Source organism: Puma concolor, chromosome B4 (assembly GCF_028749965.1).
Source record: "Puma concolor isolate L17-30 chromosome B4, mPumCon1.1.hap2, whole genome shotgun sequence".
Classification (NCBI taxonomy): Eukaryota; Metazoa; Chordata; class Mammalia; order Carnivora; family Felidae; genus Puma; species Puma concolor.
In genome coordinates this window covers 24,236,867-24,768,673 of record NC_141673.1, presented here as the reverse complement: position 1 = coordinate 24,768,673, position 531,807 = coordinate 24,236,867, and the positions used below count along the sequence as shown (strand labels likewise).

The 531,807-nt window shown below is 38.3% G+C and overlaps 2 protein-coding genes and 2 pseudogenes across 10 annotated transcripts; 3 read left to right on the top strand and 1 right to left on the bottom strand.

The window, feature by feature from the left end:
• The first annotated feature begins 51,970 nt into the window (after window positions 1–51,970).
• On the top strand, window positions 51,971–359,319 carry CFAP54 (cilia and flagella associated protein 54). 5 transcript variants are annotated; one of them, XM_086712592.1, is made up of 68 exons: window positions 51,971–52,493; window positions 60,296–60,401; window positions 63,535–63,678; window positions 68,160–68,331; window positions 72,544–72,602; window positions 79,831–79,974; window positions 81,748–81,861; window positions 81,985–82,086; window positions 87,413–87,611; window positions 90,631–90,812; window positions 90,895–91,060; window positions 91,974–92,056; window positions 97,715–97,849; window positions 98,848–98,998; window positions 103,131–103,207; window positions 109,115–109,243; window positions 109,609–109,735; window positions 122,170–122,256; window positions 122,349–122,470; window positions 137,253–137,429; window positions 143,970–144,062; window positions 144,319–144,504; window positions 154,267–154,403; window positions 162,093–162,240; window positions 164,625–164,780; window positions 169,951–170,073; window positions 178,826–178,954; window positions 180,862–180,976; window positions 182,746–182,835; window positions 183,366–183,492; window positions 188,936–189,050; window positions 190,037–190,137; window positions 199,461–199,691; window positions 201,497–201,639; window positions 203,646–203,827; window positions 205,371–205,598; window positions 216,148–216,371; window positions 216,472–216,607; window positions 220,345–220,453; window positions 228,715–228,867; window positions 230,854–231,048; window positions 233,109–233,196; window positions 233,499–233,708; window positions 235,966–236,032; window positions 237,799–237,981; window positions 240,388–240,474; window positions 245,204–245,326; window positions 249,269–249,322; window positions 255,052–255,259; window positions 257,370–257,449; window positions 259,310–259,479; window positions 266,747–266,852; window positions 269,001–269,148; window positions 269,917–270,074; window positions 270,242–270,421; window positions 270,522–270,648; window positions 274,540–274,695; window positions 276,005–276,110; window positions 277,034–277,127; window positions 280,259–280,357; window positions 281,133–281,274; window positions 297,207–297,380; window positions 298,918–299,138; window positions 303,295–303,462; window positions 323,457–323,566; window positions 327,434–327,575; window positions 337,048–337,122; window positions 358,994–359,319. In XM_086712592.1, exons 1-68 carry the CDS (start codon window positions 52,162–52,164, stop codon window positions 359,111–359,113), a joined length of 9,525 nt encoding a protein of 3,174 aa, XP_086568718.1. In that variant the 5' UTR covers window positions 51,971–52,161; the 3' UTR covers window positions 359,114–359,319. The 5 variants fall into 5 exon arrangements, with proteins under 5 accessions (XP_086568718.1, XP_086568715.1, XP_086568714.1 ...); XM_086712589.1 differs by lacking the exons at window positions 327,434–327,575; window positions 337,048–337,122; window positions 358,994–359,319 and having other exon boundaries at window positions 90,895–91,051; window positions 323,457–323,600; XM_086712588.1 differs by lacking the exons at window positions 327,434–327,575; window positions 337,048–337,122; window positions 358,994–359,319 and having other exon boundaries at window positions 323,457–323,600.
• Window positions 163,083–163,408, bottom strand: LOC147578970 (small ribosomal subunit protein eS24 pseudogene; annotated as a pseudogene).
• Window positions 208,503–209,016, top strand: LOC112863564 (translationally-controlled tumor protein-like; annotated as a pseudogene).
• A 39,221-nt stretch (window positions 359,320–398,540) lies between the features above and the next one.
• Window positions 398,541–447,855, top strand: NEDD1 (NEDD1 gamma-tubulin ring complex targeting factor). Of its 5 annotated transcripts, none has more exons than XM_086712586.1 (15): window positions 398,541–398,631; window positions 401,334–401,477; window positions 404,219–404,313; window positions 408,405–408,521; window positions 411,570–411,710; window positions 424,726–424,955; window positions 426,586–426,787; window positions 427,199–427,364; window positions 432,438–432,566; window positions 435,263–435,307; window positions 436,205–436,407; window positions 437,329–437,482; window positions 438,633–438,789; window positions 445,643–445,709; window positions 446,173–447,855. In XM_086712586.1, exons 2-15 carry the CDS (start codon window positions 401,342–401,344, stop codon window positions 446,275–446,277), a joined length of 1,947 nt encoding a protein of 648 aa, XP_086568712.1. In that variant the 5' UTR covers window positions 398,541–398,631; window positions 401,334–401,341; the 3' UTR covers window positions 446,278–447,855. The 5 variants fall into 5 exon arrangements, with proteins under 5 accessions (XP_086568712.1, XP_025782553.1, XP_086568710.1 ...); XM_025926768.2 differs by having other exon boundaries at window positions 427,169–427,364; XM_086712584.1 differs by lacking the exon at window positions 398,541–398,631 and adding an exon at window positions 398,665–399,018 and having other exon boundaries at window positions 427,169–427,364.
• The last annotated feature ends 83,952 nt before the right edge of the window (window positions 447,856–531,807 follow it).

Sequence of the window (531,807 nt, the reverse complement as noted above, 5' to 3'; positions counted from 1 at the left end):
TTTAAAGAGAAATGAATGGAAGTATCTTTGGGGAAGGTACCATCTTACAAACAAATCCGGCTCTCTTTGCTCTAAATTCGTATTTCCAGAATCTTCTGATATGTGGCTTAGGCTCCATAGCGGGTGTTTATCAGGAATGGAGTCCCAATTCACAATCCAGGTCCTTAAAATTTTCCATTAGAAGCTAATGAATCTCTTTCATGACAGACAAGCTTTTGGGGGTTTGAGCAGTATGAAACAACTCTTCTGAGACCTGATCACACCATCTCCTTCTCTAAATTCCTTCTTTTATTTGCCCCTGAATACTCCCAGCACAGCACTGTGCCTGGCAGTTAATGGGCACCCAATAAATGTCGGTTGACTGACAAAATAATGAATGAGGTTTTGAAAGTCTCATCAAGTTGAGTTGGCAGACTCTAACACCCAGCAACATGTTGAAAGCCTGCTGAGGAAAAATACTTAGACATAATTAATTTGTTTCTCCCCGGACCCCCATCCCATTAACAACATAGTTTGACAATGGGCAAAACCATCCTGGAATTCCTGCATGGCAAACCTTTGTTTTGGTAGCACGAGCCTGATTTGTACAGCCCTTGGTGGTGCTGACCTGTGCACATATTCTGGCCCTTAAGGTCTCTCCAGTCTTTTTAGCAACCATCTTATGCCATCATTTCCTTGTCTTTAGAGAGCGTATTTTTTTCCGCTGCCCTTGGCCATACTAAAATTTGTTCATTTGATTCAACCTGAACACTTTGATAATAATGCTGGAGTCAATTTGTGCTTTTTTTCTATTAATCCTTCCAAAATGAAAGAGAAAAGAGTGATATCTTCGTCTCAGTTGCAAACAATTCTTTCCACCTCCCCGAGCTCTCAATAATATTATCAGTAATCTTAGTAACAGATAAGCCATTTTAGCGACAGATAAGCAAAATATACTATGCAATAGATGTATGGGTATTCTACCGTCCTCTTGAATTATTCTTCAGCAATCCAGTATTTGCCATTTTCCAATTATATATTGGCTCTGCAGGTGACTCTGCATTTTTTTTTTCCTGGGGAAACACCTGTTCTTTCTGCAAATGAAAAACTATTGCTCACCCTAAAGGAGTCCTAAAGCCCTGGGAGGATTTCCTTCTGTGGCTTTGTTTGTTCCTCAAACAGGTTCTCCTACAGAGCTTTCTGGCCTCTGTAGCTTTGGTGAAGGGAAACAAATTTGCTGGCATTTTTTTTCAGTTCTCAATATATTAATAGCCCTGCTTTCTTACTAGTGCCACGTGAACTGTTGTCATGAGTGGAAAAAAAAAAAAAAGATAGCCTTGAATACTGCTCTAAAAGATAGCATGTGCCTTGGGAATAAATGCCCATAATTCCTTTCTCTCTATAAATATTTCTATAAAAACGCAAAAGCAATCTTGGCTGACAGAGAATGCAGTTATTTAAGTGTAAAATTCTCCTGATGAGCTCAACTTGAGTGTGTGAAAGAGTCAGGAGCCCATGATCCAATTCCCTGTTGGGAACGAATCTTATATTAAAACATGGTAAATATTATCTAAGAGAATTTTACTGCAGTGTATCTGGGAACTTGCATTTTGAAATTTATTGCAGTGAGCTGGGGCATGTTTTGAACTTGAGAGTTTGTGGGTTTCTTTATCCCAGCTCATATTCTGATGACATTTTAAAGTAAAATTTCTTACACCCTAAATTTAATTATGTATTCAAACTGCATTAAAAAAATTCTTTGTCATTAGGTTTTACTCACCTATATCAAATAATCAAAGGGTTAGTGGATTCTTGCTATATTTCATTATGACCACCAAATATAATGGTGTGTCAGATAGGTCATCAACATCTGTATTTTATTTTTTAATTCAATTAAAATAATTTTATGTAAATATAAATGTGGACATGTAAGCATACATATATATTTCTTTCTCCTTGTCTTTCCCCAAATTATTTTACAATACCCCATGTGATATTAGAATATCATGAAAAGTCAGACTGCCTGGGTTCAATCCAGGCTCCAGTACTTATGATCTCTTTGACATTATCTGAAGCCTCGGTTTTTCAAGATTGTTGTAAAGATTAAATGAGGTAATTCATGTAAAACACTTGGCACAGCACCTGGCAAATTGTGATATTATTCATTATGAGGAGAAAAGTCAGAATCTGAGAAAAATATAAATATTATAATCATATAGATAAATCTATTGCTTTAATTGTTCAAATTAAATAGTTGAATTGGTTTTTAGTTTTTTAGCTGTTATAACAGTAAAGTGAAACATAATCCGTCGTATAAATCTTGGTTTCAGAAGGGAAGAAGAAACTAGTTCAGAAGTAAAATTTTTGCTCACTCTGACTTATAGAAGGTACATTGAATAATTGAATTGAATTGAATAATGTTTTCAATAACATTTTACAGCAAATATTGTCAAGAATTTAATATGGCTGGTATAGCAACCTTTGGTAAAAAAAAGTATTCAATTAAAATGTAGATTAGTAAAAAGTTATATAACAGACTCAGTAAATATGGCCTAAGTTTATAGTCTTATGGAATGAAAAAAAATAGTAACTGAGCGTCTAATTTGTGCATGGTATTGTCTTAAGCACTGTAAAGGAACACATAGATAAATTAGACTTAATCCTTGCCCTTAAGAATTTACTAATTCCTGGGGCACCTCAGTGGCTCAATCGGTTGAGCATCTGACTTTGGCTCAGGTCATGATCTCACAGTTCATGGGTTCGAGCCCCATGTTGGGCTCTGTGCTGACAACTCAGAGCCTGGAGCCTGTCTTGAATTCTGTGTCTCCCTGTATCTCTGCCTCTCCCCTGCTTATGCTCTGCCTCTCTCTCTCTTTCAAAAATGAATAAACATTAAAAAAAAGAATTTACTAATTCATAAAGCATGGGAATGAGAATAAGAAAATGATAACAAGAACTATGATCAAGGAAGACTAGTGTGAACCCCAAATGATGACATAAAATGCTCTGGAGGTTCAAAGGAAAGAAAGGTGTATTCCTTAAACACATAAACTCAACCCACCCATGGCCTTTGCACCTGCTATTCTCTGAACCTGGAATGCTCTTCCCCCTACATGCTATGGACAATCTCTTCTTTCCCTTGAGGCCTCAGCTTATGTTTTTACCTCTTCATGGAGGCCTTCCATCGCTGCCCATCATGGAGGAGACATCTCTCCATAATTTATCTCAGCTTCTTGTTTGTTGTTGTTCTTCTTCACAGTACTTACTACAATTTATGATTATTTCATTTGTTTGTTTTAGCTGTCTATGTAAAATATAAGCTCCAAGAAGGCAGGACTATATCTGTTTTTCATGTCTTCCATTTAATCCTTGATGCCCAGAACAGTGCCTAGAACATAGCAGGCATTCAGTATATGTTTGTTGAATGAACCAATGAACAAATAAAAGATCCCATTTGGTTGGCAGGATCAGGACAGGTTTCATGAGAGGAAGGAAGGAATCCTGAAGAAATAGGTAGGGGTATGAAGAAGGGGTAGAGAAATGAGAGACGTTGCAAAGAGAAAGAAAAGCATCAGCAAATATTTGGAGCCCAGGGCATACAAAGCATTTTCTGAAAGCAGCCAACACTGTACATCTTTGAACTTAAGATGCACACTTCATCCTCCTACTTCTTCCTTCCATTTTTAATGTAGCCAACTTGGTATAATTGCCATGTGTCCCATAATTATTATCTGAGTGTACTATGTTTGCATATTTTTTCTTCTAAAATGTTATTTAATTGATGGTGTGTCTTATAATGCATTTTAGAAATGGGAAAATAAAGTATTTCAGTTATACTGGGACATAGAGTATGTGTAGGGGAGCTGAGAAAGTTCTGCTGTAGAAGCTATGCTCTGGGCACATAACAAGGCCAAGAGTGGTAAATTTATAGCATACTTAATTTATCAGGAATGGGAAAGAGTTCCTACTGAAATTGTAAAACTATATTGTTTCCCAAAATAGTTGCAAATCTTTCTATAAAGATACATTTTTTGACCATTTACAGTTTTAAGTTTAAGCTCCAGATAAAAACTTCTCTCTACAAAGCCCAGGAGGATATATATTCTCCCCTGCTGGACTATGAGCTATTTGAGGGCAAAGACTATCTCTAGTAACTATCACAATACCTGGTATGGAGTTGACGCTCTGTTAATATTTATGAAATCTTAAATTAGTAAATAATTGTTGAAGGAATGGCAACAATTTTACCATTCTTTATAGGAAAAACAATTATGGTGGATAATGGAGACGAAGACAATGGTTAGAATTTTGAAGCCAAATGGAGTTAGTTAATCTAGGAAAAGACTTTGGAGGAGGGAAATGTTTAGCTGCCTTTTATAAGCAGGGGAGAGATACAGGCTGGCAGCAAGGAGGCATAAATAGTAGGAAACAGGACTTGTAAGTCCTAAGTTTTTTGCAGAAAATGATGAAATATGTGTGGAAGCCACAGTGAGTAGACCAGGGAGAAGGAAATGCATTAAGTGAGGGCAGGAAGAGGAGGAGGAGGTGAGCCATGGAACCAGAGAGGGCCTGAGTCTGTCTTGACTTGATTTTACTAAAAGTCAGTTATAGCCTGAAAATACGCATGAATATTTACGTGTGGATATTGAAGTCACTCAGAATATGGGCAGGATCCCTCCTAGCACATGTTACCAGCAGTCTCCAAGACACTGAACACAGGGAACATTTCAGTCCTCCTTATACCTGACCTTTCAGCAGCATCTGATTCTGTTGACCTCTTCCCTTTTTAAAAAAATTGTGCTAAAATACACATAATACAGAAAAGATATACGCATAATACAAAATTTACCATCTCAACGACCTTTAAGTATACAGTTCAGTAGCATTAAGTACATTCGTATTGTTTTGCCACCATCACTACAATCCATCCATAGCACTCTTTTTATCTTACCAAAGGAAAACTTTATAGTCATTAAACAATAACCCTAATAAACAAAATCTCTCCCAGACGTTGGTAACCACCATTCTACTCTCTGTCTCTATGAATCTGACTCTAGGTACTTCATGTAAGTGGAATCATACAGGATTTGTCCTTTCATGACTGGCTTATTTCACTTAGCATAATGTCCTCAAAGTTCACCCATGCTGTAGTATGAGTCAGAATTTCCTTCCTTTTTAAGGCTGAATAATATTCCATTGTAGGTGTATCTACCACATTTTGTTTATGACCTCTCTAGTTTTTAAGACCCTTTCTTTAGCTTCCACAATTGTTTTTCCTGGTTTTCCTCTGACCTCCCGAGCTCACTCTCTACCACTTAGCCATTTAATGTTGAAGTTTCCTGGAGCTTGGTCCAAGCCCCTCCTCTCCTCTTATTCTCTACTATTCCTTTAAACAAGCTTACCCAAGACCATGACTTCCCTTCCTGTTTATTTGTCCTTATTTCCAAGTGTACAGCTTTGGGGGGAGGGGTGCACAGGGAGCAGTGAGGGAAGAAGGGGGGGACATCTGCCTCGCCAATCAGATCAGTAGACTCATCACTGATGAACAAAGGGACAACAGATGTCTCAGCCAAATTGCTCTCACAGCTGGATTGGGAGTTTAAGTATGATTTAAAAGGCATGAGGCCGAATAATGCTTGAGGAAGTTGACCTGCACTCTGATTTCACAGAAAAGAATAGAGCCAGAATAAGCTGTTGGGAAACAGGCAGTGGTGGCAGTTTAGCCACAAGGTGACTGGGATCCAGGCAAAATATGCTTATAAGGAAAAGTGGACACAAACCAGTAGTTGAAAATGTGGAATAAAACAAGTGATAAGCAGTGAAGTTAATGCTTTCTCTAAGGCTCTTGCCTTCTTTTTGATCATACTTGAGGTCAAAAGAGCATTTCCTCTGAAGATTAAACAAAAAGACCCAATTAGACCTTTGAGATGTTTTCTCACCAATTCCTCAAATCCCCTTTTATTTCATCCTCTAGGGCTGAAACCTGCGCAAAATTCAGAAAAGGATGAAGATAGGCTGACCGCAGCGTCCCCAGTTGTCCTTGTTTTCCTCCACTCTTTGTCTTTAATATTGCTTTTTTTTATTATTTAAAAAAATGTTTTTTTAACGTTTATTTATTTTTGAGACAGAGAGAGACAGAGCATGAACGGGGGAGGGTCAGAGAGAGAGAGAAGGAGACACAGAATCTGAAACAGGCTCCAGGCTCTGAGCTGTCAGCACAGAGCCCGACGCGGGGCTCGAGCTCACAGACCGCGAGATCATGACTTGAGCCGAAGTCGGATGCTTAACCGACTGAGCCACCCACATGCCCCAATATTGCTATTTTTTTATTTTTATTTTTTTTAACATTTATTTTTGAGAGAGAGATAGAAGAGAGAGGGCACGAGTGGGGGAGGGGGAGGAACAGAGAACGAGGGAAACAGAGGGTCCAAAGTAGGCTCCAGGCTGTCAGCACAGAGCCTGATGCGGGTCTCAAACCCACAAACCAGGAGATCGTGACCTGAGCCGAAGTCAGTCGTTTAACAGACTGAGCCACCCAGGCACCCCAATATTGCTTTTTTTGGTTAACAGCTCACCTTTAGTCTACTGCCCTCCTTTCAAAAACAACTTTGTTATATCCCTTTATAGTTATCATTAACAGACTTCCTGAGCTTAAAAAAGCCAAAAAAAGGGACATGTGTTTTCTTAAACACAAACCTTAAAAATATGAATGATTGGTGTTATAAGTCAAATTACTTAAAAATGAACAACCAACAAATCTGAACACTGATAATGGCTGAATTAGGATATTAGGCAATGAGGTGGGATTAGACATAATCCTTATCCTATAAACATAAGATAACAGATGTGGAGTAATGATCGAACATAGTTTGCTTTTCACTTTACTCCTTCTTCTGGTGACAGCACCCCATGCTTGCTTTGGGTCATTGCTGGAGACAGTCTGCGACACCATCAACCAAAGTACTCTTTTAGCCAAACCATGAGGTGGGCCTGATCCAAGTTAAGCCGATCGGATGCTTGCTTGCAGGAATTTGAATCTTCAGGAGAGGAATGAAGAATCAAAAAAGGTCACTTTCTGCTTGCTCTCTGAATCTGCAAGTCGGCCCCAGTTCTAGCTTTATTCTGAGCCAGGTTATCGAGCTAGGCCTTCCATTCTATGCACTAATGCAGTGAATGGAGATTTCCTTTTTGGCCTACCCTAGCTAGTTTCCTTTACTTCCCATCAGCATTTTATCTTGAAGACTAGGGAGTGCCAGGTGCTGTGGTGAAGGCATTGGACGGATGTCATTCAATCCTCACAACAACCCTCCAATTATGTTTCCCCTTTGACAGAAGCCACGCCTCTGAAAAATTAAAGCAACTTGTCAAAGTTTTCACAGCTAGCAAGAAATGGAACTGACATTCAAACTCAGGTCATAGGACTCTTTGACTTTAGCATTTCATCTCTAGGGAAAAATTCTTTAGGAAAACTCAGGCCTTTTGGTAATGAAGTGGTGGGGAGGGGACCCCGGAGGCTAGATGTGTGAAGCTGAGACAAATACTTTTCTCTACAGTGAAGTACTAGAATTTGAAGAGGTTTTCTCTGACATGAGAGAGAATAGCTCTGGGGAGCCTGGGACCCAAAGAAGGCTGCAGATAGGTGGGGCAGGGTAGAATGAATCCTTGCAATAGCAGTAGGCTGGAGTCTTAGGAGAAACCAAAGTATCCATTAGAGTATTTTCATTATAAGTAACAGAAAACTAAACTCCAAATGGGTATAAATCATTACACTATTTTTGCTTATTTTTTTAAAATGTTTATTCATTCTTGAGAGATAGAGAGACAGAGCATGGGTGTGGGAGACACAGAGTGAGTGTGGGAGACGCAGAATCTGAAGCAGGCTCCAGGCTCCGAGCTGTCAGCACAGAGCCCGATGCGGGGCTTGAACTCACGAACCGTGAGATCATGACCTGAGCCAAAGTCAGACGCTTAACCAACTGAGCCACCCAGGCGCCCCAAATCATTACACTATTATTCTAAGAAACCCAGAGGTACGAATGTTTAACATTAGATGTTTTGGTGGGCAACAATAGACACCAGGTTTTTTCCTATCTTTCCTTTTTGTACCCTTTGTTGTGTTACCTTTGCCCTCAGGGGGGTGGGTAACTCTCTCACCTTTATAAGTTGGCTATAGTAGTTCTACCTATGACCTCTGCACAAGACAAAGGTCAGAGGAGGAGACTACCTCTTTCTCTCTTGTATGTCTTATATGTGTGTATCTCTTTTGGGAAAAGGAAACTTATCCCAGAAGCAGCCCGGAAGATATCTTTGCATGTCTTATTGGCCAAAATGCATTCCGTGCCCATGCCCACACCAATCACTGCCAACTGTAATTGCTAAGAAGAATCAGGATGCAGCTCCCAGGGGTGGGGCTTGAAGAAGGTGGATTCCTGAACAAAATCAAAGTTCTTTAAGAAGGAGACAAAGAAAATGGAGTAAATATGGATAGTTGGCCACAAACTCTACTAATATAGTAAGAGATTCTTTGAGGACCATGAACTTTAGGAACAATAAATATTATGGCAGGCTCTAAAGCCAGAAAGACTTGAAAGACTTAAACTTACCAGCTGTACGATAGTGGGTGTAAGGATGCTGTAAACATTAAATAAAATAATGTATGTAAAATGCTTGGCACAGTATCTGGCCCATGTTCCTTGCTCAGTAATTGGTAATTATTTTTATTATCACATAGAACTTTTCATCACTTCCTGTTCCAAGCTCAGTTACTCTCTATTATCCCCAAATGTTTTGTAAAAGTCCATTACATGGAACAGCCTTATGTTAGTGATACTTTTATGAATGAAGGAGAAGAGCTTGTGTCTTTTCTTGGGGAACAGGGAAGTTAAGAGACCACTGCAAATGGAGGAGGCAGGATGGTGAGAGAAGGTCAAGAATTGAGCCAGAAGTACAGGTCTAGAGCAAGAGATGAGACTCAGTGACTTCAAGAGTTCTCAAGATGGAGAGCTATATGCAATAGGAACTTGATTTATTCTAGTTAATACTAAAGGGAAGGCTGAGTCTTAGAAAAATTTGGGTTACATACACATTTAAAAAGAAGACTTAACAGTTCAAGCTCAACATGCATGATGAGTGATGCACATAATGAGTACAATAGGAACTCAAAAAAAAAAAAAAGAGAAACCACTATGGATGACAGTGGTCAGGAAAGGTTGCACATAGCACATGAAACTGGAACTTACCTTTGAAGAATATTTGAGGTTAAGTTAAAGGAAAACAAGGGAGTATTTTAGATGGAGAGAATGGTGAAAGAGCAAAATTGTAGAATCGAGAACCTACAAAAGATACAAAAATACCAACTGGGTGTTTTGCAATGGTCTAAGTGTAAAATGATAATGCTGTGAACCAGGAAGCTGACTACTGATGAGCTAAATAAACCCACTGAGGAAATAAAGTTCTGCTTTTGCAATAACAACAACAAAAAAAACCTGCTTGTGAAATTATAAAGGTGGAGCTAGTTAAAATTTATTATTATAAAAAATTATAACCGAAACGCAAATTCAAAAGATGGTATTACTCAAATTTGTTGATTTACTAAAATCAACAACACTAATGACCATTTCTAATCGTGTTCATTATCACCATAAAGTCATAAGATCATACAAACTATAGTCGGCTAGCATTAAAAAATGTTAATATAGACATAATTCGTAAGAATAATGGCTATTTATTGCATGCTTAAAATGATTCATTTATATAATCAGTAGATATTGTCATATCATCCAATCACCAGCCAATATTGTTTCCTCAAAAATATATGATACAAGGTAAAGAATAAGGTTAAAAAATCTATATGTCTTGAATAGTTACTGGAAATTACTGCATGTAAGATATTTTTTCTAAGAACTATGAGACACAAAAAGTTGTGACTTAGAACTGTTCTTAAGAGACCATAATGTAGCCAGGTGTGTCCATGAGTGGCAAGATGGTAAAGGACTCTAAACATAAGTCTAAGAGAGGTGCACTTTTCTAATGAGGTGCCATTGCAGGTTTCAAAGTGTGGAGTGACATAATTGATAGGTAATCTGACTACCATGTCCAGAGTGGGTTGGAGAGTAGAGACCAAAGATAGGAAACCAATCAGCAAACATGTAAGATTGCAAATGTGAGGCGACAAGGATCTGGGCTAAGGAGTGCTACAGGGAAGGAAATCAAGGAAGTGGTGGGTTCTAGAGATGACTCTTGAAGCTGTCAGTCCCACCCCATTTCACATAGCCAGAAGCACCTTGAGGGAGGCCTCCAGGAAATCCCAGAGCACACTCCCAGTCCCAAATGTTTTCCCTACCTGTGTCCCACACTGCCTGCTAACATGCTGCTGGCCCCCTTCTCTCACAGCTCCACCTGACCCTGCCGACTTCACCCCAGGACTCCTTCCCGGGTAACTGATTTGGTTCCTACCAGATACAAGATGTTTTTTTTCAGCTACAAGAAACAGAAGACCTAACAAATAGTGACCTAAGACCCTAAATATGTTTGTTGCTTACTTAAGTAGAGGCTTGTCTCAGGGATATCTTGGTAATTCAACAATGTTATCAAAGAAGGCAGATTCCACCCTGCCTCCTCCGTGAGTCAGAAAAGTCTCAGTGATTGTCACAGGGATGCAACCGCTCTGGGAAATGCCCCGCACACAAAGGCATTCAAAGTGGAAGCAAGGAAAGGGAGGCAAAAGGGTTTTCTCCTCCCTTTCCTTTATTTTGTCAGGAAATAAAACCTCTCCTCCAAGTCCTTGACCGACTTCTCCTTACACTGCACTAGTTTTGTTGCTGTCGCATGTCCACTCCTAGATCTTGGCGATCACTGGAAAAAGCGAATGGGTTCACCATGATTGGCTCAGATCAGTCATCACTTACCCTGTGGGCTGGGCAGGTTTTCCTGAATAAAACTGAGGCTTGTTAGCAGGCAAGAAAGGGAATGTCATTTGAGTGGGCGGGTTAAGGTGTCTGCCATGGTTTCTGCATGGGGACAGCATCTCAGCTTGCTTAACCCAACTGGCACAGTGTAATCAGTTCCCAACTAGGTCTTGGAATCCCAGCATCCGTGCATCCATCCCCTACCTCCCCCACTATTCTGGTGAGAAGTTGTTGACCTGATTTGGCCTTCGTCCCTAAGCAAGCAAGATGTAGCCTGGGCAGGCCATTACCTAGATCTGCAGGGCAAGGCCGACTGATGTCATAGGATATTAGTGAGGTCATTTGAACCTCTGTTACTGCCTTTCCCTTATATGTAAAGATTTGGTAATTTAGTGTTCTTGCTTTTCATCCCTGGAGCCTGCAAATTGTTGGATTTTAAAGGGGAGGATAATATAAACATCAGGGATTAGAGAACAGGAGGAGCTGAAAGAAAAATAGAGAGTGCCAATGTGTCTGCAGATGACAGAGCTTTTGTGAGCCTCTCTCTTATCTCTTTTCTGTGGTTTATTTCACATTAAACTTTCGCTCAGTGTTTTGGCATGAATAAACCTTGGCAATGTCTCTTAGAAAAATATCATTATCATATATTTTTTCTTGTTAAAGCCAACCACATTTTTAAAAAATGGTTACAGCTCTGGAGTGTTCATTAGTAAAGTCTACTGGGCATTTAGTAACTGTGGATCATCAGACTTCTATAATGTGGCAAATTTCATTTCACTGACCTCTCCTTGTAGCTACTTTTATATTATTTACTCCTGTAGTTTTAATTACCATAAATATAAGAGCAATATACATTTCCTCATGTTTTTTTAGAAGTTTTATCCCCCACCCCCACCCCCAATGCTGTGCTGCGGTGTCCTTACAAACATACCCATTAGCCTTCTGGGATTTTTTATTTGAGAGGAAGAAGAGGGCTCGTGACTAATGGGGGACAAGTCTCTCTGACCTAGTGAGCTTCATCCTCTATTTTCCCTAAAATAGGTTGCTTTTACATCATCCCAAGCCATGTTCATTCTAGGTCTTTTCATTTATGCCAAATGAAATTCATAAGGAAATTTGAGCTCAGTTGAGAAGAATCATAAGGAAGAAAAGCTTTTAATTTAAGGGCAACCTAATCCCTCATTCTGCTCATCTCTCATACCCCTCACCTGCACACATACACACACACACACACACACACACACACACACACACCCTCACTATTCTCTGGCCACCTTGGATCAGTCATCATTCACAGGAAGATCTCAGACTCTACACCTTTGCTCATTATGTTCCCCTTGTGCAGAAGGGCCATGCCTCTGCCTGGTTGTTTCACTTTATTCTTCAAGCCTTGTTCAAAAGTCATCTCAGTGTATGACCTTTCTAAACTTCACTTCCATCCTCTTCTCTGTGTTCCCATAATACTTTGCAAACAGTTTACTCTCATGCTTATAATGTATCAGTGTCTGCCTGTCCCAGCCCTGTCCACTGTTAGCTGGAGTCAGGCTTCATCCTTACAGAGTTCTTCTTAGAACTAGGACACTGCCCTCTATGCCCCTCCAAATAAGCCCTGATACTGCTTAGAGATGCCAGCTGCAGTGCACTCAGCCATCAGCTTGAGCCTTTGGGTACCAACATCAGCCATCATCGGTCAAGTATTTCCTGCCTCTCTGGACATTATCATTGGAATGGCTAGATATTCTTCTTTTTTTATGTTTATTTTTTTATTTTGAGAGAGAGAGAGAGAAAGCTTAAGCTGGGGGAGGGGCATAGAAAGAGGCAGAGAGAGAATACCAAGTAGGCTCTGTGTTGAAAGCACCAACCCCAATGCAGGGCTCGATCTCATGACCGTGAGAACATGACCTGAGCCGAAATCAAGAGTGGGATACTTAACTGACTGAGCCATCCAGGCACCCCTGGAACAGCTGGATATTCTTTAGCCTGATTTACTCCTTTCTCCCCAGTATCTTCTTTTGTTGCTAGACTGTGAACTTGCTGAGTGTGGGAACCAGACTTTGCAACTTAGAGATGTTATAAACTTCAGTATCTCATGTAGTGATATGAGAGTTGTGTTAAAGTCCTCACTTTAATTTGGTTTGAGTCTGGTGCACAGGGTTTTAAAAATAGAGGCGCCAAAGATTGTTCCCTTGGTGAAGACTTCTTCACAAACAAACAGTTCACAGAAAAGGAAAAACAAATGGCTGCTGAACATCTAAAATATATTTAACCTCACTTCTAATAAGAGAAGTACAATTTAAATATATGTTAGGATATCATTTTTCACTAACCAAATAGACAAAAAGCAAAAAGTCCAACACACTGTGTTATTAAAGATATGTAATATGCAAATACAATTTGACCTACAAGTCTCATTTCTAGAAAGTTAGCCTTATAGATATTCGGTACACATGCAAAACAATATATATGTAATGGTATTTATTTCTGTATTCTTTGTGATATAATCAGAGTGAAACAACCTAAAGTTTCATCCATAGTCCTATGAGTAAGTAAATTATGGCACATATACATGTTAGAAAACTATGCAGCCAAAATTTTGTGGAAGTTTTTAATTTACTGATTGAAACGATTTCCAAGATCTATTATTGGAAAGGAAACAGGTACAAAAGGAATGAAGTACCAGGCACATGTGTGTGGGAGGGAGTTTTTCACTGTTTACCCTCTTGTGTCTTTACTTTTTTGAACTATGTGAATGCATTGCCTATTAAAGGAAAAAAAAATATGTAAAAAGAGCATTTGTAACTATAGAGCGCTATGTCTTTTCCCTAACACTAAGCACAGGATTTGGCATTTGACAGATGTTCAGTCCCTAGAAAATGGAGCCTGAGCTGAATTTACATATCCATCATTTAGAGAGGGGTGTAACCCTGGGGAATTAAGTCTGGAAGGAAGGAGAGTGAATACAAGGAGGTGTTATTGAGCTGGCCACTCACAACAAAACACTGCTCATTGTTTGGTGTCCAGAGAGGTCATAGGAAACCAGACAGTCCACGGATGAAATTAAGGAAAATTTATCTATTGGGTTTTCCCCACCTCCCGTCTCTCACTAGTTAAAGTCTACTCTGCAAGAGCATTAATTCCATTTGCCCTTCTGTGATTTCCAGCCAGTACAGGCAGCCTCATAAAAGCAGCACCTCCAGGGTCCAACCAATGTGAACATACAGTGGTCCCTTCTTGTCACGTGACATTGTACAACAGGGACTCCTCTTTTTTTTTTAAATGTTTATTTATTTTTGAGAGAGAGAGAAACACACACACACACACACACACACACACACATAGAGCGCGAGGAGCAGGGAAGGTGCAGAGAGAAACAGAGATACAGAATCCGAAGCAGGCTCCAGGCTCTGAGCTGTTAGCACAGAGTCTGATGTAAGGCTTTAACCTGCAAGCCCTGAGATTACGACCTGAGCTAAAGTCTGATGCCCACCATACTGAGCCAACCAGGTACCCCAGGGCCTCCTCTTTTTATCGCAGTGATGATGAAAGCATGTCTAGTGGCTGAGGTTTGGGAGTGGAGACCAGATACTGTTGAGTGATCTGGTGTGGTATATAAACAGGTTGAATACACTAGATGCTCAGAAGGTTTTTCTTTTTTTCCTAAAGTAGACCTTATTTTTAGAGCAGTTTTAGGTTTACAGTAAAATTGATCAGAAGGCACAGAGATTTCCTGTACATTCCCTGCCCCTCCCCACACACAGCTTCCTCCACCATCAACCTCCCACACTGGAGTGGTACATTAGCTACAGTTGACAAAGCTATATCATTATTACCCAAACTCAGAAGAGTTTTTGATTTGCTTTTGTTTATTTAACAGGTTGGTTGATTGGTTGATGAAAATAGTCAAGGTATTTCCTCTCAAATTATAAATCTGAGGATGTGTAAGAACCTAATTATTTAAATTCCCCAAACCCGGGGTGCCTGGGTGGCCTAGTCGGTTAAGCATCTGACTTCGGCTCAGGTCATTATCTCACAGTTTGTGGGTTTGAGCCCCGCGTCAGGCTCTGTGCTGACAGCTCAGAACCTGGAGCCTGCTTGAGATTCTGTGTCTCCCTCTTTCTCTGCCCCTCCCCCACTTGCACTCTGTCTCTCTCTTAAAAATAATAAACATTAAAAAAAATTTTTTTTAATTCTCCAAACCCATGACTATCTTATTGTAGTGCTCGATTATTCCACTCCACTTAAGTTCCTACATGGTTGTGTCTGTTCCTGTTTAATGCCATGTGCTTTCAATAAATTAATCTAAAATATGTATTGCTGAATTGAAAACCCTATTCTGGGTGGGGTTCGGGCATATAAAAAAGTAAAATATATCACCTTTCTTCCAGAATTATTACAAAAGCACACAGACTTAAACAGGATTGCAAGAATGAAACCATACAACAAAACAGCACAAAATGTGCTCTAGTAGGGAAGTGATTTATGGCCAAGTGAGAAGTAGATACAAGAAATACTATATGGTTTATGCAATTTCTGTGTACTTGGAATGGTTAGGGAAGACTTGATGGAGAAACAGCAACTTGAACTTGAATTATGGATAAGACGTGGAGAGAAGAATAGCAATGGGGAGATCATTTTGGATGACCTGGCCTAAGACAAAGCTCAGAAGCTTGGGACACCATATGTAGACAGGTGTTTTTGTTTTTGTTTTTGTTTTTTTTTGTTTTTAATTTTTTTTTTTCAACATTTATTTATTTTTGGGACAGAGAGAGACAGAGCATGAACGGGGGAGGGGCAGAGAGAGAGGGAGACACAGAATCGGAAACAGGCTCCAGGCTCTGAGCCATCAGCCCAGAGCCTGACGCGGAGCTCGAACTCACGGACCGCGAGATCGTGACCTGGCTGAAGTCGGACGCTTAACCGACTGCGCCACCCAGGCGCCCCTATTTTTGTTTTTGTTTTTTTTTAATGATAATACTAAGATAGTTTGAGAGAATTTCTAGAAAGTTAGGTAAGGACTATGTTGTACAAGGCTTTCAAAGATTTGCAAATAAACTAGAATTTCATTCTGTAATTAAGGGGAAGTCATTGGCAGTTTTGAGTAATATAGTCATGTGCCCTATTGGGAAACAATTTCTAATAAAATGTCTCCAACATACCCCCTACCCCTGACTAAATCAGAAGACCTTCCCCCTACTCCCCCATGGAAATGTCTGTAATGAGCTGACTGAATTCTCAAGGAGCTAATTTCCCTGGAAACAGATCTGGAGTTTGGTAGATCATCAGAGGGCTGTTGGTAAAGGAAATGTTTTAACTGTTGGCTCTCTATGTCTTACATAGGGTAAGCATTTTAAAGGTCTGGGTAGTTAAGAGGCAGTTTTTAAAGTCTGGATCTAGATTAGGTTGGTAGAAAACTGAATCACTAGCCACTAATTGGAAGGTGGCAGCGTTTATCAGAAGCATCTAGGAATCTAAGGCCAGCGCCTATAACATCACATCCTCTCTTTTCTGCTATCAGTTGGATGCAACAGGAAACTGACGAAGGTGCTAGGCAGTTTCCTTTCTGCTCTGACCTGACCAGTTTCCTCTGCAGCTTGCTCCTGGCTTATTGTAAAGGAAAATCATGAAATACCAGTCAATTTCCTCCAGTTGGATCAAGCCTAGCACAAGGAAGGAAAAACAAATTTCTAAGATTAGTCAATTTCCCTTTGCAGTTATAAAGTTGGTTCAGGGCCTCCTGCTGACCCTTCTCTTTAGACGTGTATCTCTTACAGCTCAGCTTTACATCATAGGCAAGATAAGGACTTGTGGCAAAGTGAGCAACACATATTATGTAATTCTTATAGGAAATCTTGTGTTCATTCATGGGAAAGCTGCCCACATAAAACAGCTTATTTGATAAGCTTTCCATTCTTCTTTGACTTCTATTAAACTCGTTAGTTCAAGGGGGTTAAACAAAATACAGATAATTATAATGGATACACCTAACCAAGTTCTTTTGCTCTTTTCTCAGTCTGACTCAGAAGGAGCTGTTTCCATGGAGAATGTTTATGTAAAATTAACAAAGGAATTGAGTCAGTTTAGTGAAAGAGACAGGGCTAGACTACTCCAAAGAGCAAGAAGTTATGTCTAGTGTCATAGAAGGTAACCTGAATTTTGTTGGGTATGAGAGGGAGATGCTATGGCCTGCTGGAAAATGTAATGAAGAGGCTGGTATCTGAGGAATGTGACTGGCTTACTTTGTGGAAGTAATTCAACTTGAAGATGGGAATTACCATTTAAAATATCTTTTCAGCAAACTTAACAATGTGGAGGAACAATGCTATATTGGAGTTCACATTGAATGAGAGTATGTTCATTTAACAGGTAGATGATTCTTTCTCATATTTCACTTCCTGTTTTGTTAACTTACCTGCTTTTAATTTCCCTTGGAAGTTTTCCCTCATTTCTGTATGTGTAGCTATTATTAAAATAATATTCCCATCAATTTCCCTTTTATGCCTTTGTATGATCTCTCCTCTAGCTAAGTCATAAACTGTGATTGCTGAAATGGATAATGTAATAACAAGAATACAAATATATGCAGCTTTGAAATATGAACAGTTGATAAACAGACTGTAAGAATAAATAAGGTAAGAATTCAAGGTTTAACTTTAATAGCGTTTGGAGCAGCCACTGTAATAGGCATCTGAGAAGTAACAGATTTGCGGGGGCTGTGGTATTCTACTCCTTTTTTTTCCTGGGGACTAATTATCTATTACTTTACAGACTTGCCAAAATACTGTGGAACTCTTAAAAGCAACTTGGTTGATCAAGCAGCAGTAGTATTATTAAACTAAAAAACAGAAGAGCTTGTACAAATAAGGGGCCTACTAATCCTCACAGGGGATCTGTAAACTTTCTCCCAACACTTACAAGAACAACATCCCTTTTAATTTTGAAGATAAATCATACCTCTGCAGAGGTATAAATAGCCAGAAGGTTTTACTTAATTAGCCTGAATCAGTAAAGTGATTTCCTTTATCATCTTTTGCAAACACCATTATATTTTACCATTATATTTACCAATGGGGTCTGGGTGAACTTGCCCAGCTAACATTTGGGACAAAAATAGGGCATGGTATTAATTTAATGTAGTCAAAATTTCAGCCAATCTTATATCCATTCCACTGAAAATAGTTCACATTTTCAGAGTAACCTGTGAATATTTTATGATATATAAGTCAGTAGACTTACCAAAACTGTATGAATGTCTTAGGTCTGTTTTGCCCCATCCCTCTGTCCTTTTCACTTTCCTCAGGTGTGGACGTCAAGGGGGCTCATTAACAAACATCCTGCATGCTATGAACTCTGTGTCAGAGCCTGCTTCCCAATGAACTCAGTCTTTGACAGTGACTGTTAAAAGCAGCATCGACCAACTGGAGTGTGAGTCAAAGGAAATGGTGAAAGGGATACAGAATCGTATCATATGAGGAACAGCTGAAGGGGGAGCAAGAAATGGGGAGGAAAAACTTATGTAACTTAGTGACTGAGTGAATGGACTCAAATCCTTGCTTGAACACTTGCTGTGAGAGCAGGGCAAGTATCTTTAACCTCTCTCTGCCTCAGTTTTCCATGGTGCCAATGATAATAGTACTCTGGGTTGTTGAGAAAGCTAAATGAATTAATATTAAGTAAAATACTTTGAAGACTGCCTGGCATATAACATTACATGTAAGTGCTGTTATTATTACTTGACTCATCAGATATGTGAAAGATTATTATGGAGAGGAAGTTTGACTTGTTTGAATGGCCTCAAAGGGAGTTAGTAGGACCAGAGGGTGAGAACCATAGCAAGCTTGACTTTGACTCAAAGATGAGACCTGTGCAGGGAGGTGTTGGGCTCCTTGTCACCAGAGTTGGGGACTCCTATTAAGGGTTGGACATAGATTGGGCTGGGAACTGGATGAGTTCTCTGTCTCTGTTACAACAGCCTCTCCTCCCATTATCCAAGCTCCCTCTCCTTCCACCTCAAATTAGCTATGGTCTTGAAAGCAGAAAGAAACCAAAATCAGAGCTCTAGCTCTCAGTGCTTTGAATAGCTGTTTTTCCCAAACAGAGGAAGAATGCTCTTGGCACCCACCCAGCCATCTCCCTACATCCTCTGTCTTTTTCCCTTCCTCCCATCCAAAATCAGATAAAATCACTTGGTGGATGTGCTTGTGTTGGTTTAAATTATGAATTGGGCCAAATATTTCTTTTTTTCTCTCATTTTCTGCTTTTTGGCATTTTTCTCCTCAAATTTTGACAGAGAAATAATTTTGGAGTTAAAAGGCTCGTGATTTAGTCTTAGCATAGTTAAAATCTACTTATATGGCTATGAACAAATGGAGGAATCTTGCTGAGCTAAGCTTCCACTTTTGTAAAGCGTGTATTTCCCTGGTATGGTAACGAAGGAGACTGTGACAGCTAATATTCAAGATTTCTCCAAGCTACAACATTCCATTTCAGGTTAAGATACCAAATCCATAGGGTAGACAGCACCTTTATGGCATCATTTCACTGCCCAGGTCCCCCTGTTACAGCTTTTTCTCCCAAAAGAACTTGATCCTTAAAAGACATTTATATTATCCACTAAAGTGTATGTGAAAGGTATTTCATTCCTTTGGAAATCTAATGTTAGTAGCTTGTTGTTAAGTGGGAGTTTAATGCATTAAATTAATCTATGGATTTGTCAATAAGAATGTGTCCCTCAGGGGAGGCAAACTTTACTAATATTCTGGGGCCCATGACTTAACCACAAAAAGTGACATGAATGGTAACAACATTGCAGAATGTGAAGATGTTTGGGGACAGGTAAACCTGTCAATGGCCTGTGCATAATGCAATCCCTATTCTAACTGCACAATGTAATCAACTATTTAGTTTACCTGTACACAGGACTAAACCCTGACAGTAAATACTGTTAGTTGTGGCAAATGGATTAGCACAATATTCCAGAATATAGGGGCGCCTGGGTGGCTCAGTTGGTTAAGTGACTGACATCGGCTCAGGTCATGATCTCACAGTTTTTGAGTTCGAGCCCCGCGTGGGGCTCTGTATTGGTAGGTCAGAGCCTGGAGCCCGCTTCAGATTCTGTGTCTCCTCCTCTCTGTGTCCCTCCCATGTTCATGCTCAGTCTCTCTCTGTCTCTCAATAATAAATAAACGTTAAGAAAAATTTTTTTTTAAATATTCTAGAATATACACTTTGGATTTAGACAGCTCTTTAAACAGAATATAGGTTCAATCCCTTTCTACCTGTGTGATCACAAACTATTGCTAATCTCAGGTTTTAAATTTATATTATAGTGGTGTTGTGAAAAATATTTTAAATAAGCAAATACATAATAAGTATTCGACAAATGGTGTTTTTTCTTCTCACCGTTATTAGAAACTTGAAAATGGCTAACTGGTTGATTGGTTTTTTTTTTTTTTTGGTCTCAAGATCAGATTTCCTCCACATAAAAAAATAATGCAGCCAGCTCTTGTTTCACTCACACTAATTTACAGGGTAAATATTCCTAACCCTAACTCAGTATATAATCAGGAAAGAGTTGGCGAATGTGAATAAGTTGTGGTTAATCCACGGTGGCCAATTAACCAAGGCCACTTCTGCTACAGTTTCATTGAAGCTTGGCAGGATATTCTTTTTGGCTTGGTTTTCACAAAGTCACATCCCAGAAACAGCTTGTTGCACCTCTTATCATTCAGGAGTGGCTCAACTACTGAGGAAAGGGCTTTTATTCAGTAGCAGTGATTTACAAGGGAAGGGTGGACACATTAGCCTTGAAAACTCTTGAGAAGACAAACTGAGTGGTTTTTAATTGGTTTGACTTTGATCATCCTGGCTAAGATAATCAATAATGTAGCTGGTTAATCTATGTAGAATCAGAAAAATCCCTGTTCTAAGGATATCACTATCTTGAAGTTGTCACGAATAATTTTTACACATGTTGTAAATATGTATAAATTTGTAAACAATATATATGTTATCATGCATTTTATTTTTGTTTTTTTAAATGTTTATTTATTTTGAGAGAGAGAGAGAGAGTGAGAGGGCAAGCAAAGGAGGGGCAGAGAAAGGAGAGAGAATCCCAAGCAGGCTCTGCGCTGACAGCGGGGCCTGAACTCATGAACTGTGACATCATGACCTGAGCTGAAATCAAGAGTTGGAGGCTTAACCGACTGAACCACCCAGGTGCCCCTGTTATCATGCATTTTTAACTTTAAGTAAATAGTATTATTTTGTATATCTTATTCTGCAATATTATGTTTCTGAGATTTACCCACATTGATACATTTCTTTTGTTTATTTATTGCTATACTGAAGTCAGTTTAATGAATACACTGTTTTGATTCTTAGGATTAAGTTTGGCTAAAGATGATCAACAAAAAGCTGAAATACCAGGGTCTTAAACAAGATAAAAAAATGTTTTCTCTCTTGTTCAAGGGCAGTTTTCCAGGAATGGCATAGAGTGCCACAGGTTCAGGGACCCAGGCTCCGTTTACTTGTTACTCCTCTACGTATGGACCTTCACTTATGGGTCACCTCAGACAAAAGGACTGCCTCAGCTCTAGTGGACATATTTGGATTTGCACAGTAGAAGGAAGAAAAGAAGGATGTTTCCCTAATTTTGCCTACATCCCATTATCTAAAACTTAATCACGATTACATCTGTAAAAGAGAATAGGAAAAGCAATCTTTATTCTAAGTGACCACATGTCTAAAATTTGGTTGTTCAGTTTACTGATGAAGAAGGGGAAGGTGATACTTGTGCCAAGTACAAGTCTACCAAAACGGACACTTAGGTGATTTCCAAATTTTTGCTATGCTAACGCTGTCTTCTTGTGCTCACATGAGAGAGTTTTTCTAGGGGAATATGTTGTTGGTAATTAATGGGTTTTTTTTTAAATGCTTTTACTTATTTTTGAGATAGAGAGAAAGCAAGAGCTGGGGAGGAGCAGGGAGGAGGGATACAGGAACCAAAGTGGGCTCCACACTGACAGCAGAGAGCCCGATGTGGGGCTCGAACCCATGAGCGATGAGATCATGACCTGAGCTGATGTCAGATGCCTAGCTGACTGAGCCACTCAGGCGCCCTGGTAATTCATGTTTTTAACTTTTACCAGTTGCCCTCCAAAATGGTTGTTCCATTTTTACTCTACCTGTAAGAAAATTCCTCTTTTTTCACATATTCCTAATACTTGGTAATACATTTCTGTTTTGAAGATGGTTTTACAGTCTGATGGGATTGTGGGGTGGTGACATTTGCAGAGGCAGTTTTGATAGAGGGGTGCGAACAGAAACCAGAATACCTGGGTTGAGACAGAGTGGGAGATAGTACACTCAAGCTAGTGGGTGTAAATTACTCTTTCAATAAGCTCAGTTGGAGAAGCAAATGAGAAGTAAAGCCTTAAATATTAAATAGAACTTGTGGAACATTTGTGTGACAATTGAAGAGTCCAGAGCTTTTGGAAAGAATGCAATAGGGAATGCACCAGAGAAAGAAGGGATAGCAACTAGAGCCAATTTCCATGGAGTTTAAAATTTCAGAGGTGGGACATTTCCAAGGGATGATTGAAGTGGACAAGGTGTGAGAGTTGATAGCCGCTCTTTGATATCCTAGGGCCCAAGATGCTCTCTGAAGCTGCAAGGGAGACAAATAAATTATTCATTCAACAAATATTTTTAAGCACCTCCTAAGTGGCATTGTTCTAGAAACCAGAGTTGTATGATGAGTAAAATAGACAAAGTCTTCTCTAAAAGAGAGCTGACAGACAACAAATATACAAACATGAGATAATTTGTGATAGCAACAAGAGTTATAAAGAAAATTAAATGGGAAAAGATACTATTTTAGCTAGGATTAACAGGAGTGTCGGTGGGATGTTCCCCCCCAGAGGAGGAACTGGAGGCATCATTATCAAGAGGCAAATGGCTGACTAGATGATTGTGGGTGGGATGGAATGGGGGATTTTGCTGAATTCAAGGAAACGCATCTGCTGAGGGTATTATGGGTCACTTGGTTGTCCTGAAAGCCGGGGAGAGTGTTAGCAGATTTTCTAGCTCTGTTGCTTTCTTAGCTGTAGACAGTCAAGGAGAGATATTAATTGACCACAATTGTTGCTTTTTATCTTCAATTTATGGCTTATGAACAATAGATATTTTAGCATTTAGTTCCTAATATGCTTCCAAACTAATATCTTCCATATTAGTTCCTAATATGCTAGTCATGAGCATTGGTAGCTACTTCTTCCCCATAACAAATAATAAAAACTTATCAGCTTACTTTTACTTTTTTTTTTTTTTTTCTGTCTACAACATTACCTTTTAGTTCTGGACAAGAAGACCATTTTATTTCTTTTGGAATGTGAAATAGTCATCTCTTGATAAATTACGAAATATTTTGTAATTCTCCTCTTTTTCCTTTACCAAAAGTCCCCTCCCCTCTCTTAACCTTTCCAATTTTGCAATTTCTAGAATATATCTGTAACTCAAAAGCCAATTGCTATCAGAAAAAAAAAAAAACAAGAAACAGAAAAGGCTTTCACTTTTCAAATTTCATTAGCCTTAGAGTAGAATAATATTCCTTTATTTTATCCAGCAGAAGGGTGACATGGGTTATGCTGGAAACTGGCATAAAAGCCTGTTTCTCCTGGCAAGTGAGTCAGTTCAAATGAAAATGTTAACATATTTGAACCAATATGAATCAATGCTATTTTGGAGGTGAAAAGAAGTGTGGTTTACTATACCAGCATGTGTATCACAGAAAAACCTGAAAAATATTATAGGGGACCATGACAGATACAGCAAGCAAACCTTAAAAACAGACAGTAATTTTTACAAAAGTATGGATTTGGAAAGAATATCAAGATCAAACTTATACAAAACAATCATTTCTAGATATACAATAGTATGATTTTAATGATTTTCTCTTTTCATTCCCAAAGCAACCAAATAGAGAAGCAGTGAGACAGAATGAAACAAACAAACAAAAACCCAAAAACAAAACAAAACAAAACAAAAAACTCTTAGGACACAGGGTGTAATTCTGGCCTTATCACTAATTATACTAATTATCTGGGAGATGATGGGTAAATCACTTGATCTCTTTGCAATTAGTTTTCCTATTTGCAAAATAATGGGTTCAGCCTCGGTTGTCACTGTGTCTTTCTGATTAAAATAATATGATTTAGGTCTATAAAGGGAGACCTTATTATAACCCTGAGATGGCCCATAATGTACCTACAGTGGAGTTTCCAGGGGTTGTGTGGAAATTTCCATGGCACATTTCCTGCTTTTATGCCAGATCTTCATCCAGCTTTCTAGATAAAGCAGTGGGAAGTGGTATGTGAATGTTCGTGCACATTAGCAAGGGCAGGCTAACAGAAGGTTTAGACTGCCTGCAAGAAAACAAATAATCATTTAACCCAGAAGCCCTTCTTCAATATGACAGAACACCCAAGTTTCACAAAAATAGTTGGATAAGCTTAACTAACCGCATGAGTTAAACTCTCAAACCCCACAGAAATGACAGAACTACGCTAAACTCCAAGCAGCTTCAGAAAGTCAGGGAAAAGGCTATTGTCTGATATAAGGAATTTAAGCAGTGGTTAAGAATGGAGCTCTGGGGGCACCTGGGTGGCTCAGTGGGTTGAGCATCAGAATCTTGATTTTGGCTCAGGTCATGATCTCATGGTTTGTGACCATGATCTCTATCCCTCTCTGATCTCTCTCTCTGCCCCTCCTGCATGCGTGTGCATGAGTGTTCTCTCTCTCTCTCTCAAAATAAATAAATAAATAAACAAACAAACAAATAAATAGATAAATAAATATTAAAAAAAAAAAAAAGAATGTGAGTTCTGGATCCAACTGCTGGGTTCTTGGTAGGCTGCTTACTCTCTTTGGGTTCCAGCTCTTGGGTAAATTACTTTCCCTCTCTATGCCTCAGTTTCCATATGTGGAAAATGGACATAAAAGTACCTACATCATAGAGTGCTGTGATGATTAATACAAGTAAAATGCTTTGAACAGCACCTGACACATAATAAGTTCTTATATCTCACCTATAACTATTGTTATTACAGGTGCTATTATAGACTTGATATTGAATATTAAAGCAGATGGGGTTAGTCATGGATGATAACATCCACCAGGGATAAAACAAAACAAAACAAAGCAAAACAAAACCTATAATCCTATTTAGGTGAAGACAGCAGCTCTGATGACCCTGAAAAAGAAACCTAAGATGCTAAGTAATAAAGACAGAGGAGGGCAGCCTGTCGGGTAATTAATTACAGTGCTGTGGAGTAACTGTATCGGTCTTGTATTCTCCAAGTGGCTCCTATAGCATTTGCCCCCTGGTTAAGGCTGTCAATTCTGGTTTCTAAATTTACTGGGATATTTGCCACAAGACACTCCCAAGGAGGGTGCTGGAGCCAGAGAGAAATAGGACAATATCCCAGCTAGTTTCCATCTGTCATAAGGATGAAAGTATAATTTGTTGTCTAAACTGGGACACTTTGGAGTAAAAGCACTATTAGTAATTGTGTCAGGATAAGAAGTATAAAAAAGTATACTTTTTTATAGGCAAACCAGGCAAACCAGGACATTATTTCCCTCAGTCATAAAGCATGGAGAACTCTGGCATCCAGAAAGCAAGCTCTGTATTTCCCCTAAAGGAAAGACTACTGGCCACACTGTCTCTCTTGCCCACTCAAGAATTGCACAGATTGCCAAGAAAACAAGGATTCCATGAGGATTCCAACACTCCAGATACCTAAATGGGTCGATCTAAACCTGAAATTTTTAAGTATGGGTGACCAAGAATTCCTAAACACTTGAGGAAAACCATGAAAGAATGATACTATAATGTAGAAACAAAAGACATTTCCTATGAGGAAACAGAATTAATGCAGGAAACAGATCCATATGACTTTGTTGCATCCATGAAAAAGAAAGGCTGCTATTTTTAAAAGAAGCAATCTAAGTCCTGGGAAATTAAAAAAAAGAATTGTCCCTCCCTTTGGGTTGCCAGAATGAACAAATAAAAATAAAAAAACACTCAGTTAAAGTTTAATTATTTCTAATTGGCTATGCATATGTTCATTAAGGAAATATTGCATGGGGCATAATTATGCTAAAAATTACTTATTTAGGGGTGCCTGGGTGGCTCACTCAGTTGAGCCGCTGATTCTTGATTTCCACTCAGGTCTTGATCTCCCAGTTGGGAGATCGAACCCCATGTGAGGCTCCGCACTGAGCGTGGAGCCTCCTTGGGATTCTCTCTCTCCCTGTCTCTCTGCCCCTCCCTTGCTTTCACTCTCTCTCTCTCAAAATAAATAAATAAATAAATATTAAAAAAAAAAAAAAAGAAATTCCTTGGCTTGTGGTTGCATAACTTTAGTCTTTAAGAAAATTATTTATTCATCCCAAATAAATTCTAAATATCTAAATTTCATACCCCTTTTTAAAATTATATTTCCTTTGTCTCTCCTTAATAATTATTTGTTAGGCAAAATTTGCTTATAAAATTTCTTGCATTTATGGCCTTTACTCCAATCACATAGCATAGTTTCCACAGCAGTCAACTTATTCCATTCTTTTGTCCATTGAACATTTATTAATGAAAAAATATGCTCAAAATTAATAATATGAGTCAGTATACTGAACATGTAATGTCATAAAGTTAACAACTTGGAGAACTGGTCTTCAAATTTGACTTATGGGAGCACATTGGCCCATATTTCAGGTCTAACTTGCTTTTTTATTCTTCAGGATTATACTGTGATCTCTTGATCAATAACTTTTATGTATGTATATATGTATGTATTTGTTTATTTATTTTTGAGAGCATGAGCAGGGGAGGGTCAGACAAAGAGGGAGAGGAGAGAGAATTCCAAGTGGGCTCCACACCGTCAGCACAGAGCCTGATGTGGGGCCCAATCTTACTGACCTGTGAGATGGTGACCTGAGCCAAAATCAAGAGTCCCATGCTCAGCCAACTGAGCCACCCAGGCACCCCATCAATAACTTTTAGAAACATTGTCCTTTGGCAGGAAAGAGTATTGTCAGCAATTTTTCTTCCCTGTACTATAACACTATGTGTAATGATTCTACTAGTTGCCATACTGGAACAGTATTTAGTAACATCCATATGTAACAATAGAATTCTGACATTGTCATGGCCAAGTGCTGTTATAATTATCCATTTCAAGCTGTAATTTCTTTTTCTGTCCATAGTGTTATTCTTTTTATGAATAACCTTTACACTTAAAGGAGTACATATTTAATAAATCTTTTTTTTTCTAAAAAATACATTAAACAAGTTCTTTTAAGCAATGAAGTCATTCAGCCAGATCATTTGAGCTGAAAGACATGGTGATCTATGGTGTGGAAGGCCATTATAACTGCTTCTGTGATTATTTAATCTTCTGCATCCGATTTTCGCTTACTAAAACGTTATTTTAGTTGTTATTTTATCACTTTCTTTGGTACTAGTTGAGTAAACGCTGTATCTGGTGTGCTTAGCTGTTACATACTATTGGTTTATATCCGACTTTCCACCATTTCTGATATTAAGTAAACAATTGTACACTGAGAGCTTCAAAATGACTTTTTCCTTATTTAGTAAAAATCCACTGATCAGAAAATTCATCACAAAATTTACACTTTGGGATTGACATTTTGGGTTCAAATACACACACACAAACAAAAAAAGGTAATGGCAACCACTGCCAGCATTGAAAAGACTGAATTTGATAATCTCACAGAGGTGGCCGTGTGTTTGTCACTCACAAGCCCAGCTCGTATAAACAGAGGTTGGACTGTTGAAAAAGTTGAGAATTAACGGACCAATGATAAATCGAGCTCTATAATGCAAAAAAAGTGAAACTCTGGTTTGCTTGCAAGGGAGAGAGCTGTGCTTGTAAGGCACAGTCTCCCCAAACAAAGCCAAATCTGATCTTATATGAGGTTTTGGGAAGTCTGGTCTTCAGGCTTTGGTGGGCTTTTAGAGGTGTAGTGTTTAGGGATTGCCTGATTCTCAGTTAGGCAGCTGGTGACAGGCTGACTTTGAGGCATTTGCTGATTGGCTGTTGCCTCAATGGGCAGAGCTGTCATTGATTGGCTGGCTTTAAGAACGGTGGGTTTCATCACACAGATTGGCTGGATTCTAGAAGCCGGGCGTTGTCTTTGATTTGCTAACGTTCGGATACAGTGAGACTGTTGTTAGCTGCTGTTCAGAGCATGTGTGTTAACGGTGGTAACGGTGTTAACGGTGGTTGCTGAATCACAATTTGGGTCTTTGACCAAAGAAAAGTCTTTTCCTTTCTTGAATATGAAAACAAAAGTACTTTTAAGGCTCAGTTCCCCTTTTGGTCTTCCTCCAGCAAAATATTCACGAAAGATCGTAAAAGACTGTGTAGATCTTGTGGAGATATGTTGTCCTGTAAGCGATTTAAGTGCTGATTACTGTTTTGGAAAAAAAAAAAAAAAGAAAGCTCTAACTGTCATTGTTTATAATTTATTGGGGGGGGGGCAAACGCGAATAAACAACACATAGCATGTTGGACTAACATAGGACATGGGACAAAAATCATTAAATAGAAGACATGTGCTGTAAATACAGAACACCTGGCAATCCTCTCCTCCCCCACAAAACAAAACAACAGAACCAACAGCTCAGGAGCTCAAAACCTGGGCTGAATAACAGAATGGATGTGGCTGAAAAGTTGAATAACGAAACATATGTCATTGATTATAGATAGGTCTGAAACAATAAACAATTCATATTTTTCAAAAAGGCTGAAAAACTTGTCATTTAACAAAGACACATAATGATATTTTAGAACCTAGCTAGATAGAGCAAGATAAACTGGAACACCAGCATTACTGCAAACTGGTAATCAGTTTTGCCTGGACCAAATCTCTTGAAGTCACTAACTTCTGCTGTTCTCTCCCACTTCAAATTCCCATCAATGGATCCTTTACCTTTAAAATGTATCCAGAATCCAGCCACAGACTCCATCCAACTTCCACCCAGCCACAAACCTCCATCAGTTTCACTTTAGACTCGAGTGGCTCTTGGTACAGCAAGAGCCTCCAACTGGCATCCCTCCTGCTTCTGCTCTTGCCCATCTACAGTCTATTATTTCCTCCTCAGTAGCCAAAGTAATCCATTCACACGTAATCAGATCGTGACTCTACCCTCCCTATCAAGGCTTATAAGCCCCTGCAGGAGCTTCGCCCCTGGCTACCACTTCAAGGCTCTTTCCTTCCATCTTCCCACACCCAGTCAGTTCCAGCCATGCTGATATTCTGGCCATTCCTTGAAAATGCTAAAAAAGAATGCGGGGTGCCTGGGTGGCTCAGTCAGTTAAGTGTTAGACTCTTGATTTCAGCTCAGGTCATCATCTTACAGTTCATGGGACTGAGCCCTGTGTGGGGCTCTGTGCTGACAGGGCAGAGTTATTTGGGATTCTCTCTCTCTCTCTCTCTCTCTCTCTCTCTCCCTCTGGCCCTCTCCCACTCATGTTCACTCTCTCTCAAAATAAATAAATAAACATTTAAAAAACCATACCTTGAATGTCTCAGGGCCTTCTCCCTTGCTCTTCCTTCTTACTGAAATGCTCATTCCTCAGATATCCACCTGCTTTACTCTCCCTTCTTTCAGACAGGGCTTCCCTGACCACTTATCTAGATAGCGTTTCCCTCACTTATCTTTATTGCTGGCTTTTTATGTATCCCATCTAGAATGCAAACTCCATGATGGTAAGGACTTGGTTTTGTTCTCTGCTATATCTTTAGCGCTGATTACAGTACTTAGCACATACTATGTACTCCATAAATAATTGTGGAATGAATGAACTTTAAGTCCAAGGGGAATTTAAGTTTAAGCCAAAAGGGAATTTGTCATGAGGAAATGAGTATAGCTCACAGAGCCTCAAGAAAAAAATATAGTTGGGCTTCAGTCTCACACTGTATCCAAGAGGCCATCTCCCAGCCTGATATCTACGTGTCTCTCTGGGTATCTGCTATACTCAGCTCTTTGCATTTCAGTTTCTTTTACTCAGCTGTTGGCAATGCTCATGCTATCTGTGCTTTCCATGTTACAGCTTCCACCTCTGGTAAGTCTCACAATCCTAAGGGATGGTTTTCAGGAGGAAATTGTTGGCCCAGTAGGTAAAGTACATATCCTAGACCAATCCACTGGAAAATGTTGGGGTAACATTTCAACATGGCTCCTCTGAATGCAAAAAGTGTCCATGAAACAAACAAAAAAAAATTGTATATTGATAAAAATAAAATCCATTAAAAAGATACAGTAAGGAAGAACAGTATCATCTCAACAATATAGTGTTAAAAATCTATGAAACAGAAACTGTTAGAAACTACTAGACAAGGAGACTTTGAAGAAACCATAATCATGGGAAACTTTAAAATCTGTCTCAGAAACTGATAAAGAAGACCAAAAACAAGTAAGAACTTGGAAGACTGGAATAAAGTGATCCACAAACTTGAATATATAGAATGCCCAAGCAGTCAGGCATCTAGGCTAAACATGCAGATAGGATAAGCTTCAACCAATGTGTTCAATACGCTTTTTAGCCTCCTGATACCTTTTCAGGTGAAACACCACTAAATTTAAAGCAATGTATAAAAATTTTAATCTGACTGAGAAAAAAAAATAAATATACAATTTTTCCTATAGTGTTTTCATACTTTTTAGACTTGTGGAATAAAAGCTGATTTTTTGAAACAACCAATTCAAATAGACAAGCCTTAGCCTATCCAATATGAAAAAGAAAAGATTCAGATAAGCAGTATTGAAAATGTAAAATGAGACAGGCAAGGCTGCAGAGGTGGAAGAAACTTTAAAAAATTAAAAGAGAACATTATGTACAAATTTAGAAAAAAAACTTTGGAAAAATGAAATACATAGTTTTATAGGGAAGTAAAAAATATTTTAAAAATTCAAGAAGAGATAAAGAAACTTCCATAGTTCAATAATTGTACAAAAAAGTGGAAAATGAGCAAGAATCTTTTGTCACCAAAAGACGTTCCCCTCAGTTGATTTGACAAGTGAGTTTTTCAAATATTCAGAAAAGAGATATCATGCTTAACTTTATAGAACATAGAAAAAAATGAAATTTTTGAACTTTGCTCTATGGGGTAGAATATTCCTGATGAGAAAACTAGGCAAAGGTTGTACACACACACACATGCACACACACATACAGACACACTCCTATTAGCCAATCTCTGATATAAAAGTGTGCACAAGGAGGGGCACCTGGGTGGCTCAGTCAGTTAAGTGTCTGACTTTTGATTTGGGCTCAGGTCATGATCTCATGGTTGGTGAGATCGAGCCTGTGTCAGTCTCTGTGCTGACAGCACAGAGCTTGCTTGGAATTCTCTCTCTTCCCCCCCCCACCCTCTGCCCCTCTCCTGTTCTCTCTCTCTCTCTCAAAATAAATAAATAAACTTAAAAAAAAAAAAGGAAAAAAAGGAAGTGTGCACAAAGATATTACATAAATAGCTGAACACATTAAGGGTATATACAATGGCCAAGAAGGAGTTACATAAAATGAAAATGTGTTTTAATATTTAGGAAATATATTAATATGATATGTTGTATTAAAGAAAACAATAAATTAAACAGCGAGAGGAAAGGCATTTGGATAAAATTTAAGATCCATCTGACTTAACAATAGCAACAACAACAAAAATACCTTTTTTAAAGGTAATAATTGATGGAGATTTCCATAACTTGATAAAGGGCATTTATCAAATCACTATGAAACATTATATTTAATGGATAACTACTAAAGAGTTTTATTTAAAAGGAAAAGCAGGCAAAACAGCTATCACTGCTATTTTTCAATATTATTTCCAAGGACTTAGCTAATGCGCAAAAAAAAAAAAAAAAAAAAAAAAGTGCCAATGTAGGGAAGGAAGAGGTAAAACTGTTTGCTAGAAATAATGCAAGAAATGAAACCAATGAGCCAATGACACAAACAAGATTCTGTGTGATAAACGATGATAAAAGATAATCCTATAAAAGCAAGCATTCTGTTTATGTACAAGCAATAGTCAAACAAAAAATGTAGTGGAAAAAGATTGCAGCCACACTACAACAAAAATATAAAAATATATAGAAATAAACTTACTAAGAAATATTTAGGATCTGCATAAAGAAAACAACAAAGCTTTATTGAAGGCTACAAAAGAAGCCTGGGATAAATGCAAAGATGTGATTTCTCCTAGATGTGAAAAGTCGATATTGAGTTGTCAATTCTCTTTAATTTAATCTATAAATAAAATGTGCTCCCAATTAAAATCTTAATTGAATTTTTAAAAAATGCTATTTATAATCCATCATGTGTATATTAGCTGAGGTAATAGAAAAACCCTAAACCTTACTGGCTTATTACAATAAATGGTTTATTTGTTACTCTCAGTCAGTGCAGGAGTTCCTGGTCAGGCTGACTTCCCTAAGATCATTCTGGAAGCCAGGCATCTTTCATTCTATGGTTCTGGCCTCCTATTAGGTCCTGGAGTCCTTGGATAGGGACAATGACCATGAAGAAGGCATACCTGCTTCCCCATCACTTTGACCTAAAAATGACATTCATTGTATTTGCTCACATTCCATTGGTGAAAATTAGTCACAGGGCCCTGCCTACATGTGCTGAAGCTGCTGAAGCTTCTCTCCAGCAACGGTGCTACGTTATGAAAGGAAACCATGAGTTTTTAGTGGTCATCTGGCTATCTCTACCATAATCTGCAACAGTAAGAGTACAAGAATAAGTTTTAGAAAGAACATAAAATTAACAGATACTGATATATACTACATTATAGTAACAACTGAAGTAATATGATACTGTCAGAGAAAGACAAGTGTTTTTTTTTTTTTTAAGTTTATATATTTATTTTGAGACAGGGAGAGAGAGAGAGAGCACAAGTGCGGGGTGGGGACAGAGAGAGAGAGGGAGAGAGAGAGAGAATCTCAAGCAGGTTCAGTGCTGCCAGCACAGAGCCTGATATGGGGCTTGATCCCACCAACCATGAAATCATGACCTGAGCTGAAATCAAGAGCTGGGTGTTTGAGCCATCCAGGGGCCCCAAGACAATTTTTTCAATAGAAAAAAATAGCGAATAGAAACTGAACGATGTACATATGGAGATTAAGTATGTAATAAGAATGTCATCTCAAATAAATTGGGAATGGATACACTACCCAGTAAATGGTAATGGAACAATTGTCTACTCAACAAAAATAAAGTTAGATTTCTACCTTGTATCATACAAAAAAATCTGGGTTATTAAAACATGAAACACAAAACAAATCTGGGTTATTAAAAGCCCAAATATGAACACACACACACACACACACACACACACACACACACACACTCCACATAGAGAAAAGATCACCTTCGTATGTTATGGTGCGAATATAAGTTGCCATATTTTGGAAGGAAACTCAGAAATATCTCAAATACACTTTAAAATATTTATCCCTTCTGATCCATCCACTTCTTTTCGAGGCATTTATTCTTTGGAAGTATTAAGTACAGGTACAAAGATATCATTTGCAACATTCTTTGTGAGTACCTTGGAGCAATCTGTACATATAATAACAAGAATGTATGACATGGATTACAATAAATCTGTACCATGGTACTGTTTGCTCCTTCCAAAAAAAAAAAAAAAAAATGAAAGTGAGGAAGGAGGTCCACAATATAATCTTGAATAAAAGCACAAATTGCGTAATAGCAACTAACATTGGTTGGGTTCGTCCAGGCTCTGTCTTAAGTGATTATGAGTATTCACTTTGGTAATAATAGTATGGCATATGTACTAATATTGTTTCCATTTTAAAAATTAGAAAATTTTGGTATTAAGATCTATAGTAACTTGTGAAAGTTAACTTAGTGGTAGAGCTGGGATTTGAATTGAGGTGATATTGCTTAAAGCCTATGCTCTCAAGCAGTATGCTATACTGACCCTGTGCATAGTATGATACCATTTTTGTTTTTGAAAGAGGCATTTGTATTTGTAAATGCTTATTTCAAGAAAAGATACCCTATAATGTAATAGTGGTTACCCCACCTAGTGGTGGTAGTTACAGAAAGTCACTTTTTGTTTCTATAATTTAATCTTAACAACAACACGTGTATTCCTTATAACAGAATAAAATCTTAAAGTAAAAGTTTAAATTTGATGACATATGTTGAAGTGATCCAAAGCTACAGTGCAACCATTAAGATTTACTACCCAGAGAAGCACCCTGATAAAAACTTGTTTAATGGGGGTGCCTGGGTGGTTCAGTCGATTAAGTGTCTGACTTTGGCTCAGGTCATGATCTCACAGTTCGTGAGTTCTAGCCCTGCATCGGGCTCTCTGCTGTCAGCACAGGGCCTGCTTCAGATCCTCTGTCCCTCTCTCTTTCTGCCCATCTCCTGCTCATTCCCTCTCTCTCTCTCTCTCTCTCTCTCTCTCTCTCTCAAATACATAAAAACTTAAAAAAATTAAAACAAAACTTGCTGAATTAATGACTAACCTTTCCTATGAGTCTCTAAACTCTTCAGATCTACAGATTGTATTTTATATCCAATTGCTCCCTACTTTGTTATTGTATTTTCATTCAATAAATACCTCTTAAACTTATGTGTGTGTGTGTGTATATATATATATATATATATATATATATATATACACACACAGTATTAAATTTAAATGTTCTTCCTTATTTCTTGATGTAGCCTTTTACCCCTTTTTTTCATCATAGTATTAAACTTTTACCTAAATTTTGTTTATATGATTGACTTAGAAAAGTTAGTCTCTTGTAATACATCTCCTCAATAGTAGCTACCAATGCATATCAGGAATAAATTTTTTCAGTAGCATGTCATGATTTTTATTCCTAATGAAGTGAAGCTATTAATGCAAAACTAATCTATAAATCTTCTTTGAGTTCCAAGTTGTAACATAATATTATTGAATTTTGGAGCTCATAAGCTTTCCCTTGCTTTGGGACAGCAGTTTTAATATGAACTGATAGAAATCTAAGAGTACTGTTTCTTCTCTTTAGAGAATATTGTATTTGAAAGACAAGGATTTTGCTTCCAATTAGAAGCACATCTTTTGCATTTGAGAGAGAGAAATCTGGAGCCCCTGGAACATACTGTGACAATCCAGTGCACTTAGCAACTGAAAAAGCGTGGGCTGTAAATGTGTGGAGCTTAGTGACATTAAATCAATTTGCAAAGAGGTGGTTTGAAATTTACAGACTTTTTTCAAGGTGTTGTGAAGAGGTGTTGAAGGCACCAAATGATTAGAAAATGACATGCATTTCACTGCTTGTATAATATTCTGTAGCTCAAATTTCCCTGCTCTATTCATCCCTGTCTGTTCATTCATTCATTCATTCATTTACTCATTCATTCATTCAACAAGTGTTTGTAGAGTGACTGCTAAGTATCAGGCACTGTTCTAAGTACCTGGGATACACAATCAACACACCAACAAAACCAGAGCAAATCAAAACAAAACCCAAAAACCCAAAACCCAACCCTAGCCTCACTATCAAATTCTATTAATTCTTCACTGATTATAGCTTCACTTTACAGTTCATTCAGCCACAACCTTGATTTAGGCCCACTGTGATCGATTCTTATGGTTTAATGGAATTATAATTAAGGAGTTAGAGTTTCATATATAACCGATTAACTTGAAACTATCTGTTAGCTTTCGAAGTAGAATCAGATCAACGGGACTGAAGATGTTGGGAAAACATTCTTGCAACACACGTAGTTTCTGTTTATCCTGAAATACGGACATATGTAAAGAGGAATTCTAGGGAAGATAATGAGGGATTCACTGATGAGTCCTGGGAATCAGAATGTATTGTTTAAGTGAGCTGATGATGCTATTTGGGGCACAGAGTTTTATGAATTGCACCAGTGATGTGTGTGTCTCTGACTGGTTGAGAGCTGACACATATACACATAAAATATGTATATACTTGTATTTATACATTATATACATATATAGTATGTATTTATACAGGTAAGTATACTGAGGCAGAAAATACAACTCATGCTGTTTTAATCTGTTTTTCCTGCTGAACTATAACCTTGGGGAATTGAAGTATCATCTATTTCTTACCTGCAGATACCTCTCATCTGTTTTTCTTCTACTTTATATTTACCCGTATACTACTTCATATGCCATTTTTTGTAGCTTATTGCTTTCCAAACTGAATTTCTTCTCTCATCATGGGTATGTTGCTGTATACTAGAGATAATCAAAGTCACAAGGTAAATATGGAGTAACATCTAAGATGGAATTGGCAAACTATGACCTGCAGACTATATCTGGCCCACTGTCCTTTGTTGTAAATAAAGTTTTATTGGAATACAACCATACTCACTTATTCACTGTTATCTATGTCTGCTTTGAGGCTACAATGGCAGAATTGAGTAGTGGCAACAGAGATCTATGACCTGAAAAGCCTTAAATATTAACTATCTCGCCTTAACAGAAAAAGTTTGCCAGCTGCGTTCTAAGAAATTAAGTTACTTGAAGATATTTGGGGAAAAGATGTTTTGAATTTTGGGGCTTTGAAACATTTTGCCATACTTAAGTGTAAGTAAAATCAACAGAATCTCACTTCCTTTTGTCTATGTGCCTGTGTGTGTGTGTGTGTGTGTGTGAATGAGTGTAAAACTTAGATGAAAAAAATTCATATGCGGCGAGGAACTGGGAAAAAATGGAACTTTTGTTGACAGGGAACCTGGTGATTTTAGCATTTCAGTCATGATCCTGTTAAGAGGGTTTGTTATTGAGATGAAAATTGAAAATGTACTTCAGTGGTTAAACAAAAATCTAAGATTACTCTAGTAATTTTGCAGAGTTCTACAAACAAGTCTCTTGAAAAAGTGAACTTGTCTCCTTACCAGTTGCTTTTCTGCATTATTATCCAAAAATCCAATGGCTTACACTGTAGGCACTTCACTAGTTTTAATTCATTTAATTCTTACAACAACCATATGAGGCAGTTGTTATTCCTATTACTCCATTTTACAGATGAGGAAGCTGGTGCACAGAGCACAGAGAGGTGAAATGCATTTTCCAAGGTCACACAGCTAACAGGTCGTAAAGCCAGGCAGTCTGACTCTGAAGCCCATGTCCCTAATTACTCTGCTATACTCCTTAAAACCATTCACACAGTGACCTTGACAGTGAATTTGGTGACAACACTATGGCAACCACAACGAAGGAATCAGTAACATGCAGCAGCTGTCAATCTAAACAGTACAAGATATGCATACATGTTTACTTCTTCTATGAGTTCAATAATTAAACTTTGGTATTTTTTGTTTAAAAAATAATCTCACTGTTTGTGAGTTCCAGCCCCCAATCGGGCTCTCTGCTGTCAGCACAGAGCTGGCTTTAGATCCTCTGTACCCCCCCCCCCCCCGCCCCTCCTCAACTCATGTTCGCTCTTTCTCAAAAATAAACATTAAAAAAAAATAAGACACCCAAGTAATAACTGCTTGTAACTATTCTTTTAGCGACACTTAAAAATAATGAAGCAAATTGGGGAGGAAAAAACAACCTTTTTAACTAATGAAAGCAAAGAGGTCTTGGTAAAGACTACTATAATGATAATAAAAATTGCACAGAAAAAAAATGCTTGCATCTTCCTTCGAGGTTATTTTATAAAATGCAGGGGCGCCTGGGTGGCGCAGTCAGTTAAGCGTCCGACTTCAGCCAGGTCACGATCTCGCAGTCCGTGAGTTCGAGCCCCGCGTCAGGCTCTGGGCTGATGGCTCAGAGCCTGGAGCCTGTTTCCGATTCTGTGTCTCCCTCTCTCTCTGCCCCTTCCCCGTTCATGCTCTGTCTCTCTCTGTCTCAAAAATAAATAAACATTAAAAAAAAAAATTAAAAAAAAAAAATAAAATGCAATGCAAGTCAAAGCTCATGTAATAGAAGAAAATTAGATGCAGCTCCCATATAGCAAAACTGAAAAGTAACCTTTTCTTATGATGCCATCAAGTAAGCAGGAGTTGTAGTGAGTAATTAGTTGGGGGAAGAGAGTAAAGGAGAATGTTCTGAGGAGCCCCAAAGCTGATAATGGCTGGATAAGCTGAGCCTTGAGTAAAGCTAGGAAAGTGTGTGTTGTATTGGAGCTAGGAAGGTATGTGTGTGCGTGTGTGTGTGTGTGGTGTATTGGGGAGGGGTGCTGGTGCTGCTGGGGATCTGAGTACGGTATCATGAGAAATGGGCTAATTAGTGGTCTTCTAATTTTCTTGTTTATTCCATAAAATAATTTCCAAAAATTCTATATTTCTTGCATATTTAAAAATACATGTTGTGAATATTGCATTGGCAGTAAGTCCAACAATGAGTAGGGATGTGGTCATGGTGCCTTGCTTAAATTAAACAATTGTTTAATTGTACCATCAATGCCTCATGGTAAGATTCTAGATACCTTTCTTTTGTCAAGAAGATAAGAACAATGGTGAAAGGGGAAGAGGGGAGAGAACTTTGTCTGTAGGTGCCTTTGAAGGCATATAAATATGTGGAAAATATGAAAGTGGAGGATCTGGAAACTGACTCACTTAAAACCAGGGGTGTGGATCATCAGGAAAGGCTTTATATATGGAGCTACAGAATTAAAATCCATGGAGACCCATGGAATAATAATATCAAGCTGTTTGAGTTAGCAGATTGGATTTATGTTTTAAAAGATCTTTCTGGCCACTTGGAAGACTCAGTTGGAGAGAGACCATATTGGAGATAGAAAGACTAGTTAGGAGGCTTTCAAAGAGACCTCACTGAAAGAAGATGAAGGCCTCAGCTAGGGCTGGAAATGTGGAGATGAAGAGGAAAAGACAACTTAGTGTCGTCTAATAGCAATACAATGCAAGCCACAAATGAGAGCCATATTATGTAATTTTCAACTGCCTAGCAGTCACATTAAAAAAGTTTCAAAAGACACAAGTCAAATTAATTTTAATAATATACTTGATTTAATCCAATATTTTAAAATATTGAAATTTCAAAATGCCACCAATATAAAAATGACATATTTTATGTTCTCTCTTTATGAAGTCTTTGAAATCTGTTGTGTATTTTACATTTATAGCACATCTCAATTCAGACTAGCTGCCTTTAAGTGCTCAAAAGCTACATGCAGTTAGTGACTGCCATACTGGACAGTGCAGGTCTAGAAATTGGGACTGAAGGAAATTGGGACTGGAAGGAGGCTTGAAGACTCAAAGATATCATTGTTTCTTGTTTGGGTAACTACAATGGTAATATCCAGTAAAAGGATCAACTGGGCAAATCGTGGGGACTTTAGTCAATTCATAATTTCAACCAACTCCATCAAGCCAACTTAAATGACCATACAATCTATATGAAAACTATATAGCAAACTAAGCTTGCTTAGAAGATGCAGCTTCAAAACTAGTTATTTAGCTCATTTTTTTTTTGTGACCTAATTGTCACACCAATCCTCTTCTAGTATGAGAATTCTGGACCTCCACTAATACTATCTGTTATTTACTGAGAGAAACCAGGAGAGCAGTAGACTGGGAGAAAGATGTGTATTTAGTTTGTATTACATTAAACTTGAGGTACCCCTGTAGATTGAATTATTGTTCAAAATATTACCTGTTCCTCTCTGTAGAAGGATTATACTTCTTTACACCACTGAGAACAATATTGACCGTCTGAGTTGTTTAATTTTTTAATTTTTTTAATGTGCATTTTTTTTTTTTTGAGAGAGAGATACAGTGCAAGCAGGGGAGGGGCAGAGACAGAGGGAGACACAGAATCCAAAGCAGGCTCCAGGCTCTGAGCTGTCAGCAGAGAGCCTGATGTGGGGATTGAACTCATGAACCACAATATCATGACCTGAGCTGAACTCAGATGCTTAACTGACTGAGCCACGTAGCACCCTGACCATCTGAGTTGTTTTAGAAAATGAAATGTGACTGGCAGTAATTGGTACCATCTCAGAGAAGAAGATCTAAGAGCCATTTAATGGTTCTTCAACCATTTTTCCTCCTCTAACCAGAGGCTTGCAGTGTTCCAGATATGGCTTGTTCCTTCAGCCATATTCCCAAAGTGGAGCTGGTGCATGCAGCAGAGACCCAGCTGATCCACAGTATTCACACATGTGAATGAGGAATAAAATTTTGTTCTTCTATGCTATGGGGATGTGCGATTGTTTTTTTACCTTAGCATACCTTAGTCTAAAGAGACCAATGTAGTGTTTTGTACTGGCATTGGGGTATTGCTGCAATAAAAACTTAAAATGTGTAGCCCTGGCTACAGAACTGAAGAGTGGGCAGCAAAGAAACTGTGATTAGAGCCTATAAAGATGGAGACTCATGTTATGTAATGATGGAATATTTGATAAAACTTATTTGCAATAACTTGATAGCATATAGTGAATAAACTTGGGGTTTTAGGTGAAGGGTTTGGAAACAAAAAGCATGTGCTGGTTGCTACTGATTGTATTTGCCAAGGTACTACAAGGAAGATATGAACTCAGAAAAGAATTGGCTAGTTTTCAAGCAGGGAGAAATGTAATAGTCCAAAAGCTCTAGGACCTTGCAGGGTTGAGTTTTTATGTCAATCTGGTAACAGATACAACTAAAGGAATGTAAAATTCAGCCTCCTGATAAGAACAAAATTAAAAGTATGATCATCACGCTCTTTGTATTTCTTACCTTGTATTATGGTAACAAGGTTTGGAAACCATTAGTCTGTGGTTTTATGACCAATCCAAAAAGTCAGATAAAATTTCAGCTTTTCTTTGAACCGTGTATTACATGACATACCTGATCCCAAGGAAGGCCTCCTCACAGTGCTCTTCCAATCTCCATTCTTCTTAAGCTTTTCCATAGGGGAGCCAGCTTTTGGGGTCACGATGTATCTTTGCATATTCCCCTTTACTTCCCGCCTCATAGTAAGCTAGGAATCCTAGTGTTCGAATTTGTGTTTAATGAAGAAAGTTGGTGGTGGGGGGAATAGTAAAGAGAGATAGGAAAGGTAGGACATGGAGTTAAGGAAAATATGTCTTTTTAGATGGTCCATTTGGACCCTAAGTCTTGGAGTTCGGTCTTAGAGTTCAGTCTTAGAAATGAATGAATGAATCAAAAACATCTGCCTTTTCTGAGATTCAGTATATGAAGCAAATAGTATATAGTCCAGGGGTGCCTGGGTGGCTCAGTTGGTTAAGAGTCCAACTTTGGCTTGAGTCATGATCTTGCAGTTTGTGAGTTTGAGCCCCGCATGAGGCTCTGCGCTGGCAGTGTGGAACCTGCTTGGGATTCTCTCTCTCTTCCTCTCTCTCACTGCCCCTCTCCCACTAGTGCACTCTCTCTCTCTCTCAAAAGAAAAATAGTACATAGTCCAAGAATGGGCTTCTAGATACTTCCCCCTCCAAATGATGCAGTTAGTGGAAATTCTGTCTAGTTAGGGATTATGGAATTTCTTTTTTTAATTTGTAGTACTGTTATTGTGAATATGTATCTTCATGCTTTAGTTTAAAAAGTATTAGTTTTTTACAATGAAAATAATACATATTCACTGTATAAAGGTTGGAATGTATAGAAAAGAACACAAAACAGAGATTCTTGTAATCCTATCTTTCTAGGATAATAAACGATTCATAATTTTACATAAAATTTTTTTTCAATGTTTATATATTTTTGAGAGATAGACACAGAGTGTGAGTGGGGCAGGGGTAGAGAGAGAAGGAGACACAGAATCCAAAGCAGGCCTCCTGATGCAGGGCTCAAACTCACAGCCATGAGAGATCATTACCTTAGCCAAAGTCGGAGGCTTAACTGAATGAGCCACCCAGGAACCTCTGTAGTTTTACATTTTTAAATGAACTTCTAGCTGCATAAATAATACAGGAAGGTCTTTCTTTGTTAAACAAGTAAAAACATGACAGACAAGTCTAAAATCTCATTTGATTCCCTAATTTCCATTTCAGTTCCTTCACGTATGTAACCACTGTGAACCATTTATTGAGTATTCTTTCAGAACTTCTTTCTCCCCACTTTCTCATAATATATAGAGACACACATATAAATACAAATGTTACAGCATCATTTTATGGTACCTTCTTAGAGATAAATGTTAGCATACTGTTCATATCATTCTATATTTTTTTAAAATAAAAAAATGTAAAATATATTTTCATGTCAAAGTATACAAAATGTACTACATATTTTTAGGATGTTGATTGGTATTTAATATTATAGATAAATTATGGCTTATCTACTTCTATTAATGCACATTTATGTTGTGTTTAATGCTTTGCTATTACAAGCATTTAATGAATGAATATCTGCTGTACATTCTGTATATGTCTGCATGTGTATCTTTATACATCCTGTACATGATTATCTAAGCTGATATGAAGACATGAAATTTCTGAGACATATGGTATATTATAGTTTTGGCTACTCCTACAAAGACCCTCAATACCAGTCCTTTAAACAAGATGGAGTTTATTTTCATCTCACATAATAATCTGGGTGTGGATGGTCCAGGACTGGTACTGTGACTTCACAGCGTTGGGGATCCAGGCTCCTTCCATGTTGCTCCTCTGCTTTCCTTAGGGTGTTGCTAGCATTGGCATTCAAGAGAATTTGTGTCTTGGACACACTGTATGTGCTGCCTTGGATTTCTCTGTCTTCACCAGGCTACTGGGTCCTCAACCACTTGCTGTCTTCCAGCAGCTGCTGTGGTGACCGACTCCATGCCTGCCTGCCTGTTGCCATCACCTGAAGCTACCATCTGAAGTTTCTGTCTCCTTTTACCACTTTTGAAGTAGGATGACACACTGTATCACAAGGTATGAGATTCAGTATCCCCAGCAGCTGCTTATGGGGCCAGGTGGTTCAACCTGGAAGTACACAGATGAGTCTTGACCAATGGGGTACAGAAGACAGGAAGAAAAGAACAGGAACATTTTCTCTCTACCTCTCCTTCTCATAGACTATTCCAATATATGAAATATAAAAATTTATATAGCCTGTTGGGAGATAGCCCACATGGCTGAGCAACTGGCTATGTGTTTCTTTATGATTCATTGGCCAGCATTGTGTTTCCTTTCCATCTGTCCTCGTCTTAGTCTTTTTGGGCTGCTATAACAAAAATACCGTAAATTGCATGTCTTAAACAGCATAACTTTAGTTCTCACAGTTCTAGAGCCTGGAAGTCTATGATAAAATCACTGGCAGATTCAGTGTCTGGTGAGAGTCCATTTCCTACTTCATAGATAGTGGTCTTCTTGCTGTGTCTTCACATAGCAGATGGTTAGAGGGAGCTCTCTGGGTTCTCCTTTATAAGGGCATGAATCCCATTCATGAGGGCTCCATTCTCAGGATCTGAATTGCCAAAGTCGCCACCTCCAAATACCATCACATTAGATTTTAGGATTTAACATATAAACTTTTTTGGGTGGGGGGATCACAAACATTCAGTCTATGGCATTCCATTCCTGCCCCCACCCAACTCATGTCCTTATCATATGCAAAATACATTCATTCCTTCCCAATAGCCCCCCAAATCTTAACTTGTTCCAGCACCAACTTCAAAGCCTATGTGTAAAGTCTCATCTAAATATCATCTAAATCAGATATGAGTGAAACCAAAGGTAAGATTCATCCCGAGGCAAATTCCTCTCTTGCTCTGAACCTGTGAAACCAAACATGTAATATGCTTCAAAATACAATGGTGGGAAAGGCATAGGGTAGACATTTTCTTTCCAAAAGGGAGAAATAGGTAATAACATAGGAGTGACAGGTCCTAGTTAAGTACAGAAGCCTAATGGGGCCAATAACATTAAACCTTAAGCCTGTAGAATAATCCTCTTTGGTTTGATGGTCTGTCTACCAAGCCCACCAAGGAGGCAACATCGGCCCAACAGTCCAATGGTCCAGCCCCACAGTGACTCTCCGAAGGTGGTTCTCTGCCCTGGGCTGGCATCTCTTCTGGGCTGGGGTTCCCAGGACTGTGGCTCTTCCAGAAGTTCCGTTCTTTGAAATCTGTGTGGAGGCATCTATATGTCCTGGACCTGTGCATTCTGCATGCTGGCAGAGAGGGTGCGTCACAGATATCACCAATGTTTGCTGCTTGCCTACTGGAGCTTCCCCTGAGGCTTTTAAGGAGCCTGTGATGTGATGGGGATCTGGGTACCACTCTAGCCCCTGGCCCTTGCCCTCTGGGTCTGTGATAGTAGTGCCAACCCTGATGGTCTATGAATTGCCTTTGGGGTCATTCTTTCATTGTCTTGACACTAGCTCTTGGCTATTGTTGAGACGGCTGGTTCATACTAATTTTATCAAATGGTTACTTGGCTGCACTCTTAGTGTCCTCCTTCCAAACAGAATTCTCATTTTTTTTTTTCAATATGAACAGGCTGAGAATCTCCCAAATCTTTAAGTTTTGTTTCCTTTTTGCTTGACAATTCCATCCTTAAGTCATTTCTCTCTTCTCACATTTTATTACAAGCAGTCAGGAGGAGCCAAGCTGCACCTTCAACACTTTGCTTAGAAATAGCTTCAGTTAAATATCTGATTTCATCATTCACAAATTTTATCTTCCACAAAACATTAGAATATGAAGACAATTCATCCAGGTTCTTTGCCACTTTATAACAAGATGGCAATTTCTCCACTGTCCAATAACGTGTTCCTCATTTCCACCTCAGGCCTCATCAAATGGCTTTTACCATCCATATTTCTACAAAAATTCTGTTCAGGGCTACTTAGGTATTTCCTAAAAAGATTGACACTTTCTCTACAGCTCTCCTCTTTTCTTTCTGAGTGCTCACTAGAATTTCTCCTAACGGTCCATTCACAGTGATACAGACTTTTTCTAGAATGCACCTCGAAAGTCTTCCAGCCTCTACCCATAACTCAGATACAAGGCCACTTCCACAGTTTCAGGTATTTATACAGCAGTAACAGATCTTAGTACCTTAGTAGTATCTTAGTACTTGTATTAATCAGGGTTCTCCAGAGAAATAGGACCAATAAGATGTATATTGGTATCACATGATTATGGATGTTCCATGATCTGCCATCTGTAAATGAGAGAGCCAGGGAAGCCAGTGGTGTAATTTAGTCCAAATCTAAAGGCCTGAGAACCAGAGTTGCCAGTCATTTAAATTCCAAAGGACTGAGAACCAGGAGTGCTGATGTCCAAGGCAGGAGAACTTGGATGTCCCAGCTCCAGCAGAGAAAGCAAATTGACCCTTTCTCTGTTTCTTTTCTTTTCTTTTTTTTTTTTTTGTCTTATTTGGACCCTCAGTGGACGAGTGGTTGCCCATCCACATTGGGGAGATGATCTTCTTTACTCACTCTATCAAATATTTTCCAGAAGCACCCTCACAGACACACCTAGAAATAATATTTTGCTAGCTGTCTGGGCATCCTTTAGCCCAGTCAAGTGGACACAGAAAAATTAATCATTACAGTCCCTGTCTGACTTCCCATTTCCTTCATTCTTGCCTCAGGGAATTGCACTACCAAATAAAGTACTAGCACTTAAGCTTTTGCCTCAAACTCTGTTTTCTAGGAAAGCCAGGTTAACACAGAAGGAGTGAGCTATAAAAAGTGGCTCCTTAGGATGGGATTTTAGAGTTGAATTGCCCGCTGTCTGAAAGCAACAGGGAGCCAATTGCAGTGGTAGGTGGTGTGGTAATAATCCTCGGCATGCGGTGATTTCACCCATAGTTTAATTGTGATGAGGTGCAGATACAACAAGGTTTTGGGAGATCAAATAGCTATCGTGTTTGGTCAGTATGGGGGCAATATTAATTAAAATGATTGTGATGTGGCTTCTTTTATAGGCATTAAAAGTCTTGCAAAAAATTTTACACACACACACACACACACACAAACACACACACACATTTTCTCTGTCTATAGTCTTAGGGCAGTTATTTGACAACTTAAGTCATGCTCTGAAAGTCAGAGTGCCTTTATCACAGTTCAGGGTAATGGCAGGTAAACTTTGCTTAAAATCAGGCCAAGGGTCTGATCATATAGCAAAGATTCCAAGAAAAGAATGGGGCCCAGAGACTTGAAATGAAGATATTTAGGTAGACAAGCGTAAGAGTTTTGAGCTCCTGGATTACTCTGAGCTTTCCAGGCTGGCAGATATAGCCCCTAACCACTTGCCTCAGAAAAACAGTCTCTGCTTGCCTGGAGGAACATGCAATAACCTAATCTGAAGCAGGTGCCTTTCAAGATGATTCTTGTTTTCTTCAAGATATGCCCCAACACCCTCATTACCTCCTGGCTGAAAAACAAAGTCAGGTTTCAGCATAGCCTGAGCAGGAAAGTACAAGCTCTGGTCTGGGAAGAAATAGCCCACATGCCAAAGGAATTTCAGGATCTGGCTAATAGATGTTAGCTGGGACTGGTGAATGTGTATAGGAGTGTATCTTGTGTATGTTAGACCAGGGGGACAGAATACAAAGCTGAATGGAGTAGAATTCATTAATATGAGGGTACTTAGCCATAATTCAGGAATCCCAATAATTTAACAGGATGGTTTTTTTCAAGTTTATTTATTTCTTTTGACAGTGACAGAGAGAGAGCGAGTATGAATGGGGGAGGGACAGAGAGAGGGAGAGAGAAAATCAAGCAGGCTCCCCAGCATCAGCACGGAGCCCAACGTGGGGCTCTACACAGGGCTCGATCCCACAAACCATGAGATCATGACCTGAGCTGAAACCAAGAGTTGGACCCTCAACGGACTGAGCCACCCAGGCACCCCAACAGGTTGGCTTCTTAAAGTGTGGATCTGATATCGTTCTACATCAAATGAAGTAAAGATGACAGAACTTCCTTGGCATAATATTGAAGAAAGGAACAGAAAGTTCAGAGAGGTGGGAATGTTAGAATGAATTTATTTTATATGTCCTGGGAACCCAGCAGCTGGTTATGTTCTTGGAATGGTCAGGGAATATTCCCTTCACTGAGGATGTAAAGAATGCAGTGATGCGGGAGCACCGGGATCTTTGGAGAAGCTTAATAGTTTCTGTCTTCTATAGGCCAGGGTTAATAAATAGAGGGTTCTGCCATGAAATCTAGCATCATAATATTAGTGGGGATGATGCAATTCCAGAATGGCAAAGGCCAGGTGGTAGCAGTTAACAAAGGCTGCTGAGGTCATTACCATAATGGATAGGCAGGCCAGGGTGAAAACCAAGGTGCCTTTACCTACAGGGTATCTGGTGTTGGCTAATGGATCATGGTTTCACAGGGGCAAGTTGAATGAGAAGGCAACAAAAGCGTTGCTTACTAGGTATAATCAGAAAATTCAAGAAACAGTAAGCAAAAATATGATATAAGTTGCTGCAATGGAAAATTATGGGCCCTCATCTAGTTTCCAGATCTCAACCCTTGAAGAGATTAAGTATTTAGCAGAGCCCTAGCCTGTGACATTTGAGTTGTTATGGGTGGAGGGGCCAGGCAGAAGTATCTGAACCTGTCTACACCAGTGTTAAATTGGAAGCAATACTGCAATCCAGAAGAATTGATGATACTTGTTCAAGCATCAAAGACTTGGAAGATGCAAGAATATTACCATCCAGAACTGGGTACCACAGGTGAAGATTTTAGATTTTGGAAATGGATATTCCCATCTGTCCTGGATAATGTTGCTGATTTCTTTGCTGTATGTCCTGACTACACTGGCTTCCACTGGTAGCCTGTAATAAGGAAACCTGTTTAATCTCCCCAAGAAGGATCTTTATCTGAACCTGCTGTTGATATTTATCAATATTTTGTTCACACAGTAGGTTATGCATTACAAATATATTTTTCCAGGGTGTGGCTTTTCCACTTTTGTTGTGCTTTCACCCTTCTAAAAATTTATCTTAATGTATTCAAGTTCATCAGTATTTTCCATTTTGTCTCTTACTTTTGTACTTTTTAAGAAAGGCTTTATTCCAAGACCATAAATATATCACCTGTTAGAATAATAAATACATGTTAGAATTTATTCTACCTTTTTACAGCTATTTTATATATATTACATAAAGTACATATATATTATATTACATATAATTATTATGTAAATTACATATTACTCCATGACTCTCCCTTTGCTGTATTGATTAAAAGCTGGTTTCCTACTGATTTTGCCTCAGTATCTATCCGTGGTTTTAGTTTGGCTACTTCTGTCTCATGGTTGATGGAATATAGACATTACAATGATCTGTGCAGCTGAGATCAGATATAACCTCCCTACTCCCATCCATCTTCTGTCTGTGGTAATAGTTTCACTTCTAAAATACATAAAATACAGACTGGATTGTATTCTTCTCTGTTTAAGAATTTCTGATGGTTCCCAAGTGAGTAATTATATTAGCAAACATTTTTATAGCACTTATTATGTGCCAGGCACTGTTTTATGGATATTACACATATTAACTCATACAATTCTATACTAAAAAAAACTATGAGTTAACTAGTATTATTTCACCCCATCTTACAGATGAGGAAACCACAGCATAGTGAAATTCAGCAACTTGGAAGAAATGGGACTCAAACTATGCTTTCTGGCTCTAGAATTTGGGCTTTTAATCCCTACTTTTTTTTTTTTTTTAATGCTTACTTATTTATTTTTGGTAGAGAGAGAGGAGGAAGGAAGCAGGGGAGAGGCAGAGAGAGAATCCCAAGTAGTCTCCATGCTGTCAGTGCAGAGCCCGACACAGGGCTCAAAATCATCAACCATGAGATCATGACCTGAGCAGAAATCAAGAGTCAGACACTTAGCCAACTGAGCTACTTAGGTGCCCCTAATCCCTACTGTTTTTAATTATACTGTTTTTCTAATCAAGACTTCCCACTGAACACAGAACTAAGTCAAAATTTCTTAGCACACCTTCCAACTACCCACTGTATTTGATCACACTTCTCTTTCTGCTTCATCTTTGTCCTTGGGTCTACTGTAGTCTCTATTCACTACATTAGATAGATGATCTATTTAACTTGCGGTGTATGTTTATAACTTTGTACCTTACTCAGGCTTTTCTCTCAATCAGTGTTATCCTTTTAAATATTCTCCATCTTATTTTCTTCCATTTTTTTCCCATTTACTCATTCCAACAAAGATTTATTAAGCCATACTCCGTGTCAGGCTCCAGGCTTGAATGCTGGGTTATCACAGTAAATAGGCAAATCTCTGTTGCAAGGGGCTTTCTGTTAATAAGGAGCAGTGACAGTCCAGGGGCTAAAATATCACCTTCGCTGGAATTGTCTGTTCTTTCTCCAGTTCCAAGCTTCACTTTGGGACTCGTACAGCATGTTTTAAACCTTTATCACAGCACATTTTAGAGCATGCCTTTTCATCATGATTAGTTGTGTGTCATCTGCTTCTTATAAGGAATGTGCGGGTTAACCTATGCATTGTATGACACACTAAAGAAATTGTTGAATTTGACTAAATGCAATGATGGAGAAGTTTTTTAAAAAGTTTAAATATTAGATGGTGAGGTGGGAAAAGGGGATCTTTGTGCTTTTTTTTTTTTTAAAGACCATTATACATGTACATATTTGGGACAGTCCAAATGATTAACGGCTAAATTAGGAATAGAAAGAGTACTAACCTTATTTATTCCTTCTCTAACAGTAACTTTGGATGATAAAGACTTTGGAATGAGCAAAAAGGATCCCTGCAGCCTACAAAGACACTAATTATAAGGAAGCAGCAATTTACATTATTTATAAGGAAGCTATTTACATTATTTAGCCCTGCTAGACACAATAGTTGCAGAGCTCCATTCTTTGACTAGAGTGGAAAGAATAAAGCGAAGTGACAAGGGAATAGAAAAGATATTCTAATAGATGCATCTCATTACAAGAAAGATAACACCTCGAATATGTTAAGAAATGCTTCGAATATAATTTAAACTGAACAAAATGGAAACTTCCATCTTAGCGCGATGATGATTCAGAGTACATCAGCCATTTAAATATTCCGACAAGCTTTTAAAAACTACTGAAAGTTAAGCATTGTCAACTTAGTGTTTGCAAGGAGGAAAATGACTAAGATGTAAGGCTCTGACTAAGATACATAATTTGAGTATTTGAATTTAATAAGTCACATTATCTTTTACCAGTGACTTTGAAATGTAAGTGATTGCACTGCTCGTAGGGTTGTTTGTGAGAGCAAACAGATCAGAGGGGAAAAAGCCCACTTGATCTGTTTTATTTTTCTTTTCCTTGCTCCTCTCTGACCATTCTAATTTAATTTTATCCTGTGGTTTCACTTTCATCAATATAATAGGTAGTGCTCAGTGGTAAATTACATCAGCTTTTGATCTGAAGTAGACAAGTCTGTTATGTGAGAACAAGGAAAAGATGAGAAGAGAAAGAATTTACCAAGCTGATATTTTAAAATAAAAGATCTATGAATACTTTTTGTAAACACTCCAAGAATGAATTACTTCGTTAGGCCTAAATTCTTTAAAGTCTTAGCATTTTTACTGCTCACTTAGAGACAAGATAGAATCTTAATCAGAGAATGATTTCTAGATTTTGACTGGAGAACTGAACTCCTACAGTGAGGTGTCAGGGCAACTCATTGCCTGCTGAGAAAGTTCGAGGGTCATAATTACCTGTCTTGAAGAGCAAAATCATTATTGTTTTCCTTCAAAGAATATTAGAGTACAGTACACATGACATATTAGGCCAGCCTCATAAATTAGCACAGGCCCACAGAGCCTGCAAGAAATTAGGTCAGACCTGAAAGAAATCAGCCTGTGGTCCAATAAGCTTCTTAATCTTAAGTGGGAAACTGGGCTCGCAGGGTGTTAGGGTCACTGTCTTTATTTATTCTTATGTGTGACAGAACCAGTAACACTTTCCAGTATTAAAGACCTATTTTTATAAGACATCAAATATTTCTGGTTCTTCTCTTAGATAATTTTTGGTATTGCATAATGTATAAAGCAAGTAGGTTCCCTTTTAGTTAGAAACTTATACTTTAAGTAAATAAATAGTAGACTTACTGTTGCCCATAATATTCAGGGAAAGAAGAACTTCCTTTGGTCCTAAATATTTTCCTTAAGGCCTGTAGTTTCCCCATCAGAGGCAGGTCTCTTCTGTTTAAAAGGGTGCCTCAGTGGCTCAGTTGGTTAAGAGTCCAACTTTGGCTCAGAGGCCACTTTGGCTCACATGATGATCCCGTGGTCCATGAGTTCTTGTGGTCTGTGAGTTCAAGCAGGGTGTTGGGCTCTGTGCTGACAGCTCAGAGCCTGGAGCCTGCTTTGGATTTGGTATCTCCCTCTCTCTCTGGCCCTCCCCCATTCTCTCTCTCAAAAATAAATAAGTTTTTTAAAAAATTAAAAAAAATCCCAGCTTAAAATGCAAAAGTATTTTGAGAATTAACACTTCAAACTGCTAGTATGCATTAATGCTGAGTGAAATGCTTATTAATTCAGAATACAGTGATAATTAGAATAAGGATGAAATACATATGAATAATATAATGTAATCCTAATTGTTAGGCACAGACATCATTTCCACAATTACCTCAGGGTACAGATAGAGGGAAGAGAATGGATCTTTTGGAAGTACTTGATTCTTAAACTGGTTGTCAGATATTTTCGCAATTTCGATTCGATTGATAAGCTTTGTTGTTTTGAGAATGGCCAGTAGAAGCTTATTCATTTTGAGCACAGGCTTTGGTGTCACAAGGCTGGCATCTGGTCCCTGACACTACAGTTTACTCTGACCAAAATCAGTAATTGGTTCCAAAATCAGAATTTGGTTTCTTAAACTATGAAATGGAAGTACTCATAATACCCCGAGTGGTAAAGCTGTTACCATGACTAAATGAGATTATGGTTCAAACGCTTAGAATGATGCCCGGCACATGTTAATGATCATTATCACCATTAAGTGGTTGAAATGGAAAATGAGTGTAGTCTGAATTTGTTATCGTTTTGGCTCTACCATCTGTTGGCTCTGTCCGAAACCTTCTCTCTTTTCTTGTCTCATAGAGCCGTGCCAGTGAACAAGAGGGCACAAGAATCCCCAGAAGCACCGTTTCTTTCCGGACCCGGTTCTCTCTTCCTTTGCCCTCCAGGGGCCGCTGCGTTTTCCCGAAAGCGCGCGGGAGGTCTGGTTGCCGCGAGACCGTCGCCAGGCAACCGCGTGTACACACACTTCTGGCCGGCCAGGGTCTCGTCAATATGGCGGCGCCGGGCACCCCCTCGACCTCTCCCCTCGACCTGTCTCCCACATCTGTGTCCCCGCCAGGACCGCCGCCGACCCCGCCCCCGACCTCGAACGCGCTCTCGAAGTCGCCCCTGGAGTCGAAGGCGAGCTCCCAGAGCCCACCGTCTCGCTCGACCTGCCAGGAGACCTCGTTGTTGCCCCTCGCCGTGTTTTACGGGCCATTGGACGCTAAAAACCCGCTCCTGGCCTCCTGCGAGAGGGAGATCCGGGAATTACTAGGCTTTATGAGGAGAAAGAAGGCGTTAGCGACAACAGAGGAGCAGAAGCATGAATTCCACCGGCTTTGGTAAGCGGAGGCCGGGCCCTGGGGAGGGCGCCGGCCCAAGAAGGGCAACTCTTGGGGCCGGAGGAGATGCCCTTGAGGATGCCCACGGTGGTCCCAGAGCTGGGTCAGCGTTGCGAACCTGGAGATAAAAGCAAAGTTTAAGAAGTACAGACTCCTCGCGAGTACAACCCTTAATTCCTGGTAAATGTTATACCTTGGCTTCCTGCTCCGGTCAGAATAAAAATCAACACAGAAGTGTTTCATAACTCACTGTTCCTTCTGAGTGTTCCCCAATCGCTATCCCATGCCAGTAAATTGTCTCACTCGGGGACTTCGGGGGTTCACAACTTTCCATGCTGTGGGTACAGTTTTGTATATGAGGAAAAAGGAATACCTTTGAGGTGGCTTAGGTTCTTGAAAAAGTTAGTTCTTGATGCCATTAACTATGTGATTCTGTGAACATGTGCACTTTAATTCATTTTTATACCTTAATTCCTTGTTATATTGCTGTTAGGATCACAATGACTTTTTATTGATCTTGTGACTCGTTGCACATATGTTTGCCCTTTGGGGGTTTCTATCCCCATGTTATTACTGAATTTCAAAGTACTCATTTTTAAGGTTCTTTCCTGTTTATGTCACCATCTTTCTTTCCTACTCAAAATACCTCACAAACCTAACAGTTACAAATGCAGACAAATGTCAAAGAAAACCAGAATAGTGAACAATTTCAACTTTCATTTTTCATTCATGCATTTAATATTGAAGAAATAGTTTTAACTTACATTTGTTCTTCATTAATGCATTTTAAGTATTTATTGAACACCTACTCTATATCACGTACCATTCTAGGAACTAGGAAAACCTCAAATTAACAAAAAGATTTAACAGTTTGTATCCTCATAGAGCATACATTTTTGTTACTACAGACAGCTGCTAAACAAATATGTAAAGAAATCATTTTACAGGGAAAGAAGTGCTAGAAGAAAATTAGAGCAGAGAGTGGGGATAGAAGAAATGGTATGGTGTTGACATTTAAAATGGGGGTAGCTAAGAGCATGGTCAGGGTAAGTCAGGAAAAGTAGCCTTTGAGAAAGATGAGAAAGAGATACAATAGCAAGTGATGAAGATTTCTGTAGGAAGCGTTGGCAGCAAGGGAGAATGACAAGTGTGAATTTCCTAGGATGGATAGTGACTGTGGGAAGAAAAGGCTTCTGGTAGGAAAGGGGCAGATCAAGAGTTTATTTATTTATTTATTTATTTATAGATTAAAAAAAATTTTTTTTAAGTAATTTCTACACCCAGTATGGGTCTCAAACCCAGAACCCCAAAGATCAAGAGTCATGTGCACCACCGACGAGTCAGCTAGGTGTCCCGCATCTAGTTTTAGATCTATTGCGATTGAAATGTAATTCAATGTCCAAGCAGAACTATTCTGTAGGCGGTTGGTCATTCAAGTCTGAAGGTCAGAGAAGATATACATTTGGGATTTGTCAGTGTACTAATGGTATTTAAATCATGACACCTGATGGAGTAGTTAAGGGAGTGGAGTGTAGATGGAAAAAAGGAGAGTCTGAGGACTGATTCCTGGAACGGTCCAGCATTGACAAGTTGAGGGGATAAGAAATTGGCAGAGACTAAGAAGGAGTGGCCAAGGAGATAGGAAGAAAAGTGTGTGGTTTACTGGAAGCCAGGTAGAGAAACTGTTTCAAAGTAGGAAGTAATGATGGATTAACAGTGGCAAATCCTGCTAATGGGACAAATATGATGAGAACCCCAAGAATTGACCAATGAAAGCACATTACATACCTAAGCTATATTTATATCGCAAACATTTCTGTGTTTGTGCCTTAGGTAGCACTTTATCTTCCCATTCCCACGAGCATTCCAGTTCAAGTCACCACCATGTTGTGCTTTCCCCACAGCCTCTCGAGTCTGAAACCTGTCCTTCATTGAGCAGTCAGGGTAATCTTTATAAAGCAATCACGCGCTCTCGTCTAAAGATTTTCTATTGCTTCCTATTGCTTTTAGAATAAATTTAAGACTTCTTCTGCCATCCTCCAGGCTCTGAGCATCTGGCCCTGCTTGCCTCTTTCATCTCAGCCCATCCCTCACTTCTCTCTCAGGACTTTCCAGGGAGACAGATACAATTTTTTTCATCCCGGGCCTTTATATTTGCTGCCTCCTCTGTCTGAAATGTTCTTTCCTTGGCTTTTCAAATATCTGGCTCCCTCTTTTATTTCAGGTCTTACCTCAGTTACCTCCGTAGAGTGCCTTTCCAATGTAATGCAGGTTTGGCCATCAATTAATACTTTTTATTTATTTGTTTTCTTGTGTGCTGTTTCCTCCATTAGAATGGAACCTCCCTGCTGACTTTGGATAATGTGCCTCTTTTTTACTTTTCTATCTCTAGCAACTGGCCTGGTGGTTGGGATAGAGCAAACTTTCAATGAATATTTGGTATTGAAAGAATTCAAGGGTTAGTATCCTTATATTTTCAGTAAGTGTTAATGTTATATATGGGAAAGTAGACCTGGGCCGATTGGTAAGTATAGTATCTGTCCCATCTTTAAAGAGACTGTAAGAGAATCATAAATGTTAATCACTGACATGGACCTTAGCAATCTAATCTCTCACACAATTTAGGTATTTATTTATTTACACAACAACTTTTATTGAATGCCTACTATGTGTCCAGCATTGTACTCATCATGGCTTATATAGTGGTGAACAAAATAGGTAGGGAGTTGGTACTCATGGAGTTTAGAGAGAGAGAGAGAAAGAGAGAGAGAGAGAGAGAGAGAGAGAGAGAGAGAGAGAGAGATAGGCTTTCATTGAATCATTAAGTCAATATACAAACAACAAGTGCTATAAAGGAAGAAGCTACTGAATGCTTACATGTACCAGGCATCATACTGGGTGTTGGGGATACCGTGGTGAACCAGACAAAGATCCCTGCCTTCTTGGTGCTTATATTCTAGAGGAAGAAATAGGAAATAAACATCTTAAATAAGTTTTATGGTGAACTAGAAAGTGATAAGTGCTTGGGAGAAAACTAAAGTGAGGAAGGGTTGTGGGGGGAGATAGGAGACTGCAGTTTTCAACAATGTGGTCAGAGTAGGTGACACTTGAGCAGAAGCTTGAAGAGAACACACCTTGGACCTACTTTCAAACGAATGGTGAGGGAGGTGACATTAAGCTGAAATTAGAAAGATACCAGGCAAAGAGAGTGGATAGACAGAGGGAAGAAGCATGTGAGAAAATCTTGGCAGGAAAGAGCCAGAGACTTGGGAGGAATGGACAGAAGCCCGCTAAGCATGGCTTGGTGAGTGTGGGTGCAGTGGTGTGAGGTGAGATTAGAGGCATAGGTAGGGCTATGGAAGGTTTTGGAGGCCTTTTGTAGAGTTTGCTTTTATTTTAAATGCAATGGGAAACCATTGGGTAGTTTTGGGCAAGGGATTAATCTTATTTAATTTATATATATACATACGTATATATAGTCTTATCCAAATGGAACAAGAATGACAATGTGGAGGCCAGTTAGGAATACAGTTCGGTAGGATTCACTTTTATAACATATTTGACAGATGGTTAGTTTTTAAAAGAAAAAATATATAATTATGGGAACTTCCATAAGCCAAAAACATTCAGGGTATCCAAATATAGATTTTGAGCATAACAGCAATGTCATTAAATTCAGAGTATGATAGATTATTTTAAAGGTATGCTTTTGTTATAATCACATGAGATTTAGATATTCTGTTTATATAGTTATGATTTCCTATTTTAGAAAATTCTAAATATCCAGCAGCAACTATAATAAATCAGCAATCCAAAGGATATTAACATTTTCTTAAATGATGCACATTATAGTGTATATTATATTTTCCTTGTTTAATCATTATGTAAGCCATTCCCAGTGAACAGTCTTAACTTGAACTTAAAGTTCACTTAAAAAAATTCTCTTACGTAACCTTGATTGATTTAACAAAGCTGGTATTTTTCGTTTGTGAGTAATAAACATAGTCATCATTATCTCATCTTTAAGGTTTGGAAGAATTAAATCTTTCATCTACATAATTTAAGAATTCTAGTAAGACATGCTGACTTTTTTGGGATTCATTATATTTATTCTAATACTGTGGCATTTCATGAAGCAGCAAGTGAAAGTAAAAAAATGTTAAAAAAAAATCCAAACCAAAAAGCCTCTTCCTTTTAAAATTCCTGTGGCTCCATTTCTCACACAATTTTTGGGGCATGGTTATTTACTACTTGGTACATGTATGTATTTTCCTACTACAGAATATTATTAATCTGTCCAAGAAGGTAAGAATATCCTGTCTCTATGCCTCCCTTGTCACTCAATCTATATCATTTAATTACTTGAATGAATTAATCTACGTATTTCTGTTGAGGTTGTTCTGATAATATCCCAACATATACATTGTAAGTATTAGAGTCATCTTTAATCCCTAAGTTTACATTCCTACTTGAATTAGTCAGTTTGGGCTATTAATTATTAATTATTAATTACAAATTAGTCAGTTTGGGCTCCGATGGCAAAACACCATACTCTGGGTGGCTTAAACAACAGAAATTTATTTGCTCCCAGTTCTGGAGGCTAGAAGTCCCAGATCAAGTTCTGGAAGGGTCAGTTTCTGGTGAAAGCACACTTCTCGACCACTTTGTCTTCTCATAGCCTTTCCTCTGAGCAAGTGCAAAGAAAGAGATAGAGAAAGCAATTTCTCTGGTGTTCTTCCTAGATTGACATCCATGCCATCAGACCAGGACCCTACCCTTATGACCTCATTTAACCTTAGTTACTTCCTTAGAGTACCCCTTTCCAAATACAGCCACACTGTGGGTTAGGACTTCAACATATGAATTGCAAGGGGACACACACATTCACTGTCCTCATTTAACACTGTACGTAACACTGTCCTCATCTAAAAATTTATGAGATAGGATTGGACAACTGTTAAGGGAAATTTGGATTTTTCCTTGAGGCATTTATAATTTCTGAGAGAGAAGGAAGGAGTAAGTATTAACTAAATAAATGAACAAATTGAGCAATGATCTGCTACCTTTTGAAACTGATTAGAAACCGTTTTGAGAATATTGTATGTTTTGTTCTTGTTTACTTGGTGGATGGAAGCAGGACCCTAATGGACTGACAGGATAGTGGAATCCTTGAACTCTTTATAGAAAAAAAAAAAAATAAGAACAAGGAATTTTTTCCTAGTCATTTATTTATTTATTCATTCATTCTTTCAACAAATAATTACTAACTATGTATGTGTACTAGATATTCACTACTCTTGAGGCTAGGCAATGGATAACAATGGATAACAAATGAAGGTCCTTGCCCTTGGGAAGTTTATGTTCCAGAGGACAGGCAGGCATAGTAATATACTTGTTAAGATCATAGATTGACTGACCCTCAAGTCAATCAATATATCAACTATATATTTGGGATATTGATACTACCTATCTCAGGGTTGTTGTAGAAATGAAATGGAGAAAAAATGCATGTAGCAAAAGATCCAGAATAGCTAATGCAATATTGGAGGAGAACAAATTTGGAAGACTGACACTACTTGACTTCAAGTCTTCCTCTAAAGCTACAGTGATCAAGACAGTGTGGTATCAGTGAAAGAATGAACAAATGCATCATTGGGACAGAATAGAGAGTCCAGAGACCCACATACATATAAGCAACTGATCTTTGAGAGAGGAGCAAAGGCAATACAATGGAGCAAAGGTAGTCTTCTTCACAAATGGTGCTGGAACAACTGGACATCCACATGCAAACACTGGATCTCAGCACGCACTTTACACCCTTCACAAAAATCCGCTCAAAATGGATCACAAACCTAAAAGTAAAATGCAATTCTGTGAAATTCTTAAAAGATAACATAAGAGAAATCTAGATGACTTTAGGTTTGACAGTGACTTTTTAGGTGTAACACCAAAGTCACAGTCCATGAAGGAAAGAGTTGATAAACAGGACTTCATTAAAATGAAAAATCTCTGTTCTGTGAGAGACACCATGAATAAGATGAAAAGCCACAGATGGGAGAAAATATTTGCCAAAGACATATCTGATAAAGGACTGTTGTCCAAAATATACAAAAAAACCCTTAAAACTGAGTAAGAAAACAACCTGATTTAAAAAATGGATCAAAGAACATTAACAGACACCTCACCAAAGAAGATAATACAAATGGCAAATAAACCAGTGAAAAGGTGCTCCATACCATGTATGATCAAAAAATGAAAACTGAAGCAATGAGCTGCCTCTACATACCTATTAGAATTGCCAAAATCCAGAACACCGACATTCACTGCTGGAGAAGATGTGCAGCAACAGGGACTTCTCATTTATTGCTGGTGGGAACGCAAAATGGTATAGCCAATTTGGAAGTTCGTTTGGCAGTTTCTTACAAAACTATGCCTACCCTTATCATACAATCCATGCACTGATGCTTTTTTTTTTTTTTTTTTTGGTATTGACCTAAAGAAGTTGAAAACTTATATCCATACAAAAACCTGCATGTGAATTTTTAAATATTTTTATTTTATTATTTTAATTTTTAATTAAAAAAATTTAAATCCAAGTTAGTTAACATATAGTGTAATAATGATTTCAGGAATAGAATTTAGTGATCCATCACTTTCATATAATAACCCAGTGCTCATCCCAACAAGTGCCTTCCTTAATGCTCATCACCCTTTAGACCAGGAACACCCTGCCAGCAACCCTCAGTTTGTTCTCTGTATTTAAGAGTCTTATGGTTTGTCTCCCTGTTTTTATCTTATGTTTGCTTCCCTTCCCCATGTTCATCTGTTTTGTATCTTAAATTCCACATGTAAGTGAAATCATAGGATATTTGTTTTTCTCTATTTCGCTTAGCGTAATATGCTCTAGTTCCATCCATGTTGTTGCAAATGGCAAGATTTCATTCTTTTTGATTGCTGAGTAATGCACATGGATGTTTATAGCAGCTTTATTCCAAATGCCCCAACTTGGAAGCAAACAAGATACCTTTCAGTAAGTAAATGGATGAATAAAGCATGGTGTATCTAGACAATGGAATATTATTCAGCATTAAAAGGAAATGAGCTATCAAGCCATGAAAAAACATAGGGGAATCTTAAAGGCATATTACTAAGTAAAAGAAGCCAGTTTGAAAAAGCTACATGCTGTATGATTCCAACTATATGGCATTTTGAAAAAGGCAAAACTATGGAGAGAATAAAAACCTCAGTGGTTGCCTAGGGTGAAGGGAGAGAAAGGGATGCATAGGCAGAGCACAGAAGATTTTTAGGGCAGCGAAACTACTCTTTGTGATAGCATAATGATGGGTAAACATCATTGTATACTGGTCCAAACCCATAGAATGTATAACACTAAGAGTAAACCCTAATATAAACTGTAGACACCAGATGATAATGATACGTCAATGTAGGTTCATGAGTTGTAACAAATATACCACTTTGGTGGGGTGTGTTTATGATGGGGGAGGCTGTACATGTGTATGGGGCAGGCTGTATATGGGGAATCTCCATACCTTTTGCTCAGTTTTTCTGTGAACCTAAAACTACTCTAAAAAATAAAATCTGTTTTTAAAAATGCATGTACAGAGCTTTGATCAGTGCTTGACATAAAGGAAGCAATAATTTTAACTATACTTAGTAATAATTAGACATTAACAGTAAGGCACATTGGAAAGACAGCACAAAATAAGTGCTTAAGGATAGTTTGCTAATTAATTGAGGTTTCCTGCTGACTTTGAAGATATTTTATTTTATGATTTTTACAGTGCCACCTCTTTGTTTAATATCTGGACCAAATATGCCCCGCGGCTGCCAGCTGCCTATTACAATGAAAAGCTTCTGAAGGTTGGAGATAGCCTTTGTGAAATAAAAGTAAGTGCCTCAGGAGTGAAAAAAGAGCCTAAGTGAAAATTACTTGACTAATTGTTATTATTATTTGGTTTGATACCATTCCTATTTTACATGATTTGATTTTTTTTCTTAGAAAAATATGAATGAGTCTTACAAATTTTAATGAGGCACAGTAACCAAAAAAGTGTTTGTTTTTTAATTTTGTAGTTGAGATTTTCCAGAGGTAAGAGATTCCTGAACGGAAAGACAGCTGGCTGGGGTTGGTGGGGCGGGAGCGCAGTCCCTAGTTAACAGAGGGTGTGGTAGGTGCCCAACAGGAAATGCTGAGTCATCATGTTCCTACCTTATACAAAGGAGCCCAGACACCACTTCCTGTTGATTTTCATGTGACTGACCTTGCCCAGTGACAACTTTCATGGTTCCTGGCCCAGCTGCTATGTTGTCTGGTTCCTAGTGCCCTGTTTTAATGACTTTCAACTCCTTAACGTTTTGCTATATGTAATTATTGCAGTCATTCCCTACATGCTCTGTTTCTTGCTTAGTATAATATTCCAAACTGAGCTTGTGCCCTATTTCTGGTTCCATAGTTAATGCCCACGTCTTGGATTGCTGTGAACTCGTGGGCTTGGTTCGGTAAGACCAACCAACCAAGACCACCTGGCTGGGTTTCAGTTAATGATAATGTAAGTTTTCCCCTTAAGCTCTGGCATAGGCCCAGATTATTCCAAGTTAAATGTGAATGTTTGACACATCTAGAATCCACGGACCAAGAGTTATTTTACCCAAGGTGATTTTAGGACTTTTTCAATGTTTTCTTGATCTTCAGTTTTTTAGCTTCATTTTCTTCTTCCATTTCTATTTTCTGGACACGAAGTTTTGTTTTGTTTTGTTTTGTTTTGTTTTGTTTTGTTTTGGAGGGAAATTTACCAAACGGAGAATAAGATGTGGAGGAAATTTCATAATGAAGATCTATTTTCTGCTGCCAAAATTAGAGCATCAGTTTAGCTTCGTATCATTGGACGGTGGTTCTTAGAAACTTGAAAATAAAGGAAAACTGTGGAAAAACTATAGAAAAAAAGTTTTCTGTAGGAAAACTATAGAAAACAAACAAATGGGCAAGATCTAACTTGTGAGCTTTATTCATGTGAAGTGGAATAACTTTGACAAGCATTAGAAGAGTGTCCCCTCTCATTTTTATGCTTCTCAATATAAGAACCTGGTGATACATAGCACAGTTTGGGGTTGTTTGTGGAGTATTCAGGTGGGTGGAGTGGATATTGGTGGAGGGAGGATGGAAGAACATGTTAGAAGCTGATAAAGTAAGTGCATGCTGTGTAGTGGCTAAGGATTCAGAATATTTCAGATAGAAAGGCCCAGATAGGATATTTTAAAATTTACTTAAAGGGGGGCGCCTGGGTGGCTCAGTCGGTTGAGCGGCCGACTTCGGCTCAGGTCATGATCTCGCAGTCCGTGAGTTCGAGCCCCGCGTCGGGCTCTGTGCTGACAGCTCAGAGCCTGGAGCCCGTTTCGGATTCTGTGTCTCCCTCTCTCTCTGACCCTCTCCTGTTCATGCTCTGTCTCTCTCTGTCTCAAAAATAAATAAACGTTAAAAAAAAAAAATTAAAAAAAAATTTACTTAAAGGAACAAAGAAAACATTTTTATCTACCTTTCACTTATGAGAAAGTGGACTGATAAAGGTAGAGTACTGAAAATGAACTTGACTTGTTACTTCCATTACATTTTAGTTACAGTAAAGATCATTTTGTTGGAATGGTCTTATTTATTTATTTATTTATTTATTTATTTATTTATTTATTTATTTTTGAGAGAGAGAGACAGAGAGAGAGAGAGAGAGCACAGAGGGGAGGGGTAGAGGGAGAAAGAAAGAATCCCAAGCAGGCTTTATGCTGTCAGCACAGAGCCTGATGCTGGACTTGAACTCAGGAACCGTGAGATCATGACCTGATCGGAAATCAAGAGTCAGACACTTACCCAATCAACTGAGTCACCCAGGCACCCCTGGAATAGTCTTGTTTGGAACCTAGATTTGAATTCATTTTATGAACCAACTTAGAAAGGGAAAGATTCAGAATTAATTAGTAAACAAGTAACAAGTCAATAGAAATAGAAACAAAAGTTTGACTGTGGTTGCGTCCCAAGGGGCTTCGTACCCCTACAGGCAGTTGACACATAGAGTAGCTGCTTTTCCTGGATACAGTTGTTGGGGAGGAGGCTGACTCATATCCACAGCCTGGCTCACCTCACCTCCCCTGAAACTCCAGGTCACCTGTGCCCTGTGGGCTGCAGAAATGAGCTCTGATTCTGTAATGGGAACATAAGCATGAATTAGAACTAACAAGAATCCTAGCTAACAATAGCGCAGACTTTTTTTTTTTTTTTTAAGGTTTTATTTTATTTTTTTCAAGCAATTTCTATACCCAACATGGGGCTTGAACTCACAACTCTGAGATCAAGAATCACATGCTCTACCGACTGAGCCAGCCAGGCACCCTAGCTCAGACTTTTTTGATTTGTCCTAATGTAGCCTCAAAGACCGTTGGCAGATGAGAGAGAGGAGAGAGAGTGTACCTTTCTTCTCTCCTCTCCCTTCATTTCTTTTCTTTCTTTCTTTCCCTCTTTCCTCCTTTTCTCCCTCACTTCCTACTCCCCCCCTCCCCCGCCTTTTCTTGCTTTTTTGGAACTTAGGAGGTATCAGAAAAGCAAGGCTAGTTATGCAACTTATCTTCGTCTCTGAGTGGGTGGATTACCAGGATAGGTTGATGTTGAATTTTTGGATTTTGAGTATATATAGGTATTACCACACACTCCCTGGTGAATATTCCCATTATTATATCATCATTATTCACACCCTGGTGAATAATATCATCTTGGAGATTGTGATGGTCTTATTTCACAATAGGCTTGTTGGGAGGAGAATTCATGAAATAATGCAGCTAGTGCAGTGTGTGTTGCATAATATGTGTTTAGAAATGCTAGTGGTAATGGTAGTGGTAATGTGATGGTGGTAATAAGAGTAGTAGTAGTAATCATCAATATTGATACTATGAAGAATAATACGAATGTTCCTGAATTTTAATAATGATAAGTAAAATGGTATTTTGAAACTTGCATCAAGTCCTCTTTTTATTTCAGGAATATAAATTGGCCCTTTTACAGTGCTATGGAAGGTACCTTCAGCAGTTCCATGTCAACTTTGATGAGAATAAAGCAGATGTGAATCAATTCAAAACTGCCTTTTTTCCAAAAGGCCTTGGAGACAAAACTTCTGCTCATACAGTAAGATGAAAGCAGTAGCTATTTTAGCTACAATTTATGATTAGCCATGCAATGTATTCTTTAGTTGACGGCTTCTAAATGTCTTTCATTTGCTTAGCATGGTGTTTGCTTGTGTGCTAAGTTGCTTAATAAATGTTTTCAGTGGCGGAGAAGAAAGTGCACGTATTAAACTTTGTGAAGATGTTTTGGAGATTGTGTCACTATAATCACTCATTCTTTCAGAAGGCGGTTATTATTGTTATATATTTGTAGAATGCTTTTAGTTGATGAAGTGCCTTGGAAAACATATTCGATCCTCAACAATTTCATGAATTAGAAACTATTATTATCCCTATTTTACAAAAGAGAAAGAGAAAGCTAATCACACAGTTAACTAGTGGCTCAGGAGATCAAACATAGATCTTTTGATACAAAAAATACTATGCTTTATTTCTAGTATACCAGTATTATTATTATGTTGATTGCTACCATTGATTCACTGGTTGAGCAGTTAGTGGGTGCTAAGTACTCTTCTATAAGCATTATATGAATTGTTGTCTTGCAGCCGCATTATAGTCCTAGAAGGTGGGTACTATAATGCCTCTTTTACAGGGTAGGGCACAGACACTAAGAAACCCAGCCCACTTGAAGCAGTGGGCAGAGTTGGTGTTTGAACCTTAATCAGAGTAACTCCAAAGCTATGTTATTCCAAACTTGATGAGTATTCAAGGCTTTGGAAACAGTGTATGGTTTAATAAGCAGAAAACATCAGGGCATGTTTTGGGGGTACATTGAGCAGTTCATTTTGGCTCTACCATAGGTACATGATTGAGACTACTGGGCATTATAAGTTGGCATCCCATTAGGAAGAGTACTGAATGAAAAGCTTAGGAGTTTGGACTTTTATGTCCTCTCCTGTGCTTAGGAGTTTGGACTTTTATGTCCTCTCCTGTGCTACCCTGATCCATGACCCCATCTTTTTCTCTTGTGCTATTATTGCATGATCCTGCTTCCACCCAGCCTCTCTGGCTTAGCACCAGTGCACTGGTGAGCTTCTTCTAGAAAGGTTATATCCTAGATGTCTGTGTAGCTCATCCCTCCCTTACTTCATGTCCTCTTGCGCTTCATGCTTTATTTTTCTTTATATCACTTATTATCATCAGATACATTTTTGTTTGTGTTTTTATTATCTGTCTCCCCTTCTAGAATGTGAGCTTTATTAGGACAGGAACTGCTCTAATCTCTAATCTGTATTGCCTGGAACAGTACTGGATATGTAATAGATGCACAATAAAGCTTTATTCAGTGAATGAACAAATGAAATGATATATTCTAGAATATAATCTTCTATTAATTTAGAAGCACCACGCTGAATAGATTAGAAGGACAAAGACTGGAGGCAGACGGTAAAGCAGTGAAGCAAATGTAAGAGTATGTCAGCAGGACTGTTGTGAAGGGCGTGAAAAAATATGAATAATTTGTTTTTTTCCATGCTAAGTGTAAGGTTCTGGCACTCTGTACTTCTCAATAAATATCTATAAAATAAGTAAGAGAATAAATGGATTGAATGTAGTCCAGCAGGAACTTGACAATGCAGAACTAGAAGTCTTGAGAAGTTTTGTTAGAGAAATAGATTTTGGAGTTCAGTGCATAAAGATGAAGCGGTAATAATGTATATTTTACTATCAGAATATTTTTGTGCAAAGATACTCATGTTGTTTAATGATCCCCATTATAGAGAGGCATTATGGCAGAGTTGGTAAGAATTTGGTCCATAGAGCCAGGCTGCTTGGGTTCGAGGAGCTTCTGTGCCACTTCCTAACGATGAGACCCTGGAGAAGTTATGTAATGTCTTTGTGCCTCAGTTTCCTCATCTGTAAAGCAGAAATAACAATAAGACTTACCTCAAAGGATTGTTTTAGGATTGCTGAGATAATAAAAGACTTAGAATAGGGCCTGATACTCAAACAATATTAGGTATCGCTATTGGTTTCTAAAAGAGAGAACATTTAAAAAAAATTTTTTTAAATGTTTATTCATTTTTCAGAGAGAGAGATAGAGCAAGCAAGCAGGTGGGGGAGGGGCAGAGAGAGAGGGAGACGCAGAATCCCAAGCAGGTTCCAGGCTCCAAGCTGTCAGCACAGAGCCTGATGTAGGGCTCAAACCCATGAACTGTGAGACCATGACCTGAGCAGAAGTTGGATGCTTAACCAACTGAGCCACCCAGGCACACTGAGGGAACATTTTTTAAAATACTTATTTATTTATTTTTGAGAGAGAGAGAGAGAGAGAGAGAGAGAGAGAGAGAGCGAGCCTGAGTTGGGGGAAGGAGCAGAGAGAGAAAGAGAGAGAGAGAATCCCAAGCAGTCTTTGCACTGTCAGCATAGGGCCTGAGGCTCAAACTCATGAATTGTGAGATCATGATCTGAGCTGAAATGAAGAGTCAGACGCTTAACTGACTGAGCCACCCAGGTGCCCCTAACAGAGCATTTTGAAGATAATGATTCCAACATGTATATGCAATCTATAAATGTCTTTTTCTGTGATACCAGTTATATGGTGGCTAGAAATAGTATACATGGATCCAAGTGGAAAGTCTTATGTGGTAGAACAAGGCCCATTTGTACTATTGAGGGTTCACTCCCACAGCTTTAGCAGTACTGATGACTCTCTAGCCAAAATCTCTCATATGAGATATATGTCATAAACATCTCACACTCGACATATCCTACGTTGAACTTACCACCATTCTTTCATAATCGGCACCAGACACTCACCCAAGCAGGAAACCACTGTAGACCACTCTCTCTATCTTCCTTCTACATCGAAATCCCACGGACTCAGACAAGACTTAAATCTTTTCATCCCTGATTCCAGCACCCATTTTAGGATCCTGGTATCTCTGGACTACTTTAAAGGCCTTTGATCTCTCTCAGTTTCCATGCTTGTAGCCTTGTGCCTCACCCTCTGCTTTTCATTTTCCACACTTTTGTCAGAATTAACTTCTAAACTATAAATCAAATCAATTTATTCCACTGCCCCTTGATATTGCCCTTTAGCTAACATCCATATTCCTTGGAATTATATGGAATGCATTCCATGTTCTGACCATGGAGCCTAATCCCTCACTTTTTTTAAGATTTTAGTTTTACGCAATTTCTATACCCAATGTGGGACTCGAACTCACAACCCTGGTATCAAGAGTTGCATGCTGTACTCACTTGAGCTAGCCAGCCACCTCAAAGTTTATTTATTTTTTGTAGTAATCTCAACCCCCAATGTGGGGCTTGAACTCACAACCCTGAGATCAAGAGTTGAATGCTCTTTGGACTGAGCCAGCCAGGCGCCCCTAATCTCTTTATTTTAAGCCTTCTTACCCAACCTTATAAAAGACTTTCAGTTCAGTGACCACAGCAACCACTTTAAACATTCCTAACACTTCATGTGCCTGGAATGCTTTTCCTTCTGCGAAGAGCAGGGACCACATCTTCTTCATTCTCAAGTCCCTGTTGCTTAGCAGAGTGTGGCAAACAGAGGTGTTCAACAAACATTTGGTGAATGAATTGTGTAAATGGTAATAATTGCATCCACATGAATATGGCAAAATGCTATGAGGAGGGTTTATAAAATGTGATTCAATTCCATATTCTTGGAAATAGAATTTTGTACTTTTTTTTGCTTTTGAATTTTTCTTTTTTGACTAAAGACAAGTAATCTTAACTAAATAGATGCTTTGAAGAAACCATTTTTACCACGTTTCTTTCCATATGTCTTAGTCCGTGAGGGCTGCTATAACAAAAATCCATAGACTGATGGTTTTTTAAAAATTTATTTATTTAAATTCAAGTTAGTTAACGTATAGTGTAGTATTGGTTTCAGGAGTAGAAGTCAGTGATTCATCACTTACACATAACACCAAGGGCTCATCCCAATACGTGCCCTCCTTAATGCCCATCACCCATCTAACCCATTTGCCCCCTACGCCCAGCAACCCTCAGTTTGTTTTCTTTAAGAGTCTCTTATGGTTTGCCTCCCTCTCTGTTTTTATCTTATTATATTTTTATAGACTGGATGGCTTAAACAGTATTTACTTCTCTCAGTTCTGGAGGCTGGGAAGCACAAGTTTAGGGGCTGGAAGATTTGATATCTGGTGAGGGCTCACTTTCTAATTCATAGATGGCTATCTTCTCTCTGTGTGCTCACATGACAGAAGGCAGTAGGGAGCTCTTTCAAGGTTTCTTTTATAAGCACACTAATCCTATTAATGAAAGCTCTACCTTCATGATCTAATCACTTCCCAAAGACCCCACATCCAAATACCATCACAATGGGGGTTAGGTTTCAATATATAAACTGGGCGAGGGCACAAATATTCAGTCTATAGCCCTGCATAATCTATTTAAGCAGAATCATTTCTATTTTAATTTTTCACATTTTAAGAAAATGCTTTTTTAAGTTGCATAAACTTTATTTATGTTCTTTATATTTTCCCCGCATTTCAGTTTCATGCTTTAAGTGGCAAAAATATTTGCAACTATGAACTAGTCTGTGACAATGACGTGAACCTGCAGAATAAAGAATCTGTGACCCAGTGCCTGCAGATTTTGTCCTCCTTAAGACTCATCATGCAGGTGGCTTTGCCACTGGAACACCTTTGCTGGATTATTTTCAACGGTATATACCAATGTCTTTTATTTTTCATCACGCCTTTCAGAAAGTTATTTAAATGCCAAGTTGGATGGTAATTTGACTGACTGTCTTGTTATTTAAAACATTCATTGCATAATAAGATGATTATGGGGATTTTGTTTTTGTCTTTTTAATATTTTTGTTGCATTCTAGTTTGTCCTCGTAAGCAGGGACTTAAAAGGGAGGGTCAGAGGCTGTGGGGATAGTCAGTTTCAGGTGTAAAGAAGTAGGGGCCGTGGTTAATAAGTAAATATAAGTGGAGAAAGATCAAAGGACTGTTGCAAGTTAGGTTGATTCTAAGCATCATCCATTCATTGGTCCTCTTCTCAAATACTTTGGCTAGTGACTGTTGCTTTCTACTTATCAATCTTCTCTTCCTACTTGCTTCTGAGTGAGGGGCTCTGGGAATGTGTGTGTATGTGTGTGTATATAATGTATTTACATGCATATATGCATTGCATACATACACATACATACATACATATATATTGTATTTGTCTTCTGAAATGAATCATATCCGTCAAAATATAGCAGGGAGTTACAATTTCAGTTTAATTTAAATTCTCTTTAAAGTTACAATCAGTCACCTACTATATTGATCTATGGATAATTTCTTGAAAGGAAAATGACAGTGTGTTCTCTATGTGTAAAACCAGGACAAAATAGCTTGAAAGAAAACACATTGGATTTTCCGTGATCTGTGGCAACTGGAAGTACATTTCCTAGCCTTTTCCTTCATCTCCCTCTCCAAATAATTTTTTTTTGACATTTTGATTGAAATGAGAGCTCACATTTGCTGTCAGAGATGAGCCTGATTTTGGAAGAAGTTTTCAGTCCAGTGACTATGAAGCTTTTGTGTCTGATCATCCTCAAGAAGATGAAGAATCTGTGATTCCCTGAGTAGCCATTTGCCATCTTTCCACATGAACTGCTCACATATCTGGGCAGGACCAGAGGTTCTGTGCTCGAGGAGTGGTAGGCCTGAGGTGTGGGTCCCATGGTTGGACCTTGCTTAAGAGGTAGGTGGAAATGATGCAGCATAATTCCCTGGCTGCAGTCTTTTTAAGATCACAGACAAAAAATATCCTAATATTCTAAAACAAAAACAAAACCAAAAACAATTTCTGTATCTTCCACATACCTTTACTAGATATGTGCTTTTTCTTTATACATATGGTATCATGTTCTAGATTTTATTCTGTTTCCTAAAATTTTTTTTTACTCAGTCCTGTGGTTTTAGAACCTGACCAGTTTCCTATGTGTAAATCTAGTTCGTTAATTCTGCATGTTGAGTTGTGTTCCAGATATTCATACACCCCTCAGGATGGGCACCTGGTTTGCTCTACCTCTATAATTGCATAAATTATTCTACAATGAATATCCTTACGTGTGTCTTTTTTATAAACCTAAGTTAGCGTTTTTTGGGGTTTATGTACATGAGTAGGATTGCTGGGTTGTGGGAGATACATATACTTAGTTTTGCTGACTACTATCCCTGTTTTAATTAACTCACCTCAAAGTTATTAAGGGCTGAGCATTGTTCTAAGTGCTAGGGACACAGGAGTGGACAACAGACAAAAACCCTGTTCTCATGCTTACATAATGCTTCAGGGAGATGATAAATCAAAATTAAATGGTGTGTTAGATAGTGATGAGTACTATGGAGAAAAATAAAGCCAAGAAGGGGATAGGGAGAAAAGAGGCGGGGCTGGAGCTGGGCAGCTATTTTAAACAGGGTCAGGGAAGGCCTCACCGAGATGACGAGATGACGTTTGAGTAAACACCTGACTGAGACATCTGGATATTTGGGGGAAGGGCATTCCAGCTGGGAGATTAACAAGTGCTAAGACATTGTAGTTTTAAAATAAGTTTGGAGTTTAAAGAACTGCAGTTCAATTTATCAAAAATACATTTCACCTTTTCTGTTAGACTTTAACACTGATTCTCTTTCCTTTTAATTGACTATTATGCATACACACTCTTGGTTTCTTAAGATAGTTAACCAATTTTGGTTCTTTCACAAACTCTAACTGGGTGTGTGACTATTGCATAATACCTTACTTCACAACCAACCTGAACCCAGCTCATTCAACCCTCACATAGTAAGATTATTTTGGTGGTGGCTGTCTTTGATGAAAAGGAGTCACATGACAAGGCAATAAACTCATATTAGGGATTTAGTTAAAAATAGAACAAAACAAACTTTCAGAGGTATCCTGAGATTTCACCCGTCTTCCATTTTGTATCGTTTACTCTCCCTGTCAGGCTTCTGCAGTGGGAATTTGTGAGCCATGCCAAGAACCTGAACCATCAAAGAAGGATTCAGTTATAAGTCAGGACATATTAGGGCTGGAAAGGTTAAAATCACATTTTTAAAGGACAGAGGGCCCTTGTCATTCTTGAGGGCAGTCTCCTGAGGTCTTTTGAAATTCCCCAGTTCCCGTTACTGACATGTTTACCCAGGCTCCTGGCTCCCACCTGAATCACATGTTTTGTGGAGACGCATGAATTTGCTGTGGGTATCCTTACTTGGTGACTTTTTTAAAATGAAGAAACACTATTATACAGTTTCATTTTTAAAGATTAAGGGTAAAGGTCAACAAAAACCACTTGAGATAAGAATGCTGGGCTTGAGCTGTTACTAGCCAACTGGTTTCTTCCCTGGTGCATCTTCTGTGAAATAACTAATTCCATGGCCTGGGAGCAGTCACACTGAGAAGGCTGAGTCCTTAAATGTTAAGGACCTATTGCATTGTCTATAAAGTTTATGGTGCTGTAAGTGTTTAAAAGTTTATTTGGGGCACCTGGGTGGTTCAGTCGGTTATGTGTCTGACTTTGGCTCAGGTCCTGATCTCACGGTTCATGAGTTCGAGCCCCTCGTCGGGCTCTATGCTGACAGTTGGAGCCTGCTTTGGATTCTGTGTCTTCCTCTCTCTCCTCCTCCTCCCCCACTCGCTCTCTCTCTCTCAAAAATAAACGTTAAAAAATTTAAAAAAGTTTATTCAATATTTTTGTTATTGACATATAATTAATGGTTATTATGCTATGCTTACAAGGGTATTTTAATCAAGTGGTGTGTGTTTTGAAGCAGATGCTGTTTTCTCAGAAGCTCTTAAAGTTTAAGTGCAAACATGGATTCATAACTGTTGAATTTTGATGGTTGTGCATTTTAGATCAGATATTTTATAGAAAATATTTAGACTACTTGTCATTATAATTACATGCCTTTTAAAGGTATGTTACCATCTTTGGGGTATGTTTATAGCATGATAATGTCCTTTGTATATAGAGAGATGTCTGGTGATGTTGTTCCCCATTCCTGCTCCAACTCTGCCAGTTTTCTAGCTTCTGGTATTTAATTAATGACCTGACAAAAAAAAATATCATACTTTATTTTTTTTTTTTAATTTTTTTTTTTCAACGTTTATTTATTTTTGGGACAGAAAGAGACAGAGCATGAACGGGCAAGGGGCAGAGAGAGAGGGAGACACAGAATCGGAAACAGGCTCCAGGCTCTGAGCCATCAGCCCAGAGCCCGACGCGGGGCTCGAACTCACGGACCGTGAGATCGTGACCTGGTTGAAGTCGGACGCTTAACCGACTGCGCCACCCAGGCGCCCCAAAAATATCATACTTTAAATACGAGTTGGAAATGCTGTTTTTCACTGGGGTGCTTATACCTTAATAATGGGGCAAATATTATATGACACTGCAAATAAATAAAAAATAAATAAATTATATGTTTTGATTTTAAATTTTCATGAGTTTCTTTGCTTAGTATTATGCTATTTTCATTAAAGATGTATTCTAATCTTATTTGGAGATAAATCTTTAGTTTTTCAATCATAGGGAAGCCATGGGAACCAACAGCATTTTGTATGAATTAATAAAACCACACGGTACCTAAATTATGCTACTAAAATATTCCTTTGTTCAATATATTTCAAAACTTACGCTTCCTTTCAAATGAGACTAAAAGATTCCTGTGGCAACTTACTTAAAATATGTTCAAATTAGTTCTTTTAATGATTTGGCTGCAAGTTACAAAAAAATTGTAACGATTATAAACTCTCTATTATCAGACTTTCTCATGAGATCACTTGTTTTAGGGACTACAGACTTAAACAACAGAAATTGGAATATAAAATCGCCATTATTTAACTGTAAAACATGTTAACAGTCTTTTTCTTCATCTAGGTACCATTTACATTTACACCATTTGCAGAAAACTGATGATCATAGGTCAGTCTTCCAAGGTATGAAAATTACTGACAAAATATCTTGCCTTGTATTTCCTGTTTTTCTCAAGACTTTTGTTAGCATTGAATGCTAAACAAAGGAAATCAGTGGATTATATAATAAAAGTTAATAAGTATATATTATATAGTTTTACTGTTCATACTTTTACTTTAACATGACCATCTGTAAAGATAAAAATCTAAAAAAGACAATACAGTATTAATGAAAAAAAAAAAAAGAATTCCTAAAATTGATAGGTAATCTTCAGTGTTCTCAGTCTCTCAGATTAGTCATTACTTGTCAACTTGATACTGAACATCCCTCTGGTAACTATATCTTTAGGTAGGGTGACCATGCATCCTGGCTTGCCAGGACAGTCCTGGTTTATGTCTGTTTTCCTGGAGTAATTATTAATAGTGCTCCCTTTCACTCTTTAAAGTGTTCTGGTTTGGATAATAAATTATGGTTACCCTGTTTATGTATGATGCTATGGAGTTTGGACTTTGTTCTCCTTGAACAGCTTGGACTTTACTTATGGCCTACCTGCTAGTTGGGTGAATGTACACCTAACCATTGGCCCAGTCATGAGCTGAGGGGAAGGGGCCTTTATTTCATAAGAAGAATCTCACTTACTAGAACTTACTGCTCAGTTTTAGCTTGAGGAAGTGGCTGACACTTCTATTGACTTCCCTTCAATGTTGGTGGCACTTTTGTGTGTAGGAGACATATTTATTCCCTGTGTCAGTATCCGGTCATTAGAATATAGCCCAAGAAGGGAGAATATACTCCTGTTGAGACCATGCTTGAATTGTTTCTGGTGTCTGAAACATTCCTGCTTTATTTTTCTTTCCTGCATGCAAAACCTTATGCTGAATATTCTAACACTCAGGTCAGATACTTTTTTAAAAAAATTTATTTCTTCAAAATATAACCCAAGTATCTTAAAATTTGACAATTCTTAAAAAATACAAATGGAAGAAAAGATGCTTGCATGCTCAGTGCATAACATTAATTATGTGTTCTCTCTGTTTTGTTCCTCAAATTTAAAAGCTCTATTACTGACAGTGACTTGAGCAAGCTCTGTGCCAGCATTTTGAATGTAAATTAAAATGAAGGGAGACTGTCTCATGAATAATGTAAATGTGGCCTACACACTATTCCAACAATTCTGCATTCAGTTCCAGATGATTTCCTAAAGAGAATTTGCATACTCCTGTTGCACTTGCTGTAGCAACAAATACTGCTTCACAGAACCATCATAGTTTGGTCTGCTACAGCATTTGTCTGCCAGAGCCTTGAAGGGCAGAGACATCCGTGCCAAAACTTAACTGTTAGTGTTTGTGCTTGTTAATGCTGAGAGAATTTTAGTTTAATGTCACAGTCATCTTAAAATGATTTCTTATTCAGATCCGATGTAAGACATCTCTCCCCCTTATTGAGCTTGAGCTTTTGTCTGACAAAATAAGGGCTGAAGGAGGACAGTTCTATGGTCCCAGTCTTGTGGGATAGGAATGGGGGCAAGTGAGAGATGCAAGAAATTTGGGGTGGTGGGTAGTTGTACAGTTAGCACTTGAAGATTGGAATGAGATTCTTTCAGTTTGTTCACTATAATAAGTTTCAAGGAAATTAATAATTTTCATCTAGAAATTCCCAAGCCCTCAGCTGGTGAGTTGATTCCTGAGCTGAGGCTATAAATGAACTTTATGGGTCCATTTAATGGGGACAAGTCCTTGGAGGTTCAGCGACATCTGAGTGCTTCTGGGTATGAGGGTTCCCGATTCTGCAGCAATTTTAGAATTCAAGTCTGTTATAGCATACAACAGAAAGAGAAATAGACATGGGATCCTCAGGCTTTTCCGGTGTCACCCTAGAGCAATCTAAACTCCTATTCCTATAGGATCTAGGCATAATGGCTACCATTTGTTATTATTATTGAATCTCTACTATGTGTTAGGTCTGTGTGAAGGGCATATATAATGCTCAGTATTGTCTTACGAGGTGGGCAATATCATCATCATCATTTATTGAATGAATGCCTACCATTTATCAGGTATGCTTCTGAGCACTTTCTTCACATATTATCTAATTTAATCCTCACACCACCACTTTGAGAAAGGTGCTATTATTAACTTCATCTTAAAGATGAAGAAGCTGAGGCTCAATGTCTCACATTTAGTTAGAGGTGTAGCTAAGGCCAATACTACACTGTACTGACCCTCAACACCATTAGAAAAGTGATTGCCTGGGGCGCCTGGGTGGCTCAGTCGGTTTGCCTGACTTCGGCTCAGGTCATGATCTCGCGGTCTGTGAGTTCGAGCCCCGCGTCGGGCTCTGTGCTGATGGCTCAGAGCCTGGAGCCTGCTTCAGATTCTGTGTCTCCCTCTCTCTCTGCTCCTCCCCTGCTCACACTCTGTCTGTCTGTCTGTCTCTCTCTCTAAGATCAATAAACATTAAAATTTTAAAAAAAGAAAAAAAAAAAGAAAAGTGATTGCCTATTGACTAAATTTAACCATGTCATGACCCATCCTATTTTGGTTCACCTACTCAAATGGAGGAGCCGTGTAGGAGGGCTACTCGTTTTTGACATGACTCTGTATTCCTTAAGATGTTCTGAAGACCAGGACTGACCAGGGACTCTTCCCTAAATGGGAAACACTTGCTTTGGTGCTCAGACAGGCCACCAGCAAAACCTCAAGGAATGGAGGGAGACCAGGCTTCTGAAGCCTCTTTCCCTAAAGATATATGACAACTTCACTTTCATTTATGGTATAATCTAGTTTCTTCTGAGGCATTTAAAATTGTAGTACAGTACTCAGCAAACATTAAAGAATACAGTGGAATATATATTCATCCTTACAGTTGTTATCTGTTTCATTTTACTATAAAATTGAAATAGTTTAGTAAAATCTGTGGCTTGAACAATTATTGTCAAATCATTCCACGTGCCATTACATAAACTTCAAACCCAAACTTTGAAATGCCTCCAGGTGTTGTCTTCCTCCAATGATCCGCGCTGGTATAAATGATGCTGCAGTGCCGTCCTGTGGCTGAGCTGACTAATTGTGTGTGTGTTTCCTGCCCAACCTCTGAACCATGCTCTTGCTGGGCTCTTCTCACTGCGTTTTTCAAAAATATTTTTCCCTTATGAAGAAAGCAGTTCTACTGAAATCATTTCTTTTTAATTAATAGAAATAGTTCTTCCTAGCTTTTGAGAGCAAGAAAAAAAGCTACAAATCAAGATTTGTGGTTTTTTAAAAGTTTTTTTGAAACGGCTCTTCATCTTTAAACCTGAATGACAGTTTTCCAGAACCCCAAGTGTAATGATGGATTTTCAGAACTCCCCCTTTGTCAAGGCTGCCCCGATGTGGTGGAAGGAACGCTGCTGTGCTTGTAAGTCTAAAGACCTGAATTCTAGTCTCAGCTCTGTTGCTTACAAGCAGTTTAGCCTCTTGGAGTTAGATTAGGTCACTTTTACGGTCCCTTGGGGCACTAAAATATGTGATTGGGGTGTTTTATTCTAAGTCTGAATATGAATATGAACTCAATTGAATATGAACTCAAATATAATGTGAGCAATTAGTGACTGAAGCTATTTTTATTTTGAAATGTGAAATTTCTAATATCAGGAATCCCAACAGGGTTTTGAAAAGACATCTAAGTTTAAAAGGGGAAAATTTATACATGGTTTAATCTCATACTCCCCAAATTGCAAACAGTCCAAATGCAAAAATCCACAATGAGATTTTTGTGCTACAGATGTGAGAAAACTCCAGTTTTGATGACTGTTAATTCCACATCAGTTCACAGTTCAGCAAGGTTAGCAAACAACAACAGCAGCAAAAACAGCAATAAAGCAACCCCAGACCCACTTAGTAGAGACGTAGTGTCCAGAAACAGGGACCAAAAGTTTCATTTAACTGTGGAGAAGTCATCACTCTAAAGGACATTGGCAACCTGGAGCAAAGCCACAGGAGACTAACCATGAGGGAGCAGGGAAGAGCAGGTCTGGGATATATAAAAGCGCCCAGGAATGTTTATCCTGGAGAGAGAGAGCTGGGAGAGAAGACAGGAAGCATCGGTGTTTTGCAGGTCTTGGAAGGCTGTAACTTGGAAGTGAGTTTGGGGTGGTATTGTGCTATTCCAGAAGGTGTAACTAGGACCGAGGCCCTGAAGGTATATCAGGGTGGTTCATTTCATTAATGAAGCACTTTTCATATTTAGAATTGTCTTCTGATACCATGTGGCACATTCCTTGTTACTAGAGGTGAGAACTCTGGGGCAGGGAAGGTATAGGACATCAGGTGGTGGTGCCAGTGATGTTGGTGGGGATGAAATTGGATAGGCTTTGGGCCCTTTGATTCTATGAATACTTGGCATAATTCCATATTTGGCACCATTAACTGAAACTTTTTAATGATGATCAGTCAACAAATATTTATGTAATATTTACTATTACATGCCAGGTAGTTTTAGGAGATGGGGATATGGTGGTGAACAAGACCAACAAGGTCCCTTTCCTAAGTGAATTTACATTCCAGTGGGATGAGCTTAGTGGATAACCAAGACTATTACAATTCTGTGTCAAACTCTGATCTACTTCCAGCACTCTCTTTTCCTCTGGAATGAGAACTGACTAGGCAGGGGAGAATTCTGGACTTTCAGATTTCTTTCTCTTAGATGAGAACACTAAGATGCTTGCACATGTGTTGTATATACTGCCTTTGACAGCTCCAGAGATGGAAATAGGGTCTGAATGTTATCAGTGTTTTATCTATTTGTATTATTAAATACTACGTCAGTCTGGTGGGTTTGCTTTATACATATGAAGCTCCTGGATCATTTTGATGATTTGCCTTTTCAAGGTGGGTTTGACTTTTATAGACATATTTTTCCTTAATTACTTCCTCAATTATTGAAGGCCGAATTTGTTATTGGAAGAAGGACTTTATTCCATTGTTCACATTTATTATCATTATTTTCTTGAGAATCTTGAATATTTGTTAGTCTCCTGCAGTTGGTTCTGCTGACTTTAAGGCTGTTCATTGAATTCATTTAATAGCACTTGGGAATATCTGCTATGTACCTGGTACTCTTCTAGATGCTGGTGATATCTAATAATGGTGCTGTTCCTATTTTCAAAGAGATTACAGTCTAGTTTTGGAATCACACACATGTGAGCATATTAGTGCAACTAAATGTAAAATATATATGTACATAAACATTTACATAAATTATACATATATATGTATATATGTATTATGTATATATGTATATATATACACATATATATATGTATATATGTATTATGCACACCCATAATGCAATTATGGTATAGATGGAAATAAGGCAATAGTCATTTCTCTCTAGGGACATTGGGAGAGTCTTCAACAACTGTTCTCTTTCCCCTCCTTATCTTGTTCCTCCACCCTCTCCTGCTCCACTTTCTCTTTCTTCACTGTGGTCACCAGAGTGAACACTTATGTGTGTAATGTGTTCTAAGCATTTAGCCTCTATTAACTCAATTAATCCTCAAACAATCCTATAAGATAGTCATTATACCTATCTTGCAGATGAAGAACCTTGACACATGGAGTTTAAATAAATTGTCCAAGGTAACACTGCTAGTCATGGAGGTAGTGTTTCAGCTCGGTCATATGGGGTGGGTGAAGGAGAGAACAGGGTAAGCAAAGACATGTGTATTTGGGCCACTAAGATGTTTTGTGGAATGGAAAGCATTTTGGAGTAGATTTAAGTATATGACGTAGGATCAAGAGTGATGGAGGGAGGAGAAGGCAGGGACTAGGTAATGAATGGTGTGTGTGTGTGTGCCCTAGATAGGGTTGTACTTCACTGTATAGGCAATAGGGAGCCATGGGAGTATTCTAAACACAATTAGACAGCCCAATTTGCATTTTAGAAAGCTAATTTTGGGGCCACCTGGTTGGCTTAGTTGGAAGAACATGTGACTCTTGATCTCGGGGTCATGGGTTTGAGTCCCACATTGGGTGCAGAAATTACTTAAATAAAAGTTAAAAAAAAGAAAGGTAATTTTGGTGGATATATTACATAAAATATATAAGGAAGGGGGTGTATGAGAAGAACAAGGGTTGAGTGAGACCGAAGACAGGGAGACAAGTGAGGAAGTATCCTCATAGTCTAGGGAGACATGTGAGGACTTGCTTGGTCAAGGTCAATATTTCCATGGATACAATTTAGAATTTTAAATTTTGAGATTTTTGGCTCAGATTCTTATTTTCTTTTTTTTTTTTTAATTTTTTTTAACGTTTATTTATTTTTGAGATAGAGAGAGACAGAGCATGAATGGGGAGGGTCAGAGAGAGGGAGACACAGAATCCGAAACAGGCTCCAGGCTCTGAGCTGTCAGCACAGAGCCCGACGCGGGGCTCGAACTCACGGACCGCGAGATCATGACCTGAGCCGAAGTCGGCCGCCCAACCGACTGAACCACCCAGGCCCCCCCTTATTTTCATCTCAGTAACGTTTTTTACATTTACATGAGGAACATAGATGAAATTTTTTATATTCAATCAAATGAAAGGTAATATAATCAAATTAACTTCTGAGCTTTTGGAATATTTTTGAAGAAAGAAAAAGATTGAAAATTTTTAACTGCAGGATACGTATAGTCAAGTAGTGTTTCCTGGTATAGAGTTTGTAGGAGGAGCTACAAATGTGCTACCATGTGCAGAAAATACCTATTTTCAGATGAAAAAAAAAAATGAGGTCTGAAGAGGTAAAATGACACAGATACTAGGTGATAAAATTAGGATGGAAGCCCAGGTCTATTTGACTCCAATATTGGACTGTTTCTACTAAGTATCACAGGCACTGGAGAGGAAGCCTTTTCCATCTCCTCCCAGCTGCTATACTAGCTGATTTTCAGAAACATGCATTGGTTCCAGGCCAGGTAATAACAATTGCATTGTTAGAATTAGCTCCTAGACTGCTATTGACACTTGATAAATATAGATAAAAACAAGCTGGCTTCATAGGACTTTAGTAGCTAAGAAGGAAGATATTCTAAAATGACTCACTTGAGATTTTGAATTCTTTAAATTATTTTCTTTTTAAATGCTTGTTTTTTCTTGACTCACTATTTATGGTATTTTTGGTTTAAGTAGTCAGCAACTTGTGCTCACAACTTATAATCTGATTATATTAGATAAAAATCATCATTATTAGCTTAAAATGAAAATTTACTTGAGTGTGCTCTTTCTTCCTCAGGCCTTGGAATACTTCCTGTGGGCCAGTATGTGTATGGAGTTCTCGGTCCCGCTCCTGTCTGTCAGGTACCTGACGTGGCGGGCTACTCTTTACACTGCCGTCTGCCAGTGCTATTATGACTGCCAAGCTGGCGTTCATGCAGAGGTAGGCCCCTTGTCATTCTCAGCATCCCAGTATTGAAAATTACAAGTCATTAGCATTTTCTTCTTCAGATGCCCAGCAACACAAACACAGACAGACAAAACCTGAAGAATTGCAGTGGAGCAAAGACAGAAGTCCCAGGGAAGTCCCTGCAGAAGTGTGCTTGGCTTCCCCGTTCTATTGATCTCTTGCTCTACATTCTGCTCTCTCCTTTGCTCTTTGTTCACTTCCACCTCCTTGGACCCTTTTCTGAATAAGATTTCTGATATCTTTCCTTCCCCGTTGAATTCTTTCACACAAGTCACTCTTCTTCCCTATTTAGTTTTGCATTCTATGCCCCCTGCAATCCATTTGTCTTGCTTTTCTCTGCTTCCAGATGTCATTTAATACACCCCCACCTTTTTTTTTTTTGTTAGTTTTTCTTCTTTTCCTGTATATCTTTTAGACCGAATACTTGAAATGTAACTTAACTTTTAGGGGTTTCTATTAGCCTATGTGGTACCTCTGTGTAAATGAAAAGCACTCTTTTCTACAGTACATGGTACTTAGCTTGTCAGTGGATGAGGGCTTGGTGAGAATTAGAAGTAGGCACTCCTTCCTTTGGGCCAGCACATCCCTGCACCAGTGTATATGGTCTGGTGAGTGCAGAGGATTTCAGCCTTCACTTAACTTCTTGGCTGGAAGTCTGAGCAGGACAGAGCTTTACGGTTATACAAATCTTTTTTCGTATCCTGTTCACAATCATCTGGCCAGTTAATGGCTCCTTTACATTTGGTTTTTCCTGCCCAAACTAATTCTGAGGGATTGGATGGTAGTGGCCCATCCTGAATAGCCTAGTATAACCCTTGTGGGAGACATTTTCTAGCCAAGAATGCATTCTAGAAACTACTCACCATACATGTACAGTTAGTTATAGTGTACTAGGGGTGGCATATTTCTGTAGCTATTAGAATTGTCGGCGAATGGAACATATACATAGTTTTGACTATTTGATTCCTATTGGAATTCTTCCTTATTGGAAAATTTAACTGTTCATGTATGTTATTATGTCTGGAAGCATCTTCAGGAAAAAATTATGAATTATAGATAACGTATTTCAAAGAAATGGTAAAATAAATTACATAAATTGACCTGTTTTGTTACTATCTCTAGAGAATTATAATAATGGTGATCTGATTAAATAAGCAGGCTTCCTTCCTTCCTTCCTTCCTTCCTTCCTTCCTTCCTTCCTTCCTTCCTTCCTTTTTTCCCTCAGATATTAATAAATACTTCCTACATGCTGGCTACCAGAGATACAAAAATAAATAAGATCCTTAAAGGGCCTCACAATTTAGTGGACAAAGTGAATAGTTGAATACATAATACAGCATGCTTTAGTAAGGTTAAGATTTAGGGTAGAGCACTGAGGAAGGGCGTGTGTTTATGTGTGTGTGTGTGTGTGTGTGTGTGTGTGTGTGTGTGTGCATGTGTGTATGCAATGACAGAAAAGTGATAATCTATATGAAGCTACAGAATTTGGCTTTCCTTATTTTTTTGATTTTCTTGATTCATAAAGTTAGCATATCTGACAGTTTATTGACTTTAGACCTGCAGAATTCGGGGATGCTTGTAGGAAATGATTGATGATATACTTACAGTGTTGTAAGGAGTTAGCATCAACAGAGTTTAATTCACCAATTAAATCAAATATCTGGGAGAATAAAACATACGGTCTTGATGCATTTTTGATCACTATACTCTCACTTATTATGAATTAATTTTTTTAATCGCGTATAGGCATTTGCTCGGCGTGCTTTAGCTAAAATTGATGAGTTAAGGCAACTGGAATTGATGAGTTCCTCACAATCGCAGGAAGAATCCAGAAGATACTATAGAGAGGCCACCATAAAGGTATAAACATTTCATGAAATAAAAGAAATTGACTGCACTATACAGTTGATTAAGTACATAATATTAGTGGTTGAGAAGTGCATCCCATTGTTACCTCATATTTAATTCTTCTTTTTGAGATAGATGGCAGTGATGATCTTCAAAAGAGGAATATTTGAATCTAGAAGGAAACACAAAGGTTTGTTTAGACCAAAGATAAGAGTGAACCTAAGGGAAGCTCAAACTGTAAGTCTAAGAACATCTTCTCTTGTTCAGACTCTTTTTGCAGTGTATTTGTGTTAACCCTCTATCTTTTAGGTCTGGTCACTCAGTATTAAATCCTGCACCCTGTTCCCTACCAGTGGCAAATAGAAGAAAGCCTTCCCACTGTGGGCATGGCCTCACTTCATAGCTTTCTTAAAGCTTTTGTGCCTTCACACAATCCCACTTTTGCAACTTTAAAGGGCAAGAGGCAGAAGAGCCTGGAAAAGGTTCAAATGTACACACTTTGAGTGGTGCCACAGTGACCTTTGTCTTTGACTTCTTGTTGTTGGCTTAGGGGCCTCTGAGGTTGGCGAGAAGGTGGAGGCACCTTTGGGACTGTTTATGAGCTAGGCTACACCATAGCAATAAACAACCCCCATATCTCAGTGACTTACAATAACTGTTTATTTTCCACTGGCATCATACTTATTATAGTTATCAGGGGACTGTGCTCATGACTGCCACTCAGGGCCAAATTGAGGAGAAGCCCTCATTTCAAAAATTGCTGGTCATTCTGCCATGGGGGATATGAGAAAGCTCTGGAGAATCTTGTGCAGGCAATAATGCCCAGCATGGAAGGGACAGCAGTCTCTACTCACATGTCCAAACTCATCACATGGCTCTCCTGGCCACAAGTGTGTTTGACCAGCAGCACTAGGGCTGTTGGGGATGGAGACTGGGACACAGTTCTGCCTTTTGGGGCCCTCTGCCCTTTCTCCCTCCTGCCATTTCCTTCTCCCACTGTCTTGCCCTTGCTTTTCTGAATCTCACTATCTCTTAAGGCTCAGTTCTTTTTTTTTTCTTTGAAGCTGTTGTAGATAGCTGTAAATTCTTCTGTGAACTTCTTTGTAGGGACTGAAAATGAAAGTGAGGGGGAAGATGAGCAGTTTCTGACAGGAGAGTAGTAGACTCTCAGAACCTGAGAAGAATTTAAGAAATCATCTGATTTAGTCCTTTCCTATTACATATGGGAAAATAAATCCCAGAGTATTTAAATTATGGCCTCAAGGTCACAGAGGCAGCTAGTGGCAGCATTGGAAGCAGACCCCAGGTCTCTGGTTTAGTGCTTTCTCACTACTCCAATAACTGCTGCTCTCTTAACTCATTTCTTCTTATAACATTTAGGAGCAATTATTTATTTATTTTTTTCTCTTAAATCGTAATATCTAAATACAATTATTATTTGGGCATGGTAGCTTTCTAGTGTGACTATGATATGTTGACTACTGAGCCCAGAAGTACATTTCATACATCCTTTTAAAATCGTGTCCCCCATGGGGCGCCTGGGTGGCGCAGTCGGTTAAGCGGCCGACTTCAGCCAGGTCACGATCTCGCGGTCCGTGAGTTCGAGCCCCGCGTCAGGCTCTGGGCTGATGGCTCAGAGCCTGGAGCCTGTTTCCGATTCTGTGTCTCCCTCTCTCTCTGCCCCTCCCCCGTTCATGCTCTGTCTCTCTCTGTCCCAAAAATAAATAAACGTTGAAAAAAAAAATAAAAAAAAATAAAATCGTGTCCCTTACCGACCAATGGTGTATAATTTGTGCAGGTGGTGACTTCCAAATTATAGCTAATTCCTTGGATGGGCTGTGGAACCGCCTGCATCTGGTATTGTTGAGTAGTGACGCTATGTAGCATTTGGAAGAGAGCAGGGGGTAGTGTTTTTTTTTCTGACTAGCAACTTTTTTTTCTCTGAGCAAACCAAAGTCAAGTATCCAAAGCCATAAGATTGTCATTAATTAGCATAATATTATGCTTTATAATCATCCTGGTATAAAAATTAAATATATTTTCAAAGAAAAATGTTTAAAATTCTGTATAACATTACATTAAAAACACATCTATTTCTGGTTTCCTTAAAGATGATTATTTTATGGAAAGGTCTGGTAGTATATATTTTTAGAAAAAAAGTTGTAATGTTTAGTTGGCAGTTTCCATAGGGAATAGTCAATATATCCTTTTTAAAAAGTCATCAGCCGGGGCGCCTGGGTGGCGCAGTCGGTTGGGCGTCCGACTTCAGCCAGGTCACGATCTCGCGGTCCGTGAGTTCGAGCCCCGCGTCGGGCTCTGGGCTGATGGCTCAGAGCCTGGAGCCTGTTTCCGATTCTGTGTCTCCCTCTCTCTCTGCCCCTCCCCCGTTCATGCTCTGTCTCTCTCTGTCCCAAAAATAAATAAACGTTGAAAAAAAAAAAATTAAAAAAAAAAAAAGTCATCAGTATTTGCAATATTTGACATATTTTGCAGAATGTTCTGTTCTATATATATGAAATAGTTTTATTATATGCCTACAAAAGAAATTAATTTCAATATGCATTAAATCTGTTTTATAAAACATTTCTCTGAATTTGTAAGTCCATTGTGAACTCGCAGTTAATCATTTTTGTTTTTTTGTTTTGTTTTGCTTTGTGTTCTTTTAGAGAGAGAGAGAGTGTGTGTATGGGTGGGAGAGAGGGACAGAAGAGGCAGAGGGAGAGAGAGAGAGAGAGAGAGAGAGAGAGAGAGAGAGAATCTTAAGCAGGCTTCATGCTGAACAGGGCTTGATCCCACAACCCTGGGATCATGACCCGAGCTGAAATCAAGTCGGATGCTCAACCGACTGGGCCACCCAGACACCCCAATCATTTTGACTTTAAAGGATTCCTTTCAAGCACCACTAATCCATACTCCTAGTGATTGTTTGGGATTCATTCAATAAATATTTTTAAAGTACCTGCTGTATGTACAAGGTAGGTAGAAGTTACATTCTTACGGAGAAATTACATAATAAATAAGTATAGTAATTATTGCTTGTGATAAGTATTAAGAAGGAAATAATGATAGAGATTAAATGAATTACATGTAAAGCCCTTAGAATGTTTCTAGCATGTAATAGATCCTCAGGAGTATTAGCTATTAGTTACTTTTTCATTCATTCATTTAACAGAATGTACCAAATGCCTACTGTGGTTACAAGTATGGTAGAATATAGAAAAGCAATGTCACAGGTCTGTCTTTTTGAATGGCCTTGGAATAAAGAGCAGGATTTGACTGGACAGGAAGAAGAGAAGAAAACATTCTAAGTTAAGGACCAGAGCAAGATCATAGCTTGGAAACAAGAGCAAACAACACTTATTGGGGGACAGAAATTAAGCTTGACTGGGCTAAGTGTGTTATGTTGGAAAATTAGCATAATACATCTAATGGAGTAGATGTCATAGAAATCATAGTATTTAGAAGTGGAACAGACAATCTGGATCTTACCATTTAGCTTCTCAACCATCCTGATGTTTTTAAAGATGGTATAATATACTTGATGCAGTTTTGTACCATAATTTGTCAAATTTTTTATTACTATTTAAAATTTTAGTTGTTTCCAGTTCTTTGTCATTATCAATATTGAAGTAATCAACATCTTCAAGTATGTTATTTTTTTCTTTTATTTCCTGTGGACAAAATTCAAGGTGTAGGATTTGAATCAAAGGATACAAGCATCTTTATTTCTTTTGATATATACTCCCAAATTGATTTCCGAAATAGGTACATAAGGTACAACCTGTATGTACCAATTTCACCACAAGCTGTTATCATTTTGATATTATTCTTAATTTTTAAAATAATTCTGTTTTTATAAAATGGCTTATTTTAACTGTTTCTGTGATCCAACTTTCCCATATTTTTGTGATTACTCTTTTTATTTCCTTTTTCTGTGAATTATCTTCCACAGTTTTTGATCATTTATCTACTAGAGATTTTAATTTTTAAAATACATTTGAATGATTTCATTGCTTTTATACACATTAATATCTTGCTTGTCAGGCTTGGCAACCCACTGTTTTTTTATTGCCTGAAATCTTTGTTATAGATTTTTAAAATATTTATATTTTAAAATGTTTACTTAGTATTCTTCTACAGCTCTGATAAATAATCTATTTCACTTTTTGATAGTTTTTCTATATTTCTAAAAACAATTTAACTCTACTCTTTGGGTTTTATAATTTTATTTTGAATACTTCTAATTATTAGGAAGTTTATTATGCTTTTAAATATAATTTTTAAAAGCTCTGTTTTTTTTTTTTTAAATTTTTTTTTTTCAACGTTTATTTATTTTTGGGACAGAGAGAGACAGAGCATGAACGGGCGAGGGGCAGAGAGAGAGGGAGACACAGAATCGGAAACAGGCTCCAGGCTCTGAGCCATCAGCCCAGAGCCCGACGCGGGGCTCGAACTCACTGGACTGCAAGATCGTGACCTGGCTGAAGTCGGACGCTTAACCGACTGCGCCACCCAGGCGCCCCAAGCTCTGTTTTAATCTACAATAAAAATCTTAGAGGAAACCCTTACCTCTGTTTGTAAATAAAGAGAGACTAGGGCATGAAGTTCAAGTTTTACTGAGGTTTTTAACATGTCAGTTGACCTATGGATCGAAAAGGCATAGAAACTAATGAGTAGAGAAGTTGGTTTGTGGAAAAATAGTCCAAAGCAGCTTTAACCCTGTTTATGTTTTTCTGCCTTTCTGACTTTGCTCCCAAAAGAGGAGAGAAGCAGGGGAATCATGGGGAATATGACGGGTATCTTCTAACTGGACATGGATTCTAGAAAAGCTGAGCACAGTTACCTCTCTTGTTTACTGGTAATCTAAATACAAAAAATAGATCAGTTGTTGGAGGAGTATAGAAGCAAGCCATTGGCAGAAGGGGAAATTGTTCTGGGATGATACAAAGCAGAGTGGCTGGGAATTCATACAGGGCTCAAACAGTCATTAGCTTATTAGTATACAGCTGGTCAACTATTCTTTATTTAACTACCACGAGACCTGTTATTTGTACTGTAAAATATTGTTTCTAATTTGGGTTTAAGGACCTTCAGCATTGGAATTTCCTGCAGTGCTGATGAAAAGTGTTCCACCTAGACCCACTGAATCTCAGGATTTGGTCTGTGAATCTAAAAAGCACCCCTGAGAGATTCCTAGGCAACCAAAGTTTGAGTATCAGTTCCTAAAGGCTTTAATTAAGGTAACACAAGGCATATGGAGATTGATGTTGCCCTAATAAAAAGACAATAATAAACAGCCTTTTAATGCTGCCTTGGAAACACAAACACAAAGAAATAGCAGTCTTTGATGTAATGGCAGCATGACAGAAACTTTAATGGAATCTGGAGAGACACCTCAAAAACGAAAACCATAAAAGCAGCTGTCTCATTCATAGGCCATCCACTCTCTCCTTTAGCACTTGTAGCACGAATGAAGCATGCCTTACTTATCTTGGCTTGTAATATTAAACATTTTAGAACTTTAAAGAAGTGGACTGTGTGTTTTGTTTTGTTTTTATTCCAGTTGCCATGGCCACGTACTGTCACGGAGCGGTTGTTGGATGAGATGTTTGATAGCACCGCATCCCGGTTTCTGGCTGTCTTAGAAGCTCTTTCTGATTCAAATAGGCGTACTCTACAAACTGGACCTATTGTTACAGATGAAGTAGAAGTTCGTGATGTTGTCTCAGAACTGTTTATGGCAGGAAAAGAACTTTTAATAAGTAAATAATTTGTTAAAATGACATTTTATGGTAGAACTTGAAAAACAAAAATTTTAGTATCGTATTCCACATTTAAGAAACTGATAACCAATTTTTATCAATCTTAAATTCAGCAATATTGCTAAACTCAATTGATAATTTAAATAATTTATTAGATTTTCTTTTGGATTTGTTTGGGTGTATAATCACCTGTAGATAATGACAATTATATTCTTTCTTTACAATTCTTAATCTTTTAATTTCTTTTTTCTTGCATTTCTTGACTTATTGCACTGGATAGGATCTCCAATAAAACATGAAATGGAAATGGCGATAGCAGATATCCTTGTCTCATTTATGATCTCACATGGAAAGCTTTCAACATTTTACCATTAGTTTGATGTTTGCTGAAGGATTTTTTTAGATGCCTTTTTTCAGATTAAGGAAGTTTCTTTCATTCTTGGTTTACTGAGTTTTGTTTGTTTGACTTTAATCCTGAATAGTTGTTTAAATTCATCAGAAGCCTTTTCTGGATTTATTGAGTTGATTGAATGGATTTCTATTTCATTTCTGTTAGTGTGGTAAATTACATTGATTGCCTGTCTAATTTTTATCCACCCTATATTTTTGGAATAAACCTAATGTGGAGGTGAGGATTATTCTTTTTTTAAATGTTTGTTTATTTATTTTGAGAGAGAGAGAGAGAGAGAGAGAGAGAGAGCACATGTGCATGAGAAGGGGAGGGCAGAGACAGAGGGAGAGAATCCCAAACAGGCTCTGCGCGACCAGATGTGGGGCTTGAACTCACAAACAGTGAGATCATGACCTGAGATGAAATCAAGAGTCAGATACCTAGCTGACTGAGCCACCCAGGCACCCCATGCTTTTTAAGACAATAAATATACGATTAAACCTTTTTCCTCATCCTTCCCATTTTTCAATACTTGTTTCTAAATTCATTTCTTTTTGCTCAAATATAAACTCTAAGAACTTTGAAATACTTTAGCTGGATATAATGTTTTGCTTCAAAGTTGGTTCCTTTTAGAATTTTAAAGACATTTCTCCATAGTCTTGCATATGGTATTGAGACGTCTCTCAGTTTAAATCCTGTTGTTTTATAGATTTAGCTTTTGTAATGCCCTCTTTACTATGATATTCTCACATTTTATTATATTAGGCCAAGGGGTGGGTTTTGTAATATAGCAAGTACTTTGAGGTCTTAGATCTTTCTTTCATTTTTCATGTTATTTCTTTGTTCCTTCCCCTTACGTTTACTTTTGAAAAATTCTCTGATGGTCCTAATAGGACCATCAGATGTTATCACATCCACTCTCCATATCTTATTTATATTATTATTTTAATTTCTTTACTCCTTTCTATTGCCTTCTGAGAAGGTTCTTCAATCTGACTTTCCTGGTCACTCATTTGTTCTTTGGTTCTTGCTATTCTACTCCATTCATCTATTGAATTTTTGGTTTTCACAATAAAATAATTTATACTTAGTTCCTGTTTGATTATTTTTCACAGTAGTTTATTCTTACTTCATGTTTGTAAAGTAATATCTTATTTCCTTAAGAGAATAAACTTAAACTAAGTTTAAGTGTTCACTTCTTTTCCTTTTTTCTGTTTCCTCTGGTAAAGGATGTTTTCATTTGTGGTCTTTGTTTCAAAGTTTTTGTGCTTTCAACTTTATTTTTTCATGAACTTACCTTCTATTGCCTTGGAACAGTTACCTGACTCGTCCACAATGTCAACTTGGAAGGAGAGGTAAAACCTAGACCTTAGCATGTGTACTTTCAAGTGAGTTTAGTGTGTCTGTGTGTGTGTGTGCACATATGTGCGTGGGTGTGGACCTGCACCTGTATGCCCATTTGAGGGCAGTGAGTGTCCATGGTTTGGGCTCATCTCCTTTTCATGAGGAAAATACAAGATCTCAGATGAGAGTTTCTTCACCCAAACTTGAAAATTTACTATTACCTGTACTGATCTTTTCCACTGTCTCTCATTAAAATGGAAGGGATATTCCTTCTCTTCCATTTGAAGTTATTTATTTATTTATTTATTTATTTATTTATTTATTTATTTATTTATTTGAGAGAAAGAGTGAGAGTGAGCAAGGGAGGGGCAGAGAGAGAGAGGGAGAGAGAGAATCACAAGCAGGTTCTGCACTGTTAGTGCAAAGTCTGATGTGGGGCTCAAACTCATGATCTCGAGATCATGACCTGAGCTGAGACCAAGAGTCGGATGCCCAACTGACCAAATCACCCAAGTGCCCCCTTTTTGAAGTCTTTTAGCCTAATCTATCCAAACTGCCCCTTTATCCCATGTCCTCTTTCAGCTTCCTCCCTGTATTTCTTCCTTTTATTATAGTCAGAAATGCTCTGTTTCCACTGTTCTCAATTCTTTCCTTCCTACTTATACAGCCTTCATCCCTCTGTCCTCAGCCATCTACTGAAAATGTCATGGATAACTTCCTTTTTGTTCAGTCCAAGGGTCACTTCTGAGTACTTTCTTCCTTTACTCTCTACAGTGTTTGTTACTGTGTGATACTCCTTTCTAAACACTTTTCTTTGCAGCCTTTTCTCCCTCTGCCCTTCTCGTACATGTTGGTGTTCCTAATTCTCCTGTCCTAGGAAGCTGTGCATTGCCCATGTCTGATTCTGTTGTTTACTATGGATATATAAAGATGACTCTAATGCTGTATCCCTACTTGTACTATCTAACTTCCTAGTTGACTAGTTAAAACTCTCGCTAATTCTCTGTTTTTGAGATTCCATGTTCCTTCCTTTGGATGGCTGTCCTTGACCACTCTCCTACCCCAAAACGATGTTCAGTGCCTTTCTTATTTGTCCCCATCGCACCCTATATTTATTTCCCTGCTAAGATTTCTTGTTTCCCCACCACAGTGTAAGCTCGGTGAAGACGGATTGTGTTTTCTTCTTTTCCATTGTTTCCCTAGTGCCTGGCAGTCTGATAGTTAATATTTAGAAAATATTTCTTTGCATGAATGACATTCAAACCTCTCTCTTCCCTTTTCTAGTGTCAAATACTGGTGCAGATGGAATGCTTGATTTTCCACAAACATCTCTTCTGCAACATATTATAAAAGGAAAAAATGTTATTTCTATAGATGCTGCTGTGAAATTTGTAAAACTAGCTTTTACTTATGAGGAATGGAATTTATTTGAATCTTCAGCTGGGCAGCTTATTGATTTTCTCCAGGTGATATATACAAAACCAATAATTTGTTTTTATTTTTTTAAGATGCCTTTGAATTATTAATTGTGGGATATACTTCTCTTAGAGGCAGGATGATCCAGAGTTAAAGAAAGCAGAAAAGGATTTAATTCTTCTAATTGCAATAGAACCTTTAATCAATGTAAAGAGAAACAAAGGTATGGTCTTTCCCATGGAAAACTACAAAGAAGGACAGTCAGCTCAAATTTATGTTAAAAAAATCGGTTTTCATGGTAAGTATTTATTTGCCTTTTTGAAAAATTAAAATTTTTATCTGATAAAATATGCTCTTTATAGGTGAAGTGAAAGAAAGAATGTTCAAAGCAGAGGAAACAGGAGGTGCAAAGGCCCTGAAGCAAGAGTGTGTTAATTGTTGAAGGAGTGGCAAGGGGGCGTGTATGGCTGGAGCGCACTGGTGGTGCTGGTGGAATTTGAGAATGTGGTAGGAAATGAGGTCAGAGAAATAGCCGGGTGCCAGATGCTGCAGACTCCTATGCCTTCTAACGATGCTGGCTTTTATTCTGTGTGATGATTTTGAGTAGATGAATAAGGCTCTACTTAGCTGGTGCCTTGTTGGTAAATGAGAGACCGGCAGGGCAGTAAGTCATATGCCATCAGTTCACTTTGGCAAGGGAAGATTTGGTGGTCTCCTATCTTTTTTTAGTAGGGGGAGTTTTTCATTCCAACATTTTAAAAGTTATTGTGTATAGAACTGCAAATCTGCAGCCTCTATTTTCAGACCAACAAGGATGATCTAATCTGTTTTTTATGTTTTATGTTTCATGGCTGGTCAATTGCAATAAATAGTTTGTACTAAGTAATGATATACATGTTTTTTAGTGGTATCCGAATAGATAATTCTGTTATTTTTATTTCAACTGCCATATTTTACACGTGTTTTAATATTACAAGCCTTTTCAATTCTATTTTGGATGTAGTTGGCATACAGATTGCAGATTAATGATAATAGTCTATTTTAATTGCATTAAAGCCCACTTAGATTAGTTTTCATGTAGAAGCATTTAAAGAGTCTTATTGATGTGATATTTGCCCAGATACCATTCATGTCATTTTGTAGAATTTCTGTGTTTCTCTGCCTTTTCTACTTGAAATTTTTAATTGATTTTTCTCCACTTTATGAATTAGATACTTATAAGACTTATGGATATTCAGAAGACATTTTCCATTTGGCAGCAACCTTGTACTCCTGTGTCTGTGCCTCTCCCCAGGTGAAATTGCTTTTTGGGGTAGATTGTAATAGTGTTGAAGGAGGCCATTATACCTAATTGAAAGCCAGATCTAAAATATCACAGGAATTGCACCTTGCCAAAATTCTATGTTGTTTAACCATTAAGTAAGAGATTGAGTTAAAGCCTGACTTGTGATTTTTTAAAAATGTTTGTTTATTTATTTTGAGAGAGAGAGTGTGTGCAAGCAGGGGAGGGGCAGATAGAGGAGGAGGAGAGAGAATCCCAAGCAGGCTTCATGCTGTCAGCACTCAAACTTACGGGGCTCAAACTTGCCAGCCTTGAAATCATCACCTGAGCCGAGATCAAGAGTTGGACACTTAATCAACTGAGCCACGCAGGTGCCCGTGACTTGTGATTTTAAGTCTCTTTTGATAATAAGTCCTTTTGTTCCTTTTTGGAAAATTACTAGACTTACTATGTTTCTAATAATGAGGGAAGTGAGGCAGTGGTTTTAATTAGAGTTAACATTCTTAATGAAATATGGCTTTCCAGTCCATGAATACAAACCCTGGTTATTTGGAGTCACTTTGCACACAATGGCCAGTATTTAGAAATGATGATTTGTGGGTATGAATGCTTAAGTAAAACTGGAAGAATACTGGTATTAAAACTCAATTCCAGGGATCCTCAGGGCTTTGCTGAAGTTCCTCAGGAGCTCAGCACTGGTTAGTAACATCCTACCTTTTTAAATTAGTTTTATATACAGTGTTGAGATGGAATTTCATTTGAAAATTTGGTTTTACTGTTATAAAAAAATGTTTGAAAACCACAATGATAGAGCATTGTATTAACTTTTATTCAGGTAAGTGCAACTACACTGAGGAACTTGACAAGTTCGCCTGATATGTTTTCCATTTTTCTGGGTTTATTAAATACTTGTGACAGACATTTAATTTTTGAAAGAAAGGTATAGTAAAACCTTGGTTTGTGAGCATAATTCATTCTGGAAATATGCTTGTCATCCAAAGCACTTGTATATCAAAGCGAATTTCCCCATAAGAAATAATGGAAACTCAGATGATTCATTCCACAACCCCAAAATATTCATATAAAAATGATTACAATGGTAATGCAAGCTGGTGCAGCCACTCTGGAAAACAGTATGGAGGTTCCTCAAAAAACTAAAAATAGAACTACCCTGTGACCCAGCAATTGCACTTCTAGGCATTTATCCACGGCATACAGGTGTGCTGTTTCGAAGGGACACATGCACCCCCATGTTTATAGCAGCACTATCAACAATAGCCAAGGCATGGAAAGAGCCCAAATGTCCATCGATGGATGACTGGACAAAGAAGGTATGGTATATCTATACAATGGAGTATTACTTGGCAATCAAAAAGAATGAAATCTTGCCATTTGCAACTACGTGGATGGAACTGGAGGGTATTATGCTAAGTGAAATTAGAGAAAGACAAATATCATATTACTTCATTCATATGAGGACTTTAAGAGACAAAACAGATAAACATGGGGGAAAGGAAATAAAAATAATATAAAAACAGGGAGGGGGACAAAAGAGAAGAGACTCAGAAATATGGAGAACAAACTCAGGGTTCTGGAGGGGTTGTGGGAAAGGGGATGGGCTAAATGGGGAAGGGGCACTAAGGAATCTACTCCTGAAATCATTGTTGCACTATATGCTAACTAATTTGGATGTAAATTTTAAAAAATAAAAAATAAAATTAAAAAAATGATTACAATACTGTAATATAATACAAAATAACAAAAATATGAAATATAAAGAAAAATAAACAATACACTTACCTTTGCAAACCTTCGTGGCTGGTGTGAGGGATACAAGAGAGAAGAGGTGTCCGACTTCCACTCTCACTAATGGAATTATTGCTGTCTTTTGGCTCAATGGAATCTTTTTCTGCATGGGGGCCATTGTATACGCTCACATGGATGTTGATTAGAGTACAGTATTAATAAAATCTTGTGATGTACTGTACTTAGTGTAACTGACAATAAGGTAGCAGAGGAAAGGGCCTATATCTGCAGGCAGCCTGACCTAGAAAGAAGCAAAGCAATCCTAAGCTTACTCTTGTATGGAAAAGTAAAGGACTGTCCATAGGTTCTGTGAAGTGACAAAAAATACGCTAGTGCCAATTGTGGGCACCTTCCAACTTCTGATTTCTGCAAAACACCACAGCCTGAGACTGAGCATCCAAGCGTGGGAAACAATCACCCACAATCCTGTAGCAAGCGAGAGAGAGAGAGAGAGAGAGAGAGAGAGGAACCATTGGCTCAGTTGTGATCCTGTGATGTTTGGCATGACTTACTATTCATATTGCAAGACATCACTTGTTTATCAAGTTAAAATTATTGGAAATGTTTGCTCATCTTACAGAACACTCACAGAACAAGTTACTCACAATCCAAGGTTTTACTGTATTTGATAGTAAATATAATGATTATAGTAGGAGAGCTAAACCAAAATTCTTTTTTTGTTTGTTTTAAGTTTTTATTTAAGTTCTAGTTAGTTAACATATAGTATAATATTGGTTTCAGGATCACAATTTAGTGATTTCAGCACTTGCATATAACACCCAATGCTCATCACAAGTGCCCTCCTTAATTCCCATCATGCATTTAGCCCATCCCCTACCTACCTTCCTTCTAGCAACCCTCAGTTTGTTCTCTATAGCTAATAGTCCCTTATGGTTTGCCTCCCTCTCTTTTGTTTTTCTTCTTCCCCTGTGTTCATCTGTTTTGTTTCTTAAAATCCACATATGAGTGAAATCATATGGTATTTGTCTTTCTCTAACTGACTTACTTTGCTTAGCATAATATTCTAGCTCTATCCATATTGTTGCAAACAGTAAGATTTCATTCTTTTTGATGCCTGAGTAATATTTCATTGTATATATTTATACAGTAAAACCTTGGTTTGTGAACATAATTCATTCTGGAAACATGCTTGTAATCCAAAGCATTTGTGTAGCAACGTGAATTTCTAGAACCATTGGCTCAGTTGTGATTATGTGATGTATGGAATCATGTACTGCTTGTACTGCAAGACATTGTTCTTTTGTCGAGTTTAAATTTATTAGAAATGTTTGTTCACCTTGTGGAGCACTCGCAGAACAAGTTACTTGCAATCTAAGGTTTTATTGCACCACTCTTTTTTTTTTACATGTTTATTTATTTATTTCAAGAGAGAGAGAGAGAGAGAGGGGCAGAGAAAGAGGGAGAGAGAGAATCCCAAGCAGGCTCTGTGCTGTCAGCATGGAGCCGGATGTGGGGCTCAAACTCATGAACCATGAGATCATGACCTGAGCCAAGTCTGACGCTTAATTGACTGAGCCACCCAGGCACGCCGATAGCAGCATTTTTGTTTCCTTTGGGTAAATACTTAGTAGTGCAATTGCTGGTTGTAGGGTATTTCTATTTTTAACTTTTTTATACATACATATTTTTTTAACATTTATTCACTTCTTGAGAGACAGAGATAGAGTGCAAGCAGGGAAGGGGCAGAGAGAGAGGGAGACACAGAATTTGAAGCAGGCTCCAGGCTCTGAGCCATCAGCACAGAACCTGATGTGGGGCTCAGACTCACCAACAACGAGATCATGACCTGAGCCGAAGTCGGACGCATAACTGACTGAGCCACCCACCTTCCCCTTCTTAACTTTTTGAGAAACCTCCATACTGTTTTCTGGAGTGGCTGCACCAGTTTGCGTTGCTACCAACAGTGTAAGAAGGTTCCTGTTTCTCTGCATCCTCGCCAATGTCTGTTGTTTCCCGTGTTGTTAATTTTAGCTATTCTGACAGGTGTGAGGTGATATCTCATCATACTTTTGATTTGTATTTCCCTGATGATGAGTGATGTTGAGCTTCTTTTCATGTGTCTATTAGCCATTTTTATGTCTTCTTTGGAAAAAATGTCTATTCATGTCTTCTGCCCATTTCTTAACTGGATTATCTATTTTTTGGGTTAAACCAAAAAATTCTAATCAAGGCTGAAAAGGGCAAGGAATTTTTACTACCAGCTTTTAAAAAAAGTCATGTATGTTGGGGCACCTGGGTGGCTCAGTCAGTCAAGCGTCCGACTTTAGCTCAGGTCATGATCTCGTGCTTGGTGAGTCTAAGCCCCATGTCAGGTTCTGTGCTGACAGCTCAGAGCCTGGAACCTGCTTCGGATTCTGTGTCTCCTCTCTCTGTTCCTCCCCTGATCATGCTCTGTCTCTCTCTCTCTCAAAAATAAATAAAGGTTAAAAAAATTTTTTTTAAAATAAAAAAATCATGTATGCCTTAGTTCATTCAATTCAACAGACATTTATTGATCTCTGTTACATTCCCATACGAGGTACTACATATGCAAATTAAGTCTTAGCGTGGCCCCCAAAGGAGTTCAAGATTTGGTGTATTTTAATTATGAACTGATTACCTTTCCAGTTCAGATATAATGCATTCCGTTTTTCTTTTGAAAAGAGCCAAATAACTGCTTTGAGAGGAGATATACTCAGTGTAGTTCATCTGTTGATACCCAGTGTAATGTTCTGTTGTTTCTTCATGTCTCTCTTTCCTCCTTGTTTATATCCTTTCCCAGATCCCCACTCCCTCTCCTGTTACTAGTTCATTCCACTCCCCATTCTTTATTATTTTAACTGCAGAAAATTTAAGAAGAAAGTAGTATGTAAAATTTTCCAATTTGGTTGGAACTAATTGGCTTACATAATGTGCCTAAAAATGTTTGTAACTTTTATTTTTAGAGAGGCAGAAGTGGCCCAGAGCATTCATTAAGAGTGTGGACTCTGGGGATTCTGGCTCAGTCAGTTAAGTGACTGACTTTGGCTCAGGTCATGATCTCTTGGTTCATGAGGTTGAGCCCCATGTGAGGCCCCATGCTGACAGCTTGGAGCCTGGAGCCTGCTGGTGATTCTGTGCCTCCCCCTCTTTCTGCCCCTTTTCCACTCATGCTCTGTCTCTCTATGTCTCTCAAAAAATAAATAAAAATTTAAAAAATTAAAAAAAAAAAGAGTGTGTGGAGCTACACTGCTTGGGTTTGAATCCTGGCTCTGCTACTTTCTATTCATTTCATCTTGGGATAAACTACTTAATCTTGTGCTTCAGTTTGCTCCTCTGGAAAGTGGGGATGATAGTAATATCAATCACTTCATAGGGATGCCATGAGGATTGCATTAACTGGTATATGTCTTAGTCTTTTTGTTATGGGGACTCTATAACAAAAATAACAGAGACTAGGTGGCTTAAACCTGGAACATTTCCTTCTCACAGTTCTGGAGGCTTAGAAATCCAAGATCAAGGCACCAGCAGATTTGGTGCCTGGTGACAGTCTGCTTCCGGGTTCATAGGTGGCTGTCTTTGCGCTGTATCTTCACTTGGCAGAAGGAGAGTGATGGACTCTGGTTTCCCTTTCATGAGGGTAGTGTTCTCACTCCTGAGGGCTTTACATTCGTGCCTAATTCCCTCCTCAAGGCCCCACCTCCCATCACATTGGGAGTTCGGATTTCAACATAGGAATTTTGGGTAGACACAAACATTCAGTCCATTGCAGTAGGTATATAAAGCTCTTAGAATGGTGCCTGGCACACATTAAATGCTAAATGCTATATAGCTATATGTATATCTTATTATCTTACCAATTTACTTTACCTTTTTTGTTTTCAGAATGCTCAGCCTGATAAAGAAATCGTTGTGGACACGATAATGTTCCTATGGCAGAAATGCAAATTAGGAATTCAGAGGATCAATATGTCCAGAAATGACTATGCAAAATTCATCCAGAATATCAGCACTAATAAAGTATTCATTTTTGTTTCCTTTCACTTGTTTTTATTATTGCTGATTTAAGTTTGATTCACATTTCAAATCTAAATTTCCATTTATCTACCTGCATAACATTCTTTAAATATGGTGCTGAGTGAGCCTTTCTTTTAAGTGTATTCTTTGTACTTCTGCTGCAATTTAGTTTTGGGTGTGAGAAGGTGCCACAGGTTTTTAAGGGAGGAATAAATATAGTGCATTTAAGGTTACATGAATGTGGCTAAACTCATTAAGAAGGTTAATAATAGAAAATACAAATCAGGAAGGAGCTTTAGGTTTGTTTTTTTTTCCCCCCACAATAATATGTTTAGACTATTTCAAAGAGCTCTTTCCTGGAGAGGAGAAAGTTGAGCAGGAGAATATCATAACCCAAAACTTAAGAGGAAACATTTTAATAGTAACATATTGGATGTGTTGCACATAGGGTGCATGGGCATGGTTTTACCATGTGCTCTGAAAAAGTAATAATGTGGGTGCATCAATGTTGTTTCCTCATTTTAGCTCCCAAGGTGTGATGGCTAATTTGATGTGCTAAGCTTTGGGGATACAGGCATGAAGCCTGCAAGGCACCTAGCATGGAGCCTGAAACACCTGCTTCCTCTTCACTATTTTGGAGGACTTTAATAGTGATCATAACGGGTACTTTTTGAAGGAAGAATGAGAACTTTGAAGATACTTATAATCTTTATTGATATATTTAAAAAGGAAGATGATAAATTTTTTATTATGGCTATAGATATGCAGATTATAAGCTTAGGTGAATCTTCTTTATGAGTTTATATAAACAGATAGATAGGATCATTGATCTTTATATTATTTATAATTATGATGTACTAATAAGGGGGGTGTACCTGTCTAACATTTCTGTATGTTTTGAAGATGATGATTTTAAGGAAGCCCTAAGTTTTTTTTTTAAAAAGTGACTCTACAATATAATATACTTTTAATTGATTTTACTGTATATTCTCTCTTTTTAGTGGGTTTATCTTCTGTGGCAGATAAATGAAGTAATTCACTGCTATAAAATGGAAGACATTGACGTTGTGGTGGTGGCAGAGGTCACATTACAATTAAGTGAAATATTGGAGTCATTAGGAAACCCACGAAAAAAATTTAAAAAATCTCTAGGTAATATAATGAATGAAAAAGTATGAAGTTATTAACACACATATGAATGTATAAGTATAATTTAGAATATGAACGTATAAATATAAATGGGAATGCAGAATAGCTACGGTTAATGGAAAGTAGTCTTTTCAGTACAGTGCTTCCTTGATGATTTATAACCAGAGATAGAAATAATACAGGTTTAACCCAGCGGATGTTAAAAGGAGGTTACATGCTCTGTGATTCCGTGGCATACATACATCTTTTGTCTTCTCCTTACTCATGCATTCCTGTTCTCCATTCTTCATTCTACTTTCACCTCTTGCCCTCTTCCCCATTTTTCCATTTTTCTTTTCTCTCCTCCCTTTTATCCCCTTTCCTCCTCTGCCATTTCCCAATAGAGTGTATGCTGCTTCAAGGAAGAGAGCATGTTTTGGTTGCCGGTATATTTTTGGTACCCACCACACTGCCTGACACAGACTGGGAGCTTAAATAAATGTCTGTTGAATGGATCACTATTCCACATCTTATATCCTTTCTAATTCTCTCCTCTCTTCTGATTCTCTCCTTTTAAAATTTATTTGTCTTTCTTCATTTATTCTATTTCTCCTCTTTTCCCCTGTTCCTTTTATCTTCCTCTTATTTGTTCTCACTTCCCACCCTCTTCCTTACTTTCCCTGCCCCAATACCTTTCTGCCAGCATCTTAGCCTTCTAGAGGGTGCCAGCCTTATGCTCTGATCCGTTTTCTCCTACCTGTGGTTGAACCCCTGAACTATTTGTTTTATAAGGTATCTCATATGTAAAGAATAAGGTGGGGGTGTCATTAGTGGGTGTTTACCTTCCTATTTCACCCCACTTACAGAGTTTGTATGACGTTTGAGGGACTTTGTAGTAATTATTATAGTAATTGTTTTCCCAGAGATTCACTAATCTGGCTCTGCCTATTCTTGGTTGTTGAGTGTTGTTTTACAGATGAAATTTTAGAGTCATGGTTCTCAATTTTTTATTGGTATCAGTATCACTTGGGAACTTATTAAAAATACAGGCCCAGATCCTATCCTATTTCATCTAGACTGGCCTTTCTAGTCTTTAATAGTTTACCAGGTGGTTTTGATACACATCCAAGTTTGAGAACTACGGGGTAAAGGTCTCTGGCTGTCTAACACATTCAGTGGCCTGAAGTCCTGGTTTTTTTGAAATGTCCTGTCCTAAAGTGCTTTTTCCTTTTTTAAAACTTCTATTATGCAGAATTTCAAATATAGAGAGATGAAAAAAGTTACCATGTACATCTAGTAACAATAATTGTGAATATTTTGCCAATCTTCATTTCTTCTTGCAACACTTGTTTTCCTCTGGAGTGTTTTAAAGCAGACATCATGTCATTTTACCAGCAGAAGCCTCAATGTGTGTGTGTGTGTGTGTGTGTGTGTGTGTGTGTGTGTGTGTGTGTGTCAGTTTGTCTATCTATGCAAAAGATAAGGGTTTTATAAAATTATAATGCCATTATTACTATACTTTACAAAATTAAGGAAAAATTTCTATGTTTCTGATTGTATTAAAAATGTCTTAAGTTGGTTTGTTCCAGTCAGGATCCAAATAAGCCCACACATTTTCCTTTCTTACATTTTTCTTGAGTCTCTCTCTCTCTCTTCTATAATAGTTCTTTTCCTCACCCCCTTTTCAAGCAATTTTTTGAAGAAGTTGGTTTATGACCTTATAGGATTTCCCACATTCTGGATTTGGCTGTTTGTGTCCTTGTGGTATTGATTAACTTGTTTCTCTATCTGGTAGGTAGATCTAGAGGCTTGCTTAGATTTGAATGATACCGTATCAAAATACGACCCCGGTGGTGCTATTTACTCCCTGTTGCATTAAATCAGGAGGCATATAATGCCTAGTTATCCCACGTGTTGTGTTGTAAGACTTACCAGTGAGTTCAGGTGTTGTCAACCTGACCTTTTTCCTAGGTTCCTTTCCCCAGATGTAGCTTCTGAGACAGGTTGTTGAATGAAGTAGTTTATTTGGGATATTATTCAGGGAAGCAGGGTGGTGGTGTGGAGAAGTGAGATGGAAAAGGAAAGGAAGGCAATACAAGGTACAGTAAGTTAGTGAGAAGGCTACTGTTGTAGACTTAGGGCTTATTCCCATGAAAGACCTCTAGGACTGTATAGAGCAGAGAGCTGAGAGGTTGAGATATTTATACAACTTTTGTCTGTCATTGGTTGAGGCTACTGGAGGAGTGGGGGTGAGAAGCCAGAAGGGGTTCTAACTTCTGTCATTCTTTCTGCACTCATGATATTGAGTGCTTAAGTGAAGAAATTACTTCATCAGCTATTTGGTTACTCTGGTTATTTTTGATTGTGTGGTGGACACAATCAAATATTTGCTAAATACTTTATAGAAATAATTTGAAGCCTCAGATGATGTTAATGTTCTTCCAGAGAAGATTTATGCTTGCTTTTACTAGATGTATGAAGACACTGTCACTCCAGGATCCCATTATTCCAGTGTGAGAAATTGAGATAATTTGAAGCTGGGATGCTCTCTTGTTGAATTATTTTCCATTTGCCCTAATTCCTGGGATACAGCCCCTTCTGGCTTCCCACCCTTGGTGGTCCTGGATACTAATCTGTGTTGCTTGAGTTCTCAGGACTGTTAGAAACATCACTCAGCTTCTCAACTTTCCTCTCCAGAATTGACAAAAGTTCTCAGTGGAGAAAATAGCTCTAATGCCATTCTGTATTCCCTGGGCTCTCTTCCCAAGAGCCAGATGATACTCTTTCCTCTTTACATTTTCATGAGCTTCTTTGCTTACAGATGAAAAAAGTATTTTTTCAGCTTTGTTTTTCTATTTATTTATTTATTTATTTATTTATTTAATGACAGAGAGAGTGAGTGAGTGAGCACAAGTGGGGCAGGGGCAGAGAGAGAGAGAGAAAGAGAGGGAGAGAGAGAGAGAGAGAGAGAGAGAGAGAGAGAATCCCAAGCAGGCTCCACACTGTCAGCACAGAGCTCAACATGGGGCTTCAACTCACGAACTGAGCCATGAGATCCTGACCTGAGCAGAAACCAAGAGTTGGATGCTTAACCAACTAAGCCACCCAGGCATCCCTTTTATCAGCTTTTCTAGTGGTCTCTAGTGAGGAGAATTTTTACAGATTACCTGTTACTGAAAGCAAAAGGCCTAATGGTTATTTTTTTAAAAATCTATTTCTTATTTAATTTTATTGTTTTGTTTACTGATTACTTTTGGAGACTATTGTTTTGTTGTATTTTATACTCTATTTAATTATAAATGAGATAAATACAATTTACTGATTCATTGAAAAAAGTTTTATTTCTAAAGAACTAATCAATACTGGAGCATGATCCATTTATAAATAGAAAAATCTACATTTATGTAGGGAGGGATTGTTCCCATTTAGACAAATAAATTCTTATAATGTTTCCAACATTGTTATTATCATCATCTCATTGGCACATAAAACACAAAGTACAAATCATTCTTGTGTATTAATTATGGCAATCTGATTCAAAATGTTTATTGGGCTGTTTATTAAGTAATGCATTATTTAGTTTAAGTTATTAAACTAGCATTTTAAAATAGGAAACTAGCATTGCCATATATTTAACTCAAACCAACCTTCTCCGATATTTGCCCAAATCTATAGGTTTTTACACTGTTTTCTGAATGCTTTACAATGGACTTTATAGTATGTAGAAAGACCAGTCTCTTTACCATAATATTACCTTGTTAATAATGAATAGTTTTAATTATTTGTCATACTGCAAGATGCTTTTAAATGAACTTATATAAAGATCAAATGTAATTATATGGAAGAAATAATTTGGTATTTAGTCAACTTCTAAGTGTTGAATCATTTCTAAAATCATGAGTAATTAAAAAAGTAACCAATTAAGTGTAACATTTTTTAGGATTATGATTCACTGCTATGTTTACATTTTTTCCTTCCTTCTTTTATTTCCTCTGTTCCTTCCTTCTTTCCCTTTGTTTCTTCTCTCCTACTCTCTCCTCTTCTTCCTACTTTACTCTTTTTTTCTCCTCTTCTTCCTTCTTCTCTTCCCTCCCTTCCTCTTCCATTCCTTCTTTCCTTCTTTTCCTCTTCCTCCCCCCCTTTCCCCCCCCCACAGAGATATCTTTAAGGAAAGGGACTGGTGAATTCCTTGAGACTTCAAAGGGGAGCCTGGAAATTCTCCCAATATTGAAGGTATTGCAAAAATATTTTAGAAAATATACTTAAAACATGAATTTAAATTTTCAAATAATATTATATTTATAAATATGTAATGGTTAATTATAGAAGTAATTTTGAATATTTAATATTTGAGATTTTATGGTTTTTACATACATTGCAAACTACAGGGGATGTTTTCTAGTTTTTGCATTAACTCTAGAAAAAAAATCCAATCAGGTTTAAAAATAACCTAGTAAATTCTCTTAAAAGGATTTGTAGTTATATTACTATTGGTATTTTGAATGTGTGGTGATTCATGGACTCATAAAGCAGAGATGTCCTGCTCAGCATATGCCTCTGACCAATTCTGTGTGTTATTACCTGTTGAAAATGCACTTAGAACAGGCCCTGGCACATGGCAAGTTCTCACTGATTGTTAGCTTAAGAGGAGAAAGGGGTGAGGGAGATAAATGGCCATTCCTCTTCTTGATTACTTTTGTTTTTTAAGAATATTTGAATTATTTCTGTACATCAAGGATTGTGTTGTTCCATAGATCTGAATGGGAGCGTAGGACACGTGTCATATATGCTATAAACATTTATTTATTTATAGACATGAACTAGAATAGCATTTTGCAAAGTCTGTCCTATGTGATGCTGACACTATACTTCAGAAAAGGTTGCCAGGGTCTAAGTTTGAGTGATGTTGGATTAAATGCAATAGGTCCCTTACTGTAAGACTTCTCAGAGGCATTCATTTGCTTCCAAGTATTGTGGTTTTCCCAAGAAGAAGATATAGAATATCATATATTCTATTATCTGAAAATAAAGCCCATTTTACCCCCTATAGAATAGCTACTTAGGATACTAGTGCTTCTGGACTACTGTTGAAAAATACTTTTCTAGAGAGGAAGCCAGTGATCTATATTTTGGTTTGCCTGATTAATTGAAAAACTAAAATTTTAATTTTTTTAAGTGTTTATTTTTGAGAAAGAGAGAGAGAGCCTGAGTGGGGTAGGACAGAGAGAGAGGGAGACACAGAATCTAAAGCAGGCTCCAAGCTCTGAGATGTCTGCACAGAGCCCAATGCAGGGCTTGAACCCACGAACCGTGAGATCATTACCTGAGCTGAAGTTAGACACTTAACTGACTGAGCTACCCAGGTGCCCCCAAAACTACAATTTTAAATTACAAAAGTTGTATTAGCAATTTTACTATATAGACTGAAATGCTATTATTTTTAATATTCTCTTCTAGGTATTTTTTTTAGCATAGTAGCATTCTGATATTTTTTTACTAAATATTATTCCATCAGCACTTTTCTTATTGCTAGATATTAATACTTGTAATTACCATATTTTCTCTGAAAAATCAACTTGAAATATATGACATCAAATTGTAAAGAATATTATAAGGAAGACCCATTTCCCCATCATAGCTTAAGAAAAAATACATTATTAATACAGCTGGAACTCTTCTCCACTAAGGAGTGACCCCCGCCCCCGATCATATCACCTTTCCTCCTGCCTAGGAGTAACTGGTATTCTAAATATAGTGATATAAATTCTAGGCATACTTTTTTTTACATGTGTGTGTATTCCTAGGCAGTAGGGAGTATTGTTTTTAAATATAATATAATATAATATAATATAATATAATATAATATAATATATCTAATATTATATATTTACATATATTTAATACATAATATAGCAAATAATATATACAACATAATATATATTACATATATGTTATATAATATGATATTATATATTATATAACATATATTTAACATATATGTATATTTAACATATATGTAATATATAATATATGTATTATATATATGTATATAGTGTCATACTGTGTGTACTCTTCTGCAGCTTGCTTTCTATCTCAGTATTCTTGTGTTTGTGAGATTCGCTCCAGTTGATTTGTGTGGTCATAGTGATGATTTTCGCTACCACATCCAACTTTTGCTCAATGTTGCACAGTAAGCAGATTTGAACTCAAGTGTGTTGCCTTCCAACATCCAGGCATTTAGTCACTATGCTATGTTGCCTTTTGATTAAAAAAAAAGTGTCTTCAGGACATTTGTATAAAAGATATTTTTCTAATGCATAAAATATGCATGTCGTAAAACTGGGTACCAATCAAATATCATGAATGTAATGGAGGACTGGAGGATCATTCTGAATTTACTTTCTTCTGAAGATTATAGGTTTTAAGGGATGCAGGTCTGAGTTCTTTATGTAGTATTGTGTCTTAAAAGAGCTAGAATTGAGAAATCTTTTTATTTTTATTATTTATTTATTTATTAAAATTTTTTAAATGTTTATTTTTGAGAGAGAGAGAGAGAGAGAGAGTGTGAGAGAGTGGGGGAGGGGCAGAGAGAGAGGGAGACACAGAATCCAAAGCAGGTTCTAGGCTATAAGTTGTCAGCACAGAGCCGGACAGGGGCTTAAACCCACAAACTGTGAGATCATGACCTGAGCTGAAGTCCAATACTCAACTGACTGAGCCACCCAGGTGCCCCTAGAGTTAAGAAATCTTAAATTGAGAACAGAGTGTTTGAAATTCACAAGAGATTGAGGAGGCATAATAGCTGTCTGCCAATGGTTTTTCCAGGGATCACTTACAGTGCTTGCTAAACATACAGCTTCCTATTTCCCCACTCTAGACATATTGAATCATAATTTCAGGTGTGGGGGTCTTAAAGTTTGTAATTCCAGATATTTTCCTCTTAAAATTCCCCCCAGGTAGATTCTTTTTTAAATCTTTTTTTTTTTTTTTTTTTTAATGTCTATTTTGAGCAAGAGAGAGACAGAGTGCGAGAGGGGTTGGGGCAGAGAGAGGGAGACAAAGAATCCAAAGCAGGCTCTGAGCTGTCAGCACAGAGCCCCATGTGGGGCTCTAACTCATGAACTGTGAGATCATTACCTCAGCCTAAGTCAGACGCTTAACCAACTGAGCCACCCAGGCTCCCCGCCCCAGGCCCCCGCAGGTAGATTCTTAAGGAACCTAGAATTTGAGACTCACTGGCTCTGTGGGCCAGCACTTATTTTCTGAGGCTTCATAGGGTAGGAATAAGAATACTAGTAGAGGGGTGCCTACTAGTAGAGGGGTGGCTCAGTCAGTTAAGTGACCGACTCTTGATTTTGGCTCGGGTCATGATCTCAGGACCGTCGGATCGAGCTTTGTATCGGGCTCTGTGCTGAGCATGGAGGCTGCTTGTGATTCTCTTTCTCTGCCTCACTCTCTGCCCCTCCCCCGCTTATGTTTGCTCTTGCTGTCTATCTCAAAATAAATAAATAAACATTAAAAAGAAAGAATATTAGCAGAAGTTACCAAGGGCAATGTGCTGGAGCATATGGTAGATGTAGTAGAGGTGGTTCATTGGTATGGTGTAAGGGTACAGCAATTGGTGTTGGAGCACCCATAGTTGAATCTTGGCTCTAATATTGACTGTGTGATCCTGAACAAATTATTTTATCTGTTTGAATGTAAGTGTCCTTACCTGCAAAATATAACAATAGTCCTATCCTACTGGTATTATTTAAGTTATATAAGTTTAAATGAGATATTGGTAACACTGTGGAAACCAGTACCTGGCACATGACAGCTACTCAGTTTTTCTCCTATGTTTTATGTAGAGCACCGAATCTTAATTTAGGGTCTCAGATCCATCTGAAAGGGAATTAAGTGGAGAGAAGGAATAAGAACTTATTGTAAGGAAAATCCAAAATCCATATGTTGACCTAGAGGAGACTCTAGGTGGGATAAATTATAGATCTTGCATATGTACATGCAACTATTTAAAAAAATATGAGGTGTGGGCGCCTGGGTAGCTCAGTCGGTTGAGCATCTGACTTCGGCTCAGGTCATGATCTCACAGTCTGTGAGTTTGAGCCCCACATAGGGCTCTGTGCTGATAGCTCAGAGCCTGGAGCCTGCTTCAGATTCTGTGTCTCCTTCTCTTTCTGCTCCTCTCCCGCTCATTCTCTGTCTCTCTCTGTCAGAAAAGTAAATAAACATTAAAATAAAATTAAAAAAAATATGAGGTGCTTATCATAATTACATTAAAAGCTTATTTAAAAGTTTTACTGAAGGGGCGCCTGGGAGTCTCAGTTGGTTAAGCATCCAACTTCAGCTCAGGTCATGATCTCATGGTTCACCAGTTTGAGTCCCAAGTCAGGCTCTGTGCTGACAGCTCAGAGCCTGGAGCCTTCTTTGGATTCTGTGTCTCCCTCTCTCTCTGCCCCTCCCCCACTCATACTCTGTCTCTGTCTCTGTCCCTCTCTCTCTCCAAAAATAAACACTAAAAAAACAATGTAACAAATTTTATACCTTTAGTCAAAGGTTAAAAGCAATCCCTTTATACTGATGTAACAGCATAGGATATCTGTCATTCTTCTGTTCAACATGTCCTAGAGGTCTTAGCTGAAGAAGAAAGATGATAAAGAAAGCAGAAAAAAGGGCACAAGGACTATAAAGGAAATACCAACCTTGTATTTATTCCCAGACTAGTACAATGCATTACACATTTTTAGTAATAGCAGTCTAAATGCCCATGGGCAGAAGAGTAGATAAATAAATTGTAACATATTCCTCAGCATTGCACTGTTGCATTGTGGTCACGAGGATGAATGAACTAGTGTGGGCTCGAACTGGAGTCAGCTTGACATCATTGCCATTCCCTTCTTTAGTCACCTTTGGATCTCAGGGGAAAACCTGGAACTGCATTTCCCAGCATCTCATTGCCATGTGATTCTAGGTTAGTCTTCCAATGAGGCGCATTTGCATGAATTTATAACAGAAGAAAGACAGAGTTCTTATTCGGCAGTGGCAGATGGAAGAAGTTCATTTGCCAGCGCTGCTGAGCAAGCTCTTGCAACTCACTTGATCCAGTGTAGTAGACACAGTTGTCGTCAGCCACCTAGGTTCATGCACAGAGGCTTGTGCATGAAGCAGAATGGTCACTGACAGCACCCTTGGCCTTTGTTCCCCCCAGCCTTCCAACGGTGATAGACACCTCTAATTCTGTGTATCAAATCCCTTTCTGCTTAGGGTATCTGGAGTCGTTCTGCATTCCCAACCAAACTGACACATTAAGTTACATACACTCCCATGGAAAGGTTTCGACAACATGTGTTTGAGTGTATAAAGTGAACTCCAAAATTTTCTGACAGAATTAAAAAATAGGCAAAGCAATATTGCGTATTGTTAATGGATGCATACCCATGTAATAAAAGTTTAAAAACATGCAAAAGAACAGTAAAAACCGAATTCAAGCACAGTGGCTTCCTTTAGGAGCAGAGAAGCATAGTCGTTGTGGACACTTGTATGGAGGATTTCAGTTATCTGCATGTATGCATTTACGTTATTTTCTAAAAATTTTCTAGAGTAATATGGAAAATTTGAAAGTATGAATAAAGCTGGATGCTCTTTATATTTTTCTTTATATTTGTCCCTCTGTGAGAGTAATTATAATGAAAAGGTACCTAGTTTTTGAAAATCATGATATTTGCCATTGGATTTGATGGCCTCTAAGTCTAAATTTCCAGCTCTGAGATTTAAAAAAAATAATAACTTCCAAAATGAAGTGTGTGAGATGACAATTATGTAAGTTATATTTTAAACATTTACCGATAAATTTGGTACAATCAGAATTTTGAAACTATGAAAGGAAGATATATATATGTTTGTGAAAAGTTTATTTTATATTTGGAAAGATTATGAAGTGTATTTATTATTTCACTTTTATCAGTAGTACTCCACATTTAACTGAAGACAAATACATTTAGTAAAAAATACAACATGGTTGATATTGGATAGACTATTTAAATTTGTTATTTGGTTCGAGTTATTATTAAAAGAAGTTTGGAAATGTCATATATGATTTTCCTTTAAGTGTTATTTTTCTGTCTTGTTTATAAAATTTAGAAAAAACCCGTGGAACAGTTATTTTTGGCTTATGAACTTCTTGACAAAGCAATTGGTGGGATAAATTTGAATTGCAAATTAAGTACTTTGCCAAATGGATCATCAGTGATTGACCATTGCTATGCCAAGGTAAACAGGGAAACTCTTACATTAGATTTAAGTGCTACTTAGCTTGGCAGAGGGCTGGCCTTGCAAGTAGGTGAGTAAAGCATGATTTGTGGTGGCTTCACTCTCACAGGCCAGAAATCTATTCCCCCCTTCCCAGAAGAAATCAAGAAGAGTGAGGAGTCTTTAAATTTGTTATCAAAGAGGCCACTGGTGAACTTGAAAAGCAGGTTTATTAGCATGCAAACCAGATTGCTAAGGGTTGAAAAGTGAGCAGAATTTAATAGCTTTGAGTAAAATAATAACTTGAGTGATAATAGGATAGAGCTATTTTTAGTATGTTTTGATAATTGCATTTCTTTTTTATTTTTACTTCAATTCTACCAAAGTATACCCAGGATACAGATGGAGACATCTGCAAACCAGTCACACCGAATAGTTTCATGATGGATTTACATCTTGAACTAATTCAAGCCCAACACCGAATAGCTGTTGTGCTTCTTGACCAATTGCAAGGTAGTCGTCATCAAAGCAAATAATTTGTCCTGCATCAATTTTAAGATAAGTTCAAGTATAGAATCAACTTAATTTGTTAGTTATTCTCTTGTTGACAGAGTGTTTTCCAGATAAATTTCATTATTTTCTTTTCTTTTCCCTGATTAATATCAATAGATACCTTTCATTATTGCTTTATACCCTGCATAGCAAATCCTTTAGTAAACTTCTAAAAAATTAAATTAATTTTGTTTGAATTATAGTAAATTATTGATTTTTTTAATTAAATCAACCAAATATAATTATTGAGTGCCTACTTAGATCCAGGAACCATATTATATTTTGTATAAATAAGATACAACCTCTAATTTTGAGCTTCTAGATACATAAGCCAATTGTAACAGTTTAGATTAATAAATGTAACAGAAGTGGGCTCAGAATGTTTGTTATAGGTACACAGAAGAGGAGAATCTATAATAGACAAGAGTCAGGGATGGCTTCCTAGAAGAGGTGATAGTTGACCAGAAGGCTAGTAAATATCTTTATGATGAAGAGTGAAAAGAAAGCAGTCATTTGGAGAGAGAAAATAGCCTTTAGCAAGCTGGAAACCAAACAGTAATATCGTGCAGTTAGGAATTGCTGGAATTCTCTTATGGCTGGAATAAAGAGCACATGTGGGAAAATGACATAGACAAGCCTGCCAAGGTAGACTCCAGTTACATCTAAACGGCTGGGGGGTTTATATTTACCCTGGAAGCTACTGAAGACCTTAGAAAGACATCTCTGACAGCAACTTCAGAACACACAGGACTTGGATCTAACTTCTTTTGGTCTTATTGTTAGGTAAAGGAGTCAAAACATTTTTTAAAAAGATGTCAATAATAATACCAGTGTGCATATAGATAACACGTTTGAGTTTCAAAATAAGATTTAACATCATTATGTCTAAAAACTGAGGTTAAATTCTGATAAAGGTAAGTTACTCTTGGCATGATTATATAGCCAAATATTCATTTAACTACTACTACAGTATAAATTACTAATTATAGAATAGAATCAAGTGTTGCTGCCTAATATACCCTCTGATTTCTGTCTAAAGCATTCTAATTTGAAGGGATACATACACCCCAATGTTTATAGCAGCTTTATCAACAGTAGCCAAATCATGGAAAGAGCCCAAGTGTCCATCGACTGGTAAATGGATAATGATGTCACACACACACACACACACACACACACACACACACACACACACACACACTGGAATATTAGTCAGCCATAAAAAAGAATGAAATTTTGTGATTTGTAATGATGTGGATGGAGCTAGAGAGCATTATGCTAAGCAAAACAAATCAGAAAAAGACAAATACCGTATGATTTCACTCATATGTGGCATTTAAGAAACAAAACAAACAATCATAGTGGGGAGAAAAGGCCAACCAAGGAACAGACTCTTAACTATAGAGAACAAACTGATGGTTACCAGAGGGGAGGTGGGTAAGGATGGGTTAAATAGGTGATGGGGATTAAGGAGTGCACTTGTGATGAGCACCGGGTGTTGTATGTAAGTGTTGAATGACTAATTTGAATACCTGAAGCTAATATTACACTGTACATTAACTAACTGGAATTTAAATAAAAACTTAAAAAAATAAAGCATTCAGATGTCACATCATATATACAACTAAATAAATTTAATCAAGTGCTAGTTAATTAATTAATTTTTGAGTACAAACATTTTCCCCCAGGTCAGTAAGATATAATTGACAGATAACATTGTGTAAGTATAAGTTGTACGACTGTTTTGATTTGATACACTAATATATGTACGACTGTTTTGATTTGATACACTAATATATTGCGAAGTGATTACCATCGTAGCATTAGCTAATGCCTCCATCATGTCACATAATTATCATTTCTTTTTTGTGGTATGAACACTTAAGATTTACTTTCTTAGCAACTTTCAAGTATATACTACAGTATTATTAACTATAATCATCATGCTATACATTAGATCCCTAGAACTTATTTATCTTATAACTGAAAGTTCATAGCCTTTGACCAACATCTCTCCATCTCCTCCCAGTCCCCCTCCAGCCCCTGGTAGCCACCACTCTGTTTCTATGAATTAAGCTTTTTTAGATTCCACATATAAGTGATATCATACAGCATTTGTCTGATTTATTTCAGTAGTGTTATGCCCTCAGAGTCCATTTGTCTGGTTGCAAATGGTAGGATTTCTTTTCTTCTCATGATTGAATAATATTCCATGGTGTATATATATAGTGGTGGTATTTTTTATACCACATATTCTTTATCCACTCATCCATTGACAGACCCTTTAGGTTATTTCCATATCTTGGCAATTGTGAATAATGCTGCAGTGCACATGGGAGTACAGATATCTCTACGAGATCTTGTTTTCATCTCCTTTGGAGATACACCCGGAAGTGGGATATCTGGATTGTATGGTAGTTCTATTTTTAATTTTTTGGATGAGCCTCCATAGTATTTTCCACAGTGCCTGAATAAACCTACATTCCCACCAACATTGTACAAGGGTTTCCTTTGTTCTACATCCTCGCCAACATTTGTTATCTCTTGTCTTTTTTGATAGCTGTTCTAGCAGATGTGAAATGATAACTCATTGTGGTTTTTATTTGCATTTTTCTGATAATTAGTGATGTTGAGCATCTTTTCATGTACCTGTTGGCCATTTGTATGTATTCTTTGGAAAAATGTCTATTCAGATCGTCTGTCCATTTTTAATTGGATTATTTGTTTTTTTCGCTATTGAATTGTAGGAGTTCTTTTTTTTTATATGAAATTTATTGTCAAATTGGTTTCCATACAACACACAGTGCTCATCCCAACAGGTGCTCTCCTCAATGCCCATCACCTACTTTCCCCTCCCCCCACCCTCTATCAACCCTCAGTTTATTCTCAGTTTTTTTTTTTTTTTTAATTTTTTTTTTTCAACGTTTTTATTTATTTATGGGACAGACAGAGACAGAGCATGAACAGGGGAGGAGCAGAGACAGAGGGAGACACAGAATCGGAAACAGGCTCCAGGCTCCGAGCCATCAGCCCAGAGCCCGACGCGGGGCTCGAACTCACGGACCGCGAGATCGTGACCTGGCTGAAGTCGGACGCTTAACCGACTGCGCCACCCAGGCGCCCCTATTCTCAGTTTTTAAGAGGCTCTTATGGTTTGCCTCCTACCCTCTCTGTAACTTTTTTCCCCCCATCCCCTCCCCCCTGGTCTTCTGTTGAGTTTCTCAGGATCCACATAAGAGGGAAAATATATGGTATCTGTCTTTCTCTGCCTGACTTATTTCACTTAGCATAACACTCTCCAGTTCCATCCACGTTGCTGCAAATGGCCAGATTTCATTCTTTCTCATTGCCAAGTAGTATTCCATTGTATATTTAACCACATCTTCTTTATCCATTTGTCGGTTGATGGACATTTAGGCTCTTTCCATAATTTGGCTATTGTTGAAAGTGCTGCTATAAACCTTGGGGTACTAGTGCCCCTATGCATCAGCACCCCCGTATCCCTTGGGTAAATTCCTAGCAATGCTATTACTGGATCATAGGGTAGATCTATTTTTAACTTTTTGAGGAACCTCCACACTGTTTTCCAGAGCGGCTACACCAGTTTGCATTCCCACCAATAGTGCAAGAGGGTTTCCGTTTCTCCACATCCTCTCCAGCATCTATAGTCTGCTGATTTGTTCATTTTAGCCACTCTGACTGGCGTGAGGTGGTATCTCAGTGTGGTTTTGATTTGTATTTCCCTGATGAGGAGTAACATTGAGCATCTTTTCATGTGCCTGTTGGCCATCCGGATGTCTTCTTTAGAAAAGTGTCTATGTCTTCTGCCCATTTATTCACTGGATTAATTTGTTTTTTGGGTGTGGAGTTTGGGGAGGTCTTTATAGATTTTGGATACTAGTCTTTTGTCCGATATGTCATTTGCAAATATCGTTTCCCATTCTGTTGGTTGCCTTTTAGTTTTGTTGGTTGTTTCCTTTGCAGTGCAGAAGCTTTTTATCTTGATGAGGTCCTAATAGTTCATTTTTGCTTTTAATTCCCTTGCCTTTGGAGATGTGTCAAGTAAGAAATTGCTGTGGCTGAGGTCAGAGAGGTTTTTTTCTGATTTTTCCTCTAGGGTTTTGATGGTTTCCTGTCTCACATTCAGGTCCTTCATCCATTTTGAGTTTATCTTTGTGAATAGTGTAAGAAAGTGGTCTAGTTTCATTCTTATGCAAGTTTCTTTCCAGTTCTCCCAGCATCATTTGTTAAAGAGACTGTCTTTTTTCCATTGGATATTCTTTCCTGCTTTGTCAAAGATTAGTTGGCCATACTTTTGTGGGTCCAATACTGGAGTCTCTATTCTATTCCATTGGTCCATGTGTCTGTTTTTGTGCCAATACCATGCTGTCTTGATGATTACAGCTTTGTAGTAGAGGCTAAAGTGTGGGATTGTGATGCCTCCCACCTTGGTTTTCTTCTTCAAAATTACTTTGGCTATTCAGGGCCTTTTGTGGTTCCATATGAATTTTAGGATTGCTTGTTCTAGCTTTGAGAAGAATGCTGGTGCAATTTTGATTGGGATTGCATTGAATGTGTAGATTGCTTTGGGTAGTATTGACATTTTAACAATATTTATTCTTGCAATCAGAAGAATAAACTTCCATTTCTTTGTATCTTCTTCAATTTCCTTCATAAGCTTTCTATACTTTTCAACATACAGATCTTTTACATCTTTGGCTTAGGTTTACTCCTAGGTATTTTATGATTCTTGGTGCAATTGTGAATGGGATCAGTTTCTTCATTTGTCTTTCTGTTGCTTCATTATTAGTGTATAAGAATACAACTGATTTCTGTACATTGATTTTGTATTCTGTGACTTTGCTGAATTCATGTACCAGTTCTAGCAGACCTTTGGTGGAGTCTATCAGGTTTTCCATGTATCGTATCATGTCATCTGCAAAAAGTGAAAGCTTAACTTCATCTTTGCCAATTTGGATGCCTTTGATTTCATTTTGGTGTCTGATTGTTGATGCTAGAACTTCCAACACTATGTTAAACAACAGCGGTAAGAGTGGGCATCCTTGTCGTATTCCTGATCTCAGGGGGAAAGCTCTCAGTTTTTCCCCATTGAGGATGATGTTAGCTGTGGGCTTTTCATAAATGGCTTTTATGATGTTTAAGCATGTTCCTTCTATCCCGACTTTCTCGAGGGTGTTTATTAAGAAAGAATGCTGAATTTTGTCAAATGCTTTTTCTGCATCGATTGACAGAATCATATGGTTCTTTTCTTTTCTTTTCTTAATGTGATGTATCGCATTGATTGATTTGTGAATGTTGAACCAGCCCTGCATCCCAGGAATGAATCCCACTTGATCATGGTGGATAATTCTTTTTTTATGCTATTGAATTTGACTTGCTTGTATCTTGTTGGGAATTTTTGCATACATATTCATCAGGGATATTGGCCTGTAGTTCTCTTTTTTTGCGGGGTCTCTGGTTTGGGAATCAAAGTAATGCTGGCTCATAGAATGAGTCTGGAAATTTTTTGGAACAGCTTGAGAAGGATAGGTATTATCTCTGCTTTAAATGTCTGGTATAATTCCCCAGGGAAGCCATCTGGTCCTAGACTCTTATTTGTTGGGAAATTTTTGATAATTGATTCAATTTCTTCACTGGTTATGAGTCTATTCAAATTTTCTATTTCTTCCTGTTTGAGTTTTGGAAGTGTGTGGGTGCTTAGGTATTTGTCCATTTCTTCTAGGTTGTCCAGTTTGTTGGCATATAATTTTTCATAGTATTCCCTGTTAATCACTTGTATTTCTAAGGGATTGGTTGTAATAATTCCATTTTCATTCATGATTTTATCTATTTGGGTCCTCTCCCTTTTCTTTTTGAGAAGCCTAGCTAGAGATTTATCAATTTTGTTTATTTTTTCAAAAAACCAACTCTTGGTTTCATTGATCTGCTGTACTGTTTTGTTTTGTTTTGTTTTTTTTTTTTAGATTCTATATTGTTTATTTCTGCTCTGATCTTTATTATTTCTCTTCTTCAGCTGGGTTTGGGATGTCTTTGTTGCTCTGCTTCTGTTTCCTTTAGGTGTGCTGTTAGATTTTGTATTTGGGATTTTTCTTGTTTCTTGAGATAGGCCTGGACTGCAATGTATTTTCCTCTCAGGACTGCCTTTGCTACATCTCAAGGTGTTTGGATTGTTGTATTTTTATTTTCGTTTGTTTCCATATATTTTTTAATTTCTTCTCTAATTGCCTGGCTGACCCATTCATCCTTTAGTAGGATGTTCTTTAACCTCCATGCTTTTGGAGGTTTTCCAGACTTTTTCCTGTGATTGATTTCAAGTTTCATAGCATTGTGGTCTGAAAGTGTGCATGGTATGATCTCAATTCTTTTATACTTATTAAGGGCCTGTTTTGTGGCCCAGTATGTGATCTATCTTGGAGAATGTTCCATGTGCACTCAAGAAAAAAGTATATTCTGTCACTTTGGGAAGCAGAGTTCTAAAGTCCATCTGATCCAGTATATCATTCAGGGCCCTTGTTTCTTTATTTATTCCCTGTTGGATGTTCTATCCATTGCTATAAGTGGAGTATTAAAGTCCCCTGCAATTACCACATTTTTATCAATAAGGTTGCTTATGTTTGTGAGTAATTGTTTTATATATTTGGGGGCTGCCAAATTCGGTGCATAGACATTTATAATTGTTAGCTCTTCCTGATGGATATACCCTGTAATTATTATATAATGTCCTTCTTCATCTCTTGTTACAGCCTTTAATTAAAAGTCTAGTTGTTCTAATATAAGTAAGACTGCTCCAGATTTCTTTTGACTTTCAGTGGCATGATAGATAGTTCTCCATCCCCTCACTTTCAATATGAAGGTGTGCTCAGGTCTAAAATGAGTCTCTTGTAGACAGAAAATAGATGGGTCTTGTTTTTTTTTTTTTTTTTTTTTTATCCATTCTGATACCCTATGTCTTTTGGTTGGAGCATTTAGTCCATTTACATTCAGTGTTATTATTGAAAGATATGTGTTTAGAGTCATTGTGATAGCAGTAGGTTTCATGCTTGTAGTGGTGTCTCTGGTACATTGTGGTCCTTACAACATTTCACTCACAGAATCTCCATTAGGATCTCTTGTAGGGCTGGTTTAGTGGTGATGAATTCCTTCAGTTTTTGTTTGTTTGGGAAAACCTTTATCTCTCCTATTCTGAATGACAGACTTGCTGGGTAAAGGATTCTTGGCTGCATATTTTTTCTGTTCCTCACACTGAAGATTTCCTGCCATTCCTTTCTGGCCTGCCAAGTTTCAGTAGATAGGTTTGCTACTAGCTTTATGTGTCTACCTTTGTATGTTAAGGCCCGTTTATCCCTAGCTGCTTTCACACTTGATCTTAGCCAAAAGGCCGAGAAGCGATATCCCTAGCTGCTTTCAGAATTCTCTCTTTATCCTTGTATTTTCCCGGTTTCACTATGATATGTCGTGCAGAAGATCAATTCAAGTCTGAAGGGAGTTCTCTGTGCCTTTTGGATTTCAATGCCTGTTTCCTTCCCCAGATCAGGGAAGTTCTCAGCTATGATTTGTTCAAGTACACCTTCAGCCCCTTTCTCTCTCTCTCTTGTTCTTCTGGAATTCCTATGATACGGATATTGTTCTGTTTGATTGCATCATTTCATTCTTTAATTCTCCCCTCATACTCCTGGATTTTGTATCTTTTTCTCAGCTTCCTCTTTTCCCATAATTTTATCTTCTAATTCACCTATTTTCTCCTCTGCCTCTTCAATCCATGCTGTAGCCGTCTCCATTTTATTTTGCACCTTGTTTGTAGCATTTTTAAATTCATCATGACTATTTTTTAGTCCCTTGATCTCTGTAGCAATAGATTCTCTGCTGTCTTCTATGCTTTTTTCAAGCCCAGCAATTAGTTTTATGACTATTATTCTAAATTCTTGTTCTGTTATATTGCTTAAATCGGTTTTAATTGATTTGTTAGCTGTCACTACTTCCTGGAATTTCTTTTGAGGAGAATTCTTCCGTTTCATCATTTTGGCTAGTTTTCTGTCCCTTTTGCATTTTAAAAGCTTGTTGTATGCTCTGCACCTGCGAGCACGTGCTGTATTAAAGGAGGGTCACGTACTGGCCAGGGCCTGGCCCTTCAGGAGGTGTTTTTTCGGGTCTTGTTACTTGCTCTCTGTTGTTGTGACTTTGGTTATTTTATTACCCTACTCATAATAATATTTTGGCCCCTCTACCAGATATGCCTTGATTTGTTCATTGGAGTAGCCCTGTAAAGGGAAACAGATGGACAAACAGGAGACAAAAACACGCAAACACACAAATAACACAAACAAAAAACCCCTAAAGACTAAAAACAAAAAACCCCAAAACACCAACTACAAGTAAAGAAGAGGGTGGAGGTGGTGCTGATGGAAGAGCACATACAAAGAGAGAAATGACTGGGGTGGGGGGGAGGGAAGAAAAAATAAATATTGGTTGGGCAGAGAGACTAAAAGGCTTAATCCAGAGAGGGAAAAAGGAAAATAAAGAAGGAGGTGGGGAAAACGAAATGAGGATAAAGTTGCCCAGACAGAGAAACTATATGGCTTGAAAATTCCAGAGAGAGAAAGGAGTATAAAGAAGGAGGTGTAGAACATGTATCAAGACAACGAATTAAATATGTCTGTTTAGACAGACCAATAACCAGAGTAACCAGCCTAGGGGAGGGAAGAGATAAGGAGGAGAAATGGGGGAGGGGGAAGAATATATCTATATATCCAGAATTGACCTAGAGTTAATCCAGGCAATGCTGCATTGCTTGTTGGTGGTAGCTATCCTCAGGGTCTGTGCCGCTCCAGGGGATAGGCAGTTACCCAGTGCAAGGGGGCGTGGTTTGGTGTGGTCGGAACCCACCTCCACTAGGAGCCCCGGAAGTGATCCCTGAGTCCCCACCTTGGTGGTGGTGGGGGCAGGGGCAGAATGGTGATCCCCCAGTCTCTTCACGGATCCCGACCTGGTGAACTCAGTTTGAGTGGTCCTCACTGTGCTGCGGACACAGACGGGGGGTGGGGGGGGCCGCAGTCCTTCTTACTCCGCCAACTCCCCTGACCCTGCACTTGGCTAGGATTCAAAGTCCCGCTCCGTGAGCTCTGATGCTGGGGAAGTGCTTCTAAATGTGGTGATATGTGGTCCCGGCTGGCTTTGTGCCGCCGCACTTCAGGGAGGACCGCCTTCTCTTACCACGGACTGAGTCTCTGCCCTTGCCGCCTGAGACCCCGCCATGGCGGATGGCGGACACAGGCAGGCTTTGTCTTTTCCCACAGCACTCCAGGGACTCAGCGGCCGTATCCTCCTGCAGACTGAGCCCCTGGCCCAGCCGCTGTGCCCGGGGGTGGCGGATGCAGGCAGGTTCTGTGCTATTGCGCAGCCCTCCAGGGCGGGAACCACTTTCTCCAGCTGCGGACTGAGACTCTGACCTACCACCACACCCAGACCTGGCTCCCCCCCTCCCCAGGTGCGCGAACAGAGGCGGGACCCATCCGAAGAAAGTTGCAGTTAGAGATTGGATCCCTCTCAGTCTCAGTCCCAGGTCTATCTCCAGTACCCATAGGACCGGTCCTGCACTTTTCTAGCTGCTTTTTCTCTTCCCTTTGTCTCTCCACAGAAGGGGGTCCCTCCCCTCCATGCTCACGTGGCCTTTTTTTTTTTTTTTTTAATCTCCCCCAGTCGCAGTTACCCACCTATCTTTTTTCCAGCTTTCCCATTTTCTTCCTAGTAGATTCAGTCTCTTTCCTCCCAGGCCCTGGTGTTCAAAGTCCTTTGGCTTCTACACTTCTTTGAGAGACACGGGAAGTATGGATTCCCCCTACTTCTCTGCCATGTTGGCCGCCCTCCAGCAACTACGAGTTCTTTAAATATTTTGGATATTAATCCTTATCAGATATATGATTTGTAGATATTTTCTTCCATTTTGTAGGTTCTCTTTTCATTCTGTTGGTTATTTCTTTTGCTGTGCAGAGCTTTTTCATGTGATGTACTCCTATGTATTAATTTTGTTATTGTGCTTTTGCTGTCAGATCAAAAAAAAAAAAATCATTGCCAAGACCAATGTCAAGAAGTGTTTTTTTCTTCTAGGAGTTCTATGGTTTCAGTTTTTAGGTTTAAAATTTTAATCCATTTCAAGTTAATTTTTGTAAGTGGTGTAAAAGGTACAATTTCCTTCTTCTGCATATGGATATCCAGTTTTCCTAACACCATTTGTTAAGGAAACTGTCTTTTCCCTACCAAATATTCTTTGCTCCATTGTCTAGTGTTAATTGGACATATTTGCATGTATTTGTTTCTGTTCTATTAGTCTGTGTGTCTATTTTTATGCCAGTACCGTACATGTTTTAATTACTATTGCTTTGCAGTGTAGTTTGAAATCAGGAATTTCGATACCTCCAGTTTTGCTCTTCTTTCTCAGGCACTTCTGTTTTTGTCCATGAATAGATGCTGAGTTTTTCTTATTGCATGTGGAGGGGGGAAGGGATGACTTATGCTGCCATGATGCATTGTCTTACCATATTAACAAAGTGTTTTCAGAATTATTAAACCAATACCACCGATAACAACAAAACTGCTAAGTAAATTTAGGATTTCTTTGCAGTTCATTTTGTCTTTAGAATATATCACATGTTAGAGAACTGTGTTCAGATTTACTTGAATTAATTTTATTTTTTCTATGGTGATGTTTCCCATTGGTATATACTTAGGACCACGTGCTTGTATTTGCATTCTGTTTACATAAAATTTCCCTTTTCATTATTCTTTTATCCCTTTATAGTTTTCATCCTCTTACATTTTATTTTCAACATTTATACTGTTTCAAAGCCTGTTTTTTAAAAGACCTGCTGGATGTAGAGGGAAGCAAATAAAATGAAAATATTTCTGTGTCATCACATATATATATATATTTCAATCAGGCTACTTAGAATAAGAACTTTGAATATTCTTTGATTTTAAAATATTTGGACCACAAATGTATTTCAGAACATGAATGGCATTTATGTGTCAGGTTTTCTTTAAGAAAACTAGCCTATAATTCTCACTTAGTAGCTATATTATCTTCTGTAGTAAAGTGGGGTCTGTTTACTTATAGAGTTAGTAACTAGTTCATTCTCTAATTATTATCCATAAATCTTTCCAGGCTAAGTGATCCTCTGAGTTTTTATCAGAGACCATTTAATAATACTGATGGTAGACTTGAGCTCAAATTTAAATGGGCTTAGTTATTATTCCTTTGCAATATCTCTGGGACTCCTTGATGTTTTTCTCCACTTATTGAACTATCACCCTAGCAAAGATTTTCATTTTTTCCTTCTTTCTTCATTCTTGCATGCTGCTGCCAGACTAATGTTGCCTAAATACTGCTTTTGTCATTCTCATTCAAGAACTTTACAGTGGTTGCCTGTTGATGATAGTGGCATTAAATATGACTTATCTGCGTTGGGCATTCAGAGTTTTCTTGAATCTCATCCTTCTTATCTCTATTATACTCATGAGAGCCTTCTTATCTCCAACTGTTATACTCATGAGAGTCATCACTTAGTTAGCACTTATAATACACCAGGTACTGAGAGAATGATGCATTATTTTCTGCTTTGTGTTGCTGTCTCCATGCAGAGAAATTCCCTTATCCTTCACCATTAAAGAAACTTTATATCCTTTAATGGTATCTGTTGGCATCTTTTCATCAGTCAATCATCATCTCATGGCATTAGCACAAATAATTAAAATAACAGGGGTTTATTGTCAGGTTACTACAAGTACCTTCACATACCTCCAAGAAACAAAATAGTGCCTGATCTCTTGAGGACCAGACCTCAAAAATCAAAATCAGAGCAACATTCTCCATCTTCCTGGGCCAGCATACTTTTATTCTCTTCTCCATCATCCTCTCTTTCCTAGACCACAGTGATGGCTCATCCCAACTGTACACCAGGATCTCTCACTGCCCATAGTCAGCTGGCAAGGGACTTGCAGGGATCTTGCAGGGATCGTGGATGGAGCAGTTTTAAAAAGTTTATCAAAAGGGAAGTGAATAAAAGTAGGTTGGATCTTATTTATCAACTTTCAAGATGATTTTATTTAAGATGAGATAGCAAATTAAATATTTTTATAATTTGAATATTTTTTATGTCCTCAGGCATACCGTGGCAAATAAAAGACAGTTTGTCAATTAAACTGCATTTATTTATAGATTGTTGTAGATTTGTTTGAATTTTTATCTATTAATGAAAAAAGACATGACATATGAGAGGAAGTAATAATTTTGCAAATAGATAGTTACCCTTTAATGTTTAGAAAACATGGCCTTTTTTGGATACAAATCTAATTGTAATGGCAATCTTCTCCTTCTTCAGTTTTGCAGACTCCAGCTGCTAGCAAGCATGTATCTGCCAAAGATCCAAAAAAGCTGAAACAATCTAGAAGCATTGACTGTTTTACAGGTAATTAAAATTGGGATAAACTGTTTTTCCAAAAAATTTAAAGATAGTTTTTATGTTTCCCTTTTGGTAAAAATGTGTATTTTCTGTTTCAGAATTAAGTGTAATGAATAAAATAAAGAAGAATAAGCTGTCCAAAGCGATTTACTTGATGCAGAAAGCTCTTCTAGTATTTGAAAAAGATGCAGCCTCTACATGTTCACACAACTTTTTGATGGTAACAGCATGCCATTCCTTTTTTTTTTTTTTTTTTACTCCTGACATAACAACCATTGTTAAATGAATGATTTAGTTCCCTTTGCTAAAAATAATGTGTTCGTTAGATTATGAACTTTTAGGGTCCCTATATCTAGTCCTCTCTTTTGAGAAGTAGAATGGTTCTGAACAGGGAACTAATTTGTATTGCCAGTCCTGAACTCTCCTAAAATGATAGATCCTCTCACTGTATTTTCTCTTTGTAGGGGCAACTTACATTGGAAGCCAAATAAAATCAGAAGGATTAAAAATAAGGGAAACTATAGAATTTAAGTGACACTATGCTAGCATAATGCATTCCTTACTATGGAATTAAAATACTTCAAGTCCATTGGCTCACATATCTCCTCTCCGGTGGTATTGCTGATTTGTGGACCAAATGCCTTATTATCTTACTCTGACCTGGAAATTGTTCTGTCTTCTTGCTGATTCATTGTATATTGATTTTAGAGTTTAAATTTTTGAGGGCAGTAAAATTTAAAGTTAGGGGATTTTTAAAAATTTTGTCTCTCATACTGTATTACCCATAAAAATTTGATTGTATTGGCTGAGTGAATGGCACATGGTGAAGTAGAGAATAATGATACAAGTAGTTTAGCTGATAAGAGAAAGACAAAAGTAGGTCAAAGCTAGGGAGAAGATACAGAGTTTAAGAAGAGTTTAAGAGAAAAAGTTTAGCATATTTATATAATGAGGATGAAGAGCCAGAAGAAAAGGAATTGAAGATATGAGAGGGGTTAATGATAGAGCAGAATCCTATTAGAAGAGGGAAGGAGATGATTGAAAACACAGATAAAGTGATTCATCTTCAGTGGAGGGTGGGCTGCAGGGCAGACGCCTCATCCTCTGATATAAAAGGGAAGGAGGAAGAGACTGATGTAGATTAGAGTGAGTCTATTAGTGTGGAGGCAGAGAGTTGAGTTGATGCCTTCTTATGCCAATCATCTGATAGAGTAGGAAGCAAGGGATATCTGCCAACAGCGGAGAGCAAGGGTGGACAGTTGGACCGAGGAGAGAGAAGATGGTTACAGAGTGGAGAGGAATGAATGAGGAATGGATGGGGAAGCTGACTCCAAGTTAAAGGACTGGCCAGCCCAAAGTTCTGGCTGAAGTTGAAGACCATGAATTTTTAAGAAGCCCCATCTGAATAGTGGTATGACATTATCCTGGTGTGTTATTTTTAGTAGCTGTGACAGCAGAATATTTGTGACAGCAGAAATATGTACAGGGCTGGATTTTTACAAATGATAGTATGGGTTAAAAGTTCATAATAAAAATGGGTACAGAATGAGTGAGAGGGAAATGACACCCTCACGGTCTTTAAAGGCTTGGTGACTAGGAAGATGTCAAGAGACTAGACATCTCTGTGAGGTCAGAGACCAGAAAATCAGAATCTGAGAGAGCTGGAAGGATAGGTATTTGAGGTCAGAAAGTAGGATATTGGAATTTAAGATTTCTGATATATAGCACTCTCTGATCATCTGTCCATTACTTCATCCAAAAAATGTTTTTGAGTACTTACCATCCATTCAGCAAATATTTATTGCACATTGATTGTGTGCCTGGTATTATGCTGAGTACAGGGGATAAAAACAAATTAAATCCTTTATTTATTTAAGAAATATTGATGGGTTGCCTTCTCTTTGTGGTCCCTGCCTTCAAGATAAATCCAGTCTGTGGGAACATAGATAAGTAAGTAGGTAATTATGGGTCATTGCTATAGATGCTTTCATTGCAAAGAGTGCCAGGGGAATTAGGCAAAGGAGTACCCAACCCAGCAGTGGGTAATGTTTAAGGAAACATACAGAAAAGGAAATACTGTAAAGGAAATTTCTGTAAACATACAGAAAAGGAAACATACAGAAAAGTTGAATACTGACAGGCAGAGAAAGAGGAAGACAAAGGGTGGAAATGATATTATGGAAGAGAAAACAACATGTACAAAGTTCCTGAAGCTAGAAATCTCATAGAGTTCTTGTGGTCCTATAGGTCTCAGTGTCACAGAAGCATAGATGCAAGGGGAGGGGTGGGTATTGGGATAAGATGGTAAGAAGAAGAGACCACAGAGGAAGTCTGAGGATTTTGGATGGACTGATGCTATTGGTGTTCAAGGTTGGTAAGTCCGTCCTGGCAGTATTAGGGGAGAGCCTTATTAAATTTGAATATCTAGCATTTGAATGAAGGAGTTTTATGATAGTTTGGATAGTCTCAGATGACTGGTGCCTGATTTTTTTGGAAAACTTTGGGGGTGTATTCAGATTCATTTTCTCATCAGATGCTTCTGAAGCCCCTTGCTACTATCTGGTACTTGGAGGATACTAATACTTCAGTCCTATTTCTACATCAAATAAAACTTATCTTTCTTTTAGAACTGTTTCTCTCAGGAGTAATTTTGTGGCCTCTCAGAGCCTGGAGAGAATAAAGCCTCTGGGATTTTCCCTTTTGTTTTATTATGACTGAATCTGGTCTTCGTGCTGTCATAATATGCTCATTCCCCTGTTATATCTCTATCTTCCTACCTTTGACACTGGGGGACACACTGGAGTTGTGAGAAGTCAGAAGTTTTCATGCTTTTCTCCCTGTGTGCCTTTTCCTTCTATTTCTTAAGTGAAACTATTTTAACTTAAGAAAAATTGTAAGTATAATGTCCTCTTAGGATAGAATCATGAGATGCATTTAGAGGCTCTATTTTTTTTTTTATGAGGGGTCCTCCACAAGGATTTCACCAACTAGGAACATGTTGAATATTTATTTAGAAGTTCTGAAATCATCTATAGCCACCTCTGCTCCTCAGTGGTAGTTTTTTATCCAAGTGTTAAGGCTTAATGATCAGTCCTTAGAGTACTCTCGTAAACAATGATGTTATGGCTCAAATAATTGCCAAACTTTCTTTCTTTAAAGAAGACAAATAAATTTCTTTCCCTTGGCAATCATTTCTGCTGGGGTATATTACAGAATGGTTTACATTATCATGATTTTGTAATAAAGTTATCCCCAAATCAGTAACTGATGTGTCACCTGATACCATAAAAAGGTTTGAAAAGCCTGGGTCTTTTTCTTTTCAGAACTCTTAAATAATTCATACCCTGTTTTAGTTTTTCAGAAGTTTCCTGACCTTGTGGAGCTGCATAATCTCATCAGGTGTCCATTTTATTCCTAATCAGTTATAAGTGGACCAACTTGTTGCCAGGAGTGAGAGACAAACCTTTGATAATAGCTTGTTAGCTTTCTAAATGAAATGACTGGTTTGTTTTTTGATTATGGGGATTTCCAACCCCCCCCCCCCTCTTTTTCCTGTCTTGGTTATTGGGCTTCTGAAAGTCCATGTTGGCTTTTTATTACATTAGCGGTAATTGGATTACTAAGTATAATTATTCTTCCTATTTTATAGCATTTTAGTCAAATCACTTCTATTTGCTTTTGGGGAAAGAATATATGTAAATCAATTTTTTTTCAGAGATCTTATCAGCTCTTTTTAATTGTTCCATGTTGAAGTCTTTCCCATAAAGAGCAAATTCTTTCTGATTCTGACCCCCTCCTGTGAAGTCATATTTTGACCCCCTAGACTTCAAACTATTGACGGGAGATTTTAGCTGACTTACATTTCAAGTTTTAACGGTATTTCATAGGAAACTTCATCCAGGTTGCCTTTCCATGCTTCTTTTTAACTTAGCTTTGTATTAAGACAAGATACATAGTAGTTAGGAGTATAGGGTGTTGGGTTAAAGTTTTGGTTCTGCTACTGACTAGCTGTATGATCAAGGTCAAGTTACTTATGCTCTCCTAAGTTTTAATTTCTTCATATATAAAATGGGGGTTCTTGGGAAGATTCAAGGAAATGATGCATGTAAAATGCTTAGCATTTGGCACAGAACAAGCAGTCAATAAATGTTAGCCATTATTATTATTATTACTACTACTACTACTCTGTCTTCCACTTTAAGCATTCTGGAACATTCTGTTTTATCATATCAGAACTATTTTTTGGTGTTCTAGATATACTTTCCTCTATCAAACTGTATGTTTCTTTTTGTGTTGTCTCCGAGATTGATCTTATAAATTGTATATTTTATTCTTAGCAATAAAAAAATATTTCTTTCCTGGATTCTTGGATATGACTTAACTTTTCATCTCCTTCTAAAATGTATGTAATAGTGCTGAGAATCCAGAATATACCTCAGGAGGTCTACTAGACAAGTAATAAATATGGTACTTTATTATTCCAATCTTATGATCGTTTTTTATGGATAGTTGTTAATCATGACCTTGAAGATTGCATTATATCTTTCCCCAAGTGTTTTGCTGCACTGTCGATGTCAAACGTATTTAATGTCAATCTGTCCTCGTAAGCATTGAGTAACTTCTAAAAAGAAGCAGGTCTGTTTCTCTATGGGAACTATAGGCAGAGATTTACATTCAGACAAAAGTACTTTGGACTTCAGTACAATTTTTAATGGCAATAAAACAATATGTTTTGATGGACATATTAGGCAACATGTTGGACGTGTTATAGGCAACAGTCATGTCCATACTGAGAACATTTTCTCTTTTTACAGTTGAATAGAGCTGGTTTCATGGGAATTTTTCTTTCTTGAGTTTTTGGGACTACTTTTCTGGTAATATTTTTTTCCTTTTATTTGAGGAACCCCCTTTAAAAAGCCCTAATCACTTTCTTTTTTAAAAATTGATGTGTAATTGACATATAACGTTATATTAGTTTCAGGTGTGTAACGTAATGGCTCGATATTTGTATATGTTGCTAAATGATCACTGCAAAAAATCTTATTAACTTAGGTATTTGTTATCAGTTACAAAATTTTTTTTCTTGTGATGACAACTTTTCAGATTTACTCTCTTAGGAACTTTTAAATAAGGAATACAGTATTATTAGCTGTAGTCACTGGGCTGTACATTACACCCCCATGACTTATTTTATAACTGGGAATTTGTACCTTTTGACCCCTTTCACCCATTTTTGTCCCACCTCTCACCCCCAACCAACTGGCAACCACCAATGAACTTGGTTTTTTTCAGATTCCATATGTGAATGACATCATATGGTATTTGTCTTTTTCTGACTTATTTCACTTAACGTAATGCCCTCAGGGTCCATCTATGTTGTCTCAGATGGCAAGGTTTCATTTTTTTTCTATGGCTGAATAATATTCATACATATGAGTTATATATTCATATATATATAATGTGTCTTGGCTATTGTAAATAATGCTGAAATGAACATGGGGGTATAGATATTTTTTCTAATTAGTGTACCAGTCACTCTCTTATAAATGGAATGCTTTTAGCAACTCAATGATTTGGCTTACTAAGTTAGGATTTTAATTTCTTTTTTTTTTTTAAATTAGTTTCATTTTTTTTAAATATTTGAAATTTATTGTCAAATTGGTTTCCATACAACACCCAGTGCTCATCCCAAAAGAGGCCCTCTTCAATACCCATCACCCACCCTTCCCTCCCTCCCACCCCCCCCCATCAGCCCTCAGTTTGTTCTCATTTTTTAAGAGTCTCTTATACTTTGGCTCTCTCCCACTCTAACCTCTTTTTTTTTTTTTTTTCCTTCCCCTCTCCCATGGATTCCTGTTAAGTTTCTCAGGATCCACATAAGAGTGAAACCATATGGTATCTGTCTTTCTCTGTATGGCTTATTTCACTTAGCATAACACTCTCCAGTTCCGTCCACATTGCTACAAAGGGCTATATTTCATTCTTTCTCATTGCCACGTAGTACTCCATTGTGTATATAAACCACAATTTCTTTATCCATTCATCAGGTGATGGACATTTAGGCTCTTTCCATAATTTGGCTATTGTTGAGAGTGCTGCTATAAACATTGGGGTACAAGTGCCCCTATGCATCAGTACTCCTGTATCTCTTGGGTAAATTCCTAGCAGTGCTACTGCTGGGTCATAGGGTAGGTCTATTTTTAATTTTTTGAGGAACCTCCACACTGTTTTCCAGAGTGGCTGCACCAGTTTGCATTCCCACCAACAGTGCAAGAGGGTTCCTATTTCTCCACAGGATTTTAATTTCTAACTAGCACTAGGTTTTACCTTGAGTACTATTATAGAATTTATCTGATTTACATAAATCAAGGACTCTGTTTTAGACTTTTGTTACCTTTCATTTAAGACCTTAGTGCTTTTATTAGTCTATTTCAAATTGGGCCATGGAATCTGAGTTGGGGAGTCTAAAGTTAAAACTGATCAAGACTGAATCAGAACATTTTAAACATATTCTCTTAAAATGCATTATAGAGCATCCTTGTCTGTCATAATTTCATATATCTTTCATTCAAAACACATTTACTGAACCTAAAGAGATAAATAAAGCACTGTCATTGTGGCCAAGACACTCATTGCTTAGAGAGTGTAGACAATCACGTACACAGATTGTATTGTGTGATACCAGCTAAAATAAAGAATGGTAAATGACGAGAGTTAAGTACCTAAATGTGTGGGACTTCTTTTGGGAGGATTCAGAGGTGATTTTTGAGTGAGTCTTGAAGCACAGAAAAGGATGTAAAACCCTTCAGGAAGAGGAAGTTGCATGGGAAAAGCTTCAAGGCGTGACAAGCACAAGTTCTCAGGGAAGGATAGGAGGTAGTTATGGGAGAACAAAAGAGTAGAGAAGGAGATAAGGCTAGAAAGTATAATCATGATCAGAATACAAAGGGCTGTGGAGGAGTTTGCACTGTAACAAGTATAGGAGGAGTCATTGAAAGGCTAGATGATGAGGTTGAGGAGATTAGAGACTGAGAGAAAGGGTAGGAAGCTGATTAACTCATTTCAATCAGTGGCTCCCAGTCACTGCTGTACTTCAAAATTATCCTTGACATTTGTTAATAATACAGATGTTTGGGGTACCTGGGTGGCTCACTTGGTTAAGCCTCCAACTCTTGATTTCAGGCCAGGTCATGATCTCACAGTTTGTGAGTTTGAGCACGGAGCTTGCTTGGGATTCTCTCTCCGACTCTCGCTGCCCTCCCACCTCCGCCGCACTTTCTCTCTCAAAATAAAGAAATAAACTTAAAAAAAAATACAGATGCTCAAGACTCATCCCTGGAGATTTTTATTAAATAGGTTCGGGGTGGGGATGGAATATCTTAATTTTTAAATAAACTCCATAGATGATATTGATCAATAGCCAGGTTGGAGAAATATCTGTGCCATGGCAGAAAGCAGGAAGTTTTAAAAAATCTCAGTTGGATTCATGGATATGGAGAGAGAAGCTGCTAAATTCAAGTCAGAAGATGCTAGTGTCCGACTGGTTTACTGGAGCATGAACTGCTGAGGCAAATTTTGGAAATAAGCCCAGGGCAGTTGGCTAGCCAGTTGAGATAAGGTCAAAAGTAGTGTGTGTTAATATTAGGGCCAGTAAACCAGGGCTGCTGGTGCATTTTATAGGCTGCACACATAATCCAGAGGACGGAAACTTTTAAAGTATTGGTCCCTTCCCTTGTGTTGCATAATTTTTCCTCAGGCTGATCTCACCTGTTCTTATGCAGCCTAAAATATCTTGGTCTCCACAGTCTGTGACGCAAATGAAGGCACATTAACATTTAATGTTCAAAATATAATAGCTTTCATCTCCCTTCTGTTCAAGTAGGAATGTCTTTAAAATTTTCCACAGTTATCTGGGAGGAATCTATTTATCTTTTTCTGCTCAAGCTTCTTCCTCATTTTGATTCTGGTCTCTTCCTCATCAAGCTCCTACCTATTGTTGCCTTTTGAGAGAACCCTGCTCTGTGGGCCTGTCTGTTCTCTCAGGGAGCCAAATCTGGTCTTTTGTCTATGGTATAGGGTGGAAAGGTCAATGAGCCTCTGTCCAGCCCCATAGTTGTTGTGTCCTCTGGGCTGAACTGGCACTGCTGATTCCTTGATTCTCTCATAGTGTGTTAAGACACAGCTCCTTTAACATCTCTCTTTCCATCCATTTTCTCCATTCTTCTCAGTTTGGTTGAATGAGTGAAAAAGTAGAGATGGTAATGAATAATAGATACCATCCTATCCCCTTGATTGATTCATTCATTCAATGATTCAAGTTATACTGAGCACCACATGTCTGTAAATTAGTTTTGAGTCTAAACAGCTAAGGTCTTTACCATGTAGGCCCTAGGAACATGGTTACCATTTAATACACCCCTTCTCACATGATGGAGTAATTGTCCTATGCAGATGGCTAAGATTCTTAACGATAAATGCCAAAAAAAAAAAAAAAAAAAAAAAAAAAATTCAAGCCCTCCTTGCACAGAACAAGCAGAATTTAAAAGCCCATTTATTATTACAGATAAATTTTAATCACAACTAATGATTTTAGACCTTAATGTCAGCCATTTCCTATAAACAATAAAAATGAGTTCATTCTGATCTCAATTTAGGTCAATCTTTATTTTAGGAGAAAATGTATGATACTACAGTTTTATAATCTACACTCCCACAGGGAACTAGTTTACTCACTCAGTTTTAAATATCACTTTGATGCAAATGACTTGTGGATCCTATCTCCAGTCTTACCCTTTCTTTTGAGCTCAAGTCCCCATCTCCAAATGGAAGCTTTGAACTTAGCATGTCTTCTGCAGGGGAGACAGTACAGGTTTTTGTATCAGAGTGAAATGTATTTGAAATTTGGTAGGCAGACATCTGTCTTCTCATTTTCGGTATTTCATTTCTTAAATTTATTAAATTGGCTGGAACTTCCAGACAAAAATGAATAGGGGCATTGTGTCTCCTTCTGGATTTTATTGATAATTCTTTTAGTGCTTCCCTATTAGCCATAATTTTGGCTATTGGCTAAAATTAATATTTTTCTCATGCTAAGGCAAGAGCTTTCCTAGTTTACTGAGGTTTGCCACACCCCCATCTTTACTGAGGCATAATTGGCAAATAAAATTGTAATATACTTAGAATGTATAATGTGATGATTTGATGTACATATAGAGTAGTCTCCTCTTATCCGTGGTTTTGCTTTCTGAAGAATCAGTTACCTTCAGACAACCACAGCCCAGAAGCAGATGATTCTCCTTCTGATGTATCCTCAGAAGGTCAGTAGTAGCCTAATGCTGTGTCACAGTGCCTATGACATTCACTTCACTTCATCTCATCACATAGGCATTTTATCTTCTCACATTGTCACAGGAAGAGGATGAGTACAAGTACAATAAGATATTTTGAGACCACATTCACATAACTTTTATTATAATATATTGTTATAATTGTTCTATTTTATTATTAGATATTGCTAATCCCTTACTGTGCCTAATTTATAAATTAAACTTTATCATAGGTATATATGTATAAGAAAAAAATAGTATATATAGGGTTTGATATGTCTGTGGTTTCAGGCATCCATTGAGGGGCTTGGAATGTGTTCCTGTGGATAAGTAGGGACTATTGTGCATTATAAAATGGTTACCACAATCAGCTTAATTAACACATTTTATCATATCATGTAGTTACCTTTTTTTTTTCTGGGTGAGAACACTTAAGATATGTTTTCTTGCCAGATTTCAAGGATGCAATACACTATTATTAAGTGTAGTCACCATGCTCTACATTAGATTTTCAGAACTTATTCATCTTATAACTGGAAGTTTGTGCCTCTTGACCGAATCCCCTCTTTCTTGCCCTTGGCAATCACCATTCTACTTACTGTTTCTATGAGTTTGACTTTTATTTTTTCAGATTACACATATACATGATACCATACAGTATTTCTCTTTGTCTGGCTCATTTCATTAGTATAATGCCCTCAAGGTCATACATGTCACTCCAATTGGCAGAATTTTCTTATTTTCTAAGGCTGAATAATATTCCATTGTATATATGTAACACAGTTTCTTTATTTATCTATCAGTGGACACTTAGATTGTCTTCACATCTGGGTGACAGTGAATAATGCTGCAATGAACATAGGAGTGCAGATACACCTTAAGATAATGATTTCATTTGTTTTGGATAAATACCCAGAAGTGGGATTGCTGGATTACATGATAGTTCTATTTTTAATTTTTTGAGGAACCTCCATACTGTATACCACATTGGTTGTACCAGTTCACATTCTTACCAACATTGTACAAAGGTTCCCTTTTCTCCACATCTACACCAACATTTGTTATCATTTGTCTTTTTGGTAATAGACATTCTAACAGGTGTGAGATACTATCTCATGGTGGTTTTTATTTACATTTCCCTGATGATAAGTGATGTTGAGCATCATTTCATGTACCTGTTGGCCATCTGAATGTCTTTTTTGGAAAAATGTCTATTTGGGTTTTTTTGGTCCATTTTTAAATTATTTGACTGGATTGATTGCTATTGAGTTTACAGTTCCTTATATATTTTAGATATCAAGGCCTTATTGAATGTATAGATTGTAAATATTTTCTCCAGTTCCATAGGTTGCCTTTTCATTTTGTTGATTGTTTCCTATGCTGTGCTGAAGGTTTTTAGCTTATTTACTTTTGTTTTTGTTGCCTATACCTCTTCTGTCAGAACCAAAAACAATTGTTGCCTAAACCAATGTCAAAGAGCTCTTCCTTTATGTTTTCTTCTAGGAGTTTGTGGTTTTCAGGTCTTATGTTTAAGTCTCTAATCCATTTTGAGTTGATTTTTGCATATAATAAGATAATGGTCCAATTTCATTCTTTTAAATATGGATATCCAGTTTTCCCAATACCGTTTATTAAAGAACCTATTTATTAAAGAACCTAAAGAACCTTTCTTCATTGTATATACTTGGAGACTTTGTCAAAAATTAGTTGACCATATTTCTGGGCTCTCTGTTTTATTCCATTGGTCTTTCTTTCCTTCTTTTCTTCTTCCTTTCTCTCTCCCTTCCTCCTTTCTTTCTCTCTCTCTATCTATCTATACCATATTTTTGATTACTACAGCTTTGTTATATAGTTTGAGATCAGCTTTGTTCTTCTTGCCTAAGTCTGTGTCAGCTATTTGGATCTTTTGTCATTCTATATGAATTTTAGGATTGCCTTTTCTATTTCTGTGAAAAATGCCATTGGAATTTTCATAAAGATTACATTGAATTTGTAGATCATTTTGTGTACTATGAATATTTCAATAATATTAACTCTTCCTACCCATGAACACTGGGAATTTTTCCATTTATTTGTGTCTTCTTCAGTTTCTTTCATCAACGTTTTATGCACAGACCTTTTTTACCTCCATGGTTAAGTTTATTGCTCTTTTCTTGTTTTTGACACTAATATAAATGGGACTGTTTTCTTCTTATTTTTATTTTTTGGATAGTTTGTTGTTAGTGTATAGAAATGCCACAGATTTTTATATGTTGATTTTGGATCTTGCAACTTTACTGAATTTGTTTATTGGTTCTAACAGTGTTTTGGTTGAGTCTTTGCAGTTTTCTCTCTATATAATCATGTCATCTGTAAACAGAGACAATTTTCTTCTTTCTTTTAGATTTCGATACTTTTTATTTCTTTTTCTTTTCTGATTGCTTTGGCTAGGATGTCCAGTAGCATGTTGAATAGGAGTGGTAAGAATGGGCACTCTTGTCTTCTTCCTGATCTTAGTGGGAATGCTTTCGACCCATTGCCATTGAGTACGATGTTAGCAGTAGGTTTGCCATATATGGCCTTTATTATGTTTAGGTATGATTCTTCTATATCCAGTTTGTAGAGAGGTTTTTTTTTTTTTTTTTTTTTAAATCATAAAAGGATGTTTAATTTTGTTAAATTCTTTTTCTGAATCTATTGAAATGATCATATTATTTTTATCTTTCATTTTGTTGATGTGGTTTATCGCATTTACTGATTTGTATCACATTTATGTTGAGCCATCCTTGCATCCCAGGAATAAATCCTGCTTCATCATGGTGTATAATCCTTTTAATGTATTGTTATATTTGGTTTACCAATATTTTGTTGAGGATTTTTGCATTTATATTCGTCAGGGATGTTGACCTGTAATTTTCTTTTGTTGTAGTGTCCTTGCCAGGCTTTGTTATCAGGGGCATACTGGCTTCATAAAATCAGTTTGGAAGTGTCCCCTTCTCTTCATTTTTTTGGAATAGTTTAAGAATGATTGATACTGATTCTTTAAATTTTTCTGATTCTGGGCTTTTCTTTATTGGGAGGTTTTTGATTACTAATTCATCTCCTTACTTGTTATTGGCCTGTTCATCTTTTCTATTTCTTCATGATTCTGAGTTGGTAAGTCATATATTTCAAGTTATTGATCAATTTCTTCTAGGTTATATAATTTGTTGGTGTGTAATGTTCATAGTAATGTCTTATGGTTCTTTGTATTTCTGTGGTATCAGTTATAATGTCTCCTCTTTCATTTCTGATATTATTTGAGTCTTCTCCCTTTTTCTCTTAGTCTAGCTAAAAGTTTTTCAGTTCTGTTTATCTTTTCAAGAAACCAGCTCTTATTTTAGTTGATCTTTTCTTTATTTTTCTGGTCTCTCTTTTATTTATTTCCCTTCTCATCTTTGTTATTTCCTTCCGTCTACTAATTTTAGGCTTAGCTTTTTGTTCTTTTTCTAGTTCCCTTGAAATATAAAGTCAGATTGTTTATTTCAGATCTTCCTTTTTTCTTAGTGGAAGCATTTTCTTTATAAACTTTCTTCTTAGAAGTGTTTTTGATGCATCCCATAGATTTTGGTATGTTGTGTTTCCATTTTTATTTGTCTTAAGATTTTTAAAATTTTCCTTTTTACCTCCTCTTTTTTTAAAAAAAATAAACAATGAATATTAAAGAAGTTCAAAAAAATTTTTTTGGTCATTGAGCCTATAATCATATTTTTTCTCATTTGATTTATAGATAAATTAAATTGTATTCATACACTTTCTAATATTAAATTATCCACGTATTCCTGGGAGAGAGACAATATAATTACCATACATTATTTCTTTAATATATTGCTAGATTCAATGTATTAGTATCTTATTTAGAATTCTTGCATTTATATTTGTAAGAAGATTGCCCTATGTTTTTACATGCAGTCACTTTTCAAGTTTTGTTATCAAGGTTATAATAATTTTGTAAAATTATTTGAGAAGCTATCTATCTTTGTCTGTAGTTACAAAATTTTTAAATAGTATAGGAGTTATTAGTTCCTTGAGATTTGAAATTTTTTAAAAATGAAATCAGTTGAGACTGACGTTGTGGGATGAATTTTTTGGATATGTTTCTCAGCTCTATCACTATCTTGCATTCAAATTTTCTGCCTCTTGAATTAGCTTGCTGATTTTGTATTTTCATCCCTAAATGGTCAGTGATGTTTTGCATCTTTTTTGTACTTATTGGCCATTTGGAGATCTTCTCTGGAGAACTATCTGTTCAAAACCTTTGTCCGCTTTTTTTTTTTAATGGGGTTATTTGTCTTTTTATTATTGACTTGTAACAGTTCTTTATGTATTTTGAATACAGATCACTTGTCAGATACATGATTGGCAGATATTTTCTCTTTTTTTTTTGAAATTTTTAATTTTGATGAAGTTTAATGTATCAACTTTTTGGTGTGTGTGTGTGTGCGTGTGTGCGTGTTGTGTGTGTGTGTGAGTGAGTTTGCTTGTGTTGTCATATCTAAGAAACCATTGCCTAACTCAAAGCAGTGAAGATTTACTCATGTGTTTTAAGAATTTTATAATTTTAGGGGCGCCTGGGTGGCGCAGTCGGTTAAGCGTCCGACTTCAGCCAGGTCACGATCTCACGGTCCGTGAGTTCGAGCCCCGCGTCAGGCTCTGGGCTGATGGCTCAGAGCCTGGAGCCTGTTTCCGATTCTGTGTCTCCCTCTCTCTCTGCCCCTCCCCCATTCATGCTCTGTCTCTCTCTCTGTCCCAAAAATAAATAAATGTTGAAAAAAAAATTAAAAAAAAAAAAAAAAAGAATTTTATAATTTTAGCTCTTACATTTGGGTCTGTAATTCATTTTGAGTTAATATTTGTATGTAGTGGATGTAGGGGTACTTTATTATTCTCCATGTGGATATCTGATTGTCCTAGTACCATTTGTTGGAAAGGCTGTTTTTTCTCTATTATCCATTTAATTTTAATCTTTATGTGGATTTTTGCTTTGGACCTCAATTAAAGAGTCTTTGCCTTTTAATTTAGTTTAAAAGACAACTTTAACCCATTTACATGCATTATAGTTGTGGATATATTTAGACTTTCTTTGGAAATCTTCAGATCTTCAGATTTTTATTTTTTTGTTTTATGAATTATCTCTCAATGTGTTACCTTTTGAAATGGTGCTTACCTTACTTTCAGGCTCACCGAATAGGTGTTTTTATTTCTCCTTGCTGATCGTAAGAAACTTTCAATAATATTCCTTTCATAAGTCACATATACCAGTAGTCTCATTACTTGAGAGTCACATTTCAAGTTGCATTAAGGGTAGGTGTATAGTTCATCAGTATATATAAATGATTGTGCTATGAATTAGTTAAGGACAGTGAAATTATGATGTTAGATATTCATAGGGTTTGATATGAAAATGAAATGTTTAATATTAATATAATGATAACCATATTAGACATGTAAGTATGCCTCCATTTATTTAATTTATAGGTATTTTTTACTTGGCCTTATTTAGTAGCTAAAGCATTCAATGCTTGAAGCAGGTATAATTCTGAGGCTCAAAAAGCTATATATAGCTAGATAATGTTGTTTAACATTACCAGAATTCTAGAAATATAAATGCACTACAAATCTTGAAATGTATTTTTCTATGTTCACACTTTATTATAGGAAGCATATTCTTTAATTGAGAAGATTGAAACAGAACAAAATGCCCTATATTCATATCAAAAATATGTGGAGAGTTCGAAAAGAAAGAAAAACAGAATCCCTCCCCCACCTATCCTGCTATCCCGAACTCATTGTTCTGTGACATTGAAACCTGCTCCATTTATTTCAGATGTTAAGGTATGTTGCCCATTGTGATCTTTATTTCAGGCAAAGCGACACAAGTACTTTTATGACTATCATGATTGATACCTCTGTTGCTCTTAGGACTTGAATAGTCTTATTTATAAGCACTGAACAGTGGGATTAGTATTGTAATGTCTTAACTACGTTTCTTCATGACCTTTCCTTCTTTATGCTATTTCCCTTTATGCTCTGTATATAGCCTTGCTATCCCCAAATGTATAGTAAGGAGAAACAGTAGAGAAGTATTTCTGTCTTAAGTATCTTTATCACCATGGCACAGTCATATGCTGACCAAGTGTGTGTTCAAGATGGAGAAGGTCTCAGATGACCTGGAATCAGACATTTGAGGAGGATAGATGTTATTCTCAGAGCCAATGATGGAGATAGGAAATTTGGAAATAGCAAATTTTGAGGTTCTTCCCAGAGTTCTTCCAAGTAAATGGGGGATTCTTTTAATATAAACATATGACAGTTCCAACCATATTATAAGTCATAAATCTTTATGTATTTATTGAAGGATGAACTCTTTCTCCCATCTCCAATGCCTTGGAACTTGGCCTAAATATGATTCTAAGTTGAGATTTAGTGTCCTCACAAGCATTTGGTTCCACCTGATTTCTATTTTAAACATTAAATTTTCCTTTTTTTGGATGATCAACAACATTCTCTTTGATGTTGTATAAAAAATAAAGTTTTATCTTTGATTGTTTTTAGGATATTCTGCTGAACTTATATCAACTCGGTATAGTGGAAAGGGCACAGGCTTTAAAGTCAGACAGATACAGGTTTAAAATTGTAGCTCCCCTACTTTCTAGCAATATGACCTTAGGAAATCTAAATATACTTTCTGAGGTGGTGGTGATGGTGGTGGTTTTATTTGTAAAATATGTTTATTGTGAAAATTAAATGAGATAACATATAACATTCTTGGCACATTATACTTGATGTTCCACAATATCTTATATTAAACATGTATAGTAAAGTTTGCTTAAGACAGTTAATGATGGTATAGAGTGTGATTACATTATTTGATGATTTTTTTCGATAAATTGTATCCAGTGAGCATTACTGAGTATCTTTTACCTGTCCAACTCTGTGCAAGATAATGGAGGTACAAAAATAATCACAAAGTTTGATTCCATTCTTTGAGGAGCTTCAGACTAATGGGATATGGACATCAGTGAGAAGTAATATCACCTTTATAATGCTTTATGATTAGGGAAATAGAAGTAACATTCATCTTACACCTAACTGTGCTGTAATAAATGCATTATTATAATTGCTAGCATTTTGAAAGTTAAACTTTGGATTTTTTAGATCTGGTTAGAAATGAGGATTCACTGATTTTGGAAATTCGGTACAGAGCTAAGACTAGATGCCTTACCAAGAGTTTTTCTTTGTTTTCTTTCTTTTTTTTTTTTCAAATGTTTTGGTTCATTTAACCAAAATCTTTTTTTATGTGTTTAAAATTAGTAAATAGTCTATCTTATTACATAATGCTTAGAAATAGGAATATATAAGAATTCAATATCTGACCTGTAGTTGTGGGACCTGTCACTTAGCACATTATATGAAGTTTATATATATTGTAAATTAGCAGAGTTGTGTGCTCTAGGAAATTATTGCTGTTACATGCTCATCAACACTAGATGGTGCTGTGGTCTTAAATAATATTTCTGATTAGAGGGTTCAGCCATCTTCTGTTTTATCAAAATCTCGTGTTAAGCATTTGTTTCATTAAAATCTGTTTTAATAGTTGAAAATGCTGATGTTATTAATAAACTTTTACTTCTAAAGTTAATGGTGATTTGTTCATGGTGTCTTTACTGTTGTGTAGATTCTAATTATACATTGTTCCTTATAATTACACAAACTAAGATGTTTTCATTTGTGGAGAAAAATAAAAATATAAATCTGCTTGTAAAAATGCTTTTAGAGAGAATTTACCCTTCAAATTCTAGTTTACATAGAGAGCTTAACTTAGAGGAAATAATAATCTAAGTCATATAATACAGTCTTTCTGCCTTTTTTCCTTTCTGTGTAAAATGGTACTCTTTTTTGCATGGGAAGTTAAGCAAAGTTAGTTTTTAAAATTTTTTCTGAGAATCATTTGAATTTTTTCCCTTTCTGGCTTCAGCTTCCAAGTTCCTTCAATGCTGTATTTGTCATTGGAGTTCTTCCTTTGTCTAGTGTTCCTTAATTACCTGAGCAGTTTTCTTTATAGACACAGAAGTTTGGATACTTGTACCAGAAACTCTAATTCATTGAGGCTAGGCAGACTTGGGTATATGTAATTTTTAAAAATGGTTGATTCTGTGAAAACTGCATTTTAAAAAGTGATTCTGCACAGCCAGGGTTGAGAACTAGTTGTGCAGATAAGACACCATTAGGATTTTTCTGTTGACCTGGAGGAAGAGGCTAAGCTATAAGAGGCAGTTGCTTCTTTTTTTTTTTTTTTTTTTTTTTTTTTTTTATATGAAATTTATTGTCAAATTGGTTTCCATACAACACCCAGTGCTCATCCCAAAAGGTGCCCTCCTCAGTACCCATCACCCACCCTCTCCTCCCTCCCACCCCCCATCAACCCTTAGTTTGTTCTCAGTTCTCAACAGTCTCTTATGCTTTGGCTCTCTCCCACTCTAACCTCTTTTTTTTTTTTTTTTTTTTGTTCCCCTCCCCCATGGGTTTCTCTTAAGTTTCTCAGGATCCACATAAGAGTGAAACCATATGGTATCTGTCTTTCTCTGTATGGCTTATTTCACTTAGCATCACACTCTCCAGTTCCATCCACGTTGCTACAAAAGGCCATATTTCATTTTTTCTCATTGCCACGTAGTACTCCATTGTGTATATAAACCACAATTTCTTTATCCATTCATCAGTTGATGGACATTTAGGCTCTTTCCATAATTTGGCTATTGTTGAGAGTGCTGCTATGAACATTGGGGTACAAGTGCCCCTATGCATCAGTACTCCTGTGTCCCTTGGATAAATTCCTAGCAGTGCTATTGCTGGGTCATAGGGTAGGTCTATTTTTAATTTTCTGAGGAACCTCCACACTGCTTTCCAGAGCGGCTGCACCAATTTGCATTCCCACCAACAGTGCAAGAGGGTTCCCGTTTCTCCACATCCTCTCCAGCATCTATAGTCTCCTGATTTGTTCATTTTGGCCACTCTGACTGGCGTGAGGTGATATCTGAGTGTGGTTTTGATTTGTATTTCCCTGATAAGGAGCGACGCTGAACATCTTTTCATGTGCCTGTTGGCCATCCGGATATCTTCTTTAGAGAAGTGTCTATTCATGTTTTCTGCCCATTTCTTCACTGGGTTATTTGCTTTTCGGGTGTGGAGTTTGGTGAGCTCTTTATAGATTTTGGATACTAGCCCTTTGTCCGATATGTCATTTGCAAATATCTTTTCCCATTCCGTTGGTTGCCTTTTAGTTTTGTTGGTTGTTTCCTTTGCTGTGCAGAAGCTTTTTATCTTCATAAGGTCCCAGGAATTCACTTTTGCTTTTAATTCCCTTGCCTTTGGGGATGTGTCGAGGAAGAGATTGCTACGGCTGAGGTCAGAGAGGTCTTTTCCTGCTTTCTCCTCTAAGGTTTTGATGGTTTCCTGTCTCACATTCAGGTCCTTTATCCATTTTGAGTTTATTTTTGTGAATGGTGTGAGAAAGTGGTCTAGTTTCAACCTTCTGCATGTTGCTGTCCAGTTCTCCCAGCACCATTTGTTAAAGAGACTGTCTTTTTTCCATTGGATGTTCTTTCCTGCTTTGTCAAAGATGAGTTGGCCATACGTTTGTGGGTCTAGTTCTGGGGTTTCTATTCTATTCCATTGGTCTATGTGTCTGTTTTTGTGCCAATACCATGCTGTCTTGATGATGACAGCTTTGTAGTAGAGGCTAAAGTCTGGGATTGTGATGCCTCCTGCTTTGGTCTTCTTCTTCAAAATTACTTTGGCTATTCGGGGCCTTGTGTGGTTCCATATGAATTTTAGGATGGCTTGTTCTAGTTTCGAGAAGAATGCTCGTGCAATTTTGATTGGGATTGCATTGAATGTGTAGATAGCTTTGGGTAGTATTGACATTTTGACAATATTTATTCTTCCAATCCATGAGCAGGGAATGTCTTTCCATTTCTTTAAATCTTCTTCAATTACCTTCATAAGCTTTCTATAGTTTTCAGCATACAGATCCTTTACATCTTTGGTTAGATTTATTCCTAGGTATTTTATGCTTCTTGGTGCAATTGTGAATGGGATCAGTTTCTTTATTTGTCTTTCTGTTGCTTCGTTGTTAGTGTATAAGAATGCAACTGATTTCTGTACATTGATTTTGTATCCTGCAACTTTGCTGAATTCATGTATCAGTTCTAGCAGACTTTTGGTGGAGTCTATCGGATTTTCCATGTATAATATCATGTCATCTGCAAAGAGCGAAAGCTTGACTTCATCTTTACCAATTTTGACGCCTTTGATTTCCTTTTGTTGTCTGATTGCTGTTGCTAGAACTTCCAGCACTATGTTAAATAACAGCGGTGAGAGTGGGCATCCCTGTCGTGTTCCTGATCTCAGGGAAAAAGCTCTCAGTTTTTCCCCGTTGAGGATGATGTTAGCTGTGGGCTTTTCATAAATGGCTTTTATGATCTTTAAGTATGTTCCTTCTATCCCGACTTTCTCAAGAGTTTTTATTAAGAAAGGGTGCTGGATTTTGTCAAAGGCCTTTTCTGCATGGATTGACAGGATCATATGGTTTTTCTCCTTTTTTTTGTTAATGTGATGTATCACGTTGATTGATTTGCGAATGTTGAACCAGCCCTGCATCCCAGGAATGAATCCCACTTGATCATGGTGAATAATTCTTTTTATATGCCGTTGAATTCGATTTGCTAGTATCTTATTGAGAATTTTTGCATCCATATTCATCAGGGATATTGGCCTGTAGTTCTCTTTTTTTACTGGGTCTCTGTCTGGTTTGGGAATCAAAGTAATGCTGGCTTCATAGAATGAGTCTGGAAGTTTTCCTTCCCTTTCTATTTCTTGGAATAGCTTGAGAAGGATAGGTATTATCTCTGCTTTAAACGTCTGGTAGAACTCCCCTGGGAAGCCATCTGGTCCTGGACTCTTATTTGTTGGGAGATTTTTGATAACCGATTCAATTTCTTCGCTGGTGATGGGTCTGTTCAAGCTTTCTATTTCCTCCTGATTGAGTTTTGGAAGAGTGTGGGTGTTCAGGAATTTGTCCATTTCTTCCAGGTTGTCCAATTTGTTGGCATATAATTTTTCATAGTATTCCCTGATAATTGTTTGTATCTCTGAGGGATTGGTTGTAATAATTCCATTTTCATTCATGATTTTATTTATTTGGGTCATCTCCCTTTTCTTTTTGAGAAGACTGGCTAGAGGTTTGTCAATTTTGTTTATTTTTTCAAAAAACCAACTCTTGGTTTCGTTGATCTGCTCTACAGTTTTTTTAGATTCTATATTGTTTATTTCTGCTCTGATCTTTATTATTTCTCTTCTTCTGCTGGGTTTAGGCTGCCTTTGCTGTTCTGCTTCTATTTCCTTTAGGTGTGCTGTTAGATTTTGTATTTGGGATTTTTCTTGTTTCTTGAGATAGGCCTGGATTGCGATGTATTTTCCTCTCAGGACTGAAGAGGCAGTTGCTTCTTAGAGACAATTATGTTTTCCCTTCTTCCCAGTTTTCCTCTCATTTAGGAGTTGAGATGTTGGGAGTGACACAGTGATGACAACCTCCTCAACCCCAACCCCAGGACAATATGGCTCCTTTATAAGGCCATTCCCTAGGTATCAACTTGCTCCCTTTTTCTCTACAGTGAGAACAGTTCATTCCAGTGAGCAATCTCCATTATTTTGGCATCTTGGCAGAAGAACCATTTCTAACCACTTAATTAAAGTTCAAGTTTGATTGTTCCTGTAGAATTTGCATTTGCTTTTGGTTCCCACATATATTTAAGAATGATCAAATACCATGCTGCTATCTGATCTTGAGCAAATTATTGAACATTTTTGTGTCTCCATTTCCTGTAAAGCAAAATGACAATAGTAATCCCATTTCATACAGATGTTGAAAATATTAGAAAGTTTATGTAAATTTCCTAACAATATTTAGCATATAGGAACTGCTCAGTTCATGGTAGTTAAAATAGTCAACAATGAGTAATAGTCTTTGTAGTCTCAGGGAAACAAGCCCTATATTTGTCTTTATTATTATATTTTTTTGAGAACAAACCTAAATATATTTGTAAACTTAGATTCCATGTTTTAAAACTTGAATAGTAACATTTTCATTTGGAAAAGTATTCCTTTTGCCACATCTTTTTTGCCTTTAAAATTTTTATTTAAATTCCAGTTAGTTGACATATAGTGTGATAATAGTTTCAGGTGTACAATTTAGTGATTCAACACTTCCCATACAACACCCACTGCTCATCACAAGTGCCACATCTTGATAAAAGAAATTGAATGCCTTGTTAAACAGACTATAGATAATGGGCTCATCTTTCTCCTCTGCAGGTCTCCTGGTACTGCATTTTGGGTTGCAAAGCAGAAGGAAGCTATGGAAAAGTAAGGCTAAACAATAATCATCTCCCAAACTCAGGAGAAGCGGTATGTCAAATTAAAAAAAAAAAAAACTTTAAACATCAGGAAATCTTACCCAAAGACTCATTTATGACAATTAAGTGTTTTTCCCTCCTTATAATGTCATTATTTCAGTGAATTTCAGTTTAAGTGATAACTAAAATCCAACAGTGAATGCAAAAGCTTTTGTTTTTTATTACATATAAGGGTTACTTAATCATATTTTTAAAGTCACATTACTTCAATTTTCCATACATAACTTGAAATATGTTTTTGTTAACAGATACCAGCTGATGGTAAAAGCATTTTTGAAGTGAAAGGTTTAGAAACAAATGAAAAATATGTCTTTGCAATTGCTGCTTATTCTTCTAACGGGAAGCTTATTGGTGATGCCATTGGGGAGACAACTAAACCAATTCTGGTTTATCCACCTCTTTCTGCTGTTACTACTCGGATGTTCTTGACGCAGGTAGAAGAGATTCTGCTAATTTCTTGCGTTTTTTTTTGTTTTTGTTTTTGTTTTTTTTCTGTTGAGCTGTTACTAAGTAATTTCCAATGGGAAAAAAAGTCACAGCAGATATTTTAAAGCTCCTGTAATATGCATTTTCCATTAGGGCAGGGTAGTCTCATAAAATAAGAATCATTTCTTTCCTTTTTAGTGAATTTGATTTTTATAATAACATTTTTCCCCTGGATTACAAATGTAACACATGGTAATTTTAGAAATTTAGAAAATATTGAAATGCACAAAGAAGAAAATACATGTTAACTGTTATCCTGTCATCCAGAGTAGCAGTTCTCAACCTGGGGCAATTTTGGCCCCTAGGGGACATTTGTCAATGTCTGGAGACATTTTTGGTTGTCATAACCTAGGAGGGTGCTTCTGGCATCTGGTGGGTAGAGGCCAGGGATGCTGATAAGCACTCTAAATGTAAAGAACAGCCCTCCATAACAAAGAATTACCCAGCCCAAAATGTCAGTAGTACCAAGATTGAGAAACCCTGATCCAGAGGTATCTTTTCATTTGTGTGTGTGTATGCCTGTATACACTTACACACACACACATTTTTATATAAACATATGCATACACACATATGTGTTTGAATTTATGTATAATATATAATTTTAATTATAGTATATATTATTTTATATCCTGATATTTTCATTTAATATATAATTGACAATTTTTTCATTCCATTAAGTATTCTTCCATAGTATAATTTTTAATTTTTTTTAATGTTTATTTATTTTTGAGAGAGAAAAAGATAGAGTGTGAGTGGAGGAGGGGCAGAGAGAGAGGGAGACACAGAATCCTAAGCAGGCTCCAGGCTCTGAGCTGTCTGCACAGAGCCTGACATGGGACTCGAACTCGTGAACTGTGAGATCATGACCTGAGCTGAGGTCAGATGCTTAACTGACTGAGCCACCCATGCGCCCTCATAGTATAAATTTTAACAGCTGTATTTTATAATGGTATTGCACCTTTTTTTTTTGATATTGCATCTTTTAATGATATTGCATCTTATAGATAGATCATAGTTTACTTAGTAATCTTTATTGTTGGGCAGTTAGATATTTTTCCAGTCTTTTGCTAGTATAAGCAAAGCTGCCTTATACATCTTGGTATATACATCTTTATCTGCATCCACGATTGCTTTTTTGAGATGGATTTACAGAAGTGAAATATCTGGGTTAGTAAAGACACGCAGACCTGAGTTCAGGTTCACACTAGTCATGTAATATTGAGCAAGTAACTTTCATCTGTGAAGTGGGAATAATAATAATAGTAGTTACCTCCCAGATGTATTAGGAGTATTAAATGGAATTATGCATGCCAGATGTTTAACCATAGCAATTACCACACAGTAGGCACTAATAAATATTGTTATTGTTTTTAGTTATGAATATACTCATGAATTAACATATTTGCTGAAATGATTGCCCGTTACCAGTGAATAAGGACACTAGAAAGAGTGACTCATTGACCTAAGTCTCAAGAATCTAATTTTAAGCCTATTGTTGGCTGTAGAAATGATGGCTATTTTAAATTTTATCATGTTTCTATTTTGCTATTTTTTTCTCTTAATAGTTGATTAGTATTAGAAGGTAAGATCTTAGTGGTATTTTATATTATCATATTTTTCAAAGAAAATTAAATTGAGAGAATTGCTAGGATTTAGCATATCATATTGGCTCATAGTTTTCTGATGTTTTTATTTCTTTGGAATCTAATATATTTCCTAATTTGCAGTGATGGCGTTATTTCAAAGTGAAGAACTGAGTATTTTATCAAGGCCTAATTTTTCTCCAGGGAGGTTTGACTTTTGGGTTTCATTTGGCAGAACCTTCATTGAAAGTTAATAAAACCAACCCCCAGCTATTCTGTTGGAATAACAAGAAGTGCCATGAAGTAATGACCAATGTTTCATTATTGATAATGATATTTACAGTACTGTATTCATTTATGACAGTATATGAACATTCTCTCTCATAGTGTTAAGTGACTGAAGCAAAATTTTCTTACTTAGTAAACTTAGTAAAACTCTTTAATTTACAGCTCGAGTTTAAGCTTTTAAGTTCCAGCAAGAAAATGTACCTTGCCTTTGGAATTGCAATCTCTTTTTCCTGACAGTGGTTAGTTTTTAGTTTCAGGATGATTCAGTTCTTTAAAAAACATTATCATATGTATTTTATAGTAAGACATAGTGACATTTCGCTAAATGCCTATGATTAACTTGGCTTGGAACATTAGGTTGTACTTTCACTCAACACTATTCTATAGACATTAATAAAGTCAGTCGAATCTTTATTAGGTTTCCCCTCAGTGTAGAAAGCTATTAATTTAGGCTATCTGGAAAATTGTTTGAGGAACCTTTATAAACGATATATTTTCTACAGATATTTTCCAATTTCCCCTTCTTTATAGCCTCATTTCTTCTTATTTTTCACCTTTAAGTCAGGAGTGACTAGATAATATGATATAAAATGTAGAAAATAAGAAACCTAATGAGGAGGACTGTAGGAATTTGGGCAAATTGCCTGGTCTCAATTTCCCAATTTCTAAAATGGATATAAGACCAAATATCTGGATTATTGAACTACTCAATCAGATAATGAGTGGGCACAATGACTTATTGAGAAAAAGAAATCGGGGATATATTTATTTAAAAACTACTATGTGCCAGGCTTTTAAAAATTCATTATTTTGTTTATTACAGTAATGCAGTGAAGTGATACTATTATTTTTAAGTTTATTTATTTATTTTGGGAGAGACAGAGGCAGTGCAGGTAGGGAAGGGACAGAGAGAGAGAGGGAGAGAGAGAGAGAGAATCCCAGCTGTGCTGCCAGTACAGAGCCTGACTCAGGGCTTGAACTCATGAAACCTTGAGATCATGACCTGAGCAGAAACCAAGAGTCAGACGCTTAATCGACTGAGCCACCCAGGTGCCCCACAGTGAGATGATACTATTAATTTCATTGTATAGTTTAGGAAACTGAGATGAATTTAATCCTTCCTCTGCCAATCCCATTTTATTTGAGAAAGGGTGTCTAAGGGAAGTCACGTAATTAAGTAACCCAAGGTTACTCGGGTAGCAGGTGATAAGCCTGATGCTTGAACCAGCTCATGCCTTTCTACTGTTCTGTCCAGGTCCAAGAGTCATGTACTGAACCTCTAACCTGGGCTAGGTTCTTCTAGAGATCTCTGCCATCTCTTCTCTGCTGGGTTGGTGTTGTTCTGTGGGTCTTGATGATCAGTACTGGCAGTAGATTTCAGTGTTGGGAGGTGAATGCTTTGTCAGTATCTCAGTGGTGGCAGGAGAATGAAATTCATACATTTTTTCACTTTATATATGAATTCATCAAAACTCTTTGATAAATAGAGGTTTGCCTTTTGTCATTAATCAATTACAAATTAAAAACAATAAAGCTAGCAGGGAAAAGATAGCCATCCCATTTTTTATTTTATTTTTTTTTATTTTAGAGAGAGAGAGAGAGAGAAAGCATGATCAGGGGAGAGGGGCAGAGGGAGAGAGAGAGAATCTTAAGCAGGCTCCATGCTCTGTGTGGAGCCCGATGCAGGGCTAGATCTCATGATCCTGGGATTATGATCTCACGATCCTGGCATCATGACCTGAACTGAAATCAAGGGTCGGATGCTCAGCTGATTCAGCCACCCAAGTGCCCCTAGTTATCCCATTTTAAAAAGCTCTTTAAGGGGCGCCTGGGTGGCGCAGTCGGTTAAGCGTCCGACTTCAGCCAGGTCACGATCTCGCGGTCCGTGAGTTCGAGCCCCGCGTCGGGCTCTGGGCTGATGGCTCAGAGCCTGGAGCCTGTTTCCGATTCTGTGTCTCCCTCTCTCTGCCCCTCCCCCGTTCATGCTCTGTCTCTCTCTGTCCCAAAAATAAATAAACGTTGGAAAAAAAAAAAAAAAAAAGCTCTTTAAGAAGTCTCAACTCTTCTTTTTCCTCTTGTTCTCTAACTGAATATTGCTTCTCTCCCTACTTCATCTGTTTATTGATGAATTATTTATTGTCTACTTTGTGCTAGGTTCTGTGCTAGATGTCATCTCTTGTTCCTTTGAACTGTCTCTTTTCTCCATCTCATTACCACAACATTAACCCATATTTAGGTAATTTTGACTTATGGTTTCAGTTAAGACTATGATTGCAAGTAAGGGAACCAGCCTGACTTAAGGAATGCAATGAGGCCCTGGGAAGGCACTGGACCCCAGGCAGCCTCAGGCCTCATACCTTTGGTTCTCTGTATACATTGCTTCTTTTTCTCTAAAGATTGACTTTCTTTCTTTCTTTCTTTCTTTCTTTCTTTCTTTCTTTCTTTCTTTCTTTCTTTCTTTCCTTCCTTCCTTCCTTCCTTCCTTCCTTCCTTCCTTCCCTCTTAATGTTTATTTATTTTCAGAGAGACAGGGTGCAAGCAAGTATGGGGGAGGGGCAGAGAGAGAGGGAGAGAGAATCCCAAGTAGCACAGAGCCTAACTCAGGGCCCAATCCCTTAACTGTGAGGTCATGACCTGAATCCAAATCAAGAGTTGGACGCTTAACTGACTGAGCCACCCAGATGCCCCTAAAGACTGACTTGCTTTACTTCTCCATCTCTGAAGGAAAAAATGGCAGCTCCTGTATTTTTATATATCCTTCAATTTCAGGTATAAAGAGAGGCTACCTGGTTGCCTCCTAAACTGGATTCCAGATTCCTAGGAAAGAGATTCTGAGTGATCCACCAAATATAATGAATCTGATCTCTTTTTTGTTTGACCACTGACTTGTTTTTAAATCTCACCCTCTTTTTCCCTTTGGTTCCATACATAGGCAGGCTGATAGGAGGTCTATGAGCTTACCTTTGGTGCTGACAGGAAATGTAAATCTCCCAGCTGGCAGCAGCTTTCCCCATTCCTACCCCTTCCCACCCCCAAGCACTAATCAAAGCCCAGCCCATTCCTTCCCAGGCCTGCTTGTGCCTGTCCAACATTCCCTGGGAGCCCCTTGTGTGAGTAATAAACTTTCTCTCAAATTCTTCTGGTACATGTAGTGCCATCAGCCTAGACAGCAGAGCCACACTTTGGGTGGGGGTCCATTTTGCTTTGCACAAGGTGCTATAAAGCACCCACCTTGGGTCAGGCACTCACCCTGGGCTAGTCAACTGTGTTGTAGTACAATTATTGAATGCCCTCTTCTGTGAATGTAGGAAAATTACCAGGAAAAAAGATTTTAAATTTTGTTTAACATGTTATTATTGTGTGCTTACTCTGTGCTAGGCAATGCTCCAGGCTAGTGATTATAAACCTTGAGTGTGCATCTTGGAGTGCTTGTTAAACAGATTGTTGTGTCCTACCACCAGAATTTTTTACTCACTAGGTCTGGGGTAGGGCCTGGAATTTTCCATTTCCAACAAGTTCTTAGGTGATGGTTATACTGACGGTCCAGGGACCATACTTTGAGAACCACTGCTCTAAGCAAAGTCAACAAAATGCTATGATAAGAGACAGGTAATAAACAACACAGTAAATAAGTAAGTTATCTATGTTACAAGATAAGTTCTATGGAAAGAAAAATTGGAGTATGTTCTGAGGAATTAGAAGTGTGAGGTGAGAGAAGGGAAAGTAGTTCACAGTATCAAATAGGGTGATCAGGGAAGGCCTCATCTAGAAGGTGAGATTTAAGCAGAGACTTAAAGGAGGCAAGGGAGGGGCTCGCAGGAGAAAGAAAATTCTGCAGAAGGAGCTAGAGCAAAAGCCCTATAGTTTTCAGAGTCTTACCTGCTATGTTTGATAAACAGCAAGGAGGCCATTGTGACTGGAGCAGAGAGACCCATGGAGAATAAAAGAATTGGTTAGAGAGGTAAAAGGTAAGTAGATGGGTGGGTGAGCAGAAAAAGACTTCTAGGCCACTGTAAGAACTTTGGCTTTTAAAGTATGGAAAAAGCCCAAATGTCCATCAGCTGATGAATGGGCGCGCGCGCACACACACACACACACACACACACACACACACACACACACACTGGAATATTACTTGGTGATCAAAAAGAATGAAATCTTGCCATTTGCAACAACGTGGATAGAACTAGAGTGTATTATGTTAAGTGAAATAAGTCAGTCAGAGAAAGATAAATATCCTATGATTCCACTCATGTGGAATTTAAGATACAAAACAAATGAATATATGGGAAGGGAAGCAAAAATAATATAACAACAGAGAGAAAGACAAACCATACGAGACCCTTAAATACAGAGAACAAACTGAAGGCAGCTGGCAGGGTGTTGGGTGGGGGGAAGGGCTAAAGAGTTGAGGGGCATTAAGGAGGGCACTTGTTGGGATGAGCACTGGGTGTGATATGTTAAGTGACGAATTACTGAATTCTATTCCTGAAATCATTGTTACACTGTATGTTAACTAACTTGGATTTAAATAAAATCTGTAAGTTCACCATCTTATATCATGGCACTGCTCTGTTAACCCACAAAAAGTTGTGAATTTACAAACCATAGTTTTATCATGGTATCTTTGCTTGTTTTACAATGTCCACTAATTGAATAAATGATATTATTTTTAGAAGAATATGTTTTAAAAGGAAAGAACATCCAATTTTAATTTCACCCAACTCAATTACACATTAAATTAAAAAAGAAGAATTTAAAAAAAGAAGAACTTTGGCTTTTACTTTGAGTGAAATGAACAACCATTGGAAAGGTTTTTTTTTTTTTTTTTTTTTTTTTATGAGAAGTGGGATGACATAATATGACTTCTGTTTTCAAAGTCTCACCCTGGATGCTGTGTTGGCAATAGACCATAATAGGACAGGGATGGAAGCAGAGGGATGTCTCTATTACTGCAACCCAATGAGAGATGGTGGTAGCTTGGCCAGTGTGATAATAGTTGATGTGGTGAGAAGTGGTCAGATTCTGGATATGTTTTGAAGGAGGAGTTAACAAGAGTTCCTAGTGGAAATAATATAAAGAGAAAAAGAAAAGATGACTCTAAGATGTTTAGTTGACTAACTGGAAGGATAGACTTGACATCAACTGAGTTCAGGAGTGCTGTGGGTGGTATAGATTTGGGGCAGAGGGAAATCAGAAATTCATTTTGAGACATGTTGTGGTAAGATGTTTATTAGATATTCAGGGAGAATTGTTGAATAGTCAGTTAGATATATGAATCTGGAGCATGGGAGAGAGGTCTGGGCAGGAGAAGGATTTGAGATTAGTCATGTGGCACAGCCATGGGGCTGGATTATTCCACTAAGGAAATAAGTGCAGACAGAAGAGAGAAGAGGTCCAAAGACTGAGCCCTGGGACATGCCAGTGTAAAGAGATTGGGGAAAAGAGTAGGAGCTTGCAAAGGCAACTGAAAAGGAATGTGGGGAAGAAAACTGAGTGTGGAGCTTGGGAAGACACGTGAGGATCATGTATCAAGGAGCGTCTCTACTGTACTTAATTATTTCATTAGTTTTCTGGTGCTTTTTTCTCTTATTTTACTCTCACCCCATCTAAAATCTGTAAGCTCACCATCTTATACCATGGCACTGCTCTGTTAACCCACAAAAACTCATGAAGTTACAAACCTTAGTTTTATCATTGTATCTTTTCTTGTTTTACAATGTCCACTAATTTAATAAATGACATTATTTTTAGAAGCATATGTTTTAAAAGGAAAGAACATCCGATTTTAATTTTACCCAACTCAATTACACATCATCTGTTACTAATTTCCGTGGTAAGTGTTAGAATTATATGGTGTTTTAGTGACCACCTAGTCCAACTCCCAACTCCTTCATTTGACCAATGCAGCCAGTGAAGTGACCTCATCCACCGTTCTAGGTCTTGGCTCTACTATTTTTACTGAATATCAGGCTCTGTACAAATTATTTAACTTCTTAATCCCTCAGTTTCCTCATCTGAAAAATAGGAATGGTCATAGAGTTCACTTCATAAAAATGAAATGGGGTGTCAATACAATAATGCATACAAAGTGCTCAGACTAGTACTTGACATCTTTAAGTACTTCCACCTGAATTTTAAGACCTTCTGAAATCATCCCATTTTACCTGTCCATCATGTTTTCTGCTTTTCTTCAAATTCTGACCTGTCTTTTCAGTCTCTCCTAAATGTTCTGTGATGATTTTCACTATTGGACCCTTTTCAGGTTCTGTCTCAACTGTGCCCATGTGAACCTTATCCCTGCCTTAGGGTTCAACTCAAGCACAGACTCCTTTTTTTTTTTTTTTTTTTTTTTAACGTTCACTTATCTTTGAGACAGAGACAGAGCATGAATGGGGGAGGGTCAGAGAGAGAGGGAGACACAGAATCGGAAGCAGGCTCCAGGCTCTGAGCCATCAGCCCAGAGCCCGATGCGGGGCTCGAACTCACGGACCGTGAGATCGTGACCTGAGCCGAAGTCGGACGCTCAACCGACTGAGCCACCCAGGCGCCCCCAGACTCCTTTTTGAAGCCCTAATTTCTCCTTTTCTAAGCCTCCACAGTTATTATGTTATCCTTTGTAGTTTTTCTGGTGATTTCAGGTGTTTTATGTTTGTAACTTGATTCGAGTTTAATGGCATATAAGGTCATTTTAAGCTTTGAAGAACCTATCCTCACAGTGGTTAGTGCAGAGTAGAAACTTCGTAACATTTTACTGGTTGGTTGATTATGAGGGTGGAGTTGGCAGATTGAAAAAGTTCTGGCCCTGTAAATTATTCCTTTGAGTGGACTATATTCTAGCAACATGCCATTTACATACTTAATTAATTTGTTTGTACTTTATATCCTACCTGCTTCCATTAAGAATTTGAAGCAGCACGTAACTTATGTGGTGAGATTTCATATTGTTGTACATATTTGAATAGAATGATTTTAAGGAATATCTTTAAAGAAATATATTCTACCAAACGAAACAGGTAAGTTGATGATTTTTCTTCTCTCGAGCTTCTATATTTTACCAGTGAAATCAGTTATTTTGCCTAATGTTGAATGTGTCAAATTAAAAGCATATCATGGCCTTGGAGCACCTGGGTGACTCAGTTGGTTAAGCGTCCAACTTTGGCTCAGGTCATAATCTCACCATTTGTGGCTTCAAGCCCTGCGTTGGGCTCTATGCTGACAGCTGGAGCCTGGAGCCTGCTTTGGATTCTGTGTCTCCCTCTCTCTCTGCCCCTTCCCCACTTGCACTCTGTCTCTCTCTCTCTCAAAACAAAAACAAAAACAAAACATATCATCGTCTTTTGGAAGCATCTCTGTGTTATTTTTCACTCTTTTCAGCTGTGAACCCTTTGTTGCACAAAAGCTCTGAAAGTGTCAGTCAGAACCAGAAAAGAATGAAGTATATTTCATATTTTGGGTTTGGGAAATCTGATTGTTTCTCTTGGAACAGATTGTTCATTATAACAGTGTCTGTAATAAATGGAGTGCACTGCTGAGATGGATGGAAATGAAATTAATTTGGCTCAGATGTGATCTTTGTTTTGCTTATGAGAATTTGAAACATCCTTACAGAGTTTCAAATTTCCATGCAATTTAGAAATAAAAGAGATTTCAAAATGTGTCTGTCTCCCTTGCCAGTGGCCATCGATACCTTACTGTGGCCCCGTGGAACAAAACAGCAAATGTGAACAACTATGTATGAAATTAGTGTGTGAACAGACCTTATCAGAATTCCTGTTTAAAAGATACATTTTACCAATAAAAATATAATGTATGATAATGTACTTTTTCTTGTAGGTTGCCTATCAGATTGGTAACTATGAGTTGGCTAAGAAGGTTTTCTCACCAGTTTGGGATTATTTTGTTGCTTCACCACATCATGATGAACAATCTGTTATTTGCTTAAGCAATATAATGACTATTACACAGAGAAGGTAATCAGAAATATTCTTTTAAAATATTAATTTGCTTATTGAAAAATATGGATGTTGTATACAAAGCCTATAATTCATTTTCAATTTCATGTTAAGATAGTCAATGTAAAGCTATTTTTAATAGGTGTTGTAATAAGCATACACATCCCAAGTTCTTGAGTCCTTGTTAGAAACTTCTTTGGTAGAATAAGAAAAAGCACAGGAGACATTTAGATGCATTCTGAAGTTAAGGTAATGAGGGCTATAGAAAAAAAAAATACCAACTACTAATCAAGATAACGTCAGTTATACTGTAAAACACAAATATGCTTTGGGGACTTTTATAACAGAGAGCGGTCAGGTTGGGGTTAATAGTTATGGTGTGATGGGTGGACTATTAGGTTTAAAAGACTTTTTCTTTGCTTGAAGAAGCTCCCAGGATTAGACCATCAGGAACTGCAAATAGGTTGGTATGGGTCATATAAAACCACAGGCCATCCTTTGCTTTATAGTTGCTTTTTCTTAAAAGAGCAAAGATTAAGAGCAGCCTCAGAAATGAGCATTGGTGGGATTTTAGGCTGTCTCAACAACAAGTTAAAAAACAACAATCTCCTTTACCTACTTGTTAATAATACCTGAAATTCCTTTCCTAAGAAGACAAAACCCTTTATTCATCAGTTAAAGATAGTGACCTTAAATGCACATGCTGGTGGAGGCAAGGCATTGATAGTGCTTATTCACATAAAAGTAGAATTCCATTCAATGAAACAACTGTAGACTTAGCATTTACCATGTACAAGGATGCTAGGTGTTGTGTAGGATGGATTTGAGAGGCATTTCAGAAGAGGAAGAGACGGGGCTTGGAAGGTTTTATGTGATGTGGGGACAAGAGAATGGAAGTAGTGAAGCTTACTGGGATTGCCATTGTTACCTGACTGGCAGACCTATGATGGGTACTAGGGGAATGAGAGAGGTGGGGTAAGTCTTTGGAGGAGATAATGAATTCGACAGGAAATATTTTGAGTTTAGTTTTCCAACAGGTTGCCTTTGTGGATATGAGATGCCCAGCAGGTAGTTGAATATTTAGTGCTGACACTCAGGAGAGAGGTCAAGGCTAGAGATAGATTGAGAAATTGTCCATGAGGTCATCATTGAAATTTTGACAATGAGAGCTATCTCCCAGGGACTAACTGTTTAGCAGAAAAGATAGAAGCTGGAATTAAATGCTGGGCATTACTTACGTTTAAGAGGCTGAAGCAGGAAATGGAACCAAGGAAGGATACTGAAAATAGTTTGTGCTCGTCTCAGCCTACCAGTAGTCAGTGTTGTATCTGAACCAGCCTTTATGGTTCTTATTATGATTGTGAGGCACCCTTCAGCAATAAACATCCAGAAAGTTTGAAAATAAAATAGAGGTTTATTACTTACAGGATCTGGAAATTACATGGCATACTTGGGGCCCCACAGCAAGTTCATAGGTGAAGAGAGAGAGCCAGCATGGGCCTGGGGTTCTGCTTTTATTGAGGTCCAGGGTGGGTGCCTAAGGTTTCATGGGCTCACTCTTTGTTGTTGAATTTAAAAAGTAAGAGTGGGAATTTAAAACAAGGGAAGAGATAAAGAACACCCTACTAACGAATGAGTGGGTCAACCAGGCAATTAGAGAAGAAATTAAAAAATATATGGAAACAAACGAAAATGAAAATACAACAATCCAAACGCTTTGGGACGCTGCGAAGGCAGTCCTGAGAGGAAAATACATTGCAATCCAGGCCTATCTCAAGAAACAAGAAAAATCCCAAATACAAAATCTAACAGCACACCTAAAGGAAATAGAAGCAGAACAGCAAAGGCAGCCTAAACCCAGCAGAAGAAGAGAAATAATAAAGATCAGAGCAGAAATAAACAATATAGAATCTAAAAAAACTGTAGAGCAGATCAACGAAACCAAGAGTTGGTTTTTTGAAAAAATAAACAAAATTGACAAACCTCTAGCCAGGCTTCTCAAAAAGAAAAGGGAGATGACCCAAATAGATAAAATCATGAATGAAAATGGAATTATTACAACCAATCCCTCAGAGATACAAACAATCATCAGGGAATACTATGAAAAATTATATGCCAACAAATTGGACAACCTGGAAGAAATGGACAAATTCCTGAACACCCACACTCTTCCAAAACTCAATCAGGAGGAAATAGAAAGCTTGAACAGACCCATCACCAGCGAAGAAATTGAATCGGTTATCAAAAATCTCCCAACAAATAAGAGTCCAGGACCAGATGGCTTCCCAGGGGAGTTCTACCAGACGTTTAAAGCAGAGATAATACCTATCCTTCTCAAGCTATTCCAAGAAATAGAAAGGGAAGGAAAACTTCCAGACTCATTCTATGAAGCCAGTATTACTTTGATTCCTAAACCAGACAGAGACCCAGTAAAAAAAGAGAACTACAGGCCAATATCCCTGATGAATATGGATGTAAAAATTCTCAATAAGATACTAGCAAATCGAATTCAACGGCATATAAAAAGAATTATTCACCATGATCAAGTGGGATTCGTTCCTGGGATGCAGGGCTGGTTCAACAAATCAATCAACGTGATACATCACATTAACAAAAAAAAAGAGAAGAACCATATGATCCTGTCAATCGATGCAGAAAAGGCCTTTGACAAAATCCAGCACCCTTTCTTAATAAAAACCCTTGAGAAAGTCGGGATAGAAGGAACATACTTAAAGATCATAAAAGCCATTTATGAAAAGCCCACAGCTAACATCATCCTCAACGGGGAAAAACTGAGAGCTTTTTCCCTGAGATCAGGAACACGACAGGGATGCCCACTCTCACCGCTGTTGTTTAACATAGTGCTGGAAGTTCTAGCATCAGCAATCAGACAACAAAAGGAAATCAAAGGCATCAAAATTGGCAAAGATGAAGTCAAGCTTTCGCTTTTTGCAGATGACATGATATTATACATGGAAAATCTGACAGACTCCACCAAAAGTCTGCTAGAACTGATACATGAATTCAGCAAAGTTGCAGGATACAAAATCAATGTACAGAAATCAGTTGCATTCTTATACACTAACAACGAAGCAACAGAAAGACAAATAAAGAAACTGATCCCATTCACAATTGCACCAAGAAGCATAAAATACCTAGGAATAAATCTAACCAAAGATGTAAAGGATCTGTATGCTGAAAACTATAGAAAGCTTATGAAGGTAATTGAAGAAGATTTAAAGAAATGGAAAGACATTCCCTGCTCATGGATTGGAAGAATAAATATTGTCAAAATGTCAATACTACCCAAAGCTATCTACACATTCAATGCAATCCCAATCAAAATTGCACCAGCATTCTTCTCGAAACTAGAACAAGCCATTCTAAAATTCATATGGAACCACACAAGGCCCCGAATAGCCAAAGTAATTTTGAAGAAGAAGACCAAAGCAGGAGGCATCACAATCCCAGACTTTAGCCTCTACTACAAAGCTGTCATCATCAAGACAGCATGGTATTGGCACAAAAACAGACACATAGACCAATGGAATAGAATAGAAACCCCAGAACTAGACCCACAAACGTATGGCCAACTCATCTTTGACAAAGCAGGAAAGAACATCCAATGGAAAAAAGACAGTCTCTTTAACAAATGGTGCTGGGAGAACTGGACAGCAACATGCAGAAGGTTGAAACTAGACCACTTTCTCACACCATTCACAAAAATAAACTCAAAATGGATAAAGGACCTGAATGTGAGACAGGAAACCATCAAAACCTTAGAGGAGAAAGCAGGAAAAGACCTCTCTGACCTCAGCCGTAGCAATCTCTTCCTCGACACATCCCCAAAGGCAAGGGAATTAAAAGCAAAAGTGAATTCCTGGGACCTTATGAAGATAAAAAGCTTCTGCACAGCAAAGGAAACAACCAACAAAACTAAAAGGCAACCAACGGAATGGGAAAAGATATTTGCAAATGACATATCGGACAAAGGGCTAGTATCCAAAATCTATAAAGAGCTCACCAAACTCCACACCCGAAAAGCAAATAACCCAGTGAAGAAATGGGCAGAAAACATGAATAGACACTTCTCTAAAGAAGACATCCAGATGGCCAACAGGCACATGAAAAGATGTTCAGCGTCGCTCCTTATCAGGGAAATACAAATCAAAACCACACTCAGGTATCACCTCACGCCAGTCAGAGTGGCCAAAATGAACAAATCAGGAGACTATAGATGCTGGAGAGGATGTGGAGAAACAGGAACCCTCTTGCACTGTTGGTGGGAATGCAAATTGGTGCAGCCACTCTGGAAAGCAGTGTGGAGGTTCCTCAGAAAGTTAAAAATAGACCTACCCTATGACCCAGCAATAGCACTGCTAGGAATTTATCCAAGGGACACAGGAGTACTGATGCATAGGGGCACTTGTACCCCAATGTTCATAGCAGCACTCTCAACAATAGCCAAATTATGGAAAGAGCCTAAATGTCCATCAACTGATGAATGGATAAAGAAATTGTGGTTTATATACACAATGGAGTACTACGTGGCAATGAGAAAAAATGAAATATGGCCTTTTGTAGCAACGTGGATGGAACTGGAGAGTGTGATGCTAAGTGAAATAAGCCATACAGAGAAAGACAGATACCATATGGTTTCACTCTTATGTGGATCCTGAGAAACTTAAGAGAAACCCATGGGGGAGGGGGAAAAAAAAAAAAGAGGTTAGAGTGGGAGAGAGCCAAAGCATAAGAGACTGTTGAGAACTGAGAACAAACTAAGGGTTGATGGGGGGTGGGAGGGAGGAGAGGGTGGGTGATGGGTACTGAGGAGGGCACCTTTTGGGATGAGCACTGGGTGTTGTATGGAAACCAATTTGACAATAAATTTCATATATAAAAAAAAAAAAAAGTAGACATCCGGATGGCCAACAGGCACATGAAAAGATGTTCAGCGTCGCTCCTTATCAGGGAAATACAAATCAAAACCACACTCAGGTATCACCTCACGCCAGTCAGAGTGGCCAAAATGAACAAACCAGGAGACTATAGATGCTGGAGAGGATGTGGAGAAACAGGAACCCTCTTGCACTGTTGGTGGGAATGCAAATTGGTGTAGCCGTTCTGGAAAGCAGTGTGGAGGTTCCTCAGAAAATTAAAAATAGACCTACCCTATGACCCAGCAATAGCACTGCTAGGAATTTATCCAAGGGACACAGGAGTACTGATGCATAGGGGCACTTGTACCCCAATGTTCATAGCAGCACTCTCAACAATAGCCAAATTATGGAAAGAGCCTAAATGTCCATCAACTGATGAATGGATAAAGAAATTGTGGTTTATATACACAATGGAGTACTACGTGGCAATGAGAAAAAATGAAATATGGCCTTTTGTAGCAACGTGGATGGAACTGGAGAGTGTGATGCTAAGTGAAATAAGCCATACAGAGAAAGACAGATACCATATGGTTTCACTCTTATGTGGATCCTGAGAAACTTAACAGGAACCCATGGGGGAGGGGAAGGAAAAAAAAAAAAAAAAGAGGTTAGAGTGGGAGAGAGCCAAAGCATAAGAGACTGTTGAGAACTGAGAACAAACTAAGGGTTGATGGGGGGTGGGAGGGAGGAGAGGGTGGGTGATGGGTATTGAGGAGGGCACCTTTTGGGATGAGCACTGGGTGTTGTATGGAAACCAATTTGACAATAAATTTCATATATAAAAAAAAAAAAAACAAAACAAAAAAACAAAACAAGGGAAGAGAAAAAACAGTGGCCCAAATTGTCATTTATCAAAATCCACTAAGATTTCTAAAACAGAGGAGCCTCAGTGAGGGAGGTGGCCTGGCTCTTTAGGTAGTTGTGTGACTGGCAATGTATTTATTCGAGATAGCCGTCTTTGAAGTAAATGCCTTTTTGAAGTGGATGCTTTGACAATCAAAGCTTAAGGCAGACCCTTACATTACAAAAATAAATACATTAAGAAAACCCAACTGTCAGAACTTTTTTGACAAAAAGGAACAGTCCAGGAGGTGAAACTCGGGAAAAGTACATTGCCAAGGAAAGTGAGAATATCACCCGGGAGGACTGGTCAGCAGTGTTAAATGCTAGTGCAAGGTCAGGCAGAGGAGTTGTTCAAAAAGAAATGCTACGGAGAAGTTGGATAGAATAAAAACTAAGAGGAAGCCTTCCCCCCTATATTTTGAGAGAAGGAGAGAGAGAGAGAGAGAGAGAGCGAGCGAGCTGGGGAGAGGGGCAGAGGGAAATAGAGAATCTTAAGCAGGCTTCATGCTCAGCGACACAGGGCTCAATCCTACAACCCTGGGATCATGATCTGAGCCAAAATCAAGAGTCAGATGTTGAACCAACTGAGCTGCCCGGGTGCCCCAAGAGGTGACTTTTAGAATTGGCAATTAGGAGGCCGTTGATGAGTTCAAGAGAGCTAGTTTTGTGGTGTGATGGGCCAGAAACCTTTTGCAGTTGGGTAAGAAGTAAATGGAAATGGAGAATTGTAATTAGCTAAGGTCACTGATGTGAAGTTGGTGTAAAGAGAAGAGGACAATGGCAGAACAATGAGGGGGAAGGCAGGCTTAAGGAAAACATTTTGAAGAGTGGAGGAAGCGTAGACAGTGCAGGGGGAGAAACAAACAAATTCACACGATAATGACATCATGGTGGTAGAGCCTGGAGGGTATAGGAGCTCATGGGGTGGAGAACAGGGGGTTTAGAACATCTGCTCTCAGGAATATGAACAAGGAGACATTAAGGATAACCAGAGGTTATCAGAGGTTACCAGAAAAATTGGCCAGTGACGTCTATGCAAGGTCAGGCACACTGATTATGGCATAAAATAAGGGGTGTAAAATCTAAAGTGTTAGAGAGGTCTGAGCTGGATAGGGAAGGAGACAGAACCAGGAGAAGGCAATAGCCTGGACGCATTGCACATGTCATGTGGACAAAGAAAGAGTTCAGTGTGGGTTGCAGGAACGGAAGTACTAAAATTCTCCTAGCAAATATAATTTCAGCATTTAACATGGTGGTAAAACAGATCATCTTCAGGTATGAATTACTGATGTCAGATCCTTTCCTGTTTTTTAGAGATAGAGGGTGGGGAGGGCGGAGGGACCTGAAACTTAGAAGGGAGGGTTCGTCACCAAGTAAGGCTGAGAACAAGGAAGGGAATATTGGAAACAAAGTCGAAGACTGCAGATTTCACAGTTTTGCCAATGTTTGGCACTGTTGACTGCAATTTAGGAAAGATAATTAGAAATAATCTAAGAGTTATTAAGACTCTGCCTCCTTTCTTCCTTTTCTCTCTGCCTCAATCTTTCTCCTTTCCTCTTTACCCATGGCTGATTTTGCTATAAATGACCCTTATTTTCAGAAACTTTATTAATTGAAATATTATGCTTCTGAAGATCTATAGTGATTTAATTATATTGATAGAAAAGAAGTTTACATAATAGAACCAGAAAATTTTGCCAATATTTATTTTTATTTGTCTCTGATATATGTCAGCACCTTAGTTTTCTTAGCTGTGAACTTGTTGTTAAACATAGTCTTTAATTTTAAACAGCTGTATGAGAGAAGTTGTTCCACAAATTTTTGCTGTTATTGTGTAGATATTAAGAACCTATCAATCTAAAAATGCATGTTTACATGATCATTTTATGTTTATGCCTGTGACAGCATTTACTTCCTTTTGCAGATTACATTCAGATATTTTGGCAGAGACTTCTTCAATCCTCTTATACCTTTTCCTTAGAAATATTTTTGTAACAAGTGACATTAAAATTAAAGAAGAAAATCTTTTCTGTGATAATATTAAAGGCAATGAGATTTTCCCCTCTCAACAAGTAAGTGAATTAAAGGGACTGAAAATGTGCCAATTTCCCTTTATTTGTTTCTTGATGTTTCAAGTTCTTTCGGGATTGTGTATCCTGATTTGTGGATAGACTGAGAGATCATTTTATGATTGTGCAGGTTTATTTGATATTCCAAATAGGTTTCATAGGCCCGAGTTCATATATATTTTTCTTCTTTTCAATTGATCTTTTTTGTCTCTGTAAAAGTAGTATAAATTTCAAATATTCAAAAAATGATAAGGTATAAAGTGAAATCTATTGTAATTTTATTGCTCCTAAAAATACTATGAGTTTGTTTTCTCTGTTTTTTTTTTATGATATCTGATTTATAAAAATATGCATAGGCAAATTATTATTTAAAAAATTTTTTTTACAAAAATGCCTTCACAATCTACTTGCTATTCCATAATTTGCCTACTTAACATTTTTAATAATTTATCTTATACATGTTTTCATGCAGGTACATATCAATTTACCAAATTCTTATTTTTTAAGTTCTTTTTTTAAAAAAATTTTTTTAATGTTTATTTATTTTTGAGAGAGAGAGAGAGACAGAGTGCGAGCTGGAGAGGGGCAGAGAGAGAGGGAGACAGAGAATCCAAATCAGGCTCCAGGCTCTGAGCTGTCAGCACAGAGCCTGATGTGGGGCTCGAACCCACAAACTGTGAGATCACAACCTGAGCCGAAGTCAGATGCTTAACCGACTGAGCCAGCCAGGCACCCCTTATTTTTTTAAGTTCTTAGTTTATTAATCCTCTCATGAAAAATCTACACAATCACCACAGATAAAGTCACTGTGGAACCTTTATTCCTTCTTTTGTCCAATCTCTGGCTCACTTGTTGCTTGCACCAACCTTGGCTTCTGCAGTTCCCCTGACTTCTTCATTCTGTTCTTATGGTCCTTTCCCTGTTTTCTGGAGGTCTGTTTCTTCTCATACAGGCCATGTCTTGCAAGTCTATGCCTGGGTTCATTTTTCTGTGCATCATCCAAGGAACAATAAATTATGCTTAAGCCAGTTGTCTCGCCACCACCAAAATGGGTTCTGAATCCAAATACAAAGATAGCATCTGGTGTGATCTTGTCCACTTTGGCTTGTTTTTCCTGAATTTCTATCTCAGGTACTGTTGCCTTTCTGGGGTGAAGAACATCAATGACCATTTGTTTCCATACCAAATTCTTTTTAATTTTAATATTGCATTCCTGTACAGAGGCAGGAATGTAACCCATATTCTACTGATGGATTCTCAGGGTGGTTATCAGCATTGCTGTGTGTACCTTTGCAATCTTATAATGCTCTTGCTTTTAATAACAATCCTTTGCTATTTTTTCCATTCTAGATTGAGTGTCACTCTTTGTCCCTCTCCTTCTTTCCTTCTTTACTCACTTTAGCTACATAGAGGCTTTTCCCGTGTGTTTGTTTTTCACAGTTGCTTTTTCCTACCCTTGCATTTATTCATTAGTTAATCAACCAATAAATTGTTACATGAGACCATGCCAGTGTCTATGGATCCAAAAATGAAAAAAACATGACGCTTTTGTCCAGGGAAAGTTCATGGTCTTACAGAGCCCAAGCACTCATAACCATCATCCTGTTCTTTATGTGTTGCCCTTAGTTTCTTCTTTCAGCATCCAGTCTGAAAATGAAGTCAGGCTTTAAGTACTTCAATCAATGAATTCCAGAATGCTAGACTACCATTCTAGTAATAACTTACTCTATGGAAATTTCTCAATGCCAGTTTTCTGTGTATGTTATTTTATAGGTATATATAGAAAAATAATGAAATCTTCCTCCAGGAAAGGGAAAGGAAAAGTAAGATAAGATTCTTATTATTTTTAAGTAACATTTAATCACAAAAGCCTAACTTTCTATTTCACTACCATTTTTATTTAAGTAGCACAAGTATAATAGAAGATTAGTTTGGTCTATTGAAGATTCATCATTTTTTTTTTCACAAATCCAGAAAGAAAATGGGACTGTTAATCAAGTGAGGGACAATATTACAGAGATATAATATTTTAATTATTATTTGTTATAATTTATGTTTTGAAAAAGCTAGATTTTTTCTAACATTAAAATATAGCCACGTTTTAATTTTACCAATTAAAAAAGATTAGTTCCTTTTTCATTACTAGTGGTATTTCTATTGTTTTACAAAATATTCTAAAGTTTAATTCTAAGATGGTATTATCCATATGTAGCATTATTGGGAAATTAGAGTTGTTCTTGAGTTTAGATTTTCTTCATACCAGGATTTCAACATACCAATGTGTTGTTAAACCGGCAGGATCACATTTCCTACCCTTCTTCTCCTTAGAGGCACATTAATTAAGCACCTGATGTTCCTTTCCGGTAACAATACCTGTTTCTTTACAGATTGCTAGATTAATTGAATGTGAGAGAATATTAGTGGCATTGGACCTTAGCAACTACCTAAATGATTCCAGTTATGCCCTTCAAGCTGTGACTCAGTGTTATGGCCTCCTTGCTCCTATAATCTACCACAATGTTGTTTTGGTACCTGTTGTACAGGTAAGCATATTCACCCCACCCCCTTAAAAATAAGGATATTTTTTACAAAGGCAATTCAACAATGCATTTTGGAAAATGAAAAGCAATGTATCTCTCATAACGTACAAATAGGTCAAAGACAAGTGTTATGAAATTTCATGAGTTAACTGAAAAACATTTTAATAATTTAAATTATATCTGGGCGAACAGACATACATAAAACATAAAGGCTCAAATGTGTTTCTCTGAAAACATTCAGCCCCATTGCTGTCCATGTTTAAATACTGGCAATCTGTTTTTCTAGATTTTTTAAGTCATTTCAATTTGTATGCTTTTGTAATGTTAGAAGCATCAATGCTTATTCTTAACATATTTTTTTTTTAAATTTTTTTTTCAACGTTTTTATTTATTTTTGGGACAGAGAGAGACAGAGCATGAACGGGGGAGGGGCAGAGAGAGAGGGAGACACAGAATCGGAAACAGGCTCCAGGCTCTGAGCCATCAGCCCAGAGCCCGACGCGGGGCTCGAACTCACGGACCGCGAGATCGTGACCTGGCTGAAGTCGGACGCTTAACCGACTGCGCCACCCAGGCGCCCCCTTAACATATTTTTAAAGCCATCATCTGGGGAAAAAATTGGCGAATGACCCAAGAAAAATTACTTGGGTGTCTTGGTGATGGAGAAACTGGAATTTATGGAAAAAGAATAAGGGAGAGCTGGGTGAAGGGGTTATATTAGTTGTTTATTCTTCCTAACAAATCACCATAGTGAATCTATCTCATAGTTTCTGTGGGACAGGAGGCTGGAAATGGGTTGGTTGGGTCTTCTGCTTAGGGTCTCTTCAGGCTGAAATCAAGGTGTTGGCCAGAGCTGTGATCTCACCTGAGGCTCTGGAGCCTTTTCCAAGCTCACTGGTTGTTGAGAGAATTTATTTCCTTGTGCTTGTATGATAGGAGGTCCTTAGCTCCTGAAAGCTCACCGCCAGTTCCCTGCCACATGGTCTTCTCCATAACGTGGCAGTCTGCTTCCTCAAGACCATCAGGAGAGTTCCTATAATATTCATGAAGTCTTATATAACATAATGTAGTCATGAGAGAGAAGATCTTATCACATTCACAGGTCCTACCCACATGTAAGGAGAAAGGATTATAACAGAGCTTGTACACCAGGGAGTCCACATCTTGTGGACTGTTTTAGAATCCTGCCTACCACAGGGAAGTAATGAGAGAGGTAAGGTTTTACTGCAGATACTTATAGAAAGTTTTCATCATCATCATTGTTGTCATCATTATCATCATCATCGTCAACTCAGATTTTGAGAACCAAGAAGATGTGAGTGATCTCATGCAAAGCATAAAAATTTTTAATTCACCATGGAGAAAACTAACCAGAGGACTTAAGTAATTTAACAAATATTTGCCTTGGAATGGCTATACTGGAACATAGACATGCTCCTTCTCCCGTATTCCCTTAAGCTCAGCTGCTTGGGAGATCTGCTTCTAAAATCCAAAATCTCAACTCATAGTTGGCAGCCTTCCATGTCATTTGTAGATTGAATGTAAAGCAGTATTCTCAAGTGTGGAATATGCTTTCTTCCGAACCCAAAGGCATTGTCCTTTCTTCTTAGAGGTGAGAGATGCCAGATGTCAGACCTACTCTGGGGTAGGGAGTTTGTTTCAGCACACCCGAGATATTTCATTAATGTGGCAGTTTCCTGAATCTTCATCAGGTTTATTCCTACCCTCTGGAAGGCATGTATCCTATCAGGGTCTTTAATGTACTTGCCTTTTCTTGCTTTTTATGTCCAATTAACATTTTTGTAAGTGTTATTGATGTACTGGTCCCATGTTTTGTTTTGAGAAATGTCCAGAGTGTTCAGGTCCTTTCATAAAATATGTCAGAGGGTGGGAGAGTTACCATTGCCCTGGGGCAAGATGCTAAATATATACTTTTGTCTTCCCAGCATGAATGGGAACTTTTTCTGGTACTTCTTCCTCACAGGATAGAAAAGAAAATATTAGCCATGACAATGCATGGCTTTTACTGTCCTCTAGCAAGGATGCCACATTGGGGCCAGCAGCTGCAACTGGTGCTCAGTTGGTTGAGTTCAAGATAATCCACTGTCATCCTGTAGCATCCCACTGGTTTAGAATGCCTTTAGCTATAGCTCAGAGAATAGGTTATAGCTCTGAGGAAAAGCCTTAAGAAAGGAATTTCTAGGGGCGCCTGGGTGGCTCAGTCGGTTGGGCATCCGACTTCGGCTCAGGTCATGATCTCACAGTTCGTGGGTTTGAGCCCTGTGTCAGGCTCTGTGCTGACAGCTCGGAGCTTGGAGCCTGCTTCGGATTCTGTGGCTCCCTCTCTCTCTGCCCCTCCCCTGCTTATGCTGTGTCTCTTTCTCTCTCTCTCAAAAATAAATAAACATTAAAAAAATAGTTTAAAAAAATAAATAAATGTAAAAAAAATTTTTTTTTAAAAGAAAGGAGTTTCTAATTAAATTGTATTGTTTGGAATAGAAAAGTGAGTGAAACAGAGAGGAGATTCTAGAAATGGGCCTCAATATGTATGAGAATATAATATATGGCCAAATTGGCATTCAAATTCAGTCAGAAGAGAATGGATATTTTTGGTCAATGGTAGTGAACCATTTATTCATCTGATATGGATGGATATTCATCTGAAAGAAAATAGACTTTGACACCTATATTGGACCATATATAAAAAGTTCAGATGTACTAAAGATTTAAATGTAAAATAAACACAAAACTCTTAGAAATAACAAGAAAGATAAGAAATATTGACTATATTTGTGGCAGCCTATGTGTGACAAAAGGGATCATGACAAAGATAGTAGAAAATTTATAGATTTGGAAAAAGTGTCCAACCCTGACAAGGATAAGTATATATAACAAAACATCTTACAAATTGACAATCACTTAGTAAAAGAATGGCCACAGGGCATGAATAGGCAGTTTACAGGAGAGCAAATCCAAGTGGCCAAGAAACATGAAAAGATGCTCAAACTCTGAATATCCCAAGAAATGTACATTAAATGACTAACGTAATACTGTTGACAGAATTGCAAAGATCTGTAACTCCTCTTCCTGGTCAGGGTGTGGGGCAAAGGCACTCTCATTCATTGATGGGGGACATGTGAATTGTTGTAGGCTTTGGAGTTTGGTAAAACAATCTTAATTGTCATTAAACTAAATCTAATTTTAATTAAAATTAAAAATAAATATACTTGACACAGCAACCCCTCTATTAGTAATTTATCCCATAGAATAAAATCCCCAGTTAGTAAGATGCTGCTCCTGGTTCTGGTCCTTGGTTCCCAGATCCATGTGTTCCACCTACTGGGGACATAGTGCCATGTAACTGTCATTGATTTAGAGTGTATACTTTGCCCTAGAAGATGGTGCTTCATCCTCACTAGGTACCATCAAAGCTGGTATCTCAGTTGCCACTCATATTGGCAACTGAGCATTTACAAGGGTGTTTATTATGGCCATTTGGGTGATAGCAAAAAAGCTGGAGACAGGGGCACATGGGTGGCTCAGTCAGTTAAGCGTCCGACTTTGGCTTGAGTCATGATCTCACAGTTCGTAGGTTCGAACTCCACATCAGACTCTGTGCTGAGAGCTCAGAGCCTGGAGCCTGCTTTGGATTCTGTCTCTCTTTCTCTCTCTGCCCCTCCTCCACTCACACTGTCTCTCTCTGTCTCTCAAAAATAAATTAACATTGAAAAAATTAAAAAAAAGAGCTGAAGACAAAGAGGCAGTGTAGTAGTAGGAGGATGGCCAGTATACCAGATTGTAAAACATCAGCTGTGAAAGAGTGCAACATGGAGATTCTGGAAATGGCTGAATAAATGATGGTTGTTCCACACTAAATCATATTGTGCAGCCATTGGCAATAATGAATTTGAGCTATACCTGTAGACTTGGAGTAATTTTTCATAAGACATGGATGAAGGAGAAATGCACAGTTCAAACAAGTGTTTATACATCCCATTTTGTAACATAACATTAACCCTCCCTCTATGTATGTTTATGTATTTAGATGTATGTATATGATTATAAGATCCTGGAGAAAACTACAAAATTACTGGGTTGCTAACATGATTTGGAGATATGGTATAGTAGGGTGGAGGCAGGTGATGATGGGGAGGAATTAAAGAAGCATTAAAAAATACTCATAGGTGTATAGTAACAATACTAATAATATTGTTAGAATGGTGGCTTGAAGCAATTAGTGTGCTCACAAAAGACCAATATCCATATGTTAATTTGTCCTTTGATAATCTGGATGACTAATAGATTGATGCAATCTCAGCTCTACTTTTCTGACAGTAATGTTGCTCAGAACAGGGCAACAGTATTGAAAACTAAACTTAGGGGCGCCTGGGTGGCGCAGTCGGTTAAGCGTCCGACTTCAGCCAGGTCACGATCTCGCGGTCCGTGAGTTTGAGCCCCGCGTCAGGCTCTGGGCTGATGGCTCAGAGCCTGGAGCCTGTTTCCGATTCTGTGTCTCCCTCTCTCTCTGCCCCTCGCCCGTTCATGCTCTGTCTCTCTCTGTCCCAAAAATAAATAAACGTTGAAAAAAAAAATTTAAAAAAATAAAAAATAAAAAATAAAAAAAAAAAAAAGAAAACTAAACTTAATTGTCTAGCTCTTGACCAAATTCAGGATCATATAATATGAAGTAAGGAGACTAGGAAGTAAATGCTGATATGGATAGATTTCTTGGGATATGAATGCTTGGTTTTAATTTTAAAAGAAACTATTATTTCAAGTACCTGGTATCACTTTATATTTAATATGGTACCTCCTTCTCTATATGTTTTTTTAAGGTCCTCCTAAGTGTGGGTGTGTTTTTAGGGTCTTGTATATGTAATATTCTGCCGATAATTTTTATGGCACTTGTCAAAATGTGCTTTGGTTTGTAATTGCTGAATACTTATTTTATCCTCTATACTAGTTTTCAAGTTACTTTAGATGAGAGACTCATCTGAAATTGAATATATTAATTTTATCTCAGAGTACATTCTTTTATACATGAGAAACAATTCATTGATAATTATTGAAAATAATAAGACTTGATGGCTTAAAACTTGCGTGATTTGAATAGGACATTTTGTAATGGGTGAGGCTATTTGTCAACAGAAACTCTTCTGCTTCTATTTTTTAGATCTTGATAAAGTGTGTGGTGGTTTTGCAGGGACTACCAAACATTGTCCACTCAAAGAAACATTTTGCAAGTTTTGAAAGTGTACAGCACATGATAGCTTGCTGTGTCTTCTACATAACAAAGGTATTTATCATATTCTTTGCCTCATATCATAAAACTCAGGAATAGCAATGATTTAGAAAGCTACTTTTAATTAACTTTTAAAAATACTTTAAAAACTAGTACCTACAAAGCATTTTAGCTCAAAAGTTGCCTGAGTGGGTCAGTTGGTAAAGCCCGGAGGGTGTCTCTTAGGCCAGGGGAAAGGGTGGAAAAGAGCACAATTTTATGGGACCTCATTCACCTTGGAAGCAAGAAAGAGCCAAGAAATCAGAGTCCAAGAGGTAGGCTTATTTATCTTCATTGCTTGGCTCAGAGGCCCACATTGTGTGTTTCTTCAAAGGCTTCAGTTGTCTCAATCCAGTGAAATTCTTCAAAGAAGGGCCTTATCTGTGTCTGCATATTTTATATGGTTTTCACAGGATTTTTGTGATTTGGTCAGGGATCTGGAAGAATACTGCATTGGTGGGCTGATTTGATCCATCACTTTAAGTTTGCTTCAGTGAGGGTCTTGAAACAGAGAGACTTTTACCTTTACCTTAGCAAAGAAGTCATGATTTGTTTTTCTGACCTCAGGAGCAGAACGTCATATTCTTTCCATCACCCACTGGTTTACCACTGCTGGAGACGCTTCTGTAATCTTGTTTGTGTAGATACTGAGGGAGGATAGTCATTAGCAGGAAGAGAAAAATAATAACTCACTTAAGAGGACTCAGAACTCCAAGGGGCAGGATAAACACCAGATTAATTGTGGTTTTTACTCTCACTATATTGGAAAAGACCAGAGGTAACTTGGAAAAAAAAAAAAAAAAAAAAAGAAAGAAAATCTTCAAGGTGGTGAAAAGCAATTAAATGGTCAAAAAAAAAACCACAACAACAACAAAAGATCTTTTGTAACTGAACAAAAAAATATTTGATTAAAAAAATTGAACAGATGAAGATTGTGGTTACTGGTATTTCTTGAGTCAAATCCGGAAGCTCAAGAAATACCTGACCGCATAGAATGGAATTATGCAGAGATAAACTCAGAAGGCAGATCCAGAAGTCCTAACATGAAACAAAAGGAGTTCCGGAGGTAGAAAATTAATAAATAGAGAATAGGCTCCCTAAGTCCCAGGCAGGATTAATGTAGGAGCATATGTGTTGACACTTGGTGGGGAGATTCTTGAAGTCCAGATATGAAGAACAATCGTAGTTTTGAGACCCGAAGAACAGGTTATTTGCAATGGAAAGACAATCCGTTAGCTTCAAACTTTTTTATCAGCAGCAGTAGAAGCTAAAATACTGGAGCAACATTTGTAGAATCCTGAGGGGAGAAGACCAAGGTCCAAAACTAATAGCCAGGAAAGATAGCATTCATTTTTATGGGCAAAATAAACATTTTTCAGAAGTGCAGGCATTTAAAAAGTATTCTGCCCATGTACTTATCTGGGGAAAACACTTGAGGAGATACTCCATCAAATGACAAGTGGTTCAGAAGAGAAATCCCAAGAAAGGGAAAGACAAAAAGGGGAGGAAAAAATGGGAGCAATGAACCTTGCAATATATGTATTATTAAAATTAAATAGGTAATAATGATATGATGTGGATTTTGTAATATAAATGCTAAGTAGGGATTCTTGAAATAGAAATGTTATCTTTGAAAGAAAAAACTTATTAGTAACCTAGAACTTAAAGTTTTATTTTGTTTGGGGTCAAGGAGAGGAGAGCAGGTAGAGATTCTTGGTGCATGTTGTGTGTTTTAAAAAAATACATATAGGGGCGCCTGGGTGGCTTGGTCGGTTAAGCGTCCGACTTCGGCTCAGGTCATGATCTCACGGTCCGTGAGTTCGAGCCCCGCGTCGGGCTCTGTGCTGACAGCTCAGAGCCTGGAGCCTGTTTCAGATTCTGTGTCTCCCTCTCTCTCTGACCCTCCCCCGTTCATGCTCTGTCTCTCTCTGTCTCAAAAATAAATAAACGTTAAAAAAAATTAAAAAAAAATAAATACATATAGTATAAAAAATACATATACTATAAAATTATTAGTTTCTCTTAATAGACTTTATATATTTAAAAATGACTCAGGAGGGGCGCCTGGGTGGCTCAGTGGGTTAAGTGTCTGACTCTTGATTTCAGTTCAGATCATAATCTTATGGTCATGAGATCGAGCCCTGCATGGGGCTCCATGCTCGGCATGGAGCCTGCTTAAGATTCTCTCTCTCCCTCTGCCCTTCCCTCTTGCTCCCTTCCTCTTTATCTCTCATCAATAAATAAATAGATAAAATAAAAAATAAATAAATAGATGTCTCAGGAAAATGTAGCTAGGTGAAAAACTATAAAGCACAGTAAGACTTGTAAATTGACAGGAAGGAAAAATGAACAGAGGAATAACAGGCAGGAAAAATGGCTAATTCAGCAAAACTAAGAAAGAAAAAGAGATAGTATTTAAGATAGAAGGAATACAATCAAGTGTATTAATTACTTCACTAAGTGTTAATGAACTCAGATGACAGAGATGGCCAGATGAGCTAAAAAGTCAGATTCAAGTGGGGTGTCTGGGTACTCAGTCAGGTAAGCATCTGACTTCAGCTTGGGTCATGATCTCATGGCTTGTGTGATCTCATGGCTCGTGAGTTCGAGCCCCGCCTCAGGGTCTGTGCTGACAGCTCAGAGCCTGGAACCTGTTTTGGATTCTGTGTCTCCCTCTCTCTCTGCCCTCCCTCTCTCTCTACCCCATTCTCGCCTGGCTGTCTCTCCCTCAAGAATAAATAAACATTAAAAAAAATTTTTAAGTCAGATTCAAGTGTTTATAATTGTAAGAAACACTCGTGAAACGTCTCCTTAAAAATCAGGTATAAGAGATGCTGACTCTTAATAGTGTGATTCATTATTTGTAGAGATTCTCTAATGCAATAGATAACGATATGAAAAATTTTATGATATTAAAAAACTGGGACACCTGGGTGGCTCAGTCAGTTAAGTGTCGGACTTCAGCTCAGGTCATGATCTCCTGGTTTGTGAGTTCTAGTCCCACATTGGGCTCTGTGCTGACAGCTCACAACCTGGAGCCAGTTTCAGATTCTGTGTCTCCCTCTCTGTCTCTGCCTCTCCCCCTGCTCAAGCTCTCTCACTCTCTCTCTCTCAAAAATAAATAAACATTAAAAAAATTTTTAAAACAAGTATAAATTAATCTGTAATTGTTACAGGTCTCCAAAACTCATGAGAATCTAGTAAACATTATTACAATCGAAAAAAGAATTTATAAAATGATTGTGAGATGCTTTCAAACTGGTATTTTTATACTGTCAGTAACTGGTTAGAAATGGAGAGAAGAAAATATACCACTTTATAATATACAATATTTTAAGACAAATACCATATGATTTCACTCATGTGGAATTTAAGAAACAAAACAGATGAATATGGCAGGGAGAAAAAGGCAAACCAAGAAACACACTCTTAACGATAGAGAACAAACTGAGGGTTGATGGAGGGGAGGTGAGCCAGGATGGGTTAAATAGGTGATGGGGATTAAGGGGCACTTGTTGTGATGAACACCAGGTGTTGTATGTAAGTGAGGAATCACTAAGTTGTACACCTGAAACTAATATTACACTGTATGTTAACTGGAATTTAAATAAAAACTTGGAGGAAAAAATACAATATTTTAAACCTAACAGAGTGCTAAAAGACCCAAATAAAAGAACTGTGAAATCTACTGAAGGGCACAAAATAAGATCTGAACATATGGCGGGCCACTGCAGGTTCCTGAATATGAAGACTTAATGTCATAGAAATATAAATCCTTCCTAAAATAATATTTAAATATAACACAGATCTAATCAGAATCCCAATGGGGTTTCTCTGAAACTGATTAGAATAACTTAAAGTTCTCAATACATACTAAGACTTATTATAAGGCCACTTCAATAAAAAATGGTGTTAACAAAGTAATAGGCAAATAGTTCAGAAGAATAGAAGAGTCCAGGAATAGCCAGTCCCAGGTCTACAGAAGAACTTAATATATGACAAAGGTGGCATTTGGATTTATTGGGAAAATGATAATTTATTAAAATATTTTATTTAATAAAAGGTGTTGGTATAACTGACTATTCATCTGTAAATAAACAAAGCCAGAGCTCTACCTCCTACTATAAACAAAATAAAGTCCAGATGGATATTTGTATGGCCTTGAAGTCAGAGGAGACCTTTCTCAAAAGGGCATATAATTTAAAAGGTACACAGGAAAAGATAGATAAACAGATTACATGATAATTAAAAGAATTTTTTTTTATGGCAAAACACTATTAACAAGGCTTAAAGGCAAATATTAGAAAAATATTTGACGCATACAGGATTATTAACATTGCCTCATAGAGTAATCAATGGGAAAATATGAAATCATTTTAAAGTTTGGGAAAAGAAGAATCAGATTTATTTTTAATTATGAAGGATGTGTTTCAGTCACCTTGAAAAGTGGAGTAGTGAACAGGTACCAGATGATGAATGGCCCTCTAATGAGGTCAGAGAAGAGCCATTCAAGGGTTTTAAACCTGGAAATGACGTAATGAAATTTGCATTTTAGAAAAGAGAAACTATTCTGGTGGCACAACAGCTAGTAGAGTGGGATAAGACCTGAAGCAGGGAGGGAGTTAGAGGGTGAGAGATGATAAACGGAACCATGGCAGTCTCCCCTTATCTGCAGTTGTGCTTTCCGCGGTTTCACGTACCCACGGTCAACTGCATCGGGAAGCAGATGGGCCTCCATCCGATGCGTTGTCAGAAGGTCAGCGGTAGCCTAACGCTGTGTTGTGGTGCCTGCGTCATCCACCTCACTTCATCTCATCACATAGGCATTTTATCATGTCCCGTCATCACAAGGGCAAGGGTGAGCACAGTACAAGATATTTTGAGAGAGACTCTGCTCACATGGCTTATTACAGTATACTGTTATAAACGTTCTATTTTATTATTATAGTTGTTATTACTCTGCCTAACTTATAAATTAAACTTTATCATAGGCACATATGTATTAAAAAAAAACATGTATATCAGGATTGGTGCTATCTGAGGTTTCAGGCATCCACTAGGGTCTTGGAACATATCCCCCATGCTTAAGTGGGGAGGCTACTATCGTGTGAAAAAGTGGGAGATAGAATTGAAAGGATTTAAGAGTTATTTATGAGATAGAGTTGACAGCCTGTAAAACTACTGAGTATGTGGGGATACAAGGCAAAGAGGGGAGAGTCAACAGTAATCCAGCTATCTGGACTCAGCAGTTGAGTGAATACTATTTGTTGGACTCTGGAGAGGGAGTAATTTTGTATGGGAAAGAGAGAAAAGATACTGAGTTTTGAATATATTGACTTTTGGGGCTAATAGGATATCCAAAGAGGTGTATATTATATAATTGGAACTACCGTCTTGGAGTTCAAGAGAGGCCAAATATGTATAAGGACAAAGCCATCATTAATATATGGACTCAAATGAACAATATAAATAAATGATATCGTCTGGGGACAGTGTGTAGAGTGAGAAGGGAAGAGAATTATTTAAGAGTGCACTAAATCCAAGGGGCCTGTCCTGCTTCCATTAGTCAAGAGGAAGAAGAGGAGAGTTGATTGGTCCACAGCTGTTTTGTCATTCCCAACCTCAACCTTGAGAATCTCTCTGGTGCTATCAGCGCTGCCATCATCATGTGGTGTAACCAGTGAGAAAGCAGGAGTCCCACGTAATCCAAAGTGCCCCTTTCCATTTCTAATGTTACAATTATACACACATTAATTAGTGTTATGCTGGACTAAAAGTATATCTTCCAAGGTTACTTTTCTTTGGAATATCTTCTCTGCTTGGTGTCCCCCACTGCCTGCCCCCCAGATTTATCCATCAGTAAGTATTTCCAGGAGAGGAATGTCTTTTTCAAATAAAAGAAGGCCAGGTTATACTCTCTTTCCAGGGTACTGGACAACTACTCACTTTGCATTTAAATAACTAATAGCAGCTACTGTAATGTTTTTTCCAGAACAAAGAAACTATTCCAACGCAGCTTGTAGGTTGCAAGTTGCCAATAGCAACTTCTCCTGCTAAAAACCAACCAACCAGGGGTGCCTGGGTAGCTCAGCTAGGCATCCAATGCTTGATTTTGGTTCAGGTCTTGATTTCACAGTCCTGAGACAGAGCCCTGAATTGGGCTCTATGTTGGGCTTGAAGCCTGCTTAAGATTCAATCTCTCTCTCTCTCTCTCTCTCTCTCTCTCTCAAAACAAAACAAAACAAAACAAAACACCAACCAACCAACCAACAAACCAATTCTGCTTATCCAGGCACTCCACATTTGACCATTAAAGGAGAGGAGCCAGGATAGGGAAAGGATGAGGATATAGGAGCAAGATCCCTGAGAAGGCAGGAGGCGGTGAGTCCTAGCACAGGTGGGAGGGGTTAGTCTGGATGGGAGATTGACCTCTGTCCACTAACAGGAGAGTAGGATGGCTGGAGTTACAGGTGAGTGTGTAGGTAGGTTTCTGGACAGGAGATAAGCTAGTTTCCCTACATTTCCTCTGTGAAAAGGAAGCAAGGTCATTTGCTGAGAGTAAGGAAGTAAGGAGTAAGGGTGGGTTTCCGAGATTGAGAAGAATGGGAGGTTTTGCAGCAGCTTCTGTGGATGATTGCAGAGAGTACTGACCTAGAACCAAAGACCAGCATTTGGGGCCTAGTGCATGTTGAAGTCCTGGAATTCACATGTCTCCTCTTTCAGCCTTGTGTGATTTTTCTCCCATAGCACACAGCAGCTTGGGACTGGCCCTGCGATTCCTTACTTGCCATCCACAACTCCACTAGCTTTCCCCCACAACTTGAAGAATCACATTGAGATCCAAGTGATATTATTATAGAAATGACCCTGAATGTATTTTGGACATCTGTAAAAAGTAAAATGTATATTAATGTGACGATTTTGATATCAGAGCTGCTTCTGTCCCAAATTGATATGCTGAGAATTGTCCTTTCGGAAGCTTCCTCCAGCCTGACGGTAACCCCAGAACCCTGGCCTAGCCTCGAGTCCCAGATTTCAGGTGTTCATTTTTTTATAAACACATTTTTTGTATGGATTTTCTGTTATGACATGGAAAGTCCAATTAGTCTAATGGTTCTGTGTCCTTTCTCTGTTCTGCTTAAAACATTGGTAATCTGTTCAGATGACTCAATCTTTCTTCTTTAAACAGCAGTATTTTTTCTAAAAGTTGCCAGAATTCCAAATGAAGTGCCACTTTCTGAGACAAGTCATGTTAAATGTTCCATTATGTTTGCATTGTTTAAAACTTATTATGCTAAACATCTGGCATAGTCTTTTTATTTCTGTTCACCATTTGGTGTGTTAAGTAGAATTGGTTCTCTATTTCCCTTTTGATTGGAAAAATTCGTTATCATTTATCATTTTGTACTGTCATATGAAGATAAGGGGAAAAGATGACACAGTCCTTTCTAGTTCTAAGCCTCCACCTACATCAGAGAGCAAAGTTGAATGGAGAGCAAACATCAGCTCATTTCTGCTTTCTAATACAACATACTCCCTCTGATATCAATTTTATAATGACACTGGACTGTTTTGCCTGGCATTTAAAGCCCTGATTGACCTAACCCCATCGACCTTTTCAAGATTTATTTCACCGTTTTCCTTCCCACACTCAGTTCCATGGTCAGCATTAATTTAACGCTATTGCCGGGTCCCACGAAGTATTTCTATTTCTTAGCACCTTGGATCAGGTAGGTATTATCAGATTTATGCAACCACCCGTGTATATATCCTTTCACTGTATGGGAAGTAACAGTTGTTACTTATCTTAAATAAATACTAAGTTACTCAGCTTCACAGAATACACCTACATCTAACAAATTCCTACAAGCTTATTTATACTCTTAGAGAATGGCCTTATGGGGTTCACCATGAAGGTGTCCCCTATGCAAATCAGACTGCTGGCCAGGGAAACCTTTCTAGAGTTGATGCTAGCGCCCAGATGTTCATGACCAGGTGAAGCTTTATAAATAAAGTGGGCAAGTTGTTCTGAGAAGTGCCTCAGGAGTAGGGAGGCATGAAGGCCTGAAACCATAGTGAGTGTCAGAATTTATATTTGGCTCAATATTTTGTGAGCTTAAAGTACAAGGAGATGAGTGCTTTACACTAGGTAAGGGCCAGGCTAGAGAAGGCCATAGAATAGTAATTAGTAACAAATTGTGGATGAGAGCAGCTCCCCTTTTTATGATTTCAGCTCTGGTTCATGGAGAATCTTCCCAACACAGCTTGTCTCTAGTCTAGTCCACCACTAGAATGTCTTATGAATCATTTACCAATCTTAAATCACCCCCTAACCCAGACATTTTGATGTCAGTAATTATGCCATTTCACATAGAAAGCAACTCAAGACAGGAGGTGGTGGTTATATGGACTTTTTAGAATGATTTTGTTTTAACATGGGTGTGTTAAGTGGAAATATTTTCTTAACAGTTAACTTCCTATACCGAAACATATATGGCTATATGTCCCAGAAATATGGGAAATTCATTATTGAGGAGATAATCTTGTTATTTTGTCCTTTATTTAAAGCAGTGGAATCGTGCAGCTTTAATTGTGGGGAAATATAATCTGGAGGTAAATTACCAGTTTCCTTAACAAAATCAGGGGAATTCTTAGACCCAAACATTAATGGGACTTTTGAGTTTATGAAAGATGGTGGATGACACTTGAAAACAGACAAGGGGTAATTAATAATATTTAATTATAATTAATAAATATTTTCAATTAGATTCTGCGTTCATGGAAAGAATATGACCTGGCAGTTATGATTATAAATTATGGAAAAAAGATGTTAGGCATCACATCAGGGTGCAAATCTCTGTTTGGTGTGACTGACCAAGAAGAAACACAAGAGGAGGTAATTGATTTTTGTTTCTTGTCTTAAAACATATACTTATTTGAGTCTTTTAAGTGTCATGTGATATTAGCAAATGTGTTAGAAAATTGACTAGTTTCAAATTTGTCATATTTATATAAACAAAAAGTGGTATATAGCAAAGATTTTCCTTATTTAAAAAATTTTTTTTTCAACGTTTATTTATTTTTGGGACAGAGAGAGACAGAGCATGAACGGGGGAGGGGCAGAGAGAGAGGGAGACACAGAATTGGAAACAGGCTCCAGGCTCTGAGCCATCAGCCCAGAGCCTGGCGCGGGGCTCGAACTCACAGACCGCGAGATCGTGACCTGGCTGAAGTCGGACGCTTAACCGACTGTGCCACCCAGGCACCCCAAGATTTTCCTTATTTAGAAGCATCCATGCTGGAATATTGAAGAGCCTCTCTCACCAGTACTGACCATCAGGTGTTGATAGAGCTTCCTATGCCCAGCTGGACAGGGGACTCAAAGCCCTGTAAAGTCTTTCCCAAATTGATTTTATGATTCTGGGTGGGTCAGCAAATGTAGTAAATACCCGTCAGAGCTTTTTAGTTTGTTCACAGATTTTTCCTAACCTCATTGTGTCACCTAAATTGTCTTCTTTATGAAACTGCTAATGTCTAAGACTACTTTTTAGTATCTGCCTCCCATTGTATTGCCTTTTCTTGAAACCATACGGTTATGTGTTTTTATAGATCAAATTTTGAAATGTTGCTTCACTTCTGAGGAGCACTAGGAATTACTTTAAGCCTACTAATTCACTGACTGGGGTGGGGAGAGAGACTGTCAACCCTAGACTCTGTTTCTGTTGGACTGGCCCCATCTCTGTCTCTATTATATAATGAATTATATGCCAAAGTAAGTGTGTGCTTGCCACAAAAAGTTTCAAAAACTACCACTGTTTTACTGGACGAATTTTTTTAAGCCATAATACTTTTTTGGGGGGTGAAGGGTCATTTTGTTTAGAGAGAGTTTTGATTAAGCTGGATGCATTTTGAGGGTTTTTTCCACCTACTGTTGTTCACTGTCAGAGTCCATCAGCCGCCAGGCCCTTTATGTCACCCAGGCCTTGACTCATGAGCCTATTCCTTCACATCATTGCAGGGCAGGACCCCATGTGTCCTTCCATGGAGCCCCAAGCCCAGTGAAATGTTGTGATACTTCTTTCTAAGACTGTAGGGACCGAGAAGCTAACGCCTAATTTATAAGAGTCAGAAATTGTTATAGCCCCTCAAGGACGCTTTAAGCCTGTAGGGGCTTGGGAGGGTTGTTTGTTTGTTTGTTTGTTTGTTTGTTTGAGAACAGGAGACATTAACACTTCAGTTCTCAGGCTCAGACTGTTGAAAACATGGTGGGGAGACTGAGCACAGATCCACTAATACTTAATCCACTAATTGCAGATCTTGTTATGTTTCAATGAAAGGCAAAGCAGCAAAGGCAATTAGCTTAGTTGTAAAGAAGCTCCTCTGGGAAAAAAGAAAGGAAAGAAGAAAAGAAAAAAGGAATACTTTTTGAGGGCAAGATGGGAGTTTTCTTTTGAGGATTTTTTAGAGCTCTACCCTCAGCTGCTTTCAGAAAAGTGTGTATAGGTTGAAGGGATGGTGCTAGTTGGGGTTTTGGGGTGTAGAAGTTACTGGAAAGAAGGGAGAGGGGAAGAGAAGAAATATTTTGTTTAATCTCCATAAAATACTGAGTATTGTGTTTGTCATTTAGTTGGGATGAAATGACTGTTATTATTAATTATTCATTTGTATCACCTAGCCATGTAGATTGTAGTTTTTATCCACCGGGCGTGAAAGTATGAAATCGTAATTTAAAGATTATTACTTCAAAGTGACAATTGTTGAAACATGTTGAAGTATGTTCTGACACTTAGCCAATGTTTTTAGGGTTCTTCTAAGAAGTCTTACAAGCCTAAGAAGCCACAGCAGATATTATTACCTGAAAAAATAAATGAACAGCTGGCCTTGTTGGAGACCCACCTACTCAAACTGACAAAGCAATGTAGTCATGTTTTTTTTCTTTCTGTATACTTCTACTTGGCATTATGTTTTTTTTTTTTTAAATAAGAAACTATTTTGTTAAAAGGATTAAGATGAGATTAGCATTTGGTAAATAAATCCTTTAAGGTGCTTTTACATTATTTCATTAATCCTAAAAATACTGTGTTAATAATGGATTGCTAACTGCTTTTTTTCTGATGTGGTTCATGAAGATTAAGTGATTTATTCAGGATTACATAGCTGGCTTATTTTTGATTCTAAAGCAGGGTTTCTCAGCCTCGACATTCTTGTCGATTTGGGTCAGCTAATTCTTTGCTGTGGAGTACCCTAGGATGATGAGCGGCATCCCTGTCCTCTACCTAGATGGTTGGCACACCATCTTCCCTGCTTTGACAATCAACTGGGAGGCAAATGTTGCCAAGTGTATTGGTGAGGGGAGCGCAAAATTGAGAATCACTACTCTTTCAAAGGCAGAAATGTAACAAATAAAAGGATAGCGTGAAGTGTGTTAATGAGTGAGTGATTTGAACCACAGTCTGCTCAAGTGAAAGAGTGGTTTAGTTTTAGGTCATTGTGCCAAATAGGAATTTCAAAATGGACCACTGTGCATACAGTGATTAGAATTTTGGAGTTTGCAGTTTGGAAATCTGCTTAAGAAATTGATTTAGTTTCTAGTGATGATAAATATTATCACCTGCTTTTTAGCAGGTACTTCAAAGCTTCTGGAAGAATAAGAGAGTACCTTTTCTCTCCACAATTTCCTCAAGTAGGAGGTTGTACTTTTGGCCCCTCAGACTTTCTGGAACTGACTACTTGCAGAATTCTGTGTCCTGACCTCACCTCTCTTAGTGTGCCTCAGTTCTATCTGGGATCACAATTCCCTGACCTGGATATCTCTCTCTCTCTCTCTCTCTCTCTCTCTCTCTCTCTCTCTCTCTTCAAAGTCTGTTTTGAGTTGAATTAATGAATTGAACCCAATGCTCTATTATTCACACAACCAGTAAACCTAGCTTTGGGAAAGCTGTAATTGTCTCATTATAAAAAAATAATTCTTTAAAATGTGAAGTGTTTTAGAGATGTGAATTATTTTCATTTTGTCAGTAAAAACATTTTACTAAGAAGCACAATGTAATGTTACTAGCTAAACAACAGATTTAATAACAAAACAATCATAAAATAATAGTTTTGTACAGTACTTTCTGTGTGCCAGGAAGTATTTTAAGTGTTTTATACATATTGAAACTCATATGGCCCTTATATAACAACCATATGAGGGAGCTACTCTTACGCTCATTTTAAAGGTAAAGAACCTGAGGCACAGAGAAGATGAGTAACTTAACAAGGTCTCATAACTAAAAATTGTTGGTGTTAGAATTTGAACCCAGGCAGCCTTGCTCCAGTGGCTGTGCTGTTCATTATTGTATATTTTACGGTCTTTTAAAAGTAATTTTGTAAAAATAAAGTTAACATAATTGGTATGTTTCTGAGTCTGGGGTTTGCTGGTAATATGACAGCCATTGAATATGAGAGACTCAAGCCTTAGAAACTCTTCATCTCTTTGGTGGTGATCTCCTTGGCTTTTAGGGGGAAAAATGAAAGGAAAATAACTAAGATCACTGAAGTTTTTAATGCCCCCAAATATAATGATGTAGTTGATATTTTGAAAGCACATAATTTAGAATGAATGCTTGAACATTCTTCCAAAGAATTTTCATTTTTGGTTATTCACGTTAAACAGAACCTACAACTTACTAATTTTTTAAACCTTAGATGTTACAACTGAACTCTCAGGAACAGAGGACCCTGTATTTCTTTACCCTATTGTTTTAAACTGGTCGGTCAAAGGTGCTGTGAAAGAAGGTAGGTGACCTTAACGTATATGTGCTGTTCACTCGATTTTCTATTGAAGATCATTTATTGTGTGGATTTTGTTGTTGTCTGAAAGATCTCACTTTTCTAGACAGAAGGTTTTGAGTTCTTACCTGTTTAGAATAACACAAAATAACTATTGGTTGTCAAGTAATATGATTTAAAATCTGGAAAGACAGAACTTTGATGGTGACTTATTTTGGTAGTGAGTGATATTATGAAGCTTATGAGTACTAGGTAATTGAAAAATGTGAGTGATTGTCAAGTCCAGCTATGAAGAAATAGCAGCATTATTGCTTAGCTCAGAGTGAGAGAGAATAAAAATTAGGATAACTAGTAATTTTGATAATTAGCACTTTTCCCCCCAACTTGTCTGACATTAGAGGCAACTTTTATGAACTAATTTTCAACACTGAGATATTTGGAAAACAAATGAAATATAGACCATAAAGGATTATTTGATCTTGGAAAGACAGGAGTCCTTGACACATTCACTGCTATACATTTCTTTGTTTTCACAGTTATGAAATTTAAGCAGAGACCTAGATTCCTAGAATTCTTTACACAAGTTATGCTAAAATGTATGAACGATGAAAAATTTCATCTTATGGTGGAGATAACAAATCCTGTTTATGACTTCTTAAAAAGGTATTTGTAGTATATATTTTATAATATTTAAAGCTTTAAAAGATAGGTAACATTGTCATTTTAAGATATATAAAGTGGATGGAAAAGATAGTGGAGTATGCACGTAGTGTGGGGTAAACAGCCACTTAGGAGACAGTAAGGATTTATGTCTGTGTGTGTAAATAGATAAATAACTAAACATTTTCTTCCAACAACTGGTCTTCCCTTTCACCATTATGCATTGATCTGTCTCTCATTTTAGTAAAAAGAAGCATCAATAACATGAGGTCTATTTAAAACTTGGCAGCAAAAGGGAAACAATCTCAGAAAAACATGTAGAAAAACATTCTTCCTAAAACAGGCACTTCATTTATTAGAAAAAAAAGTTTGGAATTTATGTGCTTCATATTTTCAAGTGATAAAGGAGGAAATTGCTTTCATTAAATTTCACAGGTTACGGTATTCAGAGAATTAGTCAGAAAGTTCTATTAAATTAAAAAAAAAATCAGAGCTGAAATTAGAAGTTTGGAAGCTACAAATAACATTGTTAATACCAAAGAGAATCAGAAGACACTTGGTGTATGGTGAAATTTGGAGGGCTGATTGTGGGGGTCCAACCTAAGAATAGTAGATATTTTGAAAGAGGAAAACAGAGTAAGTGGCTTAGAATCATTGACCAGTGGTGTAACAAAAGACTCAAGGTTGGAGATTGAGCAGTGTGACTAAATTCATAATGATTTCAATTTTCAAGTCTGAGCAGATGTTTTAGGATGTTCTTCTCCAACTCAGGGAATATAGAGGAGGAACAGATGCAAAACTTTGATTTCTACCTGGATAGTAATACCTATTTTCTTTTTATGTTCATATGCTTAACATAGTTTTGCACAAAAGAGATTTTCTGCAACAGAAAAATGTGCAGCTGTGTTTTCTTCCAACTTTATGGTTTCATGATTTATATTTAATCTTTTAATCCATGTGGAATTTATTTTGGTGTGGGGATTTAGATTAAACTTCAGGTTCTCCACCCCCCACCCCCACCCCAGCTTATCAATTGTACCAGTAATATTTTAGAGAATAATTCAGGGCATCAGCGTGGCTCAGTCAGTTGAGCATTTGACCGTTGATTTCAGTCTGACTCTTGATTTCAGCTCAGGTCATGATCCCAGGATCGTGGGATTGAGCCCCATGTTGGGGGCTCTTCGCTGAGTGTGGAGCCTAATAAGATTCTCTCTCTTTCTCTGTCCCTTTCCCCCACTTATGTGTGCTCTCTCTCTCTCTCAAAAATAAAAAAAAATAAAAAGGAAACTCTTTCAAAAAGAAAAAAGAATAATCTCTGTTACTTATTTTTAATTCTACCTTTTCACATTCAAAGTGGGTGATTCTATCAATCATGCTTATAAATGACAATGGAAAGGTATTTCATAAATGTTCATGTTCTTTTTTTTAATGTTATCTATTTATTTTGAGAGAGAAAGAGAAAGTGAACATGAGTGGGGAGGGGCAGAGAGAGAGTGAGAGGGAGAATTCTAAGCAGGCTCTAAGCTGCCAGCACAGAGCCCAAAATGGGCAGATCCCACGACCATAAGATCAAGTCATGACCTGAGCCAAAATCAAGAGTCCAGCACTTAATCAACTGAGCCACTCAGGCCCCCATGAATTTTCATGTTCTATATTAAAAAAAAAATCAATGTATATGGAAGTAACTGCTGAGAAGACAAGATTGATTTGACAGAAATATAATAATATTGAGAGAGTTGAACATGCTACTTTAGAAAGAAATAAAAAGAACACAGAACATGCATATAATTAGTAAGATTAATTTAACATATATAGCCAATCGAGACTAAACACTTTTTAAAGCACTCATTAATTTTTTAAAAAGTAATATTTTTTAATAAGTAATTTTTTTTAAAAAGTGATATTTAAAAAGTAATATTTAAGTTGCAGAATAAGGCTCAATAGGTAACCTAGAGTAAAATTTGTAAAGACCACATAGTTTTACAGTATAATAAAACTGAAAAATTTTAACATTAATTATTCTTAAGAAAGAGAGAGAGAGACAGAGTGCGAATGGGGGAGGGGCAAAGAGAGAGGGAGACACAGAATCTGAAGCAGGCTCCAGGCTCTGAGCTGGCAGCACAGAGCCTGATGTGGGACTCGAACTCACGAGCTGTAAGATCATGACCTGAGCCCAAGTTGGACGCTTAAACAGACTGAGCCACCCAGGTGCCCCTAAAACTGAAATTTAATAAAAAAATACTGGCATATGTAATTATTGGATCAAAAAAGAAATCTAACTGAAAGTATACTTTTGAAAGTTAATGATAATGAGAAACCCTAACATCAAAAGTACTCAAAATAGAGAAATTTTTAGCTTTAGAAGCCTCTATTACTAAAAATTAAAAATAAAATCAAATGAACTTTCATTGAACTCAAGCAATTAGAAAAATGAAATAAATCTAAGAAAGCAAAAAAAAAGAAAATAAAAATAAAAGTTGAAATTAAATAATGGTTTCAAAATCATTTAATTGGTAACTACTAGAACTAGTTCTTTGGAGATAAGAATAAATTAGGCAAATTTCCAGCCACCGTAATAAGAGAAAGTGAAATACAAGTAATCCACAGAGGTAATAATCATACATTTGGAAGCAGTTAAACAACGATTAGATAATAGCATATACAATTTAATATGAATAAATTAGAAATTTCTAATTGAAAATGATGATAATCTAGAATTTTTTAAATAAGAATTGATTGAAATAGTAAAAAATTGAATAGTTCAGATTTTTTTAGGCTACTTCTTTCATATTTTAAAGGAACAGATAATTTTTACTTTACATAAAGCTATTTCAGCACATGGGTTTAAAGTTTCCTACTAAATTTATCACACCAGTCTCTGATAGCAGCTTTATAAAAAGAATTTTAAATTTTTTTTTTCAACGTTTTTTTTTTATTTTATTTTATTTTTATTTTTGGGACAGAGAGAGACAGAGCATGAACGGGGGAGGGGCAGAGAGAGAGGGAGACACAGAATCGGAAACAGGCTCCAGGCTCTGAGCCATCAGCCCAGAGCCTGACGCGGGGCTCGAACTCAGGGACCGCAAGATCGTGACCTGGCTGAAGTCGGACGCTTAACCGACTGCGCCACCCAGGCGCCCCTAAAAAGAATTTTAAAAATAGTCAATTCTAAATCAGTAGTATATAGAAACAAAAATTCGTAAAGTACTAGCTTATAAATTCAGCATTGAAAATGTAGATCTTATTCTCAATATCAATATAGTAGGAAATCTGCAAATGTAATTATTATTGGTAGTCAAAGGAACCTTTAGCATACGCTAAAAAGTCATGTGGTGAAATTCAACAACCATTCCTGGCAAATTAGGTGTAGAAGAATATTTTTTGTTCAAATTAGCTTTTTAACAAGGAATCTTATTCCTTCTATCATTTAACATTGTTGTGAAAGTTCTTGCCAAAGCATTAAATAAGAAATAGAATTTAAGATTAGAATTCATGTGATTATCACAAAATAGGGTCTCCAAAATGCTTGTCAAATGAATTCTTCAGTGAAGTACTCTGAAAAGGAGATAAAGTGATTGCTATTTGCAAATAATTATTTTTTAAAACTTAAGCTAATTAACCAGTAACTATCAGAACTAATTAGAGAATTCCATAGGATAGCTAGATGCAAAGCCAATAGCTCTCCTATATCAACTAGACAGTATAATGGAAAAATGATCCCATTTCTATGAAGCACGGGATTAAATTTATCAGGATTTGTGAGGAGACTTAGGCTAATAAAAGAAGATCAAACATTTTCACTAAGGGATATTTTTAAAAATGACTTGAATAAATGGAGAGACAGAGTACATTACTTGATGGACAGATGGACTACTTTAATTTCTATTATCTTCAAATTAATTTATTGGTTTAGTGTAATTCTAATAAAATTCATTTTATGGAATGACCTAGAATAATGAAATATATTTGAAAAATAAAAAAGAGCAAAAGAGAGATTTGTATTATCAGATAAAGTATAACAGAGTTCTGTTTTTGAAATTATAGGCAGACAGGCATTGGGATTCAATGTTTTTAGTCAGAAACAGGTGTTGATACAAGTAATTAAAATAATGAATAAGCCATGAAATCAAAGATCAATAACACTACATAAAAATTTAAAAATCCCATTTTTCATAACATACCATAAACAAAATAAAAAGCTAGGAGGAAGCATTCTTTGAAGAGGTCAGGAAGTGGGAGGAGTTTAATTGATTCAGTGGGTGAGAATTCTGCAGAGCATGAAGGCGAATGTTGAGAAAATTGGAAGATGGCAAGTGTATATCCATGACCTTCTCTCCTTCCTGTATCTTTCTGCAGTAACAGAAACCAGGTCAAGCATTCTGGAGGGTGGGTGAGGCAGGGGATAGAGAAGAGACCAACCTGCTTGGAAAATAGCAGGCAACCAGTCTCCAGATGCAAGTTGCACAGGGTGGTTCCCCAAGTCCCCAGTGGTCACTGGTCCAAGCTTCCTAGTTGATGGAGACAAAACATTTGCCAAAATGAATGCCAACTAACTGGGGGACTCTTGGAACTGCTGCAGCTGGGCTGGAGTCCCAACCAACCATAGGATCCAGGATCATCATTAAAATTGAAATAAGTGGCCAACAGCCATTGGGACCAAGGTGAATTTGAAACCCCAACTCCTGTAACTAGTTATCCAGACTCACCCAGTCATTTCATTAGCCTTCCATTTCATTAGCCTTACATTTTATTCAATTTAAGTGTTTGGATCTCATTTATCATGTGATAGCAGGGTTTTGCTGGAATTAGCAAATACCTACCCAAAGAAATATAAATTTTAGAAAAAATAGAAATTTCAGGGACAGTAGATGATAAGTATCAATAGAAGGAGGGATAATGAGAGACTTCACAGTGCTGGAAGGGCCTGGATTACCTTAGGGGCCCATGGCAGATTGAAAAAATGAGGTTAAGAACTTCTACAAGTCATTGGAGGAGAGGATAAGTTTTCATAGTCACATAAAATGCTTAGCACCTGTTGGTATTCAGAACATGATAACAGCTAAGAGCCTTGACATGATGGAACCAAAGAGACTGAAATCTGTTGGTAGCAAGATAGCTTGTCCAGGGAAACTCTTATGTAGTTATCTTTTCAGTTTTAAAGGGATGTGTTCATGTTGTTTTATTTTCAGTTCAATTCTGTTTCTTCTATGTCATACATCAGCTCTCATCACATGTTATGGTATGAATTACATTTTGCTCTTTCGAGAGGGCAGTTATTCATTGATGATCAGGAATATCACAGTCTAATTTATGCATGAGACACAAACAGTTTTGGACATTCTTCTCATACGATTTCAGTGACAACATTCATTAAAGATTTATTGCTTTGGGATAATTTTGTAAATTCTTACAGATCCTTTTAACTGACTTTTTATTTTTGTATTAGGAGGAATGAATCCCTACTTGGAATTAAAAGAACAAAATATAAAGACAATATTTTGTGTAAAAAGACAGGCAAACCTTTGAAGAAGTTCAAAGCTGCAGTAATGGAGATTGGAAGAGTAAGAGTTTTGAATTTTAAGTTAATGAAATTAAGAGATTCATGTATCTAGAAATGATTGGCTGCATTGTATTTATTATAATATGAAATAGGGGTGCGTGGGGTAGCTCAATTGGTTAAGTGCCCGATTCTTATTTTGGCTTAGATTGTGATCTCATCCTCATGAGATCAAGCCCTGCACTGGGCTCCATGCTGGGTATAGAGCCTACTTAAGATTCTTTCTCTCTCCCTTTTCCTCTGTCCCTCCCCTGCTCTCTCTTTCTTAAGAGGAAAAAAAAAAGAAACAGAAGGAAATACCAATAAACAATATTATTATTATATAATACATTATAATTCTTAAGTTACCGTGTGGATATTTAAAAAAAAAAATTTTATGCTTATTTATTTTTGTCAGAGAGAGAGAGAGACAGAGCATGAGAGGGGGAGGGGCAGAGAGAGAGGGAGACACAGAAGCTGAAGGAGGCTCCAGGCTCTGAGCTGTCAGCACAGAGCCCGACACAGGGCTCGAACTCACAGACTGCGAGATCATGACCTGAGCCAAAGTCGGATGCTCAACCGACTGAGCCACCCAGGCACCCCCCATGTGGATATTTTTAAAAATTTTTAATGTTTCTTTATTTTTGAGAGAGAGACAGAATGTGAGCAGGAGAGGGGCAGAGAGAGGGAGACACAGAATCCAAAGCAGGCTCCAGGCTCTGAGCTGTCAGTACAGAGTCTGACATGGGGCTTGAACTCATAAGCTGTGAGATCATGACCTGAGCTGAAGTTGGACAATTAACCAACTGAGCCAGCTAGGCTCCTCTCCATGTGGATATTTTTATAGTCATATATTGTTTTGTTTCTTTTGATAGTAATTTTAATCGAAAGTTATAAAGATATCACTGTATTTCATTGTCAAGAGATAAACATTAGAGTATGAATAAATTATAATATTGTGTTCATAGTTTAGATTTAATTTGTAACATTTTTGTTATCTCCTTTATTAAGACTATAGAAATGATGCCAAGAAAAAGAAGTAAAAGAAAGGAAACTCTAAGAGAATTTTTTTCTAAAAATCCATCTATTGCTGAAATGATGGAACATGAAAGGTATTAATTGATTAATTAATTCCATAAATGTTTACTATGTGGTTGGCATTATTTTGGGCATTGGGGATACACTGGTAGACTAGATAGATAAGATCACGGCCCTTGGGGAACTTACATATTAATGATAGGAACACACTAAATAAGTGAACACACAAATAAACAAGACAATTTAACATTCTGATAAGTTTTATAAAATAAATGAACAGGATGATATGCCTAGAGTAACTGGCCTTGGGTGGAGGTAGTAGTTTAGGTAGGGTGGTCAAGAACCTGATTGGTAAATTACTTTTAATTATTAGTGGGCTTGATGTTCTTGTTCATAAAACTGAAACCATAAAACTTATCATGATGAAATGTTTATCATCTATTTTTATGAGTATGAACTTATGATTCTTATATATTCTTTATATATCGTACCGTCATTATATATATAAAATGTCCTTCTTTATTTAGTAATTTGGATCTTAAGAGCAACATATGCATAATAGAACCACTCTCACTTTGTTTTTGTTGGTATTTGCCTACTATCTGTTTGACTGTTCCTTTATTTTCTTTGTTTAAATTATGACATTCTTGGGGCACCTGGGAGGCTCGGTCGGTTGAGTGTCCAACTTCGGCTCAGGTCATGATCTCACGGCTTGTGAGTTCGAGCCCCATGTCGGTCTCTGTGCTGACAGCTCAGAGCCTGGAGCCTTTTCGGATTCTGTGTCTTTCTCTCTCTCTCTGCCCCTCCCCCACTCACATTCTGTCTCTGTCTCTCAAAAATATATAAACATTAAAGAAAAATTTAAATTATGACATTTTTAATGCTATAAATGCTTACATTAAGAAAAAAAGTGCAAGGAAACAACATTATACCACAAGGAACTAAAAAAGAAGAAACTTTACTGAAATTTAGTAGAGGAAAGAAATAACAAAGAAAAGTCATAAATAAATAAAATAGAGACCAGAATAACAATAACATAACATTGAAAGTAATGACCAGTTTTTCCAAACAATAAACAAAATTGGCAATGCTTTAACTGCATTAACTAAGAAAAAAAAAGACTCAAAAACCAAAATGAGAAATGGAAGAGAAAACAATAGAACAAATAACTACAAAAAATGCATAGTGTGATAACAGATTACTATAAGCAATTGTATACTAACAAATCAGATAACTTGGAAGAAAACCCGATAATTCCTAAAAAAAAAAACAAGTTACCAAAACTCTGAATCATGAATCTTGAATCTAAGAAGTAAGAAATATTCTTAGCCCAACAACAAGAATGAAAATTGAATTAAGAATAAAAAATATCCCGGAACAGAAAAGCCCAATACTACTTGGTTTCATTGCTAAGTTCTACCAAACATTAAAAAAAAAAAATAAGTAATGACAATCTTTATCAAAATCTTACAAATAATGGAATAGGAGGAACACATTCAAAATCATTCCATGAGGCCAGTACTACCCTAATACCAAAGCAGGGTAAAAACAAAAAAAGAACAAAAAAGTCTAGCTTGTCTGATACAAGTATCCCTACTTCGACTTTCTTTTGACATCCATTTTCATGATAAATGTTTCTCCGCCTTCACTTTTAATCTGCAGGTGTCTTTAGGTCTAAAGTGAGTGTCTTATAGGCAGCATATAGATGGGTCTTTAGCCCATATACAATCAAAGTAATTATTGATAGGTATGTATTTAGTGCCATTTTATTACTTGTTTTGTTATTGTCCCTGGAGATTTTCTGTTTCCTTTTTCGTCTTTGTCACTTTTGGTCTTTCTTTCCCTCTCAGTCCCCTTTAATATTTCTTACAGGGCTGGTTTAGTGGTCATGAACTCCTTTAGTTTTTGTTTGTCTGGGAAACTCTTTATTTCTCCTTCTATTCTGAATGATAGCCTTGCTGGATAGAGTATTCTTGGCTGCAGAGTTTTCCCGCTTGGCACTTTAAATATATCATGCCACTCCCTTCTGACTTGCCAACTTTCTGTTGAGAAATCTCCAGCTAGCCTTAGGGGTTTTCCCTTGTAAGTTAAGGACTTCTTTTATCCTGCTGCTTTTAAGATTTTTTTCTTTATCACTATATTTTTGCAAATGTAATTGTAATATGTCTTGGTGTTGGACTGCTTTTGTTGATTTCAGTGGGAGTTATCTGTGCCTCCTGGATCTGGATGTCTCTTCCTTCTTCAGATTAGGAAGTTTTCTGTTATTTCTTAGAATAATTTTCTGCCTGCCTTTCTCTTTCATCTTCTTCTGAGACTCCTATAATATGAATGTTATTACATTTTATGGAGTCACTGGGTTCCCTAAATCTATTCTCATGTTGCATAGTTCTTCTTTCTCTCTTTGTTCAACTTCATTATTTTCCATTATTTTATATTGTAGGGCACTAATTCATTCCTCTGCTTTTCCAACCTGCTGTTCCTTGTGTCAAACTTGTTTCCAATCTCGTTTATTGTGTTCTTCATCTCTCACTGATTCTGTTTTAACTCTTATCTCTGTGAAGAGTCTCACTGATGATTTCTTTTCTGAAGCCAAGTGAGTATCCTTAATGACTGTTGCTCGAAACTCTCCATCAGGCAGTGGTAATATCATAGCCAATGAGGTTTATCTAAGATGCAATTATTGCTAATTGAAAAGTTTCCCAGTACCCCACTAACATGACCTGAAAGATGACATATTTTAGATGAGCATAGAAAATAATATAACAAAAAACATGTACAGTTTTTTATATGCAGTTTAAAATATAAAACTTTGAAACACAGTTGAAAGTCTAATGCATCCTTTTTGGAATGCATTTTTGTCCCTTGTAAAAACCAGAAGTAATACTAACCAAAATTGTCATTTATCATGCTTATCACAAGTGACTTAATACTTCAATTGAATGTTTTTTTAAAATGTTTATTCATGGGGCGCCTGGGTGGCGCAGTCGGTTAAGCGTTCGACTTCAGCCAGGTCACGATCTCGCGGTCCGGGAGTTCGAGCCCCGCATCAGGCTCTGGGCTGATGGCTCGGAGCCTGGAGCCTGTTTCCGATTCTGTGTCTCCCTCTCTCTCTGCCCCTCCCCCGTTCATGCTCTGTCTCTCTCTGTCCCAAAAATAAATAAAAAAAAAAACGTTGAAAAAAAAATTAAAAAAAAAAATAAAATGTTTATTCATTTTTGAAAGACAGAGAGAGACAGAGTATAAGCAGGGGTGGGGCAAAGAGAGAGGGGGGACACAGTATCTGAAGCAGGCTCCAGCCTGTCAGCACAGAACTCACAAACTGCGAGATCATGACCTGAGCCAAAGTCAGACGCTTAACCAACTGAGCTACCCAGGCACCCCATTTTGTACTTCAATTGAATACGTATATACTCCTAAATAATGTGTAGTACTTTTTTACAATTTGCTTTGCCATTTTGCTCCTTTCCCTCAATACTACATTTTTGAGATTTTTAACGTTGATTATATATGTCTAGTTACTCATTTTACTACTGTAGAGTATTCCATTGCATGAATAAATAAAAATTCATTTATTTAGTATCCTGTAAATGGATATTTAAATTGTTTCCCAAGTTTTCCCTGATGTAAACAGTAGTGCAAAGGTCATTCTTGTACAAAGCTCTTGTATGCAAATGTTGAGAGTTTCTGGGGTAAATACATAGGAGTACAGTTCCCAAGATATGAACATCTTTCACATTACTAGATATTGCTAAGTTGCTCTTAAATTTTCATCAGTGGTGTGTCAGGTTTCCAGTATTCAATGTCTTTACCAACAGTTGGTGTTATTATCACATTTTCAAATTTTTGTGGATTGTTGAATTGTGAAAATTTATCTCATTGTTATTTTCATTTTAATTTCTTTGTTTACTAATGAGATTAGGAGTCTTTTCATGTTTTAATTAGATCCTGGGGTTTCTCTGTTCTCAAGGCTGCTTGTTTAGATCCTTTGTACATTTAAAAACTTGTTGTTTTCTCATTTATTTTTAGAAATTTGGATACTAATGCTTTTCTCAGTTTTTGGCTTATCTACTTACATGTTAAAAGTTTTCTTTTTTCTTATTTTAAAATGTTTATTTATTTATTGAAACAGAGAAAGAGAGACAGAGACAGAGACTATGAGTGTGAGCTGGGGAGGGGCAGAGAGAGTGAGTGAGAGAGAATTGCAGGCTTTGTGCACATCAGTGCAGAGCTTGATGTGGGGCTTGCTCTCACAAACTGTGAGATCATGACCTGAGCTGAAATCAAGAGTTGGATGCTTAACAGACTGACCCACCAGGCATCCTAAAAGTTTTCTTTTTTAAATCAAAAGTTATAATTGTTGATGGAGTCAAATGTGTCAACATTTCTCTTTATTATTTTTGAACAAGGTAGTAAAGGTATTTTCACTGTGAATTTAAATTTTAGATTTTCACATTTAGAAGTTTCATCTAACTGTAATTTATTTTTGTGAATCGTGAAAGGAAGAATCTCCTTCCCCATCTTTTGTAGTTTTGGTACAGGTACCCAAGTGTCTAGTCTCATTTATTGAGTAGTTGTTATTAGCCATTTATTGAATAGTCTATTCTGCCATCACTGTCACTTTGTCATTTAGCAAGTTTTCATATATGTAGTTTTGAGCTCTCTTTTCTATCCTTTAGTCTGTTTATCTATTCATGGGCCAATATCACAATATTGAAGAAGTCTTGGATATTCTTCCACAGAGTAGTTTGGAATAACTTGTCAAGTAATACAAAAAACTCATGATATTGATAGAGATAGGTTTGAATATATAGATGGGTTTGGGAATTTTTTTTCTCCCAATATTGATTTTTTCTATTAGTATACAGACCACATACCTAGGTCTTATTTAATATATTTCAGTAAATTTTTATGATATTTTCCATAAAGACGCCATACATCTTTCATTAGCTATGTCAGATAAATGCTTTTTGGTATTAGTGTAAACAGTGTTTTAAAATTACATTTCTGAATGCTTTTATTCTTTTGTATAGGAATATAATTTGATTTGTAAACAACTGTCTTCAATACTACTTGATAATTTATTCATAGATGTAGGCTTTCTGTGTGGACAATCATGTTGTGAACAAATAAAGTTTTACTTATATATAGATGACAAATAAACACATAAAAAGATGATCAATATCATTAGCCATTAGAGAAACACAAATTAAAGCCACAGATATCATTAAAACCTATTTTAATGGCAAAAATAAAAAACAGTGATAACACTAAATACTGGCAATCATGAGGAAAACCTAAGTCATTAATACACTGCTGGTGGGAGTGTAAAAAGATTCAGCCACTCTGGAAAACACTATGGAATTTCTTATAAAACTAAACATATGTTTACCATACAACCTCAGGCCTCATCAAAATTTAAAACTTTTGCTTAGTAAAAGACTATGAAAAGGATGAAAGGACAAGCTATACACTTGGGATGAAGTATTTGCAAAGCTCGTCTCCAAGAAAGACCTTATATCTGGAATATATAAAGACCTCTCAAAATTCAAAAGAATAATAAAAATAAACAGTCCAATTAGAAAATGATCAAAAGACACTTAAAAATAAAATCTTAAAAAAAGAAAAGAAAATGAGCAAAAGACCTGAACCAACATTTCACTACGAGTACATACAGATGTGGAATGCTTACCTCATTTAATTTTGGTAGTATTTTGGCAGAAATTGACAACTTCATTCTAAATTTAGGAGAAAAAAAGGTCACGGATAACCAACAACTGGAAAATGTTTATTTTTTAGAGGATTTTTTTAAAAAGCATTTATTTTTTAAAGCACATATAGAACATTTACAGTATTGGCTATAAGGCAAGTCTCAATAAATTTCAAACATTGTACTCATACAAACCACATTACTATAATCAGACACATTAGAGACCAATTTTTGAAAAGATAGAGTAAAAATGATTCTATGCATTTAAAAAACTTAAATAGGCATTTAGAAGTAATTCCTGGGGGAAAATGGAAATTACATTGTTAATTTAAAAATAAAAAAAAAAAAAACCATGTTGGAAATTTGGTAGGGATTGCTTTGAATCAGAAAGCATGATCATTGAAGACTAACACATTTCCTTCTAATCACTATTTTAGCTGTATCTTCCAATTTTTAGTATATGGTAGTGTTTTTATTCTCATTTAGTTCTATATAGTTTAAAATCATCCTTATAATTTTTATTTTCTGTGAAAATAGAAAGTGTCTTGCACATCTTTGCTTTGGTTAATTCCTAGGTATTTTTTTAAGTTACTAGAAATATCTTTTTAGAATTTCATTTTTAATTGTTTGTTGCTGATATGTAGAAATAGAATTTTTTTTTTAATATATTGACTTTGTCTTCCATGGGCTTAATAAATTTGCTGATTAATTGTAATACTTTATCTGTAGTTTATTTTGGGTTTCATAAATATATAATCATACTGTCTGTGATTGCCAACTGTTTTATTCCTTTATTTTCAATCCTTACACTCTCCCTGCCCCCACTGCCTTTTTCTTGCTTATTGTTCTCACTAAGCCTGCTATTTCAATGCTGAAAGAAATGGTATTAGTGGGCATCTTTGTCTGATTCTGTTTCAGAGTAAAAGCTTTCAAGCTTTCAACATTTTGTTATTAAGAATGGTATTTGTGGTAGGTTTATTTTTTGTGAATACCCTTTATCAAATTAACATCATTATTTATTTTGAGTCTCAAATTGTTCCAAATTTGGCCAGCAGGAGCCCTTTCAGCCTGGCTCCTTAATCTTTTTGACGTGTCCCCATCATGCTTTTGAGCTTCCTCTGATTTACCACAAGATGTTCATCTTGTACTTTCCTGCCCCGGTCCTGGAACCAGTTGATTCCTTTTAGTGGCTCCTGATGTATCTGTGCTTCTAGGCCCTTTTAGCAGAAAGAACTGGGAAATATATATGTCCACCTAACTAGACCTATGTATCTGTCTAAAACTATAAATTCACACTGATAGGTCCAGTTTCAGTTCCACGCTACAGGATGTTTTCCAGTGTTTTCTCTTTTCCTAATTGTAACTCTTTTTTATAATGGTATGAATCCTGTATCCTATGTCCACTGGTGTCAGTGTATTAACTCATTTGCTAAAGCTCGAATACACAGCTGACAGTGTCTGGATTCTCTAATGTTTTCCTATTTCGGGTTTCCATCGCCTTCCTCTTATGGTTCCATGTCACTGAGTGTTTATTTATGCTGACTGTCCTTCCTGAGCTTCCTCTCTGGCTGCTGGGTCTGCTCATATCTGTGGCTCATAGAGACAGAGCTGGTTGTGGAGTGCCCTTAATGTTAGGAACTGCTCACGTGGTAAAAGAAGAAGCATGCTGTACCCTCTGGGCTGGCTCTGCCTCTCTTCCAGGCCATTGGAGTGTGTTCTTGCCTTGACAAGATACATAGAGAAAGACTCCCCTCTTCTCTTGCTGGACTCTCTCACCCTCAGTGCAGGGAAGATGCAGCCAGTCCTGTCAAACTCTCCTAGACATTTTGAGGAGACTTGATTTCCTCATACAGGAACAAGATTGATTTTTATTTTGGAAATTAGAGTTTTATTTTCAAGGTAGAGTTATTTAAAACATTCCCATTTGGGGCGCCTGGGTGGCGCAGTCGGTTAAGCGTCCGACTTCAGCCAGGTCACGATCTCGCGGTCCGTGAGTTCGAGCCCCGCGTCGGGCTCTGGGCTGATGGCTCAGAGCCTGGAGCCTGTTTCCGATTCTGTGTCTCCCTCTCTCTCTGCCCCCCCCCCCCCCGTTCATGCTCTGTCTCTCTCTGTCCCAAAAATAAATAAACGTCGAAAAAAAAAATTTAAAACATTCCCATTTGTTTGGAAACCAAATAATATCACTAAGACATCCGAACAACACAAGAAGCTCAAAAAAAAAAAAAAAAAAAAAAAAAAAACCACCCTTAGATTAAAAGGAAATCATTAACAAAATACAAAATATTTAGCACTGAATGATAATGTAAATACTACCTGTTAAAAGATTGTTTCCTTCCTTCCTTTCTCCATGAAAATGTCTGTGCCTCTGGTGCAGCAACATATCTACCTACCTTCCTTCCTTCCATCCAGCTTCTTTTTTTTTTCATGTGTGTGTGCATGTGTGTGTGTTGTGTCAGATTCAGGCACAACATCTATTAAACTGAACAAGACACTTTCACTTACCAACTGAGAATTTTTTCCCTTTCTTCAGTATAAATCAGATAGAATCCACTGATCAATGGGGCAGCAATGTTGTCAACATTAAAAAAAAAAGAGGGGCGCCTGGGTGGCTCAGTTGGTTAGACGTCCGACTTGGGCTCAGGTCATGATACACAGCTTGCGAGTTCGAGCCCCGTGTTGGACTGTGTGCTGACAGCTTGGAGCCTGGAGCTTGCTTCAGATTCTGTGTCTCCCTCTTTCTCTGCTCCCACCCCACTTGCTCTCTCTCTCTCACTCTCTCTCTCAAAAATGAATAAACATTAAAATATATTTAATTTTATTTTTTAATTTTTAAAAATTTACATCCAAATTAGTTAGCATATAGTGCAACAATGATTTCAGGAGTAGATTCCTTAGTCCCCCTTACCCATTTAGCCCATCCCCCCTCCCACCACCCCTCCAGTAACCCTGTTTGTTCTCCATATTTATGAATCTCTTCTGTTTTGTCCCCTCCCTGTTTTTATATTACTTTTGTTTCCCTTTGTTGAACGCTTATGTTCAGATAGAGAAGTACTTTGAAGTCATGCCATATAAACAATTATGCAACTATAAAAATAGTGGGACTACTTTGAGATTTTGATGGGAATAATTTAAAAAAATTGAATATATGTTATGCTTACGATATGAACTCTTAGCTACATTTTGAAATATTAGTTTTTTCCAGAGCATATTGAATATGGATTTATGAAGTCATTTTGTTTATAGTTGATTGACATTTTATTTCTGCTGTAGTCTAGTTGTGGAAAAAATTTTGCTCCATTTTTTTTTTTCCTTAAGGAACAATACAGAGATGTTCTTGTTTAATATTGAAGTTAGGGGATGAATATGAACATTGTCTTATAATTTAATTGTCTAATCTCAGTAGCCTTTCAGTTATGGGAAAGAAAAGGCATTTGGTTTGAGCTTAGGACATCGGCATCAGAAAGAATGGAAGGCAATATGTAGTGTCTTCATCCTTCTTGTTTATCTTTGTGCCTTCTCTGCTGCCCTATTTCACATTATTAGCTCTAAGGAAATGATGGCTAAGCCAGAAAAATTTGCATAAGGGCAATCAAATGACTTCTTGATGCATTTTGTACAAATTGGAATCATTCTTCGTTATTTCTTATCTGTAAGTTTGTGTAATTTCAAAATATGTTTCTCCCTTGGCAGAAATAAGAGAACTGATGTTAGAAAACTTGCCTATCGATCCCTGGTGGAGAACTTGAATCCTATAATATTAAATTTTGTGAAAAGGAAGAGGTTCCATAAACTATTTCTTGAGGAGATGCCCTGGAGAGCTCAGATGAACCTGTATCTGGCAAGTGCACACTTCTCCCTGCTTTTAACGAAACTAGCGGAACGAACGAAGATGAAATTTGGCACTTCACACACAGTGGTCAGGTATAGAATGATATCAGTGAATGAAACTCCTTTAATCTTATGAATATGAATTTTATTTGTATGTTCAGGACTCCGATGTAGATAATACTTTACAGAGGTTGACAGAGTGCTTCTCTCTTTACTGATCATTGGTATATTACTTAATTTTTGTCTCAGGATCTTTCCTAAACAAGTTCTGGATATAAGCACTTGGGAAGTACTAATCTGCCTGTAGCTTGTATATATTTGTCAGTATAGCTTTCAGTAAAGGAGAAAGCATAATTTCAAGAGAAATTTAATATTAAGTGTATAACTGTAGCTATTAGTAGGTGTTATTAGGCGAATCTCTGTTTCATTTTGAAGTGTATTTTAAGCCTCTATAAGCACAGACAGTATTTTCTCATAAATGTAAACTTCCTATTATTAATTCAAGATGCTGTTGAGTTCTTGAGTGTCTTTGGCTAATGTGTTAACAAAGATAAAAATAGAAGATACATACATAATATGTAATACTATGTCATAATTAAAAAGATGAGTAGAGTCTGTCATTCAAAAAGTACTACTAAGCACTTATTAGATTCAAAGTACTGAGACAGGTGCAATGGGCATGCAAAGATGAACAGGACACACAAGGTAGAGTCTGGTCGGGCAGCTCTCAAGTGTTAACGAATAATTATAAATAATGGTAGAAGGTGAAGTATGCACAAAGACTTCTTTGTTCCTGGGAAAGAGGCTTTCCTCTGACCTGAAACTGACAGGAAAGGTTGCATGGAGCGGGGCCACTTGGCCTGGTTCATGATGGATAGGCAAGACAGGCAGAGAAAGAAGTATTCCAGGTAGTTGGAAGAACGTGAGTCAGAGCCCAGGTAGGAAACACAAGATGAGAACCCCAAATGGTCTGACCAGAATCTACAGCAAATTAAAGGGAGTGGTGTGAAACAATTTAAAAAATAGGTCAGTACCAGATCATAGAGGGTCTTAACTGTCTATTAAATTGGAACTTCAATTTATATACAGTGGGAGATTATTAAGGATTTTTACACAGGGCTATGGTAAAAAATTTCTCTGGCAGCAACATACCAAATGGATTGGAAGAAGGAAAGACTGTGACAGACTGTAAAAGGGTATTTTTTAAAGTTTATTTATTTATTTTGAGAGAGAGAGAGAGAGAGAGCTAGAGCATGTGAGCCAGTGGGGGAGGGGCAGAGAGAGAGGGTATGAGTACTTCATAGCACAGCAATTAGACAATGACCAAATTTGTATCAGGGTAACTTGGTGCTAAATTCAATTTTACTAAAACCATGAAAACATACTCCGTATTTATGAATCTATGTATTTTTGTATGTATGTATGTGTGTATGGTGGAGGATTGTTTACTGTGTAGACCTTATTTTAAAAAAATAGTATTGATCATGGACGCATTGCTTTATATAGTAAGCATCTTCATTGAGTTTTGCTTAAATCAGGTTAATTTAACATAAATTATTATTTCAGAGCCCTTAGAGTAAGTATAGATCATCATTCCCATTTTCAAGGGCCCTTTCAGGGAAATAGATATTGATGTTAAAATCCCTAAGAGCAAAGTTACATTGTATAACTTTAAAATTTAGTGGGAAACTTTTTGGCTTTGGTTAAGTGCCAGAATATGTTATGATCCAAAATTTGGGAGCATTAACTCACAAATATTTTAAAAATTAAAGTAGATTGTATTTGATGGATTCAATTCAGTTATATATATATATCTATATCTATCTATCTATCTATCTATCTATCTATATATATATATATATATTTTTTTTTTCCTTAATGATATTTTCCTCCTGCAGTTTCCGATCATGTGATCCTAATATGTTCTCACTATATAATTCTGGAACAGTATTACCAACAGTGAAATTGACTTTAGAAAACTATAAAGCAATACTTGATTTCCTTCATACAGCTAAAAAAAGAAAGGCCAACTTACCATCAGGTAAAATAAATAAATATATTATATACTGTCAAATTGCCTCTAGGTTTTTATTCACTGATGCAACACACTCATGCGTGCGCACACACACACACACACACACACACACACCCCACAGACACACAGGGGTGCACACATCGTTTTCCAATGACCTGGGGTTTTAACTGAGTTGTGATATTTTGTAGGAGGTTCTTATTTGCTCAATTTTAAAAATTTTTCTGTATTTTTATGGATTCATGATATGTATTTGGAAATATATATGTTATGTTCTGACCTAAACCAATTTGGCTGTTCACCAAATAGAATGTTCTTTTTAAATGTTGGTAGCCTCCGATTGTTAAGATGGGTGAGGTCTTGCTATCAGGTGTTATATTTTAGGGGAAGTAAATTTCAGGGCAAATTCCACCAAACATACTGATGCAAGCAGGCATGAAACACTCACATAGCTGTTTTATAGTACTGATTTTGTACTCAGGGCAGTCCACTCTTGCCTTAGGGTCTCCGACTCACACCTTCCATGACAGCTTACTCCAAGATGAGGGCAATACTATTCATCTGAATGGCAGGATCAACCAGTATTGTCATCTGCCCAGGTGACAGGAGACTCACCCTGGGAGGTGAAGAAATGCAGATGAACAGGGCTCTTGATCTGGGTGCTGCAGGTGATGACAGTATTCCTAAACAATCACCTATCCTGAATACCACTCACTTCATAAATAAAGATTTATTTCTGGTATCTTCATGCTAATACAGACCTTCTTGTATAGCTTTTTACTAATGGTATTTTAAGTATTATGTACTTATTGCTGATTAAGATACTTCATGTACTGGGTAGCTGCCCCAGGAGTGTTGATTTATATTTGAGGTACTTGACATGCTTTCTGATTTCTTCTAGGGTATAGATGAGATTTAACTGGTACCTTCATGTTATACTATGAATATTGAGGTATTTGAAAGTAAATTCCCTCGACATAGAGTCTGAGTTTTATAAGTAGATTATAATATACAGCTCCTTGAGTTTTTATGCCTAAGACCTCCCATGGAATCAACAATAGAATATTCCACTATTGAGACTTCTTTTTTTTAAGTTTATTTATTTATTTTGAGAGAGAGAGAGAGAGAGAGCATGCGCGAGTAAGTGAGGGGCAGAGAGAGAATCCCAAGCAGACTCCGTGCTGTCAGCATAGAGCCTGAAGTGGGGTTTGATCTCATGAACTGTGAAATCATGACCTGAGCCCCAAATCAAGAGTTGGATGCTTAACCAGGGTACTTGGGTGGCTCAGTCAGTTAAGCATCTGACTTCAGCTCAGGTCATGATCTCGCAGTTTGTGAGTTCGATCACCACATTGGGCTCTGTGCTGACAGCTAGGAGCCTGGAATCTGCTTCAGATTCTGTGTCTCTGTCTTTCTCTGCCCCTACCCTGCTCATGCTCTGTCTCTGTCTGTCTCTCTCTCTCTCAAAAATAAACATTAAAAAAAAAAGTTGGATGCTTAACCGACTGAGCCACCCAGGTGTCCTGAGATTTGTTCTTTAATGCAGAGTTTTAAAAGAAGGTTTGTAGTAGGAGAAATTTGTGTCTTTATACCACACCCACAGGATAAGGAGTGGACATGGTTGCTGCACTGCCCAGCTCCAGGGGATGCTACTTGCCATGTGTTCTGGGAATGGACTGTATAGGGGAAAATTAAGGAACCGTGGGATCCTGTTATTTGTTCCTCAGAAAACATGACACTCCTGCCTCTGCATTGTTCCTTTGGCCATCACCCTTGCCCAGAATGTTCTTCCTCATAGTCTTCCCACATAGCTAAACCATGTCTGCCCTTAAAGACCTAATCTAAGAGCCTCCTTCTCTAGAAACTTTTCTTGGTTCACTGTGTCCATGATAATCTTGTGCTTTCTCCAAATTTATATAGCATTTCTTACCTTAATTACTGATTTGATGTTTATCACCTATGTCTTTTGGAACTTTCTGTTTTCAATAATGTTATACTTTATTTTTGTATTGTAGATGCTGAAGAATTTTCCACATTTATTAATTCCAGAATGAGTGGTGAAAATGTGTCAAAGACACAAACAGTTTATGACTCAGACTCTCAGTCAGGTCTTAGTACTAAAGAAAAGGATCGAGCAGCAAATTTGGGTCTATTGGATCATTTTATGAAAATCTTTTTATATTGCAGGAGAGCAATGGTAAGGTGGTCTTTCTAATTTGCTAATGTAATAGACATGAATCTCAGGGCATCAGTTTGGGCATGTAAGATATATTGTATTAGTTTACTTACTATCCATAATTTTAGTTTCAACTTTGAGACCAAATTTGCTGAATTTCATGTCAGTCATTTTTGAGGTTTGCCTGCCATAGTGCTGAGGATTTACACGTTGTCAAGTTGTCAGTGACAGGGGTGAGCTGCTTTAGTCATCAGTTATCCATTGGTTCAGAGCTGAGATAGCCTTTGTCCTTGTCTACATAATCTCCATGAATATTCAGATATTCCTGTGCCACTTTCTTGCCATATTTGGTACATGGCCTCTGGTGACACCAGTTGTTCCTCTCTGGAGTCTTGCTGCCACCTAGAACACCATAGACCCCTTTATTCTCTCTAGCACAGGAAACACTCTTTCTAGGCTACAGGAAAGGCCTACTCTTGGCCCTGATGCCCCACTTCTACAGGCCAATTGTGTCTTCTCTCAAATACTTTTCTCTTTTTTTTCTTAAATATTAAATGATGCATTATTAAATTCAGAATTGGAATCATTAGCCATAAAGAAGTTAGTTTTCTTTTTCTCATAGCAGTAATAGCATATGCTTCCAACCTCTCAAGAATTGAGGGGAAATCTATCCTTTCTGGAATACTTGAGTTCCCATTTTGTCTGTGGAGAGGGTGATTTCTTAAAAAATGTGAAGTAAGCCCACATCAACCCCCTTGACCACAAGCATTGCATCTTATCCTTTCCACCAGCTTCAGGGTCCTGGAAGGTCTGGGTCCTGCTCTCTTCTTGGAACTCAGTTCATCTTGCGCTTGTTCAGTCCAGTCTCCTCTTTGTGATCTTGACAGCATTGAGCTTGCTTGACCCTTCCTCATCCCTCAGGTTCATCCTCCATCCTTTGCACTTGCTGCTCCCTTGGTTTCAAATGTTCTCCTCCTCCCAACACCCCTACTCTCACTTTCACATGATTTGTTCAACTCAACATTCAAGTCTCTGCTCATGTCACCTCCTTAAGCAAACCTGACCACTCCATCTAAAAGGACATATCCTCCCATGCTTGTCAAATTCTGACCCATTTCTGCATTATTTTTCTTTACAATACTTATTATTCCCTGAAATTACATTTTTGTCTACTTATCTAGTCTCAGTCTCCCCTAAGAAACTGAAGTAGCACAAGGGCAGACCCAGTTCCTCTTGCTCACTGCCACATTCCCAGAGCCCAGAACAATGGGAATATTGGAGTCAGACTCCTGGTGTGCAAATCCTAGCTGACCACTTAGCAGATTGTGACCTTGGTCAAGTTAGCTCCATGCCTCTGTTTCCTTATCTCTAAATTAAGTAGAATACTAGTATATACTTATTTCATAGGAGCTATTGATAGAATTAACTGAGATAATGATGTAAATGACACATAATAAATGGTGTTATTTTTATTATTGACATTATTTTTGCAGAAAGATGAAGTTGTTCAGAGATCTCTAACTTTTGAAACTTTGGGATCTTTTGAATGTTGTGTTTGTCTTAGGTTCTTGCTCATCGTGGAGGCTATTGGACTCTGCTTCAGAATAGCTGTAGGACCTTTTGGAACTTTACTCAGGAGCTACAGATACTTCTTAAACAAGCAGTGGATCTGTATAAAACATTTCCTGTTAGCCAGGATGGTTTCCTCTGTACCTGTGTTTTGCCATTCTATTTGGGAGCAGAATTACTTATTGACATGTTAATAGAACTGCAAAATACCAATTCTATTAAGGTAAGGGCATTTGGGTAATTATTTTTATTGTACTCAAATAATTTTTACCATGCAGCTTGGAATAAATGGAAGTTAATGTTTTCCTTGAGTTCTTACTTGGCTTTTCTATAATTCATTTGCTTCTCATTATTTGGTTCACAATGCACAGCATATACTGATGTTAATTACAAATATCTTAGCCTGAAATTTCAATTTTTTAAAGGAAAGAGAAAGTGACACTTACTGAGCTTCAACTTCCGCATAAGCTGTAATGCATTTAATCCTCATAGCAACTTTTTTTGTCAGAGAAAAAGCCTCCAAGTGAGATCAAATACCTTGTCAGTTTCTCTTTACTTCACTGCTTTATCTTTCCTTGTTCTATTATGCCAGATCTCATAGAATTTGCAGCAATTTAAAATCTACACCCTGTGGTTTAAAGCATGAAAATGAAATGGAAAAAATGGAAACCTAATATAACCTAAACACGTTGAAAATTAATAAACATATAAGCACATTGAATCATGGAGTTTATAAAATTCCAGGTGTAAAATATATGAAAACAATAGCACAAAAGACTGAGAGTAAATAAAGTTAAACTGTCATTTTTGTTTACATTTTATATAAATATAAAGTGGTACAATATTAACTCTATGTAGAATGTGATAAGTTAAGGATGCATTTAATAATCCTTAGAGTAACTACCAAAAAAGAGATAAAGAGATATAGCTAAAAATCAATTGCAGTGAAATGAAAGACTAAACAGTGGTCAGTTAATTAAAGAAGGCAGCAAAAAAGAGACAGAGGAACAAAAATATGTGGGCCAAACAGAAAGCAAGTAGAAAATAATAAATCTAACCCAATTATATCAATAACTATATTAAATGTAAGTGGTTTAAACACCCTAGTCAAAAGGCAGAGATTGTTGGATAAAAACAAAGACATGTATAGTTGACCACAGGAGAAGTACTCTGAATGTAAAGAAATCGATTGAAAATAAGACAGTGGAAAGAGAGATTACCGTGAATGCAGTAAGTATAAAAAAACTGGTAAGACTTCATAATATTAGAGAGAATAACCTTTAAATCAAGGAGTCTTTTGACAGATAATGAGAGACATTTCATAATGAGAAGAGGCTCAAGTAATTAGGAAGACACACTAATCATAAATGTGTATGTTCCTAATAACAGATATTAAAAGTATACTTGAAGAGCTTCCAGGTTGGTGAAAGCGTTGATGTATTAGGCACTTGTAGCCTGACTCCATGGGGACAGGGCATGGAAGCTCCTTATCCAGGACTCTTCCAGTCTGGGTACCTCTTTCATTTGGCTGCTTCTGAGTTGTATCTTTTATAATAAAACTGTAATCCCAAGTATAGTGTTTTAAGTGAGTGCTAGCCAATTATTGAACCCGAGGGGGTTATGGAAACCCCTAAATTTATAGCTTGTTAGTCAGAAGTGCAGGCATCCTGAGACTTGTGGCTAACATCTGAAGTAAGGACAGTTTTGTGGAGGACTGATTCTGTAAATGTAGGGAGTCTGACCTTAGTTCTGGGTAAACTAGTTAGTGTAAGAATTGAAGTGCAACCCACATGTAGGTGGATTGGAAACAGAGCACAAGTGCATGTGGTGTGCTTACCAAGGTGGATCATATGCAGAGTAAAAAACTAAGTCATATTAAAGTTTAAAAGGCTAAAATCTTAAAAGAGTATGTTCTCCGACCATTACCTTATGAATAGATTAATAAAAATTAGGAAGAACACTCTCCTAAGTATCTGGAAATTAAACCACACAGTTCTACATAATCCATGGGTCAAAGAAAAAAACAAAAGAGAAATTTAAAAATATTTCAAACTGATGGTAACGTATCAAATTTTGTGGGATGCAAATAAACTGGTGCTTAGGGGGAACTTAATAACTTTAGCCATTTAATAGAAAAGGAGAAAGATATAACATCAGTTATCTAAGTGTGCACCTATAGGAGCTTGAAAATAAGAGCAAATTAAATCCAAAGTAAGTAAAAAAGACAAATAAGAAATGAAAAGATAAGAGCAGAAATAAATTAGATATAAAACAAAACAAAATTAATAAAGTTAATAAATTGATCCTTTGAAAAGAGTATTAAAATTGGCAGAATCCTAGGATAAAATTGAAGAACAAAAGTGAAGAACAAAAGGAAAGAAAAGCATAAATTACTGACAAGAGTGATGAAAGAGGGATATAACTACAGATCCTATAGATATTAAAAGAAAAATGAGAGAATATTATTATCCACTTTCACTAATGGATTTGATAACTTAGATAAAATGAACATGTTTATTGGAAAGCAGAACTTAACAAATCTGATACAAGAAGCAATAGAAAAATTGAATTGCCCTAAATATATTAAACAAACAATTTATAATTAGGAACTTTGAGATAAAGAAAACTCCATGCACAGAATATTTTGCTGCAGAATTCTAGCAAACATATAAGGACAAAATAATAAATCATATACCAAATTTTTTTTAGCAACAAAGCCAGCTTAACACTGACAGGTATTTCAAAGAAATGAATGAACCACATCACCCATGAACATAGACACAAAAATCCTTAATTAAATATTATCAGATCAATCCCAATAATATATAAAATATGCAAATGAGGTATATAATATGTACAGTTATACAAATGATGACCAAGTAGGTTTATCCCAGAAATGTAAGGTTAACATTTAAAGATCAATCAAGGTCATTCACCATATTAATAGGATAAAGGAGACAAATTATATGGCTATTGAAATGGATACAGCAAAAGCATTTACAAAATTTGATATTGCTTTTTCCACCAGCCCCCTCCCCTTGAGTGCTGCTCCAGCTGCACTGCTCTTTTTCTGAGCTCTGGGTTCCTGCTAAGCCAGGGATGCTGTCCTCTTTCTCTGCTCACCATCATGATTATCTACCCAGACCTCATCAGCCATGACAACATATTCTCTGACATCTACAGGATTCAGGAGGTTGCAAATGGGCTGTGCCTGGAGGTGAAGGGGAAGATGGTCAGTAGGACAGAAGGTATCATTGATGGAAATGTACTCTGCTGAAGGCCCCCAAGGTGAAGGTCCTGAAAACACAGTAATTGTTGACATTGATATTGTCAGGAACCATTACTTAGCAGAAAAGAAGCTTCACAAACAAAGCCTACAAAAAATACATCGTAGATAATAGGAAATCAGTGTAAGGCAAACTTGAAGAACAGAGACTGGAAAGTGTAAAACCTTTTATAACAGAGGCTGCAGACAAATCAAACACATCTTTGCTAATTTCAAAAACTACTGGTTTCTTATTGGTGAAAACATGAATCCAGATGGCAAGATTGCTCTGCTGGGCTACCGTGAGGATGATGTGACCCCATATATGATTTTCTTTAAAGATGGTTTAGAAATGAAAAAATGTTAACAAAATGGCAATTACTTTGGATCCATCATCCATCATCATAACTGGCTGCTGCTTTTCACCCATCCACACAACACCAGGACTTAAACAATTGGGTGATGTCATCTTGATCTCTTCATTTATTTTGATGTTGATTTATTTGGAGTGGGTCATTTTTCTTAAAGAAAAAAACATATCATATAGGTTGCCTAAAAACAAAATGCATTTAAACTTACCTGAGACAATATCTCTTACTTAATGTGTGTTTAAACGAAGTGTCTTCTCAGCCTAAATCCAGCAGAAGAAGAGAAATAATAAAGATCAGAGCAGAAATAAACAGTATAGAATCTAAAAACACTGTAGAGCAGATCAATGAAACCAAGAGTTGGTTTTTTGAAAAAATAAACAAAATTGACAAACCTCTAGCCAGGCTTCTCAAAAAGAAAAGGGAGATGACCCAAATAGATAAAATCATGAATGAAAATGGAATTATTACAACCAATCTCTCAGAGATACAAGCAATTATCAGGGAATACTATGAAAAATTATATGCCAACAAACTGGACAACCTGGAAGAAATGGACAAATTCCTAAACACCCACACGCTTCCAAAACTCAATCAGGAGGAAATAGAAAGCTTGAACAGACCCATAACCAGTGAAGAAATTGAATCAGTCATCAAAAATCTCCCAACAAATAAGAGTCCAGGACCAGATGGCTTCCCAGGGGAGTTCTACCAGACGTTTAAAGCAGAGATAATACCTATCCTTCTCAAGCTATTCCAAAAAATAGAAAGAGAAGGAAAACTTCCAGACTCATTCTATGAAGCCAGTATTACTTTGATTCCTAAACCAGACAGAGACCCAGCAAAAAAAGAGAACTACAGGCCAATATCCCTGATGAATATGGATGCAAAAATTCTCAATAAGATACTAGCAAATCGAATTCAACAGCATATAAAAAGAATTAATCACCATGATCAAGTGGGATTCATTCCTGGGATGCAGGGCTGGTTCAACATTCACAAATCAATCAACGTGATACATCACATTAATAAAAGGAAAGATAAGAACCATATGATCCTGTCAATCGATGCAGAAAAGGCCTTTGACAAAATTCAGCAACTTTCTTAATAAAAACCCTTGAGAAAGTCGGGATAGAAGGAACGTACTTAAAGATCATAAAAGCCATTTATGAAAAGCCCACAGCCAACATCATCCTCAATGGGGAAAACCTGAGAGCTTTTTCCCTGAGATCAGGAACACGACAGGGATGCCCACTCTCACCGCTGTTGTTGAACATAGTGTTGGAAGTTCTAGCATCAGCAGTCAGACAACAAAAGGAAGTCAAAGGCATCAAAATTGGCAAAGATGAAGTTAAGCTTTCACTTTTTGCAGATGACATGATATTATACATGGAAAATCCGATAGACTCCACCAAAAGTCTGCTAGAACTGATACATGAATTCAGCAAAGTTGCAGGATACAAAATCAATGTACAGAAATCAGTTGCATTCTTATACACTAATAATGAAGCAACAGAAAGACAAATAAAGAAACTGATCCCATTCACAATTGCACCAAGAATCATAAAATACCTAGGAGTAAACCTAAGCCAAAGATGTGAAAGATCTGTATACTGAAAACTATAGAAAGCTTATGAAGGAAATTGAAGAAGATATAAAGAAATGGAAAAACATTCCATGCTCATGGATTGGAAGAATAAATATTGTCAAAATGTCAATACTACCCAAAGCTATCTACACATTCAATGCAATCCCAATCAAAATTGCACCAGCATTCTTCTCGAAACTAGAACAAGCCATCCTAAAATTCATATGGAACCACAAAAGGCCCCAAATAGCCAAAGTAATTTTGAAGAAGAAGACCAAAGCAGGAGGCATCACAATCCCGGACTTTAGCCTCTACTACAAAGCTGTAATCATCAAGACAGCATGGTATTGGCACAAAAACAGACACATAGACCAATGGAATAGAATAGAAACCCAGAACTAGACCCACAAATGTATGCCCAACTAATCTTTGACAAAGCAGGAAAGAATATCCAATGGAGAAAAGACAGTCTCTTTAACAAATGGTGCTGGGAGAACTGGACAGCAACATGCAGAAGATTGAAACTAGACCACTTTCTCACACCATTCACAAAAATAAACTCAAAATGGATAAAGGACCTGAATGTGAGACAGGAAACCATCAAAACCCTAGAGGAAAAAGCAGGAAAAGACCTCTCTGACCTCAGCCATAGCAATTTCTTACTTGACACATCCCCAAAGGCAAGGGAATTAAAAGCAAAAATGAACTACTGGGACCTTATGAAGATAAAAAGCTTCTGCACAGCAAAGGAAACAACCAACAAGACTAAAAGGCAACCAACGGGATAGGAAAAGATATTTGCAAATGACATATCGGACAAAGGGCTAGTATCCAAAATCTATAAAGAGCTCACCAAACTCCACACCCGAAAAACAACCCAGTGAAGAAATGGACAGAAAACATGAATAGACACTTCTCTAAAGAATACATCCGGATGGCCAACAGGCACATGAAAAGATGCTCAATGTCGCTCCTCATCAGGGAAATACAAATCAAAACCACACTCAGATATCACCTCACGCCAGTCAGAGTGGCCAAAATGAATGAATCAGGAGACTATAGATGCTGGAGAGGATGTGGAGAAACGGGAACCCTCTTGCACTGTTGGTGGGAATGCAAATTGGTGCAGCCGCTCTGGAAAGCAGTGTGGTGGTTCCTCAAAAAATTAAAAATAGATCTACCCTATGACCCAGCAATAGCACTGCTAGGAATTTACCCAAGGGATACAGGAGTGCTGATGCATAGGGGCACTTGTACCCCAATGTTTATAGCAGCACTCTCAACAATAGCCAAATTATGGAAAGAGCCTAAATGTCCATCACCTAATGAATGGATAAAGAAATTGTGGTTTATATGCACAATGGAGTACTACGTGGCAATGAGAAAGAATGAAATATGGCCCTTTGTAGCAACATGGATGGAACTGGAGAGTGTGATGCTAAGTGAAATAAGCCATACAGAGAAAGACAGATACCATATGTTTTCACTCTTATGTGGATCCTGAGAAACTTAACAGAAACCCATGGGGGAGGGGAAGGAAAAAAAAAAGAGGTTAGAGTGGGAAACAGCCAAAAGCATAAGAGACTCTTACAAACTGAGAACAAACTGAGGGTTGATGGGGGGTGGGAGGGCGGGGAGGGTGGGTGATGGGTATTGAGGAGGGCACCTTTTGGGATGAGCACTGGGTGTTGTATGGAAACCAATTTGACAATAAACTTCATATATTGAAAAAAAAATAAACTAAGTGTCTTCTAGTGTTCTTAGAAAGATAGAGCCTGGCTGTAGACTACTACTAGAAAGCATAAGACTATGTTCAGATAATTTCTACGGGGAAAACTACTTTTGGGACTGATAAATGAAAACAAAAAACAAAAAACAAGAATTATAAGTCTTAATTCTAAGTTGAAATAAAGGAAAAGACCATATACATAGAGCACCAAATGTGAAGTGGATCATTATACATTTTATTACCTCAAAACAGAAGTAGTTAACTCTGAAAGAGGTTATCAAAAGAATAATAAGAGACTAATACAGTTGGAAGCAAAACAAAAGCAATGTCACTGATGTTAGAGACTCTCAGGAAACTAAGAATACCTGATAAAAATTAGTATCTACTGTTAACATCATACTTAATGGTGAAATTATTGTGTGTTTCCCTCAAAGACTGGAAAAAGTAAGGACATCTGCTCACACCACTTTTGTTCAATATCATGCCAGATATCCTGACAAGTGCAATAGGGCAGATAAAGAAACAAAAGACATGCAGATTAGAAAGGAACACTATGAATTTTTATATAGAAAATTCCAACTCTTTAGGCCTCTAAAAAGCAACTACTAGAACTAATAAAATAACAGCCCATAAAGTCAGTATAACAAAAATAAATTGTATTTCTTTGTATGAGTGGAAAGCAACTAGAAAATGAAATTTTAAAAATACCATTCAAAATATCAAATATCTAAGAATATATCTAATGAAATTTGTGTAAGATTTTTACACTGAAAATTATAAAACATTGCAAAAAAAAATAAAAGAAGACCTAAATATACACAGAGATGTATCATGTTCATGAACCAAAAGACTTAATACTGCTAGGATATCATTTACTTCCAATTTGGTCTATCGATTCAGTAAAATCCCAATGAAAATTCCAACAGACATTTTTTTGGGGGGTGCAAATTGACAGTTCATTTTAAAATTTATAAGCAAATGCAAAGAAAAGTGAATGGCCAAGAAAATCTTTAAAAAGAACAAATTTAGGGGTGCCTGGATGGCTCAGTCAGTTAAACATCCTACTCTTGGTTTCTGCTCAGGTCATGATCTCAAGGTTTGTGAGTTTGAGCCCCACGTTGGGCTCTGTGCTGACAGTGTGGAGCCTGATTAGGATTCTCTCTCTCTCTCTCTCTCTCTCTCTCTCTCTCTCTCTCTCTCTCTTCCTCCTCTCTCTCTCTCTCTTTTTTTCTCTTTCTCCCTCTCTCTGCCCTTCCACATGCATGCATGTGTGCTCTTTCTCTCTCTCCAAATAAGTGAATAAAAATTTAAAGAAAATAAATAACGAGAACAAATTTGAGAACTCATTACCTGACTTCAAGGCTTATCAATGCTGTAGTAATTAGGAGAGCATGATATTGGCATAAAGAGAGAAACATATCAATGGAATAAATAGAGAATCTTAAAAATAGACTCATACATATGGTCAATATTTTACAAAGGTGTCAAAGCAATTTAAAGGACTCAAAAAAGAAGTGACAAATCTCAGCACCCAGATGTGTTCTTTAAAAACTGTTTCCCACTAAAAGAAACAGGACTCCTTGGTGAATAAAAAAGGCTGATTACCTTTCATATATGAACCATACCAAATAGTTGATAGTTGATGAAGAGAAATTTTTCTTTATAGAATTTTCAGGTAAGAAATGAAGAAAGAATGTTGAAATTCATATAAGGATTTTGCAATTCTTTATGAATTCATGGGAGGATGAAGTATACCTGTGAAGTACACTTGTTGGAAAACAATAAATCAGAGCAAGCATTTAAATCTAACCAAGCAATTAAATATAACCAAATCCAGGGGGCAGAGAAACATTTAGAATGAAACTGTGGGGATGCATCAGTAAAATCCAGACTATGGGAACTCTACAGGGCAAACAATCTGGCTTCTTCATCAAAAAATTGAAGTATAAAAAGAGGAAATGGAACCTACAGGTTAAAAAAAAAAGCCTTAAAAGACATAAATAATTGCAATGTTTGGAGCTTACCCATTTGAAATGGATCCCATTCAAGGCAATCAAAAAATTTATAAGATCTGAAGAAAATGTGAGCAGTAATTATTCAGTAACATTTTGGAGGATTTTTTTGTTAATATCCTTTGTTAGGTGGGATTATATTATTATAGTTAGTAAGTGTTAGAAATTTTTTTTAAGAAAAAGTTTTTAAAAATTACACATGGCCCATACTTAATCTTCAGAACTAAATGACTTGTCTTTACCATGCCAGAAAATTCACTTTCCATATGCTATTTTGACCCCAAATGCCATTCCTGTTTATTTCTCAATGTTGTTAGGTAATGTTACCAAAATTAGGAAGTAAATAGATAATACTTTTTTCCCTCTTGATGATTGGAGGTACAATATCAGCTTTGTTGTTGATAAAGACTATATTGGAATATATAGAAACCACAGAGGTCTTCCTTATCCCTCATCCCAGGAGTAAACTTACCATGTAGATCTAGGCATGACTAACCGATAGCAGATACCCCCCTTCTTTGGGGATGGCCCAGGGAAAGTTATTTCAGCCTGGCCCAGGAAATTGACCCATGTCTAAAGGAAGAATGTGTCATCCTATAGGCAGGCAGGTTCTGATAGAGCAGCCACCTGGGAAAAGTTGAGTGGGACAGGGTTGAGTTCTTCCACACTTACCAAGAGGATTGAGTAAAGGCCAAGAGTGCCTCCACTTGGAACCCTGAGGTAAAGGAAATGGAGATAGCTCTTTATGCAGCTCTTTGCTGCTGGAAGTCATACTGTAGAATCAGTGGATTAGAGGGATGGAGCTCATAACATCAATAAAATGGAAACTACCTCCTATTGAGTATGTCCCATGTGCAGGGACCATGCTAAGAAGGCAAATTCACATAGGTCACATGTGACACAACTATTATTTACACCTACACAGCCTGACTTGAGGTATACATATTGCAGTGCACAGCCAGATGACTCCCTAGGTTTCTTCCAACTTCAAGGACCATGAATCTTGTTAGAGATGTTTCCTCTACTTTTGTTGATACCTTACTTTCCCTATGCATGGATTATGCTTAATGGTAACACCAGCTTAAGAGGGGCTGGTCTTGTGTTACCCAACTATTTGTTGGGCTGCAACCTGGCTTATAGGTGGATTTAAGGGGTTTTGTTTGTCTCAAGAATTTCTAGGGGTATACACAAATGCATCAGGGACTCATGGGAAATTAATATATTAATTACATGGTATCTCTTTAACTTAGGCAAAAACTGTGTTTTCTACATTTCCTTCTCCATAGGTTTGACCTTTGCACTGGGAAATTGGACATATTATGCTGCAAACTGATGAATGCAACCAATGTATTATGGAAACTTAATTATTTGTATATACTCAAACCTGTTCTTCCTCAAAACTTAATCTTATTGGTTTAATATCCTTACTTACATAGATAGTGACTGTGTACCAGGAAGTATAGACCTCAGTCTGTGCTATCTAATGTGGTAATGACTAGACTATATGTGGCTATTTAAATTTAAACTTAATTAAGATTAAGTAAAATTAAAAATCCAGCTGCAATAGTCATTTTTCAATAGCTCCAGTATCCACACATGCTTAGTGGCTACTGTATCAAACAACACAGACAGCACATTTCCATCATCATAGAAAGTTCTGTTGAATAGCTTGGATTTGCATAATAAAAACATTTCAATTTTTCTGTCTTCAGTTCTTTTCTATGTTATATTTTTATCACATTTGGTTTCCGGAAAAAGTGTGTAGTAAAATCTGAAAATACACAATTATTTTTCCATGTGCTACTTGCAGGTTATTGAAGAAAAAGGAGAGTTCAGTGTTCCAAGCTGCTATGGAAATATTAAAAATGATAATGGTGGTTCTAGCCTTCATTTTGAGGATCCATTGGATGATGTAAATGTGGTTGATTTGAAATGGATCCATGACTTTGTGTTAAAGTCTCTGGAGGTTTTATATCAAGTGGAAAAATGGGAGACACTAGTATCACTTGCCATCCAGTTCAATACAATTTCACAGTAAGTATCACTGTAAGGGCAAATGAAAGTGACAAGCGTTAGTTTTAAAAATGTATTTTAATGAATGTCTCTTTTTCAATGTATTTCTACCCCTGTCTAGTGAGAGATACACAGAGCAAGTGACACCGCTCCTGGTATATGCACAGCGCCAGCTTCTTCTAAGAATATCCAAGTTCAATGGCCCAGATGTTACCCAACAACCTTGTGCAAGATATGAAGCTGAATATGAAGAGAAGGTGAGTTTGGCTCTGTTATTCATGCAGTTGTGACTTCTAATGAGTGTACATATTAAATACAAAGATTTAGGGATCAGATAAGTATTATTTTCACTGAGGCATTTATCATTCATAGCAGCAAACATTATCGAAAGCCTGCTATGTGTCCGTATTTTCCAGATACAGGGTAAACAAAAATTAAGTCCTTGTCCATAGGAAACTTATATTCAGATCAAAGCTGATATATTTGTTAGACACAGAGGGGACAATGTCTAGAGCCACAATACTTTCAGAGGCCCACTCCATGTTTTAATTTTTAAAAATTTTTTTTTCAACGTTTATTTATTTTTGGGACAGAGAGAGACAGAGCATGAACGGGGGAGGGGCAGAGAGAGAGGGAGACACAGAATCGGAAACAGGCTCCAGGCTCCGAGCCATCAGCCCAGAGCCTGATGCGGGGCTCGAACTCATGGACTGCGAGATCATGACCTGGCTGAAGTCGGACGCTTAACCGACTGAGCCACCCAGGCGCCCCCATGTTTTAATTTTTTAAATATGAAGACAAAGAGTAACTTTTAGGTCAAAGAAAATGTCTTAATTTTTACTATTAATACACTTGTATTTATGCCAACATAGTCATAAAATATAATTTTTGATATTTTTGGTGGAGGTGTGGACTCATGAAAGCAAAACTGTCTAAGGTCCGTGAAAGTCATGGTGCAGCTTTGAGTTAGGTAGAGGAAAGGGAAGTAGATTGTTTCATTTGTTAATTTAATAAATGTGTATCAACTATCTAATACCAGAGCCATTGCATACAGTTTTACAGACTGTGTCCTGCCCAAGGGCCCCCGGTATATGTGAGGGCTGAAATCCAGTCCCTGCCTCACAAACCAGTCTGTGTGCTTGTGGTGTTGCAATCACACAATGGGGACTCCATTTTCTTCTTCTCACAGAGATTCCTTATGGCCCTTGCATATTCTTGATCCCTGCATGTTTCATGCAATGAGAATACAGTCTAAGTTCTTGCTTTATGGAGTTTAATTTTGGGGGGTAGAGGTAAGGCCAGATAATAAACATGTAAACAGATATGTAAAAAGATTTATGATCATTATCAATTTTCTGAAGAGAATAAAATCGGTCAATGAGATAGGTGGGGTGGGAGGTGGAAACTTCAGCAAGGGTGATCTGGAAGGCCTCTTGGAGATGGTAACATCTGATGAGAAATAGCCAGTCATACAAAAGAAAGAGAGTTCCAGCCCAAGGTTAGGACAAGGGCAAAGGCCCTGAGGTAGGACAGAAAGAAGGACTGGATGACTGCAATGGAGCAGATGCGAGAGAGGGTAAAAGGGGGGGGCTTTGCTTCTTCCTCTTCTCCCCAGGGTCTCATACTCTCCTTTGGGGAGCTAATTCAGTCTATGGCTCTAAGTACCATCTTTATGATAATGGCTCTTGAAATTACAGCTCCAGTCTAGAGCTTTCTCCTGAATACTGTGTTGACATGTAATTGCCTGTATCTGTCAGGGTTCAGTCAGAGAAGCAGAACTAGTAAGATCTATTATCTATCTGTCTATCTATTTTTCTACCTGTCATCTATCAAGATTTATTATAAGGAATTGGTTTATGTGATTGTGGGGGCTGGCCAGACAAGTCCACAATTGTAAGGTGGACAGTCAGGATCATGAGGAGGAAGGAACCCTACAGGTATAGCCAGAAGCTCTTATCCTTAGGCAGTTGTCAGGGATGATGCAGTGAGGAGAAAGCAGTTGTAGACCTGCATGCTGTTTGGAGATTGGAGTCGGGAGACCTCCAGCACATCAAGGACTCACCTGCTTAGGTCAGGCCCACTGAAGTTAATCTCTTTAGCTTAAAGCAAATTTATTAGAGACTTTAATTAGTACCGGCAAAATCCCTTCATAGTGGCAGCTATATTAGTGTCTGAATAGCTGGGATGACATGTGTGTATGCTACAAAATGGATACTTCCCTCCCTTTGTTCTCATAGTTCAGCTTAACCAAGTTGACCCATCAAAAAACCATCATATTACCTAATCAATGTCATCTTTTGGAAGTTTAATAAACTTCTGAAGTTTAGTATACCTCAAACAAACCTATTCTGACAAGTGTTCCACACTTCATTTGGTGACAGCACTGTCCTCCTAGTTGTTCAGGCAAAACACCTTAGAGATGTCCCGGACTCTTCTCTTGCTTTCATACCTCACTTCAAATTGGTTATCAAATCTTCTACCTTCAAAATGTGTTCAGAACCTGACCACTTCTCACTGCCTCTATCACTCCTTCTCTGATAGAGAAGCCACTGTTATATTTGCTTGGATTCATGCAATGACTTCCTAATCAGTATTCTTGCTTCCAACTTCCCTGAACCCCTGCCTCCGGCCTAGTCTATTCTCAATGCAGCAGGTAGAATGACCTTTTAAAACCCTAAATCAGATCATGCCATTCCTCCTTTTTACACCCTATAGCAGCTTCCCATCTGATTCAGAGATAAAGTGAACATCTTTATCATAGCCTTAATGTTCCACATATCCCCCTGTGATTTCAGTGACTCATGTCTTATTACTCCCCTGCAGGATTCAGGGGAGTGCTCTGTTCTTTAAGACGTTCCTGTCTTGGTATTCTTGCGTTTGCTGCTCCCCTGCTTGGAACATTGCCCACCCCCCCCCCCCCCGCCATTTTCCACACTGATTTTTAATCACCTTTCTCTAGTCCTTGCTAAACGTCACTTTCTGTATGAGATGAAGAAATTAGGAGATATTCTGTATGAGATAAATTTATCCAGTATAAATTTATGTACCTGTTTGCTCTATTTCTGTCTACAGTGTTTATAAGTCTTCAATATACTCTATAATGTACTTCTCTGTTTTGTTTATTGGATTTCTACTTCCTCTAGAATAAGTTCCATAAAGTAGGAACTTTGGTTTACTTTGTTCACTGTATTATCCTTGAGCTTAGAGTAGTGACTGACACATAATATTTATTTAATGAAGCTGGGAGAGGGGAAGGACTAGGTCAAATAGGGCCTTAATAGGCCATGGGAAGGAATTTGCATTTTATTAGACTGTTTATGTCTCATTGTCCACACACCTACAAGGGACAATCTACATCAGACTGAGATGTACACACACCTACAGCATCTACATCAGACTGAGATTCAAGGAGGTCTGTATTTTGAGAAATAGGTTAGTTCAAGGAGTAGGAATGGAGAAACAGGGAGAAGAGGTTCTTAGGCCTTTTAAAAGAATTTCTTTTCGTCTAAAGTTTTTCTGATTTCAGATATTTTACAATTTTAGGACTTAAGTATCTGTTAGAAAATAAATTTTTAAAATATTACAGAGGAAGTTAGTTCTGAAAAACTTCACCAGGGAAGTTTAAATTGCATTAATTATGGGTAGGGTGAAAAACTCAGCCACTGGAAAAGCAGCCTATATTTTAGATATGTTCTAACTTGCATAATGGAAGATATATTTAGACTTGTGGATTTATAGAATATCAGAAAATCGTATTTTAATTTCTTTACATAATTTGCCTAAAGCTCTTCCAGCTGTGCTGTACAAAAGAAATATAAAGCGGTATGTAGCAGCTTTTTTCCCTGAAGGTTCTCATGATCAAATGCTACTCTGCTAGTTTTTATTTGTAGCATCCTTTTGTACTTTTTTTTTTTTTTTGACAACTGAAAAATAAGTAAGCTAACTTTTTAGCTATAGATACCTGTCTAAGTAATATTTGTTTTCCTTTTTTAAGATAACCTGCCGAAATTTCATTGGGAAGCAGCTCAAGATTAATCCTCCAACAAGTGAAGAGAAAGATACAGGAAGCTGCACAGATTTCTGTAAAAAGCTTATCTATTCAGGTTGGAACCATTTTAGCTTGAAGGTTTTTTTTAAAGCAAGGTTTGCTGTTGTGTTCTGCATGTCAGATCCTCCATAATTAAAATGTTTTCCAATTCTCTTTCACAGGTTTATTGGACTGAAAATAACCCATTTGATATTTACCATCTTCTGTTGTTATAAATGTCATATAAGGGGAATTAAAACATATGTTTTGATTAGTTTAATCTGTAAGTTGAAGAAGGGAAAGGAGAGAAGGGGAAAGGAAAATTATTTGAAAAATAAGCATGGAAAAAATTGTTTTGCACATTTCCCCTGTTTTTATCTCACTCGGGAACTTCTCAAATTGACCTTTTACTATTTTCTTTCAAGCTGTGCCTTGACTTCCGTAATACCTCCCATAATCAATATAGATTGTTCTGTTGGCTATATCCTGGTCAAGTTGTAAGTCTTTTCGCTAGAGCACAGGAGAAGATGAGGGGACATCATGGCTCCTTTGCTCTTAGCTGAGAAGCCCCCTTGGAATATTTGGTCAGTGCAGCCTGTAGGAGAGGCAATAGAAAAAAGATGAATATGGAGATAATGCCTTCTCACAATTGCACTTTTCATGTGTCTCTGTTTCTGGTATAGGAAAGGAATGCAAATCTTCCCTTTGACATGTTAGGATTCTTTCATTTATCTATTGATTTTATGTATGTATGTCTGTATGAATATAATCATTCATTCATTTAGTGCATCAGTTAGGTGGCCATTCAGTCATTCAGCAAACATTACTGAGTGTCTACTGTGTGGTAAGTGCTGTACTAGGTCCTGAGATTACAAAGAGACTAAAGATTGAGTGAGGCTAAAGATTTATTACACTGGAATTTACAACCCATTGAAAGAGACTGATAAATAAGCCAGAGATTATAGTATCAGGTGATAAGATCTGTCATATTATGACTACCCCTGCTGCTTCTGCTGTAAGCAACAGTAAACAGCATCACTGTGCATGTAGTTTAGTGGAGCTAACGTAAAAAGGAAAAGGCAAAAACTGAGGTTAGGGAGGTTGGCAGGAGGGTCTTAGAAGGCAGGATAAAGAGATTCAGATTTACCTGGAGAGCTGAGTGGGGCTAGTTAAAAGGATTTAAAGAAGGAAATAAGTGATCATTTTTGTGCTTTTGACAGAACCTCAGGCAGCAGTGTGCGGAATCAATTGAAAGCATGCCGCATGGAAGCAGAGGAGTGGGTACGCCTAACTTGTGTAAAAGGCGTAATGAAGTCTTGGACTCAGGCAGCGAGAATAGAGGAGTAGACAGATATGGGAGAAAGGCTGAAGAAGTCCACAGGACTGTTTCTATCCTGGTTAGCCGTAGAAGGGAGGGGTCCAAGATGCCTTGGTTTCTGGCTTGGGTGGCTAGATAGATATCATGTCTTCACGCTACAGGGAAAGTGAAGGGAAGAGCAGGTGAGAGAAAGCTACTTTGAAATTACTGAGTTTGAGGTGCCAAGATGATAACTGAGTAGAACTATCTAGTATATGCTTAGATAGACTGGTCAGGCCCTCAGCAGATTTGTATTTTAATCATCAATATAGTGGTGGCGGTTGAAATCAGGGGCTTGTATGAGGTCACTCAGGGAGAGTTATGTGGAGTATAGACCTGAAGATGGCTTCACTTTGGAAGTTGAGTCATCCAGAATAGGCCATGCTATACAGTAGTAATAAACAATCCCCCAATCTTATTGCTTCCCACAAGGGAAAGTCCATTTTATTGCTCATGCCACTGTGTTCAATGGGGTTGAGTACTGAGCTGCTTCTCATCATAGGTTGATAGAATCTGCATCTTGACACAAGCTTCCATGATTGTTTCCAAGGCAGGAGGGATAACGCTAATTTACCCTCTAGAGGAGCCATACTGAGAGGATGGGCAGAATGGAAGGAGAGAATGGGCCCAAACACAGGAATGTTTATAGGTGGTAAGGGCAGAAGTTGAAGGTGTTCTCATTGGGTTCTGAAGATTTTCTTAATAAAGCAAGGGGTTGAGGGCATAGCCAAGGTTGCTAGGGTGGGAGATTTCAGGAGAAATGTGAGAGTAGCCTGGACCCTGAGGGAAATAAAAGGAAGACAGAAGGGCTTCAGAGCAGTGTGGAGGCTCCAGTTGAGTGAATTGGTAACCACAAACTTGTGGGTTTTACTTCTAATGATAAATCAAATTATCTTCTCATACTCATTAAATAATGGAGTTCTAATCAGGTTGTGATTTGTCCTGAGTATATGTTCTTCTTTTCTTTTCTTTTTTTTTCTTAATGTTTATTTTTATTTGAGAGAGAGAAAGAGAGTGAGTCCCAGCGGGGGAGGGGCAGAGAGAGAGAGAGAGAGAGAGAGAGAGAGAGAGAGAGACACACACACACACACAGAATCTGAAGTAGGTTCCAGGCTCTGAGCTGTCAGCACAGAGCCTGAAGCGGGGCTTGAACCCACGAGCTGTGAGATCATGACCCAAGCCGAAGTTGGATACTCAACTGACTGAGCCACCCAGGCGCCCCTATGTTCTTCTTTTCTTGATCATACCTGTCAAACCTCTGGAGATCCCTCAATTTGGGATCTATAACTCAGAATGTGATTTATATTATCCCTTCCGTCCTGAAAAGAATGGGCAACAAATGTGAGGAAATGTGTCAAAAATGCTTACTATCAAAAATGATGATTAGCACCTAAGGGCTAAGAAAAACATACCTAACAAAATTCTAGACCTGTGTGGCCAGTAGGTCTTACTGATGATGGATTCAATATGTCAGAAAAGCACTTTGCCTACTTGTTGTTAAACTTACATTTGGAAAGGCAAGATGTGGGTAGTGGAACAGAAAGGAAGGAAGGTAAAGTCAGGCTACCATGATTATTTGGGTTAATTCTCAGTGGTGGTGGAGGTATAGTCCATTTGAGCAATGACTACAGCAGGAATATAATCTAAAAAATATTGTAATGGCAGTAATAATGAATTGGGCCAGACACTATATTTAGCACATTATAACCATTAGCTTTTTAAGTTTTTGTAATCTTAAGAGGTAGATATTATTATGCTTACATTACAGATGAGAAAGTTAAATGTTACTAGTAAGTTAGGAACTATGATTCAAACCTTTGTCTAATTGCTCAGCCCATACGCGTTCCACTAAACTGCCTGGCCTGTTCACCATTTGTCTCCTCTCAGATTAGTCTCTCCTCTAAACTGATAGCACTCAAAAAAGTTTTGCCATATATCAGTGGTCATGGGGAAACGATACTTTATCCTGACTTATTGTAGTAGTATGGTAGTTTTTAGATGATCCTGCATACTAATTATAAGTTTTTCATTGACTCATTATCATTAAAATCTTGACATCAGACTTATAGCTCTTTATAACACTCTAGGACCTTTGTGACTAGGAGCATATTTTCGCCCACACTTTTGGGCTTATTTGACCGATTTTTAGGATGGTGATTTTTTTTTTCAGTGTACTGAACTTAGATCATTTTAACATGTTTATAAGCATGATGGGTCTTATGTATGTCCTCATAACATGTTTGCAATACTTTTGAAAGACCAAGTATACTCTTGATGGTTTCCACACCAGATTGCTGCTTTAGAACATCATAGATTTTCTTTTGGCATAACAGCATTGGGTGGTAATGCTTGATACATTTAATTCTTCAGAATAGACACTGTAATGCTCCAGTGCCTACAAACATTTGGTGTTCTCATTATTTAACAGCATTCTATTCTCCCTCTAACTATTTAATAATGCACATGTAATTTGGTATAGTCTCTGTAGGATGTAAAGAAGTGAGAAAACCTCACTTTATAGATTATTTTTTGTATGGATGAGTAACTTGCCTGCTTGTTAATCTTCACAGGGGAGATGACTCTGTGAATATGCCTTTTATTGTAGCTGTTTTTGCATTCTGTCTAGGATCTGCTTCTTGAGTTTTGACCTTATTGGTATTTAAGTTATCTCTGATAGGGTTCTTCAGTCTTCAGGTATGTTGGAACTTTCAACCCTTTGGCAGGTGTGTTTTATTACAGCCTCTGGGCATTTGGACTGATAAGATCATATGTGTAGAAAGCAGCTCAATCTTCTGTCACTCCCAGGGGTTCTTCCTTGGTGAACCTATCTCTCAGGAGTCATTGGTGCTTCAGTTTTAATGAGTACATCAGTACAATAAGAGACACAGCAATTCTTTTTTTTTTCCTCCGTCCTCTTCCTCTCCTCTTCTTCCTTTTCTCCTCCTTCTCCTTCTTACCCACCCTCCTCCTCTTTCTCACCCTCCTCCTCTCATTCTCCTTCTTTTTCTTCTAACCTATTTCAAACTGTTGAGGTTATTAGTGCCTTTGAAATAGTTTCTTGAGTTATTCATGGAAGTCTTCAGAGAGGAACTCCCACTTGAGACGGGGAAGTATGGACAAGCCTCCGAAGCTAATGATGTGTCTTCATTGCTTTCACTAGTTATCGCATGTTGATAGCACAGAAACACCAGCAGAACCCTAGTTAGAGCACAGGAAAAAAGGTCTCCTAGGGCTCGAAAAAAAGAAAAAAAACCCAACAAACTGAAATGTAGTTTAGGAAAAAAAAAACAAGGAGGAATGATTTATAAGCAGATATTTGATAAAAAGTGGAAGGATGATTTTATGGAGGCCTCACATTTTGAAGATTGCAAACATCTCCTGTTCCTCCTGTCCTTCTGATTGTCCCAGATAGCAGATGCCTTTGCAAATTTTTATTCCAGAATGAAAGCTCCATGAGAGCAAGGCATGTGTTTGTTTTGTTCACTTGTATCTCTTCCATGACTGGCAGAGTGCCTACTACTGGTAAGTGCTCAATATATATTTTAAAAATATATGACTAAGACAATATGTAACTGCCATTTTATTGAATGCTTACTCCCTGCCAGGCACTATGCTAGACACTTGACACAGGTTAAAACAGTAATACTCAGAGGTAAATATTATCATCTCAATTTTAACAGAGATTGAAAAGTAAGGCCTAGAGGAGATAACTGTCTTAAAATAATATTACATGAAAGCTTACAGCTTCCACCTTTTCCTTTTCCTTTGCTTTCTTAACTTCTTTCCTGGAAGGAAGCTCTTCCCCTTTCAGTCTTTAAGGAGAAAAAGATAAAAGCAAGCTCATGAATTCTTGTAGGAAAAACACAGAACAGGAACCTTACAATCTTTAGGGCGTTATGTGTAAGAGTAGGGGTCGGAGGCATGCCTTGTCTGGATCATGCAGGACTGTGCGTGGGTAGAGGAATGGGGAACTGAGGGAAAAAAATGGTGGGCGCAGGACAAAGTGGACAAGAGGGTGAAATTGGTAGGGTAGAAGAGAGCTCCTGGGGAGTTAATAAGAGCTCTGTCACCTAAGTGTTAGATTCTCTTCAATGTGTGGTAGGCAAGAAGAGTGAACTTCCTGGGGGGACAAGTGGTTCTCTCAAGGTGGCCATGTGCTGGGTTTGACCAGAACCTCCAGGATTTCTAGACATTTCCATCTACTTCGTTGTATATTGAAAGATGTCTCTATGACCATAGAACGTAACTGTGCTACTATTTCCATCAGGACCTCCCTGGGCTCACGAGGACCCCAGGCTTCTTTTCTTAGGCTTATTTATGTTCTAGTCTCAAAGGTTTCTGTAGTCAAATTAGCAGCCCTCAAATCTGGGTCATTGCCAGTTACACAAGATGTGATGCCCTCTGGCAAACTATCCAGAAGAGGCACTGGATTTGAAGAGTGGTTGTCTCTCATGTCTTCTAAGGGCTTAAAACAAGTTGATGCCCTCAAGTTTACTTTTCCTCCTTTGTAAAGTGTGAGTAATAGCTATCTCTACTAATTTGTAAGGTGTTATGAGAATCAACTGAGATTAAGATCCATATAAGTGATTATTAATAAAGTTAATACCAGCCATTTAGCTTTGAAAATATTTATCAAGCACATATCACACAACAGGCACTGTTATAGGTCTGGGTTGATAACAGCAGACAAAATGGACAAAAATCTCTGCCCTCATGGAACTTGCATTCTCGTGGCAGGAGACAATCAATAAACAAACAAAACACATCAGTAGATGATGAATGCAGTGGAGAAAAAAGAAATGTGGAGATTGGGATCACCAATTTAAATAGGGTGATCAAGGAAGGCCTCCTGAGAAATTAACAGTTAAGCAATAACCTTAAGGAGCTGAGGATGCAAGCCATGGGGATATCTGAGGGAAGAATGTTCTCGACCAACGTGAACCACTGGTAGGGGTTTGCAGAAAATCCCTTTGTATTGCTTTAGTTTTTTTCCAGTGAGGCAGGAAGCAAGGTCATTGACCTGGAAAGGACAGGGAAGAGGTAATTCCTAACTTTTTTCTTTGCCACATAGCCAATTGACCACTCTTCTGTCACTTCTAACATTGGAATGTTCCCTGTGTCCCTCCCTCATTTCCATTGCTACCACCTTAGTTGAATTCAAATCACAATATCTGTGGTGTAGCTTCAGTCTCTCAGCTACCAACCTTAATCTTTCTTCTCCTTCTCCTTCTACTCCTCCTCCTCCTCCTCCTCCTCCTCCTCCTGCTCCTGCTCCTTCTCCTTCTCCTTCTCCTCCTTCTCCTTCTCCTTCTCCTTCTCCTTCTCTTTCTCCTTCTCCTTCTCCTTCTCCTTCTCCTTCTCCTTCTCCTTCTCCTTCTCCTTCTCCTTCTCCTTCTCCTTCTCCTTCTTCTTACAGTACTGTAGGTATTTTTATTGAAAAATGTCCATCCTTAGGAAGGCCAGGCTGGCACTGGAATGGTGGCAGCAACAGGCCGGGCCCCGGGAGGTGATATTCCACAGCCTGGTGGCTTTGGTTTATTAGCAGCAGCCACCAGGCAGGCCGCCACCCTCCTCTTTCTATTACAATCTGCTAACTCTTCCTAAAATACCAGTCTCTTTTTGTTTGTCCTGCTCAAGACCCTTCCTGTACTCCTTATTAGAAAGGATGAAGGCGACTTACAGAGGGAGGGCTTCAGGACTCCAGAAAACCCCTCCTTGTTCAGCAGGACTGGCCATGTCATCTCACCGAGCCCTGACTTGCCATCCTGACTCCTGCTTCCATACCTATCCTTGCACAGACCAGTTCTGTGACCCAGGAGAAACCACCGGACTTTCTGTGCCTTATTTCCCTCCTCTGTAAAATAAGGATATCATGGTATGTAACTTTTAGGGTTGTTTTTAGGATTTGATGAATCTATCAGAGTAAATTATATAGAATAGTTCCTGGTATAGTATAAGTAAATGCTCAATCAACCTCAGCTATTCTTATTCTAACTACCTCAACCCCCTTGCCTCCTTCTTCCTAATCAAATCTTTGCTCTCCTTTAAGACACAACTGACATATCTTCTCTTGCATGAAGTCTTTCTTGCACATCCTCTCCTCCCTATGCTGATCTCTCTTCTCTTTCCCGCGTTTTGGCACATAACCAAGAACTCCCTGTAAATATGAGTCTAATACTCTAGGGTCAGAATGCTTCATCTCTTCAGCTAAACTGTGAACTCTCAAGGGCAAAGGTAATACCTCTTAGCCTCCTGTGGCCCCATTGCCTTGCAAGTTGCTGTACTATCAAGTCCTCAGATTTTACAGGGGCCGTTCAACTTGTTGAAGAACTAAATTCCTTTGTTATTTTATCAGAAGCATGGATTCCTTCTTTTCTGTGTGCCCGTTTCACAGTGTATGGCTGAAAATCTGCAGCCTGGTTCCTGACACCGTCACTTCTTCTCCGGGGACCTCGTGGCAACTCTCTGCTCTTTGTGGCCATTTTTCAGTGCTGTTTTTAGTTCCACTCCCTTTTATGGCCTCATCTTCCTTTCCTCTGCACCCTCCAATATTAGAAACCTGTCTTTCCCTTCTCTTAAGAGAGCACTTACCCATCCAAGCTTCTTTGTTTCCTCCTTTCGTCTCTTTCCCAAGGCACCTCTGCTTTGAAGAGGCTGCTGAAAAGGAGTAGATTATTTCATCTTTTATGATCAGCAAAAGAAAAAGTAGGAGGCTTCATAAGGAAAATTGGCAAGATCTAAAGTTATTTGCATTTCATAGGAATCAAAAGTTTTCTAAGTTTTTTTTTCTTTTTTTAAAGAACTTTCAAATATACCACAAAAATTTGATCTGAACGTTGAAACACCTGCTGCAGACCTGGGGGCTTTGAATTTAGCAGCTTTAGTTTGGGACCAAGACATTCTCTGAATTAGAAAGTCTTTTGCTACTAGTTGGCTTGCTGCAGCATTTCATCCCCCGGTATTCTTCTCTTTCCTTTCAGAATATAGCCACGCCAAAGAGCTCATCTGTGTGCCCGTGGATGTGACAGACACTTTGCGATGTTTTAGACAGACTTTGGAAAAATCCAAATATGATAGCAGATCAATCCGACACAGCAGAAAATTGCTTTCGTTATTCCTTGCACAGACACAAGGTAAAATCCTTGCTCTATACCCCTTGCTTTTTATTGAAGGGAGAACACGACCCTGTGGCTCTACCAGATTCTGCCGTAGACCCCTCCTTTCCCCCACTTACATGCCCACTCCCTGCTGCTCCTCACTTTCTTCCTCTTGTCTAGTGGATCACATCTTCTCCCTCACAGTTTATTCCTAACCAAAGACTGTTTCACTCATCTGCTTTCATGCTTTCTGTGAAACTGGCATACTCCTTTGAGTAGATGCAAGAAGAATATTCGTTAATTTTTTGATTCTGTACATCTATGTTCTTACCCTTCTCTTTGCAAGTATGGTGCTATAGTCATTTAAAACATTTTTTTCGTAAGTAGATGAATTGATTCATACTGAATTAACTAGAACTCTACCAAAACCCTACTTTATCAGTGTCAAGGAAATAGATGCATTTTAGCATAAGCATCAATAAGGTTTCTTATTAATACCATAGATTTTGATCTTAGAGATTTCTTTTAGCTCAAAACAAGATATTCACTATCATTGGTCACATCACATTTATTTGTTTCCTGCCTCCTCAACATGTATTGATTTGTGAGCCCAATCAAAGCAGGGCTTTGAGTGGTTAATTGGTAACTCCAGAGGGGAAGAATGTACTCAAATTTAGGTGGGGAAAAATCTTGACTTATGTATGTTTGGGTTATTAAAAATGTGTTAAAGGGGCGCCTGGGTGGCGCAGTTGGTTAAGCGTCCGACTTCAGCCAGGTCACGATCTCACGGTCCGTGAGTTCGAGCCCCGCGTTGGGCTCTGGGCTGATGGCTCAGAGCCTGGAGCCTGTTTCCGATTCTGTGTCTCCCTCTCTCTCTGCCCCTCCCCCGTTCATGCTCTGTCTCTCTCTGTCCCAAAAATAAATAAACGTTGAAAAAAAAAATTTAAAAATGTGTTAAAAATACTAATATATGTTTACAATCCTTGCTGTTTAAATTTATTGGAATAATAAAAATAAACTTCAAGAATAAACTTAAATTAATAATCTTAAAATAACTATATTTTAGTTATTAAAAATAGATTTAAATGTATACCTAATATGCTAATATTTACTGAACTGATCTTTCAGAAATTTGACCAATTTTATTTTCTTTACAATCACTGACAGAAGTTTTACTTATGTGTGTATATATGTGTGTATGTATTTTTTGTTGTCGCCCCCACTTCCCTCCCCAAAAGCACTTGCCATAGCGTGTACCCACAGGTTTTGGTTGTATTGTCTATAGACTCATATTAAATCAGCTCTCCATATCATGTCTCAATTTCTTTCAATTATGGCATATATTAATAATGGCTAAGGGCATGAATAAAAACAAGCAAATACAATTCCTAAGAGTGGATTAGACCTGTTCACCCTGAACCTCACCTGCTATTAATTCTCAGCAGTTTATCCCAGTCCTCGGGCTGCAGACTTCAAACTTCACATCGGCTTCTCTTTCTCTGCAGCTTTCGACTACTTCCCCTAGAATAGTTTTCCTTTTTTTCCTGTGTGTTCTCTGATCTTATAAAGAGACTGATTCTTTTCCATTTTCCCCCCTTAGGTCAGAACTAACTATGTGTTCCTTCTATCCCAGAGGTCTCTACCCCAGAGGCAAACTAACATCTTACTGTCAGAAGCCCTTAAAAAAAAGGCAAACCCAAACCGTGTATCTTCCACCAATCCCCACGAGAAGCAAAGCATTATCTCAACATCACTTTCTGGCACACTGCCCCTCCATAGTGTTCTTTACGAAATAACATGAGCAGAGAGCCTGTCCACACATACCTGGGCTCCTCAGAAATGATATTAGATGCTAAATTTAAGGAAACGATGTCCCTCAAACTGCAAAGAAGTCTCACATATATGCAGAATTTTTCCTTTTCTTTCCCTGTCCATTTCCTCTACCTTTCCCCTCCTCATCACTTTCCCTTCTTTCTCCTTTTTGAATTTCTTTAAAAATGTTTTTTTTTCCCATGACTTTAGGAGATAAAGGAGGAATAAACAATGAGAAATTTACCACTGGAAAGGTGGAGTTTTGCCTGGGGACGGAAGAGATGCATATGCCAACACCCCCTGACCTCTCTCAGGAACACTTTAGAGTTTTCAGTTCAGTGGAAAAAAGTAAACTTCCCTATTCACAACTCGGACTCGTAATTTCCTCTTATTATGAAACTATTGGTAAGATTAGTGTGATCTTCTGCATTAATGTTGAGATTGCATCTGGGCCTGAAATGCTACCTTTAGAAGTCAGATAAGAGAGGGGCACCTGGGTGGCTCAGTTGGTTAGGCTTCCGACTTTGGCTCAGGTCATGATCTCATAGCTCGTGATTCTGCATTAATGTTGAGATTGCATCTGGGCCTGAAATGCTACCTTTAGAAGTCAGATAAGAGAGGGGCACCTGGGTGGCTCAGTTGGTTAGGCTTCCGACTTTGGCTCAGGTCATGATCTCATAGCTCGTGATTCTGAGCCCTGCGACAGGCTCTGTGCTGACCGCTCAGAGCCTGGAGCCTGCTTTGGATTCTGTGTCTGCCTCTCTCTCTCTGCCCTCCCTTGCTCATGCTATGTCTTTCTCTGTCTCTCAAAAATAAACAAACATTAAAAAAAATTTTTTTAAGTCAGATGAGAGAGCTTGAATATAGAATCTTGTAGGCAGTGATGGAGCAGTGTCTTCCAGCTCCTCCCCTTCCTCACTTTCCCCCCCTGGCTGTCACCATGGTGAGATGCAAGGTCACTCTTCTGCTGATCCTCCTTTGACTGAATCTGCGAACCGCTTTTTGGAATGTGACCACTGTTGTGTTTTGTTGCTCTGCCCTAGCTGATCACACTTTCTTTGTCTTTCTGCTTGGTTTGGCTTTGCTACAAATTCATCAGTATATATGCAGTGCATCTTGTAGACCCAACGTCCCTCCCTCCCCTTTTTATAACAGACATTTAGTAATTCCCCCTTTACTCCCTGGAATGAAATGTATATTTAATATAATCTTTCTACACATGTTATTTAAAACAATGACTATGAAGCTCTAAATATAAAATAAAGGGTACACAATGCTATTTTATAATAAAAGAATCTATTTGTGGCACTTAGGTGCTCAGGCACTAGAAAGTATAATGAAGCAATCAGGTGTTCATATCCTGTGTTCTTGAATCGCCATGAATGTTATAGCTACAAATGCAGACTGATACCAGTTTATTGTATTGGTGATGCAAGTACTGTCAGCACTGTTAATTTTGGTGACAGTGGTTTTCTAAAATGGCAAATAAATGTAGGTAAAACAAAGCGCTACAGTGAGTGGTTGCATTTCTGGGAAATTCAGAGCATTCTGAAAACATACAAAAATGACCTATTTATGTGTAAAATGCAGTTAGAGGTTAGACTCAGACAATTTATATATAGGTTCCTCACCTTTTTTCTTAATTGTGGGGGAAAACTTCTGTGCATTACAGGCAATCCAGTGTCTCTGTTCTTCACCTATGAAATGCTGGGAGATGCCCCATTGTGACAACCAACAACCTTCCTCAGATTTCTAAAACACCCTGTAGGAGACAGCACTGCCTTCATTAAAAACCACTGCCACGTTGGTTGGGTTTTGTTTTGTTTTGTTTTGTTTTGTTTTGTTTTTGCTAGACATCTCTGAATTTCATTGGAGATTTATGCATTTATCAGAAACCACTCCCCCACCCTGTCCAAATTCAGATGCTATTAAAGATGTGCTTTTTTATGCACTTGGGTAAAGGGAAAAATCTGATATGCTGTGATCTTGTCACATCCCTCCTTAAAAACAAACTCTTCAAGGCTTCCCATCTGCTATGGAATAACATCCACATTTTCCCACCAGGCATCTAGACGCCTGCATATAACCCTACCACTATCTCCTTCTTCACACTCCCAAGAAAACCATAGTCCAGCCACCCACATCATTTCCATATACACCCCGCCCTTTCTCTCTTGCACGCCTCTTCTGAATTTCTCTTTTCCACCATTTCCACCTGCCTGACTCTTATTCTACCTTCTCCATGTTTCCTATCTCTTAGATCCAGTCTCTCACTCCACTATGTAAATAGAATATCATTTGCTCTCTTTCAGTATATGGATCACGAGACATGTGAAGGCAGTATTAGCTTGCAGTTTGCTTATCTCCACAGTTAAGGAATGATGCAGCTTAGAATATTCTTGAGACTGTAAGGAAGATATTTCCTAGGAACTGACATTTGTTCTTTTGCTTGATTAAAAATACAGATGTTCTCCAAGCCTGCAATAAAAGAAGTCTTAAAGTTCAGGCATTGCATGAACTGGGAAGCCTTCTCATCTTTGCTGAAAAGAAAAGGTAGATTTCTGGGAGCCAGTAGAACAAGGGAAAACTTTGGTTGTTTGCTTGAAAACATTTATAATTATTGTGAAAAAATACTGTTTTTCATGAATTTTAGTTCTTTGATTATATCCCATTGCTACATTTTATTCTTCAAATGCTACCTGAGAGAAAAAGTTATGAGCATAAATGGTATAGATTCATTCTCTAACATCTTAATTAAAATGCTTCTTCAGTGCATTTGCTTTCTCTTTTGGAAGCTAGATTTAATGACATAGATCTCAGAAAACATATTGCTTGATCCTCTGTTTCTCTTCTAGGGCTGCTTTTAAATGTTGGTGCCAAGCTCTTGATGACATATTCAGAAAACAAGATGTGCTGCATACATGGAAAGAGTTTGGTAGCTCGCTCACCAATGCTACCAATAGCTATTTACCTCCAGGTTCCAAAGATTATAGTGAGAAATTTCTGTCAAATGTTGGCATTTGGGGATGTTTGCAAGGAGCGGTCATATCAGCAAAGATAGCTCAGTGAGTGTCACAATGGGGCGAGCTTCCTTTGGTGGGGTGCCTACCTGTCCATATAGAGCACCATGCCTCAGACACATGGGATACGTGGACAGCTATGTCCATACCATACAAAGTTATACACTTTCCTTATTTGTGATGTGTATTATCTATGGCCATCTCTTCTGCCTATAACCCCCTCCCCCACAGTGTGGGCATCACATGGACACAGATCTTTGCTTGTTCACCAGGGTCTCCTGAGTGTCTGGCATGGAGTTGCCATTTAATAACTACTTGTGGAACAAATGACTGAGCAAGTGATCAGTTGGTATGGGACCAAGACTAACAGTGTGGAGGCAGGCCGACTTGGGCCTAATTCGAGAGCCCCCTCCTAAATCTGGGGTCCTTGGCTGGCTCCTCATTCTCTCAGAGCCTCAGTGTTCTCATCTACAAACTTGTGGCAAGAATTACGTGACGCACCATATTAGTTTGCTAGTGTTGCCATAATGAAGGACCAGTTTGTGGGGAAGTTATTGTCTCATAGTTTTGGAGGCTTGGATTCTTAGGTTAGGATGTTGGCAGGGTTGGCTTCTTCTGAGGCCTCTCTCCCTGCTTGTAGCTGGTGGTCTTCTCATGGTGTCCTTACATCACCCTCCCTCTATGCATGTCTGTATCCTAATCTCCTCTTCTTACAAGGACATCAGTCATGCTGGATTAGGGCCCACCTTAATGACCTCATCATAACCTACTTACCCCCTTTGAAGTCCCTATCTCCAAGGACAGTCACATTCTGAGGTTATTGGGGGTTAGGACTCCAAAATATGAATTTGGGAGGGGGACACACAATTTAGCTCATAACACATATTGTATTAGTTTCCTAATTCTGTAGCAAATTATCACAAAATTAATGGCTTAAGACAACACAGATTTATTATTTTACAGTTATGGAGGTCAGAAGTCCTGAAATCAGTGTATTGGTAGGGCTGTGCTATTCTCTTGAAGGCTCTAGGGAAGAATCTGCTTCCTGGTCTTTTCCAGCTTCTGCAGGCCTTCTGCCCTCCTCAGCTCACAGCTGCATCTTCTTTCTTCAGGATCAGCAGCCTATTATCTTCCTCTTTCTCCCTCCCTCTTTCTCTCTGACCTCTGTTTCTGTGTTCATCTCTTTTTCTATGACTCTGACTCCACTGCCTTTCTCTTGTAAGGACCATTGTGATTACACTGAACCCAAACTTAATTTTAATCACCTCTGTAGTCTTTTTTTTATTTAGGGCCAATATAAGGTCAATTTTATTACTTTCTTTTAATTTAAATTTTAATTAGCTAATATACAGTGAAATATTGGTTTCAGAAGTAGAATTCAGTGATTCATCACTTACATATAAACACCCAGTGCTCATCACAAGTGCCCTTTTTAATATCCATCACCCATTCTAGCCCATCTCCCACCCACCTCCCTCCAGAAACCCTCAGTTTGTTCTTTATTGTTAAGAGTCTTTTGTGGTTTGTTTCCCTCTTATCTTTTCCCCCTTGCTTCCCATATATTTATCTGTTTTTGTTTCTTAAATTCCATATATGAGTGAAATCATACGATATTTGTCATTCTCTGATTGACTTATTTCTGCCATGAAAGCAACATATTCGTAGATTTGGGGGATTAAGGCATGGATCTCTTTGGCAGGGAGTGGGGAGTATTATTCAGCCTGCCACACATAACATATAACACATAACATATGTGAAAGTCATCACAGTGTCTTACACTTAGTTAGCACTGACAAATATTTTAAATACTTGAATAATGTGAGAAATTTTAAAGGTATGGAAGCAATAGAGGTACAGGTTTCTTTCACCTCTCCAATCACATTTTTAGCTTTCCTATAGAGTATGGTGGGCAAAAACATGCATGGTATTTTGATCTACAGAGAAAATTTAACAATTTATATATAAAGAAAAACTTCCAGAAGAAAATTAGCCAAAATGTTACCAGCAATCATGTTTAGGTGGTAAGATTATTGGTGATATTTCATTTTATATATGTGTGTGTGTGTGTATATATATATATACATATATATATATATATATATATATGTATATATATATGTATATATATGTATATATGTATATATATATAAATTTCTGTATTCTAGATCTTATATGACAGCATAGCACTCTTAGAATCACAAAGACTATTTTAATTTTAGAAAATCTGTGAGTATTAGAGATGTATTTATATAAAACTATTATTGGAAAATTGTCTATGAACCCATTTCTTTTTGTTATTTAGATTTATTAAGATCTCAGAGGTTGACGAGAGAACCAACTGTTGCATTTTGTCTGCATTACTCTTTCAGGTAACACTTTATATATAGCTTTCCACAGTAATGGCCGTTCAGTCAGGAAAAAAAAAGTGCAGTGGCTTATCATATTCATAAAACTCATAGGTAGGAAAATCGCAAGGGACCTTGATGAAATAGCATAAGCCTGTCTTTCCTTCACTGGCTGAACCCCTGCGGCATTTTCATCTTGACTATTCAGCAGGGTCTCTTTCTTCTTTAGACTCCGGAAGGAGTTTTGCAGATAGGGAAACTGAGTCTCTCATCATTAGTAAGACTGTGTTGCTAGTGAGCTGCGAAGCCTGTCTGTTTGACTCCAAATGGTTGCCTTAGGTTACCTCATCTCTAACTAAAGTTTTCCTCTATTGCATGATGTGAAGTATACCATATAATGAAAGCAAGAAATAAGTTGAAGACTACAGAACTATAGTGTTGGCAGCTCTTAGAATTTTGGTTTGACTTCACTGAAGAAGAAAGGAACTTTTATCTGAAATACAAGACATTTTGAGATGCAGGGATGTAGCCAGGGGCCTTTGCAATCTACTAAAGGGTCTGTTTACTTTGAAGGGTGGACACCCTTGTTCTGTGTATCAGACGAGTCTGATAGTTTATGCAATCTGGGTAGATGAGATCTCTGGAAAGCCTTCTCTGAATATAAGGCCAGACTTTTCACTTTTCTTATGTTCCATGCACCTCTTGCTTGTGCTTTAAAGACAGGAGGCGGAAGAGGCAGGTGTGCAAAGGGAATGATAATCTGATACCGACTCCTTATATACTGCTTGTTCTTGAAGAGAATGCTGTTCATGTATTAGAAAATAAGCAATTGGAAAAATTAAATTTTTGCTTACTATGGACATACTTTTTCAGTAATACTATACCTAAAATGAAAGCTGGTGGCATTTATTTTAAACACCTGTTAATTTCTTTATGATTTTAAAGCATATTTGTAAAATTAAAAACTTAAACAACTGTGTAGTATTTTAGAGTAGGTACCTGATAAATTTAATGAACAATCTGGTTAAAATTCTTTTCTGATATATACATTAAAATAATTTCATAATGCATTTGTCATCATTTAATGTTAATTACTTAACATAAGAAGCACTCCTAACTGTAAAATTCAAATTTGTGTACCAGTGTTGTTTCCCAGCATCAAATACAATGTTGGTCATATAAATTACCTAAGACATACTGGTGAAATTAGACAATTCATCTTTTTGCTTAATTCGGTTAAAAGTTCAGAATTACTGCTGCCTAATTTAGACTTCTGAAATAACTTGTTATCTCCTCTACTTGTAGACTGGTATAGTGGAAAGAACATATTTATTTTGATTTAAATAAGTGTGACTTAATCTTCTTTCTGCCGCCATTAGCTGTGTGAGCTCAAATAAGTTAATTGTTTAAGCCTCCATTATATGGTGTGTGAGGTAATAATCTTTCCTTGTAGGGGTAAGGTAAATGAGGAGTAAATGAGGTAGTGTTTATAAAGAATTTACCAATAGTGGCCAATACAAAACTGACCTCAATAAATGATAATATAATGATAATTTCTTCTGAAAATAATAAGCATCCAACTACTGTGGAATTTAAAAGGCCCATCTTAAATGATAAAAGCATTTGAACCCATAATGATGATAATATTAACAATAACTACCATTTATTACAAGATACAGTCTGCTAGGCATATGCTAAGCACTTTAGGAAGTAATCCACATACTTATCTTTCTGTTTCAGTGTTAAACATGCAATTTATTGCTCTTCATTTCACCTGTTTCCATTTTCAGGGTTTGCTCAGAACCACACTTCCACACCCCAAAGCAGAACGTTGCTATGCTCAGTATGAAATCACTCAGCTTCTCCCAGGCATCGAGCTCTTCTCGGACAGATACAGGGCTGACATTTGCTCTGTAGTTGCAAGTCTGTATTACGTTATACGTGAACTGCACTTTGCTAAGCAAAATCTAATAGTAAGTAATATGTAAAATCAACAAATCTCAATTCACTCTGGTATTTTTGCCTTATACTTTATGCCATTCAGATTTTGCTGATGGTCTCTCAGTCGTCATTTAACTCTTTAACCCTATATTCAGGATGTTTACCTGTAGCTCAAAATGAAATATATTAATTCATATTCCTTCTTTGACATCATTGTTTGCATTTCATTTTGGATACAAAGTCAACGTCCGTTGGTTTTTTTTCTCTTTTTATTCTATTATTTTACCTTTTTTTCCCCCTCTTAAGACATTTGGGGAAATTGATTTAGAATGTTTCACTGGTCTCAAACAGAGCAGTCTAGTGTACATGTAACTCATTGCATTAAGTCATTGCAGGTCATATCAGTACCAAAGCTGCGAGTATTTCTTTGTTGAGATAAGTTGATCTTTGTGTTTCTTGTCCTCTCTCTGTTAAGGGTACATCTAGGTGAATAGCTGTGAACTGAACAGATTCTAGCTGTGAAATAAAAGACAAATACTTCTTAATATCCTAAGACATTCAAAACCCTCATGCAATTCTCTTTTCCTTTGGGGAAATAAGTAACCGTGTAGATCATAAATTTGAAGTTGGTTGCACTTAAAAAATAAATTAGTATTTCTACCTGTTGGTCATTATATATTTTTCTCCTTTATTTCATTTTTCCTATTTTCTTCTCATATGCTCTTTCCTCTACTTTTGTATCTCTTCCCCACCATATTTGTTTCTTAATTCCTATTCTTTCTCTTTTTCTCATTCTTTCCTTTTCTTCCATAGTTTTCATACCTACTTTCTTTTTTTCCTATATATTTTCTATTCTCTTGTTCTGAATTCATTCTCTCTTCTTGTAGGGAAAAGATTTATTGCCCCCTGATATGAGTTATTAAATTATAAAGCCACATATTAAAGTGAAGAGATTGATAAATGCTTTTAACACTTGGCATATTTGGCAAGAAATTGTTTATTATAAAAAGATAACGAAATGGTGCTCCTCTCATTGTTAAGGGGATTCATTTCTGGATTTAGAAAATAGTTCTATCCCCTGGGTAACCTTTAGCTGCCTAGTCATATTCATATATAATACATATCACTGCATTGGAAAAGAAATGAGACTTTTTTTCTCTGAAGCTTAAGAAATTGAGAACATTTTTCTGAATAATTGAGCAATTGGCAGCAATAAAGTGGTGTGTTTTTATTCCTTACTAAAGAAAAGAAACAACCTAAAAGGTAATAGCCAAATCTTATTGTTTTGTGCTGCATTAATTGTAGAAAAAGATATTGTGTTATGTTTGTTGTGCATAATTGTAAAAAAAAAGTATTATGTTTGAAATCATTTAAGACCAGTTCTAAACCATTTAAAAAAGCTATTGCTATTAGCAGCTGCCAGTTGACTGACAATTAGAGGTTCCTTAGCTGAACTTGCACCATGTAAACCGTTTCTATTCTGTATTATACTACCCTCCAGAAGAAGCCCAGTGGGTAAAGAGACTGCTGTCACATACAAAACTTGCTATGAGACCTTTTGCTATGGAATCATGGGAAATAGTTTGATAAATAATGGGGATCCCAAAAGTCCTCTTTGCTCTATCTTTCTTCAGTGGGGGAAGGGCCCAGTTGTAGGAACTTCAGTTTTCAGTTGAGATCAGAAGCTGTTCAGAAGTCTAAGCAAACACCTATCCCCTCAACATCTGACTCTGGCCAGATGGTGGCTGGGATCAACTCAAATATTGATAGTTTGTAAGCTTTCACCCATGAGATTTCAAGAGGAGTTGAACTTTGGGGTTAATTCTAGGCAAATAAAAATATTATGTGAAGAGTACGTGTGGGTAATCAGTAGACTATCTGCTCTGTGGAAGCAAGGACCGGTTAGATTTTGTTGTCATTCAACAGTGCCTGACACATAATGGGCATGCTATAAAATACTTTTTTGCTGATAGAGCTATTCCAGTTGAAGACAAATAGCAGCAGCCATTGAGATGAAAGAGTTGGGGACATGGACGTGAGTTCCTTTGCTTTGAATTTTGAAGTTATTTGATAGCTTATTTGCTAGAATATTTCTCCAGGCCTCAGTGATTCATATATATGTTAAGTTAATTTTTTTCAAGGAAGGTAATTGGTTGGATTTTCACTTTTCCATGCTTAAAGACATTCAAAACCTAGGTTTTGGGTACCAAGCGGCATCTAAAAGTCCCCCTGGTGGCACTTTTAGGTTCTCATAAAATCATGAAGCTTATGCTAGGCAGATTGTTTCATTTATGCCAAATGATAGAGGATCCTAGCGTGACAAAATCAATTGCTCTTTTGCATAACATCTCCTACATTAAATTTGGCTACATTTTATTTTTAGGTTGTTAACTTGATAAAACATGTTCTAAATCAAAAAATGTTTTTACCATTGGTAGATTCTGCCTCTCCTTGCATTGTATCAGTATTTTGTTTCTGGAATTTGCCAAGACCTAGTCAGAAATCTAGAAGCAAGGATCCTCAAGGTATGTCACAAACTTTTAAGATATTTGATATCCTTGAACTATAAAATATTTTCATAAATGAATTTGGTTCTAATACTCGTAATAATAAGCTGATAATAATATGGTGTACTGACATAAAAAAAAAAAACCCTGCCCGTTATTATAATAAAGTATGAGAGAGAGCTAATTAGAATGGTTAGATCGTTTTATGCTTGGACCACGGTAAGGTGAGGAAGAGCTACACACAGGAAAAAGGCTCACCCAGCATCAGTCAGCCTGGAAATCACCACTTCTGAAATGTTGGTCTCTGGGTGGAGACTAATGAGTCAGTTTTCTGAAGTTTCTGTGACCTTCTTGCTAAGGATCTTTATATCATGATATGTGAGAAGTTTTCATTGCATAGGCAATTGACATGACAAAACACACAGATGCTGAATTATAACTAATCCTGTAACCTAGAAGTCAGGTGAGGTTCTCTGCCCTCAAGAGTCATATGCAGTTGGCTCCAACCCCATGTGGAGTGGGTACTTCAAGCACCTCATCTTCTCTGCCCATTTTCCTACTTAGCTGTGGTCATAGTCCACTTCTGCTGAATCCATTTGGTACGTGGATCACCTCAACATGCAGCAGATTTGCTCCCTGTTCTGCACCTCCTCATTTTGACTATGGAATTCAGCCCTAATTCCCATTTTACACACACACACACACACACACACACACTCACTCACTCACTCACTTACACACAGACATACACAACACAGTCACCCAAGGCCTGTCTTTTTGTATTGGACTTAGTAAAAATTTGGAACACAGGAAAACTTAAGTTGAGGCAAAAACAAACAATTTAAAATAGAATGTTTGGCATGTCTGAGTTTAAAATATTTCTTAGCCAACATCTCATGCTTTCGCCTCTCATCCCATGGCTTAATCAGATGTGTGCTGGTAAATGTTTCACACCTCACTCTAAAAAAAAGCCCTGATTTGTAGCATTTTCAGTTTCCATGGTACAAATATTCCCCCTACGGCTGACTTCAGCCTACCAACCGGGCATTACTGAATGTGGAATTGAGACAAGATGTGCACAATTTCCTCTTGTCCTTGGGAGTAAGTGGGCTCCAACACACCACTGGCTTACCCCTCCTTGTCCCTTTTTGGAAATACCTTCTACCCTTCTTCCACAAAGCTTTCTCATTTTATAATGAGAGAAAATTAGACTTCCCTTTGAACTCTTCTCTCTATCTGGATCCTGTCTCTGGGCTGTGTTTTCAGACCCAAATAGTCCATTGCATTCTATTTCTAAATAAAGACAATACCTTCCCTAAGAGGAATTCTGGTGCTATTAAGAGAATATATTTTAACTCAGGAATAAATGATTTTTTATCAGCATGAAAATTTCTGGATCACTCTTTCTGACCTAGTGAACTCTTAAGAGTTCTCCTGCTTTTGATTTCCAGTGACACTTTTTTTAAAAGCTGCATATAACTTTTCTCTCTCTGTCTTTTCAAGACAGTGCTCTATTCAAAATTGCAAAATTCTTGAGGTTAGGGCCTGTATCACATTCATCTTTTAGTTTCCTATTGTATATTGAGAAATAAATTCATATATTGATATTCAGTAATTAATTATTGAATTGAAATTAAAATCTATAGACATTTATCAAGGGCCTACTGTCCATACTTTTTAGTGTTTAGTGGGAACTCACCTAGAAGATACTTGGTAAACATTTATTGCTTTACCTCTGAAACAACATTTATTGAGTATCTCCTATATAAAAGCACTATGTTAGTAGCTAATTAAAGAAATGTAACCCATGGTTCTTGCTTATAAGGAAGTGAGAGACAGGATGTATACACAAAACAATATCATGTGCATCTGCCCCTTGATTGTTTCCAAATGAATATGATGAGCACTGTCTTCTGGAGTTTGAAAGAGGGAAAATGGCTTTGGGTCTCTTGATTTTACTAAGTAGGTAAGATTTGGTGAAGAAAGCAGAAGTAACTCAGCGGGAGAGGAAGAAGGGAACATTCTGGGCAGACAACAATGTGAAAGATACAGAAATGAGACAGCATTGACTCTAAGCATGCAGTGGTGGTTGAGTGAAGCCAGAGAGGAGGTTTTGAGTAGGGAGAAGGTTGTATGAGACTCCCAGAGGTGCATGTTGTGGTCCATGATGTCCATGAAGGGGGCCCAGTCCTGACTTCCAAACTGAAGCATAATGTGGAGGCTGAACAGTGAGAGAAATGAGGAGATTATGAAATCAGAACTAGGTAACAGTTTTATTCTGGTCTGTCATTTAGAGGCAAGAGAAGCATGGAAGGGTTGCAGTGACCGTTAGTAACGTGTCAGAAGGAGATCCGGAGAGGCACTGAAAGATAGAATCTGGACCTAAGTTTTTGATTAGCTAAGTTTGTGTTTTATTGGATTGTTAGCACTTGGAAACTTTTTGTACTAGAGTAGCTTCAAAGCCAGTGAAGAACTGTGGACTGTAGTCTGCAGCCTTGGGTGGAGAGGTGGAATGAATTGCAGAATCTTGATCAAAAGAAGGACATGATCAGATGTATCTGGTAACAGTGTCAGGAGCAGAGCAAGATGGAACTGGTGTCTTGCTGGCATAGTAGAACAGATAAACCTGACTAGGGTTTTGACAGAAACAATGAAAAAGGGCAACTGATGCATCATAGAGAGGAAGAAATGACAGCCTGTTTGAGTAGAGTTGGCCTGACCTTTCTGAAGTAAACTGGGGTCAGTGAGTGGGAAGAGGGAAAAGTCATAGTCAGGAAATAGCAAACAATACTTTCTGACAAGTTAAACAGCAATAGATCAAGCTGTTAAGTTTCGGTTGTGCACTAGTGTCTTTCAGGGAAAGCTTTAAGACCTCTTTATGATCAGCCAGTCTGGCTTCACTTTAGAACTGCCAACATTCTGAAAGATTTATTACTCTCAACACATCCAGCATTCACGGGACGGGTACTGATAGTTCTGTATTTGTGCGAGTAAAGGGTTGGTTTAAGGGTAGTTCTTTCTTCCATCTGGCTTGTTTATGTTCACACCGTTGGCCATTTCTGAAAATACATGTTCATTATTATTGCCATTGCTTTTTCAAATGGCCAGATTGGTATGATGAACTGAAACCAGAGGTAGGCTTCGCAGTTACAGGTAGTTCATGTTACAGCCTTCTCACAGCCAAGACCAGAAGAGACTAACCTTGCACAGCATTTCCTGCAAGGGATAAGAAAAAAAATGTTCATCTAGAAGTCTAAAAGAGCTCATATGACTCCCTAATGCCTACTTTGATATTATATGGTACTGGGGAGTTTAGAGCCCAAGGTATCTTAGGCAAGAACCAAAGTATGCAACTTGATAGACAAGCAGTTTTCTCTTCTCCATTGAAAATATTCTCCCAAACCTTTTATGTTTTGTTCAGGTTATTGTCACATCTTATTTACCCCGAACTTACCTTCTTTTTATTTCTTTAAAATTTATATAGGTTTGAGATTCCTAGGGTGGTGCTTAGTGGAAAAGAGATAACAAGTATATGTGTATGTATGTGTATTATATGCATATGAGCTTCATCCAATTTTTTATTTCATTCCCTGCTTGCACAATTTACTCTTCTCTACTCTCAACAATCACTGGAGTTTGCAAGATGTAAGTCAGGTTAGGACCATGCCCTGTTCAAAATGCTCTAATAACTTCTTATCACACAGAGAATAAAATTCCAAGTTCCTACTCTGGTCTACAGGCCACCATTCATAACTACCTCCTAACCCTCTTCCCCTCTCTCCCTAAACTCCTGCCACAAGGCTCTTCCTTGAGCACCCCAGGACTCCCAGACTGCTCCTATGGCCACATGACTTTTGTGCTTGAGTTTCTTCAGCAGATTTTCCACATGTCTCTCTCTCTCACGTCATTCCCCAATTTTTTCTTGTATGTCTTCTCAGAGAAGTCCTCCTTGACTGGAATGTTGAGAGTAGCATTTTGTCATTACCCTCCATCCCTTATAATACTGTGTAGATCTTCATGTATCATTTAAACTTAGCTAAATACACATCCGGAAGGAACGTAACATCCAAGAGGGCTTGGTACATAAGAGGTGCCCAATAAACATGTTGAACGATTGAATGGCTTTGTTCAGGAAATTTCTTCCCATAATTTCCTGATTGAAAGTCTTGCTGGATAATATTCAAATTGAACCACACACAATGCATAGTCACCAATTGACTAATTTTAAGGATATGTCTTTAAAATTGACAGTGTCCATTAATCATGGGGACAAAGCAAATAGTTGTCTCTATGTTGATCCATTGTAGAGTTCATCTCCTGGTTTGTTTCACTTTGCTCAGAGTATTAAAGAACATCAGGAGTGTTTTTGTTTTGTTTTTCTTTTAAGCCATAGTTCACTATGGGAGCAAAAAATAACTTTAGTTATTTTTTTAACCCTTCTATGCCTGCTATGTTTTGTGTTTGCCTCTGATGAAGTAAGCCACATCTGACAAATGTCCATTGCTTTGAACAATTGCCTGCTGTTGTTTATCAGCTTCTTGGTCTATTGCACATGTAAACTAGCTTATACACAAACACATACATCTCCATCCACTGTGTTTACCAAGCATTAGTTTAGACGGCATTGCCAGTATTAAGCAGAAATTTTAGAACTCAGAAAGTTGATGACTTTTCTCTAAAATTGTTATTTTGTAAGTAACACAAATCATTTACTTTAAAATCTCATTTCTTTTTCTTTCCTTTAAAGATAGAAGTCCTTACAGATTTAGGATTTTTTTCTGAAGCCTTTTATGAGATATCCCAGATTTTTTATGGAAAAAACATGCCTTCCTCAATACCTGCAGGCTGTAAAGCTACTGGAAAAGTGAAGGTAAATCTGCTGTTTGATTCAAAGCCATTTCTTTACCTCTTGAAGGCTACATTCCTAAAATTTAGGGAATACTTCTACAAAAGTGTATTTACAAGTCTCTGGTACTGCAAACCTCTTTGTTAAGCCTGGTTATAGCTAACAGTAGGCTTTTACAAGGTTTCATTTGTCTGGAATGGAAGGGTGTCATGTGGGGGAGTATGGTATTGGAGTCGATTTTTACAGTGGAATTCTGTCTGTATGTTATGGACGGTCTCAGTAGACACATTTATCAGCTACTACCTCTTAGACTTTGGCGTCTAATCTTACAATTTCTGGCTAATGTTGTTAGTCAAAACAGTCTCTCCTCATGTTTTATTTGGATATTTTTTTGATTTATATATTGTATACCAAAGTGTTAAGCATGTTTTGTTCAAATTGTGTTTGTAAATTAGATAATTGAAACATCCTTGAAAATGAATACTGGCATTTATATTTAAATCAGAGGGAGCCATTTTTCCCACTATTTTGGGTTTCATGGGAATCACTGAGTGATCTTGCAGCAGCTTGGACCCTTGTGATCCAGCAATAAAGGAAATAGGAGGTAATAAGTCAGTTTCCTGGGGGAGATTGTACGCGTGAGGAGTGAGACTGGCAGACACAGTACATACTGGTGACATTCAAATTTGGAAGAACTAAAAGAAGCTGGGAAATAGGCTGTAAGTCTTGAAAATTACTTGTAGCAACTGAAATTAAATATACATACAATGCATTCATTACCTCAGTGTATTCCCCTAAAATGTCACTGCTTATTTCTCAATATGACTGCTATAGCATTATAATTTGTTGTTCTAGGGCAAGTGTGAGGTTATCTCGTAAGAGAGACATTCAGTAGGCAATAGGATACATCTGTGTGTATATGTATATACATCTCTATCTCTGTCTTATCTATCTATCTGTCTATCTATCTGTCTATGTGTCTAGACAAAGACGAATCAGTCGGTGTTTTTGCTCATTGTCTTGGCATGAACTAACTCATCTTCTTACCTGGGTTAAATTGACAATATTTTCTTGCTTGCTTCTCAGCCAACAGCCTTTCCTGATGTAAATGGTTTGCATTTTGTTATTAAAATTATATTTTAATTTATTTAAAAATATTTTTTGAGTGCCTACTGAATACAGGCACTACTTTAGTCATGGGGATAGACCAGTAAAAAGATAAATGGAGATGTTGCCTTTTTGGAAACATGTTACTGTTGGACAGTCCAGTGAAGAAGACAAACAATAAACATATTAAGCACATAAAGATATGTCAGGTGATGATGTACCATGAGGGACACCCAAGCTGAGTTGAGGGGACAGAGAGTGGTTAGGGCAGTGGATGGCTATTTTATTCAAGGTGGTTTGGGAAGTCTCTCTAATAAGGGAGTTTTGAGGGTGAAAGATTCGAGGGAGGGATAGGAATAGGAGGAAGTACAAGGGCATAGGCCCTGACAGAGATACCTGCAAGATGTGGTTGAGGAAAACCAAGGAGGCAAAGTGGAGCTGGTAAAAGAGAGAACAGTAGTAGATGGCGGGACTCAGGAACTACAGTCATATAGGACCTCTTAGGGCTTGGTGAGGACTGGCGTTTACTCTAAATAAGATGAGAAGCCTTATAGAGTTTGGAGCAGAGGAATGACAGGATAAGAATTACTTTCCAAAGGACCACTTTGCCTGCTGTTTGGAGAAAAAACTGCAGTTGGGCATGGGTATAAATAGGGAAACCAGTTAGAAGGCCTTTGCAGATAACATGAGTGAGACATGACAGTGGTTGGGGTAATAGTGGTGGAAGTGGATCCTGGTAAATTTGGGAGCATTAACATAGAAATTTAAAATCATGAGACTGGATGAAATCAGGTAGGGCAGAGAGAGAGAAATAGAAGTCAGAGGACTAAACGTTGGAGTCATCCACATTTTGAGGTCAGAAAGATAAGGAAAGAAAAACTAGCTGGGTAGAAAGAGAAACAAAAGAGAGTTTTTAACGTTCATTGCCTTCACCAAAACAAACAGTATGAAACTCATCTTTATAGGTAAATTCCAACTTCATTTTTATTATCTAGTTTTCATGAGAGAAAAGTATGGGTGAATTGTCTTTAAATAGATTGTGACTTTAAATTTTGTATTCTCCAAGTTAATTTGAAGCTTTCCAGCTTCAATTGGGAACTTAAAAAGTGTAATTAAAAGAGGAAATGCGTTCAGGGTTTATAATTAAAATAGGTGCCAATGTTATTAGGCTGCAGGCTAGTTATTTAAAGAAAGGATTAATTAATTAGATTTTAGTTGTAAAAGAAGTAACTGAAAAAGTCTTACAGATTACTACTGGACTTTTCACAGACTAAAAAAAATTCTATCTTTTAACATGATACTCATATTGGGATTCTGCTCTTATCACCAAATCTAAGTCCATCATCAGCTTTTTTCCCATTATATCAACAAAGGTCTTCCCTTGGATTCATGTATTCACTTTTCAGTGTATTAGAGAAGATAAAAAATACGTCAAAAAAGGGAAAAAATTGTTAACAGTTACCAGCACTTTATTCCAGTAAGAGCTATCTGTGATGTCTTGGTTTAGGGGTCCCTCAAATCCCTTAGATTCTAGGACAAGGATTTGGGAGCAAGTAGTATATTTGGGAAGTGATATCAGGGAGAACGGTGAGTGTGTGGTAAGTCACATAGGGAAGGGAGGAGAACTATTGCAGAGAGTATTAATGAGTCACTGTGTGGACAATCAGGCCCTCAGAGACCAGGGAGAACAATCTTGTGCTCATTGGATTGGGTTACTCCCTGTACTTCCAGACTCTCCTGAATACTTCTGTGGCCACAGAACGCCCTCAAGCAAAGGCATACAGGTGTTTGAAGTAGGATACTGTCCATCAGTGAGTAACCTATCCACAGAAGCTTCTGGTGTCTTCCAGATGACCCAGGGGATATGGGCATGGCATCAGTACTGGCATCTTTGAAAAAGGGCCTCTGTACCAAGAGGAATGCATTCTGCACAACGATACAACCATCTCCTGTGGCAAATAAATGGAATGTTTCCTAATGTGGCATTATATTTAGAGCCAAACATATTGACAGGTCATTCACAATAAAGGAAAAGAACCACAAAAAGAGTTATTCTAAAGAGTAATATGATTTTACCTCAAACTGGCAAAGATTTTTCTAAATGCTAATACTCATTCTAATACTCTTATGACCCAGCAATTCTGTTCCCAGGAATCTATCCAAAGGGGATAATGAGAAATACAGACAAAATAGTCACGCGTGTTATTTAAACTAGGGCTGAATGGTGAGATGTCCCCCTGATGTCTAACAAAAGGAAAGGAGTTATTATGATGCATTCGTAGCATAGAACATTACTTAGTTATTAGACTGAGGTTTACAAATGACTTAATGACATGGAAAAATAATTATGATGCAATTTTTAATGAAAAGGAATACAAATATATATAATTTTTTTTTTTTTTTACTAAAAAAAATTTTTTTAATGTTTATTTTTGAGACAGAGAGAGACAGAGCATGAGCAGGGGAGGGGCAGAGAGAGAGACACACAGAATCTGAAACGGGCTCCAGGCTCTCAGCTGTCAGCACAGAGCCCGACGCGGGGCTCGAACTCACGGACCGTGAGATCATGACCTGAGCCAAAGTTGGACGCTTAACCGACTGAGCCACCCAGGCGCCCCAGTGTAATTTTAAAATACATCAAAAAAATTGGTAGTAAAGACACCAAAATATTAACATTGACAACCTAAAAGAAGTTGACTTATGTGTATTTCTTCTTTATTCTATACTCATCTCTCTGACTAGAACATGTATTGCTTTTATAATAAAAATTACATTTAAAATACTTTTAGAACACATTAACAGTTTAATTTAAAAAAACAATACTTTTGTTTCTAACGTTAGTGCTTTATATATTGACAGATATTTCAATCATTTGACTCAGGAAAACCTCTTACTAGTAAAGAAAATTTACAGGTAAGGATAACAATATTTTATAAATGTTGGATACTTCGTAAGGATAATTTTGAGTCATTGCAATCTATTTGGTAAGTATAACACTTGTTTTTGAAAATCTGCTATGTAATTAATATGCTTTTCTATTTCTAATAATGGGGTTTTATCTCCAAATGTTGGGCCCAAGGTAGTATCGGACCCAGACTGCTCTGGCTTTCAAATTGAGCAAATATCGTTTATTGCTTGTAAGTTTTAAATTATATATGTGTATTCATTTTGTTTATATAGCCCTGTGAAGTATCTAACTTTAATGTTTATCTTGATTACCTTGGTGGGAATAGCTGACTTTGATTATAAGAAAAGGATTTTGAGTGTTTTGCTGGTAGCCCACTTATTCATTTCTGCTTTTACTCACATCCTTTCTCCAGTCTGAGACTGCCTCTCAGTCAGTGGTTTTCTTCTTTCCATTTATTGAAGCATTTTTTAAAAATTATAAAAATAAAAAATTTTTATTGAGCTATAATTGACATATAACATTGCATAAATTTAAGATGTACAACACGTTGGTCTGACACTCTAATGTCCTGCAGTATGATTCCCACCATAGTGCTGGCTAATGGAAGGTTGTCATGTGACATTTTCATAAGCAACTCCTCTAACTTCCCAGTGCTCCTTGCAAACAGAGGACTAGACTCCCCATCCCAGCACGTCTGTTCTTGTCACTAATTGAATGATTGGGGTTTAAGCTTTTGACAACCTAGTAGCATTTAAATATCTTTTTGTTTGTTTCAAGTTTTTATTTAAATTCTAGCTAGTTAACATATAGTATAATATTAGTTTCAGGAGTAGAATTTAGTGATTCATCACTTACATACCATACCTAGTGCTCATCATAAGTGCCCTCCTTAATACCCATCGCCTATATCTCCCATCCCCCTACCGCCTCCAGCAACCCTCAGTTTGTTCTCCGTAGTTACGAGTCTGTTTCAAGGTTTGCCTCTCTCTTTTTTTCCCTCTATGTTCATCTGTTTTGTTTCTTAAATTCCGCATATTATTGAGATCATATGGTATTTGTCTTTCTCTGACTGACCTACTCCGCTTACCATAATATGCTCTAGCTCCATCCATGTTGTGTAGCATTTAAATATCTTGAAATCATTTTTTAAAATCTCAGGAGTATTGTCAGTCTGACCACTAGAAAGTGTTAGGGCAGGAGAGTAGTAGTGCAGCCATTGGTAAGGGGGCTACAGACCCCTAAAGGGTTCACACAACCAGGTGATAGTGCAGAGAGACAGCTGCATGTAGTTTTAATTTTTTTAAATGCTAGGAAACAACATTCTGTTTCATTAAGTAAGCTATTTTTATTAAATAATGTTGAGAGTCATTTACGCAAAATTGCTTTAGTTTCGTCTTCCATAACTTTGATAGGAAATATATCCTCTCCTTTTATTAAATGTAATCTTACTACTTTCCCATTAGTGTTCATGTTATCCCACAAACTTCACTTTTAATTATGCTTCAGATGATTCATTGTTTTCCCTTAAAATTTGTTTTGATTTATAAGCAACTTGCCTGAAATGAAAGAATTGGTATCAGGAAGATACGCACACATATTCATATTTCGCTTCAGTGTTCCAAGACCTTCAAATGTTTAAGAATATTTCTTCCCAGTCATAAACTCCAAGGCATCCAAAAAACACTTCCCCAAAAGGAATGTCTATCTGATCATTTCTTTTTAAACAAAAAGAGACTGACAGTATAATGGAAAACTGATTTCTGTTAGCTAATTAATTAAAACAGAACTGTTGATCTGCTGAAGACTCTTCAGATTACACTTTATATTTTCTCTATAGAGGGAGAGAAAGGAGTATTAAATAGCATTACTAATTACTCTTCTTTTGATCCTCAAGTGTTTGTGTGTAATTGTCAAGACTCATTAAGACGCTATTTGCTATGGAGAAAAAAAGAGAAGAGAAACCTTCTCCTCTGCCCTACACCCACAACCAATCTGAAGTTTCTTCCCTAGAGAATGCCAACCATGTTCCTAGCACACTGTTGCACGCTCGGGCTCGGCACTGTTCCATGTCTGGCTCTTCTGCATGTATTGATTTTCAGCCTTTAAATTTTTTTTTTTTTTTCAACATTTATTTATTTTTGGGACAGAGAGAGACAGAGCATGAACGGGGGAGGGGCAGAGAGAGAGGGAGACACAGAATTGGAAACAGGCTCCAGGCTCTGAGCCATCAGCCCAGAGCCCGACGCGGGGCTCGAACTCACAGAGCGCGAGATCGTGACCTGGCTGAAGTCGGACGCTTAACCGACTGCGCCACCCAGGCGCCCCGATTTTCAGCCTTTAGAAGATGTTAGGATGGGAGAATGAACAACAGATCTCTCCACTGCCACTATTGCTTCAGACTCTCCCAAACACTGAGGTTTTTTCTTTGTAATTCATATAAGGCAAATAGTTTCCCTCTTTTCTAGAATATATAGCCCCCGCATCTGAGATTATTAATCAGCAAATATTATTAATTCAACAATTTTTAATAAGAGTCTGTTGTGTGCAAGGCACTCTTCTGGTGTTGTCAAATAAATACATTAGTCAGCAACAGACAAACTCCCAAGTCATCAGGAAGCTTGTATTTTAGGGGAAAAAAACTAATAAGAAACATGATGTATAAGTAAAGATTATACTTAAGTAAATTATATGGTAAGTTAGAAGGTGATCCATGCTAGGGAGAAAATAAACCCAGCAGCACATAAAGGGGATTGGGATCATGGGACTAGGTTAAGGAGTTGTAATTTTAAATCAGGTAATCAGGTTAGTCCTCACTGAGGAAACATTTGTGAACAGGTAAAGGTACAAGTTTAGGACATCTGGAAAAAGAGCCATCTAGGAAGAGGGTACAATGAATGCAAAGGCGTTAGGGCAGGGCTTGGTGGGGGACATCTTTGTCAGTGTGACCAGAGCCGTGTGAATGATGGGGAAGCAGTAGGAAACAGCATCAGAGAGGTAATGGGGCCAGTTTGAGAAGGGCCTTATTGGGCCTTTGTAACTTTGCTTCTTCCTCTGAACAAAATGGGGAGCCACTGGAAGGTTTAGAGCGGGGCTGTGGCCTAATCTACCTGTTTTAGCTGATCTGTTGAGCCTACTGTGTGCTAACTACTGTTCCAGTGCTGTCAACCTCAGTCATATTTTAGTGTGTGTGTGTATATGTGTGTGTGTGTGTGTGTGTGTGTGTGTGTGTGTGTGTGGTTGTGAGGTAACTAGGAATACAGTTTTGGACATGTTGAGTTTGAGGTATCTCTTAAATATCCAAATGGACTATTTGAGTCAGAAGCTGATTTGACTTCAGAAGAGAGATTGGAGCTGGAGAGAAAATCGCAGGATTTCATCTGCATTTAGATGAAACTAAAACCATGAGTCTGTTTCAGATAATCTAAGGGGAGCGAGTAAAGAGAGGGAAAAGGACCAAGACGTGGGACACTCCAATGCTGAAAATACAGGAGGGGTGACTGGGTGGCTCAGATGGGTTAAGTCTCTGACTCTTGATTTCGACTCAGGTCATCTCATGGTTGTGAGTTCGAGCCCCATGTTGAGCTACACGCTGACAGTGCTGAGCCTGCTTCAGATTCTCTCTCTCTCTCTCTCTCTGATCCTCCCCCCCACTTCTGCTCCTCCTCTCTCTTTCTCTCTCTGCCCCTCCGCTCTCTCTCTCGCTCTCTCTCTCTGCCTCTCTCAAAATAAATAAATGAACTTAAAAAAATATGGGAAAATGGGGCGCCTGGGTGGCACAGTCGGTTAAGCGTCCGACTTCAGCCAGGACACGATCTCGCGGTCCGTGAGTTCGAGCCCCGCATCAGGCTCCAGGCTGATGGCTCGGAGCCTGGAGCCTGTTTCCGATTCTGTGTCTCCCTCTCTCTCTGCCCCTCCCCCGTTCATGCTCTGTCTCTCTCTGTCCCAAAAATAAATAAAAAACGTTGAAAAAAAATTAAAAAAAAAATGGGAAAAGAAGAGGAACCAACAAAGACTGAAAAGGAATGACCAACAGTATAGGAAAGAAACCAAGAGAATGTGGTGACTTCTAAGAGAAGTCACTTCTCTTCTAAGCTAAGAGAAACATTTTCAAAAGAGGAAGTGATTCGGATGCCTGGGTGGCTCAGTCAGTTAAGTGTCTGACTTCAGCTCAGGTCATGATATTGTGGTTCATGAGTTCAATCCCCACATCAGGCTCTCTGCTGACAGCTCAGAGTCTGGAGCCTGCTTTGGATTCTGTGTCTCTGTCTCTCTCTAACCCTTCCCCTGCTCACACTCTGTCTCTCTCTTCCTCTCAAAAATAAATAAACATTAAAAACAATTTTTTAAAAAGGAAGTGATTAATAGTGCCATATTTTGCAGATGAATCAAGCACCATAAATCACTAAGTCAAAAACATGCATCTTTTTTTCACATTTAATAGCTCTGAAATTAGAATGCATTTTATGGTTGAGGGCATGTGACAATTTAAGTGGTATATAAGATAATGATGTCTTAGATTAAAAGTAACATGGCATATGAGGACTAAGAATGGAACACTGGTTTAAGGCAAGTGTAGGCCACTGGTGACCTTGGCCAAAGAGTTTCAGTGTAGGAGAGGAGTGGGTGCAAATGAAAGGAAAAAAAAAAATAAAAGCAAATGAAAGGAGAGAAATTGGAATATTGACAATTCTTTAGATCATTGCTCTAAAGGAAAGTGAGAATTTGGACAGTAGCTGGAAAGGGTAGTCAGGGCATAAACAGTTTTTGTTTTTTAAGATGGAGGAGAAGACAGTATGGCTATGTGCTGATAAGAATGTCTGTGGCAAGAGGACATTTATGATGTAAGAGAGAATGGCTGAGTAGACCAGTGCAGAAAGGATCAGTGGCCTAAGTGGCAGGATGCTTGGGTAGGTGGGAGAAATGGAGCTATAGGGTCTATATACACTACTTTGGCCGCCTCAGTTTTCTCTGTTAAGTAGAGGAAGCAAGGTCATTAGCTGGTAGGAACATCGGGGAGGAAGGGTGAGAATTTAGAAGCAAAAAGAGCATGAAATTGGTTGTCTAGGAGAGAAGGAGTAGGACGATGACCAGGCAGCACTGAGGTTTGGTCAGGAACTTCAAGTGGGACCACTTAGTCAGACTGCATGATTTTCTCCAACCTTCTTCCGTGGCAGGGTGCACACCTAAAGAAGGTTCAACACTGGATTTTACCAGGGCTGTGGTTGTGCCAAGGAAGTATATATGCAAAGGACAGGGCCAGGGAATTGAGGGTGTACATGGGCGAGATCTAATGATTGAGCACGGAATCTAAACTGGGTGGGTAGCATGCTTGTGTACCCATTCTCCTGCTCCTGTCCCAGTACCTCTAATTCACTCATGCTAAAACAGAGCAGACAAGTGTGCCTGGCTGATGAACTCTTGTGGGTTCTCTGTTTTAATGAGATGTCCCCTCCCTTGCTCTCAGCACCAGGTTTATTCTCTTTCTGTGGCAGGGCTGGGCTATTGAGGCACAGATCACAAACCGGTGGGGAAAGGCAGAAGCACTCAGAACTGCTGGGGTACATCTGACAGTGTACATCTCTTGAAATAGACCTGCCATGTATGGTAGGTACCTCATGTGTATAGTGTATTCCTTCATCCAACACCAAACGAGGAATGCAAAAAGGGATGAAAACTAATAATAACTGAAAACAATACTTTACTGATTTGCCTTTTTTTTGTTTCATTTTTTAAGGCACTTGATGAATTAATAAGTAAAGGATTGCCTCTAATTCTGGTCACAGTTGGCCAACCACATCTCCTAAATAAGTTTTCTTTCATTAAAGCCTACTTTTTAATAAGTGTGGCTGCAACAATAAATTGTGTCCCAGAAATTTCAGTGAAAACAATCTACCATGGACTTGTCTCTGAGAAGAGTAGAGCAAACTTTCAAAACTTGAAAGGTAATGTTTTGTTTCATTTTTGACTTCTCTTTCTCCTCTTTCCCCAACTATTCCCACTCCACTCCCAATAATCCATATGAACAATCTAGTATACATTCTTCCATATTGTTCTCTAAGCACACTTAATGACACACATATGTGCCTATGTTAGGTATATGCATATCCATTTCTGTCCACATATATCAGTATTCATACACTTTTTCATATATATACATACAAAATAGGATTCATCATTTATTTATAAAATGATATATTTTACATTTTTCTGCATCTTATGTTTTTTATGCATAAAAGCTTCACTAAAACCACTTTAAGGCAACTGCTTTGTTTGTTCTGCTATTCTGGTTGTGCCGTGTTCTATGCTGAATATCTCGCGGCTTGTTCAACCATCCCACTATTGCTGCACATTCACTTTTTTTCTAGGAATAGGGCTGAAGTGCTACATATTCTTATCATGTAGTATCTATTTCTATGGGATGAGATACCCATGGATAGGATTTATAGGTCATAGGTAAGTATTTCTCAACTGTATTGGATATTGCCCTAAGATTAATTGTTTTTCACTGTTAAGTATGGTGTTAACTGGATTCTTCATTGATGTTCTTTATCAGGTGAGGAACTGTCCTTTTTATTCGTGGTTTGTTGAGTGATTTTGTCATAAAAAGGTGCTGGATTTTATTAGGTGCTTTTCCTGCATCTATTAAGATGCTTCCATGTTTTTTGGTTTTTATTCCATTGATACGGTTTACAACATTAATTGATTTTTGAGTGTTTAAGCCAACCTTGCATTCTTGGGCTATCTCGCATTTAGTCATGGTGTATAAATTCCTTTTATATGTTGTTGGATTCTGTTTGCTAGTATTTTGTTGAAGGTTTTTATATCCTTATTCATAATAAGTATGGTTCTGTAGTTTTCATTTCTTGAAGTATCTTTGTCCTGTTTGGATATCAGAGTAATATTGACTCTGTTTTAAAATGTAACTTTTATTATTATTCGGGTATGATGAGGTCAACAGATAAGAGGATGGTGGCCATTAAAAACAGAGTTTGTTATTCAGTTTTCCAGGAGGAGGAGCAGGTCATTATCTGGGAGGGGCCACACAGAGAATCACCAAAGTCACTGAGAAGCAGAGAGAGCAGGAGGACAGTGTGGATCAAACTCTTCCTAGGATCTCTCATGTTCTGAAATGCATCCCAGCGTTCTTCCATGCCAATCTCCAGGCATTTATTTTTGATCTTTGTCTCTCTCTCACTTTCTCTTTTAGGGGAGAAAACCCAGCCCGAGGTCTTTCTGCTGGGTCTTTCCCAATTCTCAAGCCCTCTTTCATACTCAGCTGTTTGCTCCAGAGCCCTTTAATTTAGGAGAAGAGCCAAGTAGGTAGTAGTTGGAAGAAGAAGGAAGTCAGATGTGTTCAATTCCATGCTATTTTGGACTTCCTCTTACCCCTTGACAAACTTAGTCTCTTTAGGTGGGTATTTTTTGCAGGAATTCCTAGTCAAATAATGATTTGTGGGGGTTTTTACCCCCTCTCCTCTGTAGTCTAGAAGTTCAGTTTTACTATAGCAGGCAGAGTCTGTGATCTAAATTATCTCGGTTCCTCCTGCTCAGAATGACAGGCTTTGGATTGTGGGTTTTTGAGATACTTGAGAATTGTGGATTTTGATGTTCTAAATACTCTCACTCTCTGCTCTTAGTGTGAGGGGCTTATGCAAATCAGTAGAACTACTGACATTTCCAAGGAGATCTTATTGAAATATTATAAATATCTGGGAGACCCAAAATACCTTGGGGACCTTAAGGCGTCCTGTGATCCCAGAGGAGGAACCATTACTCTATATCAGTGGCCAATAATTTAAAGAACATCACCAAGAATCCTCAAGATACTTTCAGAATTATCTGATTTGTTGTAAAAATCATCCTCAGCCTTTGAATATATGATATTTAAGGACCATTTGATAGAACAATATGTTTCTAATTATCATGGTGGGTTTTTTTAAATATGAAATTTATGGATAGTTTCCCAACTAATTATGAGTTTTATAAACTAGAATAAATATTTAAACTAACCACAGATATTCTTGGTTCTTCAAAAATTTTGTGTCTTTATAGAATTATGTTTAAAGGACGAGGGAATCTCATTTGGTCAGTTTGCAAAAATTAAAGGTGACTTCACACTTAGCACAATAAAGGTAAGTTTGGAAATTTTTTCAAATCATATGAAACTGGTTACCAAAATGTCCACTATGAGGTCCTGGATAGGCTCACTTTCAGGGTTGTGTTTGCTCTTGGGAGACTGAGTAGCTTTTCTTGCATAAGCATGGATTGGGGCCAGAGACAGAGTCTACTCCTCGTGAGAAAATTAGATACCCAGAGATTGTCAGACTTTGACTTTACAAATATGATTAAGGCACTGTGGAAAATATGATTCATTATTTGATGGGATTTGAGTATTCCATTCCCTGTTTCTCATTTCCTAATAATAATAGTGATGACAACAGCAACACAAACAGCTACCATTTATTCAGTGCTTACTACGTGACAGGCACTTTGCATGATTAATTTTTACAACTCTGGGATGTAGGTATTAATCATTTTTGAACTATGTTGTGCTGAACCGTGAGAAAATTGAGGCTTAGGCAGAAAAAAATTCCTTAATGTCATGCATCTAATGAAATGCAGATCACGTTCTTAGCCATTATACTCAGTTGCCCTAGTAGTCCTTGTAAAATGTGTACCACTCTGTACAAACAAGTTTTTAGAGACCTGTTTTTTGAAGGATTTGTTGGTCCTTTTCTCCTTTGCCATGCTGGGTTGGTATTTACTATTGATTGTCTGCTATAAAATCTCATTATCTTCACATTACCAGTTAGGTGATCATAGCTTAACTTGAAATACAGTCAATCCTCATTATTCACAGATTCAGTATTTGCTAACTAGCCTATGTGCTAAAATTTATTTGTAACTCCAAAATCAATACTCATGGCTCTTTTTTGTGGTCATTTGTGAACATCACAGAGCATAGAAAAATTTCAGTTGCCCAGCACACACTCATACATTCCTAGCTGCGCTGGACAAGGCAATTCTCTGACTTTTTGTTTCCACTCTCATACTGTAAATAAGAGTCCTTTCCATGGTCTATGCATCGCCATGTTTTTTGAATTTTTGTGCTTTTTATTGGTGATTTCACTATTTGAAATGGCCCCTAAGTGTAGCACTGAAATGCTGTTTATTATTCCTAAGAATACTAAATTCCTAAGAAGGCTGTGATGTGCTTTATGACTAAATGCATAATCCACGCTAATGCAATAAAAGCTTTAGTCAGGCATGAGTTTTAAAGCTATTAGCTATGAGTTCAAGGTTAATGACTTTACAGTATATATTAAATAATGTGTCTTTAAAAATTTTTTTTTCAACGTTTTTTATTTTTGAGACAGAGAGAGACAGAGCATGAACGGGGGAGGGGCAGAGAGAGAGGGAGACACAGAATCGGAAACAGGCTCCAGGCTCCGAGCCATCAGCCCAGAGCCTGACGCGGGGCTCGAACTCACGGACCGCGAGATCGTGACCTGGCTGAAGTCGGACGCTTAACCGACTGCGCCACCCAGGCGCCCCAAATAATGTGTCTTTAAATATAAACGCACATTAAACAAAGTTATATGTAGATCAGTTGGCAAAAATATCGTGACCAGAGGCCAGCAGGAACTTATTCCTGTATTTCCTCTACGAGCAATGCTTCAGTATTTGCTAATTTAGTGTTTGTAGCAACTTTATGGAACAGTTTAAGTACTATGAATAATGAGCGCTGGCTGAGCACACAATAGAGGGTAACTGTTGTACATGCTTACTCTTGCCATTACTCTCCTTTTTGTTTTCTGTTGCCTTTTTCCTGTTCACTGAGCTCTCTTCTCTGATGATTATGTGCAAATTTCCTATTTGGTCTTCCGTTCAAGGTTATTTTCTTAGTACATGAAAAACACCTGATAAATAGGAATGAGATATTATTTGTATTATCTCTAAACTTATGTGATTGTGTGGTATTCTTTCTTTAGTCAGCTTTACTGACAGAAGCTGAGGACAGGCTAAACTTCCTTGTGTCAGAGATGGAGCATCCAGGCCACAAGGACCTGTCCCAGTGTTCTGCTGGTGAGTTGGAGATTGTGGTAGAGGCCAGGCTTCAGCTGGCTGCAATTGCCCTGCAAAGACACCGGGCCGCATACAGGTGAGTCTCTTCAAGCACAGAGGAGAATTTCTTCCTCACCCTAATTTGTCAAATATACCTAGCCTGTGTGTAAGTTTTATCAATTCCAATATTAATAGGGCATGCTTGTGTTTTATTATTCAGGGGAGTTTCATATATTATTACACTTAAAACTACAGTTCTAAACAAAGCAATTACTTTATTAAAGCATAAGCTAGGATTTTTTTTTAAGTTTATTTATTTATTTTGAAGAGGGGGAGGGAGGGAGGGAGGGAGGGAGAGAGAGAGAGAGAGAGAGAGAGAGAGAGAGAGAGAGAGAGAGAGAGTGAGAGAGAATCTCTAGCAGGCTCTGTGCATTCAGTGCAGAGCCCAATGAGGGGCTCAAACTCACGAACCGTGAGATCATGACCTGAGCCTAAATCAAGAGTTGGATGCTCAACTAACTGTGCCATCCAGGAGCCCCTAGGATGTTTTACAACATATAAAGAATGAACAAATTAACAGAGCTTTGCTTATGTATTTATTTATGTTTTTATTTTTAAAACTTTAATTCCAATAGAGTTAATATTAAAAACAAGCTCTATTATTAAAGAGTAACATTTTCTGAACTATGTTTTGCTGAACCATTTAAGAAACTGTTTTAAGTGGATAATTATTTAAATATGATACAACTGTTAGTATCAGACCTTTCATTTCACCTGTTCATTGATTCATTCATTAACCCAACCAGTATCCATTAACCACTGCATCGTTCGGCTCTTATCTAGACACTGAGGATACAGAGGGGAATGGAAATAGTTTCCATATCCATATGCTGAAAGATATATAAACAAGTAAGTGGGATAGTAAAACCACATGGACCTATATTTTCAAAACCTTCTCATATCATTTGCAATAAATAGCTCTATGATGAGGCCCTGTGACATTTCAGAAATGATTCTTTGAATAATGCACAGACTTATTATCTTCCATTCATTAGTTACAGTCAAAAAATAATTTGGGGGCACCTACAATATGCTAGTCATGGTTCCTAGTTTTTGAGAGAAATCAATATCCCAGTACTGATAGACACTCACAGTACTGATAGATACTGTTAGATAGTACTGATAGATACAATTCAACAATATTGAAAACAGGCCTACCCTCAGTGGAGCTTACAATAGATAATAAATAGGCTGACAGTAAACTGTAAACATAGTAAATGAGTAAATTGTATAGTGTGGTCAAAAGTGATACGTGTTATGGAGATACTAGGAGTAGAGGCAGGGGGAGGTGGAGGGCTATCATTGTAAAATGGTGCGGTCGTAATAAAGAGTATGACTACAGTTTGATGTTTGATGGCTGACAGCTTTCAAGCCCTACCGCTCCCCCCTTCTCCTGCCCCACATCTGGGCAGGCAGATAAGAAAACCCAGACGCTTTCTTAGGTAGAGCTGTGAGAAAAAAGAGAAGCCCACCTATGGCTTGTGCAAAGGGGAAATCAGTTCAGCAGAAATTTCCCTTTGCTTTGATGGGAAACACGTAATCATCTCATCAGTGTGAGCCTTGACCAAAGACCATGCCATGATTAACCACATCTAAATTTGATTTTATGCTAGAGCAGTATAGATTTTTGGAAATTTATAATTTTTGTGGTTTCTAAACAGTGAGGAAAATCCGTCTAGTCCATTTTGGAGCAGTGATTCTCAAAATGTGGTTTCCAGATTTCTAGGGGGTGATTCCAAGACCCTTTCAGGGGGTCTGTAAGGTCAGAACTATTTTTACAACAAGACTAAGATGTCATTCATCATCTTCATCGTGTTCTTATTTTCACTGATGCTTCAAGAGCAATGATAGGAAAACTTCTGGCCTCTTGCTGTGAATCACAGCAGTGGCCCCAAACAGTATTACTAGTGGCCATTACACTCCTTACTGCTGCGTGCTTGCAGTTAAAAAAAAATGAAATAAAATAAAAATCCAGTTAATGCTTTTGATGAACCAGTAAAACCTATTACATTTATAAATCTCCATCCTTGAATATATTTTTAATATTCTGTGGGAATATTAAATGGGAAATACTCCTAAAGCATCTTTGCTGCATATCAAAGTCTGGTGGTTGTCTTGGGGAAGAACACATATGTGATTAAATGAGAGCTAAACAAGCAGTTATTTTCACAGAACACCATTTTTATTCCAAAAGGCAACTGACAAACTGGTTTTTCAGACTTGGGTGTTTGACAGGCATTTTATTGAAAATGAGCAAAATGAACATGCCACTTCTAAGGCAAACAACTAATAGTATCTGTTGCTAATGATAAAATCTGAACTTTTTCAGGGAAATTAGAATTTTGGAAAATTTCTATTTGTTACCATGAGCTTGACAGTTTTCTAATGCTTACATAGTTCTGATGAGATTGGGAGTCATTAATATTAACAAGCATCATTTTTTTTTAAACTGTATAATGAAATGTTTCAACATTAAGGGGGTTTGCATAACTCAGGGAGTTGTTATATTCCAAATCACCAGTGGATATTGTTCCAAAATCCTGGTTAACAAGATAGACCGATAGGTTTTAATGTACCAGAGTAGGAAAATAGCATCAGTGTGTGGTATTAGCTTTCACAGTGCAAGAAACTTTTAAGAAACTACCACTTGTCACATTTTGGTGTAGTATCAAAGAATATTCACAATTGTTTTAAGAGAATATAATACTCTTTCTATTTCCAACAACTACCTCTGTGAGACCTAGTCTTCATATACTTCAACCAAAACAGTATGTCATAACTTGAGGCACCTGGGCGGCTCAGTTGGTTAAGCATCTGATTTCGGCTCAAGTTGTGATCTCACAGTTCATGAGTTTGGGCCCTGCCTCAGTGGGGAGGAACCAGCTTCGCATCCTCTGTCCCCTTTGCTATCTTCCCCTCCCCCACTTGTTCCCTCTCTCTCTCTCTCTCTCTCAAAAATAAATATTAAAAAAACCCACCAATATGTCATAGCAGACAAAAGAAGGAGATATGAAAGTCTTCTATTAGGTAGATTTTCTCTTATTAAGCCAGACATTAAAGAGATTTGCAAAAATACAAAATAATGGCATTCTTCTTGCTAATTTTTGTTGTTGTTTGGAAAATATAGCTGTCTTAATAAAAATGCATTATTGATGTTAACATGTAATGGGTTTATTGTTTGTATTTTAAAATGAATTAATAAATATTAGCAGAGTTAAAAATTTGTCAGCTTAAGTTCTAATATGATAAGTATTGATGGAAGTCTGGGAATTCTCAATAATTTTTAAGGGTATAAATGAGTGCTGAGAGGGAAAAAAAAAGCTTGAGACACACTGATTTAGAGTATTGTTATATTAAAAAATAATGTATGGTTATATTTATAGCTATCTTTCAGAATACAGTGGTAGCTGATTAATGGTAAATAGAATTAGCATAATAATATATCATCTTCCCTCTTGAAGTTTGAAGACAAGGAAACTTTACTATGTGATTTCTTATAGAAAGTATATGATTTGTATATATAGAAATACATCATCTCCCTCTCTATCTACAAAATATGTGACTATATGATTTCCTGTAGAAGAATGTAGAACTCTTTTCTCCAAACTGTTTCAGGGATCACCAGCAGCCCTAGAAAATATTTACCACTTACCTTCATTCATCCCCCTGCCCTCTGCATGAGGGCATGGAGGATATGAGTGATTTTTTATTTCTTTAGGGAGGAAGAAGGAAACAAGAAACTAAAAATTACAAAATGGCCACAGAAAGTAGTGTCATAATAGAACTTTAATTTGAAGACCAGATAGACATATGCAAATGATGTGCAAGTATATCAGAATCACTCCTATTTTAAATACATGAACCTGACCCTTGGGACAAAACCTGCAAAAACTTTGATGTTGTTGCCTTTTTGCAGCAGAGTTGTCATTTGGGGAAGCCTACTGTCAAGATGAATGAGTTTCTCCTATGTGAACTTTACCCCCCACGAGCTTCTGTTTGTGCGCTGCTGAGAGTGTTGGATAGTCCCTTTCCCAAATGATGGTTAGCTTGACATTTTATGATACTTCTAATAAAATTATGTGTCAAGGAAATTGAAAGGCACATTCCCCAGGGTGACAGGTAGAGTGAGCTGCATGGATTTTATGAGAACAAACTGACCATTTTTGTCATGAATGTTAATAAGAAGTAAATGGGATCAAAGTTATTCAAACTGTATTTCTGCTTCTTTTAGGGCTGCCTCTCTCAGAGTCCTGCCTTTTTTTTTTTTAAATAAGTTTTCCTTTCTATTTAATTTAGTGTCTAAATGGGATACCATTTGAGCCTTTTAATTTTGTGTCAGAATGAAACTTCCTTCCTTGGGGATTTTAGAGTGTTTATAGTGAGTGATCCTACTCTTTCTGTCTCTGCGGTGGAGCACAGACTAGAAACTTTCCATTTTGCATCTATGCAGTGCCAGGTGGATTAGGACACACTAGTACCGTTTATGTTTTATTCATTAAGTTTTGGGGTTAGCAAGATCCCAAACCTCATACCTCATTTGGCTTGAAGTCAGAATTTCGTCTTCGCAATCAGAAGGGTGGGATGGGCACCTCTGTCTCCTTCCAGGGCCCTCTACTGGCCATCCTGTGCTAGCCTTGAAGGCTGCTCAGTAACCAAGGTGCCTTAGAAACTCTTAAGGATCCTTGAGTGGGGAGGGGTGTCAGGGAGAGGAATTTTCATTCCTATACACGTACTGAATCTGTGTCACATTTTGTGTTGATTTCTTGCTTGTTTGTTTAGTTTTATTTTAAAGAAAAACATTTAAGTTATATAGTCACGAACAATACCTTAGGAAATATTCTACAAATATCTAAACCATTTTAACAAGTCAGTAGCATCTTGGGAATTTAAAATTCAATAATCGCAGAAAGCTTTATATTCTGGTTACTAACTTAGAAAAAAAATCAATTTGGTTACCCCTCATATTCCCTGGCCTACTCGGTCTACCTAGTGAGAACAGCTCGCATGTATTGAGCGTGGTCTATTTGGTAAGCACTCCTATTTGCTAATAAGTTCACCCCACTCTTACTAGAGTACCAATTCTATGAGGGCAGGGACTGTATCCATAGCCCCTAGATTTGTTCCTTGCCCATAGGAGGTCCTCCTATGTGTGTGTATTTTTGAACAAATGAAAGAATAAATAGCTCATTCAATCTTTACAATGATCCCATTTCATGATGTCTGCTAAGTGGAATGTAAGGCAAGAGGCATTAAAGTGGACAAAGAGAGCCTTTGCATGGATAAAAGGTACAGTCAACAATGAGTACGTATCAGTCATAAACATGGCACCAATAACTGTACAAAAATAAACAAAACCAAACTTATTAGAACTGTGGAAAGACCGAGGTCATGCTATAGGCAACAGTTAAGAGGGCAGGCACGGGAGCCAGCTGCCTGGGTTCTAATCCCGCCCCCTTCTTTCTAGTTGTGTCATCTTAGGCAAGTCATTTAACATTTCTGTCTCCATTTCCTAATGTATAAAATAGTGATGATAATAGTAGGATTAAAATTGTGATGATAATGCTTGTAGGATTGTGGAGGGGATTGAGTAAACTAATTCACCCAAAGCACTTAACACAGCACCCGACAGGTGGTAAACACTCGGTAAATACCAGTTATTGTTTTTTAAAGGATTCTGGAGAAAAAAAAGAAAAGAGAGAAAGTCTCTTGGCAGAGTGTGTGTGTTGGCACAATGTTTTCAGCTTTTAATACAACAAGTTGACAAAAAAGAAGATTTAAAAATAAAATTTAAACGTTGAGCATATGTACACACTCTAGGACCCTACAAGCAGAGACTATACCTCCCCAGAAGCATGCTGGACATGGATAAAGCTGACCTATACTAGACCAGAAACCTAACTGACCCACGGTCCAGGGACACGGGAGGCCTCTGGAACGTATATGGAGGAAAATGGTTTGATCTGATTTACCTCTTGATGAGGTCGCTGTGACTGCTGTGTGGAGAACAGGGCTGCAGGAACACGAGCCAGAGCGGGAGGCTGGTCAGGAAGCTCCCAGTCACGCAGCCTGGAGAGGATGGTGGCGTGGATGAAAGTGCTAGCACTGGAGGAGGTGAGGAGCACCTCACCACCTCACCTGGCTGGTATCTGTGTTTTGAAGGCGAGGCTGACAGAACTTACTGATGGATAGAACATAGAATGTGAGTCGGTGAGGTAACAGTAGCAATTCTGGGCTCTGCTTCTGTGTTGGAAGACGAAGAAAGAGGAACGGGTTTGGCAGAGGAGGAAGAAGCCAGGGGATCTGCTTTTAACCTGTTCTATCAGTTTCCTAGTTCTAACAGAGCACCAAAAACTCAGTGGCTTCAAACAACAGAATTTTATTGTCTCACACAGTTCTGGAGTCTATGCTCTAAAATCAATGTTCTTGGGCCATGTTCTATCTGAAGGCTCTAGAGGAGAAGCCTGCCTTGCTTCTTGTAGCTTCTGGTATTTGCCAGCAGTCCTTGGCATTTGTTGGTTTATAAAGGCACCACTCTAGGCATGCCTGTCTTTTCCCCGTGTGTCTGCATGTCACCTTCCCTCTGTGCATGTCTGTCTCTCCAAATTTTCCTTTTTTATAGGGACAGCAGTCATATTGGGATAGGGTCCACCCAAGTGGCCTCATTTTAACTTGATTACTTCACAATACTACCATTCTGAGGTACTGAGGATTAGGACATCAACACAATTTTTATTTTGAGGGGACACAATTCAACTCATAACACCTGTTAAATGTTGTTGTCTATTAACTATTCAAGTGAGAGCTTAGATAGATGGGTATATTGTCCATTTGGCTTCCACCCAGTCTTTCCATGTTATATAATAATGTTACGATAAGCATTTTCAGGTATATAGATTGTTCTGCATTTTGAATTTCATTTTGGAATAGATTTTTAGAAGCCTCTTGATATACATTAAGACATTTTGAAGAAGTGTGACATCAGTTACAATTTTATCATTCTATAGAGGAGGAGAATATGATCGTTTGAAGTGCAGACAAATGTATGAAGCAACAGGAAATAAGGACAATTCCTATCTCCTGGCTTCTGTTTTCTTAACTTAGTATGTTTGCCTTCTGGTTCTGCTAGACACTGAGTAAGTAATAATTTAGCTTAAGAGTTTCCAAGTGTACAGCCTTAAGTAACAAAGTTCTATGACCTCAAAAAGTGGAGAATTACATTCTGATACATATAAAATACTTATGTGCTCATTTTATTAATGAGATTGCCAGAACTAATAAGGTTTAAAATATATTTTCTATTTTAGTGCTGCAATAGTATTTTCTACACTTAGACTTCTCCAGGATTCAAAACTTTTTAAAAAGAAGGTAGTACAAGATGACACAGAGAATTCCATCTCTCTGGGAGCTTCTGTATGTATGAATTTAATTAATGTCTATCTTTACAATACTTACTATATAATAACTGTTGGCATGCTAAGAAAGTGTCTAATTACTTGGATGAAATAAAGGCATAAAGTAGAGAAAACACTGGATTCAGAGTAAGGAGACAAATGTTCAAGCCCCATTTTATGCCCTTTTTTTATTGGCATATACCTTAGGCAAGTCCCTTAAACTTTAAAACATTCTTTGATTAAAAATTTTAAGTTTAATTTAAATCTCATTTGTGAGCTGATGGAACTGAATGTAATAATCACTGAGGTCCCACCAGATACATTTTTCCAGTATTCGAGATCTGATTTCTTTAGCAAATAAAGTTGTTTCACTTTATTTTGCTCCTGATTTCACTTTTGAATTTTTTACTTTGGCATCATCAGTAGATACCTGTGTTATTTCCTACCCTGGATTTCTCATAGTTAGATTCTTCCACATTTTAAGCTCTGAAATCTCTTTGACAACTGGTGTCACAAATTCTTTGAAATTTTATTGGATTTTGATAAGACCAAGTAATTTAATGATAGAGGATTGTTTAGGATTAAAACATAAAGATTCATCACACAGAATCCTTGCTCATTATTTTAAGCTTTACTAATAAAATTGCTAATATCTAGTGTCATTACAAATAAGCAAAACTAATTATCCTAAATAGAAACTCATTTCTTACTATATTAAAAGCAATAAAAATGCTAAAAAGCAATCTAATTCAAAAATTGACTGAGAGGAATGGTTGTCATTTGGGGGCTATTTTGCCTCCCAGGGGTGATTTGGCAGTATCCGGAGACATTTTGGTTGTTAGAAGGAGAGAGGGTGCTACTGGCATCTAGTGCATAGAGGTCAGGGACGCCCTAGACACATAATGCACCGGACAGTCCCCCACAGCCACCAGCAGTGCTGAGGTCTAGAAATCCTGTTTTAGATGAAGGTGACTTGGCTGTCTAATAGTAACAGGGAATGTAGACACTGAGAGATGAAGGTATGGGGATAGGCATTTTTTCCTGTATTGCTAAACTAAATACTAGACTCCTCAAGTTCTTGGTGTGCCCCTTCCAGTCACCATCCTGCCTTGAAGTCTCTGTTCACTTCTTACTCTGTTCCCAGGCCAGGCTCCCCCTCCTCTTCTGTGCCTCCCACCTGGCTATCCACATTCCAGCCCCTCCTCAGTCTTGCTGGCCACTCCTTGATATTAGGTGTTGCTGATTGATTGGAGCTGTCAGAGATGCATAGCAGGAAATTCCTAGAACAAGTGGACATTGTTCTAGATGGTTTTAAAGTTCCCAAGTGTCTAAAATGGATTCCTCCTATTAGGAAAAGCTCCCCTTGTCCTTCCCTCTCAGTAGCTCTGGACATTAGCCACCTCCTTGTAAAAGGCAAAAGATTTATACGATCTGAAGAGAAACCAGAGTATTGGCCACCCCTTGTAAAGTGCAGTAACGAAGATGGTAAATCAATCATGATACACATTTGGAATGTGAGCGGCATATAATAGTGTAGCACAATGGATTAAGACAGGGAGCTCTAAATTCAGGATGCAAGTTTGAATCCCACCTCTGCCAAAATGTAATGGAGTTTAAGCAAATAGTTAACCTTTCTAGGTCTCAGTTCTCCCATCTGTAAGATAGAAAAAATAATAACCCCTCTTTGGCTTTTCAGGAGGACTAAATAAGATAATGTGTGTAAGGCATTTGACACAGTACCTGGAATATAATAAGTACTCAATATATTATTTATTATTCTTCAGCCATTAAAATGATGTTCACAAAATTTTTGAAGACCTAGATACTGCTGATAATATCATTTGCAATGAAAAATTCAGAGTGCAAAACTATTTTCTATAATGGGTACAGAAAGAAAGAGAAAAGCTGAAAAGCAATATTCCAAATGTTAATAGAGCATGGAGGGATTATGAATCATTTTATTTGTTTTGTGTGTGTGTGTGTGTGTGTGTGTGTGTGTGTGTGTGTGTATTTTTTCCATTTTATAGAATATGCAAGACAAATTTTCCAAAATTAAAAAGTTAGTATTAAATGATATCAGATGCTTCTCTTAACTTTCATTTAGCATTTAGGCAAAAACTTTGAAATTACTAGATGGCAAGATAACAATCATTTTAATATTGTTTAGGCCACTGAAAATAAAGATGATGGTGAGTTTCTAGATCCTACTTCCCTAAATTCTCGAGAACATTTCAACATCCATCTGTGGTTGAGATGCCGCCTAGCATTGGTGACCGCCTTCGTTGCACAGATTCACGGCGTTGGAATTGTGACAGGTACAAATATCCTGTTTTCTTAATAAAAGTTTTCCTAAACATTAATTTTACTTAGGTAATGGAGGTTTTATTGGGATACATTCGATTATAACATTCACATTTTCCAACTTTATAGCTTGATCTGTTTCCAGAATAAGAGAATTCATGTTATAAAAATAGTCATTTCCGTAACACTGAAAATGGCCTCTGTGTTTCTGATGTATGCAAAACAGGCAAGGAGATTTCAAAATACCAACATGCAAGTCTTCTTGTCATTCAGGGAGGCAGCGTAGTGTAGGGGGCTCGAGCACAGATTCTGTCACTGGGTACCTGACTTAGGTTCAAATATTCGGTCCACCACTTCCTCCTTGGTCAACTCTCTTAATCCCCCTATGCCTCAGTTTCTTCCTCTGGCAAAAATGGAAATTATTGTACCTATTTCATAGGGTTATTGTCAGTCTTAAATGGGTTAAATTTATAAAGTTTTAGATCATAGCCTGGTGCATATACATTATCTGTTTGTAAATCTATCCAGCCATCTCTATCCATCTCTCACATTAAATATTTTTCATGTATCATTATTACTTTTGTAGCATTGGAATACCCTAAAGTACTTTCCCCCAAATTGCAGCACATTTTTTTTAATGTTTCATGTAGAGTCTGTTTTCTGTCTTTGTATCTTCCTTTCTCTATTATACAATATTCCTGTGATGAATATTGGGGGTCTTATGCGTATGTGCTTTCTTACTTTCTCAGTGCATTTTAAATAACTGCATTTATTCACTTTAGAAAACAATATGACAGATTACGTCAGCCTCATCAACGAAGGGTGCATGGAAGCAAAAAGTGCAGGTGACAGGGAGCTACAAGCTGAATTCTTGATGCAAGCTGTAATCATTGGCCTACAAGAAAAGCATTTAAAGGCAGACATCATAACAAACCTTCAGGTAGGAAGGAGACCTCATTCACATTGATATTCACCTACTGATTCTGATTAGAACAAAAGGAGAGAATTTTAAATCCCATTAGATGCTGAATGCGTAACAGTTTGGCCAGCTCTTGTTTCAGTGGATTGGAAACAGGACTACCAAAAGCAATAATTTTATTTTAATAGGCTGTAATACATTTGCTTGAAGAAAGTGAATTTATTTCCCCTCGATCTCATTTAACCCTGGTGAGAAGCATGCTTTTGCTGGATGACTTAACAAAAGCTGAGAAATTCAAGGAAACTCCTTCTTCAAAAACAGAAAAATTATGTTTGTTGACTCAGGCTCACAACATTCTTATTGAACAGGTGGGTGCACTTTTGTGTCCTCAAGACTTAGACACTGACTTTTCCATCGTCTTATTCAAAACCACATTAGCTAGTCACTAATACAGTGTTCCTTTCACAGATGCTAACTTTCGGAGAAACGATTGAATTTCCTTTATCAAACACTGACTCTGCAAGTCCATCGCGGCCTTTGAAAAATATCTATCTTCCCCATGTCATGTTATTGGCCAAAACAAAAATGAGGATTGGTAAGAATGCTTTAACATATATTATACTCAAGTCACTGATGAGAAATTGTCATTTTCAGGCAGGCTATCCTAGGAGTACATTCAAATGGGGCAATATTTATGAATACTCGGGCTCCATTTATTTTAATGAATAGTTTTTGATTATTTACTGTGCGCCAGATTCCGGGTGAGGTCCTGGGAAATTACTGGAGGTTAAACAGGTACAGTCACTGATCTTCATGTGGGAGGTAGAAATAAGCAAGTAAACAAACCATATGGAGAAGTGCATATTATAAATGTTGTATAAAATCTTTTAATGTTTATAAAATATCCCCCTTATGAAATTTAATAGAGATAAATATTGTATAAAATAAACTATATATTTGACAAGTACCAGGCAGAAAATGAGTAAGGGTACAGAAAGCTTTGTACGATAATGCATTACATATAGGTATGTAATTATAAATTGTGATCCATTTTGTGAAATATGTGGATGAGTTCTGCTGATAAAGAACAATGAAGGGAAGGGTGCCTGTTTAAGTAGAGTCATTGGTGAAGAGCTCTGTGTGGAAGTGGTATTTAACCCTAAACCTTAAATTGCAAGTGACTAGTTATGCATGATGGAGACAGAGAGAGCCGTGTTGTAGGTTCTGAGGTCAGGACAAGCTTGACCTGTTCTGGAAGTGCAGGACACCAGGATAGCCTGATCAGAGTGGACTAGGGGCAGCCTCATGGGAGGAAGTGAGCTGAAGAATCGATTGTAGGTTAGACTGGAGCCAGCTCTGACTGTACCTGATGGGAGCTGGTGGACCAGGAAGCAAGAGACGTACAGCCCTCTGGAGCCAAAGTGGAGCTGACCAGTGCTGTCCTTCTCTGGAGCTTACAGATTGTGTCAAGCTTTCTCTAGGACACCGTCTCTGGCCTTTGACCCAAGGCTGACTGCCTCGAGCTCCCAGGCTTTTGTCCAGCTCAGAGGGCAGGAAATCTTATAGCAGCTCTCTGTGTTCTAACCTATATTAATCGTGCCTTTTTCTTTTCTGTATTTCTGATACTTTGACATCTGGGGTCCTGCTGACTAGGGAAGGACTTCCTGGGGCTAGCCAATGCCTAGAGATTACCAAACCACTATCCTGTGAGCATGCCCTTTAAATGGAGACTATTCCAGAGCCCATTCTCTGAACCTTTATTGGGCTCCCTTGTAGTCCTTTGCTGGGCTCTGACACTCTGAACCATTGTTTTCCTGCCCTAATCACCCCTGGGAGAGGTATCATCAGACTACTAGCTCAGCCCGCTGAAATTCTTTTAGACTAGCTAATCCGAAACCTGCTTTGCCTGTTTACCCCAACCTACCCATCCCTTCCTACCACATCTAAAATAAAGATTCTTGTCCACATTTTCCCCTCGCTCCCTCTACTTCCTGACCAACTTTTGGGCTTTTCTATCTGGCCCGGTGTGATGTGGTGTGCCCCAGCTTCTTGGGAACTGTCGTAAACTATGTTTTCAGTGGCAGTTGTCTCCTGGCCTGTACAGTAATGAAACACACCTGAACAGTAAAGAAACCTACATTTTAAAACATACCCCTCACTTCCTGGTACCCATTTGCCTCCTGTACCAGTAGCTGGTCAGCTAAGGAGAGGCGGATGGTTGGAGTACAGTGTGAAGGGAGGGCAAGAGAGCTGTGTGTGGTCAAACCATCATCTGTCCAGGATCTTCTCCCTTCTACCCCTCATGATTATTACTCATTATTATTTTATGTGATTCCTCATCATCATCATCATCAGAGATGAATTTTACTTTGGGTAAATTGTATCACCTCTATATTGTTGAGTCTCCTTATTTATGAGATTAGGCTGGCCTAGCTGACCTCTAGACTTCCTTCCAGCAATCTGACCCCATAAGAGCTATTTTTGTATATTTTTAGTTCACAGTTTGTTATATTATCAATATATTCAATTTCTACAAGAGCTTAAAGTACAGATTGTGTTAAATTGTGCAGATTGTGTGAAATCGAATGTATTCTCTGCTTTCCTGACTTCCTAATCCTGAAGATGTGTCACCACTCTGTGACAATAGTGCCACTGTTTTTTAGACTCACTTGAGGCAGAACAGCTTGCTTTCTGTTATATTATATTAAATACAGACCTAAAAAATAAAACCAAAAGCAGCTTTTCTGTCAAAACAACATCAGTTTCACAACTTCTTTTTCACAGAGTTGATGTTTATTGGAAAAAGGAGCACTTCAATATTATGAAGCATAAAATCATCTGATTTGATGCTTTCTCGACAGTTTTCCTTTATAGGGAGAGTATAGATTGCATCGCAAGAATAGAGCCATTTAAACAATTGTTTTTCCTTTGTGTAAACCTCTGATGGAAAAAGCCATTCTGAGACTTTCATAAAACCAAAAATAAGCATCATGGTTATTTGAGATTATTTTTCCCACTAATGACTGAACCTCAAGCTTCTTTATGAGATTAAAAAATAGATTATTGATTGCTTACATAATAGCAGTGAAGAAAGATGCAAGAATGATGCTGGGGAGTGGGGATACAAGAGGGAGCCAGTGATCATCTCTGCCCTCAGACAGCCTGTCATCCTCTTAGGGGGAGAGAGAGAGAGAGAACTGTCAGTAATTTCTGTAACAAATCCCTTTATTGTTTCAATAGAAATCCAGAAGACAATGCAACTGCTTTTATTATATATTAATACTTTATTATATATAACATAGATTTTATATATAGTACGTATATGTCAGTGCCCAAATTACTTGAAGATAATTGATAATGTTGTCGTATATGAATAAAGAGCTCTAATATAATTTGAAACAATAAATGAGACATATAAAAGGCAGATGTGTTGAAAAATGAGGTTGCCTTGGACAAAATGCTACTAGCATACCCTTACCTGGGATCTACTCATGATTGGTAATTGTTGGGATTAAAGAGCATGGACTCTGGAGAAAGATTTCTGGTTTTACTCCAGTCTGGTCTTACTCTTGTCATAATTTAGAGTGTGGGCCCTGGAGTCAGACTGCCTGGGTTCTAATCACAGCCCTGCTTCTTACAAGTCACATGACTTTGGGCAAATAAAATAAAATAAAATAATCACTGTGCCGCTGCTTTGTCCTCTGTGAAGTGTACTAATGACATCCATTCAGATTTGGGAGGATTACACGAGATAATGCTTAAGTCCTTGGGATGGTACCTGGATTGTAGGAATCACTTAATAAGCCTGAGCTCTTCTTTTTCTCTTTTCTCATTTTTGCCCAGTGCCTCTCATTTTATCCAGCATTCAGAAAATATTTGCTACGTGTCTGTCTGTTTGTCTGTCTGTCTGTGAGGGCACACAGATTACGTCTAATGCCTCTTCAACAATACAACAGTCCTTCATTATCTTAAATGATGACGGGACCACACAAGAAGTACAGCATGTGGCCCTTATCCAAATGGCTTTGGCATCTAGTTGCAGTGATAAAATATGCATAGCAAGCCACCACTAATAGAGCTGAATAGAAACAAAATTACTGCTTATTAATATATGCAAATTTTTACTGGGAAAAATATAAAGCTTCATAAGACTTACAGACGTTTTCCTACTAACAACCTCATGTTAGGAACACAGTTGTTCTGTAGAGCATCATGAAATGTTGGAGCTGAAAGAGACCTGAGAGATTATATCCTTCATTTTAAAAATAAGAAAATGTTGAAATTTATCAAAGATAAAGTTTCTAAGTGCTACTGTTCATTGAAATATTTGACTATTGAGTTTAAAAAATATTTCTTAGATGCTAGAAAGTAAAGACTACTAGAGTTCTTAAGCAAATTTATTGTGAGAGAAATCTGGTAACGTGGAGGCTTGTTACAAACGCTGTGTGTTTCATTCTTTCTTCGCCATCCGACTTGTTCCCTTTAGGACATACAGTGGCCAAACAAGTCTATTATACCAGTAAAAAGAAGGATCCCTCGAAGTGGTTACCTGCCCTTCATCTTTTTGAAATGGCACGGAAGCTCTGTAAGGTAGCAGCAGCAGAAGAACGTGAGGTAGAGGCAGAAATTCTTTTTCAGAAAGGTAAGATGTACTTGGGGTCAGAACTGTGATAAAGTTTATGGGATTTTTTTTTCCTATTAACAATGTGCTTCTTGAAAATCTGGTCACTGACTGTAAAAAAATACATATTTTATAAAGGGCTTAGTGATGACACAAAAGTGGTACCTTTGGCAAACTTATATCAAGAAAGGGGAAAAAGAGTACTACTACTTAGTCTCTTTTATAATTACAATTGACCCTCCTTAGACAAAGTTTTATGTTTGACTCAAAAATGTCAGCATCAGCCATTTAGCTATAAATAATGTTTCTTAAAGAATGCTTGGAAGGCATTTTTTATGCGTGATTTCATTCCTTAGCTAAGCATTTTAGTTAATTTCTATAAAAGATACATACCCACTTAAATAGCTGTAGCACACCTGTAATTATAAGTTATGTACAATATATTTGCATTATTACTGTGGCTACTTTGGGCATGACAAGAGTGACGGTGATGGTTGCTATCATTTGTTGATCGTCGACTAGATGCAAGGCCCTATAGTAGTCAGTGTGTAACCTCTCATATTGCCGATTCTTACAACAGTTCTACAGGGTATGCATGGCTAATCCTACTTGACAGATGAGGAAAATGAGGTACAGTCTGGTTAAGAAACCTTCTCTAAGTCAGCAGCTACTAAATGATAGTGCCCAGGCGTGAACCTAACCCTGGGAGGCTCTGTGCCCTGTCCACACACTAAATGAAAACTGAATTCTTTTTATAGCGATTATATGATTTTCCTTCCTTGCCCTTTGGCTACAAAAGTGTCATTCCACTGAACGTTGTGACTAACCATGGGGTCGAGAGCGGTGTGAACGCTGAAGTATTTGCATCATTTGTGATGGTTTTCAAGTGTTTGCTGACTTTTTAGGATTTAGCAGAGATGTTTTCTATGAGATCTGCAATACTAGACAGAGATCCGCAATACTGTATCTGTAATACAAGAGGAAGAGGACATGGATGTAGACAAAGGGAATGGGCCCCACAGGAGGAAAGGGAGGTACAAAGTAAGGAAATATAAAAATAAGATGGTAAGAACACTTGTGTCTGGAAAGCCAAAGGAGGCTTTGACTCAGTGTTGCTAACTAAAGGCAGGATGAACCCGGAGACTCCTGGGGAAAGAAGTAAAAGATCTTGCACTATTGGCTGACCTTACAGCAAAAACAACAGACAGATGGGCAGGAAGGACAGCACATCCAGTTTTCTGAAGTCCCAGCATGAAATGTTTATTCTAAAGTTCTAAATGATAGAAAAAGGAAAAACCATTTGTGTACATATTTTTTTTTATTCTTTCAGGCAAAATAGAACGTCAAATATTGATGGAAGAGAAATCTCCAAGTTCACAACTTGAGAGTTTATTTGAAGCTATACAACTAAGCTTGAGAAATGATCAAAACTCGGGGTAAAAAAAATCTTCCCATTATTATAACATATTTTGGCTTAAGTCCCATGCTCTGGTAGTACATTGAACATTCAAGGCTGGGATGACTGGGAGACCATCTTCCTATGGCAGGACTAGTTCACTGGGGTCCATTGTCCACCAGATTTACTGACTTCCTTTCCAAGGTTGTTGCCCTTTGCTCTGACCCAACGCCTCATTTACAGCAATGGTTGGTGATGGCAGTTATCATGGTGGCATACTGGACTGTGTATTGCTTCTAGTCTTTACTCACTTTGATCTCCTATCTGTCCCAGGATTCCAGCAGCTTCCATGGATGTGAAATTGTATCTAGAAGGGATTTATGTGGATATTCACTCTGGTCAACAGGGCCAGGGATGGCCAACTTAATTCTATATAAAAATCATCTTAAGATTGAGAATAAGCTGCCATTATTACAACTGTACTGATTTAAATAGCCCCAACTGACAGGTTTGATAGTGAATACACAGACCTCACCCATATCATACAACTGCTTTCTGCATTACTCCATGTCTCTTTCCATTTTCATTAGTATAGGAGGGTAGAAAAAGAGGTCTGATTTTCAAAGTAGGTTCCTTCAGTCCTGATTTTCACTTCTTTAGTGACTTGTGTGCTGGAATATTCTAGAATGGTATGGATGCTGGGCTTCAGAGCAGTCATGCCATGGAGTGTTGCCAGCACAGGACAAGGTAGAATTCTCAACTCTCTTCAAGAGCTTCCAATTTCAGTAGGGAGGAAGGTGCTGCTGTCTCTGCCAATGGTGCTGTGAAAAGAAGGTGTGTATTTGGGACAGATACTGGTTTTGTCTATTTTTACCTTTCATCAGCTCAGAAATTGTGGAAAATGGTGCAAAATGATTATGAGTGGTGAAACTATTTAATAAGTACAGTGTTCTATCATTTTAGGTTGATAAGAGACTCCTACTTAGAAATGGCCTTATTATTTTTACATATGAGGAAGCCAAAAAACAATCTTTCAACACCACCATTAACACTTAAGGTAATAAACTATTTTATTAGAAATCTTAAGTTAATTGCCTTTGTTAACTCTGTGCTATTGAAATAATGAGACTGATTTTTATGTATGATTTGGAGAAATTCATTTATTACTTTATAGTCACACTCATGTTTAGATACTTCTCTGTATGTTTTTTGTTTTGTTTTGTTTTGTTTTTAATATGAAATTTATTGTCAAATTGGTTTCCATACAACACCCAGTGCTCCTCCCAACAGGTTCCCTCCTCAGTGCCCATCACCCACCTCCTCTCCCTCCCACTCCCATCAACCCTCAGTTTATTCTCAGTTTTTAAGAGTCTCTTATGGTTTGGCTCTCTCACTCTCTAACTTTTTTTTTCCTCCCCTCCCCCATGGTCTTCTGTGAAGTTTTTCAGGATCCACATAAGAGTGAATACATATAGTATCTGTCTTTCTCTGTATGACTTATTTCACTTAGCATCACACTCTCCAGTTCCATCCATGTTGCTACCAAGGGCCATATTTCATTCTTTCTCATTGCCAAGTAGTATTCCATTGTGTGTATAAACCACAATTTCTTTATCCATTCATCAGTTGATGGACATTTAGGCTCTTTCCATAATTTGGCTGTTGTTGAAAGTGCTGCTATAAACATTGGGGTACAAGTGCCCCCATGCATCAGCACTCGTGTATCCCTTGGGTAAATTCCTAGCAGTGCTATTGCTGGGTCATAGGGTAGATCTATTTTTAATTTTTTTGAGGAACCTCCACACTGTTTTCCAGAGTGGCTGCATCAGTTTGCATTCCCACCAACAGTGCAAGAGGGTTTCCGTTTCTCCACATCCTCTCCAGCATCTATAGTCTCCTGATTTGTTCATTTTAGCCACTCTGACTGGCGTGAGGTGGTATCTCAGTGTGGTTTTGATTTGTATTTCCCTGATGAGGAGTGATGTTGAGCATCTTTTCATGTGCCTGTTGTATATAAGGCTCTGGAAATAAGAGTTCCTGTGGACAGTTTTGCCTGTTAAAATGTAATACATGAAATGTAGGCGTATGTAAATAATCTAAGGTATTAGTATTAATCAGGAAATTGTAGGAAATGGTATATTGGTTAAGCAGATGGACAAGTAATATGTTCATTACTGATACGGCCTGCTAACAGATCACTTTTTGATAGAGTCATTCATTTATTCATCACATACCTATTGAACATTCACTCTGACCCAGACAGTATTCTGGAAGGTTATTAAGCAGTGATTAAGACAAACTTAGTCCTTGTTCTCGTGGAACTAGTTTTCAGTAGAGGGAGAGAGACAATAAACCAGTAAAGGAAAAAAGTAAGAGGAAGGAAGGTTGGGTGGGGGGGAGGAGGGGGAAGAAAGGGAGAGAAAGAAGAGAAGGAAGGGGGGTTGGTTTAGGTAGTAAAATTGGAGATTAGGAAAGAACTTGGGTTGGTGGGATTGTGAATGATGCAGTGGCAAGAGGTGGGATTTACTGGATGAGAAGGGGACCATGCAAATAGTTGCAGGGGCATGCACTTCTAGAGCGGTGCTTCCAAACCAAGGGGCAGAAGCATCTCTGGGGATCCTGTGAAAATGCAGAGTCTGATTCAGTAAGTCAAGGATGGGGTTTGAGATTTGGCATTTCTGCTGGTCTGTGGGCCACATTTGAATTCCAGGGATCTAGACTGAGGGAGATCCTGTGGGCAGGATGTGGGTGCTTTGGAGATATATGAGGCCAGTAACTTTTAATTTTTAATTAATTTATTATTATGATGATGATTATTAGTTTGTTTTAGAGAGAGAGACTGTGTGAGCAGGGGAGAGGAGCAGAGGGAGAAAGAGAGAGAGAGTGAGGGAGGGAGGGAGAAAGGAAGAATCTTAAGTAGGCTCCATGCTCGGCATTGTTCTTACATTATAGTTATTTAATGTTATTATGTATTCTTCATTTAGTGCCTACTAGTATTCTTTCCAGAATTTAAATAGGTAAATTGCCCAAACTTACAGAGCCAGTAAGCCACAAGGGCTACCCCAAAGCCTAAGTGGCTTCATTACAGCTAATGACTAGGGTTCTTGTATTTTGGGAGAGGGCTGTATTGCTTAGATTATCCATAGGTGGCTTCTCCAGGTATCATCTACCTCCAGCCAATCTTAGCACTTGATCTAGGCTAGGCCACATTTACACGTTGTGTTTCCTGCTCTGGCATCAGCACTATTCACTGGCTTTCTTTTTCCTTGGGAGTCCTGTAGCCAGAAGTAAAACAAAGATATCTTTGTTATTGTTTGTTTTATTCTGCAGTCTTGTTGAAGATCAAGGAATTGGCCAAAATATGAGCATCAAAAAATTAGAACCAAGCAGTCTAATTGAACAGTTTTATCCATATTAGTTAAATATTAAGAATTAACTATTAATACTTATTTTAGCTATCTTTAAAAATGTAAAACAGGCAGATATTACACTGCCATTGGAGTTTCTTTCTGTTAATTTTTGTAGCATTGACTTTCTTATTTAAAAAATTGAACACACAGACACGGTAAAAAAATATCTTCATTCATTTCTATTTTTGCTATTCTATGGAACTTTATGATTACATCATCCTTTAATAGTTCCCCAGTTAGAAAAGTGATAGCGAATACCTATCAGAAACCTTTAAGTAATATTTTTATTTCTGACATTCTCACACAATGTATTCAACTTATAAATCATCTATTAAAATGGCAAATACCATTTTAAGTAAATACTTTCCTTAAAATGCCATTTGTGTTTATTTTATTGTTATTCAAATCCAAGCTCAGTATAAAAAATTAGAAAAGATGAGAAAAATAAGCACCCTTAAGAGCCATAATAACCACTGTTAATAATTTTCTTTGCTTGTGTATACAGGGAATATATGTGTATACATATCTTTTTAAAAATAGGATTGTACTTTGCATACTATTTTGTAACCTCTACTTTTCTGTCTCTAATATATTTGAACATCTTTTCATGTCAATACATCTAATACATACATTATTATTCTTTATTTTTACATTATTATTCTTAATGGCTATATAGTGTTCCACTGAAATGTCATTTTCAGAGGATGAGAAAATTTATCATGCAACTTCATGGTATCTTTATCTATCTTTATTATAACATATGTGCTATATTTTTTAGACTCCTACCAGAAGGCATAGTTCTATTAAAGAACCAACAGTAAATAGATTTGAAATGTACGGTTCACTGGCCTGGACTGTGATAAGAGCTGCTGCCCAGGTTGGTGTGATTTCTTTTTTTTTTTTAATTTTTTTTTCAACGTTTATTTATTTTTGGAACAAAGAGAGACAGAGCATGAACGGGGGAGGGGCAGAGAGAGAGGGAGACACAGAATCGGAAACAGGCTCCAGGCTCTGAGCCATCAGCGCAGAGCCCAACGTGGGGCTCGAACTCACGGACCGCGAGATCGTGACCTGGCTGAAGTCGGACGCTTAACCGACTGCGCCACCCAGGCGCCCCATGGTGTGATTTTTATTTAAGCTTCCTTTTAACTGGCCTGTCTGTATCCTCTACCTACTAGTTGTTAAGACAGCATAATGTATCTAGACAAGAGAAAGGAAAATTCACATTCTTTAGGATTTATGCCAATGATCTTTCTTTGGGAAGATTAGGATTGCTCCTTAAGTATGTTGTGTTTTTAATCTTTATTAGGCAGACCTGTCTTTGTTTGTTTCGGCTTTTCTTTAATGAAAGTATTGGCAGATACATATGTGCACATTTTGACATTTTGGCAAATATCTTTCAGAGCTAGGTGAGATAGCCTATTTAAAGTGACTCATGCGTTAATTAAATTGTCAACAATAATGATTTGTTTGACAATGATATATACTACATGTTGGGCATCACATGTTGTTTTCCAGATTGTCTTTATTTTTTCTTCCAATGTATATTGAATATGATTTTATGAATTCACTTTTTCACATTATGGGCCTAATGGATAATCTATGAATCAGAAAGCTTACATTTATGAATTCTAATTCTGCATTAATTTTAGGTCAGTGAAGCTGTGCTAGCAGTTAATCTACTTATTGGAAAGAAGAATGCTAGAACTGATAAAGTCAGCCAAGGGGCCTTACCAAATATCCCCGAATTTGCCACTGTGGATCTTTTGTCTTCATATACAGATTATTTGCTTGGTATGTTTGAAATGTCTAGGCATTTTATAAAAACCTGATACATGTAATGCATAATCAAGTTGCAAAGGTTTAATCATGGTGATTTGTTGGGTTTTAGCTTAGAGAGTATCATGGCAGGAGGAACCTCAGAAAGACAGGGGCTCTGCAGCCTAGCTGCCAAAACAAAGGGGCATCACTTCATTGTATGTACGTCTGTGGTACTCAATCAGCTGTTGCATTTCAGATGCAGGACTCTGTGAAAAATGGTTATTTCCTTCTGTCTATTTTCCAGTTCACACATGTCAAATGAGGCCTTTTGGAAATATTTACTTGTGGATCCTTTCCTGATCCCCTAAAATGTGTGCTCACCCTAGTGCTCTCATGTAGTTCTCTGTTCTTTTTCTTAGTTATTTTATATTTGTGTGTGTGCATATGTATGTATGGGTGTGCACATGGGTATACATGTTTGAACTCTTTCTCTCATTAAGCTATCATCAGCTTCCTGAGGATAGGGACTTTATTTGACTTGCTGCTAACTGCAGAAAATCACACATTACTTGCACATGACAGGCATTTGTAATTGTTTATATTTTTTTCATTTTTTTGTTTGTTTATTTTTGAGAGAGAGAAAGAGAGAGAGCACAAGTGGGAGAGAGGCAGAGAGAGAGGGAGACACAGAATCTGAAGCAGGCTGCAGGCTCTGAGCTGTCAGCACAGAGCCCAATGTGGGGCTAGAACCCATGAACTGTGGTATCATGACCTGAGCTGAAATTGGAGGCTTAACTGACTGAACCACCCAGGCACCCCTCGTAATTGTTCAATGAATTAATGAATGAGAGGTTAGAATTTAAACTTGATCTCACTATTATTTGTTTTTTCTATTTTACGGCTCCTTTGTTAGCTAGCAAACCGTCATATAAACCTCTAAGTCAGATCAGCAGTAATATATTTAAGATTCATTTATGTGTTTGTCCATTCATTCATTTGAAAAATAGTTATTGAGTGCTTCTTGTATGCTGAACACTTGGATGGTTCAAAGACATAAGGTGCTGGAGTCTTACTTCCAGGCTGACATTTCAGTAACAACAATAACTAATTTTCCTTGGCACTAGGTGAGCATTGAGCCAAATGCGGTGAAGAGTGCTACTTTAACCTGGTGGGGGTGGGAGTGTTCTTCCTAAAGCCGCTGAAAACACATCTGTAGGCAGCAGCTTACTCTGCTGAAGTGTTAAGTCAACTTTAGCCAAAGGATTAGTGTCTAAAACCATCCCTTTCCTTGGCTTTCTTCCTTTCCAACCCAAAAATGTATTGCCTGAGGTTAAACCATTAGATGAACTTTTTATGCCAAGTTGTGGTTTTCCTATTTTATTGCTTTGATGTCTGGCGGGATTTTGTTTCATCAGTTTCATCTAAAATGCCGTATTAAGCAGTTATTACCAAAATTATGCTGTGTATCAAACAACCCTAGAACTTAGTGGCAATGAGAATTCATCCTTTGACTTGGTCTGGTCCATGTACATTTGTTATGAAGCCCAGGCTGAGGAGGCAGTGGCTGTTTGGAGCATGCTCTTCTCACGGTGTACAGCAGAGCAAAGGGGCCAAGCTCTATCACAGAAGTACACTCAAGGTCTCTCTTCACACCACATCTCACTGGCCATGGCAAATCATATGGCCAAGTCCAACATCAGTGAGGAAGGGGAATCCACTGTGCCAGGCGAGGAAGGGAGAGGGGCACGAATGTTTGCTGAATGATAATCCAAACTATCTTACGTGACAAGTCAATTCTGAACCCCTGTATGGAAATACAGGAAAAGGTGTTGCAGTGATCCATTAATGATGTCACCCATGGGCACATGCAGTGAGGAGCCGCATCCCGGATCCAAATGATCTGAGTTGATCAGTTGAGAAGTTGGTCTTCATCTTAGCTGTGCTTACTGCTAGAATGTGTGATTTCTTTGCCCTTCTCAGTGATTTTCATAGTGTATTCCAATTTTCAGTTTCTGTTTTGTACCATTAGCACTCTTTTACTGTTTTACAAAAATAGTAATTTGAAATGACCAAATTTTGAAGTCCCATCTATTTTGCATTTTGCCTTGCCTTAAGGGTAATAGTTTGCCCTCCAGTATTTTCCTAGCAGACTGATAATTAATTCATGCTGATGATTTCCCTCACTTCAGTATTTGGGTTGGAAGGAGGTACTGAATCCCCTCCTGACTGCTACAAATACCCAGACGGCAACGAAGTTTATATTATAATGAATTGCTAATGGGCAACAGCAACAAATAAAACTTGTTTGATTTTCCTTGCATTAGCATAAATTAGCATCCAGGAGAAAACATCCTCAGTAATCTCACCTTTGCTAGCATTGATGTGTACTCAAGGTGGTGACCAATAGTCATGGTTTTTGTGTGTGGAACGCTGCACCAGATATTTGTGTCCAAAAGGAAGGAGGAGTCATAGAAAACCAAGAAAGTGAGTCTTTCCTTCCATGAGGTTCCAGTCATTGACAGTCAGAACAGAGATACACTTTAGAATTATATAGATATGTCTCTTAAGAGGTCCATATTAATGGAAGCAAATTAGGCTGAAGCTGGACGACAGACAGGATGGGCATATTAGTTAATTGGAAACATTTTTTTTTTTCTGGAACAAGTATATTGTGGGGCAGGTATAAAAAACCACATTTTCTCAACAGAGCAATTGGCAATCGGAGAAGCATGATGACAGAATAGACTATTCATGTGTATGTGAACCATAATAGGTCAGCATGTGTACCAGAGAGCTACTGTATGACATCTGCAGAATAAGAAGATACCAGAGTGATTCAGCTGATCCAATTTATAGAGGTTTTCTCTACATTGTCTTATAGGCATAGAGACCCTGAGATGATGATACTGGCAATATAAGATCATATTTAGTTTCAATGCAAAAAAACACACACATTTATTAGATGCCTACTTTGGGCCTAGTTGTACTTAAATATACTTATCTTTTTTGTCTTGATTTTCTTGCGGCTTTAGGAAAAATTTCAGCTGGGATAAGAATTGTTAAATTCTGTAAGACAGTTTGAATTAAAAGTACAATTTAGGGCTAGTGGTCCTGGATGCAGCTTCTCACAACCAAATGCACTTGGTCTATAGAAAATATAAATGTTTGTCTTGCGAAAACTAATGGCGGTGAAACTATTGTCAGAACATACAAAGAGAACTGTGAACGAAGACTTAGGATCACAGCTGACCTTTAATATAGGCTCTGCCTGTTGAAACAGAGAAAAGCTTTCAGCCTGAAAAAATAGGATTTGTTCTTTCCTTACTGCCTTGGGCCTGGTCCAGAAACATGGGGTCAATACCAACTAAAAACTGAGATGCCATTCCTCTGCTACTATCTTGATTTCTTGTATTCCTCTGAGACACAACACTCCATAGGTGGGGACCTAGGGAAACACATTACATCCTCAAATCCCAAAGTATTACACTACTTACAGATTAGAATGGAGAAAAATCATTTATGCTAATAGCAGTGATGTGTGTGTGTGTGTGTGTGTGTGTGTGTGCGCGCACATGCGTGTGTGTACCTGCTATGTATCAATTCATAGTATTAGCAGCTGAGACAATTGGAACATGATGAGAACCATCCTCAGTGAAGCAGAGCTGTCCTGGTCCAACACCTGCAAGCTTCTAGAAATGTCATTCAGAGCTCTATACTTTGATCACTTAAATCTGAGAAGGAACCGTCTCATGACCAAGAGCAGAGCACATATTCTCCACCCTCTATTACCAGACTCTAGGTGTGAAGACATTCTTTATTCTAGACAGAGTCAACAATGAAAAATAGGAAGCAACAGAAGGCACCCGTAAGGAAACATTGCCAGACAAGCACAATGAAATGCTCTCTTGAAGACTCAGAGGAAGACTGACACTTCAGGGAGCCAAAAGAAATGTAACAAGATCCTTTAAAACCTTCAGCAGGGCCTGGTCAAAGACTGACACAAAACAGAAAGCCATATGCAGCGAATGCTAGATAACAGTGGGACCAGTGTGTCCTGATGCCATACGCTAGTGCTTTATGTGATTTCATCTGTCCTTGACGAAAATCCCATGGCAGTGTCATTATGCATATATATTAAACGAAGAAAGGTCCTCAGAGAGGTTATGTAACCAGGATAATTTTCTACTGCTGATGCAAATCCTGATCTATCCGGTTCTAAAAGCTGTGCCCTTGATCACTGTGTTGGGTGTGATAAGAAAGTATTACCAGGAAATCAAAGTGCAGAATGAATGCATCACCCTTTCGGATTGAGCTGACATGAAAGATGCTTTTTCCCTCCCCAATCCAAACATGTAACACAAGGTTGGATAAAACAGAACTGAAATTGTTTTAACTTACAGCTGAGCATGAAGTCAGGAAAGGGAAATCTCAAGTTACCAAAGTAAATTGAGTGATTCTAAGCAAGAGCTGAAGGTGAGGACGCCATTGGCGAGGGCACTGCTAGGGCTGGGACTTGGATGCCAGGACAAAGAGGGGGTCTGGAAGGAGGGCCCTGTGGGTAGGGAAGGTAAGAACCCTGCTAACTGCTTAGAATTGAGCTTCAGAATGGGCTTGTCAAATTGAGGACTAGAAACACATTGCCCACCGGCTTGAGTAGATGCAGAGAAATGTGCCAAATTGCCCGGTCAGGGCCAAAAATGAGTCACTTGGAAGAAGTCAGAACCCCACCTGAGATTGTAAGGTTGGAATTCTCACCACCTGAAAGTTGCAGGGAAATGAGTGTAAATACTTGCCCAGAACCAGTGAAACCCATGCAGCTCTGGCTGAGGCTAGAGGGAAACCGTTGCAAAGGGATCCACTTCCCACAAAAGTTCTTCTGAAAATAAATGTATATTGCAGGTTATACCTGGAAAAATTCTGACATCACTTTTGGATTATAAAGACAAAGAAAGTAATTGTGAGCATTCAGTCAGAAAAAGTGGACATTCTATAAAGAAAGAAGAGTTGAACTGGCCTTAATTTTCTCCTGTGACATTAAAGACCAGACGACATTGGTCAAATATGTACAGAGGCTCTTTTAGTTTAGTTCAATTTTTTTACATAGGTGATTTGTTCTCAAGAATCAAAACTCAAAAGACCTCAAAGGGCATGGAGAGAAAAGTCTCCCTTCTGTCTTCTCTACAAATGACTGACTTGTCCCTAGAGACAATTGATGTTGTCATTGTATTCCTGCTGTAACCAACAGCCACAATTTAGTGGTTTAACACAATACAAGGTCTGTCTTCCAGTTCAGGAGGTCAGAAGTCTAAAATGGGTCTCACTGGGCTAACAAAATTAAGGTGTCAGCGGAGTACTTTAGGGGAGGTGTTAGGTGAGAATCTCTTTCCTTGTGTTTTCCAGGGGTTTGTGGCCCCTCCCTACATCTTCCAATCTCTCTGACTCTGACATACTCTCTCTCTCTTGTTTCCCTTTTCTACATATAAGGGCGTCTAGGATTACAGTGGGACTACATGGATGACCTAGGAAAACTCCCCCTCTGAAGGTCAGCTGATAACCAATCTTAATTCTATCTGCAGCCGTATTTCTCCTTTGCCCTGTAACCTAACATATTCAGAGGTTCTGGGGATGAGTACACGGACATCTTTTGGGAACCTTTATTCTGCTACCACAATCAGTTTTCTAGGTTCTGTACCAGAGGTATACATGCTTATGCAAACTGCTGAGGTGCCACTGGAGAGGACAGAATCCACTACAATTTATTTAAGCAGAAGGAGATTTATTAAGACTTCCAAAATCCCTGCGAGGACTGAAGAAACAAATTCTAGGCTGAACATCCTGACTAAGCGACACAAAGCTAGGCCACCAAGGGAACTGGAGGTTTTTGTTTTGTTGTAAATAAGTGTCTTAGTCTGTTAACACCGCTATAACAAAATACCACAGACTGGCTAGCTTATAAACAACAGAAATGTAATTCTCACAGGTGTGGGAGCTGGAAGTCCAAGATCAGGTTCAGTACCTAGTGAGGGCCCACTTTCTGGTATCTAGATGGTGCCTTCTCATGTGATAGAAGGGGCTAGGGATCTCTCTGGAGCCTCTCAGTACTCATCCCATTCAGGAGGGCTCTAATGTCATGAGCTCAGCACCTCCCAAAGGCCTCACCTTCTAATATCATACTGGGGATTAGCATTTCAACATATTTGGGAGGAGACACAAACATTCAGACCAGAGCGTAAAGGCAGCTGTAGAATCAGGAATCTGCCTGCAAAGGAAGGAGGCTTTGCTCTGGCTACAGCCTCAAGAGCCACGTGGCGTCTGCCAGAACCCACACCAGCAAGAGAGGTGCCTCGAATCCTGTCTCCTGCACCACCTAGCACAGTGCCAATTTCAACTTCTATGTGAATGCGTGGAATTCATGACACCTAAGTCCCATGCAGGGCCCTAGCTGCAAGGAAATCTCGCAACCATGATTTTTATCTTTATAACTTCAATATAGGCAGGCACATTCAGGGATTAGGATGGATGTTGCATGAACCAATATGGCTGCACACACCAATACATTGATATGTTTTTCCCTAAACAAATACAATTAAAGCATAAATATTAGTGCACACAGTTACTTTCCTTGCTCTTTTTTCCTTCCACTTAATATAAGTGTATCTATTGGCAAATTTTTCAAATCAATACAGTGTCTTTTTATCGTTGCATAATAACCCTCTATAAATTGTGTTATAGCTAAATTAGTCTCCTTTTGATAGAGTTTTTTTAGATTGTTTCTACTCTTTTGCTATTACATACAACTCTACTATAGGTAACCTTGTATGTATGTATATATGTGTGCCTTATATATGTTATCTATTGACCCAATAGATATAGTGTATCTATTGACCCAATAGATACAATGTGTCTGTTGACCCAATAGCTATACTAGCCTATGTACAAAACTTTACATATATATGATATATATGTATATCTGTGAATACACACAGGTACACACACATGTACACTTTATCTATGAATACACACACAAACACACACATGTATAATTTTAAGAAGATTTCATTTTAATTTACACATCTCTTTCTAGGACTAAGCTTAATCATCTTTTGTGTGAACTTTCTGCCCATAATCTTTGCTCAATTTTTCTTGAGGTGTTTTTTTTTTTCATTTCTTTAAGTATCTGTGAAAGCTCTTCCCCCTGCCTTTTATAGAAATCAATCCTTTAATTTGCAAATATATTTTTCCAATTATCAATTGGAATTGGAATTCCAATTATCCAATTTTTTTTGGTGGTGGTTCTATACCATAAAGAAATGTTTTATTTCAAAATAGTATAAATTATTAATCTTTAAAAATTTTTTTAAATGTTTTTATTTATTTTTGAAAGAGAGACAGACAGACAGACTGAGTAAGAGTTAGGAGGGGCAGAGAGGGAGACACAGAACCCGAAGCAGGCTCCAGGCTCCGTGCTGTCAGCACAGAACCTGATGTGGCCCTAACGTGAACTGCGAGATCATGACCTGAGCCGAAGTCAGATGCTCAACCGACTGGGCCACCCAGGCTACATTATTAATCTTTTCTTTGATAACTTCTGGATTTATATCAGAAAGATCTAGTCCCTACTCTAAGACTATAAGTGTGTTCTCCCACAGACTTTTAATAATTTATGGAAACCTATTTGGAACATGTAAAAAATGACAAATGGATACACATTTAGTTTTTCCAGATGGCTGCCTTATTTCTGTACTTTTTATTCATTTCCTATTGCTCTGTTCTATTCAGGCTTCAACACCACACTGTTTTAATTATCATAGCCTTATATTTAATATCTATTAGGATGAGTCTCCACTCACTAATCTTTCTTATCGAAATTGTCTTTTATGACTTTTATTTTTTTAACTTTGGAAGCAGCTTGCCTAGTTAAAAAAGTTCTCTTGTGTTTTTATGAGCTGCATTACATTTAGGCATTAACTTAGGAATAACTTACATTTCTATGTTATCGAGTCATCTTAACCAAGAATATTACATGTCCTATATTTTTTACTTCAAGTCTTTTTGTTTTTTAGTCCCTTAGGAGTACTTTAACATTTTCTTCCAATAGATCTTGTATGTTTCTTGTTAGGTTTATTTCTAAATAGTTAAACTTTTTATTGGCACTGTAAAATTTTTTCATTGAATTTCTACTGGTTGTTGTTTTTGTGTATGGAGGCTATTGATGACTCTCTATTACTTTATTATCTTCCAATTGTTTTTTCCACTTGATTTTTCGTAAACAAAGTCTGGGTCAGTACACGTTTTCTGTAAAGGGACTGATAGTAAATATTTTAGGCTTTGTCGTCTCTGTTGCAAGCAGTCAACTCTGCTACCATGATGTGAAAGGCACCACAGGCAGGATGTAAACGAATGGACGTGGCTGTGTTCCACTGACACGTAGTTATGGACACTGATGTTTGAATTTCATAAAACTTTGACATGTCACAAAATATTTTTCTTCTTCTGCTTTTTTTCAGCCACTTAAAAGTATGAAAACCATTCTTAGCTCATGGGCCATACATTAACATGGATAGGCCTGATTTGGCCCATGAACTATAGTTTGACAACCCCTGGAAAAGGTGAATAGAAGTCTCCTACTATTACTATCATTTTATCTCTTGTCTTATAGCTATAGTATTTTTTTTAATTGTTGCAACTGTTACTTAAGGTATGAATATTCTATTTAAATTATATATATATATATATATATATATATATATATATATATATATATATATAAAGTTTATTTATTTCTTTTGAGAGTGAGAACACAAGCAGGGGAGGAACAGAGAGCGAGGGAGAGAGAGAATCCCAAGCAGGCTCTGCACTGTTAGCACACAGCCTGATACGGGGCTTGAACTTACAAACTTCAAGATTGTGACCTGAGCAGAAACCAAGAATTGGATGCCTAACTGACTGAGCTACCTTTATTGTGGATTAGACTGAGCTACCTCATATCTTTATTGTGAATTAGACCCTGTAACATTATAAAGGCTCCACTTTTGTTTCACTTGGTGCTTTTTGGCCAGAATGCTAGCTTGTCTGATAGTAGGTTCACAAATGTTCCTTTTGTTTGTTTGTTTACATTTTTCTAGGACACATTTGCCCATTCTTTTATTTTCAACCTTCTCAATAATCTTATTTTAAATATGCCTCTTAAATAGAACACAGAATTGGGTTTTCTTTGTTTTAAAACTTGATCCTTGGGTTTTTTTAGCAATAGGCAACTGGCTAAACAATTTTAACTAATTGACATGAAAGGTAACTTTGGCATTATTTTGTATCATTTTACAAGATGTATGTAATAAATTAGGAAAAAAACAATAAAATAAAGTTGTAATTGCAGGAAAAAAAACAATAAACTATTAGCAAAGTTATTTAGGAAAATTACAGTAAAAAAAGAACCCCACAAATGATAAATGATAAGACAAAAGTAATCACTGATATGGAGAAATTAAATTATTAGAGTTTTTTGTTTAGCTCTAAGCAAATAAATTTGAAAAACTATGTAGAATATATAATTTTGGAGAAAAATGTAATTTACTTCAAATTTCCTTCAAATTACATTATATAACAATTAGGCAAATCTATTATTATAGAAGAAATAAAGTTACATTAGAAATTAAGACTGACAGGGATATATAATCTTTATGTAGTAATTAGTAATATGTAATAACCCCTTTTGGGAATTAATCAGGCAAAAGCTGTTAAAATGGTAAACACCACCTTTGACCCACTAATCTCAATTTGGGAATCTATACTATAGAAATAAAAATCTTTGTGTTATATGAACAAAAGAAAAGAAATTAAGACTGAAAAATTAAAGTTTATTGATTATTTTTCTATTTATATTTTTTTAATATATGAAATTTATTGTCAAATTGGTTTCCATACAACACCCAGTGCTCAACCCAAAAGATGCCCTCTTCAATACCCATCATATTGATTAATTTTAAAAGAATAGTAATAAATCCATTGCAAGTTACCATGAAGAACACTAAAAATCTCTTTAGTGTCTGGCATAATTAAAGATAGCTAGACTCTTACACCTCCTTCTGCAGTCAGTCTGTTATAGGGTAATATTTTGGTTGAAATATGTGAAGAAAACCTAGCCTCACACAGATATGTAGACAGAAAATGGAGGATTATTTTAGGAGCCTTTTCAGATAATTGTGGATATTCTTCTTTGGTCCCAAACCAACCCTGGGTAAGTGGTAGTTTCTTAAAGGTTAGTTCCGATGTAGACTCTGAAGCAGTATCACTGAACTTTTTGTACCCTGTTACATTAAAACACATTAGTCTTTCAGCTTGAATGGATCTTTTACTCAGGCATGATTTTGTTACACCGTGTATTAGACACTTGGAAAATAGTGACTCCTGGGTTATGTAGAACTTCCAAATGTTGGTGCAATTCACTGGACAATTTTTAAAAATCAAAATTTTAAAATATCACCGCCATTCGTATGAGAAAAGTCTAAACACTGGGAAGCCCATGGTGGCATATACAAATTTTCCAAAACTCTCTGTTTTTACTGAAAATTTTGAATTTTATCATTGGCAGCAAATACTGTCCGTTGTTTTCCTTGAAGACCTACTACTTTTATTTGTGAGAAAGCGTTTGCCACATACTTAAGTCTGAAAGCAGTTTGTCTCCTCAGTTGTTCAGTGGGTGGGCTGCAGGGGTGGGGGGTGGAGCAGTGCATTCCGTTTGCAACGTAATCACAGAAGTGCTTTTCCTCAACACAGCCATTGCGCTTCAGTATGAAGCAGAAATATTTGATGTGTGTTTCCCATGTTATCACACAGAATGTGAAAAAGACGGGTACTCGGGGTCAGTAGTTAATAACATTAATTTTACTGCTTTATCAGGGATATTCTTAAGTGAAACTGGCACTTTAATTAACTTGTTCATTTTACAATGAGTGCATGGCAATGAAAAATGCAAGAACTACTAGTACGTTTGGTGTCAATGCCTTCCTAGGTTCGTGCTAAGGCACCGCCGTTTTATTTACTGTTGCTTTTGCACCGTCAGTGCAAACATCAACACGGTTATTCCAGGATCAACCACTGGATTCAGAAAGACTATTCAACACTGCACATTTCACTTGCATTACTGCTCATCATTCACATACAAGGAGATCTTTGAACAGTGGGTGCCGATGCTGTCAAATAGAACCAAAACTACATGTCCAGCAATGTCTGTAGATTTGAGCATGTGCAAGGCAAAAGTACAACCGTGCAGAGGAGCTGTTAATAGAGTCTTCATGTTTGCAGCGACATCTATTTTTATTTATTTATTTGTTTGTTTGCCTATTTATTTTGAGAGAGAACGAGAGGGGAGCAGAGGGGGAGAGAGAATCTGAAGCAGGCTCTATGCTCAGCATGGGGCCCGATGCAGGGCTCCGTCTCACGACCATGAGTTCATGACCTCAGCCCAAATCAAGAGTCAGATGCTTAACTGACTGAGTCACCCAGGAGCCCCTGCAGCTACATCTTTAATTCAACAAGTCATTTTATTATTGGAAAGTGCTAGAATTTGTTTACTGACTTTTCAACCAGTGGAGATTGTTGCAAACAGGACGTTTTGGTCTTAGACTTCAGGACATGTATTCAACTGTGGCAACTTATTAGTCTGTAGGCTTTGTGTGCATTTCCGTAGCCAGCACAATGTGATAACCTACTCTATATGATGCTTCACTGATTTTTTCGTTAGTAGTTTGAAAAGCTATAACAAAGAATTTTTTTGACTTTTAAAGAGCTTACCACATACACGTTCAAAATTTTGTTCCTTTTTCTTTAAACTGTGAACCATGGGTCTTAAGATGCCTCAACTTAGCAGGCACCGTAATACTGTTTTAAAAATGTGCACCTCACTATCAAGAAGCATGCATTGCTATTTCTTTCTGAGATTTATATCTCAGGTGTTATCCTCTGTCTCCATTGCATCCTCTACTTGGTGACAGCTACTTTGGGCATGATTCCATACAACTTGTGGTTTCGGGTCTTAGCTCTTCCCTGATTTACTGAAAATAGAATCTGTGTTTTTGTTACCTGTGTTTTGTGTTGTTTGGGATGATTTCCAGGAGAAGGATACATGCCAATAGTATAAGGATAAGGATACATTTGCTGGAAGTCACCACAAAATTATTTTATTGTATTATAACATAAATATGGAAAATGACACAAATCATGAAGATACAACTTGATTCAACATCCTAAAGGAAATACCTATACAACCATCATGGGTCAAAAATAGAACAAATCCAATAATCCAGAAGTCTACATCATCCCCCCTACCATTGCCTACCAACCCTCTTTTTTTCCAGCTTTATTGAGATATAATTGACATGTAACATTGTGTAAGTTTAATGTATACCATGTAATGATTTATACATGTACACATTATGGATGATTACCACAGTAAGGTTAACACATCTTAACCTTCCTGCTTTCTAATTTATAACAGATGGATTAGTTTTGCCAGCTTTTGATTCTGTGTAAGTGAAATTATATAGTCTATATTCTTCTGTCTCTGTCTTCTTTCGTTCAACACTATATTTGTGTAGTTCATTCTTGATGGACATAATAACAATTCATTATCCATTCTACTGTTGATAAACATTTGGGGGTTATCATGAACAATGCTTCCATGAATATGCTTGTACATTACATTTTTGTGCACAAAGCACACATTTAAAAATTTTCTTAATTAATTAATTAATTAAATTTAGTTTGTTTATTTTTGAAAGAGAGAATGAGAGACAAAGTGCAAGCGGGGGAGGGGCAGAGAAAGAGGGAGACACAGAATCCAAGGCAGGCTCCAGGCTCTGAGCTGTCTGCACAGAGCCCAATACGGGGCTCAAACTCATGAACTGCGAGATCATGACCAGAGCCAAAGTCAGGCACTTAACTGACTGCCTGTGCCAGGCATCCCTGTACACATTTTTATGTATATACCAAGGAGTAGAACTGCTGGTTAATAGATATGTATTTTTTCAACTTTAGTGAATACTACCAAGAAGTTTCCCAAAGGGGTTTGAATTTGAAGTTTACCCTGATGACTACAATTGTAGGGCACTATTATATACAGTATTGGCTTTTGCTTAGTCTTTTTGGGAACTCCTTATTCAAGAATAATGCCCAGTTTCCGTGGGGGTTTTCAGTCTTTCTTTTTAGAAATATGGAGAGATTCTGGATATGACCATTTTATAGATTATATGTATTGGAAATATCTTTTACCCCTCCTGTGTTTCGCCTTTTCATTCTGCTAGTGGTATCTTTTGATTATACAAAGTTCATAATTTTAATGTCGTCCAATTTATAAATGTTTTCTTTTATGGTTTCTACTTTATGTGTTCAGTTTTAGAAATCTTTTTATTTGCAAAAATTATAAAGATACCCTCCTATCTTAACCATCTTTTTTTTTTATTTACTTTTCACATATAGATCTGTAATTCACCTAGAATCTATTCTTGTGTATGGTGTGAGGCCAAAGTCAAGATTAATTTTTTTTCCATATGATATACAATTAACCCGGAATCATGTATTGAGGAGACAAACCTCCTTCACAACATTGCTGCATCACATCTGTTGTAAATCAAGCGCCCAAATATGTGGAGTGAGAGAGAAAGGGAGAGGGAAAGGCAGAAAGAGAGCAAGTTGAGAGAATCAGTATGTTCTTATATTTATTTCATCAAAGAAATAAATATAAGAATATTTTGCAAGACCAAAAGGAGAGACGAGGGTTCACACCAAAAAGGCGTTCTATGTTCCAAAAGCAGTGTGAATGAAAAGATCTAGGCCTAGATGCAAAATGAAATTTTAAATCACCACAAATAATGAGGAGTTCATTAAAACATTACAGAATAGGGAAGATGGTCAAATACAGAGTAATAAACATCTGACTAGCATCGGGCTTTGCACCAGCAATGACAGACACTAGAAAGCAGTAGAACAAAGCCTTTATAGATTTTAGGAAAAATGAGCTGGATAGTCAGTCAAGCATGAGGGCCTTGTAAGGACTCAAATGGTAGGCGCCCCTCTTTTGGGGAACTTTTTAAAAGTAAGTTACTAGCAAGTGTACCTTAGCACACAAGGTTGCAAACAAAAAAATTTATGTGAGATAGAAACAAAAGAAGGAAGGAAGGCAGGAAAGAAGGAAGGAAATGGGATTAGAGAAAGGTTTACATAGTACTTCAAAAGTACTGAGAATATTGTTTGATAAACTGGGTGGTAAGTACATGGGGGTTCATCTTATTATTCAAGGAAACATACATAGACCATTAACCATAAAAAATTCTGTTCATCTTTCCTCCCTTCCTTCCCAGAGGCAACCACAACCCTAATAAAATACTAATATATATATATATATATATATATATATATATATATATATATATATCTGTGTGTGTGTGTGTGTGTGTGTGTACATAAATAATACAAAATATTTCATTGGTTTTTTTTTCAAATGTATGCACATGGTAGTATACTCTATGTATCACCTGCTTCTTAACTTGGTATACATTGTGAAGATCAACCCAGGAGCACCCTCATCATGCCCATTTTAAAGATGAGAAGATTAAAACCCAGGAAGTCAAAAACCCAGAGAGACCTAAGGAGCAGAGAGGGTCAAATCACACAGTAGTGAGAAGTACATCTGGAACTTGAACTGAGATACTACACAATACTTTTTGCTCTATCAATCTAATTCATTCATTTTTCATGCCATCAAATGAATAGACTTCTGTTCATTTTTCCAATTTCCATTTTTTTTGATATTACAACAATGTTGTCATGAATGTCTTACACAAGAGTCCTCGTACACTTACATGAGTATCCACATTTTCAGTTGTAATAGATCCTGCCAAACTGCTTTCCCAAGAAGTTGCCCTCGCAAGTCGTATATAAGAATCCTGGTTTCCTCACACCGTTATCAATATTTATTATTTCAGATTTTAATATCTATCAACTACCGAGGGAGAGATGGGAAATGGTATTTCACTTTAATTTGCATTTTTCTGATTTTTAGTGATGTTAAAATTTTGGCTATTTGAGTCTCCTTTTCTAGGAGTTGACTGCTGAATTTCTTTGCCCACTTTTCTGTTGGACTCTTTGATTTTTTTTTTAATTGATTGGTGCAAGGTGCTATACATATTTGAGAAAAAAACAGATCATTTTTAAAATGTTTATTTATTTATTTTGGGAGAGAGAGAGAGAAACTGTGTGTGTGTGTGCATGTACATGCATGCACGTGCCACATGGGGGCAGCGAGAGAGGGTGAGAGAAAAAAGAATCCCAAGCAGGCTCTGCATTGTCAGCTGAGAGCCCAAAGAGGGCTCAATCTCATGAACTATGATATCATGACCTGAACCAAAATCAAGAGTGGGACACTTAACTGACTGAGCCACTCAGGTGTCCCAAGAAAAACAATTCATACATGTTATAAATATTTTTTCTCAGTCAATGGTTTGTCTTGTAACTTTGCATTTGGTGTCTTTTATGATACAAAAATGTTGTTTTTTTTTTTTTTTTTTTTTTTTTTTTTTAACATTTTTTATTTTTTATTTTTGGGACAGAGAGAAACAGAGCATGAACGGGGGAGGGGCAGAGAGAGAGGGAGACACAGAATCGGAAACAGGCTCCAGGCTCTGAGCCATCAGCCCAGAGCCCGACGCGGGGCTCGAACTCACGGACCGCGAGATCGTGACCTGGCTGAAGTCGGACGCTTAACCGACTGCGCCACCCAGGCGCCCCCAAAAATGTTTTTTAATGGGAATGTAGTCCCATGTGTCAATCTTTCCTTAATGGGTTCTGCTTTTTTTTTTTTTTTTTTTTTTACATATGGTTATTTTTCAAGGAAAGCATAGTATTTGTCTTAAAAACTTTTTTCACTTATTATTATTATTATTATTATTATTATTATTATTTACTTGCAGATAACTACCAAGTGGTGTTCCAGACTGCCTGTACATTTTCTTATCAAAATGATGGCATGTGTGACAACACAGATGCTAGAAAAAAGACTCCGACTAAAGTGGATATTACGTGGATTCTTCTACTGCGCTACTATATTCATCTGCAAAGGATTAATAATATGAGCAAATTGCTAGGTAGGTTTTTGATGTGTTAAGAAAGAACACATTCCTTTCCAGTTCTTGTTCAAGTCGTGTTTCTTAGAATTGTAAAGTACTTTTGACATCTTTTTGAGTGAACTCTCATCAGAAGATGAAAATTTTAGCGGATCTTAAGCTGGGATACACAGATCTTTGGGCAGAATAGTATTCCAATGTAACTGACTTCCTTTGACATTCTATGTATTTTATTTATTTGATGTATTTAAAAATGTTATTATAAAGAGGCATCCAGGGGCTTCCCAAGAGTGCCAATGTGGCCCATGGCTCAAAACAGTCGAGAATCAGAGTGATAGTAATGTGACAGCTTAGGAAATGAACACGATAAAATTTTGGCTTTAAGGAGAGAATGTTTCCGTATTCAGTATGTACAAGAGAAGAGATTCATGCTTCAGATAGGATACTTAACTTCATTGCACTGTTTTGTTTAGTTTTTTTGTTGTTGTTGTATCATCTAATGCTGTCAGAAGAGCATCCAGAAAAACTGGTATAATCTACTTCACGTCAGTCCTTATTGTGTTTGTGACAATGTATGTTGTGTTTTTTCTGTGGCAATGACATTGGTGATTTAGTGTTGTTCATCAGCGCAAACAGGCGGAAAAGACAATTTGACCCATGTCAGGGCCCAGGGATGGAGGAGCCAGCAGAGCAAATAGGCTGCCTCGGAGTGTCTCAGCACAGTTGTCAGGGACTAGCAGTGGGATAGAAAAGCACCCAGGAAGTGTCAGGGGAGTGCATCACAAGAGGGGCAAGAGGAAGAGAAGTTCAGTGACAAAGGATGCGGAAGTGAGCCAGTGCAGCACACCCTGGCAACGCCTGCCCCACATCAGCCCGGCTCACCTCTGAATTCACCTGCTGGCCCTTGCCACATCCAGCACCCACATTTTACTGCTTTTCTGCTCTGGGCTTTTTCTGAACCTACTGAGACTCGCCCAGCCCACTATCAGGACAGCCCAGAGTGCCGGGGATTCCGCACGTCTGGGAGTAACCTTCAACTAATGAGGTAGGGAATGGTAGCAACCGTTCCAGCTTCCCAGTCCCAGACAATTCTACATGTTATTTTCCAGAAGGCCCTCAGCAGGACTGAGCCCTCATTGTCCACAACTGCAGCCCATTCATTAACTTACTCTCATTGGCTCTTTTCTCCATCACACTTTGTTTGTTCTTTCACTTATGCTCCTTGAGATCACTTGTCAAATAAATTGCACACAACTCAATTCTTGCTTTAAGATCTGTTTTTGAAGTGAGTCCCAAAGAAGACAACTAGATAGAATGTTTTCGCATTGTCAAGCCTTAGAACTTCAAGCAATATCCTCACACCCTTCTGAGATTTTCTTTCATTCCTATGGCAAGAAGCAATCCCATTAGCATGTAAGCTTAAAAGTGGAGGAATTACATTGGCAGCCACTAGCTGAGGTGATGTGATTTCCAGGGATAGTGGCTAATGAGCAAATACCAACAATACTGAGACTATTGTATTATCTAATGCGACTCTACATTATTTTTCTTCCCTAAGCATCTCCAAAGCCAGGATCTGGAATTTCTTTGCCAGATGATACACTTCTCACATCCCTTTTCAACTCTGGGCTGATATTGCGCCAAAAGGAAATGCATTTTTTCCTTAAAAGATTTTTACAGCTGTATTCTTCCTCTTGTATTGATGAATTTCCAAAAGAACTATGTCAAGGAGTGGAAACTACATTTTTCTCAGAAAAAACCTTATATAACTCAGTCAAGGTACTGTTTTCAAACATTATGTATTTTTATAAAACTTCTTGGAATCACTGTTATATTTCTGAAGGAAGCACATTTGAGAAAGTTTAAGTGGGCACAGTGTATTGTAAATTTCCAATATGTATTTGTGAAATGAATAAAGTAAGTCATTTGCATAGAATTCTTTCCAAACAAAAAATATCAGTCATTTATTTTCAATTATCTTGACTTTGGACTTCACCATATAGTGCCTCCATTTTTGTGATTATACACTTGCCCGTACCAGACATGTCCATATGTCTGTCCCAGAGAAGTGACCTGAAAGTGTTATTTCTTCCAAATTGAGAACCTAAAGTAAAGCTAGGTTATTGGGTAGACAATAATAATTTTTTTAAGTTTATTTATTTATTTTGAGAGAGAGAGAGAGAATGGGGTAGGGGCAGGGAGAGAGGGAGAGAGAATCTTAGGCAGGCTCTGCACTGTCATAGTGGAGCCCAATATGGGCTCAAACCCACAAACCATGAGAATATGACCTGAGCCGAAACCAAGAGGTAGATGCTTAACCAACTAAGCCACCCAGGCACCCCCAGGGGAGGATTTTTTAACGTTTATTTATTTTTGGGACAGAGAGAGACAGAGCATGAACGGGGGAGGGGCAGAGAGAGAGGGAGACACAGAATCGGAAACAGGCTCCAGGCTCTGAGCCATCAGCCCAGAGCCCGACGCGGGGCTCGAACTCACGGACCGCGAGATCGTGACCTGGCTGAAGTCGGACGCTCAACCGACTGCGCCACCCAGGCGCCCCTTAAATTAGTTTCCAGATACTGGGGTATTGGCATGCCCAATACTCAACACCCCTGTTTCCTCCCAGATTATAAATCACTTGAAAAATAAAAGAGTAAGAGCTTGAGATTAAAAAATACCTATTCTTATGAGTCATAAAGTTGATATTGTTGGATGTGGTTTATATTTACTGGTAAGTGGCCTTCCTAATAGTGAATAGGAAAGTAGACAGATTTTACCAATCCAGCTACATTTGTTTGTTTGGTTGGTTGATTTGGTCATTACAGGCCCCCTTAAAATCTGTGTGGACACATACCCCTTTAAAATCTGTTGCATGAAGGAGCAGAGAACATTCACTCCCTATAAACCATTCTCTCCCAAGAATAACCAGCATAACTGTGCATATCCAAAATTTCTTTTTTCCCAAATTCACCGGTCAAGTAGCTCTCCAGGGGAGGAGAGTGACAGGAGGCAGAAAGGCCAGGAACATACTGTTAATGTCCAGCCCTCTGCAGGGAAGGAAGCAACAGGAGTGGGATGAAATCATTTCCATCGAACACCAGATCCTGCTTCACCCCTCGGTAAACTGTGACTACATTTGAGGATTACTGCCATGTGTCCCAGATGCCTCCGGTGTTTTGGCATAGAAGGCAGAGAATGAGAAGGTTGAGAACTACAGTTTTAGTGAATGTGTTCTTGTGAATATTTTGTAAGAGTCTGGAAAATAATAGGTGTGGCTTCTTAAATATTGTCTGAAAGGGGCTCTACTTGAGTACTTTACCAGTAAGGGCAGCCCACAAGTTCCCATTTCCTAAGCATGATGCTCCAAGCATACAACCTTGAATACATTGTAAGTACACGTGACCTGTCTAATGGCAGCAGTGTTATCAAAGATTGTTGTACCCTGTTTGCTTGTCCTTTTTTTTTTTTTTTTTAAATATAATTAGTGTAACATTCTCCCAGAATAATCAGCTCTGGAGATCATTGTCACTTGCCTGACAGGTGCAGGCCACCTAATCATGTGTTCGTTTCACTGGGGTAGACAGCTAACGAGCATAGAGCCTTTGGATTTAAAAAAAAATAAACTGCAAGCTTGGCTGATTTTTATAATAGCATTTTTGAGCTTTTAATCACTCAGGAGGCTATTTCAATCAAACTCTTCCCATAATTTGATACTTAATCCCGCTTTTCCTCCCCCCAAAAAGTAGGTATCTTTCCAGAGTGATCATTGCTAGGTGACATGCTTCTCAGTTGTACATGTCTACATGTTGTAAGGTCTATTGACACTTTGTGATGGCAAAACAAAGGTGCCAAACAAATTACATTAAAAATTCCAAGAAAAAAGAATATGATTAAAATTATGCACAATGCTAAGTTATTCACATTTAGACTGTGTGGTAAGGTCAAATATTTGACTAGTAAAGTGATTTGTTGTTTACGGGACTGTGGCAAACAAGAGTTCTCCTGATAGGGCTTTCGTTCCTTTCAAAGAAAAGATCAGACATATCAAAAATATTCAGTGTAGGGGCGCCTGGGTGGCGCAGTCGGTTAAGCGTCCGACTTCAGCCAGGTCACGATCTCGCGGTCCGTGAGTTCGAGCCCCGCGTCAGGCTCTTGGCTGATGGCTCAGAGCCTGAAGCCTGTTTCCGATTCTGTGTCTCCCTCTCTCTCTGCCCCCTCCCCCATTCATGCTCTGTCTCTCTCTGTCCCAAAAATAAATAAACGTTGAAAAAAAATTTAAAAAAAATATTCAGTGTATAGTCCATCAGTTAGCATATATAATTAATTCCATGAGCAACTAGATTTTATTTTTTTAAAGATAATGGAAAATTAAATGCCTATCTTGACATTGACTTTTGTTATAGTTTACCATTATTAGACCATCATGTTGGTAAATGCTATGTATTGAAACAGTAAATATTGCTTATTAGTTTTCTCTGTTTAGTTACTAAATATGAATTCTTTGCTAAAATAGTTGTCTGTTAAATAGTTGTACCTCTGAAGAGTACTCAGATATGAAAAAAATATGAGAAATTGTTTTTTGAAACAATTACCTAATTTTTTGGTGAACTGCCTGACAGAATTAATGTTAGTTTAGCACTTTTAAATGATTATTCAAACTTAACAGTCTTCTTTATTGGTCATTTTGGTCATGCTTTTAGTATCATAGTGCCAACAGGTGAGGATTCTGGCTTATAATATCCTTTTATGATAGTCTCTAGACATTTCTGAAAAGTTTGCATCTTTAATATTACCTTTCAGTCATGACATATTTTTTCTTTTATCAGTAGACAACTTGAAAGGTCAGTGTCTTTATTTCTCTTTTTATTTTATTTTGAAGACTTTCATTGACAGTCTTATATCTTGAATAAGCTCATAAATAATGGGAAGTACAAAGCCTTATGGAAATACCAGGCATTTCTTACTGCCTACTGACATGTTCCTCTTGGTCAACAAGCCTTAAGATACTTTAGATGTCAAAAGTTAAGTAGAATGATTGCTTCCCAGCTACCATGCTATCACCTTGGGCGAAACAAGTTAATTTTGAAAATAGTCTGCACTCCATTAAAGAGGGTCCTTTTTATATATGAGGTGTTATTATCACTAATATCTCTCTGGCTAGACTGTTATTTTTTTTAGTAGCAACTCCGCTACTTCCAAAAAAAAATGAAATAATTTATGATATTGCCAATTGCATTCTCCACATTCATCTTCCTTGAAAACTCCTGTTTCAGGAGTTTCATCAAAGAAGGTAGGCCCAGATTCACCAAGACTGAATTTACAAATCAGCCACATTCGTGTAAAGAGAGAATGAGAGCAATTGATTTTATTTTACAGTAAAAACTGTCTTATTTTGCATATGGTATTATAGAAGAAAATGCTATTGGAAAGTAGATATTAAGTTATAATCACACGCTCAGTTTATTCACCACTGAATAGATGAGAAAAGTAGATGTTCTAAGAATCTAAGGTGATCTTGAGACTGAAATGATAGTATTGACATTTTCCTCTCTAGATCTTTCCTTGGGGAGACTCACCAAAAATGGAAGACATTTGTTGAGTCCCATAGGTTTTGAAGCATATTTTTCTGTAGGAGAATCTTTTCTGTGGTAATTAAGGACAGTATTTGTTTGTTTGTTTAACATTTTTATTTTTAAGTAATCTCTACACTCAATTTGGGTTTGAACTTAAAACTCAGAGATCAAGAGTCACATCCTCTACCAATGAGCCAGCCAGGCACCACTCAGGGGCAGTTTTAAAGGCTACACCCATAACAAACTAAGACAACTCCCAGAGTTTTATAACGTAGCCAATACTGAATGGGTTTTGAATGAGTGTTTTAAATATTGAATGCATTTTTTTACCAACAATTAAACTGTTTTTGATTGTTCCCTAGTTATGTCATGACAGTACTCTATACTCTGATTCATCATTAAAGCTCTCTGCCAGCCCATCTTCAGGAGATGTGTCATCAGATATGAACATACAAGATTTAAACAAAGAACTTTGCTTTCAATGGTACATTCCTCCTCTAGAAAGACCCCCAAAGGAAACAGAACCTATGGTATGTAATACAATCACAAAACTAACTCTTATATTTAGATATAGAGTTTAACTTGACCATTATAACTTGAAAGTGGAGAACATCCTCTTGTCATATAGATGAAAATATACAGGAATATGGTATCTGTATTGTCTAGTAGAATGGATCTGAAAATAAGAAATCAGGAAAGTCTGATTCAAGTTGATCATTTTCTTTTTCCTGATTTTCAAGGGAAACTTTCAAGTGTGTCACCATAATATATGATGTTTAACTTTTTTTGTAGTCATTCCTTATCACATTAAGGAAATTTTTTTCTACTGCCCACTTCGCTAAGAATTTTTATCATAACTCTTTTACTGCATCTATAAAGATGATTTTATGATTCTTCTCTTTTACTATATTAATTGATTTTTAAAAAGTTTTTTTCCATTTTATTTATTTGAGAGCAAGCGAGCAGGGGAGAGGGATAAAGTGGGAGAGAGGGAGAATCTCAAACAGGCTGCACACTCAGCACATTGCCCGACACCAGGCTCAATCCCAACACACTGAGATCATGACCTGAGCTGAAATCAAGAGTTGGAAGTTCAACTAACTGACCCACCCAGGTGCCCCAATTGATTTTTTAAATGTTAAATCAATCTTGTGTTCCTAAGATAAACTCGAATTGGTCTTGTATTAATTTTACTGGATTCAGTTTGTTAATGTTTCGTGTTGGATTTTTGCCACTGTTTAAGAGCAATATTGGGCTACAAATTTTCCTTTTTATACTGTCTTTGTCAGATATTTTTTGTAACAAGATTTTTTTAGACTCATAAAGTGAGTTGATAAATATAATCATGTTTTTCTATTCTCTGGTGACATTTCTGTAAGTTTGGAGTAAACTTTTCTCCTCAAATATTTGGTAAGAACTCATCAGTAAAGCCATCTGGTCCTAGTGGTTTGTTTCTTTGTGAGAAAATATAAAACTAGTAATATTATTCTATGGATACCATAGTTGGCATCAGTTCTGATTGGGTCACTATTGTTCTAATGGTTTGTGCTTGTGTCAAACCAAGTTTTATTTATTTTTTTATTTTTATTTTTATTTTTTATTTATATATGAAATTTATTGTCAAATTGGTTTCCATACAACACCCAGTGCTCATCCCAAAAGGTGCCCTCCTCAGTACCCATCACCCACCCTCTCCTCCCTCCCACCCCCCATCAACCCTCAGTTTGTTCTCAGTTCTCAACAGTCTTTTATGCTTTGGCTCTCTCCCACTCTAACCTCTTTTTTTTTTTTTTTGTTCCCCTCCCCCATGGGTTTCTCTTAAGTTTCTCAGGATCCACATAAGAGTGAAACCATATGGTATCTGTCTTTCTCTGTATGGCTTATTTCACTTAGCATCACACTCTCCAGTTCCATCCACGTTGCTACAAAAGGCCATATTTCATTTTTTCTCATTGCCACGTAGTACTCCATTGTGTATATAAACCACAATTTCTTTATCCATTCATCAGTTGATGGACATTTAGGCTCTTTCCATAATTTGGCTATTGTTGAGAGTGCTGCTATGAACATTGGGGTACAAGTGCCCCTATGCATCAGTACTCCTGTGTCCCTTGGATAAATTCCTAGCAGTGCTATTGCTGGGTCATAGGGTAGGTCTATTTTTAATTTTCTGAGGAACCTCCACACTGCTTTCCAGAGCGGCTGCACCAATTTGCATTCCCACCAACAGTGCAAGAGGGTTCCCGTTTCTCCACATCCTCTCCAGCATCTATAGTCTCCTGATTTGTTCATTTTGGCCACTCTGACTGGCGTGAGGTGATACCTGAGTGTGGTTTTGATTTGTATTTCCCTGATAAGGAGCGATGCTGAACATCTTTTCATGTGCCTGTTGGCCATCCGGATGTCTTCTTTAGAGAAGTGTCTATTCATGTTTTCTGCCCATTTCTTCACTGGGTTATTTGCTTTTCGGGTGTGGAGTTTGGTGAGCTCTTTATAGATTTTGGATACTAGCCCTTTGTCCAATATGTCATTTGCAAATATCTTTTCCCATTCCGTTGGTTGCCTTTTAGTTTTGTTGGTTGTTTCCTTTGCTGTGCAGAAGCTTTTTATCTTCATAAGGTCCCAGTAATTCACTTTTGCTTTTAATTCCCTTGCCTTTGGGGATGTGTCAAGTAAGAGATTGCTATGGCTGAGGTCAGAGAGGTCTTTTCCTGCTTTCTCCTCTAAGGTTTTGATGGTTTCCTGTCTCACATTCAGGTCCTTTATCCATTTTGAGTTTATTTTTGTGAATGGTGTGAGAAATGGTCTAGTTTCAACCTTCTGCATGTTGCTGTCCAGTTCTCCCAGCACCATTTGTTAAAGAGACTGTCTTTTTTCCATTGGATGTTCTTTCCTGCTTTGTCAAAGATGAGTTGGCCATACGTTTGTGGGTCTAGTTCTGGGGTTTCTATTCTATTCCATTAGTCTATGTGTCTGTTTTTGTGCCAATACCATGCTGTCTTGATGATGACAGCTTTGTAGTAGAGGCTAAAGTCTGGGATTGTGATGCCTCCTGCTTTGGTCTTCTTCTTCAAAATTCCTTTGGCTATTCAGGGCCTTTTGTGGTTCCATATGAATTTTAGGATTGCTTGTTCTAGTTTCGAGAAGAATGCTGGTGCAATTTTGATTGGGATTGCATTGAATGTGTAGATAGCTTTGGGTAGTATTGACATTTTGACAATATTTATTCTTCCAATCCATGAGCAGGGAATGTCTTTCCATTTCTTTAAATCTTTTTCAATTACCTTTATAAGCTTTCTATAGTTTTCAGCATACAGATCCTTTACATCTTTGGTTAGATTTATTCCTAGGTATTTTATGCTTCTTGGTGCAATTGTGAATGGGATCAGTTTCTTTATTTGTCTTTCTGTTGCTTCATTGTTAGTGTATAAGAATGCAACTGATTTCTGTACATTGATTTTGTATCCTGCAACTTTGCTGAATTCATGTATCAGTTCTAGCAGACTGTTGGTGGAGTCTATCGGATTTTCCATATATAATATCATGTCATCTGCAAAGAGCGAAAGCTTGACTTCATCTTTGCCAATTTTGACGCCTTTGATTTCCTTTTGTTGTCTGATTGCTGATGCTAGAACTTCCAGCACTATGGTAAACAACAGCGGTGAGAGTGGGCATCCCTGTCGTGTTCCTGATCTCAGGGAAAAAGCTCTCAGTTTTTCCCCGTTGAGGATGATGTTAGCTGTGGGCTTTTCATAAATGGCTTTTATGATCTTTAAGTATGTTCCTTCTATCCCGACTTTCTCAAGAGTTTTTATTAAGAAAGGGTGCTGGATTTTGTCAAAGGCCTTTTCTGCATCGATTGACAGGATCATATGGTTCTTCTCTTTTTTTTTGTTAATGTGATGTATCACGTTGATTGATTTGCAAATGTTGAACCAGCCCTGCATCCCAGGAATGAATCCCACTTGATCATGGTGAATAATTCTTTTTATATGCCGTTGAATTCGATTTGCTAGTATCTTATTGAGAATTTTTGCATCCATATTCATCAGGGATATTGGCCTGTAGTTCTCTTTTTTTACTGGGTCTCTGTCTGGTTTGGGAATCAAAGTAATACTGGCTTCATAGAATGAGTCTGGAAGTTTTCCTTCCCTTTCTATTTCTTGGAATAGCTTGAGAAGGATAGGTATTATCTCTGCTTTAAACGTCTGGTAGAACTCCCCTGGGAAGCCATCTGGTCCTGGACTCTTATTTGTTGGGAGATTTTTGATAACCGATTCAATTTCTTCGCTGGTGATGGGTCTGTTCAAGCTTTCTATTTCCTCCTGATTGAGTTTTGGGAGAGTGTGGGTGTTCAGGAATTTGTCCATTTCTTCCAGGTTGTCCAATTTGTTGGCATATAATTTTTCATAGTATTCCCTGATAATTGTTTGTATCTCTGAGGGATTGGTTGTAATAATTCCATTTTCATTCATGATTTTATCTATTTGGGTCATCTCCCTTTTCTTTTTGAGAAGCCTGGCTAGAGGTTTGTCAATTTTGTTTATTTTTTCAAAAAACCAACTCTTGGTTTCATTGATCTGCTCTACAGTTTTTTTAGATTCTATATTGTTTATTTCTGCTCTGATCTTTATTATTTCTCTTCTTCTGCTGGGTTTAGGCTGCATTTGCTGTTCTGCTTCTATTTCCTTTAGGTGTGCTGTTAGATTTTGTATTTGGGATTTTTCTTGTTTCTTGAGATAGGCCTGGATTGCAATGTATTTTCCTCTCAGGACTGCCTTCGCTGCGTCCCAAAGCGTTTGGATTGTTGTATTTTCATTTTCGTTTGTTTCCATATATTTTTTAATTTCTTCTCTAATTGCCTGGTTGACCCACTCATTCGTTAGTAGGGTGTTCTTTAACCTCCATGCTTTTGGAGGTTTTCCAGACTTTTTTCTGTGGTTGATTTCAAGCTTCATAGCATTGTGGTCTGAAAGTATGCATGGTATGATTTCAATTCTTGTAAACTTATGAAGGGCTGTTTTGTGACCCAGTATATGATCTATCTTGGAGAATGTTCCATGTGCACTCGAGAAGAAAGTATATTCTGTTGCTTTGGGATGCAGAGTTCTAAATATATCTGTCAAGTCCATCTGATCCAATGTCTCATTCAGGGCCCTTGTTTCTTTATTGACCGTGTGTCTAGATGATCTATCCATTTCTGTAAGTGGGGTGTTAAAGTCCCCTGCAATTACCACATTCTTCTCAATAAGGTTGCTTATGTTTATGAGTAATTGTTTTATATATTTGGGCGCTCCGGTATTTGGTGCATAGACATTTATAATTGTTAGCTCTTCCTGATGGATAGACCCTGTCACTATTATATAATGTCCTTCTTCATCTCTTGTTACAGCCTTTAATTTAAAGTCTAGTTTGTCTGATATAAGGATGGCTACTCCAGCTTTCTTTTGGCTTCCAGTAGCATGATAAATAGATCTCCATCCCCTCACTCTCAATCTAAAGGTGTCCTCAGGTCTAAAATGAGTCTCTTGTAGACAGCAAATAGATGGGTCTTGTTTTTTTATCCATTCTGATACCCTATGTCTTTTGGTTGGCGCATTTAATCCATTTACATTCAGTGTTATTATAGAAAGATATGGGTTTAGAGTCATTGTGATGTCTGTATGTTTTATGCTTGTAGTGATGTCTCTGGTACTTTGTCTCACTGGGTCCCCCTTAGGATCTCTTGTAGGGCTGGTTTAGTGGCGACAAATTCCTTCAGTTTTTGTTTGTTTGGGAAGACCTTTATCTCTCCTTCTATTCTAAATGACAGACTTGCTGGATAAAGGATTCTCGGCTGCATATTTTTTCTGTCTAGCACACTGAAAATCTCGTGCCAATTCTTTCTGGCCTGCCAAGTTTCAAAAGAGAGATCAGTCACGAGTCTTATAGGTCTCCCTTTATATGTGAGGGCACGTTTACCCCTTGCTGCTTTCAGAATTTTCTCTTTATCCTTGTATTTTGCCAGTTTCACTATGATATGTCGTGCAGAAGATCGATTCAAGTTACGTCTGAAGGGAGTTCTCTGTGCCTCTTGGATTTCAATGCCTTTTTCCTTCCCCAGTTCAGGGAAGTTCTCAGCTATTATTTCTTCAAGTACCCCTTCAGCACCTTTCCCTCTCTCTTCCTCCTCTGGGATGCCAATGATGCGTATATTATTTCTTTTTAGTGTATCACTTAGTTCTCTAATTTTCCCCTCATACTCCTGGATTTTTTTATCTCTCTTTTTCTCAGCTTCCTCTTTTTCCATAACTTTATCTTCTAGTTCACCTATTCTCTCCTCTGCCTCTTCAATCTGAGCCGTGGTGGTTTCCATTTTGTTATGCATTTCGTTTAAAGCGTTTTTCAGCTCCTCGTGACTGTTCCTTAGTCCCTTGATCTCTGTAGCAAGAGATTCTCTGCTGTCAGCTATACTGTTTTCAAGCCCAGCGATTAATTTTATGACTATTATTCTAAATTCACTTTCTGTTATATTATTTAAATCCTTTTTGATCAGCTCATTAGCTGTTGTTATTTCCTGGAGAGTCTTCTGAGGGGAATTCTTCCGCTTGGTCATTTTGGATAGTCCCTGGCGTGGTGAGGACCTGCAGGGCACTTCCCCTGTGCTGTGGTGTATAACTGGAGTTGGTGGGCGGAGCCGCCGTCAGACCTGATGTCTGCCCCCAGCCCACCGCTGGGGCCACAGTCAGACTGGTGCGTGCCTTCTCTTCCCCTCTCCTAGGGGCGGGATTCACTGTGGGGTGGGGTGGCCTGTCTGGGCTACTTGCACACTGCCAGGCTTGTGATGCTGGGGATCTGGCGTCTTAGCTGGGGTGGGTAGGCAAGGTGCACAGGGGCAGGAGGGGCAGGCTTAGCTTGCTTCTCCTTAGGTGATCCACTTCAGGAGGGGCCCTGTGGCAGCAGGAGGGAGTCAGATCCGCTGCCGGAGGTTTGGCTCCGCAGAAGCGCAGAGTTGGGTGTTTGCGCGGAGCAAGTTCCCTGGCAGGAACTGGTTCTCTTTGGGATTTTGGCTGGGGGATGGGCGGGGGAGATGGCGCTGGCGAGCGCCTTTGTTCCCCACCAAACTGAGCTCTGTCGTCCGGGGGCTCAGCAGCTCTCCTTCCCTTTGTCCTCCAGCCTTCCCGCTTTCTGAGCAGAGCTGTTAACTTATGACCTCCCAGATGCTAAGTCGCGCTTGCTGTCGGAACACAGTCCGTCAGGCCCCTCCGCTTTTTGCAAGCCAGACTCGGGGGCTCTGCTTGGCCGGCGAGCCGCCCCTCCGCCCCGGCTCCCTCCCACCAGTCCGTGGAGCGCGCACCGCCTCGCCGCCCTTCCTACCCTCTTCCGTGGGCCTCTCGTCTGCGCTTGGCTCCGGCGACTCCGTTCTGCTAATCCTCTGGTGGTTTTCTGGGTTATTTAGGCAAGTGTAGGTGGAATCTAAGTGATCAGCAGGACGCGCGGTGAGCCCAGTGTCCTCCTACGCCGCCATCTTCCTCTCCTCTCAAACCAAGTTTTAAATATCTGACTATCATCCCTGTTTATAGAACATTGGGGTTATTTCTTCTTGAGTCAAGTTTAAGTTGCTTTTTCTAGAAACTTTTTCATCTTATTTAAAACTTCTCTCATACTTTTAATCTCCCTGATGTATTTGTATTGAAGTGTGTGTCTTTTCATTTCTTACAGTAGTGGTTTGTGTATTTTACTTGATCATTGTCACCAGAGGTCCCTCATAAGTTAATTTTGTTTCAGTAATCATATCTTTCTTCTACTTGTTTTTGGTATGTGTGTATGTGGCGGGTTATATTCTTTTTCTAACTTTTGACTTCTTGAGGTAAATGTCTGGCTTAATATTCAGTCCTTTCTTTCCTAATGTATGTATTTTAAGACTATGAGTTTCTCTAAACATTGCTTTGGTTTCACCCCACGTTTTTTTTTTTTTAATGTTTATTTTTGAGAGATAGAGTCAGAGAGCAAGTGGGAGAGGGGCAGAGAGAGAGAGGGAGACACAGAATCTGAAGCAGGCTCCAGGCTCTGAGCTATCAGTACAGAGCCCAATGCAGGGCTTGAACTCACGAATGGCAAGATCATGACCTAGGCCAAAGTCAGATGCTTAACCAACTGAGCCACCCAGGCGTCCCTCACAAGTTTTTATTATAGTATTATCATTATCATATGGTTAAAAAAATTTTTTTAAGTTTTCATTATGATTTATTCTTTGGCTCATTTCGTGGGCCATTTCAACATGTGTTTCTTATATTCCAAACTATATGGAGCTTGTATATGTTATATCAGAAAATTATCTTTTGCTTTTATTCTTATGTTATGTTGTTCTGTGATAATAAAAAATGCTCTGTATGATTGATACTGTTCAAACCTGCTTTTTTTCCTCCAGGAAAGGATTTATTGTGTAAATATTCCATTGCTCTTAAAAGGAATGTGCAGTCCTCAGTTGCTGAGGCAGTTCATGTATATGTGCACTAGGTCGGTTTGGTTAGTCTTGTTCAAATCTCTATTCTTGTTTGTTTGCCTTTAATTTTAAAAAGTCAATTATTAAAAGAAGTGTGTTTAAGTCTCTCCCAGTGATCATCATTGTTTAGTCTTTCCTTGTAGTTCTGTCAAATTTTGCTCTCTATAATTGAAACTGTGGTCTTAGTACAATCAGATTAACTGTTGTATCTTCTTGGTGAATTGAGCATTTTATCATTTTGAAATGACTCATGGGCTTTTTGTAATAATGTTTTTTTCCTCATAAAGTATGCTTTGTCTGATATTACTAAAGGACAATGACTTTCTTGTGGTTATTATTTTCACAGTATATATTTTCCAAACTTTTGCTTTCAACCCTTTTGTGTACTTGTGTTTTAATTGTGTTTTTATCGAAGGCATGCACTTGGATATTTTCGTATATAGTCTGATAACATTGTATTTTGACTGGGGAATTTAATACATTTATATTTAATGTATATTAAGTGTATATTTGGTTTCAAATCTACCCCGTTATTTTGTATTTGTGCTTGTCTCAGCTCTTTTGTTTTTCTCTCTTCCCTTCTGGATGATTTTATCATTCATTTTTCCTCTATGAGTTTTGAAATTATACATTTTTTTCAATGCTTTTAGTGGTTACCTTCAGAACAACATACATACTTATCAAAGTCTAAAGTTAACGAGTATCATTTTTCCTGTAATGACTTATATTACTATACATTTTTTAACCAAAAATAATTTTATTTTTAATTATTGTACACAAGAGTTATTTCCTTTGGAATTTGCCATATATTTACCACTTTTTTTCCCACCCCATCTTGCATTTTAGACATTTCATCCAGGGTCACTTCTTTCTGTTGAAGTATATACTTTTGGAATTTCCTTTGGTGAGGATCTTCTGGAGGCAAACACTTAATTTTTGTTTGCCTGATATATTACTTTATACTTATTTGTGAAATAAATTTTCATGGAGTAGATAATTTAAGATTGGAAATTATTTTATTTCAGTACATTGAAAATGTCATTTCCTCCTTTCTACTGTTGTTGAGAGACAAACTTTTATTGCTTTAGAGTACTGACTTCTTTCACTAACTGCTTTTGAAATTTTCTCTTTTACTTTGCAAAATTTTCTTGGATATGGCTTTCTTTTTGTTTCTTTGGCTTACATGAGTAAGCCATAGACTCTGGATAAAAACATAGACTCTGGAGCCAAACCACCTGGGTTGGAATCCCAGCTCTGTCACTTAATAATTTTGTAATCTTCAGTAGATTGATTAGCTTTTCTGTATCATAGTTGTACTCATCTTCAATTAGAGATAATTGTATAAATGCTTAACCTCAATAAATGGTAGTTGTCATTTATTATCTGAAGTTATTTTATTTTTAATATTTTTAATGTTTGAGAGAGAGAGAGAGAGGGAGAGAGAGGGAGAGAGAATGTGAGCAGGAGAGGGGCAGAGAGAGAAGGAGACACAGAATCCAAAGCAGGATCCAGGCTCCAAGCTGTCAGCACAGAGACTGACTCAGGCTTGAACTCATGAACCACGAGATCATGACCTGAGGTGAAGTCAGACGCATAACCAAATGAGCCACCTGGTCATCCCTGAAATTATTTTTAAATTATTATGTTTTTAAGTTTATTAACTTCAAATATACATGCCATACACTGGTTAAACATTATTTAAAAACTCCTTTTAAAGATTAGCAACGATATCTTCTAATAGATACTGTAGCTGCCAACATTGTATAGAAAAGAGAGAAAACTGTGCCTTACCAGCAGAATTAAAATGCATAGCAAATAGGAGAAAAAAAAACTTAGTTTGCCTCTAAATGCCCCTTACAATTTTATGTCACACATATCACTTCTTGTTTTAATGTTTATTATTTTTATCTTTACCTAACTCTGATCCATTGCTTTATCCATATCAATGTCCATATGCATGGAGAGACATTTGCACTAGGGCTAATTGGGGAGCAGGAGCAGATGGGGGCAAGTATTTAGAAGCAGTTTAATATCAATCTCTGAACAATTGGAGATAGAACAGTGATTCACATTCTAGGAGAATCTTGATGAGGGGTCAAGCTTTTAAAAATGGAACAGTTGGTCACTACAGCCATTTGCTGAGGGGCCTTCCGCTATAGAATTCCTTTGATTGCTGTTCTCTCTAAGAAGAGCCTCGGGCTTTTCCCCATAAAACGGTTGCCATATAGTTTTGCCCTGTTCAGCATTTTCATTCGGTTTCTGCCTCCTGTGTTGGTCTACTCTTGCACTTTTCAGCTCTTGAGTGCCGTCCCCTCTAGCTGTGCCTCTGGTAGCTTCTGCTGCTCCTTGACCCCTGTGACCCTGTCAGATCGTGCAACCTCCTGGGCCTACCTCTCTTTGCTCTCAAGCACACGTCTCCCATTGGCCTCTTCATTCTGCATTCTTAGGCTGGCAAACTGCTGCTAACTCTTGGTCAATTATGTATCTCTTTCTACTCCTACAAAAAGAGAAACTTTGACTTATCGCTCCCCAGGAACATTTAAAGCTATTTCTCATGTTTTGAAAGTACTCTCTTTCCCATACTTTCCAAGTCAAATCCTTGCCAGATATTTTCCATAAACATTTAAAAATAATAAATCTGTGTAGTCTCTTTTGGGAAATTTAGTACAGCAGTTTTCAAACTGTGGTTGCAAAAATACTAATGGACCATGGAATCAATATTGTGTGGGTCTTAGTAGTATTTTTTTTAAGAAATTAAAACAAGAAAAAAAATCAGAATGTATTATATACAGTAAGCGAAAATGTTTTCTGAAATTTTCATTTCATGATGTTGTTAGATAAATTTTTCAGATTGATTGATCTGCAGCATATGTCTGAATTCATTTACTTGATGGCCAGAGAAACAACCAAGTGATAAGAGTATATCCATTCAGAGAGGATATGAATACAGAAAGATTACATACTTGGGAAATAGAATGTTTACCTAAGCAGCTAGTTTTAAAAAATGGGAAAGAAAGTAAAAAGTTCATTTTGCAAGGTTGTAGAAATATCACATCCATATCAATCTGAGACAGAGTGATCTGTGAAGTTAATGTTATGACTACATATGTGGCTGATAATTAGAGTAACAGGGTTTTATCCATCAACAGTTGTGTCTGACAATTAACATGGAAACATGGACTGCTGTCAGGCAGAGATTACAAGGAGAGCACCAGCTAACAAATTCTGATTTAAATAGGTTGCTTGAGTGATTTTCTTATGACATAAGCAAAGACACAAGAACACACAGTTTTCCCATTTCTTAGTTTGGGGATATTTTTTCCCCTCTTTGATAATAAAAATGTATTATTGGGTCATGATAAAAGGTCATGTAGTTGCTAACATAAATTTCAATTAAAAAGGTGGGAAACACTGACTTGAATAGGCTAGATCTCCTCAGACCTAAGATTTTATCTTTTCAGAGATTACACTGAAATTTGTTTGATGACTTTAATATTGGTGTATTTGGGGGCACCTGGGTGGCTCAGTCAGTTAGGTATCGGACTCTTGATTTCAGCTCAGGTCATAATCTCACACTTCCTGAGATTGAGCCCCATGTTGGCTCTGCACTGAGAGTGGAGCCTGCTTGGGATTCTCTCTCTCCCTCATTCTCTGCCTCTCCCCTGCTCATGCTAACTCTCAAAATAAATTAAGACATTTTAAAAGAAACAAACAAATAAATATTGGTGTATTTGAACATTTATCTACTCACTATCTTGGTTGTTCAGTGTAGAGTTCTGTGTTGAATAAACTGGCTGCAGCTCATGAAACTACAAGATAATAACAATAGTGAATGTAGAGCTTATTGTATTCTAGATGCTCTGCTTATTACTTCACAACAACTCTATGAGGTGGGTACTCTCACTAGCCCCATTTTACGGAAGAGGAAACTGGGACAGGATGGAGAAATGCTAGTCAGCAATGAATCAGGATTGGAGCAATCTGATTCCAAGACTGCACTCCTAAGCATGGTGCTTTGTTGAGTCCTCAGACAGTGGACCTTAGTTGCAGGCGCTTGTAGCCTCTGGATGGGATGGTGATGAAAATTAATATCTGACCTAGGGTGTTAGAGTTTCCAAGGACTTAGACTAGGGTTAAAAATGCAAGTTAATGTCACTTGATTCCCCTACTCAGTCCTCTTCTGTTAATCTAGTATCTGAACTAGAAATGCCAGTAGAAGCTAAGGATGCTGGTGGCAGCAAAGTAAAAATCCTAGGACTAGGGATTTTGATGTAAAATTTTTAGGTAATTCAGAGGGCTAAATATGTTCTATGCCACAATACTCTTTAGGATTAAGTTTATAACTCAGAAAAGTTTAACTTTTTAAAAAGTTTATTTATTTATTTATTTATTTATTTATTTATTTATTTATTTATAGAAAGGGAGAACACGTGCATGCAAGCCGGGGAAGGGCAGAAGAGGGAGAGAGAGAGAATGCCACGTAGGCTCTGTGCTGTGAGCACAGACCCCGACATGGGGGTCCATCCCATAAACTGTGACGTTATGACTTGAGCTGAAACCAAGAGTCAGACACTCAACTGACTGAGCCCCCCAGGTGCCCCAGAGAAGTTTAACTTCTTAAGTATGGGGGTAGAAACTGTATTATCCTATTTAACAAAATTATCTTTAGTAGAATATAGTAGAACCACGTTATAAGCTCTTCACTGGAATTTGGTTACACACTAAGCATCTCTTCGATGATTTCAGTATCTTCCAGAGACAGACACTAAAGAAGCTTCCATGAGCTACCATGTTAATGAACGTCCGGGACACAGGCTTTAAAAATAGTTGTGAAGAATGGCTGAGAGATTTGTACAGCTTAGCTTAAAAAGGTGTAATCACTGGTTGGCACAGTTGGTTGAGCATTTGACTCTTGATTTCAGCTCAGATCATGATCTCATGGTTTGTGGGATCAAGCCCGGTGTTTGGGGTTTTCACTGACAGCATGGAGCCTGCTTGGGATTCTCTCTCTGCCCCTCCCTTGCTCATGCTCTCTTTCTCTCTCTGTCTCTCTCTCAAAATAAATAAATAAACTTAAAAAGAAAGTATAACCACAGCAAAGGCTTGATGGCCTAAATTTATCTTAAGAATGCATCTTAGGTGGCTCCTGAGTAGCTCAGTCAGTTGAGCATCTGACTCTTGGTTTTGGCTTAGGTCATGATCTCACACTTTGTGGGATTGAGCCCTCCATCAGGCTCCACATGACAGTTTGGGATTCTCTCTCCAGCTCTGTCTCTGCCTCTCCCCTGCTAGCTTTATCTCTCTCTCTGTGTCTCTCTCTAAAAATAAATAAACAATAAAAAATATATCTTAGTACCTTTAGTTTTATTCTACCTCATCTTCTTGCTATTTTTTACAATCCACAGTTCCCAGTAGGATGTTCTGGATTGCAAGCCAACCCAGGTTCAGAATGAGACTTGAATTATATTTATTACTTGATCAGACTAAAGGAATACAACTCAGAACTAGCAGGGTGGAGGGGCAATGAAGAATCAGTAGCAGGACCTTTCTTTCATCTCTGAGACCTAATTTGGGGGAATCAAACTACTGCAAAGGCTATTGTGTTGAGTGCAGCTAGGCAGTTCAAAGCATGGTATTCAGAGGCCACAGAAGATTTAGACAGACAAGCATGATCAATGGAAGAAGTCTGGTCAAGCAAAGCACTGAAAACCAAGATTCCATGTGTCAAGTGAAAACACAAAGTTGGATAGAACCTGAAGAGTTCTTGGAGATAAAGTCTATTCAATGTAGAAGCCCAGCCAGTCTGGGAACAAGACATATGGAGCTGCTGCTCCTTTCTGGAGATCCTTAAAGCCTTAGTGTGAGCTAGACTATATATCATGGTCCCAAACAAGCAGACTATGCATTCAAGACAAATTTAGGGGGCGCCTGGGTGGGTCAGTCAGTTGAGTGACCGACTTCGGCTCAGGTCATGATCTCACGGTTTGCGAGTTCAAGCCCCACATTGGGCTCTGTGCTGACAGCTCAGAGCCTGGAGCCTGCTTCTGATTCTGTGTCTCAGAAATAAATAAACGTTAAAAAAAAAGAGAGAAGTTTAGTCTTTCAGGACACCAAAGGAAGAGTTAGGATTCTTGGGAAAACTACCAAGTCATAGTAACCTCATAGAACCTCAATATTTTCAGTGTGGATGTCAGGGACACCATAACTCAGAGATCATACAGATACCCAGGGCTTCCCTCTGAGGTGCCCTGGATTCTGGGTCTTGTTGGCCAAATGACTAATGAGAGCCTGGTGCTGCAGATGAGACCCAAAATTACACCCTGCTTCTGGGAGCTGGGGAAGACAAAGGCTGCATAAATGAAGCAGGGGCCAGCATCTGATAGTCAAGAACCAGCAGCACTGGCATCCCCTGGAGGCTCACTAGACATACAGAATCTCAGGTCTCCAGACCTACCAAATCAGAGCATACATTTTTTTTTTAAAAATTTTTATGGGGCGCCTGGGTGGCTCAGTCGGTTAAGCGTCTGACTTCGGCTCAGGTCACGATCTTGCTGTATGTGAGTTCGAGCCCTGCGTCGGGCTCTGTGCTGACTGCTCAGAGCCTGGAGCCTGTTTCAGATTCTGTGTCTCCCTCTCTCTCTGACCCTCCCCCATTCATGCTCTCTCTCTGTCTCAAAAATAAATAAACATTAAAATTTTTTTTTTTAATTTTTATTAAGTTTCTTTATTTTTGAGAGGCAGAGAGAGAGACAGAGCATGAGTGGGAGAGGGGAAGAGAGAGAGGGAGATGCAGAATCTGAAGTAGGCTCCAGGCTCTGAGCTGTCAGCACAGAGCCCGATGCAGGGCTCAAACTCATGAACTGTGAGATCATGACCTGAGCAGAAGTCAGTCGCCCAACTGACTGAGCCACCCAGGCACCCCAAACATACATTTTATTAATATCTCCCAAGTAATGTATGCACATTTAAGTCTGAGAAGCACTGGGCTAGGTCAGCACTACCAATGCACCTCACAGGTCTAATGATGATTCTCCAAGAAGCTATGCTGCATTGCTGGATTCTATAGTAGGCTCCACTGGAAAGCTTCTCTGACTTCCCTTGGACCACCCAAGTCAAATTTCAGGACTTGAAAGAAACTAAGAGAACATCTATTTGATGCTCTCATTTTGAGGATGAGGAAGCCAAGTCCCATATGAGTACAGTGACTTGACCATTGCCACAACTTATTAGTGACAAAAACATGAATGAGGACCTGAGTCTTCTAGTTCTTTGTATGGATTTCTTTGTAACATGCATATAATAGCTGCTTACTAACCAGTTAATAAAACATTGATTGAGTGCACCCTATATGCCAGGTGTTTTGTTAGGTGATTAAGATACCAGGGTGAGGAAGTTATGAATCAACTCCATCTAGTAGAGGAGGGGCTCTGTCTTCACCCCTTCCTGGGCTGTAAGGGATACCCCATTCAAGATGATTTTAGAATCAGCATTTCTCAGTGTTTGTCAAAGCCACAACACTTCTTTACCATTGAAAAACAAGCCTTTGTGAAAGTGAGTAAGGGAGCATTGGAAATTTCATTGTGGGCATATTGTCTCCTGCAGAATCCAGTCCTGAGTATGTAGGGTTTTATAGACACTTATACCTGAAGAGTGAGGACAAGTTTGAAATAGAACTAAGCGCATGGATTTGATGGGGACAGCCTGGGAGGTCAGATATGAAGCTGGCTTGGGGTTAGCAGTGGGTCTAAAAGAATATGGAGAATGGGGTACCAAACAAGGTAGGGCGAGAAGCCAGGAGTGGTCACGTGGCTCACAGCGACAGCAGTGATGCTCTGAGCACTTCGTGTTGACCCATTGGATCCTCACACGATCCATGGGGATGGGGATTACCACATCTCCATTTTACAAGTGAGGAAGTAGAGGCATAACATTTTCATAATTTGCCCCGATCACACAGCCAGTAAAGTCGGGGAAGCAAACCCAGACACTCTGGCTCCAAAGCCCAGGCTCACAACAAATAGATGCAAGTCAGTTTAGTGTTTTAATGTGTAACTACTGCCTTATTTTATCCAAGTCTGTTTTGATTTCAGACTGTTATACTTTGAAATCAGTTGTGCCACGCTTGGTTAGAAGAGATTTTAAAATTGTACTGCAAAGCCATTGACAAGTGTCAGCCTGAGGAGGGAGAAAGTCATTTTCATTATCAGGGGTTAAATGTAAAGTATGTTATCTATTTAAATTTTTCCACTAACACACTTTGGGGAACTTCATTAGCTCTTAAGAGATATAATGAAAATTTCACAAATATGAAGATATTAATTAACATGTAGCAGGTGCTGCAAGCACTACTAAAAACAGTACAAGATGTCACTCCTGTCCACAGGGACTTTGTATGCTAGCCTGGGAGTCAAGGTTAACAAACACAAAACAAGAGCAAACACCATAAGACAGACTAATCTCTCTGGGACTCATTTCATTTTCATTTCAGAAGTGTTTCATCAAATTTACCATAGTTTGAAAAACCAAATGTGAAAGACTTCTAATGAGTAAAAAGAACATTTCTCTCTCTGTCTAGCTGTCCACATCCCTGAATCCCACCATCAGATACAATTACTTTCAACTCTCAGCTGTCTCTGTTTTTTGGGTCTCCCCCCAACCCATACATCTAAATTACATGCTCACATGATAATTTCTTTAGTGATCAACCTCACACACTACTATGGAAGATGAAAGCTAATGTCAACCTCTTTTTTCCCCCTCAGGTATACTCTTCTCTTCCACACACTCTCTTAAATGAGTTCTTTTTTTTTTTTCAAGTTTACTTATTTATTGAGGGTGGGGGCAGACAAGAGATGGAGAGAGAGAATCCCAATCAGGCTCTGTGCTGTCACAAACTGAGATCATGACCCGAGCCGAAATCAAGAGTTTGGATACATAACCAACTGAGTCACCCAGGTGCCCCTCTCCTAAATGAGTTCTATCAAAATTCTTAAACCCAGAGCCAGTGTTTACATTATGAACGTGTAAATATCACTCACAGCTGAGCCAAATAAGGTACTGTTTCCTTTCTTCCCGACTTCTATCCTGAAGAAAAAACCTGCCTTATTTTTAATTTAGTGTTCTCTGTATTCTAGAATCTCTCATTCTTCCTAAACTTTCAAAGAACTACACAATTCTTCTCTGCATGGTCCAACTCATCAGTTTATCTTAATTCTTTTATTGTCTTCTTCTTCAGAGACATGTTCCAAACTGGATTGATTGCTCTCATGGTTCAGATATCATCATAAGAGCCCACTTGCCATCCTCCTGAGAATTCCCTGGGTCCCATGTTTCTCCCTATCTTGACTTGCTCTCTCCTATTGAATGAACACATTTTACAGCTTTCTGATAAAGGATGTGTTGGAGGTTCTGATTATTAAAAGGACACACCATACAATATATTCCACAAAGTATATTCATGGAAGATTTTGGTAAAGGATAAGTCATGGCGGGATAAAGAAAGCTCAGATAACCATTAGAGAGATCCAAGATGCCTGGGAGCAGTTGCCAGGGTCCTCACTCAGTTGCACAGCACACTTCATCTACAGATCATGAACCACAAAAATATGGTAAGATATCTTGGTCTCAAGAAGGTTGATGTCTTAACTGAGGAGGGGTCTTTCATACCTCTCTATTCTTGTAGTCAAAACCATGTGTGGGACTGGACTCAGTGATAGAAATGAAGAGAACAATAGAATCCAGATGCAAATCATCAATATGTACATATCTACAAGAAAATGCTGACACGATGGCACAGGCTGCCCCATGGGTGTGTTTCAGAATCAAGAACAGGACTGCATTAGTCACTGAGTGGTACATTTCACTCAGCTTTGGCCAAGGGCCAACAATAGTACTACAGTCCCCTGAGATGTTAACCACTTGCAACAGATTGACCCTATACTTACACAGGATATAAGAAAACCTTGAATGTCCAACACAAAGTCATCATTGTATGCTGACGTCATCATTTTCTAGGCATAAAACTCTACATTGAAAATTATTTTCTCTCAAAACATGGGAGACATTGCCCCATTGTTTCTGGCAATCCTGCATTGCTGTTAAGTATGGTCCCATTCTAATGCCTAGTTCTTTCTTTTTCTCTTTCCTGTGGAAGCTTTGGGGATCTTCTTTCCATGCCTTGTGTGCTGAAATTCCATGATGAACCTTGCGGGTCTGTCATCCACTGTGCCCCTTTCAATCTTTCAGTATATTCTTTAGTGCAAGAAGAATTATTTTCTTTGATAATTTCCTCCCTTTGATTATCTCTGTACCTTCTGAAATTATTATTCAGATACTGAATTTATTAGATTATTTTTCTCATCTTTTCTCCCATATTACCTATGTTTTAAAATTTAGGTTTACTTTTGGGGAGATATCTTCAATTTTATATTTCAAACCTTTGTTGATATTTAGTTGTGATCGTATATTTTTTTAGTTCTTAAGAGCTCTTTCTTGTTCTTTGTTCATTTTTAACAGCACTGCGTTCTTGATTCACAGATAAAATATTGTCTTTATTCTCTCTTAAGATATCAATTATGGTTTCATTGAAGTTCTCTTCTGCTCTCTGTCTTATATCTGATTCTTCAAGTTCCTTTCTTATGTTAGTTTTGGTCTCTACCTTTCGTTTCATGTCTAGTGACCCTTGGCTATCCATTCATTTGTGAAGGTGCTACAAGGTGTATCAGGTCAGACTTATTGATTTATAGGCCTCATTGTAGGGTAACTGCAGGAGCCAGAAGTTTCATTGCAGGATGCTGAAATGTCAGTATCTGTAGGTCTTTTCTCTTTGTCTGGTCAGTTTCCTCAAAGAGGATCCTTTTCAACTTCTGTCTGGTTTCCTACATCCCGAGCAGGGGCTGCAGTGGGGTAGGGGATGTCTCTTGTTCAGAACACAGACTTCCACTTAATTCCCATGGTTTCAGTTCTGCATCTCAGCCCTGTACCTAATGTCCCTGACAATAGAGCTCTGATTTAACCTCAGCAGAGAGGAAAATGAAAGGAAGTTTGGCCAGAGAGGAGGCAAGGGAAGTAGGGAAATCTCCTGGTGGCATGGGCTCAGGGAAGGGATAAGAGGGAGGAACATCTCCAGCTCCCAAGCCTTTCTGGGTTCTCAGTCATGTTTGTTGTTGGCAACCCCTCTGAAGGCAGTTAGGACACAGCCTTTCCTCTTTTCTGAGTCCCCCAACACTCTTCTCAGCAATTTCTGTCCTTCAACGTGTTGCTAACATCTCTTGTCTGCTTACCTCCTTTTTGTCTGTCTTTGTGGATTTACGCCTTTCTAAAAAATCCCTGTACTCTTATTTTAGTTTGATTATCAAAGAAACAGAGATAAATGCATGTACTTAATTAGTTGGTTTTGACTGGCAGCTCTGGGCCTCAGCATTCTCATATCTAAAAGGAGGGACTTAGACCAGATCCTCTCTAAGGTTCTATGAATCTCAAATTCTGTGAATTGTGCATTAGACCATAAATAAGTGCTACAATATAAGGAATTAACTTTAAGGATTGTCAAAATTCAAACCGCAGGGAGATTACCAGAGTATGAGTCATTAGGAGAAGTTCCATGTTAGAGGTGGGGACCAGAAAGTTGTGTGTAGGTTGAATAAACAGAAGAGTAAGGGAGCAGCATAAGTGATGCGCAGAAGCAGCTATGACCACTGATGAGAAAGGCGCATATTGAGAAGCAACGAGAAACGAGGTTGGATATTCACCAGGTACACATTTCCAACTTGTAGAGGGCCTTCGCAGGTTGAGATTTAAACTTAATAATTGCAGTAAGAAATGGCACTCTTCAAAAATAATATAATATTATTATCAAATGGCATTTCTTTTCACCTCATAAACTTTGTACAATTCTTGCTCAAATCAGTCCTCTTTAAAGTGAGTTGAAACACAATTGTTTTCTCTTTCAAAGAAAAACTTAAAAAATTTAATGATATTATTTTGAGGCAATGTGTAATTTTAATGTCACATTTTATTCATGTTTTAATTTTCTTATAGGTTTTATTGTTGTATGCATATAACATGAGGCCCCAGAATATTTCAGATGCTGTGCCTAATAGCACTTCTAGCGATGTCTATGTTGGCTCTTTCTGGGTTCCACTGAACAGGCAAGTAATGATGGATTTCCTACAACTCTGCTAATATTTTCCTTAGAACAGACTGTTTTAGTAATATTCAAGGTAAGTCACAGGAGAACTTTTAGAAGACATTTTTAGAAGATCTTCCTTTTAATTAGAGGAGTATGATATTGCAGTGCTTAGGAGTATGAACGCTGAATCCAGCCTGCTTTGGGTCAAATGCCAATCGTGCCCCTTATTCACTTTGCAAACTTGAGCTTGTTACTTAACCTCTCTGTGCTTCAGTCACCCCATCAATGAAGTGGGAATAAGAATAATAGTACTTAGGGTTGTGGAGAAACACTTCCTGACACTTCATAAAGATTTTAGAGAGTACAAGGATATATATTATATTTTGCCTATAATTTGGGGCATATTTAAACATTTTTTAATGCTTATTTATTTTTGAAAGAGAGACAGAGCATGAGAGGGGAAGGGACAGAGAGAGAGGGAGACACAGAATCTGAAGCAGGCTCCAGGCTCTGAACTGTCAGCACAGAGCCTGGTGCAGGGCTCGAACTCACAAGCCTTGAGACCATGACCTGAGCCGAAGTTGGCTACTTAATTGGCTGAGCCACCCAGGCACCCCTGATTTGGGACATATTTAAAAAGTAACATGTGGCTCCGTATTGGGTTGCAAAATTATGGACAAACTCCACGCCCTCCATCGTCCCACCCTTCCCTATTTTACATTGTTCCCCACATCAAAAGCCTCTGCTTCATCCAGGTTGTTTTCCTTTCTCTCCATCAAACAGGGCATGTCTCTAACTTTTGCTCATGCCTTGTTTCTCTCTTCTCCTGTTTCACTTTACCAAATTCCTAGTTGGTTTTTAATTTTTTTCATTGCTTAGTTAATTTAGTTTTGATTCCATTGTTCACCGTCCTTGTGACCTCAACTCCATCGCCTCAGTTGTAAAATGGAAAGAATATCTACTCTGCCTGCCTTTCAGGGTTGTTAAGATCAAGACAGACAACGTATGCATGTCTTCTGAAAGGCCGAAAGCACTGGGCAAATGTCAAGTCTTGTTACTAACCCCTGTGTCTGTCAGTGTCAGCTCTTTGCCCTGTTAGGCACCTAGTAAGTGCTTAGCAAACAGAGACCTGGTTCTTCCCTGAAGAGCCTTGTTCATGCTCCAAGATTTTCATACTGAAGGACTTCTTGGCCTTGCCATAAAAGAGAATAAAACAAGAGATGTTTCAAGAGCTGGCATATTTTCAATTATTCAGCCAATTTTCTTTTTTCCCTTCCCCCCCCCCCTTTTTTTTTGAACTGGCAGAAAATCTAGGCACAGGACATATACCAGCACAGCTAAGCAACAAAGTTATGAAATTATATACTTGCTTTGTGTACATAAATATGGCAAGATATTTTTTTAGAATCACATGATTAAAATGATGATAATTTCTGCAGAGTGGAATGAAATCAAACTGACAGAATTCTTTTTTATTCCAAAAAGTTTGTAATTTGAATGTGTTTATGATCAGTGGTAGGTTTACTCAGGTTAGGGACATGAACCTGTCACTGAGGCCAACACAGAGGAGGGTGTCTGGCAGTGTCTCATCTAACCTGTCCCTTGGGGACACAGTGAAAGCTGCCCATTTCCCTCACCTAGGCTGGCATTGCTTGTATTCTTAGGAGGGCCAGGGTAAGATAGGTACGTGGGGAGTTGCTCTTGTTGACCATCTTTCAGAAGGCAAAGTAAGAATACAAGGGGTCAGAAAAAAATAAGCCAGAGAAGGAACCAGAATAGCCTTCAAATTGGGCAGTCCTCTTGAATCGTTCATTTCATGTCCTAATCTCCAAATTAAGTACTTACAAGGAAAAACATTTTAATTCTTGGCATTTTTCTATAGCAACAAAAGAAAAGATAGTGTTCTCAATACACACGCATAAATGTTTCTGTGTAGTTCTATCCAATTATGTTCTTCTAACCAAGATCCAGTTCCCTGCCTGCTGTCTCTGCTTTCAAGTCTCCTGCCATCCACATTTCTACTTCTGCCCGGGTCCTGCTTCCAGGCCCTGGCAGCCTGGGGGGGGAGAGAGTGCCCGTGAGTCAGTAAATGAGAGCAAAGGCTGTGGGGAGCTGGTCTAGCCTGGATGAGATGATGGATGTTTGTGGGCCAATGTGGGAATTCAAAAGCTGGACTGAGCATTGACACGGACGGGGAGGTCAAGATGTGTATGGGCAAGATGTTGGGCAAATGGGGTCATGAGATGAACCTGAGATGCTAGGTCCTCTGATGCTGCTCCTTGATCAGGGGCCCAGCCACCCCACCCCCCCCACCAGCCTGCTTTTTACAGAGTTAGACCAGGACATTTGTTTTTGAAACAGATAATACAGCTCTGGACATTCACTGACAATCTGAAACCCAAACATCAAAGAACAGTTTATCCTTCCTGCAATTCCATGTATTAGAAGGGGGAGCTACATTATTTTTGAAAGAGAAACGGGAATTATAAGAATTCTTTCTTGGGTATTAGAATGAAGAACAGTGTGTTAGAATATCATCTTTCCTCATGTGGCTTCTCATGGTTAGGAATGTACATAGTTATGTCATTTCATCGGTACAAAATGCTGTGAAGTAGATGAAGCAGGTTTTATTATTCCAGTCTTGCAGTAGGAGGAATGTCAGGGTCAGAGAGGTTAGGTGGCTTGTGCAGGGTCTCATGGCTGATGTGTGTTGGAACCAAGCATGCTTCTCCCAGGTCCTTTGAGTCCTACCTGTTCTCTCTCCAGTGCATCAGGCAGCCTTTCCGCCATTCTTGGAGATGACTGTTTTTTTTTTTTAATGGATGTCTTCCAAGTGAACTTTTAATAACAGATCTTTACATTTTAACCATTGTCCTTTTTTTATAAAAGAGTTTCTTAAACACACTATATAATTTCAGATCCTCTTATGTATAATTAAAGGTACTTTTTCACCTTCTATCATGGTCATCGAGTATTATACCATGCTGCAGATGAGGACCCTGTGGAACATTGGGGAATTGACATTCCTGTGTATGTTTTTGATGTCAGTTTGACTTAATGGATAATTTACTTCTTTCTCATAAAAGTTTCCCTCCTTCCTTGGATGGAGACACCCACACTGACGCACACACACATGCATGCATATATGTGCTGTATCCCATAGCATAGACTCACTGAAGGCCACACAGGTGGCTGTTTGCCTCCTTCAGCTGCTTCAAATGCTTTTTCTTCTCCTGACTCCACTCACCCATTTACCTCTGCCTTCAGAGTATCCACTGTTCACTGGCCTGTGGCCCCAGAAGCTTTCTGTCTTCAGCATAATTGCCGCTGTGTCCTGTGCCTTCCTCCTTGGCTTTTGCTTTTCCTTCTTTCTTGATCCTGCTCCCTGCCCTTTCACCCCTCCCCGCACAATATACTTCATTGTTATGGGCTCATTGATTGGCCTTTGCAAGCCATTGCTAACTTGCCATAATTCTTACCTTCAGGTCAGCAGGGCAGTCATGGCACAGCATTAAGATTTACATAGGAGCAAACCTTTTGTTATTGCCTGGACTTTCTTTGCTCACGTAAATGTTCATTTTCTTTTTTTTTCATCTTAAGCAGTATTTTGGATGTGTGCATTTCTGTCATTGTGCCTTTGCCAGTTTGTCATTTTAAATCTCTCAGAGTATATAACTAGGTCATAAATATTATACGGGTTAGAATTGTTTCTCTTTGCTCATGTTTCTTGAATGAAGGAATTATTGAATGAATGATGTTTGGGAATGCCAGAAACCCCAGTGTTAAATACCTGAGGACTAACTTTACACATATTACAGATTCTGGGAATAAACGAATGCCTTTCTTACCTTTTCAAGTAAAATACATGTGCATCTGTTATTTTTAGGGTCATTTCAATTCATGAGAAACTATCTAATCTTACGCAAATAGCTGAAATATCATTGCCAACAACTCCTGAAATTACTTCAGATGAAAATGTATCCGAAATGCAAGAAATGGAAGAGAAATCAGTTGATAAGGAAATGGAAGTAAGTTATTAAAAATAATGGAAAATTGCATTGCTGTTGTAGCATAGATGTCATTTTATATAATTATTTAAGTGATTTTTTTACTTCATCAAAGCACAACTATGTCACTAATCTTGAACTTTGGTTCTTCTGTTCTCCATTTCTCTATTTAGAGTATCAAATATAATCCAACTTTTTTGGACACGTACGTAGTGCTTCCTTCAAAGCTTTTCTAAACATACCAATTATAAGAATGTGATGGTGAAAGAAAGCAAAGGCAATCTAGAGAAATCACTTAGATACCACTGTGAATCCCAAGAAACAATGCTCCGTAACTTTACATTATTCTTTTACTCTTTATTCTTAAGTCTACTGTTTCAACATTTTTATTATTCAAGAAATGTGTGAAGAAAAGTATCTTTCAGACTTTCTCTATGCATATATGTATTTTTTGAACAACAACAAAAAAGACATTATCTTAATGGTGTATTATTAATTTGATCACACAGTTGGGTGGTTTTTGTGATGATTGATGTATGTGTCTGGAGAAGAGGGTCATTGAGGGTCATTTCTCTTCTACCCTTCCTGAGTTCTGAACCCACTGAGGAATGGGATATAGCAGACGGATAGTGGAAATCAAAATCTCAGCGTCATTAACTGAGAAAGCTGATTGATTGTCGAACATTGCTTTAGGACTGTGACCAAATGAGCTTAGTAGTATCTCACCCCTGAATGAGCCAGACTTGCCCACCTAGTCACACCTGTGTAACCATAGGATTCCCCAGTGCCCTTCTGCCCCTGCCAGGCTCACTGCAGGGAGGAGCAGAGACCAGCAGTCTTGTAGGCAGGGTGCCTCCAAAAATATAAACAAAGATTGCCCAGAAGAGGCTGAGCCCAGCATGTTCTTTTGCTTTTCCCAAACTTACTAATCAGTTAAGTCACTCCACTTTCCTGGCAGTAAATTAGTTTCAAGTCTGAAAGAAGCCAGAAGTGTTCCTCCTCTAGGAGTGGAGTGGCATTTCCTTACGCTCTATGGAAATGAGAGGAGCAGGAACATATTTGTTCTTCCCTAATCACTTGTCCTTTGAATTTCCATTTGCACATTAATCCACTTTCTTGAGTTATAGATTCTGTAGTTATTTTGGCCATTTTAAAAGTCAGACAGCTCTACAAGACTTAGCGAAAAGGGACAATCTCCTACCCAACCTCTTCTCACTCTGCAGTCCTGCTTTGCAGAGGCAACCATTTTCAGCTCTTTCAGCTGTTTCTCTTGTTATTTACTTCCACGTGTATAATAATATGTAGTATCAGTCATGAAAAATGAGGCAGCAAACAGCCTTCAAATCCAAGTGCGTTAACTGGGGCCCTGTTCCATGTCCCCTCAGGCCTGCATCTAGGCTGGTAGCACATCCATCACGTGAAATATCACCAGTCACAGGAGCAGGAGGGAAGAAATGGGGCAAATTGCACATTGGCTCTTAAGGTTTCTGTCATATCACTTCCACTAATATTTCATTGACCAAAGAAGTCACATCCTACAGGCTTGGAAGAAGGAAAACCAGAATTATTGATGAATAGAGCTATTAGCTACAAATAATTATTCTTTTTTCTTTTATGTATCAACTTGAGATAATATCTATTGATTTTGTTGTGGTATATAAGGGTTTAATTCACTTATACTTCTCCCCAACTTCTCCTTTCTCCTTTTCCCAAGTATTGTCATATCACAGATTTTGGTTAAGTCACTATTCAGTATTTACATTATCATGCCCCTGGAAACAATGTTCACAGCCAAGTCAAAGAGTGTACTATGGTTATTTTCTTTTCTTGTATAAGCTTTGATTTTTCTTGTATTTTTTTCTTTAACTTTCTTCTGATCATTACATCACAATTTTCATATGTTCATCCATAGATTTTCACCCAGTTGTTCATGCTTATCAAATAATATCTCAGTTCCTTTTTTTCTTCTTGAAAGCGCCCATCTTTCTGCTCTAGTTGAGGACTGTTTGCCCCCAATGCCTACAGCATACCTCTAAATCTGGGGCCTCCTTTTGCTGCTTTCCTGGTTGAATTCCCAGCCAGTTGGGGCCCAGCTCTGTTTCTCCTCTCTGTAAGTTTGTAGGATCTTTTCTTCATTTTTGATCTGCTGTATCTCATTCCTTAAATCACTTTTTGCTAGTTTAATATTCAATCACAATAACAAAACATTTTTAATTCTTTTTTTAAATTTTTAATGTTTTTTTTTTTTTTTTTTTGAGAGAGAGAGAGACACAATGAAAGCAGGGGAGTGGAAGGGGCAGAGAGAGAGAGAGAGAGAGAGAGAGAGAGAGAGAGAATCTGAAGCAGGTTTCAGGCTCTGAGCTGTCAGCATAGAGCCCATCACCGGGCTCAAACTCACAAACCGTGAGATCATGACCTGAGCCAAAGTCAGACTCTTAACCAACTGAGCCATGCAGGCACCCCAAAACATTTTTAATTCTTAAAGAAAAGTATTGGTATACCTCTTTTTGTCCTATTTCTATTTTTTCTTTCTTTCTTTTTTTTTTTTTTTTTTTGCCATTCTAACCTTTTTTCCCCTTTTTTATTGAAGTCTAGTTGACATACATGTTATGTTAGTTTCAGGTGTAGGTTTAGCTCTTTATTTCCTCATCTATGCACTCATGTGAACGTGTAAAATTTGAGGACTCTCCTGATTCTCAGAGTGTACCTGTTGGCATTTTCAGTCTGAATTTACCAGTAGAGTGAGTGAATCCATTTTTCATTATTGCGAAAGCAACAAGCCCAGCTGTAAGAGGATTCATCAAGAACAGTTAGCCTTTGCAAAATGCCACTTTTCCACACTTGCCTTTCCTCTGCTCTGTGCCCGGATTTATCATAGAACTGATGTCTTAGATTTTGGGTTGCACATCCCAAAGTCTTTTCAGTGTCTTTGTAGGTTACGATATTAATTACCAGATGTTTCTTGATATTACCTATATACTGAGCGCTTATAATAAATCTAATAGATCAGATATCTCAAACCCATGAGATTACATATATTATAAAGTAATAATATAACATACATATTTTCTTTGTTTCAAGTTTTCATTTAAATTCTAGTTGGTTAACATATAGTGTAGAATTTTTATCACTTTGATTCATCACTTACATATAACATCCAGTGCTCATAACAAGTGCCCTCTTTAACACCCATCACCTATTTAGCCTGCCCCCCCACCTCCCCTCCAGCAACCCACAGTTTGTTCTCTATAGTTCAGAGTCTCTCATGGTTTGCCCCCCTCTCTTTTTTCCCCCTGCCCCTATGTTCATGTTTTGTTTCTTAAATTCCACATGCGAATGAAATCATATGGTATTTGTCTTTCTCTGACCAACTTATTTCGCTTCACATAATACACTCTAGCTCCATCCATGGCTTTGCAAATGGCAAGATTTCATTCTTTTTGATGGCTGAGTAATATTCCACTAATATATATCACCTCTTCTTTATCCATTAATTAGTTGATGACCATTTGGGCTCTTCATAATTTGGCTATTGTTGATAATGATGCTATAAACTTCGGGGTAAATGTGCCTTTTCAAATCAGTATTTTTGTATCCTTTGGATAAATACCTAGTAGTGCAATTGTTGGGTTGTGGAGTAGTTCTATTTTTAGCTTTTTGAGGAACCTCCATACTGTTTTCCATAGTGGCTGCACCAGTTTGAATTCCCACCAATGGGGCAAAAGGGTTCCCTTTTCTCTATATCCAAGCCAACACCTGTTGTTTCCTGTGTTAATGTTAGCTATTCTGACAGGTGTGAGGTAGTATCTCATTGTGGTTTCGATTTGTATTTCCCTGATGATGAGTGATGTGGAACATCTCTTCTAACATATGTATTTTTTTTCATATTATGTCTGTTTTCAGGAAGAACTCCACTCTCGTGTCATTTTTGCACTTCTTTTGTAGATCACTTGATTTGGTCACTTAGTTTTTTGGTCATAGTCCAAACATATCAGATTGCTGTCTTTGAGCCATAGTCTAGAATATTCTTTGCTGAAATTGTCCCTGAGTCCACTTCCATATAATTCATATATGAAAAAAGATTATTTTCTCCTAAACCCATTCATCTTTGCAACTTCTATTGTCTGAGGCAGGAGGGTGAGCATCCATAAGAGCACGAAGTCTAGGTTGTGCTCTGCTACTCAGTTTTACTACCTAGGGTCAGTCACTTACCCTTATCTGGGACTAATGTTCCTCTCATCTCTAAAACTGATCATCTCACTAAAATAGTGCTCTGAGATGGAGAGCCACACCCCTTGGTTGGAAGGTGAGTCACCAGAATTTCCGTGGGGTCTGATGTGGGAATCAAATTTATTACAATGAGCCTGGCATCTCAGTAAAGAGGTTGACTATGAATATAAGAAAATACCAAATAAATGGGGATAAGAGAGAGCGTTTGAATGTAAGCAGAGGGAGGAAATCCAGAGTCTCTTTAACCAGAGTTTGTGGCTTGCTTTCTTGTCCTGACTAGAATGGTATATGTCAGTGGATCAGTCCTTGAGTAAAACAGACTACTTTCAGTAATGATGTTCTGTGTATCTTTGAGTTTGTCTTGTTCCTTAACTTAGAAAATGTTTCTTCAGCTTTAAGGAGGGCATTTTTAAATATGTTTCAGTTCTGTTGGTTCTCTATATAAGAGAATGTCATCAAATGGAAGACAAACTAATATCTGTTTAGATGAACTGGCAAACAGATTAGTTCAGAACACTTGAAAAGTTGAGAAAAAGAAGGAACATATAAAGTTTTCTTTTTTTTTTTTTCCCAGTATGCTAACTGGCACTTAAAAAAAGGCAGCTATATTCTGTGTTCTAACAAATCCCATTGACTAAATCTGCCAGTTTGTTGTCATGACAACCTTCACTTGGCACTAATTAGAAGTTAACTAGGACACTTGAAGAGATCGATTCTGGTCTGGAATTGGAAAGGATTTTATAACCTCTATAATCTATTATATTTATTTCTATCAAAGTATAGATTTTTGGTGGGTTATTAAATAGAAGGTACCAGAAAATGTACCTTTGGTTGATATGGGGGATAATGAATCTTACTCTCTTTCTTGTTCCTTTCCCTTTTTTACCACCTCCTCCCCCCACCCCCCCCTGCCAAAGCCTGTGGTCTGGAATAAGCTAAGAAATTCAGAACACAGATATTAATTTAAGATGTATCGAGAGGGCTACAGAACAGGTGTTCTAATCACTTCTGGCTTGAAAACTGTATATATTCTTCTAAAATGAACAAAGCTGGCTTAGAATGACTGAGTTATTTTAACCTGTCATTCATAGCTTTAGGGGTGTCTTCAGAGCTTACCAGGGACTTTAAGGCATATGAAAAATGCACACGATCCTGATTTTAAGAGAAAAACATCTTATTTGGAGTGATAGCATACTGATATGAAGAGCCTAAAATATGCTTACCAATTCACCTAAGGTTAGTTCAGCAAACATTTATGGGATGCCTGGATTGTACAAGGCAATTAAAATTAGTATACAGTCAACATATCCCAAATATCAAATTACTATGAAAACAAAGAACAAAATGAAATTGAACATTAGCCTCAATTCACAAATTCTTTTTGAGGAAATATTATATGCAAAATTTTTCCAGGCTTGGGGAGGAGATAAGGACATGCAGAAATCAGTACAATTAGGTCTTTGTCATGGAGGAGATTAATCATTGTATGAGTATGGACGTAGGTACCCAGATGTCATTCATAATGAACGTAGCCATTGGGTGGTCCTCTTTTAGCAAAATGTGTCATTCTAAGAAACATCAATCTGCTGTTCAAAACCATTGAAAATAATCTAAATCTTTATGGGGTCTCTCATAAGAACATTCAAGAGGCAATTCTTTCATAACACAAGGCAAAACTTCTTTTAAACCTTCTTTTCCCCAATTGTCATGTTCTTTAGTATCTTTCCGACATCTGCATGCAACCTTCCAACAAAATACCCCAAAACACCCTGTACTCTTACTGCATTGTTTTGAAGGTTATCTGTTTATGTGTCTCTTCATCTCTCTTTACTGTGACTTCCTTTGCTGGAGGTTTTGTTCATCATCTTATCTCTGATATTTAGCCCAGTGCCTGACACATAGTGCCTCTCCAGTACTTGCTTGGGGAGCTTCTAGTTGAAGACCTGTGGAGGGCACTCATAGCAGACTGAGGATACAGCAAGAGAAGGGGTGTGAAGTCATGGAAGTGAATGTTACATTCAAGGGACGATGAGATGTCTGTTGTGATGGGAGAACAGGGTGAATGTAGTGGGAGATGCGGCTGAAGAGGTGGGTGGAATTAAGTGACTCCTCCTCTCTGACTCACCACATGGTGCTGTAAGAGTCTGTCTCTCCTTTTCTTCCCACTAGACCATCCATTGGCTCCTTAAGGGCTCTCTTTCTGTCTTGTTCATTACCAGTTCATGACACTTAGGCTGCATATGGTAGGTAGGTGCTGAATGAATAAATGGCGAGTGAACTTTGTTCTGTAGGGGAGGGTCATGAAAAGGCAGGGCTGGGTGTGGGGGTTGGGGGAGGGGCAGCACCTGGAAGGGCATCTCATGATCCACTCTGTGATTGGCTGACATAAACTGGTGGCATGTGAAGGAGGGATGAGGGAACCAAGAGTTTGGAGGATGGAAAACAATTTAGGAAGTTTTTTTCCATACAGTAGGTGAAAGAAGATGAGGATTTCAACTAAGTCAGAGTTGGCATGGTTATTTTTGAAGTAACTCAGTAAACCATTCTCCATAGAATCAATAGATGCTCCTTTTTAAGGGAGAAATGGCAAAGATTGAACAAGGGTCACTCTGTGCCCTTCCAGCCCCCTGCCAACCACACACCCACACACCTCTGGCAGCTTTCTGCCTGGGCTGATGAGCTCGAGGCTTCACTTCTGTGGTAGAAAGGTCATGTGAGGCCTCCCACAACCTGATATCCAATCAGCCAATTTTCTATGTGTTTATGTGATTTACTGTAAATAATGCCAAAGAAATAGGATGTTGTTGAGGTGAAATTTCTGTTTGATAAATGTTGAGACAGGTAGTGGAAGGCATTTATCAGGTAATATTGCTGTCTTCATCTGTTATGTGAAATGATTAATGACGTACACAGTCTCATTTTGCTTGATAGCTCTTGATGAAATCATGACAGTAACCCATCATGGCTGTTATTGAAACCTTTCCTATAGGAAGGAAATGTATTTTAACCAGTCCTGAAAACTCAATTAAAAATATAGAAATTAGATAAATATGAGAAGTGTAAGTGTGGAGACAAAAGAGTATCCCCTCGGTCTTAAAGTGGACAAAGAACCTGGGAGGTTCCTCACAGGAAAGCAGTATTCCCCGATCAGTGCTAGTATCCTACTTGCCCTCCATCTTTTTTGGTCCCATTGAAGCTGGCCCACTTCTAGCCGTGATCACTTCCTATCCAAACAGTTTGAGTAACCTCCTGGCTAATTTCTCTTTCTCTTGTCTCTTCTCAGTCTAGTTCACCTTTAAAATATAGCCAGAATTATCTTTTTAAAGCAATTGGATCATTGTTTCCTTAGTCCGGTGTCTCTCGATTTCCTATGCAGTAAAATTCAAATTCGTAACTTTTACATGTCCTATTATAAGTGCACCTCTCCAGCCTTATTTCTCCTCACTCATACTGCCATGCTTCCTATACACACCCGTAGTAAAGACCATATCATATGTTTATGTTCCTTGAATATCCACTGTTCTGTTGCTTACATGCCTTCCTTCTCCTGGAATGTCCTTGTCCCCATTCTCTGTGAAATCCTATTACTCATTTAAGGCTCAGTTCTCATGACCTTCCCTCCAGGAAGTCTTCTCTGTTCCTTATAATTCCTCTCTCCCCCACCCGTAGGTTCCTGTAACCTATTCCTATCCATGCTCTGACCACATTCTACTTGGTATTTTATTTAGATGTGTACGAATCTATTCTTCTCAGCCACTGTACACTTCGTGAGGATAGGGTCTGTTTCTTCATCTTTGTGCTCCACAGCATCTCGAATATATTTGTTAAGTTGTATTCAATTAACTATAGCTTTGGAACTCTGGAATTTGATCTTTTCTATGTTCATGCATTTATTAAAACTTAAGTGTAATATGACTTAGGGCTGTGAATTGCTTCTTTATTTTAAGGTTTTAATCATCACTGGTCAGTCATAATTTAAAAATTAATGTGGGGCGCCTGGATGGCTCAGTCAGTCATGTGTCTGACTTCGACTCAGGTCATGATCTCATGGTCCGTGGGTTTGAGCCCTGCAATGGGCTCTGTGCTGACAGCTTGGAGCCTGGAGGCTGCTTCAGATTCCGTGTCTCTGTCTCTCTCTGCCCCTCCCCTGCCAGTGCTCTGTCTCTCTCTCTGGAAAATAATTAAACATTAAAAAATTATTTAAAAAATAAAAATTAATGGAACTTTATCATTTCCATATTTCTGAATGCTGATACATTTATCTATTAAAGCTCCCATAAAAGTGAATTGTTGCTGGATGCTGACCACATCACAAAGTAGGCATAGTTTATCTCCCACGGCCTTGTAAAGAAAGGCTACTTACACTAGCTCAAGTAAAGTAGGTGTGGGGGGAGGCAGTATGTGGCAGCGTATAAGTAAGCTCATACATAAGGACTGGAAACCAAACACAATGGGCCTCACAGAAAATGGAACTGGTGAGTCGGGAGCCAAGCCTGCGATTACTCGTAGGGTGGGGTGTAAGTTCTCACTCATCCTGTTCCCTTCTCTTACTCATCTTTTCTTTTTTCTTTTTCCTTCTCTTACACATCATACATCTAGTCCAATGGCTGCCTTTTCTGAGTTCGTATCAGGACCTTCAGCTCATATAGTCAGTACTGACTGTAACTCTCTTCTCTTACCCTTCCTTACATGAAATGCTAGAGAATCTGATTGATTCACCACTGCTTATGGGTAGATCAGATGTCCACACATAAACATGGCTGTGTCCATACAGTAGGGGCTGTGGCAGTGTCATCAAAAATGGACAACGTATGATATTAACTCTCGCTTCCTTTTCATTTACTTTTTCCATTTTTTTTTTCTCAATTCTCGGCTATTCTTCTTTGATTAAAATCCCTCTCTGGGGTCTGAATCTCTTCATCTCAGGGTTCTCTTCTCAGAAGAAAAGTGATTTTCCAAAACTTAATTCGGTGTGAATTACCTCACTTGTTATTCTTCTGTAACATATGAATTTTAACAATGAAGTCATGTATTGTTCATAATTAAATCTTATCTGTTGTGATCATCCTGTATCTTTTTAAATAACCTTAATTATTTAAGGAATTGTGATCTCTGAGTCTCTGTAAGTTTTCTCCTGGGGAATTAGGGTTAGGCGATGATGCAAAAAAAAAAAAAAAAAGACAAATGGAATAAATAGTTTATAACTAAAATACAGTAGTTTATCAGTAAGTTCAACCTCACTATATTGTCTTCTTATTTCTAGAACATGATTATTGAATGTTGCTCTGAAATAATAAATCTATTTTTGACTGATAGAGATACAACACCATTGTCTGAGGTACGTATCTTTTGTAAAAATGTATCTGATTCTCTCGCAAGTATTATTGTTGCTATAGAGACAGAAATATAGAAAACAGCTATTATGAAAAGTATCAAGGGCCTAACCCTCCTTAATTAATGTGAAAAAGTGATAAACATGAGTTTATAATAGCATGTTATTTTGGCTAAAAATACTCTTTGTTAAAAAATCAAGTACAGAGAATTATGAAGAAGATAATTTTAAAATAATTTCAAATGTACTATTCAGAGACTAACCAACTATGGGCATTCTCAAAGATATCTCAAGTGTTTTCCATGTAGAGAGAAACTTTAGAATTTTTACATCAATGGGATTATACTGTACATGTATTTGTAGCTTGTTTTTTTTTTTTCTCATTTAACAATAATGCTATGGAGATATTTTTATGTGAAAAGTCTACTTTGTCATGTTTAATGCCTGCATAAAAGTTTCTTTTGTGTATTTGTTGTCAGGCTCTATTTATACAACTAGATTTTTATTCATGGATCTTGAGGTTGGTGGATTCTTGTATATGCATATTTCACCCTTCTGTATTATCTCCTCAGAATTACTTCTTTAGGAGCAAGATTTTGGAGTAAAAAAGTATACATACTTTTTCATTATAGTAGGATATATATATAATATAAAATTTACACTTTTAGCCATTTCTAAGTATACCCTTCAGTGGCATTAAGTACATTCATAATGCTCTGCAGCCAATCCATCTCCAGAAATTTTCATCATTGCAGACATGTTGTACCCATTAAATAATAACTCCTCATTCTCTCTCCCCTGAGCTCCTGATAATCTCTGTTCTACTTTCTACTTCTAGTCTACTACTAGACTACTAGTCTACTACTACTAGTCTACTACTTCTAGTCTACTACTTGCCTATTCTAGATACCTTATCTACATGGAATCATACAATATTGCACCTTTGTGGCTGGCTTATTCCTTTTAGCAGTGTTTTCAAAGTTCATCCTTGTTGTAGCATGTATCGGTATTTCATCCCTTTTTAAGGCTGAATAATATTCCATTCTGTGGATGTACCACATTTGTTTATCCATTCTTTTGTGGATGGTCATTTGAGTTGTTTCTATCTTTTGGCTGCTGTAAACAACGCTGTTATAAACATGGATGTGCAAGTATCTGTTTGAGGCCCTGCTTTTGATTCTTCTGGATATATACTCTCTCTCATCAGCAGTAATTGAGGGGGCCAGTTTACCACACATTCATCTACACATGCCCTCTTCCTCTTTCTAGCCCTCTCTCTTCCCCTTCTCCCTCTTTCTTGTCTTCCTACTTCTCTTTTTTTAGCCATTCTAGGTATGATAAGTAAAAAAAAAGACATTTTCAATTATTTTATATTTATTAATAATATGGTCAAATATAGTTTATATGTTTGTTGGCAGTCAGTGTTTCTCCTTTTGTAAAATAGTACTCACTCATTTAGTCAATCAACAATATTTAGAGTGAACTGTCTATGTGTCAGGAACCCCGTTCTAGGTCCTGGAGAGCCAGCTGTGAACAAGCAGCAAGGACCTCACTCTCTTGGAGCTGACATATTTGTGGAGGGAAAGAGAAAATAATAGTAATAGATCAAGAAGCAGGGTAATTTCAGATTTTTTAAGTGTTATGAAAGAAAGAAAGAGTGATATGTTAGAGTAGGGTCAGCAAACTACAGCCTGTGAGCTATATCTGGCCCACTGCCTGTTTTGTAAATAAAGTTTTATTGGCATACAGCATGGTAATTTGTTTGTTTATGATCTATAGCTGCTATGAGCTATAGCAGCAGAGTTGGGTGGTTTTGACAGAAACCATATGGCACACAAAGCCTAAATTATTTATTTTCTGCCCTTTCCAGAAAAAAAAGTTTGCTAACCCCTGTGATAGAAAGTAACCGGGAATGGGTGACAGGTTAGGTAAGGTGGTCTGGGAAGACCTCTCTTAGGAGATGCCATTTGAGGTAAGACCTACACTGTGTTCCTCCCACTAGATCATCAGCTTCTTGGAGCAGGAGCAGTACTGTCTTAATTTTTGAATACTTACAGTGCTTAGTACAGTGTATTGCTTGGTTACTGTTTCTTAAATTAAATTCCCCTAAGTTTTAAGTATCTGAAATTTAACATTTGCCTTAATTTTTTTTCATTTGGCCATTCATGTCCTTTTCCCATTTTTTTAATGGGAACCTAATTTTGTATTACAGAAATACATAGATTTACCATGGGAGACATTATAATAAAAATCAAGTTTAACCTAATTTTGTGCAAACTGGTTGAAAACAGGTCACAGAAAAAGGAGCTGTTATTTAAGATACATGATTTATTGCATTAACGGGCCTTAGCGTCTGACCGACCTGGGTTGGAATCCTAGCCTTGAGTGTTATTAGTTGTGTGACCCTAGACAAGTTATTTAGCCTCTCTAAGCCTCAGTGTTCTCATACCTGAAGCGGGGGTAATAATGCCAACCCTTCACAACCGTGAGAACTAAAGGAAATCATATATGTTAAGTATCAGAAATAGAGCCTCACATAAATAAATGCTTAGTAATTATTAGCTCTTTAGGTGTCATCATCATTTTCATCCCTACCATGGTCGTGCTTTCCATGTATGAATTCTTCATCCCTGAGTCAACTAATTTCAAACAGATGTTTATGATGCAAATTTGTTTTGAAATATTGATAGAAAGGGAGAGTAATCATGTTAAGGATTACTGGCTGGCTCAGTCAGTGCAGCCTGTGCCTCTTGATCTCGGGGTTGTAAGTTTGAGCCCCACATTGGATGTAGAGATTAAGAAAAATCTTTTAAAAAGAGAGAGAGAGAGAGAGAGAGAGAGAGAGAAGGAAAGAACCAGGAACCATTTTCTTTGTCTGGGATGTAAACCACTATTGAACCCTGGAGGCATTAGGTCAGCCTGCAGGATCCTGACTTGAGGTCCCCACAGTGAAAGGGTCTACCAGTCCAGGAGAAGGGGCCCCCAATTGAACCCCATGCTAATACCTTCACTGAAAGCCAGCCTTACCTAGTAGTGCTTGGGGGAGGTGGGGCATGGGAGTGTCAGAGCTTGTTCCTAAAACCAAATTGTTAGACAAAGAAAATTACATGCCTTAGTGAAGCCATTTTTGTCACTGAGATGAGAGCCTGCTGTGCAATTCGGTTCCTTACTGAACATACGTATTACAGTTGCCTTCGCCTGTACTGCGTCTTCCCGATTAAAACAAATATTGCCACGCGCAGCCTGTGACAAAAACACAGAATAGCAAGAACATGGAGAAAAAAAACGAGTGCTCCATGCCAACCTTCTTAGCGAGTAATCACAGGATATAAATGACCGTTAGGTTTCATTTCTGGTGTATCAACAACAAAGCGATCCTTCCCTTGCCTACATAGGTTCAAATTATTGCAGTTTCCAAGTTGTCAGGTAAGACTCAAACGTAATGCTAAAAATATGCTTTCTGTCCTTGCTGTGACTGACCAAGGGGAGGACTAAATCATTATATACAACTGTCTGCTCATCAGTAATTATTGAGTTCCAACTGCCCTCAGAGCATGGTGTAGTTACTTCTGTTGCTGCAAAAGCAGCATAGGTTAAAGTTCCTGGGTTTGGCTAAATCAAATATTTTCCTGTTGGTTCACATGATACAGTTAAATTTACCATGTGTGTGTGCATGTTTGTGTGTGTGTGTGTGTGTGTGTGTGTGTGTGTGTGTGTACAGAACTGACCGGAGTCATACAGAATCAGTATGGAAGGAAATTCCTAGGAGCAGATCCTGGTTTGAAGGTGGAAAAGGTGATCCTAAGCCAAGAGAGATAAGACACATTGTATGAGAAGATTGCAAATTAGTTTTTCTTGGCTGCATAATTTGGTAGGAGTTCTTTTAGTTCAGGATTTCTAGCTAGACCTAGCATAGTGCCTGGCGAATAATAAGGATAATCATCATTAAAATGCAAATGCTACTACTAGCAACAAGTTTTATCGAGCACATGGCCTGTGCAGTCACTGCCCGGTGTTTTACATACAGTATGTCATTGAATATTACAAGAACTCTGTGAAGTTGGTTACTATTATTATCCCCACATTAGAAATGAAGAAATTAAGCAGCATGTTCAGGATCCTGTACCTTGTAAGTGGAGGAGGCAGGAGTCAAATACAGTTCTGCTTAAATCCAGGAACTGCATGTTTTGCTAAACTACACCCAGAAAATGTTTCATTCGAATAGGGAGCATATGCTACAGGGAATTGAGGAGTGAGATGTGAGAGAGTGAAAGTTGCACCAGTACATGAATCTTCAGGAAGGTTTGGGTGAGAAGTCTGGAGGGGTAGGAGACCGGCTGCGATGAGAGGAGAGAGCTAGCAGGGGTGGAGCCTGCCTTTCTAGAAGAGAAAAGGACAAATGATGGAGGCGGGGCCTTCGGGGAGAGGGTGGGAACATAAAGACCTTGACAGCACAAGTGAGAGAACTGACTGGGAACAGAGGTAAGACTCCTCTTTTTCTAGGTCTTGAGGTGGCAGATTAGGTGAGAGGGAGTGTGAGTAAGTATGTAAGAAAAGGGTGGGAGAAACTGGGGCAGTTCACACCCGGAGGTTTTCACACTCTCCTTGAAGTGGAGGCGAGTTTACCTCCTGTAGGGTGGGCAGGAGGCTGAGTGTCTGGTCTCCAAGGGAAAGATGAAGGTCTCGAGCGTTCACAGTCATTGGGTGTGAGGAGCGAGGAAGCTGACCAAGGACAAGAGGATTGAAGGCCACGCTGAGATTTAGAAGTCATACGTTCGTTAGAGAACCAGGCATCTTTGCTTGTGGGTTTTTTCTAGCCGCCCTTGCCTTCCTGGACATGGAGTGGAAAATGCCAACGGCGGTCAAGGCAAGAGAAGAGTACTAGCGAGGCAGCTGACCGCATGCCAGAGGCTTGGTGGATTGCGGCAGCCATGAATTTACCTCATAATAGATCCCGAAACTCCTTCCTTCTGCTCTGAGAAAGCACCAGGATGGCCTGATATCAGTCTGCCATTGTTTCTCAAGCCCCAGCTGCACATAAAATAGTTTAATAATGCAATATGTTTTCTTAAATATAGCTTGAATTTAGTGTAAAAAAAATCCTTAATGACAGTTAAGTTCTAATGACTTCCACTGCATTATTTACGTACATTATGTGACTTCCTTTTCACACAGTTGAATTTAGTGTACACATGGTCTCTTATTTCTGATTCTTAAAATGATCATTTTTTAATGTTTATGATTAGATATTGACATCAACCACATGGTGGCCACTAAAATGATCATTATCTTTAGGCCGGTTTGGGTAAGAAGTATAGGGAGGGTAGAAGAATAGGTAGAGGGAGACACAGAGTCAGATATATTAACCTCTCTTAGTTTAGTCATTAGCATCTTTCATTTTATGTCTGAGGGTATTGATTCTATCATGTGGCCACCTATACCATATGACCCCTTATGATTTCATGGCCCTGGCCATCAGCTGGAGGATCATTCCACAATGCTAGCTAGCATCTTATCTTTTTCTGGGTTATCGTGTTAAATGGGAAGTAACACATGTAATCTGTTAACCTAACTCAGACTGCCTTCTTGTTATCACTGCCTCTCAAACCCATGGTTTAGATCTCTGTGCTTAGTTTTTACCAAAATAAGTTCTAATGATGTGCTTCCATATTTGTCTCCCCTACTAGAGCAGATTGGGTCTTATATAATAAGATTGGATCTTATTACATTTCTATTCTCACTGCCTTGCCCAATGCTGGTTCTCATGAAGGTGTTCAATAAATGCTTTGTTAAATCAATGACTGTTCTTGATACATCTTCCAGAGATCCCCCTGGGTTGCAATCTGGACATTATCAGTGACTCTGAGCTCATCAAGTCCATGCATTTGAATAGTAGACATTTGTCAAGTGCTTTCTCTGTGCCAGACATTGGGCTAGACTTTGGGATACAAAAGTAAAAACCAGAGTCCCTGCCTTCAGTTTAGCAGGAGAAACAGACAAATACAGAAGTAATTACAGTACAGGGTAAAACGGAGGCCTGGGGGCCAGACACCCCTCCCTCAGTAATAATATCAGTTAATATTCTGGTATTATCCTGGCATAATTCTGAAGGTGAGAAATTCCCTGTGGTGTCTTTTGAGAAGGGTCCAATAGTTCCCTATAAGAAATCAAGTTAGTAGAAGCTCCTGTGGCCCATGGTTAGGAGTTTTAATTACTTTGGAAAATGATCGGAAGGCAGTAGAGAATCCTTAGGTAGATATAAACATGATCAAGGGTGCCTGTGAAAGCCTTTTCCTCTGATTAGGAAGACCTTTGAAAGAAGAGGCAGTAAACCCAAGTCCTCATTTTGGCAGCAGACTCAGTGGTAAGAGCATGATTTTATGGCTTTGTTCATGGGGATGGAAAGAACAGAACAAGTCCCAAAAGCCCTGGATACAAAAATAAAGACAATAGTTTTTTTTGTTTTTTTTTTAAAGTCAACTCAGTTACAAGCTGCAGCTGAGTACATGGCACCATGCTGGCTCCGCTGGAGCACTCAGAAGTGAGAAAGACAAAGTCCTCGTCCCAAAGAGGCTGACAGTCTAGAAAGGAGGAGTAAGGCTAATGCTTAATGAAGACAACAGCTGTGGCTTTGAAATGGATGATTGTTTTGCGTAAAAGGGGGAGGGGGAGGGAAGAGGTAACAGAGCTTAAAAGACCTGCCCAAAGTCACCACAGCTGGTAACTGTCCCAGCCAAGACCAGCAGACTCCAGAGCCTGTTCCCGGACCATTATCGTGACACTGAAGCCAGCAGTGTCCCACTTTTTCAATTTGGGTGCTCTTGGCCTTTCAGAGGGAGGGGCTGGATCGAGGGAGAGTCAGAGTCAGCGTTTGGCAAGTGGTGCACGTGGTGGCTTGTGCACAGGCTTGCTTGCGAGCGCAGCTGCCTGGTTCCAAATCCCAGCCCAGCTCTGATATTTGCTAGTTGTGTAAACTTGGGAAAGTTGTTTAACCTCAAGGCTTCAGTTTCCCTATTTGTAAAATGAGAATAAAAATAGTACTTACCTCATAGGTTTGTTGTGTGGATTCGAAGAGTCAATCCATGTAAACTCTCAGAACAGTGCCAGGCACAATCCTAAACAAAACATTGTTATCATCATCGAAGAGCTATCTGAGTTCCCTTGCAGTTAGTTCCCTTGCTCCCCTGCAAGTAGGGGAGCAGCTCTAGTGGAACGGCAACATGCCTGAGATGAAGCCTCTGAGTACATTCCCGAAAGAGAGGCTGAAAGGGAAGCTGCGGTAATTCCGGTGCTAGGAATGGCTGCATGCATCACTTTTAACCACATACATTTCCCATTTTCATTGTTCCAGTTACTGTTGTTCTATAACAAAGCACCCCAAACTTAGTGGCATAAAACGACCACCATTTCACTAAAATGCCGGTCATATGTTTGCAAAGGACCTAACAGGACAATTGGTCTCCGCTCCATGATACCTGGGGCATCAGCTGGATAGACCTGAAGGTTGGGGATGATTCAGATTCCGAGGGCTGGGATCCCTGAAGGCTCAAAGGCGAGTTTGGTCTGGTGCTTGATGCTGGCTGTTGACTATGGGGCTGGGAATGCAGATTGGACTGTGGGCCGGAACATGACACGTGACCTCAGTGTGCCCGGTTGGGCCTCGGCGCAGTGTAGTGTCTGGGTTTCAAGAACGAGCCTTCCAAAAGAATCAGGCAGAAGCTCTATCACTGTTTATGCCCTAGCTTTTAAAGTTACATAATGGCTTTTCCCTGCGAGTCCCAAATCCACCCAGATCCAAGATTGGACACAGATTCCACCTCCTGGTGGGAGGAGTGTTAATATCAAATTATAAGAAGGGCATGTGGGTCGGGAGCTATTGTTGCAACCATTTTGGGAAAATGCAATCTGCCACGACATCCAGTAAAGCTCTCCCATTTTGTGGGCCTCTTCCTACTCTGAGCAGAGGCCCCTCCTGGCAACTCACTTAGGCAATTTTTAAAATTAGTCAGCAACTCTCCCCAAAGATGCTCGGTAACTGTCCTGAAGTTGCTGAGTGTGTTTATACCGAGGATAACCTAGGTGGGTTCTCAGAGCAGCCTTTGAAGTGATGTGGGAGGTTTTTCTGGATCGTAGGCGGGGTTATATAGTCCCAATTTATGTGGGAGAGCCTCTACTTCCCATTTTTTTAGGCTGTTAAATCCTAGAGGGTGATGCTAAGCTATTTAATTTCCTTCAGCTAATTTTATTACATTATCGTGTGCCTCTTGGTTTCTTTTTAGCATAACTTTCCAAATGGTGGCAATAACAATACTCTCTTTAAAATGTCGCTTACAGCATTGGGCTTAAGGTTTCACATATTCTAGGGTAGGTGTTTACTAAGTATTTAAAATTTAATTTTACTAATATTATAACTGGTTAAGTTGAGAGTTGCAGATTTTCTTTTCTCTTCTTTTCTTTTCTTTTCTTTTCTTTTCTTTTCTTTTCTTTCTTTTCTTTTTCTTCTTTTTTTTTTTCTTACCAGCCAAAAGCTGTCTGAATAGATTTTATGGGCATCTAGAATTACATCTTTCTTCTGTGAGACATTATCATTCTGTCCTCAAGTGAAGAGTCTCCTTTGTGTTTAAGTTCATGAGACATCCACTTAATATTCTTATATTCTTTTGAAGACAATGCCAGATGACATCAGTTCCACACTGCTTTTAAAACACAGCCCTGACTTTGATTCCATCCTCTCACTGTTCACTTCTAGCTGTCAAATTTGGCTAAGGGAAAAAGAAAGCCCTTAAGAAAAGGCCAGGCTATTAATGTGCTCTTCAAAATGCTAAGAAAAGGCTAAGCTGTTTATAGCATTTTCAAAATGCTCATCTCTCAGAGATTTGCCAGCAATAGTGTCAAGGTGAAATACGCTCTCACTCATCATGGAACCGAGAGCCTTTGTGCTATCTGTGCTCAAAGTGCTGGTCCTACTCTTGTTAGACGCGCAATTTGCTGGTATAATGATACTTGGATATAATTTAAACCAAAATACAATCGCGAACCTGATATTGTGTGTTTACCATCTAAGTGGCAAGAAGTGTGTAGATTGCTGCATCGAGCAAGCCCGGCTTCATTCAGGATAGAAGAGCAGTTCAGAACCAAAGGGACGGCTTCCTGAAGTTTAGTCATTCTGGAGAACCTCGAAGGAGGTGAAAGGCAGGGGTCCCATTAGCAAATCTGTCTATTGCTTTTCAATGTGCTGAAAACTGAGTTAAACATTTAGTTTCATTTACTTCATTCACTTTGCTAAATGGTTTTGTCTTGATTAACAAACTGTGCCCTTAACAATGGGATTATCTTTTCATGTCAGGAGGGTATTGACCTTCGCCTCATATAGCTGAGTCAGTTGGCAAGCTTTGGAAATTCTCTGCACAAATGTTCTTTATATTAAAATAAATCCGCGAAGAAGGAGCAGGTGTAAATTTACCCATTTCCCTCGTCAATACTTTGGACACTAGCCATTCGAGAGTTTTGCTCTCATTCTGCCTACATCTCAGGCAGCTAACGCCTTTACGTTCTTTTCTGAACCACCTGTGAGAACACGGTATGGTAGGAAGAGTGAACCCTTGTGGACAAGTCACCCGTCTGTTGTAGTCTGCTGAAGGTCTCAGAAGCAGTGTATCAGTGGATAAAAACATGATTTAATTCTTGGTTCCACCGTCTATTGACTGTATGTATGGCTGTGAGCAAGTTACTTTATATCTGTGCGCTTCGGTTCCTGGTCTGTACATTCTCCTCATGGAGAATCACATTAGAAAAGCACGCAACACATTTGGAATAGTGTCAGTGTAATGCCGTTGGTAAGTATTCAGTACCCTGTGCTCGTCTTTATCTTTTCCAGCCTTAAATAATGTGAAATGAGGCTCGGGTTACTTGACCATTAGAAACTACCTTCAATAGTGGCTTTTGGCCTACCTAAATATTTGCTAATTTTCAACAGAGTAATTAGACATTTAATAAATGTATTATTCATATTATTTTTCCATCCTTTTTTAATTAAACTTTTTATTTTGAGATAATTATTTTTTTTTTTTAAATTTTTTTTTTCAACGTTTATTTATTTTTGGGACAGAGAGAGACAGAGCATGAACGGGGGAGGGGCAGAGAGAGAGGGAGACACAGAACCGGAAACAGGCTCCAGGCTCTGAGCCATCAGCCCAGAGCCTGACGCGGGGCTCGAACTCACGGACCGCGAGATCATGACCTGGCTGAAGTCGGACGCTCAACCGACTGCGCCACCCAGGCGCCCCTATTTTGAGATAATTATAGATTCACTTGCAATTATAAGAGATAATATAGAGAGATCCTGTGTACCTTTTAGCCAGCTTTTTCCCAGTGGTAACATCTTTCAAAACTGTAGTGCAATATCACCACCAGGATGCTGACATTAATAGTCAGGATACAGAACAATTTTGTCACTACAAGGACCCCTCTTGTCCTCTGATAGATACCTCACTTCCTACCCCCCACCACTGTCCCTAATTTCTGACAATTACTAATCTGGTCTCCGTTTCTACAATCTTGTCATTTTAAGAATGTTATATAAAAGGAACCATACAGTATGTAACCTTCGGGGGTGTCATTTTTTTCACTCGGTGTAATCCCCCAGAGAGCTGTTAAACTATACCTTGATGAACCAAAACATTCTTATGAACATCGGCACATTTTATTTTAGCCATGGAATTACCATTAGTCAACAGTGCCTGCTACGATACCCGGCATATACCGCTGGCACACGTTCAGGGAAGCTCAGGACTGGATTTTCACTCCACCTCCTTCCATCCTTCCTCCTCCTCCTATCTGGCCTTTTCCTCTTTCCTTGCCCCCTTCTTCTGAGCACACTCTTACTAATATTGACAAACAAAGGCTAAATACTCAACTTAGGCATTTTTTTTTTAAATTTTTTTTTTTTCAACGTTTATTTATTTTTGGGACAGAGAGAGACAGAGCATGAACGGGGGAGGGGCAGAGAGAGAGGGAGACACAGAATCGGAAACAGGCTCCAGGCTCTGAGCCATCAGCCCAGAGCCTGACGCGGGGCTCGAACTCACGGACCGCGAGATCGTGACCTGGCTGAAGTCGGACGCTTAACCGACTGCGCCACCCAGGCGAGTTCAGTGAAATGATTTAATGTGAAAATCCTTCATAAATTGCAAACTCTGTTAGACTTTCTATCAGAAATTGCTGGTGAGTGTTGGCCACGGTGTAAGAGTGGTTTGCAGCGGCTTGCTGTATATGCTGATAAATGAATAAAGAAGTCAGCGTGAGCAGTTTTTCTTTCCACACCATGCACAAGAGGTCTGCCCTCCAGTTTGCTACTGCAAGTGGAAGCTACTAACTACCAAAGCTTGTCATGCTTTGGTTCTAAGCAACAAAGTCCCAGGAGCAAAATGCAAACTTTAGTTCACGTTCTTTATTAAGCCTTTGTTCTAAAAAAGAGCCTCCTGTTTCTAGTTTCCAGGCTATAAGCCCAGTGATCTCTTTCATAAAAAAGCATCAAGACTTGCCAAGTATTGTTCCAACTCTGGGGTTTTCACTTCTGTGTCCCAGGTCAGAAGCCCACAAGCAGACTGAACACAGCCCTTCAGCAGGGAGCCCAGCTTCAGGATACCCAGTTACAGCCTTTCTTTGCTGCTGAGATTCAAAGTCCTGACCTTTAAGTGGAGTTAAACCCTCACTCTGATGGAATTCTCCCCGTGTATACTATAAGGGAAGGACAAACTTGCTAGAGCATGGGTGTTTTAGACAGGATGGGGCAGGGGTTGCTGTGCTGACAAATAAACCCCAAATCTCAGTGGCGATAAAGGTTCATTTCTTTTTCAAACAAAGTTCAGTGAGGGTTGGACGACTCTCCTTCTACATGTAGCTATTCTGTCTGGACTACATGGGCTCCAACATCACCATTGCAGGGGAAGAGGACTGGAGGACTTCCCCAGAGGTTTTTTTTTTTTTTTTTTTTCTCAACGTTTATTTATTTTTGGGACAGAGAGAGACAGAGCATGAACGGGGGAGGGGCAGAGAGAGAGGGAGACACAGAATCGGTAACAGGCTCCAGGCTCTGAGCCATCAGCCCAGAGCCCGATGCGGGGCTCGAACTCACGGACCGCGAGATCGTGACCTGGCTGAAGTCGGACGCTTAACCGACTGCGCCACCCAGGCGCCCCATTCCCCAGAGGTTTTTAAGTAGGGTGGCCATTCATCTCGGCTGGCCTGCGGCGGTCAGGTCATAACATATACCTGTTGATTCGGAATAATGCTTAAGAAACTTTCCTCTTATTTACTTTTATTCTCCTTTTATTTCCTTTTTCCTTTTGTTCCTTATTTATGTCCTAGTTTAGGCAATAAATTAAGGTGACCATTTCCAAGAGCCAGTATGGAACGGCTATCATAATTTCTGTTCATAGCATATTGACTTCAACCTGATGTGCAAGGGTGTGGAAAATTGTAGAGAAACCAGTACATATTATAGTGAACACTGATAACTTCTGGAACAATAGTCATTTTACAGGAATGCCGTGAATTTTGATTGATTGATTGATTGATTGTTTTAATTCTGGTATAGAATTGTGCAGTGGTATATTCGTTTCAGGAGTTCAAGATAGTGATTCAACAGTTCTATACATTACTCAGTGCTCGTCATAAGCGTACTCTTAATCCCCTTCACCTACTTCATGCATCCCCCCACCACCTCCCTTCTGGTAACCATCAGTTTGTTCTCTATGGTTAAGAGTCGGCTTCTTGGTTGGTGTCTCTTTTTTCTTTGTTCATTTGCTTTGTTTCTTAAATACCACATACAAGTAAAATCATATGGTATTTGTCTTTCTCTGACTGACTTATTTCACTTGGTATTATATACTCTGTAGCTCCAACCATGTTGTCACAAATGATGCTATGAATTTTTAAATAAAAACAATTCAATAACTTCAGTGACCCAAACTTTGTTGAGCAGATATGATATAAATAGGATGTTCTTATGAGCTAAACCTTATTATTTAATTACTTATGTGGTAGGCTGAATCATGGCCCCCGAGAGACATCCACATCCTAATCCCCAGAACCTTTTACCTTGTAAGACAAAAAGGGCTTTGCAGATATGATTAAATTAAGGATATTGAGATGGGGAGATTATTCTGGCCTATCCAGGTAGGCCATAAGTGTAGTCACAGTATCCTTATTTGACATCAGTAGGAGAAGGCATGTGATGATGGAAACAGGACTGGAGTGAATGCTTTAAAGCAGCTACAAATCAAGGAGCACAGGTGGTCTGTAGAAGCCATGAAAGGCAAAGAAACAGATTGTCCCCTTACAGCCCCCAGAGAGAACCAGCCCTGTTGGCATCTTGATTTGTGCACAGTGAAAGTGAATTCCAATTTCTTATCTACAGGACTGTAAGAGAGCACATTTGTGTTGTTGTAAGCCACTAGGTTTGTCACAAATTTGTAACAGCAGCAGACATGAATGTGCATGTATGTTCTGATGTTCAATGTTTGACTTTAGATTTCTGTTTCTAGTTAGATGCTATGATTATCCTTATATTACACGTGAGAAATTTAAGTGACTTGCCCAAGCTCCCTCAGCTAGTCTGTGTCAGAAGATCCATGCCCAGGCAGATTGACTCCTCAGAATGTGTTCCTAACCACTCTGCCACGCCGCCTGTCCCCTGCTGCCCAGGCTGGCCTCTAAGGTTCCTTCTGGCATGGCATGTGTGTCAACCACAGAATGTCCCTTCTCCCTGCAGCCTCTGTTCCCAATCCCACCTGACTTCAATCCCCTGCTCCTTCTGTGGGCTCCGTGGCACTCTGGACCCTTTCCCAGCTTGACTTTTAGAAATTTTATGGAAGCTTCTCAGGGTTCCGTGGGGGAATTTCTCAAGTAAAATTAAGCTTAGGTGAAATTACTGAATTTCTTCATATTTAAGTTTATGGAAAGATATTATTTGAGGGAAGAAATTATTTCTGAATCTTCCTCCTATTCTTTGTTTTCTAATTCTTCTCATACTCCAGAAGGGACACTGTTCCTCAGGGTAATCAAATAACATGATTAATAGGAATTTTACTGAAAATGTGTTAAGCTTGTTCTACCATGACCCAGAAAAGCAAGCAGCATCTGGAAGTCTGGTATAAGAATTCTTACTTAGTTATTACTTCAAATCTCCCTTTGGCTTGTATCACTTGTATACTAGTGTGTGTGTGTGTATATATATATATATATATATATATATATATATATATTTTTTTTTTTTTTTTTTTTGCCATATTGCCAGTTGCTTGATGGTTCTATATAGTTAACCATTGAATTAAATATTTGCGCCTCTCATGGCCCCTCCACTGAGACCCCCAGATCTCCCTTCAGGACTGAAGAGCTTATTTTCCCAGCTCTGGGAAATGTACCGACAGTCCTGAGTTCTCAACCCTCTTCAGGAATGCCCATGGGGGGAAAAGAGATGGCCTCCTTTTGTGGGGGCGGGGGGGGGGGGAGTCTGGTTGATATGCAGTACAAAGACCTGACCCCCCTACCACAATTCAGAGCATCTCTGAAGGGTCATCCCAGCTTCAAAACTCGCTCTCCGTGGGGTTGGCTGAGCCCTTTGTTGTGACTGCTCTTCTCTCTCTCTCTGCTAATCCTGCTTTCTTTCCTTTCCTATGGGTGTTGATCCCAAGAGCATTCCCTAATAAGCTTCCTGAAAGCTGAGTTCCATCTCAGAATCTGTTTCCAGGAACCCAAACCTCAGCAATGAGTTTAAAAAAAAAATGAAATCTCTGACTGGTGATGAATACATGAGTGCTCAATTAACTCTTATTTATTGGAATTAGAAGAATTCCAAAGGAGATAGGAAGCATACTTTCTGGCTTAAAGTTTATTTCCTAATGAAGAAGTAAAGACAAAACATCACCCACATGTCACCCAATCATGATTTAAACTACATTCTACAATGTGACCCCTTAGTTAACCACATTTTCTCTTGACCTCCATTTGACAGTTAATTTACAAATGAAATAAACTCTGTAAAACAAAGACTCCAGCCTACCTGCAAGCCTCAATAAATGCTGGCTTCCTTTCTTAGGAAAAGCTTTTTTTTTCAGAATAGAAAAACAAAGACTTGGTAAAGCTTTAAAACTATTTCTCAAAATAAAGGCAGTGATGTAAAATGATATAATCACATATAAGTACTAGCTTAGAATTTATATTCTTGCATCTCCAGAGAGAGTGAGAAATAAGCATTCAATTTTATAACACATTGAATACAGGCATTTCTGTTAAATCCTCCATCCAAGACACTTCTCCTTTAACTCTTTCCCCAAAGCCCTGGTTATAAGCACTGAACCATTGGCCATGAACTTGCATCTAGCCTTTATGCCCCATGTACTTCATTGTTGGTTGCATAACTCATCCTTCCTGTTCTGATTAGAGCTTTTGATATTTTAAAGGGGATTTGCCCTGTTTGAGACCCTTTATTAGTTCTTTATATGGCGAAAAATACTTTCCTGGAGAGAGAGGGGGAGAGCAGCTGTTCTTTCTGCACAATAGGGTGTCATATTTCAAAGACTCTTTTCTCTGGGCCTTAGTCTCTTGAGCAGTTAGAATAAGCCGGGTATGTACAGCCTAAACTCCAACTTTTTTCTTAAAGATCTCTTTTGGCCTTATAGGATTGTTTCTTGAATAGTTCCCTATAAAAAGCAAAGCACACACCCATAATGGAGATACCACTGCCAGCTCAATCACTTTTCACTAAGTAGTGCCTCAGCTTGGCCTGGGAAGGGGTATGGAGGGCAATATCTGCCAAGGAGGAGGGGGGTGTAGGAGAATGTCCCAAAGACCCCAGAGACTCTCACTAGCTGAGCACTGCCCTAATTTACATAATACCAAACATGACTATTAGGGTGTTTTTCCTGACACCAACTACTTCTGTGATTCTCTGACACCAACTGGGGGTCTAATCATTCGAGTCAGTTCCAAAACTACTACCAGAGTTAGGGTAGACTTCACAGATTAAAGGTTTAATCCAAGACTGACCCCACTTTAGATGCTGGCTACCTCCCTCAGATTCGATAATTCACTAGAATGAATCACAGAACTCAGGAAAGTGCTTCACTTACAATTACCACTTTATTATAAAGAATACAACTGAGGAAGAGTCCCATATAAGACATGCATAGGGCAAGATCTTGTGTGTGTGTGGCGGGGGACAGGGGCAGAGCTGCTATGCCCTCTCTGAGTGTCCCACACTCCCAGCATGTCAACGCGTTCACCAACCAAGAAGTTCCTTGAAATCTGTCCTTACGAGGTTTCTATGAAGGTTTCATTACATGAGCTCGACTGATTAAATGGTTGGCTGTTGTGATCAAATTCAGTCTCCAGCCCCCCTCCTTTCCCCAGAGATCAGGGCTAGGGCTGAAAGTTCCATCCTTCAATCACATGGTTGGTTTTCCTGGTGACCAGCCCCTGAAGCTATCGGTCCCCTGCCCCACAGTCATCTTATTAGCATACAAAGGAAAATTCCCAAAGATTTTAAGAGCTTTATGCCAGGAACCTAGGACAAAGAACAATTACTTATTTCTTATTATACCATAGCTATAAACTATGAACATAACCTAAAATTGAATTTCAAACATACACCCAATGGATGTAGTCCCCCTCAATATGTCTTCCTTCATCAAGGCATTTTTTCATGTATTCCAAAACATTTTTGGCATCTTTTTGGGTATGAGGAGAGACAGGGTCCTTTAGTGTTGCCGAACAGTTTTTGAACTGACTGAAACATTTGGTTTCCTGTACGCGTAGGACAACGTGTCTGAGCAAACATTGTCCTTTACTAAAAGGTGAACTCTGTTCAAGAGCTCAAGGAAATGCCATGCACAGCTGAGGCTCAGTGGTGGGACGGTGACAGTGACGATAGCTGCGGTGATGATGATGGTTTGTGAAGAATCAATCCTATTCATAGACAGTGTGACATTTGAAACAATTCTCTGTACAAATGCTTTCTCTCCCATATCCCATCTTTAATTTCTAATTTTCTTGTTCTCAGCAAGGTGTCTTTATAATAATGTTATTTCTTTAAAATTTAATTTTAGAAGATTTCTACCATCTTACCAAAATGACCCTTGATCTCATATTATGTTAAGAAACCTTTATTCCTGTCATATTTAAAGTTTTATTATCCCCAAATTGGAGTGATAAAAAAGATAATCTTGTTCTCGGCAAAGTGTGAAATGTCCTGTGGTCTCTCAGAGTTGCATACAACTCTCCTTCTCACCTTCTTAAGAGTTGGGTGCTATTTCTGTTAGATCGCGGAGGATAACGTCTACTATTGTTAGTCATTCATGATACCGAGTCTTAAGGAAGCCAGTATCATATTATCCTTTCTGCCTTGGAATGTATATTATTCCCCAGGCTGAAAAAAAATATCCAATAAATTATTAACTTCAAAGACTCAGGTGACATATTGAGATAGACCTATAACATGGTACAGAAACCTATATGTGAGAATGCTGGATGAAATCAGCATTTGTTTTCCTACCCTGAAGATTTTTTTTTTTTCATGGCTGTGGCTCTCTGTGTTTTAAAATTCTTGAAATGAGGTGAAGTTAAATCCATCCATATCACAAAGCCCAGTTTTTGATAACCTTCTTACCTCTTACAAGATCAGGCAAATGTAACTGAGTAGTGGGAATTTCGCTTTCTCCCATTTTTCTTGGTCATTAACGCTTAGAACCAACAAAAAGGCAACTGACACTGTGCTGAGAGAATCAAGAAGAATTCTCAATGTAGGTGCTCAATAAAAACTCATTGGATTGAGGAGAATCATAGATACTTTGAAGATGGTATGATTTTTCTTTCAATCAAGGAAAATTGTTGGAACAAAAGAACAGAAGTAATAAAATCCTTCATTATGATAGAATCTAGTTTTCACGCAGACACTTCTATAAAATATAGCCTTGGCAAATAACCTTTAACTCTCCAATGACTTTCACAAGCTCCCCCTCAAGACAAGCTCAAGTCCTGGCAATGAACCCCTTCAGTGTTTCTCAACCTGATTAACTTTTTTCCCTTCTTCATATTACTTCAGACTTCTATCCTTTCTAGGAAGCCAGAATCATCACCATTTCTTTGATACTGCTCCTTGCAAGCATAACCTACTTGAACTAATTTTCAGTCTGCTTACCTGCCAAGCCATTCCCTTCCTTTCTCTCCACAAAGCCTTTCTTGATCCAGGAAAAGGAACCAGGATTCCTCGGTATCTTATCCAGGACAATCCAGACTCAAAGCTACTTACAAAAGACATAAAAGACTCTCCCATGATTCTATGATTGCTAATCCTGTCTCTATTGAATGGCAAAAAAAGAAATTCAGTGATTTCACCTAAACTTAACTTTACTTGAGAAATTCCCTATGGAAGCCCTAGAAGCTTCCATAAAATTTCTAAAAGTCAGAGCTGGAGAAGGGTCCAGAGTGCCACAGAGCCTACGGGAGGAGCAGGAGACCGAAGTCAGGTGGGATTGGGAGCAGAGGCTGCAGGGAGCAGGGACATTCCGTGGTTGGCACACAAGCCATGCCAGGAGGGACCTCAGAGGCCAGCATTGGCAGCAGGGGACAGGCAGTGCATCAGAGTGGTTAGGAACATGTTCTGAGGAACCAGTGTGTCTGAGTAGAGATCCTGGCTCTGACACTAGCTGAGGGAGCTTGGGCAAGTTGCCTAAAGTCTCTGAGCCTCATGGGTGTGTTCACGTTGTAACCATTATGTGGGCTCACTTTAAATGTCCAGGTATCAAGATGGAGTAGATACAGGTCAAGAAACATGACTAAAGAAACACTTTATCTTTTAACTCTATCATTTTATTTGAAATCCCATAAATTCTAATTTGCAAAGTCTTGAACTCTCTGGGGAAAAGATGTAACTCTGACTTCCTAAAGCACGTTCAGATTCTCTTAGTGTTTATAGCGTTGATGTATTTTGACTGTGAGATAAATTTAGCATTTTCACTAAACTTTAAACTTTTAAAGTTTTCCTAAAACTTTAAAACATTCACAATAATAACCAAATTATAAAATGCCTCGGAATAAACTTAACAAAAATAGTAGAGGACGTAAGTAAAGAAAAGGTTGAATTTTAGTAGTAGACAGTTTTACAGTGTCATTCATTAAATAACCCTTCCCCCTTTCCCTGAATTGAAAAGTCAATTAATCCTGTGTTTATGACATCCTATCATCATTTCTAATTAACACTGCATGGGGATTCTCAGCCAGTGAAGTAAAGAAGAAAACAGAAAGGAATAAAGTGTGAGAAAGGAAGGAAGAAAGTTCTTATTCTTTATAGACATGGAAAATCCAAAATTGTCTCCTAGGATGAATAAGCGAATTTAGTGAAGTAGGTATAAACATATGAATGTACATATAACTTTTATTTCTATATAGCAGAAAACAGTTATAAGTGAAAAAATTTTAAAGCTATCGTTTGCAGTAGTATCAGAAAATTTACACAGACATACAAAGGATATGGAATAGCCAAAACCATTAAAAAAAAGAACAAAGCTAATGAAGCTATACTTTTAGTTGTCGAGTCTTATGAAAGAGCTGTAATAATAGTGCGAGATTAAGTATAGATATAGACCGATAGAACAAAATATAGACCAGAAAGAGACGCACACATATGTGGTCCCATGGTTTATGTCAAAAGTGACTTTGCGGTGCAGGGAGGAAAGAACGGTCTTTTCAACAAGTAGATCTAGGTCAATTTGGTATCTATGTTAATTGCTATAACCTATTTGGAAAGAAATCTGGCAAGAAATGCTAAAATGTGGGGCACCTGCATGGCTCAGTTGGTTGAGCATCCAACTCTTAATTTTGGCTCAGGTCATGATCCCAGGTTCATGAGATCAAACCCTGCCTTGGGCTCTGTGCTGAGCATGGAGACTGCTTAAGATTCTCTCTCTCTCCCTCTCTGCTCCTCTCCCCTGCTTGCACTCGCTCCCTCTCTAAAAAATAAACATAAAAAAATAAAGGAAGTGTTAAAAATGTAAAGGGTAAACACCCTTTGACGAAACCAAACCATCTTAGGGAATCAGTAGTACAAAAATAAAAGCATGTGTACCCAATGATGTATATGAATAGACAAGCATGTACAAAAACTAGAAACAACCTCTATGGTAAGTGATTGAATAAATTAGGATGCGGCCATCCCATGCATTGTTACGTAGCCATTAAAAAGAATGTGTTCGACCATGTTAGTAATGTGTAGCCTTTATTGTGTGTTCATTGTGTGCTAGGCACTGTTCTCAGTATTTATGTGTATAAATTCATCCCATCCTGTAATAGCAATATGTTGTAATAACAATTATAATTACAATATTATTTCTGTTTCATGGATGAGGAAGTTAAAATTCAAACAGACCAAATATTTTACTCAAGCTCACATAGCTGGTGTGTGCTTGAGGTCTGAGTTTGAATCAAAACAGTCTTACTCCAGAATGCACACTCTTAAACTCAACGTAGTTATTCTGCCTCCCTGAATTGATTAAAGAGGGATTCTTCTTACATATTGGTAACTAAAAAAAGCAAATCATGGAAATCTAGTTATCCCATTTCAAAAAACAAAGGAAAGAGAAAAGGGAAAAGAAAAAATCCACATGAATATACATTTGTTAGAGGATTTTAAAAGTTTTGGAAAGATACTCCTGAAACTAGTAATACTTATTACTTCAGGATTGAGTGAGAAAGGAGGACATTATTCATTTTTTCACCTCTTTATTATTTTAAGTTATAGACAAGTACTGGAATACTTTTGTCATATTTTAATCCAACAAAGTGAAGAAAAAAATAAAAGGCAGCCTCCACTTCTAGATTCACTGAGTTTTCTTAAGAATAAAAGTTTCATTTGGTACGCCTGGGTGGCTCAGTTGGCTAAGTGTCCGACTTCAGCTCAGGTCATGATCTTGCAGTTTGTGAGTTCGAGCCCCACATGGGGCTCAGAGCCTGGAGCCTCCTTCGAATTCTGTGTCTCCCTCTCTCCCTGCCCCTCCCCTGCTCATGCTCTGTCTCTCTCTGTCTGTCTCAAAAATAAATAAAACATTAAAAAAAATTTTTAAATAAAAAAAGAATAAAAGTTTCATTTAACAATTGGACAAGAAATTAATAAAACTTTTCTTCTAATTTCTTACCGTAATTTAGGCCCACAAGGATCTAATCTGTTATGGTCATTCTGCATGACATTTGCTCATTCATCTTCCAAATTATCTACATCTGCATAAAGTAGATTCCCAGGAAACATTGTTTCCACTCCTTCCTGTTTATTCTCTCCTTCTGGCCTCTCTCTCAATGAAATAATCAGTGCTGTGATGGTAAAAGCAGTCTTATTTTCCGTCTTTTGTTCTGTTCAGGTGACTTTGGCTGCACTGGTTCTCTGCATGGTCTCCCCGTGTGTCTTTCAGAAAGAGTGAGCTCCAAACAGAATTTGCTTCACTGTGGCAGGATTTAAGCTCAAAGCGAGACAGGGAGATTTTCAACTGGAAAACCTGTTAATGGAAGAATGCATTTCGTTAGGAACAGGGCCAAAGTCCTACCTGTAGAATCATATGCAGTGATTATAGAAATGCAAATAGTCCATATTTCTAGAAATACCTGCTTTTTTATAGGCTAATCTATGAATCTTAATAGGATATAAAAATGATATGTGTGACATTTCAGCAGTGCAGAGACGTGAAACTTTGCATTTTACCTTAGGCAAGAGTTAAATATCTTTCACATAAAATCATTATATGGAATTGGTATTTGTGTGTTTGAGAACTTTACTTCAGCCAACAGTTTGAAACCATGCATTTCATGAACACTTTTTGCTTCTTCTCAGGTCCCATTTGCTATCTCGCTGCCATCTATATTCAATCTTGAGAGACTTTTTGATCTTGCTAACGGTTGTATTGTATCAGGAGGAAGCCTCTTCAACTGGATGGTGTCGATTATTCCCTAAACATTCTTCACATGTTAACCTTATAAAGGATTTAAGTGATACCGTTTTTCTTGGTTTAAATACATTTTTGGAACTGTCTTCTCACAACAAGCAAAATAAAATTGTTTCCTCAAAAATTTCCTCAAAAATTATAGTTTGAGTAATGTCTTAAATTGTATCTGAATTAAATAACAATGCTGTTGCTTATTAAAACAATCTTACAGAACTGTTCATAGAAAATATGTTTGTGCAAGGTGCAAATATTCCCATGGTCATACAGTTCACGTACAGGTTGTGTTTAGATGTGTCCGTAGAACAAGATTGGATTAAAACAGTGGTTCTCAACTGGGGGCAATTTTGCCGCCAGGGGACATGTGACAAGGTGTGAGGACATTTTTGATTGCTGTAACTGGGAGGAGGGTGCTACCCGCCTCCAGTGGGTAGAAGCTAGGGATGCTGCTACCTATCCTAAGAGGCCCAGGAGGGCCCCCCCACGACCAGGGATCATCTGGCCCAGAATGTCAATAGTGCCAAGAGTGAGAAACTCTGGATTAAACCTCAACATGTGGTCGGTTCAACTTTGGAAGTTTGTCTATGTGGTTTGGAAAGAAATCTGTAGCAAATTAAGACCTTTCATATTTTATACTGCTGGGAGCCACATTATATAAAATTTTAGAGCATGGACTGTGGAATTATATAGAACTGAGTTTGAACAGTAACTTCACCACTTACCAGTTCTGCTCCTTTAGGAAAGTAACAAATTCTTTAAGCCTTTGTTTGTTTCCTCATTTGTAGCATGGGGCTATTAATAGGATTGCTATGTGAATTAAATTAAGTGAGATGGTGTAATAAAGGACTCAGCGCAATACCTGAGGTGGTACTAATCACCGTGCTGGGAGTTATCATGTCCCTGCCAAGGTGGAGGGGGATCAAGGTGATGGGAGGGTCATCCATTTTCTTTAACATTGAAGAAGGCTACGCCTAAATGCTTCCTACATGCCAGCCTGTTCATGCCATGAACAGCAACAGTAAATGAAAAAAAAAAGTAGGTATAACCTAAATGTATTTTTCTAAAGTTAAATGTGGTTAATTAATTGCCCTTTATCCTGAGATTATGAATTTTCTGCTTCCTATTGGTGTTAAATTGGCTTTTCTTTTATGAAGTAGTGGTAATAGTAGCTGGTAACTATTTACATTTTTCAATGTTCTTACTTTATAATAAAAGAAAAAAGTAGCAACTGTATTCTGGCCCCTGGTTTTTAAAAAATTCACACAGCCATGCAGTTCCAAAGTCCAGGAACAGCCAAGGTAGAATTGTCCTAGAATAGTACATGGAGAAAATGAACCTTAAGCAAGACTTTTAATAATAAGAATTTTCACGGTCAGAAATTTGCTGGTAGGGAGGATGCTGTAGGAGAACAGATGCATAACAATGATAATGAATATGGTTTGTATGTCAAGGACTTTCTTGCTACCTATCTGGAGTGGACAGTCATAATGGAAAATGAGCTAAACTCTAAGAATGGAACTAGATTGAAGGCTTCAGGCTTGATTCGGTGTATCATAGGGTACTATGACTGGTGATTAAGGAGAGTGACAAATTCCTAGCACTAGTGGAATTTCAGTCTATGTTGAGTGAGTGAAAAAGAATGAATGAATGAATGAATGAATGAATGAATGAAATGATGGTCTGGCTTTCAGAAAAGATATGTATTCAGTATATAATGGAAAGGGAAGAAACAGAGACAGAACAACTGGGATACCATGCTGCAGTGAAAGAAAAAGGAACTATTTCCCTTTGAATTCAGGGAAGAAAATTGCCTGATGACTATACCTTCATATGAAATAAAGTTTGGGTCTTGCAGGAAAGCCACTAAGATATGATGGGTTTTATGTGGTGAGGGCTTCCAAATCCTTTGTCCAGAGACTGGAGCTTATAAGTTTCTCTGGTAGGAGAGAGAATGCCTTTAAAGGTTTTGTGTTCCTCAGAGGAAAAGTTTAATTTATGGGAAGTTTAGCCACCAGGGGCAAAAAAGGCACAACAGGTTACTATGCATTTAATATAGGTGTGGAAATATAGCATGACTAGTAACCAAGGCCATTTGCTTCAACCTAATATTAATTTCCCAGGAGTGTATATGCATGTATCCCACTGTTTGTCACTAGTAAGTTTTTACTAACTGGGTGCTTTTCATTTTTTTTTGAAAACATTATTTTTGAGAGACAGAGAGAGAGACAGAGCACAAGCGAGGGAGGAGCAGAGAGAGAGGAGACACAGAATCTGAAGCAGGCTCCAGATTCCGAGCTGTCAGCGCAGAGCCCGAGGCAGGGCTTAAACCCACGAACTGTAAGATCATGACCTGAGCCGAAGTTGGACGCTTAACTGACTGAGCCACCAGGCACCCCTCATTTTTCTTTATTTTAAATATTAGTAGATATAAAGGTGTGTACTGTTTTATAGGACCCTAGAATAATGCCTGGCACATAGTAGAGGTTTATAACATTTCTGGGATGGATGGATGGATGAATGGATGGATGGATGGATGGATGCATGTGACCGAGGCAAGATGGTACTATGGGCTTCTAAAAGGAAGGGAAGCAAAGGTATCACCACCACCTCCGCCACCACTACCACTACCACTACCATTATTGCCTAACCTTTCTGGAACATTTTCTGTCCTCACAAGAATAAGATCGTGATGCACATTGGATGACTCACCCCATGTTATGGATAAGGAAACAAAAGCAAAAGGCAGTTAAGTAACTTGCCCAATAATCACAGTTAGAGGCAGAACCAAGATTTAAATCCAGCTCTGTCTGACTGGAGAGTCTGAGCTCTTCATTGCTAAACTGGCTTCCCCAGCCCTTGCGCCTACTCCACTGCTCCTGGAAATTGGGAAGTCAAGGAAAAGGAAGACATGGCTGAGCCTCAAGCTAAAAGTGGAACACCCATTGCCTAGGAGCAGATTTTGAAACATGACTTGCAGACCTGAAAAGATGCCCCAAGAAAGCATGTTGTCCACGCCAGTGGTAGCCATGCCAATATACCGGTTTCCTCTGGGGATGGCAGATCCCTCCCAACTGTAACAGGTAATATTTCAGCACATTTTTACTTTTTCTCCACTCTTAATAACTTACAGCTGCTGTTATTCTTAGGTGTTGTTTTGACTGAGAAAAACACTGCGCAAAACTGCACCACACCCTATTATCGTAGTTGCCCCATTTTAAGCCATCATTCCGGAAATTCCCTCATCTCTGCTAAAATAGGAACACTCACTGGTTAAAGCTGAAACTTTCTGTACAAGGCAGTGAGGATGGTGATAAAATGGACTGAAGTACAAACAAAAAGAAAATTCAAACCTACTGGGATGAAAGATGTTTATTTCCGGAAATGTCTTTCAGGATTTTTTTTTTTAAGACCAAATTATACAATTTGCAGCTGCTTATTTTTTCATACAATATACAGTATCTGCAGATGCTTTATAGCACACACATGCAATGTTTCCTATTTTAATTATAACAGAGAATGACAGGACACAAACTGAAAGGGGAGAAGAAGGGAAGCAGAAAGAGGGGAGGGAAGCAGGGAGCGAGAGAATAGAGGCCAATGCCAACAGCTAAGTGATGGGTAATAAAACCCCAGAGCTTCCCATATCTTTCTCCATATCAATCTCTAAGAAATTGCTTTAGAAATTGACCACCTGCCAGCTATTCAGATGCTTCAGGGCAGTAGTCTTTGTTCACTTCATGTGTTGGCACTTTACACAATTCCCACCCCAGCTAACTTGTTCTCCTTCACTGAATTGCAGGGGGGAAATGGCACATTTCTGGAGAGTACTAGAAGCTTGGTTTCTGCCTCTATTCCGCATTGCTCTTCCTTCTTCTGGACAACATGGTATGAATCTCTCCATCCTAATTCAAATGACAGAGCATAGGGCTCCCAAACTACTTGGGCACTTGCTGGTGCCCTACTCATTTGTCTCTAATAGTGTCCTTTAGTGTAGAGTTTTGCACTGTTGTATTTTCACAGTGCATCTTATCACCTTAGCTTAAGGGTGTCATAAGTGTGTGAGTGTGTCCCACATTCCTTTGGGTTTCATTTAGCTTGAGACCGAGCACCTCATTGTTTGCACTATATCTTGGGATGTACAATTTCCCTACAACCTGGAAATTTAGGTGAAATATCTATCTATATCTATATCTATATCTATATCTATATCTATATCTATATCTATATCTATCTATACCTATCTATCTTTCATCATCAAAGATATCTTCAATCTATGGAAAAAGAGATTTTAATAATTTAATATTATCTATGTGTGCACAGGATTGGACAAGCCCATAACTGTGGGTTAGGGGAGAAAACAGTGGACCAGGAAGTCCACTGTTTAACCACCTTTTCTCATTTTCTCATGCTTGAAATGTTTGTGTTATATCTCCCAAAGAAACTTCGCCCATGTGCCCAAGGAAACTTGTGCAAACTGTTTTCCTGATGCATTGATTACAATAGCAAAAAACAAGCAAACAAACAATCTACCTAATTTCCCTCAGATAGAGAATAGAAAAATAATAGTGTAGCCATATAGTAGAATATAAGACAGAAATTACAAATGAATGCATAACAGACTACCAAAGAACAGTTAGTTTTAAATGAATTAAAGAGATATTTATCTGGATACACTTCAAAAGTAGGTTGAACAAAAGAAAAAAATGTAGTGTTAAAGAAAACATATAGGAAGACACCATTTATATAAAACTTTTTAAAACAGGTGAAATGACATAATAGAGTCTTTATGAATGTGTGAGTATATACTAACAACATTTTGAATACAGGTTAATAGTCAGCCCCAAATTCAGGTTTCCAGTCACCTCTTAGATGAAGGAGGGGGAATGAGATCTAGCAAGAATGCCCAAGAAGTTTCATTTGTACTTGTAAAATTGTCTTTTTTTTTTTTTTAATTTTTTTTCAACATTTATTTATTTTTGGGACAGAGAGAGACATAGCATGAACGGGGGAGGGGGCAGAGAGAGAGGGAGACACAGAATCGGAAACAGGCTCCAGGCTCTGAGCCATCAGCCCAGAGCCTGACGCAGGGCTCGAACTCACGGACCGCGAGATCGTGACCTGAGCTGAAGTCGGACGCTTAACCCACTGCGCCACCCAGGCGCCCCAAAATTGTCTTTTTTAAGCTGGGTATTTGTTATATTGGTCTCTACTTTTTTTTTTTTTTTTGCATACATGAGACATTTCATAAGTTAAAAGCAAATATATCATTTTCCTTCCTCATCTTGTTGGCCAGCATACTTTGTGTGGTTCTTGGCTCACCTACTGGTGAATATTAAATGTGAGTTGTGACTCTGGTCTCATTATACAGCTGTAACTGAGTAGTTCACATCTGGTTCCATTATTTGGAGTTTTAGTGACAACTAAAAATCATCTGGAAACTACTGTCAGATTATATATGTGCTCAATTTTAGAAAACTCAAATCTATGAAAATATTAATTTTTAATATAAGTTAGTAGAACCTCAGTATATGTTTAATTAAATTGAGGCAGATTCTCTGTGCAGTTCCTGTCAATGGTAAATTCCCTAGTTATACTTTAAATTATTTGATCTTCCAAAATTAGATATATGCAGGACTTCTTACATGATTGCTAGTTATGCAAAATGAGGGTCATTGTAAAATCCATCTATCCATAATTTCAATGTTTTTAAAAATGTATTAAGGAAGAACTTTCTCCTCTGAAGACTCATTTCCTATTTTTGCTTTACATATCAGTAGAGCTTTATGAGATGAAACTTTGACACTAAAATTTCCATAGCAACAGATATTTTTTGGTCATAAATACAGACATGATTAACGGGAAGGCTTTAGTGACAGGAGTTTTCTTCATAATTAATTCATTAGTTAAAATGCTGGGTTAAGAGGCATAGGAATTTTATTACAAAAAGGACATTTTCGACTGGAGCTTTGGAAACAACGCAAAATTAATTGTTATTAAATTGTCTTTGGTCCTGTTTGATATTTAAGATAACATTTATACATTTTGTATTTAATAGCTTAGAATGGGAACGGGTCTAAAAACCACATTCTGCCCAAGTGCAAATCACCTTGATCCCTCCCTTAAAACTGTCCACAGTGTGAAAGAAAAATCAATAGATTTCTAAATAATTTGAAGACTTTCGAAGAGTTTCACAACTTTCCTAATTTAATTCTCCCCCACAAGATTCATGAGAAAACTTGAACTGATGTCTTTTCTCATCATTACAAAAACAATTCAGAACTAATATAGAGGATTCATGAAATATTAAAAGGTACAAAGTAGAAAGTAAAAGTTACCCCAAAATCCACCACTGTGAAACAATCAATGTTAACATTTAAATGTATTTCCAATAGCATATCTAATTGTCTTCCCTAATAGCCAGAAAAACATAGTCTTAGACTGAGAAGTATTGAGATTTGAGGCAACTATCCATATTCCTTAGGTGTAGTGCAGATGCATTTTCAGAGCATATTCGTTGGGAAAATGCCCAAATTGGAAGTGTTTAGACCTGGTGGTCTGAATGAAATGCAGTTAGAAAAATCGGGGTGTAATTAGATCCAAAGGAACTGCCCGGAGTTCTTCCAAATAATAAATATATGGTAATGATCCATAGGAAGGAAAAAATCCACAGCAAATCTTCATTTGTCCTTTGGAGGCTAGTCATTTAATCGCGCTTTCTTAGATATGCTAGTATTTCCCTGAAAAACTTCGGTCATTAATTTAAGCACACCCTTGTTCATTTGATAGATTTTATTCATTACTTTGTGCCTTTGCTTTTTTGGCAAGAATGTCCTTTCTCACTCTTTCTATTTATAAAATATTTATCAAGTGCCCACTATATGTTGGAGCCTACACATGAGGAATGCCGCTTAGTCCCTCCTTCAAAAAAAGGCCACATCTAATGATACAGCTCTTCTTTCTAGATACAGCCCAGGCATCTCCCCTACTGGGACCTGTGTTTCCTGCTGCCCCCTGGTTTCTCCACACACCCACTCTATTTTACACATGCTTATTTGCATGTCTGGCCCCTAGCTTGAGGTCAGTGAGCAATGCAGGTGGATTTCAAGAAATAAATGAATTTATTTTCCCATTTTTAATTTAGAAGCTAGCAGATACTGGATATTTCCACTTTTTAATGGAAATTTCTCATTAAATTTTGATTTGCATTTCTTTGACTACAACTGAAGTTGAATGTTTTTTTATTTTTTACATTTGTTATCTGTGGATCACATTTTTTTTCTATTTTCATGTCTCTTCAGGACCTTTACTCAATTTTTACTTGTATGCCCATCTATTTTGTTGTTGTTATTGTTGTTGCTGATGTCCAAGATTCTTTGATGCCCTTTTCAAATACTTTGTGACATTGTTTTCAGATTTTTATTTGCCTCTCACCTTTCATTTACAATTCAGTGGTTTTTATTTTTAAAACTGTGGGAGTCAAATCCTGATCACTTAGATATATTCAGACCTGCTCAAAAAGGATGTAAGAGAGCTTACAAGTATGTGCTCAGTACAAAGATAAGGAGTTGAATTAATTTCTTGAAAAAAAAAAAAAAGATTACAACCTTTACACTCACTAGAGGTCAGCCACGGATGCGGCTGCATGCTTTCCTGCGGCACATTACAACATCAACAGTGTTGGGGAAACATGGGCCACGTACTTAGAAGCACTGGTATTCCCAGCACTAATTCCAGAGAACAGTTTTTCCTGTGGGGTCTCATGAGACTATATCCTAAATGAACTCTTTCTTCAACAGCAGCCTAGAGTGAAATGCAACCTATTTCATAGACCATTTCAAGGATTGTAGATCTACAAGGGACTGTATTTTTCAGATTTTCTTATGAGAATTTTTCATTTATTTTTTTATTTTATTTTATTTTATTTTTTTGCAAAACAATATCCACATCTGATGAATCAATTTAAAATGATTCGGGAGGCATGTAGCAAAGAACAGATATTTATTGAGCTTAAACCCAGTTTCAGACCAAAAAAAAAAACCCAGCAATTTTACTGGTTAAAAATACTTTTCAAATGCATTGGGCTGACATGGAAAAACACACCAAAATGGCTATTTTTCAAAACCTCAAAGGTTGATGCTTTGAATTGCTTGAAGTAAGTTGGTTTATCAGTCTTGACTTCGCACTTGGAAGGAACACCATCTACAGCCAGTGCTGCAGTAGTTCAGGTAACCACAATATATAGTTCTGCTTGAGGTGCTGTAAGTCAAATTCTAAAGTAGAGAAAAGAGAAGGGATTCTGCGGGAGCTGAGTATACATGGAAATACCATTTTGTGTGTACATTTTCTGGATTTCTGGCTGAAGGAAAATAATTTTTCTGACATGAAAATGTTTTTGGTTGATTGGAGATTATAATTTTTATAGGATAATGGATTCATAGGTTTAAAAGACCCATAAAGTTTATCCAGTTCAGTGCTCTGCTGCAAGCTTAAAGCCCCTTTAAACTGTCTCCCTCAAGGAAACACCACATTGAATAGCAGCCCACACTTAAATAGCACCACCATACAGTGGGTAAGATGGCCAGCAATGATATCAGGCCATGTGGGTTGGAGTCCTGGTTTTCTGATTTACCACCTACATAAACTTGAGTAAGTTTCTTAACCTCTCTGCACTTTGGTTTTCTCATCTATAAATTGGGGATAGATAAAGCATCTGGAACAGTGCCTAGCAGATACTGGACACTCAGTGTAGTTATCTTTTACTTTAATTGCATCTTATATTATTACATGCACCTTTAAGGAAAGTTCGGTTCTGCCTAGGAAGTTCAGAAATTTTTTTTTTTTTAATTTTTAGTAATAAGAGGTATTCACCTCTAGTTACTGGCAGAGTAGCTTTCATTGAACTATTATCTGGTAATAACCATTTTGAACTTAGGACTAAAAAGTGTACATAATTATAAAATCAGAATTCACGGGGCACCTGGGTGGCTCAGTCGGTAGAGCGTCGGACTTCTGCTCAGGTCATGATCTCACAGTCTGTGAGTTCAAGCCCCACATCGGGCTCTGTGCTGATGGTGCAGAGCCTGGAGCCTGCTTCCGATTCTGTATCTCCCTCTCTCTCTGCCCCTTCCCTGCTCATGCTCTGTCTCTCTCTCTCTGTCTCAAAAATAAATAAAAACATTAAGAAAAAAAATTTTTAAGAATTCAAATAACTATTTGAAGCCCTGGGGAATGGCTGAAAATATGCATAAATTGAGGGAGATATGATCCTTGAAATGAAGGAAACAAACTACATGAGACCCAGATTTAAATAGCTTTTTCCTTGAGAGCACTCCTCATTTTGTAAAGTACATGAGGGATAGAGCTCAATCAGGAAGAGGTGGATGAATGGGACTGAGGATTCACAGGGCAGAGTGTGGTGTTGTCAGAGCAGCTAGCGATTAAGGAAGGATATTTCAGAAAATTGGGAGACAGAGTAGGGAGCGCCAAAATCTGTGCACAAATTCCCCTCAAACTGTTGACTCCTTGACAAGCTTCACTTGTACATAATCAGGCTCCAGGGAATCCAGTGGAAGGTAACAACTGGAAGGTTAAAAGAGCTGAGCAAAGGTTTCAGTAGGTGCTGAAAGAGACAAGTTTTGGAATTCAAGTCCAGCCAAGTAAAAGGGGCTTATTAAATTCTTTGTACTTTTCATTGAAATGCTAAGCGGGCCATGTCTTAAGAATGTGAATCCCGGGACTAAGAATGACAACTGAGACCTCAGGGAAAAATGACAAATTCATTCCATCAAACCCCCACAAGATGAAGGTGATTTGTCAGTAGTTTAATGGTCTACTAGAACAAAACTCAATAGTCTTTAGAGAAAAATAATGTATCATCACAATATATTGTCCACAATGTATGGTGTATAATCTAAAAATTACTATGTATAAAGAAGCAAGAAACTATGCCCACAATCAAAGAAAAAAAGTCAAACAGATCCATGAAAATCTCAAATGTTAGAAATTGCAGATGAAGACTTTAAAATAACTATCATGCATGTAAAGGAATTGATTAGAAAGATTAATATAATGGGAAAAGAAATGGGGAATATTAAGAAAGATATGGAAGTATGAAAAAGAACGAAATGGAAATCTTAGAAGTAAAAACAATATATCTGAAATTAAAAAATTCATGGGATGAACTTAATAGCAAATCAGGCACCACAGAAGAAAAAAAGACAGTAAAACTTGCAGAATGGAAAGCATCAAAGCCAGCCTACATCTCTGGCTCACAGAAATGATCTCTGCCTTTTAAAAGAGAACTCATACTCAAGCAAATCATATTCAAACTTCTGAAGACAAAAGATAGGAAAAAGTATTAAATCATCCAGAAGAAAAAGAGAGAACATACTAAGGAAAGGAATAATGGTAAGAATAAAGGCTGATGTCTTATCAGAAACATTAGAGGCAAAAGATAATGGACAAATCTAGAAGACTCAATGACTTATATTTGACTTACATTCAACCATATCATTAATTACATTAATTATAAATGGACCCACACTTCTAGTTAAAAGGCCGAGATTGTGTGCATTTTAAATAAACACACTGACATGTGGAAAATCAAAGGATGGAGAAATGTATACCGTTATGGACAGTGAACATAAGAGATCTGGTGTGATTATGTTAATATCAAGATATATTGCAAGACATGGATTACTGCCAGAGATAAAATGAAACATTTCATAATGATAAAAGCATCAGTTGATTAAGACAACATAACAACCCTAAGTATATATGCATATAATGATAAGAAATGTTTATTTTCCTATCTGTAGGGCCCCTGGGTAGCTCAGTTAGTTGAGTGACTGACTCTGGATTTAGAGCTAAGGTCATGATCCCAGGGTTGTGAGACTGGCCCCCACTTTGGACTCTGTGCTGAGCATGGAACCTGCTTGAGATTCTGTCTCTCTCCCTCTGCCCCTCCCCGCTGCTCACACGTGTGCTCTCTTTCTCTCTCTCAAATAAAAATAAAAAATTTAAAAAATGTTTATTTTCAAAACATCTTGTACAGTTATTCCCTTTATGAGAGAGTTGCCTTGATTAGGAAGATGTTTCAGTAAGTCTCTTGGAGCAGGTGGTTTCTGTGAGCCACAGGTGTGGGCTGGCTTTGATGATTCAGAGAAGCAGGTAAAAAGCCTTTACTTGAGACAAGGAAATAGAATCAGCCATCTTCCCACTTCATCCAGGACAAAGCTGCTTTTTGGAACGTGGAATTTCAGTGCAAAAAGCAGGAAAGTCCAAAAATTAACACAGTCCCACGCAAGCTGGGATCGTTGTTCATCCTACAAAGAGAGGGATTAATTTGTTTTGGAAATTGAGAATAAGAGAGTAAAGAGAGAAGAAGAGAAGGGATAGCCAAGAGATGTGGGAAGTTGTATAGTAGTTGAAGTTTTACTGAAACCTCAAACCCTAAGTACAATTACTGAAATCACAAAATGCTAAGTACAGAGTGTGTGTGTAGGCTTGGGAAACTTGTGATGAGGTAGAATGGGTGAAAAATAGATAGCATATGTCATGGACATGGAATGCATGGAGCAAGGACCATGAGTGCTATGGACCGAATGTTTGTGTTCCCCCAGATTCATACACTGAAATCCTAATCTCCAATATGATGGTATTTGGAAGTAAGGTCTTTGGGATGTAATTAGGTTTTGGTGAGGTCATGAGGGCACAGTCTTCATAATGAGATTAATGCCCTTACAAGAAGATACCAGAGAGCTAACTCTCTGCCATGTGAGGATATAGCAAGAAGGCAGCCATCTTTAAACCAGGAAAAGGGCTCTCACCAGTGAATTGGCTGGCACCTTGATCTTGGACTTCCCAACATCCAGAACTGTGAGAAGTAAATGCTTGTTGTTTAAGCCACCCAATCTATGGTATTCTGTTATAGCAGCCCGAACTAAGACAATAAGTCTTCAGGAATTTGTAGAAATCATGAGGATAACCTTGGACTGTTATATGCTATGAAATGGGAGATTTGTATCAAGTTGGTATATATTAAGGGCAAAAAGGACTATGATTTAAATCTGGATCTCATAACTGTATTAGTTAAATATATTTTGGGTTTGGTTAATAGAAAATCTATCCAACTAGATCAGAAAATAAAGGGAGTTTATTCACTCATTAACTGAAAAGTGCACTGGTAAAGTGGCCTTCAGGTTTGATTCAGTCTGGGAATTTCAGTCACTTCTGGGCTCTGGTTCCATTTTTTAGCAAGTATCTTAGCAACCTTCTTCCCTGCCACCTTTCATATTCAGACTGGTATCACAGTTGGCATCGCAGTTCCAGGACTCATGTTCTCACACAACATGATAAGCCAGCAGACTTGCTCTGTAAAGAGCAAGATAGTAAATATTTTAGGCTGTGTGTCTGTGTTGCAGCTAGTCAATTCTGCTATTGTAGTGCAAAAGCAGTCATAGATAATATGTAAACAAATGCACATGGCTGTGTTCCAACAGAAATTTGATCACTGATTTGAACTTCATATAACTTTCATGTGTCACGAAATATTCTTCTTCTTTGGATTGTTTTTTCCTAATCATTTAAAAATGTAAAATCATTCTTAGCTCAAAGACTGAACAAAAATAGGCAGAGGGCTGTTGACCCACAGATCACAGTTTGCTGACCTTTTACCTAGAAGATTGACCAGTTTTAAGCAAAAAACTCTCCTTCGCATGTGCTGCCTTTTCTTTTCTCCATATTCTCACTCAGGATGACCATATCTGTACCATTTGTGTGTTAAAATCTTCTAAATTTTCATCTCCAACCTAGACTGCTCCCTTATCTCCAAACTCCTATAGCTACCTGCCTGCTTGACATCTCCATTTAAAGGTTTAGTAGCATTTTAAATTTAACATAATTAAAACTCGTTAAGGAACTCTGCTTCCTTAAAAATAGGCCCAGGTCTAAGCGGTCGGCAGAAGTACCTTGGCATTCCCATGAACTTGACCCCAATGGCACAGGATGATTCTTCATCAGTCCTTATATTTCTAATATACTTATGGTGAAAATAAAGTATTCTAATCACTCTTTTTCCTCCTTGAGGGATGAATAAAGCTTAGAAATAAATAAAAAATGTGACATCAGACTGAGGAATTTTTTGACAATATCTGTCAGCTTTTGGAGATTTGGTGAGAAGAAATAATCATGATTCAGTATCTTATTTGCACAGACGGCACTAGATCTGACTTGGAACTTGTCCTATGTGATCATTTGTGATGTATCCATATTCTCCAGATACTGCTTTGGATTTTTACTCTTGCTCAACTAGACTCTTGCAGCCAGTCTCAAAGGTGTTTTAGCTCCAAGTGGGACAGTTAAATCACTTCTATTCTTTACAGATCTGTGTATCTCTTCAGCTTGCCCCCAGTTTATCCAACTGATTTCTTAATCAAGTTGCTTTGGCTTCTCCACTTTCTCCTATGTTTTGAAGAGTATTAATTTTCAAGATAAAAATGAACATGCACGTGAACTTCGTCCTTCATCTACTCAATAGACATTTTTTGATTATTGCTATACACTGGACACAGTTCCAGGCTCTGAAAATATAAAGATCCAGAAGCTGTGGCCCACGCTTCAGATGCTCACAGTCCATTAAGGACAACAGAAATGTAAACTTACAACTGATGATACAACAGGGTAGGTGTTAGAACAAAACTTGAACAAAATGTGTAGGAAGAGAAGGAAATAGCCAGCGTTCACAGAGATGATGCAGTTACTACACCAGGAAAAGAAAGAACAAAAGAGGAAAGGAAGGCAAAAATGAGAATCCCAAGCCCAAGATATTGTTAGTTGAGCCACAAGAATGATTGCTTCCGGAAAGAGGAAGAATTGAGAAGATGTATTAGGCAGATGAAATGCCTAATGAGACCATAAATGAGGAGAATTGCTTCTTACAGCATATGAGAAGATAATTTTTATCAGATAATGAAATTGTTTTCAGTCTTCAGAATGAAAATGAATCCCTTGCTAATGCAAATCATGCTAATAAAGGGAGTGAGAGAGAATGTCGGAATTACACTTGGCTAGCGGTAGGCAGAAACCAACCTAAATAGTCTAGGATAAAAAAAAAAGAAAGATAATGAAGTAATCAAAATAATTGCTTAATAGGGAATGTGAAAGATCTGCAGTGTTAAACTATAAATGTACATTTTCAAGAAAAATGAGGTGACCTTAAGGAACAGATTAGAAACCCAAACTCAATACCAGGTAGAAGCCATGCTTTTCATTAGCAAAGCTGAGGATTAATTAAATCTGGAGAAGCTTTTTGAAATCCACAAATGTGAGTTACATTAGAATACAATACAACTGGTGTATTGTATAATAATTAATGATTAGCATGGGCTTCTTTATTAAATGTATTCTGGTGTGGTTCATGTGACAGATGTAAGATAAAGAGGACAAAAATGTGTTCTTTAAAACGGAAACTGACTTTCCCAGCATCTGCTTTCAAAAGTGGGGGGAGTCATAATTTATCTAGTGGGGAAACATATTTTCTTCCACTTTCGAAATTGCCATGAGACCTATCTCAAGCATGATGGAGGTCTCCATGCCCTCTTGCTAACTCTTTAGGGAACTAAGGCAGGGGGTGGACAGTGGTGGCTTATCAATTTTTTTTCAATGACTTCTGAGTTAGATGTCTTCAGCTGTATAATTTCAGAGACTGGTAGCAGAGTTTAGTGCTGCTCAAGGTGGAAGCTTTGGAGAAAGTGGTCCTTTGTTTACAGAGCATGTTAAGTATAGGTAAATGGAAGCCCTGTGCAAGTAGGATGCAGTGGTCTAAATTGTTTCACAGCAAAAAGTAAAGGACAATTAATTTCTTAGGGACACCAATGGAAAGGAGAAATGAGAAAAGGAAGAGTCCTTAGGGGAAAGGAGTGAAAAGGAACAGAAAGGCACAAAGCCCTTTCCCCTGTTCCACAGCCTCTGTGAGAGACAGACATCAAAGGGGAAATCAAAGAAAGGCTGCTCCATGTCTAGGGTACATGAGGGAAGATGATCCGAAAACTGAACAAACTCAGAGATGTAGGACTTCTGAATCAAAGGTGACATAAAAATGTAAACCACATTCTAATCCTAGAATGTCAGAATTATACAGAGCTTGCAGACACCAACCTACGTAGTCTGGGGTGAGGATGTGCAGTAGGGTCGAATTACAGCCTCTCACCTTAAATATTCTGCAGGCAGGAAGCACATGCTACATGTTCAATTACAGCCTCAAACTCAAGGTACATAGATCCTCCCTAAAAGCTCTGCCTGCCTGCTCCTCATGGCCCCAGATGAAGTTGCCAAGTGACTTCTATTGGTCTTCTATTGGTATAGGTCTGTACCTTGCTTCTCTCTAGAATCACTCCACCCCAATTCCATTTTTCAGCATACAGCACTCATTTTCATTACCCCACGCATCAAGAGAGAGGAGAAAAGCTATAGCACTCTCCTTTGTCCCCAAATTCCATTTCTAAATGAACTCTCATTTGCTTATGTAGGATAGCTGGGGTGAGGGAAGTGTGTGTGTTGTGTGTGTGGTGAGGAGGGGTGAGGGGGAAGGGGGAAGGGATGCAATGGCCTGTTTTGTCATCTCTTGGCAAGTCCTGGAATGGGGTGTCTAGAAACTTCCTCAGCAATCTTTAGAATGTGAATTGATTTATTAACTGTTGGCCTCTTCTTTAATGTTTAGGAAAATTCTGAGAATATAAGGAAAGTTCCATTCCGCATCTTTTTATAAGCTTATCCTTCACAGCCTCTAGAAGAGGCTTAATTTATTTATTTATGATTTTAATTGAAACTCATTTTATTTTTTTTAATGTTTATTTTTGAGAGAGAGAGAGAGAAAAAGCATGGGTGGGGGAGGGGCACAGAGAGAGAAGAAGACAGAGGATGTGAAGCGGGTCCATGCTGACAGCAGAGAGTCTGATTCGGGGCTTGAACCCATGAGCCATGAGATCATGACCTGAGCTGAAGTCAGATGCTTAACCGACTGAGCCACCCAGGTGTCCTGTAAGTGAAATTCATTTTAAAGACAGAGAATCTTAGGTATAAAAAAGCGCACGAATCATTTCACAGCCTTGAAAGTGTCAGTGACAGACAGCAGGTGTTCTGTTTCTCATCTGTTCACCTCTCTTTGTTATGCCCCTTCTGAGGACCAGGAACAAGACAGATATGGCCCCTGCCTCCTTAGAGCTTACACTATTAGGAAAGATTACTAATAAATATGCAATTATCATAAAGTATAATTGTGCTTTGATAAAGGAATCACAGAACAAAGACTAGGAGTTCCTAACTTAGGATGAAAGATTAACATGCTTTTGAAGGCAGGCTTCCTGATGGAATTGCCTAGACTCTTGCATCAAACACAGATCTTACGTGCCACCTCAGATTCTCTCAGCCCCCTACACTGGGCTGTCCTGCCAACACCCAGGGGTCCTGGCCTGCATCTTGGCCTCTGCCGCTCAGCTAGAGGTTTTCACTCCTTGTGCACTACTCAGATCTGCCGAGAGGAAGAGAAGCGATGGATGACTCTAGCTTCTGTGCTCTGAATCCATTACTGAGTTGGTGCTGATGCCCTATTTCCCCAAGTTGCTCTCGGCCAGGGACTAGGTGACAGAGGGATCCTGAGACAGGCCCATTCCCATAAGACGCAGGACTCCTATGATAGGCAACTTTGGCTCTCTAGGATCCTCATCAGCCTGACCGAAACTTTCTTAGAACTTCACTCCCTGTCTCCATCGTGCTTTGACATCATTCTCTGCTTTTTCCACCTTTTCCCCCCTTCCCTCAATTTCCTCATGGTTGTTTCACACAACAAATATTTTGGACATTTAACCCAGTTTTGACATCTGCTTCTCAGAGGATCCAAACTAGCACATTTGGCACCTTATTCTAGGAATACTTGTAGGTGAGGAAAAAATGCTTTTCCTTTATTTTTCTAACTTCGTTGACTGGGGCCCTGTGAATTAGGCTGACAAAAGGCCAATTTGCACAAGAAAAATAAGGTTTATTAACATGTGTAACATGCATACATTAGGAGAAACTCAGTGATGAGTAACTCAAAGGGGTGGTTAGAACTTGGGCTTATAAAGCATCTTAACAAAGAATAATAGCTTTGTAGAGAAGTGACAAGACAAAGGAAGAGGTTTCAGGATTCCAAAGATAACAAACCATGAGAAGGTAAATATATGGGAGAAACCAATGAGTGTATTTTCTTTATGCAGATCCACTCGGTACTAAATTTCCATCTTTTTTGTGGCCATAAAACTTCCCTTGGAGAGGGGATTTCCAATGGTATTCATTTCTTGGAAGTTTTTGCTTTTTATCAGACAAGGGAAGCCCCAGAAAAACTTCTTTCTGTATTTCTTGAGTCTCAAATGCTTTCAACTCAATACAATTCTTATTCCAAGTGGCATATCTTGGCACACATAAATGGCATATATTGATTTCTACATGCTACATCATTGGATATGGGATCTAGTATTCTGAGAAGCTGCAGAAAGGGCCAGATGTCATGACCTACAAGAATGGAATGGTTAACTCCACTTGGGGTTTAAAGGCTGTGAGGCCTGGGTTTGTACAGTGTGGCAAGTTAGAACTAAGATCTTTGCATAAACCTGAGATCATCAAAAGATCAGTCCAGTGGGAAACAAAAGACACAAGGGATTGGGGCAAACATATTCCTCATCTCCCTTGCTCCCATGTTGAGGCATTATTTCTCTGTATAGCCACCTTGAGAAATCTTGAATACTCAACAATCACATCTGCTGAACAAACTGCCATACTTTTTAAGGCTTGTCCTGAGGTGGTGGCCAGTGTTCTAACGCATTCCACATTGTTTCACACCCTTTCTTGATTCACCCAAGTTTTTCTTACACTTACTTGCTCTAGGATTACACACCCTCACCCTGTCCACAAAGCGCCAGCTCTGGTTTCTTGCTTTAGACCTTGTTGTCTAGGAAACCTGGGCTAAGACCAGGCTTCAACTAATACTAAGTATAAATATATAAGTAAGAAATAGTTTGTGAAGATGGAGGAAATTAGTCCAGACTTAGAGAACAGCGTATCTGGACACCTAAAGGCAGGTGTGCTTTTGAAGAAATGGAAACTTACCTTAATTAACTTAATCTGGACACTTTCAAGAAATGGCTTTTCAAGAAATGGAAAAAAAGATCAATCTGGCTGAATCACAAGCCTGAGGTGGTGGTACAGGGATGGTAAGAGGAAGAGTTAGAAAGGTACACCACTTACAAATGCTGCAGGGGCCACAGTAAGGTGTGAAAGCTATTGAAGGATTTGCAGCCAGGAATGAGAAAGTCGGATTTGCATTAGAGGTCACTCCGACTGCAATAGGGAGACGAGATTGAAAATGGGCAGGAAAGATGTAGCTCTCTTTGCAAATCCTCCCTAGGGTTGTGGCATTGGTGTTGTTTTTTTATGATAAAGTGAAAGTAGGCTGCCCTAAATTACCTACGCCAATTTTATTGGAGTAGTCCAATCACATTGTTTCCTACCACCAATTGACTTCTCCTTAAAAGTTATTCTGAGAAACGGGTCACCTGGGTGGCTCAGTCGGTTAAGTGTCCAACTTCAGCTTCAGGTCGTGATCTCGCTGTTTGTGGGTTCGAGCCCTGCATCAGGTTCTGTGCTGATAGCTCACAGCCTGGAGCCTGCTTTGGATTCTGTGTCTCCCTCTCTCTCTCTGCCCCTCCCCCACTCGTGCTCTGTCTCTCTCTCTCTCTCTCTCTCTCTCAAAAATAAACATAAAAAAATTTTTTTAAGTGCCCTTTGAATAAGCTTTACCTTTTTTTTTTTTTTTAATTTTTTTTTTCAACGTTTATTTATTTTTGGGACAGAGAGAGACAGAGCATGAATGGGGGAGGGGCAGAGAGAGAGGGAGACACAGAATCGGAAACAGGCTCCAGGCTCTGAGCCATCAGCCCAGAGCCCGATGCGGGGCTTGAACTCACGGACCGCGAGATCGTGACCTGGCTGAAGTCGGACGCTTAACCGACTGTGCCACCCAGGCGCCCCTAAGCTTTACCTTTTTAAAGCTTCCCTCCCTAATTAATGAATTGGATGAAGTCTTTGTCTTATACTCATTTTATATTTGTATAAATATAATTTTTAATGTTTACTTTGGAGAGAGAGAGAGAGAGAGAGAGAGAGAGAGAGAATGAGCAGGTAAGGGGTAGAGAGAGAGGGAGACACAGAATCTGAAGCAGGCTCCAAGCTCTGAGCTGTCAGCACAGAGCCCAATGCGGGGCTTGAATTCGTGAACCGCAAGATTGTGACCTGAGCTGAAGTTGGGCGCTTAACTGACTGAGCCACACAGGCACTCCTATAAGCATGTTTTCAACTTTTGCAAATTATATTTTGACAGAGGAGAAACCTATAATACACAACATAGGAAAGTCACTAATTATTTAATGTGTAGTTTTTCTACTTTGTTCTTTATCAAATCTGTCTGGTCTTTTTTATAGTGTCGTGTGTTTTTATTCTGAGTCTTTTCTGTTGTCAGTCATTGAAAACATACTTGTTTTCCTGTCTCTGTCAGATTTTTCTATCATATGATACTCCTGTGATACTGATTTTGCTCTTTGCAATATCTGCTTCCCTTGGTTTATGCTGGATTATTTTCTCCTCTTTTTTTTTTTTTTTTTTTTAATTTGGATTGTTGTTTTAAGTAGGGTATTATCAAGACTTTATCTGTGTAAATCATGTGTGGCCTGGGCTAAGGTTGGATCTTCCTAAGAGGGTTTTGCCAGGAACCTCTCCCTAAGAGCAATTATTTTGGCAATTTCTCAGTTTGGGAGGCCCAGACCCTATATCCAGGGAAGGGCAGAGCCACAGTAACAAAATCACAGGGGACACTTTTTAACGTAAAGCACCAGGAAATTAGATCAAATCCCTTGTACTCACTTCAGCAGCACATATACTAGATACAGATTTTTTTCTATTCCAACATTTTATGGAGAATGATGAGGTCTGCCTTAGTTTCCTATTGCTGCTGTAGTAAATTACTACAAACTGGCTATAATTCTGTAGGTCAGAAGTCCAAAATGTATCTCATGGCGGTAAAATCAAGGTGTCAGCAGTCCTAGTTCCTTCCAGAGGCTCTAGGGGAGAATCCGTTTCTTTCCCTTTTCAAGCTTCTAGAAGCAGTCCACATTCCTTGGCTGGTGTCCCCCTTCCATTTTCAAAGCCAACAATGATGAGTCAGGTCTTTCTCCTGCTACGTGGCTCTGACCTCTTCCTCTGTCTTCCTCTTCCTCTTCTTGTGATGACATTGGGACCACTCAGATGATCTTGTTATAAGGTCAGTTCATTAGCGGCCTACATCCCCTTTGCCATGTGTGGTAACACTTATAGGGTCCTGGCATTAGGATGTGGATATTTTGGGGGAGCCATTATCTGCTGGCCATGTGGTATTTTCAAAATCTCAGCTTTATGCAAGGATCTTAGTTATAACTTGGCACTCCGCGCATTCCCAGGCCTCGTAGTCATTAAAATCTACACCATTGTGTTAATAAAACCAAAAGCCTCATCCAGTGAGGCTACAGTATCTACTCAGACTCTCTACCTTGGATTTCATTTCTTCATTTCCTTCTTGGGGATTTCTTAGTCTTTCTTACAAGCTCACCTATACTTTCAAGGAATATTTATTACATTTAACCAGAATTTCTAGAGATGTCTAGAACGCTATCCAGCACTCTCAGAGTACACGAATTTGGGGATTTTCTAGCTAACAACATTTCCGGAAAAATAAATCTCCAATATGATCATATTTGATCAACCAGGGTATAAATCGAGGCACATAAAGTAGATATTCAAATAATTGAAAGTTATACATCGAGCTCTAATTTTTTTAACTAGAGTGTGTTCTGTCATTCTAATGATAAATATACTTCTATAGCGACCTGGAAGGGCAGGTTGAATGTAGGATTCTCAGATTCTTTGGGGTGCTACACAGGAGCTTGGCTGCACAAACAGAGATGCCCCTAGCTATGGCCTTTCTCTTTTTGCCCCCGGCTCCACCCAGCGCTGTGAGAAACCTCATATCCATGCACATGGACTGGCACTCTCCTGACCATAAAGTTCTGTCCAAACCCTTGGCAGACAGTCAGCTGAGGCCATTTCTCAGGTATAAGAATTGTGTACACAAATAGTAAGTTCTGGCTTCAACAGAACTCAGAAGAGAGTCCTGTGAAGTTTCTGGATATGGGCTGAGGTCATTCTAGTCAGGGAATTCTAGGGTTCTGGGCACCTGAGGTTAAAGGGAGGAATGTGGGCTCCAGGTAGGCCAGTGTCTTGGCTCTTCTGTGGGCAGGGAAATGTTCTAGAATACAGCTTTCTTTCTTTCTTTCTTTCTTTATTTATTTCTTTCTTTCTTTTTTTTTTTGTATTTTTTTTAAAAATGTTGATTCATTTTTGAGAAAGAAACAGAGTGTGTGGGGGAGGGGCAGAAAGAGAGGGAGACACAGAATCCAAAGCAGGTTCCAGGCTCTGAGCCGTCAGCACAGAGCCTGATGCAACCCATGAACCGTGAGATCATGACCTGAGCTGAAGTCGGACACTTAACCGACTGAGCCACCCAGGTGCCCCCAGAATACAGCTTTCTAAAGCACTGTCCAGGAAAGGAGACCCTGTTGCCTGGCTCTCAGCATAGTCCTGCAGTCAGCTGTCAAAATGTTTCTACGTTTCCACTTCTACCTGTACCTTAAGTGGTAACTGTCCTGAGTTATTTCTTGCTTGGACTATTGCGATAGCTTCCTAACTGGAATCTTGATCGCTGGTGTCACCCTTGGTCATGAAGAGTCAGAGAACCTGGTTCTAGATCCTGGCACTGCTACTTATTAGCTTATAACTTTGGCCAAATTAGTTCATCTTTTTTGAGCCTCAATTTGCCCAGCATAACTGCTCCCAAATTCCTTACTCACAGAAACGATGACAGATAATAAGTGTTTATTATTTTAAACCATTACGTTCTCGAGTAATTCATTACACAGAAATACCTAACTAATATATCACTGCTCCAGCCCTGCTTCTCAAGTGATGGGATGATATCCATTATTCCAGAGAGACTTTGTAAACACCTAATATAAAAACAATGGTAAAGGTCATTGACGAGAAACATTCTGAGACATTCTACTTGTTCTACTCTTATTTGTTCTTCCATAAACTAAGCGTGGAATTGTTTTTCAAGATGAAGGCTAAAGAGAACAATAACAAAATAAAACCATATGTTAAGTCAGGTCCCTGTAATATCAGTGACTCTTATAACATGAATGAAGATTTTATCACATGGGGGATGGAGGCAGTGCTGTGTCCCCTGCTCCAACACTGAGCCCATCTCACCCTACAGTGCCGTAGTTACAATACTCGTTAAAGATAATCACTAAGTCACAGAGACCTTACTCTTCCTGACGTTTATTTGGTAATATTGAGCATAAGGCTGATTTGATTGTTCAAATATTATATTTAATATTTGCCACAATTATGAGATTTCCAGCTGCCTGGAGAACCTGGCCAGTGTCTAAGATCATCACAAACATAGTTGTCTTTTACAATGTAGAGAATACTAGTTTACTGTATTCCTATTCTGATTCACTGAAACTTGTTTCTAATATCCTTACTTTTGTCATTTATTCAGTCCTCTTACTCATTCGTTCAGCATATATCTAAGGGTCTCCTTTGTGCTGGCTCCAAGAGGGAGCATAAACTATATAAGACCATTTGCCCTACTCTCAAGAAATTTAAAGTCTAATAAAGAAGAAAGAGAATTTACAGTCTAACAGAAAAAAGAAAAAAGATGTTTTAGGAAAATAATCCCTTTGCATGAAGAGGGAGCATGAGTGTGCGTGCGTGTGTCTGTATCCTCCAGATGAGAAGGGGATGCTGCAGGGTTTTTAAAAAATAGCTTTTTGTTGAAGTATAACATACATACAGAAAATTGCATGAATCCAAAGAATATAGCTCAATGTATTTATTCAACTTGAACACACTTGGTAACCATGGGGGATAAAGAAATAGAATTTCACTAGCACCCAAGAAGCCCTCTTCTGGTCAATACTGCAGCAGGAGGAAGGAAATACATCAAACAACTGTTTTCCTGTTCAATAATCTGCTTAACACTTACCTTCCTGCATCACGAGTCACTCTTGGACCATTGTTAGTCAGCTTTCAAAAATAGTTTCTCTCGAACAACACCCTCCCCCTGCCCCCCAAAAGCTGAATCCAGCGATGAAAGTCCAGGTGAAAAAGAGAAAAAATTTCCAGCTGTCAAATTAGCAGCCAGAAAGCATTTTTCCTCACAAAAGATGAGTCTAGATTCATGTAAATTAGAAGAAAAAAATCCATTAGGTCACCAGGTGAAGGATTGTTCCCTCTGATATAATTCTTAGGTTTTTTTTTCCTCTAGTTTAAAATGAGAGCAGCTGTTTTATTCAAAGTCAAGCCATACACATAAAGCACACCTAATGTACCCTTTATTATAGGAATAGACAGGAAGCACACACCAAACCAATTAGATACTATAACCCCACAATGTTGCATTAAAGTCTATGGCATGTTATTAGAAACCAAATGATATAGAGCATTCTTTAGTTTGTGTTTAGAAGGCACAGGACAGCTATCTGACCCAAAGGTGAACCTATGTGGCTACAGGAAGACAGAGCATTCTCCAACAAGATATAGGAGTGCAGGGCTATCGTGTTCAAATCTCCTTGAGAGCTATAAGAAATGCAAAAAAGTCAGTTTTTGGGCTGAATCCTCCTTTAATCTTTTCTAGGAAAGCCTCATCATAGTTCAAACAAAATGGCTAAAAGTAAGAGTGGGTCTATAGTGGGCAAAAATCTCAAGGTGAGGTCTCTTGGATCGTGTTTTTGATGTTGTTTTTTTCTTTTTTTTTTTTCTTTTTTTTTCAACTTTTTTTTATTTATTTTTGGGACACAGAGAGACAGAGCATGAACGGGGGAGGGGCAGAGAGAGAGGGAGACACAGAATCGGAAACAGGCTCCAGGCTCCGAGCCATCAGCCCAGAGCCCGACGCGGGGCTCGAACTCACGGACTGCGAGATCGTGACCTGGCTGAAGTCGGCCGCTTAACCGACTGCGCCACCCAGGCGCCCGATGTTGTTTTTTTCATAGAATTACAAAAGGCATGAATCACAGCATGCGTGTTGTACATTTCAATCAAATTGCTGTTATTTAGTGACTTTCTCCAAAGCTAGTAGCTCTTTTAAGCAGAAGCCACGTTTTATTTTATTTTTTGCAACTCTAACATCTACTACAGAACTTGACATGGTGAGCGTTTAATACATGTTTAGTGACTAAAGAATGACTGTTCAGAGTGATCTAAGGAATTAGAAATTTATCCCAAAAGTTATGGGGAGCCATCTCCTGAAGCGTTCAAGAGAGGAGTGAAATGATCGTATTCGTTTTGCAGGATGATCCTTCTGGCAATAGTTTAGAACATATTCTTTATTTTGAGAGAGAGAGAGAGAGAGAGCGAGAGAGAGCTCACACTCATGAATGGGGGAGGGGTAGAGACAGAAGGAGACAAAGAATCTGAAATATGCTCCACATTGTCAGCTCAGAGCCTGATGTGGGACTTGAGCTCATGAACCGTGAGATCATGACCTGAGCTGAAATCAAAAGTTGGATGTTTAACCAACTGAGCCACCCAGGCACCCCTAGAACATATTTTATAAAGGGACAGAACTAGAGGTAAGATGAGTCATTAGGAGGTAACAGTGGTATTGAACTAGGGTAGGACATGTTAAGGCAAAAAGTAGGGACTGATTTGAAGGATGCTTAGGAAGTAACATCTATACAATCTAATGATTGATAGAATGGAGGGAGAGAAGATAGGAGAGGAGGACTCTAACAAAGATTCTTGGGATTCTGGATTGGGCTTATGGTTAGGTGATAGGTCAACAGAATATAGTAAGTAGGAGGAGCAGGGTTGGTGTTAAAGACCTTAAGTTTACTATAGCCCCTTGGGCTGGAGGGGCCTGTGGGATGTATGATTTACAGTCCACAGAGTAGAAGTGGGCTTTGAAGCTGTGAGTTTTCATGCTATTTCACAGGATGAAAGGAACGGCATGAAAATCCAGGGGGCAAAGTGCCAGAAGGAGACCAAGATGGAGTGGGCAGAGAGACGGGATAAAGGCTAACAAAATAGAGTAAGAAAGAACATAGCTAGCAGAGACATGGACGTCAAAAAGATTGGATGAGCTAAAGACTGTGACGTCATCCTGGGTACACTGGAACTACTTTGTAAGAGCAGCAATTAGATCTCTTTTTGTTGTAATTACTGGAAGCTCAAGTCAAATCAGCTTAAGGAATTTATTGATTCCTATTAATGAGAATGGGGAGGAAGGGTCCAGGTTTTAAATGATATTAACATTTTCTCTCCGCTTCCTGACATAACCCCTTCTCCACACATCCCTGTCCTTCTACCTTTTGGTCTCATTCTCTTCTACTGCAGACAGGGTCCCTGTCCATGCAGGGACAAAGACTGTAGGGAGCTCCAGGCTGACATTTCCTCAGCCTTGTGACTCCAGAGAAAAGAGGGAACAACTTTTCCTGCCTCAGCATATACAACTTGCTGAGAAGGACTCTGAATGGTCAGGCCAGGGTCTTGGGCCCATTCCTAGATCTGGGAGTAGGTACTGTGAATGGTCACATTACTGGAATCACAGGGTTTGACAGGAGAAGAATAAATCCGAAGGAAGGAAGAGGAAGAGGTGCTGTTTCCAGAATATGTGGGAGAAATGGAGGGCAACCAAAAACAACAGATGTCTACAATCTGTTGAATGATGATGGTGGAAGCCAGTTTGCAGTTGAAACCCAGTCAGGCTTTTAGATTCAGCTCTGACAGATATTGATAGAAAAACAAAGACAAATCCCCAAAGACTCTTTTGAATTTGTCTCAGAGTTTGAAGAGGTAAAAATCCATTTCTTTAAAGGACAGATTTGAGTTTTTAAAACAATAAGTTGGCATTTGGAGTAAGATTTGTTGAACAAGATGAATAATAGGAATATAGCACAATCATGTAATACAATAGTGAGATGGATTAATTTTCCTCTCCAGGACCCTAAATGATCTGCTCCTTTCCCCCCTTCTCCCCCTCCCTCCCTCTCTCTCCCTCTCTCCCACTTTCTCTCTTTCCCTCTCTCTTCCTTTCTCTGTCTCTCCCTCACTCCTCTGCCTCCCTCTCTCCTCCTCTCCTTCTCCTCCTCCCTCCTTTCTCTCTCTCTCTCTCCTTCACTCCTCTCTCTCCAGTAGCTCTTACACACACCAGCCAAATTAATTTTCTGAAGCATGAGTCCGATCATGTCACTACCTTTTTCAAAATCTATCGGTGACTTCTGGCTTCTCACATAAATATGTCCCAATCCTTTGGTCTGGAAGCCAAGGCTCTTTGCAGTCTCACTGAAATTTGTTATTTGCTCTCTCTTTCACCCAATGAACTGAACTCTTGAATATTTTATGTTCCTTCTCTATGACTTTTTTTTAAATGTTTTTTTTTTATTTATTTGAGGTGGGCAGGGGCAGAGAGAGAGGAAGGAAGAATCCCAAGCAGGCTCCACATTGTCAGCACAGAGCCCGATGTGGGGCTCAGACTCACAAACTATGGGATCATGACCTGAGCTGAAATCGAGAGTCAGATGCTCAACCAACTGAGCCCCTGAATTTTTATCTTTTTTGTTCTTTCTGTCCAATTTCTACATGTCCTTTATGGCACTGATCAAATGTCATCATTCCCTTGTGTTAGCCTTCCCTGGTTGTTGCACTCTAGTTGATTATCCTTGGTTTCCTCCACCTGGGGTGTACCTGCTGTCCTCACACGATGGTGATGCCCAGACTTCTCATTTCTATTTATCTGGCATTTTGTGGGAATATGGTGTTAGCACTGATGTAATGTTTTAGTTATCAATAATGATGATATATTTAATACAGTTCTAGTATGTAAAAGAAGTGAACAATAGTGAGACACCTCACACAGATTATATTCATCATTACCGTCTAGTCAGAAAAACAGCATAGTCTTTAGTTAGGATTCACTGGTTTTGAATCTTAGCTCTGCCACTTATTAGCTGGGTGTTTTTAAGCAATTTATTTAATATTTCCCTAAGCATCTATTCTCTAATTTGTAAAATGGAAATAATGACATCAGTTCCTTAACTTTATTGCGAGGATCAGAAGAGTCATGGAAAAGATTTTTTTTAAATGACCCAAGAGAGAGGAAAATTTCTATATGTATGTTAAAATTAAGAAGCTGTAAAAGATTGATATTATGAGTGCTTAAAATGTAAACATTTTTTAAAGTTCATTTTTATTTATTTTGGGAGAGAGAGAGTGTGTGTGCTAGGAAGAGGCAGAGAGAGAGAGGGTGAGAGAGAGAATTATTAAATAGGCTTTGCATGGTGAATGCAGAGCCGTAGGAGGGTTCGATCCCACAAACCATGAGATTATGACCCGTGCCAAAATCAAGAGTTGGAAGCTTAACCAACTAAGTCACCCAGGTGCCCCAAAATGTAAACATTTTTGCATGGCAAAATAATGCCATCACCAAAGCCAAAAGAGGGTAAACGAGCAACAAATGTTTGCAACACTTAGGACAAGGGATTATTTTCATTCTCTGATCAGTGAGGAGAAAGATCAATCGGTTAAAAAAAAAGAAAAAAGAAAAAAAAGCCAAAATACATAAATATAGTCCACATAAAAGGAAGTGCAAATAACTTTTAAACACATGAAAAGCTGCTCAACCTTACTTGTAATGAAATAAATACAAATCAAACCTCAGTGACATACTATTTTTAACTAAACCGAGTAATGTAAATAGGTACAACTTCTTTGAAAGGCAGTTTAGAAACAGCCATAAAAATTTACCTCATACTCTTCTGAGCATTTCCTCTCCTAGGAATACATAGATCTACACTGTCCAATATGGTAGCCATGACCACACCTGGTTGCTGAGCACTTGAAATGTGGCTTGTCTGCATGGGGAGGTACACTAAATATAAAATATGCACAGGATGTCAAAGACTCAGTCCAGGAAAGAATGCAAAATGTCTCAGTACTGATTTTTTATTTTGATTTACAAGTTGAAGTATTTGGGATATAATGGGTTAAATATATTTTAAAAATTAATTTCTTACTTGTTTCTTTTACTTGTTTAATGTTAAAAACACCAGAACTAGAACATTTAAATTTATGTAAGTTGTTCACATCATAATACTGTTGAACGGTGCTAGCAAATATACATTTCTAATTGTGGGTATGAGAAAGTGTGCATGCGTAAAGTATATCTAGAAAAATTTTTAATATTCACTGACAGAGGCTTTGTGAAATAAAACATGATACATCCATACAGTGAAATACTATGTGACAAGAAAAAGGAATGAGATCAATACATACCAAGATGGGGAACTCTCCAAGGTAGACTAAGTGAAAAAAAGAACACAGACTAGATGTATAATAAGCTAACGTTTGTGTTCAGTGAAATTGAGTGGATTTTTGAATGAAGCATGTAAAAGTGTACATATGCATAGAGCATTATTGGAAAGATGCATAAGAGATTACTTTTAGTTATTGTCCAAAAGGGGGGAAAAATGGGCTCAGTATCTGGGGTGGGAGAAAATTTATTTTTAGCTCTACCTTTTTGTACTGATTAAATGTGTTACAATAGGTATTTATTACTATTCAGAAACAAGAAGTATTAGCAGGTCTTCATTATTTTTGAAGAATTTCTCAAAAGGAATTTCCCAAAATCAATTATGACAGATAATGATGCAGGTTCATTATTACAAAGTGAAGGTGGGTGACAGACACATACAAACCATGGTGTCCTGCACATAGTAGGCTCCTTTCCCTTCCCCACATGTAGGCTAATAGCACAGACGTCATAACAGAATCTTTCCATGTGTTGGGGATACCTTAAGCGTTAGGTCATGTTATGGCTCTAGAGATGTCAATTACTTGTAAATGAGATGACGCTACACTGATCCTATGACATGCCCTGGAAGTTTGTTATTTCCCCCCAGTAAATCCCAGAAACTTGCTTGCTTGCTTTTATACCTCTGTCATCAAAATGGAAGGTAGCTTGTGTAATGTATAACTTTGCAGTCAGTATAGAATTGTAGGCTGTCTGCAAATTTTATTACCATGGTAAGTGCTGAAGCAAACTTTTCCAGTTATTACATCCTCTGCACTAAAATCTTCTCTCTCCTTGTCAGCCTCTTGACTCTTCGGCAGTTAAAACACTCTCTTTTATTTCTATATCAAAAACTCTATGTGCCTCGCTAACCTCTTTGTCTACTTCAATCACCTCCTCTCACTTTCAAGAAGTTTGTTGATTGATTGCTTCTCATGGGGTATGTCTGGCTTTCCAGTCCTTTGTCTAAATTTAAAACACCAGACCCATCCTTCAGAAAACATACAGTGCTCAATTGCATTTGCTCATAAAATATCTTTTTTTTTTTTTAAACAAAAGTCTCTTGATTCTGACTCCTTGTTTCCATCCCTGTTGCCTCTGCTTGTGTCCAGGCTCTCTTCATCTTGTCCAGAATATGTCAATTATGTCCCCAGCAGGGGGGACAGTTTTGTAGTCTCTGGCATCTGATCAGACTGAAGAGAGACTGAAGGCACGTTCTAAACAGAGGCAGCAGCAAGGGCAAAGGCTACACAAGTTGCTACAGGGTATATCTGGTTAGTAAGGCTGAACAGGTGGCCAGAGAAAAATTGGGGACGTCAGCCCGAGGCAGTGGTGAAGGGCCTAGGGGGCCATGCAAAATAGTTTGGATTTTATTCTAAAAACCTCGGTTTTAAGCAGGGCAGTCATGTGATTAGATTTGCATTTTATGTAAAACAATGTGGTAGGAATTTGGAGGATAGTTGGAGAGATAAAAGCCTGGAGCCAGGAAAACAAATTAGGAGGAAACTCAACAACCCAGGCAAGAGTCAAGGATGCTTTAAATCAAGATAATAGCAGCGGGGATGGGGAGAACTGGACAGATTTGAGAGTTATTCATCAACAGAACAAACTGGGTTTAGTGATGACCATTTGGATGTTTGTGGAAAGGAGGAAAGGAGCAAGGGAAAGTCAATATTGACTAGCAAATGTCCGGGATGCTATGAAGAGCATTGGAAGAGAAAATGGTTTGGCAGAGAGCCAGTTGTATGATTTGGTAGAGACAGTAGGCAGTTGAGGATATGGTCTGCACTCAGGTGAGAGATTTAGACTGGAGATACTCACTTTTTATCCATTTGCACATTCAACAAACAACTCCTGAGGGTCTACCATATGCCAGGCCATGTTCTAAGCACTGGGAATACAGGAGAAAGAAAAAAGGGGTCAAAATTCCTATCCCTGTGGCTTGTTCATTCCAGTAAAGATACTAAGCAACCCAAAGTAAATTAATGTATATACTGTAAAATGTCAGGTAGGTATGTGCTTTGAAAACAAATTTGGGTAAGAAGACAGAGCATGATGAGATGTGGGGATATTTTAGATAAGTTAGTCCAAAGAAAAGCATCTTTGAAGTGGTGAGTGGAGATTTGAGTACAAACCTGATTAAAGTGCCAGGAGGAGCCACAGGAAAGTCCCAGGGAAGAGTGTGCAAAGAAAAGTCACATGGAGGGCTCCTGGGTGGTCAGTTGGGTAAGCTTCTGACTTGGTTCAGATCATGATCTCCAGGTTTTGAGTTCGAGCCCCGCGTTGGGCTCTGTGCTCACTGTGGGGAGCCTGGAGCCTGCTTCGGATTCTGTGTCTCCCTCTCTCTTTGCTCCTCCCCTGCTCACACTGTGTCTCTCCCTCTTTCAAAAATAAACAAACATTAAAAAATTGGGGTGCCTGGGTGGCTCGGTCAGTTAAGCGTCCGGCTTCGGCTCAGGTCATGATCTCATGATTCGTGGGTTGGAGTCCCGCATTGGGCTCTGTGCTCACAGCTCAGAGCCTGGAGCCTGCTTCTGATTCTGTGTCTCCCTCTCTTTCTGCCCCTCTCCTGCTCATGCTCTGTCTCTCTCTATCTCTCAAGAATAAATAAATGTAGGGGCGCCTGGGTGGCGCAGTCGGTTAAGCGTCCGACTTCAGCCAGGTCACGATCTCGCGGTCCGTGAGTTTGAGCCCCGCATCAGGCTCTGGGCTGATGGCTCAGAGCCTGGAGCCTGTTTCCGATTCTGTGTCTCACTCTCTCTCTGCTCCTCCCCCGTTCATGCTCTGTCTCTCTCTGTCCCAAAAATAAATAAACGTTGAAAAAAAAAAAAAAGAATAAATAAACTTAAAAAAAAATTTTTTTTAATAAATAGACATTAAAAAATTTAGGAGAAGAAGAAGAAGAAGAACCATGTGGGGCAGCAGGGTCCCAAAGGAATGTGTGGTGGCAGTTGTGGGGAAGGGAGGGTGAGGGAAGGGGTGTAGATCTCCACATAACAGGACCTACCAGTACCTGAAAATCTTCAATTGTTGAGTATATATCATCTTATTTCCTTCTGAAACCAATCCTAGCTCTTTAGGCAGTACTAATTCCTTCTTCCACCAAGACTCCCCTGTCTAATATATATAATAATATATATTATATATGATATGTTATATGTTATATATTATATGTTACATATTTTATATATTATAGCATATATTACTTTGTATCACTAGTATTTGTCACCTTGGTATAATCTGAACTTCTCCAAGGTAGGGATGTTGTTCATCTTAGTGTGTGAGCTAACTGGCACAATTTTCTGGGAACTTGGAGGACCCACAAATGTGCATTGACAGTATAATAATAACAAACAATATGGCTTTTTGGCATATCCCTGGAAACCACTTATAAAAACATATTGTCTAGTTGCTCTGTCCTTCCTAAATCTTGATGCCTTAAAATATGGGTCAATATATTGCACTTAAATTTTTTTCTTTTTAAATTTAGTTAAGAAAATCAGACATATTGGAATAAGTTGAAAAGAGGAACATAAAACCAGAAGGCTAAAACAAACAAACAAAAAAGCAGTCCCTTGCCCCATCCATCATCAATCACCCACTTATCACTGTCCCTAAGGCAACTTTCAACTTCTTTGCTATGTCTTTTGGTTTTCATCTCCATCTCTCTGACTAATAAGCTAATTCATGATATTTTTTTTTTTCAGTTTAAGATTGACCTGTTAACTTTCCACCGTGGAACACAAGGAACCAGTTCTCACGGGACCTAACTACACACAAATGCATACTTCCCATCTCCCTATCAACTCAAGATAGCTGTGTCATGATTTTGGTTAAATTAACATTCCATGTTCACTTTGTACAATTGCATTAATAATACTCATCACAGAGTTATATGGCATATTATGGTTGCTATTCCCATTTTTTTCTTTCTTGCCCAACGTTTTGTTTCCCTAGTGTTAGTTTTCTCTTATTGTTTGGCTCGTTGGTTGGTCTTCTAGTTTTTTATGTATTGTCATGAATTAAGCCCTTTACCTCCTCTCTCCCAGTTCTGTAAATCTCTTCTTAACACAATTAAGCATGTCAGATATGAGTGTGTGTGTATGTGTGTGTGTGTGTTTATTTTTGACAATAGCACTCCTGGAGACTTTTGACCTGCTGTCTGGGCTGATGGCTCTTTAAGCCCAGTGCATGGCTGTTATTCTGGAATTTTCCTTCAGTGGCATCATGGGGATCCCTTACCTTTCTCAGTGTGGGTGCCCAGGCTTCCTCGTTCTCCATTTGTTCCTTGTTTTGGTGGAGCACCCCCTCAAGTAGCTTCCTTATAGGGTGCACAAGAGGTAAATTTGTTGAGATGTTATATTACTGAAAATGTTTGTATTCTTCCCTCATAATTGAGTGGTAATATGGTAATATTTTTGGTTAATAATCATTTTTGCTCAAAAATATAATGGAATTATGGGGCGCCTGTGTGGCTCAGTCAGTTAAGCAACCGACTTTGGCTCAGGTCATGATCTCATGAGTTCGAGCCCCCCATAGGGCTCCCTGCTGTCAGTGCAGACCTTGCTGCACATTCTCTGTCTCCCTCTTTCTCTCTGCCCCTCCCCTGCTCACTCTCTCTCTCTCAAAAATAAATATTTAAAAATATATATAAAGGAATTGTTCCATTGTCTTATCAATTCCAGTATTACTATTAAGAACATGGAAGTCATTCAAATCCTTGAAACTTGTGTAGTAACTTTTCTCTTTTCATTTTTGGTAATGTTTAAAATCAATCCCAAGCCAATATTCTGAAATCTGACACGTATTTTGGTATCTCTTTTAAAAAAATAATTAATTTTGTTTTTTCTATTATAAGCCAAGGACATCACTTTATTTCTTAAGGATCAGGAGCTCTTAGTTCCTGAAATTGTTTTATTATTAAAAAAAATTTATTTTAATGTTTATTTTTATTTTTGAGAGATAAAGAGAGACAGAGTGTGAGTGGGTGAGGGACAGAGGAAGAGGGAGACACAGAATCTGAAGCAGACTTCAGGCACTGAGCTGTCAGCCTAGAGCCCAATGAAGGGCTCGAACCCAGGAACTGTGAGATCATGACCTGAGCCGAAGTCAGACGCTTAACGGACTGAGCCACCCTGGTGCCTGTTCCTGAAATTTTTTAAAATAAAACTTATTGGGGCGCCTGGGTGGCGCAGTCGGTTAAGCGTCCGACTTCAGCCAGGTCACGATCTCGCGGTCGGTGAGTTCGAGCCCCGCGTCAGGCTCTGGGCTGATGGCTCAGAGCCTGGAGCCTGTTTCCGATTCTGTGTCTCCCTCTCTCTCTGCCCCTCCCCCGTTCATGCTCAGTCTCTCTCTGTCCCAAAAATAAAAATAAACGTTGAAAAAAAAATTAAAAAAAAAAAAACTTATTGAGGTATAATATACAAACAGTAAATTGCATAATTTAAAATAAACCCTTGTATGAACTTTGACAGATGTACTGAAACCACTACAAAAATCAAGGTAAAGAACATTTCCATTACCACCAATTACGTCTTTGACTCCTTTATAGTCCATCCCTTCCTCTACCCAGGCAAGTGCTACACTGCTTTCTGTCATTACGAATTAATTTGTGTTAAATCTAGATTGATAGCAGGTATAGGTCCTCTGAATTTATCTTTTTAAAAAAACTGACATTCTAGCAATATTCTCCACCTCATTAATGTCATATGGCTCTCTCTTTAAGTCTTTAACTTCTCTCAGTAATGTTTTATAGTTTTTAATATGTAGTTATTGAATGTATTTTATTAATTTAGTGTTTTATTAAATTAAATTTAAGTATTTATGATTTTGGATGCCATGCCATTGGAAATGGAATTATACTTCTTATTTCATTGTCCAATTGTTTATTGCTAGTATTTAGAAATGCTACTGTATTTTTGTATATTGATTTTACACAGGCCTTGCTAAATTTACTTATTGGTTCTAGGAGATTTTTTATGTATTTCTTATGATTTTCTAGTACACAATCATGTTGTGTCTGTAAATAGAGCTTGCTTCTTCCTGTCCATTCTGTATGCTTTTCTTTCTTTATTTCTTTTCTTTTCTCTTTTTTTTTTAAATTTTATTTTTTATTTTTTAAAATTTACATCCAAATTAGTTAGCATATAGTGCAATAATGGTTTCAGGAGTAGATTCCTTAGTGTCCCTTACCCATTTAGCCCATCTACCTGCCCACAACCCCTCCAGTAACCCTCAGTTTGTTCTCCATATTTATGAGTGTCTTCTGTTTTGCCCCCCTCCCTGTTTTTATATTATTTTTGTTTCCCTTCCCTTATGTTCATCTGTTTTGTCTCTTAAAGTCCTCATATGAGTGAAGTCATATGATATTTGTCTTTCTCTGACTAATTTCGCTTAGCATGATACACTCCAGTTCCATCCACGTAGTTGCAAATGACAAGAAATATTGATTGCCGAGTAATATTCCATTGTATATATAAACCACATCTTCTTTATCCGTTCATCCATCCATGGACATTTGGGCTCTTTCCATACTTTGGCTATTATTGATAGTGCTGCTATACACATCGGGGGGTGCATGTGTCCCTTCGAAACAGCACACCTGTATCCCTTGGATAAATGCCTAGTAGTGCAATTGCTGGGTTGCAGGGTAGTTCTATTTTTAGGTTTTTTAGGAACCTCCATACTGTTCTCCAGAGTGGCTGCACCAGCTTGCATTCCCACCAACAATGCAAAGAGATCCTCTTTCTCCACATCCTTGCCAACATCTGCTGTTGCCTGACTTGTTAATGTTAGCCATTCTGACAGGTGTAAGGTGGTATCTCATTGTGGTTTTGATTTGTATTTCCCTGATGATGAGTGACATTGAGCATTTTTTCATGTGTCGGTTGGCCATCTGGATGTCTTCTTTGGATAAGTGTCTATCCACCAAGAAAACGTAACAATTGTAAACATTTATGTGCCAGATGTGGCAGCACCCAAATATATAAATCAATTAATCACAACCGTAAAGAAACTCATCAATAGTAATACTATAATAGTAGGAAACTTCAACACCCCACTCACAGCAATGGACAGATCATCTAAGCGAAAAATCAACAAGTAAACAACGGCTTTGAATGACACACTGGTCCAGATGGACTTAACAGATATATTCAGAACATTTAATCCTAAAGGAGCAGAATATACATTCTTCTCCAGTGCACATGGAATGTTCTCCAGAATAGACCATATACTGGGACACATATCAGCCCTTAGTAAATACAAAAAGATACAGACGTGCATATTTTCAGACCACAATGCTATGAAACTTGAAATCAACCACAAGAAAAAATTTGGAAAGGTAACAAATACTTGGAGACTGAAGAACATCCTACTAAAGAATGAATGGGCTAACCAAGCAGTTAAAGAGGAAATTAAAAAGTATATGGAAGTCAATGAAAATGATAACACCACAACCCCAAACCTCTGGGACGCAGCAAAGGTGGTCATAAGAGGAAAGTATATAGCAATCCAGGCCTTCTAAAGAGGAAGAAAGATATCAGATACACAACCTAAACTTACGCCTTAAGGAGCTGGAAAAAGAACAGCAAATAAAACCCAAAAACAGCAGAAGACAGGAAGTAATAATACATGTCATATAATACATATAATATATCAGATAAAGGGTTAGTATCCAAAATCTGTAAAGAACTCACCACCCAAAAAAGAAATAATCCAGTGAAGAAATAGGCAAAAGACATGAATAGACACTTCTCCAAAGAAGACATCCAGATTTTCTTTTCTTTTTCTTGTTGCATAAGTGAGGGCCTCCAGAAGAATTTGAATAGTAGTTGTGAGACTGGACATCCTTGCCTTGTTCCTGATCTTAGGAGAAAGATATTCAGTCTTTAACCATTAAGTATGATGCTATCTATTGGTTCTTCATAGATGTTCTTGACCCAGTTGAGTTGTTTCCTTTCCTTTTATTTTCCTCATTTGCTGAGACTTGTTGTTAATCATGAATAAAAGCTGATTTTTTTCAAATGCTTTTGCTTCACCTATTGACATGATTATATGGGTATTCTTTTTTTTTTTTTAATTTTTTTTTTTCAACGTTTATTTATTTTTGGGACAGAGAGAGACAGAGCATGAACGGGGGAGGGGCAGAGAGAGAGGGAGACACAGAATCGGAAACAGGCTCCAGGCTCTGAGCCATCAGCCCAGAACCTGATGCGGGGCTCGAACCCACGGGCCGCGAGATCGTGACCTGGCTGAAGTCGGACGCTTAACCGACTGGGCCACCCAGGCGCCCCTATATGGGTATTCTTTATTTTGTTAATATGGTGAATTATATTAACTGATTTGCAGAAGTTAAACTAACTTTGCATTTCTGGAATAAACATCACTTGGTCATGATGTATAATCCTTTCTAAATGTTACTGGAATTGATTTGCAAATATATTTAATTTGCATACATGTATAATTGTTGTATATATGAGGGATATGAGTCTATAGTTATTTCTTATAACGTCTTAAGTTTTAGTATCAGAGTAATACTATCCTTAAAAAACAAGTTTAGGAAATATTCCCTCTTCTTCTGTTTTCAGAAAAAGTTTGATTTAGATTGGTATTATTTCTACCTTATGTGTTTGATAGAATTCAACAATGAAGCCATTTGATCCTGGGATTTTCCTTGTGGAAGTGTTTCCTTAATTATGAATGCAAATTCTGTAGTACATATAGGACTAATCATATTATTTCTTCTTCTGTCTGTTTTAATATTTGTCTTCCAAGATAGTTGTCCACTTTGTTTAAAGTTATCAAATTTATTTATTATTATAAACTTGTTCATATTATTCCCTTACTATCCTTTGAACCATCTTTTGTTTCTGTATTGGTGGCCTCTCTTTCAACTCCCAGATTGGTAATTTATGTTTCCTCTTTCTTCTGATTTCTGATTTCACTGAATTTTTCTACTGTTCATTTTCAATTTCATTGTTTACCATTCTAATCTTTACTTTGTGTAATTTGCTCTTCTTTTTCTAGGTTCCTAAAGAGAATGCATAGATTATTGACTTTGAACCTTTCTCTTTCTTCTCTTTCCCTTTCTTTCTTTTCTTCTTTCTTTCTTTTTGCAATATTGTTATGACGTAGCTCTTTGTGTCTAGAAATATCCCTTGTCATATCTAGAAATATTTCATGATATCTACTTTTGGAAAGGTACATATGTTTATATAATTCATATATTAGGGAGGTTTTTAACATTTGGCTTCTATTGCTTAAACTTTACAGATCTGAGGTAACTATGCATGTAGACACAAGGGTAGGACACAAGAGTGACAGAACCGTCTCAAGAACATGTATGTTTTGATGAGGCTGTGGCACCAGCAAGGAGGGGCAGTGGAAGTTAACATTTGGCTCTTCATGCTGTCTTTTAGCTCTTGACTATACAGCATATTGACTATATAGCACAGTCTTTATAGACTTATGGTTATGGGTTTAACTCCTGTTCATACAATTTCTTAACTGTGTGACCCTGGGCAAGTTACTTAACCTCTGTTTCTTCATATGTATACGTATAATAGTATATGTTTTTAGAAGGATGAAATTATATATGTGGTACACATACACACATACCTATACATGTATACATGTTTAGTAAAGTATGCATTCAATTAATATCTATTGTCATGTATGTTATATTATACATTTGTATTATATGACATGTATTATATTTTGTGTCAGATAGTCTCAATTTTCCTTCTGGCTTCAACTTTTCAGAGATTGTGTTAATTGTCTTTTCCTTCCCATTTGCCTCAATTCTCCCTGTCCCTAGTCCATTACTCTATTTTCTCATTTTTCCAACTTTTTGGCAGGAAAATGCCAAAACTTTGGCATTTGGCATTTGACTATACATGCCAAAATTGGATTTAATAAACTCAAGAACTGTAAACTATACAGTGAAGGCAGCTGCTGCTTGCTATCTTTCTCCTCCGTTTGAGGCTCACCATCAATCTTTACATCTTGGTTAGGACTTCAATTTCTGCTCCGAAAAATTGCACTCAGAGTTTCCAAGTTATTTGCAACATGGGTACAAACAACTGGGGCTTATGTACCTAGTTCAGAAACCCACTCCTAGTTCTATGTCACACTTGCGATGAGGGTATAATAATACTGTTTGCAGAAGAAATGCCCTATACGTATTATAAGTATTCTAAGAAAAATTGTCAGCAGAGCTAAAAAAAAAAAAAAAAAAGCTTTGGTATTGAAAACTCAGTTCAGACCCTCTTTTTTCCATGCTGAGAAACATCCCTTTCAAAAGAATTCCCAACCAGATGGTGTTTGATTTCATGACCCTGCAGCACGATTAAGAGAAGCAAGATCAATGATTAGGAAGAAAGATCATGGGTTTTGAAGTCTGATAGCTCAGACACTTACACTTTTGGTTATTTCTTAGCTTTTCTGAGCATACCTTCTGGTTTGTAAATTGCATGGGGTATTATCTGCTCTTCATGGGTTCCTCTTTCAAGGAAGCCTTTCCAAAACCCATATCCATGTTCATTTCCCTTTAGTACATCTTTCGTTCATCTGCTAGCTTTCTTTTGAAGCCACTGTCACAGTTTCACTTTTAAGTATGTAATTATGTATTAAGGCCCGCCTCCTACGGCCAACTGTAAGCTCCACGCGGCCAGGAAGAAGTGTTCACCGTACCCATGACTTCCAGGCTAAACTCATCACCGCGCACCGAGTCTAGCCTAGTGCCTGGCACACAGCGGGCAGCCAGCGAACAAACGAACCACAAAGGTGCAGAGCGCCATCGTTGCTGGGGTGTGGAGGGAGCCGCCCACACCCGCAGCTCCCGCCCTGCCCCTGGGGGTAGCTACCCGGAGAGGCGGCCCAGCACCGCCCCAGGCCCTGCCCCGCCATCCCTAGCCACCCCTTCTGGCAGCGCCTCTCCTCATGACGCCACTTGAGGGCGGGACTTCCGGCCGCCGAAGTTTAACAGTCCGGGCGGGAGCCGGAAGCCCAGCGCCGGAGCGGGCCGCGCCGTGCCCCCCGGTGTACCGCGGCTGAGAGGTGAGGTTCCGTAGGGCCCGGGGTCAGCGGGTGTCTTCCCGCCGCGTCCCTGCACCCTCCCGAACCTCGCCCGCCCTCCTGCCACCCAGGGGGCGGGTCGGAGGTCCCCGGGCTGCGCGCGCCCGGGCCGGTCCGGTGCTTCGGACAGTTGTCGGGCAGGGGCGCGGCAGCGGGTTTGGCGCGGAAGTGCCTGGGAGCCGCGGGCCGGGGTCGCGCACCTCCGTCCGCGACCGTCTCCGGCTCGACCCGAGAGGTGACCCGGTCTGCTGGGGTAGGTTGGTGGCGTCTCTGAGGGGTGTGTTGCCCCCGAAAAGTTTGCCGCTTCTCCACCGGCCGTCTCCCCGCTTTTGTAAACCTCTCCAGTACGACTCGAATTCATTTTATAAGGTAACCCCAGTTGAGCAAGTTCTCCTGCAAGTAGAATGCACTTTGGGTGAATGAAAGTTGAAGAACTTTTATTTGTTGTAGTGGATTTTTGTTTTCCATGTAGCCGCTCTCCCTAAATTACTGCCTTGTGTCTTGACAGCTCGCTTTGATGGGACCCTCTTTGGGAGGCTGATGTAATGCCTCTCCCTTAAAAGTGCTCAGTTCTCAGCAGACTTGAGGTGAGTGGGCAGATGGTCCCCTTCCCCGCTGCACTTGAAGAGAAGGAAACAGACATTAAGTGACTCTGCCAGAGTCACTGTCACGTAGCTTTGGGACAGATCCTTTGAACACACTTTTTCTGAACCCTGGCTTGAGTGATCTTTCCACACTACATCACACTGCTCAACAGGAACAGTGTAAGCTTATAGTAAAGGCATTTTCCAGTTGTTTGCTGGGTTTAAGAGATTGCCTTTCCAGCACTTAATTGTACCTTGAGTAGGGAACCAACATGTTACCACATGTCAAGGTGCCAAATCCAAACACTGCATGTCTACGTTTCAACAGATGACTAAAGGATTTTAATTTTAGTAACGCTGTATTTATCCGATGAATGAAGCATAATGAACCGCATAAGTGACTTTTCTAGTTAACTAAAGTTTTAGTCTTTTTATAAACATATTTTTTTTTCTCTTGAGAATCAAAGGGCCCTGTAATTTATTATACCTTTAACTTAGCCTTTGAAATAGGGTATACTGGACATAGATGGGAGGCTTTGTTGGTGACTTGGGAGCCTGTGATATCACTAATACAGTGCTGTACTCTTATACCGTCCACACCAGGAAGGTGTAGAGGGTATATCTCTAGGCCCCCTTCCTTTCCCTGTTCTTCCATGTATTTTTGAGGATTTTTTTTCTGACTCATTATGCATTACTACTTGCTCTTAAAGTATCTGCCTAAAGCAGCTCCCTTGCCTTTTGTCTTTTAGACTGCCTTGGTTTGTGAGATCACTTTGTCAGAATTATGTATTTGAATTACATACTGTGAATAAATAATATGAGTGGGGGCATTGTAGACCAAGTATTGGTTTAGGGACTTAGTGACAGGCATCTCTTTTGGCTGTATTTGCTAATTCTGGAGTTATTTGGAAAAACTGAAGTCTCTGGATTTTGAAATGGCAGGAATGCTACATTTTATTACACATTTTAAAAAGATTTAGGGAGGGTTTTTTTTTTTTTTTTGAGAAAGAGAGACAGAAAAAGTGTACACATGTATGCACGGGGGAGGGGCAGAAAGGGAGCGAGAGAATCTTTGATAAACTTAGTCTTTAAACAGACTTAAATGTTTTCTAATGTTTATTTATTTTTGAGAGAGACAGAGTGTGAGTGGGGGAGGTGCAGAGAGAGGGAGACACAGGATCCAAGCAGGCTCCAGGCTCTGAGCTGTCAGCACAGAGCCCGATGTGGGACTCAGAGTCACAAACTGCGAGATCATGACTTGAGCCGAAGTCTGATGCTTAACCATCTGAGCCACCCAGGCGCCCCTGGAGTGAGACAGCCTTAAGCAGGTTCCATGCCCAGCACAGAGCCCGCCTTGGGATCCAGTGTCAAGACTATGAGATTATGACCTGAGCCGAAATCAAGAGTAGGGTGCTTAACTGATTGAGCCACCCAGGCACCTCAGTTTAGGAAGTTCTATCCAGCAGTTATTTATTGAGTACACATGGTGTGCCAGGAACATTTCAAGACTGATAGTAAACAAGACAAAATCCATTTTCAGGATCTTTGTTCAAGTCAGGAGACACCAACATTATTGTGAGAACAAGAGTTGCAAATAGAAAATGTCATGAAAAACATGAAACTGCATAATGGGCAACTGGTATGGGGCTGCTTCAGCCATGGTGGCCAGGAAGGCCTTTCTGAGGAGACATTTGAGCTGAGACTGGAGTGAGGTGAAGGAGATGACCCTGGGAAATCTGGGGAAAGAGCGTTCCAGGCGGAGGGGGCAGCAAATGGAAGGACTGAGGCAAGAAAGAAGGCCAGGGAGTTTGGTAGCCCTGGGGAAGAGAGGTAGGGGTGTTACACCAGGGCCAGGTCCTATAAGGCATGTCAAGGAGGTTGGATATCATTATAATTGCTGTGGAGAACCATTGGAAGGGTCAACCGAGAGAATATGATTTTAGAAGTATCGTTCCAGCTACTTGGTGGTGAGCACCCACTCTGGAACAAAAGTGGACAGTGGAGCCACTGGGTTTAGAGTAGATCCTTCATTTTAACTTTTTTTTTTTTTTACCTATCCTTAACTGTTTTTTAAGTATAGTGTTTTAAAACTATTTGTAGGTGCAGTCATGCAGGAAAACCTCAGATTTGCCTCATCTGGAGATGATGTTAAAATATGGGATGCTCCATCTATGACATTGGTGGACAAATTCAACCCACACACATCACCACATGGAATCAGCTCAGTGTGTTGGAGCAGCAATAGTATCCTTTAAAAAAAAGAACACTTATTGTTAGGCTAAAAAACCAGTATCAGTGAAACCTTTTGCATGTGACCAATAATATATTTTGCATAGCTATGAAAGCTAGATAGATACAGCGAAATAGTAGTTTAACAGTATATCATCATATGAATGTATATACATATATATGCTACTAGATCCAGACCATAGAATTAGTTTTCTTATCAACAGTTTGTTATTGAACCCAGATGGACTAAGGTAGGTAATGGTGGGAAAACTTCTGAAAGGTTTGGAATGAGTTTTTGCATCTACATTTGGATATTTATGGATCTAGTCTGCAAATTAAAGACAACTCAAAGACAGAAGCAAAATTAAATTTAAAATAAAAATTAAAATTCTCCAACATCCTCATCTTACTGATATGCTCTTATATTTCTCTTCTTGTCTATGTTGAAAATAGCCTGATTTCTCAGAGAAATTGTCTAGATTGAATTTTCCTCAGTTTTTCTATGTTTCTGATTTTCTCTCTCCTTGTCTTAGTAAGCTCCTAAATGTGGATAAAATGCATGAGGAAATGAAGTTTAGAAATCAGAATATTTCAACCTTGCACTTTTGACATTGGGGGTTAGATAATTCTCTGTTTGGGGGGCTGTTGTGTGCATTGTAGGATGTTTAGAAGCCTTCCTGGCCTTTACCCACCAGATTCCGGTAGCCCTCAGTAGAACCACTGCTCTAAACAAAGTGCTATGAACATGTTCTGTAAACTTGGTATGCTAGAAATTATCATTCTTTTGTGTAGCTCTTACATACAGACTATTTCTTAAAGAATAAAGTTTTAATGTGTGTCTGATCTTATCAATACCAAAGTATTAATATTCTGTTTCCTGATAAAAGTAAAAATATCAGAACTTTAAAATATGACTGATTTATGAACAAAAACAAGTTTTCATGCCCAACCGAATTATTCTTGCAAATATGTAACAAAAAATGATGAATTTTTTTTATTAAATTAAATTTACCTCTTTATCATTCCTTGATTTTGTATTAAAGTAGGAACATAAATTACTTTGGTGCTCTATTAATCAAACTCCCTGGCCAAGGGAGTACATTTTTGAAGGACTCTCCAGATGTGTAATTGGTGGGGGGGGCAGGAAGGAATGTTTTTAAAGAGAGTGACAAATATATGAAGCTGCTTCTATTATTAGGTTTTTATTATGTGTGGAGCTTAATTTCCCTATTATTTACCGTTTAAGAGAAAAGTAGCAATTCTTGATAAGTTTTAATATTTTGGGTTTATTTTTATTCCAAGGAGTTTTATTAGTTAGCATCTGCTGATAAACCACTTAATGTTCTCAACAAAACTGATGTGATCGTGAGGTAGTGTGGGATGATTTTTGGAACCTGGTCTTATTTCTATATAGTTTTCTTGTACAAGTAGATATGTACAGGAAACTTTTGTATATAGTCTTACTTCTAATGAGGCTTTGATCTTGTCCCTGGATATTAATGACTAAAGAACAGGTACTTCCCAGGCTCAGCTACTTGGGGTCCACTTAGCATGGATTCCAAGAACAGGATTAAGGGTGAGGTGCCAGGGAAATTAGTTTTTCGGCCCTCTTAGGTAATGTCCCTCACTTTCTCATGACTTCAAAAGCTACAAGAGAAATTAAAGGAGTAAGTATGTTACCTTTTCGTATTATCTTTGTTCAGTCCTTTTCTGTATTCTAAGGAGAAAAAGTAGCAGTAAGTAGAGGATGAAGCCAAGGAAAGGGAAATTATTTGTTTTTCTCAGTGCTGTAATATTTAGGTCGGAATGATATTTTTTTTTGAATCATGTATCATAATAAAATCATAATCCATGGTCTATTCATGAAATATATGAATGTTATGCAAACCATCCAAAAATAATGCAGGTAAGACTTTGCTTGTTAAAAAGCATAGATTTGAACTTCTGATATTTTAATTTGTTATGACTCTCAAAATTAGACTCTTGTTCTTGAGTGTATCGCATTTAATCATTTTAATTTAAAGATACTTAATTTACATTGTTTTGTGTTTACTGATCTGCTTATAATTTCTGTAAAATACGGTAATATAATTTTAAATTAAGTTAAATTTATTTAAAATTTAATTTTACATTGTTTAGTTATTTAAAAATTTAACTCTTCCATGGCATAAATAGTTGCTATTTAACCACATTTATTTATATTTTCTGTACTTACTGTTATATTTATTGTTAATATATTTAAGATTGAAACATTCTATCATAAAAATTCCAGTTCTAAGAATATATCAGGCTTTATATTTTTAGTGGATGAATAGGAGACTAATGTGGATGTTTACTTCCTAGACTAAATTGGTACCAAGCACTGTGTTAATAATAAATAACTATCTTGAATGGTGTGTATAGATGAAAAGGCTGATTGATATTTGCTGATGTTGCTTTTATCATGATCTCATTCTTGAAGGATAAAATTAGACCTTCTGGCCTATTCTTTGAAAATGGAGTAGTATTTCACTTGGGTAAAATAGCTTTCAAGTAATAGCAAAGCCAGAGAGGATGGCTCTTCCCTGCGGTAGTAGTAAAGAGAATTAGTAGTAGTAATTAGTAACCTGAGCCATTTTTGAAAGCTGGTGTGTAAGCTATATTCACTTGCTTGTCTTAGGTTAGTGCACTTGCTTTTATCATAATAATTCTTGCAGTAATAGTCTAGTGATAGAGATGCTCACGGGTTGTTTGATGCTCCATAACTCTTCATTTAGATAACTTTCTAGTGACAGCCTCTTCCAGTGGCGACAAAATTGTTGTTTCAAGTTGCAAATGTAAACCTGTTCCACTTTTAGAGCTTGGTGAAGGGGTAAGTGTTTTTGGTTTTGTTTTTTTTAACCTTCTATTAAAAATCTTAATTCTACTTGGGTGGTAACTGCTTCTTATGGTGCTTGCAACTAAATATAAATGTGTTTAAAAGTACTATGCTTAACCTAAGCTCAAAATAATACAATAACACTTGAAGAGGAGATAGGTACTGAAACATCTTTAGGTAAAATAATAGTGGATCCAAGGGGAGCAATCAAGGACTTAGATTTTTTTCAACTAGTCACTTGCTTTCTCCATCTCTCTGTGGGAGATTCCTTGGTATTGCTGCCTTTTTTAAGCCTCACCCCTGGCTAGGTTACCAGGTGGATTTGGTCATAAGAGTCCTAATGATGTATCCCTGTCCTTTACTGACGTTGAGCTCAGGACCATCAGCTAATGACCGCTATGTGAAGGTAGCTTCTATAGCTTCTGTCCCTATGGTACTGAGGGGCCTGCCTGAGTCTCCCCAAGCTCTCCTAGAACAGAATGGCTTTGTCAAATTGAGCATTGGTCCCAGTGCATTTAAGTGAAGTTCTCATTGCATATTGTTTCTTGTTTTATAGATTAATCCCTCTGATACAGGATAATGATGGTGTCTTCATTGTTAGTCACACACACTTCCTGAAAGCTATTTTTTTTTTTAAAAGATTTAAGTAAAAAGGTGCAAGTAGGTGGTAGCTTGTTCTTAATTTAAGTTTCAAAATTTTCATAGCAAGCCACAAAGCATTATGAATTGTCATAATTTTATACACTGGAATAGGTGAGGTAGTCCACTTAGAAAAAATAAAGGAGAACAATGGAATATGAGCTCATCTAATTTAAAAAGGACTTTAGGTTTCTACCCATTCTTTTTCTGGGATTGACCCAAGCATCAATTCCAGCCCACAGATGTTGGAGGCTGGGCAGAGAATGTCTGCTAGGATAGACATGAAATTTGAGACACACTGCCTATTCAAACTCAGTTAAGTAAAATTGAGGCAGAGAGCGTCCCTGGTCGATAAAAGGAAACTGTGTTCTTCAAGAGCAGGCAGAACATCTTAGTCATATTTGGATCTTTAGATACTATCAAAGGTGTCAACAAGCATTTGTTGAATTGAATGTCAACATCAAAACAATTTCAGATTCCTCTTCCACCACAGTATATATTGTGCTCCTTCTGTGCATTATGCCTTAGAACAGTTTGGGAACTGTGTTGTTGTAGTTGTTGTTATTGTTAAAGTATGAAAATAACAGATGATATTCACAAATGTAACACAGTTGTAAGGATTTTGTGAATATTCCATGTCAGTTGCTATAGTTAGTTCTCTTTCCTACAGTTAAGAAATGACATCAGAATACAGGTGGATGAAAGGTGAGGTTATTTCTTATAATTTGAACCTGCTTTAATTTAATTTGCTTATAGGAATATTTTGCAAACAGTGGTTCCTTAGCGTTTATTAGTAATTTCTTGTAACATATTAGTGTGCTGATAACCTTTGCTTTGTAGGACCCAAGTCCTATTACTCACGTGCCATTTGAGATATTAGACCATTACTACTTGGGAAAATAAGATTCTGTCCTACTTACTTTAACACAATTTTTAGAGCAGAACTTTAAGTTTATATTTATTTTCTTTGATTTTGTATTTTATCTCATCGGAATAGGCAATTTGGTATTAATAGTAGTATAATGAATACGATAGGCTACTGTATAACCTAGACATTTGAACAGCTCTTATTTTAGATTTTAAAAACTTCACCCATTGCTTGTGTCTTAAGGTACAGGATTCCTGATAAGCACACAATGTTCATTAATTATTTAAGTTCATTAGCTACATTAATAATATATCAGCATAAAAAAAGATCTTCTATCATCAGGGTAAGCCAGTTAAAAACATAGGTTTTGTTCCGAGTCCTTAGTAATTTGACTTGTTTTTGATGATTAAAGTTGTAATATATTGATCTTTGAGGGACACCACTCTTATCTATTTTCTTTAACAGTTATTCGGAAAGCTCTTAGCAGACTGTCCTGATTAGTGGTGATAACGAGATTCTAAATCTTACTAGTCTGTTTAGACCAAAGTCAGTTCCTAGAACGGTGTCCATAAGGGAATTATAGCAACTGTACTGAAACACTGATGTAATGTGCTCCTGATATTTTTATATGTGTTAGTAATTTTGACTCTCGGTCAGAAATTTCAGAACTGGAAGAAACCTTGAGGGAGGGGAAAGGTGGGTATCTGTACCCTTTTAAGAATCCAGTGCTCTTGAAGGGGATTAAAAGTACACTTAATTGTGATGAGCACTAAGTAGTGGATAGCACTGTTCAATTACTATACCGTACACCTGGAACTAATATAACACTGTGTTAATTATACTGGAATTAAAATAAAAAGGAAAGGAATGCTCTTTTCAGCATGGGGTGTTTTTCCAGATGCATGGACTCTTAAGGTGAGAATGGTAGATCTTGTCCTCATTTCTCACTTCTTAGGTGAAGAAACATAGGCTTAGAAAGGTGAGATGACTTTGCCTAAACCTACATAGCTTGCCTTTTAACTTTTAGCTGAGTAATAAAATGTCCCCCTTGGAATTCATTTCTCTATTTTTTTCCCCAAGGCATACAACTAGAGGTGAGAGCAATTAATGTTACTGCATCGTGTATCTGAAGGTTAAATAGGAAAAATAACATGCAACATTGTATTTTATTGGTAGCCTAGTTACTGATGGCACTACCAGATAGATGATGCTCGTAGATACTCATAGTGAGAAACTTGATAACTTCTGTATTTTTACCTACTTATGCCATAAATATTTATTGGGCATGGAAATGGGCTTTGTGATAATGAAACTGAACTGACATTCTGGGGGGAGATAGACAATAGACTACAGAATGATACCCAGATAGTGATAAGTTGTTACACAGAGAACTAAAATAAGAAATTGAGATAGCAGGTTACATTAGGAGGTCAAGGGAGGTCTCCTGTAGAGGTGGCATTGAAAGTTGCTGTCTATTGACCAGAAGGAGTCATTCAGCCAAGGTTTGGGGGAACTTAGCTTTCTAGGTAAGAATAGTTGTGTAGAAGCCTTGAAGCCAAAACAGGGCTGTTATGTTTAAGTAATAGAAGAAGGTGAGTGTGGCTAGAGAATTAGTGGGTGATTAGGAAAATGGTGAGATGAGGTAGGAAGGGGTCAGAGGAATGGGGCTTTGAAAGCCAGGTTAATACGTTTGAAATTTATTTTAGGGCAGAATGGAAGCCATTAAAGATTTTTGAATATGAGCGTTGTGATCTGATTTGCAGTTTTTAAAGGTCATCCTACTTGTGGGGCATAGAAGGTAGAGGAGTAGGGTTGGAAGTGAGGTGCCAGTTAAGAGGCTGCTGCTGTTCTGTGGGGTTGGGATTAGTGTGCTGGTGGCTGCGGTAGATAAAGAGGGGGGCCCTATGGGGTTTATGTTAGTGTTGGAGTTTAAAGAACTTTCTGTAGGTGACAGGGAAGGAGTAAAGGAGTCAAAGTTAATTCTGGACTTTTATCTTGAGAAACTTAGTGGATGGTGTCTTTACAGACCTAAGGAAGAGTGTAGGGTCAGGTTCTCATGACCTGATGTTTGAGACTTGGGCTCCTTAGGGGGAGACTTTGTTGTGAGGCTTTGAGCACGTATCTTAACCTCTTTATATTCCCCATCTGTAAAATGAGGGGTCTAGACATTCTTTAAAGTTTCTTCTAGGTTTAGTGTTTTATGAGCTGTGGGTGAATCCTAACTCAGTATACTCTGTGGAAGTGCAAGAGTAGATTTTACTGGGGGGAAATATTAAGGGCAAGTAACTCCTGATAGGAAGCCAGGACCTGCTGATGTTCCCTAAGCTTCCTGTGTTTCCTGTGTTCTATGGAAGAGAACATGACTCTGGTTGATTTCCTTGAAGTCCTTTTGAATTCCTTACAAACTGTTGGATGCATGTGGAAGATGATGAGAACTGAATCTTTAGGAGAAGTCTTAGCTTGTTTATCACATTTAATTCAACAAATGTTTACATAGTACTTACTAAGTGTTGGTTGGGAATTGGAAGTCAGCTCTGGGCTCTGTTAAATTAAGGTAACTTTCTTTTTTCTTTAATAGCAAAAGCAGACATGTGTCAGTTTAAATTCCACATCTATGTATTTGGTAAGTGGAGGCCTAAATAACACTGTTAATATTTGGGATTTAAAATCAAAAAGAGTTCATCGGTCTCTTAAGGTAAGCAACTTGTTTTTTAGAACATCTTACAATGTTTAAAGTAATTACCAAACTTTTAATTTTGAGCTCTGATGATAAAAATAAGATGCTTCAGAATTGAAGTGAGATTTGTTAGGGAAAATAAAGATGCTATTAGTCAGAAAAAAATTTTTGGTCTATTTTTATCTCCATATGTCACCAATGCATATTATTGGTGTTTAAAACTTTCCCCTTAGTTTTCACTTAGTCTACTCTTTTTTGAGTAAACCACTTCCTTCATTTTTTCTAAAGTATGAGTTGTTGTCATTAGAGATCTTTTTTTAAGTCTCTGAAAAAAATGAGAGTGGTTTTGGGATGGCAGTAATCGGTCTACTAATCAGAGTTGGGATTCAGCTTCATAGTTCTCTACTGTATATGATTGCTGCTGTTTGTGTTATTTTTGTTTGTATTTTCATCTTGGTAATGGTATTTTTTCTAAAATAATTTACTATGGATAATTAACATTTCTTTAAATGGTTAGCTTTTTGCAGTTTCACAGAATAAAAATAACCACATGAAAGCTTCTGGGTTATGCTTTTTTTGGAATTCTACTTTTCACTGTTGTGTACTTTTAATATTTGGAAACTCATCTTTAAAGTTATTTTTAATTTTTATATGTTTTTAAAAAACTTTTAATATGAAAAGTTTTGAACATTGATGTGTATACACACACATGCACACGCACACACATTCATTATCAGACTTTGATGATGATGAACTCATGGCCAGTATTATTTTATCTGTTCCCTTATCTTCTCTCTAATCAGATTATTATATAATCTCAACCTCAGATTATTTTGAAGCAAATGCTGGATGTCGTTATTATTTGTTCATGTCAGATGTCACTGACTTAATTCTTACTAGGGAAGTTGTATATAGAAAATGATTCTCTTAGAGTAATTAAAATATAATCCTGTAATTGCTGTTGAAAATATTACCTGTGGAGGTTTATTTTAGGTATTAGCTAAACTTTGAAGAGAATTAAGGAAAATTCAAAAGTTGCCAAAATGAGAATAGTTAACTTTTATTAAGTTCTTTGATATGCCAGCCACTGTGCATAATAAACGTTTATTCTGTGTGTCTCAAGAATTCTGCAGATAGGTAGTGCTTGCTGTTCCTGTGTACCTTTGGAGGAGCTCAGGCTGAGAGAAGTTAAAGAACTTCTTCAGTGCCAAACAACTAGTATGACAAAGATGAGATGCAAACTCAGATTATTATCCATTGTTTAATCTTTTAAATTATGAAATAATTGAATTAAAGCTATTTAGAGGGGGTATACATACTATGAGCAGAGAATGTTTTACAGAATTGAGAAGAGATTAGAAGTCTGTGGCCAGTTTTTGTCACATATTCTCATTCATTTTAGGAGCATCACTTACACCTCTAACTCCTACTGCATGAAAAATTCTACTTGTTTTTCCTTCCTCACTTTCCCCAATTACTCCATATAGTTTTAGCTCTTCTCATTGTTTGCAACTCTTAGGGCACTTCATTTTTTTTTTTTTCTTTTTTTATTCATTCAGTTAACAAGTATTTGACTAATTGTGATAGTGGGAAATCTAATCTTTCGCCTGGGCTCTCTTCTCTGTGGTGCTCTCCCTGGTAACACAATTTTTAGCACTTGGTAGGTGCTTGTTGAAGGCTTACAGAATAACTTATTTTCCACAGTTAAAATAAGGAAGACCCCTGCCTCTCTATAAAGTCGTAGAAATTGTATTGGACCCCATGTTCTTAATTTTCCAAGTGGGAACAATGCATTAAATGTCCACTCTCCATTTTCTTCTCATCAGGCATTTTTTTTCCCCTTGGGATAGCAATTTTTTCTTTGATTTAGGAAAGGAGTGACATGTGAAAGTATCTCCAGACATGCTTGAGGGACCATTTGAAAAAATTGGATTATAAGTGGAATATTATAGCTACTATTCTTGATGTTACATTAAGCTAATTATTAGATACAAAAGTTATTTTGTTTATATTATTAATATAAATAGCAAACTCTTAAAAACTATACTCTTAACTCTTATCACTTTTCTCTGTGCCTACTAGATATCTCTAACTTGACTTTGGAAAATACAGTGTTTGTGAACTCAGTTTGTTTAAAACCACTTTTATTTCCTCAAAGTGGATTCCCCTTTGGATTTTGGAGACAGCCTAATATCCCAAGAAAAAAATAGGCTTCGGGTTTGACCTGGAATTGAATCCTGGGCCTGCCACTTAGTAGTTAATGTGAGCTTGCACAGATTTCGTAAACTTCCTGTACCTCATGTAGGTAACTCATCCATAAAATAAGAAAAGTGACTTTGCCTCCTAGGATTCTTCTAAGGATTAATAATAATCCGTAAAGTTCCCAGCATTAGTAGGTATTCAGCAAATGGAAACAGCTGCTATTGTCTGTCAACCATGCCTTGCTCCTTCTGGCTTGGGCTTTTGTTTTGGCTGTCTTGCGTTTTGCATGTCTGGTTTCTTTCCCCTTTCCCTGCTTTTGGTTTATTATTTTCTTTAAGGCTGACCTCAAGCTTTATGTCTTCCACAAAGCTTCCTCTGTCAACTCAGGTCCAGTGATGCCTTTTTCTCTTTCCTAGGACACTTTGCCCCTACTACTCATTTAGCATTCCTTCTGCCATTTTCATGTTAATTTAAATGTCCCCTCTTCTTGATTGAACAGTGATTCTCTCAAGGCCAGGGACTCTCCCACAATAGTCAACTTGCTGTAAATGTTACTTGTCAGTGGAAGGGAGACATGCTATCTAGAAAATTACCTTCCCTTTTGTCTCTTGTTTTGGAGTGTATGATCATTATTACAGTTATAAAAACTAAGTCTCTGTTCCTTGAGAAGACGTGGTGTTGATCAGATAGTTTCCTACTCATTTGAGTAATTTGTTTAGGTTATTTGAGGAAAATGTTAAAGCAAATATTAGATTCACAAATACGTACTATTTTATTTAAAAAAAATGAAATTTACAAGAACATGAAGATGTGAGGTGTGACGGTTATGTGGCAGTGTACTTAACTTTGCTTTCTTTTTTTCAGGATCATAAAGATGAAGTAACTTGTGTTACATATAATTGGAATGATTGTTACATTGCTTCTGGATCTCTCAGTGGTGAAATTATTTTGCACAGTGTAACCACTAATTTATCTAGTACTCCTTTTGGCCATGGTAGTAACCAGGTACAGTATGGGTTTATTCAAAACAGAGTTGATAAAACAGAGTTACATAAGACAATGAATTTTAAGTTAAAAATTTTTTTTCCATGTTTTATTTATTTTTGAAAGAGAGAGAGCATGAGCAGGGGAGGGGCAGAGAGAGAGGGTGACACAGGATCTGAAGCTGACTCTGTGCTGACAGCAGTGAACCCAATGCAGGGTCTCGAACTCAAGAACTGTGAGATCGGGACCCCAGCCAAAGTCGGACGCTCAACTGACTGAGCCACCCAGGTCCTCTCAATTTTAAGTTTTTAAAATTAAGTATTTTAAATTTGTATTTAGTTTGCTTGAAAAATTTACAGCTAGCTATTTTTAATGGTCTTGTTTAAAAATGTTCAAATAAGGTAATTCATACTAGATTATGTTGCTTATGCGTGTTGAGTTATGCCATTGAATAGCCACATGATCCTAGAATATGACTATATATAACAAAATACAAACAGTTGTTGGCAGGTCAAATCTGAAACATGGATATTAATCTTTCTATGACATCACAATTATAGAAGCATTGCATATTTCCAACTGTACCAACGACAAGACAGATGTTTCTATTCATAAGTAGAATGGCGGGCATGGATAATTGAGTGTGTTTAGGCACAGGGTAAATTGAGCTTTGTTTTTTGTGTTAAGTGTTCGATAGTTAACCAAATAAATTTAGTTACTTAAAAAATCTAATTCTTGGCCAACCTTCCGTGAAATTCTGTACAGAAATTTCTAGTGAAGTGCAATCTCTTTTAATCCTTACTTTTTATTGTAATCACTTTGGCCCTATTATTAGATAAAATATGGGAGCTCTTCACTTTTAAAAAGCAGTTTTGGAAATCAGTATTCACTGTATATTTAGTGTTTAAAGAAAATTTAATGGATATTAAAATACGGAAAAAAGTCTTTTCTCAAGTTTCTTCTGTATTGCGAGAATAAAAGAGATAAACCTATAGATGATATTATAGGTGATTCCTATAAAACAATCTTATGGTGATTCAGAACAGTGAGAGAAAATTATCTGGGAATAAAATAGGGAAAATTGAAGGAGGGAGGATTTTTAGCTGGGTCTAATGCTTACATGATTTTTATTTTGTTTTGTTTTTACTACACTATGAATTGACTGCTAATTAGTTGACTCTAATTTATAGTAGGGTTAGCTCTGTACATTCCCATGTTACAGTTGGAACCGTGTCTCATTCCTTTGTCCTCAACCATTATCCAACTTTGTACTTCATGTGGAAAAGATCCTCAATAAATGTGAATGGATTTATAGATAACAAAGATTTTAATAGGCTAATCTAGAACTTTGGGAGAAGAATATTTTATATGGAGGAAACCACACGAACAAAAACAAGGGTTAAGGAGAACACGTAGGTTCTTCTATAGGGCCAATGTGAGAAGATATTGGAAAGGTAAATATAGAATAATGTTGATATGGAACTTTGAATGCCAGACCAAAGATTTGGCTTTTATTTTGGAAGGCATTTAAGTTGCTAATCAGAGTTATTGATTAGTTGAATGTCAGAATTCTAGAAACCTTGAACTGAGAGAAAGCCTTTAGAGGCAGTTTCACTTTCTGCCTTTTACGGATGTGGATGAGAGATTTGCCACAAAAATTCATTAATATTAGCATAAAAGCAGGAAGTAATATTTTGATTTTGTGATTCTCTTTTTGGTTATTTATATTTTGATGAGGGAGACAAAAGCCTAAGCCCATAGACATTGGAACTATTGTGAAAAACATCATAGTGTTCCAATGTCTTGCTTCTTAAGGAAATTAATTTTTCTTCTTTCTATCCTTTTTTTCCCCCCGATTTCTGATATATTAGAAGCATGACACGTTTAGATTTATAAATTCTGAGTTGACTTTTTAGTAACATAAAAGGTCAGATACCTACCATGTATATTCTTACATTTCAGTTTGTATTGTATCTTATAATGAGAGGGGGTTTTTTTTGTTTGTTTTTTTTATTAAAACCAGATATGAAGGAATAGTCCTGAAAACATTAGATTTAGTTATTGCTCTTGGCTTTATTATGTGTAAATTATTTAAATGTCTAAAATTGAAATATAACTTACATAGTAAGTACATACATCTTAAGCATACAGCTTGATGAATTTTTATATGTACATATACCCGTGTAACTACCAGGATCAAGGTATAGAACATTTCTGGCACATCGGAGGACTCCCTCTTAACCCTTCTGAGGTGCTACCTCATATTTCTTAAAAGAATTGGATGTGTCTGGTTTCTTTTAGTCTTCAGTATGTTTGCTTTGTTGAATGGAATAGTAGTTTATACTGTTTTACTGCTTTGTGGTTTTCCATTACATGGATATGCCACAGTTTGTTGATGGACACGTGAGTTGTTTTTAGTTTTTAGCTATTACAATAAAGCTGCTGTGAATATTATTGTATGTGTCTTCTTTTGGACATATGTTTTCATTTCTCTTGAGTAAACACTCAGAAATGGACTTAAGTCTTAATGTAGGCATCATGTTTTACTTTATTAAAAAATGCCAAAGGATTTTCTGAAATCCTTGTGCCATTGTACGCTTCTGCCAGCACTGTTTGTGAAATTCAGTTGCTCCACAGTTTTGCTAGTACCAACTATTGTGTCTTATTAATTTTAACAATTTGATGGTTGTGTGGTGGTATCTTACTGTGTTTTAATTTTCATTTCTCTGTGTTGAATAAGTTGAGTGTATTTTCATATGCCTTTTTTTGTGTAGTCACTGTTCAAGAGTGTTCTTCCTTTTTGTATTTTGTTACTTGTGTTTTTTCTGATAGATTTATAGTTTATTGTATGTTCTGGATGGAGCAATTTTATGGATATGCATGTTGCATATATCTTCTTTTAGCTTACAGCTGGCCTTTTAACTCTAATGCCTTTGTAAAAAATGAATAGAGGGGTGCATCCAACTCTTGATTTCGACTCAGGTCATGATCTCACAGTTTGTGGGTGCGAGCCCCACATCAGGCTTCGTGCTGACAGTGTGGACCGTGCTTGGGATATTCTCTCTCTCTCTCTGTCTCTCCCTCCCTCCCTCCCTCCTTCCCTCCCTTGCTTGTGTGCACTCACTTTCCCACTCTCTCTCTCAAAATAAATAAATGAGCTTTAAAAAAAATTTTTTTTTAAATGAGCAGAAGTTCTTAAATTTAATGAAATGTACTCTAGTACATCACTTTTTCTTTATGGATACTGCTTTTTGTGTCCTCTTGAAAAATCTTGCTTGCCCCAAGGTCTTAAAATAGTGTCCTTTGTTTTCTTTTAGGTAAAGTTTTATTGTTTTACTTTCCCCATTTGTGTCTATTATCACCCATTTCAAATTAATTTTTGTGTATGGTGTGAGATATAGGGTTTAACTTTCCATACAGATATGTAATTACATCAGAATTACGTATGGCAAAGACTATCCTGTAGCTCTCCAGTGAGTGTCGGTGGTCAGAGGGTTTGGAGAGCATTCCAGGCAGAGGTTATCACCTTCGTAGAATCCTTACTACCGTTTATTGTGTCTCAGGCACTGTGGTTATTGCTTTATATTCCATTTTCTCATTTAATTTTTGCTACTCATTTGTGAGATGTATGTTATTCTCATTTTATAAATGAGGACTTTCAGATTATAAGACTTTTAACTTAGTATTTTGAAGATCTACTCTTCAAGAGTGGTAGCACTGTTTTCTTTGGAATCTCTTTCTATCTCAGGAACAGCTGAATATTTAAAGATTTGAGAATCCAAAGCTTTTGGAAACTTTGCAGTATTCTCTTGTCACTTTACAGATACTTTAAAATTCTAGGTGACAGATAGGTCGCTGTATTGTTGATTTTCAAAGGATTTTCATTGATTAGTTGCAGAGCAAAACTGAATTTAAATTATCTTCTAGTTGAGGAAAACCGTAATGCTCTAGGCTTATCTCTTGTGCAAGGTCACCTGAGATTTTCACATACCTGCTGCCTCCTGCTAGCACAGGTCAGCAACTCTATAAGATCTTTTGGTATAGTTCTGTCTCTCAGGTCCCACATTTATTTGGAGAGCTAGCTGTGTGAACTCCGGCAAGTTACTTAATTCTCAAGCCTCCTTTTCTTTATCCAGTGAAAATGAGAATATACTTTCAGTAGAGTTGTGTTTTTATTTGTTTGTTTGTTTGTTTTAAGGGCTAAATGAGATGGTGAATGTGTTTAACATAGCTCCTAATGTTTGGGTAAAGATCAGTGAACTTCAGTGTGAGCTTTTAATGAATAATCATATTAAATCATTAAAATAGCTTTTGTGATTTACTTTCCCAAACTGGTGTGAATATCTTTAGGTTTAATGTATTCCCTCAAAACACCTGCTAATTTGCCAGTTGTAACTTGCCCTCAGTAATCATGTTTTGTGTTTTAGACTGACTTAGAAAAAGGAAAGCTTTAAAGAAAGTGAAAAAATTGAACTGGAGTAATTAATTTTTTCCCCTTTCCCTGGAGCGAATGTTTATATATTTTTTGTATACTGTATTATTTCATTTTCCTCAATACCTTTAAAGCCGAGTGCGTGGGCTAGACAATACCGGTTGGTCCCTGTGTTTGTAACTATGCAGTTCCAATTTTCTTAGTGAAGAAAGTTAAATTTTCATGATTCTGCATACTTATGTTTCCCTTATACAGGCATCATAATTGAAATCTTTGGAGTGATTTTTTTTCCTCCTACAAATGATTTCATTATGGCATACTTTATCTATTGGTGACTAGACGCATAGACTCGCTACTTGAGCATTCATTTAAAAGTTTTTTTTATTCGAATTCATTTAAGAGTTCAAATATATTAAATATTCACCTCTTAAACAGTGTTCATAAAAATGTTAAGTCTGTCAGAAAATTGATATAATTCAACTCACACTGTTACCCAGCCCAATTTCTGTCTTGATCAGTTTTACTCTAAGCAGGGTCTAGGTTATTGAGAAAAATAGTTGATAGGGGACATCTGATGATTAAAATGTAAAATTTTTGTTTCTCTGAACAATCAAGAATTTGAAATCTTTAAAAATTATCAAACTGGTTTCTTAGCAAAAGTGACAACCGTGGAGTGTCCATGAATCTGCATTATACTGAATTTTGTATCAGAAATGAGATTGCCTATATTTAGGTCTTAACTTTGAAGTGTCTGAGCTGAATTGAAGCTATTAGTTTTGTGCGGATCACAGTGTCTTTTCACAGGGGAAAAAGAGCCTTGCTGCCTCTGCAGAACTGCCGGGACTGACAGACCTCCCAGGTTACAGATGCATGTTGCTCTTTGGCAGGTTCAGCAGCACAGGCTCTCAAATAGGTTGACCTGTGTTGCCTTTCCCAAGCTGCAGTCCTTTTCGAAGATTTCAATAGGAATCTAAGGAATCAATAATGATCCTTTTTTTTTTCTTAAATATAATTTATTGTGAAGTTAGCTGACATACAGTATACACAGTGTGCTCTTGGTTTCCAGAGTAGATTCCCATGATTCATTGCTTACATACAACACCCAAGTGCCCATCCCAAAAATGATCTTTAAATGCAGCAGGCTTTTCATGAGATTTTAAATATAATGTATTTTAGTAGATGTTAAATTTTATTCAGTGTGATTTTTGATATTTTAGGTATAGATCTTTTAAGTTTTAGTAAGCCTGTTTGAATCGAGTCTGGTAAATGTAAGTATTAATTACACTTAAAAATAACAATTATTTTTGTCAAGAATGAGTTTAATTTTAATTTGGTTAACTTGTTTGCTTATATTTATACCTGAATTTCACCACTCAGAGTTTGACCACAGAGCTTTATATCTATCAAGTGGTCTCCTTGATGTTCTATAAGAGCATTGATATACAAAGTTTGCATGATAATATGTGCTTGAAGTATTTTCTTAGTATTTGTATATATTTGTCTATATATAGTATGTTCTTTGAGCAGTTTTATAATTGTGTTGGCATAAAATAAACTTCTAATCCATATCTTTAATATTTAAAGACTATTTTTTTCCTTCTATATTTCTCTTCCAAATTTTCCTTAATGGGAAGAATGTTTTCTTGCAGTGTTTCTATGTATATCTATCTTCCTTCCATAGTTAGAATCATTCTGTTGGTCCAGTCTTGTTTCCTGCCTTTTTCTTGGTAGTGTTCCATCCCAAGTGTTCTCATTTTACTAGTCTTCATAACCATAATTTTTTAATGGCTCCATAACATTCCATGTTCAAACACCACGGTTTATCTAAACTTTCCCATATTTTAGATATTTTCCAATATTTTACAATCACAAGCACCCTATCTATATTTATTAATATTATTTCCATAAATATGTGTTTTCTGTTTTTGACTTTTTCTGAGATAACAAATTCTCTTTCAGTGTAACTCAGTAGCAGGCTCACATTTTTCTTCCTTGAGGAACTCGAGTGTGTTACTCCCATCAATTTTGGTCTCAAATGTCTCATGATAATTTAAGTATTTTTTTCCTTATAAGTCACTTGTTCTTTCTCCCTAGATTTCCAAGGGATTTTTTTTTTTTTTTCTTTAAAGTCCAGTAATTTTACAGGGCACCTAGATGGCTCAGTCGGTTAAACATCTGACTCCAGCTCAGGTCATGATCTCATGGTCTGTGGGTTCGAGCCCTGCTTTGGGCTGCTGTCTGTTGCCAGCACTGAGCCGCCTCCTTATCCTCTGTCCCCCTCTTTCTCTGCCCTTTCCCCACTCACTCTCTCTTTCAAAAATAAATAAGCATTCAAAAAAATGAATAAAGTCCAGTAATTTTATTAGACTATGTCTTGGTATTGATCATTCTGTATTGCTATTCATAGGGACATGGTGTGCTCATTTAATATGTTGTTTCAGATCTTTCAGGAAAGTTTTCTTGAATTATATAGCTTTTAGTAATTTGTTATTTTCCTTATGTTTGTCTTTTCTTTGTTAGATCTTCTTCAGTGATTTATTACTTTCAAATCATTTTAACTTTTTCCTTATTTTTAATTTTCAGAAATTCTTTCCTTTTTGTCTGTCTTTAAGGTGTTATCTATTGTGTTTAATCATTCTTGTATTACTTTTAAATTAGCCTTCATTTTTGAAGAGACTTTAAAAATTTCTAATTCTTTCGCAAGTTCTAACATCTCATTTCTGTTTTCGAATTCTGATTTATATATTTTTTTTAAATGTCTTGTAACATATTATTTTCTTTTTGGTCATTTCTTGAGAATGCCTTTCTTTTTATTCTCTTTGTTCTCATAATAACTTTGTATGGGATTTATCTGCAAAGTTAGTTTCCCTGAACTTCTACACAGGGATGGGGTTCAGGGTATCTTTTCTAGCTTTACAGAGCTCCCTCTTGTTTTCAGTTTTGTTTTTTAGTTTTTCTTTTTAATGGCAATTTAATTTCCGAGGTTGCCTGGCTTTGTTCCACTCACTTACTTGTATGTGAACTTTTGCTCTCCTTCAGCTCTGTTGACTCCGTCCTATTTAGGTTTGCTTCCACTCCTAATAGTGTGTCCTTAATGTGGTGCCCTGATCTGGGAGGGAGGTGTCTCAACTGGTCAGTTTGGGGAGTTCATTGTGGTTAAACTGCTCTAGCTTTTCAGATCTTTCTGCAGATCTCTGTGTAGTCCTACTAATGCGTGGCTATTCCTGGTTTCAGCTGGTATTGTCAAATTTGTCACCATGTTTTTTTTGGAATACCTATTTGGAGTGATTTGGGGCTTTTCCCGTTCTTAGATCTGTTATTTCCTTCTGCTTCCTTTTGCACAGACACGAATACTGTGAAGGACTGTGGCTGCCAATTGATTTACCAGCATGTATTTTGGGGCTCATGGGGATACCTGATAGTCTGGTTTTGTTATAAATGTTCATGAGATTTTAGTTTTGCTCTCTGGGTTGCTATCTGTCTGTAACACACACACACTCAGACACTTACACTCATTGTGCTGGGGATCCCCAAGAGGAGGTTTGATGATTCACTAGGAGGACTCACAGGACTCAACATATAATCATACACATGGCTATGATTTATTACAGTGAAGTACAAAGCCAAATCAGCAAAGGGAAAAGGTACACCAGGTGAAGCCTGAGGAAACCAGGTATGAGCTTCCAAGCATCCTCTTGCAGTGGAGAGAATGTTCTTAATTTCTCCAGCATCAAATTGTGACAACATATATGAAACACTGTCTACTAGGAAGCTCATTAGAGACTCATTGCCCAGGTTTTTTTTTTTTTTAAACATATATTTATTTTTGAGAGAGGGACAGAGTACAAGCAGGGAGGGGGCAGAGAGAGAGGGAGACACAGAATCAGAAGCAGGCTCCAGGCTCTGAGCTGTCAGCACAGAGGCTGATGCAGGGCTTGAGCTCAGGTACCATGAGATCATGACCTGAGCCAAAGTCAGATGCTTAACCATCTGAGCCACCCAGGTGCCCTTCATAGCCTAGGGTTTTTATTGAGGCTAGTTGTGTAGGTACCCTCTGTGTGCCATATATCAAACTTTCAAACTTCCAGAAGGAAAGCAGATGTTCAGCCATGGTTCAGCCATAAACTGTATCTTTTATACAAACAGTTTAGGCATGGTGAGCCACTCTTACCAGTAGTGGAAACTTCCCCAAATCCCAGTTCCCAGACAACAACCAAGGGCCAACTCTGAAAAGTAGGACTTGTTAAGGATAGACAGCCCAGACCTGCTTGGTAAGTCTTTTCTGTATGCATAATCACACACACACACACACACACACACACACACACACACACACAAATGGAATTCAGAGAGATTCAGAAACTCTGCCACTACCATAACCAGCTTTTCAGAGTCCTCCAGTTAAAAGGATTTTGATTAAGCAAGACAAATATGTTCAGATTTCCAGTTTTGAAGAGGTTACTGCTGTAGTAGTGTGAAGGATGATAGTAAGCCACTAAGAATGGAAGTGGGCAGTAGCTCCAGTGACAGTTAATTAGAGCTTGAAATGAGACTCTGGAAATTAAGAAGAGCAGGGGAATGGAATTGAAGGGATATTGTATATGTTTATGTATGTGTGTACAGGTACACATATATAGAGTATACAGTATATAATGTATATACGGTGTCTAATATATCTATATATGTATATATAGTATTAGAGATTATAAAACTATAATAAAATATGAATGTACATTCTTATCTCTGTGAAGGTAAGGCTTTTCTATGTATAAGAACAAAGTTATAAGTCAGGGGAACAAATTTGATAAATTTAAGTACATAAAACTTAAAATCTGGCAAAAAGCAAGATTTGAAAAAATTAACAAAATTGAAAGGAAAATGGGGAAATATTTATACCTATGAGAGCATTAATGTCTTTATAATAGGAAAATCAATTGCAAAATAGGATTTAAAAAAATCTTAATAGCCCAATAGAAAATAAACAGAGTAGATTAATGGGCAGTTCACAAAAAAAGGAAGACAGATGGTCATTTAGCATTTTTCATCCAGGAACCTTTAAAGCATGAACAGCAGTGAAATACAAATTCTTTCAGAAATTAGCAGTTTTTAAAAATGATAATAGTTAGGGTACTGGAAGTTGGAAATAACCTAAATGTCCAACGTTAGATTATTTAGGTAAATTGATATACTAATACATTCATGTATTATCCAGCTGTTAAAATCATGTGATAAAAATATTAGTGAAAACACCAACTTCATCTTAATAAAGTATGATCCCAGGTTTTCTGTTTATACCTTACTGGAATTCAAACAAACGTACATTAACACAGAAAAATATTTAAACAGGGGTGCCCGGGTGGCTCAATTGGTTAAGTGTCTGACTTTGGCTCAGGTTATGATCTCATGGTTTGTGGGTTCAAGCCCCATATTGGACTCTGTGCTGACAGCTCAGAGACTGGAGCCTGCTTTGGATTCTGTGTCTCCTTCCCTCTCTCTCTGTCTCTCCCCTGCTTGCACTCTGTCTCTCAAAAATAAACATTAAAAAAATATTTAAACAATAAAACTAAGACTTATTTACAACAAAACTAAATGTTAACCAGTTTTTCTGTAGGTGGTAGGATTATGGATGGTTTTTTCTCTTCTTTTTTTTTTTATGGGTGGTTTTTTTTTCCCCCCAAACATTTATAGCAGGTGTCAACAAACCATGATCCAATAGCTGGCCATTATTTTTGTAAATAAAAATTTATTGGAACATATCTGTGCTTATTCATACTGCTTTTGTGATACAACAGCATAAAACATTTACTATTTGATCCTTCGAGAAAAAGTTGGCCAGCCCCAGATCTAGAGTGATGTATTTTTTATATTTAGAAACATATATTTCTCCACAGGCATATACATTCTTACATAATAATAATGTGAGAAAAAATAGTATTGCTGCTTTATAGGGATTTTTTAAATAAGGTTCTTGGCAATATATTTTTTTTCTTAGAAGTAGCTTGAATCTGGAGCAACATAGGGGCTTAATAAGTGCTGCTGATACTAATATGTATTAGTACTTATTTTAAATATAATTTAGCAGATTAATAGTTTGGGTATCCAGGATTATGGATACTCTTTTAATGATACTCTAAAGGCATCATGATTTAATAGATGTAGAGACATCAGCAAGACCTCTTTTTTCAGAGAGAGAGAGGGGAAACCATTTAAAGAAGTCAGTGTAGCTACTTATGGGTTTTTTAAAAAATATACACATGTCCAAGATGGTCAGATGGGTGCATAACCAATGAAGAATGAGTCATGTGAGAATAGCAGTGATGGCTATTCTCAGGGCTATGTCCCTGGCTCTGCGCAGAAACTATTTAATCCTCAGAACAACCTTGACTGCAAAACAAGAGTGTTTTCTGTTTTGTAGTTGAGCACACTGAGGCTTGGAGAGTGTAAGTACCCAAGACCTGCAGAACTTGGCTGAGACCCTACTTGAACCCAGGTTATCTGAGAGGAAGATTTATGGTTTTCTTTAGCCTTTTCCTAAAGAGTTGCCATACAGGTCCACAGAATATAAAGCAAACTTGGAATTTAGAATTTGATTTAATCAAGAAATACATTTTTAACTATTTATAAAGTTTCATTATATAAAGTAGTAAGCTTCTTGTTCCTTGCTATATTCAAATAGATTCTGGATGACCATATTTTAAGGACTCCTGCTATGACTAAGAGGTTGAATTTTATGTACTTTGAGGATCTAGGAGGTCTGTGATTTTATGGTTTTATTTATTTATTTATTTCAGTTATGCCTGTGTATTTAATTCAAATTTAGATTTTATGAGGGGCGCCTGGGTGGCTCAGTCGGTTAAGCGGCCCACTGTGGCTCAGGTCATGATTTCGCAGTCTGTGAGTTCGAGCCCCGCGTCGGGCTCTGTGCTGCCGGCTCAGAGCCTGGAGCCTGTTTCAGATTCTGTGTCTCCCTCTCCCTGACCCTCCCCCGTTCATGCTCTGTCTCTCTCTGTCTCAAAAATAAGTAAACGTTAAAAAAAAAAATTCAAATTTAGATTTTATGAAGGACCCTAACTATATGAACTCTTAACATGCTGCAGAATTTTTTAAAAAATTGTCTTGCTTATGTTTTGATGGGTTGATATGTGACTCTATAAACATCACAATTCACTAAAAAATCTCTGTGTCTTTTATATAGTTAAGCTGTGAGTAGTGTATTTTTTCTTGAGTATAGACCAGAGGAAAGATTTGGCTATTTGAGTGGATATACTTTTCCTCAACAAATATGCAAAATATAAACCAACGCTTTCTGTTTGTACTCTAATCATATGAAAATGAGGAGCCAAATTTAATGGACGACCATAGTAATTATCTTATCTTGGGTATCTGGTAACAAATACTCCTTTTGTTTCCTTGGACAGAATTTGTTTTGTATTATTCCTAAATATTTTAGTTGTCGAGGGCTGTTGTATCTTATGTTAAAATATCTTCGTAGATAGTAGTATATGAGTTTTTAATACATAGAGGCTAGTGGTTTCAAATCCTTTTGGAGTGTGATAGATTAAACTGGATAGAAGACACAAACAACCTTCAGATTTGACTTTTGTTCTGTGCCACTTTTATCTGGAACCTCTAATATATATATGGCTACTATCTCCTAGTGACTGCTTTATTGCTTTATTCAGTACTGTAACTTAACTCTTTGAAGATGTCTTAGAGCCAGTTTCCCACTCTGGATTCTACTTTTAATTTCTATGTTTATATTGCTGGTTCTGTGCAATGAAAAATTAGTTTAAATGTAAAATATTTAATCCTCTGCTCAGTGAATGATAATATCAATACAAGTTTGAAAGCAACATTTTAGTAAAAGTGGATAAAATTCATCCAGTTTTAATTCAAGACCTGTTTACTCAAACTGAATCTTTGTTTATTCTGGTCCAACAGAAACTAGAAAGAGTATGTCTCCACTGCCCCCAGGGAGGAGTGTTTAGAGAAAGGCCAGTATTGCCCTCAGGCTGATGCCTTTGAAAGAGTGGATATTGTCCATTCCCAGTCTATAGTGTTGTCAATTATTTCTTTATGATTTAGTTAATTTTTTATTATGCTTCAGGTGTTAAATTGCCAGTACATCAGATGCTCAGATTCAAACAAATATATCCAAATATCTAAAATACATATAGAAAATAAATTTGAAATATTGCTCATTCTCTGCCAGTGTTCTCTTACACTTGTTCGTGTTTTAGCTGTGATTGGCTACTACTGGGCCTTTTATTTATGGTAGATGTTCCTAATCCTGATGAATTAATGTAGTAATCTCAACATCTTGTATTTTTCCTCCGCAAAAGGGGAGATTGAGGTAGCTCTATTCCAAGATAATAAAATCATGACAGATTTAATTACTAGAATATTGGTATGTATTGGGGTCATCTTATAGCCCACTAAATGATTTTATGGTTGTCATAATTAAAACCTGTTACTCTATAAACCAGAGAGGTCCTAAATCCCCTGTGAATAGTGTGGTTGATGGTTGGCCATTATTTATATAGTTTATATAAAATGTTCTTATGAATGCTTACAGTTACATAAAATTTATTCTTATTTTCATAGTCTGTTCGGCACTTGAAGTACTCCTTGTTTAAGAAATCACTACTGGGCAGTGTTTCGGATAACGGAGTAGTAACTCTCTGGGATGTGAATAGCCAGAGTCCATACCATAACTTTGACAGTACACATAAAGCTCCAGCTTCTGGCATCTGTTTTTCTCCTGTCAATGAATTGCTATTTGTGACTATAGGCTTGGATAAAAGAATCATTCTCTATGATACTTCAAGTAAGAAGTAAGTGTGACATGATCATTTCTTAATTTAGTAACAAATAACTGTAATCTCATTAGCAGGCATATTTGTGATTTGCATAGACCTCTGATTAATGTTTGGGACATCTGAAGTTTGTGTACTTGATGTCTAAAAGATCAAATTTTCTCTTTTTTCTCACATGCAGAAAAAAATAGATGAAATGTGGATGTTCTTTAGAGTACATCTAGATGATGAATGTTAAGAATAGCATGTTAATGATTGCACATCTTTATTTTAGCACACAGGCATAGTATTTTTTTTCAAAAATACAACTGAATATATTTTTTAAGGCAATATGATTAATTTGCTTTAAAAAAATTTTTTTTAAATGTTTGTTTATTTTTGAGACAGGGAGAGACAGAGCATGAACAGGGGAGGGGCAGAGAGAGAGGGAGACACAGAATCAGAAGCAGGCTCCAGGCTCTGAGCCATCAGCCCAGAGCCCGACGCGGGGCTCGAACTCACAGACCGCGAGATCGTGACCTGAGGTGAAGTCGGACGCTCAACCGACTGAGCCACCCAGGCGCCCCTAATTTGCTTTAAAATTAATTCATTATCTACAGCAATGTTTCTAAACTGCTAACATTTTGGGCTGGATAATTCTTGGATGTGGGGTGTGGGGGCAGGGGGTGGGGTGGCTGTCCTGGGTATTGTAGAATATTCAGCAGCATCCCTGGCCTCTACCCACTAGATGCTAGTAGTATTCCCCAAATTAGCAAGAGTAGCAAAATTGCCCTTAGTTGAGAACCACTGATCTAGAGCTAAAGGGTATGTAATCTTTTAAGTATCTGGGTTAGTTGTGCCTTCTTTTCTTTCTTACAGTTATAGCTGTGCTTGGTTAGCTGTTAAAAAAAAAAATGGTTATAAGAGTGCTACAGGTATATTCAAAACACCTAACCATATCTAAAGATTGTGTGGAAGAAAATGGTAATGTTACTACTAGGGAAGGACCCACTATCAGCCCTTGTTAAAAGTTTACTTGTTTCACTTTCTTTTTTAAAAATCGTTCTGTTTTACTCTTTCTTGTTAACTAATTTGCTGAGAACCTTAAGAGTCAGTAAGCATTTCTCTCGTACACCAGACACTGTGGCAAAAAGCTCAGCTTCAGCATATCAGTATCCATATTTCTGTATTGGCTTCATGAGGATCAAGCTACATGGATTGTTAGCTTTTTGGTCAAGAAATGCACAGCTGCTCCCCTGTGATGAAAGGTCATAGTCCTCTTGAGACTTGAGCAGGTCAATAAATGGAAAGGGGATACTTAGGGCCTCCTTAACCCTGAGACTAGAACCCTTGTTTGTGGAGTAACACCAGGAAGTCTGTCACGTTCACGGTCAAAGTAGTAATTACTCAAAGGAATACATATTGCTTCTGAAGATGTAGAAATTAACCTGTTGGAAGTGAATAGAAAAATAGAATGATGTGTTCAGCAGTTCCTTTATCTGCCATTGTATTAGAAATGTCTCTAATTCTGAATTTCTGCTTTATGCAAATATTTGGGATGTGTATTCTAAGTAACTTTGGTTTTGGTCGATAGCCGTCTAACGTCACATATGCTTGTATACCTGTATATACTCACATACCTACATAGACTTTGTTCCCCTTTCGAAAGGCTAGTGAAAACGCTAGTGGCCGATACCCCTCTAACTGCAGTAGATTTCATGCCTGATGGAGCCACTTTGGCTATTGGATCTTCCCGTGGGAAAATATATCAATATGATTTAAGGATGTTGAAATCACCAGTTAAAACCATCACTGCTCACAAGACTTCTGTGCGATGTATAGCATTTCAGTACTCCACTGCTCTTTCTAAGGTAAGGTATTTTCTTTCTTTTGATTATTTTGGATTTTACTAAATAAGTGTAACTCAGAATATGGAAGTCATATTTTGTCCATTAAACACATTGTAGTTTTGCTTTATGATCATTCTTATATGAAAGCATTTTAAATAATTTTGATACAAAGTTATTTGATACTTGGTTTTAAACTATTTTTTTGTCCTTAATTCTCGTATTTCTTCAAAAATATTTTAAAAGCCTTTTTGGTTCAGAGGGAAACTCTCAGATTCATCAGCAGCCTTAAGATTTGTAAGGGAAAATATATGTATTTTTATCCTAACAAGGAATTGATAAAATATTAATGTATACTATGGAGCATTAGAAACCTGAGCTTTTAAATATTCCATTACATTTCAGTCAAGTTTAAATAAAGGCTGTTCAAATAAGCCCACAGCTGTGAACAAACGAGCCATTAATGTGAGCACTACCAGTGGAGCAGTTCAGAATTCTGGAGTCGGCCGAGAAGCAGCCACCTCTTCCACTGGCACAGCTCTCCCACAGCCCATGACAACAGCTGGGGGAAAAGGAGCAGTTGCTGTTCAAGACAAAGCAGGTAAATGCTGCTTATGCATTTATGGTATTTGGAGTTTCCACCTGGCACCCCACCCCAATATATATTATTAGCACTTTCTTCAAGAGCCTAGAACTCAAATTCACTTGTGTATTTAAGTAAAATTATTAGTAGGTGGTAAAAATGGAAGAAGTAACCATTTTAACTTGAGCTATAAATTTTTTAAAAATTAATGAAAGGTACTTAATCTATTTAGCTAAACTTTTTTTTTAATGTTTATTTATTTTTGACAGAGAAGGAGAGCACAAGTGGGGGAGGGGCAGAGAGAGAGAGGGAAGCACAGAATCCAAAGCAGGCTCTAGGCTCAGAGCTGTCAGTCCAGGGCCTGACGTGGGGCTCAAACTCAGGAACTGTGAGATCGTGACCTAAGCCAAAGTCGGACGCTCAACCGACCGAGCCATCCAGGTGCCCCTAGCTGAACTTTTGTTGTAAGAAATATTACCTTACAAATAGAATAATACCAATTTAGAAATTATCCTTAATACCACTCCAGACTGGATGTCTTGTGTCTTCAGATTAATCAATAGAGAATATGATTCTTTGATGTTGTCACTTTGATTTGATCTCTGAGTTACAAAAAAAGCTATTAGTGACTTCTTTTATTTCATATTTCATAACAAAGTAAGTCAGGTGATGAAGTGAATTTATTTAAGTGCTGACTAGTGCCTGGCACCTATTAAGCAGTATATTAGTAGTTTGTTAAACAAAAAGAAACAAAAATGTTGTCATTTTTATTTATTTATTTATTAAAAAAAATTTTTTTTTTCAACGTTTATTTATTTTTGGGACAGAGAGAGACAGAGCATGAACGGGGGAGGGGCAGAGAGAGAGGGAGACACAGAATCGGAAACAGGCTCCAGGCTCTGAGCCATCAGCCCAGAGCCTGACGCGGGGCTCGAACTCACGGACCGCGAGATGGTGACCTGGCTGAAGTCGGCCGCTTAACCGACTGCGCCACCCAGGCGCCCCAAAAGTGTTGTCATTTTTAAATAATTTCTTCTATTCCAATAATCATATTGATAAAATGGTTCTTAAAAAATTCATTTAGACTTTGTGAAGGTGTAATATGATGATAAGCTTCCCTGTTTACTATAGAGAATATTCTTTTTCTCTCAATTCCTGAAAACGTTTTTTTTTTTTTTTTTATTTTAAGTTATGCTATACTATCACCTTACAACATATTTTTTAAAAGCCTGCATGGTATATATACCACTCTGTTTCCAAACTAGTCTCATTAGAAATGGATGTATCCATGTCTTTTTAAGGTTTCAGGACAAATACTTAACTTGGACACAAGTATTGGTTGGTACCTTCTCAGCATGAGTTTATGATTTTCAAGTAGAAGCAAAACTTTGTTAGCCTTGATAGTATGGAATAGCTTTTTAAAAAAAAATAGTATATATATTCATTATAAATTTTCTGTTAATATCTATATCATCCTTACATAAAAGTCATTACATATTATATAAAAAAATAATTCTTATTTAAGAACTCCTGGAAGCAAATATTATTGCCATATACTTAGAAGAAGAAATTAAGTTTGAAATATAACTTTGAGTAATGTTTGCCAAGATGTTGAATTAACTATATTATGAAAATTGTCACTATTTTCAAAGATAATTTTATTATTACTGATTTTATTCATATTTCCAAAGTTAAATAAAATAAAGTTTCTCTCATTTACTCTGAGCTTTATGAAATCTCACTGTTATTCATTTAGTTTTTAATAAGGAAACTCATGTAACGATGACAGCATTAATTAGGCAATGCAAGACTTGGGTCTGCAGGGTCACTGATTAATGATAACTCTTGGCTGATTAGCAAAGTTTCTGACAAAATGAATGTTTGCCCTGTACCCACAAAGAGTTAGAAACTTTTATTTATTAATTTTATTTTGAAATAATTGCAAACTTATAGAAAATTTTCAAAAATAGTATAAAGAACTCCTGAGCTCTAGTATACTCTTCAGCAGATTCACTGTTTTATAAATTTTGCCACATTTGCTTCATCGTTTGCTCTCTCTTACATACACATACATGTACGTTTCCCCGCTCTGAAACAGAGAGTTTGTTAGACATAGTCTTGGGTCTGTGACTTCCTGCTAGGATGACTTTGGGCAGTTTTTTAACCACTTTGAGTCTTATTTTTTCTTCCATAGATAATATTTAACTTTTAGCGATATTATGAAAACCAGAGAAAATATATCAGTAGGCACACAATAGGCTCTCAGTAAATTATGGTTTTACTAATACTGTCATCACAGTTTTCATCATTACTATTACTATTGTTTTAAACTCCCTAAAATGAGTCTGAGATTTGAAAAAAGTTTATGTTGCTCTACTAAAGGCGCCAACCAGTGCATTCCCACCAACAGTGCAAGAAGGTTCCCCTTTCTCCACATCTTCACCAATACCAGTTGTTTCCTGTGTTGTTGATTTTAGCCATTCTGACCGGTGTGAGGTGATGTCTCATTGTAGTTTTGATTCATCTTTCTCTGATGATCAGTGATGTTGAGCATCTTTTCATGTGTCTGTTGGTCATCTGCATGTCTTCTTTGGAGAAATGTCTATTCATGTCTTCCACCCATTCTTAGTTGGATTATTTGTTTTTTGAGTGTCGAGTTTTAGAAGTTCTTTACAGATTTTGGATACTAACCCTTTATCAGATATGTTATTTGCAGATATCTTCTCCCATTCCGTAGGTTGCCTTTTAGTATTGTTGATTGTTTCCTTTGCTGTGCAGAAGATTTTGATTTTGATGAATCCCCAGTAGTTTACTTTTGCTTTTGTTTCCTCAGGTGGCATATCTAGAAGGAAGTTGCTGTGAGTCATGTCAAAGAGGTTACTGCCTGTGTTCTCCTCTGAGATTTTAATGGTTTCATGTCTCACATTTAGGTCTTTGATCCATTTTGAGTTAAGTGTATGGTGTAAGAAAGTGGTCCACTTTCATTCTTCCACATGTTGCTGTCCAGTTTTCCCAACATTATTTGTTGAAGAGACTTTTTCCCACTAGATTTTCTTTTCTGTTTTGTTGAAGATTAATTGACCATATAGTTCCTTTGTGGGATTTCTATTCTGTTCCATTGATCTGTGTATCTATTTTTGTGCCACTACCATACTGTTTTGATCACTACAGCCTTGTAGTAGAACTTGAAGTCTGGAATTGTGTTGCTTCCAGCTTTGCTTTTTCTTAACTCTAGAGAACAAACTGTTACCAGAGGGGAGGTGGGTCGGGGATAGGTGAAATAGGTGATGAGGATTAAGGAGGGCACTTGTTGTGATGAGCACTGGGTCTTGTATGGAAGTGTTGACTCATTATATTGTACCCCTGAAACTAATATTATACTGTATGTTAACCTACTGTAATTTAAATAAAAACTTATAAAAAATAAAGAACCTTGGGTCGCCTGGGTGGCTCAGTTGGTTGAGCGTCCAACTTCGACTCAGGTCATGATCTCATGGTCCGTGGGTTCGAGCCCCGCGTCGAGCTCTGTGCTGACAGCTCAGAGCCTGGAGCACCTGCTTCAGATTCTGTGTCTCCCTCTCTCTCTGCCCCTCCCCTGCTCATGCTCTGTCTCTCTCTGTCTCAAAAATAAATAAAAACATTTAAAAAAATTAAAAAAGAATAAACCTCTGCAGATTTATTGCTAGTGCTCACTTTCAGTAGGAAACAGCCATTTAAGAAGTAAAAACAGGGGCGCCTGGGTGGCGCAGTCGGTTAAGCGTCCGACTTCAGCCAGGTCACGATCTCGCGGTCCGTGAGTTCAAGCCCCGCGTCAGGCTCTGGGCTGATGGCTCAGAGCCTGGAGCCTGTTTCCGGTTCTGTGTCTCCCTCTCTCTCTGCCCCTTCCCCGTTCATGCTCTGTCTCTCTCTGTCCCCAAAAAATAAATAAACGTTGAAAAAAAAAAATAAAAAAAAAAAAAAGAAGTAAAAACATAAGGCTTTAGCACTACTTCCAAATGCTACTAAACTTCTGTTTCCTAAAGTTCCAGAGGCTAGAGTTATGCATTCATAATGTTTAACGACCTAGAAGAAGAAGAGAAAATTTCTTCTTTATAACAATTCAACTCTTGGTGTAAACACTTCAATGATAGTGGTGTACAAATGTTCAGTAATATTTTAACTTTCTATCAGGTACTATTATAAAAGTTTATTTCATTTGCGAGACTTGGACATTTTTGGATATGCTGGCTGTTCTTTGTTTTTATCCTAGCTTTTCAGGATCTTGGGACCAAGATAGCAAATAAAACACTACTTAAATGATAGTGTAATACAGTAACATGCTACCAATTAAAACACCAGATTTTCATCACAGGTCTCGAATTTCTAGAACTCAGTCCTCAACCCAGAAATGAGCAAGAAGCTACTGAGCTCACAGAGTTCCTCTTCCAAAGTCCCTGCCCTAATCCCTTGCATTATATACTGGCAGGGAAAACAAAACCGTGTGGCTCTTTATTATTGTCTGCTATGCTATTCTTTATGAGTTTAGTATTCTGGTTTCCTTCCTTCTAGTAAACTATCCTGAGGCTAGTGAAGTCATTCGAGGTCGATAATACCAAGAGCATGTTAAGCTTCCACTGTTAGTGAAGGAAAAGACAGAAGAGGGCAAAAAGAGATCCATTTACTGTTGGGGAAAGGAACTAACGTTACTTGAATCTGCTCTGTGTCAGGCATCATGCTAAATGCTTCACAGACTTCTTTAATCATTTATAGATGATCATAAAAGTGAGTCTGTTCTAATAGAAGTTGGTTGTGTTCAGTACACTGTTTAAGAGGGTAGCAAAGTATATAAATTATTTTAGAAAAATTTCATCAAAAAGGCTAAAATAAGATGGTATTATATAAATGAATAGATTATTTGCTTTTGAGGAGCCCTTCATTACATGAAAATCATGGTTAACTGAGCTGTTGTTATATTATTTTGTTTTCCTGATGCTCATAGTTGTAATGTTACCAGTGATATGGTAATGCATTAATTTTTAGAACTGAGCTTCTGATGATAAATTTTTTTTTGGCTGTATTAACATTTATTTTTATATCTAATTTTCCTATAAGGTTTGCCTCGAAGCATAAACACTGATATTATATCTAAGGAAACGGACAGTGGGAAAAATCAGGATTTCTTCAGCTTTGATGATACTGGAAAAAGTAGTTTAGGTGACATGTTTTCACCGATTAGAGATGGTAAGTCTTTTCAGATCAGAGGATCATGTTCTCTTGCTGGCAGTCATTACATTTTTAGTCTCGCTAAAAGATGTGGGTAATAGCTTCAGTCTGTTTCTGTTCATGACAGTTGCTAATTTTCTCAGTCCCTGGGGTGGTATCTTTTCCTTTGCCCTGATATTTCAGATGTTACCATTCTAAAGTATACGCTTGTCATTTTCACATGGGAACTATGCAAATAGCTCTCAAGTTAGCATTTTAATTTCCACAGAAGTGTCTTAAAGGAAATTTTGCCTCCATAGGCAGTTTTTTAGTTTCTAATAAATCTTAAATTCTTAGATATTTTGATAGGCAAAAAATACCTTTTAACCTAAAAAAATTGTTTTTTATTATTAGTATCTAATTGTTATTTATTCATTGTTTTCATGAAGAAATATGGCTAGGTGATAGATTGCCTCATCTTTTACACTATGTGTGAAAGTACTACACACACACACACACACACACACACAGTCTCTCTACTTCCTTCCTTCCCTCCCTCCCTCCTCTCCCCATTGCTAGGAGATGTTGCCATTAAAAAGAAAATAAAAACATAAAAAACTTGTCATTTTGATATATAGAAACATATATCATTGTTGTTCATACTGTATGAACCGGGCACATTATTTGGATGTGTTTTTTTGGTACTGATGTTCATACTGTTTTCATTAATGGGATGGTCTCACTGCTAACAGCAGTATTATCAACAATATGGGTAAATTTCTAGAGCATAATTTGGCATGCTTAAATATTCGTACCCTTTGGCCTGTTAATTCTATTTCTGTAAATTTACCTAATAGCATATTCACAGTATCCTACAAAGATTTGTATGTTTACTGTTTATGGTATTGAAATTCTGGAGCAAACCTAAATGTCAGCAGTAGCAGTATGTTTAAATTGTTACATCCACTCTTGATCTTATAGAGTTTCATTTTTTCTTTAAAATTATCTACTTTCCAAATTTTCTACAATTAATTTCATAATTAGAATAAGTAGGAGTGCCTGGGTGGCTCAGTTGGTTAAATGTCCCACTTCAGCTTAGTTTGTGATCTCAGGCTCGTGACTTTGAGCCCCGTCTTGGGCTCTGTGCTGACAGCTTAGAGCCTGGAGTCTGCTTCCGATTCTGTGTCTCCCTTTCTCCGCGCTTCTCTCTCTCTCTCTCTCTCTCTCTCTCTCTCTCTCTCTCTCTCAAAAATAAATAAACATTAAAAAAATAAATATCTTAAAAAAAATAAAGTACATGTGTGATGGCACAGAATGACTTAGTGCTTTATGTCTTACCATGCCCTGAAAATGACTATTTGCCGGGTCAGATTTCCCTGTCTTCTACCTAATGAAAGAGAAAGCATTCCTTTCTTTCAGGATGAAGAGAGGTCAGACTACATAGTTAAAGAATAAAGACAGGAAAGATGTGGGCAAAGGAGAGTAGAATGGCATGGGCTGGAGTTGAGAAAGGTTTTGGAGGTTAGTAACCATCTGGGGAACTTTGGCTTATGAGAACCCCTGGGGTAACTTTTGAATTGAAGAATGTAGGAAGGGGCTTTTTGAAAGTGTTTGAGTTATAAATGAAATTCTCTTTAATGGTTTTTAGAGAAATGAATAAAGGATAGAAATTCTTCTTTACTTTTTAAAAATATGATTGAACCTTATGCCCTTCATTTATTAGACTTTCATATCATTAATAAGAAAAAAACATGGATAATAAATATACTACTGATTTTCATTGTCAAGAGACTTGTGTTTTGATCTCAAGAATTCAACTCTGCTTAATCTGTTTGCCTTAATGTCTTCATCTTTTGAGTAAGAATATTTCTGCTTTTGTTAAGGGAAACTAATAATTTCTTAAAGTATATGTGTAAAATAAAGAAGGGGTAGTGCATGGGTGGCTCAGTTGGGTGAGCATCTGACTCTTGATCTCAGGGTTCTGAGTGTTCAGGCCCTGTACTGGGTGTGAAGGCTGTGTAAAATAATAAAAATAAATAAATAAAATAAAGTGTATGTTTTTTGTACAATTAGTAGGTATATATACACACATGCAGATGGATGGATGGATGATAGTCCTATTACTGTGATAATCACATATGATAATTTATTGGCCATTTGAATTTTTGGTGAATTTTTTATGACTTTTGCCCGTTTTTCTATTAATTAGCTAAAATGGAGTTGAACAACTTTTAGATATTAATTGGTAAATGAATAGTATTACAGTATTGGAATTTTCTTATACATATTCTGTCATTAAAACATTAATGGAAACATGTTTTTTATATCATTGTATTGCAAAATAGTTTCACATTGTTTCACTTGATCCTCATAACAACTTTGTGAGGTGGTCCAGACATTATCTTCATTATATAGTTGCAGAAACTAAAGCTAATTGTATAAAAAGCTTGTCTAAGGTCTTAGAGCTATTGAATGGTATAGGCAGAACTGGATTATAGATTTCTGGAGCCTACTACAATGCGTTTCTCATATACCTTGCTGTCACATTAAACGACCCTATACCGTAGAATTACTTTTCATACTTGCTGCTCTGCATGAAGGTAAAAGAGTGAAAAGGGAAGTTTATATGAGTCCCAACTGTAACTTTTCCTTTTTGAAATCGAACTCTTTGGAGAATTTTTGCTATGGCTTCTTTTTCACAATTTAAAAAATTTGATTTTCTAATTTTATTATAGATGCTGTGGTTAACAAGGGAGGTGATGAGTCCATAGGCAAAGATGGTAAGAACTACTGAGAAGTATTTTTATGAAAATTAAAAATGGTATTGTGTTATCTATTGATGTGTAACAAATTACCCCAACACATTGAAGCTTAAGAGAATATTTATCACCTCATAATTGTGGGTTAAAAATCTGAGCATGGCTTAGTTTAATCAGGATATCAACAGGGCTGCAGTCATCTCCAGGGTTGACTGGGCACGGATCTACTTGCATGATCATTCATGTGCCTACTAGCAGAATATACCAGTCCTTCCCATGTGGGCCTCTTACAGGGCACCTGACAACATGGCAGCCGGCTTCCCTCAGAGCTGGTGAGCAAGACAGTGAGAGAGGGCCCTCAAAATGAAAGCTGCGGCATGTTTGTAACCTAATCTTGGAAGTGACACCCCACCATTCTTGCTGTATTGTCTTCTTCGGAAGCAAGTTTCTAGGTTCAGCCCACATTCAAAGGGAGGGAATTACTCGAGGGCATGGATCCATGCCAGAAGGCAGGGCTCATTCAGAGCCATCTTAGAGGCTGCCTATCAAGATATGCTGCAGATAAATACTAAATTAACAATTTTCAGTTATCAAAAACTAATAATATTGACTAAAACATTAATTGGGCTTTGTGATTTTCAAAGTATTTTTACGTATAATATCTCTTTTAAGCCTTAGTACTGAGACAGATGGATGTCAGCATCACATTTACCGATCAGGAAACAAGAGTTTTACAGTTTTTGCCCAAGATTTTGTGTACATCAAATAAGGGCTAGAGCTGACAAATGAACCTGTCTTCTGAATCCAAATCGCATGTCTTTCTACCATATTAACCTGTCTGTCGTATTAAGTGCTTTTCTTAAATATTCAAGATTGGAGAAAATCATATGCAAATAGCTTTTTTCTCCTGTTTTTCAGGCCTTGACTTTCTACCACAATTGAACTCAGTCTTTCCTCCAAGAAAAAACCCAGGAACGTCAAGCACTTCAGTATTGCATTCTAGTCCTCTTAACGTTTTTATGGGATCTCCAGGGAAAGAAGAAAATGAAAATCATGATCTGACAGCTGAATCTAAGAAAATATATCTGGGAAAACAGGAACCTAAGGACTCCTTCAAACAGGTATCTGCCTGAAAACGGTACTGAACTCGCTGTGTGGATTTGTCAGTAGCATAAGGAAGCTCATCACTAGACGGAAAGCAGGCAGCTGCCAGGGATGTGTCCTGATTACTAACAGTGCTGTGCACCTACCAGCTAGAAAAATATTCTTGAATCTTGATGTCATGTGTTAAAAACTGAAGGATGCTTTTGAAATCTGTCTTTGAAAACTTTGGAGGTAAAAGCAGACGTAAACTTAAACTGTTTTTTTCTATGACAAAATACTTGACTGTCTAAGAATAGTTTCTACCTGAGTTTTTTAGAATTTATTTCCATTGCTGCAGAAAGCACCAATTGGTAGTCAAGTCATTTACCCTAAGTCTTAGAGCAAAGGGGTGGAGCTAAGAATATAATAGATCCTTATTATCTTCTGCTCTGATACAGTATCCAAAATAGAAGTTAATTTGCTACATAAGGGCTTAAAATGATCAAATGTTACCAGAAAGGCTGAGTCTGTTCTATACTATGTTTATTTTCATATTGATTTTTTTAGGATGATACTGGAAAGATATTGAAGAAGTACAAAAATGTCTTTTGACTTCTCAAATATTTCTGACTAGTTACCATGTGAGAGTCTGGTTGTTTTTTGTTTGTTTGTTTGTTTGTTTGTTTTTTGCCTGTGATTACCATTTTAAAGATATTCAACAGCAGATGCTTAGTAAGTGAGCTCTTCCCCATCATGTTCTCATTGAAATTGTTTTTGATTCGTGGACAGGATTTATTTTACCACTAGTTGTAGCAATTTTTTTTCTTCTTCTATATCCCTCTTATTTTTCATTTTCCTGACCCTACCTACTAGAAAAAAAGATAAGTAGGTATAAATTATATGTATAATAAGGGTAAAACCAAAATTTATATATGAATTTTTTTATTTTCAATGTGAAGTTTGCAAAGTTGATCCCTGGTGCTGAAACTGGAAATCTGAATACCTCTCCACCATCTAACCAAACAAGAAGTCCTGAGAAATTTGAAAAACCAGAGAAAGAAATCGAAGCCCAGTTAATATATGAACCCCCGGTCAATGGATCCTCAACTCCAAGTAAGTACATAAAACTCCCTGATGTTTGAAAGTGTTAGGTTGAAAACTCCCTCTAGTTAACTTGAAAAGGATAAATAGGGGCGCCTGGGTGGCGCAGTCGGTTAAGCGTCGACTTCAGCCAGGTCACGATCTCGCGGTCCGTGAGTTCGAGCCCCGCGTCAGGCTCTGGGCTGATGGCTCAGCGCCTGGAGCCTGTTTCCGATTCTGTGTCTCCCTCTCTCTCTGCCCCTCCCCCGTTCATGCTCTGTCTCTCTCTGTCCCAAAAATAAATAAACGTTGAAAAAAAAAATTAAAAAAAAAAAAAAAGAAAAGGATAAATAAATAGAGTGATCATAGGGTAAGAAAGGTAAAGGAGTTTAAAATTTACAGCACTTTTCTACTGTGACTCTTACTAGAGGAAAGTGACATGCATATGAATGGTTAAACTCAACAACCTGATTCTATACTCCTTTGGTCTGAATTTTATTTTCAATCTAATATGTAAGGGTCTTGATCTAATATGGTACAAATAGGAATATAACATAGGACCCTTTGGAAATGAGTCGTTAACTACCTGGAATTGTCTTTTTGTCCCCTTCCATATTAAAGCCGTATTCCATATTAATGTAGGGTTCATGCCATAGATCCTAAAAACTTGATCACATTTAATGGAGTATTTGTTTCATTTATAAGAGTTATCTATAGAAAACAACTCTTTGTATGGAAGAAACTCTTATTTAGATATATATCACTTTAAGGTTTCTGTGGACGTATTAGCGTAAACTCTGGGGCTTTGCTTGTAGCAGTACTTTACTTCTGTATTCCCTCTGTTTATGTTTAATAGTCTTGGTTTATCTAGTTTGTGGTGCAACATGTCACATTCATCTTTTGTAAGAGGAAATGGTTCCGAGATTCTTCAAGATTAATCCCTCTGTCATATGTTATTATATTAGACAGTTGGCAGTTCATATAGATAGATAAATGGGTATTAGAAATAATGTCCTAGAAAGTTTCTAAGATTTGTATTCCAGACAGTGAGTTTTTCTAAATGTTGCAGGAATGCTGTTCTTTACCTGTTTTTCTAGTCTTCTCATGCCAAATCTTATTTACAAATGTTTGATATCTCTTAGTTTAAGCTGACTATTAATATTTTCTCCATTTTTTATTTTAGATCCAAAGATAGCATCCTCTGTCACTGCTGGAGTTGCCAGTTCACTATCAGAAAAAATAGCTGATACCATTGGAAATAATCGGCCAAATGCACCATTGACATCCGTTCAAATCCGGTTTATTCAGAATATGATACAGGAGACACTGGATGACTTCAGGTAAGAAGTCACTATAAGAATGTGTTCTACAATGTTACTTCCTTTTACCTATCATCACAATATATATCAGAAACTATTTTCAATTTTCAGGTAGTAATTGAGAAGTTTCTCTTTCTATCTAGACATTAACTGGCTGTTTTTATTGGGTATAAAACCAAAACTATAAGTAATTTTGGTGGTTGCTACTTTTGCCCAGGTTTTAGGGTCCATAAAACCATAGAAAACATGATGAGTTTTGTTGATCTTGCTGTACTGAATTTATTGACTGTCAGCCAGGAAAATGTATATTTACCTATGGCAATTATTAGATGACTTGGCAAGGCAGTGTAGCAGGCAAGCTGCCATCATGGATTTTTTTTATCATCAAAATGTGGACAGGGGTGCCGGGGTGACTCAGTTGGTTAAGCGTTGACTTCAGCTCTGGTCATGATCTCATGGTTCATGAGTTCGAGCCCTGTATTGGGCTCTCTGCTGTCAGCACAGAGTCCCCTTCAGATCCTCTGTCCCCCTCTCTCTCTGCCCCTCCCCTACTTGCACCCATGTGCTTGCTCTGTCTCTCTCTCTCAAAAAATAAACGTTAAAAAGTGTGGACAGATTCTGGTAAGGTCAAATGATATTTTTACTTGCAGTAATTATAAATCACCTATTAAATATGCTATGTGTACTAATATAGTAGAGAAAGAATTTTTTAAAGGAATTCTGAATTTTTCGTTGTTTTTTTTTTTTTTTTTTTTTTAGGTTTATTTATTTATGTGTGAGAGAGAGAGGGAGAGAAAGAGAGCGCATGCATAGGGGAGAGGTAGAGAGAGAGGGAGCAAGAGAATCTTAAGCAGGCTCTACTCATAGATGGGGTTCGACCCCACAAACTGTGAGATCATTACCTGAGCCAAAATCAAGAGTCAGATGCTTGACTGACTGAGCCACCCCAGGCGCCCCCTGAATATTTTCAAACGGAATGCATCAGAATGTAAGAATGAATTAAAAGTTTTTTTGCTTGGATCTATCGTTGTCTTATCCTTTGAATTTTGAACACTATAAGAATGTGTTCTACAGTGTTACTTCCTTTTACCTATCATCACAATATATATCAGAAACTATTTTCAGTTATTAGAATCTTTTGTGTTCTCCCCCACCCCGCCCCCCCCCGCCCCCCCGTTTAGGACCTATATAGTTAGTATTCTAGCTCTGATTTGGAATGTCTTGAGCAAGAATATTAGAGAAGATATATAGTTTTTGTTGGTGCATGTTTCTTTTTAATGTTAAAAGGTTTTTGAAAAAAAATACTTTTAAATGGTAACACATACATTTTTAAAGGAAAATAATCATTTTTGACATTTACAACGTGCCTAGAATATGTACTGGATACTAAGGGTACAAAAATGAATGATCTGCCCACAAAGGCCTTGTAGTTTAAATGGGGTAGGTGCAATGTGTTGTGTTAATTAATGTAAATTAACTCATTTGTGATTGATAAATAGGACAGTGGTGACAATATGATGAGGAAATTTTGCTGGTTCATGTAAAGGCTACTAAAACCAAGTACATGAACATAGCTGAAGGCAGCAAACCACCTATCAGTGCTGTCTCTTCCTATACTCTTTCTCTTAACCTGGTTTGGCTGTGGGCTCTGTGTTAGGAACGACTTACTTTGTGATTATCCCCCATCTTTGGGTATTTTATCCTTGCCTCCATGTTTGATGACCCCAATCCTTTCTCTTTTTTTCTTACCCTTTTATCAAGTGGCCATCACTTTTTTTTAAGGTAAAGTCTTTGATTATTCAATATTTAAACTATGCTGGTATTTTTACTAGGGTTTAATTGTTTTTGTTACAAAGTTGCATAGATTTTGAGTAATCTGGGGGCTCCTGGGTGGCTCAGTCGGTTGAGCGTCTGACTTCGGCTCAGGTCATGATCTCGCGGTTTGTGTTTCGAGCCCCATGTCGGGCTCTGTGCTGACAGCTCAGAGCTTGGAGCCTGCCTTGGATTCTGTGACTCCCTCTCTCTGCCCCTCCCCTGCTCACTCTCTCTCTCTCTCTCACTCACTCTCAAAAATAAATAAAGATTTAAAAAAATTAAGTTTTGAGTAATCTGCTCCAATCCATTTTCCTTAAGTCCTGTTATTTTCTTTCTTCTTTCTTTTTCCTTTTTCTTTGTTTTAGTTTTATTGTGGTAAGAACACTTGCAATGAGATCTGCCTTCTTAAGAAAGAGGCACCTGAGTATAGATGCACCTGAGTGGCTTATTCAGTTAAGCGTCTAACATCAGCTCAGATCATGATCTCACAGTTCATGAGTTTGAGCTCCATATCAGGCTCCATGCTGACAATGCAGAGCCTGCATAGGATTCTCTCTCCCCATCTCTCTCTCTCTCTTTCTCTTTCTCTGTCTCTCAAAAATGAATAAAAACATTTTAACTGTGTAATACAGTATTGCTAATTATAGGCACAGTGTTGTACGGCAGATCTCTAGAACTTACTCATTTTGTATAACTGACCTTTCATATTTGTGTTTGGAAACTTCCTGTTTCCCTTTCTTTCCAACCTCTGATGCCCACAATTCTGTTCTTTGCTTCCATGAATTTGACTGTTTTAGAGATCTCATATAAGTAGAATCATGCAGTATTTGTCCTTCTGTGTGTGTACACACACACAGGCTACTTTTTTAAAAATCGGGTCATCTTATTTTCAACACAACAATTTTAAAGAATATGAGGTTTTTCAAGAACATATATATGTGGCAGGACAGCAGAATTGTCTGGGTAAAGTGACTTGAATATAATGTGAGTAAAGCAGTGCTGGAAAGGGAGAAAGCTCTTATGCTGGGGCAGACTGAGCAAGACAGCACTGCCCTGCCTTCAGCTTTCAGCCTGCCTTGCATGCCTGCACCTGGAGAGTAGGGGTGAATCGGGGCCTCTCTCAACTCTTCTGCCCCTCCGTCAACCAAGGCAGCCCTGGCTTGGGACTCAGGACCCAGAGTGGCTCAGAGGATTTCTATAAATATACTTGTTCTGACTTCAGGAAGTCTTGAGCAGCCGCACTTACGGTGGAGGGACAGGGGAGGCGAGGTGTGGAGGGGTTCTGTCAGCTGTTCTCCCTCAGCTTTGGAGGCTGGCTGCCTTCTCCGCGAGGGGCTAGAGTGCTTCAGAGGGCTCACTGGCCGCTGCCCTTAGTCTTCACAGACCTTGTGCATCTCTGCCCCCCTGCTCTGCCCCTGCTTGTTTCCAAAAGCCCTCAGTGAAGGCCTGTGCATCGTTGGTGCATGAATGGGGACTTCTTTTTGGGTAGGGCTCCTTGGGATTCTGAACTGCTGAGCCAGTCCTCACTTGCCTCCAGAAATCTATATAGATTTCAGCGTGCTCTCCTTACCCTGTCAACAGCTGCTGTCTCCCCACCACTGCTCTGTGGAGGATGAAAATAATTGTGGGTCTCTTGTTTTCTAGAGTTTGGTGCATTTAGAGTTCTTTGCACTCTCAAGTTGAATTTAAACATGTATATTTTATAGTTTATCTGGCTTGACCTCATCATCAGAGTTGGAGAGATTACCTCCTAAGCAGATGTCTGTGGCTCTATTTTTTTTGTCTTTTAAGAAGATTTAAATTTCTTCCAGCAAGAAGATCACTTTGTTCCATTTCTTGCTGGCTTTCAGGTTTCCTTGGGGCTAGTTTATTTCTGGTTTGCCTCTATTCCTACAGTTTAGTCTGTGCCCTTCTGGGATGTCAGCTGAATTTCGTCTGGAGTCTCACTTGGCTTTTTTACCTTGGTGGGTCCTGCACTTTAGCTCCATTTCCCCAGCATCAAAAGGTCACCAAAATCTTCCTCTGCTCTAGTTGCTACTTTGTGTTTGATTTCCTGCCATCTAACTCAGGACAGGCATAGCTTAGGAGTCAACAGGTGTCTCAAGGGGAGAGTGCAATTTTAGGTTTACTTTTCTGCAGGTACCCCTTTTCCAGGATCTGGTACCTTAAAGCCTTGGCTGTCCTGACTGTTCCCAACCTAGCACAGCCCTATCCAGTGAGACTCTGTCAAGCTCCAGGCCACTGCTTTCCCTTCAGCTTCTTTTCCCCACACGGGAGTATCAGTACCTCCCCCAGAGGGAAAGGCAGGGGGAAAGGTGGGGCTTACCTACTAGACTTCCCTCCTTTATAAGACCATGGCTTCTCTAATCCTAGCAATTTTCATGGTTCTCTGGTGTTTTCTGTTTGTTTTTAATACAGCTTTTGTCATAATTAGAATGCCGAGAGAATTTTTAAAGTATAGTTGTAAGAAAAAAAGTAAGGTACTTAGGAATAAATCTAACCAAAGATGGTAAAAATCTTTGTAGAAAAACATTTAAAATTTGATTAGAAAGTATTAATACTTAAATAAGTGGAAAGATATTATGAAGATGTCAGTTCTTCTAAATTAAGTCTATAGATTGAGTAAAATTATAATCAAATCGTATCTGGGTTTTTGGAAGACGATGATAGGATAATTTCAAAATTTATGTGAAAGAAGAAAAGATCCAGGAATAACCAAGACACTCCAGAGAAGAATAAGGTTAAAGGGGACTTTTTTGTCAGATGATAAGCTTAGTTATGAAGCTATAATTAAAACAGTGTAGCATTAGCACAGGGTGGACAAACTGCCCCAAAGAAGCACATAGACCAGAGAAAAACCTGTGCGTATATAGAAATGTGATATATGACAGAGGAAAAGCATAGATCCCTATTCCCAGCTGTTAAAAAAAAATCAATTCCACCCAGAGTAAAAGTTTAAAGGGTAAAGTTTTAGGCATTGTAAGAGAGTTTATATATGACTTCAGGGTAGGGAAGTTATCAAAACATAAGAGGATACACTTCCTATAAAAATAGATGGGTAAATTTGATTGTGTTAATAGGTCAGTAACTAGAGAACGTTGATGACTGTCCATCACAAGATACCATTAACAAAGCGGCAGGACAAAAATCTATCTGCAGTATTCATATAACCAACAAAGAATCAGGTTATGTAAAGAGAAATAAATAAGAAAAAAAGACATTCAGTAGAAAAACAAGATGAAAAGACCTGTGCAAGCATTTCACAGAAGAGGAATGGTCTATGAACACAAGGTGAGAGGTCCAATCCTGCGAATCAGAGAATTGAAAATGCAGCGGGACACTATTGCACACCCATTAGATGGGAGAATGTTGTGCGGAGTCTGGCAAGACCAAGCCTTGATGTGGATGTAGAGCAAGAGGAATTCTCTCACACGGATGATGAGCAAGTCCACGGATATTACCACTTCAGAAAATAATTTGCATTATTTTGTAAAACTGAACAAGTATACATCTGGATCATAACCTTTAATTCAGCGTATCTACTCATGGATCTATCATCTATAGAAATTGGCCATGTGGATTGAGAGATACATGCACGATAGCTTATAACAACATTGTAACAGTAAAATCTTGAATAACAGTCCAAATGTCAGTTGATAGGAGAATGTATACACCAGCAGAAATCAGTGAATTATAGATGTATAGAAGATGAATGTTGAAAACATGGTGCTGGGTTATTTTTTAAATGTGCACTACTCAGTACTACGTAGGATGTGGTATTTTTGTAATACTCAGAAACAAGCACAATGAAAATATATTGACTGTATATTCTGTGTTAGACAGATGTTTGTTGTTTTTTTAAAAAAAACTATTTCTTTGCTTAAACAAAATTCATCAGAGGAGTGAATTCTTTCTTGGGCTTCTCCTAAGACAAGTGATGGAATCAGAGAAGAGCATATAGGAAGCTTCTATGATTTTGCTAATGTTCTAGCTCATAAGTTGTGCGGTGGGTGACTGAATGATCCTTTTATTATTATACTTCATAATTTTCATGTATTCTTTTGTAGGCCTGAATTAATTGCATTTTATTGGGTAACCTCTATTATAACCACCCAAATACCCATTTTCTACTCTACTGGAGATATTTTTTTAATAGCTAAAACATTGTTAATAATTAAAACATTATAACCTAGTAAATTATCTGTATGTATTTCATTGTAATATAAATTTCTGTATTTTTTTATTTTTTCATTTATTTTTTTTAATGTTTATATATTTTTGACAGAGAGAGAGAGAGAGAGACAGAGCATGAACGGGGGAGGGGCAAGGAGAGAGGGAGACTCAGAATGGGAAGCAGGCTCCAGGCTCTGAGCTGTCAGCACAGGGCCCGACACAGGGCTTGAACTCACAGACCGCAATGGATCGTGACCTGAACCAAAGTCGGATGCTCAACCGACTGAGCCACCCAGGTGCCCCACCTCTGTCTTTCTTTAATGTTAATTTCTATATTAAGGAATGTAGTACAGTGAGAGTTCTGGAGGTAGACAGCCTGGGTTTATATACTAGTTCCACCATTTACTGGTGGTTTGATTGGATAGTTTTAACTGCTCCGTGACTCAGTTCCTTAATTGGTAAAATGGAGGTAATAATTGCACCTAATGGTAAAGATTAAATGAGTTCTTCCATTTAAAGTACAAGAAATGGGCGCTTGGGTGGCTCAGTCAATTGAGCGTCCAACTCTTGATTTTGGCTCAGGTAATGATCCCAAGGCTGTGAGACTGAGCTCCATGTTGGGCTCTGTGCTGAGCATGGAGCCTGCTTAAGAGCCTCTCTCCCTCTCTCTCTCTGCCTCTCCCCTGCTCATGTGCCCTCTCTCTCTCTCTCTCCAAGAAACAGTGCCTAGTACATAGTAAATAAATTCTAGACACGTTGGTATTATTATTTTTATTATTAACATCCAATCATTTGAAACAATGAGAAAAGGTTAGCCACTTTCTTGAACGATCTAGAATTGGGAAAACCATTGTAATTCTAACAAGTATTTTACATTCTTCCCTAGAGAAGCATGCCATAGGGACATTGTGAATTTACAAGTGGAGATGATTAAACAGTTTCACATGCAATTGGTATGTATGACATATTTTATTTTAAATAAGTGTAGAGTTGTGGATCTAAAAAGAGTCCATTAAAGGGTGATATATTTTTACTTTATTATATCTAGTTGCTAGAATAATAAATAGGGAATTTTAGAAATTTAGTAAGTAAAATAGACTTTAACTGGTCCCTCTTCTTTTTAACTTATAATAGTTAAGGCTACTTTTTCACAGCCATTTTATTTATTTATTTATTTATTTAAGTTAAAAGCTTCCCACATGTACAAATATAAGCCTTGCAAATATATAACTTTCACCAGTGATCTTTACAGATCTTAACCAGTGATACTAACAAAGTAGTAAGGATGGTTAAGTACAAGAAATATCATTCAGGTAGTTAATTGAACATGACAGATATGATAGCTGAAAGTATGTAAAACAGCTTGCCAAATAAATGAAATACCAATGATTTAAAAAGCATTATCCCCTTTTCTAGAATGAAATGCACTCTTTGCTGGAAAGATACTCAGTGAATGAAGGTTTAGTGGCTGAAATTGAAAGACTACGAGAAGAAAACAAAAGACTACGGGCCCACTTTTGAAATTTCAGTGAATACCTTAATGTTTTGTAATTGGAGAAGCTTCTGGCAACACAACTGCATGGAATCAGTATTGTTTTTATGGTCTTTGGGGAAAAAAGTGTTTTTCAAGTAAAATGGTGATGGGATTTTACACCAACCACTATTTCATCTTCTCTGTCAAAAATATTTATATTTTTATATTAAGAACTGTACATGTCATCTGCCTAGTAGGAAAGTCAGCAGTATCTTTATTTTACGAAAGCTTTAGCTACACACTAAGTGCCCTTTTTCATAAGAAAAGAAAATTGTGCAAAAAAAAAATAGGTTATGTATGTTTTTTAATTACCTTTTTTTAACAGATAATATTTTTGATTGATAATTGCCTTCCAAATTGTTTTGGATGTTTGAAGATTAAAGAGCTTGATATACCTTCTATTTTTATGGTGAAAATAATTTTAAAATGGCAATTGGTGTTTCTAAGCAATTGACTAGTAAAACACAACAGTGGTTAGTAATTATTTTGTTAACTTGATAAAGTCAAGTATGACTATTATTTATTACTTGTACATTTCATAAGAAAATTCTGGGAATTTTGAATTGCACAGATTACATTATATACCTATTGCATCTATGTTAGTGTTTTGTACTTCTGACAAATCTCTACTCCTGTTTTGTATTTTGTAGCTAATTTCACTTTACCTATGAAAACGTTTAGGGGTTTATAAACCTCAACTAGAGCTGCATATCTACTGATTATCTTATGAATTAGTAAAATGCAAAGTTACTCTGTAAAGTTTCAATCAACATGATTCAACTTATAATCAGTGAAAATTTTATATTAGATGCTAAGTATTACAGTATTAGTCCTATTTTTTTCCCTTCCAAATGAGAAGTGTAGATTATTTTGTTTTGTGGTTTATATCATTAACTTTCTCTAATTCTTTCTGTGCTGTGTGTAATGTTTTTTTATTGTTGACCTTACCGTAAAATTTAGAAAGTTAATTGTCAAAAGAATTTACACCTCTTTGCGAATGGGTGGATGTGTACATCTACCTGCCATGATCTACGGTGTTAGTTGTATAAGATTAGGAGGGCTCCAGGCTTGTTTACCTTCTTATCGTCTCCTGTCCCAAAGATGTAAGCTATGTACCTTGTATACAGCACTCCTGCCCAATTTTGACTTCGGAGATAAAAATATTTACTAAAATAATAAACCTAGCTAGCTTACTAACTTTATGGTTTTCCCAAGTGATGGAAATTTTGAGGATATATTTAATAAGTGTAAACATACTAATGATGACTTCAAGAAATAAAAACAGAAATATTACTTTTTCCTAGTGCGGCTCAGAGAATACGTTTGTGTTGAAATGTAAAAGGGTGCTAATGTGATCTTTCTTTCCTGACAGATTATTGAAAGCATTATGATTTGTAACAAGCTTCCTTCTATATCATTATCAAACAGGTTTGGAAAACATAAAAGTGTGTTTTGCCTACATGCTGTATTTAAATCCATTAATATTTTCCTATTGCCTTTTTCTATAAATGCACATAATGTGTATTAAAAGAGGTGGGATAAATAAAACAATTCTAGTAACTTTATGTGTGTAGATGAAACATTTTTATCATGGAATTTAAAAGCTAAGTATAAAAAGTAAAATTTTTATATGGTAAAAATGGGAAACGTGAAATTGAACTTTTGCCTCTGGCCAAAATATAATAGAGATTGGAGTTACCCATTTGAAAATTTTTAAACACAAAATATATGAGACAGTTTTCAAATATCAACTGGGTCAAATATCAATGGATTTATTTCAAAACCCATCAGAATCAAATTCCTTAAAACTTGTGGCAAAGGAAAATTCTTAAGCCTGCTGAAGTTGAGACACAGAGGAACAAAGATAAGAATGTTAGAGACAGTGGAGTAACATCTTTAAATTACTGAAAGAAGACTCAATTTTGAATTCTATATCAGTGAAAATATCTTTCGGTAATGAAAATGAAATCAAAACTGTTTCAGACCCCAAAATGCTGAAAGAATTCATCATAAGCAGACTTGCTTTATACGAAATGTTAAAGAAAGCCTTTAGTTGGAAAATGGTACCAGATAGAAACCTATTTCTATGCAAAGTAACAAAGAGGACCAAAAATGGTAAATATGTGAACATATGTAAGACTTTTTTTCATTTTAGATTATCCTTAAAGGATAATTAATGATTTGAAGCCAAGATAATGACAAGATGTTGTGTGGTTAACATATGTAAAGTGAAATGTTTGACAACAGTATCCAGGATGGGAGGAGGGAAGCGTAAGTATAGTACTCTAAAATTCTTACACTAACTGTGAGATAGTATAGTATTACTTGAAAGTAGATTGATAAGTTAAGAATGTATTCTGTAAACCCTAATGCAACCATAAAAAGAAAAAGTCATAATTAATAAGCCAACAAAGATGATAAAATGTAGCCACAAAAAACAATCCAAAAGAAGGAAGAAAAGAAACAATGAATGGGACAAATAGAAAATAAAACAGTAGGATGGTGGATTTAAACAGCAATATCAATAATTACATTAAGTGTAAATTGTCAGTTACCCTGATCAGATTGAGTTTTTTAATCCAACTATATATTGAATCCATGAAATCTACTTTAAAGATAAATGGTTTAAATATAAAAATAAAAAGAAAGTGCATTGAATTAACGCAAATGAAAACAATCAAAATTTATGGGATTCAGCTGAAGCAGTACTTACAGGGAAATATTAGAAAAGGAAAGGATTCAAATCAAGAACTTCAGCTTCCACCTTAACCTAGAAAAATAATAGCAAGTGAAACTCAAAATAAGCAAATGAAAGGAAAAAGGATTAGAGAAGAAATTAATGCAATAGAAAATAAAATCTATTGAGAAAGTCAGTGAAACTGAAAGCTAACTCTCTGAAAGCAACAAAATTGATAAATCTTAGACTGATGAGGAAAGAAGACATAAATTACCAATACTAGGAGTGAGAAAAATGATAGCACTATAGATTGTACAGATATTTCTGACAGAAAAAGCCAAATTTAGCTAGAACTCTTAAAGATATTTAAGGAGGAGGGGAACCTGGGTGGCTCAGTCAGTTAAGCGTCCAACTTCGGCTCAGGTCATGATCTCACAGTTCATGAGTTTGAGCCCCACATCAGAGTCTGTGCTGAGAGCTCAGAGCCTGGAGCCTGCTTTGGATTCTGTGTCTCCCTCTCTCTCTCTGCCCCTCCCCAGCTTGCTCTCTGTCTCTCTCTCAAAAAACAAATAACAAATAAATTTTAAAAAAACCAGGGGCGCCTGGGTGGCGCAGTCGGTTAAGCGTCCGACTTCAGCCAGGTCACGATCTCGCGGTCCGTGAGTTCGAGCCCCGCGTCAGGCTCTGGGCTGATGGCTCAGAGCCTGGAGCCTGTTTCCGGTTCTGTGTCTCCCTCTCTCTCTGCCCCTCCCCCGTTCATGCTCTGTCTCTCTCTGTCCCAAAAATAAATAAATGTTGAAAAAAAAATTTTAAATTTTAAAAAAACCACAATACGTAAGGAGGAAAATATCCAATTCTCCACAGATAAGCCCAGGAAATGGAAGAGGGGATAATCCCCACTCCTTTGATGCCAGCATTCCTTTGATCCCCAAATCACAAGAAAATGACAAACCAATAGTCATCACAACACAGATCCAAATGTTCTAAACAAAAGTTAGCAATCTGAATTAAGCATGGTGTAAAAAGGATAATATATAACCTAGTGAAGTTTATGGTAATGCAAATTTGGGCTAACATTAGAAAATTAATGTAATTTACTCATTAACAGACTAACATAGGAAAACCATATTATCATCTCAAGTTAAGTACAAAAAGGGCATTTGACAAAATCCAACATTCATTTCCAATAAAAACTCTCGGTAAGGTACAATAAAAGAGAACTTCCTCAGCTTGGTAAAGGGCATCTTAAAAACCTGCAGCTAACTTCGCACTTAATGGTGAAAGACTAAATGCTTTTCCCCAAGATCAGAGACAAAGCAAGGATGCCCATGATCCTCTTCTATTAAACATTATGTTGGAGTTTCTCGCCAAGACATTTAGACAAGAGGAAGAAAAATTTTAAAGGAAGAAGTAAAAGTCTCTTCACACTGACATATTGGGCTCTACGGAAAACCTATGGGATACAAAGTTTCTAAAAATAAGTGAGTAATAAGGTTACTGTATACATGGTCAATATACAAAAATCAATTGGGTTTCTATATACTGACAAATGAAAAATCAATACTATTTATACTAGCATCAAAAAATATGACATACTTAGGTATAAATTTGATAAGTCATGAAAGACCTGTACACTGAATTCTATAAAACATTACTGGGAGAAAACCTAAATAAACAGATGCCGTATTCATAGATTGGAGGGCTCAGTGTTGTTAAATGTCATTTCTTTCCATGTTGATTTACAGATTCAGTACAATCCCAATAAAAATTTTAGCAGGAACTTTTTCTCTTCAGCTATGTCTAATTCACTGTGTACCTAATCTGGTAAGTATTTAACATCACCTGTTTCATTTTTTCAGTCTAGAATTTCCAATTAGTTCTTTAATTCTCTGTGGAAATCTTATAATTTAATTCCTTAAATGTATTCATCTTAGTCATTTTAAAGTCTGTGTCTGATAACTCTAATATCTGAATATCCTATGGATTTGTTTCCATTTTATTTCTCTCTGTTTTTGGTCACATTGTGCCTTCTGGTCTTGTATATTTCTTTACTGAGTGATTGACATTGTTACAAAAAATGGTAGAAATACTCTGAGTTTTTGAATGCTATTATCTTTCAGAGATTTATTTTTCACTATTGCAGGCAGCTAGGGATGAGGTGATTACAAGTTGAGTTTTAAGCCCCTGGTTTATTCTTATTTTTGTGGTATAATCCTTCAGAGTTTTAACCAAACCCTTGGGGTTCCGTTGAGGTCTATCTTACGTAGCGAGTCATGACCTCTTAATTTTTGTCTCTTCAACTCTGTAGATCTTTTCAGAGTTCTAATCTTACTGTTGTTTAGATATACTATTTTGCGGTTGAAGTTGACAGAATGCCAGACAAGTTAGTATTGTAGATAATCACTTTTTCTTATCTCAAATATTTCTAGTAAAGAATTATTTTATGTATTGAGGTATCGAGTTCCACATTCTTATCTTAGATAAATGGAGCTCTTAAAGACTACGGTGATACAAAGATATTGTATGCCTAGATTTATGTTATTTGGAGGAAAATCAAGGCTGTGGGTATGTATAGAAACTGTCATGAACCTTGGGAAATAAAGGGTGTCTAGACCAAGAATTCTCAACATGTGGTTCGGTGATCCCTGGGAATCTCCAAGGTCCTTTTGGGGTCCCATGAGATCAAATTATTTTCATAATAGTACTAAGATGTCTTTTTTGCTCTTATTTTCTCATGAGCACAGTGGAGTTTTCCAGAGGTTACATGACAAGTGAATATCATTGCCCTGGTATTTAATGGAATGGGTAATTGTGCGTTCTTGTACTTTCTAGGATTTTCTAAGGTAAACTCTTTGGAGTCCTCAATAATTTTTAATTGTATAAAAGAGACTGAGACAGAAAATGGAGAGCCTGACAGTATACCTTTTCAACTGGAAAAAGGGCATTTATGAAGCTTAAGAGTATTGTCCCACATTAGTCAAATGTGCTTAGTAGCAGTAATTAAGAGTGAGAGAAAAGCATGTCTAGCAAAGAATTGTGGGTGTGACTTCTGGCTTTTGGCACACAGAGTAGACTGTGGAATCAAATACACAGAAAATCACAAATTGTTTTAGACAGCTGAATTAGCAAAAGCACTGCCATCTAGGACTAAAAGAGATTGAAGCTTTTCAAAAATATTTTTTAAGTTGTTAAAATGGCATATCTTCCAGCCTTTTTCAGAAGTGGTTGAGGAGGAGGATGAAAAGGAAAGACATCTCAAAGAACAGAGTCAAAAACAATAGAGAATTATGGATGGGGGAGGCACTCCCAGGGAACAGAACCCAGGCCTCATCAAGACACATTCTTCATCCACAGAGCAACATTTGCCCGGTGGGATTTCACAACTGCTAAGAGCCTCCCATTGTTCTTCAAGAGGAATGTTTATTGCAGTTATCCTGCCTCATCTTCACCACTGTTTGTAAACTCTGTGTGTGTGTGTGTGTGTGTGTGTGAGTGAGTGATGGGGGGGTGAGGGCAGATAACTCATTCTTTTGTTTGGTATTCTCTGAACAAAGAGCAACTGTTGTTCTTTTCTTTTTTTTTTTTTTTTTTTCAACATTTATTTATTTTTGGGACAGAGAGAGACAGAGCATGAACGGGGGAGGGGCAGAGAGAGAGGGAGACACAGAATCGGAAACAGGCTCCAGGCTCCGAGCCATCAGCCCAGAGCCCGACGCGGGGCTCGAACTCACGGACCGCGAGATCGTGACCTGGCTGAAGTCGGACGCTTACCCGACTGCGCCACCCAGGCGCCCCACTGTTGTTCTTTTCTAAACGAGACACATCTGGATCTAATGTAGATTGCAAGATCCTAAACTTGGAATGTGATTGGATGTGGCTTTTGAGAATCCACTGGTGGGCGTGAGCACATATTACATTTGGGAGGAAAATGAGTAACTGTGGCCCCGAGGGAGAGTGTGATATATTGCATTATCAACACCATTATCAACTACCCTACCTGTTTTCCTGCCTTTTGCCACTTGACTTGGCAGTTCCTACCAGTAAAGAGGTATTTCCCCCCATCTTGTGACTTGGGGTTTGGCCATGTGGCCAATAAAGCAGAAGTGATGGTGTGTGAGTTTCAAGCCTAAGCTTTAAGAGGTCTTTTGTGTTACCGCCTTGTACTTCTTGAAGTACACCTCTTGTGCTTCCAGTGTGGACATTAAACACATGCACGCACACATGCACACACACAGACACACACACACACACACGCATGAAAACTGCCTGGGCTAGCTGCTGGTTCCAAGAGGAAGATGACACATGTGAAGGAGAGCTGTCTCAGTCAAGATGGTCAGTCAAACCCAGCCTAATCCAGCCCAGCTGACCTTCAGATCTATGAACATAAATACCATCGTATGCCATTCAGAGTTTTTGTGTTTTTATGGTGCAGCAATAGGTAACTGATAAACTTCTTGACTTATCTCTGTTCCAGCTGCTGTGATTTTAGAGCTCAGCATGCCTTGCTGACATTTTTGTAAGAGCCTCCTAACTAGGATTTTTGTCTTCCTCTATTCCTTCTTGTCTGTTGTGTCTACCACTATAACATTTGTTTCCACCCAAAGGCAAATCTAACTGTCCGTAGGGAAAAAAGCCATGGTCTTTGGTGTCCTTCAAAGAAGGACCAGGATGCCACAGCAAAGACCATGCCTTTCCACACACCCTGCCCCTGATTTTCTAGTCTCTGGTTCCAGAGAGAGCCCACTGTTCCTTCTGCCTGGCAAGCTCCTATGAATCCTTCAGGACACTTCTCACATGTCACCGCTTTTGTGACATTTTCCCAAGACCTAAAAGCAATCATATTCATTTCCTACCACTATTATAAATATTACATAGAATGGGGATGATTTTGTCTCCAGGTTTCTCTCCTCAGTGGGCAGAGGCCATTTCTTAATCCTTTCTGTGGATGCAACATCTAATATTATAACCTTGACCTCTGTAGAGGTTCAGTATCATTTCTAATTTTACCATTGAACAATGGAATCCATGTAGGGATTGTTAAAATTATGAATGTATGGTGTTTGTTATGTTTGCAATAAACTGGAAATATGACTAACCATAATTCTTCTTTCCTCACACGTGTCAAATGATACCACTTATAGTAATAGGATAAATTTATGAACATAGAAAAATAACAATAATGGCTGAAGATAGTTGATGTGCCCTTGATGTAGATATTGTGGGTCGTTTTCAAGTGAAATCTGACAACCAACTCACTTGAAATTAAAATGTCAAAAATCAATTATGCTTCATTTTCCATTCAGACAAATTGAACTTTTCAAAATTTATTTGAAGCACATCTTATGTCAAAAGACACCTACTCTATTATTTGAATACTAGTGAAATGAGAAAACATTTTATTTCTCATTTTTAAAGTGATCATCACGCTAAATCTTTATCCGCCAAAATGAGACTGCAAATTATCTGGATGTCTAAATATTGCTATAGTTATTGAACTCTCTTTAAATAACAAAATTACTGACTTTGGCAAAGAAGAACGTTGTCTAAAAGGAGGAGCTGCCGGACGTGAGCCACAGCAGGAGACGGTGCAAAGCAGAGAGGCGGGTGGGGCGGATCAGGAAAGGTTTATAAGACATGGCTAAGAGTTTAGAGTTCATTCAAGAAACAGACGTTTGCCCACAGATTACGGAATGAGGGGAGTGGCTTTCTCAAGTTTGTACCCTTCTTGTGTGTGCAGACACTTAAATGTGGCCACCATCTTCAGCTTTGTTAGGTAAATGTAGCTGACATTTCATTTTGTACATAGGCTTGTTTTTGTTTTTGTTTTTGTTTTTAAGTTAAGAGGGGAATAACCCATCCTCTGAATGTAAAATATAAGGTGGTTTAGGTAGGTCTATAGGATACTTCAGATCCAAAAGTTTGACTTTTCAGTGATTTCTTTTAGGATTGGTGGTAGATAAAAATCTCATGCATTTTCACCTAGTCTGGGCAGCTAACACCAACAGAAGATTCCATTCCAACCTGTGTTTCAGTAGAAGTGTTCCAACCAACGCAACTCACTTTTGCTCCTTTGTCTCAATTTTTAAATCATTTATTCTTTCTTTCAGTGAACAGTAGTCACTTATGTGCTGAGCCCTGGGCATCATATTGAGGAGCACAGGCATCAAGTGGAAAAGAAAGATATCTAAATTGGATAATCATGTGGTAAGAGCGCGGAATGGATATACGCACAGGCATTAGCTGTAACCTAAGAGGTAGCGTGGTATCTGAGAAAGCTTCTTAGAGGTGATACGAGGTAAATCAAGAGATAAAAGACCTGAGCTGAGGATTAAAGATAAGCAGGAATACCCCTGGTGAAGACGGAGGAGGAAGTGCCTCCTAGGCAGGAGGAGGCTGGAAAGAGAGAGCACAGGACCTGCAAGGACCAAGCAGGGAGACAGAATGTCCGTTGCAGGTATTAGCACAGTCAGATCGCCAAGAGCCTTCGGTGCATGCCAAGGCACTAGGATTTTCTTTTGAGGAGGAAGAGGAACCAATAAAGGGTTTTAATCAGGGATATGACATGATCACATTTAGAAAGATGATTCTGACCACAGTGAGGGGAATATTTTCAGAGGAATTAGATCGAAGACAGTGATATTGTTTTACTCTGGGCTGCTGTTAACAGAATGCCATGACTAGGTCGGTTAGAAACAACTGAAATGTATTTTCACAGATCTGGAGGTTGGGAAGTCTCAGATCAAGGTGCTGGCAGATTTGACAGCTGGTGGGGGCCTCTGTCTCATAGATGGCTATCTATAAGGACTCTCTATGTCCTCACATGGCTGGAGGGGTGAGGGATTTCTCTGGGGCCTTTTTTATAAGGACCTTAATCTCATTCTTGAGGGCTTTGCCCTCAAGACCTAATTACTGTCAAAGGCTCTACTTTCTAATACCATTACCTTGGAGTTTAGGAGTTCAAAGCATATGGATTTGGGGAGGACATGAGCATTCGGGCCATAGCAGATGTCATTTAGGAGACTGCTAAGTCATCCAGGTAAGAAATATGGAGGGCCTGAACCATCGAAAGATTGAAGGTGAAATAAAGCACAATCAAAGATAGTGTATTTAAACTAGAATGCATAGCTACCTGTTAAACATTAGATGGACTATTGGTTTGAGAAGAAGGCTTTTTATATTTAATAATTATCCCACTAGCCCTAGTTTTTAAAGAGTTTTAAACATTAAATGTGCGAATAGAAATTTAATAGTTTCCAACATCTAATGATTAGCTTTCTCCCCTTTGTTAACTTGCAGATGTGAGTTACTATGATTTATTTTTGAATACTAACCCGTCTTTTTGATTTGGGGGTAAATTCTACATGGTTAGGGAGGATTATTTGTCTTAACTACTGTTGGCATCTTTTTCCCTGGCATTTTATTTCAGAGTTCCCATTCTATTTCCATAAGCGATATAAGTTTCTAATTATCCTTGCTAGGTTTTTGTATAGGGAATATGTTAGCTTCTTAGCAAAATTATGCAAAATTAAGTGATATATATTGATCAGGTCTAGTGTTTTTTTATATTTTTTAAATGATGCTGTAGAGTTATATTTTATACCACAATGTTTATTATGCTACTTGTGAATTTATTTTATAAGATGAGCAGCATTTTGTGCCATTTTATATAACTTGAAGCCTAATATTTTCATTTTAAGTTATTATAGAGACGCCGAATCACTTCTTTGCTTTTATTATATAAAAATTGACCATATCAGTCATAGTAATGACTCATTTGGTGCTGGGTCATCAACTCCCTTTTATGCAATTATTCCTATGGGAAGATACTGACTCAAATAGCAGAGGCAAGGAAGGCACTGAGGCAAAGCGGGCTGTGGACTATTTATGTGCTGCTGTGTGTTGTATCATAAGTGTGCTTTCCCATTTGTTTCCCTGTGGTGGTGCATTGATCCTCCAAGCCTCTATGTTTCTGCATTTGTTTTGTCCTTCATCTGAGAGCAACTGGTTCATTAGAAGCCAAAGAAACTGCCAAGAATGAAAGCCAACTTGAGTATCTTGTTGTAAAGTAGAACAAGTCAGACTGAGGCCTCACTCATCACTTCACTTTACTGGGGAGTTGGCTAGAAATACATTTCAATTTTGTTCTGACCGGTGTATTCTTTCAATTGTCCCTTTAGATATTTAAGCTGTTTTGGCAAAAGTGTAAAAACACAGGACAGCAACAACAAAAATACCTTTGCTAAGTTTAAGTTTATATTAGTTTCCTATTTCTGTGTAACTAATTACCACCATTTAGCAGCTTCAAGCAACAACGTTTATTATCACACAGTTTCTCTGGGTGAGGAGTTGGGCATGGCACAACTGGGTCCTCTGCTCCCTGTCCCACAGGGCTGCAGTCAAGGTGTAGGCTGGGGCTGCATTCTTATCCAAAGGCTCGAATGGGGAAGAACTCATTTCTCAAATCATTAAGGTTGTTGGTGGAATTCATTTCCTTCTGGCTGCACGACAGGCCCTAGCTTTTTGGTGACTGTCAACTGCCCCCTGCCGAAAGTTCCTTTTTGGCTTCTCCAACATGGCTGACTACTTCATCTCCTTACCAGTGGAGTTTCTTGCTTTAGGAAGCATCCAGTCTCTCTCTTGTGGGATTTCCCCTGAATAAGTCAGCCCCTTCCTCCCTCAACCTGAATGAATATCTTCCTTTTAATTAGTCAAAATGAACTGATTAAGGACCTTTATTACATTGGCAAAATTTTCTCACTTTTGCCGTATTGTTTTGGCTCAGAGTAAATCACAAGTTCCACCCACACTCAAGGGCAAGGGATTACACAAGCTTATACGCCAGGGAGTAGGATTCATTGGGGCCACCCTAAAATATTTAGACCAGTTTTCTCTTGCAATACAGTTCTTATGTTAATGTTTTATTAGGAAGTTACACTTTCTATTCAAGTGAGGAAAAGGGACAATTGCTGAAGACTATGCTTGTCAGCTGTGTCTGCAATATAAAAGCATGGGCTTTTAGTTTGGGCACCTCACCTTCTGCTCTCACCCTCTGCCCAAGCCCTGCATACCAAACAACTTGGCCATTTGCTGCTGTCAAACATGCCACCCTCTTTCATCATGACTTAACATTGTATAAATGCTTGTCCCTAAAAATCTCTCTCTTCCACTTTTACTCATCTCTCAAGACCTAGCTATGATTACACATTCTTTAGTGGAGCTTTGGTAACTTTCTTAGGAAATGAAACCTGTTCCCATGATAATTTCTAGAAGTACTTTTCATATGAACTTTTATCTGGGGTTCTAGCTATTTGTTTATGGGCCTTTCTCCTTGTTTTCTTTGTATCAGGAGTCATGACTTTCTCTGTCCTGTGTCTTTAGTCCTGCATCTCCAGGGCAGGACTTGACACATAATAGGTACTTCACAAATTGAACGAATGAGTGAAGAATGAAAATGGGCTATGGTAATAACAACATAATTGTAGAAAAAAATTAAGAAGAAATAGGAAAACAGCAGTGAGAACAGAATACAGTGACAGAATTTTTACAGGGGTTAATTAGAACATGAAGATGGGAATGTAAAGGAGAATAGTTGTGAATAGGTCTACAAGGGTCAGATGATGGAGGATCTTGAAATTTCCAGGCTAGAAAATATGGACTTCATGAAGCTTTACATCTAGCAGGGAACAGACCTAAATAGTCTCACAGATGCACACTTTCAAATTGTGAAAAGCTCTACAAAGAAAATGTATAGTATACTATAGTAACAACTAGCAAGGAGTCTCATTTAGGAGAAGTCACCTAAATAAGTAGCATTTGAGGTGAGACCTGAAGTTTGAGTAGGAGTTACTTATTTGAAGGTTCGGGAGTGGTATATAATCAGGCTGGAGGGGAAACTCAGAACCAGGTCTTACAGAACCTTGCAGGCCACATTACCATTTTTGTCTTTATCCCATGAACAAAAGGAAGAAATAGAAAATTTTAAAATAAGGCGGGCTTGGAATAGGGGTAGGAGAGTAAGAGAGACATGATTTCATTTGGTTTATTTAAAAAAGATCCCTGGGGCACCTGGGTGGCTCAGTTGGTTGAGCGTCTGACTTCGGCTCAGGTCATGATCTCAAGGTTTGCGAGTTCAAGCCCCGCATCCCCGCGTCGGGCTCTGTGTGGGCAGCTTGGAGCCTGGAGCCTGCTTCGGATTCTGTGTCTCCCTCTCTCTCTCTGCCCCTCCCCTGCTTGTACTGTGTCTCTTCCTCTCTCAAAAATAAATAAACATTAAACAAAAATTAAAAAAAAAAAAAGATCCCTGAATAATAGACTAAAAGAATACACGAATGGATGCAGGGGTAGGGATCTGAGTCTAGTTAGGAGACCTTCTAATGGTGCAGGGATTAGGCCACAGTAACTTGATCTAGGGAATGGCAGAGGAGGTTGAAGGGACTGGATAGATTCCAGATTTATTATGGAGACTCAGCTGATAGGAATTGGATATGGAGAGTGAAGGGGAGGGACATGTTTCTAGCTTCCATGGCTTGGTGAATGGTGGTGCCCAGAAAGAAGAGTGGAATATGAACAAACTTGGGGAGGTTGGAAACCATCAGGTTTGCTTTGGAAATTTGAGAGTACATATGTTGAATGACCTGATGGATATATATATGGGTCTTGAGCTCAGAGAAGAAATCTGTGTAAAAGATAACAAGAATTCCCACGTGTCTATGGTCAACTTAGTTTTGACAAAGGCACCAAGACCATTCAATGGGGGAAAGAACAATCTCTTCAACAAATGGTTCTGGGACAACTGGATATCTACATGCAAAAGAATGAAGTTGAACCCTTACCTCACATCACTTATAAAAGTTAACTCAAAATGGAAACTCAAACGACCTAAATTTAAGAGCTAAAACTTAATTTTTTTTTGACATTTATTTATTTATTTATTTATTTATTTATTTATTTATTTATTTATTCTTTTTTTTTTCAACGTTTATTTATTTTTGGGACAGGGAGAGACAGAGCATGAACGGGGGAGGGTCAGAGAGAGAGGAGACAGAGAATCGGAAACAGGCTCCAGGCTCTGAGCCAACAGCCCAGAGCCTGACGCGGGGCTCGAACTCACGGACCGCAAGATCGTGACCTGGCTGAAGTCGGCCGCTTAACCGACTGCGCCACCCAGGCGCCCCGACATTTATTTATTTTTGAGAGAGAGAGTACAAGCGGGGGAGGAGCAGAGAGAGAGAGACACACACACAGAATCAGAAGCAGGCTCTGGGCTTTGAGCTGTCAGCACAGAGCCCGATGCGGGGCCCGAACTCACGGACTGCTAGATCATGACCTGAGCTGAAGTCAGATGCTTAACTGAATGAGCCACCCAGGTGCCCCAAGAGCTAAAGCGTTAAGGCTCTAAAAGAACACACAGGGGCAAATATTCATGGCTTTGAATTCAGTAATAATTTCCTTTTTTAAAAAATGATTTCTTAAATATGACACCAGAGCAAAAGCAACAACAGAAAAGAATAATCTGGACCTAATCAAAATTAAAAATGTTTTTGTAACAACACTATCAAGGGAGTAAAAAGTCATCCTACAGAACGGGAGAAAATATTTACAAATTATATAGCTGTTAAGTATTCAGAATATATAAAGAACTCCTACAACTCAACAACAAAAAAAGACAAACTGATTTAAAAATGGGCGAAGGACCAGAATAGACATTTTTTTTCCCCAAAGAAGATGCATAAACAGCTAAAAAGTACATGAAAAGGTGCTCAACATCATTAGTTATTAGGCAAATGTAAATCAAAACCACAAAGAGGATGGCCATAAATAAAAAAAAATAAGTGTTGACAAGGATGTAAAGAAATTAGAATCCTCATATATTGCTGGTGGGAATATAACATGGTGCAGCCATTATGGAGAGCATTTCAGCAGTTCCTCAGTAAGTGACAGATAGAAATACTGTGAAATCTAAGAAACAAAATAGATGAACATAAGGGGAGGGAACGAAAAGTAAGATTAAAAACACAGAGATATAAAATAAATACAGAGAAAAAACAGGGTTGCTGGTGGGGTATTGGGTAGGGGACTGGGCTAAATGGGTGATGGGCATTAAGGAGGGCACTTGTTGGGATGGAGCACTGGATGTTATATGTAAGTGATGAATCACTAAATTTTACTCTTGAAACCGTTATTACGCTATAAGTAACTTGGATTTAAATAAAATTTAAAAAATAATTTAAAAAACACAAATCAACCCTCCCAAAAAAAGAAAAAAAAAAAGAAATACCATATGACCAAGCAATTCCACCCCTACATATGTATCCAAAAGAGATGATAAAAAGTATTCAAGCAAAAACATGTACTCTAATGTTCATAACGACATTACTCATAATAGCTAAAAGATGACAACAACCTGAATTATCCATCAGTAGATGAATGAGTAAATAAAATGTGGTATATCCATACAGTGGAATATTTTTCAGCCTTACAGAAGAATGGAGAACTGATGCATGCTATGACGTGGATGAATCTTAAAAGCATAATGCTAAGTGAAAGAAGCCAGACACAAAGACCACATGCTGTTAAGATTCCATTTACGTGGATTGTGCAGAATAAGCAAGTCCATAAAGACAGAAGGCATATCAGTGGTTGCCAGGGGTTAGGGGTGGGGGAAAATGGGGAATGAACTACTTAATGGGTCTGGGGTTTCTGTTTGAGATGATACAATTCTGGAACTAGGTAATATTGGTGATGGATGTGCAACATTGTGAATGTACTGCATGCCATTGAATTGTACACTTTAAGGTAGTAAAAATGCTACATGTATATTTTACCTCAGTTCAACCAATCAATAATGATACTTGTTGGCATCTAGATGTTAATGAAGGCCTTGTAAGGATGGGGTCACCTAAGGAGAAGGTATAGAATGAGCGGTGGGCCTCTCGCCAAGATTTAAGGAGTTCTAACACTTAGAACGGGGAGAGGAGAGAGCTTCAGTACTGGAGACTGAAAAGCAGGAGCTAGAGGTGGGATAGGAAATAGGACAGTGCGGTATCATCATGAAGGTAGAGAAAAGCTCCTGAAGTTAAGCGAGAGGTGTTAAAGGCTTTAAAACAGTGTCGGGATCCAAATTTTTCCTTAGGAAAATTCATCTGGCAATTGTGAGCAGAAGATTGGAGGAGAGCCTGGAATGAAAGGAGGCAGTTAAGATCTATTCTCATGGGAAAGTAGATTGGATTTGCACAAGGTCCCAGAGGTAGAAGAATTTGACAACATGCTGGGTTTGGCTGGGCTCTTACAGCTCAGTGGTTTGGACTTTAGAAGTTTATTAACAGGAAGGTAAGGGCTTAATATTTCTCAGACCAGAGTGTGGGCCATTTTGAGCTGGGCTATTTCTTAGACTTGTATGATCTTTTAGGCATAGTAAAATGGTTGATGCAGTTTTTTCATATATATGAAATTTCAAATTTCAAGGGAGTCTCCTCCATGTTTAGAGATTACTCCATGCTTTATTAGTTAGTGTTTTAGGTTATATAGACTTCTGTCTGCACCCTTTTATATTTTCTTTTCATGCAGCAAAACCATGGGGCTAGAAGTCACCTTGGAGATCATTGATCTCATTTGGCTTTTCTATAACTGATGTGAGGCCTGGACAGCCTCCCTCCGTGTATTAGTCATGTCACCATCCTTACGGGCTTTTCTCCTTCTTTCGGTTTCCCCTACTTCTGTCTGTTGTCCTATTGACAACTTGTCAGTGTTGTTATGTGGTAGAGGTGTCAGAATGTAGCATGTATTTCATTAATTAATAAAGTACATCTTAAGCACCTACTATGTGCGACTTACTATTTTAGGTTGTAGAAAAGAAGAAAACAGATGAGTCATGACCCCAAAATTTCTTTGAGGATAGTGTGTAATTAGCTTCCAGTGCTCTTTTGGATATCACCATAGCATGATTGTTTTCTTGGCTACAGTCAAATAAAAAGTAAATAACATTACTTTTATACACACATATATACACATAAACATATACACATAAAACTCAGAGGATGTGGATTTTGGAATCTCAGATAAAGGAATGTTTGCTTGTAACAAGCATAAACCAGATGGACAATGGGGCTCAGTTGGGTGGCTCAGTTGGTTAAGCATCCGACTTGGGCTCAAGTCATGATCTCACAGCTCATGAGTTCGAGCCCTGCGTGTGGCTCTGTGCTGACAGCTCAGAGCCTGGAACCTGCTTCAGATTCTGTGTCTCCCCCTCTCTCTGCCCCTCCTCTGCTTGCACTCTGTCTCTCTCTCTCTCTCAAAACTTAATAAACATTAAAAAAAGATAAACAAGATGAACAAGATGTAGTGTCCTCCCTCAAAGGACACGGGTGCTTCTTGTTTTGTCCATTAGGCCTTTTTCTGTTTGTTCTAAGCCAGCACAAATGTGTTTATATTAGGGAAAAAAAAAAAAAAAAAAGAGGGGGCAGGATGGAAGTGCCTTATTGATTGAATAATTGAGAAGTCTAACAGACAGATTTTGGACAGTAGTCTCTCTCTATATATAGTCTGAGAGTTGCATATAGTCTGATGCTTGTGGCAGAGTCTGCAACAGCATCCTGTGATCACACATCAGTGGTTCTTTAGCAAAACATAGGAATATTCACATTAAATGTGATGAGTAAGGACTATGAATAGTCTCATGCCCATGCAAGTCATGTCTGTTTTTTCACCAAATGAGCTACAGAAGAAATTTCGGTTTTCAGGGGTTTGTGGATCTTCTGAATCTTAGGTAAGGGAATGTTTGCTTATTTATGAACAAAGTGAACAAGGTATAGTGTCCGCCCTCAAAGGACACAGATGCTTCCTGTTTTGCCCATTAGGCCTTTTACTGTCTTTTTTTTTGTGAGTCAGCTCAAATGTGTTTAGATGTTTAAAAAAAAAGGGTGGAAGGGGTCTCCCGGGTGGCTCAGTCAGTTGGGCGTCCAACTTTGGCTCAGGTCATGATCTTGTGGTCCTTGGGTTCAAGCCCCGCGTCGGGCTCTGTGCTGACAACTGAGTCTGGAGCCTGCTTCGGATGCTGTGTCTCCCTTTCTCTCTGCCCCTGCCTTGCTCGCCCTCTGTGTCTCTCTCTCTCAAAAATAAATAAGCATTAAGGAAAAGAAAAGGGTAGAAGGGGTAAGAGTACCTTGAAAAGTCTACCAGACAGATTTTGGACAGTATTCCATTCACGGATCAAATGATGCCGTTTGGCTGGGTTTTTCTCAATCTTTCACATGCTTTTTGTTCCAGAAGTTTCAGTGTCTCTGCCTAGAGGCCTCTGTATGCTCTAGGCCAATGCTTTGGTGGTGGCAAAGATGGTTAGAGCTGTTCATTCCACACTTAGGAGTTTCAGGGAAGAAAAAGAGGTCTTCTTCCTGTTTGAGCATTCCCAGCAAAAAATCTTCTGGTATTTCCTTGATTTTGATCTGGTCACATAATGATCTTTTCACCAATCACTGAGGTCAGGTAGCTGTGATGTGCTGATTGGCTTAGGCCTGGACCACGTGATCCATTTTTGCTGCAAGAGGATCAAGCAGGTGCAGTTTTCTCAAAGGAAAACTGGGAGCTGTTTCTAGAGGGAAAATGTTGGGTGGGAAAGAATACATTTTGCCCCACAGGTTGACACTGGGTTTTCTTTGTAATAAAATTCTGATGAAATGCAGTGGACTTAATGTCAGCTGTTTATACATTTGCTGCTAATCACATAGTAAAACATTGTTGCTCTATTTATTTTAGAGAGAGAGAGTGGGAGCAGGGGAGAGGGGCAGAGGGAGAGAGAAAGAATCTTTTTTATAATGTTTATTTTACCTATTTATTTATTAAATGTTTAAATATTTACTTATTTATTAAATTTTTTAAATTTACTTATTTAAATTTAATTATTTAAATATATTATTAAACTTATTAAATATTTATTAAAGGTTAAAATATTTACTTATTTATTTATTAAATGTTTATTTACTTATTTATTTATTAAATCTGAGAGAGAGAGAGAAAGAGAGTGAGCACAATTGGGGGAGGGGCAGAGAGAACGGGAGACACAGAATCCGAAGCAGGCTCCAGGCTCTGAGCTATTAGCACAGAGCCCGATGCCGGCTTGAGCCCATTAGCCCTGAGATCATGACCTGACCCAATGACGTGAGCTGAAGTCAAGAGTCAGCTGTTCAACTGACTGAGCCATCCAGGCACTCCATTACTCTTTCATATGTAACCAAATTTGTAGGAGCCTGAAAATTGCAAATCAAATTGGACTCTAAACTGAATTCAGGTTCCAACTGTAATCATTTGAACTCATTGTATCTTTAACAACAATGTGGTAAGCCTTAAGGCTTTGAGTAATAACATAGAGACAGTGCCGCATGCAAGTGGATGTCTAGAATGTCTTTTTAGTCCAAAACTGGTAACTCAAAGCTCTCTATCTGAATATGTTGTTACATATTATTTTACTTTTTTCATACAGAAGCAGTTTTGCATGATTATTAAGAATACAGACTCTGGCGTCCAATCGCCTTGGTGTGAATCAGCTTCTATACCACGTACTTGGATGAGTTACTTAACCTCCTTGGGCTTCAGGTTTTTTGTGCGTAAAAAAAGTATAATGATTGAGGATCACATGAATTAATACATGGAAAGTATTTAGAATGGGTCCTGACACATAGTAAATGTGCTTTAAACATTAGCTATCATTATTGTTATTCCATAGGGATAACTCTAACTCTGATATTCCCCATAGTGAAGTAAGAATTTTTACAGCATGGGTTCAACATTTCTGTGCCTTTAACTAATATTGCTGCTGCCGTGTGTACATTATTATGGATAATGCCATTTGTCTTATTGTCAGGTTAAAGTTAAAAAAAATAAGACAACCATAATTTTTTCAAAAAGCATTTATTTTGACACAAGAGACTCCAGTCAGCCTTACAAACTTAGAAAGTGGAAATCCTTCCTGAACTGATGGAAAATGAATCCGATTTCAATTCCCAAAACAGACTCCTGTTTTTGTTGCCATTCTTCCCCTTAAAGACAAAACCTGATGCTTTCACAGTGTATATAAAACAAATTTTAAAATCCATATATGGCACGGTGTTTTCCACCCACCCCTGTCCCTGGTCATGAATATCACAAATTCTTTAAATTTCCCAAACATGAGATAAATGTCAGACCATTCTATAAATTGACTTTATGAAGCATTTCTGAGCCGAGCTTTCTGACATTCACACCAATGTTTCCATAGTAACTAATGTGTTCAGAAGGGGAAAAGCAGGAGGAGATGAAAAACAAAGGAGGCGATCCAAATAAAAGAGATGCATAAGTAAGGGAGAGTAGAAGGTTCTATAAACTTTGAACCGTTGCTTCTTACGGGAGACACACATTCTCGTTCACACAGGCGACTTCCCCAGCTGGCTGACTGATTCGGGGGTCCTTACTGGAAAAACCCCCAAAGCTTGACCAGTTGACACTGGGTTGCACTTAGATGATGACTTATTAATATTGATTTGGACTACTTCTTCCCTCTTTTATTTTAATCTTACTTTTTTCTTTATTTGGAGGTCCCTTAGTCACTATGGTAACAGTGAGGTAATTTGTGCCTGTCACTAAACTGTCAAAAAAAGTGCAGTATCAAGTGGGTTTAAAGAATAGTTAGAGGGGCGCCTGGGTGGCGCAGTCGGTTAAGCGTCCGACGTCAGCTCAGGTCATGATCTCACGGTCCGTGAGTTTGAGCCCTGCGTCGGGCTCTGTGCTGACCGCTCAGAGCCTGGAGCCTGTTTCAGATTCTGTGTCTCCCTCTCTCTCTGACCCTCCCCCATTCATGCTCTGTCTCTCTCTGTCTCAAAAATAAATAAACGTTAAAAAAATTAATAAAAAAGAAGAATAGTTAGAAACAGGGTAGGGGGAGCCTCCGTGTTAGTGATCATCATCACTTCATCTTGAAGCGAAGAATGCTAGAACGCTTCTCAAATATAGGTTCTGTTTTCATGTCTTATTAAATGTGCCCTATCAATTGCATTTAAATGCAGATTTTAATAAATCATTCTCTTGTGATGTTGAGAGCACAGTGTCTTTTTCTCACTAAACTTCAACAAACTTACTTCTATGAAAATGTGCTTCATCACCAAGTTGCTTGTGGGCTAGATCAAGTAAATGGTTAGGGATGAGTCATTTTTTTTGCGTGTCATTTGAGAAGGGGTAGGGAGCAAGTATGCAGGCATTCGTCTCAGCAGAATAGGTACCTGTCGTGAGCAAAATAATGGCCCCTTAAAATCTCCACATCTCGATCCCCCCAAAATCTGTGACTATGTTAATTAACCTGGCAAAGGGGACTTTGCAAGTGTGATTAAATTAAGGATCTCGAGACAGGAAGAGCGGTCTTAGATTATCCAGGTGGGACCAGTGTGATCACAAGGGTCATTATAAGAGGGAGGCAGGAATGTCAAAGTCCTAGAAGGAGATGTGATTGGGGGAAGCAGAGGTTGGAGTGACGACGACCCCGAGGCAAACAATGCAGGCAGTCTTTCGATGCTGGCAGAGAAAGAAAGGGATTCTTCCCCAGAGCTCACAGAAGAAATGCAGTCCTGCTGACACCATAATTTTAGCCCAGGGAAACTGATTTCAGACCTCTGACCTCCGGGACTGTAAAAAAAAAAAAAAAAAATAAATGTGTGTTGTTTTAAGCTGCTAAATTTGTGGTAATTTGTCACAGTAGCCATAGGAAAATAATAAAACACCGTTGGCAGTCTCTGGTGCCACCAATCCTTCTAAAGCCATTTTCACTTGATATTTACCTTTATGTGGCAGGAGATTGGAGCCATCAAGGAATGTTGGCTAAGCACCTGAGCATCACTAAGTGAGGGTTCCACGGGTAGGTCTCTATCCGTGTGGTACTTCCAGGGCCTTATATCCAGCCACCAGGAGGGCTCTGGTCATGGCAAGGCCAGAGGCTGGAGTGAAGCCTTGGCTTGAACACATGGGGAGGCCAAGTGCTTGCGGGTTCTGGGCAAAAAGTTCCTGAGAAAGAGAGCAAGAGAGCCCCTGCACTCCCAATGTGTCTCTCTATGACTAAGGGCCTGTTTGCCGGGTAAGTTGCTTGTCTTTCTGCCAGATTGTAGATATCTCAAGGTTTTAAACATCACGCTTTATGGATGCCTGTGAATCTCATGGTTCCCAGCACCATTCTGGGCACCCACTAGATGCCTTAGGAAATAGCAACTCCTCCTTCTCCAAACCTGCTTCCTGGGTAGGTTTTATGGTTTCCCCATTATTTTCTCTTCCCATGCAGATGCTGTATTAAGTATTTGATGTACATTATCTCAGCTGGTGCTTACAACCACTCTGAGGGAAATCTTATTATTTTCATTTTACAGATGCAGAAACAGATATTCAGTAACTAGACCAAAAGTCACAGAGTAAGTGGCAGAGCCGAGCTCAGAACCCAGGTGTGCCTTCTTGACCCTTCTACCTCTAATTGCCGCCTTGCTGCCAGGTCAGAGGCACCGTGGGGTAAGTGTCGGTGGCCTTTCTCGCCAGTGGCCCTCAGTAAATGCCCTTGACCCTCGGAGCTCCAGCATTGGCTCTTGATCCCCCTCATGCAGAGGGTGGAAAAGCAGAAGGGGAAGGTTGCAGAGGGCTAAGGGCTTGAGGTCAGATAGAAGGAGGGATCCCTCGGGCTCTGGAAGTACCTCTGGCCTTTAGTCAATAGTGAAGTTAGATAGGAATTTGATGTCTGTAAATCAGCACATTCCTACAGCTCTGTGTTTTCTTGGTGTATTTTCCTCTATTTTCTTCTGTGGCAGACAGATGACCCACAAGAGTTCCACGCCCTCCCCCCGCCGCGGTGTATCTGTTCTGTTGCTATTGACCAAATGTTTCTGTCCTTCCCAAATTCACATGTTGAAACCCTAATCCTCAATATGATGATGTTAGGAGGTGGAATCTTTAGGTCATGAGGATGGAGTCCCTCATGATGGGATTGGTGCCCTTATTATAAGAGACACCAGAGAGATGATCTTCCTCTCTGTCATGTAAGGATAAAAGGCATCCATCTACAAACCAGAAAAAGGGCTCTCACTAGGAAGTGAAGCAGCTAGCATAGTGATCTTGGACTTCCCAGCCTCCTGAACTGTGAGAAATAAATGTGGTTTCGTTTTGTTTTGTTTTTAAGCCCCCCAGACTATGGTATTTGTTACAGCAGCTCAAATGAAGACACCTGTATAATTTCCACCCCTGTGGATATGATAGGATATCACTCCCATTATTAGTTTCCTAATCAGTGGACTTTGAGTTACTCACAAAGGAGACTATTAGGGTGACTGATGTGATCAGGTGAGTTTTAAAAGAGAGAATGGTCATATGAGAGGATCTATGGAGGACACACACGGTGAGGACCAGAGTGTCCTCTAGGAGCGGACGGGGGTCCTTGGCTAATAGCTAGTAAGACAGTGGGTACCTCAATGCTACAACCACAAGGAGAAGAATTCTGCCAACAACCCAAGGGAGTTTAGGATTGGATATTTCCCTAATAGGGCCTCCAGGTGGCACATTTTATGTTACGTTACGTTATGTTACGTTATGTTACGTTACGTTATGTTATGTTACATTTTACCTTAATTCCAATATAGTTAACATACAGTGTCATATTAGTTTCAGATGTACAATACACTGATTCAACAATTCTATACATTATTCAGTGCTCATGATAACTACACTCTTAATCCCCTTCACTTATTTCACCCACCCCATCCCCTCTGGTAACCATCAGTTTGGTCTCTATAGTTAAGAGTCTGTTTTTTTGTGTGTGTATTTATTTTTTCTTTGTTCATTTGTTCTGTTTTTTAAATTCTACATATGAGTGAAATCATATGGTATTTGTCTTTCTCTGACTTATTTCACTTAGCATTATATTCTCTAGATCTATGCATGTTGTTGCAAATGGCAAGATTTCATTCCTTTTTTTGGCTGAGTAATATCCCACTGTACATATATACACCACCTCTTCTTTATCCATTCATCTGTTTATAGACACCTGGGCTTCTTCCATAATTTGGCTATTGTAAATAATGTTGAAATAAACATAAGTGTGCATATATCTTTTTGAATTAGTGTTTTCATTTTCTTTGGGTAAGTAGCCAGGAATGGAATTACTGGGTCATATGATCATTCTATTTTTAATCTTTTGAGGAACCTCCATACTGTTTCCACAGGGGCTGCACCAGTTCACATTCCCACAAACAGAGCACAAGGGTTCCTTTCTCTCCACATCCTCACCAACATCTCGTTGTTTCTTGTGTTGCTTTTAGCCATTTGGACAGATGTAGGGTGATATCTCATTGTGGTTTTGATTTGCATCTCCCTGATGATGAGCATCTTTTCATGTGTCTGCTGGCCATCTGTATATCTTCTTTGGAGAAATGTCTGTTCATGTCTTCTGCTCATTTTAATTGATTTTTGGGGTTTTTTTGGTGTTAAGTTGTATAAGTTCTTATATATCTTGGACACTAACCCTTTATCAGAGATGTCATTTCTAAATTTCTTCTCCCATTCAGTAGGCTGTATCTTAGTTTTTTTTTTTTTTTATTATTTCCTTTGCTCTGCAGAAGCTTTCATTTTGATGTAGTCCCTATAGTTTATTTTTTCTTGTGTTTCCCTTGCCTCAGGAGACATACCTAGGAAAATGTTGCTGTAGCCAATGTCAGAGAAATTACTGCCTGTGCTCTCTTCTAGGATTTTTATGATTTCATATCTCACATTTAAGTCTTTAATCCATTTTGAGATCATTTTTGTATATGGTATAAGAAAGGGGTGCAGTTTCATTCTTCTGCATGTAGCTGTCCAGTTTTCCCAGCATCTTTTGTTGAAGAGACTGTCTTTTTCCCTTTGCATATTCTTGCTTCCTTTGTTGAAGATTAATTGACATTATAATCATGGCTTTATTTTGGGGCTCTCTATTCTTTTCCATTGATCTGTGTGTCTATTTGTGTACCAGTCCTCTACTGTTGTGATTACTACAGCTTTGTAGTGTATCTTGAAATCTGGGATTGCGACACCTCCAGCTTTGTCCTTCTTTTTCAGGATTGCTTTGGCTATTTGGGTCATTTGTGATTCCATACAAATTCTAAGATTCTTTGTTCTAATCTATGAAAAATGCTGTTGGTATTTTGATTGGAATTGCATTAAATCTGTAGATTGCTTTGAATAGTATGGACATTTTAGCAATATTTATTCTTCCAATCCATGGGCATGGAATATCTTTCCATTTGTTTATATCATCTTCAGTTTCTTTCATCAATGTTTTATAATTTTCAGAGTACAGTTCTTTTGCCTCCTTTGTTAAGTTTATTCCTAGATATTTCATTATTTTGGTACAATTGTAAATGGATTGCTTTCTTAATTTCTCTTTCTGCTACTTTGTTATTAGGATATAGAAATATAATGGCTTTCTGTATATTTGTTTTGTATCCTGTGACCTTACTGAATTCACTTATCAGTTCTAGTAGTTTTTTGGTGGAGTATTTAGGGTTTTCTATATAGAGTATCAGGTCATCTGAAATAGTGAAAATTTTACCTTTTCCTCACCAATTTGGATACCTTTTATTTCTTTTTCTTGTCTGATTGCTGTGTCAGCCAATACCTGTAGTTCAGCTATGTGAGACCTTGACAGGAGGAACCAGTACCCAGATGTCCAATCCACAAAAACTGTGAGATAATAAATGAGTATTGTTTTTGGCTGCTCAGTTTATGGTAATTTGTTATGCAGCAGTGGAAGACTAATACAGCTCCCTGAAATTTATTTTAAAGAAAAAATCATTCTCAGGGAGGAAAAGGACCCTTCCTCTGTCTGGATGCCGTTTGAGGAATTAAAACCCTAAAAAACCTTTTTAAAAAAGTAGAGAACGTTCTCATTTGTTGAGTATTTGTTTCTACAACCATGTGACTCCCTTCAGTGATATAAGTTATCATCTCTGATCAGTTCCTTTGAGGAGGAACGCTAAGAGAAACCTTTTTAGGGCCCTGAATCCACTGGGAACCCCTAACTACACCTACAAAAAGGGTAGGAGGTAGCTAACACCCAAAATGCCATTGAAAGCTTTTAATGAGGAGGATATGGGCGGGGGGGGGGGGGGAGATCCCTGTGCAGACTCACCTCTCTTTTAATGAAAGAGACTCCATTTTATCTTGGGTAAGTGGTCAGTCCTTCAAAGATTCAAGGCCCTTCCCAGGAGGGAGGTTACCCTGAAGTTTCCACGCCAGGCTCCAGCAATATTTGCCTCATGAGTGGCAGTGCTTTGTCCCTTCCATTACTTCCACCCTCCTCCAGGGGTCCAGGGCACAGTTTATACAATTGCTTTATTCATTAATCAAACTCTCATCCAGCTATTAATGTGAGGAAGTCTGTACCCTGCCTTGGGCCACCCAGGAATAAACCAATCCTCTTTTCTGTAGGAGGAGGATGGAGTCGATGTAGGCATAGACACCTAATAATAAACACCAGCATTTGGAGAAGGCCGAGCATGTTCTAGGAGCTGTGCTAAGAGCTCTGTATGCACAATCTCATTCGTGCTACCCCACGTTCATCCCATTCAAATGTTCACTCCAAGAGCCTGGGTCCAATTTGATTGTCAGGGTATGTCTAGTGCCTGTACAGCGCTTGGAAAATAGCAGGGACCTCAAAGATACTTGCTGTGAGTGACCAAAATGAACAACGAATGCGTATATGGCCATAACTGACAACCACGGCTTAGATATTCGTGTTAATATCTTGGATGAGGAGTCTGAGGTTCAGATAAGTTCAGAAAGTCGTCCCCTATGCCGAAGCCCAGTGTCCCTTACTCCTTAGCTGACGCTGCCATCTCCCTGGCTCCACAGGGGCACTCCGCATCGGTCCAGGCAGGCTGCTTGCCCGGCCTTGGCCTGGGGCGGCGAGACCGGCCTCGGGCGCCCTCTGTCGGCGCTCCGGTGGCGCTGCGGCCCACGGGCGGACGGGCAGGTGCGCGGACGAGGGAGGCGGGAAGCCACGCGCGGCGTGCGCGCGCAGGCCCCGACTCTCCGCCGTCCTCACGTGGTAGCTTCATAGTTGGGGTTGCCGCGCGCGCACCCGGCAGTGGGACCTGGATATCGCCGTGAGTTTCAGGGGCACTGTCCGGGGCCTCTTTAAGGAGTGCGCGTCGAGGGAGGAGGCGCACTTTGAGAAAGGGCTGGCCAAGGGGCAGGAGAACTTGAGTTAAGAATTGCGCCGGTAGGTTGGAACCACAAACAAGTGGAAGCTGGCTTGAGAGCCAGGTTCTAGTAACTCGGGCCCTTCTCTTCTCCCTGGGGAGGAGGAAGGAAGTGGGGTTTGAGAGTGAAGTTGCCTTTGGACAGAGGGCCAGAACCGGAGATGCAAGTGTGGCCCGGATTCACTGGAAGCCAGGAAGACCTTCTCTGCTTCCTTCTTCTCGAACCTTCTTTGGTTCCAGTTCCACGTGGCAGTCCAAAGGCCACGCACTCAGACGGCACCAGGGAACCTGTTTGCTGAAGAGAATCACATCCCGCTGATACTTGGGTAGATTCTCCTCTGCTCCCTACAGATAGGAGCTAAATTCTCTCCCTTCCCCGCGCATCAGTCTTACTCAGTCGCTCTCTCATTTCTTTCCCACCACTTTTTCAGAAAGACACAACACTCACCCACATCCAAGGCAGATTTTGCCATCGAGATGTCTTAATTCTCATCTTTAGAAGTAGTGGCTTTTTTCTGGTTTTCATGTTAAGTACTACTGAGTGGCTTTGTTTTTGACTCCCCCCACCCATAAGTACATTCTTTATGTGTGTGTGTGTATATCTATATATGTGTGTGTGTGTGTGTGTGTGTGTGTGTGTGTGTGTGTGTGTGTGTATATATATATATATGTTTCAATCCTATTGAAATTCCACACACACTAAGCCAACTTTATTAATTTCTATTTCTAAAACTCCCAACAGGAAATACGTATTTCCTCTCCCACTGGAACAATATATTCCCTAGTTGGGGAAATATAGCTCCATTTATTAATAATGAACTATAAAAAGACAGGTCAAAAGAAAAGTGAAGGAGAGGTGGTGAATTAGTCTGAGAAGATAGGATATGCACTGGCTAGTCTGGATGATTTGGTTCTGTCCCAGAGTGTTGGGAAATATGGTTTGAAGAGCGTAGGCTGTCTGCTTTCAGGCAGTTCACCAAAAGAGGTTTCAGGATATTTGACTTGGAACCACCGTTCTTTCTTTTTGTAATATTCAGCATGTTCCTAATCATTGTATTCCAGATATCGAACACAAGCTTTTAATCCCTTCTACCAAAATGTTTTGTGCCCATTTGAACATTTCTAAATTGAAATTCTAAATTAATATTCATTGAAAACTGGTTTGACACAAAGAAAGGAACATGGATGAAACCTTCTAAGCCTTCTTTGCATTTGCAAGTGCTTGTTCAATTCTTTAGGAAAGTCATTGTTACCGATTTAGGGACGATTTATTCAATTCCCAAGTGCCACCTCCAGAGGGCACAGCTGTCTCAAAATTTTTTTTTCTTTTTCTTTCTTTTTTTTTCTTTTCAAATTCCTTTTTTTGTGTCAAGTAAGGGAGTCTTTAGTCTGTAATTGTGGTTTCTGGAACCCAAATGCAAAATATTTTTACCTAATCCATTTTAATGTTCATTTAGATGTTATGGTATTCTATTATTTTCAGAAATTATTTAACATTTATAAATAGGTGCTTATAAAGTGAAGAATTAAAACCAACATTAATTTGCCCCCCCCCCCCGACTTAAAAATCTGTCTTAATTCTTTCTGGTTTTAAGTAATAACTCTAAACAGATCCAGGCATTTAAGCATTTAATTTTTTTAAATACCAAAAAGTTTATTTGCTGTAGCCTAACTTTGTATTCCCAAGGGATTGCTCTCAATGTCCCAAGTCTCCTTAAAAAAAACTGTGAAATATGCTGTATGTTTCATATAATACCATTTTGGGTTTAGTGCCCGATGTATTCTTGTAGAGTCCGCTATTATGTTCAGAGTAAATGCTTTGGAAGCTTTTTACTTCTGAAACTACACAAAACATCTGGAGGATTTATTTGCAACATCAAAATTTATGGCAACTTTTTATTTAAAAATGCTTTTATTCATCTGCAGAGGAGGGGAAGTTGACATGAATTCTCTCAGAAAAGAATAGGGTTATATTCTTCTAGAATGTACATTAAGTGATTCATTCTCTCCCCCCCCCCCCCCCTTTGTCTCAGCTGTGTCTGCTGTGTTTAGTGTGAAATGGAATCCTGGGAAGCTTAAGAGGGAAAATTGAGGGTTCATGCAAATGATTTACATGCAGTAGTTCCCCCTTATCCACGTTTTTCCTTTCTGCAGTTTCAGTTACCTGCGGTCAGCTGTGTCCTGAGGCAGATGATGCTCCTTCTGATGAAATGTCAGAAGGTCAGCGGGAGCCTAGTGCTAAGTCGCAGCGCTTACGTCATTCACCTCACTTCATCTCATCACGTAGGCATTTTATCATCTCACATCATCACAAGAGGAAGAAGCGTGAGTACAGTGCAGGACAATAAAGTATTTTGTATGTGTGAGAGAGGGAGACCTCTAACTGTCATTACAGTATATTGTGATAATTGTTTTACTTTATTAGTTGTTGCTGTTCATCTCTTACTGTGCCGATCATAGGTATGATGGCGAGGGGACTGCTGTATGTCTTTCCTATGTTTTCTTTCAAGCTTTCACTTGCAGCTCGCTTTGAGCTACGTTTCCTGTTTCCTTTCCTGTTTTTTTTCTTCCCCTTGTTAACATTACACATGAGTAAACTGGCAAAAGAGTGCGAGAGGGACTGTAAGTATTTAAAACTGCTTGACATCTATTTATATGAAGATGCTTTTTAGCTTTTTGGAAGCTTATTTCCATGTTGGCATGGAAAATTTTGGAAACTAATACAGGATGGGTGTTGAAAGTGTTTAACTTTCATGTTTGCTCTGTATAAAATGGGAAAGAGAGCAGCCACCCAACAGTGTGTTCTGTAAGACACCATGCTTGGGAAGTGGTATCAGCTGAACATGTGGAAGAGTCCAGAGAGGCCTTGATGAAATGTCCCTGAAGTCAGATTAAGCCACGGACGAGCCATTCAAGGCCAATATGTACAGCACAGAAGTATTATTAGCAAATCCATGCATTATCCCTCTTCTATTTCAATTAAAAAAACCAAAGGTTAGTTTAAGGATTTATTCCTCAGCCTTGTGTGTTAGTTTTGTCTCCCCAGTGAGAGAGGAGATGGTGAAGAACCACGTCTGATAGATTTTTTTTTTCTATTCCATCATAGTAACTAGTCTAACGTTCGACCGCAAAGGCCTTCCCCAAAGAGTTATCAATTAATTGTTAGCCTGCAGAATTGTTGACTGGGATCTGCTCTCAGGTTAGAGAATGCCAGACTTAAAAGTTGAGGATGTTTGTGAAATTCAGAGAGCTCTTTCTCCATGAGGTTTAAGGCACTCTCAGTGTTTCCTTAGGTCAGTGGATGTGCTACTATTATCTGATAGGTGATTTTCAAGAAATTTATCGTATTTGGGATTTTTAGTGCTGCCATTCGTTTTAAAAATTTTATTTAAATCCAAGTTAGTTAACATACAGTGTAATAACGGTTTCAGGAATAGGATTTAGTGATTCATTGCTTGCATATAACATCCAGTGCTCATCCCAACAAGTGCCCTCCTTAATGCCATCATCCATTTAGCCCATCCCCCAATGACCTCCCCTCCAGCAACCCTCAGTTTGTTCTCTGTATTTAAGAGTCTCTTTTAGTTTGCCCCCCTCTCTGTTTGTATCTTATTTGATTTTTCCTTCCCCTCCCCTATGTTCATCTGTTTTGTTGCTTAAATTCTACATATGAGTGAAATCATAAGGTATTTGTCTTTCTCTGACTCACTTATTTCACTTAGCATAATATCCTCTGGTTCCATCCATGTTGTTGCAAATGGCAAGATTTCATTCTTTTTGATTGCTGAGTAATATTCCGTTGTGTATATACACTACCTCTTCTTTATCCATTCACCAATCAGTGGGCATTTGGGCTCTTTCCATACTTTGGCTGTTGTTGATAGTGCTTTTATAAACTTGGGGTGCATGTGCCCCTTCGAATCAGCATTTTTGTATCCTTTGATGGTACAGCTGAGGAGCCGAAGTGGGAACTCCAGGTGGCTACCCCTTCCCTTTCTTTTCTTTTATGAACAAAAATGTATAGAGCATTTTTATTAATGATAGCCAAAAACTGGAAACAAGTCAGATGCTCATTAACAGAAAACAACATACTCTAATATACTTATACAATGGACTATTAGCTTAAAAACAGAACTACTGATAAGTGTAACAACATGGTTGGATCTCAAAACATTATGTTGAAAGGAAGTCAGACACAAAATAATGCATATCATATGACTGCATTTATATGAAGAATGGCATTCTTAGGTAATCTGAGGATGGTATGGTGGAAAGGATTCAAAAGGTGAAGTTACGTAGAATACTTGAAATGGAAGAATCAGGAAACCATCTCAGCAGAACAGAGGTGATTATAATAAAAATGTTTTCCCCTTAACTGTCCCCCCATTCATATATCATAGAATATCACATAGTCGTCTGTAAATGTTAACTGTTCTGTATGAGATCCTGTGCCATTGACGTTGAATGAAGTATAAGAGACTTGAAAAGTAGCCATCTCCTGTCAGCGGTTGTGTTTAAGTGAGGCTATCAGGCATGTGCTTGTGGGACCTTGAACCTTAGAGGGAGGTTTTGTTACGTGACATCTAATGGTCACCTGCCAGTGAAAATGCTATGTGATTCTGCGTTGGGTTTACATTACACTTGTTTTGTTAGAATCAAAGACAGTTTGTAAATGCCGAAGCATTGTAAGGAAGTGAGAGATGAAGACCGATAAACTGAGAGCGTGGCATCGTTAGATTAAGGGTGTGTCATTCTCACACAGGGTCCCATTTCTAGTCCTGTTAGCCTACAGATATGTGTTAATTGCATGAGTAGTTCAGATTTTCTGTTTCTGACAGTTGAGACTAGTTTGAAATAGTTATAATTCTAATGCAGTTAGAAATGCATTTAAAGAGCTAATGTTATTTGTAAGAATTTAGAAGCCAATCCCTTCGTGAAATAAATGGACCCTTGGTAAAGTGAATCATAACCTAATTTTGAAAGTGTGGATGTTCTTCTGTTGGCTTTGCTTGAAGTCTGTCAGAACTTTCAGAAGAATTCTGGGTGTGATTGCAGAACTCATCTGTTCTTATTGTATGCCTTAGTTCGGGATCTCTATTAAAATTTTTCTTCTCGCAGCGACCTTCACAGTCTTCAAAGATGAGTCATTTATTTAAAAAAAAAAAAGGTCAGTAATCTAACAGATCTCATTTTCCCCTTCTCATCAAAGTATCCCCTGGCTAACTGCACATCCATGTAGATGAGTGAATTCCTAGTCAGCGGCAGTGTTGCAGGGGAAGTGAGATGCATTACTGGGCTCAGGAAACATTCAGCCAGTAGTACTGTCACTATCCCTTGGTTATGTGAGGTGATTTTTCAGTCCATTGGAGTCATGGGCTGACGTCATGGAATCAGCGCCTAAAAGCCAGGACAGTACCATGGCACAGTGTAAGTGGCCTCCTGGTGGCGCTAGAAGGACACTTGGTATACATAGAAGGGTCGCATGTTTGGTAGGCAGAAAAGATAGAGGGTGCTCTCATCACCAGACACACTGTGCCCTTTCAAAGTCTGTGTGATTACATTTGCCGTGATGTGGACGGGTTTCTACAATTTGTCTTCAGTCTCAGAAAATGGTTTGGGGCTGGGTGCACATTCTGTTGTTTGTTAATTCCTGAGGTGACACTTTTTAAGTCCCAATGTTTGATGTTCCACAGTCCCAGAAAGAATGATTTTTGACTCTTTGATCCAATAAGAAAAATCCAATTGTTTTCTCTCTTGCAGTTCATGCCGATGGCTTTTGTTCCCTCATCGTTTTAGCAGATATTTCCTTTCTCAAGTGAGAGTCGTGGTAGGGGGATGTCTGTGAAGATACTGTGACAATATAAATAACAAGCTGGTGAAATTACAAATATAGCAGAGTGATTCTTAAGAGCAAAGACTGGTTATGGTTATCAAGCTGGAGGACGTTTTGCATGGTCCAGGGCTTTTTTTAATGTCATGTCTGCAGCATTTCTTACTTTTAAAACCGTCCTCTGCTTGCTAAGAAGAGAAAACACAGGCTAAGGGATAAAATGCTCTGGACACGTTTCATTGAGTTCTGTTCCCAACCCCCCCCACACCCTGGTCCTCCTGGTGGTTTTCGACCTCTCCATTTCTCTAATAATGTTACTTGGAGAATTAAAGACAACCTGAAAAAGCAAAACAATGGCAAGGAAGAAGGGCAGCGACAATAATAATGGACTGAATTCTCTAGACTATTCACAGAATGGCAGCAAAGACAAAGAACTTTTTTCTTCTTTATAAAAGCTGCCCTTCCCTTTTTTTCCCTTTCAGACCTTTTTCTTCCCATTCTTGGCTTCCTTGCAGCTTTCAGCGTCTTATCATGAATGGCTATTTGAACTTCTCCTTTTTATTAATAAATAAGATGATGTTACTGTTGCTAATTTACTGTTTGGAAAGTAGAGGCTTTCACATGGCACTCTTGGAGGTTTAGAGTAATTGAATTTCAAGACTTCTCTTTTTCTTTCTTCACCCATTGAATCTGATTTTTCTCCTAGCCAAAGGGTTTGGTCTATTCTTTAGTGCTGTTTTTTGTTGTTGTTGTTGTTTTGTTTTGTTTTTTGTTTTTTTTAATAAGGATAATTGTTCTACAAATGTAGCTTAAAAAATCATGTTTCTCAGTGAAAAACAACCACCCTGAACTAAAAACCAAACCAAATTATACCAGAACAGACTCACAGAGTCTGACATCAAGGGGGGAGAAGGGAGAAACGCTAATGCTCCCCAAGTAATCAGTTTGGACCATTTCAGTGCTAAATGACAGGATCAAGAAGAAAAATTTTGAAATTGATTTTTAAGACTGTCTGAAAAAGGAGGCTGAAATGAATATTAAGTGATTTCTTTGGGGCTGTCAGAAATAATAATGGAAGAAGAGACAAGCCCAGACTTGCTGCTGATGGTAGGATCAGGGAATTTAGAGTCAGTGCAAATTGGAGATGAAGTTCTGCACTCCAATCTTTAAGAAATGGTAATGAACAGGAGGGAGAAGAAGCAGCAAAGGAACTTAATATGAGTAGGTACGAGCTGGAAAGGGGAGAGGAAAAGGCGCGGCATTATACGTGGGAGTGTTAGGAAAGAGGTACCATGATGGATGTGCTGTGCTCTGGATTCCATGAGGATTCTCTCCCCTTTTCTGGGAGAATGTGCCACACGGGCTGTGCTAGCAGTGGAGATGGATTTGTCTGGACACCTCCATCCTCTCTCCTTCCCCCCTTCCTGCCAGCAGCCATATACATCTATCTATCAGTTGGCTGGTTGGAGTGGGGCTCCGGGCTGGCTGTGGAACAAGCCCATATGGCATGAGGATTGGATTCATGTCTTTGGTCTCATTAGCACCATGTTGGAACCAACGGAGTTAACTGACTAATTAATACAGAGATGCGTTGGGTGTTTTCTGGGATTTGGAATCAGTTTCCCTTAAATTAGCCATGTCAATTACCACAAGTCCATAGATACCAAGAGTTGGAAAAAGATCTGGCAGGATTTAAAAACAGATAGGGAAACATGGAGCATTTCAATGAAAATGAGAACACCCACTTTACTCGGATTGTGCTTTTGCAGGAAATGAATGCATAGCATCGTGAGGGACTAGTAGTGCACCATTCTGATGGACTGCTTTTCCTACAGTCTGTTTTTGGAATTGTATTAAATTCCACCTTCTTTTTCTTGTTCTCTGAATACATGGGCTAGAAAACAATCTTCTTCAACTTTCTGCGTACCGGTGTTGAAATGGATGGCAAGCATTAATTCTCTTATCTTTGGGGAATAGTATCCTGACTTCCTTTTGGGAGACTTACCTACCTTGCCTTTGTCTTCTGGGATTTTATTTTACATCAAGGGAATGGCCTTTCCTAAGTCATCAGATGGACAGTTTTGTGATTCAGTCTAAGCCATTTCTCAGCTGGGGATGATTTTGCCTCCAGGGTTGGGGGGGGGGCATTTGGCAATGTCTGGAGAACTTGTCGTCACAACTAGAGGTAATGCTAGTGGCATCTAGTGTGTAGAGGCCAGAGATGCTGCCAGGTATTCTACAAAGCACAGGACAGTTCCTCTACAACAAAGAATTATTGGTCCAAAATGTCAGTTATGCAGAGGTGAGAAACCTTGATATAAGCCGAGTGGAATTGACCTTTTGAGACTCTGGAAAATCAGCGATGTGGTCTAAGCAACACCCTCATGACGAGGGTATTGACTAGGACTCATTCATTCCAGTAGCAGTTCCCAGTTAAGACTATCCAGTTGTTCTTGTTCGCTAGACTTCAAGCCTTTCTAGCCTTCTACTTTTTTCTGTGCTACATCTCCTCTGGGACATCTACTCTGGGACTCCTATACTCTTTTGATACAGCGTTTCTCTGCTTCAATTAGCCTGAGTCATTTTCCATTGTTTGCAATTAAAGAACTCTGAACTGATGTGGAAGGGCTGACAGTTGTTTAGATACGTGTGTTGTCAAGTGATACCTCTTAACTAGATGGTGCCTTACAAATCCTCCTTATGGTTATTAAATAGCTATATGGTAGTTGGGGGTCAAGTTAGAGCAAGCAGAAGCTGTGGAACAGAGAACCCCATACATTTGAGGGGTTTTGTGCTGACCTATCATTGCAATGGTAAGGAGAATCAGCATGCCAACAAAGAGCTTGAGAACTCACGCCCAAGCAGAGAAAGTTTTCCAAGACAGCAGGGCATCTATGGCAGCAGATCAGTGCAAATACAAAGAGTAGAGACCTAGTATTTTTAAAACGATGACTGCCTTTGACCTCCTTGGGTACCATATGAAGTGTAGAAGCCATGAGCTGCAGATGAATGATTTCTTTTTAGAAAAATCATTCTTCTCATTTCAAGCTTCATTTAAAATAACGAAAGCATAGATGGCCGTACCTTAATCACAGGCATAGGAGTTTTCTTCAAAGATTTTAAAACTCAGGGCTGATGCTGGTATGGTGCTGTATGCCATTAAATAGGAACAAATGTTTTCAATTGAAGGCGATCCAGGGAACAGAGTCTCTTGATTGCAGAGGCTGGGATAGGCCAGTGTGGATAGCTGCCTGGGCCTGTGTAGCTGTTGGTAACCTTCAAGGCTACCCCGTAAAAGATCTGTTTTCTTGGAAGTTCCTCTTTCACTATGTGCATGGGTTGGAATATGTTAATCTGTTCTTCAGTGAACAAAATTATAAAAATATGTGCGCATACAAATAGAAGACTCATGTTGGAGATCTCATGAGGTTCATTGTACTTCTCAGAGAGAGTTTCTTTTTTTAAGATGCCAGCAAAATGCCATGGTATTTTATTTTTGTCTCCGGTAAATTGCTCTGGAAACTTAAACAAATTAAATGTCCTGTTTTGTGTTTCTGAGACACACGGGGGAAACTCAGTCTCCCCAATCTGCTGCTTCAGTGGGAAGAAAGATGTGTGTGTAATCACCTTTTTGAAACAGTTATGCATATGCTAGGGTAAAGGGAGGGCACACGGGCCACTCAGTATGACTGGAATTGCAAGCAATTGTGTTTATTCTCTAAAGCAGAGGAAAACAAAAGTGAACTGTTTGGAGGGGTGTGTGTGTGCGTGCACGTGCATGTATTATTCTGTAAGATGAGGAATCCTTTCTGTTGCTTTTTATACTTTAAGAATTGATTTCTAATACAGTATATGTTAGTAATATTTAATTAAAATCATTGTTGAAGCCATTTGAAAATAAATTTAAAATAAATCTTAATAAAAGTAATAATGATCATCATTCAAATGGATGACAATAAGACAGAAATTAGCAACTAGAATTTAGAATATCATCTATCCTGCCTTTGGAATTTCAATAAAAACCTAAAAAAAAATAAAAGGGCTCTGTTTTTCTTGAGTTGCCAGTCACTAAAAAGCATTTAACTTTGTTTCCTGTGTTGGTAAATGGAAACAGCTCTGAGATACGATACTCCCCTCCCCCGCGTCTCCGAACCACGTGTGGAAGCACATACTGGATTTCTCCAGTATCTAAGGACTGCTTCCTTCAATACCTTCCTGCTAGGAAGAGTGGAACAGTCTGGAAACCTGTGCCCCTGGGCCTGAGTGATAAAATTAGCCAAAGTGGCTAATTTTAGTTCTTCTCCCCTTCAACAGGATCTTCTTGACAATAGGAACTGTCTGGCTTGGTTACTTTTCATGAAAACATCTCAACTCCCCAGCAGCTTGAACTCTCAGTTGAAATATTACATTTAAAGGCCATACAGAACCCAAATGAATGGATGATTGCAGCACCTTTCAAATGTCACTTAAAAAAAATCTATAGAGTGAAGGTTCAGGTCCTTTGGGAGGGAGGAGAAATGAATTGTCACTGTATCCTCCCTTTGCTTAGGTGTTGGCTGTCTTCCCCCTCTTCCTCATTTCTCTGCTCTCTCTGCATTTCCATCCCCCCTCACCTCCTCCCACACACGCCTGAACCGTATGAAATTCTGGTTTGGGTGTATGCCCTGAAGGCTGAACTATGCAAGAGGCGTCATCTGCGGAGGTGTTTCCTTTCAGAATGTCATTGTTTAACTTCAGGGTCCTGTTATTCTTGTGTGAATGAAATGTCAGAAATGAATTTCACCGTGTAATTTCCCTGGAATTGACAGGACTTTGCCATCTGTCATTGGATCGTGGTTTTACCTTTGGTTTCCTGCCCTGTGTAGGGTTCTGACCTATCCCTTTGAGTCCCAGTAATTTTACCTCTCAATACATAGCCTTTGATGGAGGTCTCTGCTGCCAGGTGTGACTTTTGTAACTTCAAGGTATGGAGTGGTTTCTCCCACAGGCTTTGCTTGTTATTATTTTTAAAACCTCAAGTGTCATAAATCCTGTCAGTTGAACATGTTGATTGGCGATTAATCCCGGGTGTATTATCTATTTTTGTTCTCAGTCTTTGCTGATGAGGAGGGTCCACATTCCCCAAAAGTCTCAGCTTTGCTTTTTGAAATGTAAGACTGAGTTCTATGAGCTCAAAGAGGTGGTTTGGGGGGAAGAATTAGGTAGGAAGAGGGAGAAAAATGTAATGGCTTTCATAAAGAACCCAAGTTTAATTGGAAGGAAGGAAAACTGAAGTTTTCATTCCCAACGAAGTGAAGATTTTGAAAAATCCTACTGCTCTGAAGTCAGAAGCTGGGTTTTATAAAGTACAAGCAGATGGTTTTTGAACTGAACGTTAAAGCTCTGCTGTCAGAGTTGACAAGTTCCTGAATTCAATTTTCAAACTAAAACTTAGAAAACTGAGGGTCTCCTCACTAGCTTATCAAAAGTAATGCGGGGGCAGGCTCTCCCTGCTGCCTCGGGCAGTCCAGGTGGAGAGAGGAGGGTGCATTCCATCAAATGATCTGTGCTCCCTCTTGTGGACTTGCACTTGTGAGGTGGGCTGTGAGAAGAAGGGCCCCTGCAGCTCAGGCTTGCTGAGATTGGATGACCATGACAGGCAGCCCTCCCCTTGTCTCCAAGAATCGGCAGAGTTTTACCATTTTTAGAGAAGCGTCAGGCACCAATGATCCTTGCTCAGGACTTACTGGTCTTCATGGTTGGCAGAAAAAGGATTGAGAAGTGCAGATATTAGCACACTAGTGGTAGTTTTACAAGAACAGTGTTTACCCATATAGAATTCCAGGCATAGCTACTATCAGCCTCATCTTTCTTTTGGGATAAGAATTAGCAAGCTGTGGCTCCTGATCTTCCTTATGCATGAAGACAATAACTGGTTGTTCAAAAACAAAACAAAACAAAACAAAAAAACCCACCAAAAAACCTTGCAACTAAGATCTGTTGCAGGAGAGGTGGCTGGAGGGAGACAGCAGCAGTAGTAATGGGGGCAACTATAATCTAGTGTGATGTTAATACTATAGTAATACTATATTAAGCAAGCATTAAATATTTACGGTGTGCCATATATTGCCTGAAAGCCCATTTTAATTTCATAGCAACCCATGAAGTAGGTAATATCACCACTGTGCAAATGGGGAGAGGGAGCCTTGGATTATTCAGGTTTTTCAAGTACTAAGCAGAAGAGCTGGGATGTAGACCCACCTCTAACTCGTAACCTTGTCCTCTCAACATTATATTGTAAAACCACCTCCAAGGTGATGACAATGATGAGCTCAGTGGTAGAATTTCTTCCTACAGATTTTTTCAAAAGTAAATAAATATCATGACCTTTTGAATACTCCTCTGGTTGTGTGATTCTATTAAGTCTTGAAATTTCACAGCCTTTTATTTTGTGTTCTTTTGGTCTTTGAGAATTCAGATTTATTAGTTGCTATATTTTGTTTTTATTCCTGTAACTGTTATAAAACCTTATTAAATTGAAATCTCATTACCTGGAACTCTCAATTAACCAGATTTTTTTTTTTGTACTCCACTTTTAGAAAGAAGAAAACAACAGAAAAACAAGCTCATATCAGATTTTATTTTAAATGTTAAATATTTCCTATGGTTCTGTGCCTTTTATTTTTTTTTTTAATTTTTTTTTCAACGTTTTTTGTTTATTTTTGGGACAGAGAGAGAGACAGAGCATGAACGGGGGAGGGGCAGAGAGAGAGGGAGACACAGAATCGGAAACAGGCTCCAGGCTCCGAGCCATCAGCCCAGAGCCCGACGCGGGGCTCGAACTCACGGACCGCGAGATCGTGACCTGAGCCGAAGTCGGACGCCCAACCGACTGAGCCACCCAGGCGCCCCGGTTCTGTGCCTTTTAGATGTTATACCTAACATCTAAGTATGCCTAGTAAGATGTTGGAATGTAAGTATATCTCTTTATGGTTTCAAAATGTTTAATCAACAACCAAGGCTGTAAAAATGTTAAGGGTTTTGTACTTGTAAGGGTAAACTAATGGCAGCAACAAAGGGTCCCCGCATCTTAAATTCAGTTACCTGGACTCTTTCTTTGTTGTGGCTCTGATATTCCTCTACAATGTCACCGTTTTTTAACTGAATCTAAGGATCCTGATTGTCAAGCAAAGGAAGGCAGCTAAACTGGAAGATTCTCTGGGAAGATTGGGGGGCGGGGTGTGTCAGGATTAGAAGTGGTACACAGTCCATCTGTCCACATTCCAATGGCTGAGACTTAGTCATATGACCCCACCCAACTGCAAGGGAGGCTGGGAAATGTAGTCCAGCTCTGTGCCCAGGAATAAAAGGGAAAAGGGTTTGGTATCTACCTAGCATGGTCCTTGTCATAGTAGTGACATAAAATCTTGAGATTTCATGGCCCTTCTGATATTGTGAAACATCTAAGAAACATCTGATTATCATCTAGATTAGAGGTTTCACAAACCTGAGTCATTAAAGAATATCTCTGGAACTTCATTTAGACCCACACAGAATCAGAGTGAGAGTGGGGTGTGGGGGTGGAAGCAGGCCAGGAATCTACATTTTTCAGAAGCTCTCCAGGTGATTTGGATATAGCCAGTCTGGTGCCAGTTTGGAGTTTGGAAATGACTAATCTCAATAATGCACTGAACAAGCAGGAATATGTATTAATTCATTGTAGGAAGATTTTTAGCAAAAAGGACTAAAAAAGGAGTGATGTTTAATTACTTAGTAATGTAAGTGAACTCAAGCTTCCTATTTATACCAACCATTCTAATTAGTCAGACTTCAGACATATTCAGTGGTCAGTTGTTTTGAAATTCCATAGAGTGCTGCATAAATCCCAGTGAAAAGCCTCCTGTATGAGGAGAGCCATCCTGGGTATTGGGGAAACTTGCCACTTGTGTTTTATTATAATTATAAATAAAAAAATTTTTCCATGTTTCATTTCAACCTATTTCACTCTCCTAGCAAACACCATTATAGATTCCTGGTTACCTAAACTGTACCACTAGATGTGAAGGCAGTCGTGGTAGTAAAACTTTTTCTAAAGCAAGCAGTCATTGGGTTTTAAACGTAAAATTGCGTGTTTTCTGTTTTCATTTTTAAGTATATGAAGTTGCCAGTTTGTCTGTTTGTTTTTAACACACAGATTCCTGATACGAAATTTTCTGCTTCATGTAGATCTTTACTAGTGTGTGGCTTTTGAAGGATAAAGGTAACCTCTCGTAACCAATAAATGTTGCAGTGGTGAAATTGGTCTCGTCAGTTTTGCAGGGCTATTCCGTGGTTACTACCCCAAGTGACAGTGGGAGTGCCCAGGGTGATATTTCAGGTTTACTCGTTTGTATTGCCATCAGGTTGGATTTATGAAAGATAGAGGAAATTTATCGCCCTTCTGTGTTATTCCAAAGCCATAATTTTCTAGTCTCTTGGTTGCTTGTGAACATTTCTGATAAAACACATACCACTCTGAATCTTTGTAACATGGATTTGTTTAAGATCTTCAATTATGTATTGCTGTGATCCAAGCAGAGGATGAGAAGCCTCAGGCTGCTGCACTCCCATACTGAGGGTAGCCTTGCAAACCATTCTGTACAGAGCTCTAATCATATTATCTTTACGATTATTCTATCTAGCCTACCTAATAACTCCCACCTTCCTTAGCCTTGCATTCAAGCACCTCATAATCTGAAGTCTAGTTAAAATTGCTGGAGAGCTTTCCAGCCACTTAGCCTACAGGATCCTTACCCGAAATCTCTACACTAGCCCATTAGTCATCATCCTACAGAACACCTTGAGTTTCCTGCCCCTTTATCTTTGCACCTCGTTATTTCCAAACTCTGTCTCTTCCCAAATGACATTCAATCCATTTTTTAAAATTCAGTTTGAAATTCCACAGAATCTGAAACCTTTCCTGTGCAAGTTAACTATGGCAACTGTTGCCTGCATATACCGTGAACCATGATGCATTTAGTGTGGGATGTATGTTAGATTTTTTACTGGAGTGTAAGCTCCTGGAGATCAAAGATCCTGCTTTCTTCATCTCTTGTTCTTTTTAGTGCTTTAACCACAGTGAGAATTTGGTAACTAACCTTCATAGTAAGTAGCATCAGTTGAGGATTATAAATGCACAGTGAAAACCCAACCTGAGACCATTGATTTAGAGCATAGTTTCCCAAAGTGGAATAGTAATATAAGTTACTTTGGGAAAAAGTATTTGGTTACATTTATATAGATTACTTTATTGCATGGCTTTTTAGAGCCTTTAATATGCTTATAGAATGTAATATGTTAACATAAATATCAAAGAAAGAATATAGTAGGCATCGCATTTCATGTTCTTTTGACCACAGAACTCTTTTTTTTTGTGTGTGAAGCATATATTGATGAATCAGGGTTTTTAGTAACTCATCTTGGGAAATACTGACTTGAAGTGATATTCTGCATTTTCATAAAACCCTTTGTTATCAAAAGTATTTTCACCGTTAAAGTCATCCTCATTTTCTCTAATGACTGCTCATAAGAAAACAAAATGTAGTTTGTACTCCTAGACATAATTACTTTGGGTGTTGTGTGTATGTGTGTTTATAACTGCCAAAATTCATCAAATATGCCACTTGCTTTAGCTAAGAGGTATAGATAGTTCAGGAAAAATCTTGGTGATTTAAATGAAACCTGTAATAAGACAGGCAGCTGAGGTCTTTCTCTGGTCCAACGTCTCTAAAGAGATATGCAAAGGCCTTTGCCTTAGTAGTAATTTTCCTGAAGGTCACTCACTACTTAGACTGTTTATGTAAATCTCCGTTAATTGAAGCTTCATTTAATGATTTGCTGAATGTAACGTCAACAATTAGTTTTTTTCTCCTCTCCTCCTCCTCCTCCTCCTCTTCCTTCTTCTTGCCATTATTGTTTATCTGTTCCACACCTTCTTTCCCTGGACACAGATTAAAAAAAAAAAAATCAGGTCATCACTGTGTGTAGATTTCTCTCCTTTAAACAAGGTCTGTTATCGTCAGCGATCATTTGTCAGGGCCGTGATCTCGTGTACAGTGGGTGAGACCAGATTGCAGCGCAAGAGGTACCAAAGGATCTTTTAAGTTGAAATTAAACCTATGATTTTTATGAACTTTGGAGCGCCTAATTAAGCGATTAGTAACAAGCAGGAGTTTCCAAATGTCAAGTATATAATTATGAAACAAACAAGAGCTGGTTTTTCCAATAAACTTCTGTGCTGTGCTCCATTACCTCTTGATGGGCCCCAAACAAAGTCTTCCGGTGAAGGGCACAAAATATGGATGGATTTCCAGTACTGATACTTAGAAATCTCATCCTCTGGCGCATAAGTACATAGGGTAAGAATAAGTTTGAACCTGGTAAATTGGTGGATGAGCGTTAATTTCATCTTTCAAATCACATGTTATAAACAAATTCCATTTCATTTCATTTTTGTCTTTATTTTCCTCCGTTCAGCCTCTGTTGCTGTTAAACTCCATAACCAACATTTCCCTCTCATTTTAAAATTCAAAATAGTTAATTTTTAGCTTATGCATGAATTAAATTTGGTGGGAGGTGGGAAGAAGGGAGCTGTGAAGATGTCAGACACATTAATATTTAATTGAGTGTAGAATCTCTGATGTTAGGGTTAGAGAAGTGAGTAGTAGCCTTTCAGACTATGAAATACAAAGTTATTCATTTTTTAAGTCCCCCCCCCTCACTACTTAGCCTCAGTGTTTCTGTACAGATAGTCAGTGTTTGAAAAATTCTGACAGGTTTTAGCCAATCAAATATTAGGATCTGTTACATGCTAGGAAGAGTGGCAGACACAAAGAAAACAGAAGTTCTGATCGCTGCTTCTGAGAAGCTTAAAAGATTATTTAGGAAGCAACATATATACAAAGTAGAAAAAATTAGCGTTTTTATGATTAAAATTTTTTGTCATTTGCTATGCAAGTAATACATAAATCCATCCTTTTACTTAAAAATATAATGCACATACCATTTATTTTTCTCTCAAGTAGGTACATATAGAGGTAAGTGGATAGGTAGGTAGAAAGATAGATGTAGTTCTTTTCTCCCCTAGTATGCCCTTGTCCTTACGGTCCAGTGTGGCTGCTGGAGTTCCAGAGTCCCACCTGAATTCTAGGCAGTGGGACTGAGGATATGGAAGAGGAAGGTGTGCCTTTTCTTGATCGAATAAAATTCAGTCCTGTGGCCATAATTAGTTGCAAAGGAGGCTGGGATATGTGTGTGTTTTTGTTTTGTTTTTATCTTTTTTAAGTTAGGCGGCAGTAGGCCCAGCTAAGGATTAGAGTTTTTTTAATAAAGAAGAATGGAAGGGATCTTAGGAGGCACTGGCAGTCTTTGCCACAAATTGTTACCATTGTTTCACTATTGCAGACAATGCAAAAATGAACATTCCTGAATGTGAATGATCATGTTGATTCATGCTAGTAAGTGGTCTGTGTCAAGTGGGTCACAGGGATAGAAAATACTTGAGGAGGGGTTTGGAGAAGGGCAAGATCATGGTGAGCTGGGGTGGCTGGACAGGCCGGTGCCACGGAGGTAGATCTGACCTTGGTCGTGATGGGTGGGTAGACTGCAGATGGGAGGACATGGAGTGTATCCAGGCCAGGTGAATAGCATGTACCAATTCAGTCACTCGATAGCTATTTATTGAGCATTTACTCTGTGCCAGACACTAGTCATACAGAGAGGGGGCCAACATAGTCCTTGCCCTTATTGGAACTCACAGACAAATAATTCATGCCTCTGGGTGCCTTGGGGATAGGCAGTGAGGGGACCTAGGGCTGGATAAGAAGACGAGGGCCAACTCGGAGAGAACTTGGAAGCCTGTTTAAAGAGATTAAACCTACTTTGTAGTTAGTGGAGAGCCACTAAAAGCTTTTTGATCAGAGGAATGATCTGATCCAGGTGGTGTTTGAGGAGAGAGAACCTGACATACAGGTGATTGGAGGAGGCTAAGGAGGACTTGAAGCAAAGCGGTTGCCAGGAAGCTGTTATGGAGCTTCCCTCTGTGGTGGTGAAAGCCTGAGTCAGGTTGCTGACCAGGGCTGTGCAGCATGGTGGCTCAGGGCATGCTTTGCCTGAGAAATGGTCCTGGCTTTGGACCATTTCTGACCTCTGTGCCCTCGCTGTGGGTTGGGTCTGGTCCCTATCTCAGTCAGCACAGCCTCTTATAACAAAATGCCATAGGCTGGGTGTCTTAGACAACAGAAATCTGTTTTCTCACAGTTGTAGAGCCTGGGAAGTGCAAGATCAAGGTGCTGGCTAATTTGGTTTCTGGTGAGGAGTCTCTTCTTGGCTTGTTATATCCTCACATGGTGGAGAGAGTGAGAGGGAGCGAGAGAATGAGCATGAGCTGTGGTGTCTCTTCCTCTTCTTATTAGGGCACCAACCCTGTTGGATTAAGGCCCCATTCTACGACCTCATTTCGTCTTTATCACTCCTCAGGGAACCTATTTCCATGTAGTCACACTGGAGGTCAGGGCTTCAACATAGGGCTTTGTGGGAAGGTGAACAGTCAGTCCCTAGCAGTCACCTTACAAGTTCTGAACCACAAGTTTCTCATCTGCAGAATGGGGAAAATTCCATCGGCCTCTTCCTAAACTTGTCGTGAGGATTAAGTGAGGTTTATCAAGTGTTCAAGTGTTCAGCATGATATCTGGCACATGGGAAGTATTAAAGACTGGAAACTAGAAGGGACAGGTGGGTCAAGCCTTTCAGTATCTCAGTGGAAAAATTTTATGACTTGGGGAATGGGTACAGAAGACAAGGGAGAGTGAGGGCACAGGGATGATGCTGAGGATCTAAGCCAGGGTGACGGGGAGAATGATGTCAATTGACAGAAATAACAGAGTCTGGGAAGAAGCCAGTTTTGGGGGAGAGATTGATGAATTTGATTTTAGGTGCATTGCATTCGGTGAGATGGCTGGGTATGCAAGTGGAAATTTCCAGCAGACAGTTGGGTTTATTTACAAGAGGATATATGGCTACTAACGACAGCTCCTGGGGGATACAAAATCGGTAGAGGCTGAAATTCAAGAGGAAAGAAACAGAGAATTCAAATGAACCTGCACAGACCCAATAAACTGGAGGCCCTAGCTTATGCTGCAGGAATTTAGTTTTATAAAGTTCAAACTTCAAGCTGGGGGCTGGATTCTCTGGATCATTTCTTCAGTTCTCCACTTTACTTTGCATGTTATAGACCCAAGGAGATAGTTGAGGGTCCAAAGCCTAACAAACCTGCCAGAAGAAGTTTACATCTTGAGCATTCCGGTTAAGGAGTTCAAGTGAAGAGAGAAGTGGCTTTCTCAGTATCAGGACAAAGTAGCTGGGAAATTTCTGAGCCAGGATATTGTCTCTAAACACTGCTGAGTCTTGGGCAGTCTGAAAAGCCCTTAGCACTTAAGGATCCAATTAAAAGGGAATTATTTTCCCATTCCACAGCTAAGGAAATGGATCAACAAAGAGGCTGAATGACTGTTTAAAAACCTGACAGATGCAACACGGCAGACAAGGGAATGGGATTTAGAAGGCTCCCCTTTTCTGAGATGCTAAGTTATTTTCTTTAGCGTGATATGTCAGTTCTTCCAGAAATGAGTCAACCTTTGATAGACTCATGCCAGTAAATAAAAAATAGTCCGCCTTTATCCAGTTACAGGCAATGGAAAAAGCAAGTACTTAGAATTTATCACACTTACTATTAGCTTTTCGCTTTCTGTCTTTTGTGCTTTACCCCCACAATCCCTCATATTCCTCTAAATAAAAGCAAATTACTCTTTTCCTCACTTGTGTTTGGGCCTGCTTACTCTATTCTTCTGAAGTAGTTCTTGCTAACAGGTGTCTTAATCACCTGATCATTCTGACTTTATCTTAAGTCCCTCTCTGGATTTTTCTGCTGTTTGACATTACTTCATCAAAATCTGTTATGTTGGCTTCTATGAAACCTCATTCTCCTGGTTATCATGACACCTCATGGAGTATGTCTTTTTGGTTTTCTTCATGGCATCCTCTACTGCTTACCAGTTAAATTCTGGCATTTTTTTCTTCCTAAGTAAACTATTTTTCTCACTCCGCATCCTTTCCTGCTTGGTTGATCTAATCCATTTTCATTATATCAATTATCATCAATATATCAATGAGTCCTGAATTTTATCTCTGGCCCAGATTCTTCTCCTAAGCTTCAGACTTACATTTCGACTAGACAGCTTTATTCAGACATCTCCTGATTTGTCAAGATAAGATATGTGAGTCTTTTCTCCTCCAATTCTTTCTCGTCTCTAGCACCCTCCCATCTATGAAATTGGAAATCTGGGAACCAATGATAATCCCTTTTGCCATAAGCTCTTTCAGTACCTACATGGTAGTTAATCATTTACTAATTAGTGTCAACATCATATTTCTCAAGACTGGAATTTGGGGGATATAAATATAGCATGACTTATAAGAAGGGGAAAGAGACAAAAATTTGGATCTAAGTAAGAATGCCCAGTAGATAGATGGTATTTTGGTCGCACTATGATCACGCACGTGTTCCATCTTCAAGGTAGACTTGTTTACCCCAAAATGTTCCAAATGTTTTGATGAGATTCACCATTTATTTATTTATTTATTTATTTGGTGAAGAAGAAATAGCAAAAATGGCAATTAAAAAACCGTTGAATTTTGTATGAGAAAGTATGTGCCTTTCTCCCATTTCCAGATAAACATATAGAAATCCGGAGTAAAAGGTCTTACCCTGGGTTGTAGAGCTAGCTTCCAGTAGACTTGCAGTCTTTTCATTTTTCTCTTTTGTACTCTTCCTCTCTTACTACAAGGCTTCCCTTAGTAAAGTATGGTGTCTTTCACCGAGTAATGACTCAGGAAACACAGATTAGATTCTCACAGGTAGCATTCTCTAGAAGGTTTACAGCTGAATTTCACTCCATCCCTTACACTGTTCATGCTGATTATCAGGGTGGGGTTTGGACATGACCACATCTGGCCTAACAGCACACATCATTGCCTATATCTTCCCTGTGCTAAATTGTTGGTGGTTAGTCCAGCACTGTATTCCTAATGAGCCTGGAACACCCAAAGTGCTTAACACAGGACTCTAGCAGTTAGTGTCAATCAATTAGTTTGTTACAGAATTGAAACCCAGTTTTCATCCCCTCAGAAGTCCTTTTAGTCCCCATTTCTTTTGTCTATAGATTATTATTGACCAGGCAGTCCACCATTTTAATAGCACCTGCCTTTCTTGTGCTGCATTCGTAATCACCTGTGAAATGATGTGCTGGAGAGTTACTTCCTACCTGTCATGGATTTTTCTTGTTAACCTAACTCTGTGCTCAGGCCTGTTCTGGGTTCTGGATTTCTTCTTTGTGAGAGTTTATCAGACCAAAGTATTTTTCACTTATGGTTGGAACAATTCAGGCACAAAGAAAGGAAAGATAGAGGTGTAAGACAGAAAAGCCAGTAGTGGAATCTGAGCCCCTGGACTTCAAAATCAATACCAACATGATGTAGCTTCCTAACACTTACCACATGGTATTTCTTAAAATATTCCTCAGCTTTAATATACAGTTCTTTCTTTCTTCATGTTAAGTTTTTTGGAAATATAAGAAAGATGATATTTCTAAATTGATAGAGTCTCTGAGACTCAAAAACAGTGTGCCAGATGGCGGGAGCAGCAGGAAACAAATCCCGGCAGGAGTGGAGAGGTAATTGTGAAGGAATCGAGAAAAGGTAGGAGGAAATATAAAATGATAATGAGGGAATAGAGAGAGACTAGGTTATTGTAATAAGTTTAAAAAGAAATTCCTGTTGGATTTCATGACATTTAGTTAATTGACCATAGGTATTCATCATATTCTTTCTTTACTTCCAATGCCGACCAAAGCATCTTGAATGATGTGAACAATATGGCTCCTTTTTTGGAGAAGCTTAAAATCTTACCAGAGAGATAAATACTAATGAAGGGATGAGAGAAAAAAAAGTGAGTTGTCCCCCCATCAACTTACATGTCTGGAATAAGTATCTCACCCTTCTGACCTGAGGTCTGAGATGGCACCACTTCTGGTCTCATACTTGGACACCAATGGCAGAGCTCTCTCATCTTCATTTTCATCTTCTTGGGGATTAGTCATCCAGGATCATATCTCCTTCATCTCTTTCCCCTCAGCCCCTCGCACTATTCCAGGCACATAAAGGACACTCAGTCATTGCGTTAAATTGTTACTTCTCTCTGTGCTTTTGACTCTTGTAGCTCTGCATTCTAGTTCAACCATTTGGCAAACTCAAATTCACTCCTTCCTGATCTCACACTTGGATTATTCTATTTTTCAGATCAGTCTTTCTAAAATGCCACTTTTCTCAAATTGTCTCCTTGCTCAGGGATTTATTGGTGTTTTCTATTACTCATAGCATCAACTCTATATTTTTCTGCTAAAGCTCTTAAGACCTCCCCATTATCTCCATCTATCTTATCTATCCATCTGTATCCATCATTATCCTCAAAACAAGCCTGGGGCTTCATTAAGGTCAGTCTTCTTCTCAGTTCCTCTCTCTAGTTATGTTAACCTCTGAGCACGTGGGCCTGCTACTCTGCTTGCTATGAGTAGCCTTTAATTTGCTCTTCTATAGTTTACTTTTCAAGTCCCATATCATTCCACAAGACTTCTCTCATTCTTTTAATCACTTAATCAGCACACATTAATGGACTGTCTACTATGGAAATAAAAATCAAGAAGATGTGACTTCTGCCCTTAAAAAGCTCACTCCAAACCTTGTGCTCAGCACAGTATTTTGTAGTTTTTATGAACTTAACAACAGTGGTGGCCCCTCCACTGCAAGACTTTGAGCAGACTACCTACTCTTCTCTGCCTCAAGTTGCTTATCTATAAAATGGGAATAACAACAGTTCCCTACATATAAAAGTACTTAGAACAGTAGCTGGCTATTGTGAATACTCATTACTTTAGCAATCATTATTATAAGTCCCTGGCTTCTATAACACAATACATAGTAAAAATGTACAGTCTCACATAGTCTTATAATAGCTTCACATATTTAGTGCTTCTCTTAATTGGGCTGGAGGCTTTGGGTGGATCAGGTCCTGTCCTTGTTCTGGTGGAGTCATCACAGTGCCAAGTGCAGAGCTCAGAGGTTGTTCTTAGAAGATTCTTGTTAAAGCGTGAACTCACATGAGGCCTTTCATATCTCTTGCCATGGCCAATGTAAAAGAACCCAGGGGAATAGATTGGATTGGTCTTCTTAAGAGGTAGGGCAAAGAGTGCAAGGAGGAGAGTGAGTGGTTATGGAGAAGAGAAAACTATGGGATTTTATGGGTCTCCAAGTTCTTATAAAAAGTCTGTTAGATAAGAAAGAAATTTTGAAGTTGGGGCATGAAAATGAAGAAGGAAATATATTGGATTCCTACTGGGCACCATGTCCTGGGCTCACTACTTTTCACAGGCACCACCCCAGTTACTCCTCAAGTGGCCCTGGATGGCAGAGATTGTCCTCTCTAGTTTCTGTATGGAGAACCTGAGATTCAGAGTGGGTGTTTTCCTTGCAGAGGTGACACACGGAATAACTGACAGGGTCTTCTGCTATAGTGTAGTATGTGTGGTATTTTTACTGTGACAGTTTCTGAGAAAGTCTGGCAAAAGTTGTGCCATTAAATGAGTTTAATGGGGCACGTATAGGGTGGATAATGCATTAGCAATCACCACTCCATTTGTTAGTGCTTCTGATTGGTTCACATTCTGTTCCTTTAGGCCTTAGCCTCGTGGAATCTCAACAGTGGGTAAGTAAATGGGCCTGGCTTTTGTGCATATGAAGAGGAGAGTGATACCCCATTCTGGGCATCCTTATACCATCACAAGTGTGTAAGGGATAATTTGAGAGACATCAGGAGACACTCTTCTCCTTTCCCTGACAAGCACATCATGCTGAGTCATCTGGAATTTCAGCATTGCTATATCTTTGGATAAAGATATTAGAAACCCTTTTAAACAATAGTCTTGTATCTTAGGAAGGGGGGGCACATGGAATAGCCATCAGTATCCTGGCTTAGTGAGTGAACCTGTCATACAGAGCCTGGATGGAATGGCCCTGTAGGCCAAGAAGGACATAATTTCTTATTGCCAAGAGAAAAGTGGGAAAACATGGGCACCAGAATGGGGATCCTGGTCAGTCAGGGAAAGTAGGAGGCTGCCACATGGAGAGGTGGGGATACAAATGAGAATGGACAGGTAGGAATGATCAACTTTAAATACTTTGTGTTCTTTAATTTAGCACAGACTCTGACCATTGAAGGGGTAACAGGTACTATCAAGTGGGCTTTTTTGTTTGTTGGTTACAGGTTGCTGGACATTGCCTGACTATTGCTGTTGGAGGATTCTTTTCCTTAGTGCCATTTTCTTTTTCATGAAAGCTTCACCGTTCTGCATTTGCAAGAGGGTAAGAGCATCTTCTTTAATCTGGAACAGCCTGCTGCGTGTGTTCTCTGGAGATGAGCCTCATTAACTGTCACAGTAAAGGGATTCTGAATGCCTCACCTGTAGGTCAGAAGGTCCTCCTGGGCCCAAGAGCTGTTTATGGAGGGAAGGGAAAGTGAGAACAGTGGGTACACAATAATATTCCCTTAACGATACCTTGTTCCTTCTCCCTTCTCCCCCAGAAATTCACCCTCTATCATGATTTGGGAATAAGGCAGTAATTAAACAAACTTGGCAACCATTAAGCTAAATCAAACCAGGCAACTTTGATTTCCAATCTCTTAAAACCTGTGTTGGAGCAGAGGGAGATGAGAACATAAAAGCAATCCTTTGGAACCTACCAGCTGCAAGTCTGTTTACATGGGGCCTGATAGCATGTACTGTCGTCAGCCTTGTGTCAACTCCCAATTATTCTTATGACATAGACACAGACTATGGGGCTGGAGTACAGGGAATAAACGGAATGTGTTATGTCCTACATAACCTTATGGCCAGTTATTTGAGAATCTGACCTTGTAAGATTTGGAGCTGAGCAAAACTGTAAATTATTATGTAAAAATTCTTTGCACTGGAGTTAAGCAGCATGTAAATCTTGCCCATCCCTTTTTCTAGAAGTGAAGGCAGAATGAGCATAATACTGCCCTTTTCAAATCTTGGCCATTGATTAAAATGTGCATTTTAAATGTAGCTCTAAGGGTTTTTTCTACGAAACTATGCCATGTAGGCTCCAGAGAGGATGGAAGTAGTCCTGTTGAGCTGGGTGAAGATCAGAGGTCGGAGCACACACTTATTCCAGAAATCTAAGAAGGTTAAAAATGGGCGGCCAGAGACTACTGTCAAAGGCTGAGTCAGTCTTCATTGTGAAAAATACATTTTAGCATATATGTACTTACTCTGTGTTTTGTTTGTATCCGTATGTAATTCATGGGGATGGGAGGTTCTTTGTTTTTATACATTGCATTAATAATCTTATTGTCTCATGAGAATGAAATGAGGCCCCATTCAGTTTGGAAATTCTTGAACAGAAATTTCTTGAGAAAGCTAAGTCATCTTTGGAGCAGAACTTAGAAGGCAACAGGCATGGGGCAAAAGCATAGGTCATCCTTACCAAGAAAGGATCAGAAAGAAAGGAAAACCTTTGGGTCACTGAGTCTTTTACATTTCTAAGTCATAGGATCATTGTATCATTGTCAGCATAAGAGGCAGTTTAAAAAAAAAAATCTCTTAAATTTTGTTCTATTTCCTTTATGCAGTGCTAAGGAGTTCTCCTTCTGTTTATTATTACTAGAAGTTCTTTGGAGGTCTATATGTAATACTTTACCAAGTATTAGGTAAATATTAGGTGGACTCAGGTGGTTTTTTGGTGTGTGTGTGTGTGTGTGTGTGTGTGTGTGTGTGTGTGTGTGTAAATGTTGTGACTGGATTGGCCCATGTGGTTCTTATTATGATGGCAGGCTACATTCAGCAAAACCATGAAGAAACTTTGAGGAACAAGATTTGCTACTCACAGGTGCTGGAGGGTACCAGGCATGTCCAAGTTCCACACAGTGAGGTCTTGGGCAGTGGGGGACCCTGGGGACTTTGCCTTTGTTATAGTTCCAGGGAGGGCTCTAGGGAGGTTTACTGTGGGTTCACTCTTTGTCAGCTAACTTAAAGTATGAGAGAGGAATTAGGGCATGGGAAGGGATAAGTGGGGTCACTCAAGTGGTCAGTTATGGAGGTTACTCAGGGCTTTCTGAAAGAGGGAGCTTCCCTGGGGAGGGGAGCCCCATTCCTCATCCGGTTGTTTTGCTAGTAGCTGTGTCATACAGCTGGCAGTGCATTTATTCAAGATGATGTCTTTTGAAATGGATGCCTCGGCAATCAAAAGCTTAATGTCAGGCACTTACACTGCAATCAAAAAGTTTAATGTCAGGTACTTACACTGCAGAAGAGCACTGGAAATGGTAAATATGTTGGTAAAATAGGATATATCTAAAGGAATACATTCCTTGTCTCATTCTTTTAATCTCTTTAAAACTATAAGATTGTTTAAGTCAATAGTTACAATACTATATTGTTTGGCTTATTACATGTACAGATAAAATAGATCTACTAGCACAAAGCATGGGAGAAGAAACGAAGCTACACTGAAACAAATTTGATCTATTTTACCAGAATCCTGCCAATATTAACCTGAAGTAGATTGTGACAAGTGGAGATGCATATACAACCTGGAGCAACTACTAAGAAAATAACTTAAAAAAATGACTAAAAAGTCAACAGAAGAATTGTAATGCTGTCCTAACAGGTAGTTAACACAGAAGAAGGCATTAAATGAAGAAAACAGGAACAAAGATGAGCCATATTGAAAATAAGGAAATCCAAACAAATTAACAGTTACACGGAAACTATAAAATGTATAGCAAAGAAATCCATCACATCAAATGGAAAAAATGAATCCACCATAACAATAGTTTCATTAAGTGTGAATGGAGGAACACTCAAATCAAAAGTCAAACATTGTTAGATTTGGTAAAATAGCAAAACTCAACTATACACTGTTTTCCAGAAACATAGTTTAGATTCAGAGACAAATAGGTTAAAAGTAGAAGCATAGAAAAAGATATATCATGCACACAGTAACCATGAGAGCTGGAGGGGGCCGTGTTTACATGAAAAGCTGCCCAGATTATTCTTGATGTGCAGGTACAAATTAGAACCCTTCACTTTACCCACACTGGGCTGCAGAGCATTAGGGAAGGCTTCTAGGAGGAGGCAATCCTTGAGAGATGAAATTCATGTCAGTGAGGTAGAGAGGATGATGGGTTAAAGGTCATTTTATTAGAAGGGAAGGATGCAGTATGGGCCAGCACTGGGTGTTCAGGGAGCTCCAGTTAGGAATTGTTGCAGGGTTAAGAATGGTGAGGGGGTAAGGGTTCAAGTGCAGGCCAGGGGCCTTGACGATGAATGGCCTTCTATGTCACGTACATGACACAGAAATTCTTTTATGTTGGCATGTTAGGCTTTGAGCGCCATCACTGTGACACGTGAAGAGTTGAGAGGAAAGAAGACCTGTAATCATATAATAACAGGGAGAAGGGCAGTCAGCCGATTGCTGTAGACCCAGAGGCCCCTCTTGGTTTTTGTATGTGTGTTAATTTGCTGGTTTGTGGTGAAGATATAAGTGGGTTAATTTAGTTTACCATGCTTCATAACAACAGTGGCATACTTGAAGCTAATTTCTTTCTGTAAAATAATTTGTGTATTTGCACAGAGAAATTAGTCAATTTCATCGATGTCTATTTCAAATTTAAGATCTCAATAAACTGAAAGAGGCCCTCTTTGCAACTCTTGGGGTGTGAAAACTTCCATAGGTTGGGTCTTTACAATACTTCTTTCACAGCGCCTTGCCTGTAATAGTGATTACTGAACTTCTGTGTTTAAAATGTAGGTAACAGGGTCCCCTATCTGGGATCAGTATCTCTGAGATGGGGTTCAGGAATATGCATGTTAACAAACTCCCAGGATAACTTGGATAGAGAAGGTTTTTGGACCCTATTTTGAGAAGTATATAGTTTCAGGACCTTCATCCTTGACCTTTTTTCTGTGTATGATGTGGTAGTCTTTTTACATATGGAGGAAACTCTTTATAAAAGTGACTCTGCTCTGAAATTCAGTGACCTAACATTGTTGGAAGGAAAGACATGAAAAACTAATTTAAATGTCAGCAGATCAACAAATCTTCAGTGTACTTAAACATTGGAAATGTTATCAAACAGAAATGAATGTTATACAACAAAATACAGATCAGTTACTTGAGGAGCTGCCAAAACTATTTTCAGAGGTAAGAGTTGGATGATGCTGTTCAATGCCAAATTCAGTTTCATCAGCTTGTGGGGAAATCTGTATCTCACCAGCTTCCATGGTATTGTAGAAAGAACAGGGCCTTTGGAATTCAACCTAAATTTGAATCTCAGGTCTGTGTGTGTGTGTGTGTGTGTGTGTGTGTGTGTGTGTGTGTATGTGTGTGAGTGTGTTCCCTTACACAAGGATCTCAGTTGGCCATTTTGAGTTTTGTGTTTTGTGTATTTATATACAGTAGATGGATAAGAGTACAACCACACAGTGGTATAGAGGGGATTAAATAAGAAGATGCATATAAAGCTCCAGGTATGAGTAGGTACTTGAGAAATGTTGGTTTGCATTTATACATATGCATAAATACTCACATGGAAAACTAAACTTGAGTTGATAATGAAAAGGACACCTTCTGATGGTCCAGAGACAGAATATGTATGTCTAATAGATAACAGCATAGTCCTGGCAGTGTAGAGATATGATTCAGGATGCTGACACCTTTACCTGTTGGTCAGGGGGATTCTGCTTCACTAATCAAACAGGAAGACAGTACTGAGGCCCTCCTGGCCTGTTTTGGGGGTCAGTAAGCAACATGCCTGTCTTATCTTGGGTTTTCTTCAGTCCTGTGACCTAATCCAGTTTACTCCTTCACCCATAACCACCCCTCTAATACAGGCCTGTATTTTCCCTGCCCACCTCCTCCCCAAACTTCTGCCCCTCAAGACCTTGGCAGATTTTAAGAAAGATTTTGCTAATTACCATGTTCAAGTGCACAGGAGAATTGACAAAAGGTAATGAATCATGAGGCTGACATTTTAAATATGGGAATAGTAGACATTCTAATAAGTGTTCTCTGAGTAATATAATTTTTATCCCATCTTATTTCTGAAAAGATTCAAGCAGTATAAGAAAATGCAATAAACTGAAAATGTGATTATTTAGGTGTTCACTCTGAGAATAGTGTTTAGATTGCATTTACACTTTTTGGGGGAAAAGAGTTGTAATGATGTTTAGAGTAGAAGGTTCTATGCCTCTTAATAAATTCAGACTTCGATGCAAAACTGAACATTTTCTTTGCTGAACAAAGCAAACAAACTTGGCCATAACTCTCAGGCAGCTCTAGGGGAACAGGAAGAAGAGGAAAGGTGATTCCTAAGACCAAATAGAGTAAGGGGGGTGCCAGTCATTCATTTACTAATGAATTTTTTGTTTGGTATGGACATAGAATATGAATTTATTCCTGATTTATATGTATTGCAAATTTAAAATTTTGATGTCTTTTCATTGTAAAGAAAAAATCAGTTATGTATATAGCCCTTTTATTAGCAACAGGCTGGGCACTATTTGCTAGTTTGTAAGTCTCAAGATTCAATTCTAAAGTGTAATCCAATTGATTTCTACATAAAAGATCACAAAAGAAAACAGGTTTATAGACCATCTTTCCTCCCTTTAATTTATTACCTGATTCTGAGAAATGGAGACAACTTTAGGGAAACAGTTTTAGAAAGAGTCCTCATTGGAATAAAGACTATAACCAGTTAAGTCATACTGGACACACAATTAATGCTTTTGGAAAAAATTAGCTTAGAAGTTCTACCTAGTTTGTGTATGTCTTTATTATATAATTATTACATAATTAATATGAGTCAGGGGAGAGTAGGAATGTATGTGTATAAATCTGTTTTGAGTCAGTGCAAATTTCTGTGATAAGTTATGATTTCTTTTAATGAGTATCTTTCAAGTGTGATTTTAGTGGAAATGACATTTATGAGGAAATTACCGTAAAACTAATTTAAAGCTCTAAGACTCTGTACATAGGTATGTTGTTTGAATCTCCAGCCTGAAATAGTAAGGTGACGTTGGCAAGAATATCTTTTTGGTTTTAATAGAAAACTCATAGAACAAAATTAAAGCTTGAACAGATCTTGTAGCCTTTAGTTACTTGTGTGTGTGTGTGTGTGTGTGTGTGTGTGTGTGTGTGTGTGTGTTTTTAAGCAACTCTGTTGACTTACTAAGTCAGAAGACCTTTCCACATCCAGACAGCATAGCAACAGTCCTGTCAGGAAAGAACCAGGTAGATTGGGAAAAAATGTGATGGAGAAAGAAAATAGAACCACTGCAGTGTGCCCTTATCCATGGTTTCACTTTCCACTTTTAGTTACCCGCAGGCACCCCGGTCTGGAAGCGGATGATCCTCCTTGTGACGGAAAGTCCCTAATAGCCTAACGCTACGTCACAGTGCCTATGTCATTCACCTCACTTCATCTCATCCTGTAGGCATTTTCCTGTCTCAGATCATCACAAGGAGAAGGGAAGTAGAGGACAATGAGGTATTTTGTATGTATGAGAGAGAAACCACATCCACGTAACTTTTATTATCGTATATTATGATAATTATTCTATTTTATTATTAGTGATTGTTGTTAATCTCTCACTGTGCCTAATTTGTAAATTAAACTTTATCATAGGTATGTATTGGGGTGCCTGGGTGGCTCAGTAGGTTGAGCGTCTGACTCAGCTCAGGTCATGATCTCACAGGCTCGTGAGTTCGAGCTCCGCATCGGGCTCTGTACTGACAGCTCGGAGCCTGGAGCCTGCTTCAGATTCTGTGTGTGTCTCTCTCTCTGCCCCTAACCCACTCAAATTCTGTCTCTGTCTCTCTCAAAAATAAATAAATAAACATTAAAAAAATTTATCATAGGTATGTATGTATAGCAAAAACATAGTACATAGTGGATTTGGTACTTTTCGCACTTTCAGGCATCCACTGGGGGTCTTGGAATGTATCTCCCATGGATAAGAGGGGGCCACTATATGTGTATCTTACTGCAGCATCTTGAAAATGAAAAGCAGTTATTTCACTTCACTCTTTTGGGAAGGTACAGATTCCAGATACTTATTTTAGATATAAGGTTGGTGTCAAGCATATAAATTTTACTTTTTCATTTAAATTTTTTTTTCAAATGTATTAATTTTAAATGTAAGTAAAATAAATGACCATTTCATTTTCAATGTGTTGACTCATGACTCTGTCCTCAATATGGAGAATATTGCATTTCCCTTCTGAAAAAGGAACATGTAGGGAGAGAGGGTGTAACTTTTCATAGCTCCTTCCCCTAAGAAATTTGAAGCTGGGGCGCCTGGGTGGCGCAGTCGGTTAAGCGTCCGACTTCAGCCAGGTCACGATCTCGCGGTCCGTGGGTTCGAGCCCCGCATCGGGCTCTGGGCTGGTGGCTCAGAGCCTGGAGCCTGTTTCCGATTCTGTGTCTCCCTCTCTCTCTGCCCCTCCCCCGTTCATGCTCTGTCTCTCTCTGTCCCCAAAATAAATAAACGTTGAAAAAAAAAATTTAAAAAAAAAAAAAAAAAGAAATTTGAAGCTGCCTACTTTGCCATTTTTTTGTGTTCTGTTCATGTTAAGTATACTTTAGATGAATTTGAAGATGCTGAATCATAAATAATGGACACAGTTACAAAGCTGCTGGAAATTTTATAAAATTGTTGGTTTGAGCTTCAATAAGCCACCAGGTCAGAAGCAAGTTCCCACTGCTTCATTGTCTGAGGCAAGTAGCTGTGCATGGCCTTGCATGAACTCCAAAGGGCTGTGCAAAATGTGTTTTTCTCTATATTCATAACTATGACAACACCAAGAATGAGGCTAAGTTGTTTTTCTCTCTGTATTCATAATCAAGACAAAACCCCATTGGCTTTTTTCCAGGTTCAGAAAAATGCGTTTGTCATTTTGTGTGTGTGTGTGTGTGTGTGTGTGATAAAATTAATATTGTGGATACATAACCTTAAAATTAAGTATAAGAATATTTATTTTGTTACCTTGCACCCAGAACGCTTCGTATACCATTTCCACATGGAAATACCTTGTCTAGAGTAGGCAAGTCATTTAAATAATTCCAGGGAAGGCTTTAAAAACCAAGTTATTCTATAGTATATATAGAAAGGTAGTTAATAAACTTATAACAAGATTTCCTACTTGTTTAATGTTTCCAAAGAATTGGGGGATTAGGGACCCCTTTTGAATTGCTTTCTCCCTCTCTCCCTTTCTGTCCTCCCTCCCTTTCATTCAGCTGTAACTCTGCCTCCCCACTTAATTATGATTAAAGAAAAAAAAGGACAAATGATGTCATCACAAGTATCAGAGAACTTTACTACAAACAAAATATTTTCTAGTTGCTATGTTGAGTCCTTAATGCAGGCTAATATTTAAATTAGAAAAGTAAAGAGCAGGGGCATTTTTCTATACTCAGGGACTGAGGAGCTACCAACATTTTAAATATATTTTGATCATGTTTATTAAGGATCAGAAAGCTGTTGAGAGGTAGTTTTTAAAAACCCTCTAAGATCCAAAATAACCACCAAAGACCTTTTCATTTTGAAAAGAATAAACAGGATTATGAGAATAGGTAACTTTTTCCTTGAGGAGCTATAAATGCAAGTCATTAGTAAAGTTCATTCACTCCACCGGAATTCATTTCTTATAAGGTCTGTTGGATAATTATTCTTTCTAAACACGACAACAAAAACTGAACAGATGTTTAGGTAGATAACAAGTTTGATGGGTAAGATATAATGAATCTGTTCTTTCCATTGCTTTTAATAAAAAAGAAATATCTGGTGGTAAGATTTCTTCAGGGTTCTTAATAGGAATATGTTCCCCAGATTAAAGAAGAAGAAAAAAAGGTGGTATAGAACTTGATGTGATACTAGGATAATGAAAAATGTATCACTTAACAAGGTCTGCATTATTCAGAGTTATGCCCATGCAACTGTGTGCTCTAATCCCCAGCCAATACGTTGCTTGGTAACCAGTTACCTGCACACCTGCTCCGTAGCTATAAGAGACAGTGCATGTATGGTTATTGGCCGCATTTAGTACCAAAGAAAGATAAAAATCCAACAAATATTAATATTTTATACAACAATATATCTTTGACTTTATTATTCACCTACTGTTTAGCCAAAGATTTTTTTTTTAATCATAAGAGTCCCTGCTTCTCACCACACTCTCACCTTCTGAATAGCATGAGAAAGGACTTAAATTCCTTTCAGAGCATCTATAATCAACTCTGTTTGCTGCAGACAACAGATGCTACCATTAGGAGGGATTTTGCACTTAGGTGAGAGGGAAGGCTGAATGGAGAATTTCAGTTTATAAAAGATTCCAGCCGTGGAGGCAGAATCATTCCAGAATCAGTTTGACCATAAGGGCCTGTCTACATGAAGGCTTGATTAACATGGCCCTAGAAATATCAGTCATTGTGATTAGGCTGTGGTGTATCTGGTTTGTTCCTGATTATTTCCCTCTCAAGTTACAGTTCAGAACAGTACTACCATTGATTGTGTGGCAGTGACCCGGTAGGGGAGCCCTAAGAGGCAAGCTTTGGGACCAACACATGAAGCTCATGTATTTTTTTCCCATTAGAAAGTTGATTGCACACTATGCATTTGAGTCTCAGGGCTACTAGAAAGGATGTCCCAAGGGCCTCAAAGTCATTTCCTCTAACTTCTGGCAAGATCACAGCAATTTATTTTTTCTTAAGAGTTGGAAGGTACCTTTAGAGATCATTTAGTTCTTTGGTTCTCAGCCCTGCCTCCACATTAGAATCATCTGGAGAGCTTTAAAAACATACGTATGCCTGGGCCTACCCCCAGAAGATTCTTTTGCTAGATCTAGGGTAGGATTCAGGCCAAAACGATGCAGAGGTGGACCAAAGCCAGGTATGTTACAGTAATTGATGGCCCTTCACCTAAAGGGAGACATTGGGAGTAAAGAAAGAAGATGCATTCCCTTTCTATTAGTTACCATCTTTTTGTCCTCTTATTAGCCTTAACCATTTGGTTAGCCAGCGTGAGGCTCTTCTGCTCAGGGAGGGAGTAGCAGCTTGTGGGATCATCCTGCTCTCACTTCTTGAGGCCTGCCTTTCCATGACAGCCTTGCTCCTATGGACATCAACCTGGAGCCAAGGAAGAGTTTAACAAGGCCCTGAAGTGGATGAGACAGGTTCCTTAACTGAATGAACTTGGAGGCCACTCTGTTCCCAAGGCTGACTATTCACCCCTTGCTCTGTTTTCTGTCATACGTGATGATGGCACATTGCCCATATCCTACTGTGAGGTTAAATGACAGCGTTAGGATACTACAAAAATCAAAATACCAACATTGTTAAGATACCTTCAGAATTAATATCAGTCCCCTGTAAAATGTCTAAAGAGAAATTAGAATCTAAAGACTTGATAAAATCCAGATGAATTGAAGTCCAAAATTGTATTTTATTGCCACTGTGATATCAAAGTCCATGGAAATTGAAATCAGTAATCCATTCTTCTCAGTTTGCTATTTTGATCACCTCTTAATGAGGGGTGTTCTTGACTCTGGATAGATCTGTGGATTTTCGAGGAGGTGTAGCCCAGGTGGAATCTAGTGAGACTGGGGAAGTTCCTCTGTGCCTTGAAAGTTGTACTGATAGAATTCCAGGTGTTCATGAATATCACATGTAAAGAATCAAAAGAGTTAAAAGGGCACTCAAGCTAATTGGTTAGAATATAAGCCAACCCCAAGCCTTTAAACTGTTATCCCCTATCCTGGGCAAAATGATATTCCCGGAAGCTTGTACTTAGAGTTGCCAAAGGCTAGAGCAGAAATGGCAGTGGTAACTGAGGATGACCAGAGAAGAAAGAGTTTGGTTTTATCAGGAAGCAGGTTGGCTGTTAGCTTCCTGAAACACACAATGTGTTACCTTAAACACAATGGGAGAAACGTCAGCAAGAGCTTGACTAGCTTGGGTACTAAGCTAGCTGAATTTAGTCAGCTTTGGGGAAAACACCACCTATGTGCACATATCCTCCCTTTACATGGTATCTGAGGCATTGGGGCTCTCTGGCAAAGAGTCAAAATTTGCACTGGAGGCAGCTTGTTTGAGGATCTTATTAGAGCTGTTTTTTTCCTTTCTTATCACATGTATTTGAAACCTCTGTATTTTTTTTCTCTTTTATGTCGCCTACTTACAAGGCACTAATGATCTCTACCCAAACTTATTGGAGCTCTTCTGTATATGACAGAGCTCAGCTGCTTTTCAGTTTAAAAGGAGTAAATATTTTCTGCAGTCCTGCACCTAACCTATCCCTCCACGGCCTGTCCCAGCACTGACACTCTCCCCTTTGATGAAGTGCTGGCCTTTGGTAGGGTCCTGCATGAGCCACTTACCTGTGAAGAAAGTTGCTTGCTTGGGACAGAGCCACCACAATCTGCAAAGATTAGCCAGTGGGAAAACCATACATAGCTATGCCTATGGGTTCAAAGTCAACTACCTGACTCATAGAAGTCAAAACCAGCCTCATAGGAGAGGCAGCTGGCATTGTCCAGTGGCGGTTGGTGTTGAGGTAACTCAACATGATTGGATTTGCAGTACCTTTGCATTCACCAACAGGCCAAAATGCAAATCATCCTGAAGACCTTGACTGGCAAAATCATTACTCTGGAAGTGGAGCCCAGTGACACTATTGAAAGGCTAAGATCCAGGATAAAGAAGACATCCACTTACCAGCAGAGGCTCATCTTGCAGGCAAGTAACTAGAAGATGACCCCACTCTTTCTGGATACAACATCTAGAAAGAGTCAACCTTGCACCTGGTTCTCTTTCTGAAGGGTGGCTGTTAATTCTTCAGACTGGCATTCGTAGTATGCCAGTGATGGCATTACTCTGCATTCTAGCCATTTTCCCCAATTTGAGTTTAGCAAATAGTTTCAAGTGATAGCTGACTAGCTGGTTTTGTCAGTAGTTGTTCAAAATGTTAATAAAGGTTTTGTTGAAAAAACCAAAAATACCTCAACCTCATGTACCATTTAAGTTGCTACACACCAGCAAGCAATCCTAAATCACAGGCTCCACCAAAGGATTGTGACTTATGTACCCTCATTTGCCACCATTTTGTCTTATTTCTCAAAATTCATGGTTCATGTACCAGTTATTGGGGGTTGAGGTTATTTCCTACAACTGTGAGCCTCCCTGCCTTGTGGAAATGCATAATAGAACTTGTGCTTCCCAAGGACATACTGCTCTCAAGATAGGAGGAGGAAGAGGTGGGCTACACATGCCCCGTTTGTCTACCAGATTCACCATCAGATGAAGTGCTGTAGCTCAAGAGGTTGGGAATAAGAGGGCAGAGAGAGGCCCTGAGTTTTATATTAATTGACTTCAGTCATGTTTAAGAAACCTCAAGAACGGGAAAGAGGTGTTCCCTTCCTAATACTTGTCTACCTCTGTCCTCTTCCTAGTCCTTGTCAGGAATGCCAAGTCGTCTTTCGGTCCACCTCCTAAATATCATGGGTATCAACCCTTCCCCTCTGTCTCCACTGCTACCGCCCAAGTCGGGTCTTTGTTTTCTCTTTTACTAAGAATTGCATTTTCTTCATTACTGGGATTTTGGCCTTTGTGCCCTGCCCCTTCCCTCTCCCGACCCCCAGTATACAAATAAGCAAAACTGAAAAATCTTTCTTCTAGATCACCAGAGTAGTCATTTTATTGTACACATCTGATGATATCACTCCCATGCTCAGTATCCATCAGTGACTTCCCATTGCCTAAGAGGTGCATACTTTCTCAACTCCTGTGTTCGATGTACAAGATCCTTCATAGTGAAAGGTGGTTAAGCTTATGGATTCTAGTGTAAGAATGCCTGGTTTCAGAGCTACTGACCAGCTATGAGACCTTGAACAAGTAACTTAACCTTTTTGTGCTTCACTTTCCTCATCTGTGAAATTGGGATCGTAATAGTACTTATCTCAAAGGGAGGTTATTTATTAATAATGATATAAATGCTTCACATGAACACCTATCACTGTGCCTGGCACATAAGTAGTGATCAGTATTAGTCATGATTTTTATTTGGCCTCTACTTGCTTATCTAGCCCCATGTGACCTACTGACAGCCTCAAACCGTTAAGGCCTGGTCTTAGCTGCTTGCGCTTTTCTGACCCTCCACACTTTCCCAGGTCTTTGTGTCTTTCATCCATGCTGGTCCTTCTGCCAGAATGCCCTCACCTGTCTTGATGGCCTGGCAGCGTCCTATTTATTGTTCAGTTCTCAGTTGAAGTGCTTTGTCCTCTGTGAACAGACTTAAGCGTTACTTCTCTTGGGCTCCCCTTTTCCAGTCTAGTAAGGCAAACACCCCCATTCTCCTAAGACTGTGTACTTTCTGAAGCTGGGGACTGGGTCTTTCTGCCTTTATTTCCTACTACCTGACCCAGTGGGAGGCATATATGATAACTGCTCAAAAGTGTTTGTTGAATGAGTGACCGTGTGAACAAGAAGGCTCTTTCCTAGAGGAAATAATTTCAGGTTTTGAAAGCTCTGCATGGCTGGCATTATAGGGAGAACCAGACCTCAACATATTTTCTGATGCAATTCAGTGGAAACTTTAAATTAAAAAGAAGCTTAGAGTACAGATAATTGCTATTTTCACTTCAAACTGTCTTTTAAAGTCTAAGTTCAGACTAATAGAGAATTTTTTTTTTACCTCTGCTAATATATTGTGGGTATGAGAGGAAGGAAAGAATAATTCACATCTAACCTTTTAGCTCCATTCTTTGTTGAAATAACTTTTCTAAAACTAAGAATACAGTTAGTTGAAAAAATCTCTTCTAAATAAATTGCAATGCATTAATATACTGCCCTAAGTAAGTTGGTTAGTCTCAAGGCAAACAATTCTTGTATACTGATCATTTAGAGATATTTTTAAAAACTTTGTAAAAGGTCAATTGGTTTATTTTTATGTATTTAGCAACAGTTTACAAAGCAATATTTTAGAGCTGTCATTGTATTAATTTTCATGGTTTTAATAATTGTGAATTTTATATTTCCTTGGGAAGCAATTAATACATTTAGGAAACTCTCCTGGGTTTCATAAACACTTCCAATTAAAATGTATTGATTTGGCAGTAGTTTCTCCTTAGTCCTCGTTCACAGAGACCAACAAGCAATTCATGTAGCTTTATCTAACCTGAATGTGAGCAAAAATGAGACAACAGAAGATATTATCTCTTTTTCCCTTAGAACTTAATTAGTGCTATAGGTATTATTAGCCTGTAAGCGCCTGGAGGGCAAGGATAATGTCTTATTCATTATTATATCTCACTCAGGGTCTAGCTGAGGCCCTGCATATATATTAAGGGCAGCAGGGATTTGCATAAATGAAGGAGTTTTGCCACTGGCCAGTGTGGAGACTAGAAGAGAATGAACAAAGGTTGGGGCAGGAGCTTAGTGAGTGCTGGGCAGACAGGATGGACTGCAGCTTCTGAGAGGCCCCTGGGACTAAGTCCAGAAATAGGGGCACAGCAGAGGAGCCCTTCTTAGAAAGCCTGGGAAAAGGGAGGGGATCCAATCAGAAGACTTCTGGATGTGCTACAATTCCTGGAATTCATTTTAGGTTGGAATCTTCTGGAGGATTTAGGTGAATAGATGTTTGTGGGGACTTGGAAAAGATTCCAAAGCAGGGTAATAGGAATTCTGATTAGGGGTATTTGTGATGCTTTCTCACTGTGGTGTATGTCTCGTGTGCATGTGGGAAGTTTATGTGGGCCACGTGTAGTGTGTGTGTGTGTGTGTGTGTGTGTGTGTGTGTGTGTTGGTATGTGTGTAGGGAGTATATGTGGGGTGTGTGTAGTATGTGTGTGGTGTGTGTGTGGTATGGTGTGTGGTGTGTGATGCATGAGAGATGTATGGTGTGGTGTGATATGTGTGTATATATGGTGTGTGTGTGTGTATGTGTGTGGTATGTATGTGGAATGTGGGAGGGTATGTAGGATGTGTGTGATTCCTCATCAAATATTAAAAATAAATTTTGCCACTTTGGGGGCAAAGGATTGGATTTCTCTCTCGGAAGCTGATTCTTATGTACAGGGATCAATAGATCCTTATTACCATGTGCCTAATCCTGGGTTAAATCATGTGAATATAAATAAAATATAAAACATGGTATGCTTATTCATGGTTTGCAATCTAATTAGATGTAAACATTGGAACAGAATATGATGATGCGAAAATAGATAAATTGTTCAGTGTATTCAAAAGAGAAGGTCACCCTGGGATGGCTTTATCAAGAGGTGAGACATGATCTGAGCCTTGAGGGATGAATGAGTGACATTTCTGTGAGTGAGGAGCACTTGTCCTATCTATGATCCTAGGGTAAAAACTCATACATTTTGAGTGAGTATTCGGCTGGTGTAGGAGATTCCTGTTGCTTGGGGAGTTGAGGCAGGGAGAGGTGGAATGTACTTAAGACTCATTACAGTTTGGGCCTAGAATGTCAGGTGAAGATCTCTGAGCTTCACCCAGTAGGCAATGGAGAACCATTGGTTTTTTACCAGAGGACCGACATGATCGAAGTTGTCTTCTAGAAGATTATTTTAGCATAATAAAGTAGTCTGTATTGAAAGAGAAAAATCTGAAGGCAGTGAAATCAGTTTAGGAGTGTCAGTTTCCTAAAACTCTGGAACCCTGTATCATCTCCACTTATCTAAATATAATTTGGCCACTTGAGGTCATTCTCAACCCAGGGGCATATAAAAATATAAACAGAAACTAAATTTTCACTATATTCTCTTGATCATATTGCTTAATATGATATAAAACATCTTTAAAATTGTCTTCACACACTTAATCAAAGGATATATGTTTTAAAAGGATAAAATGATGACTCTTAAATAGGTATACAATGAATATTTGTTCAAGATTTTATATAACTCATTAATAAGGGAACTTATAAGATGTTAACAACCAGTTCAAAATAGAATGCAAGGAACAGATAAATTCATAGATCGAAAATATAGAAATGGATAGTGAGTCTGAATTTTTCCACAATAGGAGAGGGAAGTCGATTGAACTTCTATCAGAGAGAATTTACACATCTGTGTACAAGAACTGTTTTGATTTGCTGTCAGTTATCTACAGTTTACAGAGTTGTAAAATAGCTTAATAACAGTGAGAGGCTAGAATCAGATAATCCAGATGGGTATGCTGTAGACAATGAAGTATTTTCCATTGAAGCACAAGGCTTTTTATGAATTTCAAAGACTTGTTATATCCTTCTCTTTATACCAAATTTTATTTTAAAATGCCCATAAAAACATAAACAGGGCACTTGGATGGCTCATTCGGTTAAGTATCAGACTCTTAATTTTGACTCAGGTCATGCATGATCTCATGGTTCGTAGGATTGAGCCCCACATCAGGTTCCATGCTTGGTGTGGAGCCTGCTTGGGATTCTCTCTCTCTCCTTTCCCTCTGCTCCCCCACCTTTCTCTCTCTCTCAAAAATAAATAAATTAATTAATTAAATGCCCATCTTTACCTCCTCTTACACTGGGCTACTTCCTGATATCTCTCCATCAGTTCTCTTTTTCCAAGAGCAGTTCCAGATCCTTTCTTTCTAGTATAAATGTATTAATTCTTTCCTGCTTCTCTCAGTTTTTCTTCCTCCATTACTGGATCAACTTACAAAGTATTCTCCTTCTCCTTAGAAGGAAGGTTGTGAAAACATGTGGTTCACATTTTCTCTATCACACCTACACAAAGTTTTATGCAATTGTTCTAGACCAAACATGTTTTGAGATTATGATCTGGATTGCCACTCTCCCCTTAAAGAGTGAGGAGGACAAAAAGTAAGTTGGAAAAATCTTAAAGATTTTCTTTTCTTATTCCACTGTCAATCCCCTTCTGGGATCTTGCAGTCCTGCCTGATTTCAGAGCTGAAGCAGCTTGAGGACAGTTGAATGCCTTGTCCAGTTAGAGGCAGAGATGATACTGGATTTGGGTTCCTTGGTCTAAGAGTTGGTCATACAGCACAGATGTATTGCGTGCCTAAAATGTGTCAGGTCTTCATTGAGTTTACATTCTAGATGGAGGAGATATGCAATAAATAAGATAAATGAACAAATTACACACTGTATTATGTACATGTTATATTGTATTATGCAGAATGTGCAAAATGCCATGAAGGAAAATAAAGCAAGGCATGCAATAGAGTGATTGGGGTAGGCCTCTGGGAGAAGGTGGTTTTTGCATAAAGACTTCAAAGAAGTGAGGGAGTAAGCTATGAGGATGATATGGGGAGAATATTCTGGGCAGAGGGCACCAGAAGTACAAAGGCCTTGAGGTGAGATTATTCCTGGTGTGTTTGAGAAACAACAGAAGGCCAGTGAATCGGGAGAGATGAGTGGCACAGTAGGAGAGATCAGGTCAGTAGGGAGAAAGGGTGCAGATCATATAGAATCTTGTAGGCCTTTGTAGGACTTTTTGATTGCAGTGGGAAGCCACTGGAAGGTTTTGAGTGATATTATGTGTTTTTTATTTTAAGAGATTATCCTGGATATTATATAGAAGTGCTGTGGCCAACAGAGAGGTCATTGCACTAATCCAGGAGAGAAAGGACAGTGGCGTGGAGCCAGGGGGTAGCAGTGAAGGTGGACAAGTGGTAAAATAATGATGGGTACACTGTTGACTCTGGGTCAGTTTTACTTCAGTTTTCAAACAACTTGGGGTATTTTAGTTTTCTAGGCATCTTGCTAGGGACTGGGATACATAATTATGTAAGATCCAGTTCTTATCTCTAAGGAGTCCAATCATATACAAGAGACTACTATGAAAAATATTAAAAACATTGCAATGTGTTGTGGTAAGCACAACGATAGATATTTGTGCAAGGCACAGATGCAGACCCAAAAAAGAAAAGGGATGGCAGGCAGGGAGGGGCTCCTCGGAGGAGGTGTAGTTTGGAAAAGGAATAAGAGCGTCACAGGATTTCCTTCCTAGGTGGGTGGAGACACTTCAGGTAGAGGGGACAGCAAGATTTGTGGGGGTACTGTAAGCTATTAAGTTGTTCATTCTCTTTTATTCTTGGTAATGTGGTAGATTGGAAGTGTTCAAACAAGCCCTAAGAGGAGCCTGGCTACCATTGTGATTTAAGGTCTGTCTTGAGGGTCGAGTTCCAGGCATAGGGAACAGCCAAGTATAAAGACCTTAAAATACTAACTTGCTTTGTATGTTAAGAAACAGCAGGGGGCTAGAGGACTGGTCTGCAAAGGTAAGGGGAGCATAGGAGGCAGACAGAGAGCCAGATGTCTGGGGCCACTGAAGGAATTTAGGGCCATCAAGAAGTTCATCTGGAGTTTTTTCTTAGGGGTAGGAGAGCCACCTTCATGCTTCGAATTGAAAAAGGAAGTGATCCAAAGAGGGAGTGGGGTGAGGTAGCTACACTCAATTTGAGGAGGAGATAGAAATGTGGGTATTTCCTTAAGTAGAGGATATGAAGGTATCACGTGGTGGGAAAGGGGTACATGGATGCTTGTATGGGGCTGGTAGGTGGGTCCTTGGGAGCAATGATGATGTTTCTCTGTGACCAGTCCTAGAGGCTTCAGAGAGCTACACTGTGAGAAGTTTGGAATGTGGTAGTTAAGAGCAAGAGTCAGGCTGATGAGTCAAATCCCAGCCCCACCACTAACCCTGGGCAGGTTACTTGATCTTTGGGGCTTGACTTCCCCACCTGCAAAATGGGGCTGGCGCCTACCTTGTAAGTTTGGTGTGAGGAATATGTAAGTGGATATATGCAAATTGCTTGGAAGAGTGGCGCATAGTAAGCATATGGTAAGTACTATATAAGTTGGTGCCCTTATTATTATTACCTTTTGGGATGAGCAGTGTTCATGGCCTGTGGTTGGCCTTGACAGAGGGGGTAGGTAGCAGAAGGAGCAATCATAGTAAAGGCAACTTGTGGACCTGAGACAGAGCCTCTTCCTGTGGGAGCCCTGGGATCCTTACGGAACTCCCTTGAAGGAGGGGACTAAGGGGCAGGACTCCAGTCCCGGGGATTGGCTTTCTCATCTGCTGGTGAAGAAAGGCTGAGACAGTTTTAATTTTGTCTAGAAAAATAAAGAAATGTGATGTTTCTCAAGCGTATCATGAAGCAAATTCTTAGCGGTTATGTGTGCTTAGGGAACTATAGGCAGCTATAAATTGCTAAAAGATGGATTTTGAGGTGGGGGTAGGTGGCTAGTAATAGTGAAAAAATGAGCAGGGATCAGATCAAGATAGACCTTAAATGCCCTTCAATGACCTTGGCCTTACTCTATACATACTGGGGAGCCAGAGAAGGACTTTTAAGCGGAGGTGACATAATCCGATTTAGATCTTTAATAACTTTGCTGGTGGCAGGAGAATAAAGTTGTTGAGGTGAGAAAAAAAGGCATCAGTTAAAAGGCTGTGGCAGCAATTCTGAGGAGGAATTATAGGAGCCAGGATTAAGATATTGGCAGCAGGGATACAGAAGAGACAACAGGGCTGAGACATATCTAGAAATCTTGGATGTGATACTGCAGATAGGGAAGTCAGGCTTCTGGCTTTGGATAGAGGAGACAAGGAGATAGAACAGATGGGGATGACAGTGAGTTCAGCCTGGGTTCTGTTAGCTTGAAGTGGCTGTCCCCAGTGGAAGCATCAAGATTGGGCCAAAGCTGGGTTTGGGAATCATTAGAATGGAGATGGTTAGGGAGGGCGTGGAATTGCCTAAGGCTTAAGAACCAGCGGCTTTGGTGAGGATCACTGGGAAGAAGTGATCAGATCAATAGACAACAGAGGGGGCGATTGCCAAGGAGCTGGGAAAGGAGTTTCTAGAAGGGCTCATGATTAAATTCAGAGAGTTCAGGAACAAGACTTGCCAGTTCATGTCCATAGGCTGGTGGAAAGAGAGTCAGTCTTTAGCAAGTCAAGGAAGGAAAAGGAAGCAAGGATGTGGTGAAGGTGAGTGTGAACCACACTTTGAGGAAACTTAGGCATGAATTAAAACTGAGAATGGTAGCCAGAAGGGCAGTGCTAGGTCAAATAATATTCCCCTCCCAGTCCTCCAGTTTGTAAGAACTTATTAAAGAGGCCATGAGGAGATCTCAGCAGAGATAACATTTGAGGATTCACACACACACACACACACACACACACACACACACACTCAGCCAGCAGGTAAGGATATATATAAAGCTTTTAGAACTCTTTCTCTAAAGCAAATTAAAAAAAAATCATCAATTCAGCTATCTGAAAAATTCACACAGGTTGGGATGGTAAGTGAAGAATCCCTATATTTAATTGACATTTTCATCAAAGTTTGAGTTGTATTTTCTGAAATGTGTTTTATTCCATGTAAGTTAAATGCCTCTCCAGCAGCTTTATCTCATTGCGTGGCTATGTATAGTTTGTCCTATAAGCTCCTTTTGAAACAGTCTCTTATGATTGATTGATTGATTGATTGATTGTAAATGTTTGTCTATTTTTGAGAGAGCACAAGTAGGGAAGGGTCAGAGAGAGAGGGACAAAGGATCTGGAGCAGGCTCTGCACTGTCAGCAGCAAGCCCACACAGAACTCTAACTCACCAACTGTAAGATCATGACCTGAGCCGACATCACATGCTCAACCAACTGAGCCATCCAGGCGCTCCGGAAGCATTCTTTTATTTTTAATTTTTTAAATTTTTTAAATATTTATTTTTGAGAAAGAGAGACAGAGAGCATGAGCAGGGGAGGGGCAGAGAGGGAGACACAGCATCTGAAACAGGCTCTAGGCTCTGAGCTGTCAGCACAGAGCCTGATGTAGGGCTCGAACCCACAAACCGTGAGATCATGACCTGAGCTGAAGTCAGGCACTTAACCGACTGAGCTACCCAGGCGCCCCTGAAGCATTCTTTTGAATTTGATATGAAAGTATACACTTTATCCTACAGCATAACTCAAAAACTTAAAACTGTTGGTCAGGTGCCAAACAGTGACAGAATTCATTTTTATGGTTCAAAAGAACACATGCTTCACGGGAAAAAGGAACGGAGCTTTTATTTTGGAGAAATGGTAGGAACACTGTGGGAGGTATATTTGGGATAATTGTAAATATAGTTTTTCCTTGCACGAATGAATCTTAGATTGTTAGTTAGGAATATTCTGAAACAATACAATTATCAGTGAGAAAACACTCAGATGCCTCATTGCGTTCAGTGGTTTCTTTTATTAACTGTAACACCTGCCGTTTCACAGCCTGTGCTTCCGTCTCCAGATACAAAGTGAAGGGGGTCCCACAACAAATATTGGGCTAATTTAAATCTCTAAATAATAAAATAACAATCAAACTGTGTACTCAGTCTTAATCTGGGTATGTCAGGTAAAAGTTGTTTTCTTCTTGTCAGAATGAAATGTGTTTGATCTGAACTGTTAATGTAACAAATATTAATGAAATGGCCTTTATGTGCCAGGCACTGTGCTAAGCTCTGGAGGTGTGGTGACTCAAATGGACAAGTTCCCTGGCCTGATGTCATTAATGATTTCGTGTATCAAAACTACATTAAGAGGGGTGCCTGGGTGGCTCAGTCGGTTGAGTATCCGACTTCGGCTCGGATCACGACCTCATGGTTTGTGAGTTCCAGCCCAGCATTGGGGGTCTTTGCTGTCAGTGCAGAGCCCAGTTTGCTTCAGATCCTCTGTCCCCCTCTCTGTCTGCCCCTCCCTGGCTCACGCTCTCTCCGAAGTAAAATAATAAAACATTTTAAAAAAAGACTGTGTTAAGAAATAATTGTTTAGGTGAGGAATGGAAGGGAAAACATAGCAGGGCACAGTGGCATTCAGCAGGCAGGTATGTGGACCCAGATGAACCAATTCTGTTTATCCCTTTACTCTTATGTGGTATGAATGAAAACGCTGATTGGCCATTCCTGAAATTTCCTCCATGTGGAGGGACCCTCTTTAGACATCCTGTCTAGCCTCTGTTGCTTTCTCATTCCCCTTTTCCCATGGAAAGAGAGGAGGCTCACCTAGTGGAGAGTTCGGGAGAGGGCCTGGGCACACCTGGCTTGGTGTCTTCCCCTTCCTGGTGGGAAATCTACTCTGTTTCTTTGGCCAGATCTTCAGTGGTGACTTCAAACTGCTGGAAGATGGCTGAGTTCCCTGTGCCCCTGTGAGCACTGGCTTTCAGTGATGAGTATCAGGTGGCTGAGACGGACTTCACTGAATAATGGCCCTTCTGATGTTGATTTTCCAGCCAAGAGGGGAGCTAACCTCTTGGTTAGCTTGATTTTGTTTACTTGACCCTAGGCTCCTTAGGATCATGACCATTATATGGTCTCACTTTGGCTCTGGGTGGTTAACTATATAAGCTCTGGGTATGGACTTAGACTTTCAAGGCTCCAGTGGTGGCTTCATCCATGAAGGGGTATTAGATTTTATGAGAGAAGAGAGAGAGCAAGAGCGAGAGAGAAAGATAAAAGAGAAAAGAGAAAGAAAAAGAAAGGACCCTTAATATAAAGAGCATATACTGTATTTTTGGATTACAGTAGAGAAGTCAGTCAATGAAATTCTTGTAGATTGAAAATCTAGGAAGGCAATTCAAAAGGCCTGTATCTTGGACATTATCCTTAGGAATCGTGTTTGCCTAGGAATTCAGGTAGGACCTAGGGTGGTCTGGAAAACCTGCTTCAGCCTTGCTAGCAGAATAGGAACAGTGGAAGAATGAAAACCAAGAAAGACAGATTGATTAACTTGAGAGAAAGATTCCTTATATTAAAAAAAGATATTCTTGGACAAACTAGATAGACATGCATGAGAACAGTAACAAGGATAGGGATAGACAGATACAAAAAGTAAAGCAAGGTTATTTCAGATTTACTTTTTTTCCTAAAGAAAGTACTAGAAAAATGAGACATTCATTCAGTAATCTTCATATATTTTTCAAGTGATTTCTATGTGTCAGGCACTAATCCTGGGTATTAGAAATATATCAATGAACAAAAAAGATAAAGTCTAACTCTGTTGATTTTACGTTTTAGTAGGAAAAGAAGATAATAAACATACAAATAAATTGTATGCTGTGTTAGAAAATAAGTGTTATAGAAAAGAAGACACATCAGGGTAAGGGGGATTAGGAGTTCCTGGGAGGGAAGGGATGATGGTGTCAAGGTGGGCCTTATTGAGAAGGTGGTATTGGAATAAAGATTTGAAGGAGTAAGCCATACGGTTATCAAAGAGAAGAGCATTATAAGTAGAGGGAACAGCCAATGCAAACACCCTGTGGCAGGAGGGTGTCTGGTATGTTTGATCAGGAGCAAGGAAGCCACTGAAGTATAAGCAGAATAAGCAAGAAGGAGCATAGGAGGAGGTGACCTTAGAGAGGTAACAAAGGGCCATATTGTATAGACCTTTCATGGTCATTATAAAGAATGACTTTGAATCTGAATGAAGAATAAGGGAGTCCCAAAATTATTGTAGCAATCCAGGAGAGGAGTGAAGGTAGCTTGGAGTATGAGGTAAAAGCTGAGACAAAAGAATCACCACAGTTTGATGCCACATTTTAAAGTTTAAAATCAAGCAAAACCAAATAATAGAATGTTTAGTTATGTAGCTGTTTGTGGTAAATCTCTATGTAAATGCAAAAAGAGGATAAAGAACCAAAGTTCAGGATTGTAGTTGCAGCTGTGGAGAGGTAGGAACCCGAGAATGGCTTTGGGGAGGAGAGCACAAAGAAACTATTTTTGGAGATTTTCTTTTTTTTTTTTTTTAAGTTGGGTGGAAATGTGGGGAGAATGTGTTTTATTGTGCTTCATTCATAACTTACATACACATTATACATATTCGCTATACAAATACTCTGTTTAAAAAAAAGAGAGAGAACAGATAGTAGTTGACCAAAGGGAGGGGGATAACTAACAGAAGGGACCATGTAGGAGGAATTAAAGGTGTGGGCTTTGCTTTTTTTCTGGTTTAGCAGGACCTTCATCTATAAGAGGCCACAGGAAACCCCTAGAATCATCACTGGGGTAGCTTTTTTTAAGATGAGTGTATGCAGGCACCTTAGACTCCCTGAAGGGCAGCCATGAGGTGAGGGACCAGTCCCAACTTCTGGGAGGGAGAACAGCCTGGAACCACCCTGAAGGCAAGTGCACCCTCATCTGGTGCTGGTGAGGGAGCTGACTGTAGACCCTGTGCCCATCCCAGTGCTCTCAGTGGCTGCTGGTGGACACCTGGAGAGGGGCTGTGCCCACAGCCTTGGGTTTTGTTTTGGATTCTAATTGACCTGACTTCTAAAGTACTGTGTGAACTTGGAAGATACCAGCCCTCTGAGCTCCAGCCTCCTCATCCATATAATTTAGGGGTGAGACAAGAGCAATTGTCTTCACACTGTGTCTGTGTCAGCTTTAGAAATCCCTGGGGGTACTGCTGAGTCACTTAGAGAAGGAGGACGTGCAGCTGAAAAGGAGTTCTCAGACTTTCCAAACCCCTAGTTCAGTTAGGGGAGCCACTCTAATGGATGTTGTATGTTTAGGCTGCATGTATGACTTCATTTCAGAGGAGCGTTCTGCTGCTAAAATGAAAACCAATGAAAACCCAAACAATTAAGAATTTGGAAACCACTGGTCTAGACTGTATTTCACAGACCTATCTATATATATATCAAATTATTCTGATGAGTTAAAAACAAAAGCTGACTCTCCAGCCCTTGCCCTTGGTTTATTGAATCAGTATGTCCAGGAGCAGGGTCTTCAGGGACTTTTGTAACAAGCCCTCCAGGTCCATCTCACAGGGGGAGCCCATCTCTGGCCATCGCCTGGTTTTTGGAAAACCCTGTTGTGTTGGAACTTTGGAGTTCTCTTCTCAGCACTAACATACCATGAGCCTGTGTTTATATTCCTCCTGTGTATAACACCTTCTGTTCCATTTGTTTATTTTTTTCTGCATTTCTACAAAAACAACAGCTTCTTAGAACCAAAATATCAAAATGAAGCTGCCATCCAATTTTTATTTTTTCCCCATGTGCAAAATTTAGGGTTGTTTTTCTGGTTTTTGTGTTTCCCCCCCTTTCTGAAAATTGTGTATAAAAATAGGCTCTTTGTTTTTCTACAGTGCCTACCGCTGTAGCTCCCACATGCTTTGGAAATCATGCCATTCAAGTTTGAATAGATACTAAAGGAACCCAGGGAGTAGTTTTCCCTTGCATCGTTCAGGCGACAAAATATTTCCAAACTGTGCTCTGACATTCACTTTGAAATATTTTTCCCTTCCTGTTTGCTGCCACCCCCCTGAAAACGTATAAGCATGCCTGATTGAATAGCCCACTGGAGAGAGTTAAAGATAAGGCTGGGAACACCTGCTCTTGAAATAGTTCTGTGGTTAGTACCCCTTAACAAAGAAATATGATTCTTAGAAGGTCCAGTAAAGGGTAGATGAAAGAATTAAGGGAATATGTGGGCTGAAACACGAGGTCAAACTAAAAAGATTAAGACTTTTCGGCCCACAGAGATGAAGGCTGCATGGGGAGATGATCAAAGTGGACAAAGCCACGAAGGGTATCAATATGTTGTGTTCATCAAATTCCAAAGTACAAGTATGGTCAGGAAGACTCTTTGAAGCCTGAAAGAGGAGGAATTTAGGACAAATAGAAAAAAACATTACTTTATACAGTGTGTCATAAACTTTTGAAACAAGTCACTCCTAAGATATGGTCTGGGTTAAAAATAATAAAGGTTCACAGAAGGTGTAATGTACTTATGAGTCATAGAGGCACAGTGGTTTTTCAAGAGTGAATTATACTGTCCTGTGGTACCTCTTTGGCATTTTATATTTTACATTTATATTTATGTTTGAGATAGAGTGCTAAGCTATGTTTACTATGCATGTGATCTCATATGACAAAATTTATGTTCTTAAGGGGGGAAACACTTTATTCAGTCAGGTGCCTTAAAAATTTTAGACAATGGAAATGATTTCCTTACTAATTAGGGATGTCTTGCCTTAAAACTTTTCACCCATCTTGAATCCTCATGGCTTGTCAGTTGATGTTTTCAATAACAGTGAAGCTGGGATGGGAATGAAACAACTATTATGGTGCATGCATTCTGGATTTTTTTTTCATTTTGCGTGTTTAACCTCTAAACAGTTTAGTGAGTCCAGAGAGGAAAAAGGGAGAGTTCTCCACTGATGCCGCTGATACCCCATGAGGCCCATACCAGTGATAAAGCCATGTGAATACTCCTCAGTGCCACATGTGGGAATTCCTTTCTGAGGCAGAATGACCTTTCTGCCTTTTCAATCATGCAAAAGGCTGACTGTTGAAGCTGACAGACAGGGAAACATTATATCCTAGGATGTGAAGTCAGCCATAGAAAAGGTGGAAATAAGAGGGAGGAGTTTTAGCCTTCTTTAAACTCTTTCTCAGACTCTCAGACTCTGGTAAAATATATCCATAAATAAATTATTCTAGTAAGAGTACACCAAACAGCAGGACTGAGAGTTGATTCTTTCTCACCCTGTCAAAATTATACTGTATAAATAGCTGAGTCATGTAAGGAAATAGCCGTGTAACAAACTGCTCCAACACTTCATGGCTTAAAGCAACAACCATCGGATTATACTCATGGATTCTGTGAATTAGTAATTTGGATGGTTAATCTCTTCTCCACAATGAATGAGGCCTCCAAATGGCTGGGAGCTGAATCATCTCATGGCTTCTTCACTCACGTGTTTGACACCTGGTCTGGGATGACTTAAAGGTTGGGCTCAACTGAAATGTCAACTGAAAATGGCACCTGTATATGGCCTCTCCATGTTTCTTAGACTTCTCACAGCACAGCAGCTGGTTTCCAAGTGGGAGAGTCTGAAGATTAAGCAGATGGAAGCTCCATTGGGCTCTTGTGACACAGTTTAGTTTCAGAAATCATGAAGTGGTCACTTTGTTGTTTTTGTTGGCATAAATAAATCACTGAGGCCAGTCTTATTCAACAGAGGGGTATTAGACTCCTCCTCTTAATGAGGGTGGTGGTAAAGTTACATTTCAGAAGAGCATGTTGGGGGGTAGATATTTTCATGGTAATCTTGAAAAATGAAGTACAGTATACCACAAGGATGTGTGTGTGTGTGTGTGTGTGTGTGTGTGTGTGTGTGTGTAAATGATCACCTTCCCCTCCGCCCCATATTAAGATCTGAGAGGGAAATTCTCTTGGCATCCAGGTGATGGGGAATGCAGGATGTGTTTATTGGGGGTGAGAAGAGATGAGAGTATTAAGAGTAATATTTGTAACTTGCCCATAAGAAGAAAGAAACTGGCTAAGACTTTCTTCAATAAAGGATGAGCAAACAAACAAGTAAAACCAACATGGGGCCTTTGGAAAGTTTCTGCAACTTGAGAAAAAAGGACCATTGCCTTGAAGATACAAATGGAAAGTATACTTTGAAAAATGACCTGTTAAAGGAAACAAAAGAACATTTTTGAAATCTTTTTTGGAAGGAAGAAGGAACATAACTGAGACTGCAAAAAATTGCATCAGTTACCATGAAGAGAGAGTTGAGAGTCTCCTTTAGAACACAGAGGAAATCATCAAAGAGATGAACATAATAGCAAAATTGATCAATATGGAAAGCAGAGAATAGATAATGAAACCATGAGTATCAAGAGTATCAATGTATCAAAGTAATAATAAAAGATATAAAGAAGAAAACTTTCCCAAATAAAGATTGAGTCAGCATTTGATAGCACTCAATTCCCAGAGAAAAGAAGCAGAGTAAGACTTGCCATCTGACATGCCCTCACAAAAATGTTTGAACTTATAGACAAAAACTTTGATGCAAAACCCTGAATTCCCCAAAGTTTTCTAACAGAAACAAAAATCAGATTTTAATTCTACGATATTAAACATAAGATGATAGAGTAACCTCTATAACATGAAGCATTTGGTAATAATAGAATTATGAGGAAGAAAAAGTTTGACCAAAGTGTTCACTTATCCAAATTTTTATTAATGTGTGAAAGCAACAAAAGCATTCTCAAATGTACAAAGATTCAGAAACATATAACACCTGTATGATTTATGAAAAAATATTAAAGATATGTCTGGGGATGGCTGGACTGAGAAAATACACATGCAAGACACTTAATAATTATGTGGATTTCAAATTTCACATTTCATCTTGGATTAAAAAAGACTGACAAGTAGTCAGGAGAGAGACAATGCTGATGTTCTCACCTTACCAAGGGAGAGATGACAACAATACTGCTTCCGCTGCTTGAAAGCAAATGAAAGATTGGTGCAGCAGAGTGGATAAAACTTCAGCCATAATATCTGCAGAGGAGGTTGCAGCCCAGAAAGGAGCTAGCCTGCCTAGAATATTCCAGAAAGGCTCTAGACTTCAAATTCAGAGATAGCAGATAACTGAGAGAATGGGAATGAGAGTTTGCAGAAAGCAGAGAATTGAAGGCTTATATTTAATGGCCTTTTTAAATAAGAACACATAGTCTCCTTTTTCCTTCAGAAAGTCTAGCAACCAAACATTTTCCTCTAGGCAAAAACAATAACAGCAACACACTAAAAACCCAGAATATTCTCTTCTAAAGAAATTGAACAAATATTTTGGGAGAACTTGAGCAGTTAGTGTGGGTGTTATCACCCTGAAGGAAAGCCCTTCACATTCTGTCATTTTGATGGCCCATTAATAAAGCTGGTTCTCACCTCTTCACCCTGTTGCCCTAAGGGGAAGCCTGTGAGTTGGCAAATCCTGCTCCTGTTCAGCTTTATATCTGAGGAAGTTCACAACATGGAAAAGAAAACAGTGAAAGATAATCATAAAAAGCTGACCCCTGAAGAAAGAGAGAATTCAGGGAACTGAAAAGAATTTAAAAACAACTGTGACAACTCTGCTGTCCTCAGTGAGGTATAAGAAGCTATTGCCTTCATAAAAGGAGAGCAAGAGGCCATGAAAATGAAAAATACAAAGAACAAAGAAGAATACTTAGAAATTAGAGATGAGTGCTCAAATAAAGCATTCAACAGAATAATTGGGAGGAAAAGTTGGGGAAATCTTCCAAAAAGTAGTGCAATAAGAAAGGCTAGAAGGAGAGAAAAGATAGAGGTTAATTAAGGTGAAGACGTATAAATGTCAAGGGGATGGATTTAGCAAAAAGGTTGCTATTGGTGATCTTGCCAAAAATAATTTCAGGGGAGCAATAGAGTGAATACAACATCAGTGTTCAAATGATGTGATTCTGTTTAGCTTGAGAAGATTGGTACGGTGGTACAAACTCAGTCAAAAAGGATCCTGTATCTCATCCCAAATATATGATCCTAACTCATCTGTATAGTTCAGTGGATGGTGACTTCATGGTCTTGAGTTCTTACCCCAAAAGTATCTACTGGATTATTTGTCACTTTTGGTTCCAGATGAGTGGCAGTGACCACAGGCAGAAATGAGCAGGGCCAAGGTTATCTCGAGTATTAATTTATTTTTCAGAATCTAGGTTACATACCATTAAGAATCTTAATGATATTGATAGTATTTAGTTGCCAATTGGCTGTCTCTACTAGGAGAAGGACATGTGAGTCATGTGATTAGTATCCATTACTATATCATAAAGTGGTGCATAACTTCTTATTTAAGTTAGAGACTTATTTAAGAGACTTATTTAAGTTAGAGACTTATTTAAGTTAGAGACTTTTCTGGCAGTAAGCATTGTGGTTTTCTGCATATAAATTAAAAAAAAAAACCCAGACAAATATTAGAAGAAATAGATGGAGATTAGGTGGCCAGAAAAATAATCCTTAAACTACATTTTTCAAGGATTTCCATGAAGTATTCATTGACCTTAGGTAGTACTGCAGCAGTATCAGCATCCTAAGAAAGTAATAGCTTGCTATATTGATATTATTATTAGATTTTGAAAGGGGGAACAGGCTGCCTTCCAGGTAAGAACTGTCTTGGAGCTCATTGTTTAACCACAAACGAAGGGTTTTTAGCTCTGTGGTGCTCTTTAACTTTGTACCATTGGCGGGAGGCAAAATGATAATGGGTAATAGCTAAAAAAAAGTCACTTTTTATACAGCAAGTGAGCTTGAGACTTTCAGTCCTGCAAATTAAGTTGAAATGAATGGCTTCTGAACAGCACATTGGGTGACAGGAAGTTTATAAATGTTATGTCTCCTGAGGTGTTCCAGTAATAGTAAGTTTGGGCAGAATAAGCTTTTTCTGTAACAGTCTCGTTGGAAGGACCAGCAGTCTCCAGAGAGATCGGTTAATAAGTCAGTTACCTGGGTGTTGAAAATGAAAAAGAAAAGGTAGTGGAATAAAAAAGACTTTGAAGGAGAAAAATGTTAATTTAGCCAATTGAGTGCTTCTACTAGAATGATATTCAAGACTAGCTAACGTACTCTCTCTGATTTCGCTCTAATTTCAATTTGTATGACAGCCTCCACGAAAGCAGGTTTTTTTGTTTTGGTCATGCAGAGCTGATATGGAGAAGACAGTGGATGTGTGATTTAGGTTTGGTGCTGGGAGAAGGCTGGAAATGGCATTAGGAAAACCACCAGGTGTGCTGTCTGATTGGACAGCCCAGCATGTGGAATATGGTGCTGTTGCCACGAGCTACCCTTTTTCTGCTGTTGCTTTTGCAGATCTCAGTAGGAATCGAGGCAATGGTAAGTGGTATATCTGTATGTTACAATCTGACAGTCGTCTCTACAAAAGCATTTTAATTTTCTCATGTAAAGTTACTCTCAGAGGAACACAATTAATTGGCTTCTGAAATGCCTTGACACTTTGAGATCATTGGACAAATGATGCTGTGTAAGTTCACAAACAGAATGTGCTTGGTTATATACTAGAAAGAGCATCTCCTTGAAAAAGGCAGCGTTATTTGCTTGAAGGTTTTTTCCTTGTCCTTGGGGTGGCTAAGATTATGAAACAGCCATGAGAGAGAGAAGATTGAGGTCTCTTTTGATTTCACAGCCTACCAACCCAGCAGGTTTCATGATTTTGTTTCATACGCGAACTCTACATATGTTTACACATAGTTTCTCTTATTTTCTGCTAGCCCAGAAGTTAATAGTGTTGTTGCTAATGTAAATGAATGTATTAATTTTAATGTGAAATGATTTTTGAAAAAGCAGTAATGTTTTCTCCGGAAAGCTCATGAAGTATTCATTTTTCTATCACTACGTTGTAAATCTGTTTACCAGTCATAATTATTTTAAGATTTAGTTTGTATGCTCTTTGGTGATTATTTTGACCAAGAAGTCAGGGAAACATGACATCATTTTATCTTCTCTCTCTTACCATCTGCCTTCCTTTCTCTGTTCTCCATGTCATTGCCTCAGTTCAGGCTTGTATCCTCCCTTGCCTGGACTATTGCAGTAGCCTCTTCCTAACTGGGCTCCTTTCTCCAGCTTTGTCTCTCGGCATATCCTCCATATGAAAGTGATCGGTCTCAAGGACCTATATGATCAGGTCAATTCCTTCCATGATTTTTAGTGTTTAGAGGGGATAACCAAACCCTGTGCAAAGCCATTCATAAATTGACCCATTTCTACCTCTGTAATCCAGTAATTCTTAACCAGGCTCAATTTTGCCTCTCAGGGAACATTTGACAGTGTCTGTGTACATTTTTGATTGTGTGTGTGTGTGTTTGTGTGTGTGTGTGTGTGTGTGTGTGTGTGTGTGTGTGTGTGTGTGTGTCTGGTATCTAATGGATAGAGAGCAGGGATGCTGCTAAATATACTATAATGCACAGGACAGCCTCTACAACAAAGAAGCATAGAGTCTAAAATGTCCACAGTCCTGAGGTTGAGTAACCCTCCTCTTATCTCATATGCTCATTTCTTCTCTGCTTCCAGGGCTCCAGTCATAGGGAACTACTTACTCCTTTATGACTATGTCTTGCTGTTTCTCTTGTCTTGCTCTTTGTACATGCTGTTCCCCCTGAATGGAATGCCTCCCTCCCCTTTTACCATCTGGAGGTAAAGTGTTATCATCCTGGTCTCTCATATCATCCCTTGGGCATCTGTGTAATTTGAGCTTATGTGGCACTGTAACGTTGGTTTTTAAAATTTTTTTCCCTTGGTCGGTCCCTCCTGGGAAGAGCTATTCATGTCAGGCATCATGTCTGACATCTTTCTTTTTGCCCCATCTGGTACAAATATTGGCATGTAGTAGATGTTAAGCATGCTTGTTTGTTGGATACTTGGTGGGATGTATGGATGAATAGAATCTATGTTTAGATCAGATGACAGTCAGAGACCAATATTGTTCATGTATTCCAGCTTGGAAATTAATTATACTTTTAGTCCATTTTTTTCAATGTCACCTTCTTGGTTATTTTCTTTTGATTTCCTAACTTGACTTCTGGTGCCTTGAATATAGTAAGTGATCAGTGACCATTTACTAAACAAATATTGGCTATAGGTCTGGGTTTAAACAGAACTTTAGATTCTTTCTGGATAACTTTAGATTCTTTCTCTTTAGCAAGGCAGGGAGAGATTTTCTTCCCTTCAAAATTGATCTGGGTCACCTTGTTCTTACTCTGTTTTTCTCTATCTCATTGGTACCTCCCTCCCTCTACTGCACCACCCACTGTAGCTCAGCACACCCTCAAAACTTGGGTGAAAAATTGAAGATCCCTGGAGTGAGAAGGCTTGGGGTCTTCCCACAGATACAGCTGCCTTAATTTGGTTCACCTGACTCAAGTTCGGAACATTAAATCCCATCTCTGCTACGCTGGTAATGGCAGAGATTTATCTCCTCTTTGGACCACAGACTCTTCTGTAGGTTCTGTCCCCTTCAATTACAAATGCTGGTTAGTTCATCCTGCTTCTACTCTTAGATATCAACTTGAGCTTTTTCTATCTTTAGCTTTCCTTTGTCATCTGGAAGAGAATGGTCAATCCAGTTTCTTCTGAATGTCCATTCTTTCCCTGGCCAGAGACATGGTTCATTAGGGAGAAGTAACTTGTTGAAGGTCTGTATTCAGGTGATTTTCCATTCACTTGTGCAGCTTCCCTGTTCCCACCTTTCTCTCTCAATACACTCAGTTGGCTGTTGATGGTTCCTAGTTTTGGACCCATTTTCATGTTCCCGGGCTTTTTCATTTTTATTGTAGATTCTAGTCCTCTTCTATCTGCAACATAATTATTTTCTTTCTTGTGAAGTCTTCAGTTATTCTCCTGAACTCTTGTTCTTTGCCCTCATGTCTCTGTAGGTACGCATTAGCACTTTAGATATCTTCCCTCTGAATTTACCATATCCTTTCTAGGTGATGACATTTTTTTTTCATAGTACTTTAGCTTGAGTCTTCTACTTATTGTACCTCTTGAGTAGCAGATGCTTGGTGGTCTTAATCTTTGGATTTTATTGTGTCTGGGAAATGGGGTCAGATGGGTGGGGGAGAGAAAGGATGCATTTAAGGAAGAAAGAGGCAAGAGTTCTTCATTTCAGTCTTATCAGAAAAGGGCAAGGATCACAGAGACAGGGATTCTTTTCTATTAAACTCAGGTCTGGGTTTTGTAGAATTTCCTTTTCTTTCTTGAAGCCTTGATCTCTACTTCTACCCATAAGCAAAGTTTCAGTAATTTGTGGAATTTGAAAAAGCAAACCCAACCCCAGGAATGTAACTCTTGGAGTCTATTCAGTATTGGGCATGACAAGCTACGAAATGTACACCTGCCCACAGTGGCAGCCAGAGGGGAGGTAGGTGTGTTCAAGACTAATGGCATTGGATCAGAAACAAACTAAGGAAGAGAAAAGTCAGTTTTCAGCAGGAACTCCAATCAGGAAGTTGTCCTTTCCACAAATATAAAATAAAAACAAAAATAGAAACAAACAACAAGCAAACCCTTCTCTTTCGTTTGCCACAGGCAGACACACAAAAAAAATACAGAACAGCCCACCGCCAGCTCAGAGATTAGACAGGAAATAAGTCATAACACGTTCATAAACTGGGAGACAAACAATGTATTTCAGGGGTTTACACAGAATGTAGGCAGCCAGCATGTTACAGAGGGTATTGGCAGGAAGCAAAGTATCCTCAGCAAAATGATTGATCATAAGAAGCATAAAGCGAACTCTGAAGTGCATTGAGAGATTTAACAAAAGGACACTGATGAGAATTGCAGCTACTACACTGTGGACCAGGGTGGAATAAGAATAGGTTGGTGAAGATGGAGGAGAAAGTGCAATTCAGATTATATCAGAAGCACAATCCCCTACCATCAGTGGCTAAAGGTTTTAAACAGTTTTTTCCATAAGAAATAGCAAGGTGTTTCTTTTGGAACCCAACCCTCTTTTTCTTCTACATGTGTGTGAATGAAGCTCAGGCATTTTCAAGTGCTTGTTATCTTCTTGAAATCTGAAGGTAACCCCACCTGCTTTTATTATGTAAGGACGGCTGATCCTATTTCAGCCACAAGTCAGGCATGCCTAATGGGAAGAGTAGGTAAGCAGCAATCTTACGGAACGTTGTCATGACCAAGCTTCCCAAATCTCTGCCATAAGTTCTTTTGTAGAAGGTAAACTTCCTATAACCACAATCCAGTTAACCGGAATGTTTAATAGTCCCAATTCCCAGCCACACTTACTA

Bases quoted from the DNA above. Each gene is read 5' to 3' on its own strand.
- CFAP54 (XM_086712592.1), top strand. From the start codon at position 52,162: ATGGCGGCGCCGGGCACCCCCTCGACCTCTCCCCTCGACCTGTCTCCC. The intron at 154,404-162,092 runs GTAATCAGAAAT...TTCCTTTTGCAG, and splicing joins ATGACTATTACACAGAGAAG to ATTACATTCAGATATTTTGG. The intron at 327,576-337,047 runs GTAAGTTATTAA...TCTTATTTCTAG, and splicing joins CAGTTGATAAGGAAATGGAA to AACATGATTATTGAATGTTG.
- NEDD1 (XM_025926768.2), top strand. From the start codon at position 401,342: ATGCAGGAAAACCTCAGATTTGCCTCATCTGGAGATGATGTTAAAATA. The intron at 408,522-411,569 runs GTAAGCAACTTG...TCTTTTTTTCAG, and splicing joins GAGTTCATCGGTCTCTTAAG to GATCATAAAGATGAAGTAAC. The intron at 426,788-427,168 runs GTAAGGTATTTT...ATTACATTTCAG, and splicing joins ACTCCACTGCTCTTTCTAAG to TCAAGTTTAAATAAAGGCTG.